General features: G+C 39.0%; 2 long non-coding RNA genes across 4 annotated transcripts in view; both read left to right on the forward strand.

Moving 5' to 3' along the window:
* Positions 1 to 168356: 168356 nt before the first annotated feature.
* Positions 168357 to 484435, forward strand: LOC137154203 (uncharacterized). Of its 3 annotated transcripts, XR_010920146.1 has the most exons (7): positions 168357 to 168463; positions 170805 to 170906; positions 345867 to 345997; positions 394922 to 394980; positions 397049 to 397304; positions 479149 to 479187; positions 482623 to 484435. It is a non-coding gene; the product is annotated as an uncharacterized lncRNA (long non-coding RNA). The 3 variants fall into 3 exon arrangements; XR_010920144.1 differs by lacking the exons at positions 479149 to 479187; positions 482623 to 484435 and having other exon boundaries at positions 397049 to 398163; XR_010920145.1 differs by lacking the exons at positions 168357 to 168463; positions 479149 to 479187; positions 482623 to 484435 and adding an exon at positions 169387 to 169495 and having other exon boundaries at positions 397049 to 398163.
* An 11740-nt stretch (positions 484436 to 496175) lies between these two features.
* The window catches only part of LOC137153755 (uncharacterized), an 89617-nt gene continuing 11280 nt past the window's right edge, over positions 496176 to 574512 (forward strand). Inside the window, exons 1-2 of the long non-coding RNA XR_010919891.1 lie at positions 496176 to 496285; positions 571094 to 571191. This is a non-coding gene — a long non-coding RNA (uncharacterized lncRNA). The remainder of the gene's footprint in view (positions 496286 to 571093; positions 571192 to 574512) is intronic.

The following is a 574512-nucleotide window of genomic DNA, read 5'->3' on the forward strand; positions in this document are numbered from 1 at the left end:
TCTCATGACTGTGAACTCTGACTCCAACTATTAGTTCTGGTCACCCATGACCTGGCTGTGACAGCATGTCTGCACCTCCTTATATGCCCTTGCTTCAGAGCATGGGGTGCTGTTCTGCACAGACCTGCAGATTCTGCTTTTCTCAATCTCTAGCTGAGAATGAATGAGTGTGCACATCTCTGATGGTAGAGCACCCATTGGGACAGAACCTCTCGATGTTACTGATTATTTAGGAATCTTTGTCATAATTCTATATGTGTTTTGGGGTTGGAAGAAACTGTAGCCCAGGTGTTATACTTAAAGCTCAGGACCTGCATTTCAAACGTGCTAAGTAAAACTGGCCAGCAGGGAGTACTGCAGGGCAGGCAAGCCCTCTGACATTACCAATCACAAAAATGATTCAATTCAATCAAGTTTCCCTCCTTTGCTGTTTCAATAGCAAGAGCCCTTTTAAAAATGGATGTATGAGCCACATAAACCAAAATAAGAACCTTACATAATCCTAATTAAACTTCAATTGTAGTTTAGTGGAAGGTCAGCTTGATTGCCATCTCCCAATCCTACAGCTTCCTATCCCAGTTTCTGCTTCTTCCCTTAACGCCTGTCACTGCTGTAATCCATGACAACATCCCTGAACTTCCTATAAGTAAGACTGGTAACCAGCTGATTTGCTAGCATCCTTTTTGTCCTCGTTTATCTCTGTGTCTTGCGCCTATAAGTTGATGACACGGAGGAGGAAAACTCATGAGCCTTCTGGGAGTGAGGTGTTAAGATACACATTCAAACTTTGCAAACCTTTTTTGAGATGAAATGTCAATCTATGAGGGGTTCACTCAGCACAACTTCTTATGTAGTTCTATCATACCTGGGAGTCCCGGGTGATGTGCCTTTCAATACTATGAATATGTAGATGAGGTGGGTAGTGTGAAGAAGAATTTAAATATAACTAGTAGGGAACTTGCAGATAGGAGTAGTTCTAGCTTATGGGTTTCTTCTTTGCAAACGTATTAGTTGGTATTTATGCCAGGGCATTTGTTAGTACATGGTCTAAACTGGTATGTGTAAGCCTAGGAAAAGGTAATGCTGAAAGTCTAGTGACAATCTCTAATAAATGAACCTAACATTAATTTTCTATTCCACATATAAAAATTCTTCAGACATACAGACTGAAATCAGATATACCAACTGTCTTTAGGAACTATCTTTAAAATCTGTGCACATAGCAAGCTTTCTGTGGTCATTTCACGCAGGATTACAAAATTCTGCCCAGTACAATCTTGTCCATGTATTTCCTCCCCCATTCTCAGAAAACTGTCAGGTGACATATGGATACAGCAGAAAGAGAAGCCAGATGCCTGCTTGAATCAAATACAGGCATGGAGAAATGGTTATTTTCCATACAAGCTTCCTGCTAAAATTATTGGGCAGAAACAGTATCATTGCTTCACTTGATTATTTTTAAGACTCTGTTGTTAAACAATCCATAATAAACTAAATGGTGGCCTGGAAATTCATGTCTTCAGTACTGAGTGGTTTTAGCAAGCTATAGTTGATCATTCTTTTGAGGAGGCAAAATGTCAATCAGTACAAAGTGCTTTCAGTGTGTTTCAAACTATCACACATTTTCTTTTGTGGTGCTGCAAAATGAATCCTTGACAAAACGATTTACTGATAGTGCCAGTCACTGTCTAACAGCGAGTTTGCTTGGACATCCTCTCTTTCAAACTGACTGATTCTCTGCAGCATTTAAAACAGAACAAACATCTTTGCTAGTAAATGTAAAAATATCTTGACAAGTTCAACTATCTGATTTTAACTCCTTGAGCACTTGTGCATTGGTGCATTTCATGACCAGAGTTTTGCTGCAGTGTGGTAGGACAAATATCAGCGGGACCTACATCCATTTGGTGCACATCTAGAGGATATTAAAAGTGCCAGTTGTTGATGTATTGTGTATCTGCAAAGCTTTGAAAGTTGAGCAATGTACTAAAGCCCCACCACCTCTTGACTCCTAACTGCAATCATTAAGTTTTGGGGGGGCGGGAAGTTTTTTGATAACTTGCTTACCACTATTTTCACTTGCTTCAGGTTTTGGAACTTTAATTTATTTTAAAATTTGAAAACATGAGTGAGCCTGAAGATCTGGGTTCAACACATCATTCTTCAAGAGGAAACTTTTTTAGTAAAATTACTGTTATTATTTGTATTACAGTAAGGCTTAGGGATTTTCTTGATCTCATGGGAGGAGGCAGTGTACAAACTGTGTCTCTGCCCCAAGGAATATTACAGTCTAAAAAGACAAGACAGCAGACAATGGATGGGGTGAGCGGGGAGGAGAGAAGCACTGGCATGAACACGTGTGCACCTAACTCCCATTGAAGTCAATGGGTGTTAGGTGCTTACATACATTTGTGACTGTGACCTGAAGTGATTTGTCTAAGGTCAAACACTAGATCAGCAGGAGAACCAGGAATAGAACAGCTGTCTCCTGAGCCTCAGGCCAGTGCCCTATTCACTTATTCATAGGGAATTACATTTTTCATCACTTGAACCTGGATATACAGCTTTCTGTGTAATTTCTGCAAGTCCCTCTTAAGGATGTTTCTGCGATGCTGTCTACAGTGAATCAGATGGATGTGTATAAAGAAACAATGTATAGGGATTTTTTTTTTTTTTTAAGCTCCTAATATGTGTCTGTTTGTCCATCTGTCCTTGAGCTCTAAGCTCTTTGAGGCAGAAACAGTCTCTTCTTAAACGTCTGGAAATAGTAATAAGTAAACAGACACTTTTCCTTTCAAGCTAATTTGTGATTTATTTGCTTTTTATTATAATCCAATACAAATAAGCGATCCCTATCAAGGGGATCAATAATCTCTTCAGAATAACTTCATAGCTATTCTCCTCAGCTGTATGTAAAGCTTGGCCTACAACTTTTCTGTCAGCCAACAGCCACGGAGTCTGCATTTCTGCTGGATTAGATCCTTAGGTAGCAGAAGTGAACAAGAGGTTTCTGACAGTTTGTGATAGAATCTCCACTGAACGTCCTTGCAGCACTTCCTAGTCAACAGTATTTTAAGATCTAGGTGCGCTATTTCCTATTCAAAGTGACAATTGTTAGTGGACAGGAAAGAAAGTCAGTCTTCTATTTTTCGAAATGCTGCAGTTTGTTTGGTTGTATTATGTCATGCCATTTGTTCTGTCATGTCAGATGCAACATGTTACACTGTGGCAAAATATAACATGACAGAACATTTTACTAGGAAAGTGGAATGCTATTATTTTTGCTAATAGAAAAATATACTGTAACATTTGAAAAGTGAAAATTACAAGACAAGTGCATCCTTTTCCTTCCTATCAAAAATAAAAATATTCCTTTTAAAGATCAGATAAGGACCAGTTCATGGGAGAGGGAAATACTTTTGCTATCTAGGTACTTATTTTAACCCCTGTTAGAGACCCATGAGTAATTGAACACTGTATAAGAGCTGAGTTACTTTTGCTTTAAAAATAGTGTCCGAAATGTGTATGGAAATAATTTGCTGTAGGGCTTTGTGCAAGTCACTTACTTTTCTGTGTTTTCAGTTTCCCCATCTGTAAAAGGGACAGGATAATTATTTGAGGGTGTGATGAGATTCAATTAATGAATGTTTATAAAGTGTTTGGAGATGGTGGGATGGAAATTTCTACTGAATTACAAAATATTATTCAAATTTTCTGATTAATTTTGCAAATTTTACCATTATTTTTGCAAAGAAATCCCTGTGGGCCCCATCCTGCTGCCACACCCTTAAATTATCCATGCTTTCTTGAATACAAGAACTGCTCTCTTCAAGGTGGGCAACTGTCATCACTCTTCCTTATGAATGGGGAAAATGAGACACAGATGGGGGAACCGATTTGCCGAAGGTCACACAGCAGGTCAGGAACACAGATCTCCTAACTCCCAGTGCATACCTAGATACTTCACAGATACTTTGGGGGCATATGTTACCCTTTGCCTAGAATAGTATATCTTGAAACAAATTGTTGCAACTTACTGCTAGAAATGCCTGGAAAGCTGTAGTGCAAATCACCACAGCATTTTGTTACCACACAGGATGAAGTTTATGAAAATGTGGGAATAGTCAGAAGAAGCCTAAGTACTCTGAATGCAATATTAATCGCAAACATTCAAAACTCATGAGTTTTATGCTCCAAAATATAAGATTTTTAAGAATAATAAATGTTCCATTCTTTTTATTTGCCTTGTGGTTCTGGAGCCTTTAAGATCCACATTTATCCTTTTCTCTGCAACCATCAGGGCTAGAAACTAAAATTCACACATAATAACATGAATCCAGAAACTGGGGCTTTAAGAAAAACACCAAATAATGAGATACTTGTACTAAAGTCATGAGAGCTGACAACATTGTGAATGATACACTGTAGATCCTATGTCTTCTCTCAGGAAAAGGGGAGAAGATTTGAGTAATGTGGACTGACCTATGTCCTGGCTCCTCTGTTCACATGGGTTGGGCTGCAGTTCTGTGCCTCTTTCTTTGTGTTATCCATGTATTTTTGGCTCTGAACTTGATTTTCTGTGAGCATGCCCATGTGGTTTGTGATGCTGTGAATTTTCCATGGTTGCTATGGTACAAATTTAGTACCCAAGCCAGCATTATGTAGTGAGTTAGCAGACCACTGTGCTCGTGTGGTTCCCCAGGCTGGGCCTTTGCACAATGAATTGCAAGATTGGGATCTTTCTTTACAATGATTTAGTGGAAATTTTATACATTTTGTTCTCTTCCACATTGTTTTTTGGCAAACAAAATATGGCCATGGTGATTAAGGAGTTAATTGTGTTAAGAAATGGAAAGGCTCTAAAGTTGTCAGAAGATCAAGTATAAAGAGGAGAATGGAGAAACAAAAAATAAAGTACTGGGCACTGGTGATGAATATGTGAAAACAGTGACTTACTTTCTCTATATACTTAAAGATATTATAGGGCTGTAAAGTGGCAAATAGTTGTAAATAGAAGTATACCATGAATAGATATAGTTTCAAGCCTCAAAATTTGGATGCACATTTCAAACACCCTAAAGGGTAGGGGTGTTTGGATACATGATTTTGTTTAACCATTTTAAAGATAAAGCCATTGGCAAAATGTAAGATCTTCCCTTTCAACCTAGATGTGGGCACTTTTGAAGACTCCTAGTTTTGGACCGCTCTGGTTTCGAATGATCTAGGTAGAAGAACGTGACCAATATAGCAGATACTGAGAAGACATTAAGTTAAGTAACTCAGCAGGCTATGACAGCATAGATATTGAATAAGAATGAAAACAGATGTGCGAGCCTGAAATGTGGAAAGACCACATGGCAACCAAAACTGGTATGTTTAGAACATCTGTGGAAGATAAGTTCTATCAACCATGTATGGGAACTGCAGAAATAATAACAATGAGGTTTCATGACATTTATGACCAGTCTCATTGTGATGACTGATTACCAACTTTTTCAAAACACATCAGGTGCCTCTTTGAATCTATCTGCCTCTGCAAATTGCAACAGATGGGCAGGAAACACATTTGTACAAGCCAAGCAAACTCAGTTTGATGTTTTGCTTTAGCTCTCCCATCTAGCCCCATCTGCCTCAGTTTAGCAATGCATGGATCTTTATTCCAGTTGATGATTCCTAATTGAAACAATACACTAAACGAGTCTATGTAAGTACCAGTACTGGGACTTGAAAACCATTCTGTTTGTGAATTCAGTTTGTTTACACTTTGCCAGGATCATCATTTACAAACTTCAGAAGCACATTGACAAATTTCCTTGCTGTTTTGTCAGTGCTTCCATCAATCACCAAACTAACAGCTTCAACATTTTTTCCTGGGTTATTATAGTCACTTCAATTGCTGCAGCCATGTATTCTGCACTGATAAATCATGAGTGATCATTTCAGATGGTCACAAATGTAACAGCATTTTTAAAAATAGCTTTTAGAATCCTCCCAACCCTTCCTCCTGGTTATTTTAACATGTAAAACTAGAACTATTTTCTATGAATTTGCCTAATTTGCATAGAAATGTGGTGGTTTTCATTTTTTAAATAGCCCGGTCTAGTACACCACTTGATAACTGGTCTATTAATTTTTTTTTCTTTCTTTTCTGGTGCTTATTTCAATGATTGCAGAGAACCATTGAATCAATAAATGGTTTGTGTTTCCTTATGCAACAGGTTTTCTTTTCAGTTTCAACACTCAACTGACAGACCAGATCACACATCTAACAGCTACATCACAAAAGTTTGAAACCTATTTTTTCTTTTTCTTTTTAAACTTGCAACCTTTTGTTTCAGGACAAGATATAGCTGCAACAGAAATGTTATAGTATCTTAGCTTTTGCGTATTTGTTATATAAGGGCTTGTATACGAATGCCAGAAATCTAAACACAAAAACTTGATTGCATGGAAACTTGATCGCATGGAATTAAATGAGGATACTGATAGAACAGGCATCATAGAAACCTGGTGGAACAATGCTAATCAATGGGACACAGTGCTACTAGGGTACAAAATACAGTGGAATTACAGAGTTGGTCACACTAGTAGGAGAGTGGCACACCGTGTATGAAAAGAAAGCACAGAGTCAAATATAGTAAAAATCTTAAATGAATCACACAGGACAGCAGAATCACTATGGATAAAAATTACATACTTGAATAATAAGAGCATAGCAGTAGGAATATGCTATTGACCAGGCTGGTGATGGTGATTATGAAAGGCTCATGAAGAATAAGGAGGCTACAAAAACAAAAAAATCTAATAATAATGTGGGATGTAAACTATCCCCCAATTGCCTGGCAACGTCACCTTGGGATGAGATGCAGAAGTAAAATTTCTAGACCCCATTAATGACTGCTTCTTAGAATAGCTAATCATGGATCCCACGAGGAGAGAGATTATTCTTGATCTAGTCCTAAATGGTGCACAGGATTTGGTCTAAGAGGTGCATTTAGTTGAACTGCTTGGTAACAATGACCATAATATAATTACATTTAAACATACTTGGGGAGGGAGGAGGAATACTAAAAGAAACCCACCACCAGTAGTATTTAACTTCAAAAAGGAGAACTGCACAAAAATGAGGGAGCTAGTTAAACAGAAGCTAAAAGGAACAATCACAAGAGTGAAATGCCTGCAAGCTGCATGGAAAGTTTTTAAAAACACCATAATAGAGGGTCAAATAATATATATGCCCCCAAATAAAAAAAGCAAAATAAAACAGTATGAAGACAAAAAAAAAAGTCACTATGGTAAAACAGTAAGACGTCTTTTAAAAATTGGAAGTCAAATCCTACAGAGGAAAATAGAAAGGAACAAACTCTGGCAAGTAAACTGTAAAGTATAATTAGGTAGGCCAGAAAAGAAAATAAGTCCATTGGAGAGAAGCAAAATGAATTCTTTGCATCAGTCTTCATTGCAGAGGATGTGAGGGCATACATGTTGTTTATGCTAATTCTTTTTAGGTAAGAGATTTGAGTAGCTATTTCAGATTGAGGTGTCATTAGAAAAAGTTTTGGAACAAATAGATAAATTAAACAGTAATAAGTCACCAGAACCAGGTGATATTCACCAAGAGTTCTGAAGGAACTCAAATGTGAAATTGAAGAACTATTAACTGTGGTATGTAATCTATCATTTAAATCAGCCTCTGTATAAGAGGACTGGGGGATAATTAATATGACAGTGATTTTTTTTTTAAAGGCTCTAGAGGCAAACCTGGTAATTATAGGCTAGAGAGACCTGGCAACTCAAGTGGTGATTAGCTCACACTGCTTGTTACGCAGCTAGAGAGTTTCTTGGCTGTGGTGCCAACTGGAACTAAAATTATAGGCTAGTGAGACTAACTTCAGAACTAGGCAAATTGATTGAAACTATATTAAAGAACAGAATTATCAGACACAGATGAGCACAATATGTTGGGGAAATCAACATGACTTTTGTTTAAAAAAAATCATACCTCACTAATCTATTATAATTCTTTGAGGTGTCAACAAACATGTGGACATGGATGATCCAGTGGATATAGTGTACTTAGTGGCTTTTTAAAAGTCCTGCAAGGTCCCTCACCAAAGGCTCTTAAGCAAAGTCATGGAAATCATGGAATAAGAGGGTGGGTCCTTTCATGGTTAAAAGACAGAAAGCGAAGGGTAGGATTAAATGGTCAGTTTTCACTGTTGAGAGAGGTAGATAGCTGGGTCTCCCAAGGAGCTGTATTGGGACCAGTGTTGTTCAACATATTTATAAATAATCTAGAAAAAAGGTGTAAACAGTAAGGTGGCAAAGTTTGCAGACAATAGAAAATTACTCAGGAAAGTTAAGTCCAAAGCTGACTGCTAAGGGATGTCACAAAACTGGATGATTGGGCAACAAATTGTAGATTAAATTCAATGTAGATAAATGCAAAGAAATGCATGTTGAAAAAACATAATGCCATCTATACATAAAAAAATGATGTGATCTAAATTAGCTGTTACCACTCAAGTAAGAAATCTTGGAGTCATCATGGTTAGATCTCTGAAAGCATCTGCTCGATGTGAAGCAGCAGTCCAGAAAGCTAATAGAATGTTAGGAACCTTTAGGAAAGGGAGAGTTAAGACAGAAAATATCAGAATGCCACTATATAAATCCATTATACACACACACCTTGCATATTGCATGTAGTTCTGGTCATCCCATCTCAAAATAGAATAGGAGTAGATTTGGAAAAATTACAGAGAAGGGCAACAAAAATGATTAGGGATATGGAACAGCTCTCTCCAGGAGAAGAGATTAAAAAGACTGGCACTGGTCAGCCTAGAAAAGAGAGGACCAAGGGTGGATATGATAGAGGTTGATTAAAATCATGTATAATGTGGAGAAAATGAATAATGAAGTGCTCTTTACCCCTTCACATCATACAAGAACCAAAGGTCACCCAATGTAAGTAATGGTCAGCAGGTTTAAAACAAACATAAGGAAGTACTTCACACAACACACAGTCAACCTGTGGAACTTGTTGCCGGGGATGTTGTGAAGGCCAAAAGTATAACTGGGTTCAAAAAGAATTAGATGAGTTCATAGACAAAAGGTCCATCAATGGCTATTAGCCAAGATGGTCAAGGATGCAACCCTATGCACTAGATATCCTTAAATCTCTTACTGCCAGAAGCTGGAACTGGATGACAAGTGATGGATCATTTGTTCTGTGCATTCCCTCAAACATCTGGCGCCAGTTTCTGTCAGAAGACAGGATACTGGGATAGATGGACCACTGGTCTGACCCAGTATGGCCATTCTTATAGCCTATACAAGTTGTTTTCCATGTATCACAAAATGATCTTTCTTTCTTAATTTGTGTTAAGTAAGTTTTTTCTTAACTTTCTGTTTTAACGCTATCCCCACAGAGATCATAGCTTTAGATCTTTGCTTCTTCACACTGCATGCACATGTACACTGTCTGGAAATAGTAAGATTTAGCTTTTGCCAGACCTGGCAACTCAGGTGGTGATTAGCTCACACTGCTTGTTACCCAGCTACAGTGTTTCTTAGCTGTGGTGCCAACTGGAACTAAAATTATGAGTGTGTACTTTATGTTGATGTATGAGTGATACCACTACTCGAGCCTGGAGGGCTCTGTTCATCCAGAATATTCCATGGTCTTTTGCAAAGCATAAGCTGGAGAAGAGTTCACATTTTGTCTGTGTACTTAGCTGGCCTATTCATCAGAAATTTAACCAGACTGCAAAAGCATTTTTCTTCTAGTATGTAAGTCAGATAGTCAATTGGGGGTGGAGACTGCAGGTTAATGATTACTTCCACTTGATTGATGAGAACAAAAGCTCTCTCTCAGTGGTCACTGAGGCTGTTACTCAAGCTGATTGGCACCTGGATTCTGGTACCAGGGTGGCAAAATACCTATTCTTATTTAAGATGAATTTTTTTTCAGTGACAGAGAAAATCTATTTCATTACATTGTTTTTATTTAATTAAAGTATTTATAACCATTTTAAGAGGGTCACCTTAAAATTAGATGTTCAATGGCCAGTGAAAAACTTCTGTAATGACATTAATGAACTATTGTCCTAGTCCTACAACACTGAAGTCAATAGAAGTTGGATCAGGTCCTAGCTGGGTATACTTAGTGGTGTTCATTGACATGGGAGCTGCGTATATCCCACCATATGTGGCCATAAAAGAGAGAGAAGATTTGTCTTAATAAGAGGAAGGGGTGAATATGCATTTGGACAAATTCTGAGTCCTATAAGGCCATAGCTCCAGAACTTTAAAGACGTTTAATTTAAACTCCAAGAAGCCTTTATGTCAGGATTAGACATTTTAGCTGTGATACTGATGTGAGCTCATATTGGGGCTGATCTCCTTCCCAGTGTTGTCAATAGCAAAGCTCCAATTGACTTTAATGGTGAGGAACTGGGTTCTCAACTGTAAACTACAGGTATGAATATGGGGAGAAAAATAGTTTGGCTTTCTAATTTTCCTCATCTAATCATCTTAAAAATAAATTCCAAGATTTCTGAAAATGGCTTAAAGTTAAAATTTACAGAATCAGAAGTTTAGAATAACTAAACATGTTTGATTACTGCTCAGGCAACCTAATGTGCAGTTGTCATCATTTTTAAAAATGAATAGAAGGAGGAAGACTGGATATTTCTATCTACCTAGTGATGCCGGCTCTAATAGAGCACCCATCACAGACTGTGTGCTTTGAATGCCTCTTGGAGCTGTTTAGGAACCTGTCTCTTGAAAAAGTTATTTCAGACCTATCAAATGGTGTCAGGGCACTTACATAAAAGTTAAAACAGTGAGCAAACACAATGACCAAACAATGTTACCTTAAAACCCAATCAGTGTTCTTTATGTAGCAAGTGGATTAAATAATGAAATAATCATTGGGGGGTTGGGGGAGAAGTGAGTGGGTATGATTGACTGTCTGACTCTGTAGCCTTGTGGTTAGAACACTCATCTGGAAGATGGGAAACCCAAGATCCAGTCCTTAAGCTCCAATGACCTCTTTAAAAAGTTTATTTATCCACCGTGGAAAGGCTTCAACAAGAGAGACTGAAGGAACTTTACATCAGAATATCCTATAGCCCAGTGACTAGAACACTCACCTGAAAGATGGCAGAGCCCAGTTCAAATTCTTTCTCCCCATCAGATGGAAGGGGGACTTGAAGTAGGGGTTTTCTACATCCAGGTGAGTACCCTAGCCCATGGGCTAGAAATTATGAGAGAGGTCCTCCTCCTCCTCCTTCCAGCCTCTTGCTCAAATGGTATAGGCACCTAACACGGAGAGAATTTGCAACTCAGGCACTTCCACCTGCTTGGAATTCTATCTCGAAGAGAGGGGCAGGGCTTAGGGCACACACCCCTTATTGGCTAGCTTAGGCAAGGAGCTACCTAGCATGGAGGCTTTTATGAAACCCATTCTGAGGCATTTATCTCTCCATCATTCATTGAACTGAGAGCTGAGGCATCACACTCAAGATTTGTGAATCCCAGTAATTTTCTGGGCACCTAAAAGTTAGGGATGGCAATGTTCAGCATCAACACATCTAAATTTCTTTGTGCATATAGCCCACTGACTAGAATGACATTTTCCTGTATGATTTTTTTTAATATAAATTTTGTGATGATGAAAGGTTCTTTGTTTGTCTGACGTGGAGATCGATGTTCTCTATCCAAAGGACAGAAGAACGGCCATATTGGGCCAGATAGTGGAAGTGCAAGTGCAAGGTTTTCTAGTCTTTGCTATTTCACATGTGTGCCTGAGAACATTCTCCATTCCCAGTCAGTGCATGGCATCTCTTGGGAATTCCAGTCACTGTGAACTTTGGTCATGGTAATAGTTTTTCTGATGTGGGCCTGAGGCCCCTAGTTCATTTCACACTAAACAGCCTTGTGACTTTGGGTCACCAACAATTTCATGTGCAACTTCTATCCATTACTCATGTGAAACCAGTGGGACTGCTTGTTTATGTAAGTAAGTGGTAGTCGCTTGAAAAAGTGTTTACATAATTATGCTTCTGATCTGTAATCAGACTGGACTCACAAAACTGCAATTCTCCACATTCCAATGCCAGTCCATTGACAGTGCGCCACACTTGCAGTTAAGTAAAATAATTTATTTTTTGTATGACTTCAAGTATGGAAGAATTTGTCCTCGGTCCGACTCCACTGATCAACCATCCTATCAGAATTTCCCAATTAATTACTTTTACTCTTATTTAATTCAAAGATGAGCCCTGCATTTTAAATTCAATGAAATGCTGCCTTTTTAAATAAATCATGTAAATATCATTTAAAACTAGGTGAAACTTACATGAGTTCATTCAGATATACAACTTACCTTTTCATAAAAGAATCCTGCCAAAACACACTCATTATTTTTTGGGCCTCTTCAGGCACATTTCTCAAAGAGAATAACATTAAAGTGACGTTATCCTCTGAGACTTACTGAAGTAGTTTTTAATTTTCTTCCATCCTTTGCCAATAGTCATTGAATATTGCTGAGTACCAGACACAGTTTACAAAACCTAGGGAGTTATCACCCCTAGTTCCAGGTAGTTCTGTTTGTTTGTATGTAAGAGGCGGAACTAGTACTTTATTGTTAAAACCCTAATTTGAACAGAGGACTAATTAAATTGGGTAATGCTTGTGGCTTAGGTCAAGGGGGAAAAAAAATTCTCTCCTAGAATAAAATCCTACTCTTGCGGAGATGCAGCTGAATATTTGACCATTATCTGTCAAACTCTGGTGCTAGTGTCTCAGTAGATGTCATGTCAAATCCTTTCTGCCTGACTCTCAAATCTGAGTTTGATGGATTGGGTAGCTGGAGACCTACCCTAGCTCCTGAACATGGACGGTGTTCATCCATATATGAGGTATATTTGTGTAATTTCGATCAGATAACACTTATAAAAAAATTAGGTTATATTATGTAGTTCCCTGTCCTTGATGAACAATCTTTTTTTCAATCTTAAAATAAAGTACACAAGTTTTTATATAGCTGTTTGAAGGCTATTCATCTACACAGGTCTTTAAGCTTTACTTCAGCAATTCTGATATGTCAAAGCTTTGTAACTTTAGGTGAAAGAAACACATGAAAGTGAAGTCAGCCAATGTGAAATCTTTAACTTTTCAGCACTTTAGCATTGTTTTGAACAGAATTGTTCTGACCCTTGACTTCAAAGAACAGTTTTTAATTGCAGTTTTACTCTGAAAAGTTATTCTCTAAACATTGATATTATGCGGCTTCATGTTTGATATCTCAAAAATGTTTGTTATGTTGACTTAGTGTACAAGTGAAAGAATTTATTTCTCTAACTTCCAAATTCTATAAATTCACCGTGGAATCTGAGAATCAAGCTGGGCTTTTTCTTTTCCAGAGCCTGTGACCTGTAATAATGGCTCTGCAGACCAAACTATAATTATCCCTTTTGACCCAAGCAGTTAGCCAAAAAGTTGGGATCTTGCAGGTTGTTCAAGTTAGGGGGAGAAATTGGTGATGGAGTAGTGTTTCTTTGATGCAACCCAGTTTATTTACAAAGAATATACAAAATCTTGTTTCTCTGAATATAGGAGGACTCAAACAACAAGAGACAGTGTCTTTTTTTTATCACAGTTCCAAACCCCTTTTCCAGTCATTGCTGAAAAGGTCCCTTAGGTTTTCTCAGGGTCATATTTCCAGTACTTGTCCTATTGTGTCCTTGGCTTTTCTGCTCCTTCTTGGTGTATCTCTGTGGTATTTCTCACTGCTTCTCTCTCTTAGGGCTTTGTCTAAACTACAAGGGTTACAGCAGAATAGCTATCACTCCATAGCTATGCCACTCTTACCCTGTAGTGTAGATGCTATAGTGATTGGAGAATCCCTTCTATTGCTGTAGTAACTTCCCTGTAGTGTAGACGCTACAGGGAAGTTACTACAGCAATAGAAGGGATTGTCCCATCACTATAGTAACTCCACCTCCCTGACCTCCAGTGGCTTGGGTTGACAGAAGAATTCTTCCATTGACTTAGATGTGTATACAATTGGGGTTAGGTTGGCAAATCTACGGTGGCCAGGTGTGTCACTTTGTTGGCTTAAGTGTAGACCAGATCTCTCCCTCACACTGACCCCTCTACTCAAATAATACTACACATAGTACATGCACTCTTATACCTGAGCAGCCTCAAATGTGCCTTTGTTTTGGGCAGTGACAGGTGTCTGTGTTTGGTTGGCGGCCCTTTTTGTTTCAGCTGCCTGCTTCCATAAAAGAGCTTAATGGCTTCTTACAGCTATTTTAAATGACAGGCGGCTGTTACATCCATCCATTGCAGAATGCTGTCATGAAAGCTGCACAGTCTTATTGTCGTCAGTGGATTTGCATAGTTTTACATGATTGGAACTTAAGAATTCTAAGCAATTCTGTTGATGGCCAAGCAAGCATTGATCAATACAATCCAAAACCCTAGGCATACAATATGCACCCGTGGCATTGCATCCATCCATCCATAGAATCATACCTTCCCACTTGGAGTGGCCAGGGGCAGGACCCCTCTTCCTTAAAGGAGTGCAAGAAGCTACCTTCCATTTTGGGAACTGAAGAGGCAGCAAAGGTTCAATGTGGCCCTGGAGAGGTAGAAATGGAAGCTAAGGGGCTCCCCAGTACTTACCGCAGCAGCCAAGGCATATCTGCTTAGATAGGCAGGTGGGTAGGCTGCCACAGAGTGCTCCACTGGGATGGTTCTGATGCCCACAGTACAATGTAATTTGGAGTTGACACTTCTTTGAGATGCATAATGTAGTTTACACCTCTCAGAGCTGTAGTTTTGCGCTATTTGCAAACTCAGGCAGATATCACTGATTGGTATCACTTGACTCTCATTTTCAAGCTTTTCTTGGCAAACATGAGCGTTTGAAACGTAATTTAAAAAAAATACAACTGAGATTCTGATGTCATCACATTACTCCCAGACTTGGGGCCCCTATCACTCATGTCTATGTCTTAATGTGGCCCTGTGTACTAGATGAAAGAGAATACAGAATACTCAGTTTTAGAAGAAAAATCTTCATTGTCATTAAAATAAAAAAAATGGAAGTCTGAACACACATATGGAACAGATATGATGTGGAAGAGAAGTCTTTTTTTTTCAAAATCGCTTTTCTGAATAGAACTGCATTTTAAATAAGCTTGTACTGATGGAGCCTTTACCATTACGTTTCTTGAAAAATAAGTTGTTAAACTTGAACTTTGATAGATTTATTTTTACATAACTTAAACCATTTGTCTCCATCCCACACATTCAAGTTCTGCTGGAAAATATTTTTTTTCTCTCCCCACATTAGGAATTGCTTTACCTGATCAATCTCTGTTATTTGGGATCTCCAGTATCCTACAGTCTGCTTCAATTGGGCTGTGAGAGGATTCTCAGGTTGCATTCTGCCATCTACTCATCTGGTCTGCCTACAATTCTGAGAGGTCATTGACTTTGTCTATTGGCCATGCTTGGTCCGTAGGGAGTCTTTCATGAATTAGTGTTCATTTAATAATCCCACATTGAAACCAAAAAACAAATTCTCTGCACCTGGAGTATAGAGAGAGAGAGATCCAGATCTAGTGTTTCTCTTGGTTTATAGTTGGAGAGATGCTAAGAGACGGTGACATAAAAGCCAAAGAAGAATTATAATTTGACTTGCTCTATTACCCTTGCTCATCTTTGTTGCTCTCCTGTCCTCTGCTGTTTTTTCTAGGCGTGTGTCCTCTGAGCTTCACAAAAGAACTTGTGACACAGACACTTGTACCCTGTTGTCACAGTTACTTTAGACCTCTTTTACTCTCTCTTGAGTGCACCTCTTTGGGGACGTTTTCACTACTTTCACCCCTCTCTGGTTTGAACTGTGTGGTCCTGCCACTTTCAGAGTGGCTGTCCAGGCTGCAGCCCCCTATGACGGAATATACAAACCCCACACTAGGCAACAAGAGGTTAAGGATATGCTCCTGGCTCAGCCAGCCCTGCCCCACTACACCTGCAAGAGACTTGGAAGTGACCTGGACAGAGGGCCAAATCTGAGAATGAGGCAGCCACCGCCCCTGAGAAAGAGAGTTGCCATGCCATGCATGGCCATGAAGAGACGCCAAGTGGTGAGCAGACCCCCTTCAGATCTCCTTGCTGCAGGCTGTGAGCTTTGGACAATAGAGGGGTGGTAGGAAGTGGAGGGCAGCCTTAAGGTGCTTCTGGATGTCAGACTTTGATAGCCTTCACGGGTCCCTGGGCCAAAGCCTGGTGGAATGGGAGGGCCTGGGATCCTTTACTACCCACCCTGTCCCTCTGCATATTGAAGGGCCTAACCTCCTGACCATTAGATGGCACTTCCTGTGAATATCAACCGTCACAACTACCTGTTTCCCAGTCATGTCAACCTGACTGCTCTAATTGTTTGGCAATCATAAGCCTTGTTTCTCCAGCAGCCTGTGACCAGTGGCTGCTTAAAATGTCTCAAAACCAGCTTCTTAAAAACAAAATTTATTTATTCATTCACCCAAAGCTACATGAGAATCCGAGAGAACTGTTAAAACAATGAAAACCATATTTTGCCTTACCTAAACCTTAATCTTTCCTTGTAAGCTTTGGTGAGTTCTATTCATCTCAGCTACCTCTGTCCCTAGACTGGGAGAAGATGACTGCCCTACAGCGGTATATGGGTATGTTTACACTGCAATTAAAAACCCACAGCTGGCCCATGCCAGCTGACTTGGGCTTGAAATGGTCAGGCTAAAGGGCTGTTTAATTGTGTTGTAGATGTTGAGGCTTGGGCTGAAACCTAAGCTACCGAACCCTGAGAGGTGGGAGGGTCCCAGAGGTTGAGCTGCAGCCTGTGCCCAAATGTCTACATTGCAATGAAACAGCCCCTTAGCCCGAGCCCTGCAAGCCCAAATCAGTTAGCAAGGACTGGCCATGGGTGTCTCATTGCAGTGTAGACATACACTTCAAGTTTCTCTCTGTCAGAGATAAGCTTGCAAAAGTCAGGATAACTCTCTGAATTTCATCCAAACTTCTAACCCAACTGAACTCTTCCTCCTTTCTTTGTCCTGCTCCCAGCTCAGCCAACTTCCAGTTCTGGACTTCTCTTCTCCATTCCGCTTTTCTAGCTCCCCAAACTCCTTCCTCCTTAACGGTTCTGTTACAGCTATTACATCTTCTCCATTTCTTTTCATAGTAAGAGGTCTAAGAATTTTCAAACAATTTGACTGATTGGCTTAACAGCCATAAATATTTTAGAGTTAACAGTATAAATGACAACACATCATTACTTAGAATAGATTCACTTTGGCTTGAATGCAGTACCACCATATTGTAAGTAGCATACCTTAGAGTTTTTTAATTCCTCAATTTAGAGAGTTAGTTTCATTTGGGCAAAGTCCTACTCCATTACATCTGTGCAATCATGAGTAGATTTTGTTCCTCGTTCCCAGTTGTTTACAGAGATACTGTCAACATTCTAACATGAGAATTGATCCTTTACTATGTACTAGAGATGGGCCCATACTAGAACACTGAATCCCATCTCACTCCCCTCAAATTTTAGGCAAGTTTGAATCTGGATCCAGATATAGATATGTACTTCATGGCTCCGGTCTATGTCTAATGGTAAGTAACCACAGGACCCAATACCAGCTTTGATGGGGTGAAAGCCCCATCATGAGCAAGAAAGTGTTAAAGGCCCATTTAGTCACATTCACTTCACCTGGTCAGTAATTAAGGTAGTTACTTGTCAGCCAGAGAAGGCAGGACTAAGGAAGACTCAGGTGATAACTCAGACATTTGGGCCTTTTAAATATTCTGGGAGAGTTCACTATAGGGAAGCTAGCCACAGGGAGGAGACATGAAGACTGGCTTCTGTGAATAGCAAAAGCAGCAAAGATGATTGGAGACTAAAGACCTCAGGAAGGTTTCAGGTGGGTAGGACAGAGCTTGATATCAGAGGTGGGGAAAGACAATGGAACCCCAGGAAGGATTGTACACAGAGTCCAGAGGATAGGTTGATTCTTTAGGACTTGGGACCTCCTCAGCTTTGGGCCCTTACTTGAAAGTGTGCCCTGGTGGTGAGTGTGCCTTTTTACATTAGCACTTGTAAAAACAGTGTATCTTGGTGTGTCCTGAAAATAGCAGGTCGGTTTTGCATCTTACATTATTGTCTGAGTTGATGTGGGTGGCCAGTATGGAAACTGCTGTGCGTGCATCTTGCTGAGGAGAGCTACAAGCAGCACACAAAGATGGACCCAATTACATTTCGAAATTTCCTTACAAGTCCTTGACTATAAACTTTTGAGATGAAAACAAATTTTGCGTCAAAATTGAGGGGATGGAGCTGTCCTCTACAGAGGGCTCTTAAGCCACAAAATTAGGGGAGCTGCTCAGTTGTGAGATACGGAGTAAAATGTTAGCTGTCTTTTCCTGTTTCATAACCATGTTGTCTTCAAGTGAGAGGAGAGAGCTTGCCAACATCGCACTTCCTACATCTTGGCTCTGAGTTGTTTCAATTACGGTCCTGGTTTCACAGCAAAACTACAAATATAGAATCATTTTTCATGAACTTTGAAAATGGGATGTGACAAAAAAGAAGCACAGAGCTACTTGTTCATATCTTTTTTGATACCTAGGCTTAGTGTATCCTGCTTCCCATGCCAGTCCTTCCTTGGAAAACCAAGATCTTTCATAACAAGCCAAAAACAGCAGCCAATTTTTATGATTACTGTCCTCTTTCTTCATACTTGGTAATGCAAGTCCCTTTTCTCAAAAGAACATCTCATGTTAAAAAAATAAGATTCATTATGGAAGCACCTCGTGTACATGCCACAATATGCATCCTCTGTGAAATATGTCAATTGATTCTAGGAGCTTTAATATGGAAATCAAAGGTCACTGTCACTTGCCTTCATTTATTTTCCATACTTAAAATCTATTAATCACATGTATTCTATTCAAGCAAATGTAGGGAAAAAGCATTACATTTTCAGATTTTTTTTTTTTATTTTAATAGCTTGGCAAAAAAAGTGGTTTTAGTTTTTCTAAGATATTTTGTTTAAATAAATGCCACAGTGGGTACTTGCCAGAATCAATGCAAAAAATCATTCTGAGCTTATTTACCTCCCTGCTCCCTCCAAAAGCAATAGATAAGTTTAATAATACTGATTATTAGACTAAAAACAATGCAAACAGGCCAGCATATGAATCTATGCTGCACTAGAATGTATTTCAGATTGGGACTTAGTGACAGTTTGCATTTGTGCATCACCTTCCATCCGCAGATGATAACGTAATTTCTAAAAGAAAGTAATTGTTGTTCACACAGTGACCACTGGAAATTTCTGTTGACTACTCTGACATATGTGAGATGAGTTTTGTATAAACCTGAGTGGTTCCATTGGTCTATGCTTATCACCTCATAAAATCTACAGTGACAATTCAAAACAGCTAATATACACATCCATGCTCATGTACATTGTTAACAGAATAAACCTTTTATAAATGGATTTATTTTCAGCTGTATGTATTTACTCATTAAGATGCCAATTTCCAGCGATGAGCTGTAAACTTGTGGTAGGCATAAGCCCCCTTTTCTTAACTGTGAGGACAGGTTCGCAGAGGAAATACTGAAGAGTAAACCCAATGGGAACATCATAATGAGTATTTCTTCCTGGCTCATTTTTCTCTCATGGCTTAGTGGTAACAGAATGATCTGATAAATATTGAATGTTCAATAGAGTTTTGCTTTGACTTAATCATATATGACTCAAAAGGAACAAAACATTAGCTAGCTGCTTGTCTCCCGCACACTCTTGTGGAAGTGAGATCCACGTGACAAACTGAAGAGCCATGTAGTACATGTACCTGTTGTGAACCTTGGAGCACTTCACCTGCCTGATAATCTACTAATCTGTCTTTCCAGGATCTCTTCCAACATTCCAAACCACTGAGCAGCTTCACACACCAACTATTTTTTTAAAATCAACCTGCCACAGAAATGGATTCATCTTCTTTCCTCTCCTCCTTCCCCGCCCCCCGCCGTCCAAATTACCCCTCCCTGAATGCCCAAGACAAGCAAACATCTTGAGTAAGTGACAGTGACTGTTTTTCTAACTGTCATGTCTTTAAGTCCGATACCTTGTGACCCAACAGGACTAGAAAAAGAAGAGAAGATTTTCTGGTCAGGCCACTTTGTGCCATGTAAGCAGTGCAAAGTGGGTTTAAAATGGCTGGGGATTGAATTCTCCACCAGCTTTCTGCTCATGGGAACTCTCAGTTGGTGAAAACTTAGTGGAAGCTATCCCCACCCTCAGTGTAAAGGACAGGAGAGGGCATTCTGGGGCAAGGAGCAGAGCTCCGTTACACCTGATCCTCTACAGTGTAAAATTTCATTATCAGTGGTGAAAGCTAGGGTAGGCTCCCTGCTTCTCTAACTTTTTCCTGAAGTGGGCGGCTGTGGATCAGAGAGCTGCAACTTGCTGCATCCCTCCTACTGCTTCATGGTGCAGCTTGGACATAGTGGAGACTTGGGGCAAAAAGCTTTATCCATTGGAAAGGTGAGACTCCTAGCTTTGCAATGAGGCCCACTGTATTCCCTTCTATCTTCAGAAGGACCCGATTTATTGGATTTTTTAAAGATATTTGATATTTTTAATGTTTAGAAAGCTATTTTAAGTCATTTTTTGAGATGTTTAACAATTATATTGTTTTCTTTTGAGCCCTGGATGGTCAAAATCCCAGTTCATAGACTTACAGATTCCAAAGCATTATTATTCTACCATTTCCATCTGGTAATGGACTAAGACCATTGTCAGGATTCTTTTTGTTCCTACTATATTTTAAAAACTGCTTATTATCCTTAACTCTGCTGGCCGTAGAGTTTTCCGTGTGTCCCCTGGCTTCCCTTATCAATTTTCTATAATTCCTAACTTCTGATTTATATCTATTACTATCAACTTCCCCTTTCTTCCATTTGCTATATATTATTTTGTACAGCTGCCTTCACTTCACCTCTAAACCAATTTGATTTCTGAGCCAGCACAGCCTTCTTCCTAAACTGTGGAATTGTGGATTTTTGGCCAGCTGTTAACGTGTTTTTTAATGATTCCCTATTATCTTTCACATTTTTCTGATTAAATTCTTCCTCCCAGCTGATTTGGCACATAATTGTTTAAAACTTTGTGAAATAGACCCTATTAAAACACCAAATTTATATATATATGGTCTGGACTTTATTCTGCTTTGCATATTATAAACGTGATGAAGTCATGCTCACTTGTACCTAAGCTACCATTAACTTTTAGTTCTGTGATCAGTTGCTCTTTTTCTGTTAGAACAAGGTCTACTATAGAAAGTACATGGTTTGGGTTACAACAATTTTTGAGTTAGGAAAATGTCATCTGTAATGTTTAGAAAACATGATGGTGTACTGTTATATAAAGTTTATCAGTACTCATTAGGAATAATGATGGGCAAATACTTGAAGAGATGGGGTTTACATTTTGAACCTTTCCCTCCTTCCATGCCAAACCACCCCACTCTCTCCCCCATAAGTTCAAAGGAATTTGGATGTGGGGTTTGGTTTAGGCCTATCTCGAATATTAAACTCAAGTTTGAAGAGTGCAATGGTATGACAGAATTTTGAAAAAGCAAGTAGTCAGCAATGATTGTCAAGTGCCAATCAATTTGAGAGAGAAACAACTGAAAAAGGGAAAACAACGTAAAAAACAAACCGCTAATTAAGTGGGAGGGGATGCTTCTCAACAAGACACTTTCTTTCACCCTGACAGGTTTGTATATTTCTTTTCTATGTTCATTCAGTCAGAAACCATATCAGTTACTAGCTGATACTCCAAGTTAGCTTTACCATGGGGAGGAAAGCTACACTTCCCCAACCAACCTTAACTTTCCTCCTTATGTTGGGCATAAATATGCATGAAGATAAGAACATTATACTTGGAGATTGATACTATGATAACAAGATGGGATTTTACAATCTCCAGAATGTTAACTCTAAAATAGTAAATATTGCTTATTTTTAAAAATTCAGTAAACATGTTAGAAAACGTTATGGTAAATATAGCAATGTCCTTCTATACTTACATAAATGTAAAGCACCTTATATATCACATTCCATAACTCCAAAGATAATGCTTTCTTTGACTCATAGAGACAGTTTGGTACTCAATCAAAATATCACACTAGCAGAAAAAGTATGGAGCACTGGCATATGCTATTGTAAACTGACTGAATTAATTTTGAATCTTTAATTCTACTTAAATAAATATGTATAATAAAATATTTCAGAACACAGCAAGGGGATATAGCTTAGTTGAGTGTGTGTAATAGTAAATAGAATATGTGGCATTAGTGAAGTGGCTGCATCCCTTAATGGTTCATTTCTAAGCTTTCACATTTTGAGGGGTTTTTCATATGGAAGAATTATTTTATGAAAACTAATACAATTTCTGGATATCAACTCCAGTTGATACTCACCTTCTTCCTTCATTGTTTCCCTATTTGTTTCCTAAAATAGCCAATGGCCTGCCAACTGGTTTAGCAATTTATTGATTTTTCCTCCCAGTTTCTGCATGATCTTCCAAAACTCCAGATTGTGACATCAAGAGTTAATAAGAAGCTGAAATCAGTGAAGCACTGAGTGCTCTCAGCTCCATAAATGGGGGGAATTTGTGGGCATTCCACACCTTGCAGGGTTTTGTTAGTTCTGTTGTATGCTATGCATGCGATTTCAAACTAGAAGATTTAAGGCCATGTCTACACCAGGACACAGGAAAGTGAAGGTGAATCAACTAAATGGTGAAGTCCATGTTCATTAATTAAAGCCCCAGGTGGCTGCTTTTTGTCGAGAGTAAAGTGGCCTAAGTTTGCTGTAAGTAATCCTCCTTGAAGAGTTTTTAATGCTCTTTAATTTGTGCATTGATTTCATATCTGTAGTTGATTCACCTTAACCTTCCTGAATGTTCTCATGTAGACTATGACTATTCCTAAATTACTCAGCATAACAAAGCGACACAGCAAACTAAACTTTAACTCTCTCTGCAACCCAGATGTTACCCATGGGTTTTATTTATGACAAAACTTACAAAATACCTTTGAGATATTTTCGTGGGCCTAATTCTACTCTTGGTTCTGTATCTCTTATTAGCAGTCCAAATATCCATTACATATTAGGTATAAACATCTGTTGATGGCAATGAAGTTTTGCATGGCGCTCTAGCAGTAGTGTAAAGATTGCTATGCTCTGCTCAATCATAAGCAAGACATTGTCTATGCTTGCCATTTTATCTTTCTGTGCAAAATTTTTCACAGGCCCTTAAAAAGAATTTCCACCACTGTTATTTGTTTGAAGTCAGCCGTCCACTGAAGTCAGCAATGATGGCCCAGTCAGATAATGAAACAAGGCCTTCTGTCACTTGACCTGAACTACATGAAAGATTCAGAAATATCAACCCAAAATATAAAGGGCCTTTCTCTAGAACTTGACTAAATCTATTAACTAGGCTAAATCCCTGCATACATTGATTTCTGTGGAGTAAGTTTAGGAGACAATTGCTATAATTATTTATATTAAAACAAGTCAAAAGCTTTAACACAAAATACATACCAAGTAATGTTTTTAAAATACCAGTAACTGAGATTGGTCCAACTCTAAATGGACCAATGATCTAGAATGAAACAGCTGTGGCAATAGATATTACAGCTTTGATAAATTCTATTCAATAATTTTAATTTTGTATTTGTTTTAGATTGCAGCGTGTTGTTGTAGTGTTATTATATTTAAATTCCACTCATTCACAACACCTTAATGAGGCAATATGATGTGATATGGCATGAATTGACTGCGTATCAAGCAACTCTTCACACAGGACCACATAAACATGACATAAGTACCTTTTAGTTAGTGCCAGCAGTGTCAACACAGCACAATTATAGTAGAGCACTTTGTTGCATGCTGCAATTTATGCCCCCGTAGTCTGAACTGCAGGGCCTTGTAGACAAGTCTTAGGTTTTAGGCTCCTGAATGATTTTGCAGAATACAGTGGGCTCAATTCTCTTCTTCTTCATGTGTAAATCAGGAGTGAAGTCAATGGAATTACCAGTATAAAACTGGTGTGAGAGAAAGGGTAGGCACTTCAATATTCACTTCCATTGTACAGAAGACATAATAATTATAACAGAACTCTTTTACAGTAAGCTGAGTGATGATTATCTCCTGTTAGTTTTGCAAAAGTAAATCAGTTTGCACATGCACCGTGTTATAACTGCTGATATTTTTTTTCTAAGAGTTATTTGTATGATAGTAACCCCCAATGAGATTGAGGCAACATAGTAAGGGACAATCCCTGCCCTGAAGAGTTTACAACCTAAATACATATGACAGATGAAGGATGGGGAAAAGCCAAGTATTCCACTGAAGCACCGAGGCCTAGATCCACAACACTCAGAGTTGCAATGCCTAAAGTTTAAGTGCCCTGCCACCCAGTGGAATCCTCAGCCTTGAGTTCCATGCCTAGACTCTCTATACAATGTATGGGAGGAGTTTGGTGAATAAGAATGGGATTCGTAGAAGCCAGCAAGGTCAGTGGTGAGCTGCTTCAGCCAGGCAGTAGGAAATGCGAATGAGTAGCAAATGCAAAGGGAGTTAGGTGCCTAACTCTGGGATGGAGGGAGGTCTCTGTCTGCTTGGGACTCTCAACTGCACGCACTCCTCTAGCGTTAGACACCTAAGTCAGGTCAGTCCTTTCTAATGACCCCCCATCCCCGCCCCACCCACTCACACACACACGAGAGACCTCAACCCCATTATAGCCAGTAGCTCTCAGTGGTTAGAGTATTCACCTGGAATGTGGGACACCCAGATACAAATTCCTGCTTTTGAACAGGGACTCGAACTTGACTTTCCCACATCCCACTGGAGGGGCCTGGCCACTAGGATATACAGTCTCTCTCTCTTTCTCTGGCCCACTGAATATTTAAGTATTTTATACAAAGTGGAACAGCTTTAACAGGAGAGACCCACCCCAGAGTAGCCAATCGCCTGGTGGCGAACTTACCAAGGATGTGAAAGACTTGACTCTAAGAAACTTAGCAACTTCAGGACTTTAGCAGTTTTGTGCATGCTCAGTGGCAGGAACTTAAGTGCCTAAGGGACTTCATCAACAGAAATGCAGGTGCCCCGGTAATTTAGATGCCTCCAGGATTATGTGGCAGTTGAAGGAGGGGAGGGAGTTAAGGAACTACTTAGTGCCTAGGACTACGTTTACAATATGAGATAGAGTTGTGATTTTTTTCCCCTGCTTGTGTACACATACTCACACTAGCTTTCATTGAACTAGTATGAGTATAAATAGCAATACAGCCCCATCGCTCAGGAAGCAGCTGTGCTGAGTATGTACCCACTGACTTCAGGTGGGTGAATTAAATTAAACTGAATTAAGGCCACTGTAATTCTGAATAACAGTTTCCACACAGCAATTGAAATGTGGTTTAATGAAGCCGCTTCAAATTCACACCATTAGTTTATTTGAATTAACTTTCCTCCATGTTCTTGTACATACAAGTCTTAAGGTCCTTTGTGGATCTATCCCTGAGAGCCTTTACTCTTGTGACACAGTATACGCAGACTTCCTGGGATCTAGTTTAATTTACAAAAATGTATTTTAAAAAACAACAGTATAAGAACTCCAGGATAAGCTTTTTGAATACATTTCCTTTCCCTGGGGTCCTGTGAGTGAAAGCCAAACTTCTTCTGTCAGAGGGCTACTCCCACCTTCTTTAGATACAGGATAGAATCTGATTAGCAACACATGCTCCAATGGCTGAGCAATAATCAACCTGTAGCTTACACCTGCTAACAAAATGGGGCCACTGGAGACTCCTGTTGTTGTGATAGGCCTACACTGGAGCTGGAGATGTAATTTTCAGCTTTAAATATATCTGTGCTACTCTGAGCAGGCTAGTGTGCTAAAAATAGATATGTAGGCACAAGTGGTTGGATGGGCTGGCCATCCAAGTACGTACCCAGGGTTTCAGATGGGATTGTACTGGGGGTATGAAGCCCATCCTACTGCTTGAGCTGCCATGGTTTTATTTTTAGTGCACTAGCTTCATTGTAGGTAGCTTGCTGCACTTCTACCTGAGCTAGAAATTACATCTTCAGCTCCACTGTTGTGGAGAATCAGGGCTGCATTTTCCTTGGCAAACCTAAAACAAGTGCTGGTTGAAAATCTTAGATGGAACCATTTTCTGTTGGAAAATGCAGTTCTGCTGAAATCTAAATACTTCATGAAATCATATCCATTTTGCCAACATTTAATTTTGGAGAAAAAATGGAAATGTTCCGGCAATGTCAAAATGTCCTATTTTGACATTTTTGGAACACGATGTTTCAATTTTTCATTTAATTTTTTGCATTATTTTACATACTGTAATATCAAAGAACAATTAAGAAGTCATAATCAAAACAAAACATTCTGATGGAGCTGAAATGACTTTTTAAAAATCTTCCTTTTTTGGAGAGGTTTGAAGTTTTTGGGCTTCATTCTGAGTCAAAGCGAAGCCATATTTTGCAATCTCAAAACCCTTCACGAAATGGAATGTCCCACACAGCTCTACCTAAAACTAAGTGAAAGCAAAAATTTACCAAGATTCATCCAGTAGTCGGAAGCTCGATAAACTTTGAAGAGTTTTAGACTAGGCACAAAACTAAGCAGGTTTTGGCTAATTTGGCCTTGTTTTCTCTTCTGTACAGGTCACCTAACCATTAGGCCTGAGCCAGCTTTTAGCTTGAGTTGTTTTTCTGGAGGAAGATCTGAGAGTTGGCTACCCCTAGTATCCTGCCCATTTGTCTTTCTTTTTTAGTGTTTTCTAGTGGCAACATCATGTTCCATTCCCTTCCTCCTTCCTTTCTATTCCACAGAAAATATGAGTGGAGTCAGTAACCTGCCATCCTCCTTACTCTGTAGCAGCACCACAGTAAGCAGTACTGCTGGGCCTACTCGTGTAGGTTGCATGAGCCTTTACCATGCTGTGGGACCTGATGCAATGACAACATGAATTGTGTAGTTCTAGGGAACGGAATCAATGAGGGCATGCAACAGAAAGATGCTTCTGGTTGCCTCTTTTCTTTGGGACTAACTAACTTAAGGATAGGTGCCTTGCTGTCTGCTCAGGATCTCTGCTGTGGCTGAACACACTGAGCACTGAAATTAGAGAAGCATTTAAAATAAATTCTAATTAAGTTACTTGTGGTAATATGCTAAATATGTGCCAGCTTTAGGTAGCCAGTTTGAAAGGAAAGTGCAGTGCCCATTACCTAGTCTGCACAACTGCTGCTGGGCTCTGTGCTGGGTACACAAAAACACACACACACACACACACACACACACACACACACTACTGAACCTCAGATGTAGCACCAAACTATCCAAAAATCTTAAATCTACACCAATTATGAATCTTGAAAATTATTTCTCTGTTCTTTCTGTTTATAACCTGTTGCCTAGGGATTTTGGTAGTAAGAGAGTCTTTTATTCCCTTGCTTCCATACAAAAATAACATATGTTAATAACTTCCATGTAGAAGAGTTCCAGAGGGGTAGCCGTGTTAGTCTGTGTACAGCAAAAACAACGAGAGTTCTTTAAAGTGCTTCAGAACTCTCATATGTTAATAACTTTTTCCAACCACTTACAAGGTTTTTCACTAAGATGTAGACTTCCTCCCCCTTTGCACATTTTATGATTCACTTTTGTCTTCATGCCACAGATCGGATGCTGCCAGCTTCAGAGACAAATAAATTGCTGCCAAGGCTGTGAGAAGGTTTTATGACACAGGAAGTAGCTATTAAACCAATGGAATGCATTTATGCATACTCATTGGGCAGAGTTTTTCTAGTGCCAGTTGCAGAAGGTGGCCTGAACAATCTGACTTATAAATGGCAATATTTAGAATGCCAAAACAAGGAAATAAAAATACCATAGTAGCTTTTGAGCGGATTAATTTGTTCTTGGGAGATAAATGAGTGGACATCAGCTAAGGCGCTTTCCTAATCTACTGTTGTTTACACTATACACATAGACCTATGAATGCTTTAGTAGAGGACAGATTAAAAACAGCTTCAATGTGCGCACACTTTCAGAAATCCAACAAAGCAGCTTTGCTTCAATTTATGGCAAGTATGCTCCTCCCCACAAATGCTGTCTCCAACTGCTGTGCAAAAACCTGTTTTAACTACATCCCAAACACATCCCTTTGTAAATATATCTGCTTGGGCTTTTGCTCAGAAAGTCACTGTACCCTACTCTTGCCAGGTGTGAACCAGTTGGTGTTGTTTGTTTTAATAAAGAGAGCCTTATTAACTTACATTTTAAATAGTTTTTCAAAACAAAATATTGATTCAAATTGACCCAAACACTTTTTTTGGTTTTTCATTTTGATAAGAAAAACGGGGGGGGAAAAATTGTTTCAGTTCAAAATGAACCAAAAGTGTTTTACATTTTTCGTTTGGGCCACAGGAATGAAAAATCAGTTATTTTGTTAGCTCTACTTAGCACTAGTTGGCCACTGATTTAGCTGCCTGAACATGGATTTAGAAAACTTCAGGCTCTTCGCTTGAAAAAACTTGGCCTTAATCTCCACTGTGCAAGGGGACAAAAGAAATGGAGGCTGCTCACAGATGGATTCCATACTCCCAGCATGCCATGGAAGAGATCTCTATGGTAGTCCTCTGTAGCTCCCGTAGAGTGGGTGTATCATGGGTCTGACTCTTCTGCGCATAGGGTGAGATTGATCCTGGTGCATGTGGCCCTCACAGTGCCTGTGTAACAGTTAAATTCTGCTTAAGCCCTCAGAATCCATAGTGAGGATCCAACTGACTGAAACCTTGTGTAGATGAGAAGTAGTGGACAATTGTTGCTCCCAAATACCTTGCAACAGTGGCTGTAGGTTAGCTGCATGATGAGCATGCATGTGCTGAGGAATTGGTTATTCAGTCATTAGCTTATTTTTTTACAACATAAAGTGCTTTTACTTGGTGTTGGTGCCATTTCCTAGGAGTTGGCTTTATCTCAGAAATTCCCTGCTTGTGAAATTGATTTGGTTTTTCTCTCCAACTCGTAAGGCACTCCTAGGTTTTACAGTAATTTTAAATGAGAGTCAGAAAGTTGAATACTGAGGCTGGTTTGTTTATATTATGTAAAATTGGGTATCTGCCATCTGAAAAGTCCCACGCATCTCATGAGGTGTTAAAGAAGCACACGGGTGTGTATGTGCATCAGATAAAGTAGGTGGAGATTGCCAGTAAAGGTCTATAATTTGCCCAAACGAGTAAATTACACGCGCTGTGTCCCATGTTCCCAAAACAGAAATGTAATTAAAGAAGAGCAAAATTAGTGTATAATTTAGAGCTGGCCCTGGGCAGTTCCAATTTATTCCCTGACACTAGGATCCACTCACTCCCCTGTATTACCAACCTTATTTCATTTTGACAATGGAAGCTGGATGTAGCATTGCATTTTCTATCATCCATATGATAGAGTATTTGAGAGAATGAGCAGATCACATGGATAATTTACTTACACCTACTTGTTTTAATTTAGTCTCCTCAGTTTTGTGTAAATGACCGTGGCAAATAGTAACACGGTTTTTTTAAAATAAAATTGATTAAAAAATATTATAAATTGAATGGAATTTTAAGGGATGATTCAAGCAATATAACTGAGTAATGTATAGGACATTAATTCTCTAGAAATGCATTAAGCAATGTAGTGCAGTTTTGAATTGCATCATGCATATAAAAATCCATATGCCTGTATTTTTATTTTTAGCATATAATAGCTGTAAAAACTTCCATGTAGGGTATTTGTCTGTGTAATGTCCAGCTGGGGTTCATGACCCTCAGGTGGACCTGAGACCATCAACTCTTTCAAACTAGCTCTTAGTTCCCAGAAAATGCCCTGTATTTGATTGCTGTTGCATAAATATAGAATATAAACATATCCTTATCCATAAATATTATACCCATCCACCTTTTACCACTAGATAATGCATTTAGAATTCTGTTCAGCAAAGCTCTTAAACAGCAAGGAATAGAGAGATGGAGGCTAAAATTTGCAGAAGTCTCTATTACTTTGGGGCACACCAGTGATTGTGCCCCAGCTATCTCACAGAGGTGTTGTGAGGCTTAATGTTTGTGAAGCACTCAGATATTGCATACTGTGGGTGGATAGAAAGAGCAAGATACCATCCAGAGCATCTATCTAATGCACTGTGAAGACGAGGAAAAACTAAGAAATTTTCTTAAACCTAGAGGAAAAATTAGTATACATATATCTAAGATGGGAGAGAGAGATACAGTGGGATCCCATTTGGCAACAAATACATTTTTATAACCTAAAATATTTAATTTTGTGTATTGTGCATACCAAAAATTAAAAATGTAACATTGAAATTAAGGAGTTGATGCTGAAGTTGTGACTTGTCTCCTAAGCTATTAGAAGATACTATATTGAAATCTAATGGGGGTGACTTTCAAACACACAAAGGACCATTGGCTTTCCATTGGAATTTTGGTTGCCTTTGAAAATCTCCCTCTGTTGCTTATGAGACTCATACAAGACTATATTTTTAAGAAGAAAAAAAAAGAGGGCTAATCAGATTACTTTAACTTTATATAAAAATATTCTCACAAGACATGCTGGGCCAAATTGTGTAATTGATGCAACTAGAGGTGGTGAGGCGTTATCCTGTCCCAGTGTTTTAGAGGCATGCTGCCTCCTTCTGTTCCCTGAAATGGCTCTAGAGGTCATTGCAAAGAAGGGGGGGGGGGGGCAGAATCCATAATCCAGCAAAATGGCCCTGCTTTCTCTCCATCCCGTTCCTCCCCCCCTTCCCTCCTGACAACATAATGAGGGAGCAGTTCCTAGTATTGCCACCTCAACCATTAAAAAATATTGAGGCAGGCCTCCAAAACCATGAGATTGGGCTTAAAAATAATAATTTTGGGTCTCTCTTATTTGCCTTCTGACTCCTGAGCCTTGCACTCCATTCATATTTACAAGCTTTTCTACCTAACCCTGATGTCTAGAAACTTGTTTTTAAAAAAATGAAAACTGAGATTTTCACGCAACAACATAACTACAGGAGCTAGGACTATAAGAAAGACTATAAGGACTATAAGACTATATCTCAAGGTTGGCAAGAAAATCTGTAGAGATGGCAACACTAGTTCTGTGTGTTCCCTTAGTGCAGGGACGGGTACTGTATTTGGTCATTGCAAGCAGAGGGTCAGGGAAAGTTTCTTGTATCCTCAACCATGGCACCTGTACTAGGGCCAGAAACAGTCTAACCTTATAAATTGTTATGTGACAGCAGTAAATAATTAAGGAGAGTCACTTCCTTTGGATACTGAAGAGGACCTTTATTAGTATAAGGAAGTGTATGATCCCTAAAACTACTCTATCTCTTTCCACATCACTGTAAAACTTCTGCCCAGAATAATTCTTCTGCTTTGCTTCCTGGTGGAGTTTTAAAGAAAGAGTACATATATTCTCAGAGAAGACAATTCCTGCCCAGTGTAATGAGGCATTCTGGGAACATGACCTGTTCTAGGTCCTCAGTGATCTAAATGATCATAGTTCCATTGATGTCGATTCAATGAAGATATGAAAATTTATACCAGCTGAGGATCTTCCCCAGGGAAGGCTCTCTCCCACTCCCTGCATAATTGCATAGCAGCAGGCGGGATTCTAATCCAGTGCTCAGGAAAGTAGTAAAAGGGGATTTGGATCTAGTGTCTGCTGGTGCAGAAGAGCTGTGAGGGCAGATGACTGTCAGTCAGGGTTCATATTAAGGCCCTCAACCTTGTGTGTATGCTGTGATGTGGTGCATAATGTTGGACGGCAACAAATGCTGCTCTTTTTCAAGAGCAGCAGTAAACTGCCTCATTGTGTTTTTTCCCCTTTGCTGGCTGAGCCATCTTGCCATCTTAATGAAGGATGCCTCCATTGTCTGCCATGAAGTTGTTGCTCCTTCATTTCCTCTGTGCTCCACAACAGGGCTCAGACATTTAAGGACAGGATTTAACATTTCTTGAAAGCTACTGTGGAACAGGTAGGATGATTCACCAACGTGGCAGAACAAGAGTTGAACTTGGATCTGGTCATTTTTCAGTAGACCGATTAAACTCAAATCTTTAGCTCCACATGCAGTCAGCAAAAATTAACATCAACTAGCACACATTGAACAGTTTCAGAGCTACATTAGGCTGCAGATTTTAGCTATGCCAATATAATCCACCTTCAGATGTCAAAGGTAAAAAAATAATATTTTAATTGATATGGTTCACTTATGAAAAATATTTTTTCACTTTTCTTTTTAATCTAAAAACCTAAATATTTCAAGAAATTGTAGCACAAATATGATTAACCCCATCACTGCTGAGAGAGTGGATTCTCATGGACCCAAGTATTCTAACACAGGAGCAGCAATCCATTATTCATGGAAAGGATCCTAATGTAATTGTTCCACTCTGCTGGACACGGGCGAGACGCTGGCTAGAGTACTGTATCCAGTTCTGGGTACTTTAAGAAAAATGTGGACAAATTGGAGAAAGTCCAAAGGAGAGTAAAACAATGAGAAAAGGTTTAGAAAATCTTATCCATGAGGAAAGGTTAAACTGGGTATGTTTAGTCTTGAGAAAAGAAGAGTGAGAAGAGACCTGACAACAGTTTCCAAATATGTGAAGAGCTGTTATAAAGAGGACCGTGATCAGTTGTTCTCCATGTCCACTGAAAGTAGGACAAGAAATAACAGGCTTAGTCTGCAGCACCAGGTTAGATATAAGAAAAAGATTTCTAACTATGAGGATAGTTAAGCACCGGAATAGGCTTAGGTTGTGGATGGGGAGGCTGTGGAAGCCCCATTATTGGAGGTTTTTAAGAGCAGATTAGATAAACACCTGTCAGAGATGGGCTAGGTATACCTGATCCTGCTTCAGCTCAGGCAGCTGGATTAGATAACCTCTTGAGGTCCTTGCCAGTGCTATACTTCTATGATTCAAAAATTCACGGAACTAAATGTGCGTGCCCTTTGGCATGCTAGACATAAGCACACAACTGTGTTTAAGGGCTTGTCTACACAGGGAGCTATTCCTGATTGATTAAATCCCAGTGTAAATGCTTTTGTTCTGGAATAATCTCTCCTCTGAATCAAATTAATCCTTTTAGCTCATAAAATACTCTTATTCCAGAATACAAGTGTCCACAAAGGGAGTTTATCAGAAACAGCTATTGTGCTTTTATTTCACACACTACTTTACTCTGAATTAACTTCTCAATATAAACAAGCCTTAAATCAATTCTGTGCACATTTCTATTTGCATGTGTATAATCCCAATTTATTTTCTAGAGTTGGTGTGGAGAATGAGGGAGTTGTTTGATATTAACCTGCCTGACGGCCAGGAATTAAGTCACAGGAGGCTGTTAAGGGAGAAGCCAACAGGAAATGAAATAATGACGAAGATAAGGCTCCTTGAAGAAACAATGCCTAGGCCATCAATGGGAAGAAACTACTGGTCTGATTCCATCCAGCCTACAATGGTTTACTCTTCCCAAGACTGGGCCTGGGACCAAAGGGAAATTAAAGCTTCAAAAACCCTAGAAAAATGGAGGGGAGTTGGGTGAGCTAGGAGACACTATCCAAGGTGTGTCAGTGAAAATTCACAGACTGACTGAGACAGAGGAGCTGCTGCTCCAAACTCAGAGAGGGAAATAAGCCGGCCCTCCCTAAGCAGTGGATAAAGAGGTTAAACTTAGGTAAGGAAGTATGCATCTAGGCCTTTCATTTTGTTAACCCATTTTTCTAAATGCTTTGTGCCTTTGTGTGAATGAACAAAGAATGCTTTGTTTTGACAATGCTGTTTCTTTGCTGCTGCAAACATATATGATCACATGTTCCTGAAAGGAAATTATAGGTGCCAACCCCGAGTTAGGTGGGTGTCGTTAACAAGGTTAGCTATGAGGGTGCTGCAGCTCAGAGATCCAGTCCCACTGAAAAGTGCCAGAGGGGTAGCCATGTTAGTCTGTATACAACAAAAACAAGGAGAGTCCTGTAGCACCTTAAAGATTAACAAATTTCTGTGAGCATCAGTCCCAGTGATTGGACACAGAGTGAGATGAAAGAAGCCAGGCCTTTCATCTAAGGGGTACACTCAAGAGGGACTAAGGCAGTTTGCCTTGTAGCCATGACAACTGGGGAAAAAATTTCAGTCTTTCATTCAGCAAGTTTTGGAGAAGGATGATTTTTCATTTAATCAAATTGTTTTCATAAAATATGTTGTGAAAACATTCTTTTTCAGAATTGTTCTTTTGATCTTTTTTTCCCCTTTCTTTTGCCTCCCCATTCCCTTTTTCTCCATTTTTTTCCCTTTTCCATTTTGCCACTGAAAAATGGGGGATAGTAGGAAATTGTAGGGTGGAGAGAGGGGAAAAAAGATCACCAAAACAACAGAAAAACTGGGTTTCTTTGTTTTCAAAATTTGTCAATAAAATGGGAAATCTTGAACAAAAAATGTATTTTGAAATATTTCCAGTTCTGGAAAAAAATAAAAAATAAAAAGATGAAAGTGTGTTTGAAAAATTTCAGCCACTTCTTTTTCTTTCACAAGTTTAACAATTAGAGCTGAGTGAATAATGTATCTTTCAGTTTGCTGGCTAATAATTTTTTTAAAAATTATTTTGGGTTGAACTGAAAAACAAAATTTTTGGCAAATCAAAATGTCAAAATATCATTTCAGGTCAAATGAAGATTTTTTTTTTGGTCCTGAATCTAAATGTTTTCTTTCAAGTTCAAGCATTTAAAAAAAAAAAGTGTCTTACCTTTTTAAAGTAAAATTAAAGGAAATTTCAAACATGTCTTTGAAATGAAAAATCAAAATGTTTCAGTTTAGAAATGAAACATCCTGGGGTTTTTTTCTGAATTTTTGTCCTCCAAGTGAAACAATTTGGAGATATTGACGCAAACTTTGCGAGGTTTCATTGAATCTGCTTCACCCTTCCCCCCCAAGGTCTTGATTGAAAAATTTTGCACAACTCTACTAACAATAAAACTAATTCAAATATACATTTTAGACATGTCCTCCACTTAGTTTACCAATGTAGCCTGTCTCCCCTGAGGGTATGTCTACACTTTGAGCTGGGGATGTGCCTCCTAGCTCCAGGTGACATCCCTGCCCTAACTCTGTTTAAGCTAGCATGCTAAAAATAGAGTGTAGCTGTAAAGGCATGAGTGGCAGATGGGCTAGCCATCCAGAGTAATATCTAGTATCTCAGTTGGATACGTTCGTGGGGTGGTTGGCCCCTTCCCTTGCTTGCGTTGCTGTGGGTACATTCTATTTTTGGTGCGCTAGCTTGATCAGAACTAGCATAGATATGTCTCCTCAAGTTGGAAATTACACCCCCCATCTCAGTCTTGTTCAGACTGTGTTTGGAGTTGGGACTGTTTGCATTTTGCAGTTTGGAGTTGGGACTGTTTGTTTGCATCTTGAAGAGTCCTGAGGACAACTGTTGGTACTCCACAAATTAAATATAAGAACAATAATAATGCCTTTTGGAAAAAGGGGGTATTTGAAGGAGCTGACGGCTGAACAATGGTGGACTTGTCCAATAGGGTTCAAGCCATAGGGTTCGCTTAGTAAAAGCCCAAGAAAGGGAGAAAGACATGACTGAGATGGTTATTTGCGTGATTTTGGTGCAGTGAAGGGGAAAAATAAGGAAGAAAATGCAAAAGTAATTAACACCCTCTGCCCAAACATGTCTTTGGATACACTGCCAACAAACTAGGCATGGGTGAAAGAGTTGCTTTAGTGTAATCTGTATTTCAGAGAAGCATTTGATACTGTGTGACATGACAGATTGATTTTTAAGATCAAAAACATAGCTTAAGGGAAGAACTATTGAAATGGATTACAAATTGGCATACAGCCAGGAACCAGAGGGTGTCAGTGAAAGAAAAATTCAGGGTGAGGATGGGTTACAAGTGGGGTCAGTATTATAGGATCACTTTTTGATTAATCTTGAATGTGGATGACCTTGATGAAGGTGAAATTTCAAAAGAGGCTTGCAAAGTGCTAATCACACAAAGCTGGAATGTGGCAGCCAAATATAACTAAACAGAACAAAAAGCTCAGAGGGCTGTTAAGTTAAGCATAAGGGTGAATAAGTGGTTCATGCAGTTCAATGTATGGAATGGAATGCAGTAAGAACAATTCAAAGCACTACAGTTAAATGGTGATGTAGAGGAACCAAAATGTTTCAGGGGTTTCAGGGTGTCAGCAATAAAAAAAACTTACTTGGACAGGTTAAGAAAAAAAGAGGGAGAGATCAGGCCTAATCTAAATTAGATATAAAACCTTGTTTAAAATCAAGTTAGCTAATACATTTTAAACATACTTTGCCTAACTGGTAGAGAACGGGTGTAACCCATACTAACTCAGTGGACCTCCTGTCTCCCTCTAGAGACTATCCAACGCACAGAAGCTTAAGTGAGTCAGTTTATGATGAGTCACCTTATCTCAAGCAGTAGTGACTGTGTTTAGAGTCAGTAATCATAGAGTCAATCCCCAAAAATGCACTCGCTGGAGGCATTGTTATACGGACATGAGTATTTTAAATTTTTGTTTTGTGAACTGTGTTTTAGACAGTCACTAGGCAAGCAATTTGTGTTTAATCCATGTTAACAAGTACCATTTTTAACATGTTTTCATGCTAACATGTTTTCATACTCTGGATACTTGGAGACTGGGGAAAACTGAAGTAAAGGGACATTCTGACTGATTACAGAGTGAGTGAGAACTTCGGGACTGGGGTTATTATTCCTGTTCAAGTCCTTTTGAATTTCAGGTAACTAGAAAATATTCAGAAGTTTTGTTAATGCATCAGTGGAATCTGGTAGGGAGCAATCCTGCCTGGGTAGGAAGGTGGACTGGTTGATCTAATACAATAGGTCATTTCAATCTCTAACTTCTGAGATTCAGATAAGGTCCCAAAAGTTCAGATGCTTATCCAAAGCCTCAGAACCTCTTGGGGCTACCAAAGAGAGATGGAATTTCATAAGAATAGGTTTTCCCAAGAGATTTCTAGTATTTCCTATGAGAGATGGGCCAAGATCCGAACACCCATATGAGCCTGAATTCAAATACCCACTGAACTTGGGGGATGTTCAGAACTGGATATGAACTTTGCAGCTTGCCCATTTCTTCTTGCTTCTGGTCATTAAGCAGGAAATACTACTAGACTAGACTTTCTGAGGTTATTTTAATGTTTCTGGTTAAGATCTGGAAGCACAGACAGTCAGGAAACTACGTGGGAGGTAAAAATTAACTGAACTTTTTCGGACCTCAAAAAAGATTTGATTGTGCTTTTTCCAACCCAGTTTGTCTGTCTATAATGTTAATGTCTATAATGTTAATGCAAACGGTGTAATGCAGTTGACTTGTAAATGCATGACTTCTATGAAAAGGTATATATACACTAAGTTCCAAAATCAATATCGTAAACTCTTGGTACTGCATTCCAAGCTTTATTGCTGCCTTAACACATCTTCAGGTAAGACAAAGGGTCTATTACTTCACATACTTTGTAAATCACATTAAACACAACAATTTACATATTGTTGCAACTATATAAAATCCACACTCCCCCATCATGTTGTTTAATAAACAGCTTGTGGATATGTATACCAGGAAATCCAATGTTTTTTACTACCTATGTCAGATTTCTGGTTTTGTTTGATTTAACACAGAATCTGCAACTTTTGCATGTGTTGGCACACATACTAAATGGCTAGGCAAACTCTTGCCAATAGTAGAGCTTTCTGTGATTATTTATGACTAAAACTTTACAGTCCATTCAAACATACACACTTGGTTATAATAGTCATTAAAGTTGCTTTTCAGTTTGTTTTTGTTAATGTGTAATGTTGGTGGAAAGGCAATGGCATTTAAGGCTATGAAACTACTATCCAAGTCTAAGCTGGCTCCCCATCACTATTTGATCATTTATTGGCAATGTCCAGTACTCTTGTTATGGGCCCGAATCTACAAACCTTACTCACATAACTACTCGTGTGAGTATGGGTTTGCAGGGCTGAACCCTACGTGTGTCTGAGATGCAAAACTTGTTAATCCTTTTTCCAACCACTACTTCAGTATGTGCTGTAATGCTTTGTTTTCAGTTTACAAAACAATGCAAAATAGAAAAGAGGACATTTTGCACCAATGTTGTACACAACATAAAGCATTTTGTAAATCTGTGAATCACAAATAGTTTAAAATTTATTTAAACCTAAAATTACAATTTTCCAAGATGCATTAGACCATCTTTTTTTAATGCAGTGAGATTTTGACACTTTTTTTGCTCTAATCTGATACATTAGAATTGGCTCTGTGTGTATGTCATTAAAGGACATCTGTTCAGTGGCCTTTTCATATAAGAGTTAGAACTGATGGCTATCAGTGTGTTTGGAAGGATAATTGTGTTAGTTCACTCTATGTCCAGGCTGTAGAAATGCTGCATAGTGTACTGCTATCAGAAGTAGGTGAAGGTTCTGACAGCAGCACCACCTGCTCACAGTCGCTTCTAGGAGCCATTCCCATAATAACATTACTGCACACAGTGTAAATTTATTTAGAGAGCCAGAAGAACTGGAGCCAACTATGAATTCCAGGTTAGTTACAGAATGATTCGTAAAAGTTTCTGGGGAGACAGTCTGAAGAAGGTATGTCATGAGAGCATTTCAAAGTTTAGTTCCAATTAAAAGAGGCATAGAAGAACACCAGGTAACAACAGCAACTTTAAAAAATAATATTTGATACTATAGAAGAATAGCTACGTTACTAGAGGTGAAATGGATAATGAAATTTATCGCTTATGTTTTTCTATTTGAAATCTTTTTTTATATTCTGTAACCAAAGAGACACTTAAGGCATAGAAGAAGAAATTAAAATTATAGGTGAAACAAAGTATTCACCACAGCTACAAATTCAGTTAAACAAACTTCTCAGAAGTTATGAGCTGAGCTGTCTTCTTCTTGTTCATTCTGTGCACTTAGATTTCGCCTAGAGTTCAGGTACAGGAGGGCATTTCCTGTTGTCGCAGCACAGTGGCAACGCCATTGTAAGTAGACGTTAGGAAGTCGATAAGAGATACGCAAGTTACTGTACATAGCTTGCGTATCTCTTGTCAACTGCCGCTGAGATCTGAGGCCAGTGTAGGACAGGCCAGAATGACACTGTGCTTAATGTGAGCATTGTTTTGGTCAGTGGTCTCCGAGACTTAAATGGGGCCAGAATTTCACCCCAACACAGCATGCTAAGAGGGAAGGATGTACTTGTGTAGTTGGAACGGGGATTGGGTTCTATTGCCAGCTCTATCATTGTGTGATTTGTGTGTATAAGTGTAATGTCATATAACCAGTCTGTATTTCAGTTTGCCCTTCTGTAATTGGGAATAACAGTTTACTTACCGTTGATTCAGTCCACAACAACAGAACAAGGGAGTTTTGGGAGCTGTAGCTCCCAGGTTGCAAGATGGGAGCAGTATGCCTGAGAATAAGGCATGCTGGGAAGGAGTATCAGGGACTGTAAGTAGTTTGTCCTTTAGAACAGAGAGAGACCAGGGGAAGAAAAAAGACCTGCTCTGAATCTCTCTACAGGTGCAGATTAGGAGAGGAGATTGTGCTCTGGGTGTCTCCAGTTTTAGGCCTACGAGAGTCTGTGAAGGGTTTTTGAAGAAGCTGGTGAAAGAGACCAGGAAGAGGCCTAAAAGAAAGCAAGCTGTATGGAAAACGGACCAGAGGAGAGGGAGGTCTATCACCCAGGAAAATGTCTGGAGGAAAGTTTTGCAGTTTGTTTACCCTAGAAGGGGTGGAGTTTTGACTTAGTTGAAGGGTTGAACTACACAGCCAATGAGAGGAAAATTGAGGCAGCAGCCACATTATCTCATATTTAGTATTATAGTGAACTTGGAGAATATCTTTTTAATGTGTTCAATGATTTGTGCGAACATGCCAGTACTAGCAATATTACTTTCTATTTCTGAGGCAATCCAAGCTAAACTTCCTGCATATCTAACAATGATCTAGACCTGGCAAATACAGGGGTCTGTTCCAATCAGGATTCACATTATTTTTCTCCTAGCTTTTGAAATGCTATAAGTGTATTTCTACTGACATGTTGGCATCTGTGATGGTATTTGTAAGCTGTCCTGACAGCCATACAAATAGTTTCAGAAGGTATTCTATAAGGAGTTGAAGTGAGAGGTTATGCAACAGTTACAGTAACCATGCCTATTGCAAGATATTTCATTATTACAGTTTTGATTTTTTTTTTAATGGATGATATGGCTCTGAGCACTGATACTGGTCTGGCTGACATCACTAATGAGTAAAGTAGGGCCAAGGAACTTCAGTCCATTCTTTACTTGTTTGCTGTTACAAATAAAAGAGCAATTGTACTTTTCTGACCTTTAATTTACAATATCACTAGTGGTTTTTTGCAGTTTTACATTTGTCTATAAATATTTTAGGAATAGAGCTTTTAATTTATATCGGATCCCCATCCTGTTGCGTTGTGTGTCTCTTTCTGTACACAACACTGATGCACACTTGCTAATGATGTTGGTTTGTCCCCTTATGAATAGATGTGAAAGTTTGTATCAAGTAGAATAGTATTTACTATATTAGCAGGTTCAGGTCATTTGGTAGAAACAAATGGTCTCTGTTTCCATCCTATGATCTATGACCTTGCAAAGGTTTGTGTGGATGTTATTTATCTTTTAAAACCTGATCCTGTGTGTTGCTGAGCATACCTGTAAAATGCTGAATGCCTTGACTCCCACTGAAGTCAGTGGGAGCTCAGGGTGCTTGGCATCTTGTACTATATAGCCCTCTGGCCCCCCTCCCTCCCTTCCGTACTTCTTAAGACATGGATTGTGAAATCACATTAGTATGTGCACAAGTGCAGCTGCTGCTTAGGGAGGGGCTGAGCCTGTTTCAGAAACTTGGAAAATTCCAAACTTTCGTAAGCCCGCAGGAAAGGCTAGTATTTCACTACCCACACACCACTGGAATCAGGTAGTTGATAGTGTATCATTAGCCTGGACTGGCTTTGAAGGAATTATCCTTCACATGCCATCCCTTGGTTACTTGACCCACCTGATGGTGCTAATGCTGATTTCTGTTTCTCTTCTGTTATGAGATGAATGGCCACATGTTGGTGGTATCAATATTGTGTCATGTTACCAATATCCATTTAAAAATGTTTAGTAACATTAATCACAATTTTACATGTACATATCTGAGCACATTTTGCACTTTTAGTTATCTGCACTGTGCTGTATATCCTGAGTTCACTATGGGACTACTCTGCCCTTCCTATAGTGCTAAATGGGAGAAGGACCCAGCTAGATCTCAGTGAGTATGAGAGGGGGGTCTGTGTATGGACAAGGTAATGGCAGAGGGGCTAGTAAGAAAAAGGTTGAAACCTATCAAGATCGAAGTAATATATGGGTCACAGAATGAAGAGGGTTAAGACCAAAAAGCAAGTACCAAATGCAGTTCATTAGCATTCATAAGTCATTTGCTTTTTTCTTCTGAGAATGTGCCTTTTCCATTCCTTCCATTAAAAATAAAATTTGCCATAACAAAATTAGATTCTTGAAAGAAAGTCATAAACCAACCGAATATATTGTTCAGCCATCCTTTATATCCACTATGTGTACGGGCTAAAATCCTGACCCTATTGGAGTTTTGCCATTTTCTTCAATGGGACCAGGATTTCACTCAAGGGATTTTGAAAATGCAGGTTTTACCCCTTTTTTCCCCGATGATCTGAGCACATTAATATAAAATGAAGTACATGGGTGTCCAGATATTCTTTTTATTAGAGAGGGGAAAACATTAAAGCAAAGATTTCCAAGTTGTTTCAAACAAAGTTAATTTTTGATGTCACATCAAAGCTGACAGGAGAGGGTTGGGAATTTAATCCTAGTTTATTTTAAATTTAAGTCATATTCAGACTAACTTTAGTTTAGATTAACCCATAAAAGTTACTGAAGACACAAACTGATTTAACTCTCTACCCCTTCTCCCACCCTCGTAAAATGGTACATGTGTCACAAATCCAAAAAGGGCAGGCTTCCCTATGCCACCATCTGTCACTGCTCTTTTCAGCACATCCAAATTTATGAGGTGCCAACAAATGGTCCACTGTGTTGCGCCACGGAATGCTCTCTGCACTACAGGGTTCTCTTACACTCTTGTTTTCTGTATTGATCTTATTGGGTTAGGTGAAGCATGCAGATTTTAAGGGTAGACAGAAGTAACCATGCATCCTAGCTGTTAAGTTGCTTTACATTAAGAGTTCGCAATTCTTATACCTGATAAATGCAACCCAGTTGCGTACATAGATCTGTCACCCTGCCTCTCAGATTGCAACCTCACATGTTCTTAAAATAGCTCAGACATGACTGGCAAGATTGTAGTAAATAGCATATACTGTGGCACCACATGCTAGGATTAGGTGACTCTGATGGGGTGGGTAATTATTTTAAAAACCTATAAACTTTTTTTTTTTTTAACTTTTGGGTCCTTTAGAACTCTTAAATTAAACAATATTTTTCTTGGCTTTCAAGAGAAACTAATTTAATTTCTAACTAACTGGACTCCATGTTATGCAACGATAATTCTTGTCCTGCTTTTAGAATGTTCAGTGCATTTAAAAAAAAAAAAAAAATCAGTGCTTGGGTTTGCCAGAGCCAAATGAAACATACATCTTACATTTTTAAAACTGTACTCTAATTGTGGAACACACCATATTGGAGTGAGTTCCTTACTTGGTGAAATGAGTTCTCACCTGATAATAACTTCATTATAATCTCATTTGTGTACACACCATACAGATACATACCCTTTGTGTGTGTGTCACATGCTGTTTATACATAATATGCACAATGATAGCACCAAGCAAGTACAGAAATCATTTTCCCCCACATTCACTCAAAAATTTAAATAAATCCATGTCTCTTTTTGTATTCACTTTCAATGAACATTAAAGCATTCAAATTGTACTGGCATGAATATTCATGGCAATGAATTTGTATTTGTGAGTATTCATAGATATTGTATTTTAAATGTGCACATTGGTGAAATTCATCTTTGTGAATTTTGTAAGTATTTGCACTTCAAGTGCTTGCTCACTCACCCAGTCAGGAAACAGTAACATATGAATTACCTGCCAAATCATAGCTTGAATGGCAAATATGATATTTTCACAGAATGCTTTACAGTTAATCCAGATAGCTAAAATCTTGCACAAAAAATATTTTGCTGAACTGTTTCCAATATTCAATACATTTGGGGACATTACAGAAGAAACATGAGAAAATCACAAGCAGAAAGGGGCTCAAATTAATTGGATAAATTATTAATGATCTCTTTTTACTTACCATCTTGTGTACATATTGTGTATGTGAAATGCACATGCAAGCTGGCTAAGTAGGTATCTGCATCTGTCTAGCGGGGGTACAAACATAATATCAAAACGGTTACAAATGAGTACTTGGTTTCACAAATATTGTTTCATCATTTTGCAGTTTGTCAAATTTGTAGTCAGCTCTAAAATTATATACAATATTGATATGTTGAGGCCACTTGATGTTTTTCTCCTCTCTCTATAGATTGATTAAGTACCAACCATTTGACAAAAAATATTTGTTCCCTTTTCTTTATCCAGAAAGTAAAAGACCCACATATATAGGGAAAGAGGCTAAGCTGGATGTGATGGTATCCTCCAAAGGCCAATAGGAATAGAAGTGTTAAACATTTTAAGATGGAGCTTCATAAGTTTAGGAACAGAATTACATAACAGGGTTGCCTTGAAATCTCTTCCATTTCTATGTTTAATAGCAGCTGACAATGAGACTGCCATTAAATCTAAACGTTCATCACTGGCATCAGGACCCTGATTACTAGTGTTCCAAATCCCAAGGCCAGGATGGATCCCCATCAGAAAGATCCCCATCAGAGGCCGAGGAGTAGACAACACAGCTCAGGATGGTCGCCTTTATCCTCTTATAGTCCTGGGCTATTTGTGTACCAGGCTGGTACCCTGACATGAGTTAGAGCAGACTGAAGGTTGCTTTAATGCATGCTGGCTATCAATGGCCCAAAGGGCAAATACAGCAGCAGGGGAGATTAGCTGAGTATATGAATTAATTATACACACCACCTTTCCTGGGCAGTGTCCCCGGCATGAGCTTCAGGAAAGAAGCTCGGATGGTGCTGCTGTGCTGGTTCTACACCATTACCATCTGCAATGGCACACAGAGCAGGTAGTATATAGCTCTGAATCTGGGCCATCATAGGCTTAGCACCCTCCATTTGAGGCCCTCAATGCACTTACAAATTTTAAAAAGCTAAGTTTCACATCCATTCTGTGCAGAAGGTAAGTATTCTCTTCCTTTTACTGTTGGGTAAAATGAGGCACAGAGATCTTATATTACCTGCCTAGGGTCAGACAGTGTATCATTAGTAGAGTTGGCTCTAGACCACTAAGTACTGATTCTGTGTTCCGTACTCTAATCACTAGCAAACTTTCCCTTTCAGCAGCAATACCTATCATGTACCCAAATATGTGAAGAGAAAAGGGCTTTGCCGCTTACACACCAAAAACAAACATCCCATGCTGAATTGCCCCTTGCCCTTCTAGTAGACAGAAACATTAAAATTGGAAACAGAAAATGCACTGTTGGCTGCTTTGCTTATGACACCTAAATGCTAAATCTAACATGCAGTTTTGGAATCCCCGTCACAGTGGGTCACTCAGATCAGTAGCTTTGTTTGTTTTCTTGCTGAATTCTGTGGCACTCTGTGCTGTGCTACTTTTCAAATGCAGCTATGATCAGTTTTGTTTTTCCTCTCTACTACTCAGTGTATGCTGTCTCTGGATATACTTTGTCCTGTAGCACAGAATCCTTCTCCTCTCTCATATGTACCAATAACTTTTTCGGGACTACATTTTAAATGTGAGCTAAAGTTATGAACAGAACTAAATATTACTTTGCATCCTAAGTATTAGATATTTCTCACATATGAAGTTATTAATCATTAGGCCTTGGGAGCAGTGGATGTGACAGAAACACTGAGCCTGTTATGAGGATAATTATTATTATTAGTTCCTCTGGGCTATTTGCTTCTTATGTGCCATTTTGGGATTCTTAAAATCCATCTGCTGCTAGCTAGCTGGCAAAAAGCAAAACAAACATCTGCATGCCACTTGTGTGTGTGCATGCACAGCAAAGTATTATATGAGGTATGTTGTGCTTTCCCCACAGCAGCCCAGAATCTGTTACTTTTTTCTGTTTCTTTTTTTCAGATGAAATTCAGAGTCAAGCCCTTCAAGCTCCATTACAAAGGAAGAAAAGTCCACAGAATAATTAGGAAACATTATTTTTGCAGGCAATTTAAGATGTTTATATACATTTTTTGGTCATAATTTGGACTGAAGTGATCTCAGGATATTTTTGTAAGGGCCGTCATGAGCACAGGCAGGTGCAGTGATAACTCTTTCACTTCTGGTCCAATGTTGCCCAGGTATGATATATTGTCACATACAAGGATATTTATTTGTAAGATTTTGGGTTTTGGTTTAACAATCTGGTCCCCAGCAGGAAATGTACTAAGCTGCCAACTTGTGATCATCTAATTGACTTAGAAAGAATCTGAATGAGTTTCTAAATATCCAGCTTAAATCAATCGTGACTTTTTTTATTTTAGGCCTTGGGCAGCTTGAAATTGAGACAATAAATGAGAGTGCCTCATTCCAAAAGAATGAGAGTTGGCAGCTTTGCAGAAGGCTGGGGGGCCAAAGGGGGAAGCAACTGAAGGCCCAAGTTTCCTCTCTAAGAAAGAACAGTTGACATTATAAATGTATCAAATAGGCTTGTGTTTGCTTTTGTTTAAAAGGTTAAACTCCCTCCAAGATCTATTGACACTATGCACAGACAAAGAACTACTGTCGGCTAACTGTTACTGTTTTTCTGTCTATTTTTGTATGGTAAATCTTAGAAAAATAGCCTAACTATGATATCTTTAAAAGACACAAGGCAGATCTTTGAGCTTCAACATTATTTTTTTAAAATATTTTGTTATCTAAAGAGTTTGTATAAATTGATTTTTAAGATAATTATTTTTGTTTTTCATTAGAATTTTGTAACATGCTCAGTCTATCATCTGCCTAAAATAATACTCTCTACTCCACTACAGCTAATCTATCTAAATCACAGTAGACAGCTACTATCCTAGAAAATGACAAGATGAGTAGTTTTTACTTTTCTCTCTCTTTAGTATCTGCAAATGTAGATATGACCCCAATCTAGAAGCCTTTAAGTCAATTATATTGAACAGTATTTAAAACTCTGAACACATATATGTGCTCTGAGACTACCATAAGTTTTACCATCTACATTATCTCTTTCATTGCTGTTTGATGTTCTGCTAGTACTGTAGGTGGAATTTGTTTGGTATGAATTGGAAATCTAAATAGCTGTGCAAACACAATGACAGATGGCAAAATCCCAGTTGGAACGTGTGACCAGCAAACTGGCTGCTATTTGTTTTCACTCCAGGGTAGACAGCAGACATACTGTGTCTGTAGAACAGCTGTGACAAATATTGAATTCCAGAACTTTCTAACACTGGGGAATATTTCCAGCGAGGGGGAAAGGGAGGCTACCTGTGTGATTGTTTTGTCCTCAAAAAGGGTGATTTAGAGTTTTCTTCAACTCTTTCCTAAAACTGAGTAGATAAAAGCCCAAGAAGTTGTGAATGAGAACAGTATTCTGTACTTACTCTCTCAACTAATTATAGTGTGCTTTTAACTGACTGTGAAAATCATAGAACGCTGGTGGTTCTTCATGTGAAAAGATTTTTTTTTTTAAATGCCTGACAGAGTTTGGATCTTCAGACTGTTGAAGAACAATACTTTTTTAAGGCAATGAAATTTTGTTTTAAAAACATATTTTCTTTTACAAGATGACTATTGGAAAATGACATGCTGTCATGTGAAGCCAAGTCAGCAATGTTTTACCACAGCAAAGCTTTGGAATGGATTCTTTACTTTTGGAACAACTTTATGTTCCTTAGAATTAAAAAAATCAAATCAAACATTACCACTAGACTAGAGTCAGGATTGAGAGAATGGAGCCAGTGTAACATATATAAAATACTGAACATAATAAATCTGAGATTTTTGAGTGCCTTTGGTTTCATGAACAGCTAGTCTTGCTAGGTGATATGCGTTAAAGATCTAGTCTCTTTTTATTTTTTTTTTCTTTTGTTTTAGGAAGATATTAAAAATAAGTGGTTTTCTGATCCCCTAAAGTCACCTAAAACTGATGATCAAATTTGTTGTAAAATATTCTAGGGCCTTACCATATGCAATAATGCTCTTGGGCCCTAAAGGGATGATAACATGGGTTTTTTCCAGACACCAGCTATTAGCCTGGGACCACTTCCATTCTGTCAGCATCTGTCTCTTTCATTCCTGGGGTATGTCTGTCAGAACTCTGGGAATGGGGTAGCCTGAATCCCTGAAACTTCCCCTCTGGGCTTAAAGGGACAATATTACAGGTACTCTGGCAAAAATACAAACCATTTAATGTATTGTTATAGGCTGATAGGTTGATTTTAAGGAAAGAAAACCAGGAATTTTTTTCCAATTTAAAAGAGAGGCTGAGGACTTTTTCAAATTCTTGGATTTAATACAAAGCTAAATTATTAAGAAAGGACACTTAAAGGGGAACTCAAAGTATTTATTAATTTTGTAAATGAAATGTGGTTTGGCCATACCTATGAAATATGAAAACACGTTAGCATGTGAAATCAAGTTATATATATAAAAAGGAATGTATACAATCTTTGGTTTCATTTACATTACTAAATGAAGTCTTGGGCACTTTCTCACTACATAGAAAAACTAGATCACAAATACCAATACAGAAAATGTTTATTCTGTTTCTCCAAACATAAGTAATCACAAACATGATTTAGATCAACGTCTCTCATTCTCCACCATAATGAATTAAACAGTATTAGTGCATAGTCCTGGAGTATATGAAACTTAAATTTAGCATCCACTGAGACCTATCATAGAGGCTTCTGAGGTTGCTGTGCCTATACTGGAAGGAGTTTTACAGATTCGGAGTTCATGGAGTTGAAGAAGACTAGACCTGTTTGGGGATCTTGGGCTGAGGAAAGGCTAGGGTTTATTGAAGAGTCATATGTTAGGAGGTTTTTGGATAGGCCTGTGATGAGATCCTGTAGGGGGTGAAATGTTATGGTGGGAGTTTGCTAGATGGCACTGGAACAGATTAACGTATTGCTACACTAACAAAGCTGATTGTATTACAATCTCTGTTGGTTGGAACTTCCAGGAATAAAAATACTCTAGCTCTAAGGGGCTATTGATCTGTTCAAATTACAGGTACTAGAGTGGCTACTACCATCTCTACGCCTTCCTTCACTTCTGCCTTGCCTAGTGCATCGGTGTTGCTCTTTTACAAACTGTTTGTATTTTGAAAATTATATGTTTGCTATTACGATGGGCCCACTGAAGCGTGGAAGACAGTTAGCTAATAAACTATCTAGGTACTGAAGGCCTACAGTGACCAGATGTCCTGGTTTTCTAGGGCCAGTTCTGATATTCAGGGCTTTGTCTTATATAGGCAGCTATTACCTCCCATCTCCTGTTCCGATTTTTCACACTCGCTATCTGGTCATCCTTTGAAGGCCACTGCATACTTTATATAGTTCTTCTTCTGATAAGCTGTACTTTGCTCAGTTTCTCCAGACAGGTGTGGAAGTGGCAGACATGCTGGTGAGAAACATGGTACAGTTTGTGAAGCAGATAGGCCTGCATGTAAAAATTGACCCCGAAAACATTTTTTTTTTAAATTTTTTTTTAAATGAAGGAAAATCCTCTTTACCTTGACAAATAGCTATGCCTCTCTAACCCCATAGTGTAGATGCAGACTATTGCAATGGAAGGATTTTTTCCATCACTGTAGGAAGCCCACCTCCCCAAGTGATGGTTGATGGAAACATTCCTCCGTCACTTAGCTGCATTTATGCTGGGGGCTAGGTGGGAATACTTATGGCATTCAGGGTGTGGATTTTTCACACCCCATAGCACCATGGCTATGTTGACTTAAGTTTTAAGTGCAGACCAGGCCTTGGAAAGTGAAACTTTTCTTTCAGAGGAAACACAAATATACAGCCCAGAACTCCTTGCTTGGGTGGAAGGTGAAATAAAGTTTACCACAGGGGAGAAGCTTATGGTAATTATCTTAGCTTATGGAGAAGCTTATGGTAATTATCTTATTTATCATAGTGCTTGTTTTTTTTTTCTTTCAGCCATAAATCTCAAAGCACTTTATAAAGGTGAGTGAGCATAATTATCCCCATTTTACAGATAGGAGAAAATGAGGCAAAGAGAAGTGAAGTGAATTGTCCAAGATCATTGGAAGAGCCAGAAATAGATCCCAGGTGTCCTGCCTCCCCAGTCCCATGCCCTGCCTGGGAGGAAAGCCGCCTCTAATAGAACCACAAAGAATACAAATCATGAGATATGCCAGCCTATAAAGGTGGGGCATGTATTTAGATAGAGAAATACATCAGAGAAGGGTATTATCAATTGGCTAGAAATGAGCAATTCTTCTAACTCTGCTTAACTTGCGAAATTCAATTCAACAGAAGTATGTTTTGGTAATGACAGACTGAACAACTGCAAGGCCACATATGAATTGGAAGGGGGTGTGGAATGGAACCCCTGCCTCATGTAATAAGTTCTAAAATGCAGAGAACAAGCTCCTGTTCTTAGGAGCCCACAGGGGAAACTCTAAACTGTCAACCCAACTTGCTCAGAAGACCAAATAGGCCAAACTGATTTTGCATTTAGGAGTATTAAAAACATCACAAGGATCCTAGGCAAACTCAAAATAAATGTGTGCCTGGAGAAGTCAAGGGGTGTCTTGCAGAGAGATGCAGCAGCATTAGGAACACATTTCATAACCCAGGAAGGACTTTTTCATTTGTACCGGAGGGACTCACATCTGCACCTAGTGTTTTCCAGGGGATCATGTCACTGATTCTGAAAAGTCACTCTGAGGTCCAGTTTAGGATAATAGTTTAGTATATGGGAAGACATCTGCATAGCATGAGAAAAACCTAATAGTTGTGCGTAAACATATTGATGAGGCTGGCTTGAAATTCAGTTTTTCTAAGTGCTACTTGAGGCAGATAAAAACCCCAGCATTCTCCAGGAAGGACATACTCACTCAAAGCATCCGTTAGCCATTCAAGGAAGCTGGGTAATGAGGGATTGTCAAACTCTCCCGACCTCCTCCATTCCCCATGAATCCAGGACTTTAAAAGTTCACCAGCAGCCTCACTGTCTTCCTCTCCACTCTGCAGCACCAAAGGGCAATGCCTTTACAATCTCAGGTACCCTCATGATGTCAGCAGTTCTAGACTTCAAGCTGGGAAATTGTCTGGGTGAGAAAAAGAGCATCTCTCTCCACTGCTTTCTTTCCTATTGTTTGTCACACTCACTTGTTGCACCTTTTCTTTAATGAGTGCAGGGAGGGACCATGACCGTTGTGTTTGTATTGCACCTTGCATAATGAAGCACCAATCTTGATGGGAGGTATTACTACAATATATTACTAGAGTATAATTTATAACAATTACTACTATATATTACTAGAATATAATTTATAACAATAGGTTAGACAACACTGTCCCAGCTGATTAGGTACCAAAACCAGCACATGTTACCATATCAGAATTATTACATCAAAAATAGACAGCCTTGGGGTTTGATTAAGCCCTAGGAATTAACTCAAGGTTACATGATATGTAAATTCAGGTTCAACATGTATACAAGTACAGGGCCTGAGTTTAACAGATAACATGCAGTGTGTGGTGATGCCAACTCTTCTTCCAGGACAATCCCTCCACAGAATAATTGTTTTGTAGAACAAGCTTGTGGAAACTGAATCAAACCTATAGCCATGCTGATAAATCTCTTAAAGAAGCACCAAAGCAGTGATCACCCAATGGGTTGTAAATCGTTCTGTAAATCTCAAATTGTGACAAGCCGCCTGCTTTTAGTCTTGCTTTAGGAGCTGGTAAAGCACTCCACTGGTCATATGCTTTGAATGGCAGCCTATGAGGGAAACTTTTTATCACAATCACATGTACAGTAGACTTTTTTTGAGAAAGCTAAATGTTATTCAGTAAATACCTCAGAGTTACGAACACCTCGGGAATGGAGGTGGTTCATAACTCTGAACAAAATGTTATGTATGTTCTTTCAACAGTTTACAACTGAACATTGAATTAATATAACTTTGAAACTTTACTATGCAGAAGAAAAATACTTTTTTCTCTTTATTTTTTAGTAGTTTAGTAGTTTACTTTTAATTGTATTTGTTTGGGGTTTTTTTTGTCTCTACTGCTGCCTGATTGCATACATCCAGTTCCAAATGAAGTGTGTGGTTGACCGGTCAGTTTGTAACTCTGAGGTTTTACTGTAAATCATAATTTGTTCTCCTTTGAATTAAGGTCTAAAGTGCTTTAATAATTAATTGTAAGTAATATAATGTGACATTTTATCACATAGTGAGGAAAAGGCTAAGGGCAAAATTCAGATCCAGCATAAATGGCTGCATCTTCATTGGCTGGAATGGAAGTGAAATCACTTACACCAGATCTGCATTTGGCCCTAAAGCTATTTTGAGATGGCAAACTGCCAGTTCTTTGCTATATTCCAATCTTCTTTTCAGGTGAAATTAATCATTTTAACAACATACTTCCAGTAGACCACATTAACACATAAATTAGGTAAACTAGCACTGTGGCTGCTGTTACAATTAGCTGAGAGAAAAATCTTCATCGGGGGAAAAGATTTCTAAGTCTAAAGGAAATCACTATATGGGTGGTATGTACATTCATTTTATATAAACTATTTAATATTGGGGCACTTTGAACACACTTTGCAAACAGAAAAGTAGACATTTTTACCCTAAAAATGTGCAGTTACAAATGGTTTTGAGGCTGATCCTGCTGTCCTTATCTAGGCACAACAACTGTTGATTTTAGTCATCATCGTTGTCATCGTCTTTTGCATTGCTAAAAAACAGTGATGTTAAATGCCCAAGCTCAGGTTGATGATCCAGTTAATTGCTTCAGGTGATATAGACATGGCTGCCATTGAACTATCAATATTTTTATTGTTTGGTAACCTTGCTTTGTGGTTTCTTTCAGGCATTCAATAATAACATTTAGGATTTTGCTTTGTTTTTCTTATAAGCATTGCATGTATCCATTGTTTGCCCAACTTCACACAATTTAGTAATGAAAACAGGCTGTTCAGCTAGATGACGTGAGTAATGCTATCCCTTCTCCCACATTTTATTTAATCATCTCCTGCTATCCAGTTTTTAAGGAAACGCTGCTCAGAGTATGGCTCTAACGTAACTGGTTTACTATGAACAATATACATAAAATACAACTTACAGCATAGTACACATTCAGCTCAGTTTATCCCTTGTTCTTGCCAACAGCAAACTCATAGCTACTGCGTTCAACTGAATAATACTGAAAATACCAACTGACCCTGCTTGGGCCAAAAATGAGGATTGAAACCAGGGCCTTCAATGGTCAAGGGCCTTCTAATGGCCAAGGGCCTTCTAATGGTCAAATCAGACATGAATTGAAGTCAGGGGCAACATTCCCATTGAATTGAATGGATGTAGGACCAAAGAAACTTGATGCTGCACATTGAGCTCAGTGACTAAGTCCCATAGCTGGCAGCTGTAGAAGACTTAATAACTTCTTGTGTGGATCAGCTGCTAAAGGTGGACAAAGACTCACTCTGTGTTAATGAGAGTTAAATTTAGCTTGTGTGATCTTATAATATGATAGCCAAAATGCTATGGACCCACCTCCAGAATATTGGTCATGTACATCACTATCTCAACTCTACCTCTGTTGACATTTTCTTTCACATCTGCAGCTCCTCTTGCTTTCCTTAAAGCATGCCCCTTCTCTGGGAACTCCCCAACTTTGGGTTTTCTAGCATATGCAGAATTCTGGAGCCCCACCCTATTCAACATACAAAGTTCAACCAAACCCTCATCCCTTGACAACTCCATTTGTTCCCAAGAGATTAACTTCTCAACTCCCTCCATTTGTCTATACTACTGTCCTCTCTCTACCACACCCAGTCTTGCCACTTTTGGCAACAGAGCCCTCTCTGCGGCTTTTGCCATCTGGAACACCTTTCTTATACAGCATCTCTTTGCCTTATTGACTTTCCATCTCACTTCAAATATCAACAAAAATCATATATTTTATCCCTTGCCAATACCTCCTAATTTTTGTCCTCATTGCTTGTATTTGGCACTAATTGTATTGTTTAGCTCTCTGAAATGCTTTGGCGTACCTTATTGTATGAAAGATGCTGTACACATTAAAGTTGTTTTATCTTTTACATTTCAGTGTGCGCCTCTGACAGTTTTTCTAAAAACAAATAACATTTTTGCTGATTTAAATTATATTTGGAAATGGTAAATTTCCTAGCTGCCCATTGTAACATCAAAACTCACCTGACTACTGACTAATAGACATATTCAGATTACAATTTTCATCCTCCAGAAGACATTGTTACCTTCCATAAAACAGCTAGCTATGGAAATAATTTTACCTGGCTATAAATAAACCAATCACTTGTAGATTTTTTGGTAACATTCATAAGCCTGAAGAAAATATTCTGATCAAATCTATGGGACTGATCCTGGGTCACTTACTTCAGTAGCCATAAGATCAAGCTCCGTAACAGCAGTAACTATCTGGTTAGTTTTAAACTAGAAATTTATCTTTGATCTCTATTTTCCTACTTTTTATTTAATATTTAAATGAAAGATACACATATTCATCCAATTCTGCTCTCTTACACTCATGCAATGCCACTGAAGAAACAGGTATAAAATAGAACAGAAATCGCTGCATGTAGAATTTATTGGCAGCATTACTTATTTAATTTTGAGAATGAGTTGCACAGAAGCTTCTTACAGCCATGGTGTTAGTAATTCCTTAATTTAGATATATTATTTTAAGTTTAGTCTTTATTCATTAACTAATATGTCTTATAATAATCTACAAAATGGCTTGTATAAACTACTGTTAAAAGAATAACATTCTCATACCAAGAGTATAGTTAAATAATATAGCTCAAACCAAGGAATAGAAACTTTAATGTGAAGCTTCATTGGCCATACTTAACTCATGACAGTTTGCCTTCTTTCTCAATACTGTGATGAAAGTACAAAGGGCCAGCACATATTTGCACTGATTTCCATGGTATCATAGTAGGGATGAATATGGCTCCTACAGTCTAGTTTATCCCTTAGATGCATACACATAAGAAATCAATATAAGTTCCATCTATATAACTCAGCTCAAAGTGTCTAGCTAAGCTTTGAGATTTCTGAGCTTTGTTAGTTTCTGATATAGCTTTTATGTGGTTGAAATGAGGGTAATATGGGAGGAGGAGAGGCTTATTATCATATTCACCCACATAAATTTACAGTTTAATTAAATGTCCTGTGTGAAATTGGAGTCAGTAGAGTTGCTGGTGTAAATGAGGACTGAATTTGGCTCACTGTATTTTCTGCCTGCATTCTGAGCAGGAGATTAAAATAAATGCTGCTGGACATAAAGTTTTAGTTACTTTTAGTTACTTAGTTTTGACACACTTGCTCTCACTGAATAGTACTTTACTCCTTGACTTGCGATCAATGGGACTACTTGTGGACTAGGGTATTACTCAACATGAGTAAGGGAATACAAATCCCTATAATTCTCTGATATCCGTAGGCCATCTTCTGCTCCCGTTGCATGCACGGTATTCAATGGGAATTGCCTGTACGTAGCTGAAGGCAGAATTGTCCCCATGTTGTCCCCTATATCGTAGTTATGTATATGTGTATGGGAGGAGGGGAAATTCCGTGTGTGAAGATGCATGTACATTACATTTCAAAGCTATTGGATGTTAGCGATGTCTGGCAGCAATCTGAATTTTACGTGACTAATTATGGCCACTGCTCTGCTAACTGTCAGTCAGAAACTCTAAGGTCTATATTTTGAAAATTAGCTATTCAATGGTTAAACTTTTAAGAGAAGTTCAGCCTAAGTTTCTTTATTCTCTCATTAGCTTCTTGGAGAATCCAATAGGGATTTTCTTTCAAGTGCTGTTGCAATGATAGTGATTGATTGCCTGTCAAATTTATGGATTGTACAGTGACAGTATGCAAGAGATTTCTCCCAAAGGATAGCATTTACTATTGTGAACTCAGAGTTTGTTGAACTGGTTAAAAGAGGAAAGTAAAATTGGGATAATTGCTGAGTAACTTCTGAGTAAGAGAAATTCCTTCTGTGGAAATAGACTGAGTCTTCATCTTCTGGGTAGTGTACTCTTCCTTGATGAGGGCAATATTCTGCCACCCTTGTTCACACTGAGTAGCAACTTATATACCATGAATAGACACATTCTTTTGAGCGGGCGCAGTTAAATGCATTATGGTGCTACTCAATGTGAATCCAATCCATGGTCCATAGAAAATGATTTTTTGGATCCAAGTTGCCCTTCCTTGCTTTTACAGATCATTTTGGTTCCCTTCTTGGTTTTGCATAGGCTGTTGCTTCTTTGTTTGTGTTTAGTACACCTGGTGGTTTTTTTTTAATATTCAGTAGAGGTGCTTAGTGCCCTGAATAGACTTTTTTTTTCATATTTTGAATATTGTAGACTTCAGGAGGCAACGTGCTCTTGAATCTAGGTACTGTACCAAGGAACAACAGTTGGAGTCAACTGTTGGATTAATGTTTCTGTGATTGTAGCAATTACAGCATTCTTACCCTTGACTGTATTTTGCTGGTTTGGGGGGGATTTTTTTGTTTTTGTTTTTATAAATGTTGGGAATACTCCGTTTGGATGAGTTTGCACTCACTGTAACACTGTGGTCTTGAAGTCAAACATAATTGGATTCACATTGTAATTAGGAGATGCTGTGACAAAAGGAGCAGAATTAAAATCAGTATATGATAAAGAGGAACAAAGAGAAGGCATCCCTTTATGCCACTTTTGATAGGAAAAATATGTGGGTTTGGTTTGTGTTAACTGAGTCACTCAGAAATTCCTGAAGAAAAGCTTCATGAAACAAAGAAACAAGGTTCTCAAAGTTCTTTCAAGAGCATGACAATTTAAAATCGGAGCTGCCGTTAGCAATATTGGTCTTGCAAAATGATTTTTCATCTCTTCCCACAGACACAGCCAAAGTCACTAAAATCATCCCACAGTGCACATACTGTTTTAGGCCCCATTTCTGCAATCCAGTCTACTGTTCCTAAGGATTCAAAGATCTTTGCTAGCAGAGCCAACTGCACAATAATAAATACTACTGTCATGATAATGATGGTATTTTATCAAGAATAAGACAGATAAACTAAACAAATCAAATGAAAGCTAAATCAGATATCCTTGTACCGTGCTGAGATGCTCATTAACTGACTTATTTGCATTTGTTTTTAGTTAATTAAACAAAATGTTTCACAAACCTGCACATCCTTTAATATCCCTCTTCAAGAGACTTATTTATAAATGCAACAAATTGCTACAGTTTCCTGCAGGGACCTAATCCTGGTGCTATTGAAATCAATGAGAGAACTCTGAGTTCAGCTAGAGGAAGATCAGGCCCTTGGAACTATTAAGACCACGGTTAGAAAATAATTTGCTAAGGCCTGTGAACTTGAGCCCTCTTTTGATCAAGTCTGGGTCACATTATGGTTTTGTGTTGAAATCTGGCAACATTTGCATTTTCACATGGTTTTGGCATGAAACCTGGTTTCTCAACTGACTTTCACATGTACTGAATCTGGAGGAAATGTTTGCACCCTGCTGAGTAAAACTTGGTATCTGCGTCTGCATGATCAGCAGGATAGGCTGCTTTCTTTGCCCTGGCATTCTGGAATGGGAGGAGCTCTCTCTCTCTCTCTCCACTTTGACATTCCTGGTACCTTAAGTGATATTGAGGGGCTGAAGGATTAGAAAATACATGTCCAGTCTAGGTCCCGTTGCACTGTCTTCCCCCTTGCTCTGGCTGTGAAACATCCCAGAATGCACTGTGCTGGGGTTTTTCTGTTGAAGTCATGGCTGGTGTGTATCAGCCCCGAAGTGAAATAAATTGTTGCATCAGTAGGACTAGATGATTATTTCCTGGCTCTTCTTTAACAGACTATGGGTAGTGGAGGCAGGCAGGTCACTTATCTCCCAGAAGATACCAAGCCAAACAGTGAAAGCTGGCCAATCAGTCAGGCATTTAAACACCAAGATGAAGAAGTAGTCTAGCCAGTTACCCCTTGAGACTCCAGGGTCCTGTAAATGCACAAAGGGATAACTATGTCTCCCCATCACATACAGGAGGGGAGACCCTGGCGCACGTCTACCTGGAGTGCACCAGGTTGCAGCCCCTATTCTGGCTCCTCCAGAACCTCCTGCTGAGGTTCTGGCTGCACTTCTCCCTGCACTTTCTCATCTATGTGCACCCCATCCGTGGCCCCCACAAAGTCACGGGACCTCCTCGTCCACCTCCTCCTTGCCTTGGCCAAGGGGGCCATCTACAACACCAGGGAGAGGAGGTTGGCCGAGGAGGTGCTCTGCAAATGTGGGGCCTCCTTCCGTTCCTCCATCCGATCACATGTCCAAGCAGAGTTCCTCTGGGCCACATCCAATGACTCCTTGGCTACCATTGAGGAGCAGTGGGCGCTGTCTGGGGTTCTCTGCTTGGTGTCCCATTCAGATTCCCTCTGTTTAGCCCTTTGACCTCCACTCCTGTCCCTGTTTTTTCATTTGTTGGCTCCCGTAATTAGTTGAGTCCAGGTCCTGTAGCTCCTCCCCTTAGTCTGGGGGAGGGGCTTTTAGCTGTAACATCCTATTACTCAAATAGAACATATGGAAAAAGGTGGGCTGGGTGGGGTTCAAGAAAGAAAGCTGGATCCTGAGCAGTGATGAAACTGATACATTTCATGGGATTTGCGTGATATTTTAGATGAACCCTAAACTCCAAGTGAACCTAATGGGCTGAAATCATATGGGATCTATCCTCACAGGAATGGTTTGCCAATAGCCTCCATGGTTGCAAGGCTGTAGTGATGACATATGAATCTATCCATTGGTATCACTGAAATCAACTAATATAAGAGAATGGTCCCACCGGAGCAATGTCTTCTTTTTTGAAAATAAACATCTTGGCTTTGCCTCTGTTTGCTTTGGCTAAATGTCGAGATATTTACCTAGCAGCAGGAGGCTATTATGTTCTGATAAGACTCTTGTGTTGCATTATTGCTAAACCAATTTGTTTTTTGTTTGGACGCCTCTTTTGCATGTTTAATGAAGCATTTAAAAACTTTGCAGAGTACATATTAAAATAAGACATTTTATTTTGCCAACATAATCCTCAGACGAAAAGACAAACCCAGAGCTGCTGGCCTCATGCAGCATACTCAGAAGCTTTGGAAATACTGGCATGTCATCAGTCATTATGCACCTGGTTTATGGTTTGTGAGAAAAGCATTTCTTAAATTGCTGCCTATGAGGGGTGGAAACATACAGGCACGGGGACCGAGGGAGGTCGCTTGCACATGCCCTATTCAGAGGTTGCCAGGGGCTGGGTCAGCTACCCCTGCAGGCTTCTGTAACTTGCCCCCCCTGTTGCTAATGTCCCTACAATCATTGCAGCAGTAGAGTATAGCCAGTGCAAAGCGTATATAGGGTAGCAGTGAGCTGGGCCCACATGTGTAGTCAAAATACATTCAAGATGCCTTATCCTGTGAAATACAGGGAAGTCGTCTTAGGGCTTGTCTAGAGTTAGTACATGGCAAGCTGGGATGTACAACTGCAGTGCATTAGCATGCTATGCACTAACTGGTCACATGAACCTTGCTATTGCACACTAAAAGTTTCCTACTGCGCTTTCATCTACTGCTGTTTGAACTGGGAGTAGATCAGAGCACGCTAGGGAACTTCTAGAGCATGGCAGCAGGCTCCACGCAGATAGTTAGTGTGTACCAGGCTGGTTTGCTGTAGGTTTACACCACAGCCTGCTGTGCACTAACTCTCTGTCTATACAAGCCCTTAGTTAATTTAAACAATCAGGAAAGCTCTGGGTCAGTCATTACTTGGGATACATTGGGGTGCACTATGTTGCCGGTGTAACCCATATGCCTAAAAGGGAGATATCTCTTTAAGAGATCTATAGAGAAGGAGGGTAGGAATCAGCTGTGTCTGGGTCATTGTTGCTAGGCAGATGCACAATTAGCACTCCACATCCAGAAGTTTCTGGAATTGGGGCTGGTAAGTTTTGGGTATGCTCAATAGGTTCCCTGTTGCTAGACTCAGACTCCATGAGGACAAGTAGTCAGGGCAGCCACTTTGCAAAAGGCCCTGTGGGTTGGGAGAAGTTGAGCCACAGGAGCAGAAAGTGGTTTTCCCTAACTCTGAAGCATTTGGCTTAGTGATATTGTTAATCCTCCAACAGGGGTGCCCTGATAGTGTTAATTATAGAAAGGGGAAATTGAGAGGGAAAACTAATTTCTTTTATTTAAATTGTGTACTTGGAAGGTACTGCATCCTGGCCAATCCAGAGTCATGGTGAAGGCTTGTCTTATGGCCCGTAAAACGTTCCCTCCCCACAACCCATAGGGCTCAGGGGAGTCCCTTCCCCACTCAAGAATGGCTACTTTGCTGTCCCTGCTGTGGTGGCTTGCAGCTCTAAGTTGAGGTTGGCTTCATGTCTGCTTCCTTGCCCTGACACACTGAGCTGGTCGACTCCATTTTAAGCTCCACCTCCACTAAGCAGGTGCAGCTGGACAGAGCCTCCTGGGACCGGAGTTGTTTCTTAACCCCTGTTCCCCAGTGTGGGCTTTCTACACTCCATCACACCTTGCACTATCCATGTATCGTTTCCTGCTGTAACATTCCCATATTTCCTCCCTCTCTTTATCACCTCAAAGTAGATCTAAATACCAACAAAATACAAACAATAATTTATATAAAGGAAAAGAATCTATGATCAGTATAGAATACACTGCATCCTATCAATATGTGCATATAACTTGCTAGAGTAATCATGAGACCTTTTTTATTGCAATCCATGTCCTTCCTCACCACATTCCTCATTGTTTGCTAAACTCGTTTGTATACTATTAGATTTGAAACTCTTCGGGGCATGGCCTGTGTCTTAATATGTTCTTGTATAGCACCTAGCAGAATGGTATCGTTGTCCTGTTTGGAGCCTTTCATAGAATCATAGAATATTAGGGTTGGAAGGGACCTCAGGAGGTCATCTAGTCCAACCCCCTGCTCAAAGTAGGACCAACCCCCAACTAAATCATCACAGCCAGGGCTTTGTCAAGCCGGGCCTTAAAGACCTTTAGGGATAGAGATTCCACCGCCTCCTTAGGTAACCCATTCAAGTGCTTCACCACCCTCCTAGAGAATTTTTTTTCCTTAATATCCAACCTAGATCTCCCCCACTGCAACTTAAGACCATTGCTCCTTTTTCTGTCTTCTGCCACCACTGAGAATAGCCTAGCTTCATTCGCCCTGAAACCCCCCTTCAGGTACGCGAAGGCTGCTATCAAATCCCCCTTCATTCTTCTTTTCCACAGGCTAAACAAGTCTAGTTCCCTCAGCCTCTCTTCATAAGTCATGTGCCCCAGCCCCTTAATCATTTTCGTTGACCTCCGCTGGACGCTCTCCAATTTGTCCATATCCTTCCTGTAGTGGAGTGCCCGAAACTGGACACAATACTCCAAATATGGCCTCACCAATGCTGAATAGAGGGGAATAATCACTCAAACTGATGGCGATGCTCCTACTAATGCAGCCAAGTATACCATTAGCCCTCTTGAAAATAAGGGCACACACTGTTGACTCGTATCCAGTTTCTTGTCCACTGTAACCCCCAGGTCCTTTTCTGCAGAACTGCTGCCTAGCTCGTCAATCCCCAGTCTGTAGCAGTGCATGGGATTCTTCCGTCCTAAGTGCAGGACTCTGCACTTGTCCTTGTTGAACCTTATCAGATTTCTTTGGGCACAATTCTCCAATTTGTCTAGGTCACTCTGTATCCTATCCTTGCCCTCCAGCATATCTACCACTCCCCTCAGCTTAATGTCATCTGCAAACTTGCTGAGGGTGCAATCCACCCCATCGTCCAGATCATTAATGAAGATTTTGAACAAAATCGGCCTCAGCATTGAGTCCTGGCGCACTCCGCTTGTTACTGGCTGCCAACTAGACATTGAGCCATTGATCACTACCCATTGAGCTTGATGATCTAGCCAGCTTTCTATCCAACTTATAGTCTATTCATCTGACCCATACTTCTTTAACTTGCTGGCAAGAATACTGTGGGAGAGCGTATCAAAAGTTTTGCTAAAGTCAAGATATATCACATCCACCACTTTCCCCACATCCACAGAGCCAGTCATCTCATCATAGAAGGCAATTAGGTTGGTCAGGCATGACTTGCCCTTGGTGAATCCATGCTGACTGTTCCTGATCACCTTCCTCTCTTCCAAGTGCCTCAAAATGGATTCCCTGAGGACCTGCTCCATGATTTTTCTGGGGATAGAGGTGAGGCTGACTGATTGGTAATTCCCCTGTTCCTCCTTCTTCCCTTTTTTTGAAGATGGGCACTATATTTGCCTTTTTCCACTTGTCTGGGATTTCTCCCAATCTCCATGAGTTTTCAAAGATCATGACCAATGGCTCTGCAATCATATCAGTCAACTCCCTCAGAACCCTCAGATGCATTGCATCTGGCCCCATGGACTTGTGCATGTCCAGCTTTTCTCAATAGTCTTGAACCTGTTCTTTCACCACTGAGGGCTGCTCACCTACTCCCCATTCTGTGCTGCCCAATGCAGTGGTCTGGGAGCTGACCTTATCTGTGAAGAAAGAGGCAAAAAAAGCATTGAGTACTTCAGCTTTTTCTACATCATCTGTCACTAAGTTGCCTCCCCCATTCAGTAAGGGGTCCACACTTTCCCTGACCGCCTTCTTGTTGCTAACGTACCTGTAGAAATCTTTTAGGAGCTATCATAAAAAGCGGTGAGATCCTTGGATGTAAAAAAATATAGAAGAGCAGCATTATTATTTTTATTTATTTTATTATATCATTAAATATTTGATTTCTTGTGCTTGTTTCAGTTGCCGCAATACCAGTCCCATCATCCCTTGCGTCTCTGACTGTGTCATTACTATTACTAAAGTCTAAAAATAAATGTCTTCTGTATCTTTGAAAATTAGTTATACTTTTATCCTAATTAGAGACAGCTGGTGGTTTCAGGAATAATGATGGATGAAGTTTCATTTGAATGAGTAGAGTTGATCTAACAGCTCTATTGTTGCCTCACTTTTTTTTTTAAATAAACACAAGCAACAGACTGCATGACAACGATCAACTTTGCTACCATGGAAAAGTAAAAGTTACACAGCTGAGCCTTGTTCTAGCACAGCTGAGAACAACATTGGAATGTTAATTCACCCTTTCTTAAATTACTGTTAGGTTGTAGTGTGTTAGGCCTTGATCCCAGAATGAGCTCAATGTAGGCAGACTTCTGTGCAGAAACCCACTGAAGTCAGTGGGAATCTGTGTATGTAGAAGCCTGCTTAAATGTAGGAACAGGGCCTTAGCATTCTGCTTCTGTGATCTTGTTCAGAACAAATGCTTTGTTCCCTTTGTTACTCCTGGGGGAATTCTGTGTAAGTGCAGAATTAATGTCCCCTGCAGATTCTTCCCACCCCTCGCAGAGCTGGCTCATGGGACAGTGCACCCAGCTGCGGAGAGGGAGAGAGTAGAGGCTTCCTTCCTCACACCGCCCTCACAGCATGGGGCCAGCAAGGGATATGTGGGGGAAGGACAGAACAAGGCATATGGGGTCACACAGACTGGGATTCAGAAAGGTTAGTGGGGGGACAGACTGGGGTGGGACCACAAGAACTAGTGGGTTGACAACTTTGAGCCAGGGGCTGAATGGGAGTGGGGGTGCAGGGACATGAGGCAGGAGGAATGGGGGTTGCTGAGTGGGGGTGCAGCATCACAATGGAATGGGGTGCAGGGACACATGGGGGCAAGGCAGCTATTTCTGGCTAAATGGGGAGTGGGTGTGCAGGGACAAATGGAGACGGGGTGGGAGGCTGCAGGGACTGGGTCAGTTATGCCTGGATGAGTGAGGGGGAAGGGACACATGAGGATAGGGAGAGTAGGAATGCAGGGCCACATGGGGACATATGCAGCTATGCCCGGCTGAATGGGGAGTGGGGGTGCAGTGACACATTGGGACGGGGCAGATGTGCCTGACTGAATGGGAGAGACAAGGGGTCAGCCAAGATCTGCATGGAAAGGCTCCCCAAATCCCTAACAATCCCTCCCCCCACCAAAAAAAATCCCATTCCATACGTCTCACACTCACACCCAACAACCCTCCAGGTTCACTACCAGGCTCCTTTCTAGCAATTACTTCCCTCTCCATAAGCTCCTCTGTTACCCTGACTCCCATAAGCCTTTGCACTGCTGCTGAGGGCTGCGGGAAATACATTTCTATATTGTAGTTTAAATTAATTATTACTCAAAGTTCTGTGTTAATATGCCTAATAAGGAATCTATTTGCCAAAAAACATTTCCTGAATCTTTTTTGTTGTCTGTACAGACATACTTGCTGAGAGAAATTTTGAAATAAATTCCCAAAATAATTGAAACTAGTTTGATTATGATGTGTTATTTTTGACAAATAAAATATGCAGAATTTTAAAATATTGTATGCAGAATTTTCAATTTTTGGTGCAGAATTCCCCCAGGAGTAAAACTTTCTTTGTGGAGGAAAGGGATAAATATAACAGATGGTTGAGCCTGGTTTTCAAATATTGATACCTAACTTAGGACGGCCTGCTGTGTATTCAGGTGGTGAATACACCACCGTGGACATTGTTTAATTGCCCAAATGTCACCACATTCCAAATGTGAAGAGGAGGTGAATTCCATGAAAGTGTAGTGAAACTGCTGAGGCACAGGGAACTGCCCTGGAATTTCTGGGAGTGATTCTGACTGAGTCGGACAGAATTTCTCTGGGATCTTCTGTGGCAGCCCAGTCACTTCACACGGGAAGCAATATGGGGCACTGTGGCCCATAGCTTATAGTGCTTTCCATTCTAAAAGCTCCCTAAAGGCTTTACAACATCTATACATTCTATGACCACTTTTGTGGGGGATAGATTGGCATCCAAGAGATGGTGAACAGCAGTAAGACAAAGAGAGATTTTAGTCAAGCACATTCGGACAAATGTTTATCCTTATGAAAAGCACCATGAGATCTCTCAGTGGAGCTGGTTGGAAAAGATTCAGAAATCCTACCACATTGTGGGAAGGAGATTGTAGTTTAGGTGCCCCATGCTTCCATTCTCCTTTATGGGTCAGGCTCCCTGGACACACTATATCTCTCTTGATGAATGCATCATGGTCTATCCTCTTGGTCACTGCCACAGTACATCATGGGAGTCCCATGACTATGGTGCATCATGGAAGATTAAATCCAACTAGGAAACCCAGCCTACAGGAGACTATGGAGACATGGCCTCTGAATTACAACTGCCAGGAGGCACCTTAGCAGCATGTCTGAATTGAAAGTTTGGTTTTTATCACCAAAATTTCTCATTTTTCAACCAAAAACTGAATCTTTTGATGAAAAATTGAATTTTTTTGCAGAAGGCAAACACCTTTTTTTTAGTTGAAACCTCAGTTTTCTAAGACTAGTTTTGAATAACCCTATCTCTTAATTTTCATGCAGAGCAGACAGAATCTTTCTTTTTTTTTTTTTTTTTTTTAAAGAACTCATCTGTAAGACCCCGGTAAACAGCAAGGAACTTTCTTTACCTCAGAATGATGAGTTAAGGTGTCCCTGAACTAGTTAATGGAATATCTAGTTATCTCTCCTTTCCCACAAACCTTATAACTATTATTGACCACCTTACCCTTCTGTAGACTTCTTGTTACTTCTTTAAGTACCTGATTGTAGCTAACTTCCTTGTACCCAGCACATTTAACAGTCTCATTCATGAATACTATTCACAGATGTTGAATTACAAACACTGTACAGCTGAAGCTTTGAATTCTCTTTATTTTTATAGGGGTATGAAACATCCTATAAACTAGATTTATGCCATTATGCTAGTGCTCTAAAAACTTTGTAGAAACAAATGCAATTAAAAAAAAAAACCTATGTGAAAGAGAATCTATTTATTTATTAGCACTCTGAAATGTTTTTTAAGTATTTCTAGAGATCTTCCCTTCTGAGATTTTAAACCAGCTGTTTTTACTTGCACTTTCAGGTTACCAATCATTTTCTTCTTTATTTTGACAGGATAACTTTGACTTTCTGATTTCCTTTCAGAGATATCCCGGTTTCTTCTCTTGGCATTGTTTGCTGCTGCTACTGTTTTTTTGCGGGTCATTCTTAAATCTTTCTGGAAGGAAGTGCAGGTTATTGATGATCTTTCAACTTGCCTCTAAAATTTCTTTGGGAAACATTGTTTTGATTTACTATTATATAGAAAGAAATTTTCTTGCACAGTCACTTTTGAAGGTCAGAAAATCTCTAGTTTCTAATTATTGTTCTTTCCACCTCCCCTCTTGTGCTCCTTGGTATTTAGCTGAGACTTTTTTAAAGAACAGAAATGTTTCCAACATACTCCCAGTTATTCAGATTCTTTCTTTCTCATGGATTTCTATTTTCATTATTTTCCCAATCAAAGGTTAGAAAGGGGAAAGAAGAAAGATGCATGGAAACAAGCATTTCAATCTAAAACTTTTTGCACCTCTTTAAGGAAAGCTAACTTGACAGCAAGTAAAAGATCTGAAACTGAAACTGAAGGATACTAACATTACTCTAATAGTTACTTGGGAAGAAGGTAGGTCTCTCTCTCTTTTGACACTTTTATGGGAGGTGGAAGCTCCTGAAGAGAGGATATGTCTGGAGACCTCACCAGAGCAAGGAGCCTGGAAGGTGTGCTCCTAGAGAAAGGCACTCACTTAAGGGAAAGTAGCTCCAAGGGAAGATGATGGCAGCAGTCTGCAGAGCTGCAGCTGGCTGGAGAAAGTGACTGCAACTGGTGGAGCTAAGTCCTGAAAAGAAGGAGCTGTCTGGGGGATGCATAGGATAAGCAGCATCTGAGCCCCACCTGTCTGATCAGGCAGTAGTGGAGGAGCTGCTGGGAGTCGGATGCTGAGTGAATAATCAGCAGCTTCCTCTATATAGCAATATTGCTCTGTAATCTTGGAGAGTCTGGAGATTTGGAACAAGTGGTGGCTTTAGAGCACCTTGAGTCTACTGGAGGAGGTGAATATTGTGGAGATGAGTTTTAATGAGGAGCCTCCCTTTCTGGGAACTCTGAAGGCGGTAGTAGCATTTAAGTTGGACGAAGGCTTGGTTTGTTGTGAAGTCTTTTCTCCCTGGTAACAGTTCATGAAACTTAAATAGAACTTTGAAGTTGAGAGTGGTTGATTGTTTTGGAGAGGAGCTCACCCTTTCCCCTCTGTAGGGAGATGCAATATCACAGTGGTGATTGTTTAGGGTACATCTACACTGGAATAAAAGATCACTGGCACAGCTGAGGCTGGCCTGGGTCAGCTAACATGGGCTGAGGGGCTAAAAGTGCTGTGTAAACATTGGGCTCAGGCTGGAGCACAGGCTCTGGGACCTTCCCGACCTTTGCAGGGTCCCAGAGCTCAGCCTGAGCCTGAATAACTTCACAGTCTCAGGACACCTGTTTAATTACTGTCTAGATGTAACCTGAGTGGAAAACAAGCTGGAGTGAGCTGGGAAGGAGCCCTTTCTCTCCTCCTTTGCGAATAGTAGGTTGGCCAAGATTTAAAGGCTGAGAGCATTATTCCACCCTTCCCCCAGTTGTGGGAGGTCCTGAAATGTGTAGACATTACCCTTGAGATTGTTTACTCTGCCCCAGCTCATTGTATGTATCTTCATCCTTTACAGTCTAAATTACTACTTTTCCAAAATGTAAACTCCACAAGTCACCACCAGAGGTTTGGTGCGCATCAGTTCTGATTCTCCTGCAACTTCGAAGGCTTCGGAAAAGAATCCCCCAGGAGCTTCTTTATCAGCTAAGCATTTTACAGGTAAGGATCTTATAGACTGAGAACTTCTGAATAGCAGGAGCAATATCCATGAACCTATTTAGTCAGACTTGGTGGATTATGACCTTCCTTTTGTCAATTATTCTCAGTTCCCATTTGTTTTATCTTTGAAACCTCTTATGGAGGAGATTTCTGAAAAATCTAGGATATTGGAGGACTCTGATGTTAGATTTCTCAGAGAGGTAATTATTAAATCTGAGAATTCCTCTCAAATTTGTGAATCATATGAGTGGCTAGTAAAATCCTTACACTTGTCTCTAAATATAGATTTTGGTTTTAATGATCCCAAACATGCTTTCAAAGACAAGTGCACTTGGTTTGATGTAGACTGCATGAAATAAAAATCTGCTCTAGTGTGTATAGCTAATTGGGTAAGATGTAATCTTTCTCTTACTTTATTTCAGAATTTAGCAGGTGCCAGAAGAAGGTTCACAAAGATTTATTATATCCTAAAAAACAAAAATATCCTAGATCCTTGTGAAAAGATTTTGAAGCAGGAGCTAAAGGTAAACATTCTCCCATGTTTTGGGAGATGGAGGCCTTGGCCTCTGGTAGCTATACTCCAGCTGAGGAAGCCCAAATTAATGATGAAACCTGGATAGCACATTTTGGCCACATCTTTGATTCCACCCCAACCATTTTTTAAAAATCTAATTCTACCATAGTTGATGCAATGAGGAATTCTCTTTTTGATTTAACACTCTGGCCTTCAGTAAAGGACCGTGAAGTCCTGTCATTTATTTTAGCCCAGTGATGCAGGGGGAAAAGCTCCAGGGGAAGATGTTCTCCCCACTGAAATTTTTCAGAAAAATCTTGATTGGTGATCCCCAATCTTGGCTAATTATTTACTGTCATTAATCATATTGGATGGATTCCGTCTGGCTGGAAGTCTAGTATCATAGTTCCTATTTTTAAAAAAAGGGACAGACAGACTCCTGCTTCACATAGACCTATTAGTCTGTTAGATGAGGCAGAGAAAATTCATTCCAGATTTTTACTATCTAAACTTGAAATACAGGCTCTAGATGCTAACTTACTACACAAAGAGCAGTCTGTCTTTGACTCATGCAGAATGAACAGAACTATTAACTAAGGTCTGGATGCAGACTCTTTGTTGATGGTGGATGATTTAGAAAGAAGGCAGCTGGTCTTCCACATTCAAGGATGAGTTTGCGTGATTGGCACTAAAAAAAGTTTCTTTACTTGTAAATTGAGCAGATTTAATCTGGAAGTCATGGACATTTCGTAAGTATAAGTACCCCCATACTACAATTCTGACATAGTTACTTTTCAGAGGAGAGCTGCATTTTAAGGGAAACTTGTTTTTACAGCAGTAGAAACCAGTTTAGATTTATATTTAGTGACTTGCATACTTACTTAGTGATTTAGACCGCTTTCCATTTTTTGGCATGGATAATATGGTATGTTAAGACAGGATATAATCCTTTCACACACTGCAGGCAATGGCACAGTATGCTGTTGGCACCACATTAGGGTTTATTAACCCTAGAACATGTTGCATATTCACTCTTGGTACTCTTAGAGGCTGCAGGCAGTAACCCATGAGTAATCTTATTACCTACAACCAACTATATCCACACGGAATGGGGGCTGATACAGAGTGGAACACAATTACAGTCTTTTGAGATTCAGTTAGAAAACTCTTGGTATAGTCCTTTTTGTGCTCTGAAGTAGACTTGTGCAACCTCCTTCAAGCTGACTGTTTCATTAAGAGTTGCAGTAAATAATGAACTATTATTGTTTCTTCTCTGCATTGTTTTGCTCCTCAAATGGGTTTTGCAACCAGTTTGCTTTTGAATGAATATAAATTACATATTTATCCATATAATTTATGCTGTTCAGAAATATTAATTTTATTAACTTACACTTTGGTTATAAAATATGGCCCAAAGTTACTCATCTCTTGCTATATAGTATAGCTCTGCCCAGGTTGGCTGTGTGCATACTTTTTAGTAATTAGGAGATAATGTGAGGAACAGAACATTGTGACAGGATAACGGCCTCCCACTGGTAGGCAAATTCTATGGGAAAGCAGAACACTTTGTCAAATATAAACACCAACCCAAAACATCCATGTTCATGTAGAAAGCAGGAGAGATGGACTGTTACACCATTCTTTTCTATACAAATATCTTTCTTTATGTCAGACCAAAGTGACTTAGAAGGTAGATGTAATTATTTTGCCTGGTGGACACTGATACAATGGATTAACATTTCTTGTTGTATCATTAGTATTAATTTGTTTATTGCTACCAGTGCTCTCTGTGCTGTATAGAGTGCAGGAAATGAAGACAGTACCTGCCCCAAAAACTTAGTCTGAAAGATAGTGTGACCGGATGAACAGGCTCTGTAAGGCTTATGAGAGGAACCCTCCTAAGCCAATACTTTCTCAGTACACCTTTTCCTGTGTGTGTAGAAACTAAACAAAACACTCCATCTTGGACAGGGGATGTGATATCAAGGAAGATGACTGTGTGTGTGTGCATGTGTGTGGATTTCTTTTTTAAGTCCATAGTGTTAGCTCTGGAAGTAGGGTCCAAAGGCAGACTTTTATGAGGAAAGTGGGTTAGAACTCTCTTTCCTCTGTTTTGAGGGATCAGGCTGACACATGTGATTTCTCAGCCATCCTCTCTATGATTTCCATGAATAGGATAGCTGGGAAATATATTTCCTTCTGGTGGCCATGTTTGCTTTCCTGGCCTAATGGGAAATAGAGATGGGTATTATTGCACTCTTCTCCCGGAACACTGACAGACATGGAAGGAAACTGGCTTATGGGCTCCACTGAAAATTATGGGCAAATAAATGCACCATCGTTATTTGTTGATGTCATTTTATTTTCCTTCTTCTTTGTAATGAGTTTTGAAGCAGACATCTCACTCAAACAGAATTTTTTTCTGACACTGTGAGAGATACGAAGTCTTTAACTCAAGACTGGATATCTTTCTAAAAGATATATGTTCTAGCTCAACTAGAACTCATTGGCCTTATTGTAAGAATCAGTGGGTGAGTTTCTGTGGCTTGTGTTATGCAGGAGTTCAATGATCCTAATGGTTTCTCTGGCCTTAAAATGTATGAATCTGTTAAATGTGATTTGGTTTTTTTTTACTCCTCTGAATTCTTGGCATGTTAAAATGACAAACAAACAAACAACCCCACTCTGCTACTGGAATGATTTTCAGTAGTGAAACTGGAGCAGATTGTGAAAACCTTTTGAAAAAGTTGCCAGTGGAGTAGAGAGTTGTGCTCCCTGGGAGTCATGTGGCCTCATAGATTGACAAAGCTTAACAGTATTTATAAAACAGAGATTGTTGAAAAAAAAATCCGGTTTTCAAAGATGAGATTTTAACTTAAAATCATGATTTAAATATATATTTAGGTTATTTGTATTTGCCTTCTGGGTTTCAGTCCTCTAAGTTTATGTTTTCAAGCTTTTATCTGAAGTGATCAATGCTAGAAACTTTAATTTAAAAAGTCAGGTTAAGACTCTCAACTTGTGGAACTTGGACTTTAATAAAAACACTGAGACTTGAGATTCAAGTTGGAAGGATTAGCAACACTGAATTTGCTTCATTTATAAGAGAAATATGTGCATCTGGACAATGCTAGCTGGCTGTGTTTTATTAGGTTGCTTTGCTTTGGTGAGCTTATTTAGCTTTGACTCTCTCTAAACTGAGGACTTGATTTCAGGACATTTTTTATTTATTTTTTGTTCTTGTCCTTTCTCTTTCATGTATGATTACTTGGTAACACAGGAAGATCCTGAGATATTAGTATTTGCTACTTTCAAATATGAAAATTCTTTAAGAACTTTTATAAGTTAAAAAACAAATGTTTGAAGAACCTGTAGGCAAACATGTATGTATTTTTTTTCTGTATGTTTTCTCACGGTTATGTATTTTTGCTTGTATGTTCTTTCCCTTTGCTGGTTATCAAGGTCTTTATTTGTTTGTAAGCTCTCTCTTTTCTAATCAGACTTCTCTTTTTGCTTCTTCCACTTATATCACTGTAATTCATCAGGGAAGCAGTTGTGAGATCATAAATATTATATGATGGCATTGAGGCCTGGCCTACACTTAAAACTTAGGTCAGCATAGCTACAACACTCAGGGGTGTGAAAAACCCACACCCCTGATCAATGTAGCTATGTTGATTTAACTGCTGACAGAAAGGTTCTGTTGACCAAGCTACCATTGCTGGGAGAGGTTGTGGTCCTACAGGGATGGAAAAATCCCTTGCGTTGCTGTTGTCTGTGTCTACACTATGGGGATGTGTTGGCATAACTATGGCACCACTGCTATGCCTCTATAATCCCTGTAGTGTAGATGTGGCCTGAATGAATAAGTAATGGAGTGAAGGGGTGGAAGGAGTCATTATAGGAGACAAATTGCGCCAGCATGCTCTAACTAGTAATGATGAGAGAGAAAATGCCCAGAATGTTGTTGTTAGAATAATAATACATTCCTAACAGTGACGCCTAATATGGAAGTGGTTTTGAAGATGGTAGAGATGGAGCCAAGCTGCAAAGTTCATGCCCAGACCTAAACTTGTCTGAAGTTCATGGGAGTTTAAGATCCAGGTTTTTGATTTAGACTCATCACATAGATGAGAGGTGAAAGAAAGGAAGAATCTTCATTTTAAATTTCACGTGAACAAGGTAGTCTACTGGATGCTTAAACCATTCAGAGGGGGCATACAAATAAAGCATACATTCTAAAATGCATTTGATGGAGGCTTCATTCCAAAATGCTCAAAAAGAAGGTAATTTAAATGGGAAAGTTCTAACTTCTTTACCCTTCAAATGTTAAATGCATATACTAGGGTAATAGAATGTAAATGAATAGAAAGGTGTGTGCAAACCTTTGAGCTTTACAACTGTTCAGGACAGAATAGCCACATCCCCTTCTAGATTTCCCTGACTCTGCAGGTACAGAAACTGTTGAACATTAGACTTGCTTGTTAATACTGAAAAGCTTGACAGATGAAATCATTTTACTTCTTTGACTCTGCCGATTCAATGTGTGTATCATAAATCTCCAATGGTAATAGCTCAATATTCACTGTATATCTGGCTGGTACATATTTTATAACAAGTTCTGTGGGAGGCAATGTCAAACATCTTATCATTACTATCCCAGACTACTTAGTTACAGTCATCACTTCTAATAATTTAATCAAACTCTCAATCTTTTTTTTGCTGTCCAAAACTATGCATTTCTATTTCTCTATCATTACTTTTAATGAATCACTAAGTGTCAAGGGAACTGGTCAAGATCAGCATTCATTATTAGTCACTTTTGTTTTAGGAAACTGCCAAGAGATTTTGCAAGTTTTCTACTGATCTAATTAACCACAGCTGTGGCCCTTAATTCAGAAAGGCAAAATGTAACCCACATGATCCAAAACTGAAGAATCTCAGCAACATATCTTTTAAAGAATGGTACAACATTGCAAAAGACATTCCCAGACTTTTGGCTCTTCTGGAGTATTTCCTTTGATGTCAGTGCAAGAAGAGAAAGGTTATAAATTATATTACAGTTTTTTGCGTGACCCTTCTTCACGTCCACTAGAACAGAATGCAATTCAGGTCAATAAATAACAGCAGTGGATGAAAGATTATTCCGTTTCATTTAATGATTTCTTTATGAAATAAAATAAATGTTTCTACAAAATTGATTGGTACAAGTTTAATAGTATTTTAGTTTAGCCAGTATAATGTTGGTACCAGCTCTAAACAGTCTGTTTTTAACTGTATGATGCAGAAGGTTACAAGTTCAAACTTATCTTTCAAAGGTTATTACCCCCCTTCTTCTGGCCAGATTGTCTCCCACACTCTGCATGTGGATCTTCCCATTTCCCCCTGAGAGCTGCCTCCACAACACCCTCCTTCTTCCTCCAAACCCCATGAAGGACACTTTACAGCTCCAGAGTCCACGTTGTGGGAAAGGGCAGAGACTGGGAGGGATGGGTGAGAAGATGTCAGACTGAGGCACACATCATTCTCTTTTAGCTCTCTGGAGATTATCTGGAAATGTGATGTAGTTGGGCTGTGTTATCTTTTCCACATACCCTCTTGGACCTGTTCTCCTCCTCCCTCGGCTGCCCACATACACACCAAAGGAAGCTGTGGCCAGGAAAATTCCCTGAGAGTACTACTGTAGTGAAGCCAGGCTGCTAAGGAAATGCTGGGAACAGTGTTTGTATGTGGATGGCTCTAGCCATCACACAGATCCCTGGGAACATATAGTCAAGAGTTTGAAAAATGACAGTAACATTGCAGTGAGAAAAACTTAATTTTCAGATTGTTTGCTCCATAACATTAGGTTTTTTTATGTGAATCTTGCAAATATCTTCCTCTTCTTCTTTTGCCTTATAAAAATCAATAAAGAATAAGCACACTCAAAATCCTGGCACAACTTTTTCAATTATTTCTGTCAACAAATCACTACACAATCTTTATACCTCTGGACACAAACGGGCATCTATTTGGAATGGATATATATATTTTTTTCAGTTTAGATCACAAGCCTGGAAGAATCAATTTAAAATACATTTAGGGATGAATTCATTGTGTTGTAGAGCTCAAGGTAGTGAGTGACTAACAGCACTGATCAGAGAAGTTCATACTCTGTACTGCACAAAGGCATGGTACTGGCTTTGTCACACACCTTTTCCAGTTCATCTTAATATGCACCTTCTGCACTCTAACCTGTCTCTTTCAATACACGTGCTTTCTTAAGCAGAAAATACACACCATGCCACATTGGGTGGTGTTTATTTGCACAAATATCTCCCAGTGTCTAAATAGAAATCATCTAGCTCAGCTAATCTGTGAAATGCATAAATAGCTGTCAAAAGGGTAAATGCGATGTTAATAAATAAAATACATAAAAATTAGTCATGTTTCCAAGAAAGAAATCCATTAACCTACTGTCACATATTTTAAATATCGAGCCTTGAATGACTGCCTTCTTCACTTAAAAAGTTTACTTTGGCTATGGTTTGAAGTTTTGGGAGAACTAAAATGTTAGAAAATGTGTGTGTGTGCGTGTTTCTTTTTTACCCTCCTCAGCACTAAAGCTTAGATGCTTGCTAGAGGTTTGAACTGTGGTGAACAAACACCTCTGGGCTTGTTTGGAAAAAGCGCATGACCTCACTGGCACTGACCTTTGTTTGTTGTGTTTGGGATGAAAGCCAGCCTGAAAACTGCCAGCATTTATACAATATAGTGATATTGAGAGATTCATTTGTTTTATCAGAAAGTGAGAGCTGTCTGGGAGAGAGACTATGAGCCCCACACAAAACGGGAAAGCTCAGACTCATTTAAGAACCACCACCTCTCCCTTCCACTCCCCCTGCCCTTTGGAGAGTTCTGTTTTAAATAAAGTACTCCCTGGGCTCTCACACTTGTTTGCCAGATGTGGTTTCCCAGTCATTTAGAGCTATAATTGTGTCCCAAACCAGTCTCTTTTACAGCTTTGCCTATACCTGTGTCCAAATAATTAAGAGTTCAATTGTGCCTCCTGCAAGAGGCCAAGGAGCAGAAAGGCTAGGGTGGGGAGTGGGAGTGTACACACTGCCCGCACGGAGATGACTGAAGGTATTATGCCTTTAAAAGGCACAATTCCTTCTGGGCAGTGGGGGAAATGCCTTTTTTATGCCTGTGTAGCAGATGTAGTAAGTATTCTTCCCAGACTGCCTATGCATATTTTACCACCCCAATAGGCCCCTCTGATCCTGTTAACAGTTTGGGAAGTACTAGTCCAGACCCATTAATGGAAGACAGATTCTTTGCGTAGTGTCCCTGAGGGGGCTGCGCTTCAGGTGCACGTGTGTCCCATCTGTCTTTGAGTGGAGACTTTTGGTAACAGTGCCTGTTCAGTCAGCACATAAGCTGTAGCTATCCTTGTACCCTAGCCAGTGTTGGACGAACTACGCTCAGTTCCTTCCCAATTGCCTCGTCCTGAAACTACGTCTACACTCCAAACTAGGTGTGTGATTCTGCTGCTCGTATACATTTAGTCGTGTTAGCTCTCATCAAGCTAGAGCAAATATAAATAGTGTAGCCTCAGTTGCATGGGTAGCTAGCTGGGCTGAGTCCATACCCACCTGAAACTGGCATAGCTAAGTTGTCCCTCTGTTGCCACTACACATGCTACCACAGGTACACTGCCATGTACACTTGCTGTAACCTGATGAGCGCTAGTTTAAATACATGGATGTGAGCAGGGGAAATCATATCCTGGGTTTGTAACATAGACTGAGACAGAGCAACTTGTGGTGCCTGCTTCTTAGTTTAGCTAGTTTGCAGTACATTTCTTTATCTTTAGGGAGTAGTTTTGATAGTTTTTCTCAGATTGTACATAGTTTGGGAGCATCTTTGAGCGTGTTCTCATCTTTTCCCTTCCCGCCCCCCGCCCCCCTCCCCACTAGTTCCTGCTAAGGGTCCGTATCATCTATTCTGAATAAAAATTATTTTTTCTCCCCTAGGATATGCCTATATCCCCTGGATTTAAATGCTGCGTAACTTGTCGGGAGTCTGTTCCTGCAAGTGACGGCCTCTCTAGCTATCTCCATTGTTTAGGGGACACCAATGGCCCATCTAAGTATTGAATTTGTACTGGGTTCAGCAATAGGTGTAGAAAGAGTGAAGATAAAACTTAGACTACTTGTGATGGAGTGCTCCATGTGGCTTTCATCAGACCCAGGCCCAGATACTCCCTTTGCATAGCAAACCACAATGAAATGAGAGTGCCCCATCAATTTCCTCTGCAACCCTCTTAGGAAAGAACTGGGGCAGACCAGACTTCTAAAAAGGACGAGCTCTAGATCCCTTCAGAAAGAAGTCATCAGTGAGAGGTCTAGGTCGCCTCAGAGACCTGCCACTTCAGAGACCTTGCATCCTAAAAAGAGTACTGCTGAGGCTCCAAGTTCTCCATTTTGTCTAAGAGGTCTCCACATATCACATTATCTAAGAGGGCTCCACATCGGGCATGGTACAGATCATCATGTGGTACCAAAGCCACCCCTGCTACCTTCCCAAGCACAGTCGCAGTGCTATATATACCCAGTCTCTGCTGCAAAGACATTGGAACTAACTATTGTATTTATGGTCTTTGCACTGCCCGTGGAGCCTAAGATCATGCCACAACATGACTGAATACCAAAAATTACAAGATCATGCTCTGTACCACTACCTTCCAGCTCCTGCTCCACCAGGTTCCCTCACACTACACCCAATCCCAAAGGAGTTTCAGTAGTCCAAAGACTCATTTGTCTCAATGGAAACACCCTCACTACCAGAGCCTCTCCTATCACGAGCACTATACCATTCCCTGGTACCAACATGTTCTCCAGTATTCATCCAAATGGATAGAATCCTCTGGACTACAATGGGGGCGGCTTCTTTCACTACCAGATCTTTGCCCAGGGCTTGCTCATTTACCAGTTCTGAGCTTTCTTTCCTGACAAGTTTGCTGAAAATGAAACCCCCAGGCACCTGGTATGAACAATCATGGGTGTTCCCTCCTTTCCCACATGATCCTACTTGATGGTCATTTTGAGACCTGCACATTGCTTATAAAGAGCAATTCTTTACAGCAGCAGTTCCAAACCTTCTCGAGTGTGTGGACACCTTTTCAACCTCCAAACGTTTTGCAGACCACCACATGCTACTAGTTTTATTTGAAATTGTGCATTTTCTTGGTGAGGATGTTATTTTTCTTTTCCACAGACTCCTGTAGTAGCCTCATGGACCACCAGTGGTCCATGGACCACAGGTTGGGAACTGCTGCTTTAACCCCATAGGAAACGTCAAAGATGGGAACCATCTACTCCACCAGCTCCTCTGTGTCAATCTCACCCCCAGGAGGAATTTCTGAAGGAGCAGGAGAAAAGGGTTGATGAGGAAGCTACATCTCCTCCTCCTCAGCCAAGGAAGCAGTGATGCCTCCTTCTTCCTCCTATGCAGATGAAGTCAAGCAATTCTGGGAATTCATGAAAAGAATTGCAGATATCCTCCAAAACAGAGATACATGAGACTCAATACAAATTGTTTGGCATCCTTCATCCTGCCTTTTCTGGTAGGGTAGCTTTACCTACAAATGAGACCCAACTTGAACCAGCTAGAACAAGCTGGCAAACCCCAGCTACCATACCCTCTGACCTGTATAAGAGCTGTGATGGGCTGTCCACTCCACACAAGGTTAAGTAGGTCAATTAACCCTGTATGTGGCACCTGGAGGAGAGCCAAGGATCAATAAAGCCTACTGAAAGATGAAAATCAGCTGGGAAGGGGAAGGTTGGGCCTCTATAAATGGATGAAGTTGAGAACAGAAGGGGGCTGCAGGGAGAGAGTTTGCAATCACTCTCTGGGCAGAGAGGTGGGTAGGAGAAAACCCAGTGAAGAGAAAAAGCCCTGGTATCCTAACCCTTTGGGAAGAATTCACCCCAAGGAGTTGCATGGAAGAAAACCCAAGGAAGGCAGAATAGGAAGAAGCCCAGGGAAAGAGCAGTGAGGATAGATTATAAGGTCCATGGGCTGGAACCTGGAGTTGAGAGTGGATGGGGGGTTCCCCACTAGCTACTGAGAAAGTGGCATTGAGCCTAGACTTGGACCAGGAAGACTGCCTGCAACAGTACACAGACAGCCTGTCCAGTGAGACTCTGATACCCGAGAATTTAGTGACTGAGCCAAAGAGCAGAGTCATAAAGATGGAGCACCCTGAGACCAGAGAGAGAGGGAAAGACACCATGGGATGAGTAACTGAAGGAGGAGTGCTGGGCCGTGCAAGAACTGATCTCTAGAAGTAGCCACAAGGTGTCCCAACAGTGAACGTATCCTCTTACAAGGGCAGATAAGAAGTATTGCATTCCTGCTAAGGGTTTAGAGTTCCTGTTCATGTACCCCTCGCCGAAGATGCTGGTGGTGCTGTCAACAATTGAAATAGGCAGCAGCACACTAGCTCAACGCTGCATGACACAGATCAGAAACTATCATACTTGTTTGGCCACAAGAGTTGTTCTTCTGCATTGCTACATTAGAATGGCCAATCATCAAGTCCTAATAATGAACTATAACTACACCAGTTATGGAAAGTTCAGTTCCTTTATTGACCTTCAGCTTCCCCAACGAGAGCAATTCCAGGTTATCACCACAGAGGATCAGTTCTTAGCAAGGATTCCTCCTTGGACTCAGCCAGCATAGCAGTGCACTTTGTGTTGACAGTGATAGTCATGTATCACATATCCTGGCTGCAATCATCAGCGATCCTGAGAGAGATCTAAAATACCACTGAGGATCTCCCTTTGACAGATCCAAGTTGTTTAGTGAGTCCACTGATGAGCTCTTGCACTCTTCAAGCGATTCAAGGGCTATCTTTCTATCTTTCAGTATTCATACTCATGTGAATTAAAGGAGGTTCAGCAGGTCACAGACTTCATCCCTGTTCAGTTTCAAGTCTACCATAGCCCATCAGAACCTCCTAAAAGAAGCCCAGGTTCCAAAAGGAGCGGCCTGTTACCGCCACCACAGCAACAACACCTTCCTGTTGGGCAAGCATCCATTTAATGCCTTGGTTTAGGGTTGAGAACTCACACCATCTACACCTACAGCTGCTTTCTCCTGTGCCTTCCTTTCTAGCCTTTGGGGATCATCTCTCCTGTTTTCAAAGATCCTGGGAACAGATTACTTCAGACAAATGTCTTTTGGAGGTTGTAACAGTGGGCTACTCCATCCCACCCATCATCCATTCTCCATATCTTTTCAGGGATCCATTTCTTGAACATCTTCTGAAACAAGAAGTTCTTCACATAGGAGCCATAGGGCCAGTACCTACCTGATACAAAGGGAAAAGGGTTCTATTCCAAGTACTTTCTGGTTCTCAGAATGAAGGGTGTATGGAAGCTAATCTTGGATCTCAAGATGTTAAATACTTTCCTCAAAACACAAAATATCAGGATGGTGACACTCACAACTATAATACCTTTTCTAGATCTCAGCCCTTGACCTCTAGAACACATACTTTAATATTGGCTTGTTTACCAATGGATAGTCTTATCGTACTGATGAACCTCATTTCTCAGGTTCTAATGAGCCCACAGACAACAACCACAATGTGTTTGCAGCCTGGGTTCATATGGCAGCCTGTACCTTTGTAACATTGCATGCCACCTTACACGTTCATTGCTTCCAATCTTGGCTGCAAACTATTTACGCTCCCAACGAACACTGTCTTGGCAAATTAGTATTGATTCCTCAAGAGGTTCTAAACGCAGTTGTTGGAAGGATCTAGGTAAAGTGTGTATGGGAGCCCCATTCACTCTTCCACTCCTCCCCCCCCCCACTACAATTATAGTTACAGAAGCATCTCTCCTCAAGTGGGGAATCATCTTCAGAGTCATATCATTCCAGGTCAATGGACGACTCAAGAATCCACTCTCCACATCAACCTTCTGGAGCTCAAAGCAATCAGATACACCTGCAAACATTTCCTACCTCTGATCAAAGGCCACTCCATCAAGATAATGTCTGACAGAGCCAGCTTGTATATATAAATTGCATGGGAGGAGTGAGTTCCTTCTCCCTTTTTGCAGAATCAGTAAAGCTCTTAAACCGGTGCACAAGCCATCAGATCCTCATCTTGGCCTCATAATTACAAGGTCTCGAGAACACCATAGTTAATGATTTGAGCAGATGCTTCTGCCAGGATCCTGAATGGAAACTCTGACTCCAAAGGGATACTCCTTCCTGGGATTCTCCAGAAGTAGACCTCTTCCATCATTACTTCCAACATGAAATGCCAAAAATTTTGCTCAAAAGAGGTCTGGGCCACCATTCTCAGGGAGATCACTTCCTCATTTCTTCTTTGAGAAATCTCCTATATGTCTGTTCTCTGATGTGGATGCTCCTCAGAGTCCTAAACAAGATCAAGCAGGACAGACCTTGATTAATCTTAATTGTACCACCTCGGCAGAGAAAAATATGTTTCCTGTACCTGATTCACTCTCTCTCATCTTGCATTTTGGCTACCAATGATACCCAACCTGTTAACCTAGGATTGGGAAAAGTCCATCACCCCAACTTGACAGCACTGGGTTTCCTCTAGGTGCCTAGATGTCTCTCAGGATAGAGATCACCTGTTCAAAATAAGTGCAAGAGATTTTGCTTGATGGCAGGAAGAAACCAACTACAAAACAAACCTGCAGAAGTGGAACAGTTTTCAACTCTGGTGTTCCCAACAGCAACTTCTCCTGCTGACTCTCCCCTACCTATGTGTTTGAATTATCTTTTGGGTCTGAAGAACTTGGATCTCTGAATTCCATAAAAGGTAATCTAGTGGCTATCACTGTTTTCCATTTCTCAGTTGCAGGTTCTCAGTATTTGCTCATCTCAGCACTTTCTGATTCATCAAAGGATTATCAAGCCTTTTACCTTGCATAAGACAACCAACCACTGTGTGGGACTAAAAGTTGGTCCTCAGTCCTCTAATGAAACCTTCCTTTAAACCACCGCCTAGGTGTTCCCTTCTGTCTATGAAGACTGCATTTTTAGTGGCTATTACCTCTACTAGAATAATTTGTGAGTTAGAGGCTTTAATGGATGATTTTCCCCACACCATCTTTTTATAAAGAAATAGTATCTTGCTGGCCAGACCCCTGCTTTTTACTCAAGGTAATCTTGGACTTTCACAAACAGCCAGGACATTCAACGTCTCTCTTCAAGCTAGAGAAGAAGCCACTCTTCAGACCACAGATATTAGAAAAGTGTGGGCCACTTATTTGGAAAGGACTAAACCTCTCCCTGACCATTTATCTCTTTCCAGGCAGAGATAGAGGAGCCCTTATCTCACAAAAGACTCTCCAACAGGATTTATGACTGTATTCTCTCTTGCTACAAGGCAGCTAATGTTCTACCCCGCTCCTTGGGTTATAGCCCACTATATTAGGTCATGGGACTTTGTGGGAGAGAAGAAACTGAAGGTGGTTTGTCCAGCACTGCCCTATATATCCTTGGTACAGGGTGTGGGGATAGCTAGGGCGCATGTGTGGACCAAATGGGCACTACTACCAAAAGTCTCTGATCAAAGGTGCACACCTAAACTGCAGAACTGTTAGGGGCAAACATCTCAAAGAACTCCAATTACTGTACAAGTAACTCCTCCTTTTTACTGCCCCATGCTAGGATGCATTAGTGAGGGAAGGAATCTCTGTTTATGTCTAGAATCAGTATTTACACACCTGGGAAATCCATTTATTTTTATTGTTATGAGATGATAAAACTTTTAAAAAAACTTTAAAAATACAAAGCCATAGTTTAAAAAGGAAAACACTGTGACTTTCCCTGCCTGTTAACAGTTCCCTGTTGTGGTTTGATTCTATACCATTGTTATTTTAGGTCTGTGTGTTTGGGTTTAGTTAGGTTTTAGCATGGCTTCCTACTGTTTGTTACTGTTCTGTATTGCAGAGAAAACATGAAATGATACTGGTCTCATATGTAAAACACTAGAACATATGTCATGAATTTGGGTTGAGTCTTCTGTGTTGGGTTAAGAGTGTTCATTTTTTTAATGTAAAAAAAGAATAGGATCTTTCAATATCATACACTAAGTAGAATTTCATGAGTTTGGGATTACTCAGAGTCTTCAGATTTGTTGAGCAGACTGTTATGGCTACTAAATCCCAAGGCTCACTAAAATCTCTGATAGAAGAAGAATAATACCAGAAGAATACTAGATTTGCATTGAGAAGAAAAAACAACATGGCTTTACAGTGCCCCCCAATTTTTTTCTAATTCGTGAAAAAATAATTTTCATTCTCCCAACCAGGCCCTATAAAGAAATATCTTAATAGATTTTAAGTTACAAAGCAAATAGCTGATGTGTTGTGTTCTATGTTGCATTATTAAAGAGAAATTGATGGGTCATTACTAATGCAGTAAAAGCACCTGAACCTTTCCTCCTTTTAAAAAAAAATGCATATTTTGAAGAGTAGATTACAGAAGGATAGCTCCTCCTGTATAGTTATAATTTAAGTGAATTTAGGTTTAAAAACCTCTACAAAACCAGTGAAGTTTTAAGGCTATGTATAATACCAGCCAAACTTAACTACTGATGCTGCTAAACTGTAAACAAAAGGTCCCAGTGTCTTTTATGAAACAATAACTTATATGGAATCCCCTATGAGTTATTAAGAACTGTACTGTCAGGGGAGTGTGTGTGACACTTTCTATAGAGAAGGAGGATTTTTTCCATCAATATAGATAATCCACCTCTCTGAGAAGCAGTAGCTAGGTCAATGGAAGAATTCTTCCATCAACCTAATGATGTCTACCCAAAGGTTAGGTTGGCTTAACTATCTTGCTCAGGGGTATGGATTTTTACACCCCTGAGTAAGGTAGCTAGGTTGACCTATATTTAAAGTGTAGACCTGGCCTAAGAATCAGGCATTGCCTAGCATCAGAGCACTATTTGCCCCCTTCTATTCAATCCCCTGCTGAGTGGCTCAGAATGCCTCAGAGAGGGTTCCTCTGCTTTCAGAGTTGCAGGCTCCCCAAGGCACATGACAGCACAGGGCAGCATAGGGGAAATGCAGCATAATCAAGGGTCCTCAGCTAGAACTTTGAGTTTGTCTGACAAACATGAGTGCTGTACACTGTAATTAGTCATGCTGTGTCATTACCTCAGCACATCACAAAGGTGTCCATCGTCACAGAACAATTGAAGTTCTGCTGCTGAGACATTCCAGACAAATGGTAGAAGTGTGCTCACTCAGATGGATTAAAAAAGCCCCTGGCAATGACAGACAAACTATATGACAGAACAGGAATGTCATGCATGATCAGGTACTTCAGCTAAAGCTTTTAGTTTTTTATTTTTCCTTCAACTCTTTTGGGAAGGTGGGTTCAGCAGCTCAAGAAAAGAGATGCCACAGTTTTTGACAAGTTAATTAAGCTTTCACTTCTGAGCATTATATGTATGGTGAAGAAAAGAAACTTAATTGTCTTTGCAATGCTTGACAGAAAGCAAGAAAAATGCTTGCATATTTTCTCAATTTTGTCTCTATTTTCGATTCCTACTCAGTGTGAGCATTATACTTTCATGGGCCTAATTAAAAGCCAATTTTGCATGCTTCTTAAATGATAGTTTTGGTACATATATCTACGTATAGAAAGAAATATCTGTGTAAAATCAGCTGCATAAAAGGAAGATAAGAGGTTTTTAAAATTGCCCTTCTGTATCCCTTTTATTATACTTTGCCCCCCTCTCTCTTGCTGGTATGTAAGGCACATGTAAAGAGATAAGAACGCTGTGTAATCCATGTCAAGGAATTTATAAACACCTGCTGCTTCTACAAAGGTTTGAAGCAATTTTCTTCCTGTGTTAAGCATAATATTCAACTTTCAGATTTTCTTTTCTCGTGAGTCACTGTGCCCTATGCTACCTGCTAGGCTTTATAAACAACCCTTACATCGATACTTTCAACTTTCAGCCATCCTGCCTTCTCCTGTGATAGGAGAATCATTGCTCATTGCATGATGGCCTCTCTTTGTGAGAACACCTAGGCAGAGCCAGACAAGGATGCTAATTGCAGTTGTTTATTCTTTGTGTAAAATTAAACACAGATCTTACTTGGTATGTGTGAATGGGCAGAGCCCCACTTTGCTGTCTCAACTGAGCATGCATTGGATTACAATCCAAATCCCATCCTGGGGTTTCTTTATTGTTAACATAAATGACCACAAAATATTAACTTCAGTTTGAGTGTGATTGTGTCTAATTTTTTTCCCCCTGCAGACCCTTCTTTTCTTGGACCTAATTCCCTCCCCCTCAGAGAGGGACAATAAACTCTTTTTTTCTGCCTTTTGGGTTGTAGCTAATAAGACTCACCTGGCTCAAGTTGACAGAAATAATTCTGCATCTCTGTGCAGGGTCCAAGTATCTATGGTAGTTGGTTTGCTGGCCTGTATGCAGTATCTTAGCACTTGTTACTCTGGCACAGTACTAAAGAGGTTACTAATATGCTGTGTGCCTTTGCCTTACTGGCTGTTTTAGCCACATGGACGGGCTCTGTCATCTCAGATTTCTCTCTCACCGCTGAAGATTAATGAACATCTCAAGCCATGAACTTTCTTTTAATGAGTTTTGCCAATTTTCTAAACTTTGAAATTGAAGCAATTTCATGACATTTTACACTTTTGTTGCCATTCACAAGGAACATTCTCACCTACAGCAGGTGTTTGTTCACAACACCTTGGGAAGTCTCCTGTGAATTTCTAAAAAGCAGAAACAGAGAACCAAAGAACCAACATGGTCTTGTGGATGGATCAGCAGATCCTGAGTTGCATTCCCATTCTGCCTGTCCTTATTAATACTTTGCACTTACGCTAAACTTCAAAAAGTGTAAATTATCATGTAGTGTATATATTATAGTAGCAGGCAGCAGCCCCAATCAGGGTTGTTCTCAGTGCTGTACATACACATAGCAAGAGACAATTCCTACCTTGAAGAATTTAAGATCCATTGCAAACAGAAGAGAGTGACAGGTGATGGAAATGTCATGGACTGAGCCATGGATGGCTAGGTCTAATGGTAGGACCTGGAGTCAGTAACCAAGCAGGACTAGAGTAAGGCAGGAACAGGACTTGGAACAAGACAGACACAGAAACAATCATAGCTGAAGGCATAAGTATTGAGTAGCTGTCAGCCTAATGCTGCTGATGGAGTTAAGGCATGTCTTTTGGGTCTTCCAGCCAATCAGGTGGTCTGGCCAAGCAGGTGATTGTGCAGAAAGCCAACTGTGATGCAGCTGCATGTCCTCTGTTGCTCACTTGCGGGGTGGAGCTAGCTGGTCCCAGACTCAGCTGCAAGACCAAATTGCTGATAGGAAAGGCTGGTTACCCAAGAGTAACAGCAAAGGGAATTCAAGGTTGTATTGGCTATGTGCTTTGTTTCTTTCTTTCTTTCTTTGTCTAACAGGAGAGATTACAATAGATGTCATCCACCTATTCTCATATTGGGTAGTTTCCATGTAAACTGGTAGAAATGAGCCTTCAGAAGGACTTCAGGAAGGACAGAAAAGGAGTTTTGCAGATATATTTGGGGAGAGTGTTTCATGAATAAAGAGCAGTATTATAGAAAGAACTTGTGGAAGAAGGGTGTAAGAGAGGGAGCCATCATTGGGAGAGTAAAGGGAGTGGGCCACAGTGTGATGAGACAGAAAAATGGGTAAGTAGGAATAAGCGAGGCTGTGAAGAGATTTGAAGGTAACTAACAGGGGAGAAATCCTCGTCCCATTGTAATCAATAGAAGTTTTGTCTTGGACTTCTTGCATGTTATCCTGGCCCCACTGAAGTTTACATCTGATGTTTTAAGAAGGAGTGGGGGGCTCCAGCTGTACCCTGCAACCCTCTTCTGAAGTAAAAATAGTGTAGCTCTCATTTCACAGATTGCTCCAATAAATTAAATGATGGGCCCAAGAACACAGAGTAAATCAGTGTTAGAACCCAGAAGAACACCCAGGTCTTCCGACTCCCAGTACTATGTCTAACCTATTAAATCATGGTACCGCCTCCCCACTCCCTGGCCTTTCTGAGCCTCAGCTTTCAAATGTGTAAAATAGGGATTATTCAAGTACCTAACTACATGATGTAGTTGCAGATATCTGAAATCTTGTTTATTATTGAATTTTACCCATGGTAAATATCATTGCCTCTGTCACAAATGGGGGAAACTAAGGTTTGGAGAAGTAAACCAGCATATTTGGGAGGGCATTTCATCTACTATGTTCCTTCAGGGAGACATCAGCCCTATTTTATTATAGCTATATTATTCCTTTATAGCACCAATTGCCTCAGCACCCAGATGCTGTGATAAAAACATGAAAGCTGAACAAATAACATAGCGCATAATGAGCTGCATGGAGACCATCTCTAATGGTGTAAGCCACAGTAACCAATCATTATTATGGGCAAATCACCACTCCTTCAGTCTCTTATTCCCTGCCATAGCAGACAAGCTCTTTTAAAGCTCCTGCTTTTTCTCATTGTGAAAGACAAGCCAGATGATGATACCTTCCTTGTGTGAAATGTGCTTTTTATGCTGGCTTTCCACTTGGCCTGCTTTTTGTTGGAAAACCCACATCAGAGCTGATGCATTAAACAAAACTTCAATCAGTAACTCACAGCTTACTGGAAATCCAATGTGAACCTGGCAAAATGATATGTAGAATATGATGGGTAGAAGTTTGGCTGAGCACTTAAATATTGGATGTTTATTTAAAGAAGTGTATGTATGTTTGGGGATGAGTGAGTATTGATTTTATTGCTGTGTTCTGCCCATCTCTCGAAATCAGCCCAGATGTTTAAGATGAGTCCAGCTACAAGAATTCATTTGCTGGAGTCTGACTCTTTATGGAGCAACTTGCTGCAGTTCCAAACATTGTACACTGCCTATGCAATACATACAATTTTTATTTGCTTTCTTTTAAACTTCTGTTTCAAGCACCATCTCATGGTTACAATGCAAAGTGCAAGTTGTTCTTCAGTACAGAACAGCTGCAAGTTGTTGTTCATTGCAGATCAGTTCCTACCAGGAGAAAGCTATAGAACTTAATAGATCAAATTCCAGTCCAAAAATGTAATATATTGAGGGAGTTGGCTTTCATTTTTGGAGTATAATACAGACCCAAATGCCCAGGGTATTATGATTTCACCATGCAAATGCATTATACTACAAAGTAACCATTCATAGCAGTAGACAGAGTGCTTGGCTCAAATCATTTGCCAAGTAGAAACTGGGAAAGTTTAGCCTTTTAAAGTTATACATCCTATTTGAAAGGAAGCACTGCACTCCTTTTCTCTTAATTTTTGTTTTTGTAATGTTTGTTCATTACAATAAACACAGAGCTGCATTATTGTACATACTTTTAGTACTTCTGTACAGTGTTTTACTTCATAAATGATGTATTTATTTTATTACATACCTCGCATGCTTTAGGCACATGCACAGATAATTTGATAAAAATACGAACAAAAATTATGATTGGGCTTTTCCAAAAGCCTGGGAAAATAAATAAAGCTTGTCATGCACTCTGAAAGTCAACAAACACAGATTCTGACATATTAAGTCTACTCTTTGGGTCCTTCCAGCTGATTCCAAGCCCTGGATGAAACAAATGAATTTATGATGGTCTAAATCCATATTTTTTAGATTTTCTACTCTGACTAGAGCTGGGTGGGAAACAGACTTTCCCACGTGCAAAAAAACTCCCACAACTGAATGTTTGAAAAAAACCCACCTTTTGTTCCCAAGCTTAGACCAAAGGTGAAATGTTCAAAAAATATTTATGGGAGGGAAAGACTGAAAAAATGGGGGTGGGGGTCAACCAAAATTGAATTTGTTGGCTTGATCCCCTTGGATGCCCAGGGAGTCAGCTGCTTGGGGAGTTGGATAGGTCATGCAACAGGATGTCTTTGGAGTTGGGAGCTCAGCTCCCAAGATCCTTACCATGTGGGATGGTGTGGAGCTTGGGATGCCCCAATTCCAGCCTCATGAACAGGCAGGCTGTTGAGGGGCTGGGGAGCCTAGGGAGGCAGGCAGGTGAGCAAGCTGGCAGGAAATGAGGCAGGTTTTCATCAGAAAAGTTTGTTAAAAGCTTTTTGTTAGAATTGACGTGTCTCATGGAATGTGCCAGTTTTTACAAACTGGTGTATTTTGACAGAAAAATATTCATTGGAAAATTTCTGACCAGCTCTAGCTGTGACCTTAGTATTAATCCTTTGGTGTTGGAGGTTGTCATTCCGCTACTCTCTCGATATTTCCCTTTGCTGTTTCTCCATTGTCTTGTTCATGTTTAATTTGTAGCATTGTTCTCAGTATTGTGAATTTTCATAACTCTGTCATGTCTCATATTTTTTTGAAGTCCCTGGCCTTTGGAGTGGATGGTAGTGGAGTAGATTGTAGTGGAGATCAGCTTGAAAACCTGAAGCCTAAAGGTTAAAAATCCAGGAGGCACATAAAAAGGAACTCCAAATGTATTGATCTGAAACCAGCCTCAAGATTTTGGGGGCTTGACTCATGATTTTTGAATGATTGAGGTTAGCAGTATTTTTCTTATTTTTTCAGTGCCTGAAAACTGCTATTCAATTAGCCTTCACGTTTTCTAGTAATCACCGTGACCTATCGCCCCTATTTATAATAAAGCATCTAGGACAGCATAAGGGAAATATTTAGCACATGGAAGGTATGGCTGTCATAAGGCAGTTCTCAGCTGCATGACAAATAGGAATTAATATGAAAATCATTGGGAAAATCATGGATCAGAAACATGTTGTGGAGGAATATTCATGTTCTTTGTTCCTACTTGCACTTTCAAACAGCTCAAACACACGTTATTTTTTCCTGCTCCTACCACTTCCTTCAGAACTCAAAGTACAAAATAAATTCTCAGTGTTTCAAAGACATTGTAAAGAAGTTGTAAGAGATCAATAATATGCAGGCACTTACCGTCTCTGAAATCAGCATACTTTCCAATTATACCTCATTATAAGCAATATTTCAGACTGAGTTGCCTTTGTTCTACAGAAATCTGGTATTGCACAACCTTTATTACTGTAAATTATCTAAATCAGAATTTTATCACAGGTGATTGTGCAGAAAGCCACTCCTCTTCCCCCCATTTTGGGGTTTGGTCTTTCACTTTGTTGTTCACATGTGGATCTTGGCAAGTATAGAAATAAATTAATTAAAAGAAAGAGCTATACTTCTGAATCATTTTGTAGCCACTCAAATGCTGTAAATTACGAGTTGTGGTAATAATATTATCACAGTTGCCAGTGAACTAGTTCCTCTCCTCCCCTTCCCCGCCCCCAAAATAATCTTGAATTTGATTCCTCTTATTGAAGCTGGTGAATCCAAACCTGAAGTGAACTTGAATATGGCTTGATTAGTGCAACGAATTTAACTATATTCTCTTTGATGCCTCCATGCACTGATCCCCCTTTCCAGATGGAAGTGGGAAGAGTGCTGCCTCCACAGAATACCATCACCTTCATGTACTTTGTGGATGTTCTGTCCAGTAGGGGCATTGTGGATTTCTAGGCTGGGAAAGTAATGGGACTGTGTGGTTAGTTTAAGAGAGTGGCAACAGGATCTAGGATTTTGTATAGGGACACTTGGCTTTTCTGTTGTCACCCTGTTTTCAGATGCCAGAACTGTGCATAGGCAGGGGTTCTCAAACTGGGGGTCGGGACCCCTCAAGGGGTAGCAAGGTTATTATGGGGGGGAGGGGTTGTGAGCTGTCAGCACCTGTGCATGTCATGGCTGCAGCTGTCAGCCACCATGCATGGCTGACAGCCAGAGCCCTTCAGAGTTGGGTGGCCAGAGCAGCAACACAGATTAAGGGTGATGTCATGGGGGGTTGTAACTTTTTTGGGGGGGGGGGGGGGATTGTCACAGTCTGAAATATTGTCAAAGGGGGTCCCAGAAAAAAAAGTTTGAGAACCCCCAGCATAGAGATTCAGAGTTATTTCTGTTGACTGATTAACTCCAGCCATCATATAAATGATTGAAGTGTCTCTTGGAAGTTAATGATAAAGGCAACCCTGGGAAAAGGGTGAGTTTTGAGCACCAAGTTAGTATGTGCATGCTATGTGTAGAGTGCAGGCTGGGGTCTGTCTAAGCACAATAGCAATGTTTAGTTACTTAATATTTAGTTACTATTTAATTTTACATATTCATGTTTTATTTTAAAAATATTGTGCATTTAGAAATGAAACCCTAGCATTGAGATCATTAAAAGAAGTAAACCCAGTGGGAATTTGAAGAAATGGTACTTTTTCAGTCCCACAGCTTATCCACATAAAATTTGCTGTGGATAGCAACAGCATTTATTAAAGCACAAGTGAAAACTCATCAATATTAAATCTTAATTACAAATTAGTTTTTAATTGAATTCAGTAGCAAATTTTTTTTCCCCAGCACAGCTGAAAACTTCATAGACTTCATGTTAAAAAGCAAGTTGTTATGTTTTAGGCTTGTACAACTACCTAAGCAAGGACATTTTCTTTTCACTGGCTTTCTCTTTCAGAAGCTTTAGTATCCTGAGTTTAATCTCTCAGGCAGAAATCTATTTCCAACAGGTTAAGTATTCATTAAGATAAAATGGAGCAAAAGATTGAACACATTGTAAAGAAACATCATCCATAAACTAATTTAGATCTCAGTCACACAAAAGCCAGACTCATCTTTAGTCACATAATGCATGGCAAGAATATATTTCATGATTATAATAAAAAAAACTAATTTTTACTCCACTTGGTTGGATATTACCAATGTTGGATTTAAAGCATTACTAACAAATTCAATTTGGGAATATTTTAGCATGAAAATCAGAACGTATTTTCGTGCTGAACTTACCAGACAATGGATACAGGCATCCACTCCATAGAAATCAGTGGTGATTGACATCTGTGCACACCTATGCCCTGACATGAAATGCATCCATGCTTACCCCCTGTGACCATACAGGGGCCTGCTGAAATCAAAGGAAGTCTGTGTAGGGGCAGGAATTTGCCCATACGTATGCAGTTGCAGGATCAGAGCTTAGTTTGTGTTCAGTGAATGTCCTTTGAAGCCTGCAGAGGTCTAGTCTAGGTTTTGCTATTTCTTCTGGGTGCTGAATTAGTTAAGACGGATTCAGAAAAGGGCAGCATACCAGTTGCTGGATGACCAAACAGCATGGCCTCACAGCTGAGGAGTTGAAACAAATCTAAATAGTGATTTCACATGCCACATTCATTAAGCCTGAAATGTAATTGGCTTCACTTATATCTTTAGTATTAGTATAATACTTTGCACTTTCAAAACTAAGGGTAACATTTTCCAACTGAATTTTCCAACTTTCCAGTATAGTTATTGACCAGTCTTGCATCTTTCTTTCCTGGGCAAGATTGTGGAGAAAGTTGTGTGAGAGAACTCTCTATCGAGGTGCTTCTAATCTCCTCCATTGTCAATCTGAGTATAGACCAGGCATTGGCACAGGGACTGAATTGATCTTGTTGTTCAGTGAACTGCTCTTGTCGATGGATGAAGATGAGGTGTCCAGACTCGTATTATTAGATCTTTCAACTGCCTTTCATATAATTTCATCACAAGGTTTTGCTGACTCACCTGGAGAGAGTGGATGGGTCTGCTCTTCATTGGTGATGTTCTTTTCTCTGTGAGGTGATGTCTACCCTCTGAGCTGGGGAGGTAAATTCCAGTTCAAGGAGACAAACTAACACTAGCTCTGATCAAGCTAGCATACTAAAAATAGAGAGTAGCCATGCTGGTGCAAGTGGCAGGAGGAGCCAGCCACCCCAAGTACATTCTTATCGTCCCACGATGCACAGATCAATAAGCTGCAAGTCCTAAATCACTTAGGGGCTTCTGAAAATTTGACCGTAAGTCTTTATAACTTGGAGATTTTCCCTCAGATTCACTATAGCTAATTAAGTTAAATAAGTTTTGAAAACAATTTTAATTCTCATTCATAATATAAGGGAAAACATACTTTTCATCTTGTCCTTTCCCATTTGACTAATAATGTTCCAACTTAGTTTATTTTAATTGAATAAAATAAACTATTTCACTAGAGTAAATGCAACATCTTGCCTGGAATGCCAACCTGAGGCAAATACTATGGCACAGTTTAATCATGGATACACACCCAAAGAAGGTATTACTGTATAACTAATTTAAAACCTCTGCATTTCATGGTGCTCCCTTCAGGTTTAATAATCCATCTTTCAAATTAATGCACTATTGCAAAATAAAAAAAGATATTTCTTTTAGTGCTTATAAATTTCAGTGTGTTGGAAATAATTTCCCATTCTAAAGAATGTGGGTACCCATATCTAGCTTCAAAACAGTCAGAGGTTGAACTTTCAGAGTAAATGGTGAGTAGCAAATGAATACACTGCCAGCATCAAGTATACATAGTAATCTTTTTCATGTATTACACTTTTGGACTTAATGTCTTTTTTTAATTAGTTGGGAGAGACAGAAGTTTGCTGTATTTTTTCCAATAAATATGTAAAGTTGACAGTCCATCCACAGAGGGAGGGGATAATTCATTTATCTTCTGATTCAAGTGATTACAGGTTTATAAATCCGTTATTTGGTTATGAAAGAACAGATTTAGACATTTCTGATTCAGTGATGGTATGAGTTTTCCCTCACCACTGCTCACCTTTCTATGGCCTGCATATGTGCAACTGGAACAGTAACCACAAAAGGTATCCACAGCCCTGCTAAATATCTGTTGAATTACTGAGAAAGAGGACAACTTTAGGACCCATGGAGTGAGATGCCCACCCTGCTCCAATGTCTTTATGCCAGGTAAAAGGGCTGGAGTGGCAAGATGCTAAAAAAGCCACGGATGTAGCCAGAGAATCCTCCCAGCACAGGAACTGAGGAGGACTGCTGCAGGCTGCCTTTTGAGGGCCTCTTTGGAAGCCCTGGCATAGGGAGAGGAAATTGGGGGCAGAAGGGGCATGTTGAGAGTGGGGCTGTAACACTTTTTCATAATTTATTGGGGACTGCTCCAGGCCTCAGAGGCAGCAAATTCTGTGCTGCACCTCTAAGAGGTGTGGAACAGAATCTCACTGATAACTTTTTGTGAGCATGGGTCTTCTGTGATCAATATGAGAAAATCATAACTTGATAGAAATTAAGTGATAGGATACTGAATATATTGCAAGTTGAAACATTTTTGATTTTTTAATTTGCAGTATGTGAATGAGCTTCATGCAAATAGATTTCTGGAGAGAAAATCAAAATACTGACTCTTAGGTTTTCATACTTCTCAATACAGTGGCTTGTGCAACACCGTATATGACATAAAAGCAATTAAAATAGTGGAGAAAATCAGTAATTACAGGAGTATGAAGCACACAATAGTGCAAATTAGTACACTATTCTTTTTAAATATCCTCAGTCTAAAGGATGTATTTAACATAACTGACTCGTTTAGTTTCAGAAAAAGGCTTTAGCTAAAATATGACATCACTTTGGTATGTTTTCAAAAAGTGAACTATAAAGGCAGGTTGAAACGAATCCATCCATCTCTAATAGCCTAGAGACATGTTGGATGTATTCTGAATTCAACAGGTTTCTACATGTCACGTGAAAAGCAGTTATTGTTTGTGCAGATTGCAAGCAATGTTGAAAAGCCATGTTCTGATCAAATGCTTTTTTCACAGAAATCAGTCACAGGAGAACTCTTTCCCTCCACCCTGAACCCCAATCTGTATTTGGATTTGCTTTCAAATAGTTCTTAGCTGTCTGAAAAATTATTAAAATGTTGGGCAAATCACAAACACATGAGATGTAGTTTGGAGAAAAGGGCATTGTTTCAGAAAGGCTGAGGCTATTGTTTCTAAATAAGTTTCATATTTGCCAAAAGAACTCATTCTTTACATTCTGTTCTTTCCTGTGGCTCTGCCAAGTTATAGGTAAACAAACTTTTACTACACATTCTCTGTGTATGGTTTTCTAAGAGTGATGTGTGACGTTTGAAGGGCAGATGGGAGTTTAACCTTTAGGACAAATAAAACAAGAGCAATAAACATGTCATTATAGCCAGTGAATACTTCTTGCTGGCGGTCCTGTTTGACTACATAGATTGTGTAATGTTACAAAAAAACCCACAAAAATCCCCGCCAACCAACCCTGATATCTCTACATATATACTTTCTTAAGCAATAAGTTAGGAATAAACTGTTCTCTGCTTGGAAATGTAATCTCTTTTTAAGTAAATTCCTGATTTATATATTATTAGTGACCTGTCCATGGGTTTTATATATATAAACACTTGCTCAAGTGTTCTATGGGTTTGTTTTTTTTACATTTTCTCCACATGAATGATTACTTTTCTTAAAGAATTTGTATTATCTCTATAGTACTAAAAAGCATCAGAAGCCAGAAGGAAGATAAGGAGCTTACTGTACATTAGAGTTCTCTGAAACTTTAAAGAAATAACATGGTTATATTCTAAATAGTTTCAATTAACAATAATTATTGGTCTGACACATTTTTACTCCAGATAATGACCAATCCTGGGTGCTGGTACAAGGGAGTAGAGAGGATGTAAGTTGCCAGAGTCCCTTCCATCAGTGCTCTGTACCACCGCTTTCTGTGTGGGGGAGGAGGCAGAATATAGGTGGGTGGTGAGCAGTTCATAAATCATGGCTTCAGAGCCCCATTGTATCTGGTGGTGTATTAATGTTGGCATATTGTGGAGCAGTTTGCTTCCTCTTTGGAAAATAGGGAGACTCTGACTAAGGGAGTCCAGGAAATCCATCTTCGTTCAACCCTTCTACATTTCTTAACAAACAAACAAAACACCAACCAACACTACCACACAACAATGATGTACAACCACAAAACAAACAAACAACCCACCAGCAACAACTACACAATAAAAAATAAAAAAATAACAAAGACCCCTAAAGGTATTTTTTCCCTAAAAGGAACTTGTTTAATGATAATGTTCCCTTTTAAAAATTGGATTCATTCTTTTTGTTTTGGTATGTTTATATGTGAAAAGGGTAGGAAACATTTTGTTAATCTATTGTATTGTTCTTGCTTTGATTCTCTTGCATAGCATCTCAAAAGCTGAGGCAAGGGACTGGAAGAGTGCTATATAAATACAACTATTAAGAGTATTGATATGGTGCATGAGTCCAGCATTTGGCCATTAGAAAATCTGCCCCTCATCCTTTTTTGAAGTGCTCAGCAACTAGCAACTCCTATTTAGGCATTTAAGTAAGTGGGCAGATTTTTAAAAGAACTCGGCTGTCATTTAGGTGCCTAAATAAAGTGGCAACAACAGGAACTACTGGAACTGCTGAACACTTTTGAACATCTAGTCCAAATGTCCAGGAATTAAAGAAGACTTTACATCTGTGGGTTCTTGTCACATTCAAAATCCTACAGAAAGCTGCAGTTCAGTGTTATATTTAACATCTTTCAAAATGTCAATAACAATATTATATTTTTTCCAGTATACTAACTATATGCTAAAAGTGTAAGTACTCTGTAGGTAGGAGATTTTTGCACATGTATTATTATGGGTGGTGGTTGACATAGAAAATAATAAATTGATTAATGTAGTAAGCAGTCTCTGTTTACTGACTAAAGACTGATAGCCTGATTCTGATCTTTCTTATGGGTGCACCCAGGCAACTGCAGTTGCATGAGCTAACTCTTAAAACTGGTATAAAGTGAAAACCACTTCACTGAAGTCAGTGGAGTTGCATCAGTGTAAAACTGACATGAGATTAGAATCAGCTAATAGCTGGAGAAAGAGGCTGCCACAGCTCACATAACAACTTATTACTGTTCAGACTTTATCTGAACAAGCATCTGTAAATACAGATACAGCGAATGTTGGACCTAATAACTGATTATTTCTGAAATTTGAAAATCGTTCCATTCTAGATACTGCTGTGCAAAGCATCAGCCACAAGAATTAAACATTTCCCTCACACTGTTCAGTGATTTTCCCTCATTTATTTCCTTTCCTTTTTGGTTCCTTTATTTTAGCTATTTGGCCTTCCTCTCTGCTCTGAAATGGGATCCGATATATTGGTTTTCTTAAAGAAAGTCAGCTATTTATAGCACTGCAACCAGAGACTGATACTTGAAAACTTAATCCAATACAATTACACCTCTTTATTCACATAAATTGTATACGTTTTGGGTACATTGCATTAGAAAACAGACAGTCTATTGACTGCTTCTATGCATGGGGTGGTTCAAGAGGTGCACATGTCTCCCTGTACTGCCTGAGACAGCTGAGATTGCCATGGGAGTGCTGAGCAAACAGTGCAGCTGTGGAAATGTATTCCTCAAGGTAGAATGGAGGAAGGGAGACGAGAGGAGATGTAGTATCTCCAACCTCCAGAGTAGAGAAATCATGAGATCACGATTTAAAAAAAAAAGGGGGGTGGGCAAATTTTGTGTTAGTTTAATTTGCATTCAGGATTCTGAGCCTTTAGGTTACTCACTTCACATTTTCAGCCTTTTCTCTCCAATCATGAGGGCTAGAAACGTATCATTTTTTTTAACTGGACCAACTTCTGTTGATGAAAGAGACAAGCTTTTGAACTTACACAGAGCACTTCTTCAGGTCCAGGAAAGATACTCAGAGAGTCACAGCTCAGTCCAAGGTGAAAAGCTGAGATTCCCATACAGTCTTTTTTATTTCAGCACTGATGAGTGTTTAAAGCTTCCTTTTCTACCTTGCAGGGTCATAGGAGATTAGATTTTACACTTGTCACAAGTACAAGATTCAGTGTCATCTGTCCTGGGCCTCAGGCCAGTGTAAATCTGGAGTGAAAGAAAGAGATCATTCTCTGGTATATTCTTTAAGAAACTAAGAGTGGTTGTTCAAAACTGCTCAGAATTTTTAAATGTTGGAAGTATCCCAGGGCTAGTAAGCAGAAAACAAATTAGGAAATCAGTGTATGATAAATTGTGGACCCCTGTGATAAATGACTGCAATTTGTTACATATTACCAACACATATGTGACCCTTGTAGTTCTATATTTTGTATGCCCACACTGGCACTATTCCCTTCATCAGCTCTATTTTCTTTGATCTGAGTGTCTGTCTGATCTTGCTTTACATTCTTCTCCCCTCTCCCTCAGCTTGCAGTTTCCTTAAACAGCATCTTGCCTCTAAGCCATAATGAAGCTCTAGCCTACCACTCAATAGGAGTGGTTCCAAAGAAGGGCAAGTTGTTACATGCTCTTTTGGTTATGGGACCATTCACAATGTGTCCCTTAGTGCATGTTCACTGCGTTCCCTGCATTTAAATTTTTCAGAATATGCCTGTCTGTAAGATCACCCTCCCCAATAATAATAATAACCTGCTGTCCTGTGCTGGGGGAGGTGTCAGGGAAGCGAAGGAGGAAAAGATGGATTCCTAAAGCTAACTCCCTGGCTATCCTTAATTCTGAGGTTTCATACATTTTGAATTTTAATGTTCTTTTAAAGTAAGATTTTGTGTGTAATTATATTTGCTTTCTGTTAGTAATACGGAGTTTGCTGGCAGGTGTCCTAGGTCATTAGGACTCTGAGGGGGCCTGGCCAGTTATTGGCATTCCTTATCTACCATGATATTAGTGCAGGTTGTGTAAAGTTATTTTTGGTTATAACATAGTGATATTACATTTTAATGAATGCTTTCTTCCCCCTATACGAAACAGTCTGGAAATATAAAGATCATATACCAAGAGGCTCAGGTATACCAATAAATTACCTGTAATAGTCATTTTGCATTGATATACGTCTTATTATAAATTTAAAAAAAGGAAAACTGGGATCGTCCCAACAAAAGGTGCATTGCATATTCTGAGCAGATGAGAGAAAGGCACACTCTTGTCCAAAGCAAATACAGTCCAAATTCAGTTAAACTCAAGCAGACTCAATGAAACAGAGTGCAGAGCAATTGCAAATTACAATACAATGCAGTGAAACGAAGTCACACAAGTAAACAGCAGGTGCTGTGAGAACTACTGGAAACAGAGCTAGTGATCTCTAGCACACAAAAAACAAGGATAGAGTTGTACTCCAAGCTGGCAGACATTACAGTGTCATCTGTAAAATGATAGTCTGCCAGAAACCTGGTGCCAATTCATACATTTTTCTGAATTCGCAAGTTACAACTGTGCAGCTGTGAGGCTATTGAATTTCATGACTGTACATTTGCAGCTTGTGAATTTGTCACTAGGCATTTCCATCTTACTAATAGTTGTTGAGAGCCGTGCAATATATATTGCCTTTATGCTAGATGTGCCCAGTTCAATTTGAAAATGCTAAACAGAGAATCTGTACTGGACAAGAACAGAAGGTCTCTCTATATCAACGTATTTTCTTATTTAGTATTTACATTATTCTGGTGCTCTGAGGTCACAGTCCGGATTGGGGCCCCATTGCACTCTGTGCCTTACAAACACATGCAGTGACACAAGGCTTGTCTCAGAATTAAAAGTGGATGTGCAGAAATACAGGGATATAACTCCAACATACTTTATGGTTATCTGTTGTACAATTTCCTACTGTTTTGTTATAGTACTGATATTTTTCACATTTAAAACATATGATGTCTACTTAGTAGCATTTTACAAGCACTAATTCATGAACATTCAAAGACTCACATAGGTAAGTAAACATTACACTCATGAAGATGGAGAAACTGACAACAGAAAATGTAAGGGTTGCTGAAAACCACAAAGCAAATGCAGTGTCAGAATTGGGATTAGGAGTACATCTCTTTCAAAAAACCTCTAAATGATCTGGGCTAGATTGTGCCTTTAAGGCACAGTCCTGCAGTTGTGGGGTATCTAGGAGCTGTATAGCCCTGGGAACCCTAAGGAGAAATTCTGGTTGATTCAGTAGAAAGTCTCCCTGAAATTTCTCAGCAGTGAGAGCTCTGCTGGGAGCCTGTTCTGTATAGTAAATACAACAGAGAAAAGCTAGCTGAATAGGGAAATGGCTGGCCAGCAAGAATCCTGAACTACTTTTCTATAATTGTTTTATAACCTATAAAATCACCTATCCTGTGCGCAAGGTGCCTTTGATATAATTAAAAGTATGAATGACCTCACAAAGGATAACAATATAATCCCCCAAAATACCCACTAAACCTACAACTAGCAGCCCATATTGTACTCCTTCCACCCCAAAACCCAGGGTGAAGAGATGACCATTTCAGTGTGCTCTGAACGCCAACATATTTGGGCTATTTAGGAAGAAGGGAGAAGTTAATTCTAGAGTCTAGGTGTCTTCTCAGGGAAATCCCCTCAGCAGTTCCCTATTGGCAGGAATCAGGGCCTGGCTGCCTGATCAGTCACGCCACTTGACTGGCTGCAGAAGCAGTAGGCTGGCTTTTAAGCCAGCAACAGCAGCAGCTTGCTGATTTCTCAGTGCTCATGACCACCTCTGTTCTTGGGTTATCTTGTTCTTGCTGCTCCTGCCTTGCCCCCAGTCTTGCCTCAGTCCTGCCCCTCTCCTGAACATCTCCTTGCTCTAGTTCCTGACTTCTGGTTTTGTCCCTTGGCTTTGGCTAATGACTATGGCTCTATCTCTAGCCACAATGCTTTATGCCTGTGCCAACCATGAAGCCTGATGCTTGCTCTGACCACTAGGATAGATTGCTCTTGACCCAGTTAACTGACACCCATCTTCTGTACCAAACTAAATCTCTTTCAGTGACCACAGCTGCTGGGAGGAAGTAGGAAGTGGGAAGACAGGTGATCTCTCAAATAACTTGGTTTCAAGTCATACAGGGCTTGATAGGTCCAAATATTTTTAACCACCACCTGGAAACCAACAGGCAGCCAGGGGAGATCCCAGAGCACTAGTCTTATGTGGTTCTGGCAATACACCATGTATTAGGCAGGAAATTATTTTCTGCAGCAGCTTCAATTTCTGGTCTGAATGAAGTTGTAGTCAATGTAAAGTATATTGCATTAATTGAATCTCAGTGACAAAGGTGTCCATTATGGTAACAAAGTCTGCCAATGAAATAAACGGTTGCAATCAATAAATTGCAGTTGCTGCCTATTTGCATGTCCCTGATATGCAAGGAACAGGAGACTGTAGGTTGCTTTTTTGTGGCTGGTTCTAAAGAGCTCTATGTTCCATCACCCAATCACTGGACCATAGGCAAATATGGAAGCAGGTTCTGAGTTTAGGTTCTCTCAGTTTGCTGCTCTCTGTGGTCTTCAGAAGAATTCAAACTCAGATTTCTGTGGGGTATTCACCTCTAGTTGATATGTCAGGTCCAATAAAAATGTAACTGCATCTGATGTAGAGACCTATTCAATAAACAGAATACTTCAGGTTCATCTATGGGTTTTTCCATGCACATAAATCAGAAGCCTTCTTATTTGTCTCTCCACAACTCTGAGGGGAAAAAAATACCAATTGTATTTTCTTACTGACCACAAAAATACTATTATGGGTGTCATTTGACCTTTCCTTAAGTAGTGATGTAAACAAATGAAACAATATTCTTAACATATCTTCTGGGCTTCTACACAATGCTGCTAAGATAATGAACTGGTAACACAGGCTTATTCAGAAAATTTGATTATACTTTTGCCTTTTGATTGATTAGGTCTTCTGAAGCTCAGTTCCTCGGGCTTCCTGACAAGATTTTTGGCTCAGCTTTAGTCTGGTAAGAGCCTAGCTGCCTGACTGTTGATACAAACTAAGAAAACTGAACATGTCACACCCTCTCTAAAATTCCCATTTGCTGACAGTCAGTGCAAGACAGAATTGTTTTTAAAGTCTTATTACTTCGTTTCAAGTCAATGCAGAGATTTGGCTTCACCTATTTAACTGGGATAATGCAGATAACAGTTACCACTTATATAGAGTTTTGCACCTTCAAAAGGTTATCAAACAGTAACTAATTAATCCTGCTACTTCTCCACAGCCACACTCTTCACTAAACAGGCTGTGTTCTGCTTTGAATAGTCAGGTTTGTTATTTTTATTAAGTTTTGCATAATAATTGTGGATGGTCTTGCCCTCCTGCTATGATAATTCATAGGAAAAGACCAGGGAGGAGGAAATCTCAGTGATGGTGTCCTTGTGGAGTTCCTGCCTGATCATTCCATAAGAGGAGTGGGGGTGGGTATTAAGCCAGGGGCCATATGTGCAGAGGCCCCTGTTCTATGCCAACCCCACATGCCTACCCCACCACGGTCCCTGGTACTATGACTCCAATGGACTATAATACCAGGAGCTCTTACAGCCTGTGGCTGCCTCAGGGATCTCTTTTTTTTTTTTTTTTTTTTAAAGAGAATGCTTCACCACCACCAAAAAGAAGGGAGGGAACGATGTGCCACCCACCTCAGCTCAACTGCCACCTCCATTCATTTCAGATCTACTCGCAACTTGTCCTGTGCCTGTTCTTGTCTCCACATAGATTATAACCTTATGGAAAGCCCTTTCAAAGAAAGTGGGATGCTGCCTCTAGGTAGCAGATTCATGAAAGGGGAGGATGTGCACATACAAGATCTCCCATGCACGTGGATATTGGACATGATTTGTCTCCTTATATTTACATTAAAATATTAAGAATATTTATCATATTTACATTTTATAGAGGGTTGGTTGGAAATGCTTAGTTGAAACTGTCTTGTCAATGGAAAATTGGGTTTTCGATTAAACAAATGGTTTGTGAAAACTGTCTTCTTTTGCGGACTACAGCTGCCGTGATGCATCAGGGCCAGGGACTCCTATGACACATCCTCACCCACCAAGTGGGGAGAAAGTAGTAGGTCATGAGAGAAGTAATCTAGCCAGAGAGCCCACCCCTATTTAAAAAAAATAATGGGAGTATGAGACACCTGAACTACAACTCCTGTGGGACCTTGACGGACTGTGGCTCCATTTTGCACTGAAATATGTCAATTTTTAGCTGAAATATTTCTATTTTTGATATTTTGCCCCAAAAGTTGAAATTTGCCATGGAAAACATTGATGAAAACCAAAAAAATATTTTTTTTGTTGAATTTTCACCCCCAAAAATCTATTTTCTGGTCAGCTGTTCATTTACTTATGATCATCAAGTTGAACTCATTGCATATTGGGAATTTGGGTATTCTGGTACCAAGTAATGGAAATATTTACTAAGTAGTGTCAGGGATTCTGATATTGTCAGTATTTAAATCCTCTCTTATGACCTAACTTTTGCAACACACATTCATGATTATCAGCGTTTTATGGTTAACTCCATTATTATTTGTATTCGTGCTTAGTGTTCCTTTTTATTAGACTGGGGAAAATATTGCTGTTGTGTTTGACTCTTATTTGAGAATTATATGACTTTATAAGTGATTATTTTAAAATCTTTTGATTTTCACTGTCGGGGCAGCCCTAATTTTTGTCAAAGCTCAGTGCAATATAATATGTGTAAGCCTCTGAATAACATAGGCAATGCATGTAACATGTTTGGTGAAGAGAGTTGGATTACGAGGTAGAAGATTGGGACACTTGTAGGAGGAGGTGTAAGGTACAAGGTTTGAATGAGATATTAGGGTGTATTGATTTGGGGTATAAGTCTTTGTCGAGGCATGGTGGGCCTGCAAGGGATAAAAGCTACAAGAGGAGTTTTCAGGGTTGTTCTCAGAAGGATGCTAACAGAGGAGGGCACTCAGAGGTATGGAGCTCTGGATAGTTGGCACATGCCTAGAATTGGCCCTGAGTACAGAATAAAGTTAATCTTAAAAAAATTATAGTTACTATTGTCATCAAAGTTGTTTTAATAACAGTATATTAAGTTCTTTCCTATTTAGCAAGCGTACTATATTATATATTGCACACCAAAAAAACCCTATATTAAAAGAACACCCCAGTGATTTGCAATCCCGACCTCCATCTCCCTGCCCAGCTAGTCTCAGTTCCCCCACACAGATCCTCATCTGAGCTCAGTTCTGCTCCTCTGCCGTCCAGTCTTAACCCCTCTGTTTTAATCCCTGACTCACAGTCCAAGTCCCACTCTAGTCCCTCTGGTTCCCACCCTCAGTCTCCTCACCCACCAGTTCCAGTCTCCCTCAGCCCCAGCTCCCAGGTTCAATTTCTCTCCTGCCCACCCAGTCTCCAGTCCCAGCTCCTTATCCCAATCTACTCCCCACCAGGTCCAGTTCTTGTCCCCTCTGCATTCATTTCAGAGGGCTTCATTCCCCGTGCTGCCTAGGACAAGAAGAGGGGCAATATGAGCATAGGAGAGACAGACTCACTGCTCTCAGTTCTAGTGTCTGGACCTGGCATAACTCAGCAACCACAGTTGCAGGGAAAGTCCTGCTCAGTGTGGATGGAATCATTAGGGAATTCAGCCATGAAGTTCTAGAAAGTCTCTACAAAGCATGTGCAGACTGAAAGTTGTCATAGGCACATAACTTGGCCAAATTTGGATGGATTTTCACAGGGACAGCTAAAGGCACATCTCTGACACAAAGTCCACCAACCTGCCACATTTCAAGTCTCTGCTTTAAAGTATGAGATTCTCAAAAAAAAAAAGTCACTGACATTTTTCAATATGGGCTGAACAATGTATTTTTCTGCTGAGTTGTTCTTGGAAATAGCTCAATGATTTTGGCTGAAAAAAAATCCAGAAAATTCAGCCTGAAGCAGACATCCAGCATGTAAAATTTCAGTTTAAGCAGTTAGAGTTCGACAAAGTTATAAGCAACTGAAAACAGGATCTTATCATGGGAAGTTTTGGGCAGCCCTAATAGAAGGCGATGCTACCAGCCCTGCCTATAACGACAAATGATGACTATTAATAGTTCTATACTAAAATTACTTAATTATCTATAAAATAATTAACTACTAATAGCTATAGTTGTTAAATTAGCGTGAATTACTACTATTTATATATGTTGTGGCAGCACCCAATAGCTCCACTCAAGATTGGGGCTCCAATGTCTAAGCATTGTACAAACACATAGGAAGACTTGAAACACTCTGGTCTGAAGAACTCCCAATCTAATCTAATTTAACATGACACTCAGCAAATGAGTACTAAACAATAAGGGTACTGGGGAGGGAGTTGTAAAATCTTGCTAGCACACAGACTAAAGTTGTACAAAATTTGAGCATAAATCGTGTACAAATATTTTATTCGTTCTGAAATAAATAAAGATCACCATCATCAAATATGGCACAACCTAGATATTGGATCATGTTATACCTTTGTCTGCTAGATTGAAGGGCCCACTATCATTTTTTGTTCCCACTATAGATACTTTTATAGACTGTGATCCATGTACGATAATCTTCTCTTTGTTAGACTCAGGGCCAGATACATGGGTAATACAACCTACTCCTGCTCTTGATTACCTTGTTTATTCCTCCAAGGATTGGATTAGCCCCTTTGGCCCGAGCATTGCCCTTGGAGTTTATATTCAATTGATTATCCACCATGCCCCCCGTTATGACTTTTTCAGTCTCTGTTTCCCAGGACAGAGTCCCCCATCCTGCTAGCAACACCTGTGTTCTTTGTTCTTAGCTGTATAGCTTTACATTTGGCCACATAAAAACAGATATCACTTGCTTGCACTCTGCTTGCCAAGAGATCCAGATTATTCTCTATCAGTGACCTGTCTTCTTCATTATTTACCACTTCCCCAATTTTTGAGTCCTCTGCAAAATTTATCGGTGATAATTTTGTTTTTTCCTAGGTCATTGACAAAAATGTTAAATACTATAGGGCAGCGATTCTCAAACTTCAATGCACTACGAACCCCTTTGGACAACAAAAATTACTACACAAGCCTGGGTGGGGGGACTGGAGCCAGAGCCCTGCCACCCCGGGGGGGGGGGGGGCCTGAGCCCCTCCACCCTGGGCGGGGGCATAGGGAAGGCGGGCTGTGACTTGAGCCCCGCCACCCAGGGCTGAAGCCATTGGGCTTTGGCTTCAGCCCCAGACCCCAGCAAGTCTAATGCCAGCCCTGGCAACTTCATTAAAATGGGGTCACGACCCACTTTGGGGTTCAAACCCACAATTTGAGTACCGCTGGTATAGGGCCAAAACTGATTCCTGTGGGACCTGACAAGCAACACACCTCCTCAGTGATGATTACCTGTTTGCAATTACATTGTGAGATGGAAGGTGGGTGAAAGAAACAAGCTTTTGAGTTTACACCAAGCTCTTCTTCGGGTTCGGGAAACATACTCAGTGTAACAGCTAAATACAAGATGGAACAGATAGTTTAGCATAAGTAGTTAATGCTTATTTCAAGGGACCGTTCAAGTGAAGTGGCCCATTGAGTCCTGTCAGTTAGCTGGTTTTTAATTCATTTAATATGTGTAGTACTGGTTTTGTATTATTCTAGTTCTTTAATAAAAATATCCTGTTGTGGCAAGTCAAATGCCTTACTAAATAAGTATATTGCTTTAACACTATTTCTTTTATCAACCAAATCTGTAATCTGATTAGAAAAAGATACCAGGTTAGACAAGTTCTATTGTCCATAAACCCATGTTGTTCAGCATTAAATATTATCCTCCTTTTATTCTTCTATAAGTGAGGTCGATGCCTTTATGGTTTAAAATTGGCTGAAAAATGTTAATGACTTTCCTTAAGAAATTTTTTTAAAAAATCAATATTTCCTGAATCACTTTTTTACGAAAAAACAAACCACCCAAAATGTTGGTCTTCAAAAATTGATTTAAGTAAAAATTGTCAGGTTTTGGGGAGAAAAAATATGGTATTTCAAAACCAAATATTTTACTCAAAACCCTAATCTTTTACCAAAAAAATTAAGTTATTGGTTCACATTTTTCTTTATAAACCTGGAAATTTCAGTCAAAAGGATCTTTTTTCTGAGTCAACAAAGTGTTCTGATGAAAAATCTTTAATCAGATGTGCTATGAATTAATTCCATGCATAAGAGGTTGTTCCATGCCTAGGTATTTGGGGCACATTAGTGGGGAAACATCTACTGCTGCTTCATATGCTATATTTGTACTGTGAATATAATTCCTCATTCTCAAAGGCTGAGTCTGGCACCTCCACAGAATATTAAATTCACTCAAATTTTAATGAATAAATGAAGTAAAATCCACTTGGATTGTGTCAGCTGGTAGACAATGGTGGCATTTTGAACTGGTACAAATCCATTTTTTAAAGGTGTATGAAAATCTGTTTTTGCAAAGCTAAACCCAGGACTTTGTCAGATCTGCAATTCCTTGTCTGAACTTCATAATACACTTTTAAGAATGCATTGCTGGTTCAGTTGAGTTTACTTTTCAAAGATTTGCAGCTAGGACCTTTTGTGTCCTAGACAGGCAAAACAAGAACTTTGTCCCAAGCATAGTCCTGAAAACAAGGAGGACGAGAAAAAATGAAAAGTGCATCTAAAATTGTTAGGAAAAAGGAAACGTTAATTCAAATGGTCTTTTTAAAGTTATTTATCTCCTATGTATCTTTTAAAGGTTGAAATGATGTGTTGTGATTCTATAGCACAAATCCTGATTTGTTTAAATAAAGGGGTTTTATCTGCATAGAGCTGCAAATTGCTAGGATATTAATACCTGAATATTTTTATGGCACATTCTAAAGTCAATAGGCAGGAGGTTTCTGAATAAAAGCCTTAAAATTACCTTATGAATTATTAACTATAGCCTATATTACCTTTGAATTATAAAAGCATAGAAAAATGGAAAGGAGAATTGAAAAACATCAATCTCAGGTTCTTTAAAAATGTAATACTAATCATTTGAGCAATGTACAAATCTTTTATTAAAGATAAAAAGGAGGTTATACTTTTATTATTAACTGGAGGATATGTTCAATCCACATGATTAAAAATCTCATTACTAACTCAGGTCAGGAAAAGTGATTTATTACTGAAACGAAATAGAAACTATTCTTCTGCCCATACCTCTGTTTATCAAGAGCAGAGCTATCACTTTGTATCTACTTTAGTGTATTTAATATTTCTAAAGGTAGCCTTACACTCTGCTTTGAGAATGAAAGGGTTTCACAGCAGTGTGCAGCTGGCATACTACCTTAAGAGGAAATGCTTGCATGAAAAAGTCTATGTACCCAGATCTGCATTTTGCCTAGCAGATTTAGATAAAACAAACTATTTTCATTGATTAGAAAACAGGACATACAATAATTCAAGATTCTATAAGAAATGCAACAAAATAATCTATGCATTTTATAAATGTAGCAGACTAGTTATTAATACTGTAATGGGATATATGAAAGTAGAGGTGTTTAGAGGCTCACGGAAGATCTTTTATTATGACCATCTGCAATCTTTGATTTACATTACATAGAAGTACCGTCCTTCATTCTCCACCCCCCAAAAAAGAGTTGTATCGGTGGACTCTCAGTATATGATGTTGAAGACTGATCAGTCCAATGACATTATTTCCAGAAGTGCCATCTGGTTTAGGGAGTACATATAGAAGGAATATAAATATTGTACCCTTGCCCCAATACCAGAAGTAATATTTCAGTTGTCAGGCAGTAATCTGGGTGTCTTTATAATGTTTAAGACTTCCATAGCATCTTGCTGCTGAAAAGAACAAGCGGTATCTAAATATTATTGAATTATTCCTAAACAGCATCTCTGTGACATAGGTAAATTCCATAGTAACTTAATTTTACAGCTGGGGGAACTGAGGCTCAAAGTGATTAAGTGATTCTCCCAGAAAGTCTGTCAGAGCCTAGAAGAGAATCCAAGTCTCCTGCATCCTGACACCCAGTGCAGTACTTTCCCAAAGTTAACTCAAATATTAGTGGTACTGCAAAAATAATTTTTTCCAGAGAGTCATTGGGAAAATTTCTTGTTTTTAATTTATTTGAGAGTACATGTGCTAATATGAAGGTTTGGGTTAGAGGGAGATCTTTAAGTCTTATGGACGCATTCCAAGTAGCCATGGTCTCAAAATGGGCCTCTGAATCTGAACACCCTTGAACTTTGAAGGGTTGTTCCAAACCTAGACCTGAACCCAGATCTGAATTTTGTGTCTTGGGCTCATCTCTCATCCAATCAGAGAGAGACTGGATTTAGAATTTGTCACGTGACCGCTATGACACTTCCTTTCATAGTTTTTCATGCTGAATGCTGGTACCAGTTTATTGCTGGTGTGCTTTCCCTACTTAGTACTGCTGGCATCTCTGCAACCATGAAGAACATTCACTGAATACCCATAATAATAATAAAATTAAATAAAATTATCTTGATCGTCCTCTAAGTGTTGTCATGTGAGGCTACCTTCATTGCCCTGCCCATCTTAGTTTGTCTTAATGTGAGCTCTGATCCTATTAGTGGATCAATTGAGACCTTAGATAGCAAACTATTGGGGCCAGAGGCTGTTATGTCTTTATTTCCAGTCTAATTTTTTTCTGAATACAAATAATCACAGATATTTCAATAATAGAAACTCTGAATCTAAATAACATCTGTACCAGATCCTGGGAAAGTTGCTTAACCCTGCTCCCTACTGGAATGCTTTATGTCTTGTCTGATTGAAATGGTAACCTAGCACAAACATGGGGAACTCATTTTCCTCCCTCCTAATGATGCCTTCTGGATTAAAAAAATCTATAAAGTCCCTCCCCAAGCAAAGATTTTACTTTATACTTTCTGCATTTTATTATCAGAATTGATTAAATTTATTACAAATTAAACAGCAATATTTCTGAGGATATGAACTCTTAGAGCAAGCAATGCTACCATTTGGCTATCAGTGTGAATTAATCTTCTCCCACACTACTATGGCCCTTATTCTTCTCAGTGCCTGCACCCTGAGCTGGTTGATCCCTGGAGTTGGCTGGGGATTATTCCCCCAGTGTAGGCACTCCACCATTTTGGTTCAGGGCAAACCTTCACAAGATTAAAAGCAAAAATCCAAAATTTATGGGAACCCTTAAATTAATCCCTTCCCTCAGCACCCCTAGTATTGTGAGACTCTTGATAAAATTGCAGGAGTTTGACATACAGCATCCCTCTCTCAGAACAGTTTTGTACTATACCAGCAGGCATTTACTCTCTCTCATCTTATCCCAGTAAGTGTCAAGAAAAACTTTATATTGCATCAAATCATTATGTGGGTTATATATGCCACATGTGATACAAAAAAATATTTTTATAAAAAATTGAGGTTTTTTAAAATATATTGGTACTAATTTTTCTCTCTCTCCACCTGTAAAGCTACGTCTTATTTATCATGTGTCCAAATGCACAGTCTTCACAAGAAGTCATACAAACTTCTGCAGATCATTATTCTTTTATGTGTACTGCAGTAACATCCAGGGGCTCCTGATCTGATTAGGACCCTTTTTGCTAGGTGCTGTCCATGCACATAGTAAAACAGCCCCAGATCCAAAGAGTTTACAATCTAAAGCCTCAATTTTGCAGGATCAGAGCTCAAATTAAAACAAAATACATCAACTGACTATACCAAACAAGGAGGGGGAAAGGAGGAGGGAAGTTGATGTTAACCGTGATAGGTTGTTGCTGTATGCAAAATTTGCAAAATCAGATTTTATGTACTAATCTATAAACAGAAAGATATTCGTAGCTTTTTTTAAACACATAAATAGTCAGAAGATTAAGGTCTGATATCTGGAGAGTTTCCAGGGCTAAAAACTTGTGCAGTGCAACTCTTTGGAAATCCAGGAAGCTCTCTTCTTTCAGTGGTATAAAACTCCTGCTTCTGGCCCTGCAGGTGCAGGACATGTTGGACCTTAAGTCCACCACTGAGCCTGGACAGAAAGTTTCCAGTGCTGGGTCTTTTCACAAGTACACTGGTTTGCGGGAGAGTATATATGTTGTGGTAAAGAAACATTTCTCTGTCTGATTGATTGATTTAAAAACATGGCAGTTGCTTGAAGCTTTCAAATGTTAGAAATAGTCTTGGAGAGAGAGATTAATTGGCAGAGGGCAAGTGAGCCAGTCGGATGTGCATAACAAATTGTAGAAGAATATAATAGATGTTTTTTGCCAAATAAATTTATTGCAAAAGCTTGTCTCTCACACCAATGGAAGTTGGTCCAATACCTCACCCACTTTGTCTCTCTAAATTCTCTCTAGCACTTGAAAAGCTAAATATCTTTTACAAAAAGTAAGCACTTTCTCATGAAGTTTCAGCTCCTGTCTATAGTTTGGTTTAGAAACATTTTTTCCATGATGTCTTATTTTCTGTTTTTTTTTTTTTTAAACTAATATGTTTGTTAAATAGTAGTAGGAGAATTGAGAATCATACTTATTGTTGACATAAAAACTGTATGAATGTTACCACTGGAACTTGAGTGAAATGATGCAGCTTTTACGGCAGAAGAAGGTAATTAGACAGTGGGTTTAATTTCATAGTATAGGGGGTCATATAAATACCAGCTACCATACTGTAGACTGAAAAAAGGTGGAAATGGTCATGGTGATGAGGGAGTCAGCAATGCCTAAGGGATAGAGCACTGTACTGAGACTCAAGAAACCTGAGTTCTATTCCTTGCTTGGTGACCTTTGGTGAGTCATTTCCCTCTGCATGCCTCAGTTTCCCCATCTGTAAAATAGGGTGATACTTGACCTTCTTTGAAATCTACAGATGAAAAGCCCTGGATAAAAGCTAGGTTTTATTATTATTTTTCACCCATACTTTTCATTCATCAAGTGGCATTATTACAAAATTTCTGCACATGGTCATGCCATATATATCTGCATAGTTGAAGTCTGAATTCTGCATTGCTTTGAAAAAATCACAGAATGCATAGGAAGAATGATAGACTGTATTAGACCCTTGGTGTAGGTTGTGGTAAGGATAATCTTGATGCTGTGTTGCAGAGCTTAATATTTACTTTCTTTGACACAGACTGCTTGATAGCCTGCTCATAAGACTTCACTCCATACTGTAAGCAAGACTGTCTGGCACAAGACTACCAGAACTATATATATAGCCAGATATGAGGTCATGCAGGTGACAAAGAATGCTGGAATGTTCGCTGGGGAATACAGGTGAGAATTCCTCAGCAGATGCCACGGTTCTCCCTAAGTTTTAGTTTTAAAAAGAGCTGCATGCTTAAAGTGGGACCTTTACATCAGAGAAAACTTCAAATGTATCTTCTTTTATTGTTATTAAACACTTCTCTTGTGGTAGCACCCAAACCACATTGGGGCCCATTGTGGTAAGCACATAAATGGCAATGTGGTAAGCACAAACATAATAAATGACAGTCCTTGCCCTTCAGGCTGCACCTATCAGCTTCTCTCACAAACATTTTGTGGCTTCTTCCGTGCTGCCTCTTATGTGTGGAATGCCCTGAACTGATCCCTAAGGTCACGTGACAAAGTGATGCCAAGCCTGGCATGCTTCACAGGTTGAGCCCAAAGTTGCTCTTTACCCCTTCCTTGCCTGGTGTGGGGTTTGCACACCCCATTGCAGGCCAATACTGTTTCCTCTTTCGAATTCTTCAAGGCTCATCTCCAACGTGATGCTATATGAAATCAGGCTACATGGCTAGACTGAGGGATAGGTGAGAAGAGAGAGACTGCCAGCTATCTCTAATAATAATTTGTTTTTCTGTTAATGAATATAACTTGATTGCATGTCCCTCCCTTACTCTTCACTGGTAACTTGTAATTTTAGATTGTAAATTCCTTTGGGTAGGGCCAATTCCTGTGCAAATGGCCCCAAATCCTGATTAGCACCATGGGGACCCTAGGCCAGATTTTCAAAGGTATTTAGGCACCTAATGATGCAGAGAGGCATCTAGTGGGATTTTCAAAAGCACATAAGTGAGTTAGGTGCCTAATTCCCATTGACTTCAATTGGAGGCACTTAGTCATTTTAGGCACTTTTGAAATACAGACTGATTGTTATGAATCACAGAATAATAGGACTGGAAAGGATTTCGAGAGGACACCTAGTCCAGTCCCCTGCACTTACGGCAGGACATGAATGTATGTATTAGTTAAAATTGTTTGACAAACAGTTATTCAATTATGTTTCGATATTCAGGCTATGTGTGGGGGGGGAGCTTTTCTTCTATTGTCTCTGACTATTCATTATTTGTGTCGTGTGATTGGTCAGCTAAGTTATAGGCTATTTCTGCTTTCTAACTGAATAAATTACATTTATGAACAGAAGGAAGGGAAGATCTCAAGATTCCTGCGCTTCTCATGTGAATCTAAATGCAAACATATATTTGCATGAACATTCATGGGACCTCGGTGTACCACGAACACTCTTTGTACAAATAAATATTTGGAGTAAATGAATACAAAGAATTTTGAAGACTATCAAAGCAAACTTTGCTTTTTTATTTACCCATGGAGTACAGTAACATAAAAAAGACTTGGATTTCATTGCAGGAATAAGCAGACAGAGAAGTAGGATAATGAGCTATTATTCAAACACATCTGCAGTGTTGTAGGGAAGACTGGCAGAAGGAGTTACTTTCCCAAGAGTATGAGAGCAGGATAGTCCCTGTTTAAAATAGATGGTCAAGTTTTCAAAAACTGGCCTCTGCTTTTTACCCCTGTAATTTGTGTCTGCAAAACTGCAGCTACAGTTATTTTCAGGAGTAACTAACATTGCTTGGGCAGCTAAATACCTGATTGCCATTTGCAAATAATTAATTTACCTGTCTAATGTGAATGTAGCAGTGCCTGAGAATAATTGCAGGTACCATTGTACCTGCTCACTTGTTTGCTCGTTCAAAATTGTGGGTATGAAAATAGAGGCACAAGCTGAAAAAACTGACCCTAACATCAAGTAGGGTTCTCCTCGGTGTCTTCTCCTCAGGCCCTTCTTGCACAAATAATTTAAAACATTTTTTCTTCATTTTTTTTTTGAACTTCCAAAGTAGGCTAAAGGCCTACATTTAACATTTTTGCTTTCACCAACAGATATATGCCACATTTTCTGTGCCATGAAATTAATTCCATGGTTTGGAATGTTTGTCTTTAGATTATAGCCTTAGGTGATATGGGTTTTCAAAAGCAATTTTTATAATTTCATTTTTTTTCTTTGGCATTCATCAATAAACAAGCATGGCAGAAACAACATAGGTAGTGAAGTACGGCATGTTATTTCACTCTGCAATATCAATGAAGCTTTAAAATAACATTACACTGTGTCCAGCCTCAATATAGGGGGGAAATACATTACAATAAAATCTTGCATTTGTAAATCAGATAAACATAAACTATGATAGAAAAAAATCATAAAACAGTGCTCTCATGCTGAAGTGGCGGTGTTCTTACGGTTGCAAACTTTGTGTGTTCACTATATTGTTGACTTTATGACCTCTATTTTAGTAAGTGATCAAGATCAGTAAAATAATGCTTTTTCTAGAATGTGTTTGTTGAACAAGGATTATGTGACTCCCTTTGAAGGGTTAGTGGAGGAATGTGGTAGATAGTTCTTTGTAAGGCATACTAACAGATATCCTTGTCAATTTTGCCAATTGCCAAATTATCAACATTTTTGCAAGAAAATCTTTGTACAGAAGTGGTTAGACATGCCTGACTATGCTTCAGTATTCCAAATTGTTGACCAAATATATACTTAGACTTAAAATGTTTAATCTTGAGAAATGCATATTGTTATTCTTGAAGGAGCAATGACACTTAGAACCATCAAGATATGCGTATGCCTGACTTCAGCCATTTGTCAGGCTTATTGAATCCCTTGTTTTACCTCAGATTGAAGTCATTTAGAATTGCAGATGCTCAGCACTTCACAGGATCAGGCCCTAGGGTTAGCTTCATGAGTTGGGTCATGTCTCAGTCCTAGGCTGTCAACTCTTTGGGGTAAGGGCCTGTCTTTCAGTGGTTCCAAAGGTCTTCCAGTAAAGTTGGGACACTTCTGAAACAATGGGCCTGATTCTGCTGTCACTTATGCTATTGTAAATAAGGGTTAATTCTGTTAAAGTCAATGGTGCTACTCTAGTGCAAGCCGTTTTTAGAGACCAGAGAAGCAGGCCTAATAAGCCATCATAATTAATAATATATGTGAGTTTAGAACCTGCAATCAGCATCTTCGGATCATGGTCTATCTGAGCAGCTATCTAAAGGAAGAGCTATAAGTCCTGTACTATATGACTTACGTCAAACATTACATCCTCCTTTACCTGTGCCAGAGACTACAACCAAGGGACTCATTAGAATATTTTTGTATGCATACCATGTACCAGTTGTAGCTGCCACATATAAATACATCTTAATGCCAGCTAAGTCATGGACTGAGTCTAGGCTCGCTGACATATGAGGGCAAATGTTATGTTACATGATCAAAATGAATAGCTGTGCTAATGCAAGACAGCGGATTGATATCCCCAAGCCCTGTGTTGTCAGAGCTGCCAATACTGGACTTCATGAAGCCCACTGCTGAGGGCCCCCTGACTTTGGGGGGACTAGAAATGTAAAGGAAAATCTCAGCTGTCAATGAAGTAGCAAGTTTCTATCCTTTTTCCTTGTGCAACTTGCCTCGAAAACAAACTGATATAAACCAATTGATAGGGCTGAAAGGTAGGTGAGCTGGATGGAAAGGAATCAGTTGAGGCCCCTATCCTGCAACAGACACAGAAGTCTGCCATGCAGAGCTCACAGCAAGAACAGGGATAGTATTCGGAGGGTGAGAAGCATAGAAATTTTGCAGGCACACTAGAAAATGCTAAACGTGTTGTTAGTCATTATGGCCTTGAGCCTGTAACTGCGTCTATAGCCACAAGATCTGAGTGGATGTAGTTGTGGATTCAGGACCTGTATGAGTTACACCTTAACATTTATATTTAAAAAGTATTATCAAGTAATGGGTTATTATATTGAGAATATTAGGTAGCTCTATTCAATCCACTAGTAATTATTGAAGACTGTTTTGAGTGTGAAAAGTCCTTTATGGTGACAGAGCAGGAGTTGCTAGTTATGTATTTTTGTCTTGCTCTTAGATCTGCCAGTAAAATTAGAATGAGAATAACTTTTTAGAATTCTTATGTGAGTGCTTTTGATTGTACCCCATGTATCTCCTGTGATATTGCCACTCATTTTTTGGTGGTACATACTAGGCCCATGGGCTGTTCCAAACACAAAGAAGAAGTTTAATTCCAGTAGTGAGGAAAATGAGTCAATGTGTCAGTTCAGGTATTTCACAGTTTTCTGCTTGGAGGTTGAAAACACCTTCAGGTCTGTGAATGAAAATTTCGTTCTCTGTGACATCAATAGAGGTGACCGTGACAGGATGTTGGATGGGCTATGAAAAAGAATTGGACAAATTAAGATACTGGCAAAAGCAGCACTTTTTTTCCTGTTTGGACTGGCTTTTTTCTTTTAATACTGCCCAGAAATATTCTCAGTACATGAGAGGAATTCCGCTCACTAAGCTTCAGTTGAGTGGGTGGAATGTAAACTCCAGAGCAACCACCTAAGTCTAATTAGGATGTTACTATTGGCCATCACTCATTGCTTTAATTCTGATCACCTATATAGAATGTGAAGAACACTACTAGCAAATCACAACAGAACAGCTGTATAGCTGCTAATTTGTTAGTCTCAGCTGGAAAAATGGAATTATACACACTTACAAAGTGCCTTATGCATTGTATAGGCTGGCAATAAGAGTTTAGCTATTCAGCTGTTGGTTTTCAGGCAAACAAAACGTTATGTTTCCAGTTATACTTTTCTCCTCACATTCAGCCAGTGGGGGAAAAAGGGAAATGGCCAAATTATCTTTCCAATGTGCAGTTCAAATGGACTAGGTAGTTGGAGTACTGTTGGAGGAATGGACTCCTTTCTTCAAAATACAACTGAACGGAGTCTGGAGAAGCACTGCTGCCACTCTGGCTATGATTATGCTAGAAAAAGGTATATTCTTCTTCAAGTGCTGGTCCCTCTTTGTGTAGCACACATGGGTACACATGAGCACCATAAACCTGAGCTCAGAAATTTCTAGTAAGTAGTGTCCATTGATCCATGCCTGCGCAGTAGTTTTCCTTGTGCTCCAAATTGGTAGGGACCACACACTTTGAAGAACCTCCAGTTATAGGTAAGTAACCTCCATTTTTTTTACTTTTTGTTAGCTAACACATGTTAACTAACATTAAAATTCTAGTAGAAGCAAGGCAAGTTGTAGTTCTAACATATTGTCTGGTCAAGGTAAACCTTAGGTTTAAGTTAGCATAGCAATACTACTTGCATTATAGAAATGTATTGTCCTATCAGTGTACTGTATCTGGAAAAACCTGTGTCTATGCATTTGTGTTGAATGTTCCACAGCATTCAAGTGGGTCAAATTCACCACTAGTGGAAGCAGTTGCAATGCCATTCAATTCAATGGAAACGGACCCACTTAGGCCAGTGGGAAATTTTCCCTTAGTTTCTTCAACTCTTACTCTCTTTCTTCTTAGGAGGACAGTGGCGGAGAGCACTGCTGCAGAAAAATAGGGCCTGCAGATGTGATCTTCTGTAGGATAACTGTAAGTCATCTGGCTGCTGAAGGTTCAATGTCTTCCATCCTTCTTCAGAATGATAACCATGATATGTCTTCTCAACAGTTGGGGATTCAGAGTTGGAGCTTGATCATGGGATATGGGGGAAATTCTAAATTAAAAAAATCAAAACATAAAACAGTCAATAGTGGCACATTTAAAATGGCCAGGTCCTTGTGAACACTCAAGTTCTTGGCACTTGACATGTTAAACGCATTGATTCAGTCAGTTGGTTTTGCGATGTAGTCACTTGAGTCTGTTGAAACTGAGTAATACTCTGTGAACTAAAGAAAATGTTATGGTGGTTGTCAAATTATGAAAAGCACAGTCAACCTGAAGGACAGAGATGCCAAAATCTTAATATCTCAGCCTCTTCACATTACTTTGGGCTAAACCTTTATATATCAATTAGAAAACCAAATTCAATACCACCTCTCCTCATGGTTTTAAAATACGAAACTATTGTTAAGGACAAGGTGTCTGAATAAATTTTACTGAGACCCACTCTCAGACACTTTATTGCTGTAAGTTATGTTAAATTGTAAAATAAATTTTTCCATGGTGTTCATTCATAAAGACCCCACTGGGATTCTGAAACATAAGAATGTCTTAAAACAGTTAAAATATCTGTGTGAAAACTAGCTACTTAGTATACATGGCAGAGACTCTTTTTAGTTTTTGTAACCATGTTAATTCCTCATCTACTTATGTAACTAAGGCTGGATATTGTGGTAGATTTTCAAAGACATAAATGCCATTTAGATACCTCTCTGCTGTTGAATATCAATGGGAGTTAAGCACCTGAAAGCCATTTATGTTTTGAAAATCTACCTCATTGTCACTGGAGCAGTACAAAACGTTCACTGCAAAACCCCAACCTTGCCTGGTTTGCGTTTCATTACAAAGTCAGACCATGTTTACTGAAAGGTGTTTGTTGTTTAGGAAACCTTTTGAAGCAAGACAGGTGTAGTTGATGGCTTTGCACTGAATTAATGTGAAAGTCATGGTTTCCTATAGTATCACCATGGAACTTGGTGAAATTCAGTAGTTATGCTTTGAGGTTTTGGGCTTCCTTAAATCTGAAATTTTGAGCAAAACTCAGGAGGCTGTGTGAATCCACAGAGATCAAAACAAAATGCACATGCAGTGCTGTCGACTCCCCTCCAGTAATGACAAACCAGGACCTGCAGACATCTGCATGGGTACACAGAAGCAATTCTACCACCTTTGCTTGATTCCTCAGAAACATCTCTGCAAGCGTAGAGTAGAATGTGTGCTCCACAGGTTGGGAGGAGATAGGCATAGGCACAGCAGCTTTCCTCAGCACTGCCCCACTCAACCCAGTTATTGAGGACTAGACCATGTGAGACTATCTGAGCATTCAAGCTAAAGAAGATCCCTTTTGTTGAGTATTTATGCTAGTAAAACTTCAGTACTCTAGAGTATGAGCTAAGCAAATATGAATGTGAACACGGATCAATTGATATTCACTTTTGAATGCATATTTGCATATATGTTTTTGAACAACTGCTTGGTCTACTGATGGCTTAAACAAAGGAGAGAAAAGACATCTCAAAAACAGTTTGAAAGAGAAAATTTGTGTTCTTATGAAATGTACAAGAGGGGAATGACTAATGTTTACCCATTGCCCAATCCTTTCTATAGACCTGTGTAATCTTAAAGTATTGGAACTGACAACTAAGATTAAAACAGATCTTCTTTTCCAAAAGATTTCACAATCATTCTCCATTACTGGAACACTATAAAATGAAAAATATCTAGCACTGGTAATCCAGTCAAAGCACAGAACATTTCGAAATGAAGTGTGCACTGTACATAAAGCACGAAGGCAGACATGGCACAAATTGAGACATTCTCAATCATTTTGTTTCTTTGTCTCATGTATATTCCTGACATTGCTTGTAAAAAGTCTTTTTTTTTTCTAATAATGCTACTCTAATTAACCTGTAATGCAGAACCCTTGGTCCAAATAATATCCTAGTTTGTGTGCGATTTATGGTAACCAGTCCCAAAGACTGCAATATTTCAGTCCTTAATGTTCACAGAAATACTTTTTCTTCTTGTAATTTTTCTATCCTTGATAATTTTTTGATAACCGATTAGGAAAAAAATACATGCTGAGACTGTAATATAACAGTTTCCAGTAGGGAAAAAAATTCTTGTTGTGCTGTGTCAACTCAATTAATAATAACCATTAAATGATAAAAGAAATATTTACAAACCTCCCCCATATGCTGCTGTGAGCTGAATTAGAGAAAAGATACCAAAGGAAGTTGCTCAGATGCCAGATGCACATGCATATAAATGTGTGCTTATGCTGGTTCCATCAGGACTTTGATTTTAATCCTGTTCTTTTATGTCTGCAACTTTCAACTTTCCAAAAGATTACCTTTTTTTTTTTTTTTAGAAAATCTAATCAAAATTCCTTTAACCATTTTTGAATGATCTATTAGTGAGATTGATTCAAGAAAGGATCTACAATTAGCAACAGGCTTGTAGTACTTGTATTACCCATAGTACTGTAGGTAACTTTGGGAAAATCTGGATCTAGATCTTGGACCCACAGCAACTACAAACAATACAGTTAAAGGAATGCCACACATACAAATCCTGGTTAATATCTTGGTTTTATGTCAGCCCTTCATCACTTAAGAAGCTATGGAAGCTTTATTGGTCACATTAAGAATCTTAGCCACCAGGAAATGTTCTTGAACTCATCACAAATAAAAGTTTTATTGAGCTTTAAAAGTGTTACTGGAATGATTCTAGCTGCTAAAAACCTTACGTCTAAAGTTAGAAGAAGACATTCTGTCCTAGATCTGTGGCCATGGGAAGCATGGAGTTTAAAAAAAAGCAAGAAAATACTAGTGAAAGAGCCATATTGCACATTTTGAATAATACCCAACTCACTACAGAAAGAAAATTAAATTGCACTTAACCAGATAACAGTATTAACTACAGTGTAATGTTTAAATGACAGAAAAAGTCTATAACCAAAATTAAAATTGTGCTATATTTACTGAGCATTAGTGTGACTTGCATGTCTGCAATACAGTAATTGACCTAATTTATCACTTGCTCTCACTTGACATTGTTATGAAGGCACAGGAGAAGCAAAGGAATTCAACACTCAGAATGCAGATCCTTTGGCAGATCACCTCTTCACCTCCTAGTGATGACATACAGCTTTCTTCTCTCGTTTTCTGCGCATTTCTCTTCAGCCAAGCAGCACAGCTATAGCTGTGTGCTAGGTGATGCTTTGTTGATCACCGCTGATCTCTCTTGTGCCCATCACTGCAAAATCTGGGTTCCTCTGGGTTAGATCCCCAATTCGAGAATACTTAATCTCTGGCTTTCATATGCTTCCTTCTGGGTTTTGCCATCTGCGTCGTCCCAGAGGATACAACTGTTTTGGTGGTTCAGAGAGATAGCTAAGCAGTCTTTTATGTATCTGTGACTTGATCCCATAATAACTTTCAAAATCAGAGGCTCAGAGCCAAGACTTTGTGCTGGCTGCAGATGCAGACTGGACGGGGTCATTGGGATAAAATGTTCAGAGTCATAAGCAATCCTGAAAGCAGGTAACCATGATGGCACAAACTGGAGCCTTTGTGTTATTTTCACATTCAGCTTCCATACAGTGAATTACACTATTCCAGTTTGGATGGAAGGACAAAGTCACAGGTAGCCCTTCAGAATGTAAAGTGGATGGAAATCTGCCCTAATGGGGCTGTTGAAGAGTCCTTTCAAGTAGGTAGCGTAATCTGACGTAGCTGGCTCTTCTCTGTCTATTCTTGACCTCCCCTTTCCTAGTGTAAGAGGCATGTTGGAGCAGAAGGTGACTGTACTTCAGTGAGCCTGGGAGTGCAGAGCAGCCACTCAGAGGTGTTGCTATTGGTGTAATTTAGAGTAGCCCAATATTGCTCTAAATTATGCTGGGGGCTGAACAGATTCGGAGTTGGGGGGGGAGAGTCCAGTACCAAGTATAGCATCTGACAGTGCTGCTTTACAAAAGGACCAAAAGGTAGAGAAATAATTGAGATTATCAAGCATGGCTTTGCACTGTTTTAATATGGCAGGACACAATTGGAAGAACTGTACAAGGCAACTCAGTTTCTTACATCGTGAATCTGTTCTTTTGCTTTATATTTTAACATCCAGACTGAATAATTCTAAATAAAATAAAGAAAATGAGTTAGAATAGCTGCTAGTTAATATTTAATAAATAGGACTGGTTTGAATACACATTTCAAAGCTGCCCCTACTGGTTGTATTTATTAAGCAGTAAAACACAACAGGCAGAGCATTTCTAGGTGATTACAGCACACCTCAAGCGGTGTTATGAGGCATAGGGCTGAAGGCTGAGTGACTTTTACCATCTGAGAATTGTAATAATCCCGTAGCAATGCACTGCTTGCTTTTTGGAAATGGAACTGACAAATAAAATAAGAAAAACAGGCAGGCCTGTCCATTTCCTTGGCATTATTGACATGAGCATGACTCAACAGCCAGCCAGTAAGAAATCACTGTTTAAGAAAGAATTCTATGATAATTTAAAGGGTAGTAAGAGGACAATAAAGCCATTTCATAACCATATGGTATATTTAGAATATTTATTACTCAGTACTAAAGGTACAAGCAAAACAAGGAGCATTTGGACTACACGAGATGAATTCTAAAAGAAAATGTTGTGTATTAGAGAATTGCTAATATTTGAGATACCTTCAAATATAGTCATAACTTTTCCATTCACCGGCATAGGGGTAATTTTGTTAAAACTAACGCAGGTGGTCTTAAAACTTTGATACTATCAAATACTGAATTCATAAGCCATCATAGGGAATTGTAGAAAGAAGAAACATGAGCTTCTTGTATTCCCTTTTGGGTCACAATGTAATTATCATTGAATCTATGAGAAGGAGAAATTTAGCTGCAGGTATATCTGTTTCAAAAGTACCTATTACTAGATTCACTGACTATTTACTGTGACAGATTTCGTAGCACTGAGACATAAATAATATTTCAAGTAAGTATAAAGAAAATTCAGAGATGAATAGTCTGAAAGAAACTAATAATTCTGGGGAGGATAGTGGGGAAAAAACCTCATTTTCAAAGTGATCTTAGGAAGAAGGAGTATTTGCTTACAGTTCTCTCTGTGTGTATGAGTGAGTGTGTATGTGGACGTGCATAGAGAGCAATAATAGCTAAAAGGACATACCAAAAAGGTCCTTTGAAGTACTTACGAGAAAATAAGAGAGACCTGTCTAGAAGTCTTCAGGTTCCTTCAGTATTGGATACAATAAATATTCTGCCAGAGTGTAGCAAGTGATAAACTTATTTCCAGGTACTGAACTAAAGAAATAACTGTGCTGTTATGCTGCCGCATAAGGTGGCTTGATGGCTCCAGTGATACAGGAAGTTCACATCTCAGTGTCCAAGTAACCTAAGGGGGAGTGCTCACTGACAAAGAGGAGATCTGAGTTAGGAAGGGTGGTGCTGACAGAGGGAGTCTAAGAGGAAGGCTTTTCAGCAACATCGGGCTAGACAAAAGAACATGGTTTAAGCTGGAAAGTAAGATTTTCCTTTTTAAACCTACTTTGTAACACTAAAGAGTGTTTCTGCTTCACCAGCTAGGTTGCTTATAAACTCACACTCCAATATGAAGATTTCTGCCTTTGTTTTATTTTCACGGTATTTAATGTTTGACTAACTTCAGTAAAATCGGAGCTGCTTTGAGGGTTATCATTCTGAGTCCTCACGAGGAGATGTAAATGATCCTTCAGCCTTTGAGGGGAGGGGTCTGAGTTGAAGCCCAGCTCAAGTTCTCACCAGAAAACATGGACCAGGATTTCCCATCTCCTAGAATGCTACTGGAATTCTGCCAGTGATAGCACTGAAGCACAGAAAAAAGCCTAATGACCTACCAGTAGCATGAGTGCTGGTATTAAAAAGTATCTTCTCCATTGACAAGATTTTATTTATGGGATATTATTTAGGAAAGTCCAATCTGAATATTTTTCTCCCTGGGGAATAAAAGAAATAATACTGAGAAAGATAGACAGGGATAAAACAAAGTACTTTGTACACCTTCTGTTGGAGTCTCCTGCTCCATTCTCTTGTTAACTTAAAGGACATTAACCTCTACACAGAATTCAGTAATCAACTATCTTGAGCTGCCGCTTGTGCAAATTATTTTTTTTAGTTTAGCCTGTGTCTACTAAAAATCAGTGTCTGTTGTAATTCAGTTTTCACATTCATTGATTGTTCCAAATATGATTTTGCTACTGCAAAGATTCCCCAGTCATAACTACAAAAATGACAAACAGTACTTTCTGTAATCTCCATATCTGACAAATGAAAGACTAAATTCCTGTTTGAACAAACAATATAATAAGGTTATTGAAAATAAAGACCATTACTATATAAAATTATGTCTAAGTGGCACATATAATTAACATTGGATTGTAATTACACTAATTACAAGTCACATTAAGATACTCCAGTAATGACAAAGTGAGCACCCTATAATTGAATGGAATAAGTAGGGAAACATGCTGCTCACACTAATTACCTAAATGAGCTAATATGTCTTCTGAGTGACAGCCATGTTCAATGTTATTACACAGGCAGGACAGTTTTGTAAGTTTTAAAAAAATAAAAACAACTAATTTCCTTCTGTCCTTCTCTTCAGGACTGTAGCTGATTGCCACAGGTTTCCTGTCCTTCTGGGTCCTCTGGGCAGTCTCTCCCCGCTGCAATAACTTGAATCCTAGGCATCACCTGGTGCAATCACCCGTGCTTGTTTATTTACAGTACTCTGATACAGTTCCCACACCTGAATCAGACCCACTTGGCCCGAGGCTCAGGCTTGCCCATTCCCATCAGGAGGCAAATTAAGAAGCCAAGCTCCTTACCCTTCTTCCTGGCCACACCTCTCCCTGGTTTCTCCCTGGCTTGTTTATAGGTTCCCTCCAGCTTGGGGAACAGCTGTTCCCACTTACCCCATTAAACCCAATCCTGGCTTGGGTTAATCAGTGCCTCCAGCTGTTACCCCTTTCCCTGTTGTTGGGGCTCTGCTGGTCCAGCTTACTTCGGCCCAGGCAGCATGGGGGTTAGCAGAGGCACCAAGGGAGTTACCCCCTCCACTCTGCCACAAGGACTTATTTCAAATCATTAGGAGCTTCAGAATTTCTTTCTTGAGCCAAAAACAGAGAGCGCAGACAGCTAAGGCATATTTAATTTTGTTTTGCAAAACACAGCCTTCTGTGTTACAAACTGATTTTGAAGTATTCCTGCTGCTTTGAAAGTAAAATTTGCTTCGTTTTGTGTGTATTGGTTGGGTTCCTTGACAAGCTAATCCACTCTGATTTTTTTCACTTGTCTGAATTTAAAATTAACACAATTGTGTAACTTGAGCTCAGCATGCTCTACTGCTGCTCGACTTATTTGGTCGGCTCCAGAGTAACAAATACGGCTTACAACAGTCTGGCTCCAGTTGTGCCCTTGAGAGTGGTAAAATTTGAATTATTCAAGGCAATTAGTATAGGCATTGCAGTGAACTCAAATTTCAGCTCTAGTGGCTAAGTAAGAATATACACTAATATGAGAATATGAATTCTATGTATTGTGGAAAACAAATGCGTGTTGCTATTGCTTTTCCTTTAAACACTTCCAGCTGTCTGGAGGGTCTGCTTGGAAAGGAAAGAAAAATAATAGACTTTGTAAATGTTTCAAACAGTACTGTGGGGGGAAAAATAAAAGCAGCACAGTTTTTGCTACCAAAAAAAACCCCACCCCTCTCATCAGACTATCAGTAGTTTATATTTACCCCCAAATGATATGTTTCTTTTGTACAGGTATGGCCTGCTTTGTTAGAAAAAGTAAGGCCCAGATCACTGAAAGTGCTTATGTACTGTTCTGTTCACTTTTTGCAACACCTAACCCCGAGGAAGCCCAGTGCAATTTTCAGCCCCAAGATAGGTACCTTGTCCCCGCATACAATGTCCAGGGAGAGTTAGGCACCTTAAGAAGGGATTTTCAGAAGCTGGCCGCTGAACAGCAAGGAGTGAAATGCTGAGGAGGGAGCAGGTCTTAGGCACCTAAGAAACTGACTTGGATGATGGTGCACCTGACTGCTCAGGATTCTCAGCTGTGAACACTTTCCTGGAGTTATCTACCTAAGCAAGGTCAACCACATAGCTAGCCCATGCTCTAGCAGCTGAAACCATCTTTTTCTTTCTCATGCTCAATGTCTTTCACTCTCACCCTACATTTCTCTCTGTTCCCATGTGTCTTTTGTGTGGGAGCCTCCCAGCTCCTATCAGTGGCCTGCCTTCAGCCCTCCTGATGCTAAGGATGGCAAGTAACAGGCGGTAGGCATGCTCTGAGCTCGTGAGCCAGAGCTCCCGTAGTCTTGGTTCTTGGCAAAAATCAAAGGCACACGTATGGCAGACATGGGCCTAAACCAAAGCCCCAGATTAGCCATCTCTAAATTTTATTAAACATGTAGAGCTGAAATTTGTGGCATGGGTTCATCTTTATATTTGGGGGAGCTGGTTCAAATCACCTTATTTATGTACATTTGTGTCCTTTTTTTCCCATTGCACAGAAAAGTAAAGAAATCTTCTATCATATGAAAATCTGCAGTCATATTTGTTGTTGTATTCTTTAAATACTAGGCAACATCCGAACAGGTTAGGTTCATTAGCAAATGGGTAAGATATTACAGTTAGGATGAAGACTTAGGCCTCCGACTACATTTACGCCTGGTGTACAACTCTGACATAATAGTCAGCCTATATTCTCTTGAACCCTTCTGTGTTTCAGAAATGTTCATACCTTTGATTATTGTAGTCAGCTACATTTTAGTTTAAAGTAATCTGATTTTAACTTTTTATTTGGGAAGAGCCTCAATAAAATCATGTCACTATGTGAAATTAAACTGCGGGAAATAAATTTCAGATTTGTGATTAAGAGATGCTGATGGAAGAGATGCTACGCCAGAATATTTCTCTCTCAATTCTGCATGGCTGCTCAGATAAAACCTGAGGCATTTAAAGAAAATAAATGTCAAGATGTAGCTGAAGCATTTATTTTCAAAGCAGGAGCCGGTAATTTTGTGATAATGTTGTATTACAATGACTTTCATTTCTATTGTAGTATATGATTGGTATAGAGCTGATCATGCAAGCTGACGACTGCTAGTGCAGTAAAATGCCTCTGGTTCTCTCTGCTAGTAATGACTGTTGCACTTTGATATAGAGACAAAACTTCTTATAAGCTTCAGCATTTTCAGAAAATGAGTTTGTTTGTTTTAAATATCTGGAGCTAATTGATAATTGTTTGGACTTAAAGTTAATACTGCCAATGCTTCAGTTATGATTCTCCCCACTGACAGTGAGTTTAGGCAGGGAGCCAGTAAACCAACCCCCTCAACTATGACTCCAGAAAATACAAATCTTTAGTCTCTGTCACCCCAATCCATTGCAATTATGCAGAGCCAATTATATTCAATTTCTCTCCCAAATCTCCTGTAGGCTTAATTAATTGAAAGACATCAGTTAGCTGGATGGGACACTTTAACTCTATCAAAACTGTCACTCTTATTTGCATTCTACATATCCCCCTACTTTGCGGCCCTCTTCTTTTTTTTAAATACCTATGCAGGGAAATCAGTGGGTTGACTTGGTGGAGGGGGGGGAAGTGCCTTAAAAATGGAAGATACCTAAACATTTGGGAATATAATTTTTCACTTTGGGATTTAAAAGCAGGGAGAATTGTGATTTCAACTAGCAGATTTATCAGATGATTTTAACAGATTCTCAGCTCTTCCTAACAGACGACTATATATTTGTAATGGAATGTTTGATAAATGAAAAGAGACAAAATGTTCTACTTTTCAGCACATTTCAATCCACAGCTGTTGCACAGACTGGTGCAGAGTGTATGTTAGCTTTAGCTGTGATTTTTCAAGTTGAAGTTTGCTATATTTAGCTCTCTGGCGATTTAGAATTGCCGTAAGTAAATATTTTAACTTTGGAAAATGAGTGAAAAGCAGCTTAATGGAGACTTCCATCCACCAGAAACGGACCCATGTTAGACCCTGAGCCTGCAACGTGATGTGTGTGAGAGCAGAACTGTTTCTAGCAGCATCATAGCTCACTTGGTAAAATGGTTTTCATCCCTCCAATTGAGGTACCTTTTAGGTGATGGAAAGTGAGCATAAGGATTGGATTCAGTTAGCCGCTGCATGGGCACCGGGGGTCCACCACCTATCCATATCACCATGCAGGATCAGGGCCTTAATATATATGTAAGAGAAAGGATTAAACCATTTTATAACACTATAGAGTTAGTTCTGATCCCTTTATTGGAGACATAATATTAAACATTTGGGGAAAATAAAAATATTTGGTATTACGTATTTTTACCTCAATTTACATGATTTGCATCAAATTTTACATATTTGAAAAGCATTTATCTTGGCAAACACTTCTAATAAATACTGAAAAAATGTTTTTATGGTTTGCTAAAATAAAAATAAAAGGCCAAATCCTGCTCACCTTGCTGAAGAAAATATTCTGAGTGATGTCAATAGGCCTGATTCTGCTTTCATCGCTGTTGATGCTGATCTTGTTTCAGCAAAACATTTAAGCACATGCTTAGATCAGAAAGTATTTCAGTGGGACTTGAGTTCTGCTACTGACTCGTGGGTGTAGGGTGACCAGATAGCAAGTGTGAAAAATCGGGACAGGGGTGGGGGTAATAGGCATCTATATAAGAAAAAGAAATATCAGGAATAAGAAATATCGGGATTGTCCCTATAAAATTTGGACCCTGCATGGGTGTGTCTGTACTGCCAAAAGATGTGTGTTTAACTCTGGTTAGCTAACCCACTTTAGCTAACTTGGATTAAAATAGCAGTGAAAATGTAGCAGCTCATCTAGCAGGTTAGCGGCTGTAATTAAACATCAGAATCTCCTATAGACCAGCCACTTAAACTAGTTAACCCAAATTAAAAGCGGAGCTGCTGTGTCTTCACTATTTTAATTCAAGTTAGCACTAACTTTAGTTGAGAACACCCTTCCCTCCCCCCCACCACGGTGTAATCATACTCAGTGTGGCTTGGAGCTAGGCCTTCAGCTCACTGTCTGTTTTCCTATCTATAAAATGGAATAACAACACTTATCTACCTTCTGGTAGTGTTATGAGGATTAATTCACTAATGTTTGTACAATAGTATATAAGTGCTGACTTACAGAAATCATTATTATAAAGCTGTTGAGCCAAAATGTTATTTGTAAAATAAATAGCTCAGAGCTGTCACCATGCTAATCAAAATACCCAAGTTAACTTAATTGTTGTTTAGAACAGTAATTCTTTCACTTTGGCATAAATGTAGCTCACTGCCATTCAAGATAAATAATCATCACAAAAACAAGGTAATTTGTTCCAGTTTCATTGTTTCAGCATAAGGCACTGAGGTTGAATAGCACTAGGGTTGAATACAAGACCAAAGACAGTGCAGCACTTCCATTGTAACCATCTATTTCAAACTCCTATAACTAAGGTATTAAAATTGCTTTGGGCTGTAATATTGTTTATAGGAGCTATGCCTTAGAATCAGATTTATATTTTATAGCAGTTGTAGCTGAAACATAGCTTGTTTTTAAAATTACAATTGGGATCATGTGCCTCATCTATAGTGCAACTGCATTTTATATTGTGTGAAAATAATGTGAAACTTTGAACAGTGGCTACTGCATATGCATTGCTACTTTTCAATAGCATTTTCATTATTACTTGAAATATGTATCTTACTATGTATATAAATTCACATTGTTAGAAATTTCCTAAATATATTTTTACTCAAGAGACTTGAACAGGCCAAAAAGAAAACTTCAAGATCCACAGTGGTGGCAATAAATTATTTAGATCGTTTTAAAGATCATGGGTAAAATCCTGGCCTTATGGAAGTCTATTAGAATAATAATATTGGAAGAATAATATATACCACTCTGGAAAATATTGCAGCTGGACCATTATTACATCACTCCAGTGATATTCTTACTAGAGGCTAGATTCACAAAGGTGCCTAAGTCCAACATTTAGGTACCACTGATATTTTCCTCACCACCACTCAGCTGCTGCCTAACCCTGCAGTGTCTAAGTGTCTGTTGGTGGACATGTGCAAAGCTGACTTTGTCTTGAAGCCACAGAACAGCTAGTGAACTGCCCAGAGTCCTTGTTCATGCCAAAGCCTTATTGGGATTCTTAGAATAAGTGTTCCTCTACCTACCTCTTCAGAGGGGCTGGATCCTGTAGCTGTTCTCAGAGCATGCCTACTGGACTGGGCCAGGCCCTGGACAAAGACAGTCAAGGGCAAGCAGATTGGGGATATTTTTGGGGATTTGGGTGTGCGTGCGCCCCTTCAGAATACCAAATAGTCCAGTGGTTAGGGCACTCAGTTGGGATGTGAGAGACCCAGATTTAGATCCCTGCTCTGGAGTATGTACTTGAACCTCTGGCCTCCCACCTCCCTAACAGGGCCCTAACCACCAGACCTGGGTATTCTGGGGTGGGTCTCTCTATTTCTTCTGTTGGAGCTTTTTCACTTTGCACAAATAATTAAATATTTATTGAAGCAGGGATTTGAATCTGCACCTCCCACCTACTACATGATTGCTCTGATTTATTGGCTATAGAAGGGTGTGGTCTCTGTTACAGACAACCAGAGAAAGGGCTGACCTGGCTTAGGTGCATAACTCCAGGAAAGTATTCATAGCTGAGAACCCTGAGCAGAGGTAGGGCTTCCTTCCACCCTGTCAATCAGGTGCCTAGAGGCCCAGGTGAAGGGAAGTTAGATGGCTCAATACCGTGGCTGATCAAGAGGCAGGCCTTTCTGGTTAAAGACAGTAGAACTGAAAAGGGTAGAAGTCTGAGAATGAAAATGTATGGTTGTGTGGAAAAACCCAGCAGCAGTTAATTGTTTTGCAGAACAGAACCGTATTAAACAGCGCATGACATGTCATGGGCTTTCCTTTCAAACTGAATAAGGTAAAATCCTTGATTTAAAAAAACTGTAGTCTTGTGGTTTAACTTTTATCAGAGAATGTACTGGTTCTCAACAAAAAGTGGTGTGATATGAAAACCGTTGAAAAGTTTCAGGGGCCTAGGTTTCAGAGCTTTGCATTGTAATGCAGCAGCTTTTCTTCTGGAGCTGTTTGGGTTGAAATTCTATCTTGCTTCTCAACTGAAAATGAATTTAATGACCGCTTCCTTGTAGACATTCATTCACATCACAAAATGGAATCTGATAGCCTGAGCATTCTCTGCTTGAGAGGCCTACATACTAGCAAGAGTGCTGTGTTACAACTAGGGTGACCAGATAGCAAGTGTGAAAAGTGGGGTGAGGGTGAGGGGTAATAGGCACCTATATAAGAAAAAGCTCCAAATATCAAGACTGTCCCTATAAAATTGGGACACCCTAGTTACAACGAGGTGCATTGGCAAAGCACAGTATATGCCAATACTGTGCCTGGATTAGCTAGTGCTATTAGTTCCTTACTTGCATGAGCACCAAGTTTACATAAATTAAAAGAAAAGAGAGAGAGAAAAAACAGGATCCAGGTATAGACTAGTGAAGTGCAGAATGAAGGGACAATGTCTGAGTTCTTTTGGTGCCTGGATGGCTTATGCTTTATTTTTAAGAAATCTCCTTCAAGTTTTAAACATACCAAATAGAAATCCATCTGGTGATTTTACTGCTTCTGGACCACATACAAGATTGAGGGGACAGATTTTACAAATCTGTTATCACGCCATATCAGACCATCAATACTTTTTTCTATTGCAGGTAATACTGGAAAGGAAACAAAGCTTAGTATCAGAATTTATCTGAAGTGTAATAAAATAAACATTTCTCTAATTCCTTGGCTACAGTCTTAACTTCGCAAAGTACTTTTCTGGGAAATAGTTGTGTGATAACTTTAAAAAATCTGTTTTTGATAGGCTTCTGATCACCCACATCCATAGGAAACAATGGTAGGTTTCTGGAGTGTACTGAATTCTTTGACTGGGTAATAAAATCTGCATGAAGAAATGTGAGCCTCCCAGAGTTTGATTGTGAGAAACTGGCCTTTTGGAAAAGATTTGGAGAGAAAGAAACATTCTGAAAATAAATGGAATGGAACATGGAGACTATGGCAATAGAAGCTGTATGTCAGCATTTTAGGCGGGGTACATGCCTAAGCTCTACATGTGCTCATTAATTAGGACATTTTATTTAGTCACCTCTGTAGCTACCTGGCTGTAAGTGAAGCTGCATAGCAGCTTCTTTGGAACTCACCTCAGGACTGTACATACTTGCACTGTACTGTCTGGGCACTGAAGTAGCTGTCCATCATGGATGTTTCATCTTGAAGACCTGCTCTTAAATGAATAGTTGTGAATGAAGATACATTTTTTTAAATTGATTTCTTTATTCAGCCCTGGAGTAATGGGGTGCAACTCCAGTGAAGTTAGCTGAATTGCAACCATTAATGCCAGAGCTGGGTCTGTCCCCAGATGAACATGAATGCTGAGAACAAGCAGTAGCCTAGAGCAGGACTTATACTTCACAAATCCTGTCAGCCTGGAAGCTTTAAAAATACTATCCCACAAAGCTTCTGATTCTGGTCTTGTTTGAACTAGTTATATACAAATGTAACTTTGTTGGCTTCAAGTGAGATACTCCTGATGTACTTCTTTATCAATCTCTGAAACCTACTAAAGTGGCTATATTATTTCTATTGTAAAGAGAGAATGCAATTAATCAGTATGGAGTAGAAGCAGTGGTTGAGATGGCAAGCTTTTATATTTTCAATTTATGAGAACTCCTATTTAGCCCCCGCCCCCTTAAGACAACTGCCCTGTTGCTAAATAGTAATTGCCTTATTTTTTTAAAAACAAAAATATCCTATTTACAAGGAAGCAAAACCAATCTGCAGAAACCACATCTCATGAAATTTTCCTCTTTGAAATTGTGGGTTATAGTGTGATGGTCTGTGCAGGTGAAGGAGAACTGAGAAGCAGGAAATCTGGAGAACAGATATGACCATAAGCAAATGGGCAAGAAGAGGTATGTGGTACAGAACCAGAAGTTGTGCACACCTTTAGATTGTTAGCCTGATTTGAATTAATTTGGAGACAGATCCCTACAGGACAACTGGATGCCAAAGCAGCATTTGCCTCTGCTTATTGGAAGCATTTATTAAGAGATTTTGAGAGCACTAACTGGAGGAAAACAGCAATTGTGAAGATAAAATGTGCTGAAGCAAAAGAAGAGATCATTTCTCCTGTAAAGGGTATCTGGAAATATTAAGATTTAGGGCTATCAAAAGGATGAAAGATCTCCCCAAATAGATTCAGCATAAATTATTTGGGGGTGATCTTTCATATTCTTGATAGCCCTGAAATCTCCCTTCAGGGTCTTTTTATTTTGTGGTTAAATAATAGTTAAATATCAGATAACACTGTGGAAGGAGTGTGCTTTGAACTTTCCTATAGCTCAGCCACTTTCTTGAACTAAATAATTACCTCGAACATCTGTGCTACTTGCTCTCAGACCATAGAGAGAAAGTGAAAATGATAAGGACTACCTTCATTGTTGGTCTTGGTTTGGTTATTTTAACATAAGCATGAGAATCACCTGGCCCAGAAAGGCTAAAAGGCACATGCCTAGATCATCTTTTTTCATGAAGAAGCCTGCAGAAGAAGGCTCTGGGAAAGGAATCTTCTCTGAAGTTTCCCTTTGGGGAGTTCCTCCCTATTCATTCCATCAGTAGCTGGATTGGATCCATCACCAGCAGAAATAGTTCATGAGCCCCACCCCAAATTCTCAGGAACTCAGAGCTTCATGGGATACCAAGTTATCTACTCTGTGACTCTGTGCATTCCCATTGACTCTGGTTCCTATTGCAATTAAGGACAGCTTCAGAGCTGGCTATTTGTTTTGCACAGTCAGAGCAGTGCAGCTAGGTGGTGGTATTTTAACATGGCTCTTCCTCCATGTTTTGGTTCTGTGTTTTAGAGAGCTCCTAGGGACAGCCATTGAAGCAATGTTGGGAGAGACTAAACACTAGGAACCCAGTGTTGGTCTTGTGCCTTTCAGTCGCCACCCAAGATCCATTCAGATCTCAGGAGATCCATTCCTTATGCTATTTCTTATGTCCAGCCTTGCCCTCCTGGAGTCCCCTGAGTCGCTGGTGTTTCAGTAGAAGAGACAGGTGAAATACAGGGACATTTTGGGCACAACAGAAATTAGAAATCAGACGTTAGGGTGACTACTCTTATGCTTAATCCACAAAACTACATTGTCTGTGAATATTTTCCCAACTCCCTCTCCCTGTTTAATGACAATCATACACCTGCTTTTCTGTCTTTGTAGTGATCAAGAACCTACATAGCAGGCTGAGAGCCTCATGTATCAATAAATGTGTTCTGATTCCATGCTAAACTCGAAGATAATTTCTCTGAGGTTATGCTGAATTGAATTCGGAAATAGTAGTAGTATTTTTACTGACCTGGGTCATAACTGATGCATATTGTAGTCACATTCTGGAGGCCTGTGGAAACTAAACTCAGATGTGTGGATTTCAAGAACTAAACTATTTTAGCAGAGAACCACCATCACATGGCTCCATTAGTTATCTGGTACTGATCAATATAATAAGACAATAAATTATGTTGTTTATGGAGTGAAACACTTAGAAGCTGTGTTGTATGAAATGGCACTGGCAGCATCCTTCTTTCTATTCTGGATGTCAAAGTTTCTTAATTACAGCCACAGCTGAAATGTTTAGTATTTGGAAATTGGAATGAGTTCACAGAAGCACTTACATTATCAGGAAATATAAATAGTTCATTTATTCATTGGACTGTTGCAATGTTCCTAATACAGTTTTTATTGATGGACACTTGAAATGTATCAATCCACTTAAAATTCAAAATGGTTCTTTTGTGCAAGAGCTTTATGGCAAAAGCACTATAATTTAATATACTGTTTTTTTAATTATGATGTTTGTTTCATAAATGAATATTTTAGATTTTGTGTTTAATTAAAATAAAACTCTGCTACTGATCTGGAAAACACAAAACAGATGAGTTTACATTTATGAAGTGTAGCAATATTGGCAAGAAACAACTTATCTTGTTTATGAGACATGCCTGCTATTACTTCTACAGATTGCCGACATTTTATTGCTGAGCTTTACATGGTTTACAACACAAGAAATGCAATGAAACTGTCACCATGAAAATAAGCCTATAAAAGTAGGCTTTAAAAAAAAAAAAGATGGCATTTACTGATCAAAATATGTTTTCAGTGCAGCTCTGGTAGTTTATTTGCCGCTAAATCCTTGCAAGTAGAAGGCAGACATCTAAATACAAAAGCAAAACTGATCAAGGTGATATCTTAGCAAGTATTATCTGATTAACTTTGAATAGGAATGTCTTCCTTCATTCCCCTGAAAGGAGTCCAGGTAGACTGGGAACTAGGGATGGGTCTGAACCGGGACATATCTGACCATTCACCCTGAACATTGAAGTTCTTAGCCCTAGCTTTTTGATCAGTGGAACTGTAGACACTGAATCAGAAAACCACAATATAATTTTAAACGTTTGATGGCAGTAAATACCTCAAATACCAAGGCATTTATTTGCATTTCTATAGTACTCATTACTGTAGTATCTGAGCTCCTAATTAATGGCACTCTGAGTTGAAAGCAGTGTACAAAAATGAAGTACTTAAACTGTACAAGGCCCAGGTGATGTATGTTAGTAAATATTATCCCTACATTTCAGATGAGAGATACTGAAGTAGGCAGGTTTAGTGAGTTGCTCAAGGTCACACAGTGAGTCAGTAGAAGAGCTATGAGTAGATTCCCAGCCCCAGAGTCATTCCTCCTGTTCCCTCTGCCTCCCAAAATGATATCTTCTATAACAAGTACAAAGACATAGAGTATCTCTATATAAATCAATAGAGATAATCAAATGCTAGTAAACCTATTAGAGCTGGAATAAGTTTTTCTTCTTCAGTGTTTTCTTTTGCCTCCTTACACCCAGACCCAATTCAAACCATAATAAACAAAATAAAAACAACGAGGAAGAGAATGTAACCATTGAACTACCAAAGGGTGCAAACACATCTGAAATCTGCTGTACAAATTTGTCCTTTTGAGACCTCATGGAAATCTTTTTGTCAATGCATGTACAGTTTTATCCTGACCCGATCCTATACTTCTGGATTTCTGGTTTTTCAGACTGCATAAAAATCAAGAGGTTAATTAGCCTCTGACGTGCTTATTTTTCGTATAACAGCATTTTGACCAAATTTAATTGTTCAAAGGGAGAGCGTGGAAGGGTTGGCTCCTACTCAGCATATTAAGATACATTCCCCAATAGAGCTAGCCAGGAACATTTCTGAATATTGGGGGTTATCAGTGATGGATAATTTACTTATTAATCATATGGGAGAACACAGTAGCCCAGTGTCTCCTGTGCTTGTCTTCAATATCCTTTTACTAGAATACCTGGAGCTAAAATTTTGTCCATTCTTATTTTAATATTCAAATTCTTTATCATTGGTGCCTTAGCAAATACCTAAGAATGGACAGCCCCTCTAAAGGATCATTAGAACCAGCCTCAACTTTTACTGATCAACTACCTACCAGCTGGGACTGATTAAAGGTTTATAAAAACCAGAAAGTGGCACTATTGGAAAGAAAAGTGTTGAAAAAGAGATTAGTTTTTATGGCAGGCCTTGTGGAGTGGGTGGGAAAGAAAGATATGTAAAGGAAAAGATCTTTGGGTCATCTGAAATGAATAGAATATGGAAGTTATGCTGAACTGTTTTATTGTGTTTAAAGAATAAATTGTGACCTGAAGAAAGTGCTGGAGTAGTGTGTGTGGCATTAGTCCTTCCTGGGTTGGGGGAGACATGGCTGCAGATAATGGCTGCATATTAGGCTTAGGTAACTTATTTACTTGTGGCTTATAAAATGGATCCATCAGAATTCTTTCTAAGCAGGTGTGCCTGCTCAAAGAGCATAACTAGCGGACAGCTGTTCACACCAAGAACTCTCTCCCTATACATTAAAACCAAATAATCTTTCCATCATTTGCTTTGAGAAAATAATTGAATTCTCACTACAACAAATTGTAAGACCCTGGCTTCTGATAATTATATCAGGTTGTTTTAGCACCCAATCTTTCCAACACATATTACTGAGCTTTGGCCCAGATCTTCAAAGGTAGGGAGGCTCCTGACTTCCCCTGGAATCAGTACTGTGGCTGCTAGCCAATTTTAAGAAAATGTCAGAGTTAAATGTCTAGCCAAGCTTTTTTTATTTTAAAGACCAAACCTCATCTGTAGCCTTTGACGAATGAGTGAATTCCAGTCCTGGGGAGCTTCCACAAATAATGCTCTGCTGTCCCCCCCAACCCTACCCTAAGGATAGACAGCAAGATCATTGCAGCTGACTGGAAAATAACAAAAAATACAGGGGGCGGGGCAGTCCCAGAGTGAGCCATATATGTCTTTCTAGTTGTGTTTAGATTTATAATCTTTTCTAAATGGGTTTTTACTGGGGTGGGTGGGACACACATATTGAGAAGAAAACTTCTTTAGACATGAATGGAATAAAATTTGTTTTAAACCACTGAGGCAAAGCCATACTTTTGTGCATTTTGAATGTACATATTCATATAGCATTTCTCTTGTGTAAGAATTTTAATAGCATACTTTTAAAATTTTGCTCATTGTACTGCAAAATTTGACATTTTTGACTGTCTAACTACAGCAGGTTATAATAAAGAAGACTAAAAGCCTGAACACTTAACTGGATGTCATTGCCTTAGTGCTTTTATGTAGAATCTACCCTACTAGGAATTTAAAATGTCAGTAGTTTAATTTTCACTCCAGGACACTTAAATTTGAAGAACATTTAGTTCTTAGCCTGATATTTTCAAAATATTTCAAGCAACTAGTGCTGTGTTCTTATTCTTTTGACTAGAAGGTGTTTACATAGACATTTGAAGATGCTAAGAGTAAAAGTAGCTGAAGACATCCCCAGCATGATCTCAGAACTGAATATGTTACAAACAAAAACAACAGGCCAAAGCGTTAAATCAGTTCTTTGAAAGGACACTTGATAGACGGGGACTCAAAGTTAAACCTTTTAAATTCAAGAAATGTAAAGTTAAGTAGTGAAATCCAGGTTTCTTTTGAATTGAATGACAAAGCTTGCATTGACTTCAATTGGGCCAAGATTTCACCCCTGCATTTAAAGCAGCTTTGCTTCTGCTCCCTTATACTTTTGCATTATAATAGGATCATTTATGTTTAATTGTACATTTGTTAACACAAAGTTGCTCTAACTATTGGTTTGAGTGAATAATATTTCTTCTGAGTTTTTAGCCCCTCTTTCTATTCAAAAAACAGTATATTTTCTGCTCATGTATTTAATTACTGAATAATTGGCATTAATAGCTTTCAGTTGAGTTGTTTGCAAATTATTTGCTTTGATTATTCATTACCTGTATTGTATGAGGAGCAGTCAGCAAATGTTTCTACTCTCTGATTCGATTAACTGAATCTATCAAAACTTGAGATCAATGATAAAGAAGAATAAACTTTTGCATGAACAGAGTTTTGTGTTGAAATTAATTAAACTTGCAGGACTCACCAAATTTTTACAAAGATGTAGTAATTGCCTGAATGATAGTGAATAATGAAAAATGTTCACAAATAGTTTTTTTTTATCTAACCATCTCTCGTTGTTATGAATATTTATGGTACTCTATAAATGCTTGAGTAGTAATTATACACTGTTAATTATGTGCAGATATCTTTACAGAAAAGAGTACATTTCTTTAATATTATGGAGGTGTCATTACTGATTGCATAGTGAAGGTTGCTCTGAGATTTTTATATTTTTTCCAAGAATCTCAAATAACTTCACAAACATTTACTAAGGGCTTGCCTTCACTTACCTCGGAGATTCGGCGGCAGTCGACGGGAATTACGCAAGCTACGCAAAAAACTTGCGTAACTCCTGTTGACTTCTCTGCTTCTGCTCTGCACGCCATCTTCACTGCACTGCGCAGATGGGAACTGCGTTCCCATCAATGCAGCGCTTCGCCACTTGAGAAGGTGGTCTTAATACGTCGATTTCTGGAGCGACTGAGCAGGTCTTCACTGATCACTCAGTCGATCCAGAGAAGTCGATCTGACTGCGGCGAATTTGCCGCCGTCAGTGAAGACATAGTCTATATATTTCTGCTGTCTGCCATTGGCATAAATCCTGGGTAACCCATTACCTTCAGTGGAGTTACCCTGGATTTAAATTGTCCATAACTTTATAGAAAATATTGTTTAAAATTGCTATAGGCAAAAAATGATTGCAGTTTCTTTACTGATACTGAATGATGTTGTAAAGCTCACATTTAATCTTGTTTCACACTCTTTCCTACATTTTCCCTGAGAAGTGTGCTATATAGACCAAATTATGCATCACCTCTGTAACTGTCGTATTATTAATAATTATTTGTACTGCAGTAGTACCTAGGGGACCCAATCATGGATCAGAGCCAGTTATGTTACTCCCTGTACCTGTTTTGTACCCAAATGTAGCTCGATACCTCAATTGGGTCGAATAAAAAGGGACACAATGCAGCTTGTTACAAATTTCCACCATTTCCTCCTACTTCCATTCTTATTTTCTTTATGGCCAGTCCAGCTCAGCCAGCACGCCAAGGTGTGTGTGCATGTCCTGATCTCATGTCAGCTGCTACAAAGTGCAAGAGCTACTTTTAGAGTTAGATGGGTTTTAGGCCCAGGTCTTCAAAGGTATTTAAATACCTAATTCTCATTGACATCAATAGGAGTTAGGTGCCGAAGTATCTTTAAAGATCTGGGCCTTAGAGAGAAATCTTCAGAAATAATAAAGCTGCTCTACTCTGCTGTCAGATAGGGCCATGCATACTCATTCAATCGGATCCTTTATTAGATTGCTAACCTGTATATGCTGCATCACAACTTCATGGCATTGAGTTGATTGCTTCTGCATTATATGCATAACTGTATACAAATAATATTCTTCAGCTTGCTTCTAAACATGAGGTGACTAAGCACTCATGTGACAGTGAGGAACTTGGCTTTGTGGTACCTGCTGAGGTACTTGGACAGCAGATAAATACTGCAGATTTTTAACATTCTGCTAACATTACTAATAACTAAATCTCCAAACATTTCGACATTAACCAACATTTCATGGTGAAATATAATTTTAAATGTTTGGGAACGTTTAAAATTTTATGATGATGGGTTGTCAAGGACTGCTGCATATCCTTGATAATATTTGCATTTTAGATGCAGAAATTAATAAGAATCAAGCCCTCCTGCTTTATCCTGTCAGCAGCTTGAGTGGTCTGAATTTACAGTATCACTATCATGCAACCTAATGATTATAATTCATCTTGTGAGTTTTTCAACAAAATAAAATATTGCTATATCGTTTGCAGATTGATAGACATGACTTGTTTATTGATTACAATAAGAAAAGAGGAAAAACAAAATAGAAAAAGGATGCATTTTTCAAAGTTGATGTTGACATGATAAGTAACTTGAAATGCAACATTCTTTAACAGTCCTGTGTAATATGGATGCAGCTTAGAAGGATAAAAAGAAGCTGTGTTGTATTATCATGCAAAAGCGAGTTCCACATTGTTTTTCTTTTCACATATTCTCAGTGCTCTAAATATTTAAAACCATGTCATCAACCTGTCAAAATAAATTTACCTGTCATCTCACTTGCTTTAATCCTTTATTGTCTGGTTCTCATTGGCAAACAATGAAGTCTTGAGAATCCTCCAACAGAAAAAAACAAAAAAACAGACCTTTGAAATACCTAGAAAGTTGACTTAAATTAAAGGAGGGGCCTTGAGAGAGCAAACCAGATAAGATTTTCTAAACCAGGTTCTTGCATCTAATCAAATTCCTGAATCTTTCCCTAAAAAGATGCTGGTTTCTAAAGGAATTTATCATCCAAAGCTTTGAAGAGTCATGTTAAGACTTGGGGAATCAGCCCATTAGAAGCAAAGAAGAAAATAAAATATATCTTAGCTCACACTGAGACATACCCAAGCAATCCTGATACTCTAATGGTGATGTGCTGCTGATTCCTCTTCCTTCTTCTCAAATCCAGGCCATCTTCAAATCCTGAGACTTCTTTCTCTAGCTCATCTCCAAAATAAGTCCCATCTTCTCCTCTGCTGAAACTCTAGCACATGTTTTGGATACCTTCTGCCTCTACTGTTGTAACCTACTACTCTCCCATTCTTTCTTTTTCCCATCCAGGTAATGCAGAGCGCAAGAGCTCACATTATCTTTCTTCCCCTTTGCATGACTGTGTTTCACCTCTTTTTACATGCCTCCATTGATTCCTCTCTTATATAAAATTCTTGCTTCTCCTTTTCCAGCAAAGGACTCCATAATGCCTTCACATTGTTTCATGTTACTCAATATGCTCAGGGCAGTCTCCTAAACAGCAGAGATCTAGTCCGGAAGTTCTTAGTCTACATTATTTACACTGCCAACATTGCAAATGTCTTATACAGAAATAATAGAAGACATGGGCCTGTTGGACCAGAGGATCCACTGACTCCCTGGCAGGGCCCCTGAAGAAAGCCGTTCCTGTATACAGCCTTCTGAATAACTGCTTAGCTCTCTAGGCTTAGTGAGTATGATATATTGTAGTTAATTTTAGGCTTTGTATTTAACTAGTGTATTTATAGAAAACCTTGCACATTAAACCTTATTGATCTGCAAATCGGGCATACCGTGTCTCTCTGGTATCCACACTGATCACAAAGTGTCCAGTAGCAACAGGGCCCTTCCCTGAGGATCTTATATGTAATATAGGTAGATAACACTAATTTGCCATCAAAGCACAGACAAGGTGGGTGAGGTAATATCTTTCACTGGACCAACTTCTTATAGTGAAAGAGACAAGCTTTCAAGATTACACAATGGTCTTCTGGTCTGGGAAAAGTACTTGTGTAGCAGCTAAATACAAGATGGAACAGATTGTTTAGCATATGTCATTAACACATGTTTCAAGAGATCATTCAAGGTGAAATGATCAGTTAACACCTCTGCAGTCATAGGACAAAGGCAGGTTAGTGAGGTGACAGATTGTTGTGATGAGCCATAAATCCAGCATCTTCAACAGAGTCCATGATTTTTAATGTCTAGAGAAGTTATGATTTTAAGCTCCCAGGATTATCTTTTGGGTACAGGTTTCCTTTGAAGACAAGGACTGAGAAGTCAGATATGGAGTCATTGTTTTGTCAAATGTGTTCATGCCCAGGTGATATAATGCTTTTGTCTTTTGGTTGTACTGATCGTTTTGTTTCTCCCACGTAGGGATTGTTGGGGCAGTTGAGGTACACCACATGTTGTGTTTAGGCTCGCACACTCCTACTCATCATCTACAACCCCACACTTGGAGTATCATTAAAAACTTACAACCCATACTCAATATAGATCACATCCTGAAAGAAATATTTCCTGATTCTCTTTTTTGAGCCTTCAAACAACCTCCCAACCTTGCCAAGCTCTTCATCAGAAACAAGCTCCCCACAGACCAGGACACACCAACTTAAAGTGGCACCAGGTGCTGCCATAACAACAGATGCAAAACCTGCAGACATATCTCCACTGCTACAATGATCAATACCCCTTTTTCCCCACCGCCACAACACATCTTTCAATATCTGTAGGTCCTGCACATGCCTATCACAACATGTGGTGTACTTCCTCCAGTACACTAAATGCCCCGGTAACAACTTTGTAGGTGAAACGAGACAATCACTAAACTCTCGAAGGAACTCACACAGGAAAATGATAAAAAACAAAAATACCGTGTCATCTGTGGGTGAACACTTTTCACAAAATGATCACTCCCTATATGACCTCTAAGCCCTCATCCTCAAAGGAAACCTGCACAAGATATTCAAAAGACAAATCTGGGAGTTTATATTCATAATATTGCTAGACACTACAAATCATGAACTGAATAAAAAACACTGGATTTATGGCTCATAAAACAATTTATAGCCCACTAACCCTCCTTTGTCCTACTACTGCAGAGATAAATGCCTACTTCACAGCTCTCCCAACATGTGTTAACTCCTCATGCTTAACAATCTGTACCACCTTGTATTTAGCTGTGACACTCTGAGTACCTTTCCCAGGCCTGAAGAAGAGCTCTGCAAACAACAACACTGCAAACATCAAACTTCAGGACTGATGACAGCAGATTGAAAATGAGAAAAAGATAGGAAGACATTTAGGAGAGCAATAGCTTTTTAAAAAATTGTCCATATGAACTGGATATCTTAGGGCTGCCACTAGCTCACTGCAGAATTAGACATGTCACAACCTCTTTATACAATTTAGCCATCTGTCAGATTGGCACATTTAAGGGATGTATCACTGTTAATTTGCTATAATGTTTGTATAGCACTTTGAAATCCGGTGATGAGGATCCCATTCTGAGTGCAAACATGCATTTCCCTAGATTTAGTTCAGAGTCCTTACACTCCTCAAAATTGCAGTATGCATGGATTCTCCCCACCCCCCAATTCCTAGGGCCACTCCTAATTCAAATCAGTGTTGTGCATTGTAACAGCATTATAATGAATATCGACTGTTACTAAATTGGGTTAACAGATTTTAATAACAAGTTTGACACAGCTAACATTAATTTCTCTCTTTTCCTGTACAGGGATAATTTCTTTAGCTACTTATAGGAGAGTCCTCAGTATTTTTGTTGGTCCAAATTTTCAAGGCGTGAATAATTTGGGAGGGTCCTCATTTTTGGATACCCCAAAATTAGAAACATGTACAATTAATGGCTGGTTTCCCTTTTGCTACCATATGAAAACAAGAAAACAGATTTTTCCCCCAAAAATATTGATTACGTTCCAATTTATCTTTCTAAAAGTATTAATATGATTTCCCTGGGGAGTTAAAAAAGGAGAAGACTCTTTCAGAAAGCACACTTTTTAATATTTTTGCCATGAATAGAGCTCTAAAGGTTTTTCTAGAGTGAATTACGGCCCTTTTGTTCCTTGTTAAAAATAGGTTAAGACAGAAATTTCCCTGATCCATCCTCAGGCTAGAGTGATTAGAATACAAAGCCCCTTCTGGTCGTTACTCAAGTTAAATTTCCATTAGTTTCAATGGAATTTAAAAAAATTTCCTTTAAAAATTAAAGGTCCAAATCATCTGCTGCTGTAACTTTATTGAAGTCAATAGAGTTATGCCAGCAGAGAATTTATGCCAGAATATTTTAAACCTGACTTTAAAGGTGATATATGATTATATTTCTTTTAATTCTTGTTTGTCTCTAAATTTGGGAGGGATGAAAGAGACTAAGAATAAGAAATGAAATGAGTTGAGAAGGCCAATAACTACATTTAATAAGAAACCTAATACAGTAAAGTAGGGGTACCTAAACTTTTTGTCATCACAGCCCTATTTTAATGAAGTATTTCCTGCTGGGACCCCAGACAGCATGGAGGACACCATTTTGCTCTCTGCACAGTGTGACTTTGCATGAACCATGCTGTGCGGAGCAAAATGGCATCCTCTACATACTAGAGTTTGTTGTTACCCCATCTGCTGATGGCATGATCCAATTTGGGGTCACGACCCACAGTTTGGGAACCGATGCAGGAAAGGATATTTCTCTCTTAAGAACTGTGTTAAAGGACTACTTGAGCTTTGGCAAGAGAGATCCAGAAGCATTTTTCATCAGTTCTGTAAGGTTCTAAGGTGAGTTTTCTCTCTTCAGACTGTTCAAGAATTGGTTTAAAAGTTTCTTGATGTTTACAAGGCCTCAGGCAACTGTTAGCTGAGTTAAACTTAATACCTTTAAACCCATTCACTGTACACATACAAAATCATTTCAAATGTACAGTCTGAAAGATTTAAGGGTCACCTTGCCTTATTGAGACCACTAGGCAAAAACAGATTTAAAGAATATTCTGCAGAGTGTTCCCATAAATCATGACTGTAAAAAAAAAAAAAAAAATCTTCATTTTCTAAAGCAAGAAAAATGTCATGAAAGAGATTTATGACTTCTGGCTTGTGTCACTAACTCCAAGAATATTTTCTGTGTTTTTTCAGTGCTTCTTGCTATTCACATTCTGAAGATTTCCCCTTTTGGAATGAGATAATTCACAGATTTGTTTCTGTTAGGAAACTTCACATCTAGAGAGGGTTCTGCTGACTTCTAGCTTCAGAAATGTCTTGACTCAGAGGCATTCTCTTCAGAGAGTTCTTTCTCCTTATCATGTATTCTGATAGTACTCATTCCTAATCAGGTGTTGCCTCATTTGGTCTGACTGGTTAGCCAATATCCAGGGTCTTGCAGATTTGTTTCTGTTAGCTAGCTTTCTGCTTCTAAGCCCCACAGCCTGTAAACGCAAACTCCTAACCCCTCCGTTTGCAGCCAAGGAAACTCCTGTTAACAGGCTTTGGTTAGTTCTGTTCAGACCTCACTATGCGGTTTATTGCCTTAAGTGATAGCTTCCATTATTTCTAGCCATCTCACTACATTCAAGGGACAAACTGCTTCTTTCATTGCTTAGCATGTTTTTTGACTTTAACAAGGTCTGTGATGATCTTTGGATCAACGACTCATTTGATAGCACCCATTATTCCCTTCTTGTATATAACACAAGAGGTGAATAGATCTAATAATTTATATATTTTGAAGATTTCCAACATAATGGTAGACTATTAAAGCCCTTCTTGAATCATGGGATGATCGTCAAATAATTGCAGCTGAGTTGCAGACAAGACATGGAAAATTGCAGGAGAGTAATGTACCTTTATTAATAGAGGTAATTTGGAAAAGCCAGAGAAAGAAAAATTTGCTGGAGTGGTATGAACATTCATATATTCTGTTAGGCCTGCTAATTCTTTTTGATAACCAGACATTTTGCAGCAACTATGTTACATTCATTTAAAAAAGAAAGAAAAAGTGACCGGTACAATATAAAATTTGGCAGACTAGAAGTCTTAACACAACTGCTGTAGAAGTAGAGTCCTGTCACTTTAGCCATTTACATTTTACAGGCTTTGAATGTTAGTGCCGTACATCCCGTTACAGGTGTCTCCTTCGTGCCCTGTCTTTGCTTTGTGAAGACTTCTTCGTACCAAGATACTGCATGCTCTCCATTTGCAGAATTAGGCAAGATTGATAGTGATCTCTTTGCGCTCTCTGCTAACTCTGGAAAATGCTGTAGAACTGCAGGGAATCCCAAAACTCTCCAAGATAATTTAATTCACATTCACTTGCAAAAAAATTGTCTGAGGTAAGCTGTGCTTTACCTTCATGGCCCAACATACTGATCGCTCCAGAGGGAGCGCCTGCTCTGATAACATATTCACTTGTTTCACATCAAATACCTGAACTGCTTTCATAAATGACCGTCTGGGCTGCGTGAACCTTGTCCTCATCGAGCTGGTCCGGCAACTTGCTCCTCAGTGTTGCAGTAGCATTCCTTCAGTTTGTCTGCTATTTTCTTGAACGCTTCTTGTAAAAATGCATTCCACTCTACATCTTCGTTGTGCTTTTCTTTGGCCCTGGAGTCTGCCCACCGTGTCAATCCATTACAGTGTTGTGTGGTTGATGGATAGAAACAGAACACATCTCAAAAGATTTAATGGTTTTCATCAATGGTTTTGCATTCCAAGCAATGAATTCTGTGTCAAGTGGCAAGTTCATGTTGTTTAAAAGCGATATCAGTCTGTCCAGTACTTGAGTATCAGGTAAAATCTCCATTTCACTTTCAATGACCTCACAGTAGTCACTTACACTCTCAGCATGGTAAAGAACTGCTTTAAACCATGAATTCCATCATATCACTACTGGTTCTGGACATAGAGGCACGTGGTCAGGATTAAGATGTTTTTTTCTTGCAAAGAAAGCCTTAAAACACAGTTTGCAAGCTGGGTAATGTTTCAACCTTTTTTTTCATTGCAGCAGTGAATTTCTCAACTTTAGAAAAATGAACGCACCACTGATTGCTAGCCAGACTTACAATATGTGCATTGCACATTACTCGCATTGAATTAGGAAGTAGCACCTTTGGAACCTAATTATATGCTCGAGTACAGTATGTTGCATTATCTGTCACTATCCTGGACACCTTATTAAAGTCTATATCAAAATTGGTCAGGCACTTCATCACAGCTTGAATAATTTACCAGGTTAAGAACAGGACTGTCCAAAAGAAATGATTGTAGCTTTTGTGAGCCACTCATTTGGAGTACAGCAACGATATACAGTACATAATTATCTTTGTCACCTGTTGACTTGTCAAACACAATGCATACAGAATCAGCTTTTTTCATAAGCTCTTCCCGTGTACTTCAAACACTTTGGGTAAGCAATCTTGGCGAAGCTTGTTAGCAGAAGGAAGAGCACCTGTGTTTGGAATTTGTTTCTGAATGTACTCTCTTAACACTGGGTTATCCAGTTTCTCTATCGGTATATTTGCACTTGAAAATGCCTTGACAAGTTCAAAATATGCCACATTTTGAGCATCATGACTCTCGGTATTGCAATTAAACATAGATACGACAGTTGTCTGACATTTTGCTTTTGATGTCAGATCTGTCTCTTTTCATTTGGCATTATGGTGCTGATCAGAATTTAAATAAACATCAACACTTGACTTATGTGTAGTGTCTAATGTGACATTGCAGGTTGTACAAAACAACTTTCCACTGTCAGCATGCAGTTTCTCGGGATACTACTTTGAAAGCACTGATATATTTTGAAGTTTTTGAGTCTTTAATAAGATTCGTCATTTGCTTAAACTCCTGGAAGTAGTGTAGTGTATATAAATAACCGTGTGTCTCCTAGCAACATATAAATATCGCGAGATTGGATGAGTTTGTTCAAGTTTGAATGTGCATGACCAATTGAACAAATATTGCCAAAATGACCGTAGTTAAGAAGGAAAGTACTAATGGGGGAAAAAGTGTACGTTGCAAACCTCAAAATGTATGCAAAATTGTGGACTGTGCAAAGTAAGCTAATTAAAATCAAAATTGTGGTGGAAGCCTAATGTTGTAGGATTCACCATCTGCAATATCATGAATGACATAGGGGCTTATGGATTATTCTATCTGAGAATAGGATATGTTATGGGAGGCAATCCCATCTAGTAGATAGGGCACTGGCTTAGAAATCAGGAAACCTAGGTTCAATTCCTCTGTTCTGCCACTGACTTGCTGTGTGATCTTGGGGAAGTCACTCATCTATCTCTCTGAACTTCATTTTCCCTACCTGTAAAATAGGGATAATGATGCTTATCTATTTTTGTATGGCACTGAGAGATCTATTTTTAATATTGGAAGAGATTTTCCCCTGAAGGGTTAGCAAGTTTTGGGTGATCCTTTGAAAAAGTTTTCATCATTTTGAGAAAGAAGTTCACTCTAAGAAATTTCTGTTCTTTGGGTTACACTATTCCATTTTGTTGAAAATTACAGTGAATTGCATTCTTACTAATTACACTGAATAATTATATATAATGATAACCATTTTTACGCCATACTGACTGACACCTCTGATACATACAAATAGTGTCAGCACAGTATTTCAATTTAACAAATAGATCTGAATAAATCAGTATTCAGAGTGATTCATTTTTATTTTTCTATTAACTTCACAATCATAGATCAGAACATTTGTAAAGTAACTCATTGTCTTCATTTCATTTATAATTTAATATATTTTTTGCCACCTATGAAATGTCCTGGGATTTCTTATTAACTGATTTAATTTGTTTTTTAGATACAGTGCAAGAGACTTGGTATCTGTAGGTGACTCTTCACCAGTGACTAATGCTGTCACAGGGTGTGATGCTGTGTGATTGAATATGACCATTTATATAATTGATATTGCCACTGTTATACAATTGAAACAAATCTTGTAAAAAGTATGTCACATAAGGTGTGAATAGAAAAGTTATGATTTGCTAAATGTGATTATCCTGGTTAAATCCATGTATTATCTTTGTATCTAAAGTTATGAATATTGGCTATGTATTTAATTCCAAATGTGTTTGTTCCTGGGTGACACCTCCCAGATAAAATTTACATCAAGGCCAGACAACTGTGTGTTAATGGCCCATTAACGATACTTCACTCTAACAATGGGGCATAGAAAAAAACTCAGCCTGCCCAGACAGCTCTTCCTTTGGACACCACAGCAAGGATATGGGCAGTGGGTGCCCCTGTGAGTCATCAAAGCACGTAAGGACACGTGATGTGCTCATGAGACCCTGGACTCCATCTTGGGCCAGTAACTTTCCAGAAACAGAGGCTGTGAGCTGTGTTTGAAACAGTAAATTTTCAGGCACATGGCAGAGGACCCCTGAAACATCTTCATTTGGTCTCTTTCCTTCCCTGATTCTCTGAACTGTGGATTTACAGCTAAAAGGAGCATTTTGAACCATGGACTGAGAATCTTTCAATTTTTTGGAAGCTACTAGAGTGACTTTATATGCCTGCAGTTTATTTCATCATTGCTACAAACCTGAGATAAGGATTTTTCAATTATTTGAATGTATATGATCTATTAACCATTGTTAAAAACTTTTCTTCTTGCATTTTATTATTAAATCTTTACATTTCAGTTACTAAAGGATTGCCAGCTCTGGGATCATTGGGTAAGGTGTGAGTTATATGGGTAAGGTGTGAGCTAAATGGCCAATCTCATGGTATTAGAAGGACCTGATTAAATTGGTTTTCAGTAACCACTCATTTTAAAGTTTTAGTGTCTGGGTGGTAAGACAAAGGCTGGAATGCCCAAGGAAACTGCATTCTGAACTCCTTGTTAACCAGTGTGGTGAGAAAGAAATTAACATTTGTTACTGGCTTGGTATAATCTCATGATAGAATATCCACCAGTTTGGGGACAATCTGCCCTATTTCTTAGCAGTTTGTCCTGAATTTGGCATTCTCAGCTGTGAACCACGGAGGCATGGTGACACAGGGATGTATATCATTAAAATATGACAGACAGTATTTGGCATGATAGTGATCTCTAGCAATTTGGGGAACCTTCTGAGGCTTTAATCACACATTTAAATGGGCAAATTAATGATGGAAAACTCTACAACAAAAACTTTCCTGTGAAAGTGATTATCCTTCAAAACATGGCACAAATTTGATCATCTGAAAACATTTAGCCATGCACACAAAAAATTGCTTGATTCTTTAAATATACACATAGGCTGCCTGTTACTTATTGTTAAGGCCCTCTCCCTCAGTTCATGGTTCTCTGATAGAAGCAGAAGTTCAGAGTCCAGCAGCATGCAATAATATGGGTTTATTGGGGTAATTAAGCAGGAATCCCAATTCTTTACACCAGTAATTTTCCTTTTTTTTTAACCTTACTTTCTGTTTGACCTTAGTTTTCATACTGTATTTTAACCAGTAATTTAAAAAAAAATTACAAGATTTTTTTAACCAATTATACCCCACCAACTTAACTGATTACAGTTTGTTTCTGTCTGTTGCATAACTATCAAAGAATTAGACAGCAATTATCAGAAAAGTGGGTACCATAATGACCAAACAATACAAAGTGTAGATTTTACAACCACAACTGTTGACCAGTATTTAAAAACTAGACAGAATACTATTAAACAAATGTTAAACAAATGTTTTTTTTTAAACATTCTAGAATCTTTTCTTTATCTGGAAGCGATAAACTGTACTGCCTTCTTAACAGCCTGGTATTGCCTTATATAATGTAATTTGTTTGGAATGGGCAGATGTGACCACACACTTTCCAGTTTATGGCTGCCCTGCTGCTTTTGTTTTTGCTTAGCCAAAGTACAAGGCCTCAGATTGTTACAGTGAGAGAAGGCCCGTAGACAGGCAGCCTGTGATTTTGACTCTTTGTTTTTATATCCCTGTGCAGGCACCCTGAACTTCAGGGGCCTTGGGACTTAATTGGGAGTTTACAGTTGGGAAGATCCTGGGAGACTACAACTCCCATTGTGCCTTGGGGAAAAAGGAGAGAGACTCTTCCCCTTCCAGGGAGTCAGAGAAAAGCATGTGGGGGGACTCCATTTTGGTGCTGTGGTGGAGCACAGCCAAGGCTGGAAGCTGCTTCCTGCCTGCTGCCGGCTACTGCCTGCTGCCGGAGTCCCAAAGCTGCTGCTGACTGCTGCTGGGGTCCCAAAGCTGCTGCGGAGAGTCTGCTGGAGTTTGATTGAGCAGGGAGCTTCGGAGGTTGGTAGCATTGTCCATAGCCAGGGCAGGGGCTGAGCCTGGAGCTGACTGAGGTGGGCCTGTAGTGAAGGTGCTGTGAGTGTCCCTCCCGCCCCCAGTTGTTTGGGGCAGGGTTTGTAAAGGAAGGGGCACTGCAGAGAGACTTTGACTGGGACTGAGAAGAGGCAGAGAGAGAGTCTCTTCAAGCAGGGCCAGGACTGCAGACATTTGGTTGGGCCAACTCCAAATCTCCAGCGTAATAAGTGGGCTGGACTGGTACACTGAACCCACAGAGTGCTGTCTCCTTCTTCAGATCTTCAGGTGCGCCCACGCAAGCAAGGGGTTGGGGTTCTGAACTCTTGGGAAGTGTACACTCTGCAGGTGGGGTAAACAGTGGCAGTGTAAATGCCAGGTAGACAAGTTTCATTTATTACTGTATACTATGTTTATTAATTGAATTATTCAACTGCCCCTGTGGATTTAAAATAATAGTGATGTTTAATTTCAGTCTGTTATGCCATATTTCTTCAATTTGTTAAGTAACGGTGTGTTAACTCTAATTTAAGGAGTTAATTTAAGGAGGTCATCTAGTCCAACCCCCTGCTCAAAGCAGGACCAACCCCAACTAAATCATCCCAGCCAGGGTTTTGTCAAGCCGCAGCTTAAAAACCTCTAAAGATGGAGATTCTACCACCTCCCTAGGTAACTCATTCCAGTGTTTCACCACCCTTCTAGTGAAAAACTTTTTCCTAATATCCAACCTAGACTTCCCCCATTGCAACTTGAGACCGTTGTTCCTAGTTCTGTCATCTACTACTACTGAGAACAGCCTAGCTCCATCCTCCCTGGAACTCCCTTTCAGGTATTTAAAGGCTGCTATCAAATTCCCCCTCATTCTTCTCTTCTGTAAACTAAACAAGCCTAGTTCCCTCAGCCTCACCTCACAAGTCATGTGCTCCAGCCCCCCAGTCATTTTTGTTGCCCTCTGCTGGACTCTCTCCAATTTGTCCACATCTTTTCTGTAGTAGGGGGTCCCAAAGCTGGACACAATACTCCAAATGTGGCCTTACTAGTGCTGAATAGAAGGGAATAATCACTTCCCTCTGTCTGCTGGCAATGGTCCTACTAATGCAGCCCAATATGCCGTTAGCCTTCTTGGCAAGAAGGGCACACTGTTGACTCATATCCAGCTTCTTGTCCACTGTAACCCCCAGGTCCTTTTCTGCAGAACTGCTGCCTACCCTGTCGGTTCCCCCATTTCTAAGCCTTGATGCCAGTCATGAGCAAAAGTTTCAAAAACAACTATTTAAATAAAATCTTTATTTTTCAGAACATCTCATGATTGAAACAGGGTGAGTGATTACAACAAAGTTATCTGTGGAATATTTCATTTGAAAAAATAATGGAATTCACTGAACAAATTATTCAGTGAATATATTTATCCAGCTCTATAAAATAGGTGACTAGTGAAAAAAAGGCATCCACTGAATGATTTATTTGAAAAGAATGTTGAATTAACTGAAAAAAAAATCATTTGACCAGCTCTACTTGCGATTTCTTAAATGGAATGAATGAGCAGCAAAGTGTGTTGTTAGTATTCAGAGTAGTATAGTATAGAAGGTTAAAATACTCTTGGAAAATTTGATGTGAGGCAGTAGAAAGAGAATTATCTCTCATGTGTCACTCAAATTTGTAATAACTATTTGAATGCTGAATATTAGTGTGATGAGGCCTATATAAGTACTTAGATACAATACTAGATGATATTTTGCAATGGTATTTTATGGAAGAAAGATCGATATTATGACTGATAATTCTTTTGTTTTTTTATATTATGACTGATAATTCTTTTGTTTTTTCCTTGGAGAATTTCTTCTTGAGGAAATTTACAACTTGTGTGAATATGCAAACATTACATCCTACTATGTATAAGGTTTTGCTCAGTTATTCTTGATGGTACTATTCAGTGAATGCAGTGACCAATAAATACATAGCATTTGCAATCTACCATATCTGTTTCTTGAGGATGACATCTTCACATTTGCATCTGTCTTAAAATGTACTGATCTCTTTCAGGGTCCACCTTGTCCATGATAGACCCATACACATATCCATGACAAACTGACAGTCAGATTGTATTTCTGGATAAAAAGAGTAATCAGGTTATTGGCTTCATTTTCACAGGTTAATTAAGTCAGTGGAGCTGCAGGTGATCAGATTCTGTGAAAAGCAGGCCATTGAATTCTGCATTTTATGTGATAGTGATGGGTTGGGCAAATAAGCTAACATAAAAACATCAGTCCACCATGCTTTTACCATGTTTCTAAATATATACTCATGGGCTTCCTGTGACAGACATGGGAATTTCCTCCAATATCTTTGGCAGGTCTTATTGTATTAAGTTTATGTATCACTGTGGGCAAAGGACTGTATCCAAGTCCCTGGGGAAGTGTGACCATAGCACTCCAGGAACTAAGAACAATGGAAGGTGATTAGGCAAATTAACTCAGGTTGTAATATCTCCAGAGAGGAACCATCTCCTAGAGAGGTTTGCCTATATAAGTTGAAACTGGATTCTCCAGAGGCCAGCACACAAAGAAAGGACTTTTGGATAAATAGCTTGAGTTTAGATGGGCTCAGGGCCCTCTTTTTGATCAAGCAAACAGTCAGGACCATCTGCCCAAAGGGAGGGCCCCAATCCTTAGGGAACTGTCGGAAGGACTGACACTGACCAGAGCCCTTGTGGAGATGGGGGTGGTGTTCCCTGGTAAGCTTATTAACATGTATGTAGGTTCTTTTGTTGTTATAATATATTTTCTTTGTAATGCTTTTATCTTCAGAAGAAATGTGCTTGCTTAGGAAGAGCAGTGTGGTAAGTTAACTGTGGACATTATGCTGTTTATAGTTTCTGAGGAAGGAAGGCCAAGCAGGCCTGCTGAGGCAGTCTGACTTTCTCGGGAATTTACAACATATACAGGGAACTATGAACTATGAAAAGTGTGGAAATACCCCAGTCAGGAGGGGGAAAGTCATGTGTCTCCACCCAGGACAGGTGACACCTGTGGAGCTGGAAGCCTAAGAGTTAGTTTCCTTGATGGACTTGTAAGTGGGAACAAAGGTGTAGTTGCCCTCAACTGTAACTTTTCCATGTCCTGGTTCAGCCAGAAGGAGGAAACATGAGATCTCTATGATCTTGTGACATTCCTAAATAAAGAAGTCAGCAAAACACAGACCAATGCCTTATCAGTATCCTAAATTTTATATGCATGATGACTAAAGCTCCAGATCTTCTGGGGTTCTTTCATTACTGATGATGATCTTTAACACTCACAGCCCTCCAGCATTGTATGATAAGGACAATATGCATCACCTGCAATTTATTGTAAAAAAACATTGGCTGATGTCACATTGCTAGTAGCTCTATGTTATATGTTATGTTATTAACAGTCATGACTTTTTTAGTTGTACCTGGAAGTGACTTGAAATGGTAGGTATATATTACTATGATCTGACAATAGTGAGAGCATGGTTAAGGTTGCATCAGAATTTTCTGATTTACAGGATCTGTACCTCAATTTTTTGCCTTATTTTTCAGGACTTGTTTTTTGTAAACAAGCCATGGGGAATTTGAACCAGAGTTCAGCCACTAATTAATATGTGTGTGGAATGATCTCCAATCTGTATTTTATGTTGTTCTTTCAGCAAAATTTGGGAAAACTGGAAAAGCCTGATTTCCATCTACCCCCAAATCACACTGCCGCCACACTGCTGCCTGAGTAGCAACGTTGTGACATCAGAGATAATCAGCCACTCAGCACTCCCTGCCTCCCATTCATTTGCATACTTGGAGAGAGGCACTATTGCCCTGGTTGTCATGACAATAGCTGCTTTTACTAACTGATTTACCTCAGATGACCATGACCTTATTACAAAGAAGAGCCTCAGGAACAGCTGCAGTGAAAGCAGACTGGGTTTGGATCAGCTCCAGCTGTGCTCCTTCGGGTTTGTCCTGGGGTAAGTTACATTGTCTCTTTTCAGATTGTTCACTTTTCTCAAAAAGGGTTACGTGAAAATATGACACAAAATTCGAGTTCATTTTTATGCATATAGTTTATCTGCTTTTTATAAATTAGGAGCTATAGCTTTCTGAATATTTACCTTTAAGAAGAGTGGGAAATCTCCTAATCAGTTTTCTTTTAAACAATTAAATAAAAATGTCACTTAGTATTTGCAGTAAAACTGAAGTGGCTTTAAAAATGTTTTGTTTAAATACAATTTAATTTAATTACTTTTAATATATTGGTCAACATAATACTGAATGGTGAAATATGGAGCATCACAAAAGATAACAATGGCAACAAAATACACATTACAGACAATAAAAGTGTAAGGGCTTTATTATTTACTAACACATAGGAAAGATTTTCTTTCTATTAAAAACTTAAGGAAATTCACATATGAAAAACTTCATTTAGCATTAGATGAATATTGCTGTCATAAATAAACTAAATTATGTAAAAAAAAATTAGAGGAAAAAAACCCCATCAAACATTTTAAAAACAGGAAATACAAAGTTAAGGATTAAAAGGTTGTAAAGTTAAGTACTTTCAAGTTAGAAATGCCAGAATGGACATTGCCTATGCAACCTTAATTCAGCTGCCTTGTGTGTATGCATTATGATACAACCTTTCATTACATGCAGAATGGGAAAAATTTGGTGCAAGTGAACTGCCCAGCATCACATAAGAGCTCAGTGGCAAAGGCAAGGATAGAATCCAAATCTTCTGGTCTTGGCCCTAACCACAAGATCATCCTTTATCTTCCTGGAAGTCACCTGCCTCATTCACTACAAATCATACAACAAATGAGGCAGGGTTCCAACAAATTCCTTTACTACACATTCCCAGAACAGATTAATTTTGTGCACTGAATGAACCGGGGGTCCTGTGTGTATGTGAAATTTTTTTTAAATGGAATCATGGTGTTCAAGACTGTATCATAATGCATTCACACAAGAGGGATTAATTAAGGTTGCATGGGCAACATTCATCCTGGCATTTCCTGGTTTGAACATGTGACTCTGCATAATCCTTAAATTTGTATTTCCTAATTTTTTATGGTTTAATTTATTCATGAGAGCAACCGTAACTAATGTTAAACAAATTTTTTGTTTGTGAATATAATACTGTAGAATGAATTACCAGTAATTTTAAAGGTTTTAGCTATCAAATTTTTTATTTACATGAAAGGAGACTTTGAATTATTTTCTTTCCCTTTTACGTAGCTGAAAAAAAAATTAAATTAGGAATATTTTCTGCTGTACAAAATATAATAGGCCAAATTCTGAGCAGTTGTTAGTGGGTGGCAACGCCTCTGGAATTAATGGAGACAATAGGGTCAATGACATCGATATTTTATCAAGAAGAATTTTTAAACATGCAAGACAGAATGTTGCATCTTTTAAAGTATATTTTCTATTTTGGTGAGTTTTACAGATTAAAGTCCCAATCCTATAAACACTGAAGCATGTGCATAACTTCAAGCATGTGAGTAATCTCATTGCCTGTGAGCCTATGTACATTTTTGCAGCATCAGGATCTCTGTCCTCAAAGATACTGTCACACTGATGGAAAACCAGGACATCAGAGAAATTGGTTTAAGTACTTGAATCATAGAAACCTTTCCATCTATGCATGTTATTCTGCTGAGCTCCAGAAATATGTCAGTAAAAACAAATACACCCAACGTGTCCAGTCAAGGATTTGTTTTAAGCAGAAACTATAGCTTGCAGTACTCTGTTACATTTTAATTTTGTTTTCAAACTACAAAAAGAAGCCTTTGTTTGCACTCAGGAAGAGCACCTGTGGAATCCTCAAACATTTACAGGCTTGTCTTTAAAAGCTCATCGTTGTGGTTGAGATTTAATCTATGAAAGCGGTATAAATAATGTAGACATAGCCTTAGGTGCCACTTCTCCTCATAGCAGGTAGAAAAATAACTAGGGTGAGTATTACTTTTTCATAATATGGTACAGATATAACATTGACAGGGTTCAATACTATCCTTGAGTTATAACCTGATAACTACTTATTACTGGTTATTAATAATATGCTAAATACACAAATGGAAAGTACTGGGCTTCTGCCAAAGATAAAGACATAAATAATAAAGATCAAATAGTATCTTATTAAAACAGAAATAGTCACAAATAAACTTCTGTGGGTTTTCCTTTTTAAATACTACAAAAAAAGTTAGAGAAGCTGGAAGGGATAATCAGTAGATTTATGCTCCACATTTGACCTACTTTTAAATTATAATGATTTTTTGATAAATGTCTTCTGGAATCTAAATATCTTTAAATTACAAGAAAGCCATCTCTGTCTGTGAAGCTATTTAATACAAAAAAAGGGCTGATTTTTTTTTCAGCCAGTAATTACATATACAAAAATGTTCATACAGCTGAACACCTGACTGAAGCATGTTCAGACACCGAACAAGATTTTCGTATCCTGGTCCCCATTGCTTTTCTATTCACAGCAGGGCGACAACTGTGTGTCTCAGCCATATTGCATGTGCTCCCCAGCTTTGTGGTTCCTTAGTTTTCAGTCCAGTCTTCAAAATACTTCCCTGGACCTGGGACAAGGCTTGATTCCAACTCCTTTTCCTCTGGCATGTGGCAGAGGCTTCAATGTTTCCAACTCGTGCGTTTTTATTACGAATCTCACATTATTTAATATTTTGCTTAAAGCCTCAGCCCCTGGAACCATGTTATTACCTGAGAATCTCAATCTTCATTTTAAAGCAAATGAAGTCTCTAGCCCTCATGTGGTAGGGAGAAGCTTGAAAATTCTTAACAGCTCAAAAACTAGAAGGCCAGTAACAATAATAATAATACAAAAAACGCAAAGTTGTTGTTTGGCTTGAAAAAAATCATGATTTTTCAAGCCAATCTCATTTTTTGTGGGTTGGGCTTACTCATGATTTTTGAACATTTGGGGTTGATGATATATTAGAGGGATTGGTGGCTCCTTGCTCTGGTCCTGGGAGCAGCTGTTCTTGGGGAAGTGGTGAAGGAGGAGGCAGCTTTTTCCTCTGTTGGTAGTTCCTACTAGCTCACTGCAGACCACTCAGGAAAGTGCTGCAAACCTCAACTACAGGAAGCAGCACTCTAGCACCAGGGAAAAGCAGAGACTAGATACTGGGAATTAACTAGGGGAGGAGGGGTATCATTCTGTAAGGTTCAGGGATGGGGAAAACTGTGTTTGGCTTACTGCCCACCCCGTTTCCTACTGATTCCCAATGCAAACTCATTTGCAGTATTTTCTACGCTGTTTTACCAGTTGTGGCTCTGAGTCCCACAGTACCTATATCTCCCTCCTCTCCTGTCAGCCTTCTGCGGCTGGATTTTTGTTTTTCCCAATTTTGCAATGATGTCTTCCTTCCTGCCCCCTCTTTTACTTCTTTCTCCTTCCCTTCAGTCAATAGAGACTTGACTCCTGTCATCCTCTTCCACCCTCATGTCTCTCTCCCCACAACTGCCACCCAATGTGTATGTGTCTATTTGCCTCTGATTCCACCCCCCATTTGTGTTGATCTCTCTTCCTCCTCTACCCCTTTCCATTTGTGTGTCTCTGTCCCTGTTTCCTTTCTTCGCTTGTCTTTGTTTCTCCCTTTCTCCTCTTTTATCTTGGGTTTTTACTTTTCCCCTCCCATGACCTCTGTTCTCCTGCCTGTCTTATGAGCCTATGTCATCTTCATTCCCTATATTAAGCCAGGTGAAAGGATCAGTCCAATGCTGCCATGACTGACAGCAGCCATGATCAAAGGAGAGGAGACAGTGGCCTGGTTTTCAGCAGTGCTGGCAGTGGCTCCTTGTGGAAGGAGGCTGTAGGTTTAGCAGGTGGTAGCAGCAACAGGGAGGATCTGGAGCTGAGATGCTCACTGTTTGGGTGGACCCCTTCCTGTTAGCCCCCCCAAGCACTTTGGAGGCTGCAGAAGTGGGATTTACATCCTTGATCTATTGTGTGGGAAAACCAATTACTTTTTGAGAGCTTTCACTCTGCTTGGCACCTTTCCTAAGCATTAGATTTGCTTACAAAATAAATGGAAAAAAAGTCCCAATTTTTATTGCACTCTAAAATATAAGACAGCTTCCAGTTTGTGAGATTAAATATTCCATTAGGCAACATTCACAAAATGTCAGTGTTTTGTCCAAGAGGCCTTTTCAAAGTATAGCCCAGAAGTAAAACTACAATTGTCCTGGTATATCTGTAACAGAGGAGTCCTTGATGAAATTCAGTTATATCTAAGTCACTTTCTGGTGTCTTTTGGGATTTAATTGGAATAGCCCTTTAAACAAACAACCCCAAACTTCTTTCACATTTTTACTAAACAACTCTGCTTGTTATTTCTGGAACATGTTTTGAAAAATGCCTTTTGGCCAGGATGTTGACATTTTATGAATGACGACTAATGTAATGAATGTGAATTTAATGATTTCAAACAGATTGGTCTGTACTTGGTGAAGTAAAATTCAGGAGGTTTTTTTCCTATTAGAAGTTAATGCTGAGGAACTAACATAATTTATGAGAGCATCCTATATGCACCTGATCCTGCAGTCTTGATCCAGGAAAAACTGCATCTGAAGTACCTTTATTAGTAGTATATATAACAAGATCAATTTTCAGACTTGATGATCAAGGTTTGAGTAATCATTTCTGTGTGTGGCAGCTTAAATCATACTGAGGTGCTCAAATATCCCATTTTTGGTGTCTGTTTACTAAATACAGCACTCAAATCTAGGTTGATAGCCCCATATCTGTGAAACCAGGTTTCTAAATTGGGCTCAGTGGGTTATTTTGGATTGCTGAGGAGTTTAAAATGTTTTCTTTTAAAAAGTGCCTATAGACTACAGGATTCTATATTCTTGCTCTGTGGCCAAACAAATCAGTCAATCATCAAAGGGAGTAGTGAAGTGAAGTTCAGTCACATGCAGAGGGCAGGCAAAAGTCTGTGCACCACTGAAACCCTATTTAGATGACTTACAGGGTGAATTTCAGTACTGTCCATTCTTTCATTTCTGCGGCCCTTAAGGGCTTGTTCTGCTAGTCAAAGCCCTTATCAATGTAAGAGTGTAACATGGACATTTGGCTAAATATCTTAAATAACTGCAAGCCCAGACATAATAGGCACCTGCTCTTTCTTTACTTTATTATTATTTCAAGCTGACTAAGCCTTTGAACAACTTTGCTGTCATTTCTTTTATGCATCACCTGCCATGTTGTTGCATTTAGATTTGAGAAGCTGCTCTGATGATATAGACAGGATGGAGAGACAGCTCCAAAGTTACCTGTAAGAAAGGTGTCTGTGACTCATCCTGTAAAACTGAGTTGGTCTAACTGGATGTCAGCAGTGCTTGTGGAAGTGTATTTCCTAAACTGCTAAATTTTCTAATCTAATTGTTAGTGAAGATTTAAAAAGGTGCTACAGCATATCAATGATTTTTAAATTTTGTAAAATAAAACTACTTTGAAGCTCTTTTCCTTGTAAATCTGAAGTGATATTTTGCACACACAACTTGGGTCTTTAATCAAACTCAGCAGTAAATGGCTACATCTCCCTAAGTAACAATTTTCAGAACAATTCTTTTCAAGGTTGCAGCATATGAGTGGGACTAGTCAAAATACTGTGAAAAATCAGAAACTGTGAAACTTATCCAATGTACAGGAGAGCATAAATGGCAAAGGTGCCAAAAAAGATTTCTGTGTTTTCTTTAACAGTTTTGAATTCATTTGTTGAAAATTTTGGGCCAGAGCTTCAGCTGTGGGGCAAAGAGGACAAGTGGTTCTTCTGCTTCCCTTATCTTGCGCTGGGGGCCAAAATGAATGCTCTAAATTCTGCTGGGTGCAGCAATTGTATTGGGAGCACGACACTGGCCAAGGATCTGGTGGAGCGCTATGTCCGCTGCTCAGCCTCACCTCTAATATGCTCTTTCCTGTTCAGCTCTATCATGCCACTATGTGCTGAGGGGGAGGACAGAGTGGATGGCATAGAGCCAGCTATGCCAGCTCTGCACCACCCAAAGTTTCCTCCGTCAGAGGGAATCTGCCAATGTCTCTATAGGACAGTTTTCTAGATGCTTTTGACACCACCTCAGTAGCACAACTGCTGGAGCTGGGGGGTGAGAATGTGGCCCTTAAATGTAGTGGATGTTGCACATAAACATTTTTATTCATAAATATAAACCCAATGGGCTAAATTCACCACTGGCGTAGGCAGATGCAACTCTATTAATATGACTGGAATTGAGTTCACTTGTGCTATCAGCAAATCTATCCCTGCATGACAGTGATGTATTTACTGGGCAAAATTCAGAGGTGGTGTAAATTAGTTGTTAGATGTCAAATGATTAGCAAATGGTGTAAGCAGAAGAATCCTAATTTGGTTTCTGTGTTCAAAATAGTGTGATTTTTAGGATGTGGAATGGAAGTAGGGATAGCAAGAATACTTGGCAGGCTGAAAAGGGTATATAAGGGGGAAAATTCTCCTAAGACTAATCTATAGTGATACAAGCAAGCAACTTTCTTAGCAGAAATATTTAAAATAAAGCCACAGTCCCCAATGCTTTAATTTACAGTAATTCCCAACAGTACATAGGGTGAACATAGCTCTGGAGTGAGTGCAACTTCCATTTAATTCAATGGGAGTTTACATCTGCATACTACAGGGCTGAATTCCAGCCCTAGTCAGGTGCTTTCACTTGTACCACTTATCATAAAATCATAGAAGATTAGGGTTGGAAAGAACCTCAGGAGGTCATCTAGTCCAATCCCCTGCTCAAAGCAGGACCAACCCCAACTAAATCATCCCAGCTAGGGCTTTGTCAAACCGGGCATTAAAGACCTCTAGGGATAGAGATTCCACCACCTCCTTAGGTAACCCATTCCAGTGCTTCACCACCCTCCTAAAGAAAAAGTTTTTCCTAATATCCAACATCGATCTCCCCCACTGCAACTTGAGATCATTGCTCTTTGTTCTGCCATCTGCCACCACTGAGAACAGCCTAGCTCCATCCTCCCTGGAACCCACCTTCAGGTAGTTGAAGGTCGCTATCAAATTTCCCCTCACTCTTCTTTTCTGCAGACTAAACACGCCTAGTTCCCTCAGCCTCTTCTCATAAGTCATGTGCCCCAGCTCTCTAATAATTTTCATTGCTTTCCGCTGGACTCTCTCCAATTTGTCCACATCCTTCCTGTAGTGGGTGCCCCAAAACTGGACACAATACTCCAAATGTGGTCTTATGGACTTTTCTATTCACATACCAGGTAGGCCTGATTCAAATCTCATATTAGTTTACAGCAGTGGAGTTCCTTCTGATTTATACTGGTGTGAGATCAGAATCCAGCTATCTATGTTTATGGCAGGCCACATAATTGTTATGGATGGGAGGTCCACAATGGCTGTCAGTTTTGCAAGTATCTTAAAGCTGACTCTGTAGAGATGAAAGGCTCAGTATCCCTGTTAGTAATCCCCCTGAGCCATGAAGTCCCCTAAATCTTTGCTAAAGACTGATCTTTGGTTTCATGCACTAAGGGGTTTTTTTTTATTTGAGAAAGCTTGCTAGGTTCTGCATATTTTCCCCAAAGAATATTCAGTTTCAGGTTAAAAAAAAATTAATTAACCTAAGAAATGTAATCATATTAATGGAAAGTCAAAGTAAACTAGCTTTCCTGGGGAAAAAATAGTTAAATTAAAACAAAAGACCTATGTGGAACAGCCTCTGTAAACCCATCTCACGTGCAATTTTCAGACAAGTGACAAATTAATAGAGATATTAAGAATTTATATCAGTTTGCACTTTTATAAACTCAAAACTATACCAGTGTAGAAAAGATAAATAGTGTCTGCAGACAGTTCTATATGACTTGTGAAATAAAAACTGATAGGATGGAAAATTACTATGAAGGAGGAAATGTGCCGAGATATTAAATAATCAACCATTTTTACTTGACGTTATCTATCAGCTGACTGACAACTAGGATAGACAATATTTATTATGCTGGAATAACATGTTTTCGCACACCTGATTTAATAAAGTTTTTTTTAATGTTACAATGGAAAAAGTTGTGTAGCAACAGAAATAAAAAGAGAGGGACAAGCTTATATCTCCATATTTTGTGAACGTTATTGCCCATTTCACAGCTATTTCTAACACTGCTCTTCTTTTCTTGTGTTATTTTTTCCTTCTTATTATATATATTACAGTAGGAGTGTACAAACTAAATAAACAAAGGGTGGGATTTTTCCAAAAACATTTAGGAGCACGTCCCATGGAAAGTGAGGGCGATTTGTAATCTGAAGTCACGTAAGTGCTTTTGAAAATCCCGCAAAGACAGACCAACTTGGGAAAGGAAACAAAAATACATAGAGGTGAAGTGACTTGCTCAAGGTCACGCAGCAGGTTAATGGCAGAACCAGGAACAGAAGCCAAGTCTCCTTACTCTCAGTCCAGTGCACCTAACTTCTGAAACATGCTATCTTACTAAGGGAGTAAATGAATGGAGATGAACCATGTGTTACTCAACAGAGCTGGCTGGATGTTCCAGGGGAGCTAAACACTTTCAAGGGCAAGGCTCGAGGGGATTATGGGAGTGTGGGGAATGAGGAAGTTATGGGTAGTATTTTGATACGGGTTAGCTGGGCTCAGGGGAACTTACAAATGCTAGCAAGGAAAGATTAAAGTGTAGGTAAGGGGAAATTATGCATATAGGGCTCTTTGTTGTATTGATTCTTTGCTCTGTACTTTTGAGTGAATGAATAAAGAATACTTTGTTTTGAAGCATCTGCCTGAGTCGCTTTAACCATCTCACTGGTCATACATAGATAAATCCGTAGAGTGGAAGGGCTTACAGGTGCCAACACAATTGGGCCTGTTGTGTTAATATGGTTGGGAATCTGGGGGACTACAGCTCAGAGATCCAGTCTAAGTGTGCTTGGAACCTTTCATTATGAGGATCAGGGAGCCAGGCCTGTCCCTAAAGGGTGCATTCAAGAGGGACTAAAAGGAGTCTAAAGACCAGCTCCCTGATAACCATGAGAGGAAGGAATTGTGACTGAGTCAGTATTAGTCCCAGGGTTCCTCCTGTACTGCCTGTTACTCAGAACTAAAGGATTGGTCCACCTTCCATTAAAGTCAATGGAAACTGAGGGCTTTATAGAACTTTATACCATGAGTAGGGAAATAAAGTTAAATGTGTGTGCAAGTGTTTCCAGGGATGGTTACTAGATCAGTAATTTAAGAGTAGAAAATCCAAAAATATTATAGTTGTCAAATCAAACAAAACTATCAAACACTAGGGCCTATGTTTTCAAAAGTAATTAGAGATTTTGAGTGCCTCTACTTTAAAATACCCTGTAGAACTTGATTTTCAGAAAGTGCTTAGTTCTTACTCTGTGAAAATCAGGCCCCTTTGAAGTGTCTCAAGGGGGACACCCAAAAATTGAGGCACCTCAAATGACTCATCACATCTGAAAATCTAGGCCTAGGAACCAAGGAAATTCAAAGTTAAGATTAAATTTAAAAGAAACTCACCCCCATTTGAATGTATGAAACTCAAAGTGCACCCTAAACATCTTACCTCTGTACTTTCAGTAATGCTCCATAGAGCCATGTTAGCTTTATTCAAAACACTGAAATAAATGTTTGACAAATGGAAAGGGAAAAAAAAATCTGCAGGAGGAAAATAATTACAAACTTCTAAGCTAGTACTACTGCGTGAAGAATGGAGATTACAATAACCATGATTTCACAATGACCTTTTAAAACAAAATTATGTTGGTAAAATTTGAAAGGTAGGAATTTTGCCTAAGAAAAGGAACATAAACTAATACGTTTAGATTTTGATGTGCCTAGGCATTCCTTTGAAAATTTAATTTGAAAGGATACAATATTCAGATATTTATGATGCTGAGAATAACATGGGTGGCTTGTACAATATTAACTGAAAAGTTGGAGGGATGGCTAAGCAAAAATGTTAAAACATTATCTTGTAATAATACCCTATTGCATTCATTGTGTGCCATGAAACACAAAGCAGACAACTTAAAAAACTATACTTACAGGACTGATTGGGTACAGAATTCATAGATGGCTACTATGGCACCACTGTCACTGGGTATGTGATGATACAAATAATATCACTCCTTGAAGAAGCCACCAGGCCATCAGGAGAACTTTCAAAGGCAGTGATGTGGATGCACATCTGGGAATGAGAGTGCTCGGTTTTGGCTGCTTCAGAATTCATGGGAATTTTCAAAACTGAGTATTGGTGGTGTAGGAATTCTGAAAATGTCGCTCCTACTTTGGACTCCTAAAATGCCCAGGTGTTGCAACTCCAATTGAGTGCTAAGGCATGGGAATTGCAGAAGGCAGTTTGTTGTTGTAGAGAATGGGACCAAGCGATTGTTGTGCCCACCTATTTCTAAATAACAAAGTAGTCCCCCACTGCCCTGGGCCCCAATTCCTAAGCAGGAAACCAGTCAGTATCCCAGTGGTAATGACTAGTTAGGGGTTGCATCTCACTGCCACCACCATTGGAAGAACTCAGAGGAAACTCTGTCAAGGAACCCCCACCCAGTTTTCTTTCCTCCTCTCGGGTTTTCCATAGGAAGGTGGGACCTGGGTGTTGGCCCTTTGTTTCATGTATTACTTTTGGAACATTTGATCAAATTATAATTTCCCCCCTGTAATTTTTGGCTTTAGAAAAATGGTAAGAATGAAGTGATCTATAATCGCACTGCTGAGGGTTGAGGTTAGGAGTTCTCATTGAATAGTCAAGGAAGGATTATTGTAAAAAAAAATTATAAAGAGAAAAATGGCTCCAAACAGAAAAATAAAGGACTAAGGAGTTATTTGTGAATCACCACATGGGCAGTAAAATGGCTAGCCTACATCTCACTGCTAGATCCAGGCTTCTGCTTGCTCCTATTTTACATCCAGCAGTGCCTAATATCTGTCCGGGATGGCCAGGACAGCTCACTTTATTATTGATATTATTACTATTAATTTACTACTGATAATGTGCCAGATGCCGCATAAGAGGAAAATACCATCTGCTCCCTCATCTTGCCAGCCAGTTTGAATGCTATGGGAATGTACAGTCTCATCCAGAGACCTAGGCAGCTGGCAAAGAAGTTTAAAAAAATTAGCTCCCCCTCACTAGGGTCTTGTGATGTGGGGAGCAGCCTGGAGGCCCAAGACTGCCTGTGCTTTCCCCTCTTTGGCTTAGCTTATCTGCTTTGGAGCCTCTAAGAGCCAAGTAGAGGGAGCACTGCGGCTGCAGAGGAATTGGCATAACTGCTTGCCCAGACAGGTTGCTCCTACAGTGCGTTCTAATGGAAAAAGTTGACTCAATTCTCCCATCCACTCCAGAGCTTCATTTCAGACATGGTGGAGGAGCACCCATGGGGACAGGGAACACATAGGGGGACACATTAAGTGATGGGGGGGGGGAGGACACCTGGAGGATGCTAAGGCTGTGGAAAAAAGGGTTGCAGAGAGGTTTGCTAGGAGACAAGGAGCACACTGGATTGGGGACACTGGGGTAGGGGGAACACAGATTCCAAGGTCCAAAGGAACCATTGTGATAATCTAGTCTGACCTACCCCATAACACAGGCCATAGAATTTCTCTGAATTAATTCCTCTCTGAACTAGAGCTGGTTGAACTCTCTAATCACCAGGCCATAGATTCATTCTCATGCATGGTGCTCTCTCTTTCTGGCCCAATTCCTTTATTTCTTTATTTAATCTATAGTGGAACAGCTTTAACAGGAGACGCTGAGGGTGACCCACAGCAGAATATCCCATAGCCCAGTAATTAGGGCACTCACCGGAGAGGTGGCAGATCCCTTTTCCTCATCAGGTGGAGGGGGATGTGAATGGGGGTCACTCACATCCCAGATAAGTACCATACACCCTAGGCTAGAAGTTATGAGAGAGATCATCCACCTCCCCCTATGTTCTTACAAAAAAGGTCTTAGGTCTCTTAACTCCCAAGAGAGGGTTCAGAGCTGAGAATTACTAGCAGAGAAAGGCAGCTGGATGCAGCCTGGACTTAGGAGCCTATTTCTGAGAGACTGGTGGGGCTTAGCACATGTTCCTCATCCATATCTTCCATTGACTTACTTGGGCAGCTCCCTGCCTATCATGCTGGCTTCTGTGGATGACATTCTAAGGTAGCTCTCTCTGCCATTCATGTTATAGGGAGCCCAGGCATCTAACTTGGGCTTGGTGAATTGCAGCATTGCTCCTATGATTTTTGCCACAAAGTTAGGTGTTGTGATGCTGAGCATCAGAACACCTCAGTACCTCTGTGAATGTAGGCCTCAGTTCAGAGTGAATATGTTTTGGCTTCTCCAAACATCTAGTTCACACTAGGCATGCTGAGTGAGTTAACAGGTTTTAGCATGATGAAGCCCATACTAACATTCCATTCTTTCATTTTCAGAGCCACCAAATAACTGTCACATGATATTTATCTTTGTGGATTTATCCTGTGGTTCCAAGGGCTGTAAAAGAGCAGATCCCCACCTTTGATATAGTATTTCTTTAGTGAAACCACATTCACTGTTTGAACCAATCACAAGCAACAAAGTATGAAGGAAAATGGCCACCCAGTTACTACCCCACCCTACCCTACTACTTCCATTCCTGGTATAAGAGGCCGTCAGCTCTCTTCTTTCCTTCCTATTATAGAAAGCTCCAGAGTGCCACAATGAGACTGAAAGTAAGTAGCGGCTTCTTATATCTTTGGCCATGTTAAACAGAAATCCACTTGCAAGCAACCAGACAAAGTATGTTTGAAACCGTTATGTCCTACACCAACTCTGGATTACATAATATAACAATTTTACATACACTTCATGTGAATTACCTTTCCCTAGGAAGAACAAACTATTTCTAAACTCAGAAGTTCCCTTTTAAAAATCTCTTTTATCCAACATACTCCATATTTAAATTAAAACTTTTATGTTTTAAGAGTTCCTCCACAACATATCAATGGCAAAAGGAAAAAAGTTTGCATGTAAAAAGCAAGCCATTCACATATACTTGCTATAAGTGCCCTGTGTTTGCTATCATGAACGTTTCTACCCCATTATTCAGGCTTCTACCTGCAAACATTTAGATTGCAAATATGGTATATAGCTAGCAGATTAGAGGCTTCCCTGCTTCAGAGGGTGGTTTAAAAAAAAAACAAACAAAACCCCCAAACAAACAAAAAAACCCACATCCGCACATAAAATGAACAAGAATCCTGCTATATTTTGGTTATATATTTCAGCATTAATAAGGCACTTATTAAAATGTTTTGTTCATGTTTTGGAAATGCTTGTTCTGTACAAAAATGCAAAATGACTTCAATTTTTGAGGTCAGAAAAACAACCTAAGAAGCCCAGTTGCTGGTTCAGTATAAAATGATTGCAGTGTTCTTTTTTTTTTTTTTTTTTTTTTTAACATGTCTTTGTGTCATTATCATGACTGTCACCTCCATGGAATTCAGACTTAATTTACTATGTTTTGCTTCTTCATCAAAAAAAGCGTGAAGCAGAATATAGTGTGAGTATAGACAATAATGACGGAGCTCTGTTTCTGACTTGGTTTTTAGTCATGATAGTGACTCTCACCTAATTAAAAGTGTGAAAACCTTTCTTTTTCTCTACTTATTTTAGCTTGTCCTTGTTGAATAAGGAAAACACATAGTAAATTAAAAGTGACTTTCATGATTTGCATGCATGTGAAATTTGATAGAAGCCTCAGAATATACTTTAAACTCAAAAGAATTAAGTATATTATTTTAAAACAAAAGTTTCCCTTAACTAATTTACTAATAACATCTTTTGCTGTTAAAATGGAAAGAATTATTTTAAAATATTAGCTTTTCTCTCTTTATAATACTTGGTTACTTGGCTTTTATCACTATAGGGAGTGACAATAGATTAGTCAGCTTTATTTTTTTCTTTCTAAACAATTTCACTTTTGACTTCTCTTGTCCTTGAACAATGTTACAGTGTTTGGATGGCAGATACCACAAGAGAATGGTCATTTGGTTAAAACAACAACTAGTTCAATTAGAATTGAAAAAAAAATGTAATTGTCTTGTTTTACAAAACCTGAATTATGGGCAAAATGTCCCTTTAGGTTTTTTTTTTCCCCATTGTGAGTCAATTGCATGTACATGCACAGTTCACTATAAATTTAAAAGTTAAAGAAGGACTGAAGAGGGTAACTTTGATATCTGTATTTAGATGAGGTTAGTGGTTAGGATTCAGGTTCTTGTCTATTCAGAGCTAGGATTCTCAAAGGAAACTGGGTGCATTCAAACGGGCCTTGAAAATTAGGTTTCTTGCTACTTGCATCCAGAACTCCTGGGGCTTGTTTAGATCTAGGGATTCAAATTAAACACCTGTAACTTGAAGGGGTTTAGAGATGAGGTTCTAATTTGAGTCCATTTTTAACCTAGGGAAGAATTTGACTGTTGTCTGTGTGAGCTTTAGCGTCCTGTTTTGGTTCTGATAAGATTACATCCATATAGGCTGTACTTAAATGGAACAAGTACATCCCATTGAAGGTGATGGCAAATATTTGTATAAATTGGGAGAACTGGGACTGAGTTAGGCTTTGAGTATAAAATTGGTTCTAAAACTTTGCTAAATACAGAAGTCATGGCAATTTAAATTATTTATTTGTATTGGATGCTTTGTGAATAGCCATTTATTGGTATTTAAAAAAAGTAAGTTCCCACCAACCATACCCAATCTGGCATGGCCAGCCAGCCACTTTTTAATAGGAACTTAAGACCCAATAGAAAACTACTAAGATTCTTCACTTATGCAAAACTCTGAAAGGCTTTTACAAATTGCTTCTGTGTGGGAGGCAGTTTGCTGCAAAGCTGTCACTTAAAACTTTATCAATCAGAAGGCTCTCTACAGTTTCTAATTATGTAGATTTTCAAGGTAAAAACCTTTTCTTACATGAAAATGTATAACTTATAGATTCAGTCAGATGAAACGAGTTCTGAAGGTTTTTGAAGAGTTTGCCAGGCTTAATTGAAAGAGTTTCAAAGAGCTTGCCATTCTGATTAAGAACTATAATACAATTGAAATATCTGTTGTAAACATTTTTTCTTCATTTTAGCATTCTCCTTTACAAAAGGGCCTTTTCTTTCCATGTACCTCTGCATGAATTGGTAATAAAGGCTAATCTCTACTAGATAAGAGCCTGATCCTGCAATTGATTCCATCTGGATACACCATTCAACTCAAAGGGCCTCTGTGCAGATGGAGCAGTCTGCTCTGTACTTTTTTATTGTTGTTGTTGTTTTTTTATTCAAGATCAGATCTTAATATAAGAGGCTTGAGTCACATAGTTATATAGTACTCTGGTGAGGTAGGTGCTCTTCTTCCCCCCAAGAACAGTGGGGACAGGAAATGAAGTGCATTTCTCTTTGTAATGTTTCTAATTAATTCTTGCCTTGTGGGAGGGGTTTGGGGCTGCAGTCCAAAGGCAAAGTTACTACTTCTAGACCCCACTATTACTGGGGTTCTTTCTGGGGAAAGAACACACTGATCCCACTGCACCAACCGCAGGGAGGGTAAAAAAGGTGAGTTTAATTTTATGCTGCTTCTAGTAGAATTAATTTCCATTACTTTTGGTGATATTTCTGCAGCTTTCAGAGGGAAGCATACTGTGCAGAGCACCCAATCCCTACCCATCTCAATATGTGGTCCTCTCCCCACAACTCCAGAATCTCAGATCTTCAGTTATGCAGAGTTGGCACCAGCAAGAGTGAAGGGCTTTTACCCGGATCCATTTTGGGGCATAATGTTATCTTTGTTCTGCTTCCCCTTTGTGGCTTCTAGGCTTTTCTTCCCTCATTCTATTATGTATCCATTTGTTAATGGGAGAAATCTAGAAGAAATATAATTACAAGTATTAATAATAAGCCATTCTAGCACAAATGAGGATAGAAGGATGTTTGTTACCTTAACTGTCATTGAAGATTTCCTGTTGACTGTCAAATCAGTATTTAAACCAGTTGGAAATTAATGTCTAATTTGTTATAGAAATTACTACCTCTTCAGCATGGTTGCTCTTGCCAATAGTAGGCACAGGCAGAATGTGAAATTATCATGAACACTTTTTATTTTTGAATGTATCTCAGTTTTGGAGGAGAAAGGCTTCTTTTTCCTTTTCAGCTTTCAGGCTGCTGGACTTAATTAAATTGGAATGTTTTGATTGTTTCCCTGATAAGGAGCATGCATCCACAACAAATTGTGTAACTATGATCATACATGCCCCAAAACACTTTTCTCCAGTGTTAATCTGACAACAGAGCTGAGGTCATTAGCTTTGTTGACATTTTCTGCACATCAATGCATACAGCTAAAGAGGCACTTCTGAGATTACTGTGACAGCACCCGATAAACAATTTTTCTTCTGAGCTTGTATAATTCCAGAAAAATACTGCCTTTGGGGGTATGTGGCACAAGTTCATGTGGAGGTGGCCCACAACATGATGGCACCTCAGGGATACATGCTGCCAAAAGTAAGGGGGAACCTGGATAGCAGCATGCTTGCTTCTCCACGAAGTTGGAGTTCCCATTCTTCTCAGTGTATTTCTTGGAATAAACTGAATTACAGAGTTGGTGTCACTCATACGGTTGGACTTTGTGCCTTTTTATTCCAATTTGCATCTTAGATCATTTCTCTGACAGCTCATTCTGGATATCTTGCTGACAACTTAAACTTAATGTGGCAAAAGATGAGTTTATCATTCCTCCCAAAACCTTCCTCCTTTTTCTCTCTGTTCCACTGTTTTCTCCATTCATCAGGCTTGCAGTCTTGGTGTTATCTTTGATTACTCCCTCCCTGCTTTTTGTTAAATCCTGCTGTTTTTTTCCCTTCCAAAGGTCACACAGTGAGTCAGTGAGGAAGGCAGGAATAGAACTTAGAAATCCTGAATCACGATGCTGCTGTAACCACTGGAGAACACAACCACTCTTCACTTATCAGTGAGTAATCTCTGGATACTAGTTTGTGTCTTTGTATTTGCTTGAGTAGCCAGTAGCTTTTACATTGCTTCTTACTTGCACTGCAGGAGATCTTTATTAACTTCTAGCATAATCTCCCTAGTCATAGTTTCAAAGCTGCAGAATACCAAAGGAGTTTGACAATTAATTGGAATGTACACAAAATTCATCACTCCATCCTTTTTTTGAAGTAGCACCGGTATGGCCTGTTAAACATATAACACATTGAAGAGCATGTGTGGGATTTTTATACTGTTCCTAGCTGTTATAGAAAGGGGAAAGCCAAATTTTAAAGACTTGTTATTAAAAGGAAAGCTCTTGAAACTGACACATCTGCTTTTACAATTCTCTATGAGCATTTATGAAAACAGAGCGATTTAAAATGCCATTTTAAGATTGATGTGAAAACTCAGACTATCAGTGAGCACTTTTCGAATGGTTCTTGAAAGTCTCTTGGATCATGTACTCGGAGGTGTATCTGAAGCAGGAAATTACTTATTCATGCACTATTTCATAGACTGACATTGTGATTTCTCAAGCTACTTGAAAAGGAGTTCAAAGTCTTTGGATGTGTGGAAACTGGTCTGATGAGTGAGTGCAGCAGAAGTGGGTGGGGAAGTTACAATCAAAAGGACTTGGAATAAATTATGTACCAAATGCACTACTGACATGAGACAGTAAACCATGCAAAAACACTGAGCAAAGGTAATCTGGACCTGGGTTTATACAGTAACATACTCAATTTCTCTGAGAGGCTATGGCTGTCCAGAAGGTTCACCTTATGAAGTGAAAGAATGTAAATTTCACTTGTAAGTGAATTTAAAAAAAGATCACAAAACTAACACTTCAAGACAATTCAAGTTGTCATGACAATATCTATCTACCGTGGGTTTCGATACAGAGTTAAGACTTGTTTATGAAGATTCAATGTCTCTTCCTGGACATCTGTTACATTTCTCCTAGACATGGAGTAAATGTATATCTATTGCATAGAACATGTAAAGAGAGGTATTATTTGACTAGTAAAGGAATACTGATTCTAATGAGGGAATGTTAATATTAATGTGGAGTGACTGCGGTAAAATCTGTTAACGCCTTGAACATGCTCCTTGTGAATTACTTAAATGTGTCCAGAAGTCTGAGAAGGCTAGGTCAGAGGTTGGCTGCTTGTGCAATGGCTGAAAGTGCTCTGTCTTTTCTCCTGACCAGTCTGCTTCCTGAGTGCTTACAGTCCCCTGGTGCTTTCAAAACTGTGTATAGCAGGTCACAAGCACAGCAGATACTGATTCCAAATTGTCTTGTGTTAATTCACCTTCGTTTAATGAACTGGAGAAACTGTACTATATACAAATACATTTTTTTTCATCCAGCCTCAAAATTGGCTATCTGGATAATTTTGCACAGGGAATGGCCAGTTTTATGTAAGTTGTTTTCCACCCTTGGGACCAGCAGTGCTGCTGACAGAACTCTGAGGGGAAGGCAGCCTTCAGTTTCTACCACTGGATGTGTGGGTTTTGGTGGACCAACTGGGAGATACCTAGAATCAGAGGAAAGTGTGGAGAGTGGATGACATTGAATTTCAGTGTCTCCTTATGACCTGGGATGGTAGCCTCTCAGGGAACAGTTTCCATGCCAGGTCTGGGATGGATTTTGACTGTAGAGGAATCTGCAGGATTCAGGCTACATTCACATCGATGGAGTTACCGGCAGCACCTTAACTGACGAATGCCCACGGTGGGAGGATTTGTTGGGGATGTCCAGGTATCTGTTACTTGACTAGAATTTGTAGGTGTGGTGTTGCTGGCTGAGAGTTGGCATTCATTCCAGTCTGCACAATGGTTTGGGACTTGGGGGTACACTTTGAAAGGGCACCAAGGCTGGTCCTACTTACTGGGCATGGACTGGCTCATTTCTCCTCCCGATTTGTCCTCCTCCCGATGTATTTTGAAGTATTACCAAGAGGGGAATGGTGTTTTTTATTGTCAAAAGAGTTCTTATTTCGTAACTTAATGAATACAAGATATTGAGAGAACTGACTGTGGATACATTTAAGGCAACATATGAGAGAATTCCTTGCTGAAAAAGGTGTTTTTCTGATGATTTATTAGTTGGATTTATCAATGTGCACTCTTCAGAAATGACTGTAAATTTTTTCTCTGCTGAAAACCAGACAGTAAATTTTAACCACCAGAAGGTAGTTTTTAAAATCTTTATTTTGAGCATTTTTTTCTATGCAGATCTGCTTTCTGGAATTAAGTGGTTAAGTGAATAGGTTCCCCTGCTGAGAAGAGTTAATTTTCAAACACAGAATTCCTCTCAGCTGGAGCATGCATGGAATGCCACAAGATCCTGTTATAGCCTTTGAATTGAGTTAATGATTGTTTAATGCTAACTATGGAGGCCCAGCAAACCCTCTTCTTCAGAAAAACACAGTGGAGGCAACTTGGAGGGAGGGAAAACTGCGGGATTCTCTTTGAAGTGATTTCTGATGTTGTTTCCGGTGAGGGGCTCTGAGTGAACAGGGGGTTGAACTGAGCTATGTAGCGGGAGGAAGCAAATGGTACACAAGCTCCTCCCTGGCAAATGGCTCTCCTTTAAATGGTCCCTTAGCACAGAGGGGCTCAGGAAAGTTGGCACATCCATCAACCTGTATTAACTTTCCTGTGGCTTCTCTTCAGGGTTTGAGGAGGAACTGCGTGGGCCTCCATAGGTCCTCTTTTCCATGTGCTCCCAGACCTGCAGAGTGTCCCCTGTAAGTCCCGGGATGGCAGGATTACGGGCATATGGGGCCAGAGACAGATTCATATGTGGAGGGACTTCTCCATGTATTGTTCTGCAGGGTACAATCTGAGTCTAATTTATTATTTAGATAAAACCGAAGTATAGAACTGTGGGAAGAAAAGATACAGAAATCTGTACATGTTTTCATAAATTAGAAGTTTAAATTAAAATGTATGCATAGGAGTTATACATTGAAATATTTACGTGATATTTAAATGTTGTGATAGAACTATGATAAAATTCCTAAGCAGTGAGGATAAAATTAAAAAGGTTTTGTTTGTTTGCATCCAAAATGTGTTACTTCCTTCTATGACAGTGTTCCGAAAGGTCTACCATTGATTGCCCTCTCCTACAGAAATAAATAGAGGAGAGGATCAGAAAAATCAGGGAGGGTCTCTTCTCAGACCTGTTCTAGGACATTTGCATTAGGGAAGTAGGATGCAGTGAAGGTAGAGTGAGTTCACTTTCCCATAGGAATCAGCATTTTTTATCTCTGAGTGAATTAATCCTCGTAGTTCTGCAAACAGCCTGGTCCATCCATGCTTAGCAACTTGCTTCAGCAATACCTCAGCCAAATCCCATTGTCAGTGCCATTTAGAGTTACAATGCCAGTTCTTATCTTAGCCACAAATGCTGATGGCAAGCCCCCTTTTGGGGTCGTTTCCATAGCAGAAAGATGTTACGAAAAAATTAATGGAAGTCTAGACACCCCTCTCAGTAACTTTCTTTCCTCCTTCGTGTTTAGTCCTATTAGGGTGGTTATTTGTGAATTATCTCTCTCTTTTGAGAGGCAAGGCAGGTGAGGTAATACACATACAACACTCCAAAAACCATATCTTTCTTCAGTCACTTATTCAAACTATAGGTTTATAGTTCTCTTAAGTCCATCCTTCCAGATGCTTGATGATGATGTTTGTTACTTTTCTCTATTTGTTGAAATCTTTCTAGAATTGAGCTGCCCAGCACAGTAGTATATGCAATATTAGAAATGCAGGCCTTGCCTTTCAGCTAGTTCCTGTGAATGTTAGAAGAACAGCAATAATCATCCAGTTGTAGAAAATTAGTTACATTAGCAGTCAAATGTTTTCAAACATTAAAAAAGATTTGATTTTCGTATTGGTGAGGATCAAAATTGTTTCTTATTTTACTCAAATTGATCAGTGATATATGTAGCCTGGCTTAATGTTAGATATTTTGGTATTTATAAATATCCTAAATACTGTCAGGAAGCTTAAATAGTTCTGTGTGTATCTAAAACTATGTTTCTCCCCACTGCTATTAAGTAGGGTCCAAAATGGGCAAAGCATTCCAAAGACACAGAATAAGACACATCCCTTGCCCCGATCTAGCAAATGTGTAAATAACCTTATGCACATTAGTAATCCTATTGAAGTCGATGTTGTTCATGTGTGTAAAGTTCCTTTTGTGCAAAAGGGTCAAAGATCAGGACCTAATGGAACAAAAAAGTAGATATTTAATATCTCATTGTCTTTTTTGGTGGGTTATTAGGGAAGGTTTAAAAAAAATCTGGGAAAGTTTGTTGCTGAACCATTGCTGTGTCATTTCTCAGTTTGATTTAAGACCTTCCCTCCAAAGGGTTTGCAAAAACTTACTTACACAGGTTACAGACTGACTTGAGTGGGCCTAAGCTTACTTAATTTAATTTCCCAAGGTAGATATTTGTGTGTAGTAATTATAGAATATTATTTGACCTCTTTGAGTGCCCTGTAGAACTTACTGGTTTTGTATTAAATTTAATTTCTCAGTGTGTCTCATTTTGTGTCTGTCACTTTACTTTTGATCTTTATTGCTGTTTAATGTGGTGGTGCTGTGGTTTGATTTTGAGCCCATACTTCTTAGTAGATACACATTACTCTGGGCAGAAAAATTCTTCAGTGTTATAATGAACTAGATTATTATTGTTGGGATGACAGTTCCTAAATTCATATGTATAGTCCTACTGAGACAAACAAGGCTCTGTGCCCATACTGATTACAGCATGTTCAGGAGTTTCCTTAAACTTAATAATGGTAACATGGAAACATGTCGCCTCGGTCCTAACATTTTTTGTTTGGCTTCCTATTGCTATCTGTTTATTTTGATGTAAGTCAGTCAGTTCCTGATGCAACAGCCAGAAAGTGGGTTTTTTACTTTTCTTTGTTGGCTAATCCATCTGATACAATTTTACATAAACTTCAGCAGGGGATCTTGATTTCCTTACAATGGAAAAGCACCGTTTGTTTGATTGGAAAGGTTTGGTTTACCCCTACTCAAACAGTGTAGGAGTTAAAAAATTTTCCTCCTGGTATTAAAGGTCCATGGTGCATAACTTGTAAATAGTATTGCTTTTTATGTTCCACTTCCAGCTGTTTGAGATCAGCTGATGTAAAACTCCAAGGTTGTCAGGTGGGCTTCCACCTAAATGTTGCTGCATGAGTGAAGTCTGTTCTCTCCCTTGATGGTGTATGGTGGTCTGAAAAGTAGGAGATGTTAGGCTTTTCCTATACATACAGAGCAAAATTTATTTGCAGCGTTGACTACTTCTGTTTCAGACCACAGGAAAGAAAAATAAAGAAGAAATATGAAGTCTGTATGGAAGAGAACACAGTAGCTCACCTTATTGCATTTAACAAGTGAACTGAAACACAGAGGCCTTGTCCATATTAGACGTTTTGGTTGTGTTTAATATTGTGTGTTCCCTATCACATGACTTTAACATGCTCTGTGTCCAAACACAGACGTTCCTCAATTGTGTTGGTTGTGCTGTAGCTAGCGTCATGTATCTTCGGGGCTCTCCTAGAGTTAACAGCAACTGAGGCTGAATCATTGACTCAAACATGCCACTGCCCATGAGGATGGAGGTCAGCATTGTTACAGTGCACAAATCATCTTCATTCTCCACAAGCTGCCCCACAGAACCCCTCTAACTGGCCTATGTGGCTCTTAGTCTAACTTCCACTGCCCAGGAGTCAACCTGGATGGGAGCCAACTACCTATTTAAGTGTTCCCAGTGTGGCCACATGGGCTCCAGTTTCAAACTGCTTCCGTGTTGACCATTTTCTATGGGCAAACCACTTCCTGATACATCTTTACAGTACAGTGCGGTCTGGTCTACAGTGCAGCTGCCAATGCTGCAGGGAGGAAGATGTCTGTATTGAAAGATTACCCCTTTGGTGGTAGGAAGAATGAGAGAGACTGCTTCCAGAGGGGCATGTGTCTGAACCCCTAGTGGCAGTATCCTTTTGCAAAACACCATCCCTCTTCCACCCCTTCCTATGGAGTGATTATACACAACACTCTTTTCTGTTCTACAGGCTGAAAGTGTACCTATTTCTCATAACTTGAAAAATGGGTATCTTATTGTTTGGAATTTTATCTTACTGTTTCCATGGAACTTTGTGTTAGCTATTGGCTCCAGAGCTGGTGTTACTTGTATGATTAATTTTATTATGTACACAAGGTACTGTTTACAGAAAAGGTACTATAAAAAGAGTTTATTTCATGGAGTGGTACAAAACGTGTTTTTAGCTGATTTGATGACACTGAATATATAACACTTCTAATTTATACTTCCCCTGTAGGGTTTGTTTAATGAACAAAAGGTTTTAATAAACTTAGAACTTCAGTTCTTTGTATCCACAGAAAAGAGCTGCAAAATGTTTAATATAGACTTAACGCTGCTGCATCTCTTAGTAGATATTCTGTTTAGAAACAATTTTTCCTGCATTTTAAGGGACTTACGCACTTTGAAAATATTTTTTCTATTTCTCCACATGTGGTTCTTTTCCCCAAAGGACATACATTTGAATAAAATCAGACTGTTCATTATTTAAAATATAATCGGCTCTTGCTGCTTCTGCTTCTCTAGGAATTAACGATCATCTGTTGTGACACTGTCATGCTTATGTGGTAAACCTTCAACAGAAAGCAAATGATTTCCAAAATGCATCCAAGTTTTTATTATATAAACATCATATCATAGTAAACAGAAGGACAGAATTGTCTCAGACCTTACCAGGTTCTTTCCATCCAGATCTTCAGAAATCTGAGAGCTCAACCCTTTTGTTCAGAACTGTGTGGTCACACCACACTCCCCAGTTTGGGTGGTTTTAGGAGCCTTTCCTGGTATGATTTTTTTTCTGATACCTTCTCCTTTAAATTTGAGAGAGACCAGCAGCTGTAGCCCGCAAGTGGTCATTTTGCATCTGATTGCTGCAGGCTGTACATTTTTTTCCAGATGATATGTATTTTGAGCTCCTATTATGTTTTTCCTCATTTCCCCTTTCTGTTATTCCTGAGGATAGTGACCCACCACTGGGACATAGAGGGAGCCTTAATATTAGGTAGACGAAAACTGGAGAAATAAAATTGCAAATTCTGCATTTATAGGAGGTCTCCCTAATTTTTGTTGCTTTCTGCAATATTCTGTGTCTTGTAAGATTTCACTAAAAAGTTTGTTTCTGAATCTTCCACTTGCCAAAGTGTAGCCATCAGATACTCAATCAAGCCGAGCAAGTACTTGAAACTGTCTCCCACATCCCAGGGCAGTGCCCTAACTACTGAGTTATTGATTATTCTGGGGTATGTGCCTTGGTTTTTCATGAAAAATTTTGAAAAGGTCAGTTTGCCCAAAGCAGAAAAAGTCCAAATGCCAGAACCTTGAATTTTTTTTGCAAAATTGTCGTCTTGTTTCCTATGCTATTTTTATATTGCTAACCAGAGGAAGGAAGTCATCTGGTCTGATACTGTTCCATCTAGCAGTCTCCTTGATGCTTAAATAATTTGTTTTAAGTCCCCTTGTGTCACCAAGTCATGCTGACAGACTGTGATAGACAAGATATTGTACTGCTTCCAGTAAATTCTTAAATGTAGACACATGGAAAGTATAGTTTTTAGGGACATAGTCTGTCACAACTGGTCTCCATAGGTTCTGACATATGGTTAGTATTGAAGCAACTGATTGACATCCACCTTGCCTTTCACATTGTCCCATATTTTAATATATACTTTAAAAAATGTTAATACCAAAGTAACTTATAGCTGGGTAACAAAATGGAGGAACTAGAGCTACTGGTGCAGGAAGTAAACCCAGATATTATAGGGATAACAGAAACATGGTGGAATAGTAGTCATGACTGGAGAACAGGTATTGATGCATATGTGCTGTTTAGGAAAGACAGAAATAAAGGCAAAGGTGGTGGAGTAGCATTGTATATCAATGATGAAGTAGACTGTAAAGAAATTAGAAATCATAATGGTCCCTTCTGACCATGAGTCTATGAGAACTTTATGTAAAAGAAAACAAAAACAAAAAAACCCCTAGATCTTATGATTGTCCTTCGCTCTCTCTTCCTCAATTTTTTTTGCTTGTTATCCTCTTCACTGTTGTTTACATTAGATTGGCGTGTCCTTGATAAAAGGAGAAGTCAGTTTTATTTGTTACATTCCATGCAGACCTAAGGTGTTATATATACAATTAAAAGCATTAGCATATATAGCTGAATTCGTATGACCCCATGGGGCATATCTGAGTGTTTGTTTTAGGCATGGGAATAAACGCTTCAGCACAGAAGGTGCAGTACATGTATAATTTCTGCAGTAAAAATTGTTATTGTATTGTTCAAGAATATAAAGGTTACCATCGACATCAATAATGGGCATAAAATGTCAGTCTGGTAAGGAGCTGCTATGTGCCTTCAATGAATATCTGGTAGGCATGGGAGAAGATAAATAGAAAATGTTTTTTTCAACCAATGACATATCAAAGACTTGACAGCATAATAACTTTTCCCCAATTTCAGTCAATTGCTGTCTGACAATTGAAAAGCATATCTATTCAGATAGCTCACCCACTCTTATGCCTGGAATTCAGCAACTATAACAATGCTGAATCTATAAGCCTGGGAGCAGGAAAAGTAAATACTCATGAAACACCAAATGGAGGTAGTAAAAGCATGAACTGTGCAGTATGTTGCACAGTATCATTTAGTTATGGAACTCTGAAAGATCATGAAATCATTTTTCACATGTAATCTTCTTTTATTTAAATTGTATTTAATGATTTTTGTATTAAACAGGGTTCAGCTCCTGTTGCTACAGTTTCAAGCTTAACAGAGTGAAAATCACCACTGGTGCTTTTCTCAAATTGGGAGACACCAGGAACATACGAAGATCAAGGATAGTGATCACAGACACAATCACCAGTGTAAAGTTTTATCTGTACTATAAGTTTTATTAAAGCAATAAGCAGAATTACAATTACCCATGCATATATAAATCCTACAAAAACCCATGCAATGACTAAGACTGTAATCATACTCACATCCTCAAAGATATTCTAAGGTCTGATGGATCTCTCAAAAGACTATCATCAATAGAGAGGTGGTTCCTGCTGGGTTTTCTGGTGGGTCTTCCCACTTCTACCCAATCAGGAACCTCTTTTGTTCTGATCATGCCTAACACGTTATGTATATGAATGAGGGTTTCAAACCTCTTTTCCTTATCTGTACTTTCCACACAGCATGAATATGGGGGTGCCCCATTTTTCATAGGTTGTTTCTTAGTTCTCTTTATTCTCATCTACACACAACATGCATCCATAGTAACCTGCAGTCAAAGCAGGACATTCCATGATGTTAGAATCGAATGTCTTGTGGTTTTGTACAGAACACTGTTGTCTCTTGCAGTCTATCTTTCCATAACATCACCTATTGGCACATTTTTTTATAGTTATCTTGTAACCTTACTGACATAGGGTTATTCCTAGGTCACCCACTTGTGTCAAGTGTTCTTAAGCCTACAGTCTAGAGTGGCTTAACTAAAATCTTGTAGGCCTCAGCCCATATTCCTTGCACTCCAGCCATGCTTTACTTATATGTCGAATACACATCACTCCTAAATACTTGTCAATCTTGCACTTTTTTATCCTACAATTTGTGAAATCTATTTAGCATACGTTGATTATATATGAAATAGCATATGAGTTGACCATAACACCAAATAACACAATGATAAATGGATGATAAAATGAACCAATTGGCTACACAGGGAAGACAACATATATGCTTACTGTACATCAAAAAGAATCTCATCTTAGGTACTTAATAGGTTAGTTTAAAAAGTAGGTGTTATAAAAATATAGAATATGAAACTGGAACCATTAAGGCTCGTAATTTGTTGCCAATATAGCTGCTTATTATTAATTGTTAGTACTCCAGTAGAACCTCAGAGTTACAAACACCTCAGGAATGGAAATGTTTGTAACTAAACAAAACGTTATGATGCCTCTTTCAAAAGTTTACGACTGAACATTGACTTAATTACAGCTTTGAAACTTTAATATGCAGAAGAAAAATGCTTCTTTTAACCATCTCAATTTAAATGAAACAAGCACAGAAACAGTTTCCTTACCCTGTCAAATCTTTTTAAAAATTTCCCTTTATTTTTTTAGTAATTTATATTTAATACGTTTGCTGTACTGTATTTGCTTTGTGTGTGTGTGTGTGTGTGTGTGTGTGTGTGTGTGTGTGTGTCTCTCTCTGCTGCTGCTGCCTGTTTGTGTACTTCCGTTTCCAAATGAGGTGTGTGGTTGACCGGTTAGTTCATAGTGCCTACTAGTCTTAGTCATGGACCCAGGACTCCATAGTGCTACAGACAGAACAAAAAAGATGGTTTCTACCCCAAAGAACTTATAGTCTAAGACAAGAGAGACAAGATGGATACATACAGACAGAGGATTACAATGAGAAAATATTGGTCAGCGTGATAGGGAGCATTCTCAGTGCACCAGTAGCCTAATCATTGTCATGTATTTTGTATCTAGAGAGGAATTTGAACTGGAAATCAGAATCTCAACACCACTGAACTTTACATTGAGGGTGTGAAATCTGGACCCGAGCCTAAAATCTGTGTGTCATAGCACAGGGCAACCTCTCCTTGTCACCCTCCCTTGGCGTATGCTGGAGCCCAATTTGTTACTTGAGTTTGTTTCTTTGTCTGGAATGTAAAAGAAAAAAATGTGATCGCAGTGGATGCCTACACAACTAAATATTGTACGGTGCATTGTAGAATTAAATCCTAACAGAGAACACATTTTAGTAGGTTGACTGTTCTGAATGAAACTCAGCAATCTGTCACTCGGCCTTTCTGTGACATTTGATATATTGAAATTACTGGGAAAAGATTGCTTTTAGACATACTAAATGAATTAAATTAGAAATGTGTGATTCATGGCATCTGTGTTTTGGGATTCTGTTTTTTATATTTTAACCAATATATTCTGAAGGAAATTAATTGAAGCCATAAAATAAACCTAAATGTCTTCAGTGATTGCCTACAGGACCAGCAGAAATTGGTTGTGTAATAGAAGTAACTTTTAACTTAAGGTCAAGCAATAATGTATTTGGAACCTTGGGGATGCTTTAAGGGTTGCTTAAGATAAGGGCTTATTGTTTACTTATCTTACAGTAGTGCCTGTTGTGCAAAGCATTGTTAAAAAACAAAGAACTCACAGTTCTACGTAGGTGAGAGAGAGAGAGAGAGATGAAGTGACTTGGCCCAGGTCACACAGCTGGATGACAGCAGAGCTAAGAATAGAATTCAGGTTTCCTGACTCCTTTGCACAATTTCTTGGACCTCATTGGCTGTATAGCAGAGATGGTCTTCAAATTTCACTGTACTGTGTGATTGCAGGACAAATTAATGATTTGCTTTCATGTTTTAGGACTTACCTGCTTATTGAACTATTTTACCATGCTTATTAGTATTTCCATTTCAAATAGTTCCCTTATTGTGCATATTATTGAATCTTCAGATTCCCTCTTCCCCACTCCTAGTGTCATGTGAAATAAGCTAATACCCAATTTCCTTACATATCTTGCAAAAAACAATGTCTTAGAAGTTTTAACATTGCTGTCAACTGACTTGTTTATCTTGTGGATTAAGATCTATGAGCCAGATTCTTTGCCGATATAAATTGGCAGGGCTTCCCTGAAAGCAATGGAGATCTGCCAGTTTACATAATCAGATAATTTGGCCTCAAACCTTTTTACTCTGTAGTGTCTCAGCAGAACTAAAAAAATAGTTGATTTAGATTTAAATGTAACTTATCAGAATGCAGGCTGAAATATTTTCTGTACTAAATATGCAGAAATCCCAAGATATAACTTTCTATTAAAAATTGGATATGAAATTACTGGCTGTATTTATATTTCCTTTTGGGCTGCAATATTTCATATCTTTCAAATTTTGTTATTATTTTGGATTCTGGTGGATTGATGTAAAATCTGTGTAAATTCTGCTAGCCTATGGAAACAGTAAAGCAATTGTTTCTGTCTTCAGTAGAATCTGAGGAGTTTGAGTTTTAAATTTTAAATTTTTATAATTATTATTTTATTATGGAAGCACTTAGTTTTGATTTATCCCTGCAGTAACTGTCAGGGAATATCAACAAATCCTTTTGCTGTTGGCACTTAGGTGATCACATGCTTTTACAACAACACTGTGGTCTGTCATTTAGTCCTAGGTATCAGTGTAAAATATGACATGACTACTAAAAAAGGATACTATGAATTTATAATTTCCCTACTGGAAATTAGATCAAAGTAATGTTTTTTAATTGAAATGTTCTTTGCCTCCTCTCAATTTTAATAGATAAAATAACACATATATATATCTCTCTATATATTTAAATGATATACTATAGAATCTATTCCTACAATGGAATAGATAACTGAACAATATGTTTCAATAGAAAATGATTTGAAAATAGAACAGTAGTGGATCAAACCAGGAGCCTATCCAGTCAAGTATTCTGACACTGGGTTTTATCCTGTGCCCAATGAAATCCATGGCAAGGCTCCCATTGACTTCAGTGGTGCATGATCAGACCTGAGAGAAGCCACTAACTTTTTAGTTGACGATTATTGAATAGCCTGATCATAGGATAAGTTTCTCCTAACCTTCTCAGTTAATGATTGGATTAGGCCCTGAAATATGAATAGCATTGCCAAATCTATATTGTTGTGCGTGTTTGTTTTTAATAATACCTTGCTTCTGGATTTATATTGTTTTGTGAGAGTGTTATCATTTTCATTTAGAAAAAATATCTAGTCCTCATGCAAAGAGAAGGTTAAAAACATCTCTCTAGTGTACCCTCAAGGTTTGAAAACTGAAAGGCAAATAAAAAGAACCTCTTATTTATTTATTTTTATAACTTTTGGGGTCGGGGGAGGGAAGGTTGACTCATGGTTTTTGTTTTTGTTTTTATTTAATTTTTTTGAAAGTTTGGGGTGGCCAATAATGTATGGTTTTTTTTTTTCTTTTTTTTTTTTTTTGTATATTCCTGTTTCCCTCCTGATCTCTCATAACTATGGATGTTTTAATTATATAAAGGTCTTACATTAGGTCAGGGTTTTCAAAATTATGTGCCTAAAGTCTGGCTCCTAAATCTATATTTAAGCACCCAACCTATTGGCCTGAACATCAAATGTGCTGGACTTGTATTTCAGTGGGAGCTACTGAGTACTCAGTAGTTTTGAAAATCAGGCTGTTTATTTTAGGCACCCAGATTTGGGTCTAGGACCCTAATGTTTCTGAAAATGAGGGCCTAACTGTCTAAGGCCTGGTGGGTTGGAGGGATGAGGAGAGTGTAACTACGGTAACAGCATAAAATTGGGAAGTGAGATTAGACAGCCATTTTAAACAAGACATGACAAAGTACTAAAAAATAAACTCCAGGGTACAATCCTTCCCTGGCAGGAGAATGGATTAGATGATCCTAATAGGTTTCTTTAAAATCATTCATTTCAATCATACAGTGAAAGCATTCTATCATATGTTTTAAAATGCATGATATATACATGACTATTTTGCACTATTCAACACTGGTGAAGAGAGTGTGGGTGAAGCCATAATTGCAGTCATGCATGTGCAATTGTTAATAGAAAATTGTGTGGGCAGCTTAATTTACTGCTAGGCAAATGTAGATGAATGGAAGCATCCACTAAGTAATTTTTTATATTACATAAATGTATGAATTAGAGTTTTTTCACTCATTCATGCTTTGCTTAAGCATACAGCATGTTTGTGCTCTATGCGGGCAAAATAAACAAAAGCTGCACGTGATAGTGATGACAGTTGTATCCCCATTCAGACAATCAGTTAACTAGGCACCTGTTTTCAAAGAGTTAAGGACTGGTGTACAGCATGTAAAATGCAAGTAAATTAAGTCCACGCCACATCTTTCTCTAAGAAATGAATGCTTAGAGAGTGGCTATTGTCTGTGTGCATTATTATTATTATTATTAACGTTCACTGTGTGTTAGGCACAGTTCACTCACTGGAGATATCCCTGCTGTCTGAGTAGCTCTCACTATAAGAATAGAGAAATAGAAGTTAGGGAAAGGTGAACTACAGTAGAAACTCAAAGATACGAACACCAGAGTTATGAACTGACTGGTCAACCAGACACCATATGAAACCGGAAGTAAGCAATGGAGGGGGGGGGGGAACCAAAACCAAATACTATACTGTGCCTGTATTGCATCTTAAAAGTTGGCACATCTAAGTTTCCTGTCCCCAACTCCACTTGCCATGTGAGGGGCAGCCACTTACAGGTAGGAGGTGAAGATACTGAGGTTCACAGGCACTGCTGTGAGCCCCTGCTGCCAGCCCAAGGCAACCTGACTGGAGCATGCAGAGCAGCAGCACCCCTTTTCCCCCTCAGGAGGGGGACAAGTGTACAAGCTCAGTCCAAGGAGCCTGAGCCTGGGAAAGACTGAGCTGCTGAGAGCTGCTGCTGTTGCAGCCAAATCCTGGCCTGGAGTGGGAGCCAGAAGCTGCACTCTGGAGGAGTTTTAAAGGGCCACAGCCTGTGAACCAATGTGACCCAAGCTTTGCCTGTGGCTGCAGTCCTGGGTTGTGGCTTCACCTCTGGAAGAGCAAAGGGCAGGGAAGGGAGGGGTGATGGCTGTGGGCTGGCACCAACCCCAGCCATGTGCTGCCTCTGGAGCGCAGCAGGCAGTGCACAGGGCAGGGCAAGCCCTGTGGAGAGGTGGCTGAGTGCTGGGGCTTGTAGTGCCAAGGATGCGGGGCAGGCCTCCCCAGTTCAGCCAAAGGCAAGAAACAGGAATAGGGCAGGGAGCTGCTTGCAAATCAGGCAGTGCTGCCAGGTGCCACCTTTGCAGAGATCTCTCCCAGCCTCAGCTGGAAGACGCTGACTTCAGGGTACTGTACCATAATGTTTTATTCAGAGTTACGAACATTTCAGAGTTACGAACAGCCTCCATTCCCGAGGTGTTCTTATCTTTGCGGTTCTACTGTATATACAATACAGATATCTAATGTATGTATCTCAACTTGATAGTGAACAGTGAATAATAGTTCATAGGGACTTGGATGTGGACATGGCAGGGGACTTGCAGATGAGTTAAGGGAGGTTGTGCCATGTCTAGTGATTGGATGAGAAACTGGCATGAGACAGGCATGACTGGGGAGATTGGTAGAGCAGAGAGAATAAAGTAGGGGAGATGTAAAACTTGACAAGGAAGGAGGCTGAGTTAGGTAGAGATTTGAAATACCATGACAGGAAGCTTAAATTTGATGCACTAGCAGATGGGGAGCCAGTGGAGAGACTCTGAGGGGAGTGACAGGATCAAATCAGTGGATAAGGAAGATGAGTTTAGTGGCTGTATTTTGTAGGGGGAGACTGGAGAAGCTGAATGTAAGTGTTTAGGAAGCCAGACAAAAGGAGGTTATTGTAGTTGAGTCTTTGACTACTTTTTCTGTGATATGGTATTGGATTGTGTGTAATCTTTAGGATGAGACCAAGGCATGGAGAGCCTTGAGCCATTTGTTAAATACAATTCAGTGTGTGGGGTGAAGAAATAGCATGGGAGTGCCACTGTTTTCCATTATTTTATACCTGTGATTAGTGCTAACCTTAGATGATTCTTAGATGCAGTTATGTGGGACACCCTGGGTTTGATACTTCCCTGCTCTGTGCCCAATTTTTTTAAGCTAAAGGAAGAAGATCATTTCAGTTAGTAAAATGAAAGGAGCAATATGAAACTTTGTTAAGAAGTATATTGTGTATTCCTACGAACTTGTGGAATATTTTCCTATTTAATGCTAAGTATTCGGTAGAATGACACGTTGCTTCACCATTCTGCCACCCTCTTGTAAAATGATAAACTTGCATACACAAATTGAAATAATAAGTGAGCAATTTGAATTAAGCTTTCGGGTGTTAGTAACATTTGAAAAATTCTCCTCTTTCAGCTCTGCTCTCATAGAGTCTTATAATCAGTGAGAAACTGAAGACAGAGTTGTAGTTTTATTCTAGTTAACTGATATTTAGGCTCACCCATTCTCTTAGTACTGTAACCTTGAATCTACCATTTTCTTTATTCTGTCTAGAATAATATGGGTTAATACCTTATTTGGGATAGACAACAATTTAATTCCCCTCAGTATTGACAGTGACTGAGATCTTTGGCAACATTGCTATATGATCCCTTTTCCACTTGTTTGGTATTTTTAATTCTTCCCATATCTTTTGTAAGAGGCCTGTCAAAATGTCTACTGTGTTCTTCAAGTTGGCCTTGGAAACCTGTGTTGGAATGTTTTTCAGACCTGGTGCCTTTCTATTTTTTTTATCTGATTGACTCCTCACTCTACTTCTACTTTGGTAATAGGTCCTAGTTTGACATCCAGATCTTCTTCTTTCTCTATTTCTGAGGGATTGACCACAGGCTCATCATTCAGTAGTTGACTAAGTACTGCCTCCATATATTTAATTCTTCTGAAGTCTTTGTTGTTAAGTTGCTTTTGTTGTTTCAGTTTAATTTTGCATCTTTCTTCTATTTTCTGCCATGTCTCCCCAGATAACCATTTGTTGTGATATTTCTACCTGAATCCCGGCACTTCTTCACACGTTTTAGTGAAAGTTTTCCTTCACTCATTTCCATTTGTTGACCATTGACCCCTGACCTAATCTTGGAGGATATATGTTTTTCAGTAAAATATAATCTATTTTTAAAAGTATGTACATAAAAATAATCATAGAAATTATTAAAGCTGTAACAGCAAGTAGGAGGGCACAAAACATTTACTGTGAGAAGAGGTCTGTTTTGTTAGTGTGATAAATTTACGCTGAGGATTGATTTTTAGGTAAACCAAAAAAGGCCAAGGGCTTAACCTTCAGTTGAGAACATTCTGCCTTGTCATTCCTCCTTAAATGTTTCCAGAAGAATCTGGGCAAAATATGTATTTCATTTAAATTTGTTTTTCCAAAGTATCTTTTCTTTATAACCAACTGTGGTGGCGCAGAGAAGCCCTACTCCGGCAGAGAAGGGGTTATAGGGAACTTACAGGCCCAGTTAGCCCTGCCCTGCTATACTTTCAGCCAATGCTAGGCCTAGAGGGGGAAGAAAAGGAGGCAACCTGGCTCAGTTCAGGTCTGACTGGAAAAGAAGCAGGATGCAGGTGCAGCTTTGCCTCTGTGCATGAGGGGAGCTTTACTACAAGCCTTATAGCTAGGGCAGACACTGAGGGAGAAGCACTGTGTTCCTGACTGGGAAAGACTGCTAAAAGTCAAGCTCAATTAGATCTTGCCAAGGAAATTAAAATAAATAAATATTTTTAGTTATATAAATTAAAAGAGAATAAGTAAGGATGATGTTGGGCCACTATGCCCTGTAGATGGGGAGGAGATGAATGATAATCTAAAATGGCCCAAAAAACAAATGAATCTTTGCTTCATTTTCCAGAAAGAATAAGATACGGCATGGTCATAAAAGCAGGATGGCTGATGGAAAGGACTGGAAATTACCATATCTGAAGTAGAAGAAAAACTTAGATCTTAATGTGCTCAAATTGTTAGGACTGGATGGCTTCCATCCCAGAATACTGAAAGAACTGGCACAAGATTGCTAGTCTGGTATCAAGGATTTTTAATAAATAATCTGTTCAGGGGTTCTACTATATGACTTAAGAATAGCTAATGTCGTACCTGCGTTTATGAAAGGCGGAAAAAAGTGATCCAGGCAATTAGACCTGTTTAGTTTGATCTCAGTAGTATGGAAGGCTTTACAACAAATTCTGAAAGAAAAAATAATTAAATTCATGGAGGTAGCTGGAAAAGAGAATGTAATCCTTTGATTTTTTAGATAAGGAAAATGCATTTGATCTAATATATATGGACTTCAGTAAAACCTTTGACACACTACCAGATCCAGAATTATTAATTGAATTAGAGATAGTAGAGAAGTTTAGTACAAGAATCATAAAGTGGGTAAGGAACTGGCTAAAGGGGAGAAGGCAATAGCTTGTGCTGAAAGATGAACTCTAGAGCTGCAGGGATGTTACTAGTGGGGTTTCTTAAGCATAAGTCTTGGAACCAGTCTTACTCAATATTTTTTGTTAATGACCTTGGCACAAAAAGTAGGAAGGTGGTAATAAAATTGTTGATGATACAGAGTTGGAAGGCATTGCCAATCCAGAAGAGGATTGGAATATTCTACAGGAAGAACTGGATGACCTTGAAGACTGGAATATTAATATGATAAAGTGCAAGGTCATGCAGTTATAAGAATTTCTGCTATAAACTGGGGCTAATCAGTTTGAAGCATGGAAATAACAGGTGAGAGGGCGTGTTGGTCAGTCATAGGATGACTATGAGCCACCAGTGTGATGCACCTTGAATAAGACAAATGCGATCATAGGATGTATCAGGCAAGGCATTTCCAGAAGAGAGAGAGACATTAATGACATTGTACAAGGCAATGGTAAGACCTCGTTTAGAATATAGGGTACAATTCTGGTCCCCCATGTTCAAGAAAGATCAATTCAACATGGAACATGTATGGAGAAAAGTTACTAGAATGATCAGAAGAATGGAGGGCCTATCTTATGAGAAGAGACTAAAGAAGCTTGGTGTGTTTAGCCTAGCAAAATGAAAACTCAGAGAGGGTGTAATTGCTCTCTATAAATATGTGTCAGGAGATAAACGTCAGGGATAGTGAAGAGTTATTTAAGAAGCTAAAGGACAGTGTTGGCACAAAAAAGGGTATAAATTGGCAATGAGCAAATTTAGGTTGTAAATTAGAAGAATGTTTGCCCTCAACTCCTATTGGGAGGCTGCTCCTATTATGGTTAGAAACAAACAACTTAATTAGTTCTAAGAGAGCTGGACATATGTATGAGTGGGATTGTAGAATGGGATTGCTTGTGAAGGTGGGAGGCAGGGCTTGGCAGCCCTGGGAGTCCCTTCTAGTTCATGTCAGATGTTCCTAAAATCACATGTTTCAGGGCTTCAGCCAGTCATCTACAGGGGCCAGGAGTGGATCCAGTGTATTCTGGGTTTCTTTTTGTCTCCTCCCTCTGAAGCATTGGAGATGGCCACAGCTGGAGATGAGACACTGGATGGTGAGGGCCAAAACTCTGAGGTGGTATAGAACAGTCTCTTGTGTGCTTGGTTGGCTGGTACTTGCTTATATGGTCAAGGTCTAAATCATCACGATATGTGGAGCTGGGAAGGAATTTTCCTCAGGTAAAACTGGAAGTGGCCTTGGTCTCTTCCCCCTCCCCCTCTTCATCTGCAGCACAATGTCTGGGTTGCTGGCCAGGTTCATCTGGGAAAATCTCACTTAATCAATTACCTACCATTTCAGGGGCCTTGGGCACTGGTGCACCTTGGTCTTTCTTCTTCCTGCCTGTGGTATGCAATAGTTTAGTCTCTGGAGGGCTATAATACTTTGGTCTAATGTCAGTTGTTGACTCTACTGTGGTGATGGCTTGTGAAAAAAAGGACATCAGACTAGATGTTCTGGTGGTCCCTTCTAGCCTTCAGTTCTTTGACTCTGTAATGTAGTTAGTCCTGTAGCTCAACTGATTGGAGTTCAGGCTGTGGTGCTGAAGGCAAGTTTAAATCCAGCTGATAACACATGATAGGGGGCTGTTACACTTGCACATAATATAATTTACTTTTTCTTTTACAAAATAGGAAATTGTTAAATAACACTATTTTCATGTATTTTTAGACAGCAAAGTAAAGCACTTAAAAGTTAAAAATATCAGAATTAAGGTTGTCTATGCCACTTTAATTTGGCCCCTTTGTAAGTATGTACTATGCTAGTTTTTAATTACATAATTACATACTACTGTTTCTGCAAGACCCTTACCTCATTCAGCACACAAACTAGATGAATGAGGCAGAATTAAGTTTTCACTGACAACCTGGATTTTGGCATTTTGAAACTTTTCAGTGCTTGACTTTGCAACCTTTTAATGTAATTTTTTGCACTTATACATATTTTATGCTTTGAAACCGTAGATTAAAAACAAAAATAACTTGGTGTCATTTTACTATTTACTAAATAATGAAATATGGTAGGGTAACCCCTTTATTTTGGTGTGAGGGAAAGTATGCTGAGGTTAGGGTTCTATTTTGGCAATTGGAGAATTTCTGCTTAAATACAACTAAAGCATAACAGCAACTATTTTGTTAAAAGCATGAAATAATGAGCTATCATTCAAATGAAATCTGTGATTTTTGTTTATTGGTGTGTGGAGTATAACATGATTGCTACCCACATCTGTCTAAGGGTAAAGCAGGTCTTTGGGATATGACAAAGCTGATGACCGTAGGCTTCCCTTCATTGCAGGGAACTCTATAGGGGATAATTGACATTCTTCTTTTTTTAAAGCATGTTTTTTGCCTCTTTGTTTGCAAAGATAAATGTGAAAATCTAAATATATCACTGGCCTTTGTGGTCTGGAGAAAACTGTAGGTCTCTTGGTTTTTGTTTTTGTTTTTTTAAAGATTGCAGGTCATTTCTTAGTTGTAAGAGGCATTTCTATCCAGGGAGCCAATGGCAGGTCTAGGGTTACTACAAGCTGTCTACCAGCTGTCTGACTGAGGCTGACCCAGCATATATTGAGATACAGTTTATGACAAAACATAAAAATTGTATTCCCTCAGTTTTTCCAGACTCAAGTAAGAATGAACTGAAACCTGAGATGACAGTCTGGAGCTGAATCTTTTGGCCTTTTTTGGATGGAGCCACTCTTCTTTCAGGTGTCCTGTCCCTTGATGACGGGAGCTCTCTGAAACGGCATTAAGAGCATAGATAGATGTTTGTTAATTGTGACTGGACTGTATCACTATTCACACAGCTCCCAAACTCCTGTCCCAATAGGTCCTGGGCTTAGCAACAAACCTTGTAAGGATTGTCTGGGAGTGGTTGTGGGTAGGAATCAGGAGGGGATGTTCTCGGAAACTTGAGCTCTTAAAGAGCTCTGACTGCAGAAAAGAAACTGAGTTTACCAATTTTTTTTTTCTGTCTCTCTTGTAGTAAGCCCTATTTTGAGCCAACAGCAAGGTTTAAACACAGGACCTTCAGCAGCACAGACCTCTACCACAAGAGCTAAAGGACTAAAGCCATTACATACCAACAGGCAATGGTTTTCTGTGAATTAACCACAAAGGGGCTGAACTGTGGGCTTAGTTCATGACTGGGAGAAGGTGTAGGGTTGTAGAGCACCACTGTTTACATGCATGACTCTGTTGTTGAAGGCAGTGGGATTTCTGCAAGACTGGTGTTGGTGGGATGTGGACCTTGTCTTGGATTCTGGTTAAGTGTCCAGCAATAGTTCTTGTACATCTCTTTCACACCTAGAGTTAAAAATGATTACATCTGCACTAATTCATTTTTTTATGAATTATTCTGTCCTTTATCTCTTTCCCATACTTTTTTTTACTGTGCATCTGATCACTGTTGCTATTAACTTTGTCTCAAACTAGCTGTTATTTAGCTGTACAGCTCCAGTGCCTGGCAGCTGTGAATATCTGCTACCAGCTTTCTCTCAGTTCACTAAACCTAATTGGGAATAATGCATCAACTTGCATTTTTCCCCCCTCATAATGTGGATTTTACTCATCCACAGCCACCCTTCCAATTCATACCTAGGTGTCTATATATCTTATTTATGTATCTAATTTGACTAGCTGATGTGAGCTTTGGGGTGTGTGCACAATGTTGTCTCAGGAACCTCTGGCTATGCCAGATTTGATTTTGTTTGTCATTTTCTAAGCATGTCGATTTTTAAGGAGATAGCACCCTCATGTGGTAGCAATACAGAAGACTTATCTCCTGGTTCCTATAAAATATAAACATGGATGGAGAATAATTATTCTTTTACTGCATCATCATAATAGCAATTAAATTTGTTCAAACAACAAATTTTAGAAGTACTATTCTGTCTGCTGTTGGGAAGGATGGGAGAGGGAGAGCGAGACAGGTTTCATAGGAGCATAAGAAACATTATGCTTTTTATTTCTGCTGTTGATGAGAGTGTTTGTAGATTCAGCCCATGCCACCTTTACACTCTTTACATGGAGGGGAAAACCTGTCCATAAAATTTCCATTAAAACATAGGGAATGACTTGACTAAATTAGGCTGCTGGGAGGCTTCACTAGTAGGAGACTGAATGTTCAGAATTGTTATTGGATTAGTGGTTTTCAAGGGATCTGGGAGTAATTTAGCCAGGCAACAAAGTCATAAATAAAATATTGAAAGTGTTATACAAAAGTCTAGGGAACATCAAGGTTAAACAATGCTAAGCATTTCAGCAAAAGCTTTTTAGTCTAATGTAAACTACTCCTGAGATTCAATATATGTCTTCTGGACCTAGGATCATTTTCGGTAGAAAACAACATGTTATTGATACAGTGCTTCAGGAATATCAGTGGTCCAAATGAAAAGCAGTACACAGAATGTTAGTCAACTACAGTATCATGATGAAAATGAACTAAACTAAATGGGTGTATATATTTGGTCTGTTTATCATTACATTTAATAATGGTTTAAAATATAAACACTGCCTTTGGTAATGTGTACTGCACGTTTGCCATATGACAACTTTAGTTTTTTTTTAGCACTCAGTGACACTCCTGAAGTCTGCCTGAGATTTACAATTTTTGGACTCAGAATATTTAATTTTTTTCTTTATAATCTCAGCTAAAGTTACTGCCTTCTCCACTGATTTCAGTGGACATTTTACCTGTCTTTAACAGTTTCACTGCATGAGGTTGAGGACAATGATATTCATAACACAACAAGGGAAATAAATTACGTCAGGTCATATTTCCTGGTCATAATGTGTTTTTTTTTCTTTTTAAGAGACTGATATTACTACCCACAAATTTCCCACATCCTAATATATACTGCACTTCTCTAATATGTAGGTGAAAAAACAGGAATAGCAATTCAGTGACAAAACAAACACAGATGTATAGTCTTGTTAATCCCTAGCCAAAGCTTTTGTTTCATTTCATTTCATTTCATTATGGACACGATTTGCTTTCTGAGATGAATTACTAGAAGCCAGTGAAGGTACTCTAGAATAAACAAACTATGGCATAAACCTCATTAAAAATGTGCTTATGTACACTGATCAGTAGTTACATAGTACTGTTTAAAATTAAATTTTCCTTAAAATATGATTGGACTGTGAATGTTTAACTAATAATACACCAATGGTATTTATAAAATATTTGAATTATTTACTTTTAAACTCAAAACATATTTCTTTGCATCATTAATCGGATGGTGGGTGTGATTACTGTGATGCTGGCTGAATTGGGGGGGGGCATTTATTATATTTTTTTAACATCAATACATCAGAATCATAATAATTCATGTGAGATATGCCATGTCAGGTACCGTTAGAAAGGCTCTAAGGTGCTAAGTAAGATGATGATGTTTATGTTCATGTGTTATGTGTGTAGTGGAAGTCATGGATATGTTTGTATCTGTATTTCATATTGTACTGTGTTTGTGGGCAACACCCCAGACAGGATGCATGCAACACTAGCCTGCTTAATGACCCATTAAAGAAATTCACAGGTACAATGGGTCCAGGGGGAGAAGCCAGGGATATACCTGATGAGTCACCAAGACTTATTCATGTGACCCTGTACTCCATCTTATTCCTGTAAATTTCCACAAGCAGCATGGCAAAGGCCAAAGGACATAAAAGGCAGCTGCCCCACATCCATTTTGTCTTCAGCCTACCTCTGGATCAACTCATCTACAACTGAACTGAAGCTGTGAAACAAAGGACCGAGACCCATCTAGGTACTGGATGTATACCAGAGGGACTATACAAGCCTGCAAACTCCACAATTATATTAGAAACCTGATATATATGGACTTTCAAATCAATTGTATGTGTCTGATTGCTTTAATCCTTTAACACTTCTCTTATAGTTTTCTTTCTTTTTATAAGTTTTATAAGTTCTTTCTTTTTTTAGTTTTAGTTACTAAAGGATTGGCTGGCAGCGTGGTATTTTGGGTAAGATCCAAACATATTGATCTGGTAATGTGGCTGACCCTTTGGGGTCAGGAGAAACTTTTTTGGTAAAGAGCATAGAGTTTTAAATAACTGGTCTCTTTACTGGACCTAGTAGCTGATTGGGAGCCAGAGACTGAAATGCAGTAAAGGGTGCTGTGTATATTTTTATTTTGGCTTCTTGATAACTAGTGTGGGGAATCAGAAGCATTATTTGTGGCTGGTTGGAAGTCTGACTTCAGTGTCACCCACTAGTGTTGGGAGAATCTGCTCTCCTTTTGCAACCTGCCCTGACCTTGGTATTTTCAGGTGGTCTAATCTAGGCATGGACGGGTCACAATTACGAATACATATTAAATATACCACTAAAAATATACAGCTTAGACAATTCTGATCCACTATGGTATGCAGAGTAACATTTGTTATATGACATTTCACCTTTTCCTCTGTGTCATGTTTTCAACTAGCGCACTGTGATATAATTGTGGAAAAGGCTAATATCATTCTGGGCCTTATTAACAAGAGTGTCATATGTAAGACACAGGAGGTAATTGCCTGACTCTGTTTGGTACTGGTGAAGCCTCAGCTGGAGGACTGAGTCCAATGCTGGGTGCCGCACTTCAGAAAGACTTCGAAAAATTGGAGAGTTGAGCAAGAAAAACGATAGAAGAGGTCAGGTTTTGTAAACATCAGGCAAGGTTAACAAAAATTGGCGTATTTATTATTGAGAAAACAAAACTTAGCAGGGGATTTGATACGTCTTCAAATATGTTACGGATTGTTATAAGGAGGACAGTGGTCAATTGTTCTCCATATCCACTGAAGGTAGGACAAGAAGTAATTTGCATAATCTGAAGTAAGGTAGATTTAGGCAAGTTATTAGGAAAAACTTTCTAAGTATAAGGATAGTTAAGCTCTGAAATAGGCTTCCAAGGGAGGCTGTGGAATCCCCATCCCTGGAAGTTTTAAAGAACATATTGGATAGACACCTGTCAGATTTGGTCTAGGTTTCTTGCTCCTGCCTCAGTGTAAGGGGCTGGATGTGATGACCTCTCGAGGTACTTTCCAGCCCTATATTTCTATGACTTTTTGACTGTAATATAGATGACAGAGTAGTATCTGTCACAAATGCAATACCTTTTAAAGTACTTACTGGATGATGTCAAGGAACATGACACTGCATGATAAGACTTTCCACACACTGAGAGCTATAAGTAGAGATCCCTTTCATTAGTACCTTAAAAGTATTAGCTTATTGGTAATACCAAGGTTTTCTTCATGCTCTTTTTTTTTTACTTTGTGTGCAAAGTGCTTTCCCCAGTTTCCAAAAATCCAAACCAAAACCAAATATCTATTCCTCTTCACACCCGTCTAAAGTTTAGGCCCTTTCACTTCCATGAAATAACAGTAAACTTAGAAAAGTATTTCTGGTATTGACATGCAAATATAGATCAAATATCCCACTTTATCTCTCTCTTTCCCTGCTTGCATGTTGTAGCTTCCTTACAATATAACAGTAAACAGTAGCATTTTAATGTATTCCTGTAGTGCACATTCAAGTTCAAAGTTCACTATTGTACAAGTAATATCAACTAATATTTATTGTTCCAAGACATTAAGCATGGCAGCAGTGTGGATAGGTCTTGCTTTCTCAAATTCCCTATTCCACCAAATAAATATTACTACTATAATAATCTAATGTGTAAGTAGATTTGACAATTCTGATGATCAATACAATGGTATTATTTGATTCTTTTCTTTTTATAATTGTGTGCCAAAGGAAAAGGAAGGCCAAAAGTATTTCATCAACACCTTATTGGGTGAAAAATACAGATTTGGTGACAAAAAAGGATTTACAAATTCATGTTTATTTTGCCAAATTGTTTCAGTTGAAAAAACCCTAAAAATAATTCCAAAAAAATCAGTGTTTTGCTCTGACTTTCAAGAAATGAAACATTTTGGTTTTTAATTTGATATGAATTTTGCTTTGAACTGTCCATCAATTTTATTTTATTTTTTTAAATTAAAAGATGTTTGAAATCAAAACAATTTTTTATTTAGGGTCGAAAAAAATAAGTTTGTTTCCAACTTTTCAGTTCACCAAAAGTTTTGTAAAACAGCATTTTCAGTTCAGTTTTTAAAACTTCTTAGAATTTCCAGAGCTTATAAAAATCCATTATTCACCCATCTGTACCACTTAAGTGCTTTCCCTAGATGTTGCTTTTGAAAGTATTCAGTCTTGACTAAACTCTGCTCCTGTTGATTTCAGAAATAAAACTCTCAGTGACATTAATGGGGCTCCCGTGGGCCAACAGGGAGAACTTCTGAAAAATCTCAGACTCAGTTTCCCCCAGTATAAAAATTTTCTTATACCTCAGTTGTAAAATACCTTGTGCTGGTAAAGTGCATAAAGACAACTCCCGCATACTATTGAACAAGAAGCATGAATGGTGTCTGTTGCTTTCACAGGATTATACAACATCTTGTTATGTTACTAGCTGAGAAACTGAAGTTATGAGCCCTTCAAGCAGTATTCAGTAGAGCATCCAATTTGTGGTGTTAAAATTATAGCTTGTAATTTTTTACATCTTCTGAAAACTTGTTTGCCAGCAGCTGAAAAGGGATCCAGCATTAAGGCAACTGTTTTTAACTTTTGAATTGGTAGATTTATTATGATGCCCTAGACACTGTCTATTGTTAGCTGTGGACAAATATTAGTATGATTCAATTATTTTCACCACAATACAGCAGTACTTTTGGAAACTTAGAATGGCCATCTTAATTAAACATACTTAACAGTGAACACAAATTAAGTTCTATAGCCTTGTGGATATATTTTTGTACTAAAACTAGTATGGTGACTGAGAATATACTATCAGATACAGTTGTCAAAAAGGAGATGTTTTGGAACTAAAGAGCAATAATCAGTAGGACTAGATGGTATTGAACCAAAAATGTTTACAGAACTCAAAGGATGAGCAGCTGACTTTCTAACAAAAATAAGCAATCTCTTTGAAATAAGTTTCTTTGTGCTGAAGAATGGGAGGGTTGTAAATATCATACTTATCTCAAAAAAGAATGCTAGAGATATCTTGACAATTGAAGGAAGGAACAAAGACTAAGGAACATTACATCCTTTTTCCTGCCTTTTTTCTATGTCGTCCCTCATTTTGTCTTCTCTTTCACGCAGTTGGTCTCTCTTCCCTCTCCATTGACTTATTCATTCCATACCAGCTCCCCACAATGGTTATAACTCCCTCGTCCCATCCCACACACATCTCCCTCATAGTCACTGTGTGTGGGGAAAGAGATTAAAACAAGAAAAGGGGAAAGAAATGGGGAAAGGGACAAAAGGAAAAAGTGGGAAAGACGGGAGAAAGGAAGACCCTAAATCATTTTGCCCTCCCATGTCGCTCAAAACAGTGGCAAAAGCAGCACGCAAGGAAGCTGAACACTGCCCCCTCCTTACCTCCTCTGCAAACAGTTGGGAAGAAGGGGAATTCTGATCACGACAGATTTGGGGAAACTAAAAGCTGCTGGGTGAAATGGTAGCTGCAGAGCTCAGCAAACAGAAGCTCTGCTATATGGAAGTGACAGAATTGCCGACAGTGACTGCCAGCAGATTGCACAAACACACAGCCTAGTGCAGTGGTTCTCAACCTATTTACCATTGTGGGCTGCATATGCAGCTCTCCATCTGTAATGTGGGCCACATCCACACAATATATGTATACTACCTGTATGACCCGGAGCATGTCACATGGGCCGCAGTTGTTTGCTGATTGGGCAGCCTGTGGGCCATGGGTTGAGAACCCCTGGCCTGGGTGGAACAGTGATCAAGATAGACTAGAAAATAATTTGAGGAATTTTGAAGGGAGACCCGATAAAGTTAGGTGAATGGGTAGTGTAACAGCAAGGTGTAAAGGACATTGAAAGGAATCAATTAAACCACCTTTATATATTGCTATGTTTTAAACTAATAGTAAACACATAGGATGACAACCCAGACATCACTGTGGTCAACCCAACAAAAACCTCTGCTCATTGCACGGTGGTGCTCAGAAATGTTTTACAATGCTATAGATATAACTATGCCTTTTAATCTATTTATATATTGTAAATATACACATTAAAAGAACATTAAGGTTACAAAATCAAGCACTCAGAAGTTTGGAAATGTAGCAGACGTGCAGTATGATACAGTCCTTAATCACATACTAATTTTTCCATAATGTGATTTCTTTTTTTAAATGAAAAATTGGAATTTTTGTCATATGGAAGCAGATTGACCTCAAATTTGGGTCATCAGCAGGGTTTGGATCTTTAGATCCACAGCACAGACTGCTACCACTTGAGCTAGCAGAGTTACTGGTAGCAGTAGTAGACTGTTATCCTCTGTGTGGCCTAGCCACTAGAGGAGAATAAGACACACAATTTACAAGAAGTTTTCACAGCTCTTTTCTCTCAGCATAGTATGTAGAGACTCATGATTTCTCAGTTCAATAACATGTTCTGCAGGGAAATGACCTCTAGTCATTTTACCGCTGTGCCCTATCCTATCACTGGCCCCCTCTGCTCCTTTTCATGCTGGATTCTGCTACACAGATCCGCTAATGTCCCTGGCATACCATATGCTTTCCTTTCTCTTCATCCCTCTATGTTATTCAGGCTCCTTCTCCTCCATGCTGCCTGGATGCTGGTAGGAGGGACACTGAGAGCATAGGAGAGACAGGCTTCTTGTTCCCAGTCTCTGTGCCTGTTGTCACAGTGTCCTTCACTTTCTGGGAGGAACAATTGCAGGGAAAGTTCTGCCCAGTCCCTCCAGTGCTGGTTGGAGCATGTTCAATGCAAATAGTATCTTTGGAGAATTTATCTGCAAAACTCTAACCAATCTCTTCTTAGCATGTGGAAACTGCAATTTTTCAGTCATATAACTTAATCAAATTGTGTTAAATTTTCCAAGGACAGAAAAAGGCACATGTGGCCAAGCAGTTCCCCAGCCAAACTGAAATACCCTGTGCCATAGTATGGAGGCGCTAGAGCATTTTTCTATTGTCAAAAAATTTCTGACGCAAGCAAAGCAACAGTTTCCTGTGATCTTGTCTTGGAAGCAGCTAACCTGCTTAACTTATATTAAAATAAATTAAATAAAATAAATTCAGTCTGAGACAGACACCCAGCATGGAAAACATCAGCCAAAAACAGGATCTTGTAATGGAAAGTGTTGGATGACCTTAACTACAGGTGTCATTACATGTGCTGCCTATAATACATGTATGTATTCTGGTCCTGTGCTGAAACATGACTTGTCCTTGCCTATACTGAGTGCAAAGTCATAGTCAGCATTGTGTTAATAATTTAGCTTTTCAGTCATATTCTAACATGACAAACGTTTGTAATAAAGACAAGGACATAGAGCATATATACAGGTTTAGAACAGTGATTAAAATTAAAATGAAGATTGAAAAGACACAGCTATAGTGTTAAATATGATAAGCAAATGCAATCCCTCAAAATGCATCACTTCTATCTGAGAAAATATATTTAGAAATCTTAAATGGGGAAAAAGGGCTTCAAGACCAAGGCAGAATTGTCAATTTTACCATAGATTTGTAGAGAACAGAACCCAATCCTGCTCCTTCAATGGAAATTGGATCAGGGCTGATTGTTTTTTGCTGGAATGTCCTAAGAGCTTGAAACAACAAAGGAAGCAATGTTTGAAATTTGTTCTAGTTTTAACTATAATACTAATTCACATCTTATTTATATCTGTCACACGTTAAATGAAAGCACTATTATTTTTTCCCCATATCTATAAATGGTGACTGCAAATCAAGTAATTTTCAAAAGTGTATAACTAAATCAACTTAAAAGTTAGCTAAGTGTTTAGCTAATGTCCTGTACTTGCCTCCTTTGACTTGTGATAGCCTTGGAGAGTACCATGAGCTTCAAAAGAGAGAAGGTCACATATTATATGTATTTGTAGATGGGTGATAGAGCAAGAAAGAATGGTGCTACACATATGGAGACTAAATTAGTGAAGCTCAATTTCATGTTAGCCACGGATAATATGGTGTGAAATTATTTAATTAGTAAAAATCCCTAGATAATAACAGGAAACAAAAGGAGAATATTGGACAAGTTTTACAAGAGAAAGTTCTGGGAAAGGAACAGTTTAGTTTCTATGCTTTTGTATTTCTTGCAGGAGAAGTGAGAAAAAGAGGGCAAATTCTGTCCTCTGGTGTGTAGTCCTAATAACTACACTGGATGCCATGTATTTGCATGCCATGTGGCCAAAAAATTGACCCAACGTGACAAGAGAGTAAGCTTTAAGTTATGGTTTTGTTATATGTCAGATCCTAACCATTGTGGACTTAGCACTGTCACATGAAAAATGTTTGAAAGTTGATTGTGGAGATGTGGATAGAAGATTTAATATCTATAGTATCTTCTTGAATAAAATGATATTAAAGCTCATCAGTTCTGTCCTTGTCACAGGATATTAGATTCTAGGAGCCTCCATAGGCCTGAAGCATCTTTCTATTGACTCATTCTGATGTCAGGTGATTGTGCCGGTGACATGCATGAAGTTGCTGAGTAATTACTGATGAGTCATTCTAGTGGGTGGATCAAGTCAGCTGCAACCTGGATATAAGAGAGGGTGAAGTAACTCTGAGCAGAGAGGACTAAGGTGTAAGGCTTATGCTGCACGCTAATTTTGTATTGGTATAGCTATTTTGGTTAGGGGTGTGTTTTGGTTAAAAAAATAGATCTACTGGTAAAGTCCCTAGTGTGAACACAAATATACCAATAAAAAGGTGCCTTATAAAGGCAGAATTATCCCCCTTCCTATATGAAAATATGTTCTATCTGTGTAACTGTGTCTGTGCTTGGGGGAGGAAGGCTGTACCCCTGTAACTATAGCAGTATAATTAAAGTGGTATGGCTTTTGTGCGTAAATGTTTATTCGGTCAGAGAGAGAGAGAGAGAACTTACAGCTTGGTGGTTAGGACACTCATTTGGGATGGTGAACGCTTGGGATCCAGTCCCTGCTCCAATGATTATTTAACTATTAATACAATTGAAGTGTGACAGCTTCACTAGGAGATATCTACACCAGAATACACTATACTCCAGTGCTTTAGGGCATTCTACTATAATATGGAAGACCCTGCTCTGAATCAGGAAGAATGAGGATTTCAACTTGGATTTCATATATTCCAGGAGAGTTCTCTAGTCACAAGATTGTAAGGTATAAGAGGGAACCACCACTTCCTCCTCCTGTAGTTTTGTTTTAGGCCTCTTTCAATCTAGCCTGAAATGTATTTATTTTTTTAAATTTTTGGCCAAAACTAATTGGTGAATTTGTGACATTTTGGTTGACCCAAGACTGCATTTTTCAGCAAATAGACTGTTCATCCTTTAAAAAAATGGTCTGTCTCTAGCCATAATGTAATACATAAAAAAGTGAACTGAAAACTTTTCATTGGCCAGCATAGGTCACTTTTTTCCTGATAGATATCTGACTTTGAATGCTGAAGTTTTTGTTAATTTTTTTTTTGTTTCCAATTTTAAAGAGACTATTATATTTTCAGATCTGTGAGGTGGATTACCTATGCTGGTATTTTCTCCTTACACATGTAGAACTCCCATTGATGTCTGAGAGATTTGAATATGGAGAGAGAATAGAAGAATTGGGGTGGTTATGTGGATCTGAAAGCCGTCATTTTAAAGGGATTGTTTGGAGTATCTTTTGCTTAGTCAATTGTGGAAGAAAATACAGTCTTCACTTCTGTTTGGGTGGGCAAGGAAAAGACCTTTATTACAAGGTAATTACCTGGGGCAACAGCTTTAGCTGAACTGCGCCCCCGATCTGCTTCATGTGAGGATTTTTATAAAGACTTATTACCAAATTATTGTTATACAGCAAAATGCATTAAGCATGCGTAAAAAGAAGACATAACGGTGAGTTTGCACAAACAGTGTCACATATACAAGGAACTTTCCGTATTTGGTTACAAAGGAAGGCATGTGCGTAGCTTATTGTTAAAATGAAAAAATACAACAACATGTTAAAAGAAAGAGACAGTCGGGCAGTTTACTTATCTTATTTAGCCTCAGAGAAAACTTTGCCCATGCCTTGCTGACCACGCTTATCGGTCAGCGCATTTCTAACTGCCTCTTAGCTTTCAGCTACATGCTCAAACGGTCTTTGTGACAAACTTCATGTTTCCACATTCCCCCCTTTTGTGCTATGAAGCACAACAAGCTATAGCTTGTTTGTTACAACCCTTTAATTTCCCTTATCAACTTCTATATTTATGATACTCTGCGCCTCTTCATATTTTTTAATTTGTTTTTTTAAAATCCTTACATACATTAGCTGAATAGCTCTGAGTTCGGCAATTTGAGCCTGAGTAGTCATTTGACGCGTGGCATAGGTACAGCAAAGCTTGATAAGCATAAAGAAGACATAAATACACACAATTATGCCAAGGAGAAATAACAGACCTTGGATAATGGTGGAGCCTAAGTTTCCAAGTTGAGAGCTGAACCAGCTCCAGGGGCTCCAACCATCTGGTTGGTGCAATTTTTTTGGTAGCCTCCTGTATTTTCTGCAAGGCTCCAGAAATACCCTCCTCATTATTTGGAACATAGGTGCAGCACTTTTGACCAATAACTCCGCATGCCTCTCCCTTCTCAGCCAAAATGACATCAAGGGCTATGCGGTTTTGTAGGGTCATCTGCCTTATAACACTCAGTTCCTCAGTGAGAGAGGATATAGCAATAACGGTATTGTTTGCTATCTCTTCTAAGACCAAAGACACTTTTCTTATTTCTCGGAGGGCCAGTCCTACCCCATATTGAGGAAAGGTAATACCCAATATCGTTGGGTTTCAGTGATGGCTCTTTTGACCCGTGTTAGAAAGAGAGTGTGGAGGCCATGGGTGGTATGACGGATGGCAGGCTGCAGATAGGCGGGATAACAAACCTATTCTATTCCGCTGGCCAATGCTTATATGCCTTATTCCCGCGTACCCAATATTCCCCTGGTCTGGCGGTGGTTCCATAGTCACATCGCTTAATTTGGAGCCCAGCCAGCCAATATGCACCCTTCAAATAAATTGTGGGTGTCCCTACTGCATGATCATATACTACTTGGGAACAATTTTGGGCTATGCCTAAAGATCTCCTGCCAGTAGAATTACAAACATAACACATCCTGTCCTCTTTGTTTGGACAGTCCGTGACCTTTAAGTACTCAGTCACATTTCTACCAACATCTTGCCAGGTGGCATTTTCACCAAAGGCAAGTTCCTCCCAAGAGGTTTTGTTTTGAGATATAGCAATGGGAACCATTGGAATCCCCCCTCTGGCATGGATGGGTAGGTGCCCACAAAAGGTGATAGTAAGATCCTATGTATATTGTAACAGAATGCACAGCAATGTGTTAGTAAAACAGGGGGTCAGAAGTGCCAATGACACATATATAAAGCTATTCATGATCTCTACTTCACAGTAAGTACAGGCTTAACCTTACACCGTCCTTCAGAGCAGCCTTAGTTGTGGCAAATCCTCTTCATGTGTTGGAATCAGTTTTCTTCAAGTAGGGAAGAGGTTGCCAGCACTTCACCCTACTAGTTGGTGTTTGGAGTCTGTTTTAAGGCTATGTATCATATTTCCCCATGTATAAGACACACCTTTTTTCAAAAAATGTGGGGTCTAAAAACTGGGTGCGTCTTATACAGTGGTACTTACCCCAGGGTCGGGTGGTACGCGCGCCGCCGCCGAATGGGCCCTTCCTCCCACCCCTGCGAAGCTTTGCCGGTGATGTACCGTAATACATTTTTTTTCAAATTTCGGGCCCCAAAATTAAGGTGCGTCTTATACATGGGAGCGTCTTATATATGGGGAAATACGGTAATTAGTTAGTCTTACATGAGCGCAGGTTGTAGTCGTGGCACGGCTCCCTTGGTGAGGGTTGCTGGGCTTCCTTAACCTGTGAATGAAATTGCTGTACGTGTGCAATTAACATTTTACAATATCTATCACCAGCTCATCTGCAAAGTGTTAAGTCCCAGCATTCTAAGGACAAAGCAGTTACCGGTGTTTGCATAGGGCGACCTGTCAAACTCATGGGGTGAAAGTCAAGTGATTCTGCTTGGAGTGGAACGCATCACCATCAAAGCCGATGGCAAGGCACCACCCATGTCAAGTTGGTTTCTGAGCAAAGTTTTGACAGTTTTAATTTCAGCACCCCATTCAGTCTCTCCACTAGCCCAACTGACTGTGGATGATAGGGGCAGTGAAGGTTGTGTTTCACCTGCAGGGCTTTTTGGATTTCCTGGAAGATTTGTCCAGTAAAATGTGTCTCTCTCTCACTATTGATGGAACATGGTATACCATAGCGAGGGATAATATCATTGAGCAGAATTTTAACAACAGTTTGTGCATCATTCTTAACACAAAGAAAGGCTTCAACCCACTTTGAGAAGGCATCAACAATAACAAGTACATATTCATCTCTGTTGACACGTGGTAATTGTATAAGTCAACCTGTATATTTACAAATGGGCCCCAAGGCGGGGGATGATTACCTAGTTTGGTTTTTTCAACCTTTCCCACGTTAAAATGTTGGCAGGTGGGGCAAGAGACGCAAAGTCGTTGTACCACCATAGAAATACCTGGGGCAAACCAATGTTTGTTGATTTGTGCCAACATCCCCCCTTTGCTCGTGTGTGCCACGCCATGGTACAGACGAGCAAGGAACGGCAGGGATGCGTGTGGAACTTCTATTCTGTTCAGGGGGTCAACCCACAGACCCGAAGAATTGAGGATGCATCCCGCCATCTGCCAAGCAGACAATTTTTGAGGTGATGCAGCCCACTGTAATTGAGCAAGGTCAGGACTGGGTGAGACATGACCACCTTGAAGTGATAAAGGCATGAGGTGACATGCTGGGGAAGAAGAAGAATGGAATAGTTGGGAGGCGGCCTGTTTGGCATAAAAGTCAGACAAGGAATTTCCTTTGGCCACCAGGTCAGTGGAAGCTATATTGGCCTGGCATATAACTATAGCAAGTTTAAAAGGCAATTGAATGGCGTCCAATAGTTTGGACACAAAGAAGCCATTTTTGATAGGAGTGCCTGTGGCCTTTTTTTTTTTTTTTTTTTTTTTTTTTTTAAAAAGTAGTTTGTTTACTGCCCAGATATGTCCATTATTTGCAGTTCCTTTATGCTACTTTATCACCAAAAAAAGATCCAGAATCTTTCCCCATTCTTCTGGTTCTGGCTGCCTTTCCCAGAGCCGCAACTTTGGTCTTTAAAAGATGCTGAACTTTATAAAATATGGACGTACCCAAAGGGTTAAATGCTAATCAAACCAATTCATCTGAAACCTACAAAGCGGGGGGGCGGGGGGGGGGGCGGGTGTGTGTGTGTTAAGCAAACCAAGAGTGTTCGTTTAGGTCTTTAAAACCATACAGATTTACACAATATATTTACACACACAAATGTTCTTTTTTCCTTGCACTGCTCTAATTATTTTTACTTAGCTGTACACAAATTACATTTACTTGATTTGCTGGCAATGCTCTCCACAATGTTAGTAGTTAAATGGGGACCCACTGCCCAGGTACCATGGACACGGTGGCTTGAGGAAGCCTTCTTGAACCATGCCGATATTAGCATAGCACTTTGAGAAGCCCCTGCCAATATTATATTTTTTGTTGAGATATTTAAAAAAAAATTAAATACTTAATAACAAAAGCTAAGCAACACTAGCTGTTTGTGTTTGCTTAATATTTTTTACACTTGAATTTTTTACACACATATTTAAATTTTTATTTTGTACATTTAAAAACAGTCAAATTTTAATGGAAACCCCTTATTTCCTTTTGTAGATTTGACCACTTGTTTAGTAATCAAATGATTTAAATTAGATTGTTTCTTTGCCTGCTGCCTGCAGCAGTTATTTACATTTAGTTGTTTACAGACAATTCCTTTAGGAAAAGGGCCCATTTTCCTTCAGAATAGCTGTAAAGGCTGCTGGGGACAAAAACATGGTAGTAGCCACTACCTGACCTCTTTGTGTAATTTGTTTAACTATTAGGTTTTCACACAATGTGACTGTACCAAATTATACATATATTTACTTTATTAAATATTATTAAACCAAAATATTTCAACACTATTACTTTTATACCATTTTCATAATTATTACCCTTCAACAATTCTAGAACTTTTAACTGTTCAATTGTCCTTAACTTTTGTAGTATTAATTCTAACAAAGGCTACCTTTAACTCCTTTCCTTTTCTTAAATTACTTACTTTTGCATTCAGTTAAACATATTATATCATTCTTTGCTGCCATAGCTTGAACATTTCACTGGCAACATAGGTTTGTGATAGTAAACCCTTCATTTTTTTACTGTATTTATCAGCCACTGTTTTTACTGAGCTGCATTCTTAAGGTGGTGTATTGTGATTGTAAAACTTGAGTCACCAAGCACAATATTTGCAATACAGCTACTTTAGTCTGTGCTTTGTGGAAAACTTTTTACTTTTAAAGTATATTTAAAATTCCCTTAATTAAAATTTTAGAAAAATAAATGTGCAGGGGGGGTGAAAAGCAACCAATTAGTTCTGTGAAATCATTTTAAAGCACAGGCTAACCGCACCAACATTCCTTAACATTCCAACTGCGCCTTTAACCCTTAACTGTTAAACAAGAAGAAAAAGTGACAGGAAAGGAGGGGGGGGGTGAGGAAAGAAGGGGGAAAGAAAGAAAATGCAAAGGAAGTGGGGGAAAGGAAAAGCAGAGAGAGAGAGGAAGGGGTTGGCGGCGAGCCTGGGGCAAGTCCAGAACATCCATCTGATCCTGGTCATCTACCTCGTCCTCTAGTTGGTTGGAAGTTGAGGGTAAAGTGGAATGCAAGATTTCACTTTGGCCTCAGCCTCCTGTGGCTTTTTCTCCTTAGTCTGGTCCAGTTGCTTTGCAGGTTTCCAATAGTATTCTGCAAGCTTTTAACCCTTGACTTTTCCCTTCTTTCATAGGACTCCTCATACCATGCAAAATATGCCTGCCACTCCGGCTGTTTAATCCTGGCTCCCTTTGACTCCAAGGCTCCTCTTAAGTGGAGAATTGTGTCATGGGAAAAAGAGTCTTCCTTTGGGAACTGCTCGACCAGATTATCATAGGTGAGAGAGTTCCATTGGACCATAATTCACATACATATAAAAAGCGGGGGACTCTTTTGGCGGAGCCCCTTTACTTTGTCCCATACCCATATTTAATATAATAATCAATACCCCTTCAAACAATACAAAACCATAAACCAGAGTCGACTTACTGAGTTTCCTTTTTCTAGGATCCAGCCTTAAGGTTGTTTTCCATTTGCCCACTGTCAAGTTTGGTTAGAAGCAGCTGCGCGGGAAGGGAGATGCACGACATTGCCAATGGACACGGAGACCAACTCTTAGGGATTTCAAAAGGCCCCTTACCTAGTTGTGGCGCTGTTGGCGTCCGGAGTCGGGACGATCTCCCCTCTTGCTCCTCACGCCCTATCCGAGTGTGGTTCTTATGATGGCGTGAGTCCTATCCTTGGTTTGCCTGTAATAAGGGCAGGGTAAGAGTCAGGTCATGAGTTAGAGGAGAAGATCACATAGAATTATCACCCAAGTCTTTCGGGGTTCACAGAACCACCAGCGGCAAACTGCCCCATTTAAGGAACAGTTTGAAGAGTGCCCGCAGTTGTACTCTCATTCTTGTTACCATGACCGGGTAGACTCTGGAGCAAACAGGGACCTTGGCGCACCCAGGCGAGCTGCAGCGATCCGAGTCATGGCACCAAGAATTGCGGAAGAAAACACAGTCTTCACTTCTGTTTGCGTGGGCAAGGAAAAGACCTTTATTACAAGGTAATTACCTGGGGCAACAGCTTTAGCTGAACTGCGCCCCCGATCTGCTTCGTGTGAGGGTTTTTATAAAGACTTATTACCAAGTTATTGTTATACAGCAAAATGCATTAAGCATGTGTAAAAAGAAGACATAATGGTGAGTTTGCACAAACAGTGTCATGTATACAAGGTACAAAGGAAGGCATGCGCATAGCTTATTGTTAAAATGAAAAAATACAACAACAAGTTAAAAGAAAGAGACAGTCGGGCAGTTTACTTATCTTATTTAGCCTCAGAGAAAACTTTGCCCACGCCTTGCTGACCACGCTTATCAGTCAGCGCATTCCTAACTGCCTCTTAGCTTTCAGCTACATGCTCAAACGGTCTTTGTGACAAACTTCATGTTTCCACACAATCTATGCCACTTGTTCAAAAGACTGCATATTACTCTGCTTGCTTTAGTTATATCAGTAAACTTGGTATGCTCATTTTGACAGTGATTGAGTAGAAGAGCTGATTGTGAAAGTTTTGTGGTGATTAAATTGGTTCAAAATAATATAGAAAATATAATCAAACATTTTGCCCTTAAAGTGCCGTTCTGTTCCTGAAAGTGACTGCAAAAATGCCCTTGTTGATTTCCATATTTGTTTAATTAGCTCCACATCAGATCTACTCAATTTACAAGCTTGAAATATTTTTTCTAATTCCAAGTCCTGCAGAACCGAACCTGGCATCAAAAGTAAGCCTATATCCTTACATTCTCATAAATGATCAGCAGTGATAAAGATACTAAAATCAATATATCCTTCAGTTACACGTTACAACCAAAATATTCTTCAGAGGGTTACACAAACTCTTCTACAGGCAGAAGAGAAATCTCTTGGTGTTTGTAAACTAAGACTCTGATCTTGCAATGAGAATTCTACGTGCACTGACCCTCTATGCTTATATAGTAGCTCATTGAAGCCACTGGGGTTCCACATGGGTGCAGGGGTTTACTCACATGGAACAGCTTGCAGGATCAGGGACAAAAGTGGATTTGATGCAGAATCTTTGAGGAGAGATGGAACTGTCCCTGCTTAGTTGCTTTTTGCAGTGGAACTGTACTTTCAAGATTTTATACAGTGAGTATCAAACCAGCAAGTTATTTTACTCTTCAACTGAGACAACAAGCTGTTTATAGTTCTGCACTACAGTTTTGTTTTTAGGATCCACATAATTATAATACAACTCACCAGCCCATCCTGGGAGAACAATCCATCAGTATTTAATTTGGTAAACCAGAAAAGGCATTAAAATAAATCAACATAATTCATGAATCAGATGCAGTGTTGGGGGTTCTGCTGTTAAATGTAGGTATATAATATCAATGGCATTGTGTTTTGTTGTTTTAATAATTCTAATTAACGTCTGTAATTGTACTGTAACTACTGCTAAGAAAACTAACTATGGATATTACTTAGGGTTGTATTTTCAGTAGGCAGTAAGGCGAATAAAAGGTGTTTCATCGTAAACTAAACTTAAACACAGAGAAACAAGGCTTTTTTTTTTTTTTTTTTTTTTTTTTTTTTTTTTTTAAAGAAAAATGTCTGTTGGTGAACATCATTATCTCTCTGTGTTTAAGATCCACAGAGACTTTCACGCAATCTTTAGGGTAATGCAGTGATTTACAAAAATCCCATATAAAAAAACATACAGTAATTCTTACTTTCTCTGACTATTGATGATTACTCTAGTTTGTGTGGGGAAGTACAAGCTTTTCCCCTTACAATTAGCCTGTTTTTATGGTTTCTGTCATTTTATGGTATCATAGTCCAGTATTTATATCATGGTTTTTGTGATAGTAATAAATTGAGATTATGCCAACAGTTACAACTGGGGCCTCATGGGATGTATCAGTTTACTCAAAGAGGTCCAGACTCTGGCTTATACGGAGCAGTGCCTCACTCCACAAATAGTCCCACTGAAGTGAATCAGATGGCTGTGTAGGTGGTTACATGAAATAAGTTTGTGGTCTCAACATGTCTCTGCGAGGTACTCGAATGGTCTCCACTTTCACTGAATTGAATGTGGAGGGTGCTCAGGATTGGGCCTTGCATTCCACACTGCAAAACCACTATCACAGTTTGTATTCACTAATGTATCATATTGCAAATTGGATAGTTACCCAAGGTTGTGCGTTAAATGATGAAACGATGAAATTACATCAAGTGCTGTTGAGAAGAGTACCTGTAGAAACAGTATGCCAGAGATTTTAGAATAACTATTACAGCATACAGAACTTGATTAAAAACAGAAGTCAGTTTAAAAATGGACTAATTTGCTAAGAGAGATATGGCTATCTATAGAAGTTGGAAGCCTTCTTTTTCTGCTGTAATAACCTTCCTGTAGAAAAGACTGGTAGTGGAAACAAAGATTTACATTGGTTGTATACACTTCCTTTCAAAAGCGAGATTCACTTTGCTCTTTGCGTAACTCTTCTTTGTACTGGTCCAAACAAAAGGGGTTTACAGAGGCAGTAAAAATGTTGTCAGATCTTGACAGGTAATGCAACTTGTTTGCTTCTTGTATCCTTCCTTTATAGGATGATGTAAAAAAGAAAAGATGTATGGATCACCTTGTGGAATATATTTGACGTCCTAATACTCTAACACACTATTTTTAATCTACCAAGTTTTTTGCAGGAGTTATCCAAATATATACGCTAAGGAGTATGGCTGTTACCCAAACATATATGCACTGTCATGCAGCCTGGCAGATTAAGGTAGGACTAGATGGAAACAGGTGCTCTCCTGACCCTAGTGAGGCTTTCACTGAGAGCCTAAGTAGCTGGATTTAATTTAGCACAAACCAAAGGCATCTACAAAGGACTAGAAGAGGCTGCTAGATATAGCAGAGTGCAGGTATTAAAAAGATAGCTTTTAAAACTTTACTGGCAACACAGGAGTCCTCTGGTAAGGATCAAGGAGAAGCAGTAAGGAGTGGTTGGAATAAACTATTTTCTGGCATGTAATGTGAAGACTGGATTGGAGGGAGCCGCATTTTATGTTTTTACTTTGGGACAGGAAGTTTTGAAAGACTCAGCTGGATTAATCTCAACAAAGTTGTTGGGGCATAGTTCAAGATTCTAAGGTAAAAGTGAATTTACAGGTCAGAGTAGCTGAGAAAAGCCCACTTTTGCGTCTTAAAAGGGTGACACCAACTAAGTAAAACCATTACTGGACAGAGTTATTGATACTGATGAATAGTTACAAAGTGGACTAATTACAGTTCAGTCCTTGTAATTTTTCTTACTCTGTCAAGTAAGTCAACTGTTTGTTCTTCAAAACTGTCTTTAGTAAAGGGTGTTACTGAACCTAATCTGAACCCCTTGACAATATTTATCATTATTATTTATATTTAAGTATCCCCACCAGAGGATCCATAAAATTGTCTGGGGGTATCTTTAAATGATTTCTCCTGCCCTTGCAGCTGATTTCTGAAATGATGCTGGATCTTTTGAGAACCTCATAGTTATTCTAAAAAAAAAACCCACTTCTTTCTATGATAAAAAAACAAACAAGTTTCTGAGCCTGTAAAATTTAATCTTTCAAGATTTTATCTCATCCTCTGTGCATCGACGACTCACTTCTTTAATTTGGTTTCTTAATCTGATATCACAAAATTCTTATTTTGCTTCACTACCATCTGAGCATATTAAAGTACACTCTAAAACCAAGTGCCTTGATAAAAAGTGTCTCCTATGTTAGAGTTTTATATTTTCATGGTAGAATCTTGCCCTCTCTAATAATCACCACTGATGGCAGATCTTCCAAAGAGGTATCCCTCTACTCTTCAGATAACTGCTTTCTTGACTGTCAAAGCATCCTCATCTTCTAATAAAGTAATAATGGTGGTGGGAGGAAGTGAGGACAGATTTGGAAACTCTCTTATCAGGAAAGCTTGATAAATTTCAGTATTTTTCCCATTGTCTGTCCAGCTGTAAAATCCAGAGTTTCAGGGTAATTGGTGTTTCTAAGGGAAGACTTTTGATTTATTTGCTCACTATTGGGAATAGATAAGAATGGAGCTTCTGTTTTGTTTTCTGTACCTAGGTATGTTTTGGTTGAAATCTACATTTATTATTTTCCTTTGTCTAGAGAGTTCTTATATCAGAAATATAACTATAGTCCAGGATTTACCTCTGAATATACCAGGAAAAATAATTCACTGTGACTGTATTGCCAACCCCAAGTGATCAAAATCATTGTCGAAGCTTTCAGGAATCATGAAATGGTTTTAAAAATCCTGAGGTGTTTTTTGGGTTTTTTTAAATACTTAATGTGGATATTCTTTTATTTGCTTTCTGAACATTTAGGCTGTACTTGGATCACATTTTCCAGCTTTTCTCTGATTGACTTGCTTTTTAAAAAATGAAAACAGATTCCCACAAGAACTGAGGCTTTAAGAAAAAGACTAAATACTGGGAGACTTAGATGAAATCACATAAGATGAAAACACAGCTCTCATTCTGTTAATTGTTTAACCTTATTTTTAATCTTAAGTCATGTGTGTAGGGAAAACATTCCAATTTTAAAAAGACATTTTCTGATTAGCATAGAGAGATCACATTAGATTACTGAAAATACATTCCATAAAATGCTCTGATGGCATATTTTGGTCTATATGAAGGTTTAGGGATTACAGGAAGTGACTGTAATCATTATCACTGAAGGTAGTCAAGGCAAGATTAGACCAGGAGCTAACAGGGATTCTGTAGACTTCTGTCAAAACTATATCGTGAATTGATGCAAAGTAATGAAGTAGATGTTCTAAGTGGAGTATTTGATCCCCGATATGAGAGAATTGTTGATTGCAGAATGTGTAGCTTGTACTTGCATTGATTTCTATGGCAGTAGCATGCATGCATCTAAGATCCCATTTGACCCTCTCATTCTGAAAATTCTGGAACTTGGGTATATTCTGCTGAAATATTTGTTTGCAGCCAAGTGGGTGGTGTGTCATGCATGGAGCTCTAACCAATGAGATTCTGAAATATACAACAGCTCCTATTTGGCAGTTTATTTTCAGTTTTTATCTATCTGCATCTCAATTACACAGTAAGCTGTAGTTTTTTTTTTAAAATTTGTTTGTTATTAAGATCTAAATCTACTTACTTTAGTCATGTAGTGCATGCCAATAGAATGCAATACAAGAAGATTACAAGCTGATGGTTAGATGTTAATAACAGTAACACAAAACATTAAGGCAAGTGACATTTACATAAGTATCTTGATCTTAATACATGCAATTTACATATGAAAATTTAATCACCATAGAGATAAACAGCTGCAGTGTTTAATTAAACTCTCCACACAAAATCAGCCTGCAAGAAGTAGTTTGTCATTGCTAATTTATCACAATTCTCATAAGTATTCTTTAAAATAAAAATGCAAAATAAATGACTCTTATTGATAATTTAACTTCTGGTTACTTTATCGTATTCTCAACAGGCTTTGATGATACAATTAAAATACAAAGATTCTAGGCTCATTTTCTCACAATTTAGAAGACAAACCATAAATATATAGAGAACAAATGTATTTGTTTACAGACTTGCGGGTCAGCAGTATGGCAGCACTAGAGGACAATTTAAGCAAATTTAATGCCATGATAAGTTGTGTGTAATGAAGGGATGTGAGTCTCTCTCTCCATGGGGCTCTTTAAGCAAGAAACAATTATAAGTGAAAATCAATGCCAGCATTACCATAGACTTGGAACAACTACTGGCTCACAATATCACTGACTAACCCATATTTTAGACTCTCAAATCATCAGTTCATTATGAGATTGGAGATCCACTGACATTCAGAAGTGTTTGAAGCTTAGACTTCGCTGCTGGTGATGGTTTTTTTAGCACAAGACTCAAAGTACAGTTTTGTGAAAGAAATAGTTTAATTTGTTTGGATATAATACTTACCATATTCCAAGAAAATAAAAAATACAGGGTAGACTGAATCCCATTCACAACATGAAAAATCCCACAAAACTGTGACCAGTAGCTCCTACAACTTGTCTGAAGCAGCAATTCTTGGAGATAAACTTAAGGGGAACTAGGAATACTTGAGAAGGTAATTATTTCTAAGTTTTCCCTTTGCAGCTAGGAAGGTCATTCCTTCTATGTGGAAAAGAATGCAAAATCTCAGGAATAATGCAATGGACTAGTGGGAGACTGTCAAATATTTTGTACACATTTGAGCAAATTTTATTCCTGCCTTAACTGGTCACTGCAAAGGACCGGAAAAATTGTTTAAAAGTCATATAAAATTGTACAGTAAATCTCTTGAATACTTTTAATGGATGACATAACCCCTCTCAGCAGGTTCCACTTTCACCACAGGACTGAAGGAATCCACCATGTTGCCTGTATATCTTCTCCATATGAATGTGGTGCAAGGCAATTGGATTTGACCTTTTAGAAGCATGTCCCTGCTGAGAGGAGTGACATGCAGAGAGAGCTTCCCTAAATATGGGCTCCATGGCATACAGCAGGGCTTGCATGCTTCCTGCTTGGGCTTCAGAAATCCTGGCTCCACCTTCTGCATGGCAGAATGATGCCAGTTTTCCTGGTTACAGGACACTCTGTGGCTGAGAACAAAAGGACAAGATTTGATTTTGAATAATTCAATTAAAGGAAAAATTAAATGAGTGAAATTCAGCTTCATGTTGATGACTTTTACTTGGGCATTTCTAGATGTCCTTAAAACAACAAGGGCTTTTGAGACAGTCTTTACTATAATAGTAAATAATTAGGACTCTGAAAAGAAACATCAGCGTCCGATTTCACAATAATTGTATTATTATTATTCTTTTTTTAAATGTGGTGTTTGCACATTATTCGTAGAGCCTGAGTTCCATTTTCCAAAAAAAACGTTGGCTGTTAGGAGCTGCGGTTTCATTGAAAGTCAGTGGGACTTAGGTTCCTAAGTGCTAAAGACTCTTCTGAAAATGGGATATAGGCTCTTAAATCATTTAGGTGCTTTTGAATATCTGACCCTATTGGAGTGTACCATTGATTGTGGTGGTCTGCTAATAAGTATTTTTAGCTCTTGAGTTTGACTGCCATGTTAAATGAATGTGTTACCTATGGCGGTCAATGGAGGACAATGACTTTTCTAAACTTAACACTAAGTGGTTCTGCCATTTTTCTAGTCTATTCTAATGCATAGAAATTCAAGTGGATGTTTGGTTATTTTACAGTTAACTCCTTTTAATCCCAAACCCAGCTATAAGAAGTACTACTCTATATGGTAATTGAATTTCTTTAAATTGACGCAAGCCTCTTTTTTTTTTTTTTTTTTTTTTTTTTTTTCCCCCATAGAAAATACACTGTGCTAAAGGCTGTCTCCCTGCCTTCTCCATTTTAGATGTAACAATAACATGTTATCTGTAGGTCAGTCAAGTTACTCAATTCTTTCCCAGCTGGAAAATGCAGGAGCTTGTAGTGTAAAGGAATTAAGATAGAATTATTAACAGTTATAGCTATTCTAAATGAAAATAGGAAAATAATACACATCAGGGGAAAAAAAAAAAGAAAAATCTTCATATAAAGGCAAAAGAAATGTCTTATATACATTAATGCTTATTGGTCCTTAACTAAACTTCTACTGTTGGAAGGATTATGGACTTCAGCATTATTTTATCAGTGTTTTCCCAATCATCTTAAGGATTTCCTCCTCTTGTTTAGTTCAGTGATTTGGGCATCCTAAGTGATCATCCTTGTTTACCTCAACTACTATAAGGTAGGAATTGTGTAAATTTAGGATTGTAGCCTCTTTCCTGAGGCTTACTAGGCCATCCCAGATCTGTCCTCATAAACCTGTACAAATCTTCTGAGTGGAAGCTTATCTTTTTCAAAGTAAGTAGGTACATCTGCTCATTAGAAGGCCTCGTTCCCAATACAGTGGACAAACTTGTTGAGTTCCAAAACAAGCACCAAAATAGAATTTTGACATTTCCTTCTGATTAAAAATATGCACCTGGAACTAACCTTTCTGATACCCAGGAAAGAGACAGCTGGGGATGACTTTCCTCAAACTACTCTTGCACATAGTGGGAGCACTGGTCTCTATCTTAACAGGCAAAATTAGCTATTTTCAGATTCCATAAGGAAAGCAAAAGTATGTTTTGAAGTAGAGCTCCGTGAACTCTTTTTGGTGAATAGTTTATTCACACAAAAATGTTGACTGAAACTGTTCACGAATTTAGGTCAGTTTGCTGAATAGTTTTGGCCAAATACGAATGAGGAAAAAAATCCAAAAAAGTTGAGAAGTTTCCTTTTGACATTTTTCTAAACAAAAATTTTTGTCTTTTTGTTTTAATATTTAGCAAGATGTAACTAAAAAATAAATAAAAACCCACCCCAAAATAAAGTACTTTGTTTGACCCAGAAAAAACTTTATTTTGTTCCTCCTTTCAGCAAGAAGAAAACCAAAAATTGTTGTTTTGGGGTCGACTCAAAATTAATGTCTTTTTTAGGTTTTAGCCATTGAACTGAAAAATCAGTTATTTACCCTGCTCTAGTTTGAAAGGGTACAATGTGCTTAGGGTCTTCGACATTTTGATCATGGCCAGGCTGCATATAGATTGTATCTTGTATAAATTTACTGATAATTTGGACACATTCCATGTGGAGTACTAAAAATGTCTTTGTTGAAATTGCTGATGGTGTTACATTAGTGATTCATATTGGAGTTATTTACTTATTTATTTCTTTATGTGCAACATTGTGATGTCCAGTTCTTTTGAATGCTTTTGGCATACTTTGTTTCCTTTATAATAACATGTTTAGTAAAGGTGTTTCACATCACGTCTCTATCTCTACTGTGTGTATATATATAAAACTGTGTACATGGCTCATATATAGTTATTAGGAGTGGCAGGGTGTTCAGCATAATATAAAATCAGGCCCATACAAAGAAAACACATCAACCCTTAGGATAATGATGACATGCAGTATTTGTTTTATTTTTCTTAGTTAGAGTGATTGCTTCATGCATGAGTAACAGAGTCCCGGATTAGGCTTGAAGACACCATAACAAGAGAAAATAAAATGTGTATATTCTCACAAAGAGGTGATATATATCATTAGCACAGTTGGAGAGGGGTATTTCATTTTGTCTTTCCAAATAAGCAGAGATCTTGGTAAATGAAAACAGTTACAATATACTTCAGAAAAGCTGCAAAAATAAGTTGACTACTTGTAAGGATAAAATATATTTCCATGAGAAGTTTATGCAAAATATCTCCCTCTGCTTTCCATTTTAGGCTGTAGATGGGTATAATAATCCTGATACATGGTGATATTTCCATGTGCATTCTGTCAATATTGATGAGTCCTGTAGCTAACTCCCTGCACACCATATGCTGGAAATACCCCTGTAGCTATAACACTCTGGGCTGTGATCTCATTACATCACATGTAAAGCAGGGTTCAGGGTACTACAGGGATCAGTGGTATTGATTCAGCAGGTGGCACTCTTCCTTCTAAACTGAAGCCTCAACAAGGTGTTAAGAGCATAATGCTGTTGGAAGTGTCATCTCTTGAATGAATCATAAACCTCACATCTGTGCATTTACTGTCACTAAAAAGCCCATAATACCTTTTTCAAGATGAGATATATTTACCCGACTATCCTGGCCCAAATTCCAGCCTCTGTAGTTATACTCTGCCTATCTGTGCAATTTTACTTGGATAGAGTATTCTTCATCTTATCATAAACTATATGGCATAACTGTGAACTGTTAAAGCAGTTGCTATATTCCTCCCAGGAGGTAGCTGTATGTCATTTCTTGGTAAAGAGACTGATATTGTTTGTAAAACATTTGGGGATCTTTTGGGACAAAGGTGCTAAAGTAAATGTACCTCACCACTAGTGAGTTGTAACATCAACATTTAAATATCCATTTTCTCTTGTGATTGAAACCAATGAAGGATAGAAATAACCTTGTAATTAACATTAGCTGGAAGAAGATTGTAACTCACATTTTGTTTTTCTGAATTAGTGACCAAACATCATAGCTGGGCAAGTTCTGAAAATTCTACATGAGGGGACTACTTAAGGGCTGACTGTCCTTTTGACTAATAATGCAGTCATATTTCTGTCATTTAAACAAACATTTTTATTGGTAGAATAAATCATTTGCTTCAACAGTAAAAACATGTATTTCAACAGTATTTTTTCAAAAAGGCAACAACCCATTACTTATTTGCAGAATAACAGTAACCTCCTGGTGGTATAAATATATATTTCATCCTGTAAGCAAAGATTAGTCGCACAGGAGATCTCTTCTCCCCATCCATTGATGATGTCAGTGAGTCCTTGATTAGCGTCTGACATTTGAAATTATGGTGGGTCAGCAAGGTTAATGAAAGGCTTCTTTATATAGCTGTACCCATACACTGTCTCCCCCTTTATCCTTTTCTGTTTAGGGTTGCACAGTGACCTCAGTGACAAAGTCAAGAAAGAAAATATATGGTATGATATTAGTACATTCAAATCAGCAGTTCTCTGTTAATATCTAATTAGTTAATAAAAGGGGTAATGAATTATTTGCAACCCTGAATTCTTTATAGACCTGGAATGATCTCAGTGGAAGTGCCTGTTCAACAATCTCAACATTATTGTCATTGATTAGCTCTGTCATGTTGAATACACTTTTGCAGAGTGTGACTTGCATAAGAAATTCTGTTTTCACCTTAGTGATAAAGCTATATGGAGCCTTTCATTCCTGTGAAGGAGAATATAGTTTTATTTGGTGCATCCAGGGTACAAAGGCAGTTATAAAACTGAAATAGGTTGAGTCTTCAAAATTATGTTGGCTAGAACCTCTCGCTCAGAAAATTTATCTCAGAAACCATATTACCAGTCTGAAGTCAGGGATATTGTATTTAATGATGATGACCCCTTTTTTCTGTAATTAGTCCCATTGTGTTCCTGTCCAGTGTATTGAAACAGAGTAATATATTTTTAGAGAATTTGCTGATTTCCCAGTTGATTAAAAGATACTCCCTGACAGCGTGTGGGATTTTTCAAAACACTCTAAATGATTTGGGAGCACAAGTTTCATTGATTTCTCCTCTCTCCCCCTCCCCCAGGGTGCTTATGCTCCTAAATCACTTAAGTGCTTTTGGAAAATTCCGTTCAGTCGCCCTTCCTCCTGTGCTTTCACTTGAATTCAATACTGCGGAGTCCATGTAGCTAAAAGTTCTTTGGACCTTGTCATTTAAATTACCCCTCTTTAGTCATTCAGTTTAGAAAAGATGTACACAACTGGAATAACATACGCAACATATCACGGTTTGCTCAAAGTAAATATTAAGATGAACCTTCTTCTCCACATGAATTACTTTTACAATGTTCTTCCTGTCTCACATTACTTGCCCCCCAAGAGTAGACAAAATTCTCAAATACCTTTTGTTCCAATCTTCATTGTCTCCCATTTTAAATAAACTTTCCCCCCTTTGAGATTATCTGTCTCAAGGGCAAACATAAATTAAAATAATTGGGACATCATGGTTTTACTAGCTTTACCCACGTTATTGTTTAAAATAGTCTGATATATTCCTTTAGTAATTTAAGGACAAAATATCATTAACAACTGTTATTTCAATACTTCCAACTTTAATTTTACAGAATAATAATACTGTAGGCCCCAATCTAGCAAAGCATGTGTTTAAGTTGAAGCATATGTGTAGTGCCATTGAAGTGCATGTAGGTGTGGCTTTGGAGAACAAGAATGAATTGACTGCAGCATTCATATCAGCTGACAAGTCAGTTAGTGTGTGTAATGGCTGTGAGAGACAATCTAAGTTAGTGAAAGAATGGAGAGAGGTAATTAGTATGGAAAGGTGAGCAGCAAAAGGGAACAGGAAAAGAGGTAATATGGACAGAGGAGGTGAAATCTCTTGGAAATTTTGGGAGGAAGTATGTCTTTGCCAAACAGCTACCACCGAAGAGAATGGGGAGAAACACAATGAAGAAATGTGAAGATACCAAAAAAGAGGGTGGGGGTTTTAAAGGAGCCTAAAAGAGAGGTAGGTATCCAAATCTTACTGAAAGTCAATAGGAGTTGGCTGCTAAGATCCTTTAGGCCTTTTGAAAATACCAACCCATACCAATCTGCCAAGTTTGGATCTAGATATGAACTGTCTCAAAGCTGAGGATGCTTAGATCAAAGGTTTTAGTTTGGTTTCTTTTGAAAGGAACTGGAAAAGAATGTACAGATAGAGAATGGGGAGAGAGTGAAGACTGGGTAAACTTCTCGCAATGTACATCTGTCCCTTGGCTTCCATTTTGGAGGATGAGGTTGAATGGGTTTGTATAGCTGGTTAATAAGTTGCATGTCGTCTTTCCTTCTATATAACATGTATAATTTCCTTTGGTGGCAAGCAAATTGGCATTCATCCATCTGGTCAGAATCAGCATGGTAGAGGCACTGATCCCCTGGAGGTGTTGAGACCGCAAGCACTATGAAAATGTGAACACCATTAGTAGGTGCACTGATCACTCCACTCTTCTATTCCAGTAGATCTGCTGGTATGACAGCCTCATTATATGGATTACAAACAGGCTAAAGTGCTTTCCATCCTGCAGCTTTTGATGTGCTGTTGTTACAGGTTTTCTGATGCCACAGTGATGGTCACAGAATAAGAATCCAAATAAAACACAATAAAGTGATAGAGTGCAATTTCTAAGTCCTGGTTTCAGACATAAGGTTTTATGGTTCTAAGACCCTTCAATGTTTATGTGGAACAGCATGATATGGCCCTTTGTTAATAATGCATTTTCATTAGCCTGAATTAAATACATGAGGTGACTTCGGCTAGAAGCTACTAGGAATAATATAATCGTTCTTTTACTGTAATAATAATTTCAACATAAAATCAACTTGAGCTTCTGAAACTGAGTGTTTTTTAATCATAAGAGGTATGCAATAACTCTCTTACAACACTGCCAAATGGCATAATAAAACGCACAAAGCATTTCATTCTGTAGGTTGTTTACTATTCATGTCCTTTTTGAATAAATATACATCTGCATTCCAATATAGAATTTTACTTGTAATATCAGTAAAATTAGATGTGGAAAAGACTTACCAGTTATCTAATCAACTAAAAAGGAGACTTCATTTGTGTGTGCAAAAGTACATATGTAATTTCATGCCTGCATTTACCCAAGCAGTTAACCACAATTGTGGATCCAAAACAAATATTAGTGTATGTTAATGCAGTCAAGCATCTGAATGACCATTTGTGCATGCAGATGCCCAAATAATGCTACAGAAAATACTTATTTACTATAATTTATTTAGTACCCATGGTGTCTGGTGTGCAACTGAAGTAATTGCATATGAGTGCAAGTAACTGAATGACATTTTTATAAAAATGATCTCCTAGTTGAACAGATTATATTGTTTAAAATATCCATGAAACTAATGTTAGTAAAAATACTTTAGATTTAGTAATGATAAAATGCTGTATTGAAGATTTTTCCTGTAATTTAGACCTTTTTGATACTTAACAAACATGCAGCTAAAATGGCAGTTACAGGATCCTAAAGAGCATCTAATACAGACTCAATTACAAGACTAGATATACCAGAATAAACAATCATGTAATCTAAAGATTTGCCCGGAGTATACCCTGATAGGTGTCATATCACTCAGAACAATGAAATATTTTCCTACCTCTAAGTAGCACAGCTGTTAGTAATTCTGATGGCTGTGACACAGTTTAAAGAATCAAGTTCAGAATCTCATACCCAAATATGTGATGCAATTCATGTATTCAGCTACCAGTTCAAGTTTTAATCAACTGGATTTAATGCTGAAGAGTTTAACAAAACAATACTATCTTAAATGTCATTTACCATTTAAATGTTATATACGATTTAAAGACCACTTCTGTGTGTTTTTTAAGCAGTGGAAGAAAAGGACTTACACACACACACACGCAATCCTCCTCTGTTCATTGGCTGCTTGCCATTCCCTAAATTGTGGCTGATTTTAAAAAATAGGGCCCAATTTTACACAGATTTTGTGCCCCAATTAGCAGTGCTAATTGGGGCACAAAAGTAAATTGCACTCCACCCTGTGGAAATTTTCAGTCAGTCAACCAAATCAGTGAGTCACCAAGAGCATGGCTCTAACCCTTGGTTACTATTTAATTAGGTGAAAAATAAAAGGTCCCTCCAGGAAGGACACAATACTTACTACTGGGTATCAATGAGATAAACTGCTTGGGGCTCTCTCTCTCTTTGCCTTTTTTTTTTTGCCACCCCCTGAGGTAGGAATGTGGATTTGAAAGTGTGGGGTTGCAGAGATATAGATGATATTTCTTTTGCAAGCAAGTGATGAGGCGGATGGGAGAAGGGAGAACTTTGGTATATCTCAGTATTCCTTTTTATACAGTAGTGGGATTAGCTTTACTGCTCAAAAGAAAGGGAGGTATATATATATATGGTATCTGTGATGTTTTGTTAATTATTATAAATGTGCTGAGAGATTGACAAAGATATAGTTCATATATCTAAAAAGAAATCACCAGTATTTTGGTGCACACATAAATCCTTTCATTTGAGATTCTCAGGGTGCTTTACAAACATTTGGCTGGATCATTAGTTGGTGTAAATTAGGATATATTGTAATCCATGTAACTATACTAATTTACACTAGCAGAGGATCTGGCAAATTGATTTTACACTGCATGCATTGTGGGTAAATACTATACCTGTTTCATGGATGGACAAACAGAAGCATAGAGTTTGTGACTTATCAAAGGTTACAGCGTGAATTAATGATAGAGTGAGTACTACAGCCCAGGAGTTGAGTCCCAGTCCTGTGTCAGACTCTGTATTTGTCTGTTTTGGGAGCGAAAGGAATACAAAAGAAGTACCAAAACATTGTGGATGCAACTTTGTCTCACATAATTATGAAGATGAATTTACGTTCTATCAAATTGTTATTTATGGACACCTAAACCATCCCCAAATTGGAAATTAAAATGTAAAGCCACCAGAATTAATCTGAAGGCAAATGAATGAAATATGCATGGTCCCTTAGGAGTCCACTGAGCAGAAATGGCTGACCGCTGACCACGATGCACAGCAATGGTAGAAGATATAGACAGATGTAGATAGATATAGATAGATAGATGTAGCTTCCACAACAAAGACAAATTGTTCCCCCCAAAATTTGTCAAGAAACACTTGTAGAAAAAATAAAACCAGGACTTCCTGGTGGGCCATAGAGTGTACTTCCAGTAGCAAAATCCAACATAAGAGAAGCAAAGATCCCACAAAACTCTGAGATTCATCTCTGAATATGAGGGAATATGACTTGCTCTCAAAATCGGCAAAGCCAGGGAAGGCTTGTCCTCCTGATTGCTGAGAGCATGGCTCCCATCCACTGCCACTTATTTTGCTGCTGCTTCATGGTCCAAGTGGTAGACAGGAGTTTGCAGGAATTACTGCTGCCTTTAACATGCATTTCCGATCAGAAATCTATGGGGAGAGGAACTCCAAATAGTGAGGTTGAATTATGCTTGGGCCACCTTCCCTTCATGTAAGTCTGCAGATACAATGGCATGGAGTTGGTGAGAAGAGGTTTCTGGAGTGTTTGGGGGGGAAAGAGGACTGCTCCATGTTGGTTCTGCTGTTTATGATGATTTAGGGCCCTTTGCTCTCTAAATCCCCTGCGTATTTCCCCTCCTCTGTTAGTAGAATATATAGCCTACAGAGAACATTGGAGTGTCACAGGAGACTTCCTGTTAATTCATTCCTATTTCTGCCAGACTCAGGAAAAAAAATATGGCCTTCTATACTTGCAGAACTCTATTTATGTTTTTATATTTTTAATCTGACTAGGTGAATCTATCTTTCTCTATTACTGGAAGGTCTGCATTTTCTCTATCCCTATAGTAGGTACTTAAAATGCCCTCCTCTCCCCAGTGCTGTAGTATGAATATCCAAGTCATTAATTAATCAAATCTCACAGCATTCCTGTGAGGTAAGTAAGTATTTCCCCATTCTTTGTTTCTATTCTTTGATATAATTTAAATTTGCTGTAACTACTTAGGTCCACTAGATGGTAGTAAAGACCATAGGCTACTCTTTTTATATCCTTCCCCCCCTCCCCAGTTAATAATACAAAAAAGTAATCGTTATTTTTAGGCTAGATTAATATAAAACAGAAAACTAGGTATGTTAACATTAAACAAATGATAAGAACAAAAATACCAGAGATGCCTTTAGCGCAGCATTATTTTACTCTGAGCAGCTCTCAAAATTAAGTTGTTTTGTCAGGATAAATATTGAGTAAAATGATTATGAATCATTGTGGCAAGTTTTAATACAGATCAGAAAGTAAATTAATCCAGCTCCCTCTGACTCATCATGCCTCTTTTTCTTCAGATACAAATGAACAGTAAACAGCATTTTGGCAATTTTTAGGTTAATCATGTAGAACTGATTACTCAAGAAGAATGCTATTAACATTTAGTCAATTTATACCCTACAATGTGGCAAATTAAAATTAATGTTGCTGTTTTTAAGATATCAAATGGGTCATGATTTTAAGAAAAATGATTACCCTTATAGATAACTGATAATGATAGCTGTAGGCTGGGAGCACTAGGCAAATTCACAGCAAAATGCACAGTTCCACAAACAAATAATGCAGCAAAGTAAATAGGGCTCAGTGTATGTTCAGTCCTTTATTTTGATAGGTGCTGTCTTTTTTTTTTTTTTAATGGTACCCCGTGTGTGTTAATAATTTGTCAACATTTCCCCATGCAAAACTCGCATTTAAAACTACCCAATAGCTTAATAACAAAAGGCAAATTTCTTCTGTAGATTCTTTGTATACTCCTGATACAAGTCTATTTGATATTTTTAATTTTCAGAATCTGCTCTTCCCCTTGGTAATGAGTTAATTAGTTTTTCATTCCATTCTTTCATGATGTGCACTGATAAATAACTGTTAAACTATGTTCGGTGCAACTGATGCAATTGTAACATGCTACCAGCATTTGCAACAGGTGAAGGACAAGAGAGAAGTGCAACACAAATAGCCTTTTAAGGAACAAAAACTCATTGTTCACTCTAGGCCCTGGGTGATAATTTTATATTTTATGAATATTCCAAGAAATTAGTATATAAAAGGGACTTTGAACAGACAGCAAGTTGTATCTCCAGACTATACATAATTACATTAAGGGGGAATTGTTACCAGTGAACCACTCTGCAATAGCTGAGGCACTACAGAATTTCAGCAACTGTAATCTAGTACATGTACCTGTGTAATGTATTTGTATATTGCTGCGTTCTTTCTGTGGAAAGTTATTTAAAAGTTTTACATAAAAAGAAAAGACTAATACCCCTTTATAAAAATATATATGTATAGAGTATAATATATGGTACTCTTGTATTTCAGGGGTATGGATTTTAGGGTACCTTTTTATACAGATGAGAAACATATGGGTAGGAAGTGATGATATTTGTGGTTAAGGCATGGGAAATATATATCCACAAATGATTATTATTTGTATTACAGTAGTACCTAGGAAGGCTGCAGGTGAGACCAGGGTCCCTTATGCTTGACAATGTACAAACCCACAGTAACACAGTCCCTGCCCCAAAAAGCTTACTGTCTTAATAGAAAATGCAGACAAAGGATGGCAGGGGAAACAGATGCAGAGAAATATGAAGTGACTTGCTTCAAAGGTATAAACAGAAATGCATCAATATTTGAAACACATTTCAAATATAACATATTCAAACTTTAAATGTAGATTGTTGAAGAACAAAGAAAATGCAATATTATGAGACTCTTTGAAATATATTCTGGGTTTTTAAGTATTATATGGAAAACGTATGTTTTTAAGTATACTTGGCTTCTCTAAAAAGTGTAATGAAATTTCCCTTTGCATAGTGTCCCCATTGAAAAGGGAGAGAAATATTTAGTTAAGAGATTTTAGGTGTGAAGTACAGCTAGCTGGAGTTGCTAGTTTGCCAGAAGCAAAATGTGTTTATTTCTATGAATTTTTCTTTAGAGATGGAAATTTTTTTTGAAAAACATTTTAATAAGTTTGAAACAACCTTTTTGGAACAGAATATTTTGACTTTCTGTTTTAAAACCAGTTTTCATTTTTTATTTTTTATAATAAAAGATAATAAAATACAATAAAGCTCAAAATCTGTACAAACCATTTCACTTTTACCAAAACAGAATGTTTTCCAATCAATGTGATATAAAACTTTGTTCAGATTTCTGCTTTGTGGGAAATTTAAATTTTTTTGGTTTTCATTCTGTTTCGAAATGGAAAATATATTGATATTGCAGAATTTCTCATGAAACAGAAAATCCAATTCCCATCCATGTTTAGGGTGAAACCTTCCCTTACTTATAGTGTTTCATCCTAAACCATCTCAAAGAGCTCTACAAACCTCATAGGACACCTCTGGGATGGAATATAGCAGCAGAATTATAAGGGATGGTTTTTGAGGCCTTAACAAGCCTGTGGTTCTGAGGACCTTTTGAATTTGGTAACCTAAAAGTCTCATTACTAATAGTACCTTATATTAACTACCCCTCTTCCCAAAAGAATCCCCCCAAAAATTTCACACCTTGACCTTTTTCTTGTAGTGATAGCACTGAAAATGTATGTAACTCCCTACTTGGCATTTGCCAGCTCCTGGAGCTCTGGACTGAGCCTTACCCCATGGACTTACAATAACAATAATTGTTGCCAGAGCCATCTGACACCCTTTCCCAACATACTTGGAGTTGGAGTGTGGACAGAATTGACTAGAAATTCTTAGAGGCCAAAAGGGAGGCTGCTGTGTGGCATGATGTGGACAAGCAGTGTACTGGGCCAGTGATGAGCCAGGGCTGCTCAGCCCACTCCTCCTCTTCCCCTCCCCCCTCGCTGTGGTAGGGGACAGCATGACTCAGAGACAAAGACAAGTTTTTAAGTTTTGAGTATAGGAGCTGAGAGAGAAACAGAACAGCTTGTGGACTCTCTGATAAACTCCCACTCCCCTCAAAAGGAGTCTTTGAACTGCTGTTGGATCTAATGCATGGTTTAGGCAGTTCCAGCTCTGCAGAGACCAGCATTCAGAATGGCAGAGATCTGACCCAGGGCCAGCTACCAAGAGCTAGCTGAGACCCTTGTAGGACTCCAGATCAGGGAGCCAGGAGACCACAGGCAAAGACACAGTAAGGGGACCACTTTTATGTTTGTTTTTGCTTACACTGGCCAAAGTTCACAGCGCTGCAGCACTCATTCCTGGACTCATCCTCAGTGTACCATCTGCTTGGGTAGTTGCCATGATAGGAGCTGGGGTTTGGGAAGAATTATGAGTGTTGGGAGGTGGGAAATGTGTTGATGTTTTAGTACTTATTAACCGTTACCCTTTCCTTCCCCAGATCCCATTTTTCTGTTCCCAATAAAGTCCCCCCTTGTTATATTGTTGTGTTGGGATGTGTCATTTCTTTGAGGTTTGTGTTGATATATCTTACTCTTTCTTGTGTACTGGGTTTTATAGTCCTTATCAGAAGTGATAGCATTATTCAGTTTTCCCCAGGGGAGGAGTCACCTTGGTGTGAGGCACTAGGCGTCACAAAAAAGAACCCAGGACCAAATATATATGAGGAGAGGGGAGCAGTGACTCCAAGTAGCAAGCATCAGATAGGAGTCTTGAGTCACACCTCAGGGGAGTGGCTATAGGTGGAGGCATAACTAGGATTTTAATTTACAATGAGATTTTAATGTACAAAGTGTGTCAGTACATGAGTTACTACTCAGCCTGTGAACAGTGAATGCAATGCCACCTAGTGGAGCAGGCCCTAAAGTACAATATGAGGAGCACTTTGCTGTCTGACTGGAGCAAAGCAGAAGGCTTGGAGTGGGACAAATCCTTTAATGGAAACAGGGATACCCTGTGAAACTATGAATAAACAGATTGTGAGTGTTCGCAATACTATGAAAGTCTGGGAAAGAGTCTCAGTGAAAAGCAGACTCACAAGCACCACAACATGGAGTCCCTCGGTGCACCACCAAAGGACATACACTTTATACTACACATACACTTTATACTAAATCAGTAATTTAAGTTTATAGGAGTTTCTCTAAAATCTCCAGATTGGCTTTGTATGTGATCACAGTGGTCAGAAGTTGTTAAAAAGTGTGAGGGGGGGGAAGGGGAAGCAAAATTGTTTTCACATGCTCACACCAAAAAGTGAAGGGTGGCTCTGATCCCTACTCAAAAGAATTGTTTGGATTGGAAGTGAAGAATATCTCTATCAATTCAAACTACAAGGGGACTTTTCAGCCTCATCCAAAGCCCATTGAAATCAATATAAAGACTTCTATTGACTTCAGTGAGATTTGGATCAGGCCCTTAGATAATCAGAATGTAGTTTTCCAAGGTGGGATTTAACCCTGAATTCCTATTCTTGCAAAAGGTGCCATAGGTTCATTTAATGACTGCAAGTGGTCAGGGCTTTGATTTGATGTCTCATTCAAAAAACAACAAACAAACACAAAGAAAACTCTACCATCATACCAGATCACTGATTCAGTAATGTAAAAAGGGAAGAGTGCTACTCTTAAATCAACACCACTTCTTATAGTACTCTCTGGACATATTTGGAGATCTCACATCCAACTATTGACCAAGCCTGACTCAAATTACCTTAGCATTTGACAATGCAGCTTGAGGTGGTGTTTTATTAAAATGCATGAGCTAACTTCTTAACACATGAGTAACTTAAAGCACTTTGGGCTTTATCATAAAAGTTACTATTTTAAACCTTTGCACTGTGAAAATCTTCATGAACTACAGGCACATTACTGAAAAAGCAGTGCATGAAATGACGTGAATGGCTAGGCTCCGCTGCCAGGGATCTTCAGAGTGTGGTCTTGTACCACATTCTTATCACCATAATATTTCACCATATTTTTTTCTGGGAGTAATTTGGATCAATGTGATTATTACTCCTGTATTGTACATGGTATATGTACAAGTTAACATCAGGTACCCATACATTTATACATACATAGTATGTGTTAATTAAATATCTGCAGGAAGGGATAGCAAAAAGTCTGCATATATAAATGATATTTACATTGAAATGTATTTTTTCTGAAGAGAGACTTCTTTCATAATTGATAATGATAGTTGATAAGTTATGGTAGGAGTGAGTTATTTATTGCATCAGTGAGGGTTATATTGACTAATGTGGGTGGATAACCTTGCAGATCAGAAGATTCCTATTTCAGAGACTAACCTTCTTTACTTGAAATTAGCTACAGAAAGCCCAGCCACACTTTCTCCTAGATTTCTTCTCAGTTCTTGCTGATCTGGCTACCCAACCAGAATGAGCTGTGTTGATACTGGTCCTTCAGGCAGAAGGATTTTTTACTTCCTCCATGCTGTCTGAAAGGTGAAAAACAGCTGAACTGGTCCAGATGGCAAACAACTTTCATAGTGTAAGCTGCCACTACCTACATGCAGAATACAATGTTTCTTGCTGTGAGGAATTCACAGTAATTTGTGGATCAGATGGCTCTGAGCTGGGAGGGACTTTCTGCTACCTTGGATGAAGCAATCTTTCTGTTCTGTATTTGGAAAAAAAACAGATGATGTCTTATCATATGATGAGGATAATACTCTTTCTTTTTACTCTTTCCTTTCACTAGCAGCTATTGATTTAGTTTGTAAATCAACAGGTCAAGATAACTTGCATCAAGATCTTTAAAAGAATTGGCTGAGGAATTAGCTGGACTGTTAACACTGATTTTCAATAAGATTTGGAACACGGGGAAAGTTCCAGAAGACTGGGAGAAAGCTAAGGTTGTGCCAATATTTAAAAGGATAAATGGGATGACACAGATAATTATAAGCCTATCAGTTTGATGTTGATCCAGGACAAGAGAATGGAGCAGCTGATAAGGGACTCAGTTAATAAAGAATTATAGGATTGTAATATAATTAATGACAATCAACATGGTTTAATGGAAAATAGATCCTATCAAATTGCCTTTATCTTTTTTGATGAGATTACAAGCTTGGTTGATAAAGGAATAGTGTTAATGTTATATACTGAGACTTCTGTAAAGCATTTGACTTGGTTCAACACAACATTTTTATTACAAAAGCAGAATGAAATAAAATCAACATGACACACATTAAATGGATTAAAATCTGGCTAACTGATAGGTCTCAACATGTAATCGTAAAAGGGGAATCGTCAAGTGGGTGTATTTCTAGTAGGGACCACAGGGCCCTGCTCTGTTTAAATTTTTATCCATGGAAGAAAACATAAAATCATCAGTGATTGTTTGTAGATAACACAAAAACTGGGGGGAAATGGTAAAATATAGAGGACAGATGACAAATATATAGTGATCTGAATCACTTGGTAAAGTGGGTGCAAACAAACAATATACATTTTAATATGGTTGCATGTAGCTGTATACATCTAGGAACAAAGAATGTAGGCCATAGTTATAGAACGGGAGACTATCCTGGGAAGCAGAGGCTTTGAAAAAGATTTTTGGGTCATTATGGATAATCTACTGAACATGAGCTTCTCCCAGTGTGTCACTGTGGCCAAAAGGGCTAATGCTTGAATGCATAAACAGGGGAACTTTGAGGACGAGTAGATTAGTTATTTTACCTTTGTATTTGGCACTGATGTGACTGCTCCTTGAATATTGCATCCCTCTGTAGTGTCCACAATTCAGGAATGATGTTGACAAATCTGAGAGGGCTCAGAGAAGAGCCACCAGAATGATTAAGGGATTAGAAAACCAGCTTTATAGTGATAGACTCAAGGAGTTCAATCTATTTAGCTTAACAAAGAGAAAGTGAAGGTGTGACTTGATTTCAGTCTATAAGTACATACATGGTGAAAAAAATATTTAATAATGGACTCTTCAATCTATCAGAAAAAGGTATAATGTAATCCAATGGCTGGTAGTTGAAGCTAGCCAAATTCAGACTAGAAATAAGGCATCCATTTTTAACTGTGAGAGTAAATAACCATTAAAACAGTTTACCAAGGCTTGTGCTGGATTGTCCATCACAGACAATTTTTAAATCAAAATTTTTAAACAAAAGATATGCTCTACAAATTACTTTGGGAAGTTCGATGGCTTATGTTACACAGGAGATTATACTAGATGATCACAGTGGTCCCTTCTGGTCTTGGAATCTATGAATATCCAGAGGGACCAAACACAGTCATCTTGGATTGTTTCAGTCAGTGTTGTTTCCTCATGTCCTGGAAGTATTATAGGTCAGAAACACTTGTGAGTTGGATCCTTGTTTTCCTGGAAGTTAAGTTTAGTATGTGGGATATTGGGGAGATTTTCAAAACTGCATAAGGAATTTAGAAGCACAAGTCCCATTGTCTTAGATACTTTTGAAGATCTTCCCATTGTGCCCAGTGTGATTTGAGACTGTCGTAAATTCCCTATGGAGAGGGAAATGTTCCAGGTGTTCTCAAGGAAGTGCCAGTGAGATCTCTACTCAAGAAATTATCACTAGATGATCTCACCAAATGTTGACCTCTGAAACTCTCATTTCAGGGAAAATTTGCTGAGAAGCTGGAGGTAAAGCAGCTCAGGCATCACTGAGGAATGTCCGATTTGCTTAATTTTGGTTAGTCTGGATTTAGAGCTGAATATGTGACTGAAACTGAACTGGTGGTAGCTGAAAATCCCATCTCAGCAGTGGATAAAAATAAGGGTCCATGCTGATTTTATTATATCTATTATTTACCTTTGATACTATTGATAATAAGCAGAGTGAGTGTAATTGTTTGAGTGGGTGTGCTCCTTTTAGGAAGAGAGAACCCAGTTGGTAATTACGGACAATTGTTCCTCAAGACTAAGGGCTCTTTTATGTGGAGTGCATCTGAATTTTCAATTTTTGGGTTTGTTTACCTTTGTTTCTTATTGTTTACCAGTTACTGATCCATAGAAGACCTTCCCTCTTATTGCATGACTGTCTACTTTGCTTAAGAGTCTTTGGTGAGGGACCTTGTCAAAGGCTTTCTGAAAGTCCAAGTACACTGTATCCATAGGTTTGTTGATCCCCTGAAAGAATGCTAATAGATTGATAAGGCATGATTTCCCTTACAAAAGTTGTGCCGTCTCTTCCCCTACATTGTTCCTCTGTGTGTCTGATAATTCTCTTCTTTACTATGGCTTCAACCAATTTGCCTGGTACTTAAGTTAAGTTTACTGGCCTGTAGTTGTCAGGATCACCTCTGGAACCTTTTTTAAAAGGTTCAAGAAGTGAACAGTAGAAATAGTAAAAAGTAAATTAGATTTTAAGACATACATTTTCAAAACCGACCCATAATTTTTGGCTTCCTCGATTTTTGAGTGCCCACTGTGAGACACCTTAAATTGGCTTGATTTTCAAAGGAATGGCTACTCTGTTGTTTCTGAAAATCAGGCTTCTTGAAGTGTCTCAGACTGGGAATTCAAAAAATGACTAGTCATCTCTGAAATATTAGGTTGAACAAATTTTTCTGTTTCAATTATCTACAATAGTATTAGTTGCAATGGAAAATAACTATGATTTAAAATATATGAATTTTAAGCTAGCAAGTTTTCTCTTTATGATCTGAATAAAATTAGCAGATGATGCACCAAGGTGAGGTCACAAGGGTAAATTCTGGAAATGTTCTAGGGGTGGGTAAAGCACACAGTACATGGATAAGTCATCAGAGTCAAGGGACGTTTTGGAAGGAAACACAAAGTAAAGGCTGATTTCCAATTTCTGATTTGGTTTGAATTAAGCATTACCTGGGGATATGGTAGATTCGTCATCACTTGAAGTCTTTAAAAGGAGATTGAATACTTTTCTAAAAGCTGTGTTCTAGCTCAACCAGAAGTTGTGTGCTTGATACAGGAATCACTTGGTGAAATTCCATGGCCTGTGTAATGTGGGAGATTAGATTAGATAATCTTTATGGTCACATCTGACCTTAAATTCTATGCATCTTCTAGGATAGTCAAATAGGAAAACAGCTTCTAAAGATAAATTGGATGTCAGTCTCTGAACATTATTCAGTAATGGAAATTGTTACTCAGAAGCTAACACAGTCAGGGGAGGTAGATATGGAAGACAGAGGGACCAGAGACCGTGTTGAAAAGATACAGAATTGGATATTATTCACAAAGAAGTGAATATTGAAGGTAGCAGTTAGAGATCTCAAAGGTAAAATAAAATAGGATGAGAAATGCAGGTCTGTGGGAATGTGGAGAACATATGATATCTCTTAACACTTCAAAAGAAACTGCCAGGAAGTCAGAATTCTGATTTAGGACAGGGGAGCACTATTGGCAACGGCTTTTTTGTTGTGTGGCACTTAAGACAGAGTAAATTATACTGAAGTCAAGCAAGATAAGAACAGAAATGGATCCACAATCATAAGCAACGTGTAGATCAGTTGTCACCTGGAAAAGGTCAATTGCACTGTATTGGGAAGAAGTTGAAAGTCAGACTGAAAACAGTCAGTTAACTTATTAGTGAGTTAACCCCTGGAAACTAGGGCTTGGGTGCCACACCCTCATAAATCATTAACAAATAAATTAAATCCTACCTCAGGTTTTGTCACCAAAGCCATATTTTCCAACCTTTTATTAATTGAAAATGATGAGCAAGTAAAACCCAATAGCAAACCTGCAATACAGCACATGTTCCAGATTCTTAGGGTAAAATATTCAAATATGCTCAAGTCCCATTTTAAAAATTGAAAAGCCAGAGATGCTTAGAAGCTTAAATCCCAAGCCATTTTTGTAAATGGGACTTAAGCTCTTAAATCACTGTGGAGTTTTTGAAGATATTACCCCAACCAGCTTAATAAGTCTATCTGTAAAAACACCCCAGCAGATCTTGACCGTGCTGTTAGATGCGTTTCTTGGTTTTTTTTCAGCATGAAGTACAGTAGTGTAGATTTTAGTTAGCAGTGAACTAGTTAAAAGAAAAACAAAGTATTTTTTCAACAACTCTAACTCCACTCAGGCCTAAATTATTTTTTTCTTCAGAAACAGGCATTTTAATATGTCACTTTTCAGTTCCAGCTCAATAAACAACCATTTATTTACAATTTTAAAGCAATCTTCAGCCTAGTCAGGTAAGAATTATTTCAAAAGAATAAAAACATTTTCATTTCCCATCACTGCCAAAAATGAAAAGAACATGAGTTATGAGTCTTGCTATGTTGTCTTAAGTTGATTACTATGGAATGATTAAAAAACTAGCTGTGCTGTCATTGCAGAAGAGTACATTATAAGTGTAATAACAGCTTAGGGATACAATCCATCAATGCCGTACTTGGAAGAAGAAAAAAGTTGATCTATTTCTTTGGTCATCATTTTCAGCATATTAGATGACAAATAATTGTACATTCATCAATAACAATAGATTAAAGTTGAAATGATTTATTGCTATTACATTGCTGTTATGATGGAGGACTGGGTCACTCAAGCATTGACAGGGTCTGTATTTAATTTTCACGGGTCTTTTAGCAGAAATAATAGACAGAGAGGAAACCACCTGAAACAAGGTAGATCAAAGTTGTTGACAAGTGATTTGTAGGTTTGTTCTTCATGAGTGATGGAGTAGAGGTAGAAGCAACTCATCTGCTTGGCTCTATGAACTTCTAAACCAAGCAGACCCTTGCACATTCTTGTTCAGCCAGCCAGCCAGCCATCAAATGAAAAATATGAATGCCATTCTAATTATCAAGTCAGTTAATATTAGCAAATTATGTTTGTTCTACATTCAGTGTTTAAATCATGTAAATAAAAATAGTTTTAGAAACCCAATTTTATTTTTCCTGAAAAATCACACTCAGAAAAGTGTGAATGGTGTTGTTAACAGATGCTCAGATACAATAACTATAAAGTTAATCAGGTCGATCTTATATTTCTGCACAAAATTAATTTTCTGTAGAATGTCCAGGAGATTGCTAATGCAAACTTTCAGAAACTTTGTGTACAATATTTGTCATTTCTCTGTGCTGCATATATTAAAAGAAAATGTACCCAGATCCTTAATTGCTTATATATCTATGGCATAGATGAGCATGAAAGAGAGAGGAGACAGAACCGAGAATGAAGATCTGTTGTCCTGCTTGACCACCAGTGAACAATAACTACTCCACTAGCACCTGTAATCTGAGGATTTCAAAGCATTTTACAAACATTAACAATTTACCCTTGCACTGTCTGAGTTGAGTTAGGAAAGGAATAGAAAAGATCACTTAACCCAATACTGAAATATAATAACTTTTGAAAAAGAACACAGCAGCTATTTAACATTGTACAATAACACTACACAACAACTTAGGATCAGAAGTGAAGAATACTGACCAACTGAAATTGCATGCAGAATGCATGAAGATGTAATGTGCTCTAATTACTCCAGTTGGAATTTTGCCAAAATATGAAAATCAAGATATTTTTATATAAGCAATAGAGTTTTTATTTTTTAGGAAAAAAATTAAAAATACATTCTTTAACATATTCTGTATTGTTTGACATTCCACAATAAAGTTTCAAAGCAAAATTCAGCATTGGCTGTCTTATAAACCATTGTAAACTTGTAAATTTTTAAAATAATTTCACTATCTCCTAATTTTGGGATTATTTTTCCCTTAATTCTGAAAAATACGTCAATTGAATTATGTCATGATTATTATAGTTTGTAAAGTAATTGTAATACATGGCAGCATACTAATAATCTGAGATTAATATTAATTAACCATTTCATTTAAACTAGAAAATGCGTGCCTTAATCAATTCCAAGTTTATTACCAGCTAAGAATCTGTGGAGATGAACATCAACTTTATCCATGTGGAAGATGTATATAAAATCTAACATACAATATTACCAGTAAAAAGATAAGTCCGATATAGAGTAAGTAACATGGGGTTTCTAAACTAGAGGACTGGCTGGATACATTCTGTTTTGAAACTCCATACCTGTCAATAAGTCACCAAAAGTAAGTGACATGCATAGTAAAAAAGCTTTAATTTTCTGTCCAATCAAATCTTAGTGTATCACACTCAATTTTCCTCCCTCAGGAATCAAAATAATTTCCTACCTTGCTCATGATGAATGTCTTGCCAGTTCCTACTCAGTCCTTCCATTTTACATGACCTAATTAAAGAAAACATTCCATGATTGCCTATTTTTCCTCATGCATGACAACCTATTATTTTTTCTACCACCTGATTATGGCTTTATTATCCTTGGATTTAGATTGATTTGCTAGGCACTTTAATAAAACACTACTTAGTTTGATTTAAAGGGCTACAGGTTTCATTCATTCATACAATTACTCTTCTAACCAACTTACATACTAAGTACCATATGGCCTCTATGGGAAGAGATTTTAGACTGCCACGGTAAAAGGTTAAAAAAATGAGAATCACAGGTGACATTCCTGTTGAATATGTTGTTGTTGTTTCTATTGTGGGCAGTCATGAGAGGACATTTTGCAATATAATTTGTCAAGAGTGATAAATCTGTTTCATCATTTCTGTCAAGAATAGCTCCTGTGTATTAAAACTACTATAAATATTTGCTCAAGATAAAGCAAAAGTTTCATATGATTAAATAATAATACATTTATGATGACAAATTATATTTACTATGTGTTATCTGCAATGTGAGCCAAAATTAGGTAGTTAGAATTCAAATAGATGATGATCAGTTTTGATTTCAAATTGAAGGAATTTTTATTAAATAAATGAGGCCTACAATATTTTGTTATATAAAATTCTCTGGTAAATTTATATTTTGGTTAAAGTGAGATTGTTTCAGAAACAAAAAATAAAGTGAAAAAGTTCAGAAAATAACTAAATGTCATTATTTTAACATTAACAAGACAGGTTTGTATTGTATTGCAAGACAGAGTGGGCCTTGATCCTCCAATTACTCCTCTTGGGGAGACCTCTGCAGAGCCCCATTGAAATGATGTGAGATGTTTGGGGTGTTTGTATATTGTCCTTCATTCAGAAGACTGATGTCCATTTACAATTTTACATGAAGTACCTTACTAGGGTATAAGTTAATATTTCATTCATAGTTAATTTTCTGTAGCTTTTAGATGAACATACATGTTAAGAGGTATGCAGAATGAACACAGTTGGCCATTGCTGTATCCAGTAAACTGGGTTAGCACAGTAAGTCCAATGGTAATAAATTGGAGTTAATCTCTCATGGTTTCTTTAGTGAAATGCAGCCACTTCCCATTTCTCCTCTGTACAGCTGCTCCAACTTAAATTTCATACATACACTGGAGTGACCTAATGAATTGCAGCTTTATATCTTTTAACCACATGGGCCCTCAGCTGCTCATGTGCAGATTTTATTTTATGTTAGTAGGACTTGCATGAGCCAGTGTCAGTGTGGAATATAGTCCACAGTTAAGACTTAGGTGCAGCAAATCATTGATGTGCTTGAAGTTAAGCACATGCCTTAGCATACTAGAGGTTTGAACCTGTGAAGTACTCTGGCCCAGCACAGCTCTTATGCACATGCCAACCTTGAAACATGTGAATAATCCTGTTACCTCACCTCCATGTCCTCATTATTGGTGGATTAGCCATGGCACAGCCATGCAGAGTCACTAGAAAAATGACATTGTACCCTCATTTAGGAATAAATAGATGTACCATTAAACTCACAAAGAAATCTCCCCTTCTGCTGCTGGTACAGTTTCACTCTCTCCCAGCGAGAGGAAACACACATTCTTCAATTTTCTCTGAGGTCCTTCTATAGAAATACCTTGCTCACAGAGCCAGCCAGCACAGTGACTTTAACAGTCCTATTAATACCGATAGGACAAGTCACATACTTAATCATATGCTTTGCTGGAGTGGGGCTACAGAGCTCATTCTTGCTGGAATGAGCCCTTGGGTAGGTTGCATGGCTTCCTTCTGCCTTGATATGTTACATGAGGCAGAATTAAACAGCTCCATTCAGAGTTGATCTTTATTGGCAACTAACTTTTACTCACATACTTCAGGAAAGCAGCACTGACCTTTGTAACCACTTCCCGTGGTGGTTCCTTGACTTGCCAGTTGGCAAATCTCTCACTTTGTGGGAAATCTGGAAAAATGGAAAGGGGTGAGCTAAGATTCTGAAGAAATATAAATAACATTTTTTAAAAGCATGTGAAAAATCTGACAGTGTTTGTAGCTAGAGAGTAGCAGGAGATTTCTTAAAGAGGAAGCAAATAGTTTGCTTGTGGTTTAATTGTTTTGTATATTTTGGGACATTTTTGAGAGTTGGGGGGCAGGAGGGAGAGGAAAGATTTGTCCTCATGAGGGGAAGCTCCAAAGACAATTACAGTGAAAATAAAAGAATACTATAAAAGACAAGTTGTAATGTTGTTAGACTTAATAGCTACCAGCTTGTAGTTATTAGTTTCTGTTTCTATGAATATGATCCTGAGATAGACTGAATACTGGTGACCATGCAAACCATACACATATTCTACATCTTGGAGAAGAAATCAGCAGTGAAGAAGGTCAAGTGTCATTAGGTCAAACATAAACTACAAGCCCAATTATGGCTAATGAAGACTCACTGGTGGGGGCAGAAGGCTGCAGGAAGTGGTAGACGAGCATAACGTAAAGGCCTTCTATGAAGGTGTCCATGCTGTCTATGACCCAAAATTCAGTGGGAAAGTCCCTGCCCTTACAGCAGACAGAAACTGGCTGCTCACAGACAAAAGCTATATTCTCTCTCACTGGGCAGAGCACTTTGATAGTCTCCTGAGCTGTCAATCCACTATGTCTGATGAAGCCATCAACTCACTCGCACAGTGTCCTGGAGAAGGTGTCTGTAAAATTTTCTTTAGAAGAGATTACTGAGGCCATGCAGCAGTTGTCCATGGGCAAGTCTCCTGGCCCCAATGGCATTTCGCCTGACGTGTACGATGTAGAGGTGCACACCTGATCAGGATATTCACCAATCTTTTCAAGACTACATGGGACCTGGGTATTATACCCCAGGAGTATACCATCTATACTTTTATACCATCTATACAAAAGGAAGGGAAGCATATCTAGCTGTGACAGCCATTGTGGAATCTCACTGCTGTCTATAATGGGGAAGATTCTTACACAGATTCTCTTCAACAGGTTTGTTTCTCAACTAGTGGATTCGGTGTATCCAGAGTCACAGTGTGGTTTTCATGCTGGCTGTGGCACCATGGACACAATGTTTGCAGCTCAACAAATGCAAGAGAAGTCTTGTGAACAGAACGAGGATATGCATATGGTGTTTGTTGACCTGACCAAAGCCTTCAACTTGGTGAATCACAAGGGCCTATGGAAACTCCTTCATAATTTTGGTTGCCCGGAGAAGATGATTGCTGACATCGACTCATTTCATGATGGCTTAGGTGACGGAGTGTGGTGACTCATCAGAAGCCTTCCATGGCACCAAAGACACCAAACAAGGATGTGTAATGGTGCCAGCCCTCTTTGACGTTGTCTTTTCAGCCATGCTCTTATTCACATTCCAGGTTTTAAGGAGAGGTGAACATATCCAGTTCAGATTGTGGTCTTCAATCTACAGCAATGTAGGGTCTGCACCAAAATAATCAAACAGCTCTTAAAAGAGCTCCTTTTTGCTGATGGTTGTGCTCTTATTGCACATATGCTCAAGGAAATTCAGGTTATTGTGGACCACTTTGCCTCTGCCTCAAAATGCCTTCCTTTCACAATCAGCCTGAAAAAGACAGAGGTCATGTTCCAGCCAGCACCAGACCACCAGCATCATAAGTACCATGATCCCCTTGTCACAATTGACAAAACACCCCACAACTCAGTCAGGAAATTCTACCAGGTTGGAATTTGACAGTCTCACCCACAGGCTTTGGAGGGAATGTGGGGTCTGCCTCAGAACCAAGAAAAAAAATCTACCATGCTGTTGAACCCACCTCGCTCCTCTATGGCTGTGAGACATGGATGCTCTACCAACACCACATCAAACAGCTCAAGAGCTTCCACCTTCATTGCCTAAGATCCATCTGCAACATCAAGTAGCTGGACAGGATTCCCAACACTGAAGTCCTTGAAAGGTGCCAAATCCCTGGCATTGAGAGTTTGCTCATCATGACTCAATTTTGCTGGGTTGGACACATGGTTTCCCTGGAGGTTTCCTGTATGCTGAAGGTGATGTTGTACAGCCAGCTGAGTGCAGAACCTGATCTAAGAGTCGACCCATCCTCAGATGCAAAGACACTTTGAAAGCCAACCTCAAAGCATGCAAGATAGACATTAAAATCTGGGAACGTATTGTACTGAACAGCCCCAGATAGAGAGTTCTGTGCCATGAGGCTATGTCCACTTTTGAGGAGTGGCATGTGAGGTCTTTGCAGGAGAAGAAATCACGTTGTAAGGCCAAAGCCTCAAACCTCCTTTCAACAATGATTACACTTACAAGACACGTAACTGCATTTGGAAATCCAGGATTGAACTCATTTTCCAAAAAGCAAATAAACCTAGAACTTAACACCTGAACACTCATCCATTGAAGGGATGGAAGAATCCATCACCAGTCCACCTTTTTTGCACAATCAAATTCAAGAGAAAAAAAATAAAGAAAAAATGAAAAGCAAACTCAGACTGTGGGTCAGGATTAGAAAGAGAACTAAACTGCAAAATTTGGATCCAAACTGTAAGGATGTTCAGATCCAAGGTTTGGGTTCAGGCTCATCTTCAGAATTTTTAGGATGTGTATCATCATCTAATCCATTAAAGGTAAATGCTGTATCAAGTGGTTAGCTATCCTCTTTATAGTAATTAAGTTGGGTTGCAAGCTTTTCAGGGCAGAATCTGTCAATTATTTTTATATTTTTACAGAGCCAAATATAATAGGGTACTGACCTAGTTGAGCCATCTAGGTACTACCATTGTATAAAGGTTAAATAATCAAAGTCAAAACAAAAGGGGGATTTGTTTGTTTTCAAAGTGAACTTCAGCTTGCTCAGTTGTCTGGCCTCCTTAGCAGAGCAATACGTTTGATGCAAATCAAATTTTTTGAAGACTTTGTTTGAGCCTCTCTTTAGGCTTTGCAGAATGGACCTACAGTTCATACTAAATTATCAATGAAGTTTTGCGTGCATTAAAAATTAAAACTTTGTGATTCATTGGAAACAAATTTTGTTGTTTGGTCACTACCTATATCACCCCCTCCTCCTCAAGAGGCAAAAATATACACTTCATAGATTTCATCTTACGATGCAAAATATTTTCACAAATTCTAATTTTAATCTTTATTCATCATTGCTTTTCTTATAGCTGTCTGACTGTTTTGCTTTACATCTTGACTCCATTTAGCATATTTATTTTTGGGTTGGGAGGGTTTAAATGTACTCTGTTCCAAGAAACAAGCATATGTGGAGTGGCTGTACATTTCAGAGTTAAGATGAAGAAGGCAGTTTATGCTTCTTGGCGCTACTGTTTCTTCTTTGAGTACTGGTCCCTATATATATTCCACTGTGGGTATGTATGTGCACCATGCACCTGAGACCAGAGAATTCCAGCAATGTCCGTTGGTCTGCACCTGTGCTCCTGCTCTCCTTGTGCTCCACACCAAGCGTATAAAGGGCAGCAAAGTGTGCCAATTGCCTCTCCAGTTCCTTCTTACTGCTGCGTGGCCTGAGTCAGATCCCACAGTGTCCAGAGTTTCTCCTTTCTCTGTAATCTTGTCTTAAAACTTGTAAATAATTAAAGTTTTGTGTTTAGTATAGGCAGTTGAACAGTTATAATAGTATGGTTAGAGTTTAGTTAGATTCCCCGTCCCAGGGAAACCACTCTGGCTCTCAATATGGAAATTAGACTATGAGCCAGATCTGCTGGTTCCACCAGTACTGGCAAGGGTATCCTCCTCATTTCTTGATCAGGTGGCTGCCTGAGCTTTGCCATCATCTCTGGATGACCACAAGCAGTTTCAAGAGCTGCTAAGCAAGGTCGTGGAGGAACTCTTAAATTTCCTTAGAGGTCTAGGATACACAGCACAATCTCCTAGACATCCAGCAACCCACAGTGTCCAGGTAGATAGCACTCCCAATGAGCAATACTGGAATCAGCACAAGCAATATGGCATATACTGGCAATACGCACCACTACCCTCAAGAGGCTAAGAAGTGTTATTTTGTCCCATGTAAGGGAGTGGAGTTTCTAATCACCCACCCTGCACCAAACTCCATAGTTTTTCAGGTTGCCACTGAAAGATGTAGGCAGCAACATCCAAGAGCCAAGTATCTGGACCTGATGGGGAGGGAGATATTTACATCTGCTAGCTTCCAGTTCTGAATATCCAACAATCGTGTGCTTTTGGCTAAGTATGGCTTTCTGAATTATTCAAAGTTCTTAGATTTTTAAGGACAAATTACTTCATAAAGACCTGGCTCAATTTCAGACTCTTATCGATGAAGGCATGCTGGTGGCCAGAACTTTGCTGCATCAACGTCAGTGGCAACTACCATTTTGATGCACCAAGAATCATAGTACCACTCTTTCGGTTTTCTCAAGGAGGTCCAGAACACTGGAGGACTTGCCCTTCAATGAGGCCAACCTTTTCAACAAAAAGATCAATGAGTCTGTGATCACTAAAGAACCAGGGCAGCTCTCTACTTCCTGTGTATATATACACCAGCTACAAGGAGGAAATACCACAAACATTCTTACAAACTGAGGCCTATGCTTCAATTGTTTTAGCATCAGCAGTCATAAAATCATAGAGGATTAGGGTTGGAAGGGATCTCAAAGCAGGGACAACCTCAACAAAACCATCCCAACCAGGGCTTTGTCAAGCCACACCTTAAAAACTTCTAAGGATGGAGATTCCATCACTTCCCTAGGTAACCCATTCCAGTGCTTCACCACCCTCCTAGTGAAAAAGTGTTTCCTAATATCCAACCTAGACCTCCCCCACTGCAACTTGAGACCATTGCTCTTAGTTCTGTCATCTACTACACTGAGAACAGCCTAGCTCCATCCTCCCTGGAACCCCCTTTCAGGTAGTTAAAGGCTGCTATCAAATCCCCCCTCATTCTTCTCTTCTGCAGACTAAAAAAGCCTAGTTCCCTCAACCTCTCCTCATAAGTCATGTGCTCGAGCTCCCTAATCATTTTTGTTACCCTCTGCTGGACTCTCTCCAATTTGCCCACATCCTTTCTGTAGTGGGGGGCCCAAAACTTGACAATGTGGCCTCACCAATGCCGAATAGAAGGGAATAATCACTTCCCTCTGTCTGCTGGCAATGCTCCTACTAATGGAATCCAATATGCCATTAGCCTTCTTGGCAATAAGGGCACACTTGACCATATCCAGCTTCTTATCCACTGTAATCCCCAGGTCCTTTTCTTCAGAACTGCTGCCTAGCCAGTTGGTTTCCAGTCTGCAGCAGTGCATGGGATTCTTGCATCCTAAGAGCAGGGCTCTGTACTTCTCCTTGTTAAACCTCATCAGTTTTCTTTTGACTCCATCCTCTAATTTGTCTAGGTCACTCTCTATCCTATCCCTACCCTCCAGGGTATCTACCACTCCCCCCAGCTTAGTGTCATCTGCAAGCTTGCTGAGGGTGCAATCCACCCAGTCCTCCAAATCATTAATGAAGACGTTGAACAAAACCGGCCCCAGCACTGAGTCCTGGGGCTGTCCACTTGTTACCGGCTGCCAACTAGACATCGAGCCGTTGATCACTACCCGTTGAGCGCAATGATCTAGCCAGCTTTCTATCCATCTTATAGTCCATTCATTGAAACCATACTTCTTTAACTTGTTTATAATAATACTCTGGGAAATCGAATCAAAAGCTTTGCTAAAGTCAAGGTATATCACATCCACTGCTTTCTCCACATCCACAGTGCCAGTCATTTTATCATAGAAGGCAATCAGGTTGGTCAGGCATGACTTGCCCTTGGTGAATCCATGCTCACTGTTCCTGATCACCTTCCTCTCTTCCAAGTGCCTCAAAATGGATTCCTTGAGGACCTGCCCCATGATTTTTCTGGGACTGAGGTGAGGCTGACTTGTCTGTAATTACCCAGATTCTCCGTCTTCCCTTTTTTGAAGATGGGCAATATATTTGCCTGTAGTTCAGTCCCATTAACTTCCTTGTAAAAGACACAGGGTGGAAAAGTCATGACGCCCTGCACCTTTCACATTAACCACATCAACCCAACATCACTCATAGCCAAAAGATACTTTTGATGGGACACTTGAGAGTTGTGAACCACTACTCATGCCATCTCCACCCAATTTTCACATATCATTTGATGGCCGTCTAGCACTCTTTCCCCACATCCTCATTGCCCTCAAATGTCTCCAGAGGCAGCCAGATATTCCCATTATTTTAGCCTATCTTCTGCCTCTCATGACAATGAGTCTTTACCTTAGCTCACTACAGATTTGCATGGTGGTTGTCAGCACATGTCATCTGGCCATCGGTCAGTTACTCAATCTTTATTCACCCAGTAACAGCCAGGTTCTTGAAAGGTCTGATCAGAATCTTTGCACCATTAAAGAAACCAGCCCTTTACTGGGACCTTAACTTAGTACTTCCAGCTCTCACTAAATCACCCTTTAAACTGCTAGCAACATATTCCATGTCTTAGCTGTTGATGAAAGTTGCCTTCCTAGTTGCCATCACCTCGGTCAGAAGGGTAGGTGAACTTGAGGCACTAATGACTCATCCACCATACACAATATTTCATAAGGACAGTGTCTCACTACAACTACATCCAAAATTCACTCCTAATGTTAGAGGAACGACTAACTTAGTTCTAAATGAGTCCCCCTCCCCCATATCTATCATCAGTTGGACATAGGTACAAACTTTCAAGACTTGATTAAATTCTCAAATTCAATGGTTTATTAATGGAGAACACAACTAGGGTAGAAATAATGGTCACTTGAGGATTAATAATATAGAGGTGAACTCAGGGTCCTTTCCCAACATAAAAACTTATATCTTTATAAACTCATGATCTTTCTTCGCTCTCATGGAGTGCTGATACGGACTCCAGCAATGACTCCAGGAAATTAGGAACCCAGACAGAGATGGTCCTTGATGTCATCTGGATTCAGATGCGTATGTCTGTCTTCTGCATGGGACTGTCCCTTGTGTCTCTTCCCTGGAGACCAGCCACTGATGATGATGCTCCTAACTGCCACTAGGGTGGACAGTTATGTGTGCTGGCAAGACTGTCTCCAGGGTGGGCAGCCACGAGTGCAGTCTGCTCTGCCCTTATATAGAGTCCCTGTTGCCAGGATGATTACAGACCCCTCCCTTCTGGAGGTTTCCCACCATTTCCCTTTACCACTTCCTAAGACAAAGGAAGAGACCTTTGAGGAGCAAGAGGCAAGGGTCGATACCTTTCACTAGTATTTCCTCCTCATCTGTTGATGAAACAGTCATGCCTTGACCACCTTCCATGGTAGATAACTTCAGGTAGTTTCAAGAACTCATGAAGTAGATTACTAACATACTTCAGATTCCTTTAGAGAAGGTTCAAGAGTCCCACCATACACTCCTAGATATTTTACACACCTTGACATCTATGAAGATTGCCATTCCAGACAATGAAGTCTTATGGAGCCTGCCAAGATGGTTTGACAAACCCCTGCTACCACACTACCTACCTGAAAGAGGGCAGTTAAAAACTATAATGTTCTTGCTAGGAAGTTGAGATTTCTATTTTCTCAACCAGCTCTGAGTTCCCTAGTAGTGGTGACAATATAACTCACAGTCCAATCTGTACAGTAAGGACCACAAGAGAGACTATCTTTTTGGTTGTAAATCTGAGGCTTCAGCCACATTTCAGTTCAGGATAGCAAACCATCAGGTGCTCATGGCCAAATAGAACTATTTTAAATTATAACAAATCAATTCTTTTATTGAACATCTGCCAGAAGAACATTGGGACCAATTTAAGTCTATTATGCAAAAAAGGTCAGTTCCTGGAAAAGACATCACCCCAGGCCTCAGACCATGCTGCAGTAGCTGTCACATCCGATATCTCCATTGTAGTGATCATGAGAAGAGCATCTTGGCTATAGTTGTCAGGCTTTTTGAGAGAAGTTCAAAGTACTGTTGAAGACATCCTCTTGGACAATAACAAGATCTTTGCAGACTTGATAGAAACATCTGTCTATCCTTAAAAGGACTCAAGAGCCATGCTGTGATCCCTAGGGATTTACAGTCCTGTAAATAGAAGATTTAGTAGGTTTCAGACAGCACAAAGAGCACAACCAACCTCATATTCAACATATTGTACAGCCTCTGGACCCCTGGCCAAGAAACCAAGGTGTTCAAAAAAGAAACCTACTTCAGCTACCGCTATATCACCTCAGCCATCCATGTCTTCCAGGTAATAATTTGGATGATTTGGTTGAGAATCTCAACCATTCAACTGACAGAATGTTATAGCTGCAACATCTTACCCTCTTCTCTCCTTTCAGATGCTGCCTCTCCCATTTTCAGGACGCATAGGCACATATAACATTGGACACAGGTTTTGGAAGCCATAATATCAGCTTAAACTATCCATTTCAAGTATATCCCTCCTACCCATCCCCCCTCCCCGTTCTTTTTCAGTGACCCCTTTCATGATTACTAGGGCAAGAGGTGACTTCTCTTCTGTTTAGGAGCAAAAGAACCAGTTCCTGTGCAACACAGGGCAAGGGGATTGTATTCAAAGTAATTCCTGTTTTCCACAAAGAATGGAGGGCGGAGGCCAATTTTAGACCTCAGGTCTCAAAACAAATATGTAAAGCAACAAAAATTCAGGATGGAGACCCTTGCAGCAGTAATTCCTTTGTTAGAAGTAGGAGATTAGTTTGTGACTCTCGACCTACTGGATGCATATTTTCACATCGTTATTCACTTTTCACACAAGAGGTTTCTTCATTTTCTAATAAACAATGAGTACTACCAATACACAGTGCTCCCTTTTGGCCTGTCTTCAGCACTGAAGGTATTTAAAAAGATTCTGGAAGTAGTCATCGCTCATCTACATCGTATCAATTCTAATACGATCTGCCCCTATCAACCCATTGTGCACCTACTTTAGACAATGGGTTGATTGGGGCTGATCATATCAGGAAGTACTGTTGACATCAGTAAAGACCACATGTTGCCTATTTCACAACCTGGGCCTTCAAATCAACCATGAAAAGCCCATTTTGACTCCAAACCAACACAATTTAAACAGCTTACTGTTTGTTCCCCAATGGGTTCTATAATCACTCAGCTGGTGTAAGGACCAGACCAAAACCTGCAGAGGTGTACCACAGTGATAACATCAGATGATTCACTTTTGGGTTGGGGGGCACATTGAGGAGCTCAGAAGGTACTGGGAAATGGTTGTTACAAGAGCCGCTTCTTCACATCAATCTTTTGGACTTGATAGCCATCAAAAGTGCTTGCCTACACTTTTTGCCACTAATCTAGTGGTCCCCAAACTGTGGGGCAGACCCCCCTAGGGGGTGAGGTGGAACATTCAGGGGTGTGTGGCAGGTCTGAGCCAGCCCTTACAAAGGGTGAGAAAGGTGCATCATCCAGCCCTGCTCTGCCCCCAGCTTCACTCCAACCCCAGCCCCAGCCTTGGCTCCTAGCTCCCAGCCCCGGTTCCTGGCTCTGGCCACAGTCCCAGCCCCACTCCTGGCAACATCTTCCAGCCTTGGCCCCCAGCTCCTTGGAGGCTAAAATGCACATGTAATGGATATTTGTGCACACAAATCAGGTGCATAAGTACCTATTTGCAAGCCTATGCATATGCACAAATGCTGGTTACTAATCACAATGGAAGCATACCCACTTTTTTGTGGGGGGCGGGGGAAGGCCAGCTTTTCTAAATGTAGCCCTTTATTTCTCTAGAATACATTAGTCTTTCTTTCTTTGATTTTGCTGGAGAGAAAGAATGGATAACTTTTTGCTTTTCTACTTGTAATAATGAAGCTTTCCTGATGTGGACAATTAACGACTTTTTGTTCTTTGAAATTATGTAGGTGCGTCACTCAGCAATAGCCACAGCTGCAACACCAGCAAGCTGTGTGCCAAAGGCATGCTGGCTAATTTGCTGAACCAGCCAGGCCTGTACTTAGTGGAGTTTTATTTAATTTCACATTTCATTCTTTTTCTGTAATTTCAACTTGTTCACAAAAGTGTGTACTGAGCAAGAGAGAGGCACAGATAGGCAGAGGGAGAGGACAACCACAACTTGAGATCATGAGGTGAGATCCTTATTTTTAACTGAGCCCAGACTGCTCCTGCTATTTTCCATTTAACATTCTGAGATTTGACACAGAATTCAGCTTTTACAAATACTTGTTTGTCGTCGCACTTTTCTGAGAGGTCCTGTGGCATACAAATTCTGGCCTCTGGCTTTTTTAAAAGCTGGGCAGAGGAAGAAGCTAAAACCTGTATCTAAGGTTCATGCCATTCACATATATTGTTTATTCATAATCCAATCCTATCCTCCTTCAGCACAGAATAAATACACTATTTCAGGTTCCAGTGTTTCATTTTTTTTAAACTTCATAGTCTGAGATAATCATCCAAATACATAACAACATACAAGTACAAGAAAATATAGTTGAAATTTCCTTTTTATTTTAACATAAGATAGAACTTCCAAAATCCCAAACTGAATTGCTTTTCAGTAGATTAACATAAAAAAATGCATTTCCTGCTTTCAGTGGAGGTGCAATAAGGTGCTATATCACTGTAATAGTACAGAATGATATGCTCTAGTAGTATTTTGATGAATTACATGATTATAGTTAAAATGAACAATTTCATCATGCTTGAATTAATAATGGTGGTATGATTTGGCAAGTACTCCTGCAGTGTTCTTTAACTCATCACTTCAGAAGACAGATTTTACGGACTATCCTTTGTCTCTTGGAAACATAGGAATCCTTTACAGTTTAAAAACACAAGAGGCAGGAGAAATGTGTCAGTTTTAAAGGAGAATAAGAAAGTAATGCATGCATAGCTTCTCGTGCTCATCATGACTTGATTACTTTATTTCTCACTACCTCATTTTCATGTCTAGGGCAACTAACACAGTGTCACAAAATAAAAGGATCAGTATCTTTTGTGAGATTAGTTTACTGTTTTATTTCAAATACTGTGCATTCCGAAAATAATTCTTAATCCTACAGGGCCATTATTCTCCCAAGGGGACCAAGAGATTTACAGCAGACCTTACATAATCAATATAATATTCATTTCTATATCTGTCACGTTAGAGACACATATGGTCTAACAAGGCATAACACAATCTGAGTAACAATGAGTGCAATTGTGAGTTGACTTAATATTTTGTTACTGAGTCTTCCTTTAGTGTAACTAAATTACCCTTCAATTCTTTTCTTAAAATTAGAACTTTTCAGTCTGTGTTACTAAAATTTATCCTTAAATCACCCTGTCTTGTCTTTCCTGGTAGGTTTTGGAAACTGACCAATCTCAAGTGTCTAGAAAAATAGGTTGGCATCATATCCTAGGTAAATTTATATGTAAAATGAAGCACTTTTTATCCTGCAGAGGCATATAATCCAATCGCTTTCTACAGGATAATGTTGTATACTCCAACAACAGCAGTTCAAAACTAATCTACACTAATTTTGTTTTCTATGTTATTTGCAAATTAAAACCAACAATGTTTGAATGCTGATGTGTAAACCATATTATCATATCTCTAAATTAGAAATCTCACAGATTCATTTTCTCTATGGTAAAACCATGGATAAGCAGTACAGTTTTGGAGAGAGATTTTAGAACTTGGATAGTGATGTAGGGTTAAATTATGCCTGCTTTTTGTGGGTGTAGTAGGAGGGAATGAGGCCATAGAAAACCCTTAACCCTGTTTTCATCCATGCACACGTTCAAAGGCATCCATCATCTAACACCAAGCACTCTGCTGTGCTAAGGGACAAGGCTGACTAGCCTCAGAGGAAAGTATATAGAGGTGGGGCTGTGTTCTCACTCCCTCCATATGATGATTGGTAGCATTGGGCAAGGAGGGGATAATTGTGACACTTTAACGTTATATACCAAGATCTGCTTTGAATTATGCACCCTACTCCCCAGAGCTCAGTTGGTATTATGCCTTTCAGTGGTATAACACCTCCGACGAACTACAATGTAGTGGTGTGGCCCACCACCTCCTTTGCATGGCCCAGCTTCCCCAGAGCTACCCATAACAATCAACAAGAATTGAACCCATAATAATCTAAAGATGGGTAATAGGTCTGTTTGGAGAGGGCCTGTAGAGGGGACTCTGTGGCAGCTACATAGCTAGAATTGAAAAAGTAACTGAAAGGAAGTAAACATAAATACGTTCCTCACCCTGCCTCTCCTGAATCTCCTTCCAGAGATTCTTTCCACTTCTCTTCCCTGCAGAAAATCTGTGCCGCCAATGGATTATAGCATTCTAACACAGCTGCTGCAGAGAACACAGAGGACCCCAGGGATGAGGGTTAAAAACAATTCTCTGTTGGTTGGTTGTTAAGGAACTGGGATATCTCAGGGACTACCATGCTGTTACCCTTCCACCAGGTTGTCCTGGGTGGCAATGTACTTTAGCCCTTGTTGGCTCATCTTCCCTTGCTGACAGCTCCAGTTCCAAGCTGTCAGATGTCTCTGTGTGTTGGGGCCCACCTGTCTTCCTCTGCTCTCTGACTGCACTTAGCCAAAAAAATCCATTCCCATCCTCCCTGTTATGTTTCATGACATACAGCCAGAGAAGTAGATAAAAACATTAACACTCTCTCTGAAGGTTGCAATGTAACACTACTTTATTTCTGAGAATGCAGAACAATAGCACACAAGAACCCCAAAACAAAGAGAGGGAAAGCAGGCTGCTTCTTAAGGCAGAGAGGCACAACTGTCACCCCCACCTTACTATAAGCTAGTTATCTGAGAACTGACCCTTCTTGCACACTGCTACGGAGCCCTGTAGCCTGAAAGCAGGACCCAGAAGTCTTTCCACTCTTTAAGCAACAGTCTGCAATTGCAACACAGTCCTCAATGCACCACATTCCATGCTGGTGTTATGGGGCACGCACTACCTTTCCTGACATAGCTTTCATCCTTGGGGGTGCTGTGAAGCTATTTGCTTTCTATTTGTTTGCGTACATGGTAACTGGCTTTGGAGCCTGGACTCCAGGGCATGGGGAAGTTAGATTTAACATGCTTGTAACAGCTATACAGCTACTGCTGCTAGGCATTAGGAAGCCCCCTGTGGACTTAATTTCCTTTTTATGACTTCATAGCCCTTTTAGGTTTCAGAGGAATGCTATTCCAAATCTGGCCCTGTGGTTGGTTTGAGTTTTTAAGATGTTGGTGGCCTCAGGGGAAAGGAATAATGGAGGCTACTAACTGGTACAACAGAGGTCTTAATCTGCTAAACTGTTACCGGCTTCCAAAAAGGCTGAGATGATCCAAACACATCTGTGGATTAATGTATTATGAACACAAAATGTTATCATCTAGCCCTTAACTAGGCGGTCACACACTGTTGCTTCTGTAAGCCAAGCTCATTGCACACACCAGGAGTGTCTTGCATTCTTTCCTTCCTCTTTACAAATTGCCTGTCTGGCTCCATCCCAGGGACTCATTGCACCTGCCTTCCCTCTCCCCTATACCAGGGGTTTTGTGTGCCCCCTTCCCTCCATGCCAGGGTCCCCATTCTCTCCTCATGGCAAGGGCTGTTCACCCCCACTTCCCCATGCCTCTTTTTTTCCCATGTCCCTCTTCCATCCCATACCAGTTGCTCCACCATGTTCCCTTCTTTTTTCCCATGCCAGCATCCCCTTCCTTACCAGGGACTCTGTGCCCTCATTCCTCCCTTTCCCTTTACAACAATTTTCCTCTTTTCTCCTTATTTCCCTCTTTCCAGGGTGTCAACATTTTAAAACTATAATGGTGGTGATGAGGAATGATGGGTGGAGCTAAAATGAAGGCTATTGTTACCTGCAAGGTGTTAATGGCTGCCATCAACCAGTTCTTTGATCTATAGTAGCTATAGAGGTGGTTTAAGATGTTAGCTCTGTTAGCCAGGTGCCAGTGGCTATGCATTCCCCCTCATTTTCCTTTTCTGGTTTTCTGATTTTCACCAAAATCAATAGGATTCTGCCAACTGATGCCTGGAACTCTACCCACTAATGCCCTGAAATTTTGGAATTGATCAGATATAGCGTAAAAACAAATTATTGCATTACAGTCAAACAACCAATCAAAGAAATTCTATCAAGTTGAGTGTAAAACCTCACTGGCTTGACCAATTATATTTTCAACTGCTCTTGGCATGTACAGTGGCAGGTTATTGTTTTAAAGGTAGGAGATTTGGTTTAAAAATTAGCATTTGGTTTTTGGTATCTATATAGAAGTTGAGGTATTTAATAGTTAGCGAGATCTAGGGATCTACTTCAGACCAGTTTAGCTTTGTAGATCTTGCTTTTCATTCCCTTCCCCTTCATCCACTCCTTCTATCCTCCCAACCTAATTTGATCTTTCTCCTTTTCTGGGATATCAGCCATCCCTTTGTCTCCAAATTCTTTTTTCTGATTGGCAGGATCAGGATGGTTGCTGCAATTTTCTCTTCAAAACTACCTAATATCTCCCTGGGATTTTGGATCTGAGATTCTTTATGGTCGGGTCTGGACAACTGCTGTAATCATAATTTTTTTACTTGAGTCAATCACAAATACATTATCTTTACTCGAGCCTACTTAGGGAAACCTTGGAACTTACAGGTTTTGAAGAAAGGAGACAGCAACATAGTCAAATAAACTGAAAAACTGAAGTAGGTTTTAACAAAAGTGGAAGGGAAAACCTACAAGACAGCTAATGCTGCAAAATGTACAGCCACAAAATGCACACTCTCATATGCGTTTGAGAGGCTAGATGGTTCAGAAGTATTTCTAGGTTACCAGTTCAAATGCAGCCCATATAGGGTAACTCCTAGTGGACAGGTATTGACATGGAACTACTTGTTAGCAAGTACTATCAGCAGAGAAGCAAAGCAAGCACTAAGTGAACATAGAGAATAAACTTATCCCTAAATTAAGTTCCTTCCATAACATGGCTGAAGCTTATTAGTGGGGCAATGTAAAAAGCTTTCATTGCTGTTGCCATTGCAGTATTTATTTTGTGGATAATAAATGGAGGCCTTGAGTCTCTGGGGCTGTCAATCAAGTACCTTTAATGAAAACTAATTTTACTTGAAATAATAATAATAATCAATCTGCTATAGATAAGAAATGGAAACTTTTGCAGGCTATTGTACACCATGAATTTTCACAATACATCAAAACATCTTGAACAGATGTTTCTGTAATTATGATGCACTTGGTGATTATGCTGTGCCGTCAGTGATACCACTTGAAGTTTGGTAGTGCTACAAGCTGGTGTTCGTGCACTGAATTGAGAGGCTACAAATTTGGGAATATTGGCTGGTGCAAGACCTGCTGAAATTGTTTTCCTAGTACTCTCTGTCAATCTTCAGTTTTATTCTTGGTTCAATATTGTTTTATATTCTTGTATTAAATATTAGCTTTAATTCTGTAAAGTGCCTAAAGTCAGTCTGGCACTAAAAATGAAGAAATAACATGTTTAAAATTGGGTTGTTTGAACCTAAACTATAATATTATACTTGTCTCAAAAGGAGGTAGTAGTGAATTGTGAGGGGGATTCTTACAAGTGGTTTAATTCTGTAATATATATTAAGGTACATTTATAGATGTGCATAGTTATGAAGCAGGATAATATCTTTCTAAAGACATTTATAGATATAGTAAAAAAAGTATCAAAGGCTAAACAGTTCTGAATTCACCAGACCAAGTAAGAGCAGCATTTTAGGAGGTACTGCACTTGAATGGTCTGCCTATATTCTTTTTTCTTTCTTGGTACAGTACTTGGACCAAGAGGGTTGTATGGCTGACAGTATTAAGTCACTGTAGCAAACAACGCACCTCATGTTTTTAGGTATTGGTGTTGGTTGAATTAACTTCAGATACTTCAATGGTGTAGAACCTGGCAGTGACTCGTGTGCAGAATTTCAGCCCAGCTCATTTCTTCTTATAATGAAGCAAATCGTAATTCTGAAACTGATTTCTCCTATGGAAATACCATGAATATAAATTACAGTGCCACTGGCATAAAAGGGAAAAAAGTTATTTTACAAGCCTCAAGATGATCATTTATAAATAAACTAAAACTAAGATGCCTTAACAAAAAATCCCTGTGGAATTCAGCATTAATGACCTTTACTTCTAATCTGATTCCATAAATCTTTACAACTTTATATGTGCAACAAAGATAATTTTCAGACCATGCTGGAGTAGATACGGGGGAAGTTGGAGGGAAGTTGTATGATGACTTACCAGTTGTTCTAGGGTCAGCAAATTGTTCCTGCCAACTCATAGCAGATCAGGTCACTCCAAGAAAAGGGGACTGTTTGTAAATTCAAGTTCATGTTGGCAAACTAATGCTGCCATAACTTCAGATTCCCCTCTCCTCTCTTATAGTTATGTAAGTTCTGTTGGAATGTTGGTGTTTCCTTTGTATTCTGTTTAGGCGTGAATATGAAAAATGGGACATGGGAAAAAGAGCCAACATTTAAATAAAAAAAGGGGGGGGGAGCTAGGGAAAGGCAAGTATTTTCAAATGAACATATACAGTGCGTATTCTGCTTCGAGAGGGTCTAGAATCTCATCCGCCCTTCCCACGCAACAGCTGCAATTTTTATCACAAATTTTGTGGTACTTGGCACTTTGTTTAAAAGCTCCAAGTTCTGAGTCATGTCCTTACATGAGAATTTTGCCTTTTTTATTTTGAGTACATTTCTAGTCCTCTTACTTGTGGAGAAAAGCTGGAAAACATAAAACATGAAACATAAAGGCTAAAAAAAACCCAATGCAAATATAAAGAACAAACATTTTTTTTTAATCTCATTTTTTTGGGGGGCTCATTCATATATCTCCATGCAAAAGGCAGAATAGTAAGATGGCTTTTCCTCTGTGTCTGTGTGGAGGAGAACTAGCTAATGCATCTAGTGGCACTTATTGACCCCACGGGAGCATAGGATACCGCCAGGCCTAAAACAGCGTACATGTCTGTTGATACCTGGAAATGATTGCATCTAGTGCCTCCTGTCCAGGTAGACATGTCCCTTCAGAGGCTGAACAGGGCCTTTTGGAGGGGCTCACATTACTTACAACTTCAAGTATTCAAAAATCATAAGATGAGCTTAAAATGAGATTTTTTAAAGATAATACATTGTTATTTTTATTTGCGTGCTTCAAGGAAAGCACAAAATATCTCAAGAGTCACAATATAATGGCTAGATGATATGATCTATTTCTATGTGGGTTATTTACTGTTGGGTCCAACTATAGATATACGCTATTAGCTACGAAAAATACTTTATAGAAATGGAAAGCTAAGTAGGTTTGTCACCTAATATTTTATTATAATTATTATAATATAATTTCTGCTTCTTGTGGGGGATGCAATACACTATTATTTCAGAAGACAATGTAAATTAAATTGCATCCTTCTTTCATATCTTTAACTGTATATTTTCTTGCGAGAGTATTAGCTTCATATATATAATGTGTATTAGTCTGAGATTTATCTTTCTCTAAAGTATTAAAATTTTATACATACGTGATTTAAAAGGTATTGATAATGTAAAAGACAGTACACTGTGTGCTTTATAGCATAGCCTGCTGTCCTTAATGAAGACACTGACAATCTACTGTAACAAGAAGTCCAATATTTCCTTACTGGCCTTCATCAGCCAGGAATGACATGGATCTGAATGCATAGGTTGTGTGCTGAAGTTTTTCCAATCCTTCCATCACCTCAAGGAAGTGATACCGGTAGAAACTGTAACAGAGACGACCTTGTTATTTTCCTCTCATGAGCCTTCTTTGCTAACATGGGCACAATAGTTGAACCCAAATCTGAACCAGTTTCTCCACAAAATTGTCACAAGTCCCATTTGAGTGCCCACTCATGGCCTCTGATTAGACAGCTGTAAAGAAACCCGGTTGCTGTGTCCCTTGGTGTTTTCAGCCTCAGGAGCCAGAATGAAATCCAGCCACTGCCCCAGTCATGGGTCTGTAGGCACACTCTTGAATGACAGGCTATCCGTCTAGCATCCCCTCCTGAGACCCTCTCCTACTGTCCAGCTACCTAGCTCCTATAATCAATGCTGACACTGCAGACTTCCCCATAGCTTAAATATGCCCTCTCACAGAACTCCACCCAAAGGTGTGAGCCTTCTGGTTTGTCTCTTCAGGAGGCCATGTGGTAGGTGTGACATACAGACTTTGCATGTAAGTCTAATTTGTTCCTACTCTTCAGCAGCACAAAAATTACATATATTACTGCTCACGTAGAAAACATCCTAAATGCAATGCTCCTCTCTATCTGACATTTCCCTGGGGATTTCCTAGGGTCCATCTGTGTTGAGGAAGGCAGGGTTCCCCTCTGCTTCATCTGGCTCCTGCAGTAGCTCCCATCAGCTTGAGTGACAGAACATGGCTAGAGACCAAAGGCAAATATGCCAGGGTTTGCTTTTTTATAACCTTCTAGTCCCTCTATCAGGTGACTGGAGCCCTACCAGATGACATCACTGCTAGGCGATCTCTGCCCTGCTGAACCAGTTCAACTGGTCAGGGACCAGTCTAGTGTTTTGAACTATTCAGCGGTTCAGCCCTTTGTCAACAACCCCCTTTTGTTGTCCTTTTGCCACTAACCTTGGGAATTTCAGCCTAACCTGGAGGCAAGCAATATAGAAGGTATAGGGGCTGGACATTTAAAAGGGAGTAGGGAGCTTAGTAAAGACACATACAGAGTCCATAATCTCACAAAGAATTCATAATTTGTACAGACCCATTTCTCAAATTGTCACAAAAATATCTAGAATTTTCCTCACAACAGAAGGGACTCAGTTCAGCTATCAAATGGGTATAATTTAGATTAAACAAGCTGTCCATCACCCTAAACAAATCTGCTGACTGACATGTTCATACACAATAAATAGGCTTGGAAGAACTATTTATCAGTAAATGTCAGTAAACATCAATTTCACCATACACACACAAACCAATGAAAAAAATATTTCCATCAATGATAATTGAAATTTCAGATTGGCAAAGTAAGAAAAATGCTGCTTTAGAAGTTATTAGAGTTTTATTTAAAGATATTTACTTGGTGTATTTTGACATGTTGACAGTCTGTTATTTTTGAATCTCAACACTTACTGTCATTAAATAATTATTGTATGATTCTCCCCATAATTTCTTGCAACTATGAACATTTAGATTGATTAAAAAATAGAAAAGATTAAAACCCATAATTGTGTGCAATATGAAAATTTAAATTAATAAAAATCCAAAATGCTTAAAAATAAACGTTGGTATTATCTGTTGAAATTATATAAATAAATAAAGAAAGAAAAATCAAATTCTGGCAAGCCCGACAATAAATCTAGTATCCTGCGTATCCTCAGAACTCTGTACAAATAATGGGTTAGTAAAAGCTTAATATAAAAAAAACAAGGGATAGTGCCAGTACAATGGTGTAAATATAACACCATATATAGTGACTAGGTAGAGGAGGGAGGGTTCATGGATGAGATTTGATGGATATTTACGTATACAGAAATACAGACCTTCTTGGCTAGCTATATAGGTAGATAAATATACATATTTTATCCATTTCTGCTGATGAGCGGCTAAAGATTTAAAGATAATACCTTTAAGCAAAATTCTGATGCAATCACATTTCTGTTATCACCTTCGATGAGAGTTGCACATAACTATCCACGGGTAGAATTTGTCCCATCATTTGTATATCTGAGCATAGATTACATGTGCTTCAAGAATATTTTTTCATTTATTTTCCTCTGTTTAGAGTATTGTTTTCCAATTGATGGACTGGGGTTATGTGAGTGACTTCTAATGGGTGGGTGGGTGTGACTAATGGAAATTTACCTACGCAGGTGCCGCTCAATATAAAGGAAAAACAGACTCTATAATCTTTCCTCCTCCCTTCTCAGAGGTTCTCTGTTTGAAAATGACCTTCTGGAATGTGTGGAGTGAGGAGCAGTTTTCCAATTTCTGTTTTAGAGCTTTTGAACTTTAAAGTTACTTACCAGATGTGTTGTGTTGTTTTTGCTATTTTTTAAAATAACTGTGACATAATTATGCTTATTCTGGTAAACAGAAGAGATTAAGAGTAAAGCTTAATCCACAAAGTCAGTAGTTGGGTGGACTTGTTTTCATATATCCAAATGTTTGTTTGTCCAAAATCACATTAACTGAATCTTCAGTGGATAGTGACATTTCATTTTTTTCCAGAATGGAACCTTGCCAGAACTGACCATTATTCTATTGTCATTCATTCTGTTGTAATTGCCAAACTGGTAGGGAGCTTTGAATTTGAAATCATAGTTCTTAAACATAAACTAATATGCCAGATCACTTGACTGTTATGTTGAACCACTCAGCCATGAATCATCCATGTATATGTTACTAACCCACTGATTTTTAGATCATACAGAAGCAGTTCATCCTGAATATCTCTGGAGATAAATTGCTAATGGCGACCTTGTTCAAAATCTGTTGAAGATTGTATGTATGCTGCATGTGATTGTTTTATACACCATATTATAAAGGCCTTGTAAGTGAGCTTTACATTAATGCTTGTATCTTTTTTAAAAAAATAAAAAGAAATCCAATCAAGTACAGAAAATTAAATATGATATTACCTAAATACAATTATATTTATCAGTCTTCTATGACCACACAAACCATTTACTAGGGAGAGGTATTCTGGAGTAGATAATTCCTAATTAAATTTTACTAGTTTATTTTTGCTAATTTAGTTACATTTAAAATTTAAATAAAAACAATTGTATCAAATGGCATTCTAAGCATTACACTGAAGATGAGATATAATTATAATGTTATGTATATAAAACTGCAGCTGATGGAAGTCTTAGCTTAAACTATTATTTTGTCTTCATTTTGATTGTTCCCTGCATCGTGTAGATAACTTGATTGAATTTCAAGATGGCTACACGCTCACATCCCATTCAGTAACAGCAACAGGGGCAGCGGCAGCGGGAGGCTTGTAAAAAAACGTTACTTGGAAAGCAGATCTTGTAGCCCCGTTAGGGAGATGGCATCTGTTGCTGACGGACCTGTTAAGTTCTGCAGTGAGAAGCCCTGCTCTGAGAAACCTTGTAAGGTCAGAGACTTGGGCTGCCCTCCTTCAGAGCTTAACAGATTCGCAGAGCATGGACTGAGGAACAGAGCACTTCAGTGGGCCAAGAAAAGGAGCAAGTGCATGGAGGAATTCAACTTGATGTACAGATGCCTTCATGAACTGAAATCTTTAAGCAGCCCATGCCAAAACTGGTAAGTGCTAAGCAGTTACGTTTCAACATGAAGTGTTTAAAGGTTTTATTGTCTACAAACCATGTGTAGCTCTTTACACACTTGCTGTCCTGATGCTCCTCACTGTCTCAATGGCTTTGATGCTCAACCTTCCTCTTTGTCTATCTTATCCCAGTACCCAGCTTGCTAACACCTTTCCTCAGCCACCTACACTGCCAGCCCTAATTAAACTCCTCGACATCTCTTGTCCTCTGCTGTGACTGTCTACACACAGAAGAATTGATAACCAAGGAGAGCTGATAAGGAACAGGGATTTGCAAACACTTTCTGATTAAAATAAGCAACCTAAATTGCTACCAAAATCTTTTAGGATTAACTTTTCTTCCCATTAATTTTCATTTTCATGCAACTTTTTCCTTTCTAGTTTCAGCCAGGACTGGTGGCTGAATATTCTGAGAGATGCAGTTTTGGGAACCAGTGGAAACAGGATGTATTGGAATCTCATGACCAAGTCTGTTCTTTTTTGAGATTTTTAGTCTGATTTTTTGCAAACTAAGGCAGGATAGTTTTGAAAAGGCTCCAAAAATCCTCTAAATATTTTGGTGATTACCTTACCCTTGTGACTTGTTGGCTAAAAGACAGGCAGGCAAATCAGTGTATCTGATTGCAATTCCCAGCTCTGCTATAGGCTGGCTGTGTGACCTTGGGGAAACCACTAAACTTCTTCTGTGTCTCAATTTCCCCATCTGTAGAAATGGAATAATACTATTTATCTTCCTCACATGGATATGGGAAGGGTTAATTCATTAATGTTTGGGAAATGAGTCTCAGCTGGTAGGAGCTTTAGAAATGCAAAGCATTATTAAACCAAACCTTTTTGAGTGTCACCTGTCACTAATAATTAAAATGTAAATGCTGCAGTACTGCTAATTAGATTTTAAACAATGCAGTTTTAAAATAAAATAAATGGGAACTTGGTAGAATGTTGAATGCTGCTTTTAGACAAGAATTAATGTATTTCAGTAGAGGAGGAAGGGGTCTTGTGCTCACTGTAAATATCAGCATTATCTCACTAAAGGCTAAAACAGCTACAGAGCCACTGTTTGTTATTTTGGATGTGTCATATTTGCTAGTATGACAAGATGTATTCTGGACAAGGAATTTTACAGATGGAAAGAAATATCTATGTAAGTTGTTTGTTTGATTTTTTTTTCACCTCTCTGTGCTATGTTGGCCAACCTTGGGATAATGGAATTATTTTATGCCTTCTGCACTATCATCAGACTTTGGATGACTGCAAAAAGGCCACTGGCAACAAAAATAAGATGGCTGTAAAAAAATGCAAAAAATTGCGGTACAAAAAAAGGTACATTCAATAACTTGCCCTTAAATTTAAAAAGAAGCTAAATGAGGAACTTCTGGACAATTTATCTTGCTGTTTACAGATAACAAGTCACTTTGTTTTTATGTGTTCAGTCTAGTATTCCATAATTTATTTGAAAGAAGATGAGAAATAATGTAGATAAATGATGAAGTGTCAGGGTCTGACGCTCTTAAATGAAGCTATTATGGTCAAAGAGAAAACGTAAAACCTGCGGCTCATTATGAGAGTGTTCTACTTGTCAGTTAAGTGAAAAGGCCTGGAATGATTTCCAGTTTATTTGTCATTGCAGTTATTAAAGCTGTCTTTTTGGTGCCATGAAAATGAATTGAAGACTTTATTCGAAGTAAATTTGTACTAAAGCTTTCAGATGTATCTTATGTGAGCTCAGTGAGGCAAGAAAACAGCTTAAAAGCTGAAATATTACAAGAAGGCAACTATTGAAGTCCTGAAACACAAAATAATATAAAGTCTGAGGAAGTTACACAAATAGATGAAGTATTTTGTCTCTTGGGGAATAAAGCTTAGCTTTACTGTAGAGTAGATTTCCATACAGAAAGAATGCAACCCTTGTTGATTGCAACAAAGTATTTTCTTCCAAGGAATCATGCATGGTGGTCACTTTTATATAAAATCATTATTACTGGGACTGTTTTATTCTGTATTGCACACTTTTAGAAATACTATGAGTCAAAACAGTAGATGATATATCAATGGCAAGTATTAGTCTCTTTACAATCATGATGACTAATAATGTAGTACAACAAGACTAAACAGAGTGGAAGATAAGGAGTTCAGTAAGACCAGAGCAGTATAATCCATTTCCTTAATTGAATTATTGGACTACAAAATACTGCATCTGACTACATGGAATGGGAGACATTATTGGTATTTTTATCTCTCATGAACTGATTTTAAAATACTTCATGATCCTTGTTTAGCTTGGAGGTCATAGTAAAATTAGTAGATTGAAATTGTCAGACTAACTATTGAGGTGGTCATTGACACTGTCTTTGTTGCAAGATCCTTCAAAACTTCTTTTTGGCATGCTGTATGTTAGAGACTCATATAGAGGCCTTTGATATTTTCAATTTAGTCCATCTTTTTGTCCCCTGGATTTCTTTTCCTGTAGTTTACAACTACTTCATATTTGCCAAGATAAATTAGGACTATACTAGGTTTGGACTGTCCAAAAGGAAATTAAGGGTCTTTTTTATTTTAAATTGAAAGTGGTAGAAGCACTACACTGAGCTCAAGCAATCTTATAGTAGTGTAGTTGACATTTTATTGCAGATATTACAAATGTTATGACATGTCTTCAGGGTCAGGTTAAAAACAAAAAGCTTTCCACATCCTCATCAGAAGTAATCTGTCAATTTTGTCATCAGATATTATAGCAGCCCTCAGTACCAGTGTCACGGTTAAGGGTTTATCAGGCTCTGTACCAGTATATAGTTTAAAAACGCAGAATAAATATGTCTGTGTGTGCATGTGTGTGTGAGAACATACACATTGATCAGGGATTTTTAACTGCAATAAAAATTCCCTCTGGGCTAAAATTTGGCATTCACAGTCCAAAGGGAATTTTTTAATTAAAAAAAAAAAAAGTCAGTGAAGGTTTTCTTGAGTGATAAGAGCACAAAAATATCTATTCTGCATTTTTAAAATACTTTGAATATTTTAAACTGATAGACTTAAAAATATTTACACACCTGATTGTTTTTACATAAAAGACCCTGAAAAAGGAGAACCCAAGAAGGGGGTAGGTGGTAAGGCTGGACAACTGCTTTGTGCTTATCGTGATTATAAGTTTTGAGCCTTTGATGAGACATATCATTAGCAACACATTTAAAAAGCTCTTGGTGTCTTTTTCTGTTGGAACCAGGCATGAGGGAATAGAATGTCTGATGCACAAATATAAATCCCAGAACCTGAGCTCATTTCTTCTCTATGGCCCCTGGGCATGGTCCTTGTAGAACATGACTGAAACATGTACGCTGTTTGGGGAAGCTTGAGCTGCTGGCATCTGTTATAACTGCTTGGTGTATAAATAGAGTACTTTATTTTCCAGGGCTGTCAGTCTGGAACTTTATTTATATTATGGTAGTATCCAAAATGTGTAAGGCACTGTACAGACATATAGATAGATAGATGCAAAACTTGTAATCTAAAAAGAGGGGAAAAAAACAGACGAAGGGAGGGAGGGGATGTAAAATACAAGCACATGTTCAGGGTGATGACAGGCACAATGCTTGCTAAGTCCTTTATTTTGGCTGCTCATTCTTGGTAGGTGATGTTGTGACAATGGGTGTTTCTGAGTTATTTGAATGGGAAAAACATTTTAGAAGTTGATTTCATGTATAAGGAGCAATGCTTGAGACATGGAGATGCCTATGTGAAAAGGTAAGGAAAGGGGGTATTTAAGATAATAAGGCACAGCCTCCTCAGACATCTTTTAAAATGAACTCTTAAAGTTCTGTTTTGAATTGTTTAGGTGTGACCTTGCATGGATATTAAAAAATACATTGCTTAAAATAACATATTACAATACTCAGCTCAAACATGCTAACTATCCCTATTACGAGGGACAGACCCTAATTTACTCTGACCCCCCCGCCATGAAAGCTCATTCAGTCCAATGTGTTTAACAGATTTTTCTCTCAATATGTAACATTTAACTGTTGACAAACAGGTATAGGTCCAATACCCATGGTGTGCTTTAATTTAAAAGGGCATCCTTCTATTCTGTTTCTGAATTTAAAATCTTGAGCCTATTCTTGGTGTCTGGCTGCATTTTTGAAGCCAATACAAATAAACTAAAAAGAAACAGCCCTTTAACCACAGCCCCCTGCTGAGTAACAAGTCCATCCACCCATTCTGAATCTCCATAGCATTCTAGGGCTCTCTGAATTTACTGGGTATATTTAGGTACATTACTTATTTGTCACTGAATACTGCAGTCTATTTCATACCTGCCTTGTGGCACAAATTCTCCTAGTTTCAGATGACAGCTACATACTGTCTGCCATCAGACCTCTGGAAATGTTTCATAATTCTAATGCTCTTATTGCTTCTGGTTAGTGCAGGGTACAGAAAGGTATTGAGGAGAATGGGCTATTTGAATCATAGACACGGTCCTGCATTTATATAACCATCATTGCTTTTGCTATGAGAAACACACAGATGCATGCTATTTTGTGAGATTATAGCAAACTGCAGTTTCTGCATCAAGCACAGAATAAGACTAATTGTGAAAAGGATATGATAGCATTGAGATGGAAGAGGAATGAAACGTCTTGAGGAGAGGAGAGGAAAAGGATTTCAGTAAAAGCCAAAAGACAATAAATACAATTTTAAGCACTCTCCCATAGACCTACAATGTTTTGTCCCATTACTTTCTTAAAAAAAGTTAATTGAACTAATTTTGGAGTTGCTCTGCTCGTGGACCTTGCAATGGAAGAGTGGCCATTGGGTGTCTGAAGCACAGGAGACCACCTGAGTTCTATTCCCAGTTCTGCATTTGATTCCCTGTGTGACGTTGGGCAAATTGCTTAGCCTCTCTGTGCCTCAGATCCCCATCTGTAAAACTGATGTTATAATACTTGCCTTACTGGAGTTTTAGAGGATTTAACTAATTAATGTCTGTAAAGTACTTTGAGCTCCTTGGGTGGAAGAGTCTATGGAAATGCAAAATATTCTTCATTTTAAATCAATAACATATTGCATATTCATAGAATATTTTTAATCAGTTCTGTGGATAAGAATTGGACCCATCATGTACCCTCATCGTGTACCTATTTTTCTTTCTTTATATTTTTTCCCGTTTTCTTCTCTTATATTCACTTTTGTCAGTTAATTCAGATTTCTTTTTAATTCATTGATATGGCTTAATTCAAAACCCTTTTTGGCAGTTTATTTCATATGGTATTCACATGCCTATATGGCAGTTTTGCATAAAAGCTCTTTATTTACTATGCATTATAAATTAATTTTTTCAGAGTACAGAGAAGGAGAGAGAGAGGGAGGCTGTTTTCAAGTCTTACTAGCTACTATTCTTTAAGTTGAGTAATATGCAAATCTAAAACCACTTCTGCACAGAAAGCTATTCCTATACCCATAGATATAATTGGTATTTATCTAGGAATAGATTATCATGGATTCTTCCTATATTATTACTAAGAAGAGTTTTACAAGACGTTTTATCCCCTGGGATTCTGAGATCTTGTTGCTATGTTGTGGATGGTGTATTATACTAAGCAGCTTCTCTTTGGGGGAGATGGAAAAGAAAAGGCAAGCTGGCACTCTTAACAACTGTGCTCTGTGAATTTTATCCAGTGCCCACAGAATATAATGGAATGACTTCCATTGACTTCATTGGTTGTTACATTGGACACTGTATGACTACACATTCCTGATAATCTAATATAATGGATGCTGAGGAGCGGAGGTCAAGGTGTACTCTTGATTTTGTGTGATGTTTCTCAGAAATGGAAGATTCCATGATGTTTCTGTGAAAATGAATGACAAATGAATGTAAACAGACCTATGATACTGAAGAAGAGGGACAAAGGTGAAATAGCCAGAATAAAGGAATAATAGTGTGTGTAGCCTGTGGAAAATGATATGCGAGATAATGGGGTACAAAATTAAAGTTACTGATCAACCAACTTTGATGACACTATTTTACAGCTAGCCTAGAAGAAAAAAATAATTTGTAATTGTATATACTGCAAGATGTTTAGTCATTGATTTGAGCTATGACATTCTGAATTGTAAGGGAATTGAGAAATCTTTATCTAGTTGTAATGTGCAAACCATTGAAGTTTTGAAATTTTTGGTTTCCTTCTGGAAGAAAAAATCTGAAATAACTTTTCCTAAAATGTCTCCTTCTAGAGGTGGTAAATGAATTTCTATCATGTATACTCTGGAAGCCCGGTCATCTGATGGTGTGAATCAGAGTAGACTCATTTCTCTTTAGTGGAGTTTCAATAATTTATAACAACTGAAGATCTGGTAACGTATGTTTACATATACAATGTTACAAAGCTACTCATCTCCAAAGTAATCTCAACCTCCTCTGCACTTTCCTTGCTTCCTTATGCACACCTTTCCCTTCCCCTTAATTTCTTTCAGCCATTGAATCTAGTCATTCTGAATAGGCATGCATACAATGTTATAAAATGGAAATAAAATACTGTTTTGGTCTTTATTTTATGTCAATAGTTTTTTCTTATGAAGAATACTTTTGTGTAATGTGGAAACATATTAATTAGTAGACAGTGTGAAAGAAATGCCTGTCACATTTTTCATCCTTCCTAACTATTTGTGTCTTATAGAAATGTAACAATATTTTTAAATAGACAGCAAAGTGCTAACACCCCATAAATTTAAAATTAAGGCAACAGTGAAAGTTTAAAGACAGAATATATCTAAAATTTAATTTTAATGTAATAATATTAGTGCTTACACAGAGATTTGCATCTTCAAAATGTATAACCATAGCCTCACACACCACTGTTAAGTATGTAAGTATTGTTAGAAGTCATTTTGTGTCAAATTTGAGCATTATTTCAACTATCTAGCAGCGCTAGTGTGGTGAGCAATGCCTAACAAAAATATGCAAAATGAATAGTGCAATCACCAGTAAAAACTATTATAGTGAAATCAAACATGTAAAGTTAGAAACAATGTAAAGATATAATCTGTGACATCTGACTTTTCTTCTGTCTGATCTATCTATAATTCAGACTGCTTAACTAAACTTAAATACAGATACCATAGTTAGAGTATTTGTTAAAGCACTAAGCTGACAAGTATAGAGTACTGGCCATTATTTCTGCTTGAAAGTCAGAGGTTTGAGCGATTCATTTTGTAGTCCGACACTCAGCACCACAATTCCTTGAATTCCCAAAGCTTTTCATATGGCTTCCTCAAGGACAGCTATCATGTCTTAGCTGCTGCAATGACAGATGGGATACAATGTGTCATGTGATGGATAACACTGGATCCACAGTACTTAATCCTTCTAATACTAATAGCTGCATTATCATAGAGATTTATGAGACTGTCAGTTTCAAGTTCCCAGTTCCATTCATGGATTTTAAAAACTTCAGCTGCAAAAACATGCATCCATCCCATTAATTCTAATTATCATGGTTCATCTTCTCAGCAGTTTTGCACTCCGGAACCTTTCAGTGCAAATTAACGTACCAAAAAAGTGTATTAATTAATATTTGTAGCTTTTAATTTCTGGAAGAGTGTTGTCTGGAAGCAGCTGGCAGTACAGGGCCGCTGCTATTGAATCTTTGCCAAACAAGTGCAGATGTAATTTTGTTATCTCTTGCTTAGTCATTTACGCAAATTAATTTGAACAATTAGCCTTTTACTGGTCCTTCATGAATCATGCAAAAGGGATCTGCCAAAAAATTGCTAGTTGACAGAAAATAATTGGTTAACGTTGTAAATCTTGCAACAAGGTAACGTACATGCGGTGAAGTAAAATCTCACTTTAAATCTTAGTGATTATTTTAAATGCGCTTATATATTGCATTTTTTAATACAGCCCATTTACACTTTGTGAGACAATATCAGGGAATGCGCAAAATTCAAAAACTTGGAAAGCTTGTTTTGGATACACACCAAAAGGTTAAGATCTTTGTCTAAATTTTATCCAAGCTTTGTGGATCTCCAAAAGGGCACTGAGTATCATTTGAGTACAAGTTTTCTCATGAGAATCACAGTATGTCCTGCTCTTGGTCAGGTCAGAAACACCAAAAGAGAAGAGCCCTTTCAGGGTATGTTCTGTTTCTAATCCTTGGTTTGTACATGTGAAGGTGGAGGGAGCAGACAGGGTAGTGAGTTTATTCACATTTTCAAATTTTAAAAATAGTTTTGGATAGCATATGGGACAAAAGGTCAGGTTGACATTTATTTGATCTGAACCTAGTTAAACTATCCCAGGATTATAGTTGAGCTATGATAGTTTAGAGAAATCTATCCAGTGAACAACTTCTTTTGTTTCATAAGAACTCTACATATTTACTAGCCTAAGAAGAACTTAATTTACTGTTACTTTAAAATACTTCTGCTGTTTCTTTGATACCACTTCATGAAGGAGTAATGCACTTTGCAAAGGAAAACCTTACGGTGCCCATTCCCACCACAGAATTAGAGGTGTTCTGAAATAAAAACCTGGATCAAAAAAGCTCTAAATGCATGGCACAGGGTGAGAGTGGCGGCTGACAGGGAGTTGGAATCAGAATATGGTTTCAAATTTTAAAAATGGGTCCTATATTTGTAATGGGCTGAACCAAAACTCCAGATTCAAATAACCCTGAACTTGGAGAATTGATCATCTGGATGTAAATGTTTTGGTACGAGTTCATATCTATGCAGAAGTACACTCCTAATGTGTTCCTTATGTCAGTTCTTGTTAATTAATGTATAATTAATAAATAAAGAACTGGTGAGGGAAGGAAGAGTAAGCCTTATCTCTTCTACTGTGTAATAACCAAGCAAACTGCCTTTCCTCACTGTGATACCAATAATCTTTGTAGAAGTCAAAAAGAAGATACAGTATCATGCTAAAATGTAAGCTACGCAGCCTATACACAAGAGGTGAGTCCAGCGTGAGAAGCATGACATTGTGAGCAACAGCTCGTAAGCTTGGAAGGGCTTTTTTTGCCAGTGTGAGAACATCTGTTGAATAACTTATTGCAGCTCTAGTTTTATGTTACTTTAATTACTGACATTGACAGTTGCATTTGACCAATACACTACTTTTGCTTTTGCAAACAGAATTCCATGAATGTTCTGCAGGAGTGCAACTCCACTCCAAAGGCTGATGCAATGAGAAGACTTGCATACTTTATTTAGGTCTCTCTCCTAGCTCTGGCCATGTGGTGTCTTTTCTTTTATTGTACCTCTATGGATTTTTTGGCAAATTTAATCAATTTACCATATTTTTTTGCCCAATTCTGGTAAAAGGCTTCAGCTCCTAATCAACGGTCTCAGTAAAACAGGTTTGAATGTCCAAGATTGGATGGGTGAGACTGTAACAGCGTGCACCTTCTCTCATGTCTTCTTGCTTGGCAGAAACTGCACAGACTCCACTGGTTGTGCATTCATAGTGCCATTTATTTGAGTTCCCTCCACCAATACCACTACAGTTGACACGCAACAGTCTATTTACAATACCCACTGTGCTTTTGGCCCTTTCTTCAGGACCTGAAAGGGAGCAGAAGTCTTCCTTCCCTGAGGCCTCTGTGAGTCTGGGCTCAGCTAGCCCTGTTCCTCTCTCCCTACATTTCATTCCTATATGTCTGTACCCTTCTGGGCTGATGGGCTAATTGGCCTTTCTCACCCATTTGCCAGCCTTATTGGTTAATTACTTAAATCAGCTTTTTGGGGGAACTAATTGGTGTTTGAGTGATCATAGTGCAGACTCACCAGTTCCCTCCCCGCACTCTGTCACACAGGCCTATTTAACAAATAATAGCACGTAGTGTTTTGGCACCATCTAACAAACGGTGGTCTGTGTAAATAAAACATTTAGAGAAATACACCTAAGAATGGGAACTAGTCAGTCAGATTTAGTTAGAACAGCTTTTAAAAGGAAACACACCATATGTTGATAGATCTTGGCAAAAATGCTTATAAACTCTCATACATTCAGATAAGCCAAACTACCAGGATCACCTACAAATAGTGCTATCTAGTAACTCCTAATTATGTTACAAACCATGATTTCCAGGAAAAAAATAAATAAAATTTGGTATTAAGACAGAGAATATTTGTTCTGATCAACTATTTCAGAATTGTTTTAAATATTATTTGGCTCCAAATTGTTTTATTCAAATATGAATTTTATCATGAATGCATAGTGGCTTTCCCACAGAACACAGCCAGCAGGGATGAAATAATGATTTGGTACCCTAGATTTCTTGGTGGCCATTTGTCAACTTTATATGTAACTGAAGGTGGTGTCAAGTTCCCCAGTTGAACAAAAACTCACTGTCAAGTGGTCTAAAAATGCAATTTCTTGAGTCATATTGAGAACCAACTGCATTAAAATTAACTTACAGCTGTTTGAGTAAATTTTGATAATTCTGCCTAAATATTTCTCCAATATCTGTCTGAATAAGATAGGATGGCATGATATGCACCTGTGGGCATAGCACTGGTTTTGACAGTATCAGACTGTTATTGACTCTCAGGACCTTGCATGCAGCCAATATCCCTTTGTTGGAAAGAAGTAAGGCTTTAGAGTGTTTTTTCTGTAACATCAGGACTGGCAAACTTGTTTAGCTTTATGTTTTCCTAAGCAGTAGCTATAACTGGACTAATAAGTTTTGGCTTCAACTACTGATTGTGGAAAGAAAATTCAAACTCAAATTATGACTCATTGTTAGCTAGGCCGAAGATCCAGTGTCATTCTTTTACTCTACCATAGCAAGGTATGTTTTTAGCAATCTGTTTTTTTTTTCAAGCAGCCATTTCACAGCCTGTATTGTTTTTTTCCATTTGTCCATTTGATTGCAGAAAAAGGAGACCAGATGTTTTGTGACAAATCATAACTATTTGCAATCTGTTGGAATTCTTGTACTGGGGATCGTTTTATGATAACTGATCCTGCAGTCACTTAAGCACATGTCTCACATTGATCATGAGAGAGCCCATTGAAGTCATTGGGAATATTCACAGAAAATTAAGCAAGTGTGTGTTTGCGGAATCAGGGAAACATTGAAGAATACAGTCTTGTTACTAGAAATACTGTACAGTAGTCATGAAGTAGATTTGGGCATTGGTGAACTGGGATTAAATTGTGAACTGTATTTAGTATAGGGATAATTCTTAATATAGTATTTTCTTCCTGATTTTTGTAATAAATATTTCACACGCATATGTGTATATGCATATGTGTTTGTGTATATATCGGCATATGCACATATGTTCATTTTTACAACTTTTCTGTTAAATTTATCATTGCATTAATTTACATTTAATTAATTAAATGCATCATTAACATTACATTTATATATCAAATCAGTCAGTTTTTTGTGATATAATATATGATATAGCTCAAAAATCAGATTAATCATTCATATCACACAATGGAAATGCCTAATTTTGTTTATTCCTCTGAACAAATAATTCACAACAAATAGTCCCTTCTTTAAAATATATCAAACCCACGTCTGTTATCTGTCTGTTTTTAGGGTGAATGGCTAATCAAGGAAGTGGTCTGTCATTGACAACTGAGAACAATGAAGTTAAGTTCCTGTGTAATTGAAAGTATCAGTAGTAAACTTGGCTGGAGCTTGATTAATAGTATATTAAAATCAGTGTCTTCATGGTGAGTGCTGGATAAGGAGTTTTGGGCAAATTACTTGGTTACTGGGAAGCCTTTAAATTTTAATCATGGAGACACTTCAGCATTATTAGGAACTGAAAGGACAATGGGCACTGGTTGGAAGTTATACGAATTGATATGCTTTTCAATCTCTTGTTCTGCGGTGATATTGAGAGTGATGCATGGGCTGCAATTGAGAATTCTCTTGCTCCCCATGATTTTGATTGCTGTTGTTATAATTTAATATTACAGTTTCTTATGATCATGGAAATGAGATAAGTTAGCTGAAAAAACTGAAGGTTTTAGTCATACAAAAATGAGTTAAGGCTTTGTGTGCTCTGTAGGTTACAAAGTTCCTGATAGCATTTGTCTTGATATATATTTTAATCTGTAAACGGTGAACTGGTAAAGAAGAAGAAAAAAAGAGAAAAGCTCTTCTAAAAACACCGTTCTCTATTAATGATCTATTTAGACTATTTTGTTTGTGTGTGCAAGTTTATTGTATGTGTGTGTATTTGGGTATATGTAATATATACATAGACATCTATATCCATAATGGTGTGGTGTGGTATAAAGGTTTTATCAGCTTGAATTTGGGATAATTGAATTATTCATGAATAGATAAAGTCGTCATGACACAGGTGAACTCAAACAAGTGCCAATAAAATTTGGAACCCAAACATCACCATCATGTGGCTAGTATTGTCAGTGGAATCTAAGGGAGTTAGGCGCCCAGCTCCCATAAACATTCAATGGGAGTTGGATAACTGACTCAGACCTGTTTGAAAATCTCAGCCTATGTCTACTGTTACACAAAAACTATTTTAGGAATGTTTAGGAATGCTGTAAAATAACTGGTAAAACTATTACTTATATACTTTTGCCTGTGAAAACAGAAGACTTAGTTCTACCAATAGTCCAACTGTGCTCAAAGAAAAACAAACCAACACAAAACCCCAATAAATGTAAAACATGTCCAAAAATGACCATGGAGAGCAGTTGCTCTGTAAATAAAAAATGTCATTATTTAATAGAACTGTATCTAAAGGCTTCCCAGTGCTAGTGGCTGAGTCCCTTTGGAAAGGGGCTCCATCATCAAAGTATGTTACAAGTGCTAATGAATTTATCTGTACAACACTCCTGTGGAACCAAGGCAGAGGGTGATAAAAGTGACTTGCCCACGGTCTCATAGAAGCTCCATGGCAAAAGCAGGAATAAAACTCAGGTGGCTTGAATCCCAGTCCATCATTTCAACACAAGACCATTCATTCTTCTTAACCAATGGAAGAAGTCTGTTTTTGTCATATAGTTACATGTGATATCAGGCTCCAATTTTATTATTATTGTTATTTGTTATAGGTCTAGAAAAGATATCACTGGCCCAACTTAGGGGAATTGCTATATCTGGAGAGGGAAGGAGGAAACATTTCCCTGGCAAGTTGAGTTTTTATAAAGGTGGCTATTTGAAGTAGCTCAGTGATTTAGAACATTAGACTAAGTTACAGGTAAGATAGGTTTAATAGAAAGGTGATGCACCTGTGCTTGGAAAAAATATAATTTATGAACTTTTATATTTGATAATTTCAAATATATAATGTATAGTTGATGGTGATTTCCAATGTATCATATACCACTTATTATGTAATTAAAATTGGTAATTGTCTCCCTTTATATAATATATAGAAAAACCACAAGTGAATTCAGAGTAAAAAAACATAGATTTTAAGATCAGAAGAGACCATTCTGATCACCTAGTCTAACCTCCTCTATAACACTGACTGTAGAATTTCAGCCACTAATTCCTGAATTCAGCCCATATATAGGTCATCCCAATGAGCGCTGATTTAACATTTATACTACACTGTCATGTTTTCTGTATATGCCACATATATTACAAAAACAATATTATAGGATTGGTTTAGAGATTTTTAAAAAGAAATATTTTCATGGGTATATTTTTCTTTGTATGGCCCAATCAGATAACCAGGTACTTAATTTTATCAACTGTGACCACATATAATTATGGGCATAAAACTCTGTCTACAAAATTGGATACAAGATTGAGGCCTGTAAGCTGTTGTATACTCATACTGGATATAGTCAAAATGTACCTCTTTCCTGTGGTTTGCCGTTATAATTAACTGAAGAACAACAAAATATAAATCTTAGCCTTACCTTTCACCTGAGCCAAGCCATTCCTGGGTTTTTTTTGTTGTTGCAAGTCCACTTTGTTGCAGGTTGCCTCTGTCCTTTCCCCTAATTTCCTCTGTGTGCATGTGTGTGAGAGAGAGAGAGATACTCTCTCAGAACCATGGGTTTGCGTTAACACAGTTTGCCTGACCTGAGATCAAAGTGAATCAGTAAAAACATCTGTGCACGTATGCAGCATTGTAGCTCTCTCTGAAGAAGATGAGTCAAAAGAAAAAGCTTTGCATTCCTAGGCACGGTCTTGGAACTGCAAACCTGTTTCAAATGTCAGGGCCACCAAAACAGAGAAAATATATGTTCATTAAAAACAAACAAACAAAAACTGCAAAGAAACCAAAAGTCTTATTTACAAGGCCCACTTCTTCCCCAGTACTTGTGGGAGAAAATTCCATGATATAGATCGATGATGGATGAACCTCAAGAGACTCGGTTTACAAAACCATTGGTTCAGTTCTGGTAACAAGTAAAGTTTTAGGGGGATGCAGCTTTGATTTGTTTTCCAAACTGGTTCACTTATTCCTACTTTACATTTGGTCCCCTCTGAAGTGTTAATTTACAGTAGTTCGGATCTGGTCTGATGCGGTACAGAGCGTCACCTGCTTGCTGCTGAGCTCCCTTAGTTCCCTCTGAGGTCGATGTGAGATAAGGGCACTCAGCACCTCTCAAGGAGCACTCAGTACCTGATAGGATAAGGAGCTAAGGTGGATTTAAGACACCTTTGCAGCCCCTTGAATAACTTAGGCAGCCCTGGGGGTCTGTTTAAGTTTTTGAAGGCTCCAAGGGCTTCTCTATGCACTACAGCACTACCTGGAATTTCTGTGTCACTCTGGCTAATGTCCTGTCCCAATACACTCCTAATGCCCCTGGTCCCATCCCTGGTTTGCTCCCCATTCTGGAGCTTGTGAGGCATATGGCTGACTTCTGCAGTGCCTATGCAGGAGGAAATCTCCCATGGTTAGATAGGGGACTTTTGGTGCCCTTTCACACTACTCTAGCCCTTATTCCTTTTGTAAAGGGGCCAGAGTGGAGGTGAAGACCTTGCCTTCAAGGCTCTCTGAAGTTTTGCTTTACTTTGAAAAGTATGTCTTCACTTATAACAGTTTACAGATTTTAATGTTGTTGCCTGACGATAGCCTTCTTCCTTTCAGTTAGGAGGTAAATCGTGGACCATAAGATTGGGGAGGGAGGTGGGAAAGCAAAATCAGGCAAAGATTCTGATTAAGACTAAAGATATATCACAAATTAAGGAACAAAAGTGTAATTCTAGCACTTCATTGTAGAGCAGAACATTTAAAAAAATCATGAAGTGAAATATAAGAACACTAGATAAATTTGGATTGGGGTATAAAAATAATTTGGAAGACACTACTAATCTACAGTAAGTGTAAGAATCAATTTGGCTGATAGGCAGAGAATGACGTGTATTTTTTTATATTGGAGTCTTTCAATCAGCATTTTCTGAACATACTTTTTCATTATGATAATGATGATGGGATTAATTATCACCATGAGAACAAGTGGTAATGGTACTTTGAACTGTACTTGTAGCCATATGACACAGAATATCAGTTGTTTTTATGTCCTCTAGGGTGTATTCACATTTGGAAGCCTCTGACTTTCTCATTGAATGACAGACTAACCACTGACAGGATGTTGATGTAGGGTAGTGGTGGTTTTATTTTGTTTTTCTTTTGTAGACTGCTCTGATTGGCTAGAATTTTTATATAAGAATCAATTGATGAAAATAAAGTAACATTAACGAAGTCATAAAAATTAGTTGTCGGGTTTAGTATTCACATGAAATTAATAGTTCCAGTATGATGTGACAACTTTGTTGGATGTTCTTGCTTGCTTTGTAATAATACTTCTTTGTGTTTACAACAGCTAAGTCACTGAGGAGAGCAGACCTCTCTTAATGTATCTTTTTTGTCTCTGTCATGCAGTAAGAAAGACAAGATGCAAGGAATGTGATTTAATTAGGCCACAACTTTATTTACGTAATGTATCTGGAAATACCTAGCAAACAGTCACACCATGCTCATCTTCATTCTTTCCTTACTTGTGTCCACTTATTTAGGAGGGCTGCCATCAACAACCCCCTGCCTCACCTCCCACTGCCCACCCCTCATAAGAGGAGTAAAAGTATGTGTGTGTGGGGGAAGGAATGGAAAAAAGGGACAGAAGTTGTCTACTCACTGGATCTGATGTTAAGAGCCCTGACTACCTCTTTTCTAGCTTCCTTAGGAGATGCCTTCCCAAAAATCCACTTTCGATTCCTGTTAATCAGAAAACCTTATCCCCTCTGTAACCAGCAGCTGCTCTGTACATCTGCCGCAAGGAGGTGCCAGCAATTATCTTGGCTGCCTCCTGCCTGCACTCCTAGCTAGATTTCCAGGCAGTTAATAGTTCCTTCCCTACCATGGGCCAAAAATATGTTCACTCCCCAGTCAGTGGGGGGTGTACTTCATTGTCCCTGGATAACTCAGGTACCAAATATGATACATAATTCAATTTATTCCACAAAATACCCGTTACTTAAAAATTTGATCTCTCCTCACATTTATTGTTATTAACATCAGATATAAAGAATCATGAAGCTGAAAATATGGAAGGTCTTTTCCTTTTGTTGAAGGAATTAAACCCACCTTTTAAGTTCCTATATGAATAATTTTGTGTGTTCCTCATATTGGGTCTTTGCATGCCAGTTTGGGCCATCGCAAATTGAGATGAATGGATGAAGATGTGTAGATTGACTTCAAAACAACAATGTTCTATCAGAACCCAAATGCCCAGCAGAATTTCTGTAAATGACTGCTAAATTAGGAGTGATTCTTGATGGTCATTTTAGGCTATAGGTGGAACTTTAGCCAGTAAGAGATGGGCAAGCAGGACAATACTGAGGAGAAGATGGCTGGCCAGCAGACTTTCAGTACATGAAGCTGGTTTGATTAGTTTTGGGGAAGGAACTATAGCTATACATAGTGGAGGAGTAGCATGTCTGCTTGTAGGGGATGGAAGCTGCTGCAGAGCTAGCTGAGTAGAAGAGAGAGAGTTGCAGCACTTTGGGATACACTGAATTGTGTCCAGTGCATCACTTCAGAAGCAAGTTTGCACCAAAAGGTAAAGCATATTATACAAGTGTGGGAGAGGACTTCCAATTATATAGGCTAGTTGTGCTCTTTGGCTTAATCTGGCCTGCCATCATGTTGGAATTCCAACTAGCATAATATTTTTTTTAAAGTTAAGTGGATTTGTAAATCATTGGAATACTCAGTAGAGTATGGATAATTTTTGTGACTCTAAGAAAGATATAATTCACAACTACCTCTAATATATGTTGATATACATCATTGAAATAAGAATTGTTTAAAATGTGGATTATATGTAATTTTATCAAATGCCTATTATTGATGAGCAAATAATCACTGCTTCTTGCTAAACCAATGAAACACATTACATGTGTATAACTCTCCATATTTGGCCTCATTACCAAAACTGATTTTTTTATAAATTTAGTGGAGGAAAAAGGTCCAGGGCATCTGTCCTTGTAATCAGATGAATTGATTGTGACCTATCAGCTAATAATAGTGCTATTAATGGGTGTCCTAACCATAATTATTAGAACTTATATCTTGGATACACCTAATAACAGTATCCAATTAAGATGTAATAACTACCTTAGCAAATCAATTAAATGCTTACTTATGACACTAAGTTTAGAACACTGCTGTCTAGAGCTTTTTGTGATTTATTCATTGATATGGTATTGTCATGCCTAGGATTACTGTGAGTCCTTGACCTATGAGCAATTTTGCCTTTTGAAAAAAAGATTTGTTACTGAGTAGAACAAAGTAGGTGGAAAATAAAACACAGGCTAAAGAAGCGAAGCACGTTCAGAATTTGTTATGAAGGTACAGATGTGGTAGGAGAGTGAAAAGAATAATTACTAATTTTAGTCAATTTAGGTATTGTGACGGAGTATCAGTTTAAAGGCCAAAATCATATAACAAGTACACTATTACTGACAGCAATGCAGACTTCCCCAAGACTACTCATCCTTATCTGTTAGAAGTCACCTCTATGAATGAAAAAAATATTTTAACTCTCCATCTCTAATGGATCCTTGGCATCTTTCATTAAATCACCAGCAAGAGTGTCAGTTGTGGTGGTGGATTTTGTAAAATGGGCATCGTGTTCATTAGGAAATACTGAGTGCAAGTCACTATACATAGGACAGGTGTTAGATGGCTTTCTTCTCCCATGCATCTAACTATATTAAAAATTATGAATTTGTATTACAATAGCATATATAGAGGCATTAATTGAGTTTGGGTCATATTGTGCCCCATTCTGCTAGGCACTATACGAATACATAATATTTTGATGAAGAAGGAGAAAAATCCTTCTGCAAATATCCTTTATCTTCTTACATACTCTTAATGGTGGTTAAGCTCTAAACATTGATTTCTTTAGGTGACTTCCGAGTCAATGTACACATCAAAAGACAATGGCCTAATTTTTCAGTAATGACTAATTTTGGGTTCCTCCATTTTTGAGTGCCCTACTTGAAATATCTTGCATGGCCTGATTTCAGACCACTCAAGACGTCTCAAATTGGATGTCCAAAATCACTAGTCATTTGATTTTTTTTTAATTGCCAATATTGCAAACTCATTTAGAATTTTGAAAAACTCTAATGTGTTTTCTGCTTTTTATAGTCACTACAAGATTCTGCAGTTAAACTTAGATGACAGTTTCATTAATCATACATGAGCAAAATAAAAATCAGCTTCATATTCTGTGGCTGCATTGGTTTTGCAATAGTAAAGATGGTGCTGATTTTGCAGTGTCACGTCCCTGACCATAATAAGAATTTAAAAATTTGTAAAACAATGAATAAAGATAAGGCACAAGAACAGACATGTATTTGTGTGAGGATTTTGTGGCATCTTGGTGTACAGTTCAGACTGCCACTAATTCATTGTCTATTGCAGTGCACTGCAGTTTATGTGCCATATAGCTTAATCCTTATTTGATTTGAGACATAAATCACTGTTTTCACTTCTTAGTGTGCATTTTGAACAGTGAACCTGGATGGGACCATGAAAAATTCAGCACTTTCCCCTAAGGCCCACTTTGAAAGAGCTAATTCTAAAATGCCATTTTTAATGGAAAAGAGTCAGATTTAACTAGAATCAGACTTTTGTTAAGTCAGACTAATCATTTGAAATGGTGCCCGCTCGTTGAAATAAGGGTAGATCTCTGAAGCTTTCCATTTTAGAATAAGATGAAGGTTTGAGGGAAGAAGAGCTTCAGATCATTCTGATTAGCGTGAACCTTTCCACTTCAATAACATTAACTTCTTTAGGTGACTTGCCCTACTCTTAATAAGAATTTGCTCGTTATTTACTTACTTTTAACAAATTTGTAGTTTTATATTGAAATAAAATAGCTCTCCAGAGAGAGATCCATATTCAGTATCATATTATCTCTTAGGACTACATTTCCACAAAACTTATGGACATATGGCCAGCTTCACAGCATATGCATTAAATTTATGTTAGCTGCTGCACAGCTCCAGCGTTTATCATCTATTCCAGTTCCATTTTACACTAATTAGTTTCTGACAGAAGTAACTGAGAGTACTGATTAGTCTAAGATACCTTCTGCAATGTGAATGTGAGTTACAACTAAGGCCAAATTCAGAAGTTACCTAAAAAGTGCAATGAGTTTATAGGTTAAGAGAAGGAATGAGAGGGAATGGGGATGTTTGGTAGAATAACTTACTGAAGTGAAAGAAACATATTTGCAGAGAAAGTGAGGGTAAGAAAGCGCAGTTAGAATTCAACTTCTTTTTCAGGCCTTTCCTTTTTTTTTTTTTTTTAAACTAACTTTTAAACTTTTAAAATATATAGGGATTTTTATACATACAGTTTCTAATGTTGCTTTAAATTGCATAGATTTAAATTGTGAATAACTATCTTAAATATTTTTGTCTGATACTGGTAGAATCTCTGTTTTCTATGAAACAGAATGAAGTCCCAAATTATTATGAGCAGATTGCATTTCCAGTTGTAGCAAACTCTTGCTTATGACCAACCTTTGCACGGGGGAGAAGTCGGCACTGTGCTATGATCCACATTAAGTGAAAGAAAAGCTATTCTAAGGACTGGAATTTAATACAATGATTATCTTTTACTTTTCTGTGAAAGTATTTTATTTTTGTCACTGTATTGACCTAAAAGAGATAGTGAAGATATAGGTTAACTTTCCTTTTAGCTTTTTCCAATCTTTCCTTTTTAACTCATTCTTATAACAGTCTGTTTTAAGCAACTCCTTTGACAGAAAAACCTATGAGGGGTTTCAAATTCAATAACACAGATTGGATAGAAGACATCCCTCATCCCAACTTCAGCTGAGTAACTGCAGATCCTTAATACTACACTCTACGATGGAGGTCTTCAAAGTCATCAGTCTGTTGAAAATATGCTGACAGCTCAGAGTGCTTTTGTATTGTCTAAAATGTGCTTTACTACTATCAGGTTTTAGTGTTCTTAGAGGGCTTTGAAAAAGATGGCTTATGAGAAAAATGAGTTTTCTATGTTTCCTCAGTACCTTATGTATAAGTTCAGTAAAATTCTGCATGTTCATAATATACATATTGCATAAAAAAACTTGCATTAAAATTTAAATTGCAAAGTCAAGCACTTGAAAGCTAGGAAATGTCAGAATGAAGGTTTAATATGCAAGCTTATTTCTGCCCAGTTGAAATATGGGAATAATTTAAAAAAATGTGGAATTTGCAGAATGTAGACAAAACTCAGAGTCGGTAAATGTTGGCTCTGTTTTGTTTTTGTGGGGTATCTTATGTTTTGTTTTTCCACTTGTGATTTTCTCCTTACTCTGATGTAAATGCATTGTTGCTGGAGAGTTTTATAAGTTACTTATGTGATAAGAGCTTACTATGGGTCTAGTGCTGGCAAGAGATGAGGACCCTCTACTCCTGATGGCAGGATGCTCAGCTTTTCATAATAGTAGGTGCAAGTTACTATTTCACTTTCCAGATCTGCATTAACCGTTCCCTGACATCATTAGTACCCTATGTTCCTTAATATCCAGTATATGTTTTAGACATATGTGGCTCCCTTTGGAACACAGAATACTTAAATTGCTTGCATGGAATATATTCTTAGTAAAATAAGATGAAAAACTCAGTTTTGGTAGCACTTTCAAAAATATGCTATTTCAAATAGCTTCCTAACTGGTATACATATTACCATTTCTTATAGTCTTGTCAACAGATGTTGGGTGAGAATGTCCACTTTGGAGAGGTGACTTGGAGATATTGTGTTGTTCTTTATGTGTTATCAGATTAACAGAGGAAAAAGATTCATTCTGTAAAACATTAAATGTCCTTTCTTGATTTATAACTATACAATATTTCTTCATTCTTTAAAAAGTAACAGGAAAAAAATCTCACAAATCTGGTACATTTTATGTATCAAAGTATCAATTGGTTTTGATGACTTCTAGAACAATCTACTATGTTTCTTAACTGTGCTTCCTGCTTCAAAGCAATAAGTATTATATTCATTGGGATGTTATTTCTAATTATATACTTGACTTTAGTACTTTTTACTGTAGAAGGCTTTCCTGGAGAAAGACCTACAGTTAGTATCAGTCTCATGGACAGTGATGACGTGTGGGTATTTTTTCCCCTCAAAAGGCAAACTCTTCCCCATCCTCCTTGAGGTAAACAAAACCTCAGTGCCCAATTGGGTAACTGAACTCCCTCAACTATCCAATCAGAGTATAACGTTTCTTATGTATGTAAGCTCTGTAGTCTGAAGCTCTAGAGGGAAGGAGATCTCTGTTCTTATCTGTTGGTGAATGGCGGGAAGAATGGCTGGAGAACTGCTTCATCTGCATAAGCTATCCATCCAGTACTCCAGATGGACCGAAGCTTTAGAGAGGAAGGAACCATCTGCTTCTATCTACTGGTGAACAGGGGAAATATAACTACAGAGAGAGCTTCATTTGCATAAGCTTTCTACCTAGAATTCGTCCAGTGACACTGTGGGAGCCACCATAACTGTACACAAGTGGAACTGAACTGAGAGAGAGTAAGTGGGGAGAAGGGCTCCTGTCTAGTGCCAAGGAGTTCATCCTGGATGGCAAGGATTCTGCTCAAGGGTCCTAGATGCTGCTGGTTCCTACTCTTTCAGGATCCTGCTCTGATGATATGATTTTGTGGTGAGAAACACAGACCGAGGGCTTTGCAAATCACTACATAGTCACTGCTGTAATTACAGTGCTTTTTGATCACCACTGTAACTTGTGTCAATAAAACTTTCTAGTGTAGACAAGGCCTTGATAAAGCTGAAATCATTATATCTGGATTAGTTGGCAAAACTTCAGGACTGGACTTCACTTCCCAAAGGGCTAGAAACAGGCCTGCCTGAGGGCACTTCTGAACTCTGGGCCTGCATTATCCTGTGACACCAAATGATGAGTTGGGTTTAGAGAAAGGGGAAAGGAGAAGTGAGGTGGTAAAGGGACATTTGCCTATTTGACGCTCAGTGAGGAGGGAGCTAAGTGAACAGACTACTGCCAAAGTTACCGTGGAGTAGAGTTTATTTACTAATTTAGATATACTGCTGCTATGTTTTCCCAAGTTTATGCTGTGTTGCCTTTCCCCAGTAATGTTTACCTTGTTTATCATGCAAGTGGAGAATTGTTTCCCATTAAGTGTGTCCAGGGAAGGTATTTAGTTTTCCAAGAAATTTTGGATGTGGATTTGAGCTAGTGATGTGTGTTATTGTTCAGAGGGAGCCCCCCAGACATTTGAACATGGCTCTTGCTGCTTATAACACTGGCAGAAGCGTTGCACACATTTTGAGCCTGCTCTCTGTTAGGCTCAGTTTTCGCCCTCATTACATTTTTATTGGACCAGTTATACACTAGTTTCCAGACAAAATAGTTACAATACTCAGTCGCTAAACCTCTTTCAAAGCAGGATGTCCGATATGATGTGGAAATGACAGTAAATTGGTCGGGTCCATTTCATATTAAAATACAAACATGCAGTGAAGTTAATAATGTAAATGTCCATAAGCCAGGAAATGTGAACTGAGGTCGAACAATTCTCTTAAGGTTGTTCACCTGTCTTTATTGCATTCTTTATGATAGTGTTTATAATTGTATATGATCACCTTGTACTTCTCCATCAATACAATCCAATCACATTCCTTGATTTGATATTCAGATTTTGTGTGTCCTTCCTTCCTACTGTGCTTAGCTTCAACAGAAATGGTTCCCTCTCTTACTTAATTAAGAGATTAAAAAGTAGACCTTTAGAGAGACAGCGATCCGTGCTGTAATCAGTCTCCTCAAAGTGCACTAGTTAGGCTAAATTATTCATTGGTTTATTTGCAAATATTGAGTGGGATCCACTCCTTACTCAGGCAAATCTCCCAGTAAAACCAGTAAGTTTGGGAATTTCAAAGCCATCTAAGGCAGCACGGCACCCATCTCTCATTGAAATTCAGATGAAATTAGGAGCATATCTCCCTTGACTCCTTGTGAAAATTCCAGCTGGTAAGTTCTGCCTACCCAAGGAGCTTGGGCCCATTATTTTATTTTTTTCTTCTCATTTTAGTTTTCTTTGTTTTAAATTTGTCATGAGATAAAATTACATCTCAAACCTTCACATTTGCATACCTCCTTGTAGCATGTTCACATATGCATCTTGGGCCAAATTCCGATTGCCTTAGGTTTAAAGTCAATGGGATTACTCATGTGTAAGGCAAGCTTGACTTGCCCCCCCATCCCTATGTGAGGTCACATGGATGATAAATGGTTCTAATATGTTAATACTATTCTCCAGATCAGTGGATCTTCTGTACCAGAAGCTATAGTGTGTAAGTGACACACTTCTACTACAAGAAACACTAGTTTTGACCTCAAGTTTCCAATGTATTGGTTGTTTTGCTGCAACATCTTTGGGCAATGCAGTTCAAATGTATTGTAAATAACTTGCCTTAAGACTGAATCACATTCTGTTTTTAGTATATTTCTTTCTAATGCTCTATTTTTTTCCTTGAAGAAAGATTAAAGAACAGAATTATATTGAAACTGGTGGAGACATGATCATTCCCCCCGATTATACTGAAACATTAAAATATCATCAACATGTTAATTTTATCATCTGAACTGTATGAGATGTATTCAGCATCTCTATCTATTACATTAGGCTGGAGATACAATTTATTCTGATTGTGAGAATGTCATAGAAAGAGACCAAAAACATCTGGACTTCTTAGGATGAAACAAATTTTCTAGGATGCATATCGCCATTTTAAAATGAATTCTCTTTATAAGAAGACATAAATGGTACATCCTATAGATCATTCAGACCTAAGCCCCAAACCCTCTGCTGGGAGAGTGCAGGTAGATTCTTACAGACTCCCACTGAAGACCTACACTCCATTCACCTTCAGTTTCGTAATACAATTTCAAATAAAATGAATTACTCTTCACAATCTAAAACGAATACACAACATCAGATAACCGAAAACCTATCCTTGGCAAACAATTATTTCTCAATCAAATATTTAGCTAGAAAAATATCTTAACATTTTCTGAGTTTGATTTTTCTGGATTTTCTTTAGAAACACACAAATGAATAATTAAGAAAAACTTCAATTGGAAGACACTTTCCTGTTAAACATGCACGTAGGCATTCACAGGGCTAGATTATCACATCCCCTTCTGAGCCATGCAGGAGAGTAAGGAACCTTTCTGCTGAGATTGCGACTCTGGTCATATCAGATATTTTCATGATATCCCCCTTTGTGAGCCATTGAGGGAGAAGCAGATGGAAGGGGATGGGAAGAGTAGGAGGTCTGATTCTGCGCCTTCGTGCCCAGTTGCTGGATGAGGGCACATGGAGTAGTTTACTCCTGCCTCAGAACTAGGTGGGAGCAGTGGAGAACTTGTTATCAAGTTCAAAATTTGTCCTGTAGTCTGGGTTGGTACAGCTACATGCCATCCTTCTCAAAGTTACTATCTAGCCCACAGGAATAACATGATTTCCCCCCCAGCTGCTGCTAATGCAAAGCTTGGTGTGTGCTTTCTGTGTTGATGGGGAGGGTCAGAAAATAAAGGTTAATCTCTGGTGAGAAGTTGCTATAAAGGTCCTTCATGGAGATTCTTTTAAAGATGCAAAAGAGGATCCAGGTCAGCAGCCCCATGATGATTGTGACACTGCCATTAATCCACAGTTGTATTGCAAAGCAGGTAGGTGTAGAGGGTAGAATAACAAACCAAACTGCATTTCTAACATAGATTGAGAGCAATTTTAGAACCATGTTTTTGGCCATTTATTTCTTTTTAATTTCCCACTAGTCCATTATATCATTTACTTAAATTAATTTTGTTTAGATTTGTAAAACAAAAAGGCACCTGTGCACCTTATTTTAAGGGCTACATTTTTGTATGACATTTAGCATTATCAAAGAAAAGGAAATTGTGTTCTGTTTTATCACTTATCAGAAGCATTGGTGCTTGCTTAATCCCTTATTAGCGAAGAATATTCTTAAAATGATGGGCATAAAATATCTTTCACTGTTCTGGCAAGAATCTGACCATATCCCTTGATAACAAATCAGGCATGAGTGAATAGGCATTCATAAGAATATGTTTACCAATGAATTATATGCCAAGGTTTTGACACAACCATCAGTTATGCCAGATGCAAATAATTTACTCTCTGTCAGTTCAAATTCACAGTCTTGTTTGGATGGCTTAAATCTTCACTGGCACCAAAATACAGCAAGCAGTATTGCTCAACTGTAGAATTGAAAGCATAGACATATGTATAAAGTGCCAGAAATGGAAATAACAAAATTAAAGTGGCATTTGCTGAGTGTTTCTTGTTGGTAACATTTCATGGTATGTCAGAGGACTGCAATATGATGTCATATGTTGGGAGATCTAACATACTCCTGCAGTGATAGATACCATACCTGGACATTCTCAGGCTCCATTCCTATTAATTTGGTCTGTGCTCTCATCAGCTAAGCAGTGCTGGGCCTGGTCAGCCCTTAATGTTTCTACCAGAAAATGTCTTGCTTAAGTGCTACAGGAAGTGGTATTGGTTACTCACTAGGTATACTTTTTGGGGTTGAGAATCAGTAGTATTTTAGTGCTCCAGAATGGAGTCTGGTTGTATTGGTGTGCTGTCTTTTAGGTGAGATGCAAAACTGAAGTCCTGTCCATGCATGGCCACTAAAGGACACTAGGAACACTTAGCAAGTGTGGGGGGCTTTTTAGTCAAATATTTAAATGATCAAATTTGTAATACAGTTCATAATTGTCTTTTCAGGATACTTTAATTCTATACTACAGTTGTAAAAAGCTAAGATTTTTTTTTAATGAATTATCTAAGAGATTTTTTAAAAAATGAAGGAAACATCTAGTCTGACATCCTGCACAGCACAGGCTGTAGATTTCACCCAGTTAATTTTGGCATCTAGCCCAGCTACTTATGGCTGAACTAAACAATATCTTTTAGAAAGGCACCAAATTTTGATTTAAAGACTCCAATGGAGAATTTTCTACATCCCTTGGAAAAAGTTATTTAAAAAAACATACAAGACATCAAAAATAGATTGTGTGGACTTCAGATATTTGAAAGAGATATTTAATTTCCACATGTTTCATGGTATTTAAAAAGGAACGATACCTTTTTTAATCAGGCCAGCAGTTGAACATTTCAAAAGGTATATAGTACCTGTACTGACTCTCTCTTTTAAAAAGAAGAAATGCTAAAAAATTAGTGTAATTTTATTATATTTATTATTTAGGTTTAATTTGCAACTTTTGGAAATCTTTTTTTAAAAGCTGTATCATATTTTATATTAACAAATCTAACTTCCCCTAAAAAAAAATTAAAAAATTGACATGTAATATAAATATGTATTTAGCACTTGGTCTACTTATGTCCCCATCACCAGAGTATCTGAGTGCCTCATAGTCTTTTAACATATTTATCCTCACAATGCCCATGAGGTAGGGAAGTATTATTATCCCTATTTTACAGAGAAACATAATATAAGGCATAACTGGGAAGTTGTACCAAACACAATTTCTCAATACATCTATTCAGATCAATCCATAATGAAAATCCACAATTCATGTCACACACACCTCCATCTCCCCATTGAATAAGCAGTCATCTCTTCAACAATTAACAATTCATCACAAGAACCCCTCACTTCTTAGCGTACAATAAGTACTTCATTTACTGTAAAAAGTGCTGTACAAATACATCCACAGATGCACTATTTTGCCTCTTCCATTGTCCATGCAAGTCCATAATGTGGGTGCATAAAGCATTCCTGATTTCTGTTGTCTGTGTGCATCCTGCTTCAGCTGTGACAGGTGCACTTTCTGGCTGAGTGTACCGGTTCAGCAATCCATTACTGTCATATCTCCATTCAGGGTCAAATGGCTCACCTTTGGATTCATGAAGATTGTGAAGAACATAGCAAGCCACAATACTGAAGACAGCATTGATGACACTGGAATTCATATAGGTCTGTACGCATTGCCAGTGGGATTTTAATCTGCCAAATGCACATTTCACCACCATTCTATATCTACTGAGAATGCAATTAAACCTTCTTTTGCCAGGTCCTCTGAGATCAGGATATGGTTTCATAAGCCAAGGCAAAAGGGGATATGTGGGTTCCCCTAGAATAAGAGTGGGGACAGTTACTCCATTAATAATGTAATTTGATGGGAATAGTGGTGGGCCTGTGCATGGCGGTGAATTCCTGAGGAGCAGAATACTCTGGCATCATGAACTTTTCCAATGCAACCCACATTGGCATTGATAAATCAGCCTCTATGGTCTATAAGGGCCTGCAGTTTATGTACTCATGCTCCTTGAGGACAGCAAACTATGGGCATATCAGTCCCATCAATGTCCCTGGTGCAAACCCTATTCACTTAAAACCAGCAATTATTTTAGAGATATTGTGTATGCCTGTCACCTTTGGTTAAATCACGCACCTGATTGCTTCAGAAACCTCCACTAGCACTTTACCCACACTTGACTTTCCAACAACAAATTAATTAGCAATGGAAATATAGGAGTCTGGGGTAGCTAGATTCCAGATGGTTATACCAACTAATTTCTGGATCAGCATGGCAGCCATCATGCATGTGGTGTGACCGTGGAGGGTTGGGGTAGCTGCTCATAAAGCTCCAGAAATGTAGCTTTCTTCATGCAGAAGGTCTGAAGCCACTGCTGATCGTCCCAGGTCTGCATGCAGATGTGATCACACCACTCTGTGCTTGTGGCCTGCTCCAGAAGCACTGTACATAGGGGGACATCAGTTGCTATACTGAGAGTCATGAGCAACATTGGGCAGTTCAAGTCTGCCATGTCTGTATCATCCTCCTCCTCTAACAGGTGCTTTTGGTAGGTCAGAAAACACTACCGAAATGTCCACCAGAGTCTTGTGGATGCTATACCTGTTTCCTGAGACAGGAGTGAAAGTCCAAGCAGGACAAGTTCTGCAAATGGTAATTCCTACAGGCGTCTGGGAGCATGGAGACCCGAAAGATGATTTGGCAGGACATATAGGCAGACTGTGACAACTTCCTGTAAAGTGCTGTGGGATGGACAGTTACATTTTCCTACAATGCACCACAAACCATAGGCTAGAGCCGCTACAGCTGAGGTCACTAGGAAGCCTGGAATAGGTTGGTTTGACTCCGGTGTGCGTAGTACAGTGCAGATGCCTAAGCACAGTTGTGAGATCTGTGTTCAGAAATTCTAAATCTAGGGTCAGTGTGGACACGTGAGCCCTTTCTTACAAACACTGAGCCTGAGGGCTGGAGTCTAACAGATCCTGGGTTTACATTGCAGCATAGACATCTCCTAAGTGATATGCTACAGATCACAGAGGAAGTCTGAGGTGGAGCTGGGGACTGAACCCAGGTATCCCAAACCCTAGGCTAGTATCCTAACCACTGGATCACCCTTCCTTTACAACTCGAGGACTGTACAACTGTTGCCTATCTAATCCACCCACCACCCACCACCATGTTTGCAGGCAGGCAAATAAGTGTTACACACATTTTGTAAATGGGGAAACAAAGGCAAACGGGTTGTGATTTGCCTATGGCAGCAGAGGGAGTTGGAAAGTCAGAGATGGGAATTGACTTGTCCCTGGCTTCCTAGTCCCATGTTTAATCTGCTAGACCACACTCCCTTAATGTTAAGAATATACTAAAACTTTAAAAATAGCCTTGCATCTGAAGCTAGGGATTGGTGGGATAAAAACACAGAGCTGGTCAAAATTTTTTGATTTTTGCCTTTTATTTTTTTACTAGAAAATTAAAAATCAATATGTCATTTTAAATCAACATTTTGAAATGAACCAAACCATTTTGTTTCATTTTGACCTAAAATGAGTTTAGAATTTATTACTATTTAGAATTTTGGAAACTGAAAATCTTGGTTTCTCAATTTCAGTGTCTGGATTTTTGGAACTGAAATGATATTTTAAAAATTCCCAAAGAAGGGACTTTGTGCTGTGAAACTTTTTGTTTTTTTCCTACCAACTGTAACTCACATACAGAAGGAAGTGAGACTTTTTCCAGCACCTCCTCAAGTATTTGCTACTGCAGATCTTCATTCCAGAAAGGGCTGAATGTGCTGAGAATTCCAGTCTTCTCAGAGTGCATGTGTCTGGCCCTGATTTCACCTTTGCTTACAACAGTCTAGAGTGGGACAGAATTTAGGACGCTGTTCTGCAGAGACATGCTCAAGTAGTAAACTTTATGCACTGTGAGTAGTCCCATTGACTGTGTGTAAAGTTAAGCATGTATGTCAGTCTTCGCAAGATTGGGCCATAGTCCTTAATCAATACCCTTAAACATTTCATTCATGTTTGGTTAGACTGTCAAATAATTTGTTCCTCTGTCATCAGCTGAAAATTTTGCTCATTTTATAGTAGTTCAATTTACACGGATTTGCTGGACTACAGCAAAAGTGAAATTTTAGATACACATCTTAAACTGAGTTCATAAAGGCCCACATTTCCAATAACAAAACTAGCAGTGACAGTGATGTATGGTTTTTTTTATGAGACCTGATAACTGATGGATATGTGATCTTATAAATGCTTAGACAAACTAATGCACATAATTATATTTTCCATTTGAAGTCTATTGCTAGGCATTCTAATACAATATCATTAGTTGAAATGGCCACAATGATACAGCTTGGGCAGTTTGTCACAGTAATTACAGGGTGATTATTTTTGACTGGAATAAAGATTTCAGTTTTAGTATGGTGGAAAGCACAATCACAAATTAGAAACAGTCTCAGAATAAAAAAAAAGTGGTGTTTAAATATGGATTATAGCATAATTCTAAAACAATTTCTTTAAAAAGTAAAGTGCACACATTTGGCTGAATGCATGATTTTTATTTATATATTTATATTTAAACTCAGGTCATGTCAAGAGGGTGATACTTACCTAATTAACAGTTCCAATGTTTAAATATTTTAATGGAAGGCAAAATTTGGGCATGCTAAGTAAGGTTTTTGTTATAATTTACATAACTGCTAAAATAGGCTTTTTTTTTTAATTGACACAAAAATAGATCATTTGTCTTGACTGTTTTCAGAATGGTTGATTAAAGTAGACAGTGTCCTAACATCTGTATTGAAAACTATATTAATCAATTGATTAATCACGAGGCATTAATCAAAATCTTCCTTAAGTGTTTTAGTTTTGGAGTGGCTCTTAATATTTTCTATCAGATTCCTTTTAAGGTGTCCATTATAGAGATTAAATTTGGGTGGTAAATATTGAGGGGTTGAGGCACATGTGGCTTTCCACTTGAAGGTCATAGCCATTGCTCATTAGTGTTACTTTTAATGGGATAAGAAGCAAAAGTTTTTAATATATGACTAAATCAATTAATCAAATGCACAGTTGATTCCCTTTCCAGTAAGCGGTCTGTATTTTCAGAATATGCAAAGGGATCCCTAGCCTTTGAACACTCATGAATAATTTAGTCTAAACTAAAGAATATTTTTATTTAAAGAATTTGAGGAACATACAGTATAATGAACTGATGCATTGACTGCAGTAGACTAAATTATTCTCAGCTACTTCTAAATATGCTGTTTTGTAAAAACCCATTTAAAGGAATCCTGAGTCAACCTTCATTAAGGATATATTTAAATAATATATTCTTGCCCTATACAATGAGTGTAAAGCTTCCGATTACTGGAGTGAAGTGTTTTAGAATTTAACAAGTTATTTCAAGCATTTAGTTTGACTCAAGTGAACCATAGATGACCTGTGCAACCAAGCTGATCAACTGAGAATTTCAAGATTTGTGTTTCACCGTGTATGTTTTTGCTTGTTCCTATTTGTTTTTCCAGACTGAAACATTAAATACCGGTACTCAAGTAAATGTATTTTGTGAAGCATCAATTATAGTACAAAAGAAAAGCACTGATTACATATCTTTTCATGTGAATAAAAAATGTTTCATCTCACAATTCCTCTGTGATTCTTTAAGAAAAAATGACTATATTAGTGTGGCTATTTATACCATAGATAGGAAATATCATCTTTTAAACTCTATTTCCTCAAGAAACTACAGTGTGATATTTTTATTTACTGATTTTGATTTTGAAAAAAAATATGTTGGGAGGCATCTGAAATTCCAGTCAACTTTAGCAGAAGTTTAAAGAAACAAGGCATCAAACTTAGCAAATAGCAGCCAACCTCTTCAGGGGGAAAATTATTATAGTACCTGTATATTTTTGGTTTGGGGCACAGAGTATTTCTGACCAGTTTTATTGTAACATATTAAAATAATCAAATAATATTCAGGAAGACATAAATGAACCATTATTATTTTTTACTTATGTCATGGTAACAACTAGAGACCAGCCAAGATCAGGACCGGTTTGGCTAGGCACTGTACAAAAACAGAGTAAGAGAAAGACCCTGCCCCAAAATATCATCCCTTGTGCGGCCCCTTGCACAGTCTCACAACACAGCACAATAGGTTCAACTGTTCAGATTTTGTCGAGGCATACGATGGAACAGCGTAGTGTAGCTATAATCTAAAAGAAGGAAGAAACTTTCACTGAATAAAGTGGGTCTGGGAGTAGCTTTAATGCTTTAACTACAGGGAAAATATTTAATGCAGCACTACTAATCTGATTATGGAAGCCAGTTGCTACTGGTTTGCATTATATACTGGTTATGTTAGAATTCTTAAAAGTTCCTTTGATGTATGTTAACTGGCTGCTACATATAGCAGTAGGGTTACTACATATTTCAAGCTCTTAAAATGCACAGGAAATTTTGTAAGCTTTTAAAAATGTTACTTGGACTACTTGTCACACAATTACATGAAAAAGAAATGTGTCTTAAAGCCTTAAAATAATCAGCAATACATATTTTTGAAAATAAAATAAAATCTATCCCTATGTTATTGTTCCACAGCTGAGTTCTATTTTCATATTGCTATTGGTGGTGAAGGTTGGCTGCCTTCAGCAGGGAAGGAAATGCAATCTGCATAATTCCCATTAGTTCTTCATTGCACAAATATATACTGATAATAATTCTATAGTGGGTTAGTTTGTGACTAATCATCTTTGTGCTTAGCAGCAGGTACTGTGGCAGCACTGAAAAAGTATCATGCATTTTAGAAATTATGGCTGTATAATTCATCTATAAAACACGTTTCTTGTTAATAAAATTATGTTCAACAGATCGTCAATTCAGCTCATGGAGAATACAACAGTGATATTGGCTTGTAGGTTTATCACTATTTTGTTATCAAGAGCCACTGATAGAGACAGAGACCAGGGAGAGAAGCTAGGCTTTGAGATGATATGTGGATATACTCAGTTAGAACACAGGCTATTCCACCTTTTCAGGTGGTCAGGGGAGTGTGGGAGAGGCATTTTCTGACCACCCTACGTGCACAGGAAATAAATATTGTTTGAAAATAATATGTATGGGTTGGAAATAGAGGAGTGGGTAGATATGGAGCATCTAGGGAAAGGGATTTAGTGATTCACAGTGGGACAGTTAGTGGTTTTGAGTTCTTTGAAGAGGGAAGATAAGAGGGGTTGGAGGAAATGCATTTAAAAGAGAAAGGGCGGAAGGTAGTGAAATAATGGATGAGTGGTGGGATTTGAGATAAGTATATAATTTGAATTTTTGGGTTCGGGAAGGAATTTTCCCTCAGGGCAGATTGGCATAGGCCCTGGAGGTTTTTCACCTTACTCTGTAGCATGGAGCACGGGTCACTTGCTGGTGGATTCTCTGTACCTTGAAGTCTTTAAATCATTATTTGAGGACTTCAATAACTCAGTTTTAGGTGAGGGGTCCACATGTGGCCTGTGTTGTGCAGGAGGTCAGACTAGATGATCATAATGGTAATTTCTGACCTTATAGTCTGAGTCTATAAATCTAAATATGCCTGTTCAATGCTCATTAGAAAAAAAAAACTTCTTGGACCAATGTCCAACAAATGGAACTTTCCCAAATTCTTGGATTCATCCATAACAAGAACTTTTCCAGCTCCAGCCACCAAATCAATTCTTTCCCTCCCACTTTTCCTCTGCTTTCCTTCCCTGGGAAAAGGCTAGGAGGACAAAGTAGTTTTGCATCGTAACCTGAAGACCAGTAAATCACGCAAAGGGAAGATACGTAGGGTGGAAGGAGAAATAGAAAGGAACATATAGAAGGAGGATGGGAGAAGAAATGAAGCTGAAGAGAAAACTCAGAAAATGGAAGTGTAAAAGAAGAGGTAAGAGATTACTCCGAGTAAAAAAATCTGAAAAATTAAGTAATGAATGTCTTAGGAAGATGTGTTGGAAGGAAAGCAGACACCTCGGAAAGGAAAATACACAACAAGGTAGAGCAGAAACAGGAGAAAAGTAGAGTGAAAGATAAAGAATAACAAAGCAAAAGGGCTTAAAATGATTTTTAAGGGACGTCACATGCAAAAATATTCCAATAAAATGCATTAAAGCAATCTATTATTGGGCACATTGAACCCTGATGTGTCTGTGTGATGAGCTGTTTATCACACGCTTGCCCTAAAAGGATTAATGTAGGCTAAGAAGAGGGCCAATGAACCAGACAGACCACAGTTGAGAGGAATTAGATGGTTTAAGTAATCCCCTGACTGAATGAGGGAGCTCAGTTGAAGAGGAACAAGCGGGGCTCAGTTTATAATGGCAGGAAGCTGATAGCAGAGTGGGCTTCAGGGAAGTAGTCTGCAGTCTCTTCCTGGGAGAAGGGAGTGTGTTTGGGGTTACAGAGGCAAGTAGTCTACAGTTACTCCTTGGGAAGAAGGAGCTGTGGGGCTGGCAAACCCAGGGAAGTGGGCAGAGCCAGAAGGTACAGAAAGGCTCAGGGAAAAGGTAGGCAGGTTCAGGAGAGTACAGACCTTAGCTGCTGATTAGAGGGTCCCTGTGCTGGAACCCAGAGTAGAGGGCAGGCGTGATTTCCTGTGTCAGCCACTGGGGAAGTGGCACAGACCAGGCAGTGGAAAGTGACTGCCTTGGACAGTTTTTCCAGAAAGACTTTGATACCTTGGAAGGAGAAAAATGGACATAGTGACCTGGCCAGATGGCAAAATCATGAAAAAGGAGCATCTGGAATCGCACAGGTGCTGAGAGAAAGCAGCAGTATGGTGTGCAGTGAGCAGCTGAAGGGGGCCCTGGACCTGGAGAGAGCTAACTTCCTGAGTACCCAGGAGGAGGTGCCTGTGGACAGTCTGCTTTACATAAAGCATGGAATTTTCCAACTTGGGTGCCTAAGTTTAGATACCCACATTGTTAATTGGTAGAGCTGGTCAGAAAAAGTCTATTTTTCCCATGGAAAATTTCAGTGAAAATGTTTTGTGTTAATCAAAAAAACTGAATAGAAATTTTTGCCTTTTTTTCTTTAATGAAAATTCTTGGTTTAAAACAATAAAAAATTTGGCTAAAAACTGAAACATTTTTGAGTTTGTGTTTTCTGACAAAAGATAAGTCTTCAGAGGAAAGCAAACATTTCCTGTGAACATTTTTATTTTGTCAAAAGACTAATTTTCCATCAACAAATGTTTTGACAGGAAACTTTGACCAGCCATAATAGTTAGGCACATAAAAATGTGGCTTGCTTTTCTAAGGTCCTGAGCACTTGCACGTCTCATTTATGTCAGTGGAAGTTGTGGGTGCTCAGCATCTCTGAAAAGTAGGTTAGTTTTTAAGTATCTAAATATAGATTTATAGGCACCCAGGTATACAAACATGCACTTTTCAGAGTTGATAGCCTTTTCACAGTTAATGTAAAAATTTGTGTTGTATGACACTTTCCAGATTTACTCTAAAGGTAAAAGAGAATGTTTCTGCAGTTTTGAAGAAAATTACTCACGATTCTTGAGTTACACTTGGTTTAAAAATTTACCTTAACTTGAAATTGTCCATTACATCTCCCGCTCAATCAAAATGGCTTTAAACTCCCTAGATAATCAAATCACTTTGAAAACTTATGCACTGGCTATATTTGTGGAGAACAAGTTGTAATTAAGTATGAATGAGTCTTGTTAGATAGTTTAGGGTCTATTAATAACAATGAGAGTTTTTGTCATTGATCTCAGTGAGAGCAGGATTGGACATTGTGAGTGTGTGTTGGTTGTAGTTGAGAATATATGTCTATTTATATACATAACTGAGATCTTTCTTTAAGTCATGTGGTGGTAGAAAATGAGACCCAGGTCTTTGGGCTTGTAGTCTTGGCTCTTCTTTTATGTGTTCTTCTTGTATGTGTTGCAACCACAGTCACTTTTCAAAAGTTGAAGGAAATGCCAGAATCTGGTAAAGTTACTTCTGCTGCAGCATTCTCCACAAAATGCTCCTTGCTCTGAGTGGGTGTATTCAGGGGTCCACTTTTCAAATGGGGTAACAGGAATTGATAATTTGTTACTTGTCAAGGGTAACCGAGGAAGCTAGTGGCAAACCTGTGAACATCTGGATGTAGAAGATCTATATCTTAGCCACTTGATAAATTCAAGTCTCTATAGTTAGGCCACCTGTGAAATGGGGATTAATATTTACTCATGTCTGAGAAATATAGACAAAAAAGTACAAAGGGAAAAGCACACGCTACATTTTTTTTCACCTGTGGTAATTAATGCAAAGAAAAATTAAGCTAATTGGTTGAGAGGCATTGTGGCCTAAAGGTTAGGCAGGGGGTCTAAAAAAAAAAAAAGGAGACCTGGGTTCTAGTTTTGGTTTTGACTCTTTCATATGTATTTAGCACTTTTACCAATGTACGGATTAATGACAGGCAGTGCTATCCCTACATGCATGACTAACTTAACTATGTAGTGATCTTGTATATGTTCTCATGTTTCTACTGGAGCCACTTTCAGCCTAACCAGCACCACTTTCTGTGTTAGTAATCTGGATCCATCTCTCCAAAATGAAAGGAAATGCAGAGGGTGCAACATGGAAGAAGGCACATAGATGATTGTGTGGGAAGTGGAGAAAGGGGTAATTCAGTAGATCTTGTCAAAAATTTTCTACAGAGCATTTTTCCATCATCAAATGCTGATTCAATGTAATCAAAACATTCTGTGAATATGTACCAATTCCATCACAACGTGTCATGGAAACCAGGCAGCCAGCTTGTCTGGTTTCCTGCCGCCCAGCCAGCTGGCTGCTGGCTCCCCAGCTTGCAGGCAGATGGGCTGCCCAGCTCCCCGGGTGTGAAGCCGGCTTGCCATGCAGCTTGCCCAGGTGGCTGCCTAGCACCTCAGCTGTCCAGTAGGCTAGCAGGCACCTTAACAGATAGTTCCATTTCGCTGGAAATTCTGTGATGTTGACACTTGGTTTTGATGCAGAATGATACAAAACATTGAGAAACCGGAACTTCCCATTAAACAGAAATTTTGTTTTCTTGGCAGCTCTGGAATTGAGGCTGACATTACTGTTGGACTTGAGAGGGCAGTAGGTGATAGGATAGACTAACCAGAATTGTAGGCGGAAGCAGAGGTTATAACATATAGGGCAATGACAGACATGGAACTTTAGAGTAGGTAAAATACACAGAGAAAAAGACAAAACGAAGGTCGTGCTCCAAAGAGCTTACAATCTAAAGATAAACATTCAGTTTTGCTGAGTTAAATTTGCCATTTATACAAGCGGGCACAACTGTGCCATATGATCTCTATTGTTGCTGTGTTTCATGGAACAGGTCATTTCATAAGCAATTTGAAGGAGGGCTGGTAAAATCTGAATCATGCTTATATAGGGAAAACTTTCTACAGTGCTGCTGCATATCCCTGCTAAGAGATCTGTATTTATAATTCATGTAGGTCAGTGTGTAGAGATGAATTTTCCTGGGAGTTCTTTGTCTTGAAGATGATTCCACCACCATAAGGCAACTGCCTGGCCAAGCTTGATATTTAGATAATCTAGTAACTCTAAAATATTGGTAAAAATATTTTCTTGATAGGCCATGACAGTTCCTTCTGACAGCCATAACAGCATGGTCTATTTTATAGACACATGTTTATAGCCTGGGTATAATATATTAAAACTGCAGATAAAAAAAAAGTAATTGCAGCATATGTTTGGTAGGCTGAATATCTTGCCCATGTTAAGAAGTGTGGTGCACAAATACCAAAAGTCCCTAGGTTAGATGGTTTAAAACACAATTACAAGAAAATCCATACAGTAGAGATGGTTGGTAACTTTTTTTTTTATTAAAAATTGCCATTTTTGTTAGAACTGAAATGTTCAGGGATGTGGTGTTTGCTTTTGATTAAATTTCATTTAGGGGAAAAAACCCAAACCAAAGCATTTTGATAATATTGAAATATCCGATTTTAATATTTTCAGAATGGAACATGTTAGTGTTTCAGTGTTTCATTTGAAATAAAATATATTGGTTTTATAAACTTTTAAAAAATGTTTTAAAATGTCAAAATTGGAACAAAATGTTTTGATCGATCTGGAACAATTCTTTTTAAAATTTCTTTTCTTGGGAAGTTTTAATTTTTGTTTTTGGAACAAATACTTTTTAGAAATTGCAGTTTTCCACAAAAAGGAAAATTTGATTCCAGTTCCTTACAAGCCCAAATATGCTTAAAACACTTTTTAAAATATGTATTTATGTATAGACAGATGTGTGTGTATATGCAGTGTAATAGGTTTACTCTTCCACATTCACCAGTTTGCATGCTTGTGAGAGGTCAGTGATTGGAAAGATAAAGTGTTTTTTGGGATGATGTCATTGGCAGCCAGTTTAAGGGAATACAGGGAATTCAGTGTGATGGCTCAGTCTTCATTAAAGGATTGTTAGATTTAAAGACACAAGGACAGATCCTCAGGTGCTGTAAAACTGTCATAGCTCCATTCAAGTACATAGAGCTATGACAATTTACATTAGCTGACAATCTGCCTCAGTGTAGTCTTAATTTATTAATCCAGATACGCCTTACACTTTTTCTCTCTAGAGTGATTACAAAGAAACACTGATTTTTTTTAACTATTAAAAAACAAATGTATTACTGAGTTCATCATGTTTCAGTTTGGAGGATTGTCTTTTTAAAGTCACACTAAGAATTGTTAAAGATGGAGACTGCAAATGGAAAAATGAATACAGCTTTAATAATGGCTCGGCACACATCATGACTATGATATAACTGCTGCATTTGTTATCACTGCTCTCTGACACCTGTTTTTTATTAGCATGGAACTCAATTGTTCCAACAATACAATATCTGAACACTGATGACATATTTTTGTTGTGGCAAGAAGCCTACTTTTGACCTTTCTTTCTGAGTGTGACACTAGTTGAATCCTGCTCCAGTCTCTGGCAATTGACTAAACCCTTTGAGAGTTCACTAGTTAATTACTGCAAAGTGAATTTTTAATTTGCTCCTAAGATTACATGGTGGATACAGTCATTACTGTTAAGTTTATTTTAGAAATTGGCACTAGAGGGAGCTAAGTAATTGTATCATTTATGTGTCTGAGGGAAAAAAAACATTCATTTAAAAACTTGCATTTTTTTCTGAACCTGCTGATTTTACAAATATGGCAGCTATGCCTCAGCAAGTTATAAGCAATAATGAATTAGCTAATTTTCTTTAGTGAAAACTGCTATGCTAAGATTATTAAATTACTGTATTTCTACTTAGTAAAAGTAGCTACCAGTCAGTGGATTAGGATTTCTAGGACTCTTTTGGGAGAGAGATTTTATACTGTTATCCTTGTTTATCATTTAACAGAATGACAGTGCTCATACTTACCTTCTCAAAATGTTTGTTCCCAAATGTTAGTGAATGGATGGCTGTATAGAATAGAGGAGCTCTGTGCAGAGTAAAAGGAGCTATCTGTGGTGTACGTATGGACCCTTTTGGAGACTTCCTGATTGTGGGAAAGCTGTGTCTTGATTAGGGTTGGCTGGAAAACAATAATTCTGTTTGTGAAAAATTGAGGCTTCAAAACTTTTGACCTGTGAAATACAATGAAAATGAGACCTTCTGAAATTTTTCATGGAAAAGAAGGGGAGAAACCGATCAACCAGCCCACAATAGTCAACAGCTGGGTGGTGATGGCATGACCATATGATGTGGGAGACCCAGTTCCTCCTCTGCCCGATTTGGAGCTTGAACCTGGGAACATCACAGGCGAGTGCCCTAACTACCCAGCTGCAGAGTCAGTCTGTCTCACTAAATTGCTTCTGTTGGAGCTGTTCCACTTTGATTAATAATTCAATCTATAAATAATTAAATGCTAATTGGGCCACAGACAGCCACTGACTCGATAGCCTAGTATGAGGGCATTCAATTGCAATGTAGGAGACCCATTTGCGAGTTCCTATTCTGAATCAGGCAGAGCAGAGCCTTCCATGTGAGCTTTCACATGCCAAGTTAGTGCCCTAACCCTTTCCCCCTCTAGTTTTTTACCACAAATTTGTGGATGTGAGGACCTGAGAACCATTTTCAACAGAAAAAAAAATGTTGAAAAATTTTTAGTCAGCATTAGTCTATATGCAAAAGCCAAATTTTCTACAAAGTAAAGGTCCAAACTCCCACTTAATAAACATATTCCATTGATTTAGCTATCATGGGACATTAATCTGCATAACTCCTAGTTCAGACTTTCAGCAGAATTTGGTCTTCAGAACTACATGTACTTATACCTGAAACATGAGCTAACATGCTGAACTGCATGATTCTGCTATAATCCCAGAAGAGTTCTGTAACTACTTCTAAATTCTCACACTGCTTGTACTGCAGAATTCCATAAAGACATGTATTTGGTTACACAAACAGCGCCTTTTTAGCACCATGGGATCTATTTCTACACCACCATTTGAAAAATTACTTAACTGAAGTCTATTTCAGAAACTTTTAGCATAGTTGGTGACATTATACATTTTTTTTCATTGTCAATTCTCCAAATAAACCATGGGTCTGGGAGATACTAGGATTGCATGGATATTCTTGCAATTTTTTGATAAATTTAAACACAAATAATTTAATTCAGGGTCTCCAAAAGCTTTGTGGTCTAGATATACCCATTTCTGCATGTTATCCATAATCTCTAGAAGCCTAATGGAGGCTCCACAATCCTCCATCCCCACAGACTCTTAATGCACATTGACATTTTCTGTCTTTGGCTGTTTTCTCAGGATCAGGGCAGGGCCATGGCAAGTCTTTGTCCCTGGCAATTTTTGGGGAAGCTAGCAGGCCAGTTTCTTCTTAAGAGCCAATGAAAGGAGATTGTAATGTATCTCTCTCCAGCAACTGTTCTTTCAGGGCGTGGACCTTCTCAGCTCTTTCTCCCCTTCCCTGAGGTACCTGAAAGAAGGAGCTGCTCCTACTAGGGGTTTCTGTAATACAGGTTTGAAACACAGGAGCGTGGTGTAGAGACAATCCATTATTTGCTAACCCCAGTCTGCTGTCTTGCTAGTGGTTATAAACGTTAATAGCTCTGTCACATGATGGTTGCAGGAATCCACTGACTCCAGTAGCTTCTGTTGCATCTTCACTTCCTTGTGTTTGGAAAATTGTATGCACATAAATCATAACAACTTAATAAAATTACTATGGAGACAATTCATTAAAATGCTTACATGTCAAGGATTGAGGTCCAGTTAGATGACCTGAACTTCTTGATGGATCATAGAAACATAGAAGATTAGGGTCGGAAGGGACCTCAGGTAGTCATTTAGTCCAACCCCCTGCTCAAAGCAGGACCAGCCCCAATTAAATCATCCCAGCCAGGGCTTTGACAAGTCACACTGTAAAAACCCCTAAGGATGGAGATTCTACCACCTCCCTAGGTAACCCATTCCAGTGCTTCACCACCCTCCTAGTGAAAAAGTTTTTCCTGATCTCCAACCTAGACCTCCCCCACTGCAACTTGAGACCATTGCTCCTTGTTCCATCCTCCCTGGAACCCCCTTTCAGGTAGTTAAAGGCTGCTATCAAATCCCCCCTCATTCTTCTCTTTTGCAGGCTAAACAAGTCTAGTTCCCTCAGCCTATCCTCATAAGTCATATGCCCCAGTCCCCTAATCATTTTTGATGCCCTCCACTGGACTCTCTCCAATTTGTCCACATCCTTCCTGTTGTGGGGGGCCCAAAATTGGACACGGTTCTCCAAATATGGCCTCAGCAATGCCAAATAGAGGGGAATAATCACTTCCCTGGATTTGCTAGCAATACTCCTACTAATGCAGCCTAAAATGCTGTTAGCCTTCTTGGCAATAAGGGCACATTGTTGACTCATATCCAGCTTCTTGACCACTGTAACCCCCACGGTCCTTTTCCACAGAACTGCTGCTTAACCAGTCAGTCCCTAGACTTCCATCCTAAGTGCAGGACTGTGCACTTGTCCTTGTTGAAGTTAATCAGATTTATTTTGGCCCACTCCTCCAATTTGTGTAGGTAACTCTGTAACCTATCCCTACCTTTCAGCGCATCTACCACTCCCCCCAGCTTACTGTCATCTGTGAACTTGCTGAGGGTGCAATCCTCATCATCATCCAAATCATTAATGAAGAAGTTGTACAAAACCGGCCACAGCACCGAGCACTCCGCTTGTCACCAGCTGCCAACTAGATATTGAGCCATTGGTCACTACTCATTGAGCCTGATGATCCAGCCAGCTTTCTACCCGCCTTATAGTCCATTCATCCAATCCATACTTCTTTAACTTGCTGGCCAGAATACTGTGGGAGACTATCAAAAGCTTTGCTAAAGTCAAGGTATATCATGTCCACTGCTTTCTCCACATCCACAGAGCCAGTCACCTCTTCATAGAAGGCAATCAGATTGGTCAGGCATGACTGGCCTTTGGTGAATCATGCTGACCATTCCTGATGGATGAGAGGATTGTTCTGCCATTCATTGGACACCTGTCATTAACTACTATATCTGAACCTTGGTGGCTTTCTGTTCTTACAACAGTTCTTTCTTCAGCCATTGAAGTGCATCTACTACCTGAAGGCTGTGTTTTGTGCTCCTGTTGTTTTTCATTGTCAGTGACTGGGTGGATGGGTGTTACTTAGTCAGCATAGGAGCAGAGTCAGTTGCGTGCTGCTTGTTACCAAGCAACAAAGGACTAGTATCCTCCCTGACTTTGTCTTGATAATGCCTTGTCCTCTTATGGGATTGATCCACAGAGGTGGTTATGATGTAGGCTCTTGGTGAGGATGGCATATATGTTTGCTTTCTGTGGAGAACCTAAGGTTCTTTTCTATCTGTAATGGGGTAACTGTTTGACATCCTTTTTATGGCTTGCAAATTATGGATCCCTTGGATATGCCAGATCTACTGCTTTTTAAAAAATCAAGTTATTTGCTATTTGAATTGATTTTTCTGTTACAACATTTCATTGTGTACAATAAAGTCTTGATATGGTTGCCTGAACTGATATTAAAGAGAATTGCCTCAATGAGAATCACTCATGAATTGCAGACCATTTATCATTTATTAACACACATGGAATCCCGTGGTAAGGACATTGTGATTTACAATGTGTTATGACATTGATACCTTATGTGTTGTGTAACAGAGCTCTTTCAAATAAATGAGTAGTAGTCCACTCAGAGATGTTCTTTAGGTCAAATAAATCTGTTTCAAGGGCAATCAGTTATGTCATGTGGTTCTTTTGCATGTTTCTTACAGTTTTATTGCACATTTTGCACTTGGATAAGTTGTTTCCAATGACAGTATCTATGCCTGGCCAGAACAAAACAAAACATCCTGACCTCTCTTCTTACTCTTCTCAATACCAAGATGTACACTGTTGATTATGCTTAGCATTCTGATATTATGATACAATATCCTTTGTCCAGAATACACCATATTTATCTCAAGTCCCAATAAAATGTTTTTTGTTGGGAAATGCCTGGACTGTTTGTGTTGGCTTCCAATTTAAAATAGTTTTTTCAAGATAGACAAATTTTGATTTGGAAATGGGTGATATATGAATCATAGTTATTTGATACTGCAGCTTGTAAATAATTTGATATCTAATTACTACTTTTATTGTTTAAACTCCCATGATTTAACTTTATTCCGTACTACAGGTCTAATGTTCAGCATTCTCACCTGACCATGGATTTCCCTTAGAGAAAATGTGCCTTTCCCAATGACATACTTTTATGGATCACAGTATTCCTAATAATTTTGAATTACTTTGGCAGTATTCAGTCACTTAATGCTTTCACCGGACTTTACTCTAGATCTGCAATTCCTGTGTAGCTGTCACAGGTAGCAGTGTGGAGAAGTTCACCGTCTCCAGTTCTTTTACAATGTCACTTGATCTCAGCAAAGTTTGATAGACCTGTGACAATCTCCTTCAATTCCCTGCCACATTCCATTTCAAACTGCGGGATTGGGGTAGCTCCACTTGCCTCATTTTGTCAGATTAAATTTTCTTCTGACACCGATGTAATAAAGGTGTGATATACAGGAGTGCTGCAAGGAAATTAATCTTTATTTCCTGTCCTCAATCATAAGTTATGGGGAAGGGTTACAGAAGGTTATATCCTTGTCACTTGGCAGTAGAGAAGTATCTACTGAGGCAATAGTAACTGTAGTACACACAACCCCCTTGTAAGGTAGGCACGTATTATCCCAGTGTACAGATGAGAATTAGAAGCACTTAGAAGGTGAGAGGTAGATTTCCAAAGTTAAGTGTATACAATTACATGCAAATATTTGTGCCTGATTTATGCATGGAATAAGTGAAAAGGTGTCTAACTGTATGTGCCTGTAAGGAACTTATTTTTGTGTGCATATTGGATATCCATGGACAGGTTAGGCTTGTGGAAATGTACCGGTGCACCTAGCCTTGAGAATCTGGCCCTGAATGACTTGCTCAAGGTCACACATTGAAGCGGTGGCAGTGCTGGGGGTAGAATTTTGTACTTCTGACTTTGCTGCTGCTGCTGAGACTCTCCTTCCACACCAGCTGTTCATGGCTTTTTTTTTCTTTGAGCTCCTCTCTCAAGCTCTCTCTCTGGAGGAAGGGGAAGGAACTGCTGTAAGGAAGGCAGCCTGACTGGCTGACATGAAAAGGGAAGGGAGTCTCAGCCACTGAGCCTGCTCGACTTGGCAGCTGGTCCAAAAAAACCAGAGATTCAGCAAGTGAGCTGCAGGTGGGGCTAGAACCCTGGGTAGGTAATTAGAGGAGATGGTTATGGAACTGAATTCTTCATCTGCTAAACATTTTGAGGTTTTAGAAGAGTGTTTGTCGCAAATCAAGACAAAAAGATTAAAATTTTTTTCACAGAAATGAAATTCCACCATATTTAGTTTCTGAATCACCAAAATGTTCTGGCTGTGGGAGATTTCTGATGTTTCCGAAATGAAACATGCTCTTCAGCCTCTCTGGAAGTCTGGGATCCCTGACTCTGTAGTAGCCTGCCAGGTGAGCTGCCAAGGAGTTGGGAAGTCTAATAGCATGCTTGGTGAACTGCTGGGGAGTTTAGAAACCCCAGCTCCGAGTTTCCTGCTAGCCAATTCTGTCTAAAGTTTTGTAGAAATTGACATATCAACATTTTCTTATGGGAAAAACATTTCATTGGACAATTTTTGACCAGCTTTAGTAGCAAGAAAGCCAGTGGCTAGAACCATGTAGCCTTCACAAGAGGGTGAGAGGAATGGGAGCAAGCAAGCAGTACTGCAGCTGGTACAGGAGGTTCCATAACAATAGGGGTTCCACAGAAAGAGAGGGAGTGGCAGCAATAATTTTAGGAGGGTTGGGGAAGGTGAGAATTAGTTTTGAGAAAGGGGTAGGTGCTGGGGAATAAGGCCAGAAGGGAAGGATTGTGTATATGTAAGGGGGTATTACTAGTGAGTGTAGGGAGGGAGTGTTTTGGGAGTTAGGCTGTGTTCCTGGGTGCACTGTAGGTGTGTATGGATGAAGGGGTGGGCATGGTTTCCTGTGGCCTGGTTGAAGGGAGGCAAAGCGGTGGGGTTCCCTTGTGAAGTAAACAGAGTTTATGTCAGGAACTAAAGCTGAGAAGGATTGTTACACAGGGAAGAGGTTGGGGAAGGAAAAAGAGAAAGCGATGTGCAGGTTTGGAAGGATAGGGCATTAAAAGCAAGACCTGGGAAAAAAAAGCCACCAACATACATCTCCAAGCCTAGCTGGGTACTCACAAAAATCAGCTGAGCAGCTTTGAACCTATAACGTGATGACAGAGAGCTGGGAGAGGAGAGATGCACTTTGGCTCCTGTGCTGGGGCAAGTTCACCACACTAGCCCTAAAAGAGCTAAGTTGGGCCTGATGGGCCCAATCAGCTAATTAGGCTGCAAAACAGAGGAACTTTAGGCTGGAGGCAGTTAATTAGGAGCAGGCTCCCCAGTGCAGAAACAGGTGGGGCCTGTAAAGTCAAATAGCAGGCTACGGAGTGGGAGCCTGCTGAAAAGGGTGGTCACTCTATGGGAAGAGGGAGGAGTGTTTGGGGGTTGCTAGGAAAAGCCACAGGAAGGAGGCAATAGGCACTGCCTAGGGAGGAGGGAGGAGGGTTCTTGGAGCTGGGACACAGAACCAGAGGGTAGGAAGCAGTCCAGGGAAGGAGCAGTGAGGGCAGAGAGGGGAAGCCCAGAACTGCTGAGCTGAGGGTCCCTGGACTGGAACCTGGGATAGAGGGTGGTTCTGTGTTCCCCTATTGGCCACTGAGGGAGTGGAACAGAGGCAGTGAATGGAAAGACTGCCTAGGACTGTTGATGGACTGAAACCCAGAAGGGGGAGTGCCGAGTGACATAGCTGGAGGGCTGAGTCACTGAGAGGACTCTGCAGTTCCTGAGATGCGAGAGGAGCTGCAGACCTGTACGAGAGATGGAGTGACAGTGTGCAAGCTGCAGACAGGGATGTCTACCTCAAGCTAATCCCCAAACAACCAGGAGGAGGTGCCTGAGCAGTAGAGAGTGGTTCACCCCGGGTCAGCTCCTCATTCAGATTCTCAAGAATTTTGGAGGGAGGAGAATTAGAGGATATGAAAGAAAAACTGGCAGATTTGAATGGCCCTTTCCCTCTTGAGAGCGACCCCCTTGACATTTTGATGTATTTTTGGCCCTGGAGCTAAAAAGGTTGGTCTCTATTGCTCTAGAGATGCACTGATGAAGCCATAATTAGTGTCCATGCCAAATAGTACTCTTGCCCAAGATTCATAGGGCTCTCACAAATGTCCAAAGTGGGTATGCAGGTTAGAATGAAGGAGGAGGGACACATTCCTCCTAGATGTATTGCTATCGTATAAAGCCCCTCTAAACATTGCTTTCATCACTGTTTTTTAAGAGTTATTGCTCACCTAAACTGCATTATCTGTAATGTATTTATGCAGCATGTATATAACAGTGCTTGAAAGCAACATGGTGTTCAACACTGAGAGAAGCCTGTCCACTTGTGTGGGAGAGAGATTCTGCAGACTGGAGAAAAAACTTATTGTATCTGTATGGAATGTGCTAGGCACCTTCCATGAATAGCTGTGACTGCATGATGTTTCCTGACAATACCTCCAACCTAGTAACAGACTGGGTGCTTAAACAGAATGGTATAATGGAGCATGAATTGTGTTCCTATTTCAGTGGATCTTTTAGCAAACTACTTGCCTTATGCATGATTTTCTGTACTAGTGAAGCATATGTCCCTTAATTAGTTCTTCCCTTAGCTGTAATAACTTACTGTCTGCTGCATTATCACATGAGTAACTATTAGAGAGGTTGTTGGATACCTCTATTTTTAACTGTGTGTCAACGTTAAGGTCTCTCTGAAATATTTAGGCACAGTTTTCAAGCTTTCATGCCTAATTTTTTACAAATCAACTCCATATTTAGGCACCTCAATAAACAGCATGATTTTCAGAATTGCTGAGCACCAGCAGCTTCCACTGAAGTGAACAAAAGATATATGGATGGGTTGGTGCCTTAAAAACACAAGCTACTGATTTAGGTATCCAAATGTGGATTTAGGTGCCTAACTTCTGGCACCTGAATATGAAAAATTTGGCTTTAGCACTCAGGAACATCATGTGGATTTGGAACACACTCTGGAGTAGTTGGGTTGTATTCAAAATAGGTTATTTTGATTGCTTGTAACAGGTAATGTTGCTCTCCTTTTTTCCATGCAACTTAAAGGAATTGTCTCTACTTTTTTAATATAACAGTACCATGAAATTACAGAAGCTAAGAAGTACCTCTTACTGTAAATCTGGTAATATCACAGGCACATATTAACTCTCACCTCCAACTGACCCCTGATGTCTGCCTCCATCATCCACTTGTTACATTTTCAAACAAGCATCTCTGGATTCTCCCAGGCTCCCCTCGCACTTGGGAGGAACTCCCGATAAACATCTGCAAAGCTACTTCATTATCCTCCTTCACATCCTGCTTTAAAACTCTGGTTTGCTATGATGCCTATTTAAAAAAAACCCAACAACTTGACAACAACTAGACCACTGGTGTGCTGAGACCACTACCTAGCATGCTGACCAATATTATCTTACTGTTTGTTTATACTCTCCCTATGTATGTCTGTATCCATTTGCTGTCTCTTGTCTTATACAGTAGAACCTCAGAGTTATGAACATGTTGGGAATGGAGGTTATTCATAACTCTGAAATGTTTGTAACTCTGAACAAAATGTTATGGTTGGTCTTTCAAAAGTTTACAACTGAATATTGACTTAATACAGCTTTGAAACTTTATTATGCAGAAGAAAAATGCTGCTTTTAACTATTTTAAATTAAATGAAACAAGCACAGAAACAATTTCCTTACCTTGTCAAATCTTTTCTAAACGTTCCCTATTTATTTTAGAAGTTTACGTTTAACCCAGTACTGTACTGTATTTGCTTTATTTATTTATTTATTTTTGGTCTCTGCTGCTGCCTGACTGCGTACTTCCAGTACCAAATGAGGTGTGTGGTTAACTGGTCAGTTTATGACTGATATGCATAACTCTTGAGGGTATACTGTACTTAGATTGTAAATTATTTGGGGTGGAGATAGTCTTTTTTTTATGTGTTTATACAGTAGCACAATGAAGTCCTGATCCTGAAGTCACTGGGGCTCCCTAGATGCACTGGAAATACAAATAAATAATAATAATTAAATTAATATTTAAAATGACAGAATTCTGGGCTGAATTAAATGCATGACATTTTATGTTTACTTTTTTTAGAAAAGGAGGTGAGAACATAGTAGAATGGAAACTGTTTATTCCAAATATGCTAAGGTTGCAACACTCCATGGAATGCTCAGAATTAAATAAACGAACTAAGACTTTGCAAAACAAATATAAAAGTTGTAAAAGAAACATTCACATGACTCAAACAATTTTTGAAAACTGTATAGCATAGTCAAAGGTCAAATTAAAAAAGGTTGGATAAGAGTGGTACTCTCCTAAAATCTCCAATGAACCTGACTTCAAATGACATGCCAAAATGAGACTCCACTGACTATTCTTCATAAGGTGAATGTCCTTGCATGTTTTGATCAGCAGTAAAATATTTAACAATGTTGCCAATTATACTTTCATCATCACTCTTCAGAGTCAACATCCTGTTGATATCAATGGGTGTTTGACTAGATATTTCAATGGAGCATGAATGGTTTTCCTGTTTCATTGGATCGTTACCTGTCTCAGCTATTGTTTCAGGCTATTTATAGACTCATGCAGACATTGCTGCATTGGTTTAAACTCTTCACATTTTAAGGGTATCTTTAGAATCATCAGGGCTACAGACTAAAGTTGTTTGCCTGTTTTTAAATGTAAACTTAAAGTCTAGGGCACAAGATGGCAGCATAAGGAAAAAGTTTGCTAAAGTTTGGGAAAAACTGTCTTGCTAAACTGGTGAACAGGTTCAGTTCAAACTCTGGTTATGGTTTTAAAAAGATTTAAACAGTGAATGGGTTTTTCACCAAGAAAATCCATCATTTGCACAATCTTTTCCTTAAAAACAACAAACAAAAACACTCCAAAAAGCCAGCCACATATGTGACTTTCCTCTCCCGACCCTGACCTCTTCTTTTTTAAAATAAACATTTTAAGTTCTATTGTTCGTCTTGCTGAGGAGCAAAATAAACACCCAAGTGTTAAAAGGCAAATATTAAGAATTACCCAGTAGCTTGTTTCAGTCATTAAAGTGTGCCCTGTTCCTAAATCCCTTCCTTATGTACAGGTCAGGACATATTATACCATTTAAAATAGAATACTGAATTTTATGAGCATCTTTCTATACACTTATATGCTTAATTCCTAAATGCTTGTGCTGACTGCAATTGATCTGAATTAAGCTCTTTGATAGCATCCTTTGACTACAAAATCATAAAAGACTAGGGTTGGAAGGGAACTCAGGAGGTCAGCTAGTCCATCCCCTTGCTCAAAGCAGGACCAACTCCAACTAAATCATCCCAGCCAGGGCTTTGTCAAGCCACACCTTAAAAACCTCTAAGGATGGAGATTCCACCACCTCCCTAGGTAACCCATTCCAGTGCTTCACCACCCTCCTAGTGAAAACGTTTTCCCTAATATCCAATCTAGCCCTCACCCACTGCAACTTGAGACCAATGCTTCTAGTTCTGCCATCTACTACCACTGAGAACAGCCTAGCTCCATCCTCCCTGGAATCCCCTTTCAGGTAGTTAAAGGCTGCTATCAAATTCCCTCTCATTCTTCTCTTCTGTAAACTAAACAAGCATAGTTCCCTCAGCCTCACCTCACAAGTCATGTGCCCCAGCCCCCTAATCATTTTTGATGCCCTCCACTGGACTCTCTCCAATTTGTCACATCCTTCCTCTGGTGGGGTGCCCAAAACTGGACACCGTACTCCAAATGAGGCCTCACCAGTGCTGAATAGAGAGAAATAATCACTTCTCTCGATCTGCTGGCAATGCTCCTACTAATGCAGCCCAATATGCCATTAGCCTTCTTGGCAGTAAGGACACACTGTTGACCCACATCCAGGTTCTTGTCCACTGTAACCCGCAAAGTCCTTTTCTGCAGAACTGCTGCTTAGCCAGTCAGTCACTAGTCTGGAGCAATGCATGTGATTCTTCCGTCCTAAGTGCAGGACACTGCCTTGTTGAACCTCAGCAGATTTGTTGGCTCAATCCTCTAATTGTTCTATGTCACTCTGTATCCTATCCCTGCCCTCCAGTGTATCTACCACTCCTCCCAGCTTAGTTTCATCTGCAAACTTGCTGAGGGTGCAATGCACCCCATCCTCCAGATCATTAATGAAGAAGTTGTACAAAACCCGCCCCAGCACCAAGCACTGGAGCACTCCGTTTGTTACTGGCTGCCAACTACACATCGAGCCGTTGATTACTACTCACTGAGCCTGATGATCTAGACAGCTTTCTATCCATTTTATAGTCCATTCTTCCAACCCATACTTCTTTAACTTGCTGATAAGAATACTGTGGGAGACCGTATCAAAAGCTTTGCTAATGTCAAGGTATATCATGTCCACTGCTTTCCCCACAGTCACAGTCTCACACATCTCATCATAGAAGGCAATCAGGTTGGTGAGGCATGACTTGCCCTTGGTGAGTCCATGCTGACTGTTCCTGATCACATTTCTCTCTCTCAAAATGGATTCCTTAAGGACCTGCTCCATGATTTTTCCAGGGATTGAGGTGAGGCTGACTGGTTTGTAGTTCACTGGATCCTCCTCCTTCCCTTTTTTGAAGATGGGGACTATATTTTCCTTTTTCCAATCAGCCAGGACCATCCCCTTAAGAAAGAGTAGTTCTGAACAAGAATTCATAGCTCTATAGAATTACATATAGGAAATGCCCAAAGCTTTATTGAACATGATCTGACTGCATTATCTCAGCAGCTGTGGGAGAACAAAAGACTTTCATATTGGTTCAGGCTTCTGCCTGCATCTCCTCTGGGTATATATGGAGCATCATTTGGTATGGTTTGACTATTTTCATACTTTTCAAAGTGACTGGAAAGTGCATTTCATGGTTTCTGTAGTAATCATAGAATGTATTTCTGGAAGGGACCTCAAGAGGTCATCAAGTCTAGTCGCCTCTGGTGAGGCAGGATCAAGTAAACCTAGACCATCCCTGACAGGTGTCTGTTCAACCTATTCTTAAAAATTTCCAAAGAGGGAGATTCCTCAATCTTCCTGGGAAGTGTATTCCAGAGCTTAACTACCCTGATAATTAGAAAAATTTTCTTTATAAGTAATCTATATCTCACTTGCTGAAGATTAAACCCATTACTTCTCATCCTAACTTCAGTAGACACGAAGGAAAATGGATCACTGGCCTCTTTTTAACAATCCTTAACATATTTGAAGACTGTGATAAGGTCACCTCCCAGTTGTCTTTTCTCAAGAGGTTCCTCTGTGTTTCAGAGGAATGTCCCCTATTGCTTTTTTTAAAGTTTGCAAATGTGTGCAGAGTTCCTAAAAGATATATGTTGTGCTAGTGTTGCAAGGATAACACAAATGGTCTCCATAAGCTAAACAACATAGTTTGCTATTGCAGTAGGAATTGTCTGGGAGCAGCCACAAGTTTTTGGAACTATCCAAGAAATCCATATCTATCTTTATTCCCTACCTTCAAGTGTGCTTGATTTTCTTGCTGTGGGGAATTCTGCATTGGTTATTTTTCAAGTGCTAGTCCCTGTGGGTATTTTCTGTGGATGTGCATGTGTTCCATGCACACAGGACTGAAAATGATTCAATAGCAATGCACTTTGTGCCTCCTCACGCTGTCAGCTGAGGGCAAAAAGCATGGACGAATTGCTGCTCCACTTCCTTTTCTACCAATCGCAGTCAGGGTCAGAAACTCCTGTTTCCATTCTTCTTTTCTCCATTCTCCTTCATAGAATTGGCAAATATTGTAAATAATATTTTAGCTTGGGTAGTTAGTTTTGTTTTAGTGCTACTTAGTTAGTTGAAGATCAGGGTGGTGGGGGGGTTGTGCCCTCCAGTAGCTCCCCTTTTTATTTTGGACACCTATTATACCCAAAGTGCCAGGTTTTTGACCTGGTCTGGCCTGCTCCTGATTCTTCCTGATGAGTGATCCATAGAAGACCTGCCTATATTGTCCTGGGGAGGCTCACAACCCCTTGAGATGCAGCTTATGCTGTGCTTTCCTTCCACATACCAGTCTCATGAATTCAGGTTCTGGAGACACTTTATGCAGCTCTCCATGAGACCCTGCTCAGATCTGGACACTCCCACTCCCCTTCCATCAGTCCAAAACTGCTGGGCAACACCCTGTAGGCATCCAGTACCAGCTGTTTGGAGTCCTTTACCAAGCACAGGAAGCTCATGAAGCAGAAGCACAAGGAGAACAAGGGTAAACACCCCCAAAGAAGAGGGATAAGTCCCCACATAAATTGTCAAAAAAGAGATCTGCCTCCTTTCCTCTGCCTGAGGCAGTTCACTGCAGATGGGTCCTTGCTGTGTTCTCTTGAGAGCCTTAGTTATATATTCGGCCCTGTAGTGTGATTTCTCTGAGAACCAGTCCTGCTGCAGGAAGTACCCATTCTGTCAATCAGACATTCATCCGTATTAGGATCCAACCAGGAACTGGAGGATCATCCTCATCTTCTTTGCTATTGAACTGTCCCTGTTTCCAATTGGCTGGAACCAGATCCAGCTTCACCTCCAGCCCCACCGTTGGAATGTGAAGAGTCCTATTCATCAGACAAATGAGTTGGTATCGACAGTTCCTCCGGACACTCAGAGAAGAGCCATCAGTCTGGGCAGAGCTTCCAGCTCTACCCTTTTGCCCTCATATCCTTGCCAAGAGCAATATAATGGAAGAACCAATGGTACCCATCATAGAATCCACCTCTGTACCCCTGCAAATCATTCCATTGACCCTTTTGGATCCTTACTTCCAGGCACCTGAATATGAGGACCCTGCATGTGCTTATCACTTGATGAAGAACTGACCCAGGTCTTGATCATCCTTCAGGTTACAGCTCCCTCTAAAGTGGCATTACTGATTGACAGGGTCCCTGATGGCATTGTTAGAGTGGTCTGGCTCACTCCTGCCCCCTGTGCGTTGACCCCAAAGAGGGCTGAGAAACACTATTTCATTCCCCCCTGCATCTCCCTGCAAATAAGTGGAATTTGTTTCACTACCCTAAACATCAATTCCCTGGTGGTTCAGATGGTTACAGAAAGGAGCTGGCTACTCCAGTGCAAGTCCATTCCACTAGATAAAGATGCCAAATGACTAGACCACTTTGAAAGAAAATGTTTTTTCTTTTGCTATTTGGAATGCTAAGCTAGCCAATTACCAAGCTTTGAAGTCCAAATATGATTTCTTGAATTACAACAAGCTGTTGGAGTTCATGGACAAACTCCCTCGGGAATGCAGACCTCAGTTCCAGGCCATCCTGGATGAGGGAAAGCTACTTGCAAGAGCTTCCTACCAGGTGTCCTTTGGTGCAGCGAACACAGCTCCACACACCATGGCTACCTCTGTAATAATTAGATAGGCTTCATGGCAGTAGGCGTCAAGGTTTCCCAAAGAGATCCAAATGACCACTGAGTACCTTCTCTTTCAGGGTAGCAACCTCTTTAGTGACAACCCATGAGTTATTGTCTACCATCAAAGACTCTTGAGTTACACTCTGCTCCCTGGGTATTCATATTTCAGCACCCTGTAGAAAATACTCCAGGTCTCCTCTGCCTCAACACTGACCACTGCTTCCATTGGTCTTCCAGTAGAGGACATATATACTCCCCAAGAAATAGTAGAGGACTCAATGGGGTAGGTAACCTGTGCCACTGTCCTCCGCTTTTCAGTCACAATGCCTCTGAGAGCCATTTTGACATAACACCTGAGGTTTGACAGCCAGGGACTCTGTGTTGCCAATTCTCACAATTTTATAGAAAGTGTGGTGATATTTGAATTTCTTAGTGTCCCAGCTCCTGTCATGTGAAGTTATGAGACTCTCAGCTTTCATTTAAAATCAAAACACATACATTTCTAGCCCTCATGGTTGGAGAGAAAACTTTGAAAATGTGACTTGAGTGCACCTTAACGGCTCAAAACCCAGAAGTAAAATAAAAAGAACCTGAACTGAATGTCATGGTTCTGAGACTAGCTAGACCTTTGACCCTTCTGTAATTCCTCAGAGTGCACCCTTTAAGGTGACAGGCCTCGCATCTGCATCTCTTTCAGGGGGGAATCCTGTGATTCTCTCACTCTTAAGCCTGGTCTATATTGCCACTGACAGATTCGACAATGGTTCTGAATCTTTTTGAATGAAAGCCCCACTAGTTAACACTATGTAAAACAGGTGCCCCCTTCACTGGCCATAAATGCATTTAACCCCTATAAACACATATTATAATAATAATAATAATAATAATTAATAATAATAACACTAAATATCATGTATAATAAATGACTCTTACCTGAATAAGAAGCTAAGCCTTCCCTCGAGCAGCCACCACTGCACGTCCCGTGTGGTTCCGCCTCTTTCCGACCCTCATGGATGGAGGGTAATAGAGGCAGCGGGTGCTGGCGGGCTGGCTGGGGCTGCTTCAGGCCCTCACCAGCATGGGGTTGCTCCACTTCGGCCGGATGCCCGGCTGGCTTGAGGTTGGGGGTGGTGGGACTGCTCTTCTGTGCCTGACCGGTGCGGAGGTTGGGGCTGCTGTTCCCTCTGAGGGGCGGGGGCTGCTCCTCCACACCACACCAGCTGGCGTGAGGTTCGATGGGGCTCAGGTGGCTAAATGATCTCAATAGTACTGAAGCCTCACAGGCCCCCTGTAATCTTTGGTGTCCCCCAAGGGCGTCGCACACCCCAGGTTGGGAACCATTGGCTCAGTGGGTCCAACTAGGTTTGACTACCTGTGGGTCTCCGTTTTGGAAGCTCTGACCAGAGGTGAATACAGTGACCCAAAAGAGCCTTATTGAAACAAGTTTTGTTTAACCTCAATTGTAGGAACAAAGCATAACAAGATAAAAAGATTTTTAATACAAATAATTAATACACGCATCTACCTTACTCATAGGCTGAGTTTATCCCAGACGTCCCAATGTCTGTTGGTTGGGGCTCAGTCTGCTCCCCAGCAGTCTCTGCTTCCCCTTGTCCCCTGCCTTTCAGGTACTGTCTTTATCCATCCAAAGTTCTTTGTCAGTTCTTTCTGCTTATATTTATCCCTGTGATTATAAATGAGATTTCCCCTCCTTCTAAAATCACACTGTTTACCTCAACATGGTGGGAGGTAAAACTTGAAAATCAAAACCCCCTTGGTAAATGGGGCAATCTGAAGCTTTTGTCCCCTTTCCTACAAATGTCCCACTAACATATCCTTGAATTTACCCCCTTGTAATCCTATAACAAATCACACAATGACAATCAAATAAATGGAACACATAATATATTATAGGCATCCTTACGTCCTTCATAGCATGCGTGAATATATATATATATATATATATATGTAATACACACACACATAAGGAACTATGATGTGTTAGGGCCTGATTCATGATTTTTGAACACTTAGGCTTGGCAGTGCAGGGGCTGTCTTGTGTGGGTGGATGCTGTCTTGCACATTCTTGGGCACTGTCAGAATATAAATAAAAAACATTAACAAGTTAGCCCACACCAACTGAGCTCACTTTCAGAGTTAAGAATATGCTGATCTGGCAGCATGATTTCACTGTAACATATTTCATATGTTTTTAGTTGTCAATATTTTTTGCTTTGTGTGTGATGTGTATGTATATATATATATTCTCATCATTTAAAAGCTATTGTGAAAGAAGATGGCATCTACTGAAATTTGTGATAGGAGTTTCTTAGACACATCAATGAGACAAGAGTAAAAATGCTTTGCATTTGCTATAGCCACCAATTAAAGTTTAAAAGAGATGAGCAAACTGGTTAGGCTCAAATAAGCTCTGATGTATTGTGAACATTTCATCCAAACTTGAAGTTCATTTGAACTCAATCTATTATGAAGCTAATTTAGATAACTTTAAAAAAAAAAAGATTCATTCTTTTCATTCCTTTGTATTTCCTTCTTCTGTGATGTTCTGAAATTAACATGTGATGTTGTTTCTGGTCCTGCTGAAAGGGAGAAGGGCCTAAATCTCACCCAAAAACATGTTTTCATGAGAGTCCCAGGCCAGTTTGGCTGACCCAAGTGGTTCAAATACTTTGGGTGAAGTTTGTGTAAGCAACCTAACTTGCATGTTCCTATAAAACTTCACTATTTCAAATCTATTATACTTATAAGAATTATAGGACATCAATGCAATTTCTGCTCAACAATATTAAATAGTCATATCTCCAAAGCTATATTAACTATAGATACTAAACTCTGTGGAATTGTAAGTACATGCTGCATGGTTGGGTTTTTTACTGTGAAATAGAGAAGGGAATAAAGTTTTTGTACATTTCCTTAAACTCCCCAGACATACCATTTTCAGCTGTGGGTTGCCACCAATTTGTGCTCTAGAGTCATCTTTTCATAGCATTTTATTCCTTTTCTCTGTGTGTGAATGTGCCTGTGCTGTTTTTTGTTTTGGCTGGTATGTTATGGGGAATGTAATCAAGCTCAGCTGTGCTTCGTAAGTTTCATGTTTAATCGATTTAAAAAAAAGATGGAATGTTTGACATGATGTAAATTAATTATTTTAAGGTTCCTTGATTTTCTTTTCTAAATGGCAGTCTGTTCTAGTGATAGACACATCTCCAAAGTTTCAGGAATTTAGATGCAATAGTCTAAAAGTTAGTATCTTATTCAAGTAGCCTCCTGATTTGTTTCAGAGGTTGAGCTGGAAATCTCATGAAAAGAGACTTTCATGTGGGAGTCTCAGGAATTCCCGATATAAGCTGTGCTAGAAATACTAGAACAATTCCCTTTTGGAGTGTTTTGGTACTATACTTCTACTCCCTTTACAGCTGCACACTTATCAAAAGAGAATCATCCATGAGGCATACTTGGCTCCTGATTTAGGAATCTGATCTGTCCAAACATATACTTCTTCAGCCCTCTTGACTTCATTAGATCTCTGCACAAGGGAAGATCACCTCCTTAGCCCACAGGTCAGATTGCAGGATTGAAACCTTAGATAGTCATTTTTCGGTCTGCCATTCCGACAACCTTCATAAAACAATAGCTTCCCAAACTGCTGCATTATACTCTTCGTTTTAGTTTTAAGAAGGTCTTAATTCATTGACAAAATATTTTTGTAGGGAAAATTTCATTATTATTTAATCAGGCTTCTTAAATTTTTACACAATTTGTTCCCTTCCCATCCTATCCTTCTTTCCTTTCATTTTAAAAAAAATGAAAGATCATTGTACTTCCTACACAGAAGAAACATAACCACTCAAGTGAAAAACAGCACAGAGACTTACTTCCTGAGTAAATAAGGGAATTGCTAATAGTTACCTGGTATTTTCATTTTGTCATAAAATGTATCCTGATCTTAATTCTTGTTACTTAAGAAACAAAAGTAGTCTGTAGAACTTCGACGGTGAATTTAAAAAAGGATTTGAATCAAGCAATGTCTCATCCTGACAGATGGTACAAGCAGGTAACAGATCCTCAATATACAGGCTGGAACTGCCTTCCAGCCCGGGACCACCCTTCTCTAGTTCAAAGTCATTTTTCTCCAGATGTTTTTTCCAGGTGTTGAGTTGTGTGTGTGTGGGGAGGGGGGGGGGAGGCCAAGTGATGATGTCACTTCCCCTCCTTTATAGTTTCTTCCAGCCTGCTGGAAAAAAGTTTGCTTATGGTGTGGGAGTCCATCCTTCCACTTGATCAAGCAGTGTCATTGTCCATGTGCTCTCTTTGAGAAATATTCATAATATACAGTTCCTGAGATAGTAGATTCTTTTCTTGATGGATGTTGATGAGCCATTAACGCTGTCTGGCCACTCCATTGTTCTAACTGAAAGACTGGTTGTGGATGTTACTATCCCACAACATATTTCAATAACACACACATAGTAAAACTTCATAACTTCACATACAATAATAGCATATACAATCCAACAGGATATAATGTTTAACAGATCAAGACGTTTAAAATGATACCTCATAAGGCAGACTTTATACGAAATATATAATAATTAAATGACAGTGCTGTACATGGGGGTTCTAGCGTGCTGCTTTGAGGTATAGAGCGCCACACTTCAATATGAACTTGGTGGGAACATTTTGTGCCATTTCAAAAAGAATTCTGAATGACATAAGTACTTCCATATACACTCATCTGCTTAATTTGTAGTCATGTACAAGCATTTCTAAAAGAGCAGAATTATGCTCTAATAGCTCTTTTCTGACTTATGTAGAAGTTGCATCTCCACAGAACCAAAATAGATCCTGTCCAATGCTGACTTCAGGCTGGCTTAATTGAATATGTACCAGAGTTGGATAGCAATAGATGTTCTAAAGCTATTTTGGTCCTCAATTGATGGCTACCTACCCTCTGTGTCAAGAGCATGACTGGAAGGTGGGCAGTCATGCCTAATGGTCATGCCTAATGGGGGTTGCCATGCATAGAGGTTAGAGCTGACTGGAGTGAAGAATCAGGGCTGTAGGATACCTGGGGTGTAGTCAAGAGCAGAGCCGAGGGTTAGAGCCAGATGCTAGATCTGACGGGCAAGCCAGAGATCTGGTCAGAAAGCAGGACCGGGGATGTCAGGACAGAGGAGGGTAGGAATTGGAACACACGCAAGAGTAAGCTAGGATCTCCCAAGAACAACATAAGAACATAAGAATGACCATACAAGCACAGGAAGCAGGATAAATCTCAGCTGCAGTAAGTGATGCATTGAGCAGCTAGCAAGCTTTGGATGCTGGTGGATCAGGTAGTAACTTAGTTCGGCCTCTCTCCACCAACCAAGAGGTGCAGTTCGTCAGGGAGACCCTGTCAGGATCAGCTATGCCCAGTGTATTTCTAGGAGGCTGACCCTGTTGTGGCTGGCTTCCTGACACTCAGAGAATTCACAACACCTTTTGGTGGATTATACCTGCTCAACCTCTTGCCTCCTTTTCAAAATGACTGATAAGCTGAGTTCATGTTCTCGGTGTGTTCATCTGTTTTGTCATTTGGGACTGGTAATGCATCTTTCTATATATTCTATAAAGTACCATGCTACAGCCATGACAAAGTAGAAATAATAAAGTTTAGAAATGTGGATTCGAAGGGACCTTGATAGGTCATCTAGTTCAGTCCCCCTAATAATAGGGATATTACTTGCTTTGATGTTTTATCAAATGGACTAAAGCATGGCAAAGTTTATGATTGTTGTTTACTATATGTGGAGATTAATAATTTTTAGCCTCTTGAGTATCAGCGATTTAGAACTATATTACCTGTTTGTATATTACTGTTGAGCTAGCTTCTGCTATCTTTACTCAGGCTGGGTAATAACTTACTCTATAAGTAGACCTAGTGAAAGTTGTTCAGCAGCAATCTTAGTTCTGGGCAAACAACGGAGCTACCTATGGAATAAAGAATTACCTAGCATGTGTATGAATGAAATAATCTGGGCTCCATGCTCCAATATTCTCATGCCTTGCTGCTATATTTCAGAAGTCTAAAATAGTTCATTCTGTTCACCATTCTCTGTTGGTGTGGAGGGTTAGTAAAATGTCAGAAAACTTTCTCCCAGGAGACCAAGGAGTAGATCCTCAACTGGGTTTAAAAAAATCTAGCTCCAATGGAGCTATGCTGATTTATACCTCCTGATGATCTGCCCCTAAACACCTTAGCTGCCCCAATCCCATCAAAGTTTTATGTATTTAGATGCATGTGGTTTCCATCACTGTAATATTTTAGCACCAGTGTCCCATTGGCAAAACTCCCCTTTAAGTCAATGTGAGCATTGTGTGCGCGTTAATGGCAAGGTTAAACCTCTGGTCTCTGACATCATCAGCCCAAGATGCTCTGGGCTGCAATTCACTGCTTGAAATGATCTAGTAAGGAACATTTCTTTTTTCTAAAATAGTATAGTGTTAAACTAATCGGCTAATCATCAATATGTTATTTGCTATGTAATCTGACTTTTACAAAGAAATACATCAATAAAGGTGTCTATAGTCTTACCATTATAGGGTGCAGTATCTTTGTCAATTAATTAGTACAAGGATTAACTACAGGTTTCATTAAAATGTGAAGATTTGAACCTTGTTCTCTCTGGTAACTGAATGTGCTAATTAATCACAAAGATCCGGGTAACAAGCACCATACCCACAGGGGTTTTGGTAAATAGCAGAACCTTTTTTTTAAAAAAAAAGCTCTTACAGAATCTTTCCAGTGGATGCTCCGTGTTGTGACATGTCATGTAAGACTGCATCTGTTCTGTTGAATTAAGAACATGAGCGAGACTCTGACATGATGAATCACAACACAACTTAACAGCAGGAACATTTAAAACACAACACTTTTGCTGTCAGTAACCTCAGCAGCCCTGGTAAAGATGAGATATTTAGTTTAATTTCCATCTTTACTAAATCTGCATTAGCTCCTTAACAAATCTTCTGGTAATGTTAGGCCCAATCCTCGAGTTCTTAAACTTGAAAGCTGACATTAACTTCTATATATTAAAGTCAGTGGAAGTTTTGCCTGAGTAAGAATTGCAGGACTTGGTCCCAGAGTTTTTACCATCTGTGAAGTATAAAATAGACTCAAGATTAAACTAGCAGACTTGTTATTTGACAGTTTATAAAATATTTTAGTATCTTTTTGGCAGTAGCAGTTTGAATGCTGGCAAATGTACACATTGCTTGCAGTTTCAAAACCTTGTAATGAGTATTTTCCACTGTAATAGCAGTGAGTTGAAATTTGGATAAACCACTTAGACTTGTGAACTCTGACATGCATGGTAACTATGTCTTTGCAAAAGAATTTTGTAAAGTATTGGAGCTCCTACTAATAGCACATCCATCTTTCTGCACACCATAAATCTTAAGAAAATTTCTATTACTCTGCAATTTGTCTGGCTTATGCTATTTATTAGCCATTTTATTCTGCTGCTTTAAGAAGTAATGTGATGTTCATTTTATTGCTGGTTCAATAAATTGTTAATTATAATGCAGTGATTGCTGCTGACGTGATTTAAAAGCTACATTAGCACTATAGCATTAAGTTTTAACTATTTTACCCTTCAATTCCCTGTTTATACAACAGTAAAAGGAAAATGGCCTTAGACTAATTTAAAAAATGAAGGTACTTGTATCTATTGATCACATGACATACTAGAAACTTTTGTTTAAAAAAGAAAAGGTTACACTCAGGTCTGGAAAGAGAAAAATGCATCAACCATATGTAGTATTGCACTGCAGAGAAACGTGTTCTTAAAGCAAAATTAACCCTAAAGTTAAATTAACTAAATTACTCAGTTAAATTAGGATCGTCCCCATAGTATATTAAAAGAGAAAAAGGTATTCAGCCAAACCACACTAATTTTATAGCTAATTAATGCATTGGTTGGAGTACACATTCTATATGTGACTATTAAAGCAAAGGAATTTTACTAAGGCCTGAAGTGGAAGGAGGGACATTCTTTCTGTAAGAATACTAGATCACTGTGTGTGAGGCTTGGGGGTAATCCTCTTAAAAGTGAAACCAAATTGCTACAAGCATAATAAAAAAATCCATGACAGAATACATAGACACCACAATGGCCTCTAAACCAGAAACCAGGAATGTATTGTGTGGGGAAAGAATTCACCTCAAAAACAAAGATCTCCTACCTCTTCCATGAATGAAAGATATTTATTAGCCGTTTATTGTATTCACATATGTAGCCTCTAGAGAGTGAGACCCTTAAGGAGGTCTGATCCATCTAATAGAAGGCATATACATCACATATATCCCGCCAGTTCTTCCCCAAATTATTTACTTTTCTTAGTTAAGACAGACATTAATTTTGAGCACCTGGAGTTCATAAGAAATCAGTCCAATAGTTGGGTGTCAATCAGTATCAGAGCTTGATACATATATAAACATAAGTTATGAATCTGGGTGTTCAGCTTGTGCAGTTTCCAAGCATTGTTTAAAACTGCCATCTGAGCATAACTGAGGACTCAGGACTGAGTTAGCTGCTTGCTCTGTGTGGTTGTTCTGCTCTCCCTTGGCTCTTCACGTTGATTTGGTAGAGCTCTGGCATGTTTCATGTGCATCTGTGCCCTCTGAGTTTTAATATTGTTTGTGCCTTGCATTACCTGTATTGTGAATCGTGACAATGAAGCCTAATGTACTTGTAATGTGACACTCTCATTTCCATATCTTTTCCCATTGATGTTGAAAGTTCACTGCTAGTGACTGTATCAGCACAAGCAGAAAAACAGTTTTCTTGAGAGCTACTGTGGCAAGATGCCTGACCCATTTTATAGATGGGTAAGTGGAGATAGTGGCTAGGGACCCGATTTTTACACGTATTTCTGTACCTAAAACTGCAGATAGGTACCTAATGAAATTTTCAAGAGCACCTACGTGGCTAACTCCCACTGAAATCAATGGGAGTTAGATAGACTAGATGATTTTGAAAATCCCAGTAGGCATCTTTCTGCGTGTTTAGGTACCTAGATATCTTTAGAAATCTAGCCCTTTGTGATTTTTCTGAAGGCCACACAGTAAGTCAATAATAGTAAATGAATCATAAGTCCTGTCTCTTGGTCACCTGTTATCCTGTAGACTCCACATTTTCCCAACTGAATCAAGGTAAAAATTATGTCTTTGTCCTGAAGGAAGGGACTTCTCATTTCCAAACAGCTAACGGTATGTAGCAAAACCTTGTGTTTTAGTATATCCTAACCCTTATCTTTTTATAGCATCTGTATATTGTTGTTAGTTAAGAAAGCAGTTGAACAGGATGAATCTTAGCAATTTATGAAGGTGGTAAGAAGAATTACAGAAAAGGAGGGTGTCTGAGGAAAAGTTCAATAGCTAACTCCTAGATTTGTTTCTAAGGGACCAAAGGTCTGAGCTCGATAAAGATAACGGTATTGGCATAATATACTTAGACTTTTGTAAGGTGTTTGATTTTGTACCTCACAACATTCTAACAGGAAAAAGTAAGACATACAAATCAGTGTAGCTCATACTAAATGGATTAAAAAACTGGTTAGGTGATTGTACAAAATAATTGTAAATTGGGAATCCTCACTCAAATGGGGTCTTGCTGGGATCTGTTTTTGGCCAACAGGAATGCCAACACTTCATTTGATGAGGAGCTGGAGCATGGGGGTCCTGGTACTTTGGGCTGACGAGGACCTGGGAGCCAGGGCTTTCAGTCTCTGGTGCTGCTAAGGACCCAAGACTAAGGAAGCCCTTGAAGCCTGGGCTGCTGGGAAATCTGGGATCCTGTGCAGTTCACCAGACAAGCTGTCAAGTAGCTGGGTGGGCAAGCTGGCAGGAAATCAGGCAGATGTCCATGGAATATTTCAATTTTGATGAACTGGCATTTTCCAGTGAAAAAAAAAATTTCAACAGAAGATTTCCAGCTAGATACAACTTTAAATCAGTCAAATGTAAGGTAATGTGGCTATGAACTATGAACGTAGGTCAGATTTAAAGGATGTTGAATTATATCCTGGAAAGCAGTAACTCTGGAAGGAAATGAAGTATTATAGTGGATAATCAACTGAACATGAGCTCCTGCTTTGGTGTGATAAAGCAAATCAGTCCTTGGATGTATGAGCAAAGGAAAATCAAGTTGAAGTAAAGAGGTGTTATTATCACTGTATATGGCATTAGTGAGACCATTACTGGAATAGTGTCAATTTTTTGTGTCCACAGTTGGAAACGAATGTTGAAAAATTGAAAAAGATTCAGAAAAGAGCTATAAGAATTTATATAAGGTCTGGAAAACCTGACTTACAGTGAGGGAGAGCTTCAGGCTTTGAGTAGTGCAATTCTATGGTGTGACTAGGTACTGACAGTTAAGAGAGACAGAATAGAGAGAGAGTACACCAACAGAAATATATAGTGGAGCATCATCTCCTAAAACCAATGTCTAGTGTAGCAATGAACCATCCATAATGGAGGATTTGAAAGGAAGATGGTAAGACTGTATCAAGAAATATCAAGGAAATGGTTAGAAAGGTAGCATGCAAAGCAACTGTGGTAGAAGAGTACTGAGGGAATACAAAGGAAATCATTTTAAAAGAACTGAAAGAATGAGAGAGGACTATATTATCTGAGGCATGCAGTATCCAGATAGTCAGCCTTTGTTTTTGAAAACTGTTCAAATGATAAATTTGGAAATACTAATTTACCACTGGCGGTAGATAGCACATATAAAGTTATCCAGAAACTCATAATAGAGAGAGAAACTACTAATGAACTGTGAAACCAGATGCTTTATGCGGGAGAAGTGCATTCAATAATCTGCATATTATTTTGTATTTTGGTAGTGCCGCAATGTGCTAGATAATTTTCAAACATAGATGCAGACACAGTTTCTCCACTGAAGAGCTTATGAAAGGAGTATTTTCATGTATTTGTTTGGGACTGGGAGTGGACAGGTATTTGTGATTAAGGGACTGTTTATTGATTATTTTTGGGATTTGCAACAGAAATGTAACTTATAAATTTCATGATTCAAGTGTATTTTACAATTCCAGAGGGTGAGTCTGAAACCCCATGGAGTAGATGACCCCTTGATATGGAGCAATCAGTCTTTGAATAAGACTATTATTATAAGATTATTAAGATTATAAAGTAATACTAGAGCCTTTCACCTGGGTGGGTTACATCAGAGCTTCTAAGAGTTAGATAGAATGGACTGAAACTGAGGGTGCTTGTTACCTCAGAAATGTGTATGAGGCAAAGAATATATTTAGAGATTATATCTCAAGAGGATTGACATTCAGAAGAAGGTGGGTATGGGGCAACAATATCTCTCTAAGAAATGCCTCTTCAACACACAAAGGCCATTGTCAGTGTGTTAATTACTTCTGGCTTAGTCTTCTCTGGAAAGCAGGAAGGAGGAGGCCTTTTTAAAGAGACAAGGGGAGACAAAAGAAAGAGTCTAGGAGAATAGCATGACAGGCTGTCAGTTAGGGCCAGAAGGCACACAAAGCGATCTTTGCTTCTAAAGAAATGTAAGCTTATTCTTCTCTTTCTGTAACCAAGTCTAACAACCCAGCTAGCTAATATTTGGGAAATATAAACCTAATATATGTTGAGAAATCTGTTTAATTTTGTTTGACTAATTTTATCTACTTTTTAAATCTTCAAATACAACTTGGCTTACTAGGAAGTCTGCTGTCCATTTGGAAAGATTAGTCAAGCTCTTCCATTTTCAAAGAGAGAAAGACACCCAGGTAGCATCAGCCTTAGGGACCTGCTGGATAAAGGAGTCTGGAAAGTTGGGACACTCATCTTAGTTTGTGTCTAGAATGGTGAGGACTGTGGAACCCACATAAGTGAAGGGGAATTGCAAAGGATGAAAGTGGTCAGTTCTCCAGGGGCAGCTGAAAGGCAAAAGTGGAGGAAAAGATGCTGGTGGCAAAAGTGGAGCAAAAGAAGTTCATAACTCCTCTGCAAATGTTGAGAGCAAAATATTGATCCTTATAGAATGTTTGAGAAAAGAAAGGAGAGTGTTGCAAAATATGTATTTGCACGAGTATTTGTGCTGGGAGTGTTGTTGCAGCCATAATGAAAGCTCTTTGTGGGTTTGGAATACATCCAATCATGGAACAAAAGTAATGCCATATGACTTAGGTGACCAGTCACAATAGTGTGTTCTGAATAGTGAAAGATAACTATAGGCTGAAATACATTTCAATTAAGTATTTATTGATGAACTGATAGAATGGTAAAAGCCCAACGTCTGTTCACAGATAATTTGTGAACAGAAAAAGGGTTATATTTGTTGAATAATTTATTCAATATGAATAATTCACCCAGTTCTGGTAAGCAGTGAGACATAGAAATAACTTACTGAAATATATGTTAATATAGAAATGATTTGTAATAACATACGCTCTGACTAATAAGGCAAACAAAAATGGTTCAAAATGGCAATATTGTGTTGCAGTTTGTTTTGCTGTGATGTATTGCAAGGCATTGTACAATCATGGAATTTATTTTATTGTAAGGAGAGAGACCAATATTTGCTGCTAAGAATTTGCTGCTTGATTTTTCTAAACTCAGGCACAACCAACACCCTTCTAAGGATGATGGGTAGTGTAATCCAACAGACATTTCCTGAAATAAGTGTTATAATTGGAACTACTACTAAAGGGTATTATCATCACTATCTCCATTTTCTAATTTACTATTACAGGGTCCATTTCTAGAGCTACATATGGAACTCCTCTTATAGGCAATGGTGTACATAGTATAATTAGTATTGGTTGCAATTTAATAGGTTGGGTTATTGCTAGAGAATTTGTGGGTGTTAAAGGGTTTTGAGGAGATATATGAAGGAAAAGAAAGGTGTTATATGGCATATAGGAGCAATAGAGGAAATCCAGACATAATGGTCAATGTGGGAGAAATCCCAAATTTGTGGAAGGAGAACAGAAAGGGTTTGTGAAGAAAATAGTGTTTGTAGACTGCAGGGCCCAACTTGACTGATGTATAATGAGAAATAACATGAAAGTGGGCAGACTTCTGAAAAGCCTTGCAGACAAGGGAGTAGATTTTGATTTGATATGATCCCAGTTGAAGAGAATCTGGGTAGGAAAACATGGTTAGAGCAACATTAATATTTGCTTGACACAAGCATTGGATGGACTGAAGGAGCATAAGGTGATGGTTAGTAAAACCAAACAGATGGAGCTTGAAGTAATGAAGGTGGGAAGTTGTGGAGGCTCTGGTACTGTTTTTGATTTTGGGCAGAACAGAAATAATTGTTTTTGCTATATTTCAGTACTGGCATTTTCGGTCCTGGCTGTGACCAGTAGGAGCCAAGAAACAAAATAGATATAGATCAACCAGAAGGGTCAACAAAACTATTTCAAACCTTAGACAAGCTTCTGGTTTTGTTTCATTTTGGGGTGAAAATTTGAATTGGCTATTACTTCACCTGAACCGGTTAATTCATCCTTGATAATAAGTATTTGGCCAGTCCTTGTGGATAAAATAACATATAAGCTTTATGGAAAAATCATAATAATTTTGGCCTTTGACCAAAACCACTTCATCTGCATCATAAACCTTTGATAGCTTTTAAATTAAAACTGGGGGTAGGGGGGACCATTCATTTGGAAATCAAAATCCTTACATATAATCTGAAATTGATGGGGTAGGGGGACAAGTCTATTCCTCAGCCACTAATAACTTACGGTGCTTGAACTTTTCATTTTTCAAGAGTTAGCTCATTCTGAATCAATTGTTAATTTATCCTATTCATATTTTTATCTGATTAACTTCTGTGATTGTAGTATACTTTTGTTTTTATGAAGCATGTGATTGCTCTGCTTGAAATTTTTCTGAATGAAATGTGTAAACATAAACTAAAATGTAATTCTGACACCACTATCTTTTTTGATCTAATTTCTTTTTTATTTATTCTAAATTTCTATTGATTTAGAAAATTCAACAGTAACAATAAAGTAAATAAGATTATAAACAGACAACATCCATAAATTACAGTGTGAGGAATCCTCATCATGACACATCTCAAAGGGGTGTGGCCTTCTTGCAAATCAGTCACCACTTGGATCAATCTCTGGCAAGGTGTTAAACTGAATATACAATCAAACTAATCTAATGTCTGTCACTGGCAATTTTATCACAACACTGAAGCTTTTGGTGCTCATGTGATTACATAGCTGGCAATGGCATTCCTTGGTAGACATGCTTTGGAATTTTTCAGTCTTCCATTCTTATATTTCCATACCAAGAAAGCCATCAAAACCGAACCAGTGCTGCTGAAGGAAGTTGCTGGGTTCAGCTTTAAACATCCTCACTTCCGATCTTGTTCTGGTTTCAAGACACCAGAAAACTACTTTAACATAGGAGAGAACACCAGAAAACATCAGCTTAGCTTTAGTCCAAGCCTATTCAATGCTTTAAGAGAATTTTGGAAGTTTAAATCAGGCTGTCCATCAATTTACATATCTACTACTAATATTCTTTGGGTGTTTATTGCTATACAATCATCAGTCACTGAACATGCATTGTCCTAATCCTTAAGCATGGGTCTCATAAATTGTTACAAATCTAAAACAAAAAACTTTATGTATGCTGCTATACAGGCAATCCCATAAGTACAAATACTAGTTTAATAAAGTAGGCTTAGACTACATTCAGAAAACTGTAGTAATCTCCTGAACTCAATCACTAGTGATAATCTTCAAAGTAGAAGAAGAGAGTGCAGAACAGGCAAGAGGAATAATGAGCAAGTTTATGGTAGTAAACACTGCTTTGAAGGCTCCTTAAGTTTCTGTAAAAAAATATTTCACATTTTTTAAGCTCTAGACTGCTTTCAAAGAGACTCTTTGAACATCATCTGATGCAGCACCAAGTCTATTGGCAGACAATCCACAGTTCAAAGGACCAAATGTTCATCTGAATGCAGGACCACTCCATCATAGTGCCACACAAACTGTTAGCCATCTCAAAGAAAATAAAAGGAGGAGATGGGTTGATGACACCTGTGTAGATAGGAAAGGAGGAAGGGGGAACCAATTTTTTTCTTGAAATAAATATTTGCATATTCATATTGTACTATTTGAGCAGTTGTAATATGTACATTACTCTATCCCTCTTTATTTTGGAATCAAAGGAGTTTGCACCTAAAATTGTTACTCTTCTGTACTTGAAATCCCAGGAAATCAATGGAGTTGCATCAACAAAATATTGATGTAACAGAGTGGAGAATCTGGCTCTTACTGACAAATTAAGCCCTATTCTAAGAATTTGACCTCTGTTGAATTTGACATCTGTTTAACATAACATCAAAATGGACATACTGGGTCACACCAATGGTCCATCTAGCCCAGTATCTTGTCTTTTGATAGTAGCTGGTGCCAGATGGTTAAGAGGGAGTCAATGGGACAGGACAATTTCTCAATTTATTGTCCCCTGTCATCCAGCCCCATCTTTCATCAGTCAGAGTTTTAGAGACACCCAGAACATTGGGTTATGTCCCTGGTCATCTTGGCTAATAGCCATTGATGGACCTATCCACCATGAACTTATCCCCATTCTTTGTTTTGAACTCAGTTATAGTTTTGGCCTTTACAGCATCTTCTGACAATGATATTCACTGTGTATTATATGAAAAGGTACTTCCTTATGACTGTTTTAAACCTGCTGCCTAATAATTTCATTGGGTGACCCTGGCTCTTGTGTTATGTGATGGGGTAAATAACACTTTTTTTTCCTCTACACTATTCATGATCTTATAGACCTCTATCATATCCCCTCTTAGTCATCTATTTCCTACACTGAATAGTCAGTCTTTTTAATCTTCCATCATCTGGAAGCTGTCCCATTCCCCTAAAAGTTTTTGTTGCCCTTCTCTGTGCCTTTTCCAATTTAAATATATCTTTTGTGGTGAGGCAACCAGAATTGTGTGCAGCATTCAACCTGTGGATGTACCATGGATTAATATAGTGGCATTATAATATTTTCTCTTTTATTACCTATCCCTTTCCTAATGGTTTCTAACATTGTTTGCTTTTTTGATTGCTGCTGCACATTCAGACAGCTATTCACAATGACCCCAAGATCTGTCTTGAGTGGTAACAACTAATTTAGACCCTATCATTTTTCACAGAAAGTTGGGATTATGTTTTCCAATGTGCCTTACTTTGCATTTAACAACACTGAATTTCATCTGCCATTTTGTTGCCCAGTCACCACCCAGTTTTGTGAGATCCCTTTGTAATCCTTTGCACTCTGCTTTTGGATGTAACTCTCATGAGTAATTTTGCATCAACTGCAAACTTTGCCACCGCACTATTTACCACTTTTAACAGATCATTTATGAATATGTTAAACAAGCCCCAGTAGAGATCCCACTATTTACCTCACTCCACTGTGAAAACTGACCATTTATTCCTACTCTTTGTTTCATACAGGAAACAAAGTTTTCACAGTGGAGAGAGGTAAATAGTGGGATTCCCCAAGGATCTCTACAGGGGCTTGTGCTGTTCAGCATATTCATAAATGATCTATTAAAAGGGGTAGACAGTGCGGTGGCAAAGTTTGCAGATGATGATCCATGAGAGGACCGTCCCTTTTATCCCATCACTGCCTACTTTGCTTAAGGGCCTTTGGTGAGGGATGTTGTCAAAGGCTTTCCGGAAGTCCAAGTACACTATATCCACTAGATCACTTTGTCCACATGCTTTCCCCCCCCAAAGGATTCTAATAGATTGATGAAGCATGATTTTCCTTTACAAAAGCCCGATTGAGTTTTCCCCAACAAATGGCGTTGATCTGATGATCTGTTCTTTACTATAGTTTCAGGCAACTTGCCTGGTACTGAAGTTACTCTTACTGCCCTGTAATTGCCAGGATCTCCTCTTGAACCTTTTTAAAAAATCAGCATCACATTGGTTATCCACAAATCATCTGGGACAGATGTTGATTTAAGCAATAGGGTATATGCCATAGATAGTAGTTCTACAATTTCATATTTGAGTTTCCTCAGAACTCTTGGGTCCTGGTGATTTATCATTGTTTAATTTATCAATTTGTTCCAAAACCAAGAATGGTTTAGGTGTGGGAATTTCCCTCACAGGCTCTGCAGTGAAGACCGATGCAAAAAATTCATTTAGGTTCTCTACAACAGCCTGATCTTACTTGAGTGCTCCTTTGACACCTCAGTTGTCCAGTGACCCTACGGGTTGTTTTGCAGGCTTCCTGCTTTTGATGTACTTAACATTTGTTTGCTGTTAGTTTTTGTGTCTTTTGGTAGTTGCTCTTTAAATTCTCTTTTTGGCCTGCCTAATTATACTTTTACACCTGACTTGCCAGAGTTTGTTTCTGTTCTGTTCTATTCCTGTGTATTTGGAAATTCTTGATAAAATAGCATTTACCAGGGCTTTTACTTGTTAAATCCATGAACTTTCCCTTTTTTTTCTTTCTTCTTTGGGTCCCCATGACACTTTGTTTAAAACAAACTAACCCCTTCTGCCACACCTATTCCTCCTTTCCCTCCCCCCATGTTGCTATATTGTTACAATTCAAGTTTTCTTCTTTTCCCACTGCTCACCCAGTACTCCCTGAAACATGAGTTACCTGCCAATGATTTACAGAAGATTAACAGTGTATTTAGCATGCACAGTAGTAGTAACAAAACATTACCTACAAATGTTTAATAAATGTTTCATAAGGTTTTTGCTACATGCTATAAATGCTAAATAGGTAACAGTAGCTATCTTATAAAATATTTACATTCTATTATGGTTATGTTAGCTTTGAAGAAAGTATTAAAAAGTACAAGTATAAATGCTGAAAATAATGTACATTTACAAAGTCATTGATGATTTTTTCAAACCTTAAAAAGTCACTGACACATCGATAAACATTCTGTAGACATTTTTACCTGTACTACTTTTTTGCCCTTATTTTTATTCCATTTCATGTAATAATTCTTCTATTTGTGACATTATGGTTACTTCCATGGGAAGCAATTGTAGCATCACCCAATGGGCTTGACTTTAGGTTGGACATAAGCAAATAGACCTGAACTTCAGGGAAGACTTCACTGAGTGTGGTATATGATTTGTCTGAGTAAGGACAAGAGGCTCAGTCCCATGTCTGTCATTTCGCAATCGAGTTCCTTTTTACCTTGTTAGAGTACAAGAAGAGACTACCTTCATAAAAGTTTTCACATTGAAACAGGAGGATTGTTCTAGTTCCAGCTTTCAAATCTAGTTCTTCTTCTTAGGTCTTCTCTGCTGTTTTGGAAGCTCCTCTTCTCTTTTCTATTCCATTCCAAATAAGACAGTATGTAAGGAGAAAAAGGTGACAATCCTCAAACAGAGCTTCTTAGTATTAATTGTTTTTATTTTGGATGGGCCTGGGCCTGCAGAATTTCCATTGTAGATTGGGCCTTTTGGAAGTGTACATGTCCCAGCTGTGGTCTCCTCCAGCACATCGCTGAAGTTAAAATGGTACCTTTTCCTTTTCAGGAGAGCTCTTTGTATTCTGCGCACGGTGGCCATACAAGGGGGATCCAACAACCAGGGTAGGAAGGATGAAGGTGGCCTTTGTAGAGGACAGGGAAGGGGCCTTGATTTAGTGCTGCTGAAATTCATAGCCTAGTCATTTTCAGCTGCACCTCTGTTATAAAACAGGGAAAGAATGCTGTTTAATACCTGGCCCAGTGTAGGAGACTGGGTCATGAATGAGAGGTACCTGAATTTCAATTCAGATAGGAGTGAGGTGATGCTGTGTAGGTGGAAAAAGCAGCTAGTAGTAAGGACAATAAATTCCTTCTATAATTGGGGTGGAAGCATGGGGAGCGAGGGGGGGGGGGGGCAGGGTGCCATACTCACTGGTGTCTGTTTCAGGAGCATCTTACACCCTTTGATCTGAAAAAGAGAAAACAGATTAGGGCAGTTAATTATGGATATACTGCCACCCAGGCTTTGTCTCCATAGTAATTCAGGAATAGTTGCAAAAATTGCTAGAACCTACACCACTGAGATTTCAATCCATTGTGAAACCAATGGCACTCCATGGAGATGCCGGGGTCTGCCTGTGCAGATCCAGTTGTAGGATCACAGTTCAAACTTTTATACCAATATATCTAATGGGCTGAATCCTGGTCTTGTTTAAATCCAGGGCAATCTCCCTTCCACTTCTCTTTGCCCCCATTAGTGCAATGGCAGCAGGTTCAGCCCAACAATGTAATATTTTATTTAACTTGATGATGTAATTTATGTATATATTTACCATTATAATTGCTAGTGCACACAGCCCTGCTCAGTAGAAATGCATAATTTACATCGCCATGTGATTCCTGTGGGCTAGCTCCTCAGCTGGTGTAAATCAGTGTAGCTCCATTGACATCAATGGAGTTACATCAATTTACATCACCTGAGAAGCTGGCTCTGTGTGCCCTTAAACTATGCTTTGGAAATATGTACATGTTCAACGGGCCTAAATTTGCATCTTTTCTGAAGGTAAGACACCCACTGAATTAAGTGGTAGTTCTGAGCAGAAAACAGCTACAGAATTGGATCACTGATCTACAGTTAAATCACATTGGGTCAAATTCTGATCTTGGCTGCCCTGGTACAATTAAGAACAGAATATGGCACTTTGGAACCTGAAGAAGTTATTTTCCTTTTACAGGGCTGTCATATCATCATCAGATTTTAGCTTAAAAGGCGATTCAGTGAAGCTTTAACCAATCAACTATAATTTTTTAACAAACTCTGCATCGACTTTCTATTTTTAATTAAAAATGAGTTCTTTGGGGTCTATTTTCCAATGCACCAAGAAACAGTTAAATGACTGAATCACAAGGGGTTGAGCATTTCTACAAACAATAGTCACAGGGAGGAAAATTATCGGTTTTCTGTTAATGACTCATATTAGTAGTCTTTGGTGATCCAAAGCAATGTGTTACTTTTATTTTATTTTATTTTTTCCATATTCCTGTCATGGGACTGCTTGTGTGATTGCTAGTTTTGTTGTTAAAAATGTCACCCAGAATCTTTAAAATTAAATGCAGGAAAAGTGGAATATACCTGTCATTTAGATCAACTAGAACAAAGGTCTATGGAAAATACGTTCCCAGTTTGAAGAGGCTTCCCTGCTGATTTTGTTTATCAGAAAATGGCAAGTTTTTGTTCCTAATGGACTGAAATTTAAATAAAATCTGACCCTGGAAATAAAAGCAGCCATTATGACAAAATAAAATTATATATTTTTATAGGAGAAATTGAATTAAAATGCTGGCTTCCTTTGGTTAAATTCTTTTACAGAAGGAAATGAATGAACAAGAGAGAGAGAGAGAATGAGACAGAAAGCTGGTTGTTGAAGTAAGCTTTTTAAAAATCATTAATCTCTTGTAATTTATATATATAAACCTTCTACAGACTTCCATAGGATATCTTGAATTCTAGCTGCATTTGTATGTTTCCTTTCATTAGAATTTTAACTAGAGGTGAAATGCTGACTGGGATCCAGCTTCTGGTCCGCAAAAGAAAGATACCTGCAGAATCCAAGCTGATTGAAAAATGATAGATATGACTATTGAAAGACAATGGGAAATGTGAAGTGAAAAAAACTGTTGCCCTTCCTGTATTTGTCACTGCGCACGGTATTTACAGCTCCACAATCATTTTTCATTCTATTCTATGATATTTCAACCCCAAAACACTTGTAAGGATCCTCCCCTACCCTTGCATCTGATTATGCACACTTTCCTGGCACCCCACTACTCGGTACTGACAGTCTTTCTACACAACGGGTATTGGAACTTTAGCACAGTTAGTGTGCTGTCTTGTTCGTTCTTTCAATATTATGAAGTTGGCTGCTTTCATACTACTTTCTCCTGTCTGGACTCCAGAACTGGGGTCCTGATTGCATGCTCTGTTGGGGTCAGCCATATCCTTTTGCTCCTGGCTTCATTTCCAAATGTGCTTTCACAGGATGACTGTAATGTCCTTAGGGTGTCCTGTCCGCATTCCTCCACAGCATTTTGCAATAACCAAAGAGATTTTCCCCAAAGAATTCTCCTCAGGTTTTCTGCTGAGTCCAATGCATGTTGGGACAGAATCTTAGGAGTTTAGTTAGTGCTTTGTGGACACCCATGTGATGTAGATGTGGTCAATAAAACTCACTGTTTATATATTTCACAACTATATCTGTGTCTTGATTTAAAGAGCATTCCGGTAATCTGGGACATAAGAGGCTCTTTGCCAACTGTTTCCCCTCTGCCTGAACTGCTGTTGTGCCCATTCTCGATAAATGCCTTCTCAGAGCATCTTGGCTTTTTGCCATCTACTTTTACTCATCCAATCCTCTGTTTCTGATGGGGTCCCACTTATCTCCTATGAATGTGAATATCTTTGAATACATGCAACATGGCAGACCCTGAGTCAGGGTGATTTGGGGGGGGAAGAGGGGATGATGAGAGGGTTTGGCAGTTTAGGTGGGAAGTAGCTCTTTTGTGATGCCGGAACAGAAAGCAGTGAGCAGCTTGCTGGGTTTTGGAGGTACTGGGAGAAGGTGTCTGAGTGACTGGCTTTTGTCTTTTAGCTGTCACTGCAGGAGCATGAGTTGTTGGGTGGTGGTAAGGAGGTCAAATTGAGGGTTTTGCATGTGATAGTAGAGAAGATTGCATTTGGATGGTGAAATTTGGCTTCTAGAAAGGAATCCAGTCTGGACACTTGCTTGTTATGGGAAATTGGAGGGTTTGATAGTGGGGGGAAGGAGAAGGTCAAGATTAGAATTTATTAGTTGGAGGAGCAAAGAAATTTAGAAGAGGATTGTCTCTTGACACTGGGCTTGGGATAGTGGTCATGGCACTTACCCATTGTAAAGAGGAGCTGAAGATTGACAGCTGAACCAGCAAGTGGGGCAGAAGGCAACCATGGGCTGACTGATTCCTACAGTCACTCCCTTTCTCCACTCAACACTCCTTTGGGATGTTCATCATGAATAGGTTGTAAGATCAATGAAACCTTCTCCAGACAATACCCCATAACTAGCCTTGTGATGGTGTTGTGGAAATGGGCTCCTGAAGTGCTCACCTCTTCTGGGCCAGCTACTGCGTCATGGACTTGGACCACTGTGGACTTGTAGTTTTGGTTCAATTGACATGAATGAGGCTGGTTCAGGTGGTTTGAAATTCAAACCCAATGTATTAACACATCAGAATGAAACAAACAGTCTGTGTGTAGGACATAACTTGGACCGTGCCATAGAGTAGAGCACATTCCACAATAGCGATAGTCATCTTGTAGCACACAGTGTTTCAGAGCCATGTTTGCAGTTCTCTTTGCATGCTTGAGTAGTGTGTTTATGTGTGGAGAGAAGGAGGGGAAGTTCCAAAACATCCTGATGCTGAAGTGAGTTCCCCCTGAGCTAAATCTCAATCTAAAACATCACAGGCAGATGGATAGGCTTTCACAGGCAGACTATAAAAACTAGGCCAATTATAAGTAAAGTGAAGATTAGAACTATGCAAAACACTTGCAGTGAAACTTGAAACCCTACAGTATCTATTCCCAGTAGTGCTACAGACTTCCTGAATGACTGGGTTGTGAATCACTTCATGTGTCTGAGCCAAATTGACAATCTCCCATTGGAGAGACCCCATGGGGAGGAAAAGTTTGTGAATTCTTTTGTGAAGCTTGCTCTGTATCCCTTCACTGAAACACAGGGTTTACTCCCACTTCCACTGTGGAAGAAAAGGATTATACCCTTAAATTTTGCTAATCTTGAGTATTCCCTGAAGAAACTAGACCAGAGACATTAAAGTCTTGTGAATCATCACCAGTTCCTGAATCTCTCACCCTCTTCTCCAGCTCCTGGGCAGTAAAAGTGGCCTGGAAGTGGAATTTCCATTCTGCAAAGAATTTTGAGTTTTTGAGGATTTGTTTTCATCCTGAATCACGACAAAAAGTAAAAAAATCTCAAAAATCGCACAATATTTTGGTTTGGAAATACCAAGGTGTTCCTACTGCCCACCTCCCAGGTTATCTGGGCTTCCCAGCTCCTCAGCTGGAGCATGGGTTGCTTGAGCTTGCCTGATCCCTGGAAAGCTGAGCTAGCTGGGGACACTGGGAAGCTAGCAATCTGGACAAATGGCAGACCACCAGACTGGGAGCCTGGAGAGCCTGTGTGATAGGGCCTACCTGGCCCTTTGAGGCCCCCTGCTGGAGGCGTTGTGGCCCTACCATACCCTGTCCCAAGAAAGGAACAGTGGAGGTGGGTCCTCCAGGCCTGCCTAGAAAGGCTTCATGGAAGCAGCCAATCAGAGCACAGGAGGCTCAGTTAAAAGGAGCTGTAGGCTTGAGCTAGTCAATTCCTGGCTGTGATCAGAGGAATAAGGAAGGGTGCTCCTTGCTGGAGCTCAAGGGAGAACTGGAAGATGGATTTTGGTAGCACTGGTATTTGGTGAAGGAGAAGAGAAGTTGAGAACTTCAGCCCTGTGGTAAAGGTGAAGAGGAAGGGGCTACATGAGAAGCAGCCCAGGAAATGGAGCCACAACATCCATAAAAGAAAGCAGCACATGGCTGCTATTTGTAGGGTCCCTGGGTTGGGAGCCAGAGTAGTGTGCAGGCCTGGGTCCCACCCACCAGCCACTAGGAAAGCAGCCTAAGCCCCGGGAAGGGGATAAGACTCAGTACTAAAGACCTGAGAAAGGGGCTAGAATTTAAACAGGACACCAGAGAACCTCTGAGGATAAAGAGTCTCCAGGGAGAAAGCTCTATACCAGGGCAGACACAAACTTAAAGCTAGCCCAGAAGGAGCTGAGGACTGAGCCCAGAGACAGGGCTAAAGACATTAACAAGAGGACAGAGACAGGCCCTGTTGGACTTTTGTTACCCCAGAAGGTGTTCCTTCATGTATTGAGACTGTGTGACTTAGCCAGAGGACTGAGCCACTGAAGATCTGCCTGTTGAGTGTGAGAGTAAATAGGGGGCATACTGAGCAGAGAGAGAGTGCAGATTCGCATCCAGCTGACAGGAGGCACTCAGGAGAGGCGAGTGCACATCACAACCTGCCTGCCAGGTTTCCTTTGATAGTTTTTAGATTAAACTTACATGTTCCTGTAGAAGGTTTAGATTCTGTTGAATCAGCACTTTCTGACTGAAAATTGTTCAGTTGGAAAATTTTTGAGCAGCTCTTCCTGGTAGTGCTATTCTAGTGTGGAGTCCCAGCTGGACTTGTAGGGGGAGACCAATATGTATCTTCTGCCCTCAGGTCTCCTCTGCTCTGCCTCTTCCATACCTTTGGATCCTGGACCAGTAGACTGAGTGTTGCACTTGTAAAGAATGGAAGGAAGGCTGTCCTCAAAGAGATTGCTGACCCCTTCCCCCATATTTCTGCTCACGTATCCTGGGGTAGGAAGAACAGTCCCCCTATCCGTATTTCAGTTTCCTATCTGTAAAATGGGGATGCTACTTCCTTTCCACACTGTAGTGAGGCTGAAATCATGAATATCTAGAAAGTACCCTACATCCCAGGATTTCAGGAAAAAGTTATTATTGCCTACATAAGATGCGAGTTGTGGGGATTTATGCAGAGATGTTTGTGCAATGATTTGAAAATGAATAATACTAAGTTGTATTATTACTATTATTGTGGCTTTCTGCAGTGATTATTGAGGCTATTCAGTACCTTTCTATCATTCCCTTAATGACAAAATGGCTCTCAGGCTGTTAAAGGTTGAGTACAGTACCACGGCTCTACAGAAAACTACACATTCACATTGTCATATGGAGACTGTTTAAGTGTTGTCCCGCTCCTGTAATGAGGAAATGTGGAGTGAATCAAGGAAATCTATTACATTCCATTGTTTCCTGCAGATAGGGATTGAACAATAATGGTGAGAAAGATCACTTTGTTTTGCAGCATCATACTAGTCTCCTTTAAAAGCTTATCTGAGTGTGGTTGTATATAAACCATTTTAGCAAAACTAAAAGGAAATCCAGCCCAACATTTCCAAGCTTGTCAAGCTGCATTTAGGCTCTTAAAGCTATGTTTAGGTACCTAAATGGAAATGACCTGATAATTTTTTAGAAGTGCTGTGTACTCTCAGTCCCATTGGAATTTGTAGGAGTGGAGTTGCTTAGCACCTTTGAAAATCAGGTAACTTTTACTGCAGTGCCTGAATGTGGATTTAGGAGTAGAAATGGATGAACTTTTTTGAACTAAACTTTATTTCTCTGAAAAATACAAGTGCAAGTGAACTGAAACATTTCATGAATTCATGTTGATTTCAGCAGATTTGGTCAAAATGAAAAGATTATTTTTTGAAATGTCAGAACAAATGGTTAATCATTGGAGGTGAGTGATTCCTGCAAAGGGAGCAGGATACACAGAACAGGTGAAACAGCAGCAAATTGCAAGGGATCAGGTGCTTGTGGAGGAGGACCAGTGGCAGACAGTTGCTATAGAAACAGCAGTAAGTCAATAAACCTCACAGTGAGCATTAAATCTCAACCATCATTCTTCAGTGTCCAGCTCATTTCTGGTCTTTGATTGATACTATGGAGACAGGGCCTATTCTTGGTGGGCTGGGGACTGCTACATCTGCTTCTCCTATTCAGGGCCTATATAAGTAGCAAAATGCTCTTCCTATGAAAGCTTCAATAGCTAAAAATTGTATTAGAGACCCCTAGTCTTGCTTATCTTCTGCTACCTCCCTCTCCCCGAGATAATTAAAATCCGAATGAGTTATTTATGGACTCCTCCTGTTTATAAAGGGTAGATCATCCAGTTGGGACTGAAATCTCTTGTGACTTTAGATGAGCCATCAAACTGCCTGGACAGCAAAGTGTAACTTCAACATGTGAAGGAATGCTGTGTGTAGATCAATCTATAGGTTTCCATTGTGCACACAAAGTGGTTGTCAAACAATTTGAATCAATGAACGAAAGTCGTGAAAATCCTGATCTAGTCATAGACAACATGCAAACAGAGAAGGGCTCTACCAATTTATATGGGAGATAAATTGTTCAAAATTAATTATTCAACCAGTTAATCTCTAGGTTTTTACTATTTCCAAACAAATCTCCACAAACTGTAATTGGTTCTAATACACTTCTGTCATATTCTAACTCTCTCAGTGAGTAAGGTTCAGTTTCTTCTTTCCCATTTGGCTATTTTATTCATTTGATTAGATCCTGTTGTATCTGATACTTACCAGAATTAAGCTCCCCTCATTGTAATGAATCCTCAGTAAGCCTGGAGTGCCTTGGCAAAAATAATCTCAAGTTTGTTTGTCAGAAGGTTTTTGCCAAGCCCACACAGCTCTAATTACATCTTTCCACTGGCTTGCTTTAAACTGTCCCCTCTTTCCAGAGTCTTTTGTGTGTTATGCAGAAATATATTATAATGAATACAGTATGTTTAGAATAAGTTTCACTGGAACTGGTAGCCAAGAAATAGTACTTTTTATTAGACGTATTGTAGATTACCAATGAAGATAATATTTATACAGAGGTCCAGAATTGTTTGCATTTAGTAGGATAAATAAAATGAATAATATCCAAACAAGATCATTAAAATGTCAGTTATAAAGTACCTTTAATTTGCTTTGACATTTAATTTTCATATTCTCTTACTGTAAAGAGAAAGGGGATACACTTGTATCAAATATTGTAGTACAATTTCTTCATTATTATATCCATGTAAAAGCTAAGTACCTCGTTTTGGGATGTATTTGTAGAAATTTATTTAAAAAATTGTACATGCATACCCACATTCACATATGCAACCAAAGTTTTTCATCACACAATTGATTACTTGAATGACACTATTCTTGTGATTTTATCAAAATTCCAACACCCAATAATAGACAGCTTATACAGGAATAAATATATGTTAAAAATCGCATCACAGTGGGTGGTGAGCAAATAATTTGAAAAATATCCTCAAAGTGAATTAAATACTCATTGAAAAGTATGGTGGATTGTTAATTATAGAAACCAAACTCCTTTTTGCTGCTCCATGAAGAACCCTCAACACTGCCCAATGGGAAACATCTATGGGTAGGTGTGCACTTAGATGTCTGTGACCAATGGAATCCTTGGTATCTCTCAGAACTACAGGCCTGGTACATGAACCACTCTCAGGTTGCAGAATAAAGAAACCTTGCAAAATTCATGTTCATAATAGGTATATTGGACAGTACTCATACTAGATTCCAGGGCATAATTAATTACCAATAAATCGCTCATAGAATCATAGAAGATTAGGGTTGGAAGGGATCTCAGAAGGTCATCTAATCCAACCCCTTGCTCAAAGCAGGACCAACCCCAACTAAATCATCCCAGCCAGGGCTTTGACAAGCCACACCTGAAAAACCTCTAAGGATGGAGATTCTACCACCTCCCTGTAACCCATTCCAGAGCTTCACCACCCTCATAGTGAAAAAGTTTTTCCTAACATCCAATCTAGACCTCCCCCACTGTAACTTGAGACCATTGCTCCTAGTTCTGTCATCTACTGCCTCTGAGAACAGCCTAACTCCATCCTCCCTGGAACCCCTAAAGGCTGCTATCAAATCACCTCTCATTCTTCTCTTTTGCAGACTAAACAATCCTAGTTCCTTCAGCCTCTTCTCATAAGTCATGTGCTCCAGCCTCCTAAACATTTTTGTTGCACTCTCCTGGATTCTTTCCAATTTTTCCACATCCTTTCTGTAGTAGGGGGCCAAAACTGGATACAGTACTCCAAATGAGGCCTCACTAGTGCTGAATAGAGAGGAATAATCACTTCTCTCGATCTGCTGGCAATGCTCCTACTAATGCAGCTCAATATGCTGTTAGCCTTCTTGGCAATAAGGGCACACTGTTGACTCTGATCCAGCTTCTTATCAACTGTGACCTTCAGGTCCTTTTCTGCAGAACTGCTGACTACTCAGTCAGTCCCCAGTCTGTAGCAGTACATGGGATTCTTCCGTCCTAAGTGCAGGACTCTGCACTTGTCATTGATGAACCTCATCAGATTTCTTTTGGCCCAATCCCCTAATTGTTCTAGGTCACTCTGTATCCTATCCCTGCCCTCCAGCGTATCTATCATTCTCCCCACCAGCTTAGTTTCATCTGCGAACTTGCTGAGGGTGCAATCCACCCCATCCTCCAGATCATTAATGAAGATGTTGAACAAAACCAGCCCCAGCACCAAGTACCAGGGCACTCCACTTTTTACCAGCTGCCAACTAGGCATTGAACCGTTGAGCATTACCCGTTGAGCCTGATGATCTAGCCAGCTTTCTATCCATCTTATAGTCCATTCATTCAACTCATACTTCTTTAACTTGTTTATAAGAATACTCTGGGAGACTGAATCAAAAGCTTTGCTAAAGTCAAGGTATATCACATCCACTGCTTTCCCCACATCCACAGAGTCAGTCATCTCATCACAGAAGGCAATCAGGTTGGTGAGGCATGACTTGCCTTTAGTGAATCTCTGTTGAATGTTCCTGATCACCCCTCTCTCTTCCAAGTGCTTCAAAATGGATTCCTTAAGGACCTGCTCCATGATTTTTCCAGAGATTGAGATGAGGCTGACCAGTCTGTAGTTTCTCGGATCCTCCTTCTTCCCTTTTTTGAAGATGGGCACTATATTTGCCTTTTTCCAGTCATCTGGGACTTCTCCCATTCACCACTAGTTTTCAAACATAATGGCCAATGGCTCTTTAATCACATCAGCCAACTCCCTCAGCACCCTCGGATGTATTGCATCCAGCCCTATGGACTTGTGCATGTCCAGCCTTTCTAAATAGTCCTGAACCTGTTCTTTCAGCACTGAGCACTGCTCACGTCCTCCCCATTCTGTGCTGTGCAGTACAGTAGTCTGGGAACTGACCTTGTCTGTGAAGACGGGCAAAAAAAGCATTAAGTCCTTCAACTTTTTCCACATCATCTGTCACTTGGTTGACTCCCCCATTCTGTAAGGGGCCCACACTTTCCCTGACCACCACCTTGTTACTAATATACCTTCTTGTTACCTTTCACGTCCCTTGCTAGTTGCAACTCAAATTATGGCCTTCCTGATTTTACGCCTGCATGCTCGAGCAATATTTTTATACTCCTCCCTAGTCATCTGATCAAGCTCAACACAGGTAGACTACTTTTTTAATACCCATAAGAATTTTGAAACCATTGACTATAAGTTATATAACGATTTATAGTCTATCTGTTCTTCACACAGCAGTCCTGTTTAGACTTCTTGATTTTTTTCGCTTTGACAGTATTTCTTCTTGAAGTAGCTAACATTAAGGAATTATTATGTTCAGTAGTTAAAAATATATATACGAAGAGTATGTGGGTACAAATAAAACCATAGAAGGTTATAAAAATTGTAGCCAAAGCTGAATGTGCCAGTTGTCCTGAGTGTGCATGCTGTTGGTGATCTGGGCATGCACATATCTTTGTGCTTCTTCACTGGATGTCTGTCTGCCTTTTTTTCCCTTCAAATATCTTTGTGTTAATAATTCAAACACATGTTTTTCTTCATACATATACTGGAGGGCCAGGGATGAGAGAGAGAGGAAGGAAGAGAAAGAGAATTATTTTTTGCCCTATCAAAATCTTGTCTGTTGTTCATGAACATTAAGATGCTTGCAATTTTTTGAGCAAGTAGAAGTTTGTCCTTGTGTTCTTGAATAAAATGTCTTCTACACCCGTTGCTGTACATTGTGGTATGTTCTCGCTGTCCACTTTATTACTGTTCTCCATAGCTGCTGTGCATATGTATAGTTTGCAAAGGTGAGATTATGAAAGATGAAAGGTGGCTATATGAATATAAAATATTATTACCACCTTCTAGTTTGTTATTGGTTTATAATGCTCAGATTTTGAATGGATAATTGTACTGCATTCTAAATGAGTGGAGATGTTCACTAGCCTATTCTGTGTGTCTTCATGAGCTAAGGGGGAAAGACAAGATAAGCTTTTTATTTCACTAATAGATATTTCTAGTGTGCTTTAAGTAGATCTTTATTTCCAGAAACTGAAATGTACTCCTTTTCCTTTTTTCTTGAAAATTAAAAGCTTCTACCTTAAAGAAGTGAATGATACATTATCTGCTTTCTCTAAATTGAACCCATTTGGAGCTATTTGCATCCTGTAGAAACCTACAGCTGAGTGCTGCTCTCAGAGGTGTAATGACTGGTTGTCACAACATGCTGGAGGTGGCCCCATAACAAAATGATCCCCTGTCAATCCCCTTGTAGGAAATGCATTGGCAACCTGTAATTCAGCCTCAGTATTAACATCCTGCCTGGGTTTTGTTAAATGGCACTTTCTAGGAAGTAGATCTGGTGAACTTGTGTTTAATAATGTTTTAAGAGGAATATTTGATGGAAGTTTTAGAAAGCATCACATGGGGTTAACAGTGATTTGTCATTTGTTTCTAATTAAAGGACCTAATCTCTTATCACTGGAGCAGCCAATCTTTTTTATACTAAAGGCACAGATGTGAATGGAAACATATTAATGAGATGTCATACTACACAGTCATTTAGTGTTTTGTTTAACTTAAACATAGCAGAAAATGTGCATCTAAGTAGACACATGTAATGACATTCAGATAGAATTATAATTTCCCACATTTGCATAACCTTTAGCAACATTCACTTTAGATCCACCTTGCAATGGTTATTTTATTTTCAAACTTGACATTTGTTGTAATAATTAAAAAATAAAGGTCTTGCTGCACAGAGCGACATTGTTTCCCCCATCAACTGGCCTGTTGTTTTTCTTGAACCTAATACACAAGCCTCTTTGATGTGGATGGCTTATTGTAGAAGTAAATAAAACTCCATTCAGCACAACAAACATGCTCAGTATTCATGCACAATGATTACAAGGAAAAATTAGCTCCTGCTTTTCTGACAGTCTGCCACAAATATTTTAAAAAATGAGATTTGTACTTAGTCCAGAAGGGACAATTGTGATCCTATAATCTGGCCACCTGCATAACACAGACCACAGAATTTCACCCAGTAATTCCTCCATCAAGCCTAATAACTTGTGGTTGAAAAAGAAAGCACATATTTCAGAAAAAATAAAGTGACTTTCCCAAGGTCACACAGCAAGTGGATAGTAGAGAACGGATAGTATATTCAGTTGAGATTTTTGAACCCACCAGTATTAGATTTTTTAACCTAAATATTCAGTAAAGGTGTTATTAAAGTCAAATTAGAAAGGCCCTACAGGAAATGAAACAGAATTGCCAAATATAGTCAGCAGAGATTTCACCAAAGTTATAAATTGTACTTATGTTTTCTACTTTTACTCTAACAGGTGCATAAATTACTGCTGCTCCAGATTGTTGATTTCCAGCTGTCCTGATATATGCCTGCATACCCTAAGCTGGTGACATCATTAACACCACTGATCAGCACTGAAGTGAAGAGACCATCTGTAGAAAAAAGGTCAGTCCAATTTTATTTATGGAAAGAGTATTCTCTAATTGTTTGATCGGATGAGTGGGAGTCAAAACACCTGGGTTACATTTTTTTGTGTGCCTTTTTTGGAGTGTAACTTGAAGCAAGTCAATTAGGACCAAATCCTGGCCCCATTGAAGTCAGTTACAGAACTCTCCTTCACTTCACTGAGACCAGATTTTGTCCCTTAATCTCTATGGGTCAGTTTCTAATTTCATTTACATAAATGTTAAATGGAAAAATATTGGTACAAAACTAGTGTAAGATCAGAAATAGGCCCCTTTGTTGTTACTTTCTGTGCTTGAATAATACGTATAATTAATTAATAAAATCTTTTGTCTTTGTCTGACTTAATGTTTGTAAAGAACTTTGGGTGAAAAGTACTATGTTCATGAAAAGTATTTTGATACTTTAATGGCCTTATTTTTCACCAGTCTATTTTATATGCAGCACAATAAATGGCAAAAATAACTAAGAAAGAAAACCTAGGAGACCCTTTTTAAAGGTTGTATAGTTTATACCACATTCAGAAGAGAGTAGAAAACTGAAGTGTTGGAGATGGGTAACATGGAAAATAATAAGGTGTCTGTATATATAGTCTAAAGGACTTAAATGAGCTAAGTACTCCCCAAGACATACAAAGGAAAGCTGAAATGAATCTATCCTTCAGATAGAGCAGTGGGACCCTAACATTTGCCATTCAGGAAAATGAACAGCATTTCCCCTTTAGAAGCAGATGATGATTACTATGTGCTTTGTTAGAGAGTAGATTGGAAAATCTGAATTCTAAAGAGGGATGCATTTTTTGTGTGTGTAAAGATAGTAAAAAATTTCAAGTATAAAAGATAAAAAATTACAGTTTTATTAGGGTTAAACTCAAATATGCATCATTTAGAACTTTTCTCTGAATGCCCCCCTCCTCCTTCCCCCCCCATCCTCCATCTATCACCACAGACCGCTCCAATACTGTTCCCAGCTACTAGGCTTATAACCGCCATATCATTTTTTAATCTTTTTCTTTTTTCCACGTATCCATTCTCTGGTTAAGTACTGTAACCTCTTCCTGTTTAATATCAGCAGTGGCTTCCTTTTCCTCACTGCCCACATCTTGGTCATCTGTTGCCTTGATCACTATAATCCTTTTTTCCCCCACTCCAGTTTTTCATCCACTCTTCTTCAGTCTTTCCAAACTGCAGTTGCTAAAATCATTTTCCTCTCCTGTCTCTTCAACTGTCACCTCTCCACTCCCTTGAATTCCTTCACTGGATTCCTATTAGCACAGTTGGATTCAAACTCCTCACCTTCAAGGACCTACCTACATAACCTTGATTCCAATTATGTCTCTATGGTAATGCCCTTCTGCTTCCTGTTTCACTCCCTATTTTTTTCTCAATCCACTTTCTCCTTCTTCAACTCTCTTAACTTCGTACATTCACATCTTGTCCACCAAGCACCCTGTCTTTTTTTTTTATGCTTTTCTCCAAATTCCTCCTTAAAACCTATTTCTTCCTGAGAGCTTTCCTACTGATAAAGAGTGACATATAAGAGCCAGGTGGTATTACTACCATTTTTTCTCACTTACTCTTGTAATTTTTTCTCCATCTTATTTGTTTTAGATTGTGAGCTCTTAGAGGTAGGGGGTGTGTCTAGCCCTGTTTTGTAATGCCCTATGTATATCTGTGACCCTATTTATGTGACTTTTTAAAAGTAAGAATGATAGCTATTTTATAAAGCAACATTGCCATTTCCTACAATATTCTGAGTTTTCTTTGGATGTCTCCTATATATACTGATCGTAGCTTGTGAAATCATGCAACAGCACTATCTGAGGGATATGGCTTCAGAAATTTAAATCAAGGCGCAAATGCCTGTCTGAGGTAGCATTGGGCACACAGGAAAGAGCGTCACATTAAATACTGTAGCCTGAAGAATCCTAATTATATCAAGTGCTAGCTGGAGTGTAACCAGTAGTCAAAGATTACTGGATGACTCACAAGGTTTATAGTAACGTGGATCAGGAATCTTCAAAATGGCAAAAGGGGGTGTGGAGGAGCATCATTTATTATTCATCCTCAGAAGATGAATGTAGAGATCTAATATAAGCAACCATATAGGAACTTTGTAAAGGACTGTATGGATAACATAATTGCAGTGTGCACATCAGAGGTTAAATAACTGTTAGGTGTATTTAAGAAAACAAGAAGTTTAAATAGGCAATTCCCAATTGTTTGAAATCTCTGAAGAATAGAAATCACTTGGAAGTGTATGCTGAGAAGTCATACCAAAGGATTAAATTTGTGAAGAAGTGCTTAGAGAAATGTTTGTCACATTTCTAGGTGGTTGCCTGACAGGCAAAGCTAAAGGTGGAATCTTGGCCCCAGTGAAATCAATAGCAAAATATCCTTTGATTTCAGTCAGGCCAGGATTTGTACCAGGAATGTACAGGCCAGGATTTGAAACAAAAGTGGGGGAAAATACATCCAGTTTCTGTACCAGGAATGCTTAGGACTACCCTGGCTACGTATGATGCAGAAGCTGCTTGATTTGGTGGGGGAGGAATAAGTGCGAGTCAGCTGTTTTCACTATTTAAGCCACTTGTCTGCCTTAAATATTTCTCCAGCAAAACTACAGAAATTAATAATTAAAACACAACAGCAAGAATTTGGTTTCAATGGAGCTTAACTAGCAGTGCAAGTCCAGTTGCCATAATCATCAAAACCATGACAATTACATTTTGGTGTGAACACGAGCTCATAATGTTTAAAGTCAGCTAGATGTATTTGTCACTAGAGATTGAATGGGGTCTCAACCCTAATAAATAAATCAAATATCTAGATTTTGTTTTTGGGGAGCAATATACTCATAGATATTTATATCAGCTGAGTAAATTATTACATAAACCCCACATTTTAAAATGTAAGCAGCTGTTTTTCACCTCTGAACTAGTTTATTGAGGTTCTGAAGTAGTCATTCTATGGTGACAGTTTATGAAAAAGTAGCATGTCAAAAGAAATTAGGATTATTTATGTCAATACCTCATTTGCCTTTAAGTAACTCCATCTATCTGTTTGAGCCATCACACTTTAATTCAAAGGATTTCTCAGTCAGTCAAAGAAACAATTATAAATTGAGATAATTAATGCAGAAATGCAATGGAACATTTCTAATTACCTTAGAAGCATATTCTGATGTCAGAGCGTGGTTATCACCCAAAGTACTATTCTCTTCCTGTGTATTAATTTATAAAGTTTAAAAAGAGCATAAGTCTACATTGTTTCATTCATAATACTTGGACCTTTTGAGTCTGTTTCTTTTGGGTGGCCCCTCAATCCAGTGACTTAGTAGCAGATATTAAATACTAAGTGACATTCCTTCTTTCATTAGAAGAACATAAGCTTTGAATCTTCTTTTGACTGTAATAGTTCTGACAGAAATGGCTGCTGACCGAGAATCCCAAATTTGATCCTACCCAGATTTTACTCGTGTGTGTGTGTGTGTGTGTGTGTGTGAGAGAGAGAGAGAGAGAGAGAGAGAGAGAGAGCAGTAGCACCAGGAAAGCAATAAAATATACATTAATAGTGACAAAAAAGCAAAATTAAAAGACTGTTTATTGCACAAGGGTTCTCCCAGCTAATTTCAGCCACCAGTCATTTCTATCAGTCAAGAACAGGCTGCTAACTGAAGGTCCCATAAATACACTCTCTGATCTCCCTCTGGCATCATGAAACATCATCTCAGTCTGTCTTTAGGAGAACATCAAATATGTGTACTTTGGCACTGGTCAAATATTTAGTAGGTTGCTTTCCTGTAGTACAATGTCTAACATAGTGATTGCACTGTAACTGTGAATTTGTCAGGATATGGGCACTGAATACGAGAGAGCTATGATGGTTCACTATAGGGCAATAAGCATCTAGCTTAAAATATCTTAGTGTTTGTGCATAATGATTAAACACAAAAATTAGGCTTTAGCCTTCAAGATTGTAATTACTACCTCCGCTTGTAACTACTTCTTATGCTTTGTAATGGGCTCTTGTGTCTTTCATATCTAAATCGTTGGCTCAGATCCAGCTCCCTTCAGTAATGACCAAAAGTTGTTACCATCAGAGGACAGCTGGCTAGCCGATGTGAAATAAATTTGGTGGTCTTAATCCAATTCCTAGTAGACCTGCTACCATAATTGCCAGTAGCTGTCTGTCTGTAGAAAGGCCGAGGATTGAATGGGTATTGAAACTCTTCTACTTCTCACCTGTATGGGAAAGCCCTCAAAATCAGTGAAGAGGCTATCAGTGGGGGGCAGGGGGATGGGTAGGAAACCTTGCATTGTCTCTTTGTGGTTGTACTGTACAGAAACAGAGGATTCTATCTCCTGGGTCAGCAGTCCTTTATCTATATCAACACTTAAGAGACACATCTTTTAAATATAAAAATAATTGTTATACTGAATATAATTTCGGTTTTATGCCTATGGAAAAAGAGAGGAAATTAGCATAGGCTAGAATGTAAGCTATTGAATCTCTTTTAAGATGGAGTCCTCAGGAATCTTTTAACTTAAAAGCTTTGCAAACTAGCAATGTGAAAAATGTATTGGGCCTGATCCTCAGCTGGCATATACAGTATAACCCCATCAACATTAATGGACCTGCACTGCTCTTCATTAGCTGAATATCTGGCCCAGGCACTTTCATTTCTTTTTAATTTAGAGATAAAATTGTCAGCTTGAAATTTTCAGTTTCTCTAGTCCCTTTTCCCTCCATCTGTGAAAAGTTCAAAAAAAAGGCTCATAACTGGCAAAAAGGGCCTTGTATACAGGAAATGTAACTTGGCAGTGAAAGCCTGTTATGAAGTACACTACATGGTTTGTGGATAAATATTTCTTTAATGCATGTAATTACTGGATCAGCAGCATAAATGTGGTCATGTCCTTGTAATTAATACATTGTCAAAAGTTCATTTAAGTATAATAATTTTACAAGGAAAATGCTGCCTATGTGATTCCTACAATAATTTGTTAAATTAAGTGCAATAAATATAACATTATTGTTAGGTGTATATTTATTTTTAAGTTCTTTAATTCCAGCATGTCATCTAATGCTTTTAAGACAGTTTTTTCAGAAAAAGAGATGCTAAAAATAAAAGTCCTATAATGTCTTTTAATTTTGCTAAAGTCCTTTCAGTTTTCAAATAACTCTATTTAGTATTAGAAATGCAGCTGGCAAATGTTTAGTTAAGAATTGTGTAACCAAACTGGCCAAGACTTTAAAGCCCAGTATGGAACTCACATTGAAGTATGCTTGTTTATCCATTGTGCACAGCTGAACATTTTCCTCCGAATTGCATGTTACATTTGTTCAGTTCTGTTATAAAACGTAGGGCTGTGCTATAAGTTACAGCTTTAGGATTTCTTAGCAAAGTAAAGGGTGCCCACATCATATATTTCAATTGTTTAAAAATAAAAAGACTGGAGAGGCATGATAATACTTAATTCTCAATCACAAAGCACTAAGATGTAGGGAAATAGTTCCCTTATAGATGAGGAAGAAAGGTTAAGTGTCCTTCCAAGCACATATGAGGGAAATCTGTGTTAGAGCTGAAATTAGACGACAAGGTCCCTGGGGCAATGCTTACTCCACTAGACTATGGTTCTCTCATATGTCATAAATAAGGTGACTGGATGTCCTGATTTTATAGGGACAGTCCTGATATGTGGGGCTTTTTCTTATAAGGGTACCTAGTACCCACCACCACCTGTCCCGATTTTTCACACTTGCTGTCTGGTCACCCTAGTCATAAACCACAAAATGGTTATTAGATTATAAAGACGTTCAGTCTTCGTTCACTTCTAAATGTGTGACCCAGAGAGTAAAGGCTTTATATTCTAGTGCCAAGTCTTCAGGGACATCTAATCCTCTACTTGGCTCTTCCACTGAAATTCCTTAAAACTGATAGTTTCCTATCCTAAAAGAATTCTGCACTTTGGGCCATGTTTATGTTGTGAGGCAGAAGGGAGCATAAATGAGTTTAATTTGCACAAATGATTAAATTAATTCTGGCCTGATTTTTCAAAGATGCTGAATCCCCAGACTCCCTTTCAAGTCAATGTGAGCTGTGGGGTCTCAGTATCTCTGAAAATCAGGGTGAACTTTATACTTTCCCCTCTCAAGCGTCAGAAAATGTTTAAAACTCTAATTCCGTAAATTTAAACAAGCAGTAGGTTCCATGATCATAGGACGAATCAAAATTACAATACATAATAGGAACTAAAAATCATCTTTCAGTCCCAGTATCTGTCAACCAGAACATATATCCCACTGTATAGTGTCAGGCTAACACTTATATCTGCTTCAGTGAAATATAAATGTCACTTGACCCTGAAAACTGCTCACGAGGCATGTGCAACATCCTGTAATTAAGCTTAAAGATACATTGACAAATATCATTCAGATAACAAGGTTTAGATGGTTACAAGAAACCATAAAAACAAAATTTCTAGACTGCAGGGAAATTGATTCCAATGGGTTTATATTATATATTGGCATTGAGACATTGTATGCAGTAAGAATAATTCAATACTGCTCATATAGATTAATAAACAGCAGAACATTCATTATATACTTTTAACTTTATGTAACATTATAGTTGTGGGAAAGAAAATGTATTGTTAATGTCATATCTTTTCCCCAAGGAATTTTTCATTATTAATTTATAATGATAAATAAGGTGCACTGATGTATTTTAAAACTATTTTTATATTTATGTATTTTAATAATACAGTGTCAATAAAGGTGGTACTGGGGAATCTATAATGAATTTTATTTACATTTTTATTATAGCACTAACTTCTCATCCGCTCCTTAGAGTGTACATCTGAAAAAATGTACAGATCATCTTTTAGTAAAACTACCAAAAAGATCTCAATCACATTTGTAATGAAATTTTTATTAGTGTTGAAAATATTTCCATCAGCAAGAAAAAATGTACATCTAATAAGACCAGATTCAGACATAATCGAGGACAGTGCTGTACTGCAAGTGAAATGTTATGTGGGGAGAAGAGAGAGTCCCGTTCTAGCAACATGCTACAAAGGTGCCTTTGATATAATAGAATGGCCTGGATATACCATGGCATATGGAAATAGAGGAAAACTTTCGTCCTTGATATATACTATATTAGCACTTAAGTGAGGCATCTAGTGAAGTTTCTACTTCTCTTTGACTTGGATTGCAGGATTGTCATTGTGTTAACATAAGAATGGACATCCTGGGTCACACCAATAGTCTATCTATCCCAGTATCCTGTCTTCCAAAAGTGGCCAGTGCCAGATGCTTCAAAGGGAATGAACAGAATAGAGCAATTATCGAGTGATCCGTTCCCTGTCATCCAATCCCAACTTTTGGCTTTAGGGACATCTGGAGCATGGGGTTGTGTTCCTGACTATCTTGGCTAATAGCCACTGATGAACCTATCGTCTATGAACTTATGAAAATTTGTTTTGAATCTAGTTATACTTTTGGCCTTCAGAACTTCCCCTGGCAATGAACTCCATAGAATGACAGTGCATTGTGTGAAGAAGTATCCTTGTTTGTTTTAAACCTGCTGCCTATTAATTTCATTGGGTGACTCCTGGTTATTGTGTTATGTGAAGGGGTAAATAACACTTTTCCCCTGCACTGTTCATGATTTTATAGACCTCTGTCATATTCCCCCCCTTAGTGGTCTTTTATAAGCTGAAGAGTCCCAGTCTTTTTAATATCTCATCATATGGAAGCTGTTCCATACCCCTAATATTTTTTGTTGTCCTTCTCTGTACCTTTTCCAATTCAAATGTATCTTTTTTGAGGTGGGATGACCAGACTGCATGCAGTATTTGAGGTGTGGGCATACCATGGATTTATAAAGGGGCATAATGATATTTTCTGTCTTACTATCTATCCGTTTCCTAATGGTTCTTAACATTTTGTTACCTGTTTTGACTGCCACTACACATTGAGCAAATATTTTTAGAGAATTATCCACGATTACTCAAAAATCTTTCTTCAGTGGTAACAACTAATTTAGACTCTATCATTTTGTATGTATAATTGGGATTATGTTTTCCAATGTGCATTACTTTGCGTTTATCAACATTGAGTTTCATCTGCTCTTTTGTTGCCCAATCATCCAGTTTTGTGAGATCCCTTTGTAACTCTTAACAGTCAGCTTTGGATGCAACTGTCTTTAGTAATTAGTAAATAGTATTGTCTGCAAACTTTGCCACCTCACTGTTTACCCCCTTTTCTAGATCAGACATGAATATGTTGAACAGCACTTGTTCCAGGACTGATCCTTCAGGGATACCACTGTATACCTCTCTCCATTATGGAAATTGATCATTTATTCCTAACCTTTGTTTCCTATCTTTTAACCAGTTACTGATCCATGAGAGGACCTTCTCTTTTATCCCATGACTGCTTACTTTGCTCAAGAGCCTTTGGTGAGGGACCTTGTCAAAGGCTTTCTGAAAGATCAAGTACACTGTATCCACTAGATCACCCTTGTCCACATGCTTTTTTATGCCCTCAAAAAATTCTAATAGATTGATGAAGTATGATTTTCTTTTATAAAAGCTGTGTTGGCTCTTTCCCAACATATTGTGTTCATCTATATGTCTGATATTCTATTTTTTACTATAGTTTCAACCAAATTGCCTTATGCTGACGTTAGGCTTAACAGCCTGTAAATGCCAGGGTCACCTCTGGAGCCTTTTAAAAAAATGGTGTTACATTAGCTATCTTCCAGTCATCTGGCATAGAGGCTGATCCTCCATTATTTAATGGTCTACAGCAATTAACACAATGACTGAATTGGTAATTATGGCTGTACTGCATCCTATTACTCAGCTAGGTTGCTTGTTCCTATTGTGCTGTATCTCTCTTTGCTTCTCATTGAAGTGATAGATCTCTCTTATGTAAAACCCGTCCCATTGCTAAATCTGTATAGTCAATCTTTGTTGCTGAAGTTTACAAAAGGATGGTTAGAATCACATAAATAGAAAATTAAGCAGTGTAAAATTCCTGATATGTATTTCTTAGTGATGAAAACAGACTTTTCAAAAAATTAGTAAGTACAAAATTTTGTGTAAAATCATATTAATGTGACATATTGCGACGAACAATCTACAATAAATTTTTTTCTTTTTTCTTTTAAATTGTGTATTTCTTTGTCTTGGGTCTTAAAAGGGTATTTTTGAGAGGAATTTGTTCTTAATCCACCCTAATCCTGTATCTCCTACCTTGTTCTTTGGAGGCATTTGCGATATGATTTATGCCATTTGTTTCAAGTTATCTGCAAAACATGGAATCACAGTGCACTGTATAGTGTTTCTAACAACAATTTATACTACCTGCAACTCCAGATCCTGGGCAGACCATAAAATACTTCCAGTCTGCATGGATTGAGGGTTTCCAAAAGAAAAGGCAGCATTAGGAGTGGCAGAAACTTTTGCTAAATTCATGAAAACCTCTGCCCCAGAGGTTTTAACATGTTGGTCTGGGTTGGGTTTACAAGATTTATAAGGTCTGGGCCTGCCTTAGTTTTTCCACTGGGTAAGAATGTAGCTCTTATTCATCTTGTAGTGCTGGTCCCTATGTGGATTCTACTGTGTGGGCGTGAGCATTTGCTCCATGCACCCAGAGTCAGAATTCTTGTGAGTAGTGTCCATTGGTCTGCACGTGTGCACTTGCTCTCCTTGTGTTTCCAGTCAAAGGCATAAAGGGCAGTGGGGACTGACCACCTTGCCAGTTTCTTCTTACTGCTGAATGGCTTGTGTCAGAATCTTGTTGAGTCTGGATCACTTCTTGTTGAGGGTGGTTTAATTATGTTGATGGGAGAGCGGCTGCACGAGAGATCTTACAGCGGCACAGCTGCATCAGTGCTGCTGTAAGATCTCTAGTGTAGACATGGCCTTAGTGCCCTTTTGTATATAGTTCTTTATAGTTAATAAGTTTTAAATAGTTTTATAGCTTTTAGCAGAGTTTTTTTCTAGTTAGATTCCCCAACTCAAGGAACACCCCTTCCATCTCCATACCCTGTTACAGGTATTGGACTCTGAGTTTCAAAAATTGTGTGTCCTGGCCTGCCCTCATACCTTCTTGGTCAGTGATGACCATCAGTACTGCTTATACTGTCTCAGGGAGGCACACATCATGGCTAGGTGTAATTTCTGCCCCTCTTTCCCTAGTCATATCTGGGAAGCACAGGAACTCCAGCTTAGCAAACACCTCATGGAGGAGGCTGTGAGGCTGCACATGGACCCAGGCTGAATGATGACCCCCTTCCCACAGAGTGACCTGAATCAAGACACAGTGCACTTCCCACCATGCAGTACAACTCTGTTGCAGGGGAATCCACACCCATAACCCCCCCTCATTGGGATCTTGTGTTTTCTGCCTTCCCAACTCATACAAGCAAAAATTCAAGTCTCCCTCTAAGTCTGCTTCAAAGACACCCAATACTGCTTTGCATAAATAGAGAAACTGTGCTTGTTCAACCCCTAAGGATTTAAGACATCCTAAGTTGACTTGAAATCCCATAAAACCTGGACTTTAGCCATACCAGACTGCATACTAGTGACACCCTCTCCACTGGTACCATCCACGTCAAATGTCAGGAGTTGAGTTGTCAGTTCTGATATGATCAGGGTTTCTATCACCATCTGTACTGTCACTCACTCTCACACCAGCCACACACGGCCTCCCTACTCTGACCCCTTCGGCAAGAATAGATTGGGCCCCTTGCACTCCAGGGAGGTCAGAGACTTTTATTCACCAGCCAAACACAGCATGAATATCATGGTAACAATTCCTTCCACAGTAGCGTCTTCTCTAATGTGGTGGAAGGATCCCCATCAGGTATGTGTGGGGGTCCCCTTCCTACTATCCTTACCAGAAAAGGTGATCATTACAACCCATCTCTCCCTTAGGCTGGGGAAACCACATGGTAACCATAAGGCACAGGGCTTTGGATGTCCCAGGATGCACATCAACTTTCTGGAACTCTGGGCAGTTCAAGAAGCTTGCAGGGTTTTTCTGCAATTTACTTGGTCCCACCATGTCCTTGTTATGTCAGACAACATCACAGCCATCTTGTACATCACAAAGAGGGACTGATCTCTCACCTCCCTGTTTGTTGTAGAAGGGTCACTCTGTAGAACTGGTATATGAGGAACCAAATCACCCGGTCAGCAGCTTACTTTAAAGAACTCAAAATGTGTTTGTAGAGACCTTCAGCAAGCATTTTCCCATTGATCACAAGTGGGAATTGTGCAAGTCAGTGGTAAACAGCATTGTCACTCAATAGGAGACTGTCAACAGGGATCGGTTTATCTCCCAAATGAACAAGAAATGCAACATATATTGTTCCAGCAGAGCTCTAGGATTACATTCTCAGGGCAATATTCTCCTTCTCTCCTGGTCAAACCATCTGTGCTATGCCTTTCCTCCTTTACTGCTCCTATCTTGGGCCTTGGACAGGGCTTGAATCATCCCCATTGTCTCCAGTTGTCCCACACAATTTTGGTTCCCAATCTTCTGCCCATGTCACCTCATCCTCTGATCAGCATCCAGTCCTTTTCTTCTCTCTTGACCCAAGAAAAGCAAAGGATCAAGCATCTCAATCCTGAAGTGCATCATCTCATGGTTTGATGTTTGGATGGGCATCAATCTACCTACTCTGAAGCCATACAAACCATCCTTAATTGCAGAAAAAAAACCCACTAGGAAATGCTATTCAGCCAAATGGAAGCATTTTTCTATCTGGGAACAGCAGAAACATGTATCTCTTGAGTCAGAAAATACTGTCCTCATTTTGGACTACATTCTTTCTCTCAAAATGGCTAGACCTTCCCTCAGTTTGATGTGAATCCACCCAGCAGCAGTCAGTGAATGCCATCCATCATCAGATGGTTCTTCAATTTTCATTCACCGCTTTACTAACAGATTCTTCAAGGGCTTAATCAGAAACTTGCTGCCAGTATGGAAACCTACTCCTCATTAACCCTTGTACTTTTGACATTCACTAGCCTCCCTTCAAACCATTAGCTACATATTTCATGTCTCACTTTATAGATGAAAATTGCATTCTTTGTGGCCATCACCTCAGCTGGGAAGGTAAGTGAGCTAGGAGATCTGATGGCAGATCCGCAATACACTATATTCCATAAGGATGAAGTCTCTTTATGACTATATCTGAAATTCACCCCAAAAGTAGTGTTGGAGTTTCACATAAACCAGTCAATCTACTTATGTGTGGTGTGTTATGCTTTTTTTTTTCTGAGATCACATTCTTCTGAGGAGAGAAGACTTCATTCTCTCAACATACAACATGCCTTGCTTTCTACTAGCAAAGGACAAAACCAATTAAAAATTGCCTAGATTGTTTCTTGCCAAAACAGAATGAGTCTAAGGTCAAGCTGTATCCTCCCAGACAATCTCTAAATAGACTCTGTTACCAGATGTTGTGTCATCTGCCCCTCAGGGGGTGAGGGCTCATTCTACAAGAGCACAATCAACTTTAATGGCATTGTTTCAGGAAGTATCTTTACTTGACATTTTAGGGCAGCGTTCCATCCACACGTTAGTGAAACATTATGCTGTAGTGCAGAACTCCTCTACTGGCATCCTTTGGGACAGTGGTCCTCCAAGTGCTCTGCCTTCTCCCTCCTTGCTCCTTCCTCCTACTTGAGTACTACTTGTCAGTCACCCACAGTGGAATACACGTAGGGACAGGCACTCAAAGAAAAAAAAAAAGTTACTTACTTTTTAGTAACTGGAGGTTCTTCAACATGTGGGGTCCCTTTCTGCATTCAAGTACCCAGCCTTCCTTTTATGCCTTCGGTTGAAACATGAGAAGGGTAAGGGCGCATGCGTGGACCAATGGACTAGAGTGACCAGATGTCCGAATTTTATAGGGACAGTCCCTATATTCAGGGCTTTTTCATATATAGGCGCCTATTAACCCCCATCCTCTGTCCCAATTTTTCACACTTGCTATCTGATCGCAACAGACACTGCTTGCACATACCCACAGTGGAATACAGACAGGGATCACAGATCTCAAAGAACCTCTAGTTTCCAAAAGGTGAGTTACTTCCATTTATCTGTGAAACACTGTATTTTCACAGTGTGAGAAGTGTGCACATGCACATCCTATCCCTTCTCAAATGCAAGCAAAAACATACCTTTCAAAGGGTTTCCTTTTAAACATAATTTTTCACATTATTCCTGATGATCAGGAATGTTGCTGAAAGTGTTCTCTAGTCTCTTCCATTCCCTGGTCTCTTCTGACATATTAGTCTTGGAGCAGAATAATAAACTTTGTCTGTCTCAGAGACTGCAGATAGTTGAATTTAAGGCCTCTCCCCCTTCACCAGAGGTTCCTGAATGTACCTGTTGCTCACATTATTTAGATGCTTCCACTTAAATCCTCTGGGGCAGAAATGCTTCTATTTTGAATAATACCCCTTTCATCATTCAGAATTTCTTGCTTTTATGCGGTAGGATCAGACTTAGTGTGACTAATAGGTGGATGGTAACAGGCAGGAAAGTATTCAAGGACCAAATGTTGAGAAGAGGTTTTTATCTTCTGTAGTTTAACAGGGAATGCTATGTAGAATGATAGGCCAAAAATATGACTTACCCTTGTTTCTCATATGTTTGAAAAATCCATAGTATTTTTACAATTCTTTATAGGATTGTTTTTTAAATGAATAGTTTAAAATTATATATAAATATCAATGCCACCAGCTCACTATTTACGAGAGTTCCTATTATAACGAAGTTCATTTAATATTTTCATTGTGTAGTAACAATGTCCCCCCTTCACTTTGAATAGCTGGTGCAACTAGAATGGCTTTAAAGCTCTGTTGTCTAACAGACTGAAATAAGTATTTGAAATAAGTATCTTAGAACAGTCTGTAATTGCTGCATATATCCAAAAGGATTCCTTGTCTTCTTACAGTTGTCCGTATGTCCCTATGGTATACAAATGTGGATTAAGGCTAAATTCATTCCATGTCCATCAACAAAGTATGTTAGAATTTCACTTCCCTCACAGTTCTTTTCCTTTCCTGGAATGAATGATCTTTGTGCTTTCTCCATATGGGGCATTATATCTTCTTCTGTCCTGCATTCTTGATTTTTTTCAAATGAAGTAGCCCAACCCACTTCAGAAAACAATTGGTTTATCTGTAATTCAGCTCTGAGATATGCTGACCTCTTTGACCTATGGCCAGGGTTACTGAATCCCAAGGACCTTATTACACCACCACCATTGTCTTTTTTAAAGAGATCTCTGCACTTTCAATGTTCCATGTCTCTAACAAGCTGGGGAATAGATGCTTGCATGATCTTCTTTCATATTTATGTATCTGTTTTGATTTCTACCACAATCCATGTCTTTTGGGATACTCTAATAATGTGACCAAGATCAATTTGGAAGCACTGATATATAGTCACTATTGGTTCACTGGAAATAGAATAAGACCCATGTACTACACCTTACATTCTTGGAGTTTCCTCTTGACCTCCAAAGTTGAGACAGATATTTCCCAATGACAGTATTTTGCATATTTTTTGTAAAATGCACATCTTAAAACCAGGTATATAAACCAGAATCTGGGCTGCATTTTAAGTGAAAACAGGGTAAAATACTTAGTTTAGTAAGCAGATCTTGAGCAATGAAGAAAAAACTGCAGCAAACACCAGGATATGAGAGAGTAAGCATAATAGATCAGAATAAGGCCCTAAATCAATTTTATTTTCACAGTTCTAGCATCATAAAAAGTGGGTGGCAGTAAACCAATTATTATGCAACTTAATGAACTAATTAGGAAAATCAGAGCAATAATAGTACAGACACTGACTGATCTGAATATAAAAAGCAGAATTAGGTTTCTAGTATTGAACTTTTCAATCCAGGAGATCTATTATATAATAACGTTTACAACATTCCTAATTTCGTGTGTAACACCGACCCACAGAGGGGCATCGGCAGGAGGGATCAAATCTGGAATGTCTGAAGTTTGATGCATGAGTGTGTCTACTGCTTGAGCTAGAAGACACCTGTTTCTTAGCCATGGCTGTAGCAAGCCCATAAATCTCTAGAGGGGGACAGAGTGCCTTTCTCAGCATCCAGGGGTTACAGAGGGAAGGGGCTGGGGTGGAATCTTAGAACAATCCGTAATTGCTGCATATATCCAAAAGTATTCATTGTTTCATTTGCTAATTTGTTCATGGAGCTTAAAAGACTTAAGTCGCTGATCCTAGAAAGATTTACGCATATGCTTAACATCACACACTGTGTTTGTGCATAAAATTAAGCGCACACTTGAATCTCTGCAGGATTAGGGCCTAAATTAGAGAGAATACCCAGGATAATCTGAAATAATCACACACAAACTTGTTTATCTTAGTGAATGTTGCTATGGTGAAATATAACCCTTTTACAAAACTTATAGCAAGAACATTACAATTTTTAAAAATGAGCCAATCAGCTAATTTCAGTTTAATATTCCATTACTCTTATAGTTCATAAAATTGGATAACTAGGTATTGACATCTGAAAGTTCCTTAATATTCCAATAATAATCTTAACTGATACACTGAAGTTATGTATATCTTTATGTGAAGGATATGTTTATTGGAATGTCCCATCTTGGTCAACGTATGAGAGTCCATTTGTTTCAGCGTATCTTTTGGTGTGAATATAAATAGATAAGAGATCTGCAGATGCGTCTGCATGTTGGGAAGACATGGCTGCATGTTTTTTGCCACAACCTGGTTTCTTCGCTCATGCTTCTTTCACTTTTTCTGTTCTGCTCTTCTGAATGGCTTTAACCGCAGACCAATGGGTCTGCCAGCATCCTGATCTCTTGGCAGCAGATGCTTCCCATGTGTTCGGGACAACTTGACCATTTTTAGGTGAAGTTTTAAAGTGTTCTTATTTTCACTGGCTTCTGTTTTAAAGTGGTCATAAAATATATCTTTGGGGAGTTGTGGTCCATCTGTACCTACAAGGTGACCAGCCAGCAAAGTTGTACCTGTATGATTATGGATTCAATGCTAGTCATGTAGCACTGGTCCCAGGACTTTAATGTTTGGTATCTTGTCTGACCACTTGATGTTACAGGTGAGACACAGACAGCATATGTGAAAATGCTCTAGTTGTCCCAGCAGTAGAAAAGAGTTCTTAACACAATTGCATAATAGACATTAATTTTAGAAGGATATATGTGGTGATGTATATGTTGACTTTCTATCAATGCAATATCTACCTCTTACTCTGCTTATGTTATTTCTATTTTAAGATATTCAATGGTTTGTTAGCCTCACAACATCATAGAAAAAAACCCCTATGTTGATATTAAATGATTGTGTAATTTTTTTGGGGAGGGGGTGTGGGGGAGTCCTGAACTGATTCCCTTTAAAGTCAATGAAAGACTTCCTTTGGCTTCAGTGTTGGAGTTGGAGTGGGCTTTATATCCTTGTTTTAGTAGTCTGATACATACTGCTGTATTCATTCTTGGAATTAATTAATTAATTAAAAGTCATTGTTTGCCAAAGTATCACATAATGGCATCTAAAACATTATCAGCATTATCCTATGCTTAGGAAAAGAAATGACTGCACTAGCTCAATGAGATAAGTGTGTTGACTTTTTATTGGTGACTACTGTATATCACTTGAATATGGAATTATTGCTTGAAGATTAACATTATGTATGTTGTCAGATCTATGAAAGTCTTCAGTCAGATTGTCCTGAGATGGGAACACTTGATGCTCAGTGACTTCAAAGGCAGGGTCTGGGATGAGGGGGGTGTATTTGAAGGCAGAATTTGGCCATGTTAATGTCCAAAAAGTTGTATGTTGTGGTTTAATATGAACATTTCATCTCTCTAGGTAGTAGTTTGGTCACTGTATTTTGATTAAACACTTGTAAAGCTACAAATCATTTTATTTATAGGCACGACTAAAGTAACTTTACTGGAATAACTTTACGCTGCATGGAAAACACCAAGTATGAGAAAAACAACTTCTTTCTCTGATAAAATACAATTGATATGATTGGAAAATAGCTTTGTTTATTTTCCCAGTTAAAAAAAGTCACTGTCAGAAGTATGTTTAAAAGAAGGGGGAGTAGAAGGCGACTGGCCTTAAAACAAACGTATCACAAAGAATGTTTCAAAAAAAGAAAAACCTAGAGCGGCATGTTAAAAATGAACATTTCCAATACAATTTGTCACCCATGCATAAATCTTGCTGACATTTTCAGTCACTTTAATAGCCTGCCCATTTTATAAATCAGTATGAACTTGCACAGTTGCAAAAAGTGTGTATTTTGAACATCTCATTTGCATACTTTACCAAAAGCCAATGAGGCAGTAGAAGCAACACTGGTGATCATAATAAGTGTTTGGAAAAAGGCAGAAAGATCACTAATGGTTTGCCTTTAGGGATTTCTGTACTCCATAGGGGACGAAAATGAGAAATATTTTTCAAACAGCAGGGGTAAAGGTTTTAAAACTAGAAACACATGGAGTGATAAAGATGTTAGTGCCACAGGGCGCATAGCAGGAAAAATTTACAATGTAAAAACTGTAATTTCAGCATTAGGAAGTAATAATCGTGTTTCATCATTGTTATTAAAGCATGACCCTTAAAGTCACATAAATTAGATATAAGTTTCAAGAGATGTGTATTAATCTTCAATGGAAAATATTCGGAAACTTGACAATCCTGTGAAGATCAGGTTTTCAATTAAAGGCAGCATCTTCTGAAGTAGACCTGGTTTTTGGGAGAAGCCTGTAATGTTTTGAAACCACATATAAACTTTTATTTTCTTTTATCCAATGCAATAGATAGTACATGTGGACCAGAGCTGTTCCACAGAACAAATAATTAGTAGATATGTGAGAAATGAACACTGACAGATTGTAATGAATTTAGGAATGAGAGGAAGTACTATACATAAAACATAAGCAACAGTTTATATTTGATCTACAAAGTCCTCCTATTGTGTTTAAGCCAAATGCATCAGAAAATTAATGATTATATTAGGTTTGCTGGAAAAAATAGAAAATTATACCTTAAAATATTACAATCCTATTGTTTGTGAAATTTAGATAAAATTAGCTGTCTACAGTTCAGTAATTACCAACTAAAGTGTGATTTTGGTCCTACCTGTAAAAGGTTTCTCTGTCAGGGACTCCAACAATCTGAAAACTAGGTTTACCCTGAGCTTTTGTTTAATCAGATAACTCTACCATATCAGCTGATAGAAGAAGACTTTAGTGCCTATTTCTCCTCATTTGGAAATAAGTTACCTAGTGGCTCTCAAGTTCTGAGCCATAAATTACAATAAGAACTATGTACTGAGCAAGATTCTCAGATTGTATTGTTCCAGATTGTTGGAGCTCCTCATATAGAAATAATTTACAAAGAGACTAAAAATTTCTCTTCCTAATGGAGCACCCTCGACATCTTTGTACTCTGGTATGACCACTGGTACTCAGACCTGCCGCCACTGCAGTTCCTTAACCACCTGCAGCTTGCAGCAGAGCATTAAAATTCCCCTCACCTAGCCATGTAGCTTGTTGTCTTTCTCACTTAATCTTTTATTTTTTCTTTCTGTATTTCTTTTATTTTTGTTGTTTAGCACAGTTTATGCTTTGGTTTTTTTCCACCCTCTTCCCTTCTTCATTTGCCAGATTTCAGTCTTGTGTTTTTATCTTGGGTCTTGATCTGTGGCCTTGACTACAGGTTATACTCAAGACCATGGACTTCAAACCTTGCCAGATCTTCCATAAGTCCTTCCCCTGCAGTGATGGACATACAAGCTGCCACTGTTGCCTGAGAGAGTCTCACAACCCCTCCATGTGTAAAATCTGCTCAGGATTGGAAAGCAGATCCAAGAAACTGAGGGAGGACAAGAATACCTGTTGATGAAGTGCTGTCTGAAACCTGTGGAGTCTGAGTCACCCCCTGTTCTTTGAATCCTGTTGCTTAGAGAGCCTCCGTGATTATCTTTGCTCTGATGGAAAGTAAAGACCCTGGGGGCCCTTCAGAACAATCTAGAAGAGAAGAGAAGAGCCCATTCTCCAAGCACAGGCTAAGAAAGCCATGGCATGTACTGAGAAGCCATCAGGTAAACAACCTAAAGCAGCACTGCCATTGGCACTATACCCAGTGTCTTTGAAACACAAGGCCTCTTGAGCCAAGCTGAAATCATCATCAGTGCCATCTTCTGTAGCCAGACATGAAGGGCACAATGATTGCACTTTGGTACCTTTTCCAGTCACCTGACAGACTAATTCCTGAGTCTCTGCTGCTCTCCAGGCTCTTATTCCATGAGGACCTTTGAATCCTGGAGGATCCTGAATTACCATTACTGAAGGACACCAAGAGACACTCTCCACTGATGCAAACTCACCTCCTGGAACCTGCTTATCAGTTGATCCTACTATTTGACTTGTCCACCAGTACTGACACAGTTACCAATCCCACAAACCCCAGTACTGATGCAAGTACAGGGCCCTCTTTGGGTCCTGGTATTGAGTTGACCACCAATACCAACACCACTTGCCCCTACAAGGGACATGGGAGATGAAACCTCATCCAATTCCAAATTGTCTATGCATGGTTTCTCCACCTTCCAGCTTCCCTCCCTGGAGGTACACCCAGAGGAGGAAATTCCCAGCAAGAGATACATCTGGCCACCATGGGAAGGGCAACTTTGAGATTCTGTTTCCTTCCCTTATGCCCCACCACAGTGGGTTTACCTGAACCCATGAGTCCCTTATGGAGAACGAGTTCTACAGGGTTCCATCTTGTAAGACGGTACATCAGGAGCAACAACCAACACCACTGAATCCCACTGTACATGAAGATCTCATATAGGAGCAAGAGGTAACTGACAATGAAGAAACACCACCTTCCCACAAATCTTCCTCCTTAACAGATGGGGCTGTCATGCCTCCCACACCGTCTTACACCAACAATTCCAAGGACCTTCAAGACATTATGGAATTAATAGCAGAGACCTTACAAATTTCATTGGAGCCGATACAGGAATCCCAGAATTCTCTGTTGGACATCCTTCATACCTCTCCTCAGGACAAAATGACCTTGCCCATCAATGGTGCTCTGCTGACCCCAGCATGTACTGTGTGGCAAACTCCAGGTGGTATACCACCTAGGTGTAAATGGCCTGGCAAAAATACTAAACCCCACCCAGAGACTTGGAGTATTTTTAATTTCACCCCACACACAACTCCCTAGTTGTCAAGGTCATTAATAAACAGAACAGGCAACATTGTGGTCCTGCTCAATGACCTGGGACCTCAAGGAGCTGAAAAGGTTGGACCTTCTGTGCCACAGGAGCTTCACCTCAGTCTCTTTGCAGTTCAGAATAGCCAATAACCAAGTCTTGATAGAAAAATTTAATTTTACAAACTACTCAAAGTTTTCATCTCGTATTTAACACCTGCTTCAGGATCAGAGGGAGCAATTTCAAGCCCTCATAACAAGAGGCCACACAATTGCAAAGGTATCTCTCTCCAGGCCTTGCATTATGCTGCCGATACAGCTACACATTTCATAGCTACAGCTGTAGTCAAGCAGAAAGCTTTTTGGTTGCAGTCCTCTGGCCTTTTCTGGGAGGTAGAAAATAATGGTGAAGACCTTCTCTTTGAGGGGTCCAAGTTGTTTAATGATGCCAGAGATGGGTCTCTTCATTCTCTTAAAGACTCCTGGGCAACACTATGGATTTCTGGGTATCTATACTCCTGTGATAAAGAGAAAATACAATAGATGGCTCAATGGTCTTCTCCAGTCCAGTATCAGTCCATGAAACTGTCTGACCCTCCCCCACACAGGAAGGAGCTCAGGTTCACTAAGAAAGGGCCGCCTTCTACAGCAGCCTCCCAGTCAGGAACATCCTTAAAACAACTGTTTTCACTCAGAGGTTGAGGGGCATGAACTATCTCCTGCTCCAAATTTTGTGCTGCATCTATGCCTCCTCCATCCCTATGAGGATAGTCTCTCCCATTTCATACCTTCCTGGGAGCTCATCACTGCTGACTGATCGACTTCTGGAAATTATTTCTACAGGCTAGTCCATACACATCAGCTCCTTCCAGCCCTTCCACCTTCTCAGTCCCTCTTCAGGGATTCTTCACATGAGGATCTCTTGAGGCAGGAGGTACAATCCCTCTGTACACAGGAAGCGATCAAATCTATTCCACTGGACTTCATCAGAAAAGGGTTATTCCTAGTACTTCCTGGTCCTGAACAAAAGTGGGGTGTGGAAACCAATTCTGGACATCATGACTTTGAACACCTTTGTCCACTCTCAGCAGTGCAGAATGATAATCCTAACAGTGATGATTTTCTCACTGTATCTGGGAGATTGACTTGTGTCACTCAACCTTCAGGATACTTATTTTCATGTTGTTGTGTACCCCTCATACAGATGTTTTCTATGTTTCTTGGAGGGTAGGGACTGCTACCCTTAAGCCTCTGCACCACCCAAAGGGTCTTTACCAAAGTTCTCTTGGCCATTGCAACCCATCTTTGCCAGTTGAGAATAATCTTATTTCCCTGCCTGGATGATTGGCTCCTGAAAGGCTGCTTATTTCTCAAGGTACAAACAGCTACCAGCAAGGCCCTATGTCTCTCCCATTCACTGGAAAAGTCTACCCTCATAGCCAATCAACTCATAGGCCACTATGGACTCCGTCACCACCAGAGCATACCTGCCCAAGGATAAATTTGTCACCATGTCCAGCCTCGTTTCAACGATACTGCAGAGCCCAAAACCCACAAGGGCTTGCCTGTAAGTCCTGGGTCATATGGCAGCCTGTATATTTAACATCCTAAGCAAGAGTACATGCTGTATTTTCAAGTGTGGCTGAGAATTGTCTACACACCCAAAAAGCGCAGTCTGTCCAAGTGAGTGTCTGTACCTTGGAAGGTCCTGGATTTTCTCAATTGATGAAAGAATCCACAAATGGTATGTGTGGGAGTTCTGTTCTTGCAGTCTCCTCTTATGAGAATCATAGCTACAGCTGCTTCCTTGATAGGCTAGGGTGCACATTTCCAAAACTTCACTGCTTAGAGAAAATAGCCCACTCATGAGGTTGATCTGCCATATCAACATGTTAGAGCTTGGAGTGGTTCATTATGTTTGCCAGCATTTTCTAGCTCACATCTAGAGCCCCGTGATCAGAATTATCCTGGCCCACAGACCAGCAATGTATTATATCAATCAAGAGGGAGGAACAAGATCCCAGTCCTGATGCTTCAAATCCATGAAACTCGGGCATATCACACTGCATACAGATCCCAGCAGTTTGTCTACCAGGACTATGGAACACAGTAGCCGACTCTGTCAGCACGCATTTCTGCATTGAACATGAATGGGACCTGAATAGTGAGATATTCTGAGAAATAAGTCTTAGCAATGGTCATCCAGAGATAGATCTCTTTGCAACATCATTTATTGCAAAGTGCAGACAATTCTGCTTGAGGGAAGGGCATGACCGCAACTTGATAGGAGGTGCCCTAGTTATTCCTTGACCTCGTATATTGCTATATGCTTATCCCCCCACACCTTTACTATTCAACATCCTAAACACATTGAAACAGGAGAAATTAGTAGCCGTTCTTATAGCACTGTTGTGGCTGAAATAGGTGTGGTTCCCAGAGCTGGTTTGCATGTCTCTGCAATTGCCTTTCTACCTTCCTCCTGCAAATCTCCTTATGCAGGAGTTGGGATCCATCACCTGTCCCAACCTCTTGGCACTTCACCTCATGTCATGGCTACTCTGGTATAGAACAAGACTGCTCCCCAAAAGTACAAACTGTACTGCTTCGTAGTAGAAAACCCACATGAGAAACTTACCTGCAGAAGTGAAAATGTTTCCAGACTTGACACAGCCACTGATGTATACTTCCTCTTGAGTCTGGTTTGACATACATTCTCCATTACCTACTGAATTTAAAAACCACACGCTTATCCCTGAACTCTGTTAAGGTTCATCTAGCTGCTCTCATAGTTTTTCACCCTTGTTGAGGGGTTTTCAGTCTTCTTCCTCCCCAACTGCAATGAGGTTCAATCTCTTTCTTCCTGTCAAGGTTCCAATCCTACAATGGGACCTCAATTTAGTCCTCTATGAGCTGAGGAAACCCCACTTTGTACCCATTAGGAACTGTTCCTTCTTTCATTTGTTCCTTAAGATTTCATTCCTCATAGCCATCACCTCAGCCAGGAGGGCCGAGGAGCCTAGAGCCTTTGAGATGACCCACTGTACACATTGTTCTTTCGCAATAATGTGACATTACATCCACATGCTCAATTCCTACTAAAGCTTCTTCAGAATTCCTCATTAATCAGGAGATTCACCAACTGATGATTTTATCTCAAGCTTCACTGTTTGAGAGAAAAATCAAGCCTCCATGCATTAGATGTAAAAGAGCTCTTGCCTTTCACCTTCACAGGCCTTTTAGGGCGTCTTTTAAATTTTTCATCTCAATAGCCGAGCAAATGAAAGAACATTCAATTTCTACACAAAGAGTATCCAAATGGATTGCAGGATGCATCTTAATCTGTTATGGAGCTTCAGGGGTTCATCCCTGCTGAGTCTGATTGCCCCTTCCACCAGGGCTCAATCTACCTATATAGCCCTACTGAAAAATATACCTATCTCACTGCTTGTCTGCACTGCCCCACAGTTTGGACTATAGGGGTGTAAATAGCATTGCACATCAAAGTACTGCCCTGTAACTGCTCCATATGGATGCTGTGGGTGCAAACTGAGAAGGATTCCTAGTTCACATTTAACATAGTCCTCAAACAGGTCAACATTAATGCAAATTAGGAGCCTTTCCTACCCACACAGAGGAGTTACAGTGCAGAACTTTGGTGTGCACTGCTGTTCACAGCTCCATAGTTCAAACTGCTGGGAAGCACAGAATTAGCCTAAAAAATTTGCAGGGCAGCCACCTTGTCTTTGGTGCAAATGTTTTTCCAGCACTACGTATTTGAGCCTGCTTCCAGAGCTGAGGGGGCTTTGGATGACACTTTGCTACGATCTGAACTGAATCTGCCTCCTTGGTATCCACCTCCATGCTGAGATATGGCTCAGAAATCTCCTGTCATGGAGCACCAACAGGGCCGCTACTCATAAAGTCATAGATTCCAAGGACAGAAGGGACCATTGTGATCATCTAGTCTGACTTGCTGTATAACACAGGCCATGGAACTTCTCCAAAATAATTCCTAGAGGATATCTTTCAAAAAAATCTTGATTTAAAAATTGTCAGTGATGGAGAATCCATCATGACACTTGGTAAATTGTTCCAATGATTAAGAAGGAGAGTTTACTTGTACAATAACTGGAGCTTTTTGAGAGGTCAGTGCTCTACTACCCATTCTTCTTCCCTTCTGCCCCAAACTCTTATGCTGGATTTTTGTGGTTGAGAAGAAACTGGAGTGGGGATGGATCCACTCCCTCCTTAAATACCCTCATATCAGATCTTCAGACATTGCTGCCAAAAATATCTGATCAAGAGAGCACAGCCTTGTGCATATCCTGATGTGGAGCACCCATAGGAATACATATCTCAAAGAACTCCAGTTGCTATATAAGGTAGATAACTTCTCCTTATTTGGCGAAGCAAAAAGATCTACTTCAGGACACTCTCTTAGTGAGGAAACTGAGAGGAAGAACGTCCTTCTGAAGAACTCTTTTGCCAGGACTGACATTTTGATGGCTTGAGCAGTCAGCTTTCAAGGCAAGAATTGAGTTTTTGGCCCTGATTCTTCTCCACCCATTCAAAGAAAATACTGGTCTCTCTCTGGCTAATAGTCCTCCTGGTGATTGAAGCAAAACAACTGAAATGTTATTGGATTGAATAAGAAGTGATGGCTTAGACAGTATATTTGAATCTCAGCAAAGATAGTTTCATTTTTCTGAATTCAAGGGGGCTTAGAAAACTTGCTCCTCAATCCCAGAGACTGTTGTCTGTGGTAATGACAGTCAATTGGGGCTCTTGCCAGGGCATGCCTTTCAAAGAGTTATATGCCAGTGCTCACCATGACAGGAACTGTTTGACTACCAAACTGAGAAGATTGAGTAGACATCTGAAGAATGAAAAGGCATTTAAAACTTATCTGACAGAGGGTGCCACAGAGTCAGGAGAGCCCATAGAAGAATATAAATGCTTCCAGGCCCAAGCTGCCAGTGAGATCACGACTACCAGTTACAGACCTGTTAACCAGACAAGTGCATCTCCCCTGACTTTACTAAACTGATGGTGTTTCTCCTGCAAAAAGATGATGGACCTGATGGATTCTGGGGTCAAAAAGAATTTTGACAAGCTTTGAAGGCTCCACTGCATGTTCCCGTTCCTTCGAACTCTGGTGGTGTTAATTATTTGAAACACAGACCTAACCTAGAATCTATTGGGGGGGAAGGGGAGCTCCTGGGAGGAACAACAAAAGATAAAAGTCCCTGAATCATTAGTGAAAGGATGGATAAATCCTTTTTGGAGATCTAGTAGCACATTTGAAAGCAGTTGCAGTGATATGCAGCTTGGTCTGGAATCTCTGTTTTCAGGCCCTGAGCTGCAGATCCCTTCTGTCCGGGTTAGAATGAGAGATAAATGAATGAGAGATGACCAGGTCCAATGCTACACCTTTTAGAAAATCCAAGAACAATCAAATACCACTGCAAGTCATGCTGAAGTTGGTGCTGCCATGACTTTACTATTATTGTTATTTGAGCTAGCTAGATCAAAGCTAGTGTGACTATATCTACCCATGCTTAGACACACTTATGTAGGGCAGTGTAGACATACCCTTTAGAAGGGATTACTTCTTTACTGGGGATGTAACTACAAGTCGATATTGTGCATAGTCCAATAGTTGATGAAGGCCTTTTTGGCAGTCTATGAAATTTATGTATAGCCTCAGGTAAGGCATGTATGGCTTCCCAAAACTCTGGGATTAACTCCTCAGTATAAAAATGAATAGGGAAAAATACACAAGGATTTTCCCTGTATTAAGTGGGTTTTTCAGTTAGTGGTGTTTTTTTTCCCAGGGGCCCTTACTTGTCTGGATCAGACATCATTAATATAGATGACCCTACCTCCAGGAAAGCTTCAAAGTCCTTTGAATGAAACTGCCTGGCATAATCTTGAGCATGGGACTCTAGGACTTTGTCAATCCCTTGAGAGTCAGGGTCCCAGTTTGGAGAGTGCACCCCTTCTCAGCTAATGAAATGAAGAGAATAGTTACTGGAATGGTTTCCAGGACAGGACAGGACTTCTTAATAGGAAGAATTAAAATGGAAATCGCAGATGTTTTTTTGAGCTTAACATTTTTCTGTGTGCTGAAAGATTTAGAAAAATACAGCTGGCTTGACTAAAAGAGGAGATCTGAGAAAATACACTGGAATAAGGAGAATAATGAATAAAGGTGTGGTGGAAGTGACCCTGTTGCTTTTCATAGCAACCTTCCAGAATTGTTTTTCAGACATCTGGCTTTTTTTCAACCATTAAAGATTGAACTGAGTAGAAATGTATTAACTTCCACTGGCTGTTATGATTATAAACGGGATGGGCAAATGCTGCACTGTTACACTGGTGTAAATTAAGTTCTTGATTGAAGTAGATTGCTCCCAAAACTTAGCCTTTGAGCAGACAGTCAGTGTGTATAATATTAAAGATTAAAACAGTTTACGTTTCCAATTTATGAAACCTTAAATATTTCGGAAGATTCTTCTGAGGTGGAAGCTTACATCTGTCAATGGTATGCTTCTGTGACACCCAGAATAGAATTGTGCAAGGTAATTATTTACCACAAACATTTATATAGATCCGTAGTTGAATTTTCATATTTTTGAGAGGTAAGCTGATGACATTAATGTCAGAGATGTACTCATGTCACTTTAAGAGCTTATTATTAAAAGTTTGTTCATATTGTGGTAGTCCCTAAGAGCCTCAGTCATAGACCCTTCTGTTAGGCAGTGAACAAAAACAAGACAAAAAGATGGTCCCTGCCCCCAAAAGCTTACAGTCTACATATTAGACAAGAGTTGATGGATATTGACAGATAGATGGGATAGCATAGGGAAACCATGAGATGATATTGGTCATCAGCACACCAGTTGCTTTCTTAAAGATTTCTACTCTTCTAACCCATGTACATGTGGACTTGTTCCATTGACTTGTGTAAATGAGATCAGAAGTTAATTCAGCTGGGCAAGTCTAGTTTAAGATGCTATATGCTGTTATAGAGGTTGCCAAATATCTCAATGTTTGTATGGATGGGGGACAAAAATGGAATTCTTCAGAGAAATTCAGCGAGTGAAGCAGGAGCCTGTGACTGCCAGAACAGATGAAATGCTACTTAGCCTCAGAACTGAAGACTATTTTCACATTTTTCTAAACATATACTGTAGCAATTAGACAAATCATGTCTTGAAAAAGATTTGCACACATAGCATCTGACTTCTATATCAGCACACAACTTCATCAGCATCCTAAATCATTATAATACAAACCCCTATGTATTTTTAAAACTCTTCAGAGATTGCCACTGAGTAATTTTCAGTCTTTTTCTCTACTCCATAAAGGAGAACATAATAACTCTAGTTTAAACTCTTTGATTACATTCACTCAGATGCTAATTTGATACAATTTAGCATGTTCTTTTGTTTGGCCTTATCCATGCAATTCATTTATGATATGTGTAGCCTATATTTAGTGCTGGCTATCAACTTTAGATTCAGTCTAACAGGTGCACTTCATCAAAACCAAGCCTCTAACTAACCTTTTTTTTATCAGCCGCTAACATTGTTAACTGTTCAGGCAGATGGAGTAGGGAAGACAGAATTCTACAATACCCCACTTGGGATCGGATTAGTTTATCCTGTCTTTAAAGTCTGTTCTGTCTCTCTAGCACATCTGCTTTAATATCATAGTGCATCTTAGAATCTTGTTGAATAGAAAATTCCTCCTCTTCCATGTAATGATTATTCATATCAAGAAGACCATTGCTCCATATCCTGCAAGCAAATAGATTACCACATATCACTCATTATAAACCCACATCTTTAGAATAGGAACAGATTTGGACACAAATACAACAACAGAGGGGTTGTCCAGCAATGCACACAAACTGTATCTATAGAGAATATCTATCACAGAGAATTTCTTCTCACTAATAGTTTATTTGTAGAGCCTAGAACTTATTATGAACAAGAACTGTCAGGATCTGATTCTAGGTGTTCAGCCCTAATGGTTGTAATGGTGGTTGAGAACAGGTTCTAAGGAAGAAAGCCAGATATAGAGTCAGGACTGGGCCAAGAGAAGCACTGAAATCAGGGTCTGGAGGCAAGCCAGAGGATAGAACTGGGGTCAGAGTCCACAGACATGCCAAATCAGGATTTTACTCAGAATCTGGATGCAGGCCAAAGGTCAAAGCCTAGTTGAAGTCAGCCCAAGGTTTTCGGAGTTGGGAAGTGGATGCAGGGATGGAGTTGTTCAGGAACAGGGCTGGATTAAGTTTGAAATAGGGTATGGACAAGTCTGAAAAGGACTAGAACAAGGGTTAGGCAAGGCTGGGGCAGGAACAGGGACAGGATTGAGGCCTGGCTGGAAGGCTAGGGAATCTAATACTGTGAGTCAGCAGGGGTGTTCCTAGCCAAATGGTGCTCTGGCACAGATTCACTTGTGAATTAAATACTTGTGCCTGAGGTTATCTGACCTGGGCCCTTCCCAGGTATAGGGTGCTGCAGCATGCCTGAGGTATGAATCACTGCAGGCTCTGCTGGTGGGATGTTATTGCATCTATTGAGTTTCCAGGGGTGCTCTGTTACATGTAAAGGCCCCTCTCCCAGCCTAAGAGGAGGAGCCACTGGATCCAGGATTCAAGTGAATGCAGGGGACAACACATGAGAACGGGGATGGGAGTGAGGGATCAGGGATTCAGAGGGTGGCACTGAGCAGAGAACCCCAGACAGTGCCCACTGCTCCTTGATGGCGCCAGGGAGCCAGTGGTCATGGCCCAGAGTAACTCTGCCTGGAGATGTAACTTTGGGGAGGAGTGGAAATAGAGCACCTCCCCATCCAGCATCCTCCTCCTTGTCTGGTAGACAGTCACCTTGGCCAGTGCCAGGAGGAGGTTGATGAGGAGATCTCGCAACTTTAGGGGGCCACAGATGGGGTGTGGAAAGAGCAGGAGGTTTGGGGAAAAGTGTAGCCAGAACTTAAGGAGAGTGTTCTGGAGGAGCTGGAAAAGGGGTTGCAACCTGATGCACTTGATATAAATGTCTGCCAGGGGCTCCCTCTTGCCACAGAAGGGGCAGGTGTTGGGAAGAGGGGTGAACCACACCAGGTACATGCCTGTGCTCATGGCTCCATGAAGGAGGAGCCAACTAATATCTCCAGCAAGGTGGAATGGAATACAAACTGGCCCACTGGGGTTCCTCACCCTCTATGGGTGGTAGGAGGTCCCACACTTGGAGTGAGTTATTGTAACTGAGTGAGCAGACTTGGTCTCGCTGTGGGTTTGCCTGATGAGGAGCCCATTGTGCTAAGTACCATACAAACACAGACAAAAAATCTTTGTGTCTCCATAGCAAGAGTTAAATACATTCAAATATTTATAAATTGCTCCAGCTGGGTCCTGGTGGTGAGGAGGAGGATGTTGATCACAATTTAATGGTGCGATCCCTCCTTACTTTTCTGTGAGACCCCTCCCTGTTTTTATTTTTTTTTATAAAAGGTATTTATGCTTTAGGAATGGTGCCACATGCAAAGACTGCCTCAATTTACAGTCCACTACTTGAGTCTGAACAATTAGGGAAAAGGTTGCAAGCTGGTAGAGTTCTGTTTATGATAATCTGCGGAGCAGGCTCAATGCTAATTTACCAGAGAGAGGCAGAAGACCCTTACTTGTCCGACAGGCTAGCCAAGAGACATACAAACTTTGCTAAACTGAGGGCTTCATCAGCAGTTTGCTAAGGCCTACAGTGCCTCACCTAATCTGCGTAAAGGGCCTAGTTTTATTCTTATTTAAGTCAACATCAACACCATTCCTCTGGTACCACTCACGTGAGCAGGACAACGGTAATGCCAATTTCAGCCACCTTGATCTGTAATATGGAAAGCCCAGTTTCATTCTTTAAGGTTCTCTGCTTACCTTATATTTCTACATTTCTTACATTTCTATTTTACGGGTGAGGCTGGCCATAAAGCACATTCTAGATCTCAGAGACCCACATTTGGACACGGGCTAAGTCTGTGCACTGGTTTCTAACATCAGTTATGCCAGGCTAGCGGAGTGTGAATTTATATTTAGGTGGGATGGACTCATGCAGAATTTCATCGTCAATTTTGAAGACCTGTCATCTACTTAGTGTCTTTATTTTACTTAACTGGGCTTCTCTATTACATTTTATTGTATGCCCCTTTTGCTCTTCCCCATCTTGTTCTGCTATGATCAGATTTTCTTTTACATGCTTAATTGAGTCTTTAGATATGCATCCACAACTGTGTGCAATCACAGTAATTGTGCACACACACAATACACACAATACACATATTTTGCATACACAAAATACACAAATAACAAAAACAAAAACAAAAAAATTGTGATACAAATCCAGGAAATTACATGCATTCAGCCAAATTCTATTTGCAGAGGCATGTGTATGTCTGGTCTTTGAATGGGTATTGAATCTGGCATTTTCCTCCTGATTTACCCATTTCAAAGAAAGGGAAAAAATGACCAAATGGAATGAGTGAAATAAAGTGTCAAATGAAAGACCATCAAATGTGACTGATTTTTCTCCCCTTTATAGTTCTTCACAAAGTTAATATACTTTATGGCTTTTTTTAAACATATCATTTAATATTTTGGTTTTTTTAAGTCAATCAGTATGAGGCAGCCAACATTCATGAGGAACCCTACAATAATAAAGTAGTTTTCCTATCATAACAAACTAATTTGTGTGCGTGGTGGAGGAAAATAAATTTCAGAAAATGCACAGCTTTCAGTGTCAGATAGTCAAGGGGTTAATATTATAAACAGTGAGTGAACCAAACTATATTAAAACTTTATGAAAAATACATTGACAATTCCTGATTAAATTACAGCGTGCCAGTCAAAACTTATTTTTTGTTTTTCTTTTGTTTTTGCCACAACATTAAAACTATTTATATGCAGGATTCATTCCCCCCCACCCCTAAGAAAACATTAAGTAAATCCTTCCCTCAAAGTTTATGAAAAATGTATTATATAATTAATAGTTAATACTTAGAAAAACTTAATCTTGGATAACAAGTATTTGAGTGTTTCCCTGTGTTGTGCTGGTTATCCAACTAGGTGATCTTATTTTGGCCTTAAAATATACAAATCTCAGTTTTATGTACTTATCAGTTTATGGCAGTTTTGTCATTGGAGCACATGGAGCCCCACATTATCCCATTTTTATACAACATTCACATCTGTAAAATTTAACAGTGGTGTTTCCATCTTCCAGATGAAGGATGCAGGTGGGATCAGCTGCACCAGTGGCCCAGTAATGCACATTCTAGTGGGAGCTCCATAGCAGCACTAGGCACTTCAGAGTAAGATTCTCTGATTTTAGCAAGCAGCTAGAGTGGAAGATGAAAGGCACTTTCAAAATGACCTTAATTAATAAACACTTCTACAGCTAAAGAACATTACACTGTTGCAACTAAAATTTTGGCCTAAGCCAACCATTGATAAACATATAAGGGGGGTATACAAATGTGTTAAAGGTTATAATGCATTATTTATAAAACAAGGGAGGTGCTGGCCAGACAAGGAGGTAGCACATAATTGCCCTGAAATATTTAGAAATGAGAGAAAAGTGTAAAGAGTAAATACATGAAATCAGATTACCAAGTACCTTTGCAGCATCAGGCACTAGTAGCATTTGTTCAACCAAGGCAAGAACATCGTTTTCAAATATAGGTGGCTAAAATTAGGCTCCTACATTCACAGTAAGGTAGCTACTCATAAATTTTGCCTGCTGTTTTCAGAGGTGCTGAACATATTCAGCTCAGATTGAAGTTTGGATACTTATTTATATTTGTGCTCCTCAGTATGGATTTAGGTGATCAATTTTAGTCACCCCAATTTGAAAAAAAATTGGACAGAATGTTTAAGGATAGTACAAGATATGCTTGTAAAATGTGTGCATTCCTATTGTGCCAGCGATCGCTTGCACATTTGTAAATGTAAACATACACGCTTCTTGCATGTTCCTTTGAAAATCTGTTCCTAACAAAATCATTGGCTTTGGCAAGCAAACTTGGAAGGGTGGTTCTGGAACAATTTCCACTCTTTATGAAGTGTGCAGGTTTGGTTTTTTCCACTTTTTTTCTTAACATACATTTAGCTAATTAAAAGAAAATATTTTCTCCTATTGATTATTTGACTTTGTAGATTCTCTAGTTTTTAAGGCAAGAAGGGAACATTTATGGTCATCTAGTCTGATCTTTTGTGTAACACAAGCCGTTAAATTTCACCCTGTGAAATTTCTGCATCAAGCCCATAACTTCTGGTTGAGCTACAGCATATCTTTTAGAAAGACATTGTCTTGATTTAAAGACATTGATTGATGGAAGATCCACTGCATCCTTAAGTTGTTTCAATTAACTCTCACTTTGTATGCCTTATTTCTAATCAGCTTTCAACCAGTGGATCTTTTCATGAGTTTTTATGCTAGATTAAATCTCTTCCTCAACTAGATACTTGTAGATCGTGATCTTTTCTTGGATAAACTAAATAGATTTAGCTTCTTAAAACACTCATTAGAATGCATGTTTTCTAGACCTGCAATCATTCTTGTTGATTTTTTTTAAACCCTTTTCAATTTCTCAACATTCTTTTTGAAGTGTGGACAGCAGAGGTGTGGGTGGTGGTAGTCTATATCAAATGCCTAGATGTTCCTTTTTACGGCATCTCAAGAAAATAATGAAATGCATACATGCTCCATGTTCTTTCCCCGCACCCTGCTCTCCCCCCCACCTTTTAGTGTTTATTTTTGTCTGCTGTGCCATGGACAGAGTTCTTGTTCTATTTTCAGAAAAAAATATTTTTAGGGATAATTGTCGTGATTATATTTAACATGCAGAGAACTGAGTCCTTGTGCCATCCAGTAAAAATGTATTGCTTCTAGTGATGGAAGATGCATATACAGTAGATCTGAACACATCTCAAGAGGTAAAATAATGTGACTAAGCATGAGTAGTTATTGCAACTAGACAAGGTGACGAGCTGAGATCTCTGCTTATTATATAATTTTATTGAGGTATGATTATATTGTCTGTTCGTGTTCTCCCCCATACTTCCCCTTTCTTTTTCTCATTAACCTGTTGTGCATTGTCATAACCTACTCCTGATTCAATACTTGATAGCATGTGGGTGGACTTCTGTGCCTGCTCAGGACCCTATTGACTCTAATGGGACACCACCTGGGTGCAGCAGTCCATCAGCACAGACAATTTCAGGATCAGAGCCCTAGGCTGTGAGCTCTTTGAGGCAGGAATTGTAGTTTTACTCTCTTTGTGATGACTACTTCAGGACCCTCCTTGGTTGGAACCTCTAGGTTCTATGTAACACAAATAATTTTGGATCCAACTTTACTGAAGAGGTGTACTCATTGTATTGAACAATACATCTGGTAGTAAGTTTTTTGTAGGATCATTGAGTCTCTTGTATGTAAATATATTTTTTTTGTTGGTTTTGGAAGGAGATCCTCCCCCATACATACTTACTTATCAGTAGTTACCTGCACGACACCTTGTATGTTAACCCTAACTAACCTGGTTTCCAATATTAACTATGAAGTTAACAGAGAAATGGTCACTTCTAACTGCATGGTGTGATGAAATTTCTATCGCACGCAAAGCCTGAAAAGGTAAATTAGGCCAATTAACGTATAGGCTGCACCTGAAGGACAGCCAGAGTGTGCTTAGGCCTAATTGCTGATGAAATCCAGCTGGGGGAGGAGCTGAACTGGGTTTATACAGAGAGGTATTTGGCAGCAGAAAGAGGCTTCAGGGGAAATAGTCTGCAGTCACTCCCTGGGAGAAGGGAGGTGTGTTTGAGGGCTACAGTATCTAGTAGCCCATGGTTACTCCCTGGGAAGAGGGAGTTTAACCTGATAAACCCAGAGAGAGGGGGAGCCAGAAGATAGACCTGAGAAATAGGAAGGAGTCCAGGAAAAGAACAACATGGTCTGGGAGAAGGCAGATCAACATTGCTAGAGATAGGGTCCCTGGATTGGAACTCAGAGTTGAAGTTGGGCCGAGGTTCCCCTGCCAGCCACAGAAGGAGTGGCATGGTCATGGCAATGAAGGGAAGACTGCTATTTTTGTATGAAGGGACTTCGATACCTCGGAATGGGAGGACTAATGACCTGGCCAGATGGCTGAGTCATGAAGAAGGAGCATCCCGAGTCCCAGGGAAAGAGACAGATCATGGGACAAGGAATCAATAGAATGGGGCATCAGATTTGGAACATGCTAATCCTCAGAGCAACCAGGAGGAGGTGCTCAGTGCTGGGTGGACTCCAGGACAATGAGGGAACACTCAATCATATGCAAGTCTGCAACTTGTTTTTCCTCTGCACAATTCACCTATCTCCAAAGCAGAGGGCACTCAGTATTGCTGCTGCTCTAAATATAAATGCTGCATCTTTCAAATATCACCACACTTTATAAGGAAAAGAGATGTGCAGACTTACAAGGAGGTAAAGATAAATGAGGCAGTTTGGTGTATGATCTTGGACAAGTCAGTTTTCTTTTGTTTACCTACCTACCATGGGTGATATGAGAATTAATTCATATATGTATATGCTTGGATATCCTAGTGCTGTGTAAATCCGGAATATGAACATTTTCATCCATTTTGTCAAACCAGGCTGGGCAGGGGAATGGAGATTGAAATGAAAAATGTTCACTGTAAACATGTTATGTATATCATGTTACTACAGTTTTGACCCATTGTTTGAGGCCAAAAGTTATTTCTGAGAGTGAATCTTTCTGCTGGCAAGGGAATAGAGTGGAGATGATCACTGAAGAAGGCAGTGGAGTCAATCAGCTGAGTGGTGCACTTCGATTCAGTGCCCTACACTGCATATTTGGTGAAGCTCATTTAGCTATGCTAAAAAACAGCTCTCAGAACTACAAAAAACACAACAATCATTTGACACAGTAGAGCTAAGTTATAGCACAATTCCTGTTCAATATGTATTGCTTTTGGTATAGTCACAGTGATAAAATTTAGTCTGTAACTCTTCTCTATGTTATGTCTGAACTGCCACTTTAAGTGCTAGAAACTAACTATGGAGAGTTGGATTTTGGAATTCAGTAAATGCAAAAAAGATAAAGGTAAGAACAGTTGTGAAACTGCAATCATGCAAATTGCAACAATGATGTCAATATAGTGAGAGAGGCCTGTTATCCAGGTTCTGCCAGGTTTAACAGTGTGACTGCCCTATCAGAAGAGAATATGAGTGCATTCTTTGGCATTCAAAAGCATGATGTGCATTTAGAAAGAAAGGTGACCACCACTGGTGTCGTTATGTGTTTCTGCATTTGGTATGCCTGGATGTGGACATGGGACCCTGTAAGCAGCAGACACATTAAAAAGGGTCCACCATAGAGCAGAGTGGGCTTCACAAAGTGAGAGCAGCTGTGAAAGTTGGCATATTGTAATACCAAGGGCTGCCTACCCTCACAGATGAGGCTGGCATAAGACTACAGGAATGAGTATGGGATAATACTAACAAGGCTGAATTAATCTGCATATATTACAATGAAAGAACAGAATACTTGCATAATAACAAATCTGTAAAGTACGTCCAAGGGAACACCTTTCCTTTACTGGGTAATGAGAAGGCAGCTGTGAACATTTTTGGCAAAAAGTACATCTGCAGACGTGAATCACCCACCAACCATTGTTCATTCTTCTGTTGGTCTGAGTACAACTTTAGTGCTGAAGGAGATATTGTCAAAACTTACTCTGGGCAGCATTATGGCACACCTTTGTATTCCACTTCATGAACCTGGAGGAGATAAAAGTAAACCTCCCATCTGAAAAATTATGGGACGATGAAAACATTGTAGAGGGCCAATATTTAAATTTCCACAGGCAGTAAGGAGGGATGGAGAAGATTGATTATTATTATTAAATTATTATTAAAAAATGTTTCTGTCTGAGAAAAACTCTCTCTTTTCCTCCAACTGTTACATGATATTTTTTCTGGCACTGTTAGACAAGTAAAATACATATTTTAAATATTTAAAATGTACTTTAAATATGTCCCCATGAATATGCTGGGCGTGCTCATTCAGCCACTTGCTCATTATATTATTGAATTCCTGCTTTGGGATGATGGAAGTGGATAGAGAAAAGCTCAAGTCAAAAGAAAGGGAAAAAGACAGAAAGAAGTATAACGCCATCAGCATTGTTCTTTTTTTATTTTTAGATCTAAAAGATTTGTTGCGACTTCTCTTCCTCTAAGCCCCAAACTTCATATACTACATCTCCTGGGGGAACCACAACTGGACCATTATCAGAATTGTTTTGATAATGTTGTTCTAGCTTTGGACAAGCATTGTAGAATGCTTATAGAAAATCAGAGAACCCACCCTCAGCTGTGCATTTAGTGAAGAACATACTGTAGGTGATGCCTTTAGAAAAAGTATCTTATAATACAAGAAGACAAACTACTGATTTGGAATTGATATGGTCCCTGTGCTTCACTTATGTGTAAGAAGTTTATTTGATCCCAGATCCAGGAATTTAACCAAACAGGCAAATAATTACATGGCAATAAAGTGAAGAAACTAGGGGAAAAATCATCAAGATCCCTGTTGCAGAAAACAAGAGTATAAATTACAGAACAAATGACTAATCCTGAAAATTGAAACCAATGTACTAAATAAAGGACCATTCATAGAAAAATCCAGTATTAATACAACATTAGGTAAATGATTATGCAATGAAAAGTAAGGAAATGCAGAATAAAGATAGAAAATTCACCCATAATGCTGACCTTTGTGCTTAGTCTTTTAAAACTGATTTCTTATCATATCATTAGAAATTATTTACCAATTAATATAATCACAATATAAAAAAAATTGGAACCCTACATGCAGTAAGACAGAGCATAGTATGTAATATCTTTAGATTTGGTTTGATTTTTAAGTCTAAAACACAGGCCAAGTTTTTTAAATACATCTTTTTAATGCTTTTTATGTGCTTGATTTCTCATACTTCAGGCATTCCCTGAATTTTGAGTGCTTGAATTCTCAAAACCAGCACTGCATTAATACTAGTCCTTTGTGCAGAATTTCTTAACTTTTTTTAGGGAGAAATTATAAATATCACCAGAGGAACTTATGAGTTCAGTTTTTGTTTGGTTATTGACTAGTACTCAACTTACTTAATACTTTTATTGCATATTGTGTATTAAAGGTATAGGAGTAAAATTTTCAAAAATGCCTAGGTGACAACTAACAGCGTAAGTCAATTTTAAAAATGTAATTTAGGCTCCTGACTCATTTTGGTGTGTGTGTTTTTTATTATTATTTTTTAATTTCACAAATATTTCAAAAACTGTTTAAACACCACTTAATTACTTGGCATAAGCTAATTATAGCAATAATAATAGTAGTTGCTGTATTTATCAGAAAAAATATAATACTCTTTTAATCTAGAAGCACTCACTACAAGGGAAGCTGTCATCTTGTTTATCATGTCCTCTTTTACTAGGATATACTGTAATAATATTTTATATTTATAAAGCAACTTTATCTAACCCCCAACATTCCACATATCAGATTATTTTACAGGTTGCACCACTGACCTTTAGCAGTCTCCGTATGGAGAGTGGCAATCATCCAGCACATAGGGTCATACATAATAGGAAGGAAAAATCTTCTACATGATAATGGGACAAACCCCTAGTCTTGCTAAATTAATCTTAAATATCTATACTAATCAGAGAGGGCTTTATATATAAATACCTTGTCTTAAAAATGCACACACAACAGGAAGTTGCATGGAACTTAGTTTATCTACTGGGAGAATGAAGACTAGCAACAACATTACTGGGATTGGAACCCATGTATCTGGGGAAACTAAATATTTCACCATGAGAGTTTGGGTCACTGAGTCATCTTCTCTGGTAGAATTAAAAAAGCTTCATTTCTATGGAGGAGAGCTCCCACTATAATAAATGCAATAAATAAGGACCAAATGCAGGCATCCTGAGCCATTCCTGCTCAGGCACAGTCTTATTAGCTTCAATAGTTCTGGACTGCACCCACAATCATACTTGTTACAATGGCAGTCTTAATGAACGCTTTGTATTCATATATTTTTCAGATGCTGCACTAGAGGCATGCGAAAAATAATTGCACGTAACAAAATTTTATTTATGCACCAACTTAAATACACTGACTAAACATAAGCAGGACACAGATGCTTAAAAGAGAAATTTAACTTTTTTTTTTTTGTAGCTTCTTCCCTTGACCCTCAGTTTGTCCCATGCAATGCCAGATATGAAACTATACCATTGGCATGAAAGTTACACCTCGAAAATCTGTGGAGGATTTAATGAACAGAAAATCTACCAAAAGAGATGACTTTGATAAACAGCACTCACTCTCTCACTCTCTTCTCTTCTCTTCCCTCTCCCATATAAATTCTATGGACACACAATATGGAATCTGAGCGTTCAACACAAACTTGTGAATGTTTGGAATATTCCACAAGGTGCATTTCAGAAAGTTTGAAAAAAATACTGAAGATACATTAAGATAATTGCAATAGTCTAATTAGACTTTCTCCTAAAAAAGGTTTGTCTTCTAGTGGTTTAATTGATGAAGGATTTTAAAAGGGTTATAGAGAAACAGTTACTGTAATCAGAGAAGAAAAAGTGCTGAAGGTATCATGAAGCCTCATAATTAAACTGAAGCTTACAGCTCAATTAAATTTGAGCATCATTATGCATAAAACATCAGTGGGCATCAGGAGTCCAATAAAAAGAGATGCTATCAATGTTAACAGCCAAAAGGTAAGACGTAATATAGATTGGACAAAGTCTTCCAGATAAAGTCAAGGAAAATTGTCAATAAATTTGAAGTACAATCCGAACAGTCTCTAATACGCTGATTAATATGTATTTGACATTGCAGATATAGCCATTGTATGACATTACATTGAGCACAGGTTTATGCAAAACACAATAAATTAGTTTTTGGGAAAAAAATATACATGGTTGATTTATCTGGTACAAACAAGAAAGGTGGACACACCTTTGACTGCCAATGCATCACTCCTAACTTTTAACCTTATGCAAGTTTTTTATATTTAGGCTTGAAAGACTGACCTTGATTTTGATTCTCAATTTGTTTTTGTGAAGCTTTAGTGATTAGTTATATAACATAGTACTGCCTTCTGTGTCAGTTGCATATAATCATGTAACTCTTTTCTAGTGTGTGGCAAATACTACATAAATATGCAATAATCAGTCAGATTACATAGAATTGTAAGTATATTTAGTTACCTTTGTTTAGGGCTGTTCTTAGTAGCCAATTGTTTTGCATTAAAGTCATGTGCATGTTACAACATGTTTGCTTTTATGTACCTCAAGGGAGTTGAGAGCTAGAAAGCATTAAACCTGTTATTAAAAAGCTTTGTAACAGAAAGGGTGGCACAATAGTTCAAAGATTAATGAGATTGAAACTTCAAGTGTTTAGATCTTTCTCTATCAGTTTTAGGTCTAATTCTATTTCAAAAGAGATGCTAATGATTTTCTTATGGTGTAAACACAGTTCAAGCATATGGTCAAACATTAGTGTAAGTATCATATATAGGAAAAATATACATTGGTAGAAAATCCACGTGGTGGAAATTATTTCATTGTGATGTTACATATATATTTGTAATAATCTTTAGCTTTTTATGTCTTTTTCTCTCAGAGTAGTTGCTTACAATAGCATCAACTAATAAATTAAGAACATGTTGCCTTTTACAATCAGTGTTTGGTAATGGGAAAGTTAAGTTAATGAGTGGTAGGAAATGTAGTGAAGTAATGTTCCTAGAGGTAATAGAGTATCACAGAAAGAGAGAGGAAACCTTGGCCTGAAATGTGTTTCACACAGATAGCATAACACTCATTTACTGTCAGATTAATACAAGTAGGTTCCCTTGTCCTTTCTTTTTGCTGCATCTCTCCAGGATAAGTGTAGCCTGGATTGATAAACACAAGTGCCCCACAGTTCCACTTAGGGTGAAACATGCTACTGGGGGGGGAATCATCCAGAGATTTAGTAATGTGTAAAAATCCACATATGGTATGTAAGGAGGGATAGGTGTTGCTGAGAAAAACAAATTTGGATCCAAATTCTTCCATCAGACACGTGTGCAACTCTCAGTGATGTGAATAGGAGTTATATGCTCATATTTAAGGGCCAAATTTGGCCCATTTGTTTGAATGTCACCCATATTTGTCTCTTTTCAAACACTGGTGCAATGAGGGGGGTAGAGTCATGCAGAGAATAGGGACCCACATCAGATGTTCTATTTGATCATGCCTTAATTAGCCACCTCTTTATTTGCTAGTGAAAATGGAGGTGCTCAAGATTTAACTAATTAAGAAGGATCTTTAATTCCATGTAGAAATTCCTGTCTGATTTAGGAATATTAGTTAGTCTTAAAGTGAAATTAATTGTTGCGTTTAAGTGGCACTAAACATTAATTTAGGTCAAGGGAAAAATACTCACTTCTTATATATGAACATCGTGTGTGTGTCTGTGTATTTTAAATTCTGATTAGAGATAGTACTAGCATGGTTACCACTTCTGAAATAGGTGAACTCTTGGTACAGATGAAAGAGAGTGGTAGAAACATCAGCAGTGGATGCAACCAAAGAAACTTGTGAGCACCTCTGGGGGAAAGAGAACTATGTAGATCACATAACACAGATTGGATTTCTCTCAGACCTTGCCCCTGATTTTAGTTAAAAATGCTCTAGAAGCCCCTTTTGCTAATAATGGACAAAATTCTGGTTGACGGCTGTATTTCAGTGGATGCCAGAAAAGCAGCAGACCAACCAGGCACACACAATGGGATTTTCCCCCCAATTTTGGGTATCCACTAACCCTATGTAGAAGCCTCTCCACAGGCCAATGAAGATGAGGACCGAAATCCTGACCCCCTGAAGCCAGTGGCAAAACTCCCATTGTCTTACTTAAGGGCAGCATTTTACTTCAGAACCATACAGAGAAATTTTAGGATGGGTACAGAGGGACATAAGGCAAGATCTATGTATTTCAGGGCATATGCACTTTGTTGCCTAAAGAGTCAGCTTTTGAAGCTCTTACACATGTTAACTTCTTACTCTCTTGGAGTATTCTTTGTGAATAAAGATATCAGAATTCTTGAGTCAGCTTACCATTAAAGAGCATTTGGGGACCAATTCACCTCTGGTGTAACCTCTCTAACATTAAGAATTGCAGCAGGGATGAATTTGGCCTGTGGTATGTACAACTGTCCAATGTTCCAAGTCCCTTGATACAAAACTATGTGTGCTACAATACAATTAGAAGTGGCCATGGAAGGATTGTTTTTGAATTTGACATATTTTATGTTAGCTTTTTGTTTTACCATTAAAAATACACAGGATATTAAATACAAGAAAGAATGTAACAATAATGTCAAGGGTCTCACTAAACCAACAAAAGCAAGCAAATTCATAAATCCCATAATCTGTCCCTTCCTAAATTTTGCAGTATATACTTTGATACCTAATATTCTGACTATATTATAATGCCCTGACCTAACTGAGTTGAAGTGCCCCATATTTAATTGTCAGGGTTTTTTTAACCTTTCCCAGAAGATGCTGTGAATAACCTGGAAAAATTGTTATATTGAAATTATATATAAAAAAAAATTTCCTACCCCCAAGCCAGTGGGTATTATCTTACAGCTGGGAGGTAGAAAACATATTGGTTGACAACATTACAATATTTAAGAACCACATGGAATTGTAAAAATTGGAATGAGTCCTCTAAATCTTTTATAAAATGGCTAATCAGCTGATCCTTAACAACTGCTATATACAGTACAGTGATCTTATAATTCACAGCTGTGGGTTCAAGCAGTGTTCTCCAAGGATGGTTCGTGGAACAGGTTGGAATATTGGAAAGAAAGGGGAAAAAAAAGTCAAATTCATCTTTTCCTTTTAATTTTTTTTCTCATTTTAATGTTCCTTGTCTTGCAAGACTGAAGGAATCTTAACCTTATCTTCCTTGATAGAAATGAAAAATCTCAGTTAGAATATACCTGGAGCAGTAATTATTATACTTATTTGCTGTGAGAATTTTCTCTTCCACCCCCTCCACACTATACTTTGCAAAATTAAAAATTAAGAGCTTTGATCAGTGTTGAAAGAAATCAATGGTTTATTTTCCGCCATCCCTTCTTTTAATGATAAACTAACAATGGTCACACAACTCACTAGTGCATTCCAAAAATTTCTCGCTGTCATCATAAAAACCTGACTTTAGCAGAATCTGTCTGGCATTGGACATAGCCCGAGTGACCCTAAGCTCACACAGAGATCCCTGGTGATCAGAGAAAGAAAAATACAGTAAAAATAGAGAAATATGTAAACTGCCTAAGTGACAGAAAAATACTCTCTAGAGAACATCATTCATTTCTTTTCAGTCTTTCACAACTGTCAGAGGTACGAGCTCTCTGAACTTGTCTTTTATTTCTGTTTAACAGGAAACACAGTGGAAGTCACTAGTCACTTTAAAAGTCAAATTAATGAGAAACCCAGGTCATTTCCCCCCCAGTTCTACAATTACAGCAGTACATTTCCACTATTTAGACAACAGGCACAATTTAACCCTTTCCAGTGCCGCTAGATTTTGGTGGTGATGAACTTCTCTCATCAGACTTCTGTTTCCTAGGGAGCAGATAAACTGAAATCAGAGATTCTGTTTCAAGGTCAACCAACAAATAAGGTTTTCTATAAATACAGACAAGTTTTAATGAAGTCTCGCATGGAGCAGAAGGAAGTGCCCCATTTGTTCTCTCTCTGTAGTCTAAATACCAAATGGTTCAGTCTCAATTCCCATTTTCTCATACTATCCTATAAATGTTAATTGGGATAAAACCAACAGGGTTTTGCAGAAGGTTAAAATTGTTTTAAGCAAATTACTCTGAAAACAAAGAATTTAACCGAGATTGATAAATTCTACCATAGCTGGTCGTAAACCCAGCTGAAAAAGGAGGAGAGTTGGTATAAGGCTGGCAGCTGGCTGTAAAAACTTTTGCCAAAGAAATCCATGAAATAAGTCCTTTATATGCCTTATATGAACTAGGGCATTCCCCAGAAGGGAAGAGTAGTGCCCTCATCTGAGTGCTACTTCAAGGGCTACTGCATCGTTCTGGATAGATGTAGTCAGAGAGTTCAGAAAATAAGATTTGCATCCTAATATGTAGGAAATAGGGTGTTACCCTCCACTTCTAAGTTTAAGAGAAGGGTTGGAAGACTGACACTAGATGGGTGGATGTCATACATAAGAATTTGTTTAGCAGTAGGGTTTCTGAGGAACTGCTTTAAGACAGACTGGAATGGAGAAAAACTCAAACTGACCCCATATAGGTTGGAGTAAGGCTAGGAGAAGGAGACTAAACCTTGATAAAGGATGGCCAGCTTTTGCAAAATTTGATGTTTTTCTTAAAGCCCCAGCTTCTGAAACCAGGTGAATTCATAAATCTCAGCTTTCATTAAAGAAAAAAGCACTTCTAGTTCTTGTGGTTGCAGAGAGAAGCTTGAAATGTAAACCCTAAATAGACCAACACCAGAAGGTAAATAAAAAAAGACACAGTGTATTATTTTTCAAATGTCATGATTTTTAAGACAATCTCATTATGTTTTAGGGCATGACTCACAATAGTTTAACTCTAGAGGCTGGAAAAATTAGTCTTTGTTTAAACCATCTTGTAGAAGTCTGTAGCAAGGGTAGCAGTTTCTATTAAATTTGTTAGGACTTTTCAATAAGAGGGAGAAATGTAAATAGAGTGCTGCTTCCTCTTGATCAATTAAAGGTAAGGGTGCATCACAGTTAGTTCCTGGCCCTCCAATCAGATATGCTCATGTGCCCATGTAGAACTCCAATGTGGCTTTTAAAAGGCAGGAAGGTCTGTGCGCACATATTGAACTGCAGGATGAAGGGATCTCAAAAAGCAAGAGGACTATTCTCAGGCTTATGCCTCTGCAATGCTTTGTATTAAATGAATGGATGTACAATAATGGGCAGCCCATATTCTGCTGTCATATAAGTCACTGAAACTATATTGACTTCACTGGGGCAGCACTGAGATGAATGAGATTGGAATTTGACCTGACATCTATCCACACTAGAAAAGAGTGTTTTCTGGACATTTTTGGATTGAAAAATATAGTATCTATGATTCTCTTATTGGAAATATTCCCATAGGCCTAATATAAAGCCACAGTTCACATGTAATAAAATCCTGTAGTTTGAATGCAAAGGATTACATAGGCAAAAATCCCGTTGAACTCAGTGGGAGCTCTGCCTGAGGAAAACCTGACTAATGAGTGTGCAGGATTTAACCTATAGTTCAAGAACTGACTAAAGTGTACTTTAGCAAGAACACAGAGGATCTCTACCCCCCAACACTCCCTACATTCCGAGGATCATTAGTCTGAATATCTAATTCCTCACTGTAATATGGTAGCTGGTCCATGAAATGAAACTGGGCTCAGCGCCCCTGTTCCAGTCCAGGTGCTCCCAGATGGGCCAATTAAGAGAAAGTGGGACAGCAGCTGGGGGTGACATGAGACCAGGGGTGGTACAGCAGACTGGGTCAGTCAGGACAAAAGAGGAGTAGGAGATGAGAACGTCACAGACAAAAGAGGAGTAGGAAATGAGAGCGTCCAAAAAGAGAAGTTCCAGGAGGGTAGCTGTGTTAGTCTGTATACAGCAAAAACAACGAGAGTCCTGTAGCACCTTAAAGACTAACACATTTCTGCAGGCATAAGCTTTCGTGGGCCCCGGGGAAACCATGTGGGATTCAGAGTGGAAAGGCGGTGGGACTTCCTGCTGAGGGGAAGAGCAGGCTTCGGCCCAGAAGGAAAGGCTGGTGTAGCTGTTTCAGCAGAGGGACAGAGGATGACTGACAAAGTGTCCAGGTCTGGCAGAAGACTCCAGGATGATGAGAATTAAGCCAGGTTTTAAGACTACATGGAAAGGGGTGATGTGGACATTGTTAAGGGACTTTTGGTTCTAGACTCTTGCACTATGGCTTTGTGAATAAATTCCATTGATGGAATTGAAAATCAGCTCAGGGGCGCAAGAGGGAAACTGAGGTGAGGGGCCAACTTTCAGGGCTGCTCTGAGGCCATGAGGGGCATCTGAGAAGAGGCCACAAGCCTACCCTCACACTCCTCTGGAAGATCATGATCACAAATGTGATTCTCATTCTCCAGACAGGTGGATGAAGAAATAGGCAGGTAGTATGGTGAGTGCTAACCTGCTCTTTACCTTAGTTAGCAAGTTTTGTTCCCTCACAAAGTCCCTCCTCCTGCCCATATAATCAGCTATATCGCATTGTACCTGGATTCCAGCAGCCCTGGAAATGAGAACCCCATGGCTGGTTCACAGTCCGGATCTCCTAAAGTGTGTAGTGCTTCATTAAAGACTACAGAATTCTTGTAATTGAAGCATGTGGAGAAGCATGCTAACATTAGATTAAGCCTATTTTGCATTGAGTAATTCCACTCCATTTTGCTTAGAACAACAAATAACCCCAACTTTAATTATAACATTTTACAGGCCTATCTGTGTACCATCACTGTAGTCTTGTATGCCTTGCAAACATTAATAAAATTAGCTTTACAGCACCTTAAGAGGTAAATCAGGAAGACATGATGTAAATATTTCAATCTCTCTTTGCAGCAGAACTTTCATTTCCCTTACACATATGCCTTTTGTTTGTGGAATTTGTATTTATTAGTCCAAGTTTTCTTTAAAACAAAACAAAATGGTAATTTATCTAGTTTATTTCTTTCAAAATTGTGTTCTTAAAGTACATCTTGCAGATAGATTATCTGTCCCTCACAGCAAAACCTCACAATGGGAGTCTAATAATTGCTCTTTTTCTAATTTCACTAAATGAGTTATAATTATTTTATGTCTGTTTTATGGTTACTGAATAGTATTAACCTAAGCTCTAATTATAATATAGCTCTCAAAGAAATGTATGGACACTGAATTGATGGACTGCCAACTTATGTAGGAACATCACATAAAGCAGATATACAGCTAATAGTTTAAGGCGTACAATGTTAAAATTCAGGGACACAACTCATTTATGAATAAATAACAGGGTGTAAATTCATTGACTATTTTTTTGTACCAGAGCAGATAGTCAGGAACATGCACACGTGATTAATACATATAAAAGTGAATGTACAGTTAAAGACAAAAAAATCACATCTACTGATGTGATTGGAAGCCTTGATTACAAATTGCTAGTAACATCATTCATTTTATAATAATAATGAATAACATTGTCTATTGAATTATGACTATTTGTAGCATCGGACAGTGAAAACACTGAATGAATGCTTTGTTACAAAATAACAAAACATAACCAAATATATAATATATTTGACAGGTGTCCATGCAACATGTTGCAAATCACAGTAATTCTTACTTTGTCATTTAAAATTTGTTAACAAAAGGAAATATAGAAGAAAATGTATTGATATCCAATACCATTCTATAAACACAATTTACAAGTTTGGTATTTGCTGGCAAATAGAGAACCTATTTTTTTTCCAAATAGAGGAGTATATTGTTGTATCCTAGATTTTGCTGTGTAGTAGTGATAGGCAGTTGCTGATTTTTAAGAGTAGCTACTAGAATCCTAAAGATAGTATAAACTTAGTTTCACATTACATACTCTATATCAAAGCAGAAGTTTACTCTCCAACTAGTGATGGAGGTGGACAGGGAAGGCCCAGAGAAATATAATCATAGACTAGCCAGAGAAAATACATCCTTTGTATATTGAGATTAAAACTGGGTTTCTGCAGTTCCTATGCTTTCTGTGGTGTTGTGAGACCAGAGGATCTCTGTTGGTCCTCAGACTAAAGCAATGTAAAAGGAAATACACTGGGCAATATTTTACACTCAGTTATATCAGTGCCATCCCACTGAAGCTGCACAGTTGTGACAGAGGGCAGAATTTGGCCCATTTAATCAGGAGGAATGTTCACATTCAGGCAGTAACAGGGAAATCCTGACCCCCAACTTTATTATGTAGAAAGGCCCTCTACACAATACAGTGATTCAGTGCCACTGTGGGGGGGCAGAGGGAAGACAAGAATTGAGGATATGTGCAAAGGGTACTCAGTCACTGTGCAGCATGGAGACTGTATGTCCGCAACGATGACCTGTATGACTACATACAATGGGAAGTGTGTTCATGGTGCAGCAGGACAGGACAGCTCATCTGTCATTACATGAACAACCAGTATTTTCTCCCATCAACATCCCCAATGGAGAAAGAGTCCAGGCAGCCAAACTGTACATGGAACAAATCCACAACAACTTCATGGTCTTAAGGGGAAGTTTTCTTTCCCTTCATCTCCCATTGATGCTGCCAGTAAAAGGCCTAAGAATCAGGCTGCCAACTGATTTCCAGCAGTTGAGCCCAACTCAATATACCACTGAGTCAAAATTAGGCGTCACTTAACTACTTTTAGCTAAATTCATCCCTATGTAATAGAACTGAGTAGTGTCTCAGTTAAGTAGGAGACATTACCATTGACTAATATTAAACTAAATTTGTTTTATCGGATATGTTCTGTTTAAGCATGTTGTCATTTGTCAGCTGTGAAGTCTGTCTAGATTTGTAACTGTATTTTAGAACACACAGCCATCCTGTATGCAGCCTGTTCCAAACCAAGTCAACACACAATGTTTGAAGTCCAGGCTTATACCTTTCCTGCAGCTGCACTTTATTGATAACTTGAATAAGACTTAACAAAAATGTGAGCCTCAGACTAAGCTTGGATGTTCCTAGGGTTTCCCCTGCTGGGTGTAAGGTGCTCCCTGCATCCTTTTTCCTCCTCAGTGCACCTGTACAATGTGATTTAAAGGGTGACCACAAAAATGTGCAAATAAATGACTAGTATTTCTAATTAATTTCTTGACCAGATTTAATAATAATCATAATTTGGCATGAACAGTAACTACTTTGGAAGCTGACTATTTGTCTTATTATAGCAAGAGCTAATACCAACAGTAATATGAAACATGGAAGAAGTCAAAAACAGAAGGACCTCAGATATAGGCTAGAATTTCCACACACAAAGGTAAACCATCACAGTTAGACACCCTGAATATATATAATGTACATTTGATCTTGGGTTTAGATTTTAAATGCCAGTCCTAGGCTTAGAGTTTAAAAGCACTGTTTGAATTAGCCTCAGACTAAACAAATTAAATGTTCAAAACACACCTGGCCCTTATCTTGCCAACAGCTAAACCTTGGAGCATGAGAACTAAATAAAACTGATCAGCCATTTCCTGGGCACTATGTGAATTTTCCTGTTGGTTTATTTTTTAAGACTCATTGTTTCTATCTTAATTACATAAAGGTCCACAGATTCATTCTGCTGTATGCAATTAAATATGAATTGTTTACTGGATTTAAGGGGGCAGGGAGATTATACACTTTTTATTTTTAGTATTTCTCGTATCTGCTGTTTTTGGACAGAAATTTCAAGCAACAGTTCTTGGAAAACATATGGAGAAGCACACTGAAAATATTGTAAGGTAAGTTAATAGTAGTAGATGCCAGGATGTCTGGCTGCTGTTTATTCTCAGGAGCCTTGCATTCTTTATGTTTTGAAATTATTCTATTGTAACTATTTTCAGTTTAGTTTAGTTTGGCAATATATGCTTGTTTCTAAAGGTATCTGCACTTATTTGACTACAGAAAATATTTACTTTTCTAAAGGGCAGCTTAACCTTTGTTTAAATTTGAGGTGAGCTAAAGGTCATTGTAATTATTTGCTGTATTATTTGTGTGTCATCTATGAAGACTGCAGATGCATTGCCCAATACTAGGAAACTGCTTTAAAAAGCCAAGAGAATCTCAAATTTTGCAGCCAGCAAAATATTTGATGGAACCAATCACTGTTACAGATCATTTTCTAGGTTTTCTCTTGGACCCTGATTGACTGAAAGTGGTTGAGGTCAATGTTCCAATTTCCCAGAGAAAGGGAGAGAGATGGACAATTTAACATGGCAGCTACCTCTACTTCAGCCTCCTGCTCTACTTTGTTTTTTATGGCCAGCAGCCAGGAAATGGGCAGAGCAGGTTTGAGACTTTTTAGGAAAGAGCTGCAAGCAATCATAGCAGAAAAAAAAAAGAACAATGGTGATGTAGAGAGGCTGGCCTGAAGATGATTTCAGGACAGTGCCACAATGTTTCTGCTGACAGAGCCCACTAAAAGAACTTAGAGAATCACTGCTTAAGATGGAGGAAGCATAGAGTCATAGTCATAGAAGATTAGAGTTGGAAAGGACCTCAGGAGGACATTTAGCCCAACCCCCTGTTCAAAGCAGGACTAACCTCAGCTAAATCACCCCAGCCGGGGCTTTGTCAAGCCACAGCTTAAAAACCTCTAAAGATGGAGATTCCACCACCTCCTAGGTAACCCATTCCAGTGCTTCACCACCATCCTAGTGAAAAACTTTTTCCTAATATCCAACCTAGACCTCCCTCACTGCAACTTGAGACCATTGCTCCTTGTTCTGTCATCTACTACCATTGCAAACAGCCTAGCTCCATCCTCCCTGGAACCCCCTTTCAGGTAATTAAAGGCTGCTATCAAATTCCCCCTCATTCTTCTCTTTTGCAGACTAAAGAAGCCTAGTTCCCTCAGCCTCTCCTCATAAGTCTTGTGCTCCAGCTCCCTAATCATTTTTGTTGCCCTCCGCTGGACTCTCCAACTTGTCCACATCCTTTAGCATACTAATTGGAAATAAGCCACATGTCCAAGTTTGACACTGGCAAAAAGGGCTAATGAGTTTTTTAGACATAAGCAGGGGAGTGATGAGTAGTAGGCAGATGATTTTATCCTTTTAGATAGCATTGCTGAATGATACTGAAATACTGCATCTGGTCTGATGTTCGCGTTTTAAAAAGTGTGCTGAAAAATTGGAGAGGATGTGGAGACAAGCCACAAAAATTACTAGAAGGATGGAAAACATGACTTACAGTGAGAGAATTCAAGAGATCAATTTGTTTAGTTTATCAGAAAGAAGATTGAAAGGTGATTTGATTACTAAAGGGCTCTATCATCTAACAGAGAAAGGCCTAACAAAAACTAATGTCAAAAATTAGTTAGGCATAAGGCATATTTTTAACCCGTGAGGGTGAATTAACCACTGGAACACACTACCAAAGGAAGTAATGGAGTCTCCATTTCTTGATGTCTTCAAATCAAGAGTGGATGCCTTTCTGGAAGATATGCTTTAGTCAAATACGAGTTATTGGCTTAATAAAAAGGCATTGAGTGAAATTCTTTGGCTTGTGTTATATAGCAGGTCAGACTAGATAGCCTAAAAATATATGAATCAATGGATGACCTTGGAACTTCTTATAGAACCATCAGAAGCAATGGCAGAAGGGTTGAAAAGACTGTTCACTTCATCCAGGTGGACTTGGTAAATTGCAGAGTACTGGCACACTCAGTTCTCATACTGCAGCAACATTAAGACCCATGACATTTCTGATCACTTTTACACCTTTTTGTTGTCTATTGATTTGCTTGACACCAAAGAGATTGGGATGTTTGGAACTGGGATTTTGACTTCAGCTCATTTCTAATTTCAGTTACATCCAATGTTATTTGAACACATGGATTTAAATCCTGCCCTGGTGGCTGCCTGGATTATATAGCAGTCGGAATGTTTGCGTGATCTGAATAGTGCAACCAACTAACGCCCAGCAAAAATTGCAAAGGCATGCTGAGATTCTGGTATTTGAGGAAGAGGACTTGTCAAGGGTTAATAAAAAGAGAGAAGAATGAGGAAACGGAGAAATACTACAGTCACTGCTCCTAGGCCATGGTCATCTAGCAGTGATTAAGGTTAGCACTCAATCAAAATTATGGGTACAAGGAAAAGGATTTGGTTATGGTAGATCTTGAGGAGGTAGAAAGAAGCATGGGACTCTGAGTAGAGGGCGAAGGACACAATCTCACGTTATTGTAGTTTAAGCCTCACAACTGCTTGGTACTGAACTGGTAAACTGCTTGGTTTATCCTAATAAAACTTTGCTGTGTGCTTTGTTCTTAAAGCCAGTAACTTTCCCATCTTCCAATAGTCAGAAAACATTGCTGGATCCTTAAACAATCAAGGATGGGGTTTCTCCTACTGTTAAAAGATGAAAAAACAAAGCTTGGTCTTGATTCCACCAAAGTAAATGGCAAAACTTCCGTCTATTTCAATTGGGGCAGGATCAGACCCATAATGTGTGAATGGGGTTTAAGGGTATCTTTTTGTAGCCTATGCTTAGGATGGGAAAAGTGGCTGAGATACTTGGAGTGTCTTCTGCTTTCTTTTGAAGGAAAGGTCTAGAATCTTTGTGTAATAAGGGGTAGCATCAGAAGTTTTTGTCACAAATACAGGTTGGTGTGTTTTATTATCTCAGAGTGAGATATTAATCTCTGATAGAGAAGACAGTGCTTCTGTCATTGGTAGTATAGATGGCTACATTTAGTCCCAGTGGATGTAATTCCCACAATGAAAGCCCTGCCTTCTGACAAGATCACCCTTGAGTTTTGTCTGTGTTGATTTGTTGCAATGTAACTGGACTAATGCTTACCATTTGTAAAGTGTTATATTACATAAATAAAGCTGCTGCTTCCATCTTCAGATAATAGCATACAACTGAGTTAATATTAAGGGGAATATTAAGAGGAAGGAAGGATGGAGAACAACATACTAGTGTTAAATTCCTGTATTTATATGTTTGACAGATGCCTTGTGAGCTCCCCACCTTGTAATACCCATGTACCACTATAATCTGTAATAGTGTGATGTAAGGTTTCATTTCTGTGCTGTTCAGTTCTAGGACTCTAAGCAAAAGAATAGCTGCTATGCCATTTGTGTAGTGCTGTGGTTTGAGTTGTGGTCCAATGAATAATGAATTCTTAATCTTGTTTGGGACCTAACATGACACATTTGGCATGGATACTGTTCTTTTATTATTACTGAGCAAATGTTTAGCTAGGATTCACGTAAAGCAGTGGTTCTCAACCTATTTACCATTGTGGGCCACATATGCAGCCCTCTGTGTTATGTGGGCCACATCCACACATTATATATACTACCTGCATGGCCATGAGGATGTCACATGGGCCGCAACTGTGCTGATTGGGCCACGGGTTGAGACCCACTGGCCTGAAGTACTTCCATCTATGTTAAAACTGAAAAAAGTCTTAGAATCCGCAAGAAAAACAAATATGTTAAATGGTTTTCAGCAGGTGGTGTTCCATTTTGAATGCATATAGATACACAACTCAGAGAGGATTTGTGAAACTGATAAACTCAAGCAACCCAGATGTTGTTTCATGGTCCATCTACTTAGAGGAAATATCCCAGATTACTTTGACACTGGGGGAAAAAGGGAAACCATGTAAAAGAATGCATTGGTGTGCATTGTATATTACTGTGTGCCTATTCTGTAGCTGGGAGTGTGCATCCCAGCCTGGGTAGACAGAGACATGCTAGCTCTGCTTGAGCTAGCACACTAAAAACAGCAGTGTGGACATTGAGGCACTGGTGGCAGCTAAGGTTAGCAACCTGAGTACAGATCCAGGAAGTTAGGCGGGCTTATAATTGGGTGGCTAGCCCATGCCACTGCCCACGCCGTAACATCCACATGCCTATTTTTAGTGTGGTAGCTTAAGCAGAAGTAGCACGTGTCTGACTACTTGGGCTGGGAGGCATGCTCCCAGCTGCAATGTTCACATACCCTAAGTGGCCAAACAGTGTAGTCCTTGTTCAGGTACAAGTTCCACTGAAGTCAATATAATACTAATACTTTGACTTTTTTATAATGAGGTACAACTGCAAGAATTTGTGCTTCAGTGTTCATGCTTGTGGAAAACAAAGAGTGTTACCCTACACAACATTTTGGACAGCAAATGAGGAAGAATACTATATCTGACTGAAATCAGAAAAATAATTGAAATTGTAATATCCAAATTGTGCCTTGGTCAAAACATGACTAACACCTCTATTCCTTGGGAAATGCAGCATGGTATGTTTAATGACAAGTGGCCTGTCCTATCCAGGCCAATCCAGCCTATCCAAAAGATTGCATCTTCAACAGCAGCTCGGGTACCCCTCTAGCACCACACTATGGCATTAGTTCAGTTCTGAGGCAGGAGAAAGAGTTCCATTTATTGTCCATTAATTTCTGTAGCACCCTGATTTTCATCAAAAGTTCAACTACTGACCAGACAAGACACTGTGTGACTTATCAGAACTGGTGAGATCACAGCCTGATTCTTTATTGCTATGGACATATAGATTTTTAAGGCCAGAAGGGAACATGGGATCATCTAGTCTGATCTCCGCTATAATACAGGCCATAAAACTTCACCCAGTATATCCTGTATTGAACCCAATAATTTAGGTTTTAGTAAAGTATATCTTCCAGAGATATCTATAACTAATTCTGGGAGTCATAATGGAGGGTATAAAATAATAAAAGGTCTGGATAAGAGAAGATAAATCAGGGATACTATTTATCCTTTTTTCATAATATAGGCACAAAAAGTCGTCTGATGAAATTTAAAGATAACAGATTAAAAATCGATAAAAGGAAATGTGGTTTTGACAAAATTCACCAGTGGAACTCATTGCCAAAGATGGAATTGAGGAGAAAAGAGAGTTTCAAAAGCACTGAGGACAGTTAAGCTCCAAACTCCCATTGAAAGTTAAAGGGGTTAGATACTTAACTCCCATTTGTGCCTTGGAAAAATATACTCCCAAGAGCAGGATTACAAAAAGTATTAGACATTTGTATGTATAATCAGTACATTCAAAAGTCGCATAAATTATATTACGTTACATCACATCATCATCCAAAACTATCCTTCTCTGCATTATAAAGTAATAAATATGTTTTGACCTGAATGAGCACAATAGTTGGCTTCCAAAGTACATGATGTGTGTGTGTGATATTCAGAGCATGTTGTTTGAATTTATGAACATTTTTATGGTCACGAACAGAAGGTGTCATGACTCTTGAGTGGCTGCAGGCAGTGTGCCTTAATTTCAGGTACCCAAGGTAACATAATCATATGTCCATGAATCTACTTGTCAGTGCCTAGGAATTGGGATATAAAAATGATTCTGAATACAATAATGCACTAGTGTTTTGAATCAGTATCTCTATAGTAAATAGTCTTTGTCTTCATTCAACAAGTCCCTTTCTAACAAATTCCATTTAAAGTCACCAAAGATAATAGCAGTCTAACTTGCAATCAGTAGCAGGGATTGTATTGCCTGGACCTCTAAGGGTCATGTGAGAATATTACTCTTTGGAGACACTGATGTGAGCAAATGGAAATTGGAGAGAAGATTCTAAGTGACCTCACAGCAGGAGATGAGAACATACTGTTGTAATAATGGTTTATCTTGGCAAAGCTCCACTGTGAAGAAGTCTGTGGTGGCATTGTACAGTATCTCTGTCATCTGTGCAGATAATGTGATATGGACACAGCTGGAAATGATGCCATTTTCTCTGTTCTGAGGATAAAGCCCAATCTTAAAAAACAGCAAGACTTTTAAAAATTATTTTTGTTTGTCTTTTTGAAAGGATTCACTATCTGAGAGACGTTTCAGATCACAAGTTTTCTTATACAAACCTGGGGGGTAACTACCCCCCTCAGTGCAATTTGGTGATGTGTCAATCTGTCAATAATGCAGTTCTTGCCAGAAAATCACAATTTACTGGGGTCAGCGTGTTAATGGGCTGGGCTATGTGCTACCAATTGGCAGACATAAAACATACATTTGGTCCTGTGACATAGCTAAGGTATAATACAAGGTTTTGATCGATCTCTTATGTGAACCATTGTGATGGAAAGGCAAGAAATGTTTATTTTATAAAATTCACAAGGAGTTTTGTAGTAAAATGTATGATGAATAGCTGTATTAATTTTCTCCTGAAGCCTTTTTTTTTTTTTTTTTTTTTTTTTTTTTTTTTTGAGACGTGAACTAGAAAAAAGGGAGAAATTTGATGTTTGAAATCAAAAAGGCATGGTAGCAGTTATGTTGCAGATGTGCATTTTATTGTTTAATTTTTTTGTGTGAAAAAGCAGTTGGGATTCTGAGCAGGCACAATGTAGAGCAATTTAAAATTAATAGAGCACTTCAAATTTTTAGGAGCACTTTATGTTAGAAGTGATTTTGGTTTTGGGCAGACTCAGTGCAGAAAGATGTAAAATTAAAGAGCTTCAGATATTTAAGAATATATCAGTACAAAAGCAAACTCGCAACACTCTAGTACAGCAGATTAGGACTTACATTTTAAAATAATTTTTACCAAAAATAGACACTCAAGCAACACATTTTTGTTTTACTGTGGTTTTCTTTAAAGTTTTTTTTCCTCTTTTTATATCTATTTCCACATTATCTCTGCTATTCTATGTTTTTAAATTATAGGCCCCAAGCCAGTATGGAGGAAAAAATCCCAGGCCTACATTTGAACTCTCCATTCAAGTATATAGCTTGACAAACACCACCCAGAAATTGGGTTCATTGTTACTGACTTTGAAGATCTTAGTCTTTTTCATGTTCTACCTTCAACCATGAATACCTAACCTGCTATCATAAGATTCCATTAGGGAAAAATCTGTAGATCCAGGTCTGTCCTCAGACACACCCGCATACTGTGTACATAACACCTATGGATTTGTGCAAATGTGTCATGTCCTTAGGCAGATGGAGACCTGTGGAATGTAAAAGATGAAATAATTGTAGCATATATTCCTTCCCTTTCAACATTAATTTTATTATGTAAAGGCAAGTCATTTAATAACAGTGGTTTAGAGTAGTAAAACACTCCTAAATGAAAGGGGGAAAATAATCAAATGGCTAGGGCTGTCTTCTCCAGTTTGTATGATAACATTCCACTTGGTCTCTGGGACTGGACCAAGGTAAACTTAAATAAGGATTAACTGACAATAGCAAAGGCTAATTTACAGAAACCACATGAGGAGTTCCTGAGCACAGCCCAGATAACAAAAATATTATCAACATTGTTTACAGTGGAGTAAGTCAGTTTATTAGTTGAAGTGCTTAAAAGATGCCAATGATAGTCTCCTAGTCAAAATAAACAGGCATAAAGTGTTCCACATATACAATTTGTGGAGAACAGTTACTTTGCTATTTATTTAATAATTGACCATAAATGGAGTCAAAGTGCAAGGGAAAAAAACCTAAAAAAGCAGCACACTAAGGGCTTTTTGAAAGATTGATAAATAATGTGGAATCTCAATTAGGCTTTAGAAGGAATGCAGATATTAAAAATTTGGTCAAGAATCTAATTAGCTGGAGGTAATTAAACAGTCTCACACGGGGTCATTAATCTTTTCCACAGACCTTTGATGTTTTGCACACTGTCTTCTAGTCATTAATAAAATTCATAACGCTCCTCTTTGTGGTGTTTTATCATAGTGTTTTTCTCTGTAAGAGTGTAGAGCAAGTGTCATTGTATCACAAGGGCCTTACTTTAGTTAATTTCTTTTTTTCTGCTTGTTAGACTTAACCCTTTCCTGAACAAAATTGAATCAGTTTAAACTGGAAGTTTTAAACATACTTTTTTTTTTTTTTTTTTTTTTTTTTTTTATAAAAAAGCTCAGTATATGGGCCTTCTTTCAAGACAGAGAATTTCAGAAATTGCCAAAAATATCTGTGATCAGTTTTAAAATAAACAGCTTTTTAGGCCTGGAATCACCCATCTATACTTTATTTTATAACTCAGTTCATATATCGGTCAATTTTACTTCAGTAAAAAAAGTTTTATTTTTTTACACTGTTTCTGTACCTTTAGGTTCTATTAGCGGTAAATGTTTTGGAAGCATAACTTGTAATATCCAGTTAAGCTTAGTGCCAAAAACGAGGACATTACACTGAGGACAGTACTTTGATAAAAGTAAAATAAATTATAAAAATGACAGAAGTGAAATGGATATTTGTTGAATGTGATTGATTCTATGCCCATTCTGTAAAAAGGGAGCGCTACAGTACTTCAATAATGCATTATTCTGACATATTTCAAAGACAACTATTTTCAGGAATAGGTGAATGTAAAAGGTATGGAAGCTACAAAGATAAAGATATGATCCCTATGACAAATATATATAGGAATGCAAACAAAACTAGGGAAGGAAAAGGTTAGAGAGTATTTGGATAAGTTAGATATATTCAAGTTGCAGGACCTCATAAAATTCATCCTAGGGTTCTTAAGGAACTGGCTGAAGTAACTTTGAAACCATGAACAATTGTTTTCAAGAACTCATGGAGGACAGGTGAGGTTCCAGAGGACTGGAGAAGGGCAAACCTGGTACCTATTTTTAAAAAGGGGAATAAGGAGGACCTGGAAAATTATAGATGGTTCAGCCTAACTTTGATACCGGGAAAGATACTGAAAAAAATTATTGATCAATCTGTAAGGATCTCAATGATGATAAGTTTATAAGAAATAACTACCATGGATTTGTCAAGAACAAACCACGCCAAACCAATCCACTTTCCTTCCTAGACAGGATTGCTCGCTAGTGGATGGGAGGAGGCTGTAGACATAATATATCTTGATTTTTAGTAAGGTTTATGACACAGTCCCACATTATGATAAGCAAACTAGGAAAATGTGGTCTAGGTGAAATAATTACTCTTTGAGTATGGTCTTTCAACCAGTTGTGCACCCAATTTATAGTAATCAGTGGTTCACTATGAAACTAGGAAAATGTATCTAGTGGGCACTACCAGAGCTTGGTTTTGGGTCTGGTACCATTCAATATTTTCATTAATGATTTTGATAAGGGAGCGGAGAGTATGCTTATAAAATTTAAAGATGACACCAACTGGGGAGGGAGTGGGAAGGAGTTGCAAGCACTTTGGAAAACAGGATTAGAATTCAGAATGATCTTGATCAATTGGAGAATTGGTCTGAGTTCAGTAAGTTATAATTCAATCACAACAAGTGCAAAGTATTTTTCTTAGGAAGGAAAAATCAAATGCACAACTAAAGAATGGGGAATAACTGGCTACATAGTGGTACTGCAGAAAAATGTTGGGGAGTTATAATGGATCACAGCTTGAATATGAGTCAACAGTGTGATGCAGCTAAGAAAGGCTAATATTATCCTGGGGTGTATTAGCAGGGGTAATTGTTCTGCTCTACTCACCTGGCGGCCTCTCCTTGAATACTGTGTCCAGTTCTGGCTGCCATACTTCAGGTAAATTGTGGACAAATTGGAGGGAGTAGAGAGGAGAGCAACAAAAATGAAGAAAGGTTTAGAAAACCTGACCTATGAAGAAAGGTTTAAAAAAAAAAGAAAGAAAGAAAGAAACCCTGAGCATGTTTAGTTCTGAGATGAGAAGACTAAGAAGGAGACTTGATAGACAGTCTTCAGATTTAGTAAGGGCTGTTATAAAGAGGATTGTGATAAATTGTTCTCCATGTCTACTGAAGATAGAAAAAAGAAATAATCATCTTAATCTGTAGCAAGGGAGATTTAGGTTAGATATTAGGAAAAGCTTTCTCACTACAAGGACAATTAAGCTTTGGAATAAGTTTCAAAGGGAGGTTGGGAGAATCTCCATCATTGTAGGTTTATCAGAATGGCTTGGACGAGCACTTGTCCGGGATGATTTAGATTTTCTTGGTCCTGCCTCAGTGCAAAGGGCTGGGCTTGGTAACTTCTCAAAGTCCCTTCCAGCTCTACATTTCTATGGTTTTAATATATATAGAGACAAAATATATTAAATCAAGTCCAGCCCTCTGTGCTGAGGCAGGACCAAGTAAACCTAGAGCGTGTATGTATGGCGGGGGTGGTGGTGGTGGTAAATGTATATTGTATGTATATTACATTACACATGCTACATTTAAAAAATGAATTAAGTAGAGATGTGTGTGTATAGACAGATATATAAATTATTTTGTAAATGTAATGTTTAGGTAATGTAACTATATTTCAGATTTTAGGGAAATGCATTTTTTCTGAAACTGACAAACCTGTTATTTCATAAGGCCATTTATATGTTTTCCATTTTATTTTGTTCACTGTTTGAGCCATTCAGCTGTCCCCTAGTGGAATATATTGAATCACCATTAAATGTGTGAAGATAGAATTATCCTTACATCTGAATGTTTGATAAGTATTAGCTAACACGCTATATGCACTATATATAGGCTGCATAAATGCATGAGAAAATCTTCACACAGCACCTGAAGAAATCCAGAATAATCCTTAAATACTGTATACAATTAATGATAAAATTGGATCATGTTATCAGACAGAGGTCACTTTAGTATTTTGTGACTCCTCCAATAAAAATATAGCAGATACATGCCTAGGCCGTTGGATAATCCTATTTTGAAACAAAACCTTAACTGATACCAATTCAGTGTTAAGCGGTATGAAGCAGAGCCAAAAGTCAGATACCCAAGAGTTATATAGGTATACCCGCAGTCTGTGCTGACATAATGCTGTTCTTTCTGTCTTGTATGTTCTGTTTACTGAATATTATTTTATTACATCTCTTATCATTACTTAAAGTTGCTAATTTGTGGTAGTCTCTTCTATTAAGTTTGTGACAAAATACACTTTAACTCTCTGCAGCACCTGCTAGCAGGGTCTGAAATTTGCACACACAAAAAAAAATTAATTTGACTGAGTAGCCACAAAGCTTGAGTGGAAAATAAGTTTGGGATTTTAAAATGTTTTCTATTGAAATTGTATTTTTAAATACAATTTTTTGAGGAGGCAAACAAGCATTTTCTCTGAGGAGGAAAATGGTTAGTAATTTTATTTTTAAACTATTTAGTAAAATTGTTTATCTCTAAAAATATCTAACTAAATGCATAGTATTTTTATGTAAAGTTGGCTGACTTAAAGGTGACCATAGGATAGAATAAAAAGTAAATGTGTATGTTTGAGGGGCGGGGGGATTTGTGCCCTTTTGTTCTTCATTCCATGTATGAACAGGGCCTGAAAGACTTCTCCTCTCCCCACCCAGCCCCCTCTCCCACAAAAGAAAAAAGGGTGTTTTTGTTTCTTGTTTAGATTAGAAATTGAGATCTTGTCTACCCTAGACCATATTATAACTGAATAAGTAATGAAATGACATCCTCACAAAACTGAAAAGAGTGAAAAGTGAACAAGCTGAAAGGAGGGGGAATTTTTAGTTGGACCTTCTAAAACTTTTTTTCACACACTTATTTTCAATGACTACTTTTTTCAATAAAGGACATCATCTTTAAAGATTCAGCACTACTGTACCCTTTCAATTAAGGGGTGAGGACTCAAAAACATTTCTGAAACTCCCAGGGAGTCTTCTAGAGAAACCAAAGACCAGACTTTAACATTCCTGGTATTTCGAAAGTAAAAAACAAGCAGATTTTAAAAAACGTTTCAAGTTGTTACAAACTGTAAAAAAAAAAAAAAAAAAAAACCCTAAAAACCAAAACCAAAACTTTGAAGGACAGCTTTTCAAAGAAAACGTAGCAATCCATGTATAATAGTCTTAGTATATAATGGAATTTGTGCAAGACGCACCCGCTTGAGGGCCATTCCCACAGTCCCCTAAACAGATAGAACCCTAGGATTAGGCCTCCAGTATTTTTAAAATTTGGTTGAAGTTTGGGTGGCTGGGCATACTTAGTATGAACAATATTATAATGATGGATAAGGATTACGTGTTTCTTAATATTAAACTGGTTTCTATGTTTTAAGAGGCAAGATGTTAATTATCAGAAAGTAAGATATGAATGGTTGGCTTCTTGTGATATCTTTTGGCTTATTTTCTTATACTATCTATGGCCACAGAAAAGTTACGTCCTTCAATATTCCCATCAATAAAATAGGGATAATGATTGTGGCTTGTTTATACTCTGCTTTGCAAGAGGTGAGAGAAGGCATATCTGTGCCTTCCTCTCTCACCCTTGTGTAGTACCTGGGCACAGTCCCTGTTGGGATCAAATGCACTGCTTCTTCCCAGTTTTCCTATAGGTTCTTGCTACCTGAGGTGGCCAGGTGGAGAGGGAAGAGCACACTACATCCTTTGAAAGGGTTTTAAAGCTATCTCTACAGAGCAAACTTTGTGGGAGACCCTTTAAGTGAATTCTGGAAGAGTAGGCCAAAATGCTTCCTGGTACATAACATTGTAGCATGGTCCTTTCACTGTCAGTCATGGCTTAAAAGCCATGCTCCGATCATTAGTTAATAGTTGTTTCAAGATGAAAGTCACTAAACAATGTAAGTTCTAAGTAGTAGTCCCTGTAGCAATAAAATAAAATAAAATAAAATTTGTCCTTAGTTAATGAGCTATAAGAAATGAAGTTAAATAACAACCTCCAGCTATTACTACAATATACCATTTCTAGAAAGATGTCAGTCTCTCATTTATATAGGATGACATTCATTATTCCCTGCAGAAAGCTGAAGTAAATGAGATTTGTGCAGGGAATTAAGAGGTGGTTGGGAACGATAGGCCATGGACTAGAATAGCAGCCCCAACCTTTCTGCACTACCTACGTAAGGAAGTGTAGATCCAGTGACCCCTTCCCTTCCCAATGTTATCCTCTAGTTTCCTCCATGCCAGTCTACCCAGAACAGGTGTAGAGCCCACAGGGCTACCGCAAGGCATAAGTGGAGCTGAGGGCCTTGCACAAGCCCTCTGCAATTGGGTGAATTTCACTGGTTGTGAACAGGGGCATGCTCAAGGTGGGGCAAGCAGGGGCAGCCCTCAGTAATCAGTGGGGAGACACAAAGTTCCTTTGGCTCTCGGAGACCCGGGAGGGTCACAAAACATGCCTCTACAAAGGTGCTGGACTTTAAATTCCAGCGCATGCACCTGGTTGTGAATAAAAAACTCCTCCATACTTACTGAAGTATAACAATTCTGCTCCAAATAACCATAGAGCCACCCATGTCCACAAAGTCTACACCCAGTGCCACTGTATAATAATGTTGCACTAATAACTGTTCATATACATGTGTATAACAATGCTGCACCAAGTATTTGTGTATCTTGTTAGTGTGTAGGACAGTATGTACCAAGTATCTGTATATCTGTTCTAAAAGCATGTCTAAAACCTTTGTTGTATCTCATGGTTTCATGTCTTTTTAGTTACATGTGAAGATTTCTGTAAAACAAAAATAGGCATTTAAAAAATCCCATCTTATATAACCTATGGAAAGCTGTGCACCTAACAGGTTTTATATTTGTAATCAGTTTTATCTATTTTACATCTATTTCATGTTTTACACTAACTTTTGCGTGAAAATGAATAATTCATAGAACCCATATTAGAGTCACATTTACTGCATGAAAATGTGGTCTACAAAGCAGTTTAAAAGTATTGAAAGAATTTAATGTGCACAGATCAGGTGTATAAAACATCATATAATTTTTAGGGACCAATCCAGCAAAAATATTTATAAGTAACTTTACTTTCAGTTGTAATCCTCTTGAAGAGAATGGGAATACTTGTATGAGTGTGTATTTTCAGGATCAGGCCATTAGTAAATAAATACAGTAGAGGGTAAGAAATATGCAGTGCATTTAACATCATATGTCTTCATATGATTATCCATTTTTTAAAAAGCTTTATTTCTGTCAGACTGGTTATATTACATTGGGATTAGGTTTTGTACTTAAAACAGAAAGCAGCAACTCAATTCCAGGAGTTAAAAATGTTCAATGAAAAGTTTTTCTTTGAAGTCTATATATATCTATTAAGATGTGCATTTGATCAGATCGAATATTTCCTCTTACTAATTTTAATCTTCCCATATTTAGCTCTCTAAAGTTCTGTGTGTTCCCATGTTGGAGCTTAACTCTGAAAAATTAGAAGTCAAATGTTTAAATCTTTTGAGGTTCAATGCCACCATACAGTTTCCTGGTTAACTGTAAGGTCATCCCACAAACAGCTGGGTATAGGGGAAATATACAATTCTGGAACCATTATATCATTTCCTGTTCTGTTTCCTGTCAACTGTTGCTGCCAGAAAATGGCTAGTAATGGGCTATTTCCACAAGGCAATAGGAGAAGCCAGAGTTGAAGTTATGTTATAATGTTAAATTTCCTGTGTAAATGTAGTTATAAAAACTGGACTAAAGAGGGCAGGAGATACTCTATTTAAAAATAAGTGCAGGCGACTGAATAATAAAACTCTGTGGGGAAACAATAATATACATTTCAGTATATGATAAAATGATTTATTTTCAATAAAATCTGTAAAACTGCTTTAGTTACTTTGACACCTTGATTAACTGGAGTTTCAAAGATATTTGTGTGTGAGCCTTCTTCATTCCAATGATTCAAAATACTTTATTGCATCTGGTATTGAATATGTATATTTAAAAAGCATTTGCTATACTGTAGTTTTACTGGATATGTCAGGGACAAAGTAGATTAATATCAGACCTCAGCCAGGAAACATTTTTGTGACAGTACATGAAATGAAGGGCTCTTTGCTGCTCATGTTCTCTCTGACTTATTTCTTGGGCTACTTTAGACAGCAATATGGTCTGAATGAAGTATCTGCTGCTTCCAAAACTACTGGTCTTCTTTTCAAAGCCCACCCTGAGAAAGTTTGTAGCCAAAGGGGAAATTTAAATCTGCTTACTTATCTGGTGAGTAAAGTAGAAAAGCATAGTGAGTCAAGATTGTGCTGAATAAGAACTAAATACTGTCCTTTACAAGCCCTTTTTTAATAAGTATAAAACTTTTGCAGATTTCCTTCTGCACAGACCAAGGAGCAGTGTAATAATAATATTGATTTCTATAGCACCTATAGACCTATGGATCTCAAAGCACTTTAGAAACATTAATACATTAATCCTCTCAATACCTCTCCAAGGTGCATATGTATTTGTTATTTTACACTTAAGTAACCTGGGACACACAGCAATTAAGACCCCTTGCTGTCCTTTGCATACATGTCTGGAGGGGAGCCTTTAATGGAAGGAGGAAGTCCTATCTTTGAGAAAAACTTTGCTCTTAACTCCAGGTACAAAAGCCCTTCTGTCACTTCTAGCTTGGCAAAGTTGAAGGGGACTTCCTGCCTGTCCCCAAATATCCAATAGATGTTAACTTGTAAGAACTTCTGTATAATTGTATTATTACATTTCCCTGTCCGGATCCTGGACTCTAGCTGACATGTAAACAGCACGTTCAGGAACGGGGGAGCGGAGTTTATAAAGGTGGTAAAAAGCACACATTTGCGTAAATTAAAGCAACATGTGGGTTGCTTTAACTTAGGTCTGTCGCTGACAGGACTTGAGGAACTGGTGTAGTGCAGGGTTGTCCCAGTCCTTTCCTCTGGCTATATCCCCGACAAAACTAGGAGAGCAGATATGGCACAGGAGTGTGGGCATTGGCACTGAGCAACTGAAGGATCTCATGGGGTAATCTGAATGGAGCCAAGAGCCCTGTCTGTATGGCTAGAATCTGCCAGTAGAGCAAAACTGATGCATTATGTTAGGTTTATGGGCTAAATTTTCTATTTCAAAGCCTGCAACAAATCCAAGTCTCCTGATTCCATTCTTTAATCATAATACCATCTTTTTTCTTTTTAAAAATTTTCTAACTGTAAGTGACATTTTTCCATGAATTTGGCTATTTGTGGCATATATGTTTCTATTTTAACACTTATATCAGCAGACAAGTATTACAGCTAATCAAAGACTACATTTTAAATTGAAAAATCCCCTTTTTTCTAACCGGATGTTTTTCATAAATTGTTGACATAAAATTTTGTATTTAAGTCTCAATATTTTAAAAGTTTTATTGAAATTTTTCATTCAACCAAAATGCAGCTAACTGATTTTCATTACAATTTTGATTTAAAAACACAGGAAATTACAGACCATTTTGAACACTGCAAAATGAAAATAATTTGAAAATTTGAAAACTGGCCAGAAATTTTTGTTTGTTTTGACCAGCTCTGTATTTTTGGTTCTTCCAGTGTGCTTGTTCTAGGTTTGAAATAACACCATGGGTAAATTTAGTTATTTCCTTATCTACAGTAGTAACAGCCAACTTACTTATCTTGGACTGTATTAACTAAAGAATAACCAAAGTTCTGCTGAAACTCCAGGATCCCAGGAACAGCTATCGTATTTGCAAAATCATTATTGTTCAGAGAAACTTTAAAATAAATATAACCTTTTGGTGATACCATGAATATCACTCGAATATTGTTCAAATCTTCTGTTCAGTAGTATATTATGTTACAGACCAGTCACCCTAACATTAGTACCTTGAAGGATGCTGGAACAAATTATTAATTTGTAAGCACTTAAAAGGGTTATAAGGAATAACCAGAATGGAATTGTCAAGAACAAATCATGCCAAACCAACCTAATTTCTTTCTTTGGCATGGATATTGGCCTAGTGGATGGGGAGAACCAGTAGATGTGATATATCTTGATTTTAATAAGGTTTTCGATGCAGTCCCATATGACAGTCTCATAAGCAAACTAGGAAAATGTGTTCTGGATGAAATTACTATAAAGTAGGTGCACATCTGAGTGAAAGACCATACTCAAAGAATAGTTATCAGTGGTTTACTATGGAACTGAGAGGGCATATCTAGTGGGGTCTGATACTATTCAATATTTTCATTAATCACTTGAATAATTGATAGTTTGCTTATAAAATTGGCAGATGACATCATGCTGAGAGGGGTTGCAAGCGCTTTGGAGGAAAAGATTAGAATTCAAAATGACCGCAACAAACTGGAGAATTGGTTGGAAGTCAACAAGATGAAATTTAGTAAAGACAAGTGCAAAGTACTTTACTTAGGAAAGAAAAATCAAATGCACAGCTACAAAATGGGAAATAACTGGGTAGGTGGGTGAGATTGCTGAAAAGGACCTGGGGGTTATAGTGGATCATGAATATGAATCAACAATGTGATGCAGTTGTGAAAAAAGCTAATATAATTCTGAGATATATTAACAGGATTGTTGTATGTTAGACATCAGATATAATTGTCCTACTCTACTCAGCACTAGTGAGCCTCACCTGGAGTATTGTGTCCAGTTCTGGGTGCCTGTGATGTGGGTACAAACCCCATGTTGCTGAAGTGAGGCTTAATGTGTTGCTCTGTATCACATGATGCCATACGTTGCTGCCCCTCCTAGGCATGCTGATGGCTGAAGCAGAGTTCTAAAGGGAGCAGCTCAGCTCCTTCTGGGTGGATGGAGCAGGAGAGCAGTTGGGTGTTGCAGCCTCTTGCAGCAAAGCCTCTGAGGCTCCAACCATTCAGGACCAGGCCTTACAGTCAAGCTGCCACAGCCCTTCAACTATAGGGGCTGAGGACAAGGAGCCATCACAGATAGAGGGAAAATGACCCAAGAGAAATCCAAGGGGACTCCAAGACTGACAAGTGACACCAGCAGAAGAACCGAAGCCAGGGTAGGAAGTGGCCCAGGGAGCTGGCATGGGGCACCTACCCCAGAGACCATACATTTGAAATTATTGTTTCTTTGGGCCCTGGGTTGGAACCTGGTGGAGAAGAGAGGGCCCGGGTTCTCCTACCTCAGCCACTGACTCTCACCACTGGCAATACAGCTGCATATTCTGACTCTACTTGGGAGACAAAGCAGCCACTGACTCTTGCCACTGAGTGATACGGTTATGGGCTCTCGCCATTGACTACAGTCACTAGGCAAAGTGGTCACAGACTCTCGCCATGGGGCAATATAGCCACTGACTCCAGCTGCTAGGTGAAGCACCCATTGATTCTCACCACTAGGTGATGTGACACAGTCAGGCATATCACCACTTGGCAGTACTGCTCGCCTTGGACTCAAAGCCCTCCCTCTGTCGTTGCCACACTTCAGGAAACTTGTGGTCAAATTGAATAGCATCCAGAGGAGAGCAGCAAAAATGATAAAAGTTTTAGAAAATCTGACTTATGAGGAAAGGTTAAAAAAACTGGGCATGTTCAGTCCTGAGAAGTGAAGACTGAGGGGGGCACCTGATAAATAGTCTTCAAATATGGAATGGTGATCAACTGTTCTGTGTCCACTGAAGGTAGGACAGGAAGTAATGGACTTAGTCTGCAGCAAAGGAGGCTTAGGTTACATATTAGAAAAATCTTTGTAACTATAAGGGTAGCCAACCTTTGGAATAAGCTTCTAAGGAAGGTTGTGGAATCCCCATCATTGGATGTTTAAGGACAGGCTGGACAAGCACCTGTTGGGGATGGTCAAGGTTTATTTAGTCCTGACTTAGTGCTGGGGGCTGGGCTTGCTTACTTTAAGGTCTCTACCAGCCCAACATTTCTCTGATTCTATGTTGGGTATCTGAAGCTTCGTCAGAGTGTTTCAGAAAATGATAGCCACTGTTATGCAATGCCATTGTATGTTTGCCCAGCCATACTAGACAGCTGTACTCAGAGTAGATGTCTTCTAAATACAGAAAAATTAGAAGCTTCACTTTGGGGGAACTCCAAGAATATACAAAGTTCTGTATGATTCCTCAATCAATGCTTGAAACCAATTTATGTCACTATGAATTATAAGATGTTCTGCTAATTCTTATCATGATTGTTCCTGTTTTGAATTTTTAAAATAAATTGACAAAACCTATCCACAAACTTAAAGCTTTGTAGAGCTGACAATAGAGAGACTCCAAAAAATACAGACAACTATGCATCTGAAGAGAATAAAACATAATATTATTTTTTCCTCAAGGTGTATGGTAAAATACTTTCCAAAAACTAGGTTCAAATATCTTTACACAAAGATGACACTGTGTTAAAAAGTAAAAGTATGCACAGTCTTACTGCTTTTGACCATTTTTTAATTGAGCTGTCAGAAACATGGATGCCATATAACATTAGATCTGGATTTCTTGGACAAAAGAAGGTTTGGGCAGATCATAAAATAAGTGATGAGGCTTTGGCCAATCATGCATTTATTAAAATTAATATAGATGTTATGTGTATCTGAGGCCAGACTAACTTTTACCCTTTTGAGATTCTGCACTTATCTGCGAATAATTTCTATATTTATCTAAAAATATTTAGATTATTAGACTGGTTATTTTTAAAAAATTTCTGGAGGTCTGGCTTGGTGGTTCTCTTTGTGGCTGTAGGAAGGTGCTACACTACCTCACATTTTGCTTTTTAGAGACAATTGGGTTACTTTTAACTTATCCCCTAATATGGGCTTGTCATATGATGAGCTGGCTCTGTAAGAGGGGTTACAGGTCCAGCCCTGCCCTTTTCCAATGCCAAGAACAGAGGGATTCTGGAGAGGTTAGTTCCCTGTGAATGTGGGAACTATAGACCTGATGGCAAGGCCTACTTGGGAGGGAAGTTGTATAAAGACAGACTTCTGTTCTTTGAGCAATAGAATAGGAAAGAAGGCCTGTTCCTCCTGATGAGAGATCCTGGTAGAGGTATCTGTTGGGAGTCGGTGAAGGAGTGACCTTTGGTCCTTCCTGCAGAAAGAAGAGAGAGGGATGGGGTAGGGTAGGGGCTCTGGATCTCTCTATAAGGTCTATGAGAAGGCCTAGGAAGTGTATAAAGGCTTAGGAGGGTTCTTACAAAAGAGTTTTAGGAGGAGCAGAAAGTCAAAAGTAGTCCTGGAAGGAGGTTTAAGCAGACATTGAACAGATGGCCATCTGATTGTTTAGGGCCCCAGGGCTGGAGCTTGTGAAAGACGGAGGTTGTAAGCTCCTTAAGGAATTGTGAGGTAAGTGAAGCGTTGTGTGGTATCCGGGCAGAAAAGTGACAAATGAAAAAGGGCAATTGGAAGCTTCTTTCATTTCCCTATACCTGCTGATCTGTTGTCATTACCCCTGGTGAAACAACTAGCTTTGTCCTTTCATTCATGGGAATTTGTCCTTGGAGTGCAAGCTGCTCTTAGCTGGCCATGGGGAAGGAACCTGCCTTGCCTTCTTACTGTACTTTTGGGCTGGGTATCTCCTGGATTCTAAACAATGGTTAGCACCTAGGAAGCAGTCCTCTGAAATCACACTGTGAGGATAAGCTCATGAAGTGAAAGCTTCCATTATCCAAGCTGGTTTTGTAATGACCAGTTAGGTTTGCAGAGATTAAGGCAGATAGGACAAGCATTTTCATATTTCTACCCGCATTGTATTCACTCAATTGTCTCTCATAAGCCAAGCTTTAGCCAAATAGCCAGTTTCATTTTGTATCCTGTTTTCAGCCTCAGGGTCTAATCAGAGCTCTATTACAACTCCAGTTACTGATATCTACATTGTAATTTGTGATTCACGTCTGCCTTTTAAATTAGAGTACTGAAAAACTTGGCTCATGGTGCTTTAGTGTCAGTCTAATATGTTGTTTGGTGAGAGACCCAAAACCTGAAGTGTCCTTAGGTCTCCCACTCTTAAATTAGGGCTTCTGTAATAAACACAGAAGCCAGCTTGTTGGGCTCTGGCATTGTGGCAATAGGTACACCACTCTTCAGTATTCTGTTGGCCTGTGCTTCTGCTGGATAGATGATGGTAAGTGTCAGTCATTGCTCTGAGGTTTGGGCAAAAGAAAAATGAAGTGTAAGGAAAGGTACTGTTAATGAAAGTGGCTAAAAGCTTCATTGAATCTCCTGCCAAGGAAGTAGGAGACCGTGATACTTCGTTCTGATGCGTGAAGGCCACCAACCAAAACTGAATGGAACTAAAATACCATTTGTTAGCATAACCTAAATGTTGTTTGTCCTCTGACCTGTGAGCACCAGACTCACGTCAAACTCCAGACTCTCAGATATTTGTTGTAATGTTACAAATACTGATTTCACAGCAGATGTTCACATCCCAGCTACAAAGAGATAAAGTAACCTTAAAATCACTAATACTTTCTTCTTGAAACATCTGTTAGATAAAAATGTTTTTCATAACAATTTCCCCCATGATATAAATGATGGCTAATGAGAATGAAGTCTGTCCCTCCTGTTTGATGCAATTCCTGTGGAGACTGAGTGAAATGTGCTTGAAATCTGAGCTGGGCATCAAATGTTATCTTTTTTTCTGGGAAACTGGAAACAAAATTGGAGAGGAGATGCAATGTTTGCTTTATGGTGAAGCTGTGATCTCATGTTTTTGTCATTGCTATCTCTTTGTGAAATCTTGAATGTGTCTTTGTTCTTTGTTTTAAAGGGGGAAAAATATTTCTAACAACCCATCTTATGAGATTCATTCCCAAAGTCACAGGTTCAGAGGGTGGAATGGAAATAGATTTCTGAATGTAACCACTAGCATAGGACACATCCATATAATCAAAGCATAATGCAGAAAACAATTTGGCAAAATGGGCAGAGTTTGTAAATTTGCTGACTTTCCTGTTAGATGAGACTTGAAACGTGCTGGTAACATGGTCATGTGAGTGAAGAGTGAAACACAATTAATGCACATGAAGTGGGGCTAATGGAGCAGAAAAATAACCTGACATCATTAATACTTGCTCATTTTAAAAACTGGAACTGCAGTTGATTACATGTGTTCTGTGCACATCAATATGCCTCTTATACATATTTATTATTATAAGTAGGGCTCACAGCCCCACTTGTTATTAAGGTTGCCCAAAACTTCCCATTATTAGACCCTTTTTCAGTTGCTTATAACTTTGTCAAATTAACTTTTTGCGATGAAATTTTCTATGCCAGTTTTCTGCCTCAGGTTGAATTTTATGGAAAGTTTCAGCCAAAATGATTCATGAAATTTTCCAAGAACAAATTTAGGGGAAAAAAAACATTTCTTTGTGGTGTGTGTATGGTGACCTTTTCTTTGAGAAGCTCTAGTACCCCCATGTTTTGGAGCAAGGGCTTGAAATTTGGAAGGAGGGTGACCTTTGTTTCAAGTATATGCCTTTTTGCAATCCTCATAAGTCTGCTCAAATGTGGCTAAGACAAACTTTTGAAAAATCTCAATTTGCACATGCTCAGTAGAGTCGTCTTTAGCGTTTAGTAGATAAAATCTCCAAAGATTACATTCTCACTCAGCACACTCAGGTATCTCACAGCTCCTAGTGCAGATCAGGCCGCACATGCACCATCCCCACAGAGTGACTGATGGAAAGGATAAGCTGGACTCCCCGTGATTACAGTTGCTGGGCTGCTGCAGGCCAAGGTGTGGCCAGGCATCAGAAAGGAGAGAAGGGAGTCCGTTTCTCTTGTGCTTTCAATGCCCTTCCTGCTGGCAGCAAGGGAGCATGGAGGAGGAAGTCATCTGATTCAAAAGCTGAGGGGACAAGATCTGGACTTGGAGAGAAAAAGGAGAAGATTGAAACAAAAAGACTGGGACTGGATGGGGGAGGGCTGGGAAGAGAGAAATTGGGGGTTGAGGGAATAATGGGATGGGGGGGTTGTGGGGGAAGACTAAAGTAGTTGGGCAAGGAGACTGGGACTGAAATCTAGAGGTGTGGGGTGTGGAGAAACATGGTGCTATCTGGGCAAAGACACTACATTGTGGGGAGGTACTTGAAATGGGAGATGGAGACTGGGAATTGGATGGGGAGCACGGAGGAGAAGACAAGGACTCACTAGGCAAAGAGAATGGGACTAGGTTGAGGAGCTAGGGTGGGAAGGAGACAGAACTAGTACAAGGAAAGGTTGGAGGGGATGGGACAGAAAGATCTGTGCCTGCTAGAGAACACTTCCCCCAGAGCCAGGAATAGAACCCAAGGTTCCCGTTTCTCACCATTCCTTTGCTGTCAGCAAATATTTGTGAAACACACAGGCAAAGAGTGCCATTCATCCCCCTTTAATCCTGGGCTGCATGCAGGATGACACTACTCCTATCAATTACTCCATTAGCTCAAGTGGCAGAGGTCTGGATGGTGAATCTAAAGGTTCCAATTCTGATGATGAACTGAGTGGGTTTCTGTATAATGCCACTTGATGCAGTTTCAGTTTGTTTATTTAGCTCTTTTAAAAACCTCAGAAATTACACACACAATCTACATTAAAAGAACATTAAGTTTGCAAAGTAAAGCACTAAGAAGTTAGGAAATGGCAGAATTATGGTTGCCTGTGCCAACCTTAATTTGGCTCCCTTGTGCATATCATCACATACAATTTTGTAATCAGCTGAACATGAACTCCCAGTGTGACACTATGGTTAAAAGGACTAATGTGATCCTTGGTTGTATAAACAGAAACACCAATCAGGAGTTAGAGGGGTTATATTATCTCTGCATTTGTCACTGGTGTGACTATTCCTGGAATACCGTGTCCAGTTCTGGTGTCCAAACTTCAAGAAGAATGTTGATAAATTTGAGAGGATTCAGAGAAGAGCCATGGGAATAATTGGGAAAAAATGACTTATAGGGAGACTTAAGCAGCTCAATTTATTTAGCTTAATAAAGAGAAGGATAAGAAGTGACTTGATCACAAAATTTGATAACAGAGGGCTCTTCAATCTATCAGACAGAGCTATAAGAAAATAATATACACATTTTAAAATGAAGGTAACTTATCTCTTGGAACAATTTACAAAGGATTGTGGTGGATTCTCAATCACTGGAATTTTTTAAATCAAGATTGAATGTCTTGCTAAAAGATATGCTCTAGTTCAAACAGAAATTAGTTAAGGAAATCCTATAGCCTGTGTTATGCAGGAGGTCAAACTAGATGATCAAAATATGCCATCTGGCTTTATAGTCTATGAATTGAACACTATCATAATGCATATGCACAAGAAGCCAAATTAAGCTTTCACGGGTTCTTGGCCTACAGACTGCTGCTCAAAAGGTAGCTTGTGTCTGGGATTAGGAGAAGGAAAGGGTCCATATATTCCAGGATTAGAAAAAAAAACATACTAAAGAGTGGGGACAAAAGTATTAATAACACTTTTACATGCACGTTGTCTTATTCAAGGTGCTATTTTTTATGATGAAAGGAGATGTTTCATGCACCCTACCTATTCAAAAATGGCTTTTTTAAAGGTATTAAAATTAATATGGCATATTTTAATGGCCATAATGTATGATGTACATTTGGTCACATGGCACTTCCCTGTAGCTTCAAAACATGATACATGTACCAATATCCTGTTTGTTCATGTCCTGACATAGCTTACTACTCTAACATGGATCTTTGAAATACAGATAAAATACATTGTTTTTGTATGGTGAATATTAAAACAACAACAAAAAACAAAAATCCTGCTGATTATAAAATGTTGTTAATTTGATATTTTAAATTAAAACAATTGACTAACAAGGAAGCCTATAAACAATTGATTTAGGCTCAAAGTCTGCTCTTGTCCACACCCATGCCATCTCATTAATGTTAATAGTGGTGCATGGGAGTAACTGATAGCAAAATCTGGCTGTTAGAACTTGAAGGATTTAAAGAAAAAAAATTTTTTTTTGGAATTAACAGGCCAGCCAAAAAAAAAAAAAAAAAAGCAGCTGAAATTGATAAAATATAATTTATATTGTTACACTCAGAACAACTAGTAGTGGGTGGTTGTTTTTTTCTTAAAGTGGGTAAAAATTGTTACCATATTGAAACCTCTGTTGTATGCCAAGTTTTAACCTTGGGAGATATATTTGTATTGATAAGAAAAGTCCTATTAGCGCCCCTCAACCCCTGCTTTTTTCCTTTTTTTTTTTTTTTTTTTAAATGCTAACATTAACTCTAGTGGTGCTAGAAAACACTGTAGTAAATATGGGGTTTGCCAACATGGCATCTTAGTGATATCAAGGAAGGGGATAAGTTTATATTCCAAGTTGGCTTTCTTTTAAACTGGGATGCATCAGGGCAATATGGGCTCTTAGTGTGAATTTGTTTAAAAGACATGGGCTCAGCCCAGAGTGTTGTTTTAAACTGGAGCATTTTATTAATCCTTTGCCATAATAAAAACCCCAAACAAACCAAATCTTATGCAAGCCCCACTGCTAGATAGTCCTCTAGGTGTACCAAACAGTTTGGCAAAAACCACCCTCTGGTGCCCAGAACTGTGTCCCGTTTGACTTCTTCAGCACAGTATCAAACCTTTAAAGGGACAGGGTGCAGGAAAAATATAGCACAGGGATTTCATCCAGCTATTACAAACACACACAATTACATTTGTTAAAATACTCTAGCATACACATCCTAATCTGAGTGCCACACCATCTCAGTTGAAACCTAGAAACCAGTGCACATTTTTCTGCGAGCAATAGAAACCAGGTTCTTTAGCAAAGTAAGATAATTCAGGAGCTAATGAATAAATAATAATGGTTAATGAATAATTTAAGTTTAGTGTTAGGTTCCTCAAATATCCATGAAACAATAAAATGTGACTCCTTTAAATGTGAGCGTGTGCCATAAGGTGGTGACGTGGAGTTAATGTTCTGTTTCTTGGAAGATTGTCTCTGATATCTTAAAGATGTCAGAATGGGTGTATAAAACCATGCACAGGCTTTGGCAGAGACTAAGGGAGTTAAATTCCTGCCCTAGAGTTAGGGAAGGGAACTTGGCCTTTCCCCAAGATTTTGTGTGTTGCCTGAACTGCCAATCATGGAGTACAGTACTGCTAAGTGAAGCTGATTAAGGTATCGCAGCTATGTAGAAAACTACTGAAACCTTTTAAGTGTTCCTTGATGTACATTGTGGGGGACAGGAGGAGGGAGGAGAAGAGGAAGGTTTCCACTCTTTCTTTTCTGGGGAGGGATGGAGTTGCAACACAGAACAGGCCTTTGATCCAAAAAGGTGGATCTTATTCATCCTTGCTCAATTCAGCCTAACTCTTTTAAACTATTTCTGGAGGCATTTTCAGTGATTTGAAATGTCAAGCTCTCTCAGTGTAAAACCTGGCCTCTTCGGGATGTTGAGCCCAGGTGATTTTCTGGCCTGACCTGAAGGTGGGGCCACCAGTACACACAGTAGTTGCTCTGTACGGAAGAATCACGAAGTAGATACTTTGACTGCTTTGGCAAGTGCTTCAGCTAGAGATGAACTTGAATGAAAATGCCAGATCTGAACATTGCCAAACTTTAGAGGACTTAAGATCTGGATCATAATGCAGCCAAGATCAGCTCACTAATAACGACTTGTAGCATATTATTCCTTGTTAATTTGTTACCTGTAAGTGGGAGGTCTCCTTTTTTTTACTTCAGTTGAAGGTGCCTATCAAGAAAAGCAGTTGTCACTTGAGGACTCAGCAGAATCATCATTCTGTGAAGGAGATGTTTGGCTGCTCTGGAAGGGACACCAATACAACAAGATGGGAGACAGGAAACAGGAAACCATTGCTCACGGTGCTGCCAAACTTGCTAATATATATAAAAGTGAGTAAAGGTAATGCTAAGGCTAAAGGAATTAAGATAATATTACATGGGGTTGGAGGGAGAGAAAGAAACTAAAAAAAACCCCAAACTAACCAATCCTGAGCTGCCCAGAAAGGAAAGATGGTCTTGTTGCTAGAATACAGAACCGGAAGTATGGAGATCTTTTATTCCTGGCTCTGCCACAGACCTTTTGTGGGATTTTGGCAAGAAACTTAACCTCTCTGTGCTTTAGTTATATGATTTCTTACATGAAGATGATAATATCTGCTACACATGGATGTTGCAAGTTTGGTTCGGAAAGCACTTTCATGGATTCATAGATTTTTAAGGCCAGAAGAGATCATTGTGATTATCTAGTCTGATCTCCTGCATGATGCAGGCCATAAGATTTCCCTGAATTAATTCCTATTTCGAACCCAATAGCTGTGTTAAACTACAGTATAACTTTTAGAAAAACATCCCACCTTGATTTTAAAATTTCCAGTGATGGAGACTCCACCATGACCCTTGATAAATTGTTCCAAAGATTAATTACCCTTAGTGTTAAAAATGTGCACCTTATTTCTAATCTACATTATCTCACTTTAGCTAACAGAGATTGGATTTTTTTATACTTTGTCTGCTAGACTAAAAAGCTCTCTATTACCAATTTTTTTATTTCTAGCTAGATACTTATAGAACTGTGCTCAAATCACCCATCAACCGTCTCTTCAATAAGATAAATAGATTGAGCTCCTTGAGTATACCTTGTAAGGCATGTTTTCCTTTATTAATTTTTATGGCTGTTCTCTTAAACCCTCTCCAATCTATTGACTTTCTTGAAGTTTGGACACCAGAATTGAACATAGTAGGTGCACCAATGACAAATACAGAAATAATATAACCTCCCAATTCCTGCTCAGTGTTCTCCTGTTTTTATACATCTCAGGATCACATTCGTTGTGTTAGCCACAGCATTTCACTATGAACTGATTATTTGCTGTGTCCTTCAAGTCTTTTTTTCAGAGTCACTGCTCCCAGGAGAGTCCCCCATTCTGTAAGTATGGCCTAAATTCTTTGTTTCTAGATCTATAGAACCTTAAGTTTGGCCATAATGAAACACACACAGTTTGTTTGCATCCAGCTTATCAACCATTCCACAACACTTCTGTGTCAATGACACATTCTCTCCATTATCTACCACTCCCAATCTTTGTGTCATCTTCAAACTTTATCAGTGATGATTTTGTTTTCTTCAAGATTAATCGATAAAAATGTTAAATAGCATAGGGCCAAGAACTGATCCCTGTGGGACTCCCCTAGCAACCCATCCACTTTATGATGAGTCACCATTTACAATTAATTTTGAGACATATCAGCTAGTCTTTAATACATTTAAAGTGCGCCATGTTGACTTTGTGCCATTCTTGTTTCTTAATCGAAATATTATGCAATATCAAGCGAAATGCCTTACGGAAATCTATGTATGGTAAATCCACACTACTACCTTTCTCAACTAAACTTGTAATCTCACCAGAAAAGAAACAAAGATAGTTTGACAAGATCTGTTTTCTATAAACCCATGTTGATTGTCATTAATTATAATACCCTCTTTAATTCTTTTATCAATTGAGTACTGTATCAACCATTCCATTATTTTGTATGGGATGAAGGTCGGGTAGACAGGCCTATAATTACTTGAGCCATTCTATTTACCCTTTTTAAACACTGGTACAATAACTTTCTTCGATATTCCCAATATTCCAAGACTTGCTAAAAATTAAAATTAGCAGTTCAAAGCATGCCTTTGACAAATCTTTTAAAACTTTTGGATGCAAGTTATCAGAACATGCTAATTTTAAAGAAGTCTAACTTTAGTAGATGTTTAGTTATAGTTGGAATATAAAGAATTATCATCCAGACATATGAATATATCACCTGTCTTTTTCCCAGATACAGAATAGAAATAGTTATTGAACATTTCTGCTTTTTCTGTATTATTCACAATTCTACCATTTCCATCTAGTAATGGACCAATATCATTTTTTGTTCCTGATGTACTTTTAAAATTTCCTTATTGTCCTTAATACTGGTGGCCACTGATGTCTCCTTGAGTCCTTTTGCTTCTCTCATCAATCTTCTTTAATTTCTAGCTTCTAATTTATATTGATTTATCAGTTTCCTCTGTTATTTATCTGAAATCCTCAGTTAGAAGGCATTACAGACATATAAAATATTTTACTTATTAAATCATCAATATTTTGGTTTTGGAACAAGGCTGGATGTTTAACAAGAAGAGGCTTTCTCTTGAGATTTCTGCTGCCACTTTTCTTCTCTGAGGGCTGGAAATGCCATTCTCTCATCACAGAAATATTTCTTTGCTTTGGGCTCCACATCTCGGTGGAATAGAGAAAAAAGCAAGCCAACTTTCAAACTTCACCAAAGGTTTGTTGGAGTTTTGAGATAAGTTTAATATAAACCAGTTCAAGAATCTGTTCTTATCAGAGTGTTACAGGTTCACCTCTTTAACAGGGCATGCTCCAGAGAACCTGCATAGACTCCACTAATTGTGCATTCATCATGCCACTTATTCCGAATTCCCTCCATCAATACCACTACATTCCTCACGCGACAGTCTGTTTACAGTATCTTCTGTGCTTTTGGCCCTCTCATCAGGACATGAGGTGAACAGAGATCTCCTTTCCCCGAGGCTTTTGTGTGATTGAGCTCAACTAACCCTGCTCCCCCCCCACACCCTCGGCACTTCCTCCCTGTGCCTCTTCATCAGATGTGGGCCCATGGGTCAACTGGTTCTTTGTCCTACCCAGCCCACCAGCCTGATTATCTAATTACCTCAATCACCTTTCTCTGGGGCATTAATTGGCATCTAAGTTGTCAGAGTGCACTCCCTCCTTGTTCACTTTCTGCACTCCATGACACACCTCCTCACCTTGCCTATCAGCCAGATTTCTCTTTCTCCATGCCCTGCCTTTTTTAGAAGAGGTTCTGGATTCGTCCTGCTGATACTTCTCAAGGTGGTTGCCCATCTTCCACTCACTGAAGTAACACTCTCTGGGTGGGGGCTGCCCCCATAAATCTATTTCTGTCCATAGATCTTCACAACATGAGGCAGACTGTTTCCTCACTCTCTTTGCCCTCTCCTTCCTTGGTTTGGGGTAGAGTCTGTAGCCATCACTCTTTTTTCTCCTCCATTAGGGACTCTGGTTCCCACAACCCGATGGACTGGTCCCGGGATTCCTCCTACTGCTGTTCTGGTAGTGAGGTTCCTTGGAACTGCTTGATTTTTCACCAGCAAGCTATGGGTACTATTTTCCCACACCTCTTGTTCTAGGCTGTCATTTTCCTCCTGCCTCTTCTCTAGAGAGAGGTCCATTTTCCTTCTGGCTTGTGTCCTTGTGTCTAGGGTTGTCTGATTTTTCTATGTCAATCCCATTTGCCCCCCTTTTTTTGTTAATTTTGCTCCCTGCTGTGGGCACACCAAGCTCCATTTTTCTCTTATAAGGGAAGAGGCTCTAGTCTGTCCCTATAACGACTGGATGAAGCAGTCCATCTATCACCCCTACCCACTCCCACTTAAACTTCCCCCTAACCTCTAGGGGTATTTCTGCCATTCAGCAATCTCTCCTCTTGCTGTGGATACATTCTAGTTTTAATCTTTCACATGGCAGCATCCAGTTGGGCTTCACCAAATTCCTTTGGACCAGTGAGCATCTTGAGGGACTATGAGGGAGTGTCCACCAGTCCCCTCTTGTGCTTCCTGCCCACTTTCAAAGGGATGGTAGGTATTTTCTCTTTCTGCCATCTCTGATCATTTTATCTCACCCACAAAACTCTGTGAACACACATTCCCTAACTGAGCAGTCCTGTTTTATATGCCCTGGCTGCCCACATCAGTAGTAAACTCCCCAGTTCCCTGAAGGAGTTCCCCTCATCTCCTTCTTTTTCTTTTAAATTGTCCTGAGTGTGGCAAAATCACCCCTTTCTTCCCTGAGGCTGGTACCTGAAATGGTCAGAATTCTTTCCTGAGCAAGTCTGCATCCACAAACTCTTCTGCAAGCTTTACTGCTTCCTCTAGGGTCATTGACTGGTGCCTCTGAACCAAAATGCGTGTGTTTTCAGGGAGGCTTTGGAGGAATTGCTCCAATATTATATCTATTATTTCCCCCTCGCTGCAGGTGTCTGGCCTTAGCCAGCAAGTTGCCCAGTCTAATCATTTTTGCGCGAACGCCCTGGGTCACACACCCAATCCCATCTAGTGGTCCAAAATTTTTCTCTATTTTTTTACTGAAAAGCCAATCCTGTCCATTGCTTTCCTCTCAAATGTTAGTAAAAATACATCAGGATCATCTGCTAGGTCCCTCTTACACAGGCTAACCCCTTGTTTTACTGGTGTTCCCTGTCATGGGACTCACCAGACCCTATATCAGTTGCTGTTGTATCTGCACCTGTTCCTCTATGAACTCTTGAAGGCTTTTCTGCTGCTTGGCCTACCGTAGGAGGGACGCTTTCTATCTGACAGGATTCCTGGAATTAATGTGTAGTTTTTGTTGCTCCACTAGCCATTGTGGTTTCTGCTGCATTGCCTGACTGCTGAATCCTTGCACCGTCTTTCTCCATCTGGTCTTATGTCACCATGGAGGGGGGAAATCACACTCCCAGACAAGCCCCCATGTGTAACAGGGCACAACTTCACCCCATCTTCTTGCCCCAGAGAAACTGTGCAGACTACACCAGTTGTGCATTCACAGAGTCATTTATTTTGAATTCCCTCCACCAATATCACTACAGTTCCCATGCAACAGTTTATCTACAATATCTTCTATGCCTTTTGTCCTCTCATCAGGACCCAAGGGGAATAGATGTCCCCTCATCTAGCCCTGTTCCTCTGTATCTCTCCCCCACAGCACTTCCTTTCTTTGCCTCTTTAACAGATTTGGGTTGAAGGGCTAATTGGCTCTTTATCCACCCACCCTGGTTATCTAATTACTTTAATCATATTTCTCTGGGGAACTAATTGGTATCTAAATGATCAGTAGGGTTGCCACCCATCCGGTGTTCATTCGGACAGTCTGGGTTTCGGCTTGTGAGTCCAGATGCCATTTGACAAGCCCTGAGATGGTCCAGGCTTTTGATCTGTGGAAAAGCGGCAACCCTAGCTACTCGCTGTCGATTTTGAATTTAACCCACTGAGACACGTTTACCCAAAGAATGCTTACCACCCTCATGAGGAGGGCAAAGGAGCCCTGTCAAACACAGCCTGGCACCCTACCTGCCCAACCAATCACAGCCTGCAGCACTTCCTGCCCAACTGGGGAAAGTTCAGAAAGTTTCTCAGCCTGGAGTTTGGCAAGGTGTGGGAACTGGGCGGGTGTGCAATGCTCCTATTCTCTCCATTTGGGTGGGTGTGCTGCAAATGGGGGAGCAGCTGTTTCTCTTCCCTCCACACTCCCACTGTGTGTGCAAGTGGGTGGAACCTTCTTCTCTCTTAGGTACTAGTGCAAATAAGGGAAGTCTCTCTTCCATCTGGGCATTCATGTAAATGTAGGGGGGAGTCCTTCCTTTCACCACAGCTGTACATGCAAAACAGGAAACTCCCTTCCCCCTGCTTCCCGGAACAGGTGTACTAACGAAGCAAAACTTTGTAGGGGGGAGGGAGTGAATGGAGAAGTTCAAATGAGTGTCTATAAATGAAAATGTCCCCATGTGTGTGCAAATTATACATATTACCCCTAGGATGTGTGGGCAGATGTTACTGGTTCATGTGATACCATTTTGCAAACAATATGTATTTTCTTTTTAACTGATCGTGCTCCATAATCTCCCACCCTTTTTTCTTTCAGAAGAAGAATAAGATTTAAGGGAGTAGGTTGGGTTGCCACATAGCCAGGTTTTCCCAGGATTGCCTTTTCTGGGGGTAGCTGTGCAGGAAAATCTGTAAGGTGCTCAGTACGCATTGCCGACTGTCCCATTTTATAGGCTCAGGATCAGTCAGGTGTGCTGGTTTTTTGTACCTCAGAGGTGGCAACCCTAGATCCAGCAAGTGATGGGGGGGGGGGGGGAGCACATGATGGGGCGGAGCCTGGGGGAAGAGGTGGGCAGGGTTTGGGCAGGGGGGCGGGGCCTTGTGAGTCCAGTTACCATCAATTAGAAAGTTGGCAACTCTAGCACTGATCAGAGTACAGGCTCACCTGTTCACTCCCTGCAGTCTGTAACAGCCTCCTAAAATTTTTTGGCTTCCTGGTGTCTTTAGGACACTATTGGCTGCCTTCTGATTCTCTGCTGTGGTATTGAGCCTAAAGGAACAGCTCATTCACTCATGCAACCTGATCTTCAATTACATTATCTCATCCAAATGATGCAAAGTTAATTCATTACATGACTGAAAAAGGCTGCAAAATTCATGCGTAAAATATTTTGTTGTTTTTAACTTTGAAAAAATAGATATTCAAAATTCTTTTCAGTTTTGTAATGATCAAGTTGATTGATAGAAGATTGCCAAAGCTTTTGTATAAGTGCCTGAGGGTTCTGTTCTATCCCCAGAGATCCAAGAGGCTCCTGGACACAGAAGTTTATATTATCATAGATCACAGGTTTTTGCCTGGGATCTGATTGAATGATTCAGCAGGGTTATCAAATGAATTTATTTCTTTAGGTCATGAGGGTCTATGTCCTGCAAGGGTTGGAAGCTTTTGCTAATAGAATGCTTAGCTCATTTCAGCAGGGCCCATGCAGAAGGCACCAGTAAAGGGCTTGTTCTGGGAAGATAGAGCTCTTTGCTATGTTCGTAAAAGTGGGCGGAGCACATTTGGATGCTGCATCATGTTTAGTTAGACTATTGTTTGCCATAACGTTTCATTTTCCTTCTTTCTTTTCATTCAAGTAACTTCTTTTAAAATATGACCAAGTTAGCCTAAATGGTGGCTTTGCCATAAGCTCTGTGTTAGGGACAGCACATAGGTGAGTTGCCCCAAGAGCAAACCTGGAACCAGATTGTAATAATCTGGTTCCCAGCCCTCCACACATGTTCTAGCAGAAAACAATCAATGCCAGTCCAGTGTCTGGCAATGTTGGCTATCCCCACTATGCCCGATTAGCTGCCTCGGTTGGTGTGTCATGGGGGCTGAGCCAAGGCTCCATCCTCTTCCTTTTCCCGCTCATCCCCTGCAGGAGATGTGGTATCCCTTTAGAAGATACTATCCTCCTTCCACTGCAGTTCATGACACTCCCCTGTGATAATGCAGGCCTGTTTGTCCCTTTGTCACTGTCCAATAGTACTGAAGTTAATCAGCCAGGTTTGTCCCTGGTTTATCTCCACTGAAGTCACTAGGGTTATACTAGGGACAAATATGGCTTATTGGCTCAGATTTTTCTTTTCAAATTTACAGATAGTGTAAACAGTGCTCAAAGAACACATGAGATATTAGTAGCTTTATTTATGTAATGTCATGGATTACAAAGCATTAAGTTTTTATGTGGGGGAGGGCTAATGACTACTATATTAAGGTTGTCTTACACTAACATTTTTTTCTTTGTTTATTGCCGAACTCCATCTGTCCATGTCTGGTAGGAAAGATAATATTGGGGACATAATTAATGATCATATTAGTACAGGGAACCCTGATTTATCAAATGGTATATCCTTCATAAAATTAGAATTTCAGACATTAAGGGTAACCTCAGTTATATAGAGTCAACAGGCTCTAAGTCCAGATAGCTCAGCAGAGTTGATTAGAGGAGCTGTAACCAATGTGATCTGTATGAGGTGACCTTACACCTGTTTGGATCAAAAAATGAAAAGTTGTGTATCAGTGTCATCTTTGTCCTAAACAAACATATGCTCAAGTTGAAAAATCACCAAGCAATTTGGCATAAGTAATCAAAATGATCTGTCTCTGTTGTATAGAAGCAGGTCAAGACTGAAGTACGCTGGCAGACTTAGGTACAGAAGGTTACTGATTGCTTGTTAGAACTATGTGAGATTTGCTAGTTTTTGTTTGCATAGTCTTTGCAAAGCAAAAATGGTGGGATACATTTTCAGAGTTTTGCAGCCTATGAATTTAGCGTTTTCTAGCTTCTGCACAGTTGAATTTGGGGTGTCATAAACTCCAGGCTCAGTGATGGAGAGGTAATAGCTAGGAGTTAAAATGCTTGCTATTCTTGCTATTCTACTTCTGCAGGATGCTGATGAGGGGATGCCCAGGTTCTATTTAATTCCCCCCTCACTAAAGAATGCATGAGGGGATAGTGGACCACACAACTGTTCTCAGAAAACATTGGAGCCTGAGGTTGTTGCAGCCCAGTGAGCTTTATTCCTAGAGACTGTTCAGAGGAAGAGAATGCCAGGCCAGGGGGACATTGAGAGGGAGCAGCATGTGGGTTTGGCCAATCCAAATTGTCTCTAACTTTTGTAGTAATGTCTCAATCCAATTTACAAAACTCTCACTCAGGTTTGCTAATCCGGTTTCCAGGTTCATATGACCCTCACGGGATTTGAGTTTGTAACAAAGATGTATTTAATGCTAATTTCCTGTTGCACTATGAAACAGTCGGATAGCCCTACAGTTTGCCATTATTGTCAATTGGTATAACCAGTCCTACTGATCTGACACTTTCTTTGTAAGCTATGTCATTTCCATGACACATACAACAAAATGTTTGTCTGTTGTAAGAAAAAACAACAAAACCCACCCAAGCTTCCATTATATATTTTAAATATTAAAAAAACACACACAACTAAATATTCTTAACCATATATGGAAAATTAACCAAGCAACTTCCCTTGGCAATAAAGGAAAGTTTTGTATCTAATTTGCTACACATACTGTGCAGTAAATGAATCCCATAAAATACAAATAACTTCTCCCTAAGCACCTGTAAACTTTTCCTAATACTTAAAATTTATTTATATTTGAATTTAAATAAATTTTAAAATTGCAGCATGAGTTCGGTGAGCTTTTATGTTTACATACTGTGTACGTGTGTGTATTTATAATGTATTGCATATAAACAAGTGTTATCCATATGATAAAATGCAAAGCAAAGTGATAAACTGCACTTATTATGCAACTTTGAACAACTCACCTCCACTTTGGTCACTTATCTAATTCTCCTGAGACTACTTCTAGCTGTTAAACAGGTTCAAACACTTGCCACCTTCCTTTGGCATAGGTCAGGGGCTGAGTAACTGAAATACAAAGCTAACATAGCTCCAAATTTTGGTAATTTATATATATCAGCTAACATTTACAATCTTAATTTCCTTTTAGATGGTTATGGCATCATTTTACAATGTGATCTGACTGTGTGAATCCCATTGATTTCAGTAGGACTGTGTGTAAAGTCCACGCTTGGAGATCCCATTACTGGGTTGGGCCTTAATATGTATGTAGTATGTCTACTGTGGACTAGATTATGATTTTATGTACAGTTCTGATTAAGGGTTGGTGTTTAAGCTACACCACCCTCTGACAAGGAAGATTTATTACTCCCTCTTACTCCTTGCATTGAAATGTAGTTCAAGTCACAAATTAAGCCTTTGTATATAGTAAATGTGTGCTAGATATGGAGATTAAATTCAGTCATTGGTTGTATGAAACAGAGGCTTTTTAGTCTTGTTTAAAGTGCATTCTCAACCCAGCTTCAACTATGAATTTTCTCTGTTTCTCTGTTGAGCAGCAGCAGCAGATTTTATAGGTTGGTTTCCCATTGGAGGAGAAATTAGTTATGCAGAGTTTCTTAGTAAATCTGTTTTTTTATACTATATATACCACTTCTTGAATCCTAGGGAATCCACTCTTGCAGGAATCTCAACTAAAAAAGCAAATGGGTGGTTTGCAGGAAACAATTTTGCACCAAGGATTAACTCCATTTAGAGTCTTTGAGAGATTAAGAAGGATAGCAAAATACCTTGCTCTTTGCCACTTATCCCCCCCCATCCCCCAATACAGCATTTCTTCAAAGAAGACTGTACACTCCTCACACATTAAAAATGTATAAGACTACTTGTAATGGCGCCATCTGGTCATTCCTGCCGTAACTTTATGTATCTATATACATACACACAATCATGTATGCAGAGTATATATAAAATCACATTATAAATGGGCTTGTGACAATTTATTTCTAGACATACCAGTACTATTTACATGACATGATCAAATGGCTTGAAGCTCTAATACATAGGTTTCAATCTTGCCCATAGCAGGTTGGTTATACAATTGTATCTGACTCTACTTTAATTTTGCTTTCAATCCTGTGGTACAGAACCAGCTCACATATAATTCAATTCTCTACTACTTTACCCTTCAGTTAGAACAAACCAACAGTAAGCACACAAAGGCCACTGTGATGGTATCTCCTTTGATCTTCAGCTTGCTCAATCTACTTCCTACTGTGCTGACTCCCAGTTTCATTTTAATAGTTAAGTAGTTTGGACATCATTAAAAGAACTGTGTCTGGAGGCAGTGATATGGCACTGATCAGTTTGTCAAGTAATTCCATAAAAAAGTTCACAGTTCTACCCTGATATGATGTGGAGAAAATGTCTCATTAAAAATAACTTTTGTAAAATACATTTTCTCATTTTCAACCAAAAAAAGAAAAGAAAAAAGAGAGAGAATAATTTCTGATTTGAGATCTTTCTGTCTTAATTCATCGTCTTTTAATCTCCACTGTCTCCTCTTCATGCCATTTATTGCAATCTATTAATATTTTGTTCCTCTGTTTGATTTTGATAGAGGTTTCAAATCTGTGATTTTTGGCCCTATAAACAAAGAGCCAGACTGTGGCGGAGGCTGCATGCCCGGGTAGAGGCATTAGGTAGAATAAGAACATCCCTTATATCCGTGCTTGCGTTATCTGGTTCTGGGTCCAGTTGTCAGGGGTAAGGAGATGCTGTATGCCTATTTACTCCTTTTACTCTGGAGCTTAGAGGCATGGAGTGGATGGAACCTTGGCTGTCATGAGGAATATTAGGTATATCTGGCCTGCAGCAACAGGTTACTATCCCCATGAAGCAAGAAGGGGAGCAGAGGGGGACACAAATTAGCCCAAAGAAATTACATGTAAGGTGCGTCATTCAGTTTTAAATTGCCTCATTTTCAGTGGAACTGCAACTTAACCTCTCTTTCAGGCTAAAATTTTGCATGCAAATTCATTTCTATTCTTCTGTTATGGATACACAATAATTTGTGGGCACTGATATTTGATATTTATATTTCTGGTCGGGCAGAGATTCACTTTGCCTTATGGAGGCACAACCTATTCCTGTATTTTTGCACTTGCAAACATGAATTGGTGGTGTGATTTTGATTATCTGCCCTGTTACCTGATTGTACCCACAGTCAAGCAGTCAGGGACATGGGTACTCATATTTACCACGGCAATTTGATGGCTTGTAAATTTTACCAGTGCAAACTACACTCTTGCCCCCATGCAGTGGAGATGGAGAGGATTCAGAAGTGAGCAGACTCCGAAGGGTGGGCCCAGGTGGGTCTACTCCAAATGATTGGTTGTATGGTGCAAGTCCTGAACACCACATGGACCCAGTTAAAATCCTGGTATGAGAGAGCAGTGGGTGGGGCACCTAACACCCATCCCAATGTTAGATAAAGTTGCAGCCTGCCCCTTAAATCCTTCCCAGGTGTCTATCATTCATTTGCCTGTATATACTGATCAAAGGGCTACTGCCTTTCTGAAAACTTGCTCAGCTGTGACTGTATCCAAGCTGCAGGTACAAATACTGTTTCTTGCATGCAATTTGGGATTTAAATTTTTATTTGTGCTCACAACTGTTTATCAAAGCAAAACTACAGGACATAAATGACTGCTAAATTTTGGACAGAATGTAGAGGCTTGGTTCAGACATCATTGAAAATTTGGCTTTTAAAAGTTCTTCCTCATGCACTATAATACGTGCCTGTTCTGTTTGTTGGATGGAAAATTATAGGTTTGAAAACATCAAGAAATTAAACAAAATAATAGAATAATATGTCTAGCATAGGATGAGGAACTAATGAATGTCAAAAGATTAAGTAGTCCTACAGTAAGAACTAGTCTGCAGATCGTTATTTTCACTTTTTAGTTAAAATTCTTCACAAGGCTGATAATTCAGGATAGCGCTATTGTATTAGATATGTAACTCAATCGATAATCTCTGACCCATACCTCTAAGCAGGTTTGATTCACCTGTCAGCATCATATATGAATTAGCACCAATCGACAGCCTGCTACATATGTACTGAAGTACAAATTGATGTATATGGTCAGATTCCCACCCTGAGAAAAAATAGGGAGACAAAACCATAGAGCATACCTCTAGCCCTGGTTCAATCTTAAAATAAAAGATGAAAAAGGAAATTTGAAAGCAAAAAGAAAAGATAAAGAAGCATCAGCCGCTCAAACCCCTTAGGTATTAAACCTTCCAGTGTGCACCATCTGACTGACACACATCTCCATATGCTGAGGAGGAGAAAGTACTATTCCCAACTAACCCACAATTATGCCTTCATTATTTCTTTTTAATCTCCTCAGAGTTCCCATAGGGCCTCATATTTGGTTAGATAAATGTACCTGCAACAGACCAACTTAGAAAGATCTGTGAGTCTTAAAAAAATACAAAAAAAACAAAACAAAACCCAACAAAAAGAAAAGTTTGTTGTGTGATTTTTTTCTAAGCTAATTTTATCTCACATTTACTTTCCTTTTTGTTCTAACCCTAAAATTATTTTATTTTGAGCATTCCTTTTATTTTCTCTACATAATGTTTAAAGATTTATTGGGATGATAGATTACTAGAATCTTAAATGATGGATTTTTTCCACTTCTGTTTTAGAGGCCTATTTAATTTATCGGTGTAGTGATTTTTAGTTGTTATTCAGACTAGGGGCCTACTCCTATTGAATTAATAACAAAATGTCCATTGAAATCAACAACGAAATAATGGGTCCTAACCATTGCATTTAATGTATTTTGTTTATTTCATACTCAGTTCCATACAGAACTAATTGAGATAAAATGTAATAAAGTATTTTTGACTATCTATTCTGTATGTAAAGTTATTATGCTTGGGGTCCAAGTATAAGTAGTATAGTATTAATATAGTGAAATTGCTACAATTATGTCTTACTCCTACATTACCTTTTGATGTGGTATTTTGCAAATTGTTCTGTGTAGAGTTATTTTGTTATGGTTACATTGTAAATGTCATTTTGTTATGAGATACTTGGAGATGTACATAATGACTTAGAATACAGTTTATGGAAGAATCATAAATAAGAAATTAAAATGTTATACATTGTAATGGGTTTTTTTGCATCATTTTCTGTGCCACCTGTCCTACTCATCTATATTTGAACATCCTCTTTCGCTTGTATGTTAACTTTCCTTTAAAAGTTAATTTAGTGCTTAAGAAGGGTGCTAGAAGGACAGGACTGGAGTCTTTTTTTCCTCCATCTACTCTGCACCATAAGCAGTGGCATCGTATTTGGAAAGGTACAGAGTACATGCAGGTTTCATTGACTGCAGTAGAGGAGCTGGGGTTACTTAGCACCTCTGGAAGTCAGGCCCTATGCCATTAACCTGTTTAAAAAGCTTTTCCTAGATTTGAGATGGTCCATCCGTCTCTATGCAGATTCAGTTCTTGGCTTCTGTCAAAGCTGCCATGAAAGTTTCCAGCTGATGCCAGCTGTAATGATGTGTTTTATGCTATGGGTAATAAGGAATAGGTTGAAAAACCACCTAAAATCAATCAATAGTAGCAACTTTGTCACTACAGTCTCAAGCTAAATTTGAGTCAGTGATCTACAGGAGAAAAACTCTGTGGGTTAGCACCTGTCACCTGATCAGTTAGCCCTCTTAACAACTGCTATTTCTAATATCAGAATGAAAATCTTGGGAATAAGATACCAAATGGACTATTTTCATACAACTATGTTTCAAACCCAAAAGAGATGGACACAATATTGACTGGAAGGACAGCAGCATTTGTGGTGTACTGCAAAGATCACATTTCTGCACTTCCAGAAATTAAAAGAAAGATGAAAAAGGAAAAAAAGAAAAAAAGCAAGTTTGTGGTTGTGCTGCTAACTGGAAACAGGAAAGTACTTCTGCTCTGAAACAGGGTCATATGCAATGTTTTACTGTGGCTTATGGATGAAGGCTGCATAGGGATACATAATTGACTGGGGAAAAGGGTGTTGAAAATAGATCCATGAATGGTAATTTGAAAAATAAGTTGCCAGTTCCAATAACATTCTCAAACCCACATCTTACAAAGCATTTATGCTATTTTTGTAACATTATGAAATTCATCAAAAAGCACAGCCAGCTTTGAAAGCAATAAAATAAAATCCAGGTTTGCAATTATGAGCCAGTTTATGTCTGGGGGGGGAACCCAAAACTCTTTCATTGCTACACAAAGTTTGTAATGATTTCTTTAATGAAACTAGTCAGTAGATATCAGTAATCTTCATATTTAATTAAGAATAATTGTCTTAGATAACGTGTTTTTCTGGATTGTATGTAATTAAAATTTCTGTTTTAATTTTGGTTAAAGCTGAGTTAAAGCTGTTATTTTAAGTGTTTGAAAAATCAAGACTTGTTTATTACACCATAAAGGTATTTCAAACTCTGTTTCTAATGTGGCATGCTGCTAATGAAGAAAGAATCATGTTTGTTGGGATAAAAGAGCCTTTTTTCTAACCAGTAATATAAAAGGACAAGCAGTGGACAATTACTGCCTATTTTGTTTCTTGGTGCCCTGGAGGTCCCATAGGTCTGACTGCAGACTGGCTTTGTTCAGCATCTCTAAGGCACCAGCTCATTGCCTTGCATGCCCTGGTATGCCAACAGGATATGTTAACAAGGCTGCTTTCCTGAGTGGCAACTAACTATATCTAGACACACTCAGTGGGGAAAGTGAACTGGAATAGTCGGCAGGCATACCTCTGAACAATTTGCTCTCTGGGACTCCTTTGTTCTTCTTTCTCTATTTGTGATCTCCTATATACTGGTACAGTTTTGCCAGCAGATAACACTCCTTTGAGGTTGCTTAAATTACCTTTCCTTGGCAAAGACAAAGGAACATGTTTGCTTTACCCAGAGTTGTAACTGTAAGCATAGACCTGAATTTATTATTTATTTCATTTGCTGTAGTGCCCGAAGGCCCTAATCAACATAAAGTTCCCATTATGTTTGTGCAACACTTAGCACACCGGAAAACATAATCTTTGTTCTATGGAGTGTACCCTCTGAATAATAATTATCATCAAAATCTACCTCTTACAATAGATGAACTTATTGTAAAAAAACAAAACAAAACTCAAAAAACCTATTTGTAACTATGGCCAGGGTAAAATTTTCCAAATGGCTTAAGACCCATTTTTCAAAAGTAATTTAGGCACTTGAAAGTCTAAGTCTCATTGGCTTTCAGTGGGATTTAAACTCTTAAATAATTTTGAAATGGGATTTAGGAGTTTGTTAGTTAGTTTCCTTTGTAACACCTAGTTTTAATTACTTTTAATTAATTTGACCATTTAAAATCCACTTTTCACGTAGATAGAAGTGCTGACCCACTCCTAAAGTTCAAGTGATTTTCCCCTGGTCTCAGAAAAGATGACCCCCTGTCCATCCTACATGTACCCACTTGACTGGAATCAGCAATATAAGCAAAGTCCAGTCTGGATAAATTTTGCTGATGTCCCCAGCACTCTGAGTGTCTAAAGATCAGCTCCTTCTCCACTGCTGCTGTTCAGTAGACAAGCCATAAAGCCCATCTGCTGGAGTAAGCATTGGTGGAAGGCTGACAGTCAGGAGTGATGTTTCTATCTTTGGGGAAATGAGGGGCAAATTGTTAGGAATTTAAACTGTTCTCCTCTGCTGATCAGTGATTAGTTGCAGTATGACTGGGTTGGGGGCAAGAGAGTGTGCTGCTGTTTTATGCTTTTAAACTCTTATTATGTTGCCATTTCAAAAGTGTGTCAGGGTTGCCCAAAGACTTCAATGGGTGTGCTTCTGAGTACACTTTTAAAGAGAAGAATCTAAACTAATAATACTATTGGTGTTCCTGTGGTAATGTTGGACACTGCATTCACGGAAGGTTTCGTCAGAGCAATGCTAGCAATTAGAAAACGACGTGACTGTACTGCATCTACTATCTTTTTACATGTGTTCATTGTCCCTTCTTTATCCAGTGACAACTTCCCTTGCAAGTTCATTCCTACCCCTAGGCTTGCTCTCTAAGTACATACTGTGAACCAACGCTTAATTAACCACCCGCTTCTCCAATATCTGCTCACTACAATGTGATTCTGAAGGTACTGGTTCTTGGTGTAAATTTTCCCAATATTAAATGGACAGACATGGAAAACTCTGTTTTGTTGTTAATGGGTCACACATTTTGCCCTGTTCCTGAAGTGTTTTTTTGGTGATAGTTAAGGAGAAGTTATATGTCACAGTAACTCTTTTGGTACCAATTAAATTAGTGCATTTGGGAAGAAGGTTGAGGACTTGAAGGAGTTAACCAAGATAGTGTGCTGTATGAGTGAAACCAAATCATTTAAACTATTTTTCCCCTTTGTCATGAAGCAAAACTAGTATTAAGATTTAGAAGTCAAAAGATCAGCCAATAAGCCATCAACTGTAGATTTTAAAGCTAGACTTTTAGCTATCATTATAACTCATATAACTTTTTTTTTAGATTAATTTAAAAAACTGCAGCTTTAAACAAACAGCTAATGTCAAAATTAACTTTTCAAACCTGTGCATGGAGTTGATATAATCCAAATTCTATTTAAAGTTGTGCCATGTTGCTGATATTGCAGTTAGTGCTCAGCTGTGTGCCCGTGCATTGTGTAGAATATATAATCTTGCCTGTTAGTATTTTCATGCATTGATATAATTCAGTAAAAGGAAATGAACATATAGGAATAATGTTCAAAGTTAATTATGCTAGTTTTTCAGCCTAAATACCTTAAAATCTGCAAAGACAGCTCATAGACAAAGGGGACACTAGTAAAATTCACTGTAATAGATTTCTCCATTCATAATGACAAGAACATCTCTCTCAATATTACTTAGCTAATGAAGGAATAGATCTGCTGTGAAGTTCCTAGGAGGCTCATTTTCTTGAGTACAGTAGTAAAAGTTAGCTGATGAATGACCTAAACTGCTTAATGTTTCTACTTATAACTTCTGAGCAGCAAGGCGTATCTAGGAGAGTACTGAAGGAGTTATCCTCAGGAGGCCTCAGTGTCCTTGTAGGTTGTCAGAGTCAATGAGCCAGGTTTATTTCAAATGGCTTCTTAAATGAACATTTATTTTGTGCCAGTAACACGTTTTTGATTAACAGCTCTTTTTGACTAATTTGCTTCCCAAAACAGCCCAATAAAGGACTCGTTTAAAACATAATTAAAAGCATGTTATTGCTAGTAGTTAATACTGATTAAAACAGGCATTAAGACAATTATCGTTGAAGGAAAGTAAGCACCCTGTAGTTAGTATAGAATCCGTTCTTACAGTTTTTATGCATTGCATACATCAATGGGCTATTTGCCAGATTTTCAGAAATCCTTATTCTGCACATAATTATATCAAAAATTGATCCCAATAATTTTGTTCATGTACAGGCAATTTAAAAACATTTTACATATTTGTGTTTTTACAGAACATATATATTTTCTACAAGGTAACATTAATTTAGGTTCATGGAGGATAATTAAGTTAACTAATAAGAGAGTAGAAAGAACCCAGTTACTTCCTTTCCTATACAGATATTTTTAACCAGCCTGATTTTCAAACCTAGCCTATAGTTTGCACGGTGCAAATTTGCCTCTTTAAATTCCCCCACAATTATGCATCATCCATGAATTGCTAGTAAAAAGTAAGAATGAATTACATACATACAACTGTGTGTATAATTTATTGTGGGTGCCAAATTGCACCAGTAAAAATGGAGGCCCAGTTTGAAAATCAGGGCCTGAAGATTGCATACTTTTCTGGATTTTTATATGCAGGGCCTTAGCTTCTATCTCTTTAAATACTTTTACTTGAATCCAGTGTACATGTCAGTCAATTCTATGTTTTAATAACATCGAAACAAAAATAGCCACCTCATTGCACAAATTGTGTACAATATTATGGACACAGTTTTGAAAATGTGAACCTGTTTCTTAATGTAACCAATGACTCTATAGAAAATAAACACACAAAATAAAAATGTTTTACGATTGTTAATCTTTACTTTGAAATTCACCTTGTGCTTTAATATGGACAGTGTATGCTATACCACCTTCATTTATAGTAAGAAAATATTTGTGGCCACCATAATTTGTTTGGGTTTAAGAACTTTTGTTAAACAGAGAAAATAACTGTGTAGACTTTTGATTTTTATTGTTTTTCCAACTATTTAGCAGAGTTTGAGAGTCAAAACCAAAAGTAAGTAAGATTTAAAAAAAAATGTATTAAGTGTGCATCTGCTTACAAAGATGAATGTAGCTTTATACTTTACCCAAAATTGATATTAATACAGGAGAATGATAGAAATTGTAGTGCAGGCAAATAAGAAACATTGTAACTTCCTCAACAAGAACTGTCTGGAGAGAGTAAAGCTATAGTGTCTTGTTTTTCACTGTTCTCTAGACAATATTTTCAGAAAACATATGAAAATGTACCAAAAGATTATAAAACTTATGTGTTACCTTTTCACACTGCAGTAAAGACTCTGGATATGGGTGGCGTGGGAGTGCTGTTAGTCACTGGTGTACATTTCTTTGTTAAGGAAGAGATCCCATAGTGATTCATGAAAGGTCAGTGGTCAAATTCCTAACTCTGGTCTAAGTATTGCCACTATGCTATGGGCAGGAAAGAGGGGGAGGGTCTCCGAGTCAGTGAACCTGCAGTGTTTGAAGTGCCTGACTTCCAGTGTGAAATTATCAGTAGCTGGAGTCAGTGTGTTCTCAGTGCAGGGTCTCTGACGGTGGAACTCCTTGCCAGACGAAGGTGATCACAATAGGCCCAACTTCATTCAGGGCGCACTTCGAAAGCTGCCCTTTCACAGCAGCCTTGCTGCAATAATAGAAGCTGAAAAATGAATCCTCCCCCTCCTTCCCCCGCACCCCTTCCACAAAAGATCAAAACAAGCTTAGGACTGGCAAAGCACAGGGCACTTACAGACGAATGCACTCAGAGCCTTAAGACTTGTCACTGAGATATGGTGATGGCTGTATCTGGAATGCCTAAGGTGAGGAGGAAACTTCTTTCCTCTCCCTTCCAGCACATATATTATGGCAGTGTAACCCCCCCTCCCCCACCCACCCCTTAAAAGAAAGCTAGGAGTAAAGCTCCTGGGCTGCCATGTTGTCCTGGGCACCAGCACTGGTTGCCCACTAGGAGATATAACAAGCCATACATTGGCATGCATGCTGCAATTGTGAGCCCATGCTCATTGTGGCTTGTATCTCTCCTGGATTCCTCAAACCCACGAAGGAATCCTGTTCTGGCTACCCAGATTTAAGGAGCATCAGGGCTTCTCACAAAAGCAGTAGCAAAGGCAGCATTTGGCCTACAAGTTTTAAACCCCTTCTCAGTGTATTATTGTTATTATTTAATATTTTACTTGATGGCTCATTATTCACCTAGTGCTGTGGCATCTGTTCACATTACATGCATTAAACACAAACCCTCAGGCAGTCCTGCCCATGATAGGCAGCAGTAATAGCCTTCCCCTCAATATCTGTCTGAAGCCATCAGACAGAAGAATTGCCAAAGTTTAAGACCATCGACAACCAAATGCCTGGTCAAAAAGGTGAACCTTACAAGGACACCAAACTCAAAGCAAGATTCTCCACAGGTGTAAAGCTGTGTAGTTCCATAAAAGGTAATGGCTCTACACTGATTTACGCCAGCTAGAAAACTAACCTTGTGTCAGGCTGTTAGCCAGGCAGTTAGTGAGTTCTGTAACTAACAACCTGCCATCAATAACATTCTCCTTTCAGTTCTAAAGAAGTCAACAAGTCCATCAACCTCCGTAGATCTCAGCTGTTCTGATAGTGTACAAAGAGACAGGTGTGTGATCCATTTGGTAGTCAGGTATGAAGCCATACAGGGCTTTATAGCTTGAAACTAGAAGTGGTTGAAAAATTCAACCAACTCGTCTTAAACCTTGCTCCTTGAATTTAATCTCAAAGTAGATATACGTAGCACTTTGCGTGGCAAGTAGCCCTAATGATTTCAGTGGGACTATCTGAGGCATAATGTAATACCCTTACTTCCATTTAGTATCAGAATCTGGACCCCTTTGTGCCAATTGACACAAACTCAAAAAGACATTCCCTGCCCCTAAGAGTTTACATTTAAGTATAAAAAAAGAGACAACGGGTATATCTAGATAGACAGACCAATGGGGAGGGAGGGTACAAGGAAACAATGGAATAATATTAGTCAGCATGATAAGCAATGATTTGAGCACATCTGAGCCTAACCATTAAGTTTTTCTAGGCTTCATGGCAAATAAGAGTTTGAAGGAGGATGATGATGTAGTTTTGTGGTTGTATATGGGTGCGAGGGGCAACATGGGAGAGAAAACAGAAAGTGCTTGTTTGAAAACATAACAAATAAGTAATGGAAGCCAGCATCATGAGCCAATCAGAGGTAGAAGGTGACATCTGGAATGAATGAGAGATGATAGGGTGAGGATAGGCAATGAAGAGCCTTGAATATATTAGAAGTGACAGAGAAAGTGGAGGGATGGAAAAAAGTGCTGACATGGTCAAAGCAACAGGCTAGCAAAATGGTCTTTGCACCAGCATTTTGAATGGATGTGAGTAGGGCAAGACTGCATTTGTAAATGACCAGAGAAAAGGGTATTTCTGTAATTGATATGCAAGATAAGAGAGCCAGGACAGGAAGTTTAGCTGCATGGCTGGATGGGAAAGGCTGTATCTTTGAGGAGATGTGCAGAAATAATCAACAAGATTTAAATTTAACCTGGATGTGAGGGCCTAGAGAGATGTAATTGTCATAAACAATGTCTGGGTTTTGGGCCTGAGTGACAGGCAGGATGATGATGATGTCCCAAGTAGTTGAGAAAGCAGGTGGGGGGAAGATTAAGAGCTCTGTTTTAGCCATGTTGTTCTTGAGATGGTGGCTAGATGTACGTGAGACATGAGAAAGAGAGGCTGAGATTTTGGTTTGAACAGGAGACAGGTCTGGAATAGAGAGGTAGATCTGTGAATGGTCTTTATAGAGTGGCAGTTGGATTTGTGTTTGAGGATGAGGTTGCCCAGAAATAAGGTAAAGAAAAGGACCAAGGACAGTGCCTTGTAGAACCCTGACTTATGAGGAGAGGCTAAGGAAACTGGGCTTGTTTAGTCTGCAAAAGAGAAGAATGAGGGTGGATTTGATAGCAGCCTTTAACTACCTGAAAGGGGGTTCCAGGGAGGATGGAGCTAGGCTGTTCTCGGTGGTGGCAGATGACAGAACAAGGAGCAACGGTCTCAAGTTGCAGTGGGGGAGGTCTAGGTTGGATATTAGGAAAATGCTTTTTCACTAGGAGGGTGGTGAAGCACTGGAATGGGTTACCTAAGGTGGTGGTGGAATCTCCATCTTTAGAGGTTTTTAAGATGAGGCTTGACAAAGCCCTGGCTGAGATGATATAGCTGAGGTTAGTCCTGCTCTGAGCAGGGGGTTGGACTAGGTGACCTCCTGAGGTCCCTTCCAACTCTAATATTTTATGATTCTAACCCTGACAAAGAGACTGGAGGGGGGATGAGGAGGATCCTCTGAAACATACATTGAAGGGGCGATGAGAGAGAGAGGAAGAAAATCAGGAGAAGACAGAGTCACTGAAATCAAGAGGGAGGGTAAGATTGCAAGAACAATGTAGGAAATGGTGCTGAAGGTAGCTATTAAGTCAAAAAGGATGAGGACATATGCTCATCCTGAGCTTTGTATAAGAAGTGGTCATTAGAAACTTTGGGGAGCATGATTTCAGTGGATTGTAAAGAGCAGAAGTCAGATTGGAGAAGGTCTCAGATGGAACTGGAGGAAGGAGTCTCCAGACAGTGATTGTAACCAGTACATTCAGTGAGCTTAGGGATGAAAGGGAGAAGGAAGATGAGGTGGTCTTTGAAGAGGCAAGTGGGAACAAGGGTGGGTTTTTTTAGGATGGAGCAGCTAAAAGCCTGCTTCTATTATGAGGAGAGAGAGCCAGAAGAGATTGAGAGGTTAAGGAGAAGAGTAAGGGAGGGGAAGAGAGTGGGTGCAAGGGAGATCAGGAGATGGGATTGGGTCACTGGGGTTAGTGAAGAGTTTTGAGGAGGAGAACAGATGAGAAATTTCTGCAGGTCTGGCCGGGGAGAAGGAGGGCAGAGTTGTGGTAAGGGAAGAGAAGCAAGTGAGGGGTGGGAGGAGGTCATGTATTTTGTTAATTTTCTTTTAGAAGAAATCAGTGAGATCCTGTGCAGAAAGAGAAGTGGAGGGAGGAGAATGGGAAGGTTTGAGGAGTGATTCAAAGTGATGTATATGCAGGTGGGATTGTGGACATGGAATTCAGTTAAATTGAATGATGGAGAGGGAAATTTATTGTGTTTAGCTTTGGGGAAAAAAAATCAAAAGTGTAATTTATAAGTCATGTGCCTGTCAGCCTGACACTTTTCCTTTATGTTATATTCCTTCCCCACAACTTAGTCTGTGTTTGTCTTTTTGGGTTGTCCTTTCTTTAGGGTGGGAAGATGTTGTGTCTCCCTCTGTGTTTGGAAAGCATGTAGCACATTTTGGATGATATAGTGATATGGAAATTCATGAACCAATGAGCCAAATTCCTGCTCGGTATAACTCCATCAAATTCATTGGAATTACACCAGGGATGAATTTGGTCCAAGAAAAAAGATCTCAAATCTATACCTACTGAAGTCCAGGGCAAAATTCTCATTGACTCCAGTCAGAACAGGATTTGGTCCTAACAGAGGGACTGGGGAGTCCTATTAATATACTGTAAGCTTGTGATATCCAGTAACGGGGGCAATCATTAGGGGTACGCCTTTTTTTTTTTTTATTGAGGCTTGAACAAATATTTATACAGTTGGCAGAACTGGAAAAGAGAAAACAATCGCAAACACATCAGAATAACAATGTGGAACCACCCTACTTGACAAGAAGCCCTATCATATTTCCTCAACAGAGAAAGGAGAGAAGGATACTGGTAGCTGTAAGATTGTGTGTGTGTGCGTGCATGTGCGGGGGAGGGGAAGGAGAGGGGGAGAAACAAGACAAAGCATGAGGAAGAAAGGTGTTACCCTCTGGAATAAGACCCTCTACTGAAATTTTTATTAATGTACAATATTATTGCTGATGTCAAGATATAGTTAGCACTCACCAATCTGTTACAAATAATAATAAAGTCCATCTGTCTTAAAATTTCACAATCATACCTTGCAAGCTTTTAGAAATATGTATTTTTCTGTCTTGTTTCCATACTACTTCAGAAATAGATTCCATATATAATCAAATGTTTGAGTTTTTTTCCTTTCTGGGGTAAAAAATTCATCCCAGGTCTGAGAAGGCTAATAAGGCTATCACTCAGTGCTGTGTTTTGGGAATTGCAAGGAAGAATTGGATGTTGGGCTGTTGTGATTGCTCTAAGATTCCGTGTTTTGGCTCCGAGTTCTAAGAATCCATTTGAAGCAGGGAAAGAAGAGAGAGACAAGCAGAAATGATTCAGGTGTCAAACAAAAGTCTCTTCCAAGAATAAGATTTATTTCAAGCTATAACCTCTTGCCAGAAGTTTGTGTTTTTGGGAAATGAAAATTTTCTGTCTTGGTGGTATTACTAAAGCAAAAACAGCTGAACTCATTTAAACAATGGCAGAGTGTCTCACTCCTAACTTTGAATTTTCTGGCTTTTGTCACTGTATGTCACAACCATAATTATTATTTAAACAGGGAGGTGAACTGCAAAACAGAAATGAAACTCTAGCCTAGAAATGCTCTATGTACTAAACGTTCCTGCTAACCAAGACGAGCAAGGCATTCAGCACAGAAATAAGTTTTAATTTGTCTCTCTTAAAACTCTATATTTCCCCATCTGAAATTATCCCGGTGCTTCCTAGTAAATAAAAATATCCCAGAATGTAGGATAGAAAAAGAAATAAAAATAAAAAAAAATCCGGTGACACCAAAATACCATGAATTATATGTGACTTCTGGTATTTTTGATGTTACGAAAGGATGAATTCTGGGAGGCTTTCATTAAGGACTTAATTGTGCTCTCAGGGCATTTCCCCACATTGAAAGGTGTGTAGACACTTATGTCCTAGCGAGAGCGCTCTGACACTTTGGGCCTCATCTAGGCACAATACCTACTGGACTTTGCAGGTAGCAAGAGAGCACAGCCAGTGGGCCACCTCTGAAGTGGATACAATGTGTCCTCCATTCTGTGGCCTGTCAACTCTTATGGCTGATGTGCAACAACAATGCAACCTTAACTGTGCCCTTTTAGGCATGGTCTACACTTGAAAGTTTTACCAGTATAACTATATTACCTCACCCACCTTGTCTCTCTAATATCCTGGGATCAACACAGCTGCAACATCACTATATACAGTATAACTATGTCAGGAGTAGGGTTTTTTTTTTAACCAAAATAGTTATACTGGTAAAAATCCAAGCATGGGCATAGTTATTTCAGTATAAAAGTGACTTCTACCAGTATAGTTACCCTCCTTTCCATCCTGGAATAAAACACCTTAATACCAATATAACTGTGTCCATACTACAGGGATTGTACTGCTTTAGTTATACCAGTATAGTTAATTCAGTACAACTTTCTGTGTTGACAAGGCCTTAGTGATAACTGTTGATAATCTATTCTTATTTGTTCCTGTCACACCTCAGGTATGATACCGGATACCCTTACTTGCACTGTTATAATTTTTGCAAGAAGTGGTTCCTAAACATTATTTTGGATAAAGCAAATTTTGCAAGAATATTAAGTTTTCAGACTATGGTTGTGGACATACTGAATTTTAAATTTATTTTTTGTATATTGCTACAGTAACTGTGGTTCTTCCTTTATCATACTTGTCATAAGGGATTTAAGCAGTCTGCAATAATCTTAAATATGCAGAATGATTTAGACCTAGGTGGTTTCTCTACTTAGAAACACTAATTCTGAATTTACTGATACTTGTATAGTTGTTATCATATCAGTTATATCAGCACTCAGATACTTTGGTGGTAGACAGCTTAAAATGTAATATACATAGAGAGTAGGGCAGGTTGAAACAAATAACAAATAAAAAACTTGGAAAGTTTTGCAAAAAGTTGTGGGTTTTTTAATTTCATTTCAACTTTTCAGGATTTTTTACCCAGCTCTAATAGGCACATAGAGGCTGAATCTGAAGGCTGGTTCAACCCATTTTTCCACTTCCCCTGTCCTGAGGCTAATCCCTTGCATAAATCATGGCATACACAGGATGCTCTAACTCAGGGCTGGTCTACACTAGAAAATTAGATCAATCTAGTTATGTCACTCAGGGTGTGAAAAATCCACACCCTAACTGATATAGGTAAGCTGACCTAAATCCAGGTGTAGTCAGAAAATTCTTCTGTTGACTTAGCTATCACTCCTCAGGGAGGTGGATTACCTACAGCGACGGAAGAATTCCTCCCATTGTCTATACTATATTCCTCCCAGTGTCTATACTAAAGGGTTACAGTGGCGCAGCTGCACTACTGTAGTGTTGCAAGTGTAGGCAAGTCCTTACATCAGGAGCCATTTCAGTTCTTGATTGGGCTGATGATCAAGGGGGACACAAATCTGGTATAGAGCCAACTTTGTCTTCCCATCCTGAGCTGCGTGTAGTATAGGACTGAGCTTGAGATGATATTGTGACGAGGCTTTGTAAATTGCTGCAGTTGATGGAAACTGGTTATTTTTCTCAAAACTTGGAATGGGAAGGATAGAAAATAGGGCTTCAAATGGAAGTTTAGACACAGTATTGGAAACATCACTGCCAACTCCATAATATGTGTGTACTAAGTTTGGCATCTGATATGACTTGCTCAAAGTTTGGGTTTGCTTGGATCTAAGGTACCAGTTTCAGGCTGTTCTGTAGCATACACAGGACATTGCTCTAGAATGTTTTAATTGCAAAGCACGTTCTTGTTCCTGCAAACTCTTGTGCATATGCTTAATTTTACATCGATAAGTGAACTCCAATATGCAGACGTCTGTGTGCCCACTTGGAAGAAGATCTTCAAAAAATAGTCAACACTTTCTCTGAAGCCTACAACCAATTCAGCCTCACACTCAACACCAAGAAAACTGAAGTACTCCACCAACAGGCTCTGAATCACCAGGATTCAACTCCCATAATTCAGATCACTAAAGAGAATGGTGAGCACTTTCTTTATCTCAGCAACTATCTGTTGCAGACAGCTGACACTGATGAAGAAATTCAACTTGGCATTCAGTGAGCCAGTGCAGTTTTCAAATGCTTGAGAAAAATGTGTCTTCAGAGATCATGATGTCTAGAATCAAACCAAACTTTTTGTGTACCAGGCTATTGTTATCCTTGCTTTCTTGTATGGTGCCGAAACCTGGGTCACGTACAGTAGACAGCTCAATGTTCTTGAACGATACCATCAGTAGTGCCTTCACAAGATCTCCTGAATCAAGTGGGATGACCAAAGCACCAATGTTAGTGTTCTGTTCCAAGCCAAAACCTCCAACTCTGAAGCTATGACCAGCCACTGCCAACTCTGTTGGGTTGGTCATGTTCTTCGAATGCCAGAAAATTGACTCCTGAAGCAAGTCATGTTCTCACAACTGAGCCATGGCCAATGGACGAGGGCAGGAAAAAAAATTGTTTGAAAAATATCCTCAAAGCCAACATGAAAAAGTGCAATATTGACATAAACTTATGTGAAAACCAAGTCCTCAACCAATCAAAATGGAAAAGGACCTTGTGGCAAGGATGCCAGTATTTCAAAATCCAACAGAGACAACAGGAAATGGAGAAATGGAAAAGGAGGAAAAGATGTGTTGCAGCCTGACTCAACAATCCAGATCCACTCTCACCCCAATTGTTACAAGATCTGTGGATCCCAGATCCGTCTCATTAGCCACCTACAGACCCACCAGTGATAACTGGGAATCATTTTATGGAAAACAATCATCCGCGAACTGCGAGGGATCCTTCATGATGACGATAAGTAGTCCTACTGAAGTCAGTGGGACCATGGATTAGATTAAGGGGATAGGGCAGTTTCCCTTTTTCTGCTAAAAACATAAAGTTCTCTCCCTGGCTTGGAGAAGCAGAACTTCCTCCACAACCTGCTTTTCTCCTTCGCAGGAATTCCATATACTACGTTTTCCTCTGCTTTAACCACCCAGTGTGGCTACTCATATGCACACAATTATGTACAAGCCAAGTTTTGTTTGTTCATCACAAAGTTTGGAGCAGTGATCCAGGTAAAATCCCAAACTATCTAAATCTCAAATCTACAAAATTAGTCTGGAAATACTGTGAGATGAAGCACTTTCATTAGATTTCTGGCACATCCATCAAGGCTGGACAATATTTTGTGAAAAGAACCTCTCCTATGGCATTTTTACATCTGGTCCTTGACAGGAATCAGAACTAAGAACAAATAAATTACCTGTGTGTTTTTGAATTCTATATAAATGTTTGGTTCTAGAATTGGAGAAAACTGGGGCAGTATATGTACATATAGGATAACATTGATTTCAATGGGAGTTACACATCTAACCTGCTTAGGTGCTTTTGAGAAAAAAACATTAGGCACCTATGTACAGCTTTAGGTGCTTAAATACCTTTAAAAATCTGGCTCTTAGGTGTTTTTGAAAAGCAGTTCTGACATCTTGAGTCAGGAAGGGCCTCTTGTTAAATAGATTTTCCATTAGAGTTAAACTAAACTTGATCTTAGCCCTAATAGGCTAATACATTGTAAGAAAGTCTTCTTGATTAAAAAAACCCAACACCTTCAGTAACTAGAGAATAGGGAATACAGTTTTAATTCACTGTGGAGCATGCATTCTGGGGTCTCTGCTGTGTTCTCCTTCTCAATTGACAGAGCTCAACAGATTTTGCAAAACAGGCTCTTTTAACATTTAAATCTGTACTGAAGACTGATTTCCACAAAGTGCTTGCACAGCACAGAAAGTTAAAGTATTGGCACTGGAACAGTTTTGTGTGGTACAGAAAAATTCTTATATTTAAATTTTTCTATCTTACAAGCCTGTATATGTCAAACTTTAAGTGGAATTGACTGTTTATCCCAGTTGATTTTGAGTAGTGACGCCTTCCAGGTTGGAAGACTCTCACTTCACTCTGTTTCCCATCAGCACTCCTTGACTACCGGCATGTGGTGCCAATTTGTTCCTTCTGTACAGAAAAGAGAAGAGGTTTGGATTTAATTTTAAGCCTTGACACAAGGTTTAATTTGCTAAAAAGGGGAGCTGTGCCATTGTAAATCTTGGAGGAGACACCAAGGTTGCAAAATTTGTCAACCCAGTCTGTTTTGAGTTCCATTTAATACACTTTCTTAAAGGAGCAGTATTCCTTTTTATAGTTTGTTCAGAGGTATGAAAGAACATTGTGCAGCATGTGTTTGGCTATTTGTCCCCTTTTTTTGCTCTCTAGTCATCATCTTATGGTAACTGGAAATGAATATGCTGAAATCAATTTACTCTACCAGTAAACACACACACAAAAAATCCCGTATAGTCAGTCATTTTCAGCTGAACTCCCAAGTCCAGTGTTGTGCTTTTCCCCAAACTGAGTTACAATAATCATAGTAGTATTCAATACCAAAAAGGAGCTCTTCCTATATTTTCCCCTAATTCTCACACATAAGCATACAGTGAGTTTTGTACAATTCTGTTTATAGAAAATATTTGAAGGTGTTTGCAGTGCAATAGAAGTAGGCCTCATGCTGCAATGTGTATTTATTGATTTGGTTCAAAACCTTTGAACTTCTTCAAAGTTTAGATCTGGGGTTTTGACTGACCCACTTGTGAAATTCAGTTTCAGGTTTTAGTCAATTCCCTCCCAAAATGTGGAGCAGTAAGAGGTTTATGTGACATTCTAATTTAGGTCCTTCTATACAGTACATGATTCCCTAATAATTTTAATGTGTAAGGAGACATTTTACAATTAAAATATATATTTTACTTAGGACCATGGTTACAGCTCAGAAAAAATTGTCTGCAGATATTGTGTCTATGATTACTCCATTCCAGTACTTTAGGCAGGAATGTGGAGATGTGGTAGGTTAAGGTCATTTTAAGCCACCTTTGTGCATGCTGTATTCTGGAGCTAATCTAATTAATGTTCTGCTTCTCATGACCCATGGAAAGCACGGCATAGCCATAGTGCTGTATTATTTGGCCATGTCCTTGACATGTTCTTATCTATGCCAGGGGCTAGATACAGGGCTAGTGTAAACCCTTTATGACAGTTCTTCATTCTCTGGGAAGGCACTGTGCAGGGGTGTTCTCAGAGAGCCATTTCCACGCCATTTAAGTCTCCTTTACACCCTGAATGGTATAAAGAGAACAAGGGCTCCCAACTACATGCCTAGATAGATATGTCATATTAGGACGTGCTACATTTCTGCATTTACATGAATTATGTAGTATCATTTACATTTCATATTTTGCATTTTGAAAGAAAGATAAGTGCAAAAAGTTATGATAATATATTTATACTTGGTAATAGTGAGCCAAATTGATCCTTGGTGTAATGACTTCAGTGGTGTCAGTTTGGCTCAGTGTTGACAATCCTTTTATATGCTACTTGTCAAATATGTTCTGCATGCATTTTATATGGAAATGTGCCACTTGCTTAATCAAAGAGAGAGGGTGTTTTGTCCCATGTCTTTATGATACCACTATGTCATACCAGGACTTAGATATATGTTATTGGCTAGAATCCAGGTCCATACCCAGTTACGCAGGTTGTTTGCACAAATCCTTTCACTATATCCACATTGGTAAAAGCTTTTTCTTTTTTAGTAAGTAGGTGCTAATGTACTTAATCCATATCATTTATGTTCAAGTGTACAGTCAAAGATCCTATTTTTTCCAAAGCTCTGCTCAATTGCACAAATTTCACCTCCAATGACATTAGACAAATGTAAGTTCAGTCAAGTGTATACTTTCAACTCTTTGAGAGTTTCAAGTACAAAGATAAAGTTGTTATGAAGAAAAGCCTGCTTAATAGAATCCTTTTCTGTCAACAGAATTATACAGTTACAAATGTTAATCATGTTTTGCCATGAGCTCTTTGTATAGCCTTTACCACAGTTTTCTGTAGGTAGTGGGCAGAATGAGCTTTCTGAGGAGAATGAATGTATTTTTAGACATAATTTTAAAAAACAAAGGACCAAAACTTGCCCTGGCTGATAGTACAGAGAAGTGTTTAGATACTGATGGGTGCATCTCTGCTCCAGAAAACACTGTGACCAGAGTAGAATTCCACTACTTGGGCTTGGAGAACACGCAGTAAGGCACATCTGAGGACAGATTCTGAACTTGGGTATATTAGTGTAACTGAGATCACAATCTGGCCTTATGTCTTCTTGCCTTCCTGTGTACCAGAATACATGACTGAGAATGAAATCCTGGCCCTATTAAATGATAATTTTGCCACTTGACCTCAGTCAGGTCAAGATGTTATCCCTCATTCTCATTGTTTGTAAACAAATTCTCTCACTCTACGATAGCAACTACGAATCATAGAATCATAAAATCATAAAAGATTAGGGTTGGAAGGGACCTCAGGAAGTCATGTAGTCCAACCCCCAAGTGTGTGACTAGGATGTTAGGCTTCGGTTAATATGTATTAAAGGTATTATTTTTTTAAAAGATAAGCATTTATTCAGTGATGTATGTATGGCTCAGAAGGTTAAATATGTTGCTGGGCAACGTGTGTATTAAACTTACTCAATATCTTATTTAGTTTTGGGGGGGTTTTTTAAGTGGATTTTTGACTTGATCATTCATCTAGGCTCATCCATCATGTAAAATCCTTTTAATTTCTTGGATTATGTACTACAGACCCAATACATCTAACTGCTCTTTCAGAGCTATTCCAACCTGTTTTATTAATTTGGGTGTTATGCATGTGCATTACTGCAACATGCCATGATAGAAACATTTATGAAACTTCATTGAAAAGCATGATCAAACATGTATATGACTGATTTTGAACCCTCAAAATTGTGCCATTATTTTGTTCCGTAAGTACCACAAGTGGTTAAGCCATATGAAACTTATAGCCAGACTCAATGTTTAAATTGAAGCCATCATTATTTTCCAAAGTAACTGGTATAATATATTTGTTTGTAAGATATAGCAGTTGAATCATGTTTGTTTGTAAGATAAAGGGGTTGAATTACATTTATCCCCTACTTGCTTTCATTTTAGGAAAGTTTACAACCATCTCACCTTGTTTGAATAGTACTTCTTAAAATATTACATGTTCCTTAGTTTTTTATTGTGCTTCTTGGCTTTTATTAATGTAAACTTGTTGGATATGGGGGAGGGGAATTTTTGTTTTGTCTTTATAAATATTCTAAAACAGTTTTCACTTGTAACCAAGTTGAATTTATAGCCCTTGGGCTTGAATTGTGATGGGAAATGAATGGGGACACAGTTTGTCTTTTAAAATACATTCATTAGAGATTTATCCAAATTCCCCACCTGACTTTGAGCTTTGTTGATGTGGGTAAAATGGAACCTGGCTCTAAAGTGCCCCAATTTTGCTTTTCCAAAACCAAACCCTAATTGACAAGGCTACGCCGAAGCAAAAATGGATCCATAGCCAGCCTTGCCTTTCTTTAAGAAATGAAATTGATAAATCTGGGGAGGGGACAAAAAAATGCAGAGCTCCCCTTATTAAGGTTTTTCCTTGTGAGCTATGATAATCCACAAACAGCAACAAACATTTGTGGTCTTAGAAGTCCAAAATACTGATCATTGTGCCTCAGAAGAGAAAGTGCCATAATGGGAACCTGGACAGGGTCATATTTTAATTTTTCTCAGAGATCTAAATTCCCTGCCCATGTTGTATTTTGTATATCAATTTAGGATTATAGGATTTATGGAAAAGAAAGTCTTCATTGTTTTACAGGAAGTCTTTTAGCCATCTTATCTGTACATAGCTTGTTACTTATCAGTTCTGTCTTTGTCTTTCTCTCAGTATTTATAATAGGATAGCTATTATTCCTAAAGGGATAAGAAGAGTGCAGTTAGATGGGCTTCTCCTGGGCCTCTGATTGCTACTTATACTTCACTGTAATTTCATGTGGAAACAGCCAGTTAACCCTTTCCCTTCCTCATTCAGAAGCACTGTCTTTCAAATCACTAGATGTTATTTATGTCGGCAAAAGGCTCACATTCCTTTAGCTGATTTATGTGCATTACATTTTAATCACACATAACAAAGGCAATTTAGAAGCAATATGCCACTTCTTAAATTTAATCTGAATTTATTAAATTCTGTTACATTCTATTAGAGAAGATAAGATACTGTATAAAAGTTGATTAGCCTGTAATTCATCATACTCATTCCTTTAACTCAATTGTTTACTGTGATATACTTTATTTATGCTAATGTATATTATGTTGATGCTTTTATTGTAATTGTTTTATATTTGAAAATAATAGAATTTTTTAAAGTATGGTGTTTGTTAACATTAATCTACAGATGAATACATTAGATCTAGAAACCAGGAGCCTGATACTGGAGGTGCTAAATGCCCTCAACTCAGATTAACATCAATAGCAATTTTGGTCAGAGTAGGTGCTCAACTGCTGTCAGAATCAGGCCTCACAGGAGCTATTTTCTGTGCATGGTAATCCTGATACTGCAACTTACTCCATATAGCTGAATCCTTGCACCACATAGAGTCAGAGAGTTTAAGGCCAGGAGGGACCACCAACTCCTCTACTCTGACTTCCTGTGTATCGCAGGCCACCAACACCACCCAGCACCCACAAACTAAATCCAACAACCAACGTTAGACCCAAGTATTATAGCCCGCAGGAAATTAGACTATTGTGTTCTACAGGCAGAGAATATGAGTGACTAAGGTGTACCAGTGCTTGAGGCTCCTGCAGTGGCAGGAAAATGATTAAGTGAGGTTTACCCAAATAATCCTAGCAGGTGACCCGCACCCATGCTGCAAAGGAAGGCGAAAAGTCTGAACTGGGGGAAAGTTTCTTCCCAACTCCTCATATGGCATGAGTTAGACCCTGAGCATGTGAGCAAGAACCAGCCAGTCAAGCCCCTGAGAGAGAGGGAGAGTGCTCAGTGCCACCTCAGAGCCCTGGCCCTCCCAGTCCAATGTCTGTTATCCAGCCATGGCCACTCCTTATGCTTCAGAGGAGATAGATGAGTAAGTAAATAAATAACCCAGAAGCCAGTGTGGAATGAAAAAAAAAATCCTTTCCTGATGCCTGCAGGTGGTTGGCTGAAACCACGAACTCTGAGATTTTAAGAATACAAAACATAAAATTCCTGCATGGAGCCCTGTCCGCATCAAAAATTCTGTTTGGGGTTAGTGGAAGAATTGGGGCCTTAGTGATCAGCCACAAATTTGTTTATCTAACATAAACACAAACAGAGAATGTATTCTTTTTCATGTGACTTCAGAATGTTTAAGACATTCTTTATTAGGCTTTCAAGATGAATTGTATTTGTAAGCATGCATTGTTTGTATAATTAAACAAGCACATTCTAAAATCACTGTAACTTGGAAAGATGACCATTTATAGAAGATTTGTTATGCTCTGACGGCAGTTACAATTATCTGGGGGAACAGATAGATTCATTTAGTTTGCTTTTTGTTAAAAGCAGTATATTCTTATTAATACTGACTAATAAAGAGATTTGTTTCAATATGGGTGTGTATTTCAACATTGCAGAAAGATGGTTATTGCATAAGCTTGTACATCAATCATCTGATTTACATGTTTTTTACATCATATTCCTAAGTGTTTACAACAGGAGCCTAGGGTTATTTTGGCTATTAATCCTCCACCTAACCAAAAACATCCCAAAACTTTGTTTAGTTGTACAGTCTCTTCAGACTGTTGATTGTACTGAACTGGAGCTTAGAATGTTTCAGTTTATGTAACCAATCTCTCTGTTTAAAATTCAATGACAGATCTTTTCATTTTGTTTACAGCCAAATAACAATGAAAACATGTCATGATACAGCCGTAGACATGGTGTGCGGTCATTGAAAAGGGCATTTGCTAAATTGATTTCTTGGTCTTATCCTCTTAAAACTTAATAAAAGCATTTCATTGTTATGGGGAGCTATTAGTGAGCAAAAATAAGCTTTCCTTATTTACATAAGGATGATAGCTAGTCACTATGTCTTCTCAGTTATTAGTTGTTTGGTTAATCAGAAAGCTGTGTTATTACAGCATTTTCATAGACTGCAGTTAAGCAGAAAAACCACACATGGCATAATGGTGAAACGTATTACCGCAAACCCAAATAGTCAACTAAATTCAGATCTTAATGTGTTTGCAGAATTAGAATAAACTTTAAAGTAAATATATTCATGTTATATTATTTTGTAATACAAACGTCAGTGTGAGGCAGGGATTTTTGTGCATAATTAATGTTAAATGACAATTTACAAATGAATTCATCTACTCTCATCTGAATTTTCCGTCTGGTGCTTGTCACGTAAAGATGTCCAGTCAGCAATGTTAAGTTGTTTTTTAAAATTATCCTTCAAGTTCTATATATTCAGAAGACCCTTGCTATTTATCCTTGATGAGGTTTCTGAACCTTTTTAAGGAATGTCTTTCTGTTCTCTTATGAAAGTATACAAGGTTTTGGCCCTTTTCCTAATGCTTTAAAGAAAGGCCGAATCAGAACTTCAGGCTCTTTCTGTTAAGTGTTTTGGAGTTGGAAAATCCTTGCAAATTGTGCTTAGATGTTGTGTGGGAATGGATGAACTATCCAGTAGGGATGAAAGAATGAGTGGTGGGCAACCCTCAATAGATTCAGGGTGAACAGTGCTCCCAAAAATGCAAGTGAAATTGACCAGGCATCTCGAGTGATGTTTCCCACATGCTGTGGTTTAACTATGCCTGTAAGTCATGATTCTGATATCACATACAGAGTCATAACTCTGAAGTCAGTAGAATTAACTAACAAATCTTTTTAGAATGAGATCAGAATCAGGCCTCTACTTTAGCTGCACTTATTTTCCCCCTCTGCTTCCCTTCCATCTCTTTCTCTTGTTTCTCTCTCCATTTCAATTTCTCTCTGAATGAAGTGCTATATTTCACCATGGTGGAGAGCAGTGGGAGTCATGTATTACAACTGTTCTTAACTAAGATGAACTGTCACTCTGAATCAAATATTCACCATTTCACTACTACTTTTTTCCTCAAAAGCATGCTTACTCCAACGTACAATATAAAAGGTGTATCTTTATCATTGTCCATTCAAGTATTCCTATTTTTGGATTTCAGATGTTGACAAGAATGGACAGTGACAGCCCTAGATCAAAATTAACGGTAGGGCATTGTAACTGACCATATATATGCTCAGTAAGTTAGGGCACTTTTGAAAATGACCATTGACCTTCTGTTATGACTTCTCATCTGTGAAACAAAGTCCTGCTGCTGCTTTGTAGGCCCCTCATGGAATTTTAGTATGTGCAACAGCCAGTCTTGGGCCTGGGACCATCTATTGTTGCATAGCTCTTGCATCTGTTCCATTTATAGCTGTGATGGTGCATAACAATGAGATGGAAGTAAATTTATCTGGCTGGCTAGTTTTCCAGGTGCATCATTAAACTGTTTGCTCATGAGCGAACTCTCACATAGATGGGCCTCCATAACTAGCACCTAGATGGAGTCAAGAAACCTGAAGTAGGTACGTTGAGAAAGAGATGATTAAATGGGTGAGACAATTACTGTAAATGTATAGAGAGAAGCAAAAAATCAGATGAGATGCTACATTAAGATGATGCAAAATTCCTCTACAGAGCCAGGATCGTCAAATAGTTCTGAATGCTGGACACCAGATGATTTAAATTGTGCATCACTCTTGTAGAAAAATTGTACAAGATAACCATAATAACAATAATAAGAATGGGCTTACTGGGTCAGACTAATGGTCCATCTAGCCCAGTATCCTGTCTTCCAACAGTAGTTGGTACTAGAAGGAATGAACAGAACAAGACCATTTTTCGAATGTTGTCCAGTCCCCGCCTCTGGCAAACAGAGGTTTACAGAAACCCAGAGCATGGAGTTGTGTACTATCTTGGCTAATGGCCATTGATGGATCTATCCTCCATAAACATATCTAATTCTTCTTTGAACCCATTTATATCTTTGGCGTTCACAACATCCCCTGGCAACGAGTTCCACAGGTTGACTGTGTGCTGTGGGAAGAAGTACTTCCTTATGTTTGACAAGAAAAGAAACCAAAAAAAAGTCATTCATAGAAAGAAGAGGAAAATATGGCAAAAGTTTCAAAGAAGTCACCAGAAGCCAAAACATTCACATTTACTAGAAATACTGAAAAGCCCAGGAAAGAAAACATAGACGCACCCCATATCCCTCAGCTAACACACATGAAGACTTAATGAATAAGGGATTAGCCCTCCCCATGCAACAAAAGCAGAGTAAAATGCTAGCCAATCAAGAAACAAGATTGTTTAACTCAGGATTAATGCTAAGTAGAAAATGTATAACAGTAACTGTCTAGCCAGCAGAAACCCCATCCAAACGTCTGAGGGAATGACTACATCTCCTGAAATAATTGTTTAAAAAAGCACTGATGATAAACAAATAGAAAATTTAAATTATACCATACAGCATATGGTATTTGGAAAGCACACCAAGAAACTCGATATTGATATACTTTTTTATATAGGTACACACACACACACAATATATATATATATAATATAAGGCCTATTAGATTTCATCTTTCAGCTTCCTGACCTTTATCCTACTTAGCCGCAGAGCTTTTTAAAAAAAAATCAGATTTTTTTTTTTAAATAATGAAAATTTTTTGTTTTTTTCATTCTTCTTCTCAGAGCATTTATATTGAATTGTTCTAAAAAAGGTCACTAAACTGAACTCTGGGAAGTTACAGCACAAAAAGTGAATGTTTCAGAAATTAGGAGTAACTGAAAATGAGGCGAAGTGTGGAAGGTTGTTATGGAAAGGCTTGGACAACCTTTAACTGTAACTTGCTACAAAGTATGTTCATGAGTACCTACACATATTTGATGTCTCTCACATATGTTATATTTGGATAGCCATGTGATAAATTGCAATTATTGTGCACCTTTGATTACCTCACCTGTACTTTGCTGAATAATCCATCTCTACTGGGACTGTTCATTGATTCATCAGTACAAAATGTAGTGAGTCCAGAGAGTGACAGTGGTGGGAACAGGACTCAGGATTAATGAGCTCCTAGTCATGTGCTTATTCATTGAAGTATCTGGGAAACTCTTCCTGTTTGAGTTTGGTTGCCTTACATTGCATGTCAGGTTTGGTGATTTTTAAATCTCTTGCAAGTTTAAATAAAAATTAAGCATTCTCCAGTGCCATCAGAGTTCATAACTTTTAGATTCAGCAGGAAAATCTTAACATTTAAACATTGGGACAACTAACCTAGTGATTGGTGGATTCTTAATCACTTGAAGTCTACAAATCAAGACTGAACGTTCTAAAAATTATGCACTAGTTCAACCAGAAGTTGAGGTTTGTTACATGAATTACTTTGTGAAATTCTATGATCTGTGTTATTCAGGAGGTCAGATTAAATGATGTCAGTGGCTTATTTTGACTTCAAAATCCATAAATATTGCAATGAAGTCTGCTGCTTATGTGTATCTAGTTGCAGCTAGAAACCTAAAAAAGCCCTACCAATCAAGCATGGATTTTTGTTTGTTTTTTATTTTGGGGGGTTGTTTTGTTTTGTTTTTTTTTAGTGCTCATAATTTCAAAACTTCTGAACCAATGCCATTCAGCCTGGCTTCTTCCTTAGGTCTCAGTGAGATCTGCAGAATAAGCCCAATTGATCAAAACTGGTTGACTGATTATGTAAGAATTAAATTTTTGGTGGGAAAGCATGGAGAAAAAATGTTTGTTTTCTTCCAATCCTGGTCCCTATGTGTATTCCTCAAGTGGATATCCATGTGCTCTATGTGCCTGAGACTGGAGATTTGTAGCATGTAGCGTTTGTTGGTCTGCACTCAAAGTAGACTTTACTGAAATTGTCCAGAAATTGTTGCCTTATGGTTGATTTCAAGTGTGGAAAATTTCCACCCAGCAACAATTTTTGAGAATGTTATAAAAGGAGGGGGCAACTACAAAAACAAAAAGATGTGTGGGGGTGAGAATGGCCAAAGAAATCTGCATTCCAACCTCAGTACAGCTATCACTAATATTGCCATAATAGATGGATAAATTATCTGCTCAGTTATACAATGTAAATCCCATTGGCTTCACTGGAGTTTGCACAGGTCTAACTCAAGGGAGAATTGACTTATATATTACATATACAAAATTGTTTAAAGTCAGGTCACATGATTTAAAAGTTTGTATTTGCGCTCAAACTCATGCAATTGGACAATAGCTCATGACAGGAGAGTAATAATCCTATGCAATATTAAAGAAATTGGACAGTGGAAAGAAGGCTGGAAGAAAAGTAGGCCTAATCTGATACCTCCTGGCGAGGAAAGGATGTAGGCCCAGAGTAAAAACAGCGTCTTTTAGAGGGTGAGCTTTTGGGGGGCAGAGATTTTATTTCATCATTGGTTTGAAAAGTGCTGAGTACATTAGGGTACTATTGTAATTCAAATAATAATACTTTTCATAGTGGAAGCATCTTCCCAAGATGATCCCTTTCCCAATAGTTATAAAAAGCATAGAAAAATTTAAATAGAGAAAAATCTGGTCCCACCTAAAGCCTCTTGGCTCTTCAGCTGGTACAACCAAAAATATTATTTAAAAACTGGGCATGTATCCATCTTACACTACATCCATTAACTTCAGTGGCCATCCTGTTGTGACTGAGCACTACAAATCTGATGCTGTGGATCTAGATAGGTGCTCTAGATCTGGCATCTTCCCTTTGGCTGAAAGGGGTGGGTCACTGCCTTTGAAAGCCATTCTCAATGTCACTCTTTGGAATGAATAGGGAGGATCTTAGATCTTCCCAGAGAAAGAGGATATCACCTGTTATGTGCCTGGGGCATGGACTGATGGGAGTCTATGGATATCAATGGACTTTGGATTGTGCCCCAGATCTCCAACAGCCTGAGAAAGGATAAATCCTAGGATAACTCCAAACACTGACCTTCACCTGCTAGAATGACATGGTTGTACTATGTGTTGAAAATTCTGCATTTTTTAATTCATAATGCAGGCGCTGTAATTTAGAGCAGTGGTTCCCAAACATTACCATGTTGTGTACCACCAGCATAAAACAGCACCACCTATAGTACTACCCCCAATTTTTTATAAACAGACTATGTATGAAAACTGTCTTAAAACCTAAATATTGTTAAAACACATTGTAGCAATAGCATAGCTATGTATATAAAAAAAACTGTAGTCTTGCAAAATGTTAATAAATGCATTATAAACTTACCCCATCTGAGATTTGCTGCTTGGGGGCGGGGCTGGCGCTGGAGCAGCTCCTGGCCAGCCGCTATGTGTTCAGGGGGAGGGAGTAGAATGGCTGGGCTGCCGCGCTGCTTGGGGGCGGGGCTGGCGCTGGAGCTCCTGGCCAGCCACTGTGGCTCCTGGCCAGCTGCTGTGTGTCTGGGGAGAAGGGGGGCAGAACAGCCAGGCCACCCTGGGCGCTGGGGGCCACTGTGCTCTGCCCCCACCTGGCTGCGTCCCTGGAGGCTCCACAGGCGGCCCCTCAGCAGCAGGTGGACATGTACCATTGGGAGGTGGCCTGCGTTCCACTGGTGGTACCACAGTATGGGAACTGCTGATTTAGAGGGAAAAAAGAAGAAACTTGTGCCTTGAAATGTACTTATAATGTGTATTGCTTTTAGAAAGGGAAGGCCTATTTTCTCTAACTGACATTGTCCTTTGCTCCTCCCTTATCTCCTCTATATAAACACACACACACAAACAAAGTAAAATAAAAACCTGGTTTTTTTTGTAGAATAAACTTCAGTACTGAATTAAGGAAATTCATACACTGACCTAACTCACCAGACAGGAAGCAGAGATACTCCTCTGTGATTTATAAAAATAGAGTCAGAGAGGGAAAAAAATCCCCTGTGCTTTATTCCCCATCATTCTCACTGCTAGCCAGCAGTGTGGCACTTACCTCTAGCTGAGAGGTCAAGTGTATGGTTCCCTCCATAGCCAATGCTATTTGGTATGACCAAGTGATTCAGCTGCCATCATCTTGAGATTAAGCACATCTGCTGCACAGTGTTTTCAGTCTCCTCTGACCTGGGGCATGGGAACCTCAGTGCATTTCCTAACCCAGGTCTCATTAGAGTGATACAATTAGATTACTGAAGAATGCAGTTGACAAAAGGCACATATTATTTATAATTTGTGTTAGCAGTAAAAATTGCTTCAGACTGAAATTTCATAAGCCCATCTCATGTCATTTGTCGTGCAATATATCTCATGAAGAAAACAACATGTTACAAGGAAACCATTTTAAATATTTGCATATGCAATAATATTCTCCATTTCGTTTTGCTTCCAGACAGAACTTTAACATTTTATTTCGCAGCATCCTTCCTTGATGCTTTTTTCTTTCCGTTTATCATGGTATCATTTTAAGAGAGCAAAATGTAAAGTGATTGATTTTCCCCCTGCATATGGGGTTTTTATTAGAAGAGGTTGATGTGTAGATTTTACTTGAATTGAAATCTGCAAAGTTTGTGGCAAAATAATATTGAACTAAGCTCAAACTATCTTGCTTGTCATAAAATAGCAGTGTCTCTGAACTGCACTTTTATCAATAGAGTACTTAGAAAATAAAATAAAAGCAAAGCTTAATTTTTTTAAAAAAAAGCCTAAATGAATGACTGATATTGCACTGTATTATAGCATATTGCATAACATGATTGTGGTAATTTGGCACAGAAAGATTTTGAGTATTGATTTTTCAAACAAGACAGTTCCTTTAAATCAGCACATTGCTTTGACAATGTACTATTTTTCCTAAATATTTCAGTCTACTCTAAATATCTAGTTTCCAAAAACAAAATACTGAATTATACTGTAGTTGTAGCAATGCACTAAATGTCAGTAGGTATAACATACTTGTTACATAGTTTGAAGTGTTGATAAAGGTCACATTAAAATTATTTCCTGATTGTTATGTTAATTTAGTCAGAATGTATTCATGGGGACAGTGGTATGACATGGAACTAACTGACCTGCTAAGCATCAGAGGCAGTATGTCTTTTTATAGGACATCAGGGTTGTAGTTGTTACTATTTATTTATTTTTGCAGTTGAGTAAGTATGTAAAAAGTTTCTTTAATAAACAATATTGCAATCCAGACATACATACTGAGCAACTCCGTGAAAGAACATAAGATTCTGCAGAATTTATTATTTCAATTTATTCCTAATTTATTTGGACTTCTTTTGTTATTATGAAGGTCTAAAGGACAAGGTATTTCAAGTAGATTAGGCTGTAGTAGAAATCGGACATTACTACCTCTCCTTTAGATAACACTTTTTATGCATAGATCTCAAAGCCCTTTACAAGGCTGGGTAAGTATTACCAATTCCATTTTAGTGATGGAGAAACTGATGCACAAAGAAGTTGAATGACTTGATCGGGGCTACTGTAGTAGAATCAGTAACTTGGGCCTGGATGGAGACAATTTTTTTATGCAAATTATATTTTAGCATACTTAAAAATGTCAATGATATTAACGATGATAATAAAATGTAAAGTACCGTAAGAGCTAAGTTTCTTTCTTTGTGTGTGGCAAAATCTTTTGCTCTGCTTATGGCAATATGGCATAATACAAAGTATAATTATTATAAGAAAGCAATGTAAGCCATAGCTATGAAGCATGCCAGCTGAAAGCTCTTTTCATGTCTTTTTCTTTTCCTGTTTGCCAATACAGTTGCACTGTTTTCTCACGAGATCGTTCTAAATATCTTGCCTATCTGTTTCATTGTACTTATCTCCACACAACCAAATTTCATATACACCAAAATGTAAAAATAATAATAGTTTTAAATACCTAAGCTGTGCTGGTCCTATTGCTTTAAGCTCATTTCTGTTGTGAAGTTATTATATCTACTGCCACTGAAGCTTCCACCCAAAGAATTTCTTTTGGTACCTGTTCCCGTTGGAAAAATAATACTTCTGGAACAATATAATGTATTGCGTCTATTTTTTCTTCCCTCCAATAGGCAAAGTTTAACAAGACCAAAGCCTGCTGGACAAATAAAAAAGAACTAAAGAATTAGAAGAACTTGCAGAAAAAAGCAGTGTCAGGCTTCCCTAATTATCCACTGATGCCAAAAGGCACAACAAGAAAACTCATATCAACAGTGACAGATATGTTTTATTCTGTACTGACACCGTCAGTGAAAGAAATTTTGTACAGACCCTCTTACAGTTCTCTACCACCTCCTTTTTCCTCTCATTTACGTATTCAGGTGACTGAATAATACACCTCAGGAAAAGTGCTCTTACTCAAAATCTGCTAATGTTCTGACATAAAAAAAAAATTGCACTGAAAAAAGAGACTGAGGAAGAAGCACTGCTTGTGAAGTAGCAACAGAACAAAACTTGCTGTTTCAATATTATTTCCAACTACTGTAACACCTACTGTAGAAACACCATTACAAGGGTAGTGCCTTTATTTTGTTACCCCTTTGCTAACTGTTAGCACATTTGGGGGCCTTTGCGGTAGATCAGATTTCCGGTGGATGAGAACTTGATGAAGCAGAGATAAGGTATTTTCTAGCGTAAGTTGTTTATTTACAGAATGTGCACTAGTCCTGTTTCCAAAACCTCAGTTAAGAAACCGCTGCACTGTCATTAAGGAGCGGCTTTCACCTGGTCTTTGTATCTACTGGACTCTTCTGCTTCCCATGTTGTTCCTGTTTGTTGCCTCAGCCTCTGGACTTTTCATCTGGGAAGTGGCCTGGATTAATGCTGCTTGTCTGATACCTCCTATTTTTGAAAGGTGTACCTCATAGTCTGCTGTTGTGCAGCTGTTCTGAAATACAAAGGAATCTCAGGGCTCGACCCAGCTACATCACTCAGCGGTGTGAAAAATCCACACCCCCTGAGTGATGCAGTTAAGCTAACCTAATCACTGTGTAGACAGCGCTAGAATTTTTCCATTGACCTAGCTGCCACCTCTTGGTGAGGTGGATTACCTATGCCGATGAGAGAATCCTCCTGTTGGTGTAGGTATTTTCTACACTGCTGTTCTACAGCAGCGCAGCTGCAGTGGTGCAGCTGTGTAACTGTAACATTTTAAGTGTAGACAAGCCCTCAGTAAAGGTTTTATTGTCCATTCAGACAAAAGAGTATCCTTTAACCCACACAATCTCCTTAACGTTCTAAGTGTACTTATTACCTGAGGTAACTTTGGTCCAGATCTATAAAGGTACTTAGGCCTTAAGTCCCAGTTTGAGGAACCACTGTGATCCAAAAAAGCTTCGCTTGGCTGCCAACCCGGTAGGCACTTAAACTCACCTGGCACCTTAACTTTTGCTGTAAAAATTCCCCAACACCTAAGTTTCTGCCTCTGGGCATGCTTATGGAGACTTCACTGTAGGCAACCAGAAGGCAATCTCCTGCCTAAGACTCAGAGCGATCCACAAACAAGGGGAAGATAGGTGAAGGAATGCTTATCTCATCCATGAGGCTCAATCTGGTAGATGTGCTCAGAGGCCACCTACCAGATCAGGTCCGATTCAAAATTGGCAGGAGGAGGAGGTGGTGGTGGTAGTGTCTACCACCTTAATTTTTAGACCAGTGGTTAGAGCACTCCCAATATGTGGGAGACCACAGTTCAATTTCCTCCTCTACCTAATGGGGAGAAGGGATTTGAACGGGGATCTCCCACTTCTCAGCAGAGTGCTCTAATCAATTAATTTTGAGATGTTCCGATGTGGGGCTCCTTCAATCTCTCCAGTTGAAGTTGTTCCACTTTGTATAAATACTTAAAGTCATTGGGCAGAGAATGTAGCCTGATGGTTAGGGCACACACCTGGAATGTGGTTCACCTATGGTCCAGTCTCCTGATTCAATGACTATTTATATACAGAGGGACAGCTTCAACGGGAGAGATTCAGTTGTGGTTCACTGTTAATGGATTGCTAGCAGAAATAGTCACTTCCCTGCAGTCCAAATTTAGGTGCCTATTTCCCTTAGAGTGGTGGGGCTTAAGACACACCCCACTAGTCAGCATCTCCCATTGGGTAGTTTAGGCAGCTCCCCACCTAATGTGATGACTTTTGTGGATTGAATTCTAAGGCACCTATCTCTCCCATTCATTGTGTATGGAGCTTAAGTGCCTAACTCAGACTTTGTGGATCACATTGTTCTTGTGATTTTTCTAGATGCCTAAAAGATAGGCATTGAAATGTTCCGTGTCTCAATGCCTAAGTTCTCTTGTGGATCCAGGTATTTAAATCTTTCTTTGGAGAGTTTGATCCTGAGTGTTTATAGATCAGTGACTCATAATGTGCATGATATTAGCACTTTTTGCCATAACAATATGAAGACCAAAGGGCAAACTACAAAAGGAGTTAACTGCAATAATAATGGTGATAATAGGCAGTTCATTATTGAGGGCTATGACTCTTTTATTGGAAATGGAAATATGGATGTAGACATTATTGTCAAATATCCTGCTCTGCACCTGAGGCATCTCTTATCAAGTAGATGGCTTTCTTGAAAAAATACCCTGTGTGAGCAAGCATTGGGATTCATTTAGGAACTGAAGAAGGGATGCTCAAACTGTAGGATGTTTTCTTTAAGATTAGAGACTCAATTCTTTGAGATGCTGAATGCTTCTTCTGAGATGGTGAGCATCCTCCATTCTGTTTGGCTTCTGTGGGAGCTGAGGATGCTCAGAACCTCGCAGAACTGGACCCTTAACATCCTGACTCTGAGATTTTACCTGTCACTGCTATAAACCTCTAGGAACACAGGGGTTATATTGAAAGTGCCCTCCTCTTTCAAACTTATCTATACAGTGCTGTTTAATGAACGATGTGTTCATGATCTTTTAACATCAGTAACAATTTGTTAGTCATATTACACTGTAGAGGAGAGAGACTGGGAAGCTATCTGAACCATTTGAAAACTTAAATTAGCCACCATAAAGTGCAGAATAAAATTATAAAGACTTCCTTGTAATACAAAATTCATGGAGACAAAACTCTAATTTCCTGATGGATATATGATATTAATGTAACGGATACCTCAGTGTAGTTAAATTGCATTAAATGGTTATTAATGCTTGAATAAACTTCAAGGAAGTGGGTACTGGTTGAAATGGGATAATATTTTGTTCTGCTAAATTATACGTTAATTGGTATTTCCTCTCTTGTAAAAGGACCTAAAGGGTTTAATAAAATGTGGTAGAAACATTTTTCTTCTTCTTGAGATGTTAAGTCAAGAGTTTAACTGGAAACATTTCAAACCATTCCGAGAAAATTCATCAGAATTCATGATGACATGGGTTACAGGGACTCCCAAAAGTAAATAATTATGGCTTTCCATTGTCCAACAGGATGATATACAGAGCCATATGCTGGAAAAAAGTTCTACGGGAAAATTATATTTGGCATTGTATTTTAGACAATGCTACAAATCTAATGGGTCTGTGCACATTATAGCTTTTATATCAACTTATTGCTCACTTTGCAAAGGTATAGGTGACTACACTGGAGGGATTAAAGGGGGATTTTATGCCAGAGAGTGAGAGTGAGAATGACTTGATAATCCAGTGGTTTGAGCACTAACCTGGGAAGTGGGAGACCCAAGTACAATCCTCCTGCACCAATGCATATTTAATTATTTATATACAGCAGAACTGCTTCATCAGGAGAGACTGAGATACCCAGAATATCCCATAGCACAGTGGTTAGGGCTCCCCCATCCTAGATGAGTTCTCTAATCACTGGGCTAAAGTTATAATTTTGGAGGCCTGGCAACAGCATCATCTCCTTCTCTGGCCATTTTGTGTGGGTTTCAATGTGTTCAGAGCTTGTCTACTGGACCAGGCCCCTAAGCAAGACAGGTAGAGGAATGTCTAGTTTGGTAAGTCCTCTGGAGTTAGATGCCAAACTGGTGTCAGGACTGAGACAGCTGTGTCCACCTTGGGCACTTTACCATCAGAAATTTAGGCCACTACAGGATAAGGTGGCAGCTGATCAGGGGTTTTGTGAGTGCGAAATGTTGGAGTTAGGTGCCTGAAGTTGTAGTTAGAGGCCAAAGATCCTCTCGTGAATCGTACCCCTAGATGCAATGGAGAATCAGGCCCAGTTACTTTGGGCTAGGTTGACCCTAGCCCTAAGGGTAGGGGAGTAGGGAGGAGTGACAAAGGATTCTCTCCTGAAAATGCTCAGGTCCCCTGAAATTCATACAGATATCACAAGGTTAGCTGGAGGCTGTTACGGAAGCTGAACTGCCTGTTTCAATCAGTAGATCTCATTCAGCTATCTAATATTTACTGCAGTGTTACAAGTTTTGTCATGCTTTGTAAACTTAAATAGGTGGACAGCTAGGAAGGAAAGAGTGTGTTGATTGGCCAGAGCTGGTAAGTAGAAGTTATGTATCTTTTGTTTTATTCCTAAAGCACAGATTTCTCTGTGCCTCAGTTTCCTCATTTGGAATATGTGTGTAAAATTATTATTATACATATTCATAAGTCATCCATCCTCTTGATAGCTAGGCACAAAATACTATACTTATCACCAAGAGAATTGTAGTAATACTGTCCGCATCAGTAAAAAGGTGGGGTTGATTTAGCACTCTTCATAAAATAACACTGAGTGAATGAAGCAACATACTTTTGCAATGGGAAAACCAGAAAATTGTCTTTGTTGTGACATTTTAAATATTTCCAGATTGGAAACGATGCAAGATCATCTTTTGCATGCTTTTTCCATGTTCAAGTGAGCCCCAGTATTACAAACCTCCCTTCATATTTGTATTCTTCAGACAAACCATATGTAAAGAAACCAAAACTAATAACCACAACGCATAAATATCTTAAATAGCTAATGTGTACTTTTCACACAATTTAGAGTAAATCTAGAGAAATAATGATAGAAATTAGGTTCAGTGGGGAAAATGTAGGTATCTAATAGCTAAAGCAAGGAAGATGGTACTCATCAGCTTGCATGATAAAGAATTGCTGTATAAGACCCAGGCCAGCCATCTGGCAAGTCTCCATCAGATACCTGTAGTGATGAGTTATCAGAAAAGACATATGTGAGTCCAGGTCCAATAGAACTTTTCTGGAGCACCTTCAATTACAGAATACATTATAGAATTCAAAAATCAAGCCAAGGACTGAAGATTCTTCATTGGGGAGATGATAGCAGTGGAATTTATTTGCTTAGTTTGGACTGCATCCAGCACACTTTGACTTAATGGAAAAAATTCTCATTGACTTAACCAAGCACTAGATCAGGTCCTTTGTGCCTGATTTGGAAAGGTATTGTCTGCTTCCTGAAGACATGCTGAGTTTTTAAAACTCCCATTGTGCTCTTAATAAAATCAGCCTGAGCTGAGGGCTCGACCCACCTCTCATGATCAGGATTCTAATGAAATTTCACCAGATCTTGGACAGATCATCATTCATGGTTTCAAAGGAGCTGAAAGCTGAGTGAGAATGAAGCTTGGTGTTCTTTATGGTATTTAATACCTAGCAATTAAATATATTTAACACTACTCCACATCTAAGAAAGTTGATGAGTATTATCATAACAAATTCATTGTGCCATTAAAATTGTTTGTATGAACAGTTTCACTTTTCCCAAGACCAGGAGAGATTAAATAATACAACCCCCCTACACAACTGAAATTATAAATTCTGTGCAATCCATCAATTTACCTTTTATTAAGATGCAACTTTTGTGTGATGCAATCTTTTGAACATTTTGCCCAAAGCCAGATTATGAACCCCTTCCTTGCTCGCACTGGTGACTAGACACATTGAATTTAAGGGGGCTATTCCTGGGTGTAAAGGATTCAAAGTCTGGCCTCCTGGGAAGAGATAAGAGATCACCTGGAGTCTTTATATTGAGGTTGGGTGTCTTTCTATAAAAGAAATGCTCAAGTTAAGCCACAAGATTTTGGGCTCAATAGTCTGAATTTACACAATAAGGAAGAATAATTTGCTCCAGTGCCGGAATTATTGGGGGGAAATTCTATGACCTGTTTATGTGGGAGCCCAGACTAGATAATCAAAAGGGTCCCGTCTAGCCATAAAATCTAGGAACCTTTTGATACATCTCTTGTCTTATATTCCTGTTTAAAGCCTTACTCAAAGCACAGCCATCATATTATTAGGCGATTCCATGACATAATATCCAGCTTCTATCAAACTTCCATATTTCTTTGGAATGCTGGTTGAACATTTTTTTAAGCAAAATGCTGATTCTGTATATTACTATCAATTGCACTAGAACAATGCAAGTGCACAACTAAATATGCTTCCATTTGGCTAAATGACATTGGATGACCTCCCAGGGTTCACAACCTATTTCACAGCTCCAAACACCCCTTTGAAGAATGGAAAAAACTTTGGGGCAACCTGTTCTTAATGAGGATACCCTGCCAACACTCAAACATGATCTTTAGCCAAAGATTTTAATTAATTACAAAAGTTAAAAATAAATCATACTAGGGTACATTTGATAATCCGTCTAGGCTGGCTTTCATTCATTTTAACATGTAATACAGCTACAGTAAGATTTAATTTTAACCATAATTATGAAAGTTTGAAATTAAATCTTACTAGGGATGTGTTCTCCATTAATATGGACAAAAACTGATCTGGGAGGATTATTATGGTGGACACTAGAAAGATTTAATTTTTAACTTTTATAATTAATTAAAAAATGTGATAAAGATTGTGTTTCAGGGGAGGAGGAGTCTCCATACCAAGGCTTCCCAGCAGTCTTTCAAAGCCATCTTAATTACAGCCATAAAGAATTATTTGTTAGAGAACAGTGATCAGGAGCTCAAACTGCTCCTTTTTTCAGAAAATAATTATACGCACACTTCTAAACTTTCTCTGAAAGGAACATTTGAGTTCACTTTGGAGAGATGAGACTAGAGCAATGTTATATAGATAAAATGCACACACCACACACACAACCTCTCTTCCCCATAAAAAAGAGGAAAATGCTGTAATAAAGCAAAAGGAAAGATTAATGGAAACCATTTCTTTGCAGCATTCTCAATTGTATTTGGCGGCACTGAATTCCATTGCATTTGTCACACTATACTGCAGTCGTAGGGCAGAAATCATGCAGAATTACTGAAGGATTTCTATCAGGGCTGAGGTAATGTCACAATTAAAGCCCTGTGAGAAAGATTAAAAAGAAAAGAAACACTCATTTACACAAGCACACATTCAAAAGCAGTCTCCAGCTTCCAAGTGCAGTCATACTCTGCAAATTTACTCTGTAAAGATTTCATGTTTATTATGTCCCAGTAATTTCCATATCAAAAGGACTCAGTTTTCAAGTACAAAGTTTTGTTTTTCTTTTTTTGTTTTTTCCCCCTACTGCCAGCATGGGATCTGACAATCAAGTTGAATTTTTCTTTCTTCTTTATCTTTGCTAAGAGTGCAAAGGACATTCTTGGGAAGAATACATACAAAGTTTAGAGTCAGGAGGTCTTGAATTCTAATCCTGACTCAAAACACTGACTTCCTATGGGTGGCCTTTGGCAAGTCACTTCCTGTTTGTTTCCCATTTCTAAAATTGCGTACAATGCTTTTTCCCTTACAGAGGCATTGTCAAAATGAATTTCTCTACAGTGCTCGAAATATCAAAAGCTTATTATTATTAAAGAACTTTTTTGTTTTTTACATTTTTCATGAATGTTTTTCATTTTATTTTTATACAAAAATGTGTTAGAAATTTTCATTTACTGCTGAAAATCTGCTTTTATTTATATAGCCATTTCAATAACACTTTACAATAAAAAGTTAAAAAAAATAAATGACATTTCACAAAAAATGTAGACGTTGTAGAATATTTTTATCAAAAAGGACATTTTTGACGTCCTAAGAAAGTTTTGTACCAAAGATTTTCACCAACTCAGAGGACTTTCTACTCCTGCCTGTTTGTGAATCTGTGCAAAGCTAGTCATAATCTACCATCACCTTGTCTTCATGTGTCCAGAAAATATATGTGCTTAAATCCATATTTTAAAGACCATGAAGTAATTGTAGCAGTTGAATCTAAACAATTCTGCTGTTTGACTATAGCTCATAGATTTTTGTTTTAACTGAACTGCTTCTTACAATTTGCAAAAGACACTTCAATATTTTAATTCTTTTATGACCACCTGTTTCTAGCTGCTGCCATTGTTCTTTCTATAAATAGATTCACATGGGCTGCACTACAAAATCTAGCATTCTAAAATTCTACAGTCATGGGTGGCAGATTCTTTCTTCACTGACATCTGTGCAACTCCATTGACTGCAAGTGAGAATAGTAAAGTCACCAAATGGCCTCAATAATGAGCTAGATCCTTCTGTCCAGTTGAACTGTGATTGGTGCGAGACTACTGTAATGCTTTGGTGGTTCAACCCAGATCCGTAAGGAGTTGTCACCACCTGCCCTGCAATCCTGGGTGCCTTAAATGTATGCTGTTGTGACTCAGAATCCTGACACCAATAACCATCATACAACCATGCAGATCAGACCCTAGCTTTCACCTCCCAGGTACTTTTTGCAGAGTGACCCCAACACCCTTCCAGTCCCACATTTGCCCCAAATCATCTGTCACTGTGACAATCTGCTGAGGTTCTCTATGAGCTATGAGCTATTGTTACTCCTCCCAGCCTCAGCAAGTGACAGTTTTGATGTTGCTAAGATGTGTGACAGCTTCCTGACACACCAGCTCGTCTGCCTCGCCCGCAAACTCTTCAGGACCCTGCCAGTCCAAATGCTGCCTTGCAGGTAACAAACAGTGAGCCCCAACTCTCAGGTTCCCCAGAGATGGGTCCCTGCAGTATCCAGCCCTCTCCTGGAACACTCACAGAAGTTAAGTTCATTGCTTCTTTGAAGAGACAGTACACTGCAGCCTGTTAGCTTAACAGGAAATAGCATAGCCTTCCCTTCAATCAGTGCACTGACTTGGTTTTTACTAAAAGTAAAAAAAAAAGGTTTATTGAGCAAAAAGTCATAGGTTTAGATGATACCAAGCATAAGGAGTAAAGATAGAAATGGTTACAAACAAAAATAGGTTTCAAAGACTAAAACTTAATTTCAGCAAGTTACAGTCTTTGCTTAAGCAGATTTCTCACCTATACTTAGTTCCCAGAGACTTCAATCCCCATTGACTGAAGGATCCACTTTTCTCAGATGGCCTCTTGTACTGTAATGGACAAATACGGGATTCTCTCCCCTTTCGTTTTACAGTCCAGTAAACTTTGAAATATATTATTTGAAAAGTAAGCCCAGTTAAAGCTTCTCTCTCCAGCTAGGATGTGTATGCCAGGTTGTCTTCCCAAAGTTCATTGAGCCTACTTCAAGATGCAGGAAGTCTTCCTGGGAGAGCAGTTTCTACCGCCTGTCAAGATTGTTAAGTATTCATCTTTCCCCACTGGCTCTCTTGGTGGCTTTGTTTACCCTGCATGTAAAAGTACTGTACTTTGTTTTTGGCCACACCTTGCCTAATTCAAGCAGGTGGAACCTCATTTCTTTGTCCGGAACAGGCATGGCTTAGGCACTGCTTTTCAAATACATTTTAAGAACACGTTTTTAACACATACAGTCCTTTGTAAGTGTACCGTGCATACATTACACAAAACTATTAATAATCAGTGAATTATTGGTTTTCCAATTATATATTACATGCCACCTTTTGGGTATATATCATGACAACAGTGTGCCAACTGGCATTGGGGAGATCTTAGGGTCACAACCACTTATGGAGGGGACAGGCAAAGGTGGCTTTAAATCACCCTTATGTTCCCTGACAACAGGATATGCTTCTCTCTGGTATAAATAAGAGGAAACTCCAGGCTTCTCCTACTTATACCCAGATGCCTTTTGTACCAAATTTCTTTTCTGACCAGAAATTGGCAGGACATATTATGCAGAGGCCATGTCCCCTTTCCCTAGGGACAACCCGGGCACTGGGAGTTTGGATGGGGCTTAATGATTACTTTATACAGAGGGAATTCTCTGGTGGTGGGATACATCAAATTAATATCTGGTTCATACCACCAGCGTATGGCATGGTATCTGGCTCAATGTGTCTAGTGTGTGCATGAAAATAATGGAAACTGATGGTTTAGCAGTGTTCCTTTAGATCAAAAACTTGAAGTTGATATATACTTGGGTATCTAGTTGATCATCAAAATTACAACACCCATTACTGAATATTTCCATGCCTACATATTTTGTCATTCATTCAGAAATAATACTTTGTCAGAAACTAAAAATGTGTACTTTTAAAGGGGGAGTTCTTTTGAAAACAGTTTGACTCTGTCCTGTATTCATATCCTACAGTGACACAAACAAAGTTGCATGTAGGGAAAACTGACTTTTGAAACTTTCCCTTGAGCTGAACAAGGTTGCACAGAGTACCTGTCAACTGTTGGGAACAGAGACATTCCTTGTATATGCTCTGATATTTCTTACAGGGTAAGGGTTGGAGGGTTTGGGGTTTTTTTTTTGTTTTCTTTTTGTTTTGTTTTGGCTGAATATAGTGATATAAAAATTCAGGATCAAATTCTGCTCCCACTTTCCAGTTGATGTAATTGAGCATAGAATGTAAATCTCATTGTTAATGTATTTTAACTATGAGTTTATTGACCTCAATAATAATAATTAATAATACTCAAAGTAGTGCAGATCATCTCAAGAGAGTCAGAAACAAAAGTTAAAAATAACAACCAGTGATTTTTCAAGTGGAATAGTTCTGAGGTCCTTGAGGAGAACATTGTTTTTTAGATGCCTGGAGATAGGATGGATCTAACTATGGTGCTGTGTAAGTGAACTTTATATCCTATTTTACTATACTATGGATGATATTTTTATACCTGTACTAATACTCCTTGTCTGCTACTGTAGATGCTGCTTTGTTCATTTGTACTTTGTTTTCAGTTTGTGTGTGCATGTGGATATGGAAAATGTGTAGGTGGGAAAAAAAACAAACAGGATAACAACTAGATAAAGTACTTTTATAAGAGAAGTACTTGATGCCTGTCGTATTTACATTTGTCATTCTCACATTTTTCAGTCTAGTCTAATTTGTGGCAAAAACCACTATCCATTACTAAATTTTTGGAAGAACAGTAAGGAAATCAAACAATCAAGTATGGGGAAATATGTTTGTTTTTTTCCCCCAGATAAAGTCATTTGGATTTTGTCAACAAACATGCAATAATCTCCTTTTCAACTTTTTGTTTGCATTCTGCTGTTAATTCTTTTGTGCAAGGCACTTATTGTGTTCCTTTAATAGGTTATTTAAATGTTCAAACATAGCTTGATCCAAAGCCCATGGAGTATTTCCGTTGATGCCAGTGGGGTTTGGTTCAGGCCCATAATGTGCAATGACTAATGGGCAGTATTAATGCCAGAGAATATACTGTGAATTTTAAAGGCAGTGATGCATAGATAGGGTGGCGCCATTCTCTCAGAAATATACATGGGGAAAATTTTGCTTTTACAGTTCTTCATATCTTGATAATTACTAGAACAACTGTATATCTTAATAATACTTTTCAGGGCACTTAAATGACACCTTCTAGTGAGGATCTCAAAGCATTCAATAAGACTCACAAAACTCATAATAGATTATAGAATTAAGTATTATATTAAAAACATTTGAATAATGCTGCCTTCACTATGCGTCAACTGAAGAGAATAGATGGGGGATCTAACAAAAATAAAATGTATCATGGTCAGTTGTATCAAAAGTGTCTGTGAGATTCACCAGGGTCAAATGGCAGTGACGTTGGAAGGGAAAACTGTAGGATATTGCTCAAGATCCTAACAGAGCCGGTCTCAACTCCAAAAGAGGGCCAAAACCTAGACTTCAATTCACACAGGATGTTACTGGTATTCCAAAGAACCTGGAATTGAATAGCAATTGTCTTCTAAGTCACCTTCACTGAAGCAGAAGATTTGAGAACATGCTGTTAGAGGAGAACACTAAATCAAGTGATTGTTTCTTGAAGAAGGATGAACTCTGTGTGTTTCATTAGAACTCTGGCTTTGCTAAGTAGAGAGAGCTGACATTTTCTAATGAATTGGGTTTTTTTCCACTTGTAAACAGGAATTTCTCAAAAAAATAGTTTGTTTGTTTTTTTTACTTTGATTACTTATTTATTGTTTTAATGAAAGCCAAAACAATATGGTGTACATTTGGGAGGGGTTGTTTCTTCCCTCTCCCTCCCCTTTCTCTACCCTTTCCTTCTTCCCTCCCCTTTTTGTTTTCTATTTTTGTAGCGGCAGAATGACTGTCAATAGTAGCTCCATGGTCACGGCAAAATTCTGCTTCCTTCAAGCAACTAAGGAACTTAAGTATCAAGCCACAGGTGCTGGGAGCCAAGACTCTCAGAAAACCATGGAAATCCTCATTCTAAACGAAGTCAAATCAAACCATAGAGGATGCTATCTCCTAAGACTCTGTAGTTTATACAATGACAAAAATGGGGAAATCCTGGCTCCATTAAAACCTGTAGCAAAATGATTCCAGTGATTTCAGTGTGGCCAGGATGTCATCAAAGAGAAACCAGGTTGACACTGAACTATTGTATCGCGGGAAAATATAACAAAGTCATCATAATTATGGATTGAAGAAACTACTTATGAGCAAGGCAAGATGCAATGGGACAAATTCTGGTCCTTTATTTTGTGGGACTAAGGTGCACATAGACTCGGAATTAGCTAAAATGATCTTGAGTCAGGTGCAGCAGGGGACTGAGGAGCTCATGTAAACAAGTTAACAAGTTTCCGCCCCCATTGGTGTGGCATTGGTTTTCCCAGCTTCAACAGACGGGGGGAGACTTTTGACTGTAGCCTGGCAACAGTAACCCCTGAGGATTCTGTGTGTGTGTGTGGAGGGGGGATGTAGAATAGAGGAAATGGGGATGCTCCGTGACAGCACTCTAAAAATTGTGCTTTGGAAGAATATGGGACTTCTGGGCTATTGGTGTAGGGCAGGCTTTGCCCCATCTCTCCTCAGGTTACCTGGAGGTGACAATGGATCTCAGACCCCTGTGGGGTCAGCTGACAAGTTTATTTCCAAGCTGTCAGCCAGGTCTGTAGGCTGGATATTGTGCAGCCTCTCCCAGCCCCCGACTTTCTTCTCAGTTGTCACTCATCTAGAAAGATCCTGTCCCTCACAGCAAATCATCATAGGAAGTAGTGCTTAATAAGAATGTAATTACTCAGTTTGCATGTGCAAAATCCCCACCTATGCCAACAGTGTGGTTTTTGGTAGGTACACCCTTTTATTGATCTTTGAAAATTTGGTTCTTAAGGAATATTTACTTTAGCAAATTTAATTTAATATATTTATTTATTTATACCATCTGTCTAATTTAGCAAAATTAAAGGTGAATGGAGAAATTTTTTAGATGACATAACTTCGTCTCCAAAACAAACTAAACTGTGTTAATGTTACCCTTTCCCCTCTGGCTAAAAAAATCCAATAAACTTCTGGTAACTGTGGAATTTGTCATTATTACAGAAAACATGTTACAGAATAATAATAATACTTTGAATTACTATAATGCTTTCCATCTGAGGATCTCAAATTGCTTTACACACATTAATGAATTAAGCCACGCTTCACCCCGTGAACTTGGGGATGTATCTGCTTTATGGCTGGGAGCATACCCTAATTAAGTGACTTGCCTGAATTTGCATAGTATATTGGTGACAAATCCAGGAACAGAATCTAGCAATCTGGATTCCCAGTCCCACGGTTCAGCTACTTCCATCATGCTGTCTCCCATGATGGTAGGACAAACCTAATAATGAGTAATCAATACTAGTATACTTTTAAATCAGACTCTTCTGTATTCCTTAGACACTACAATTAAGGACTAAAATTGTTCCATGATCCATAATCAGAGGGATTCAACCCGCCACCCCAGTTATTGTGTGGCAGTCTAAACAATGACTTTTGAAACCTGTGCACATTATCACAGATATGTTAGGTAATGATAGCATATTCCATTTACAATAAGCCAAAGTAGGCCATGCGTATATTTGGCTGCCAAGCAAAGGGAAACTGTATTCACTTCAGGAAGTCTCCAGCCTAGCTGGAAAATGCCAATCCCCTACTAAATCTTTAGCTTGGCTATGTATATATATAAAAAAATTATTAAAGGTATTTTATTACAAGGCCTCCCCTTTTGTGTCTCTGGCTTTGTGCCAGTATACACTATGAAGTAACAGTTGGAAATGACCTCCACTTCTTCAAATGAGTTGTTTCTTTAGTTTGGCTTAAAATTAATCATTTATTTTAAAAAAAATACTGAAGTCTTATTTCTTGGTAAGCCCCATTTTTTACATTTGTGGCTTCTTGCCAATGTCTAACATGACATCAGAATGATGTTACTATGATTATGCAGTACACATTGAGACTGGAATACATTGCTATGATGATATATTAAACATTGACATGGAACCTGAATACATAATTGGCAATGACAAAAGAAAGCATGATTTAATATCTTCCATGCCACCCTCCCCACTCCAGTTGCTCAGGGTCATGCCTTCTCAGTCCATTCCTATTATTTCAACTAGAATATTCTGATGTACAGCATGTATTTACAGGAACCGACAAGAATCTTTTTGTTGGATGTGTTTTGTATATAATACAGCACTTTTGGGATTTACAGTATAACATATTTTTGACAAAACAGAAGCTTATAGAAATGGGAAAATTGATTTTTCCACTTACAATTAGTAGGTAGAACAATGCCTAGTTAAATATTAGGTTAAACATATGCTCATGATTACATATTAGATACCAGGAAAACTTAAAACATACTGTAGTCTCCAAAAGTCATACAACTAACCAGCACTTTTGTTAACTTGTGTTTGCTTTAGGAATTGTACTGTGAATATAAACTCACAGCTAACCCTTTTGGGTATAAACTGTCCTTCATGTTTTTTACATATCTAGCAGAATCCATCTCTATTAGTGTCTCATTGGCATTTATTTCTTACAGAAATCAGCAAAAACGCATTGTCTCAAAGAAAACCAGAAGGTAACATACACTAAAGTTACTTTGTCTTTATATTCATCTTTCCCTGGAAGGATCTGGCAATGTTTCCCCATCTAGTTCAAGGCCAGGTATCTTGCTAGGTGCCAAAACCCTTTCTAATACTGTTTATCATCAGGGCTAAGGAAATCTGCCATTTCTAATAGGTCACCCTGAAAAGTTGAAGGGTCAACTTGAGGTCCTTATCTCCTTCCTTCTTCAATAAGAACTAAATTTGTGAATTATCTGAAGTATTTCTTCATATCTCCTTAGCATCTGAGTCCTCTCTGCATTGTACATTGCTCACAGTTTTATGATTTATTCCTTTGTACGTTGAAATAATAAAATTTGATCTCTTCAGGGAAGAAGGTCTCAAATGCGCTTAAAATACTCTCCAACTGATCATTTCAAGTATTTCATTCCCATATTTTTGTCTTCTATGTTGTGTCTTTATGCCCTGATAATCCCATCAATGTCCCAGTATCCCTTCCCTCCCTCTTCCCATTCAAATCCCTCTTGAAAACCCATGTTTTCTGAGGGTATGTCTACACAGCAAAGGAAAACCTGCGCCTGGGCGAGGCCAGCTAGCTCGGATTCACAGGGCTCAGGTTGCAGGACTGTTTCATCACTGTGTAGACTTGCAGGCCGGTCTGGTGCCCAAGCTGTAGGACCCTATTAGCAATTCCAGCCTGAGTCAGGACGTCTACTCAGAAGTGAAACAGTCTGAGCCCTGTGAGTCCCAGTTATCTGGCATGGGCCAGCCAAGGGTTTCCTTTGCTGTGTAGACATACCCTAAGAGGCCTAGAAATATTAACCCCTATGCCAGCACTGTAACTTCACCCTCATACTATATTTTAAAACACTTTTAGCAATGAATTCCATTACTATATTTGATTAGATAAACACACTCAGACGTACTGGGATAGTGTGTAAACTGTATATTGTAGGCCACCAGCTAGATTTTCTACCTTTTATTATCCCAGAGTTTAATTAGGAAAATATGTACAAATTCAGTGATGTGTCTGGTGCAGAATCTAAATTCTGATTAGCCAATGGAATTTTGCATTTCCATTAACACTGAAGCCCAGTGTCCCTGAGATTTATATCCCCAGAATTTCTCTATTGATTTATAACCCGGTAATCCTTTTATCCCCATTTATATGCAGCATAACTTGACATAAGTGCTAGAATGTCTCCATTAATTGAATTCAGGAGTGTTAGACTGAGAAACCGGACTAAAAAACTTTTAGACCATACCATAAATACATTTTGCAGTGAGGAAAAAAAATGCAGGAACTGTTGATGCTGGCTTTGGAAATGTATATTATAATGGAGTTTAAAACTCCTTTTTTAGCATTCTGTAGCTACCAGCATTATGCAGAATCTTCCTCTGCAATTTCTTAACTATTTGTGACGTTAACATTTCAGTGATCATTCTACAATGTGGGATTATTTCATGAACATTTGTAGTTTGATTTGGTGCCTATTGTATGTACTTCGCATGTGCTCAATGAGAGTAACCTGAGGAAGAAAAGCAACATCTTGAAATACTTAAACATCTGCGGAAGGATGAGGAGAATGAGTTGAAAACTAGAGCAGGGTGAAATTTTTTGGTTGAAACTTTTTTTTTGCCAAAAAGTGCAGATTAGGTCTGACCGAATCTCCGTCTCCTCCCCCTCAGTGAGTGGCCAACAGCACCACCCATCACCCACCCGCTAAATCCAATGACTGAAAGTATTACAGCCCACAGGATACTAACCTATTATGTGCCACAGGCAGACAACAGGCGAGACCAAGTGAACTGGGGATTGAGGCCCCTGAAATAGCAGGAAAGGGATTAAGTGAGGATATACCCAGATAATCCTTGGAGGTCACTGTGCACCCATACACTGTAGAAGAAGGTAAAATCTCCCAAGGTAATAGCTAATGTGACCTGTGGGAACATTCCTTCCCAGACCCATTTATGTAGAACCCAGAGCCTCATATTAAACCGGGGCCATCCCTTGATGCTTCAGAGGGAGGGGATTTTTAAAAAAAAAGTCATTTTAGGTGTTTTTGAAACTTTACCCTTGGACATTCAAATCCCATTACAATTATTGGGCATCCAGATCCCAAAACCAGCCTTTAAGTCCCTCCCAGTGTATCAGATCCTATAATTCTACCTATCTGAGGTGTTTGAAAAGCTCCTGTTGTCATTACACCAAATTGAAGAACACAAAACCCCAGAAATGAAAGGTGTTTTAGTTTGGTTCCATCCCTCTGTTCCGAATTAAGCAATATTAGCCTTACTGGAGTAGTACTGCAAAAAGTGTGGAGTAGCCTAGTCCCAGCGCTGGTAAATTCTAACTATGCAACTGGTAATTTACTAGATTCAGCAATTTTATGTTATTACTACTCCTTCATCATGGAAATAGAAAAAAACAGTGTTTATAAGAAAATCTTTGTGGCTTCTATGGTGGTCTCTATAACAGCAACTCACCAATATCATCCCCTCCACTAACCTTTGGCAGCCAAGTCCAGAGGGGATTGGGGAAGTCCCATTTTGTACTTAAATCAAATGTGTGACACAGAAAACACAGGCACTATTAAAATATATTTATTATTCATTATTAGTAAATTGCCTACATGTGGAGTACAAGAGAGGAGCAAACTTACAGTTTTTGTTGACTCATTAGAATTCTGTAGTGTGATGCCCTACAAAACCCAAATTTGTATTTATAGTATTAATTTTAAAGCTCCATTTGCACAATTAGTATATTAAAAGATATAGAACAAAGGTAAATCTAAAAGTACCCTGGAAACCTGCCTAGTGAACATACTACCATATATCTCAAGACTGAGACTTAATGTACCATGGGGAGAGAACCTGATGTAACTCAGAAATTCACAGGTGAGACTGTGGAAGATAATATGTGCCACAACTGTAGATGTGTTAATAAATTATAATTCTGTATGCTCTATGCATTCCAATTGCCGTTTTAGTGAATACTTTACACATTAAAGTCTGCCAGAAAATCAGATGAAATGAAACCAATTTAGCTCCTTAATTTGTATTATGTTATGCAATACTACATCATGTTGCACCCATAGAAACAAGAAATTGATGTTTTCTGGTATAGATCTCCAGTTTCTTACTAGTTTATTAATATGTTGGTAGCTTTAGGGAAGTGATGATAGGACAATTTTCCATCGCTTGTGCACTGTAGAGCCAAGGGAAGAGAAAAGGGGAATAAATGACTGAAAAGGGGTTAAATCACCCTTGTCAGGTTTTAAAAAAAAATTAGTTTATTGAAAATCAACTGTCAAAAAAGGCACCAAAGAGCTATTTAAGATAGTCAATAATTAGGCCCTGATCTTACAAACACACCTAATTCTAACCAAATGTGTTTTTTAAGTCAACTCACCCACTTAAATTTAAGCATGTGCATGAATTCTTTGCAGGATCAGGACCTTTAGACGCAAAAAACTAAGACCAGTTGTCCAGAAGTAATAAATCACAGTGCTCCCCTCCTCTCTACATACACACCTGAGCAGAAGGGCAGATGTAACTATGGAAGGGATAATGGTCATAAAGCATCTAACCCAAACAGAAAGACTTCAGAATCTGAGAACAACTACAGAAGGATTTTAATGAACATCTTCAAGACAGGAGTGTCACAGATGATGACCTATTAATAGAGCTGTTTGAAAACTGACTAACCAACCAAACAACAACATTCATGAATATTTTTATTCTGAAGTTTTCAAAAAGAACTGGATTTAGAAAATTTCTGCAATTATCCCCCCTCTCCCCCCCGCAAAATAAATAAATAAATAAATTCAGACTCCATGCTACGTAGTGTGAAAGTAATGTCTATTGCGAGTCTGTAAGGAATGTGGTGAAGGGAAAGTGGATCTGAAAATTGGAACCATGGTAGCATGGCTAGTGGCTTCAGGACAACCTGGGCTCATTTGGACCGAACTCTGTCAAGAAGAAGGAGGTAGCAGGCTGTATCTACCATTCTGCACTCAGTATTCAACAGGGCCCAGCTGTAGGGGTGACTTGACCCAAAAGCATCTGAATCTATTTATTCCCCTTTCTTATACAGTAAGTAAATACCATCGACCTGCAATCTTTGAGCTAAATCCTTAAAAACTGGCCTACTTCCAAGGACAAGGGCTTTGCTCAGATGAAAGTGTGCTGAAACACAATCGGGCTGATAGAAGGAGCCCTCGGATCCAACATTTATTATTTTAACTTAATTATTTGTGGGCTTTACTGGGACCCTTGGTTTGACTCACTTCTGTTAAACCTAGAACTAGTGGAGTGACTCGAGCTATCAGCCACACTGAATTTTGTTTGCTGCTTACTAAAAAGGGCCCAAGACAAAAGGGGAACGGAACTCTTACCACTGACCATTTGTTATATAAAATAATTGGATGTCTGGTGAAAGACTGTCTTGTTGTATCTAATAACAAAAATAAAATATTTTTGTGCATAATTTGGCCAGTCCAGGGGGGGTTACACAGCCTATTGTTTCCACAGTAACAATTTCCAATGGGTTTTTATTAATGCTCTTGCATTTGCCATCTTGTACAATGTGTAAGCTGTTATATTCAATTTGTAGGAAAATATGCAGGTGTAAAACTAGATAATCTGTATCCCTTTGGAATCAAAAGTCACTTTGCCAAAATATTTTAACACATGAAATTGCTTCTTGAGAGATGTTTGCTATGATAAAATGACAGAAAACTACATTTCCATTATAATTATAACAGACTGGTGGTGCTAAGTTTTTATAATTTAAAGGTATTCTCAAATCTGACAGCTCTTCTATGTTGAATTATGCATCTCTGGCTCTTAAATAGTTCTGCTGGCATGAGACAGCTGAGATGAAGTTGTCTTTCTAAAATAATTGTTCCATGGAGCATCCATTATACCTTCAGAAAAAATGTATTACTTGACTTCTACAAATTATAGACTAGCCTATAATGGGTATTTTTGACAGCTATTAGCTTTTTAAAAAAATCTGAACAGTAAAATGAGTATTGATATCACTCTGCTGTGTCTTGCATGTTAATACCAACCTTTTCTGTACTTTTCTTCCAAAGCATGGTGTAATCATTAATTATAATAATATTGATGTAATTGCACTCATCCTAAAAAATTACAGTATTGGCAAAGTGTAATTTTTATTCTGCTGTAATGCTTACTTCATATTTCCAGTATACACAAAAATAAATAAATAAAAATCCAGCTTTAAGGATAAAATTCTTAGGCCATATTTTGCCATTGTCACTTTTTAAGCAGAATTTGTCATTGGGCTGAATGGACAGCAAGGCTTAAAAACCAATGGGAGACACTCATCCTCTGCCTTTCCATTTACGTGAAATGTTTTTATGTCAATTTTAATACTAAGGCTCCGAAATGAAAAACTCACATAAATGGAATTGTGGTGTGTAAGTAATCACTGTTAGTTAGATAGACCTATTGTGTAACATTAGGACCTGGTTGTAAAGGCTGCAGAATCAAACCCTAGGTCTGGTATACAGTGAGAAGTTAGGTTGACGGAAGCCACCTTCCATTGACCACATAATGTATGCATCCCCACTGCCAGATCCGTTCCACCGACTAACTCGCCAGAAACGGCAACTTAATAAAACCATCTCCACGAAAGGCGTAGAGCTAAAATCAAAGTGGATGGATCAAATGAGCAGCAGTGTAAGTGGAGCATTGCGTAAATCGACATCATTAGCCTCTGGAAGATGTTCCACAATGCTCCGCTGTGACCACTCTGGACATTGTTTTTAACTGCACTGTACTGCGACCACATACACAGGAACAGCCCCTCCCCTGGTCAAGCCTTGGGAAATTTTGAATTCTCATTTCCTGTTTGGTCAGCGTGGCGCGCTCGCCGGTACAACTGATCATGGCGACTGCACACCCCAAATGCGCTTTATCCTGGAATAGACCTGAGGGGTTGAATCTCATCGGTTTGTGGGGAGAAGAATCTGTTCAGTCTCAGCTCTGATCCAGCAGGAAAAACGTTGATATCCATGAAAAGATATCGCGGGGCATGTGGGAGAAGGGGCACAATAGGGACACGCAGAAGTGCCGCATTAAAATCAAAGAGCTGAGGCAGTCATATCAAGAAACAAGAGAGGCAAACACCAAAGTCTTTGTCACCAAAGACATGCTGCTTCTATGAGGTGCTGCATATGATTCTCGGTGGTGACCCCACCACTGCCTCCAGACGTAGCTTGATACCTCGGGGGACTCTGAGTCCCAGGTCACTGACGATGAAGCTGTGGATGAGGAAGATGAGGAGGAGGAGAACAGGGGGCAGGCGAATGGGGTATTCATCCTCCCTGAAAGCCAGGAGCTGTTTTTAACCCCAGAGCAGCCCAGCCAAATGCAGGGCACCATCTTGACCAACCATGCTGCTGGAGAAGGCACATTTTGTGAGTGTGTAATATAAATTACAGTGCTGGGGCTACATCCTCTGCTGGGTTCAGCTTAATATGAAAAAAATTATTAGGTGTGGTGGGAATGGGCTTCCTAATTGGTGCTCCAGTTATGCAGAGGTTGCCCCTGGAAAACACTGTTCATGTGCACAGGAATGGCCCGAGAATCCTCCATGGATATCTCCAGAAAACTTTCATGGAGGTACTCTGCAATCCTTTGCAGAAGGTTTCTTGGGACGGCAGTCTTATTTCTTCCACCACAATAGGATACTTTGCCATGCCACGCTGTTATTAAATGTGCTGGCATCATCACGGAACACAGCATAGCAACATAAGGACCAGGCCTGTACTCAGACACTTGCAGCAACTGCTCCCTTTCTGCCTCTGTTACCCTCAGGAGACTAATATCACATACGGTCACCTAGGGGAGACGGTGCAAGTTTACGATACCCGTGCTCATAATGACAAAAACAGTGCTTGTGATCCCCTGCTCAGGACAGTTTCTTGGGTCCCTCAACAACATGTTCCCCGACATGAGGTTGTTCTGGGTGTTTGGGATCAGGGAAGTGGTGATCATGTGTTTTCTCCTGGGTGATCCTTCCCCCACCCCTGGTGCCCCCCCTAGAGGTTGCCTCCTGCAATAAATGAATTTTGGGATGCTAAATTATGTTCCCTGGTCATGTTGCAGGGGGAAAATGGGCCTTATCCACAACAGATTCTGTGCTCCAGAGATTTCCCAAAACTGGAGGCACAAGCTCCTTACTCACCATAGCCGGCACACCACACTGACCTATGGAAGAGGTAGGAATTGTGATTCAGGGCTACCATTCACTTGAGAATAATGAGAGTTATTTTTTACATTGCAACCTTGTTTTCATCCATTGTATGAACTAACAATGGGTGCTTTGTGTTAGTTACAGTGGAAAGCATAGCCTCCAGCACATCCTCCACTCCTGCAGACGCGGGATGACATGTTCAACAAGATAATGAATGCCTCTGGGGCTGCTGACATGGAGCTCAGTGCTGGAGGATTTCATTGCCCAGAAAACTGGACATGGGCATGTACATGGAGAGCAGCTCAGGAGCACGAGCATGCCCCGCAGGACGAGATGCTGCGATTAATGAGAGATCAATCAGACATGTTGAGGCATCTGGTTGAGCTTCAGGAATGGCACTGGCAGGATAGACTCCCTCTGCAGCCCCTGCAGAACTGCCAGCAACAAGCATCTTCTTCCCATGCTCCCCCCTTCAAGTGTTCCAGGAGGAGGCTGGGCAGGGTAGAGTATGTACTCCACTCAACACTGGAAGAGGGGATCAGAAGAAAAGGAGGCCTTTCTAAAAGCTTTTGATGTGCAGGATTTGATATTTGCTCAGACAAGCACCATTTTTCCTACCCTCCCAGCTCCGTGACAATGGTTGCTAACAGTTAAATTATTTTCCTTTTTCTTCACTGTTACAGATGTGCAATAAAAGTGAACTTCTTTGTAATTAAGTACTCATTATTTATTACATCATGGGGAATGGTGGTGGGGGAAGGGGAGATGCAGAGACACTGATGCAAGGGGGATGGAATGGGAAGGCACAGAACAGATAAGTGATGCACATTCTTGTTGCTCATTACAAAAACGGGTTTTCAATGCCTCTCTAAGGTGCAGAGCTCTTTGTTGGGTTTTCAGCATTACGCTGGTATCTGGCTGCTCAAAGTCTGCAGCCAGCCTACCTGCCTTCATGACCCAGCCCAATGGAAACTTCTCCTCCTTTGTCTCACAGACATTATGTAGCACACAGCAGGCAGATATAACTATGGCAATATTGGTTTTACTGATGTCTAACCTAGTGAACAAACTGTGTCAATGAGTCTTTAAACGTCCAAAGGCACATTCCATCACATTCTGCACTTGCTCAGCCTAATATTGAATTGCTCCTTATTGCTTCAGTGTTTGGCTTCATGATGCATGGGAGCAAGGGGTAGACTGAGTCTCCCAGGATCACTATTGGCAATTCAGCATCATCAATAGCTATTTTTTTGTCTGGAAAAAAAGTCCCCATTTGCATCTTTCTGAACAGATCTGAGTTCTTAAAGATGCGCGTATTATGCACCTTTCCAGACCACCCCACATTCATGTTGGTGAAGCATCCCCTATGATCCACCAGTGCTTGCAACACTATGGAAAAGTATCCTTTTTGGCTTATGTACTCTGTGGCAAGGTGGTCTGGTGCTACGATAGAGCTATGTGTGTCATCTGTGCCCCACCACAGTTAGGGAACCCCATCATGACAAAAACATCCACTATGTCCTGCACGTTTCCCAACCTCACTACTCTTCTTAGCAGAAGTCTATTAATGGCCCCACACACTTGAATCACAGCTGCTTCCATGGTGGACTTACCGATTCCGAATTGATTCCCAACTGACCGGTAGCAGTCTGGCGTTGCTAGCCTCCACTTGCTTCTCCACTGTCAGAGCAGGTCTCAAGTGAGTTTTCCTGTGCTTCAGGTCTGGGGACAGCTCTGCGCAAAGTTCCATGAAAGTGGCCTTACGCATATGAAAGTTCTGCAGCCACTGCTCATCATCCCGTATTTTCATAATGATGTGATCTCTCCAGTCAGTGCTAGTTTCCCAGGACCAGAAACAGCACTCCACTGAGTTCAGCTGCTCCACGACAACCAGCGGCAACTGCAAATTATTTTGTTCTATGGCTTGTAGCAAAGTGGTGTGAGTAATGTCACAATTTTCTGCACTGCAGCAGTTCTCTTGCCCTTTGAAATACTGCAGCATAAGTTGCGAGGTGTTTGTTGTGCTCACAATGATAGTGCAGAACTGAGCAGGCTCCTTGCTTTTCCAGCGATGGCATATGCACGGCAGAGCCAAGGTTTTGAAAAATGGTGTGAAAAAGTGTTTGCATGTTTGTTGTTGACATCAGGAGAGGGAAGAAAGGAGAAAGGAGGACATTGCATCATGGGAGGCCAAAGACTTTCCCAAAAGCTCCTGTGGGCTAGTTGCACTGTGGGATAGATACCCATGGTGCACTGCTTTCCTTATCGATACAAACGTGGCTGGTGGGGATGCATTCCCCCGATTCAATGAGTGTGGTGTGAGCACGCCTGACAACTTCATTAGTTCGGTGGGTGAATATTGACTGAAATTATATCAACTTCACTTTGCCGTGTAGACATACCCCTAGCATTTTTGTGAGAGTTCTTTGAAGGTATTACATTGAGAAAAATCTCAATATGTTTGATAGGATGGCATGTGCAAGAGAAGAGCCATAGTGCATATTTTCAAGTATTTCCACAAAGATGTAATTGTTTACTGTATATTACCATATATATGCCTGACAGTTCATAATATGTATAAAGAACAATTCTCTGTGTGCAAACATGCACATAAAAAGAAGTTTACATTGGCCAGATATGTAAAATATGTGATAATCTGCATATCCAATTATCTGGATTATTTTTAATAAAAATCCAGAACCTGAACCTGAAGAGGCACAATAGATAAGAAGCTGCCATCACAGTTCACACAGTGGACCAGGTTCAGTATTTATTATCAAAAGTGACTTTTCCTCAAGGGAAGTGGTAAAATTCCCATAATAGACAATTATACTTCCGCATTCCCAGGTGGTGGCAGCAGTGGGGTGTGTGTCTAATTCCAAGTGATTATGCAAAGAAGCATGAGGTTTTATGGCTCATATAAATATTTATCATATATGAACTATAATGTTATAACTGTAATATATGACAATATAAAATAGTTGTAAATTTTCAGAGTATATATCTTTAAAATATTAGTTGAATCATATTTATTTAGGACAAAAGGCAAAGGGACCATATAGCACCCTCCACACATCAGTAGCCCCAGATAAAGATAGGCTGTTTACTCAGCCCCTATGCCACCATGGTTCTATCTCCACCTAAGCCAATGCAGACCAACAGAGGTTTTTTTTTTGTAAAGATAAGGAAGCAGGCGTGATTCCCATTTCACTAACATATTGGGCTGGTAATCCAGCAATGAAAGAAACATGTGGTAGGATCCTGATGCTATTCCTGAGACCAAGTTATTGTTGCAACTTTACATTTGTTAATTGTTATGTTAAGAGTCTTAATACTAATCAAAATTAGGTTCCTAGAACAAACATCTAAAGTTCCATTATAATCTTACTCAAACTTTACACTAAGGTAAGCAGTGTAAAACAAATTATTTATAGAATCACTACAATTATTATCTAATACATCTTGGAGACCCTTTAGATATAGCATTACCAGGTATTATGGGCTAATTTAGAAGCCATTAGGGAGCTGTTAGTCGCCAAACTGGTCCATTAATAATTTCCATTAATGTTCTCTCTAGAGAATCACCTTGTTATCACATGGTATAATATATCAACAGAAATTCAAAGTTTACTCATGACCGTTGGAAAAATAAATCTTATAACTTTTATATATTTTGTATTTTGCAATCTTTATTTTACTCTTGTATCCTGTTTTACAATAGTTTGAAGTGTCAATAGGTTTCTTGCCTGGGATTTATTTTAGTCTCCTTTCCCCCCCCCATTCGCTCTTACATTAGCATTTGAAGAAAAAAAAATCTCAAAACAGGTTGTTCACTTCAGTAGGCATTTGTTTGATTAAGGACTGAATAAAACTTGAGCTGAGAATTTGATTCCATTTAGGGAACTAGAAAACTGTATTACTTATATGTACAATTCACTATGTAGGGGTCTGATCCTCCATCACAGAAGTCAGTCGGAATGTTGGAATTTATCAGATTATAATACCATGAACATTACATTGTGTTCGGGCCCATGACAAATACATAACATGTTATTGAAAGGTTTATTATCATTTGTATTCTGGTAGTGCCTAGGAGTCCCAGTCATGGTCCAGGACTCCATTCTGTTAGACATTGCACAAAGAGGATCTCTGCCCCCAAAGAGCTTTAAATCTATGACTTATTGAAATACAAAAAATGGTAAAGACAATGCATAAATTACAATTTATACTCTTAAAATGTGTCTTTTAAAGATTATAGATATGTGAAGTGAATTGTTACTTTCAGTCCAGCTCCTGATAGGTAAGTGTACACATCACACAAGCACAATTAACAGCTCAGTGGAAGTCTTACTAGAGATGACACTGCCTGAATGGCCAAGGTTTGACAGAGTGAATTGTCACATGGGAGGAAAGGTTCAGAGAAGAAGCTGACTCTAATTAAGCAGTCCTATCAGAAGCTGCTGGGACTAGGTAGGGTCTGGGCCTGTATAATCATATCCAGCTCATTCCAAAGAGGGGAGAAAAGGATGAGGCAGTGCTCTGAAGACTGTGAGGCTGAAGCAGTACTAGGAGAGTCTAAGAAAAATAATTAGCTCCAGAAAGGGTGAGAAGAAGGAACAAACACCTGCTGGACAAAAGGTACTGGGTTGGGGGAGAGTCAGGCACAGTCTGCAGCCCGTCTTCCTAGGAAATTATAGCTTTTCCATAAAGGTAAAAAAACTATGGGGATATGAGACTGAAAGACTTTTGGGTACAGATAATGATAAATTAATTTCTGAGACACCCTTTTATATCTATTACTACATACTCTCTGGCTCTGTGTTTTTGTTCATGTGCTGGTTTTTTGCTCCCTCTACTCTGTGGTGGGCAGGTCATCTTGGTCAAGAGATTGAACTACGTTGTTAATCATAGGTGATCCCTCCACTGGGGAAGCTTGTGCTTGATTTTTCATTGGTTTCATCTACATGGCAGATCAGCATGGTAGCATTTTGCATCCACTTTGCACAGAAGTAAATGATCACACAAGGTGCAAGGCAATGAAGAACCAGGCCTCTGATATCTCTGTGAATAAGTATTGGATTTTGGTTCTAATATTCACTGAAAGTCTTTTAAAGAAAAAAGTGCCCAAGCATTTAGTACAGCTTAGTATAGATGTGTGAAGTGGGGGGGTTGTGTTAGATAAAGTAGTTCATATAATGGCTTAATCACTGGATTGTTGTAGTGGGAAATATATATAATTCTGAAGTGATACATATAGGTAATGTTTTATTTGAAAACATCTGATAAAGTCAGAGAAAAGTTAGAGCATTATTAAAATGGGTGAATTAATTTAGTCTTTCTTACTATTTGTCAAATTTATAAAATATTATATTTCATTTCAGATAGAGTTACATACTGTGTAGCTCAAAGATAATCCCTATGGTCTTGGCATATGTTACTTAATTGTCTCAGAAGGAAATACCATAAATACCATGCTGTCATCTCCCATGGGCATTTGCTCATCTGTCACAGTGGGAGCTCCAGACTGGGTGAGGTGCTCTAAGACATTTCTTAAGCTATGTAAATCACAGCCATTTCTCCTTCTTACTTCCCAAATGGTCAATTATGTATAAACATGTGTTAATAAAAATTTGCTTCTTTGCCTCTAAGGTACACACCCATAAAGCTATGTGAGTATGATAAACTATAAATGTCATTATTATGTGAAGCAACCTATGACATAAATTACTGTTTAAAATGTTTCTATAAATGTGAAAGTCTGTGGGATTCAGACAAGCCCAATGGAACCACCCCTCCCTAAAATAACCATCAATAATACTGTGTGCATAATAAAATTCACAAGAGAAATAAAACACATTTCTGCATTTCCCCCCTTCTCTTTTTAATCAAACTATTTGTGTCTGCCTATTGTGAGCAAAGAAATGAAAAGATTATATTGAAAGTACTCGAAAGACTGTTTCATATGTTTGCTGCTTAATGATCTCTGTTCAGGTTCAATAGCCATATATGTTGGAAACCAGCCAAATTCAAAGGGATATAGATTACAAACAACTAAGGAGCAACAATATAGCAACAACAATATAGACACAAAAGGTGTCTGTTAGTAGGTAAAGCAAAGGCAGTTAAGAAGCAAAATGGAATCAAATTGCACAATAAAACTAATGGGATTAATGAGTGACTTTCAGGAGATCCTTGGATTATATAAGGAAGAATCCATAATATGGCAAACCAAGTTATTGTTATATTTACTGTACTTAGAAAATCACCACTGGAAGGTCCTTCCCATTTATCTGGTAATAACCATAACAGTTGCTTAAATGAGCTCTGAGACTGTTTTTACTAGCTTACTTTTCATAGTAGTTTTACATTGAATCCTATCATTGTCTTTACATCCCTTCAAGTTTAGGATATTGTCAACCAATAGAGGATGAAATCTGATGCTATGCTACTGATTAATGTACTGAAATATCTAATGATGAAATATTTGTTTTACATATTGAAAAACTGAATCAGCTATTTGTATTGCTGCTATATGAATGGTAAGATCTGAGAGCAATTTCAGATTAGATTGCAGGGGTTTTTGTGTCCTGCTTTTACTAAGAGCAATAGTGCTTGAGATACAGATGTAATTGGGATAGTCAATGTCTTGTGAACAGCCCACAAAACACTGAATTAATGGCAAAGACGGGATGAGGAAGGGGGAATTAATTTCATCCCATTGAATGCAAAAGACAAACTTTAGTCTGAAAAGCTCTTGTATGAGCTAAAAAGTGACAATTTTTAAAATGCTTATATATAGATGCTAGAAGTCTAAATTCTACGATGGGTGAAGTTGAGTGTCGTATTAAATGAGGATATTGATATAATAGGCATCACAGAAACTTGGTGGAATGAGAATAATCAATGGGATACAGTAATACCAGGATACAAAATATATTGGAAGGAGAAAATAGGTCACACTGGTGGTGAGTGGCACTATATGCTAAAGAAAGTAGAAAGTCAAATGAAATAAAAATCTTAAATGAACCAAACTGTGCTGTAGAATCTCCATGGATAGTAATTCCATGCTTGAATAACAAGAATATTGCAGTAGGGACATACTACTGACCATCTGACCAGGATGGTGATAGTGACTGGGAAATGCTCAGGGAGATTAGAGAGGACTATAAAAATAAAAAACTCAATAATAATAGGGGATTTCAACTATTTCCATATTGACTGGGTACGTGTTACCTCTGGACGGGATTCAGAGATAAAATTTCTTGACAACTTAAATGACTGCTTCTTGGAGCAACTAGTCCTGGAACCCTCAAGAAGAGAGGCAATTCTAGATTTAGTCGTAAGTGGAGCACAGGATCTGGTCCAAGAGGTAAATAAAACTGAACTGCTTGGTAATAGTGACCATAACATCATACAATGTAACATCCCTGTGTGTGGGAAGGGGAAGTGGGAGGCACCAAAGCAGCACACTACGGTAGCATTTAATTTCAGAAAGGTGAACTATACAAAAATGAGGAAGTTAGTTAAACAGAAATTAAAAGGTATAGTGTCAAAAGTGAAATCTCTGTAAGCTGCATGGAAACTTTTTAAAGACATAATAACAGAGGCTCAATTTAAATGTATACCCCAAATTAAAAAACATAGTATGAGGACCCAAAAAAGTGCCACCCTGGCTAAATAACAAAGTAAAAGAAGCAGTTAGAGGCAAAAAGGCATGTTTTAAAACGTAGAAGTTAAATCCTATAGAGGAAAATAGAAAGGACCATAAACTCTGGCAAGTGAAATATAAAAATATAATTAGGAAGGCCAAAAAAGAATGTAAAGAACAGTGAGCCAAAGATTCAAAAAGTAACAGAAAAAAAACAAAAAATTTAAGTACATCAGAAGCAGGAGGACTGCTAAACAACCCAGTGGGGCCACTGGACGATTGAGATGCTAAATGAGCACACAAGGAAGATAAGGCTATTGCGGGGAAACTAAATGAATTCTTTATATCTGTCTTCATGACTGAGGATGTGAGGGAGATTCCCAAACCTGAGCCATTGTTTTTAGATGACAAAACTGAGGAACTGTCCCAGATTGAGCTGTCATTAGAGGAGGTTTTGGAACAAATTGATACATTTAACAGTAATAAATCACCAGGAGCAGATGGTATCCACCCCAGACTTCTGAAGGAACTCAAATATGAAATGCAGAACTACTAACTGTGGTATGTACCTATCATTTAAATCAGCTTCTGTACCAGGTGTCTGGAGGATAGCTAATGTGACACCAATTTAAAAAAAAAAAAAGGTTCCAGAGGCCATCCCAGCAATTACAGGCCAGTAAGCCTAGCTTCAGTGCCAGGCAAACTGGCTGAAACTATAATAAAGAACAGAATTATCAGACACATAGATTAATATGATTTGTTGGGAAAGAGTCAACATGGTTTTTGAAAAGGGAAATCATGCCTCACCAATCTACTAGAATTCTTTGAGGGGGTTCAACAAGCATGGGAGCAAGAGTGATCCAATGGATATACTGTATTTAGATTTTCAGAAATCCTTTGACAAGGTTCCTCACCAAAGGCTCTTACGCAAAGTAAGTGGTCTTGGTATAAGAGGGCAGGTCCTCTCCTGGATCAGTAACTGGTTAAAAGGTAGGAAACAAAGGATAGGAATAAATGGTCAGTTTTCAGAATGGAGAGAGGTAAATAGTGATGTCCCCCAGAGGTCTGTACTGGGACCAGTATTGTTCAACATGTTCATAAATGATCTGAAGAAAGGGGTAAACTGTGAGGTGGCAAAATTTGCAGATGATACAAAACTACTCAAGTTAGTTAAGTCCAAAGCAGACTGAGAAGAGTTACAAAGGAATCTCACAAAATTGGGTGACTGGGCAACAAAATGGCAGATGAAATTTAATGTTGATAAATACAAATGCACATGCAAATGCAATGTTAAGAAATACACATTGGAAAACATAATCCCATCTATACATATAAAATGATGGGGTCTAAATTAGCTGTTACCACTCAAGAAAGTGATCTTGGAATCATTGTGGATAGTTTTCTGAAAATATCCACTCAGCAGCAGCAGTCAAAAAAGCTAACAGAATGTTGGGAATCATTAGGAAAGGGATAGATAATACTGAAAATATTGTATTGTCTCTATAAATCCATGGTATGCTCTCATCTTGAATACTGCCAGCAGATCTGGTCACCCCATCTCAAAAAAGGTATATTGGAAAAGGTACAGAAAAGGGCAATAAAAATGACTAGGGTATGGAAAAGTTTCCATATGAGGAGAGATTAATAAAACTGGGACTTTTCAATTTAGAAAAGAGACAACTAAAGAGGGATAGGACAGAGGTCTATAAAATCGTGACTGGTATGGAGAAAGTAAATGAGGAAGTGTTGTTTACTCCTTCTCATAACACAAGAACTAGGGAGCACCAAATGAAATTAGTAGGCAGCAGGTTTAAAACAAGTAAAAGGAAATATTTCTTCACACAATGCACAGTCAACCTGTGGAACGCCTTGCCAGAGGATGACGTAAAAGCCAAGGCTACAACGGGTGTGATATAAGAAGGGCAAAGGGTAGTAGGAGAGTGGTCCTATTTGTAATCCATGGAGTGGGCAGGCACAAGCCCCAGAATGCTCAGGACTCTGTTCCCAGCAGATTAGCCAGAGTCATTAGAGGACAATTAGGACCATCTGAGGCCAATTAAGGCCCAGCCAGGTGCCTGATAAAAACCCTCTGCTCCAGACAGACAGAAAGTGCAGGAGCAGGAAGAGGAAGAGAAAGAGGAAGGAAGGAAGAAAGGAATGAATTAATTCAGAGTTGTGTGAAGGTGGTGGTGGAGTTCAGAATTGTGTGGAGGAGCAGAGGAGAATGCAGAGAAAGGTACTGGGCCTAGGAGGGGGAAGCTTGCCTAAGCAGGCCTGTGATACCCCCCAGGCAGCAAGGGAGCAGGGCCTGAGGAGCCAGAAGGACAGAGGGGGGAAAGTAGCCCAGGGGAAAGACTGCAGCTGTGAATATGATGCTAGCAGCACAAAATTGCTGCTTATAGGACCCCTGGGCTGGGAATCAGAGGAGCAGGCGTGCCTGGGTTCCTACCCCCCTCTCTGGGGAGATGGGGTAACTGGTGATGCCCTGGCCCACTACTAGGGGCAAAAGCATGAGACCCACTAGGATGAAGCCGGCCGTTTGCCACACAGGGTTCAAAAAAGTAATAGATAAATTCATGGAGGATAGGTCCATCAATGGGATGGATCACTTGATGACTACCTGTTCTGTTAATTTCCTCTGAAACACCTGGCATTGGCCATTGTTGGAAGACAGGATACTGGGCTAATGGACCATTGGTCTGACCCAGTATGGCTGTTCTTATGGATAACAGTCATCCTGAGAAAAGATGGCTTAGTTGTACCTAGAGATGGGAGAATGAATTGCAACACAGGCAGAAGAATCCCACATTTGTCACCTATTGGAACCAAATAAAGGAACTTATTAATAAATACTGTACATCTAAGGGCATTTGCTGTAAATGAATGTTTTCTAATCTGAAAAGTCAACAAAATTAATTTATAGTCACAGACAAGGAGCAGTGCTTCACTCACCTGCTTTAGAGTATCTGGAAATAAATGTAATGGACATATATGGCCTCACTCTTAGGGAAGATCCTTAAAAGTATTTAGGTATGAAAATCCTATTAATATATTTTTGTTGATTAATTTCAAGATTTCCCCCATTATCTATAATTTCTAGTCACTTGAAAATTTGCAAATTCTATATTCATTTATTCATATGCCTAAATTCTGAGAAGAGATATAGGTCCTGACTCTTTGGTCCAGCCAAACAGTGCCTGATGCAGGAAGCAGATGAGGACAAAGTCCTAGGGCTGACCAGTCTCTGAAGAAGTCCCTTGCTTTGAGCAAGGGGTAATGTAGGAATAGCCCTTCACCATCAGCAAATTCCTTTCAGCAGGAAATCATCAGCATCAGAGAGATTAAACTGTCTGCTTTGTCTACTTGGTGCTAGTCCCTTGGTCTATTTGTAACTGCTAAAGGCCTCTCCCCCAGCCTAAGGGGAGGAGTCACTGAGCCCAGGATACAATTGATTATGGGGGACAATTAATGAAAAACCAAGAAGGGGCGTGAGGGTCACAGGATCAAATGAAGAAAACGAGAATGGGACACTGAGCAGAGAGCCCTAGACAGTGCCCAACGCCCCCGGAAGGTGTCAAGGGAGCCAGCGGATGCACAAGGGAACAGAAGTAGGCCCACAGTCGCAGTGTGCCCCCCTGCCAACCTCCTCTCCCTGGTCTTGTAGATGGTCATTTTGGCCAGAGCTATGAGGAGGTTGACGACGAGGTCCCGTGACTTTTTGGGGCCACAGATGGGGTGTGCGTATACAAACAGGTGTGGTGAGAAGTGCAGCCAGAACTTCAGCAGGAGGTTCTAGAGGAGCCGGAAAGGAGACTGCAACCTGGCGCACTTGAGATAGATGTGCGCCAGGGTCTCCCTCATGCCACAATAGGGGCAGGTGTCAGGGTGGAGTACAGACTGGCCCACCGGGGATCCTCGCTCTCTGTAGGTGGCAACAGGTCCCGCCACTTGGTGTCAGGGCGGGACACGAGGGTGAGGAAGTGAAAGGTGTGCAGCACAAGCATGTAGAGATGGTCCCTCGGTGCGGTTCGAAAGAGGACTGGCTGCAGGTCATGCAGCCAGCTCGGTGTGTGGGGAGAGGGAGGCTGGGGGCCTCGGTGGGGCTGGGGCCCAATGGAAAGCACCAGAGGGCTGGGACTGAGGGAGGGGGCAGGGAGCACCCTCTCGCAAGACCCGCTCGAGCCAGGCCCTTGGTGAAAGGAAGACTTAATGCACTAGAGTCAGTCATGCCAAATTATGAACTAAACCTGAGTAGCCTTGCTTCCTAATGGAAGCCCTGGTACAGCAGCATAAGACTGTATTTGTGCTCTGCCTGAGATCCAGGCAGTGGAGACTTCTTGCAGGGGGCCTCCACGACCTTGTGTATGCTGCAGCATGTTACAGATATGGAATGTGGAGGAAGGAATGGACATGATGGGAACGGGGTAAGGACATGACTAATAGTTTCACATTCGGGATGCAGATTCATGAGGCCTAAAGCCTGTTGGGGCCCTTTCTGTTGTTTTCTCCAATCCCAAGCAGGAGCACATGTGGCCTGGATGCAAGTTACTGAATTGTTGTAGATAAAGATTCAACCTCTTTTGCCCCTTGCCTTTTACAAGTGTTTCACTGAGCATATAGCCTATTTACTGGGACTATTCATTGTTACCTCGTATAATTTAAACTTAATTTTCATATGTACATTCTGGAGATTGTTGAACATTAATGTCATTCAAAAAGTCTCTCACTCGTGGTAAAGTACTTTGTGTTAAATCTCCCAGTGATTAGCACAGACATGAATAGAAAGGGTAGGCTTGCTGGAGGGGTTCCATGTTTGATGCTGTGATTATTTGGCCCATCCTTACAGTGGCAAATATATGCCCTAATTTATTATGGATTTGCGTTTGTTCTTTTCCCCCTGAAAATTGTAGTGTGATAGGCATTTGAATTTACCACCATTCATCAAAGAGTCCTTTTGGCAGCATTTTTTTTTACAAAAGCAGTCATTGGCATATAAAAAACGGTACATGTGCAAATCTGCAAAAAGGAAGGGAGTTTGATGGTAAGGTCTATTACATCACTTAAACAAGTTTTTTTCTTGACCAAATAAAATTATACAGGCACTATTCACAGTGCTGTAGCTAAGGGCCATTGTAAACTGCTGTTTTCATGGGGTTATATATTGTTACTCAACCATTTAAAAAGAAAAAGAAAAACCTATATACTACATTTAAAATTGGCATAATGTAGACAGCTCAGCCTGTGAAAAAGTTGTGTGTGTGTATTACATTTTTACAACATTGGAAACAAAATATTTTGACAGTAAAGAAGGTCAGGAGAGTAATACATATGTGCATTACTGAAACTCAAAAATGTTGTCTTAAATAACATTCTGTGTGTAATTAGACCACTACATATGTGGACTTTTAAAATTTAAATATGTCCATTTGTCTTTCTGTTTCAAAATAATTCTCAGTTCTTGTGGGAGCAAATTAAAGTAGTAATGAGGTTTATTAGACTATGATCATGCAAAGAATTATGCACATGCATATCTTTACATGCTGTGAATAGTACCAAAGACGTTAGTGGAACTATTCACATTTATAAATACCATGCTGGATTCAGGAGAGAGTGCTCAGCACTAAATAGAACTCAGTCCTATAAGAAGCACCATAAATACATATGGCACTGCAAGTGAATATAAAATACTAATTAAGTAATAATAATTTTATTGTAAAAGCCATGACTTGAACCAGGAAGTAAATCAGTTAATCTATGTAGATTCTAAACATCAAGGGAACATTTTTACTCTTAATCTCAGTTACAAATAATACCCAATGCTGCCTTGTTCTACACCCAAACTGGTATTGAGTGCAATGTGCCATACATAATATGGTGGCAGAAGTAGATCTTTAATGGATGCAGATATCATTGCTCACTTGAACACAGAGTAAGACAGTCAAGTCGCAGGCATTAATCATTAGCTATTACTGACTTGTTCAATAGGGCTACATTCATAGGTTTTTTTTAAGGACAGTGGGGACCATCAAGATAATCTAAATCTGACTTCCTGCATAATATAGGCCATAGAAACTCACCCAATAACTTCTGCATCAAGCACATAACTTCTGTTTCAGCTATAGCATATCTTTTAGAAAGATATCTAATCTTGATTTAAGGACTTCAGGTAACAGAAAATTCACCAAAGCTTTAGGTAAATTATTCCAGTGGTTAATTACCCTCTGTCAGATGGTAGCTGTCTCACCAGCCCAAAAGGAAGACGTGCCATGCCGTGCTCAGACCCTTAACTCAGGGCACAATTTATTGTCCAGACACAACCCTCATAAGTGACATCAAAACAAAATGATTCCCTTGATCAACACAGGCTCCAGTCCTCAAAGGCTTTTCCCTGACTGGCTCCCTGCTCTTTGTGGAGCACTGACTCCAGGTCAGCTCTCCCTGAGTCTGCCTCCAACTCTCCCTCTCTCTGATTACAGGCTCTCTTATATCTCCCGCAGGCCTGGGGTTTAGTCATGTGCTCCCCACCATATACATACTTGCTTTCCTTTTCTGAACCTTTTCCAATTTGTCAGCATCCTTTTAAAGTGCAGACACCAGAACTGAGTAAAAGTAGCGCTAATCCCATATACAGCAGTAATACCACCTCCTTACTTTCAATATTCCCTTGCTTATACATCCAATGATTGCATTAGCTCCTTTTGCTACCATATCACACTGGAGTTCATTCTTAGCTGGTTATCCACCATGACTCCTAAATCCCTTTCAGTCACTGATTTCCAAAATAGTCTTCCATCCTTAAAGGTGACCTACATTCTTGTTCCTAGATGCATGGTCTTTCATTTGGCTGTAGTCAAATACTTATTCAAATGAGCCCACTTTACCAAATTATCCATTTTGTTGTGTATAGCTGACCTGTCTCCATCACTTACCACTTCACCAATTTTTGTGTCATCTGCAAATTTTATCAGCATTTATTTTGTTTCCTTCCAGATAATTGACAAAGATACTGAATAGTTGCTGAGTCAAGAAGGGATTCCCCAAGAGACTTCTCTAGAAACATTCCCATTGATGATTCCCCATTTTCAATTACTTTCTGTGATTTGTTATCCAGTTTTTAACCTATTTAATATTGGCTACCTGAGTCATCGTATTTAGCCTTTTCTGCATCATGATTTGCAATTTTACCCTATTTAGTATATCACTACTAGGAATTTATTTCTTCCTGATGTATTTTTAAAAATCCTTTTTTAATATTCTTAACCCTAGATCCTGGAACTGGATCCTTGCAGGCTCAGAGATGCACCTGGGCAGGTCCATTCAAAAGATCTAACCATTAGAACCCACAACAATGACAGACAGCTTTCTACAGTTATGTCTGCGTTACATCCACAAACACTTAACAATACATTGACTTGTATCATAGGAAATATAGCAGAAAATCTACAAAGTGTATATGAATGGAGGCTTGATCCATCTTTGCACCCACTGTACTGTTACTACTTTAAGATTTAACACAACCAAAAACTTTATTTTTCTTAAAACAGCGAGAGTCCTGTGGCAACTTAAAGACTAACAAATTTATTTGGGCATAAGCTTTCATGGGCAGAAACACATTTTGTCAGATGCAAGTGGGTTTGAGCCCACAAAAGCTTTTGCCCAAATAAATGTGTTAGTCTTTAAGGTGCCATAGGACTCTTGCTGTTTTGCTAAAAACAGACTAACACAGCTACCCCTCTGGAAATTATTTTTCTTGTATCTTTCATTGTATAATGACTGTCGCAAAACATGTTATACACCTAGATACTGGTATGTATTTAAAAAATCTAGGAATGTGTAATACAAGTGTGTCTTTCTACAAAGCAATTGTGTTGTTATAGCTTTTTTTCCTCAGAAAGGCTGACATCCTGCTGTTTTTGTTTGTATTTTTTTGTAAACAGTGGTCTAAAAACCTCTTTCAAGATCATTTGATTTGCAGCAGTTTTCCTCTTCATTTCAGTTAAGAGAGCTGGTTTAATTTAAATATTAAATGTTCAGTTTGGATTTTTCCACTATAAATTTTCTGTCAAGGAATTTTCATTCCATCATTAAGTAGCATCATGTCATCTGTTGCATTTTACAGAGTAACAATGAAGCACCTAAATGATAACATGTTCTCTTGAATGCAAAAGTGTGGTGGTATTACTTATAAAAGGGTCCACCTGTTCTGATGATCTAATTGTGGGATACTCATTCTCTCATCATGGACCCACATTACAATAGTTGATTCATAATCTGCATTTTCTCATTATTCTCCTCTGATATCAGGTACTTGAATTTTAAAAGGAAAATATATTTCAAGTATGCTCTGGATTGGAGAGGGACAGTGTGGATTTACCACTCAGTGAATCACTGTGGTTGATAATGTCCAGTTAAAATATGAGTCATATACAATATTTATTTGATTTGATTTAATTAGATGTATAACTAGAAGAAAAAAGTACCTGGTTTCTGTGCATCTTTAAAAATTTTTTAAAGAGATCAGTGACATAAAACATAATATAACAAGCACTAGAACAAATGACACTGTTGCTAGCAGTCTCGACATGAATTAGGGAATGAATGAGCATTTACGGTGAATTAGAATTTTTACTTCTAAGGTTAATCCACCCCAATCAGAATTGAGACACATTGGTTGGTCATCATGAGCTACACAACACATCTGAGACTCATGTTGTACCTATTCTGTGGAGAGAGAGAATGGTCTTCACTCTCTGGGTTGAACATTCAGCACTTTTCATGACCATGACACTTTAAAAATTATTGAAATAAGGAAAAGGAAGATGGCGATGTGTAGAAAGGGAGGAGATAAAGAAAAGGATAAATGAGGTGAGTATTGTGGTAATGGACAGCTAAAGAAGATATTCAGTATGCTGACAGGACAAAGTCAATCAGTATGGCAGTCAAAACAAATCAAACCTAACATCATCTGAAATCTGACATCAAATTAAATAAAGAGATTTGCTACCAAAACGAACGTTATTAAATCAGATCACACCTGGCCTCCAATCAAGTCATTTTAGAGGGTGTCCAAATTTAAACGGGCATGGGAGGAGTGCAAATGATTGTTGTGAAGTGCAGGAAATGTTATGAAGCTGTAGTAGGCAGTGAAGGTTTTCTGTAACTCCTCCTTTTATAGAAGGGGACTGAGGGCCTCTGCTAGAGGCTGTTAGGACAATACATGGGAGGAGCATCGGTGCTAGAAACTTATGTCCCCATGTATTGTTACAGCTAAACAGTGTGTTGGCAAAATTTATCTTTTAATAGACAATTAGATTTAATAAACAGATCAACTAATCAACATTCTTCTTGATATAGAAAAGATTGGGTAGCAGATTACTGAAAGCAGAATAATATTCCCTTAAAAGAGCTCTCTGCAGAGTCAATTATAATACACAGTTTGTGGCTGTGCATTTTATTCTGATGGGAGGGGGCAGGGTTATAGACATTTACCAGCTTGATGATGCTGATAGGAGTAATACAGTGTTGTCAACACTACTGATATTATCTCGAGTGTTGTGATTTTAGACCAGTTTGTGGGGGCTCTCGCAGTAAAACACAGGTTGCTTAGGAATCATGCCTGAGCTGCATGCTGTTCTCCCTTTTGGCGGCTAGAGGCAGGTTTGTTACAGACAGCCATATCAGCTGCCTGTAGCACTGTGAGGACCCCTGTGTTCTCTGAAGAGGCAGAGCCCTCTAACAGATACAGTTCAGTAGGGCTGATCCATCTCTAGCTGGACAGGAGCAGCCTTCCACCCATCATGGTGCAGTGAGGTAGGGTTAAGGGACTAGGAACCCAGAAATAGCCTCCTTTCATGCAGGCTGAAGATGGGAAGTTGCTGGCTTGGGGAATGTGAGGCTTCTGTAGTGGACATTGGAGTCTTTGTGTGGGATGGGTAATGTGGGATGGTAGTATTGCTCAACAGTGCATTATTTTTATGAGCATCATCAAGCTGGTCTGTGACTCTGGTCCCTCCCAGCTCCTGGAGTCCTCTCATGGATCAGTAACTGGTTAAAAGATAGAGAACAAAGGATAGGAATAAATGGTCAGTTTTCAGAATGGAGAGAGGTAAATAGTGGTGTTCTCCTGGGGTCTGCAGTGGGACCAGTATTGTTCAACATATTAATAAATGATCTGGAAAAAGGGGTAAACAGTGAGGTGGCAAAATTTGCAGATGATACAAAACTACTCAAGATAGTCAAGTTCAAAGCAGACTGCAAAGAGTTACAAAGGGATCTCACAGAACTAGGGGACTGGGCAATAAAATGGCAGATGAAATGCAATGTTGATAAATGCAAAGTAATGCACATTGGAAAACATAATCCCAACTATAAATACAAAATGATGAGGTATAAATTAGCTGTTACCACTCAAGAAAGAGGTCTTGGAGTCGTGGATAGTTTTCTGAAAAATCCACACAATGTACAACGGCAGTCAAAAAAGCTAACAAAATGCTGGGAATCATTAGGAAAGGGGTAGATAATAAGACAGAAAATATTATATTGCTTCTATATAAATCCATGGTACTCCCACATCTCAAATACTGCATGCAGATCTGGTCACCCCATCTCAAAAAAGATGCATTGGAATTGGAAAAGGTACAGAAAAGGGCAACAAAAATAATTAGGGATATGGAAAAGCTTCCATATGAGGAGAGATTAATAAGACTGGGACTTTTCAGCTTGGAAAAGAGACAACTAAGGTGGGATAGGATAGATGTCTACAAAATCATGACTGGTGTGGAGAAAGTAAATAAGGAAGTGTTATTTACGCCTCCTCATAACACAGGAACTAGGGAGCACCAAATGAATTTAATAGACAGCAGGTTTAAAACAAACAAAAGGAAGTATTTCTTCACAGAACACACAGTCAAACTGTGGAACTCTTTGCCAGAGGATGTTGTGAAGGCCAAGACTATAATGGGGTTCAAAAAAGAACTAGATAACTGCATGGAGGAGATAAGCCCATCAATAGCTTTTAGTCAGGATGGGCAGGGTTTCTCTGAAGTGTCCATAGCCTCTGTTTGCCAGAAGCTAGAAATTGGCAACAGGGGATGGATCATTTGATGATTACCTGTTCTGTTCTGTTCATTCTTTCTGAAGCACCTGGAATTGGCCACTTTTGGAAGTCAGGATACTGGGCTAGATGGATCATTGGTCTGACACAGTATGGCCATTCTTATGTTCTTACATTTGTGTGATTATGTGAGGATCTCATCTTCATTTTTAAAAAAAAAATAAGTTTCTAGGTTTCAAGTTTGCAGAAGAGAGCTTGAAAATAGAATGTAAGCGCCTCTAGTGTTTAAGAAACTAGGAGGCAAAGGGAAATTGCCCAACATTTATTGGGCTATTTAAAAATCTCATGGTTTTCAAGCCTATCTTGTGTGTCCTGAGATCTGTCACATGCTTTTTTGAATGTTTGGGGTCAGCAATACTCAAGACAGGTAGTTGATGATGGCTCTTGGCAGGAAGAGGGGAGGGAAGGAGTTGGAGGTGAGTCTGGGAGTAGATGCATCAGTGAACCTGGGCCTCCATATTTCTGTGTACATTACATATGTCTCTAAGGTTGAACTTTCAACCTGTAATTGTCCTGCACATGTTGGGGGTGTGTAGGTAGAGCTGAAAAATGAGAGATTTCAAAACACTTAACTTACTCTTTTTTTTTAATCATGAGTTTCAGGAGAATCTTGGGAGTTTTTCTGGGATCGTACTCAGGACTGTTGAACTCTCAGGTATGTCAGTACTGATAATGGTCCCAGCATAGCATAAGATTCTTCCAAGGCTGAATGACAGGGAAGGAATTTGAAGGGCTGTACACCAAGGGGCATCATTATCAGTTGACAGCTCCAAAATGGAGATCTGCAGGGAGAAAAAGCAGGACATATTGGGCCAAATAGTGTTTCCTAAAATAGAGAAATTAAGAGGGGGAAGAAGAAGCTCTGTATTTATTTATGGGAGTCTTCCACAACAGCAGTGGGTTTTGGGTCTCTATCACCAGCTCCAGTGAATGGCGTAAAAATATCAAACTCCCTTCTCCAGCTACTGAGGCATAATAGTTTTGTCATTCTCCAGCATTTTTCTTGCTATAAGCAAATGTTGGGGTCCTACTGAGGCTGGAAAAGAAAGGACTTCAGCACCAGGTTTGGCGTAACTCCCATGGGCTAGAAGGGCAAAGGCAGAAGAGACATCCTGAGTAGTTCTGTAACTCCCCAGTAGTAAAGCTTGTTTTTTCTATGGCATTGTCTAGAAGATGGACATTTCTTCTAAATAGACTGGCCCATTATACAGACAAGCAAACCTGCATATCTCAGAAGGTTGCATATATTATTGGCTGTTAAAACCTTTTAAAAAAAGCATGGGGATATTTAATACATTTGAAGAATACTAAAAATGCACCATACTTTCACAGGAACTCTCATTACAGGATGAGTTAGTCTATCTGAATTAGAAATACATTAGCAAAGGGATTTGAGCAGACATGTCTATATGGATTAAACAGAGCTGCACTTTGCTTTGCCGTTGTGTTTATTCCCCCTTCCCTCCCGCACATTCTCATGAGAAGTGATTGAATTTATTTGGTTAAAATCCAAGCTGAACCTAGCAAGAGGATATTTTCTTAATTATCCTTTCTAGTTACTTCCCATATCACCCTGAATCTGTTCTAATCTCAGTTATTTAAGGCCCTCTTAAAAACTGGTGAAATATAATGCTACAGATAGTGTCCAGTGTCAATGACTTTAAAGTAAATTACTTTCAGGTCTAAAGGGAAGAACCATAATCTTGGGCCCCATACCAATACTAGTCCTTAAAATCACACACAATTTTTTATTTGTTTATGCTAATCTTGCAAAACCAGCTGTTTTTGAATTTTCCTAACCACAAAGATTCATAATTAAAGGGGCATGGCTGATGGATCATCTGTGTTGAAAATAAGGGTCAGAAGGCTGTGAAAGGTAAAACCTCAGAGTGGGATCTTTGAAAGTACCTGAGTTGGGAGCACAAGTTAAAATCCCACCCCAATCTCTATAATTAAGTATTACATCTTGGACAATTTGTACTTTTCAATAAGTGACATACACTAGTTTTAGCACTTTGTCACTGTCTTCTTTTGCAAAGCCAGATATATTTAGGTTTCTAAAGCTGAAATCCTGCTTTGTGTGCTCTGGAGATTATTTTTATTTTATTTGTACAACATGGTATATTTAGGAAAATAACATGACATCAGTTAGTCACTTTTTAGGTCACATTTGTCTTATAGAATGACCCACATATATTTGCTAGATTTTTTTGTAGATAACACTATGCCGTCATTTCTATTGAAAGCACTAGAAAGTAATGTGTTATTATAAGTGACATGTTCAAAGAAATGGTTCTGTGACCTTAAAATTTTGAACTAAGATATAATGTACTTTACTGGCTTTTTGGCTTATGTACTTAGTTTATAATGAAATAAAAATCTAGTCATTTATTTTTTAGATTATCAGCATTTCCATTACTCATAAGTATTTCTATTAACATTAAGGATGTATATATTTTAAAAATATAGAATATTTGTAGCACACACTGAATATAGTTCTTTTCAGAATCTTTTTAATATTCATTTTCATTTCAAGAATTTGACAATTGTTGCTCTGTCTCTGCCATTCAAGTGGAAGCATTACCTATCAGGCATAAACAGCCAAATATAATGCACCAAAAACATTTTAAGCAAAATAATGATTGCTAAATTTGTAGAGCATAAAGTAAATAAGAATGACAGTGGAAAGGCCTTATTTACACCTGAAGAGGACCATTGAATGAGATCAGAATTTATTACTGGGTTATTAGTTCTGTGGCTCAGATGAAAAACAAATTCACAAACAGAAAACTATATTCAAATGAGGATTAAGGATCTGATTTAAAAGGTCAGGAAATTTAAAGACTTAAGGCTAAAATTCAATCCTTAACACATCCTATTTTTCCTCAGTATTATAGAGGTCTTGTAACATGGGGTGATGTTACTTACAGTACTTAGTCTCTGGCTACATGGGAACATAAACTATTAAGTAGAATTACATTGGATAACCATTTTAAAACATGGTTGTAGCCATGCTAGCTGGAACTATAGTGTAGACTACTAGTTTAACAGGCTTCTAAAACAATTTATTAACATGATATAGAATGGCATTTTTACTTAAATACCCGTTTCCAGGGTAATTTGCCTATTCTTCCTCTTCAGTTAATTCAGAAATGGTACAATTCAGTGTTCCTGCCATCATGGCCTCCATGGTAATGAACTACAGTATGTGAATAAAATTGTATTTATTGTTTAACAGCTGGTTAAGTGATAGGAAGGAAACAAACAAACAATCATATTAAATGTCTGCTCCGCAAAGTGAAGACAATGTATTCTTAGGTACTTATGTGCCCCAGTTTCTATAGTTGAAGTCAATGAGATGGGGCCTAAGTGATGAATGCCTTAAAAGTTCAGAGGAATCAGAGGCTAACCTCTCTAGTTATGTACAGTACTCAGGGCCATCAGTGTATCTAAAGTATTATATGGCCCCCTTTACCATAGAGTCTGAGCTGAGCACCTCTCAATGTTTTTGTGTGTTTATCCCCACATCGCCCCTGTGAGTTAGAAAAGTGCTATTATCCCCATATCAGAGATGGGGAACTAAGGCACGGGAGAGACTATAAGAAGTATTTGGAGTAAAGGGATATGAACTCAGATCTCCCAAGTCCCAGGCTAGTATTCTAACTATTGGACTACCTTCTCTCTTTATGATTCTTTCCTTGCTAAACATTGTGTATCCCTTTTTCAAACAGCTCCACAACTTTAGATGCAGCTAAGCAATTTCTGATAAATATGTTTAATGATTTAAATGTCATTCTCTATGCTAAAGATTAGTTCAAATTCCATATTTTGCGATAGAGTCTGCCACCATGTAAAACAGGAATTAACTCTTTAAAATCTGATAACAGTAAAACTATTTTCTTCTAAATACTAACTTTTCCTTTAGGGCATTTATAATGCATATTTCTTTCTTGTTTTGTTACTATGGAATCAACATGGATTAGTTTAAATTCAGTGTGTCACTAATAGACAGGGCTTTGGATTTCAAAGATGGCTTATTGTAAACTGTGCTTTGGATTTCATAGTTTCTGCTGTAAGAGAGCATAGTAGATGAGTTTCTGGTTGTTTATACAGTATATTAAAATATTGGGTGTGGATTGCCTTACTTAGCAGTGTCTGACATGGAACACTCCATAAAATAATATTAATCATTATTCTGTATTCATTTCTCCTAATATTTAATTTATTATAAATTAGTGAAACAACTTCATTACAGGTATTTAGAGTAGCTTAGTAAATTCATTTTTGCTGATCGAGTCCACATTGATTTGTGATGATTGGCTCCACAGCATATACATCTGGTATGAGGTTGAATTGAAAAAGTATAACTGCTGGGGTTGTTTTTTTCTGTTATAATTGTATAGGCTTACTTCATTGGGTTATGTGTACATTATTCCAATTGAACTAAAATAGGTCTGTTTTTCACTGTGTGCAATTTAGTCATGCATCAATACATTTTTAATTAAAAGTATATGACAGGTACAATAGTAGAGCACTCCAAATAATTTTCTAAAGTAGTCCGTTTCCTCAAAGACAGGTAATCATAATCTGTCTCAGTTAGTCTGTGAATGTATCATTTTTTATTAAAGATATACAATTAAATATCTAAAAACTTTATGCTAAATTGTCACATTTTGGTTGCAAGTCCTGTACCATGAATATTTCTAGTTTATAATAGCAAAGTGAGGCATTCTTTTTGACAAGACAAAAATGATCTTACAGGACAAGTTGATTAGCCCATTTTGTAATAATAGTCAGCATTAAAAAAGTGAATCAGTTTAAATGCTTGGCACACCTAGCTGGTTCTGTGTCAGTGACAGAGCAATAGCAGATGGCTGTGATGAAGTTCAGATCTTTGGTAATGACTTCAGCACATCTAGTTCCAAGGTCAGTGAGAAAGAGTTTGTTGTGGAAGCTAGTTTGCTGTGTACCCATGTTTGCTGATTCATTGGCTGGTACTGACAAAGGTCTTGAAGGAAGAATTCTTGCTGTTTCATAGAAGGGATCATGTGGACTCTGTGGGCAAATCCTGATCTGCATTAGAAGAGCTATGTCACTGTAAAGCTGCCCTAATGCCAGTGCAGCCAACCACTGGAAGATTCTCTGAGTGGAGGGGATACCTAGAGAGGTATAAACACACTATTGCAGCTGCTCTTCCCCTCCCTCTGTGAAACTGATGCCTGGAGGTTGGTTGTGAACCTAGTTGTTTTAAAAGTCCCTTGAGGCAGTAGGTAACTGGTACAAGTTAGAACAGGCTCTAGGCTGCTCTAATTTGTGGTGGGATGCTGGCCCACTGTCATGTGCCCCCAGGATCAGGGTACTGCATAGGTGACTTTAAGCCAGTTTTGTGTATTGTCTGTCCTGCAGAGGCCCTGAGCACTCCTTGGCTGCAACTGAAGATCTGACACCGTGTGTAGGAGTGGTGATAATGGAGACATGCTTATCAGAAAACAAAAATTGGAGAGAACCTTAACCATATATATGGATGAGCAAAAACAATCTCAGCATTTTGATGTCCAGGATAAATTTAAATAATTTTAAAATGAGCAAATCTTAATATTCCACAGGTTAAAATGATGTATTAAGTAACATTAAAATGAAGTGAAATAGAAAAGGCAAAATAAAATGACTAAGAAAATTTTCCCAAAAAGCTATTGTTCCAGAAAATGTGCATTCTTTCTGCAGACACAGATCATCTCATGGAATCTGCATCGCCTTCCTTATACCATTAACTTTGGATCTAAGGCACAGGGGATAGAACTAGAACAGGTTTTTACAGCAACAGAACAATTCTCCTAACCTCTCTTTTATTTTCTCAGATCTTGGGTTTCCTGTCTTGTAACAAAGAGACTGGAGCTGGCAAGTGTACAGAGAACACTAGAGCTGTCAGTCACTGGAGCAAGGTGCTCATCCCAGAATAAATTCTTCCATAGTCGCAAATGCCCACCAAATAAAAATTAATATAACTCCTCTCCAGTAGGGACAATCAGATATTTCTCTCTTATTTCTCTCTGCTGTATACATGAGTACATGAGGAACCTACTTTCTGAACATAGAATCTGGAGACAATGGCCGCTCAACATTTCCAGGCTTATTTTCCTTTCTAAAGGGTAGGCTACATCAGTGGATCCAAGATTTCAGAGAAAATAAATTCTGTTTAACTACTAAAAGATATTTTTCTTTTGAATCTTGATTTCCTGATCTATAACTGATGAGAGGTACCAAGCAGTGAAGATGAAAGAGAGTAGGGAGCACAGCCTTTGGGAAGAAGAGCACATGAGAAAAATATTCCTCTGGCGGTTATCGCAGCATGGAGTTCCTTTATGCTCTGTCTGCTGAGGTTTGCAGATGCAGTTTATAATGCTTTGAGAACAGTACAGTATACTGGACCAAGTTGCAGTTTTCAAAATCTCTGGTCCGGAACTGGATTACTTTTCTTCCCAGGATGTAGCAGTTAACCTGATGATTTGTACACTGAGTCCCTTCAGGGCTCACAAGCACTTTGCTTCATATTCCCTTTTCATGCAATTTGTATCTCTCTCTCTCTCTCTCCTGCCCTCATGGGCTTTCTTTTCTCTGCCTTGAGGATGGTAAAAAACATAGATTTTTTCCTGAAGGTCTGTGCACATCTCTAATAAATCTAAATACCCTTCTGAAAGCTAATGTACCATAATTTCTAGCTCTTGCATTTAAATTTCAAACAATATTAGGTGACCCTACTGTGTCCTGAGACTTGTGAAAGCTGGCATTTCCTTTGGATTGAAATTGGAGGGAGATTGTAGGGTACCTTTGTTGGGATTGCCTCTGAGAGAGACCTCTTTTCACTTGGGCTTCCAAAGAGGGCTTTCAGTTCAATTCCAGCCTTTGTCACTTACCTGAGTGGAAGGTATTTCCTCAATTGTGAGTGCTTGCAGATTAGCAGTGCACCACGCTGAGGTTATGGCAACTAGGAATGTCATATTAATCAAAAAGAATTATAACAAGTTAATAGTAGAGGTGCAAATGCATTACTGGTAATGTATGTTATGCTAAATTAAGGTTCCAAGTCAGTCATTTGAAACTTGTTTGGAAGGCTTTAGTTTCACTGCTACTAAATGAAATCTTCTAGCAAGGCCAGGTTGGTTGGCCCTTTGAAGATGCTGGTAGTGTGGAATTTAGGGCTGATGCTTTTTCTTTTAAAGTGGATGCAGCCAGCACTTTGAAGAGACCATCCTGGAGGAATTAGAGGATGCCAGCAATCTTGGGGTCATCAGTTTATTTTTGCATGAATGTCTGAATTTATTCCAGCTTTTAGAATATTGTTCAGAAGTTGTGAGACATTTGAATCCCATCAGCAGATTCTAATTTTTAATGTGAAGACTTTCTTCATCTTTGTCTTCCAGCAGCCAGACTGTAGTTGGTGCTGGACTTCTTCCTGGGAGAGGAGTTTAGGTTCCCCCAGCTCTGTAAACCAAGGTCTGCTTGGCCAATGTAAGGTTATTATAATAATTCTTCCCTAGTCTCATTTTATTTTTTGTAGCACATGAATGAGGAGAGCTTTCAGGGGAAGCGATGTCAGGGATAGTGCACTGACCATAGCTGCATTTCAATCATGTTCCGTGATGGCATATGTCAATATTTTGTGGTTGTGTGCCAATGCAAAATGGGGTATCCTAGGGACTTTTGTACTCAGATACTATGGCTGAGCGTGCCATAAATAAATGCCCACATGTAAATACTGATTGGTTTAGGAACCATTCTCATGACTGGGGGGAGGGGGAGGAAAAAATGTAAAATTCTTTAAAATTTCTTTATTCCAATCTAAAACTACAAACACTGTTATGCACTAATCATAATTGCATGGTTATTACGTGATATCATTACAGGGCACAATTCTGGTTGTTTGGAAGTGCACAGGGTAGACATCCATACATGTAGGAAGTTTAACCTTAAGTATTAATTTCCTCAGTTTGTAACGCTTGTTTTTTGGATAATTACAACTATCCTATAATGTTTTGACCTTTGATACTGATACATACTCTCAACCTTAATGAGTAATTTTTACATAGCTGTTGTGTGGCTATATATATATATCTATATATATATAGATATATATATATATATATATAGATAGATAGATAGATTAGATAGATACCTTATGGTAAAAAATCTATATATAAACAAACTGTAATTTAGGAGCTCTGTGTTCAATTCCACAGTACCAGAGATTTCATATGTGATCTTAAATAGGTCACTAAATTTATCAGTGGCAGTATAAATTGGGGATAATAATACATCTTTTCTCACACCCTTTGTTTGTTGTCTCTATTTAGACTGCAAACTTTTTGGGGCAGAGATTTTCTTTTATATGTATGTATATATATATATGTGTATATATATATATATATATATATATATATATATATATATATTTAGCACAGTGGGGTGTGAGTCTTGGTTGGAGCATGCAGACATTTTTGCAGTACCAATAACTAATATAATAATTTTGCTCCTTTTCATTTATTTAAAAAATAAAGTTCTATCCTACTAGTTCCACCATAATTTGAGCCCTGCCTGTGGTACAGAATATTTGCAGGAGCATGAGTTTGTAGTCATAAGGTTTTCCATAATTAGAACTCCTCCACTCATTCCACTTCTAGTACTTTTAGGTCAAAACTTTTTCAGATTCTTCATGCTAATTTAAAACATAAAAAAGTAGAATTGATTTTGAATTATTTATAAATGTATGTTGTGTATTTCTTCTAGGGAAGAATACTATGCAAAAATGCTTTATCTGACAGAATACAGATAAATTACAAGGTATCTTCTATCAGTGATGTGATAAGTTAGAAATGAGACGGGAAGAACAAATAATCTACACTTCTTGCAAAACTTTCTGTCTTTCTGGAATGGAGATGTATTTTGTGTAGAGACCTCTAAACATGAAAAGACACAGGAAAAAAATTCAAGACAATCTCTAATTAAATGAATTTGAGTACAGAAGGAAGAAAATTATGTTTCTGTTCTGCCATACTATACTTCGTAACCCTGAGGATGTTGTCTAACCAACAATCTGTAGTATAAATGAACTCTGACTCTGATAACTTTGAGACCTAACAGAGAGAGAATGGTGGAAAGTTTCCCAGAGAAGCCTTAGAGAGAATAGTCACAATTATATAATGTACATAAATCGGGTAACAGGAAAAGGGACTTCCTAGCTTTTTCTTTGGGATGACAGATGAAACTACAGATGAGATTTCTGTAGCAATGCAAGTTGTGATCTGAAGACAACGCAATAACTACTCTCCAAATCTTGCATCCTGGGATAAAGCCTGAGTAAATGGGATTTGCACAGGTGACCTCTGCAGAAGCCACAGAGTCGCTTCCATACGTCTCTGCAGCTAATGCACAAGCCCATGTGTAATAGTAACCACTACTCCTCCTGCTGTCTCCCTACCTAAGGAATTTTGGTTAGTGGACTCTCACAATCCCACCCCATCTCCTCCCCTGCTATGCCATATCCCCATGCTATTGCAGATATTGTACAGAACTCCTGACGAGCACTGCTCCACAATGCACAGGAGCCACTGAGTTTCCCATTCCAGCCTTCTCCACCATGCACAATGTAATCAGTGTAATGGTGTTGCTGCCATGTTTGGGCAAGAGAGGAGCGGGAAAATCATAACCAGCACCTATTAGCTATAACTCGTTTATTTCTTTAGATATCATTAAAGGACTTATCCCTGAAAGATCTAGGTGCATTTACTAATATTTAAAACAAACAAAAAAGGTTAAATATTTAAAAATACACAATGTACTTCCCAAGCTATACACCAGACTAAAACATACTATCCAACCCATCCAAAAACATCCAGCAAAATATATGATGAATAGAATAACTTATTCCATCTGTGAAAATATTTTGAACTCCAAGTGCCAGTTTTGCCTTCAGATGCACATACTGGGTTCTGTTGACTTAGGAGCCATGTAGAATGTAAAATATACCCTTTAAATATTCTTTATATTGAATTTGTCATATAACAAACCCATGAAAAAGCATGCAATTCACCAAGAGCCTGGAGTTGACTATTTTGGACATTTAGTTTATCATGGAAGAGAATGGTCACTTATCCTTGATTGTCTTCAGAATTTTTTAAGGGCTTAGCAATAGCTAAAAACGTGAACTGAAACCAATGCCTTGGAGGAGGATGAAACTGCATCATTGCCATTGAAATACCAGTACAAGTCAAGAAAATCAGTTGCTTTCTCTAATCTTCTTTCCTATGGAAACTTTGCTAATGAGATCAATTCTGGAGGCAGTTGCCTTGATCCACAATAGTAAAAGTCCTTCTGTCGGCAGCTAAATAAAGCTGGATAACCTAAAGCTATGTTAAGAATTTCTATTGTAATGTAAGGTGAACAGACAACCTGGTTTTACTGAGGCAATACCACTACTTAAGAGTGTCATATTATGTTTGGCTGTTAAAAATGGCCTGTAACTCTTTTTTTAATATAGCATCCTTGCTGTCTGTCTTGCTGTGAATTGGAAACTACATCCTTCCTCAATATGACATGTAATTCAAATGCATACCAGATCAAGCTGGTTTTCTAAAATTCAGGACAGGCAGAGAGAGAAAAGCAGAACATCAGCAGAAATAGTTCATTGTCTGTTAACATTCAGGGGACATAGTGGGGAAGATTTTTAAGCTTATTGGGTGCTAATTGCCCACTCAGTGTTTCAATTTTCCTGGCGCTAAAGATGGAATCTTGGAATCAACAAATCTTTGTTTAACATCTTTTAATAAATCCTGCAGCAAATCAGGAATCAGACACTTTATTCTAGATAGAAGAGGTCTGAAAAACTCACCATGGTTTCCTATTCTGAAACTGGTGGACAGAATCTTAGAGAGGAAGGATGGTCCAGTGGTTAGGGCCCTAGTCTAAGACTTCAGAGAGCAGCGTTCAAAACCCTGTTCCATCACAGACTTCCTTGGGCAAGTCACTTAATCTGTCTGTTCCTCATATGGAAAATGGGGATAATAGCACTCCTTTACTTCAGAGGCGTGTTCTGAGGATAAATATGTTGATGTTTGTGGTGCTTGGATACTATGCTAAATGGGGCCATATGAAATACTGATTCTTAAATAGATAGAAAATTATGTGGAAAAATCATTTGAGAGTCCTGTTGTGCCATGAATCAGAATTGATGATTTTTATACATTACAAATCTTCTGTGGCAACATAAGTAGACAAGGAAAGTTATTATATACAGCCTAGCATATATGGTATAAGGGATTGGAATGAAGGCTCTTAATAATCTCACCCCTGGATCTATGGTATATTGCAGCACTATGTAGAAACATTTTAAAACTGCTTATTCTGTTGTTCTGTACTTATACATGAAAAGCTTTCTTTTGCCAATGAGTGAATTGTATGCTGATGAAAAGCACTGGTCTGCTAGCCACAAAAATTAAGTCCTCCATTTTGCCACAGAACATGTACAGCATTGGCATTAGTAGTGGAATCTTCACCTGTCTGCCCTGCCAGTAGGCTTCAGATCTGTCATGGGGGACAGATTTGGTGAGGGGATAGTTCAGCCTCCTTGATGCTTCAGCCCTTGACCTCAAAGATAAGTAGAGTTTGTCAGAAAAATGGGGGTGGAGAGTTCAAGACAATTTTCAAGAAATATATATAACATTTTTCTTTGAATTCTTTTCTATGGAAATTTTCCGACCAGCTCTACTGCTGAGACTGAAAATTAGTGCCAAATGTGGAAGCAGCTTCATGATATGGACAGATGTCCAGTAGGAACTGAATAGAGTCACTAATTCATTTACAGAAGGTATCAAAGAATAATTGGATGGTGACAGTTTATGGTACTTGCTGTGCTGGGCTAGATTATCTGAACCAGTTAGCTAGAGGTGAATGTCTATATCACATTACCAAACATCTGAGCCAAGAATCACCCTCAGTGGGTGAAGGGCATGGAAAATGCTGTTTCCTCCTTAACAGAAATAGAAGTTAATGCCAACTCTCTGGGCCAAATCCTCAACTATTATAAATCTGCACAGCTACACTGAAGTCAGTGGAGGAATGCTGACTTACATCCACTAAGCATCTGGCCCAAAGTGTCTGTGAATTCAAATTTCACAGGATAGAGTAGTTTGGTTTAGATCCATCACTATTTCAGACTGATGTGGCATCCCTTTGCCTCAGTCTCTTTTTTATTTATGTGATTAGTAGTCAGTACCGATTGTTACTTAGACTTTAGCAGAAAAAGAAGGCAGTGCAAGTAGGATGACCAGATAACAAGTGTGAAAAATCGGGACACTATTTTTTTGGGGAGTGGGAGGATAATTGGGTACGTAAGACAAAGCCCAGAATATTGGGATAGTGCCAATAACATTGGGACGTCTGGCCGCCCTAAGTGCAGGCTTCCAGAGAAAGAAGAGTCATGCATGCAATGTCTGTTGAAATAACCTACCTGGTCTTTTTTTGGGGGTGGGGGTGGGGGATGTATAAATGTTTCAGTGTAAACACAGAGACAATCAATTTTATTTTTTGGTGGAAGAGGTGACAGGGCACCCTGGAAAGAGAAAACATAGGTAGGGCTTCTGGGGCTTTTGGGGCTTATACATTTATGTTGGTTGCAGTTATTATAGGAAATTTTGAGTGGATGTCCAAAAATCGGAGGTTTTCAGGGCATTCTCTTTGTAGATACTGTAATGAGTAATGTATACATTTACTTGTTACAGTAATATATACTGTAATGACTAATCTCTTTGTAATGTTCCTAGTGTGCTTTAACATAGTACTCTTTCAAAGAGCACTACGTTAAAATGCACCAGGGAACCCTTGGTGAGCACCAGCCATGTCTACGCGGAACAATTAATGTGCTGTAGAAATCATACCCCTGTAGTGGGCACTGCTGCTCCATGTAGACAAGTGTTACCCTTGGATACAAGTGTTACATTTCTGGTGTTTTTTCAGTGTTTATTGAATAAACACTGACCTAGTTTTATGGGGGGTATTTTACTGGTGTTTATTGATTAAAACTGAACATTTAGAAGCCCTAAATATAGGTTTCCAAGACCAGGTGTTTGGTTAAGGATGCACATAAGGATTTGGAGGAAAAAAATCCTTAAAATAGCTTAGGAGTAAAGAAGAAACACTGGACCAGGTAATGAGAAAAGACAATGTATTACTAGGAGTTGCCTTTAGGGGACTGATCCTGTACCAGTTAAGAGAATGTGGATGAAATTCTGGCCCAGTTAAAGTTAGTAGCAATGGGGTCAGCATTTCAGCCTACCATTGATTTCATGTGAGGCAGTGTAGCAAGGGGGTGTGGCCTCCCTCGGAGATGGACAGGGAGAAACTCTCCCTTACCCCCCACCCCACCCCAGGACACCTGCAGCCACCCAGCCAGAAGCAGAAGGGCAGGACAGGAAGTATAAAAGGTGGACCCTCCAGCTCAGTTGAACTGGAGCCGCCAGAGGAGAAGGATGTCTCTCCCCCATTGCTGGACCTCAAACCCAACTGCTATAGCACCGAGGACCTGGAGGAGCTGCCTGCTGCCTGCCACCAGGGACGCTGAGGAACTGCTGGGGCTGCCACTAGCTGTTTACCCTAGGGAAACGGACAATGACCCCAAGACCCAGGTTACCCCAGGGAGGGAGCATGGGAAGTAGCCCAGGGACAACTGACGGCAGTCCGGTTGTGTTGTGGCCTGAAGATAGGTCAGCGTGTTTCAGCTGGATCCCTGCTGATCCAGTGGTGGAACCATCCACCACTGTTAGGGCCTTGGGCTGGGACCTAGTGGAATATGGTATGACTGGGTCCTCCTATCCCCTGCTGCCAAACCCACCCCTGGGGTTGCAGCCACCCCACTGTAAACCAGACAGGCTGATTGCTGGCTCCACCCTGCCACAAGGCCAGAGTCCCCTAGACCATTTATGGCTCTGCCCTGTCTGAGGGCTAGGGCCACCAGTGCTAATTCCCTTTGACTTATGCCCCTACAGAGGCACCATAGTGAGGGGGCATGGATTCCCTCCCAGATGGACAGGGCAGGACGGCTTCTACCTCCTACAAGGAGGATTAGGCTGTTGACACCCATTTTTCTCTGTATAGCTCTGTCGGGCCAGAGTCTGATACTCTTATACTGTTTAGTATGTTACTCCATTGAAATACATGGGACCATTTGTAGAGTAAGGCTATCAGAATGAAAAAGTATAGAAGTGAATTCTCATGTGGGGTCTGATATTGTGAGGTACTGAACATCCTCCACTCCCATTGAAGTCAACAGGATTTTCACTCAGATCAGTTCTGTGGATGTAATATATAGCTATTTTGACATTACATAGGATTTTACAACATTATACAGAGCTACAAAAGGTAGCCTCCGTTCCTGAATATCCCTGTGGGTTGGAAATTAACATGTATGCTATTAAACCTCCCAATATATAAATAAAAGAAGGTAACTGACATCACATATGTTTGCAAGTTTGTTGCTTGGTAATTGAAAAGCCTTTTACATTTTTTTTAAAAAAGAGCATTTTGCTTTAAATTTAGTCCCATTTTGTTCTGTCGGATATAAACTCACATATTATTACATGACAAAATTCTGAGTGAAATGATACATTTTCCTTTAGATCTAGCTATCTGGCCTCAGCAAGTTTATTCAGGCATTGGAAATCCCTTATTAAATACATTTTTCAAAAGTTCCTGCAATACTGTTTATTTATAGATTACAAGGGAGATAATCAGTGCTATCCACTCATATTCGCTCAGTTCTTCCTAATGATACCTAGTCACACTCAGTCATGGTCATGCATACTTTGTTCCACTCATAGTAAATTCCATTCACAGTAAATTTGAATTCACACTTCATAGTCAACCATTTAACTCATTCACATCAGTCACACTAAATCAATACACTTGTTTTTTAAATGCTCACTCCTTTCCTTTCACATATACTCTTAAACAGCTGCAATCACACTCTTTGGCTCAGCATCTATCTTTCTATCAACCCAGTTGTTGCTAATTCAAACCATTCCATTACTCAGACATTAATATAGTTAAGGTGATAGTGATACATCAGCATTGCCTAGAATTTTTGTTAATGGCAACAAAGCAGATGTTTCTTTGTTCAGATTTCAGCATATTTTTGGAGTGCAGAGGTAGAGTGTAACCTGGGTGTGATGTTCATCTGTTAGCCTTAGGTTGTTCATTTTATTCGCCCCAGAGAATGCATGATCATTAAAAGATCTTGATGCTATTCTTTCTGTATAATTTAATCCTAAAAGAAGTGAAGTTCTGTGGAAACAGGATGGAAGGCTAATTATATTTCAATGTCAGAAATCAAGAATCATGGTGACTAGGACAGTTTATTTGTTAAACAGGATTTTATATATTTTAAAAATCTTTGTATTGATTAAACTTGTGTTCTGGTTTAAGTTCTAAATGAGCAAATGGGTAAACTGAACACGTAGAATCATAGAATATTACAGTTGGAAGAGACCGCAGAGGTCATCTAGTCCAACCCCCTGCTCAAAACAGGACTAACCTCAGCTATATCGTCCCAGCCAGGGCTTTGTCAAGTCTCAGCTTAAAAACCTCTAAAGATGGAGATTCCACCACCTCCCTAGGTAACCCATTCCAGTGCTTCACCACCCTCCTAGTGAAAAACTTTTTCCTAATATCTAATCTAGACCTCCCCAACTGCAACTTGAGACCATTGCTCCTTGTTCTGTCATCTACTATCAATGAGAACAGCCTAGCCCCATCCTCCCTGGAACCCCCTTTCAGGTAGTTAAAGGCTGCTATTAAATCCCGCCTCATTGTTCTCTTTTGCAAACTGAACAAGCCCAGTTTCCTTAGCCTCTCCTCATAAGTTCTGTGCTTCAGCCCCCAATCATTTTTGTTGCCCTCCGCTGGATTCTCTCCAACTTGTCTACATCCTTTTTGTAGTGGGGGGCCCAAAACTGGACACAATACTCTAAATGCGGCCTTACCAATGCCGAATAGAGGGGAATAATCACTTCCCACGACCTGCTGGCAATGCTCCTCCTAATGCAGCCCAATATGCTATTAGCCTTCTTGACAACCAGGGCACACTGCTGACTCATATCCAGCTTTTTATCCACTGTTACCCCCAGGTCCTTTTCTGCAGAACTGCTGCCTAGCTCATCGGTCCCCAGTCTATAGCTGTGCATGGGATTCTTCCTTCCTAAGTGGAGGACTCTGCACTTTTCTTTGTTGAACCTCATTAGATTTCTTTTGGCCCAATCCTCCAGTTTGTTTAGGTCCTTCTGTATCCTATCCCTACCTTCCAGGGTATCTACCACTCCCCCCAGCTTAGTGTCATCCGCAAACTTGCTGAGGGTGCAATCTACCCCATTCTCCAGATCATTAATGAAGATGTTGAACAAAACCGGCCCCAGGTCCAACCCCTGGGGCACTCCGCTTGTGACCGGTTGCCAGCTAGACATGGAGCCATTGATTACTATTTGTTGAGCCCTATGCTCTAGCCAGTTCCCTATCCATTTTATAGTCCATTCATCCAACCCAGACTTCTTTAACTTGCTGATAAGAATAGTTTGAGAGACAGCATCAAAAGCTTTGCTAAAGTCAGGGTATATCACGTCCACCGCCTTCCACACATCCACAGAGCCAGTCACCTCTTCATAGAAAGCAATCAGGTTGTCAGGCATGACTTTTCCTTGGTGAATCCGTGTTGACTGTTCCTGATCACCTTCCTCTCTTCCAAGTGCCTTAAAATGGATTCCTTAAGGACCTGCTCCATGATTTTTCCAGGGATTGAAGTGAGGCTGACCGGTCTGAAGTTCCCTGGATCCTCTTTCCTCCCTTTTTTGAAGATGGGCACTATATTTGCTTTTTTCCAGTCCTCAGGGACCTCCCCCTGTTGCCATGAGCTTTCAAAGATAATAGCCAATGGCTCTGAAATCATCTCAGCCAACTCCCTCAGCACCCTCGGGTGCATTGCATCCAGCCCCATGGACTTGTGTATGTCCAATCCTTCTAAATAGTCTTGGACCTGTTCCTTCAGCACTGCGGGATGTTCGCCTCCTTCCCATTCTGTGCCACCCAGTGAAGCAGTCTGGGAGCTGATCTTGTCTGTGAAGACAGAGGCAAAAAAGGCATTGAGTACCTCAGCTTTCTCCTCTGTCACTAGGTTGCCTTCCTCATTCTCTAAGGGGCCCACACTTTCCCTAATCTTCCTCTTGTTGGCAACATACCTGTAGAAACCCTTCTTGTTCCCCTTCACGTCCCTTGCTAGCGGCAACTCCAATTGTGCTTTGGCCTTCCTGATTTCATTCCTGCATGTTCAAGCAGTATTTTTATAATCCTCCCTTCCACTTCTTGTAAGCTTGTCCAGATTCTCTGGTCCAGGCAAGTTGTGCTCAAGCAAGATTGGGTGGTAGGCAAAGGTGACTTTAAGACATACGGTAAAACCCCATTTATCTGAGCCTCCATTATCCATCTCTCTGTATTAATTGAACCCCTGCCCAATAGCCTGAGATCTAGCCACCCAATACCTGAGACCCAGCTGCCTGGGTCTTAAAATAAGGGATAGAAAGCTCTTTGCCCATTCTCCTGATTATCTGAATTTTTAATTATCCAATCCGGCCCCGTCCCAATTAGGTCAGATAAACGGTGTTCCTCTGTATTTGTGCTCTCCCTTACTCCCAGTTCTCATCCATTTTAGGATATAGTTGGTCTCTTGGTGCAGATTTAGAGCACCCTGAAGGCTGCTCTAAATCATACACTGACTATAAATATCCCGTTAGGCCGTTGGAGCCACTAGTCAGATCTGCTGGGTTTAAAGCACCTTTGGGCCAGGAGACCAGTGCAAAGCTGTCCTAACAGACTGGAGATTCCAGCCCAAAACATGGAATTTACTGCAGAACATTTATCCCTGTTTTCTTTCTTTCTTTCTTTCTAATTTGTTGGACAAAATAACAGTGATTGACATTTGTAGGAAATGTCATGATGAATGCAATATAACCAAAATAAAACCCTCTGTATCATGCTGCTGTGGAAAGCTAGAGTTGTGAGCCTCTATGTTACCCCTGTACCTCAGCAAGAGAGAGATTTGCTGTAGATTAGACTGGGTGTCAACTTCCTGCTGCACCAGTCTGTCTTCCTCACCAACAAGCTCCTCAAGGTTCTCTCAGTCTAAACCTTTCCTAGCAGGTTGTAATCAGTAAACTCCAGCCCCTGAACTCCTCAGAGATGTTTCTCTGCACTGCATGGTCCCTATCACTGTTCATTATTAGAAGATATTACGTTCAAGGCTCTTTTAAAGCTTATTAGCTTAACTGGGATAAATAAATCTTTCTCTCTAAGCACAGTGCTGAGTTGGTTTATAGTAAAAATAAAACCAGTTTATTAACAACAGTACTGATGTTAAATGATACAAAGTGGCAGGGATAAAGGTAGAAATGGTAACAAGCAAAAGTGAAAACACACATCTAAAAGACTAAAATTTAATCCAGCAAGGTATGGTCTTTGTTCAAGATGGTGTTTTTCACCTTTTACTTGCCAGCCTGGCCAGGATCTATCACTCAGATTAGACCTCTTGGCTCCTTTGTCTCCTGAAGTGAAGGATAAAGATGGAGTCTCTCTTTGTTATTTTATATTCCAAAGGGATTATCCTTGTTTTACAAGTCAGGAAGCCCTCCTGGGGGCTCAGGTTGCTGTGTTTCCCAGGGAGCCTTCTTTCAATCTCCAGTGCAACTGAATAGTCCATCATCACTGGTCACATCTGGTTCGGTTTGCCACTGAGCCGTGGATGTTTGCCTTCCCCTTTGTTGAGGGGAAAACCTGTTTTATCTCCTTTGTCTGTTTAATCCCCAAAACATAATATCAGACAGTATTCATAATTTCACTTACAATGTTACAAACATTTCACAGTGATACCAATGACCAGTGTAGTATTAGTTTTCCAGTGACATATTACAGACACCTTTCAGATATAGATTATAACATGACTGAGCTGGGGTACACTGAGTTGGTCAGGCCAACTGAAACTCACTGCTACATACTAGGAAGCTCCTGGCCTTTTGGCATAGGGATGGGTTTAGGATCAATCCCTCTTCATATAAACTATGCACCACATGCCAGTCCACAGAAAAAGAAGACAAGGGAGTGGAAAAGAAAATACAAGGGTTTTAATAAAATTCCCAATAACAAAATCGATCGACAGAAGAGCAGCAATTATGAACAGATGAAGCAAGTAGGAAAATAGTTCTGAGTAGTTGGAGACTGAAGTGAACTGGCCTGATGCCAGGAAGCCCAACAAGCGGCATGTCTACTAAGTCAGGCATCAGGTAGGTAAAGGAGCAAGAAGCCCTCTCCCTCTGTGCTGGCCACACATGGGCCTTGACTTGATGAACTCATGTGTATTAATGCAGGGGAAGAAGGGAAAAAGGTTCCTGTGGCATTTAACTTTCATTACTAATCCAGTGACGAAAGGAGGGTATAACTGGGATGTGCACCACTTTAAGGGCTAGAGGCCTGGGCCCAGACAATCCTGGTGACAAAGTGGACACACTTAGGTATGGAGGGCTATTCTCTTACAAAGAGCAGTAGGAAGCTGCAGAGAACAGAGGGCCAATGGCTAGGGCAGAGCTGCTGAAAGTTAGAGATGTAGGCTCCTGCAGGTACAGAAAACAGAAGACTACAGAATTTTAGAAAGAAGGGACACAAGACTTCAGCCAGGTAGGGGCGGAGCACAGCCTGCTTAAAGCAGAGAATTGGCTTGGACTTTGTGGACGTTATTTTGAGACTTTGAATTTTATTCTGAACTTTTACGTTAATTAACCAGACCCTAAGGAGGGTATTTGCATGGAGAGAAACTTGTGTGGAGTTTATTAAGGAGCCTTGAAGATGGGAAATGGAGGCCGAGCTGCCCTTTACCATGACAAGGTGCAAAGGAGGGGGCTGACCCTGTTGCAGAAGGAAACAAAAGTAAAGGACAAACTCTCAAGGAAAAAACAACCAAACCCCATTATGCCTTTTGCCACAAATAATCCCTTTCATCTCAGAATATTTTTTCACCCTTACTTTTATTTTTTTTTTCTTTTAAAGCCCAGTTCTTTTAAAGAAAGACTTCTGACTCAGTGAAAGAAAAACCCTTGGAATTTCATTCCTTAGCGTGTGCTTAGCAGATGTTAACCAAAAACAAAGTTTACTCAAACATTTCTGAGGCTGGACTTTGTATATAAAACCTCTGTCTGTTTTCAAAGCATAGCAAATTAGTGGTATTTTTCACCAATATAAATATTTTGTTCTGCAATTAGCTGCATGCTACAGTACAGATTCTGGAAGAGGCACACTTATGCACTACAGTTTGAGACATGCCTTTACGGTAGCATCCATCTCTATGTATTAAAATGCAACTGCATTTTCATTAGAAATAAATCTAAATATGGGAATAGTTCCCAAACCTTTTTTATTTTCAAAACTTGTTTGAAGATTAATAGCATGGCTCTAGTAAGTGTCTATTAGCTTTGTTTTATTTATTTATTTGAGTCTGTCTTTGATTTTTCAAAACATTTCGGTCATCCACAGTCTTGAAGTCTCCTTCCAGGAGAAACACTGAAGAATCAAGTGCATCTCTTCTCCTTTTAAAATTCTCCTTCAGGGCAATGCACACACAGAGTGACCCTGGCTTTTGACAAACCTTAGCTGAACAAAATGTAACAAGCCCTGTATATTTTGAGCAGCATTTTCTATTCTGACAGAGACAGCGCAGTAGCATTTGATGTCTGCTTGCTGGTCATAGATAATGGTGCATCTTGGGACCATTGTCATTCCTGTCAATAAGACAGCCTGGGGGGACATGCAACAAAGCTACCTTTTGATTCGCCGTTTTTCCTTCCTTCCCAAGACATTTGTAAGCCTGTGGTCAGCTAGGTCACTTTATTTCATCCTGATGTGCCTTGATAATAGCATCATGTCTAACAAAAATTTTTGACAGACCATCGATGTGTGTTTCTTTGGTTTCTGTGTTGTTTTCCATGCTTTCTCAATGTCAAACAAGCTTTGAAAGCTACTGATTATGTTTGTTTGGACTGAGTTTGACAAGGTTCCTATTCTTTGAAGCAATTAAGCTCCTGAGGGTGGATCTTGGGATTTGAGTTAATTTTTGAGCATTGCAGGAAGCTACTAGAGCATATCTCATGCTTTGCAGTTTTGCAATGTTGTCTTTTCATTGTGAGTTATGAAATACCTGAACTCAAAGGAAACTTGTAAGCTTTAGGGGAAAATGTCTGCATAAGCTTAAAGCTAAAAGTTTGGCCTTTGTACAAGTTTTCCATACCATACAAACAGTTTTGGAAGTTCAAGTTGTGAATTTTCCATATAGTTTAACTGTTTTCAGACTATACTGACTGTACACTTGCAGAATGTACTGTTTCATGGCTATTCTGCTAAAAAAAAACCTTGTTATGTAGTAATAGAGAGGCAGATAAAGCATTCTGAGGAATTGTCCATGAGTTTATTGCATGGCTTGTTGATTGCCTAAATAAGTTGCATATCACAAATGAAGTCAGTAATATTGTTAATTTCTCAGTTAGGTAAATTGAAAACATTGTTATTTCAGTTCACTAAAGCATTTCCAAACCTACAAAACCAATTTTGGCAATCACAGATAGAACTCTGCATTCAGTGCCTATACCACTGCACATGAACTGCACGCGTGTTTAGTCTAGTAGTTTTATTTGGCATATACAGACAATATATATCACAGTTCATGTAATACTAGAAAGAGCAAATGGTAATTTGTTGTTAGAGGAAAAACAAGCCCTTCTTTCCTAGCCTGAGCAATGGTTTATGAGAGGGCTCTTTAAACATATACTGTAACTTTTCTCATAAGACTGTGGACTAGACTTTTTCCTTCAAAATATTTTTCCTTGATATTCCAGGATATTTGGGGCCTGATCCTGAAGGTGTTGTGCACACACAGTTCCAAAAGATGTAAATGGAAATTGAGTACTCAGAAATCAGAACCTTTTAGAATTCAGCCCAGAGATTGTAATCTCTTTGGGGCAGGGACCTTGTCTTCATATTAGTTAATATAGTGCCTGCAAGCTGTAGGAACTATACAAGTAATAATTAATAATAAAAAATAAACTTCTTTGAAATTGAACAGTCAATGTATCTTTCTGGTGGTTTTTTATTATTGATTGGAGACTATTTCCTTCACATGTGAAGTTTGTGATATTGATCTCCACTTCTATTATGTGAACATAGTAAACTCGATTTGTCATTTATTGTATGGCATCTATCTGTGATGAGTTTCTACTACTACAGCTCTGTGTAGCTGTGATCCAAAACTGTAACTGTATAAGTAACCATATATCCTGAGGTCAGTTTCACATTTTTGGAGTTTGTTTCATTTCACAGCCGTAGAAAAACAGTCTTGGAGACTGAAAAGCAGTTGTTGGGTAGGAAAGTGTGCACCATTTGGGAGCACGCTTATATTGCTGTAAATTAGGGACCACTCCACTGAAATCAGCAGACTTACACTGGGGTAAAAATAGATCAGAGCAGGCCGCAAAGAATCCTGCCTTGTATTATTATGTTTATAACATTTAAAGTACTTTTGGAGAAGTATAAATGAAATATTTTTTAAAATGTGATTGTGCTGGGTATATGGCTAACAGAAACACAAACCTTTTATTTAATCTGGTTCCTCTTCATAGCAGTGCTACCTAGTGGGTATAGCACAATCAAGTTGTCCCCCATTGTGCTAGGTACTGAAAAAACAATATACATGGATTACATGAAACATACACTGCTGTCAAGCTGCTACTAACCAATGCACCTCCTTACCAATATAAACAAATAACATGAGTATAACTGCATCTTACACTGGCACCAGTGGTTTCATTATGGAGCAGGGGATGGCAGATAAATGTTCCACTCCAGAAGCAGACCTGGAAAAGAACTGCGATTCCAAGAGTCACATTTCTCCTCTCCTGATCTGAAGGGGGAGTAAGATACCACAGCCATTGAAAGGATGCAACTTACTTCCAGAGTGGCACTGAAGAGCCTGGGGCTAATCCAGCCCTAATTACAAGATGACTCCGACCTGAGAGGAATCCAGTATAAAAGGCAGCAGGAAGCTGCAAGGAAGCATGTGGCGGAGAAAGTAGATGAGACTACCAGAATCAAGAAGGCGGCAGTGACCTGGGGAAGCTCAGGAAACAGACTGTGTGGAGCTGGGGCTGGAGCAAGAAGCAGCTACGAGGAGCAAGTTTGGCTCCTGCAGAATGAAGCTTGAGGGTGGGAGTTAAAGAAGGAAAGATGAGCTGAAAAACTGTGTTTATACCGGGACTTTTGAATTCCATTTTTGACCAACTCTGTTGTCAGTCTGAGGAGAACAGATGAAGAGTGAACTAAAGGATTGAGGAGGTCACTGGAGGCCTGGAGGAAGGGGAAATAGAGGAGGATGACTGCAAAGACAACCCTAGCCACAAGAGGGTGCTCATTCAGAAGTCAATGGTCTCCATGCTACACTTCCCTCCTCTCACCTGGCTAACTACTCTGGCCAGCCAGCCCACAGAGCAGATCGAAGGTTCTGCCTCTCTGTCACCATCTGGTTCGAAGTGGGGAGTATCTGGAAAGCAGAGGCTGTACTCCACCCAGATCCTGGTAGGCTGAGCAAGAAATGGGTTGTGTTCATCCTTAATTCCTTGTTCAGTCAAGTAACACGAGCACAATCTAGGTGCACAGTACCAGTGGCTTTGTCTGGATACACAGGTCCAAATTCTCAGTTACACTGGTGCACCTAAGTTCTATAACTGAGAGCAGATCTTGGTATGCTGTCTGTCATAACAACAAAACCTGCAGTACAAATACAAATCTTCAGGGTTTGAGGGGTTGTTCCATAAGCTAGGCAGGTGGTGGTAACAAAATAACCTGAAATTGCCCACAAGACAACAAAACTATTGGTTCCTCACAAAACTGTCACAGAAATCATGAACTGATAACTAGTCCATCCCCCCAGCTGGTGAAGTAGTCCATCCCACTCCTTTGTGGCAGGGTTGGTTAACAGATATCAAGACTAGGTTTGAAGATCTTCATTGACAGCAATTCTAAATATTCCCATGGCAGTTTGTTCTATTAATTTCCCCCAGCCCCAAAAATTTAACCTTAGGTTTCCTTACTGCAGTCTAACCTGCATCACTGCATCATTTTTATTCAGTCTCAATTGACTGAGAATTGATCCCTTTACTTTTGATAATGTTACATTACACATCTGTAAACCATTATCATGCTTTTCAGTTTTCTTTTCCTAGAGATAAACATCTTAGTACTCTTAATCTTTCTATGCTTATTTTCCAAATCTTATGTTTTTGTTGGTCTGTGAGAATGTCTGATTTTGTTTTTGAAATATGGCCTCCAAAATTGAACACTTACCCAACTGAGGCATAAATAGTATTAAACACAGAGGAATTCATTACCTTGCTTTTATCATCACATATTCTTGTTGACATAGCCCAATATACAGTAGCGTTTCCCTGCATTTTAATATTGTGGCAGTGTTTGCTGTTGTTCAGTTTATCATCTACACTCCCCAGATAGGCTCTGTGTGGTATTATCCAGCCAGTATTGCCCAGTACAAAATGCTTGCATTTGATTGTTACTTCTAAGTATTTAGTAGATCTCATTTTGTTAATTTCAGCTCATTTCTCCACTTTACCAAGACTGACTGTTACCTAGGGCCCAATCCTGCACTCCTAATGCATCCATTTCCGTTAAAGCTCCCACTGGCACAAAATGTCAGCTTTTGTGTGAAATTCTACATATTCCCACATGATAAATTCATAGTGCAATAAGAGAAACCTGTACAAAGTGGTACTGCGAAAAGATAAATACTGTCTAATGAAGCAAAATGAACCCAATTCTGTGAAGTCAGTAGGAGCTAAGGGTATCCTGTTCCTCACAGGAAAGGAACTATTAAATAATTATTGATTGATCAATATCAAGATGTGAAAATACACCACTGGGACTTCTGGGTGGATAAGGAATTGAGGAATGAGCCCCTCTTTCTTAATCTTATCCTCTAAAATATTTGCCCATGCTTCCCAGCTTATTATTTCCAGCTCTGAGCAGAATACTCTGAGTACAGTAAGATACTCCATTAATGGAGGTTCTTGAATAGTATATGACCAAGAATGGATGTCTGACACTTTTTCACAACTGGATAATAAAGCATTACAAATTGTTCTCAATGGAACATTGGTAGCATTTTGTAGTAGTTCCATTTCATTTACATTTCTTTAGTCTCCTTGTGCCTCATTCAGAGCCCGTTGAAGGCATTATGACTCATTCCTTTGACTTCAAAGGGCTCTGGATCAGGTCTCACATGATAATGTCTTATGGGACTTTTTCTTATGCCATCTAAAGTGGCCATATGCTCTGACATTTTGCCCTTATGCAAAAAACTTCTTACTGTATTTAAAAAACAACAACATCATTTTATGTCTTTGCCTTTCTTTTTGCTTTGATTTCATTTGTGTTCAAGCAGCAATAATAATAATAAAAAATCACATTACATAGCAGATGTTATCAAATGAAGCTTTCACCTTTCCCAATATGTCTTAACAATCCTCCTGTACTTTCTTCAAAGCTGCTCCGTTTTCACTTAGTGCAATTTCCTTTTCACCTTTACATCTTTGACCTTTCACTTCTCTCTATATGTTTCTCTTACATTCAGCTTGTTTTATGCAATACTTTGAATAATATGTTTTTTAGGGATGCCTATTTGTCGTCAGTATCTTTCTCTCTCATTTGGACCATACTCACTGACTCTCAAGGTATTTTTAATTCCATTATTCTTGTTCTGTTGCTCTCTTTCTTAACAATGCTTAGAGTCCTGTACTATGTCATTCTGCGGTTCCCCCATTACTGCCATTTCTTGTGTTGGGAATTCTTGTCTGTTTCACATGATCTCAGCCACGGAAAGCAGGTTGAGGATCTGGTGCTGAGAATATCTGCATTCGGTATTCTAAGGGTGAATAGTGCACAACAACAGTCATCAGATTAGGAGAGAAAGGCAGAGATAACAACATACTCAACTGAAACAGCAAAAGGAATTTAGGTAGGTAAAATATAGTTACCTTAATTGGAATTGAATCAGGATATTGGTATTAACCCCTTATGGTTGTGAAAAGTGTCATGGGATCTTTGATAACCACAAGTGAGCAAATCTTTATTTTACATCTTACTCAGAAAATTGCACCTCCTAAAAGCCACAGTGTCCTCCTCCCCCACATTATGTTGAAGCAGTGGTTCAGTACTGACTCTGGAGTCACATTCCAAACACTGACACACACACACATGTCCATTCAAGTACTGACTCTGGTTCCCGACTTAGCTTGGGAGATTTAACAAAGTCATAGATAGTCTTGGTTTAAATGAATATAGACTAGGACATATGATGATAAGGGATTAGACAAGGTAAAATTAACTTTTTACTATATTTCTTAGTGCTTCTTCCACCTTAGTGTCTGTGTCTCAAGTGTCCTTTAGGTTAGCTATTGCAGAAACAAACCACAAAAGTAGGTAGGCTTACCAGATTGTCAGTTTAATGAAGTACTTAATTTTACATGGGATTCTCAGAAGGAACTAAATTTGAAGAAGGAAGAAAGAGTCCCCTATAGACCAGTAACAGTCTATGCCAGGAGAAACTTTTGGCAGAGAAAGTAGGGATTTATAGTAGGAATGAATTTTTTGACTATGTCAATCAGCATCTAAAAAAATTCAGTAGGGAAAGTAATGTGACTAAATAATTCTCGAATGACTGAAACAAATGGATGCTTTAATGAAAATCTTTTGAGCATCACTCAAGATTCAGTCCCTAGTGTTATGGCTTAGATTTTATTATACTGTATGTATGTGTGGTTTTTTTTAAACCTGAGCTAATATAGTTCGGTGTTTTGTTTTTTAAAATTATATTCCATATATGACTCACTTAGTCTGATCAGACCCAAATGTTGTTGTGGTTTGTATCTGACCTGTTTTTATTATTTTCTTCGCTTATTACGTCTCAACCAGGTGGAGCTCCTTAATGTTAGTTTCTAATTAGTTAGAAAAGTTGCTTCATGGCCAGGCAGTTGCTTGATTCTTCACACATGGCACTAATAACCACAAAAGGTTGGTTGGAAATGCAATTTTCAACAGTCCCTTGGCTTTATAGGACTATCATCTTTCGAAAATAATATGTACTCTACAGTTTACTTTGAAATGACAGTGTTTATCCTCTATATTTGCAGAAATAAACAGGAAAACCTTTAAACACTAACAATTGTATTTGATTCTTGATGCTTCTTGGCAACTAATCACAACTCTTTGGTGAGGTCCTAAGTATGACGTGTAAATATTTGACATAAAGGTAAAATAAAGATATCTTAGTACCTTATACATTTAATGAGTCCCAAACAATTTGGTAGACAGTAGGAAAACAGTAAAAATGTCACTTGGTTGAAATGGGAGGGAAAAACCTATGGAGCAGTACAAGTTGCTGGATGAATTTTAGTGGTCTTTTAAGTTCAGTTGTTCTTTTGTTATGTTTCCAATATTTTCCCTTGCAGTAGCTGCTGTGTATGCTGTTAATTATTGTGAAGATTAACACTATTCTGCTGCAGTGCTACTGATTATACCCAGGACTACTCTTGGTAGTCTAAGGTACCATTGGTCTTTGACTCCTAAGCTTCTGACAGTTGGAGAGTCTTTCTCCTGACAGCCTCCATGACTTCTCTGACATCCTCAGCCCCTTTCCTCCCAGGTATCACATCAGTAGACCCAGCTGTTCACTCTCACAAGATCCCCCTCTCTATCTGTAAAGTCTGTCCCACACACCCTCTGCTGTGGTTCATTCCCATAACTGCTTCTTCTGCTTATCTCGAGCCACTGAATTTCTATGAAGAGAGTCTCATGACTTTGCTGACTTCTTCAATTGAAGATTTGTTCTCTCTCTGCCTCATCCATTTTCCCAAACACCAATACTGCTGCTGCCTCACTGAATCTCATGTCTGCATTCCTTGTCACTTATTAGCCTCCTTTGACTCCCCTCCTGAAATCTTCCCCTCCTTGCTGACTTCTACAAAGAGAAAATCCAACAGCTTCCTCCTCCTTTTTCATCTCCCCCAAATTCCACCACCTTCTCCTCCCCAGGACTGACCTTGAGACCTCTGACCTGCTCTCTATCTCTAACCCCTCCATTTGCCTCATCTCATCCCTTCATATGTCTTTACTTCCATTGTCCCTTTACTCACCTTCTCCCTCACATTCCTTATCAGTCCGTTTCCTTTCTCTCACTATAAGCCTGGTCTGATCTCCTCTATCCTAAACATGCCATCCCTTTCCCCTCCCTTCCAGCTATCATGTGATCTCTTTCTTTCCCTTCATCTCTAAAATAACTGAACATGTAGTTTGAAAGCAGAGCACTAATTTCCTCTCTTCCAACTCTGTCTTTGGAACTTCCGAACTATTGACTTCTGACTCTCACCATTCTCACAAGGTTTTCTAAAGACCTCTTTCTGTCCAAATGTCAGGTCTCTATTTTATCCTCATCTGCTCCTCATGATGTGTCATCCTTGCTGGGCTTTCAACATACTGTTCTCTCCTGATTCTCCTTTTCTCTCTTCTGACTGCTGTTTCAGCATTTCTTTTAGTGGACCCTCCTCTTCTGTCCTACTTTCTGTGGAGGTTACCCAGAGCTCTGTTCTTGGGTCTTTTCTTTTCTCACTTTACATCTAGTCTCTAGGAGATCTATCTCATCAACTTTAGCTATCGTGTATGCTGATAACTCACAAATTTCTCTCTACCACTAAATTGTCTCCTTCCAACCAATCCTGCGTCTAAGCTTTTCTCTTTCTCCTCTTGGATTTCTTGTTGTCATGTTAAATCAGACAAGACCCGATCTGATTTCCTCTTCTTCCTTTTAAACTTTCTCCTTTGCCCTCCTTTTCAGTCCCCACCCACAACACCACTGTTAACCTAGATGTTATTTTTGACTCCTTCCTCACCTTTTCCCAGACATCCAGACCATTTCTTAATCCTGTTGCTTTTCTATTTCCTACATCTCTCAGATCCATCTCTTTCTTTACAACCACACAGCCAAATCTCTTGTCCAGGCCTCCATCGTATCCCATCTTGATTACTGTGACTTCCCTTTCTCTGTCCTCCCAAACACATATTCCCTACTACTCCTTCTCCCACAAATTCATATAAAATGCTGCTGCAGCCAAGCTCATTTTGGTTTGATCATGTAGCTCCCCATTTTAAGTCCCTCCATTGACTTCCTGTCTGATATTGGCTCAAATTTAAGCTTTTTTTCCACAACTTTCAAAGCTTTACATAACTCTGCCCATCTGTACTTATCCTCTGCTCTGCCTGTACTCTGAACATTCGTGCCCATTTGTCAGATTTTCTCACAGTCATCCAATGCCTTTTTTTATGCTGCCTCTTATGTCTGATAAGACTTCCCTGAGTTCATCTGCAGGGCCCCTATCCTGTTCATATGTAAGTACTTCTTAAAGGCCCATCTGTGCTGTGTTGCTTATAATGAATTTTGTTGATTGATATATAAGTTGCATATTATTGTTCCCCTTCTCCTGAGCTTTGTCTTTAGACTATGACCTCTTCCTCTGAGCAAGAACTGTTCTTGGGTGTTTGGAAAGCTTCTAGCACATAGTGGGTGTTACTGCAAATCAATATTAACAATGTGAAACTAAAAGCAAATGTTAATTTTCAGACACATTGGATTTGCTTAGGAAGAACACAGCAATAATTAGTAAAAGGTTTGGCATATTTGAAGCTATACTGATTGCAGTGGAAAAATATTTGCTGACCTGGAAAACAAACACAGGAAAAGATTTTTAAGTTAAGGATTGCTGAAGGATCAGAGACTGTTTTTTTCCCCTCACACACCTTTGTTGTGTTAGTCACATTGTATGTGGAAGATGCATAGTGCATAATGTGCACTATTTCAAAGCATGTAAGTTGCTTTGAAATGGTGCATATTATTTTCATGAAGAGGCTTTAGAGCAATGAAACACAGAAAGCCTTGCCAATTAAAACTTAGATTTGCATTACTTTTGGTGGCTTTATTTTTTCCTTCCTAAAGGTTACTGCCACTGTTCGTTTAACGGTGTTTATATGATTTTATAGTAAGTGTTATCACTTTGTATAATTATTATGTGTGATTAATCCTGTTCACACTTGAAAGCTGTGTGACTTTTTTTAAACCAGAGGGTATGTCTTTAAGTCTTTGTGTTGCTCACGTATAATGGTTGTTGACAGGAGCTAAAGATAAGGGGAAAGAGGATGGAAAGTCTGGAATAGTGTTTTATTGCAAAGGATTGTTGGAAAATGTTTGGATTGACGTAACCTACTACGTTTGGCATTGAATTAATAGATAGGAATGATGAACATGGATTCTGTATGACAATTTGACATTTTATGGTTTTCCATAGCAATCAAGGTGCATTACAATGCTAGTTAGAAAATGTGTGGCTTTCAAATGCTGATGTTGAGTCCATCTAGGAAAAGATGGTCTCATTTGAATATAGCCCTTAATAAATTCCTTTTTCACTTTTATTACTAACTAGTGAGAAAGTCACTCCTCTAATCCCAGCAAAATGTCTTTGGAAGTGAGCAATACCCAGGATAACTGAATTTTTCAAGACTGAGAAGGATTTGGCACCAAATACCGGAACTGGCTTGCAGACACAATGATGAAGTTATTGAATGGCTAAAGTTTTAGCCAGCAGGAATTTGAATTCAGATGCACTGTCCATTAGGGTGCTTGGTGTCTAAGGGTTTGCTACAGTATTTTGTGGCAACACCTACCTGATGGCAGCTGAGAGGGAAAGAGAGAGCAGAGTCTGTCAGATTGAGATTTGTATTTAGAAGGAATTGGTGCTTATTTTTCCTTTCCTTTTATTTATGCCCTTGTGTTCTGCCATTTGAAATTTTGTTTTCTAATAATGTATTGCTCTTGTTCCTGTTTGTAAACTACTATTTGTATGATTTAAATGGAAGGATTAAGTGTATGCCAGTATATTATATATCAAAATTCCCATATTACTCCTTTTCAGATTTGAACAAAAATACTCCTGAGTTGAATGACAGCTGTGCAGTTACATTCTATGGTTCTGCAGCATAATTGTTTGGGTTCTGGAACTGAATTCAATGTTGCCCAACTCATTATTTAATCATGACACTCTGATGTGTGAATTTTTTAAAAGCCCTACCTAGTTGATACTAAATAATAATTGAGAATCTCAGGTTTCATGGGGTGAAAAAGTGAGTTTCTAGTCCTTATGGTTGTTGAGAAAAGCTTGAAAACAGGAGCCAAGTGTACTTACATGTTCAGAAAACAGAAGACAACCAATTTTTTTTTCTAAAATATTGGAATAATCATTAGATTTTTTTTTTAAATCTCCTGACTCGGAGGGGGATCTCATGCTTTTTGAACATTTGGTCTTGGCAGACTGCAATTTAGGGATAATTTTTTTCAAAATATTATTTTATCTATTTGTAAATAACATAAATATTAGATGGGATTTTCAAAAGCATTCACCGTTGGCCAACTACTTCTGTCCAAAGGGAGTATGTCTACACTGCAATCAGGAGGTGTGATTGCATCACATGTTGACATATCTGAGCTAGCTTTGATCTAGACATTCCATTATCAATAACAGTGACAATAAGAGTGAAGCCACGGTAGCACAGGCGGCTGCACAAGTTAGCCCAGCCCACTTACCCTGGATATGTTTATAATGCTGCAGTCATACCTCCTGACTGCATTGTAGAAATACCCAACGTTGATGGATGTCCAATGACTTCAACAGGTGCAGAGTTAGGCCAACATGCTTTTTGAAAATTCCACCTATGACAGACTGGTGGGTTGGATTTCAGTGACATGTAAAGAGTTTGGTAATTTGTAAAATTATACTGCAAATACTATTAGCTGAAATGTATATCTTTGAGGCACACTTTCAGTGTAAAGGTGAACATGCTGCAAGATAAGAATTGCTTCCCAGAAGGAGGGCATGTAGGGTATTGCTTTGTCTTTAGACAATACATTTGGCTAAGTTTGTGAGTGTTCTCCAGCAATCTGCTGTACCCTTTAGTCAATAATACTGATGTGAAACAACCATAAAGTTTACAAAAGTTTCTAGTATTTATACTGGCCCTTTCTCTATGGGTTTCAGAATGGCGTATGTATTCATGCCCAACATTATACATTATACAAAAATAAGAAAAAACATTTCTAAACATTTGACTCGCAGGCATGGATAATAATATAATTATTAAAATAATCTTTGTGCTTTTTCAGAGCGATGTCATTATCGATTCTATCTTTTTTATGTTTTCTAGATTTTTATATGCCTTCAGACTTAATGTTGGTGCAGAATTGGAGGGTTCCTGGCCTATTGGTATCAGCTTTCACTTAAATTACTATTAATGTCATCATAGAAAATGGTATCTCACAAGAGGATAACTTAAAAAGAACTAGAGGCAAGTAACAAGTACGAGTATCCCGTATAAGGACCTGTCCTACTCCCACTGAAGTTAGTAGAAGATTTGACTGAAGTCAGGCCTTGAAAAGCAACATATTCTTGTTGTCTTAGCCAACCAGGCAATTAATACTACTGCACAGGGTACTGTATAGTCACATAGTGAAAGCCAATTCAATTTATTTGCAAACCCAGGCACCAAAACCTCAGCAAGCCCTGTCTCTTGACATACCGATCAACCTGTTCTCCTTGACTTTAGATGCTAAATACTTTACAAATGAAAAATTACCTTTTAAAAACTAGATGAAAATCCTTTGACTTTCTGGTTTGAGTTACCACTCTCTAGTAGCCTGAACTACTAGAAAATATTTTAAAGGGAATATTATTGATCCTCTCCTTTATTGCATAATTGATATATTTGTTACATAATTGAAAATAAAAATAAAAAACCCCAAAGACAGTTAAAGCAATTAAACTGAAGTACTCTGGTCTCAAAAGGATTTGAAGACTACAAAGTTAGGGCTTGGTTAAAATATGGTTGAATGCTCTTATTTCTATGTCTTTAAAAAACGCTTATTCTGAAGTTCTATGTGCTTGTACAAATAATATTCAATAATGTTTAAAAAGAAGACTTGCTCAGTGAACCAATTTCAGCTCTCATCTAGATCACCCAACAAAACACCCCCCTTCCCCCTCAGCCCAGGGTATTGACAAAATCTGAGGAAAATAAATGAGTTCAAAGTATGTGTGCCCTTTAGAGCTACAAGTTCGAGCTCTATTGAGTCTAGAGGAAGTGAGTTACTAATTTAAGGATCCCTTATGGAAAATTTCCTTATATCAGTCCACTCACATTCAAAGTGTATGGAGGAGAAAGAATCACTTTGTTGACCTTAACTGTTGTGGTATTCTGTTAAGAAGGAGGCAGTCACTTAGGTAGTCAGCTCCCACTTACATAGGGCTTTACAGATCAAAGCCAGGACCCAAAGCATCACCTGTTAGCTAAATGGGAGAGTGCAAAAAATGCTTTCAAATTCTGTGCACAAGTCAGGATTCCTGTTTGGAGGCACTGCTTCAATATACTAGCTTAGTGAATGTGATCCTGCCTTCCTTCCAGCAATAATGCAGCCTAAGAGTTTTTCATAGAAAAAGGAGTTCTTAGCTCATGAGGTGAAGGCCTGTGTTTTTGGTGCATAGTGTCTTGGGTTTTGGGGGTGTGTGAGAGAATGATGCCACAGTTTGTTACAAAATAAAACCCAAGTAGGATTTCAACCCCTGTGATTATAAGATATTTGTTTCCTTTTAGTGGCTGGCCTGAGTGACTATATAGTCTGCTCCTTTCTCACAACAAAGCTAGCACTCCTTTAGCTCAGTGTTAAAGGCCTCTGATTTTGTCGTGAAGGCCCTAGATTCCACAGCCACTGACAACTGTGGTGTCTTCATGTGTAGTCAGTCATGATTTGTTAAATGTGATACAAACTCATAGCACAAAAATGGTCACACCATGATAGCATCAATTTTTATGAAGATCCTCAAAGATCTGCCAACTCCCTAAAATAGGGCAAGTAGTAACGTAGTACTGGTATTAAGGACAAAGAAAAAATACTATAGGCTAGAACATTCCACCTACTGAAGTGTTTTGTTGATAAAGTTATTAACTGCACTGTTCCTAAAGAAACCCTTACTCTAAAGGCTTATTTTTTCTCCTCAAACATTTTGCTTGGATTTAAGATCAAGTTGAGATTTTCTCCACTTTTTTTTTTTTACATAGACCTCAGCTTCCTATTCAAAAATACAAAAGAGTTAGCTAAGATCTGAAAAGACAAATTGCAGCTTTGAGCAGTATTTGTTAAACCAATAGTCACATCATTTCAATCTAATTTTATTAAAGAGTGAAGCCTCTAATAGGCAGACAACTAAATAAATGTTTGCAGTCATTATTATTAGTGATGGCTGACCCCTCCAAAGGTGGAGAGCAGAAACGTTTAATTTAATCTTCACTGACCCTCCAAACCTATTGGAGCCCTGGTCTATTAAGACATGTAAAACTCCACTTCACATTTTGGCTGTAACGGTGCAGAGAATGTAATAACTGCAAGTCCATACATGGAAAGAGTTAGCAAATCTTCCATAGTTTCTGGATGTAAGTTGTCAAATACAGGTTTCCTTTAGTTTTCATTAAGTTTGGATATAGGAGAGTATACACTTTATATCATGGTCTGTCTTATGAGTGGTCTCTTGTATCAGTTAAATATCTCTAAATACAAACTTGCAATGTCCTAAGATCAAAATACAAATGCAAGTTGAGAGCACGTGAACATTTTTGCTTCCACTGCCTTGTAAGCAGAAAACCACATCCGACAGAAACATTTCATCCGCTCCACAGTAACTTGCTAATTCCAAATGATGCCTAAGTAACACAATCATGGCTGCCTTTTTTTTTTTTTTTTTTTTTTAGAATTATGGTTATCTGTTTTGTACTCAAAATATGCACATGGAGGCAGTTTCATCTGTGAGAACTTGGAAAAATTATATTAATCATAATAACAGAGTACAGCTCCTTTCTCAGCATGACTCATAAATATCTTTGAGTATTAAACCTCTTTACAATAACATTAATTTAATCTATAAGAGGACATTGCATGCAATAAATTCCATTTACAAATCTTAGTGGGCAATGAAGGGAAAGCTGTAGCTCACTACTTATTTATATGGAGGATTGGAAAACAATGCACCAGAGTAAAACATTTCAACTTTCCTTTAGCTTCTAAAATATCCTGAAATGCATAGTGCCTTTAATGAAGATAGAGCCTTCTCAGATTGATTTGCCTGTGTGTCATTGCTTAGCTTGCTGCCAGTCAGAGGCTTATATAGCTTAAAAGATTGTTATTGATTGCTGAATTTAGCGTTCATATATTTAAATTTTATTCAGGTTGGAGTGATGTTGAAATTTGGGGTCCACATGCTATATTGCAGCACAGTGGTTGACAACAAATGTTAAAATACAATAATCCTTGTTGTATAAAATGGCCATTAACTGTCTAATACCATTTTGTGGTTTATGGCCTCTATTTAATATCTGATAATATAATTATGCTTCAGTAAGGAATGAATCTTCTCCTGGTAAACTGAGCTGTGTATGCAATGCCAATGTGAATTAAATAAAGTGACATCAAAGCTCGGTCAGGGCTTATTTTAGGAGCACATTTTTAAACATTTACTATGGTTTGTTCTATTGTTATACCATGGAGCAGATTTATGGCTGTTAGTGTATTCATGTTCAAGAAATGTGCTACTTCATCCTTTATTTTAGTCCAGGAGAGAAGACAAAACAGCTTCCTTTTAAAGTGAATGTTGCTTTTTGATTAGCTTGTAAGAAACTTTTTTTTTAAGATCAAGCAAGCACCAGTGTGTCACCCCCATAATCAAAAAATTAAAGGTTCTCCAACCTACCCATAGTAATTTGGGTATTTCATGAGCCATGGAACACTTATTTCTTGATAATGGAAATAATCTGATATTCATCACCTCCTATGCTTCGATCTGTTGCTGCTAGATTTCCCAGTTTTATGGGGATATCTGAGATGATCCTACAGTAAGTGTTTTCTCCTTTAAATTTCAGTTGTCAAGTCATGTTATACTGTTTATACTACAATGAATTATGTTCAGTCCTATCCCATTCTCTGCTAACACAGTGCAACATACCATCAGACAGTATAACAAAATATGACAGTTAAAATTTAAAATAACCCTTATTGTATTTGTGAATTGATTACCCAACTGTATGTGAGTTAAGGACAACAGATGAGTTAAAGATAGACTGGCATTTTTAGTTCTGAAACAACACTAACATTACTTTAATGTAATTTATGTTTTCTTTTTCTAACTTATTTACTTCGCTGTTTTGACTCTCTTTTCACAAGAGAAAAACATCTGCATGCAAGTGGCATATATTCACAGGCAGGTGTTTGAAAGCTGGCATGATAGACCATAACATGTTTAAAGACTTTTTAAAAACATTGTATTTGGTCAGATAAAGTACAACAGATCCAAAAGATATCGTGGTCTATTTTGTACACATAAACGAGTAATCCAAACTGATGTTCATATCTGGATTTTGAATGCCCTAAAGTGTGGGAGTGTTATGGATCTGGGGTTCTAGTCCAACTCATGATAAAGATAGCAGTCAAATGCAGATCTGGATCTGGGTTTGAATTCTAGTCTGACACAAGATTGGAAGATGTTTTAGATCCTGTATTTTGGTTCAGGATTCTCTTTAATAGAAATACATTTGGAACACTTTAATAGATCCTTTAGAATCTATACATAATGCATTTTAACTTTATGAATTCTACAGATGAGAGAATAATTGATATTTTTGGCTTGGTAGCCCAACTGAAAAATCAGGAAAAAACCCTCATTTTGGGGTGAATGAAAAACTAAAGCTTTTCTAATCAAAATGAAAAACCAAACATTTCATTTCAGCTCTAAATGATTTGTTTGACCACTCAATGGCCCTGATCCTTCTTTGCTTCTTGTTCAACCTGATAAGGTGGAGAACACAAGCATGAGACCATGTGTCCGTGTGTGATGGACTGAAAGAAAGCGACTTCCTATCTCCTTGTATAGCTTTCTCTGTTATGCTTCCACTCTACTCATGACAGTCCTGAGTGTATTAGAGAAATAAAGAGAAGGATGGGGAGGGAGAGAGAGAGAGTGAAAGCAAGCACATATGTGTGTGAGGGAGAGAGAGTGTGTGATGAGGTAGAGAGAGAGCTGAAGTGTGTGTGCATGTGATGGGTAGTGGCAAAAAGAGAGTATAAATGTGTGCATGTGTGATTAATAGAGTGAAAGAGAGACAGGGTAAGCATACCTGTACTGGGTGGAGACCGAGTGTGTGTGTGTAAATCACCTTAAAATCCTTGAACTTCTCATTTCCAAATTTTCCAGGGTAGAATTCCCAAACCACTTATCTGCCTCCCCATCTAATGTTTTTGTTTCCTATTCACAGCTCTCCAAAGACTACTACACCTGTTTTAATAAGTATGAGTGTGCATCCCTTCAGCCATTCACTGGCTTCCTCCTGCTGTCTCCTTCTCCTTGCCATCTGGCTCCAAAGATATCTCTAGCCACCTTTACCTCCTTCTAATTACTTAAACTACTTTTCCATTTCCCTCCTGCCCTGGACTGAAAGAAACAATCTCCTGTGGGATGCAAAGGAGTGATGGTAGAAGCTCAAAATTAGCCTCAAAGAAGCTTATGTCTATGTTGTGCTGCCTGCCTCAGGCAGCCTGATGTAGTCACAGGAAGGGAGGGTCAAAATCAACTTTATCCCACTCATCCGCAAACAAATGGATTAGACTGTATCTGATTCTGTACTGCAGTTAGGAAATTTGGGGAACTAAACAATAATGACATTAGTGTTTAACTCCACTTATCAGCCATCACTGCTGGAGATCCTAAGATGAATAAACTAAATCACTGATCTGGCCCTTCTTTTCCTTTCAGATCAGAAGAACAACAACAATTGAATCTACAGTTTGTATAAAGAAGAGATTAGATCAATAGATTCCAAGGACAGATCATCTAGTCTGTGATCATCTAGTCTTACCCCCTGTATAACATGGGTGATAGAAGTTCCCCCAAATAATTAATAGAACATATCTTTTACAAAAGAAATCCAATCTTGATTTTAAAATGGTCAGTGATGGAGAATCTCCGATAACCCTGGATAAATTGTTCCAATGGTTAATTTCTGTCACCATTAAATTGACACCTTATTTCCAATCTTAATTTGTCTAGTTTCAACTTCCAGTCATTGGATGGTGTTATACCTTTCTCTGCTAGACTGAAGAGCTCATTATTAAATATTTGTTCCCAATATACTTAGACTGTAATCAAGTCACCCCTTAACCTTCTCTTTGTATAGCTAATAGATTGAGCCTCTTGAATTGATCACTATAAGGCATGTTTTCTAATACTTTCATCATTCTGGTGGCTCTACTCTGAACCCTCTGCAATTTATCAACATTATTCTTGAATTGTGGGCACCAGAACTGGACACAGTATTTCAGCAGTGGTCTCACCATTGCCAAATATGAAGCTAAAATAACCTCTCTACTCCTACTTGAGATTCTGCTGCTTATGCATCCCAGGATCTCATTAACTCTTTTGGCCATGGAATCACAGAGGGAGCTCATGTTCAATTGATTATCCCCCATTACTCCCAAATCTTTTTCAGAGTCACTGCTTCCCAGGAAGGAATCCCCCATCCTGTAAGTATGACCTACATTATTTGTTCATTGATGTGTACATTTATGTTTAGCCATATTAAAACACATTGCATCCAGTTTACCAAGAGATTCAGATCGTTCTGAATCAGTGACCTCTCCTCTTCATTATCTACTTGTTCTCTGATATTTGTGTCATCTGCAAACTTTACCAGTGGTGATTTAAGGTGTTCTTTCAGGTCATTAATAAAAATGTCAGATAGAGTGGGTCCAAGAACTTATCCCTGCCAGACTCCACTGGAAACACTTGATATCAGCAGCTCCATTATCTTACCTGGGATTGATGTCAGCCTGAGAGGCCTACAATTACTTGAGTCATCCTATTTACCCTTTTTTAAAAATTGGCACAACATTATCTTCCTTTCAGTCTTCTGGAATGTACCCACCAAGACTTATTGTAAATTAACATTAACTGGTCAGCAAGATCCTCAGCCAGCTCTTTAAAACTCTTGGATGCAAATTGTCCGGAACTTCTGATTAAAAAATGTCTGACTTCAGTGGCTTCTGTTTAACATCCTCTAGTGATACTTGTGGAATGGAAAGAATGTTATCATCATCATATGATGAGGTTGTCATATGTTTTTCCCAAATGCAGAACAGAAATATTTACTGAGAACTTCTGCCTTTTCTTCATTATTATTGATAATCCTACGTTTCCATCTAGCTATGGTCCAATACAATTGTCAGGATTCTTTTTGTTCCTAATATATTTAACAAAGCAAAAGAGGGGATTACGAAGGTAGAAACTTGTGTTCTTAGAAGCTGTAGTATTTTCAAAATAAAATAATATGGGAGAAAATTGTGATGCTAGTTGTACTGTAGTTGATAGGTGGGAACAAAAGAATAGATAAACACAAAGGAGACTAGCAGTGGGTTAAAGATAAACACCCTCCTAAGTGTCCATTGCTCAACTCTATTATGCCTCTTTTTAGCAACAGTTGCCCCTGAAACCTTTACTGAATTATCAGTATAGTTAACAGGATATCTCTTTGGAAGGGGCAGATAATGCTGACTGGACAGCCCGTGTACAGATGCCTAGATAGCACAGCTTTTGAAATGAGGGTGTAGTGAAGGTTAAAATAAATGTTTTGTGATAGTAAAAGCTTTATATATAATATAATATATACATGTGTATATATAAACAGAATGCTCTCTTCAGTTAGTAAATAAAAAACACATCACCCAATGTTTCAATGGCATTGAGATGTAGCAGTCTGTTGAAGTGAGTAATTTCACAAATATGAGAAGTTAATTCAAAGTACGTATCTCTAAAACAATTAGAGATGAGACCAAATAAGCTAATGTTATCTCCTGCTACAATGGATCTGAATCCCTGAGGAAGTTCAGGTCTGCATTAAAGCACCAGTTCAGGAAAGCATCCATGTTCTGGAAATCACTTAATATGCTTAGCTTTAAGCACATGCTTGTGTGCTTTCCAGAACTGGGACTGAGATCTGGTTTCAAACTTCGTGACACAAGTCCCTGTCCAGTCATAATGTATTAACACTTGTCTTGGAATAGCAAGGTAGTTGTTATCAGCAGGCAGTAGCCAGAAAGCCATTTGTTACCATAACGTTAGAAATTATTTCTACTGTAATTACTAAAGTAAGGTCCTTAAGCTCTTATCTAAATTTTAAGAATGGACTAGGTCACGTAATTTTCAAAAAAATCACATTGTTGTTGCTCATTAACTGGTCTTTATGAATGTAAATCTCCCTCAAGATTTATTTTCTCATTCTTCGAAGGAAAGTAACTTTACTGACATATTAATGACCTAATTGTGAATAGGCTATCCCATTTTGTTTGAAGAATAGTTCCCTTGATCCATTAAATAAATACTACATGTGGAAAAAAGGGGAGTTAGATTGATATGCATGAAACTGCAATCACAGAGTGCAGATTTATAGCTTAAGGTAGTAAAAGGAAGTAATATGACTGTGGAAAGATAAATGAAATGGTGTTCATGGGCACTAAATCTTGCAGTATTGAATAACGTTGGCCATTTGTGTTTAGAACTTACAGTATTTAGTATAAATGGACTCAGATCCATAAATCTTTAGTTTTCAAGGCTGACCCCCAAATTTACAATTTCTGCCAAGTTACTGACTCAGAGTGTGTCTTATTTCAATTTCAGCTGTGTATTGTGACCTCACACCATTGCCCACTATCTAGTAGTACAGCTACTGTATTGGTCCCTGTGTGAATTTCACAGCATCTTGGCAGCCCTACTTTGCAGGTAGTGTTTTTATGCTCATTTTTATTTACCAACCTAATAGGCCCATGACAATGAGTTCATGAGCTGGGCCTTATGAAGTTGGAGAAACTTGTTTGCCACATTTTGAAATGAATCTTGGGTGAACAGCTCAATGCAGCCCTAATTTAAAATACTCTGAGGCTTATGTGCTGATGATTTGTGCTAGTAAAGTGTTATAATTGGATTATTGAAGTATTAGGTAAATTCAGTCGGATTTACTGTTTGAAGTGGAAATATAAAAATTGCTGGTATGATACTAGTGCTTTGTCATACCTATTAGGAAAACATTCCAGTATTGCAGCAACAACAGATCTGTTTTCAAATACTCACACTTTTCAGCATATAACCTTCCAAACGCCTGAGAGGACAGCTCAACAAAAGCCTATGACCTCTCTCTGGCTCCTGTTTGATTCACTTTCTGAACAATATAGACTTTATTATTTGTATTGCGCACTATTTTTCATCCGAATAATTATAAAGTAGTGTGTAATGTATGATTAAAAATATTACGGCTAATTCTGGAGTTATAGGATGTTTTATCTTAAGCAGCCACTGGCAAACTCCAGTATGCTTCTTAAAGTATAAAATTTGATATAAAGGCATTATAATTTCATATAGTTTTTCTGTATTTTCTTTCACGGTATGCTGATTATCAGGATACCTGAGTCTAAACAGAAACTTTGCACCTAGTCTTTAGAAAGCATTACTATCTTCTTTATGTTCTGTCATCATTTTTCCGATGGGTAAAAGTTATGTCGCTTGACCAAGATCACATACAGCAAATAGGCACTGCTACTATTCAGCACCTGTGCTTGAAGATGGATTTGGAGTAAAATTTTCAAAAGCACCCAGTGACTTAACTTCAATAAGACTAAAGCTTGAGTCCTAGTCACTTGGAAATGTTTTCCTTTGGAGCCTAACTTTAGGCTCCCCGTTTAAAAAAGGTTGACCTTTAGCTTTGGTGTATTCCTTAATCCACTTTTGCATTCCAGATTTAATTCCCATAGTTTGAAATGAATAAGGCACAATAGCGTACACTAGGAATGGAGTGCCATTCTCAGTTTTGAATTTCCTAGCTTTTTTAAAATTTAATCTGTACGTCTGTGTGTAGGGACTGCCATTTTCTTTTTGCTATTATCAAGTGCTCTCATTCATAGTCATAAGTACTTCAAGCAATTCTTGGTATTGCCCAAATAGTAGATTAAGAGCATGTTATGCTAGAGATGCACCCAAACCACAGATTCAGATATCCACAAACCTTTAGGAATATCCAGATCCAAATGTAAATTTTCCATTTCAGGCCCATTTGTAGTTAACATAACATGTGGCAAAATACAGAGTGACTCAGAATATTTATATATTCTGGTATGGGTGCTTTATAATCTCACAATAATTATTAATATTAATAATATTTGTTTTAATTGCATGTACTTGAGTAGCTTACTTTTAGAAAATAAATCCATTAATGGGTATATCCCATGATTTATCCCAATATTTCCTATAAATCTGTTTCTTGAATTAAGTAATCTTAGTAGGTTTGTAGTATATTTATGTTTTGTGAAGGTGAATTACACAAACTAACAAATATTAAGGAATTCAAGGTGTTCTTGCGTTTCCAGCCATTCTGCCTCTCAGAGGCATATAAACAGGATGTGGAAAGTTTCCGACATTATTATTGACTTGAGCATGTAAATAAATATAAAAGGGAGTTTATAGAACATGTCTTTTGAAACCATCATGGCAATTCTTATTAGCTTAGAGCTATTGTTAATTATTGATGTCACTATTACAGCTAATTTTATTAGCTACTATGGAGCTATAATAACCATTAAACACATTAGGTATCGTTGAGCTTTTTAAATACACCAGCACATTTTTATATACTTATTTATACTTTACCATTATGCTACAACTGCAGAGATGATTGGTGGAGGGCTAGGGGTGTGTGAATCTGAGTGAGCGTAGGTGTTGGCCCAGCTTGCTTTCCAGCAAACAGGGAGTTAATTCTTTGCTTCCCTTTTATGTTGAGGCAGGCCTGTGGAGTGAAGGCCTAATCAATCTGTCAGAGGAAACGTGGTGATGAAAATACTTGATAGTCACAAGTGAAAAGACCTCTTGGAAGACTGAACTCTCATAACTTAGGGCTTTTTCCCACTCTCTGTTTCTTGGAAACATTAAATCATATTGATTCTGTTTTGCTATTTTTAACTAGTGCACTCTAAAAATTTCTTAATTACAATCTTGAGGAGGAAACATGGTAAGTAGAAGACTGTTTTGTAAATTGCTGAGACATCTGATGCACTCTAGCAGTTTACAGCATTGAAGATGAGAGATCATTTCAGGTGCATACACAGGATGAACCATGACAATAGCAAGGTTATTACGATGTCACATACTGTTTCCAGGTAAGAGGAGAAAAGGAAGCAGTGAAGTAATACTAAAAACATATAGAGCTAGATTTTGCATTGAGGTGTGGTTGCTTCATGCCACACTGCGAGCAGAAAGCAGCCATAAAGCTACCCTGTGGGGAGGATCTCCTAATGCAGGGTGATCTTAGAACCACTGTAGCAACAACTACAGTGTTTACAACTCTTGCAGATTTATTGTGAATAATTTTATTTTTGGCCCCTCTTGCCTGCAGCCTCGAAAAAAAGTTCCAGCCTTCATGCATTTTTGGAAAGCAAAATCATAGTGTGTGACACCTCACATACACTGTGTCCTATAGCCTAGTGGAATGTGCACAAGCCTGGAGGCCACAAGTTCCAGTGTCAACTATTCTAGTGACTGCTATTAATACATCTCTGATTAACAACTCTTATTGTAAACCATCGTCTTATACCTTGTGTGGACTGTTCAGCAGTTTCACAGGTAAGATAAGGTTGCTTCCGGCGGAACCGGAACTGAATCCAAGTTTTGAAACATGAGAGTGGAGTCTCTTCCACTTTGCCCTCCAGTCTTTTAAGGGAGCATGTCAGATCAGGTGATACTGTAATCCACGCTAGCACAGTGTGGATCTATGACTCTCCTTAGCACCTAAATCACATATACAGCTTTATGACTCTGCTACTGCTTTTGTGCTATTAGGTCTGGTTCTTAAGATCAGCTTTTACATCCCCAGGTTCAGCCCACCCTCCCCAAGATGACCCAAGCAGGGACACCATTAATTTGGCTATGCTATCTGTAATCACTAGACCATAATTTTCTCCCAAAGTCAGGAAGCAAAACCATGAATCCTGATGCTCAGTGTTTCACTCCTGTCGTGTAAATACTTGTGTAACCCACTGGCAGTGTAGGGTTAGTGCGTGTGTTGTCTCCCTGTGATAGGGCATCTGTCCCGCACTGGCACTGAAGGGGTTAAAAGCAGCCTATGGTGCCTGTGCAGGGAGCAGCCTATCCAAGAGAGGCTACAGGGATCAGCCAATCAGGGGCCAGCAGGCCCATATAAAAGGAGCTGCAAGGCAGAGTAGAGCAGTCACTACCTGAAGCCGAGGGAGGAAGGAAGGAAGGAAAGAAAGAAAGAAAGAAAGAAAGAAAGATGGATGGATGTGTCTCTGTCAGGCTCAGAGGCCTGCAGCACCTGAGCTAGAGCTACTGCTGGTATGGACCGAGGCAGCCAGAGAAGCTTCTGGCTGACTGCTGAGAGTGGGTAATAGCAGGCCCTGATGATGGGTGAAGAAGCTGCTAGGACTGGGGGGAAGTGGCCTAGGGAGACAGCAGCAGGGAGAGGAATTTGAGGCACAGCAGGAGGCTGTCCCTTCCCCTGTCCCCGCCCTAGTTGCTACTAGGGCAGTGGCAGAATAAGTTGCTGCAGGTGCCACTGAGAAAATGACTGGACAAGATACTGCAGTAGCGACTAGGGAAAGTGGCTGGACTACTGAGGAACCAAACCTCTCCTGGAAGGGGAAACACATAGACAGTGACACAGCTGGAGGGCAAGTCATGAAAAGGACACTGCGGGTCCTGACAGCTGCAAGAAGGGCTACAGGCAAACTGGGAAGAAGAGTGCAGACCACGGATGTGGGTATCAGCCAGGAGCTAATCTCCAGTCAACCAGCAGGAGATGCCAGTCTAGCAGTGAGTAGTGCGAACTCATTACACTCCCCATATGGGCTGGTCCATGAAGATAATAAAATCATGCTTTCTCCTACAAATTACTCCTATAGGTAATGTGGAAGAAGTCCATATTGTGAATCTGTAGTTTCAAACCTTGTCCATGTCCTGTGTGTTTGTGTAAGAACCCTAGAGTAATTGTTGAAATGATTTTATATAGCAAAATATTTATTAAAAAGTAAATTTGGATGTCATGCAAATATTTATTTTACTGTTGGATGTAAATTACTTTCATTGGATTAATGGGCGATATCCTATTCAGAAGAAGGTGTAATGGACTAAGAATGTGATTGAGAGTGAGAGCAGTATGGGGAGATATTGCCTCTTGTGCAGAGAATGGAAAACTCTCTTTTTTGAAGCTTGCATGGGTAGGGAACTTGATTTAATAAACTCATCTTCCTCAGTCTTAAAGGTGCAACAGCAGTATTTATGGAGACAGGAAGCCTGAGGGCACTGCTCATGAGCGATAGAGCCTTTCCCCTGTAGTTCAGCAGTTTGAATCTACTCAGCTAAAGTTGTTCACATCTAACTGATATTTGGTAGACCTTATGTGAAATGAGTTTGAGCCCCAGTTCTAGATCCCTCATCATGGACTTAGCATCATGCTTAGCACTAGCTAGTAAGCACCTTGGAGCAGGGACTGCCCCTTACTATGTGTCTGCATACAATGCCTAGCATAGCAAACCCTTGATGTCCATTGGCTCTAATTGCAAGAACCCCTGAAGGGACCGAAGCTGTCCTATTCACTATACATTTGTGGGAGTTGGCAAACATGAAATTGTCTCTCATACACTGGGGGAGTACAGAGAGAATTGATGAAAAATCAAAAGAAAGATGGAAAGTCATAATTTAATCTCTTAAAGACAAATATTATGATTTTCAGACAGTCTCATAATTTTTTAACTTGGCTACTCCTCAAGGCAGTGTAGGGGGTGAGGTTGGAGTATCCTGGTACCTTGGCAATGCTTGGCTTTTGTATTGGCCTCTTGGGGTTGTCGACAACTTGATTGAGTTGGAGCAGCCCTTAGGCTTCCATATGGTTCTAGTGAATCCTAATGCTGAAACAGGGCCTTAACAGATGGAGGGAAATGGAAGCAATGTATAGGCCAAGTGGCTGAGATGCTTTGCATCCTGTGCTGGGTTTGTGACTTCTGTAGTTTCACTCACTCTTACTTTGATAGTTTGAAATTTTGACTGTTTGTAAGAAAGCTTCATTTTTTAAAAGTCTATCCTTATTAAAAACATGATTTGAAAAAGTAACAGCTGATGCACGGATCCTAGTCTTTACCCTGTCACATTGTATTTATTCATTATTTTAAACACACATGCGTACATGAAGTCTGGTCCACATTACAGACTAATGGTCTGCAAAAGTTCTTCATGCAGTTGTTTTTTGAATTAAGAATGTATTCAAAAAACAAATTCAAGCCATTAAAAAAAGAAATAAAAAAATCAGTCTTTGGATGAAACATCCAGTGCCTAGTTTTAGCCTGGGGCTGATTTTCACAGCTGAGTTATAGCCCCCAAAACACTGGCTTAGAATGGAAATGCTGCCGGAATTTAAATTATAGTACAGTTAGTGGGCACCATTATAATACTGTAAACATAGTTTGGTCACAGAAATATTTTCAACTCAGAATATTGTGCAAAATAACCTTAAAAATAAAATTAAGATAACTGTCACTGTCATATGATACAAACCTGAGGCATTCTTTAGCATAATAAAGCATAGAGGCAGAAATAAAATGGTCTGAGACAATCCTTGTACACCTGTCCCCTTCATTTTAATAAATGTGATACTAGATTTAAGGGCTTGGAAATGAGGAATTAGGAAGCATGCAGATACCACTCAAATTGGCTATTAAAAGATTAGAGGCTTTTAAAATTGATAGAACATCAGGATCAGACAATATACATCCGAAAGAGCTAAGGGAAGTAGGAAGAGAAATTGGAGAACCTATATTAGAAATTTTAGATCCTTGAAGACTGGCGAAGTCTAATATAATGACATTATTTAAAAATGATCTGGGGACACATGGGGAAAGCACATAACATATATTTTAGTATGTCCTAGATAATATTTTAAGGTATAAAGTGAGGGGAACATTGGAACAAGTATTGTCTGATTAAGAAAAGCAAATCTAATTTTAGCGAAGGAAAGGCCTCATGTCTGACCAATGTACTGGAATCCTTAATCATTATTATCTCTAGACAAGGCAATGCAATAGACATCCTATACTTAAATTTTCAAAAATTGTTTGACAAGGTTCCCTAGAAGAGGTTAATGCTAAGATATAGACACAGAATAAGTAGAAAGTTGGTCTAATGGATTTAAAATTGGCTAAAAACATAAAACAAAGAATCACGTGCTAGCAATCTATGGAGGCTTTACTGACTGAAAAGGTTACTGGTGGGTATATTGTAGGGATTATTCTAAGTCCATGGATATTTATGTAAAAAATTATAGGGTACGTACCTATTTGTGTAATCGGCAAAATTTGAAATCTTGCTTTCAATAAATTGTAGAAACAGCAATTACTGAGAAACAATATGTTCAAATTCTGTAGAGCTAAGACCATTTTATTATTGGTACTAAATATATAGAGAGACAGACAGACAAGCTGTCCAGTGCATATCAATACCTTGGAACAATGATTCTCCATGTAAAAATTAGAAAGGAAGATTATGGACTTGAGTGGGAGGGAGTTGTATAGCATATCTCCTGAGTTAAATAGGCCAATGGTGCGCTAAAGCTCCCCAAACACTAGCTGAGGACAGAATTGTTCAGCTAAAGAGAAACATCTCTGATAGTGTGTTTAAAGCATGTGATATTTGTAGGATGAAGCATGTTATATTTTTCTCAGGGAGAGGGCAATAAAAAATTGTATTGACTTACTGTAAAAGAAGTTTTAAGATCATTACTCAAAAGAAACAATTCACCTCAGAAAATAACACAGATTGGATGATAAATTAATATTGCGGAGCCTGTGTACCAAAAAAATTTCATTCTAAATTGTTCTAAAGACAGGAATATGAGATGCATTAAATCCCTTGCCCTGCCTCAAAGTGCCAGCCAAGCCACTTCATGACTGCTTCATGAAGAGCGGATCTATCAGTCATGTACTCACTCTCATTCTGATTCCAAAACCCCACCCTTCTGGTTTTAATTTGGAGAGCATTGTAAATACGTCTAAACTGCAGGGAGAATCATAGACAATCCACTCTTTCACCACCCTTACAGATGACAATAATTGTCATAGAGAAAGGAGGTATATCTGAAACAAATTATAAAATTGAGAGCCACCCCATTGAGGTGCCTGGACAGTGCCAGCTGGTGGTATTGATGACCTGCTGAAAGAAGGACAGAGAAAACACAGGAGTGGTTTTTTGGGGGCTGTTTGGGGTATAGAGGTTCCTCCGCACCCCCCCCGAGGTCTATCCTGCCAAGTGTTCTGCTGAAAAGATCACAAAAGTTCACTCCTGGAACAAATTGTTTCTATAAATCGTGATACCAGAAATGAAAACATGGATAAACTTGCTGAAAATAATCTGACTGTGTGCCAGTTTGCTTTCAACAGTGACAGAGGACCAAGACTGACATTGAGAGCAGAAAAGTGTATGTTTTTAGAAATATTCTCAACTGATAAGGTAGGAGTGAAAAAATGGATGAACATAATTGAACTGGAGAATCTGAAAAGTGGTTAAATAAGACATATAATCTATATAGGCTTTTTCCAAGAAAGAATGAAATATATGCCTTAGGTATATTTAGTCATAGTCATAGAACAAAGGAAGGACCAAATTCTGCCTCCTTTTACTCATATTGAATAATATCTTACTCCACAAGTAGTGCTATTGGTCTCAGTGGGAATACTCATTGAGCAAAGTGCCATTCCATATGAGTAAGGATGGCAGAATAGGGCCCTAGGCTAGGAAAAATGAGAGGGAAGTTGGATCCTTACTCCCGTCTAGAATGAGTTCAACTGGAATTACTAAAGATAAGATCAGAATTAAAGTTTAACATGTAAAAAGTCTGGGCTAATAATGAGCCAGTTGCTCAAAAGCAAAAACAAAATGGAGTTGAAAGATGAGCTTTATGGTAAATAAAGGTAAATAAAAGACCCAAGGAACAATGGGAAGATGAATAAATTCCTAATAGCAATAATATTGTTTTACAGCAAGAAACCATAAATTCCTGAGAGAGAATTTAGTTCATACTCATCAAAAAGAAATACAACTGATCATAATCTCTATGAAGAGGCAGAGTTTTGTTTAATGAATGTATTTGTCCCAAGCCCCTTGCCAAATTATACTCACAACACTTACCATTGCCTTCAATGGGAGTGTCTCCCATAATGGTATCAGAATCTGGCCTGATTTCACTTACAACATGTATGCAGAGAGGGATTATTGTTTATGTATTTATTTACATAGTCATTTAAGGCAACTTTTGCCCCTCCCTGATCTTGCTATTTTGTGCCAGGCTAGTCTTTGGATAGAATTAATATCGGCTGCCAATAACCTTGAGTGGCTTCTAACATTAGCCAGGCATTAGGGGGTTGTGGCTGCACTCACTTATCCCTGAGTAATGAGCGTACTTAGGCTGTTGTGGGGTAGAGGGTGGCACAGGAGCTGTTCCATTTCTTGTACATTGCTAGAGTAGGAGGCAATTCTGTTGTGGATGGTTCTGACCACTTTAGGGCTTCTTTGTGCCAGAGGCCTGGCATAAAACAACCTTAATATAGCTGTTGATCTATGCTACGGCCTTAGCCCTGTATTAATATCAGTATTTTGAAGTCACTTCAGAACCAAGACAGAGTTTACATATTTGGGGCATACACATCACAAAGTTTACAACAAATATCAGAATAAGAGCTGGCTGGGGGAGGACAATTCAGTTTTGTGACAAGTAGCAACTTGTGAGGTTTAAAAATTTGTTTTGTTTTCCTGTATTGGAATGAAAACAAACCTTTTGAAGGTGTTCGCAGAATCAGAATTGTGTCAGAGGGTCAGTTATCAGATCTAAAAGAGTTCTCTCGCTCTCTCTCAAGTCCACTCTTGGCCTAAGAAACTGCGCTGTTTAAAATTTCAGTCAGGATCAATATGTTTTCAGTTTGATTATATGGCATATTTTGCTGATAAAAACATTTTGTTCCAACCAACTCAAAACGCAATATAAAACAGATGGAGCTGAAATCTAGCCCTCTTCAAACACACTTACCCCCTCATATTTATTTAAAAATGTAAAAGGGGAAAACGTTGAGAAGTTGTTTCTAGTGTGTACGGTTGCTGGTGAGTATTTGCTTCAGGTTGGGGGGCTGTCTGTAAGCAAGGATAGGTCTGCCTCCCGCAGCTTGAGTGAGTGAGGGATCATCTGCTAGGATAGGTTGTAGATCCTTAATGATGTGTTGGAGAGATTTTATCTGGGGACTGTAGGTGATGGCCAGTTGTGTTCTATTGTTTTCTTTGTTGGGTCTGTCTTGTAGTAGGTGACTTCTGGGTACCTGTCTGGCTCTGTCAATTTGTTTCTTCACCTCTCCAGGTGGGTATTGTAGTTTTAAGAATGTTTTATGGAGATCCTGTAGGTGTTTGTCTCTGTCTGAGGGATCGGAACAAATCCGTTTGTATTTTAAGGCTTGGCTATAGACAATGAATCGTGTAATGTGTCCAGGGTGGAAGCTGGAGACATAAAGATATGTATTGCAGTCAGTTGGTTTTCGGTATAGGGTGGTATTAATGTGACTATCATTTATTTGTATTGTAGTGTCCAGGAAGTGGATTTCTTGTGTGGACTGGTCCAGGCTGAGGTTGATAGTGGGGTGGAAATTGTTGAAATCTCTGTGGACTTCTTCGAGGGACTCTTTCCTGTGGGTCCAGATGATGAAAATGTCATCAATGTAGTGTAGGTAAAGGAGAGATACTTGGGGAAGAGTTTTGAGGAAGCGTTGTTCTAGGTCAGCCATAAAAATGTTGGCATACTGTGGGGCCATGCGGGTGCCCATAGCTGTGTCACTGACTTGAAGGTATATATTGACTCCAAATCTGAAGTAGTTGTGGGTCAGGACAAAGTCACAAAGTTCAGCTACCAAGTGTGACCATCTGCAAACTTGACACAATCAAACTGGGTCTAAATAGGGACTTGGAATGGTTATCTCATTACAAGAAGTAATTGTCACTGTTCACATATTCTCACCTCCTAATCAATGGTTGTGAATGGACCTCAGCTACTGTAACTGAATGGACTTTCCTTATATCTACCTTCCCCATTGTTTTTCCTTACACTTGGATATGTGTGTGTATATATATATATATATATACACCTCCTATGTGATTTCTATTCCTTACATCTGACGAAGTGGATTACAGCCCACGAAAGCTTATGCCTGCAGAAATTAAATTTGTTAGTCTTTAAAGTGCTACAGGACTCTCGTTGTTTTTCCTGTATACAGACTAACATGGTTACCTCTCTGGAACTTTCTAGTCTTTGTCACCTGTCCTGAGGAACAGAAGTATTATCATATTGCAGTCCAAGTATACAAACAATACCATTAGTCAGAATATTCATTCCTAGAACAATTCAGGCACTGTTCAGAATACAATACTTTCATACCATATACCTCATTTAACAACCATTAATACATTTGCCATCTCAAATCTAGTGCATCTAGTAATGACTTATTTTTATTCATTGAACTGATTCATGTTATCTGCAGACCTATACTAATCATGTGGCGTGTAATGTGCATTGTGTGCTTGCCAGCTATTTTTTAAACTTTAGGTACTACACAATTTACAACATTGGATAAGCAGAAATTATAAATGTTCTTTTTTCTTGTAACATACCAAGCCAAGAATCCGAAATCCCTTGACCAATTTTGCATTTAAGAAACAGAGCCCATTTCTTATATTTAAACTGATGAAGTCCCTTAATTATGTCACTGTGATTACAGACAACACTACCCAAAATCCATAGACATCCTGTTTGACAGTGCATCAGAGTGAAGCAAATTGTCAACCTGATATTAAAAAGTTTCTTCTCTCTGATGGGCACCCTCAATCCCCGAATACTGAATTTTGTGATCCATATGCAGTTCTTACTAAGGAAAAGTACCATTGACTTCAGTGAGCAATTTGCCTGAGTAAAAACTGCCGGGTTCAGTGAGTTGTTATTAATTAACAATTTGTGAGCAGACAAAGGCCAAATTTCATTGAATAGGTTTATTCACTATGAATTAATCACCCAGCGTGACTAACTGAGCCTCAACATGGAACTATGAGGTTGTAGTCATTTTAAAAATGGGGAAACTGAAATGCTGTGTGTTTAGTTTATAACTTGATGAGAGTTTCAAAGCAAATGACTGACATAACAGGTAGTAGATCCCAGGACTCTGCCTTATCTACTTGCCTGCGGGCTGGTCTAGTTACACAGCTGTCTATATTCCTAGGAATAGAGATTACTTATTGGAAGTACACTGTACTAATATAATGCACATGGGAAATGGAGAAGATTTTATTGCCAACTAGCATTCTTTGTCATATTTCGCACAGGGCATTATCAGAAAGTGTGAAGAATATCAGCTAGCACCACCCAGTGAAGTGAAAATCTCCAAACCATTAAGCAAAATAGAGATTTGGGGCCAGATCCTGAGCCCCACTGCAGCATAGCCAGCTTCCAAGGATTCCTCTTAGATAAAATCAGATCCCTCACTGTAGGGAGCATTATGTAGAACGTTGTCATATTTCAGAGTAGCTCTGAGGCTGCTCTAAACTACACTGGAAAATGAGGTAATGTAGAAGCCATCCCAGGACTGGGCAGCTGCAAGTGGCTCATTGCAGCCCCTTCTTTCACTTCAGCTGTAACCAGAATTTACTGAGGAGCACTGAGAATCTAAGGCTCTGGACCTGATTCAAGGCCCATTCCATTGACATTGGTGGGCTTTGGATCAAGACTGTTTCTAAAAATAGAGAATTTCTTTTCATATGTTTTTAGGGATTGTATGGTATAATAAGAGTTAAAAATCCTGTACTCCAGTCACCATGATGATACCATTTAGCATTAACAGACACATTGCATAACATTATTCATAAAGTATAAAGAGATTTTCTATCTTATTTTGCAAATGTTGATGGAAAGTCCTTGAGTTGAAGACATGAATCGATTATTTCATCAAACTAAAATAGTGTGGGGTTGTTATTTTAGGGGGAAAACATTTCATGATAACCCTTACATTAAGCAAGCTTTCATTATTATTCTAGATACCTATAAGGTTATTCACAACGATATGTACAGCTACCAGAGGAGAGAAGAAAATAGTATTTTTTTACTGTTAGTTTCCTTTGCATATGGAAAAGAACTCTACAATTTAATAGGGATGAAATCAAAAGGATTCTAGAGAAAGTAGTCTTAGAGTCTATAGAATTAGTGGAGAGACTGATGTCCATTCAATAGGTTTTATATGTCATTCTTTAGCAGGGATATAAATTTCTATTACATTTTATAGGATGACCCAGAAAATCTACAGAAATCTATTATTTACTATTAAATTCTAGAGGACTTTTACAAAAGAGTTATCCAATGAATCACATTGTGACCTATTGCAACATATTGTAGTAGCCTCAATGGTTAAATAAATTGTGGTTAGGAAGGTTTATATCTTTCACTATTTTTATATAGGTCCCTTAATCGCTACTTCAACCCCAACTGTTTACGGGTATTATAATCTGTGCCATCTGTATGAGGATCTGATATCCTCCTCCCTAACCAGAAAATGGGATGTCAGAATGGGATGCTCAAACTTTGCAACACTGAAGGCTTCACTGGCAACTTTCCAGATGCTTGAGGGCCACATCTAATTTGCATAGACATTTACATACAATTTTTATCATAAATAAATGCACATATAAACAAATTATTGATCTTGTACTATATCTTGCTTGATAGCTGACGAGACATTACTTGTTGTTTGAGTTCCCCAGCAATAAAAACCTGCAGTTGATCAGCTTTGAACTCACCCTGCAATTACTATTATTTATTGAGCACCATCATTGTGCTTAGTGCTTTAAAAAAACAGAGAAAAGCATGGTCCTCAACTTACAGAGCTTAAAACCCAGACAGAAAATAAAGTTCAGAGACTTTTAATGTGCCACGTGACTGGAAGATGTTCCACTTTCAGAATAGCATAGATATGTTATCCCTTTAAAAAAAAACAACCTACACTTTTGTAGTGTACAATTTTCTATTGTTTTGAACAATAGACACAGAAATGTGTGTATGTAGGTATGTGTATATATAATATATGCTAATAACCCTCATCATGAGTGAGTAAACAGGAATAAGTACATGCATGTTACATAAATGCCCTCATCCTGTCTCGGCAGGGGGAGGAAGTTCTGAAAGGAGGGGAAAAGGGAATGGCAGGTTTATCTGCTCTGCGGTCTTTCTCCTTCCATCCAGAACACACATGGAGATCATGCTTGGGTGTGGAGGGGGCAGGGAAGAAGAAGAGGTTTCTCTTCCTCTACCTGCTGCCGTTGGTTGGGTTGTGGGTTGGGAAGGTGAGATCTGATTGTCTCTTATATTCTTCCCCTTCCAGTATGCAAAGCCCTCTGGGCAATAGGGCATGCAGCCACCATACAGCTGCAGTTGTTGCTGAAGCAAGAGCAGCTGCCCAGGAGAATCTACAATGGGTGGTGGGGAGCATGCCAAAAAGACCACAGCTCCTTAGCAGTGACAGCGGGGGCCAATCCTGCTGCATTTCTGCAAGGTTGGACCTGGGCTGTCCCTGACCCCCAAACAGTCCCAGTGGAAGCTATGAGGGTTGTGGCAGCGGAGCTGGGCTGCAGTTACATTTTACACTGAGGTAGTGGGGGGAATTATGAGTGAAACACACACACGAGCATGTAAGGTGGTGTTTCTTAGGACTCTTTCTGGCAGGGAAAAAAGACCTGGACATCCCCTTGCCCTAGACTAAGGCTCACTGCAAGGAAACAAGGAGCCACAGGGAGCAATCCATCCCCCTCCCACCTTAGACTTGTGAAAAGAGGAATGTTGAGAGATGCAGGCAGATCAAAACCAGGATCCCAGTTGGGGTTTGACATCCTATGGAAGGTCATGAGTTAGAGATCCTCTTCTCCATTGAGGTATGGATGTGGTTAAGGATTTCCTCCAAGAATAGGATTAGTTGGTGAACAACTGGGTTTTCTGCACTAGGAATGGTAGAATGAAGATGAAGGACATGAACTTCCAGGTGAAGTGCTTGGAGGTCAGAGCCCATTGCTACCTGTGAGAAAACAGGACTCAAAAAGCAAGGCTGAGATTGTGGAAGGGAGACAGTTGAGGGGCAAATGGCTCAGTGCCCTTTCCCAGAGCTTTCAGGTGCTCCAGTGAGAACACCAGGGGTGGCAGGAAGGGGACTATGAAAGATTGTTGCCTCTTCCAAAGAGGGAGTGGACACACCACCTGTTCCACGGGGATTTATGGAGATGATTATTTACGGAAAATCCAGATACAAGGAGGCCATAGGCAGGGATGGATAAAACTCTTGAAGCAAGTTTACAAAGAAAAGTTGGAAGAGAAAATAAGAGGATTATTTTACCCTTTTTTGGGGTGGGGGCTTGTGGTCTCTTGCTGTTACGTGCAACAGCTCAATGAATGTCATCAAATCGCAACAAAATGTCTTTAAAGGACCTCCTGATTAGAAAAGCAACGACGATAATGGCCCATGTCCAGGCCAAACCTTCCTTCAGATAGGTCCATTGCTGTGAATTATGCATCTCAACATTGAGGGCTTACCCCACGCAAAGTGTGATTACATTGCAAAAATCCTGTGGACTCAAAACATTGATGTCCTTGTGCTACAAGAAACACATTTGGAGAGTGAAGGCCACCAACCAAAGGTCAATGGACATGTCTTCATATCTGCATCACCCCAAACATGGACTCATGATGTACATAAAAAATAACCACAAGGTTTCTGTCCAGATTATACCTGTCATGAGCCCCTACTCAGTCACTATCAATATTGGCAGTCTGACAGTTGTAAACATGTACAATGTCAATGGAATGGCCATATCCAGTGTTACCAACACCAACCCATCCTACCATCCATGTCCATTATTTTACTAGCCAATATACCCTATGAGGCTATAACAAGAATTACCATGTTGGAGAACAGCTGACATCCTAGGTTTTCACCAAAGACCATCACCTCCTCTATGATGCTAAAGACTGTAGTATGTTCAGGTTGGCCTGGTGGAGGAAGTGCTACACTCCTGATCTTTGTTTTGTGTTGTGTGACATCAGCTGCCACCCAGTACCATCCACAAGATCAGTTTGTGATGATTTTGCCAGCAGCCAACACCATCCAGTCATGATTTGCATAGGCCTACACGTTTCACTCATTTGATCCCTCCCAAACCCACGCTGGAATCTACAGTCTGTTAACCAGTTCTGCTATATTGTGATCATAGAGGATTCTATAACCTGGATTCTACCATCAACCACTCATTGACACTGCTTTTTAGGCCTACTAATATTGGCTCTCAAACCAAGCATTACCAGGGGCTTCAGAAAAAACATTCACTCCTTGCTCGACAGAAGAGAGCAAAGCACTATTCCTGCAATATCAAGCCAACAAAAGCCCCCAAACTGCAATGGAATTGCTTGCATCTTTAAACTCAGCAAGAAGAAGAAGGTGGTGTGAAACCATGAGGGTGTTTGACTTCACAAGGCCAAACCACAAAGCCTGGAAACTCCTCTATCTTGTAGGTAATGTGGCTCCAGGAGCCTACAAAACACTAAAGTAAGGGCAGATGCCATCTCTGCACAGTTAATTGCCAATTCTCAGGTGCTGATGGATAAAAACATCAGGTGGTGGTCCACAAATAACTTTACCGCACACTTAACCAGTGTGAGTTGTCTTCAACTCTTTCTGCCCCAGACAGTGGATGAAGTGGACAAGGGTCTCTCCAACACTAAGTCCAGGAAAGTAGCAGGAATGGAAGGAATATAGCCAGAATCCCTGAAGAACCTTAGTCCAAAGGCAAGAAGGTGGCTAGCAAGTTTCTCTGTAACTTCCATTCTGGAATAATACTAAAAAAATGGAAGGTAGCCAAGATCATAGCTATTCCAAAGCCTGGAAAAGAGGCTGATGACCCAAAAAGGCACCGGCTCATCTCCTTCCTTGGCATTTGCTATAAACTTTTGGAGTGGCTCCTACTTCAAAGGTTACAGCCAATACTAGATCAACTGGTCCCCCAAAGAGCAGGCCAAATTTAGAACTGGTTACAATTTGCTGGAACCAGGTACTGCCCTTAACCAGCTACATAAAATCCTGCTACCAGAGAAAATTTTAAAACAGTAACAGCCTTCATTGATCTTTCTTCTGCATATGATACGGTATGGTGCAAAGGTCTCCTGCTGAAGTTATTAGCTTTCCCATGCCAATCAACCATCAGACTTTCACTACATACCTTGGTGAATCTGCCAGCAAATCACAGAGTCTGAACAATGGCCTCCCACAGGGATCTGTTTGAGTGCCTGCACTGTTCATTCTCTATACCAGCAATGTTCCAATCACATCATCCTGTAAAGTCCTCTGTGCAGATGACATTGCATTAACAAGGCAAATATCCTTTCTGAAGGCCATAGAAAAGGTCATGAACAAGGACCTCCGGAGGCTTGAGACATATTTCAAAGCTTGGCGATTGAAAACCAGTGCTTTGAAAACATTTATCTCTGTCTTCCACTTGAATAATGATGAGACCAAAGTACTATTGAAAGTGGACTTTTTTGATTTGCCTCTATTGCATGACCACCCACTATACCTTGGAATTACCTTCAATCAGACGCTGAGCTACTGCCAATGCTTTGACAATATCAAAAAGAAGAAAAAGACAAAACCCATACACGCTTCAAACAGTACAAGTCCTGGCATTGCCAGCAGCAGAATATTGTGTGCCAGTTTGGTTCAATAACTTCCACACTAATCTCGTTGACAGTGAAACCAATGCCATGCCCAGGATTGCTAGTGCCTCTCTTAAATCAACACCAATACCATGGTATCAAATTTTGGTGGGCATCATGCCAGCCAACATCAGGCAAAACACTGCTGTGATTCGAGATATGAAGACTGGGTTGTGGGTAGCTGGACCTAATGGTCAGAGATGGAGTCCACACTCAGGAGTCAGATCAGGTTGGTCAGGATGCCAAGAGATCAGAAGCATGAGACAAACTGGAGATCAGAACCAAAAGTTCAAGGTCAGGAGCCAAGCCAGGTCAAACACCAGGAAGTCAAGCTGGAGGAGCAGAATCAGAAGGCAACAAGGTACAGAATACAGAGCAGGGTGGATCCCAGTTGTTCAGACAGCTTTTCTGTTCCTGTTGTTGGCTTAAATAGGGTCAGTGGGCCAATCAGGTGCTCTGGGACTCCACTAATAAGGTGTCGGGGTGGTGCCTCAAATTGGGGCTGGGCTTCCTTGGTCCTGGGTCAGCATTTGTCAGTAGGCTGCCAAGGGGAGAGTTGGAGTGTGGCTTCTCCTGGTGTGGCTGCTCCTGTGGACCCAGGTTTGAGGCCCATGGATCATGACATCCCCTAGCAGCACCTACTAGGCAACATGCATCAAAGTTTCTTGGGGTGACTCCTATGGAAGGCTTGAACCAAGGCAGGAGCGTGAACATTCTCCGTTGGCTCCCAAGTTGGCTTCCATTCTGTAATCTTCCCAGTCAATCAGGTATCACAGTTTACTCTGCTTGACCTTGGAATTGAGGACTTTGTGAACAATGCATTCCTCCTGGCCTTGTACTTGCACTGATGGGGGTGGTGACTGTGGTCTATGGGGAAATGTGTTCTCAGTGTAGGGTTGTAGGAGTGAGACATGGACTAGAGTGTGGACTGTATAGGAGCTGGAGCTCGAAGATGACGGAGTTGATTTGTTACTAAATCTAATAAGGGCCAAGGAATCAATGGCCTACTTTCCAAGATAGTCTGCCTGTGTGGAGGTGTTCTGTAGAAAGCTGTACCTTTTGTCCCACATAGTGGGACAGGACTTGTTGCCTGTGCTTGTCTACATGCTTTTTGTGGTCCCCCTTTGCCTTCTCAAGGTATCCCTTCACTCTCTTCTTGAACGTGATGGATGTGCTGTACTAGGTTCAAGGCCAAAGATTGAAGAAGGAGGTCAGTAGTTGTGGGAGAAATCGGGGATGGTACCCATAGTTAACAAAGCAGTGGCTGTGACCTGTGGATGCATGATCAGCATTGTTATATGAGGATTTACCATATGGTAATAGTGCAGACCAATTGTTCTGATGATGGTTGCTGTAGCAATGTAGGTATTGATCTATAATCTGGTTGATTCGTTCTGTTTGGCCATTTGATTGAAGATGGTAGGCAGGGCACAGGTGCATGGAGACCCCTACTAGATATAGGGCCTCGTGCCAGAAGTAGGAAGTTAATTGGGGCCACTGGTCAGAGGTGATGTGATCCAGGAGGCCATGAAGACTGTTTACTCAGAGCCATGCAGTTTCCCCTGAAGAGGGTAGATCAATGCAGGGAAAGAAGTGGGACATTTTCAAAAAGTTTGTGAAACTATTGGATTCCTATAGTTCCATCACAAAGTCCAAGGAAATAGCCTCTCTGAACTGAGATGGGGTGTACAGGGGTTGGAAGAGACCACAATGTTTCTGGCATGTGATCTTGTCATGAGTACACACTTGGTAGGAAACAACAAGTCTTTATTGTGGGGGACCTACGGGGCCACCAGAAGTAGTGGAACATTAATCATTGGGTTTTATATTATCCCAAGTGTCCTGCCAGGGTACAGTTGTGGCACAGTTGAAGAACTGACACTGTCACAGGTCCAGGAGAACATAGATGCTGTCCCTTATGAACACGATCCCCTTCTCTGTTGATAATGACCATTTTGTTGAGTGGATTTCCAAAGACAGAGGCAGAGTGGATGAGTGTGAACAGGTCCTGGCTGTGGGTCGCACAGAGGCAGTTATGGAACTTGACAATGTGGGTTGATTCTGGATCAGAGCTATATCTTTGGGACAAGGCGTCAGCCTTGCCATTTCTAGTTCCAGAGCTGTAGAATCAAGGAAAATTTGAACCAGGAGAAGAATAGAGCCCACCATAGCTGTCTCTGGTTTAAGGTGTTGGTCCTACACAGGTAAACTCCAGATTTTGATCTAGATCAGGGGTGGGGAACCTTTTCCCTGCCAAGGGCCATTTTGACATGCCTACGGTCATTCGCGGGCCATGCCGAAAAGGGGCACTGCCCGCCGCCGCCGTGAAACCGCGCCGCCGCCGACTCCACCCCCGCCGCCGAAATGCCGCCGCCGTTTCCGACTTTTCGGCGGCGCAGTTTTACAGTGTTCACGGAGTGCCGTGGACCAGTGACCGCCTCCGAACTCCCCCGCCGCCGAAAATGAGCAGACGGCGGCAGGGTTTCGGCGTCGGGGTTTTGGCGGCGCGCACTTCCCGCCCGCCCGCAGGCCGGATTAAATTCTTTCGCGGGCCGGATCCGGCCCGCGGGCCGGAGGTTCCCCACCCCTGATCTAGATGATGGGCCCCTTTCAAGTAGTGTCGCCATTCTTCATAAGCAGTCTTGATTGCCAAGAGCTCTTTGGCCAAGATTTCATACTTTTGCTCAGCAGGGGTAAGTTTCCTTGAGTAGTAGGCAATGGGGGTGAAGTACTTACTTGGATCCATGCGCCTTGGAGAGGACTGCTCAGATCACTGTGCTAGAGGCATTGGTTTCCACAATGAAAACTTGCATCATGTCTGGATGGGCCAATACTAGAGCAGCAGTGAAGGCAAACTCTAACTGTTTGAATGCAGGCTGGGTCTTGGGCGACCAGTGTAACTGGCATTCTAACAAAGCTGGACAGTGAGGGGTTCGGCTTGTTTTAAAAAATTTGAGATAAACTTTCAGTAACATTTGGAAAACCTAGAAAATGTTATAGGTCGCATACATTGCAGGGGGATGTCCATTCATAGACTGCCTGGACCTTGTGTGGGTCCATCTTGATTCCTCCCAGGGACAGGATGAAACCCAAGAACTCAGTCGAGATCTGATCAAATTCCAAGTATAATATAGAGACAGTGTTGCCATAGTCTCTCTAGGATTGTGTGGATGTGAGTGGTGTATTGACCCAGATCGTCTTAGAAGATCAATATATCATCTAAGTGTACCGCTACAAACTGGTCTTGTAGCACACTGTTAATGAAGTGCTGGTGCATTAGTCAATCCGAATGCCATGACTAAATATTCAAAGTGACCATAGCAGGTTTGAAAGGCAGACTCCCTGGAGATTAGTGAATATGCAGGCAGCCCCCATGTGATCCAACAACTCAAGGATTAGGTGTAGTGAGTAATGATTTTGGATTGTTACCTGATATAAGGCTCGGTAATTGACACAGAGACAGAGGCTGCTATCCTTCTTTTTTTTTACAAAAAAGACTGGGGCACTGGCTGGTGAGATAAACCTGTAGATGAACCTTCCCCAGGTTTTCTTGGAGGTATTCTCACAACAGTGCCATTTCAGGCTCTGACATTGTGTAGATCCATCCAAATGGTATCTTCACCCCTAGTTGGAGTTCCATGGGCCAATCATAGTCTCGATGTGGCAGGGAGGTTTTCTGCATTTTTATTTTTAAAGACATCAGCATAGTCACAGTGCTTGGGGGGAGGGGAAGGAAGTTCCATAGTTCACTTGGTAGGGGTTTTGATGCAGGTGACTAAACCCACTTGGACATTCTTGGATCTGGACACAGCATTCACTGCTCCCTGGATGTGCTGTCAGCAGAATTCTGATGGGGAAGTGGCCTTCCATTCTTGCCACTGAATGAGGGGTCATGAAGGGATAGCCAGGAGATGCCAAAGGCCAGGGGAAAATGCAGGGAATGGATCATGCCAAATCAAATTATCTCTCTGTGTCCCTGAATAACAACCTCCAGGGGGACAGTCTCCTCCACAGCTGGACCTGAAGACAGAGGGAAGTCATCAATAGTTTCAGTCATGTACAATGTGGCCTTGTGTCATAGGGGAATCTGTAGGGCCTGAACTGTAGCTGCATCCATACAATTGTTTGCTGCCCAAGATTCAATGAGGGCCTGTAGAAGGAGAATCTGCCAGGTGTTGCCCAGGTTGTGTGGCTGGATAGGCACCTGCAAATGAGAAGCCCATGGATGGGGATCAGGGGGCATCTCAGTGAGGATTAGAATGAAGGGAAATTCTCTTCCATCAAGGACCAGGCCAGTTTCCCCAACCATGTTTGAACTGGCTTGTTTCCCCAAGCTCTTTGGGATTATTTCTGGGCAGGTTGAAATGGTTTCCAGTTCCTGGCTTATGTAAGGCCAGCGGGCCAGTCGGCTGTTCTGGAACTCTGCCAATAGGATGTCAGGGTGGAGCCTCACATTGGAGCTGGGCTTCATAGGTCCTGGGTCAGCTGTTGTCAGTAGGCTACCAAGTGGAGGATTAAAGGTTGGCTACTCCTGAGAAACCTGGGAACCTGGGTTTGAGGTCAATGGGTCATGACATGAGAGTACAAGATCCTGGCCACTCCAGATCCTGCCAACACATCAAGAACTCAGTTTGCTGCCATTCTCCCAACTAAAATCCAGGAAGCCTTTCTAAATCTGTGCTTCAATGATACAGGCCAATGAAAGGGTGCCAGCACTCACCAGCTTGAATCATAGGCTGCTTGTGATATCACAGAAAAAGACCTGATTGAAGATCCAACAAAAGAAGTCCTGGCATTCTGCCTTCCCCATAGGCAATGGGTTGCACTTAACTGTGTTCAGACAATGCTTCGAAGGTGTGGATATCTCCTCCACAAATGGAAAATCAAAGAATCACCAAATTGTGAATGTGGTGTGGGTACAAACTATGTGATACATCATAGACAACTGCCCTATTAATACTTATAGTGGTGGTGTAAGAGGGATCCGCCTACCTACCTCTGGAAGCATTAGAATGGCTTTTGAATCTCAAGATTCAAATACAATCTCAGCACTTTGCTTTTCAAATGTCATACAAAGCAAGAAGTTCCATGTGAACCGGGCAGAGGAAAATTGTGAAAAGGAGAAGAAAATGGAGAACAAATCCAGCAACCACAAGCTGAAGAGAACATAGGGTCAGATCTTTTCATAAACACCTAAATGTAATGCATGAGGGGAATTCTTTCTCAAATATTTGGGTAATGAGGCAATGTAGCCCAGGTGATATGGCTCTGGATTGGTAGTTGGGAGATCAGAGCTGGTTCTTATCCTGGCTCTTCCATGGCTCTATTTTGTGACCTTGCTCTTATTTGGTGCAGTGGAGGATCAGAATTTGCTGTGAAGACAAAGGATGGTTGAAATGCCCTTGTTGAACCATTCAGCATGTCTATAGGGACAGTGAGTTACCTGTTACAAAGCTATAGGTTTTAGAGCAGTGGTTCTTAACCTTTCCAAACTACTGTACTCCTGAAGCCTGAGTCCCACCCCCACGGGGCTGAGGCATGTAACTTAGTTTCATGGCGCCCCTGTGGCTCCAGGCAATTGCCTTTCTTGCCACCCCCAATACCAGCTCTGCACTTGCGACCCCTCTAAACCCCCAGGTTAAGAAACACTGTTTTAGAGCAAATGCTGGGTCCAGTGCTTGTTAAGCAGGAAAAGTGTTGAAATTTCTTCTGCAAACACAAATATGTAAGAACTGTGGTGACCATCGTGGCTTCTGTGTGTTATGGGAGTAAAAGAAAATCCGTCTAGTAAAAAGAAGGGTGTGGTCACCAGGTGCCCAATGAATATGCTGGAGCAGTGGGAAGAAGTGGTAGTACTGCAAAAAATTCCTGGTTTCAACTAAATTAACCTTGTTGTGATACTGTTACAGCAAGGCTGATGGGTCTTATTTATGGGAGGGATTTTTGGCACTCATAAGTGAGAGTTTTCATAACAGCAACAATATAATAATAAAGATTACAGCCATCTAAAGAGTTAGAACAAACACTTTTAAATAGAAAAGATCAACAGAATGAGCAGTTAGAATGTCTAGGCCTTTTTCAAATTACTAGTGATGGAGGTAAAGCTAAACAACTTAAGGGTGGTGCCTTTAAAGGCTAAAAAAAAGTATATGCAGCGTTGTTGTAGCTGTGTTCGTCCCAGGATATTAGCAAGACAAGGTGGGTGAGGTCATATTTTTTATTGGACAAACTTCTGTTGGTGAGAGAGACAAGCTTGTTCCAATAAAAGATATTACCTCACCCATCTTGTCTCTCTGAAGAAGAGTATAGGCTTTCTCACCATTTAATCCTAGAAGTGCTTCAGTGAATAACCATAGCAGCCCTCACTTATATTTGAACCTTTACACTCATTTAAAGCTAATATTGGCATTGTTGAAGGATGATGCTCAAAGACCCACTTTAACACATTGTTGGAGTAGGTAGATGCTAGGGAAATTAAGTTGTACCCCTTGCTTCACTATCTGGATGACTTCTTCTTTGCAGAATGATGTGAAATGGACAGGTTCACCTATTAAAACATTTAAATTGGTGGCAGAATGCCTGAGAACCCTGTTGGCCACTCTTTCCTTCCAACCTACTCCCCAGCTCCGCCAGGATCAACACATAGGTTGACATACTTGGAAATCAAATTGGATACAATGGTAGATGTATCACACTTGACTAAGGAAAAATTGGATGATTTAGATGTGTTGATACAGGTGATCAGGATTGTAGTTAAGTTACTCTGAAGTGTTTACAAGTAATATGGGCCCTTCAAAATTGTCTCTAAAATGGTGTCTCATAATTTTTTCATGGTCCCAAAGAAAATGAGGAAAAAGTTGAGAGTGTGGGAGGAATTTTTGGAGTAGTTTTTAGGGGTGCAATTTCGGTGTTCTGATTGAATGCTAGGTTTGGATTTACAGGAACAATAAGATGCCTTGTGGGAGTTGGATTTGGAGCATGTTATTGAGGAAGTTGGTAGGACAGAGATGGATTGACGAGAAGTGTGATAGAGGTAGAGTGAGACATTACTATTCTGGATTTCCTTTCAATACTTTGGTTTGCATTTCTTTAGGATTGAGGCAGCAGCATCTGCAATATTGGAGGGATCTAATTCTCAGAGGGGTCCAGGCAACTGAGTTCTGGCTATTGGAATGTTATGGACTTTGTGGCTGGTGTCCAGGGTGGGTCAGAGGCCTTAAGGGTCCAGTTTCCAGGGGAAAGATAACTGGTGGACCTTAGTTTAGTAGCTTGGAGGAAGAAGGGCAGACCTTCATTTTTCTCAAACTGAGGTATCCATCATGTGTATCCTCATTCCCCTTGTTGGGGAGGGTAAGAGGATTCAGAGGTGATCTGAGTCCTAGGGTAGTTTGAAGGAAGCCAACCCTGATTATTGAGTTATTTGACATGGAGGCCATTAATACTGCACAGAACCTAAAGAAATATGTGGTATTTTATGAAAGGTGTAGCCCTTCCCCCTTAAATTAAAGGTTAATGAACTTTTGGCCTTCTGCGCTAAAATCCTTTGCTGTGTCTGTTTTTCATTCTTCTACGTATCCTGATCAATGTCCTAATTTTAAGATGAGAAATACTATATATAAAATGGCCTCAGTAATTATGTAGTATAATGGTGACACATAAAATGCAGGGATATATTCCTTTATGAATGGTCCCTTGCTGCAGTACATTTGTCCTCATATACCTTTTTTTTCCCTTTTCTAGGGCTTGCTTTTAAAATTTGTCCGAGTCAGACAGCTGCAGCCTGAAGTGGCCATTTTGCAACTGGCTGCTGCATGCTACATCATTCTCATTTGCATTTGGTAAGTATTCTTATTTCTTGTCATGCTTACCTGTAGTTTTCCATTTGTATTTCTGTGGAAAATTATGCATTTGAGAGGAATGCCCTTCTGCTAGGTGAGTGAACAATAACAGACTACATAGAAAAGTATTTTTGGGAGGGATTTGGATGAAGACAAGCTGGCTATCCGACACAACGAGAGTTAGAAAGTTCCGTGTTTGTGGATTTGCATAGTAGAAGTCTCTGAGACAAGAATAAGAATCAGAGAGCTCTAAAAATTCAGAGGTTCAAGTAAGTTTGCATAAACTCCTGAAAGTTTACTTTCTTCTCCAAACAACTTAATTCTCTGATTGCTTCCTCTCCCCTGTTTTCCCCAAACCCATTCTTCTGCCCTGGTTCCCATTCCTCTTTACAGCTTTCCTGACGTCAAGAGAGCCACACTCTCTTCCCAACTCCTTTAACAATAATAGTAATAATACCTAGCTTTTATATAATATTTTTCATCAGTAAATCTTAGAGTGCTTTATAAAAGGAAGTATCATCCCCGTTTTTCAGATGGGGAGACTGAGGTGTAGATAGGTGACGTGACTTGCCTAAGGTCACCCAGCTGGCCAATTGCATAGTTGACAATAGAACCCAATAGGCACAGTGGACAATGGAATCCACACTCTATGGTTCCCTGCTTAAGCAACAAACTGCATTGGGCAATGTAGCGCTGCCATTCCTCCCCCCCCTTTTTTTTTTTTTTTTTTTTTTTTTTTAAGTTTTGGTTGCTTGCCTTGTTCAGATCTAGTGAACCTTGGTTTCCCTTGGGTCAGAGATGACTTAGAACATTTGCCCTTTCCTCTGATCGCAGAGATTGCCTGATTTGTTGAGACTGTGAGATTGATTTCCGCAAAGAAAGAATTATTACTGGAATTGATAACCAAAGAGAGGGGAGATGTATGTAGACAGACTTTATACATGGAGACAGGTTTAGTTTCAGCTCATCATCAGGAAAGTTCAGCTCAGTTCAGGAAAGCATCTCTATTCAGGAAAGAACTTATACTTTTTGCTTTTGCTTAGCTGCTTTTCTGAATAGGATGGATTTAAGGAAGTGCTTTCTTGAGATTTTTGCTGAGATTCAAGCTGGTTCTGAATACTTCCAAACTAGTTTGTCATTCACTAGATTTCTAAATCTAGAAAGAAATATGCAGGAATTGTGCAAATTCTTTACCTTTCACAGGTTTATTTTATTTTTAATTCCCAGTAATCGAGTCAAATTATTCATATGCTATATTATATTCTGTATTAAAAATCTTGAAAAATATTAGGTCTAAATATTTATTTAAATCTTTGAAAACCATCTCTGAAATTTGGCTGGAAATTTTAATTGATAAAGCCAAACAACTAGAAGATACCACTATAACTGAAATTTAATATCTGCTACCTACATTGCTTGCAAAATATCATACTACTTCTAACTGTCCCTTGTCAGTTTTGGTCTTAAAGTCTGTGGCTATCATTTTTTTAACTAAATGTTTCAACCTTACATATTATTGTACTTGTGCTTCAGCAAACATTCAGTGTCCAAATGTGCAACAAATTATCTTCAGATATTGAACTCCATTTATTCTTGCTCTCTTTTTCACCTGATTAAGAAGAATGGGCACAGAAGTTGTTTTGAATCCCTTTGACTGGTTTCCTTTCTAATGTGTATTGATAAGATCCAGGGAAGAAACAGAGAGGAAATAAAAGAAGAACATTTTCCTTCACTTTCCTATGGAAAATAGTTGCTATAATTGCAAGGAATCCCAATAACATTGTTTGTTATATTAATTCTCTTGGAACAATCATGCCACCTGCAGTTGTGACTCTGCATGCTTTGCATTGCTGAATGCAGTCATTTCTATTTCCCAGTAAGAGTGAGTTGTAAAACAGTTACCGTGGTGTGTGTGTGTGGGTGGGCGGGTGGGTGGGTATGTGTAAAAAAGTAATTACTCCCAAATCTAGATTTTTAAAAAGTTCCTAACAAAATGTAACTGAAACTGTGCTTGTCTCATATCTGTAGTCTACTTGATCCAAATCCAAAGTGCTTCCCAAAAACGAGATCAACAACAGGTAGGATAGGGCAGTGACTGGTGTTTGAATTTCATGGATTGCTTTTGTTTTCACATTTTTCACTGCCTTTTTTCATACCCCAGGGAACAATATATGAGGCAAAAATAGCAAGCTGTGGTCTTCTCAGGATCATTTTAATCTGGGTTGGGCGAAATACTATGAAAAGATTGGATATTTGTTTTGTCCTCATAAATGGCTTTCTTAGGCATGAAAAAGGCAGTGAAAAACATAATAGCAAGGTGTTTGACTTCATCTCAACACTTCTGTTTCCATTTTATTTGGGTTCACAGGAACCCTGCTGCACAACCCTACTCTGGGTACAAAAACAATAAAGCAAATAGGAGGGCATGCCAGCAAGGATAGAATTCAATAATTGTGTCAATGTCAGTTAAAAAGTTGCACATATCTGAAGTGTCTCATCTACTTTCTAATTTTCCACAAGATGCTTTTAATATTTTGAGATGGATATTGAACCACAGGGGTCTAAAAGGTTTCAAAAACACTTGCATATGCATTTGGAACGAAATAATCAATTAGATTAATAAAGAGGAATTGTAATTTATATATGAGGCCTACATGCTCTCGTGAGATGTGTGGTGCTGAAAAAGTAAGAAATGAGAAACTGAACTCTGGTCACAGTATGGAGGATGCTGTGACACTGACAAGAGATGGGAAAAGGAGCATGTTCTGCAGAGTTATCAGCAACTGGCTAAAGTTAAGCAGATACTTCCCCATTGCAAACATGAAAGACATTGGAGAAAGTGCTGACATTTACGTGCCAGAGTAATCATATTCTAAAAAGCGCTTTGCTGTGATGTCACACAATGGAACTCTTCACATGCACAATGGATAGTTAATAGCAATGGGATTGCCAATGGTCATTAGTAGCGATCTTGACGTGGTTGGGGCTCCTTCTGCTTTAGAGACATTGCCTTTAGTCAGTGTGTACTCCTCGTCTCACAAGAATACTGCCATCTCTTTGCTTGTTCTCATCCTGAAGGAACACAGGCAGGTGAGTTCTGTGTTTTTCCACCTTAGAGGCAATAGACATGCCTTTGCTTCTGTCTCTCACTGCTTCAGAAGCGTGTGATTGGTATAGGTATGTGTCCTGGCTGAATATCCCTTGCTGCTATGCACAGCATTATGGGAGTTACACCTTCAATGCTTTTCCTTAGGGCCACATTCAGTGTTTGTATTAGAAAAACTGTGGTAGAACCATTTCCCATTGGAAAATGCTGTTTCC

This window comes from Emydura macquarii, unplaced genomic scaffold (assembly GCF_026122565.2).
Source record: "Emydura macquarii macquarii isolate MOO-44397 ecotype Brisbane River unplaced genomic scaffold, CSIRO-AGI_Emac_v2 contig_1253, whole genome shotgun sequence".
In the NCBI taxonomy this organism is placed as follows: domain Eukaryota; kingdom Metazoa; phylum Chordata; order Testudines; family Chelidae; genus Emydura; species Emydura macquarii.